Source organism: Pantherophis guttatus, chromosome 14, assembly GCF_059756535.1.
Source record: "Pantherophis guttatus breed Tessera chromosome 14, ASM5975653v1, whole genome shotgun sequence".
NCBI classification, from domain to species: domain Eukaryota; kingdom Metazoa; phylum Chordata; class Lepidosauria; order Squamata; family Colubridae; genus Pantherophis; species Pantherophis guttatus.
Genome location: NC_142076.1, coordinates 1,961,904 through 2,538,619, shown reverse-complemented (window position 1 = coordinate 2,538,619; position 576,716 = coordinate 1,961,904). Strand labels below are relative to the sequence as shown.

General features: G+C 45.9%; 7 protein-coding genes, 1 long non-coding RNA gene and 1 pseudogene across 16 annotated transcripts; 2 read left to right on the top strand and 7 right to left on the bottom strand.

The window, feature by feature from the left end:
- Positions 1-19,208: 19,208 nt before the first annotated feature.
- Positions 19,209-24,819, bottom strand: LOC148112083 (uncharacterized). Its single transcript, XM_087878421.1, has 2 exons — positions 23,032-24,819; positions 19,209-19,595 (listed from the first exon to the last, which is right to left on the bottom strand). The coding sequence occupies exons 1-2, from the start codon at positions 24,355-24,357 to the stop codon at positions 19,590-19,592; spliced, it is 1,332 nt and encodes a 443-aa protein (XP_087734547.1). The 5' UTR covers positions 24,358-24,819; the 3' UTR covers positions 19,209-19,589.
- Positions 24,820-47,636: 22,817 nt separating this feature from the next.
- Positions 47,637-124,111, bottom strand: CACNG3 (calcium voltage-gated channel auxiliary subunit gamma 3). Its single transcript, XM_034420611.3, has 4 exons — positions 123,603-124,111; positions 54,078-54,161; positions 52,814-52,954; positions 47,637-49,121 (listed from the first exon to the last, which is right to left on the bottom strand). Exons 1-4 carry the CDS (start codon positions 123,811-123,813, stop codon positions 48,607-48,609), a joined length of 951 nt encoding a protein of 316 aa, XP_034276502.1. The 5' UTR covers positions 123,814-124,111; the 3' UTR covers positions 47,637-48,606.
- A 22,055-nt stretch (positions 124,112-146,166) lies between these two features.
- PRKCB (protein kinase C beta) lies at positions 146,167-380,899 on the bottom strand. Of its 2 annotated transcripts, none has more exons than XM_034420613.3 (17): positions 380,556-380,897; positions 378,995-379,026; positions 305,098-305,180; positions 271,314-271,425; positions 267,213-267,341; positions 248,641-248,797; positions 246,639-246,773; positions 233,977-234,073; positions 217,663-217,809; positions 195,120-195,293; positions 189,897-189,988; positions 189,186-189,248; positions 186,921-187,059; positions 177,167-177,247; positions 176,936-177,043; positions 164,091-164,231; positions 146,167-146,438 (listed from the first exon to the last, which is right to left on the bottom strand). In XM_034420613.3, exons 1-17 carry the CDS (start codon positions 380,756-380,758, stop codon positions 146,286-146,288), a joined length of 2,046 nt encoding a protein of 681 aa, XP_034276504.1. In that variant the 5' UTR covers positions 380,759-380,897; the 3' UTR covers positions 146,167-146,285. The 2 variants fall into 2 exon arrangements, with proteins under 2 accessions (XP_034276504.1, XP_034276503.1); XM_034420612.3 differs by lacking the exon at positions 146,167-146,438 and adding an exon at positions 149,704-152,017 and having other exon boundaries at positions 380,556-380,899.
- A 1,047-nt stretch (positions 380,900-381,946) lies between these two features.
- On the top strand, positions 381,947-396,296 carry LOC148112081 (uncharacterized). The gene is made up of 2 exons (XR_015729873.1): positions 381,947-382,288; positions 396,105-396,296. It is a non-coding gene; the product is annotated as an uncharacterized LOC148112081 (long non-coding RNA).
- LOC148112082 (uncharacterized) lies at positions 392,381-393,337 on the bottom strand (annotated as a pseudogene).
- Positions 396,297-432,878: 36,582 nt separating the features above from the next.
- AQP8 (aquaporin 8) lies at positions 432,879-448,372 on the bottom strand. The gene is made up of 6 exons (XM_034420718.3): positions 448,288-448,372; positions 444,910-445,172; positions 443,425-443,551; positions 441,111-441,325; positions 438,644-438,778; positions 432,879-435,383 (listed from the first exon to the last, which is right to left on the bottom strand). Exons 2-6 carry the CDS (start codon positions 445,158-445,160, stop codon positions 435,341-435,343), a joined length of 771 nt encoding a protein of 256 aa, XP_034276609.1. The 5' UTR covers positions 445,161-445,172; positions 448,288-448,372; the 3' UTR covers positions 432,879-435,340.
- A 16,964-nt stretch (positions 448,373-465,336) lies between these two features.
- LCMT1 (leucine carboxyl methyltransferase 1) lies at positions 465,337-484,182 on the bottom strand. Of its 2 annotated transcripts, XR_004592009.3 has the most exons (12): positions 483,906-484,182; positions 482,223-482,314; positions 481,922-482,043; positions 481,098-481,174; positions 478,573-478,634; positions 474,247-474,349; positions 473,771-473,891; positions 472,412-472,513; positions 471,317-471,408; positions 469,464-469,572; positions 467,406-467,503; positions 465,337-465,563 (listed from the first exon to the last, which is right to left on the bottom strand). XR_004592009.3 is itself a non-coding variant. In XM_034420615.2 (11 exons), exons 1-11 carry the CDS (start codon positions 483,992-483,994, stop codon positions 465,541-465,543), a joined length of 981 nt encoding a protein of 326 aa, XP_034276506.1. In that variant the 5' UTR covers positions 483,995-484,182; the 3' UTR covers positions 465,337-465,540. The 2 variants fall into 2 exon arrangements, 1 of the variants encoding a protein (XP_034276506.1); XM_034420615.2 differs by lacking the exon at positions 469,464-469,572.
- Positions 484,183-485,416: 1,234 nt separating this feature from the next.
- Positions 485,417-558,823, top strand: ARHGAP17 (Rho GTPase activating protein 17). Of its 6 annotated transcripts, XM_034420617.3 has the most exons (21): positions 485,417-486,377; positions 518,565-518,604; positions 528,182-528,286; positions 528,962-529,038; positions 530,650-530,761; positions 530,926-531,002; positions 532,710-532,821; positions 537,821-537,889; positions 538,021-538,102; positions 541,256-541,383; positions 542,925-543,036; positions 544,254-544,335; positions 544,870-544,950; positions 546,031-546,144; positions 546,849-546,940; positions 548,209-548,362; positions 551,261-551,503; positions 552,657-552,805; positions 553,925-554,521; positions 555,706-555,748; positions 557,891-558,760. In XM_034420617.3, exons 1-20 carry the CDS (start codon positions 486,325-486,327, stop codon positions 555,711-555,713), a joined length of 2,487 nt encoding a protein of 828 aa, XP_034276508.1. In that variant the 5' UTR covers positions 485,417-486,324; the 3' UTR covers positions 555,714-555,748; positions 557,891-558,760. The 6 variants fall into 6 exon arrangements, with proteins under 6 accessions (XP_034276508.1, XP_087734930.1, XP_034276507.1 ...); XM_087878804.1 differs by lacking the exon at positions 551,261-551,503 and having other exon boundaries at positions 557,891-558,823; XM_034420616.3 differs by lacking the exon at positions 555,706-555,748.
- A 300-nt stretch (positions 558,824-559,123) lies between these two features.
- On the bottom strand, positions 559,124-567,030 carry LOC117667326 (testis-expressed protein 47-like). 2 transcript variants are annotated; one of them, XM_034420622.3, is made up of 7 exons: positions 566,682-567,030; positions 565,307-565,376; positions 564,216-564,319; positions 563,871-563,935; positions 562,312-562,507; positions 561,364-561,523; positions 559,124-559,314 (listed from the first exon to the last, which is right to left on the bottom strand). In XM_034420622.3, the coding sequence occupies exons 1-7, from the start codon at positions 566,757-566,759 to the stop codon at positions 559,277-559,279; spliced, it is 711 nt and encodes a 236-aa protein (XP_034276513.1). In that variant the 5' UTR covers positions 566,760-567,030; the 3' UTR covers positions 559,124-559,276. The 2 variants fall into 2 exon arrangements, with proteins under 2 accessions (XP_034276513.1, XP_034276514.1); XM_034420623.3 differs by having other exon boundaries at positions 566,881-567,030.
- Between the last annotated feature and the right edge of the window lie 9,686 nt (positions 567,031-576,716).

Here is a 576,716-nt window from a genome sequence, read left to right as displayed (position 1 = left end):
GGCTCCCTGACACGTAACAGCGGTCCTGCCTGAGCTGCTTGACATTATAGCCGGGGTGGCGGTGGAAACCCCCAGACTTATTGTTATGGGGGATTTTAACCTGCCATCCGCTGGTGAGATGTCGGAGACGGCTCGGGAGTTCATGGCTTCCATGACGGCCATGGACCTGACCCAGGTAGTTCAAGGTCCCACCCACTTGGGGAATCACACTCTGGACTTGATTTTTGTCTCTGATCAGTGGCTGAATGATCTAAGAATAGGGGATATAGACATCAATCCCTTGTCATGGTCTGATCATTCTCTCCTTCACATGGACTTTCAAGTCACTTCCACCCACCGCAGGGAGACGGAACCAACCAAATGGTTCTGTCCCAGGCGCCTGATGGACCCTGAAAGGTTCCTGATGGAGCTTGGGCCATTTCCTGAGACTCTGGCTCACGACTCGACTGAGGACCTGGTGGTCGCCTGGGACAGGGCGGCTACTGGGGCCTTGGACCGTGTTGTGCCTTTGCGGCCTCTGACCCGATGCCGATCTCGTCTAGCTCCTTGGTTTTCCGAGGAGCTGAGAGAGATGAAGCGTCGGAAAAGACGCCTGGAGAGCGATTGGAGGACAAGCCGATCTGAATCTGACCGAACACAGGTGAGATCTTATATTAAGACCTACCTAGTGGCGATAAGAGCGGCGAAGTCTAGCTACTTCTCCGCTCTTATTGCATCTGCAGAGAACCGCCCAGCTGCGCTGTTTAGGGTGACCCGCTCCCTACTTCAGGTGGGGGTATGGGAAGATCCCTTAAAGGGTCGAGCTGAGGATTTTGTACAATTCCTGCATGATAAAGTCTCTCAGATTCGGGAAGGCCTGGACTCCGATTGGGTAGATCCAGGGGAGGAGACGGGGGCAGGTCTTGAGAGCGTTATCTGGGAAGAGTTTGACTCTGTGGCTCCTGAGGACGTGGACAGGATTCTGGGCAAGCTTAACGCTGCCACATGTTTATTGGACCCGTGTCCCTCCTGGTTGGTACTGGCCTCCCGGGAGGTTACACGAGGCTGGCTCCAGGGGATTATAAATGCTTCTCTGAGTGAGGGTGTCTTTCCCGCCGCCTTGAAAGAGGCGGTTGTGAAGCCCCTCCTCAAGAAGCCTTCCCTGGACCCGGCTATATTATCAAATTATCGTCCAGTCTCCAATCTTCGCTTTGTTGCGAAGGTTGTTGAGAGTGTGGTGGCGCGACAACTACCCCGATACCTGGATGAAGTTGTCTATCTGGATCCATTCCAGTCGGGCTTCAGGTCACGATACAGCACGGAAACGGCATTGGTCACGTTGGTGGATGATCTCTGGAGGGCTCGGGACAGAGGTTGCTCCTCTATCCTGGTCCTATTAGATCTCTCAGCGGCTTTTGATACCATCGACCATGGTATCTTACTGCACCAGCTGGAGGGGTTAGGAATAGGGGGCACCGTGCTTCGGTGGTTCTCCTCCTTCCTCTCTGACCGTTCGCAGTTTGTGTTGGCAGGGGGGCAGAGGTCGACCTCGAGGCACCTTATTTGTGGGGTGCCGCAAGGGTCAGTCCTCTCACCCCTTCTGTTCAACATTTATGTAAAACCGCTAGGCGAGATCATCCGTGGTTTCGGGGTGAGTGTTCATCAGTATGCTGATGACACACAGCTATACATCTCCACCCCAGACCACCCCAATGATGCCCTTGCTGTGATGTCCCATTGCCTGGAGGCCGTGCGGATCTGGATGGGGAGAAACAAGCTCAGACTCAACCCCTCCAAGACCGAGTGGATGTGGCTTTCGGCGTCTCGGTATAGTCAGCTGGTACCATCACTGACAATAGGGGATGAGATCTTGCTCCCCACAAAGAGGGCCCGCAACTTGGGTGTCCTCCTGGATTCACGGCTATCTTTAGAAGATCATTTGACGGCCGTGGCCAGGGGTTCCTTTTATCAGGTTCGCCTGATCCACCAGTTGCGTCCCTTTCTGGATCGGGACGCCTTGCGCACGGTCACTCATGCCCTAGTTACCTCCCGTATGGACTACTGTAATGCTCTCTACATGGGGCTCCCCTTAAAAAGCACCCGGAGGCTCCAACTGGTCCAGAACGTAGCCGCGCGGGTGATTATGGGCGCAGCTCATTACGCCCATGTAACACTTCTCCTACGCGAGCTGCACTGGCTCCTGGTGGTCTTCCGGGTGCGATTCAAGGTGTTAGTTATCACCTTTAAAGCGCTCCATGGCTTAGGACCTGGGTACCTACGAGACCGTCTTTTGCCACCAATAGCCTCCCACCGACCAGTTTGTTCTCACAGGGAGGGACCGTCAGTCAAATTAAGTCGACTGGCGACTCCCAGGGGGAGGCCCTTCTTTGTGAGGGCTCCAACCCTTTGGAATGAACTGCCCCGGAGATACGGAATATCCCTGATCTCCGTGCTTTCCGCCGTGCCCTCAAGGCCCTGATGTTCCAACAGGCGGGGCTAAACATATGAACATGTGAATGATTTTTTAAATGTGATCTAATTCTGTGTTTTATTTAATTGACCAAACTAAGTAATAATTTTAATTAGCAATTTTATGATGTTTGTGTGTCTATATTTTTCTTGACTGTACACCGCCTTGAGTTCTACGGGAGAAAGACGGTATAGAAATATAATAAATAAATAAATAAATAAATAAATAAAATAAATTCATTGCGTTGTCCAATTGCATCCGCTTCTTTTGTTATGGGAACAGTCCGGTGTGACATGGCCTTGAGGGTGGTAGCAGGGTCTCATGATCTGCAGATGAAGTTTTGGCATTCCTTTCCCACCCTTCTCCCCTCCCAACTGTTGTCAAGCTGAGAGCGAAGAAGCAACCAGGTGAAAGAGTGAATCACTCTGGACACGTTGCCTACCACCCCAAACGAGGGCTGGTGTGGGTCACAGTGCCACCTTATCCCTACTGTGCCATGAAGTGGTTTCCTGAGGACTTTCTGATTATGTGTTTCCTGGTGGCTGTTGTTGTGTGTTATTTTACGCCTGTGCTTTGTTAGCTGTTCAGAATTATTTGATTTTGGATAGGCGGCCATATAAATTATTTAAAGAAATAAATAAGACTGTTTCAAAAGTTTATTGCAGAGTTTATTACTCTTTCCAGAAGAAGCTTGGCAAGAATTCTCCATCTCATGTTCCTGGAGCTTGAAGAGTGGAGGCAGGAGCCTCCTTGGCTGGCATCCTTTGCTGTGGGGCTTCCCCAGGCCCAGGAGGTGGAAGTGCTGTGGAAGCAGAAAGGGGGAGGGGGAACACACGGAGGACCTTCCGGCACCTTCCCCTGGAGTGGGAGAGAAAGTGGAGGAGATGCAAACCTTCCTAAAAATACTGCTGAAATGACAAATTAATTTTCATCCTGATGGGAACATAACAGCGCTGCTAAAAGCGGCGAGGACAAAGCTGGTGATTAAAAGATAATAAGCGCTTTCATGTTTATATGTTATGCGCTCAGGCCTAAAGAGGAATATTTTTAGGCAGAACACGATGCAGCAGTGGTGGGATTTGACAGGACTTCTGACCCAGCAGGATGGAAGCGCACCCAGCTGGCCACATGCCTGGTGTCAACCCTGAAACTGGCCTGGCCGAAGCCATCTTGGAGCTTCAGTGCTGCCACACTGGAGCTGAGGGATAGGGAGGGGGAGGATTAGAGATAGCTGGGGTTGTGTAGTCAAAATAAAATACTTTCTCCTGGGAACCAAGGACTTTCTCACACCTGGCCAAGAGAAAGGAGGAGTGATGTCACTAGACAAGTGGACGCTGCCTTGATTGGGCCATGTAACTCAGCAGACTGATAGCATTGTGATTAACACCAGCTGCCTGCAATTACTGTAAGTTCGAATCTCACCAGGCTCAAGGTTGACTCAGCCTTCCATCCTTTCTAAGGTAGGTAAATTGAGGGCCCAGTTTGTGAGGGCAATAAGCTGACTTTGTATAAATATACAAAAGTAAGAAGGCTATTGCTTAACGCATTGTAAGCCGCCCTGAGTCTCCGGAGAAGGGTGGCATATAAATCAAATTAAAAAAAAAAAGGTGGGGGGAACTTTCACTTTTAATTAGGTGAAAACCATGGGAACCTTCAGAGTCGGTTTTCACCAGATCTGTGCCAATATGATATTTCCAATAAAGCTATTCTTTGAGGAATCCATCTTCCTCGGACTTTTTGCTTGCAATGGATCTATTACTTGAACCCTGAGACCTGGCTCAGATATCAGCCAGGGGGCCCCAAAGGTGCTGGGGCTCCAGATGTCTCCAAAGGGCAGCCTTCCCCAAGAGTTTGAGGAGGAGAAGGAGATAAGAGGGGATACCCAAGCAGGAGCCAGTCCTGGGGACCACCCTCCTTTGCCTGAAATCAAGAACTGAGGGCCGTCCGAGAGCCCCACAGTGAAGAAGAGGCCCTGTTTGGCACAGGAGAAGGGGGTCAGCCTCAAAGGAATGCTTTTCAGAACAAAGCCGAAGAGCCGTTTTGTAGACCCTGCTGCAAATGCCAATAAGGGCCACATAAATGTCTATTTAGAACAGGGGTGGGGAATGATGGCCCTTTTATGACTTGTGGACTTCAACTCTAGAGTTTAACTTTCTAGAGACTCTTGAAAAACTGCAGAGAAGAGCAACCAGGATGATTAGGGGACTGGAGGCTAAAGCATATGAAGAACGGTTGCAGGAACTGAGCATGGCTAGTCTAGTGAACAGAAGGACCAGGGGAGACAATCATAGCAATCTTCCAATATTTGAGGGGCTGCCACAGAGAGGAGGGGGGGACAAGCTATTTTCCAAAGCACCCAAAGGTCAGTCAAGGAATAATGGATGGTAACTGATCAAGGAGAGATTCAACCTGGAAATAAGGAGAAATTTTCTGACAGTGAGAGCAATCAACCCATGGAAGTTGCTTTCAGAAGTTGTGGGAGCTTTATCACTGGAGGCTTTCTAGAAGAGACTGGACTGCCATCTGTCAGAAATGGTGTAGGTCAGTGGTGGGTTTCAAAATTTTTTACTACCGGTTCTGTGGGTGTGGCTTGGTGGGCGTGGCATGGCTTGGTGGGTGTGGCAGGGGAAGGATACTGTAAAATCTCCATTCCCTCCCCAATCCAGGGGAAGGATACTGCAAAATCCCCATTTCTTCCCAATCAGCTGGGACATGGAAGGCAGAGAATAGATGGGGGCGGGGCCAGTCAGAATTTTTACTGCCGGTTCTCTGAACTACTCAAAATTTCCACTACCGGTTCTCCAGAACTGGTCAGAACCTGCTGAAACCTACCTCTGTGTAGTGTGTCCTGCTTGGGTGGGGGGGTTGGACTAGATGACCTACAGACCCCTTCTGTTAAGTCCTCACAAGTACGACCTCCGCCGGAGCCTTCGTTGTTGCTGCCCTGGTCTGATTGGGTTAGACGCGAGCAGGCAGCTAGCGGGAAAACGCTACATTCGTATTGGGCCCCACCAATCTGACAGCCTCTATTTAAGCAGCTGTCAGACGGCAACAAGTTGACACACAGCAGACGCGTGCGCACTGAGTTGTTGGTTCAAGAGTTCCTATTGTTAGCAATAAAGTATTGTGTTTGTTAGCCAAGCCTCCTCGTCATTACCTAGTTCTCCAGATAGAACATTGGCGATGAAGGTGGGATCACTCTGAGGCAACGGCTATTGACGTTATAATTGTGGAACTGTGACAACCCACCAGGGTACTCTCTGTCACGAGAGACAAGACAGCACACCAAGGCAATTTCCGGCAAGTAGTGACCATGTCTACCTTCTTGCCGGTGTTCACCTCGTTCGTACCGGTGTCAGAGACATGGGATGCCTATCTTGAGAGATTTGAATGTTTCCTACAGGCGAACGACCTGACTGACTTATCTAGCGCACGGAAAAGGGGCTATTTTCTCAGTTTGTGTGGTAGCGAAATCTTTGGAACTGCCAGGGCCCTGGCAGCCCCTCAACAAGTTTTTGACGTGCCTTGGGACTTGCTGTTGGAGAAGTTGAGGAATCACTACGCCCCAACGCCCTCATGTATCGCGCGGCGGCATGCATTTTGGCAACAATCGCAGAAAGATGAGGAATCCATCAATGATTATATGGCCTCCTTGCGATCGGCTGCCTTACATTGTGAATTTCGCAACCTTGACGAGATGCTACTAGACCAACTAGTCTGCGGCGTCAAGGACTTGAAGCTCCAACGGTGCTTGCTGGCCCGTTCGGACTTAGATCTTAAGGTGGCTCTCGATGAGGCCAGGGCGGCAGAAATGTCAGACTGGTCCGCCACGGAAATCCAACATTTCCAGCCAGGAGCTGCGCCCGCCACAAAGCCTTTGTCTGTCCATCATGAAGAGTCTGACCAAGATGGCATCTCTGAGGATGAAGCGGCTGTCAGCCGCCTCAAGTCAACCCGGAGGAAGAGGGGCTTTCCAACCACTAAATTTCCTCCGGACGGTTGCATAGGCTGTGGTGGTAACCACGTTAGGGCCGATTGCCGTTTTAAAACTGCCATATGCCGCCGTTGCGGAAAGAGAGGCCACCTGTCCAGGGTCTGCCGGGTGACCCTCTCCGCAAGTACGGCCCCAACCGAGGCAGTTCGGAACCGCTGCCTAGGTAAAAGACCGGCTGCCCGGCATGACGATTGTTTCGAGGTGTCCCGCTACGATGAGCCCCTTGACATCACGGTGAATCACGCTGTGTCTGTGGCAGTTGCCAATAAGATTTACCTCACCGTCTCATTAGAAGGTGCTTCCTGTAAGATGGAAGTCGATACCGGGTCTTCCAAGTCCCTTATCGCTTGGTCTACACTATCCTGGCTATTGCCCAATGTCTCTAGACGCCGGCTGAAGCCGTGCCCTGTTGCCCTGAAAGATTACCAGGGAAAGGCTATTCCTACTGTGGGCTATGACACCTTCCAGGTGTCTTACCAGTCATTTTCTGGCAAATTGCCGTTAATGACCTGCCCTGCCTTTTAGGTCTTGACTGGTTTGCTGCGCTGCACCTCAATGTCCCTGGTGTCCACTCAACAATTCCGGATGTGTCTGCAATGCTGGCCCGTGAGTTCACAGATGTCTTTGATGAACGCCTTGGTAAATATATTGGGCGCCCTATCTCATTTAATTTGGACCCCCAAGTCACACCAATCCGCCTAAAACCTCGAAGGGTGCCGCTGGCGCTGCGGCCACGGGTCGATAAGGAACTAGATAAGCTTATAGCACAGGGAATATTAGTACCAGTAGACCACTCTAGCTGGGAGACACCAATAGTAATTCCCCTTAAGCAAGACGGGTCCGTGAGGATTTGCGCTGATTTTAAGTGCACCCCTAATAAGGCTGCAGGCAAATCCGTATCTGGTCCCCATGGTCCAACACTTGCTGCATTCTTTGGGTCACGGCCAGGTATTCGCCAAATTAGATCTGGCGCAGGCCTATCAGCAGCTTCCAGTTGATGAGAAGACTGTGATGGCCCAAACTATAGTCACGCATAGGGGTGCGTTTAAATGTATGCGCCTTCAATTTGGGGTCTGCGTCGCTCCGGGGATATTCCAGAGTATAATGGAAAGGTTGCTGCAAGGAATCCCCGGAGTGGTGCCATATTTTGACGACATTATTGTATCTGCTGCCAATCACTCCGACCTCCTATCCAAATTGAGGGCCGTCCTGACCCGCCTGCACAATGCTGGGCTCAAGCTCAAGAGGGATAAATGCACACTAGGGGTTCCCCAGGTGGAATTCCTGGGGTTTCTTATTGACGCGCAAGGGATTCACCCCACCCCGTCCAAGATAGCGGCCATTAAGCATGCCCCTGCCCTGACCAACAAATCTGAGTTACAGGCATTCTTAGGCCTCCTCAATTTTTACGTGGTGTTTCTGCCCCATAAAGCATCCCTGGCCGAGCCTCTGCATCGGCTTCTAGATTCCAAGACGCCTTGGCATTGGGACCGGGCTGCCGCTGCCTCGTTCCAAGCTGTCAAGGACTCCCTGACTTCTCAGGCTGTCCTCGTCCAGTACGACGAGCACCTTCCCCTGTCTTTGACGTGTGATGCTTCTCCCTATGGCGTGGGGGCCATTCTAAGCCATATGTTTCCAAATGGCATGGAGGCCCCCATCGCGTACTATTCTCGCACTTTATCTGCCCCTGAACGTAACTACAGTCAATTGGATCGGGAGGCGCTGGCTGTCGTAGCTGGAATCAAACGTTTCTATGAATACCTCTATGGTCGTTTTTTCTCTGTCATTGTGGACCACAAACCGCTCCTCAGTTTGCTGGCCGGCGACCGCCAGACTTCGCAAATTATGTCCCCCCGCATGTCCCGTTGGGTGGAATTTCTATCCGCCTATTCCTACCAGCTCCTCTATAAACCGGGCTCAGCCATCGGACACGCAGATGGCCTTAGCCGCTGCCCGCTTCATGGTCCCGTTCAAGATCCTGCCCCTGCAGCCACTGTCCTTTTGGTAGAAGAGCTGCGGTCGCTGATGTCCGCCTCGGACATTCGGGCCTTGTCCAACTCCAACCCTATCATTTCGCGGGTCCTTGATCATGTTCGCAGGGGGTCGAAGGGTCCGGTACCACCTGACCTCTTGCCCTACCATCGCAGGCAGCAGGAACTGTCCGTCCAGAAGTGTTGTCTCCTCTGGGGTAATAGGGTCATGGTCCCCCAGCGCTGCGGTGCCAGGTCCTGGCCTGCCTCCATGAGGCCCACCCTGGCATAGTGCGCATGAAGGCCCTGGCCCGCAGCTATGTGTGGTGGCCCCTGCTGGACAGCGAGATTGAACGCTGGGTGGCCGGGTGTACTACGTGCCAACTTTCCAGGCCGGCTCCTCTGGCGGCCCCTGTCCAAGAGTGGGAAGCCCCTAGGTGCGGATCCATATGGACCTGGGTGCGGATCCATGTGGACCTCGCTGGCCCGTTTCTTGGCCGCACGTTCCTGGTTGTAGTGGATGCGTATTCTAAGTGGGTGGAGCTGGCTCTGATGCATTCCACTACCTCTGAGGCCGTAGTTAGGGCCCTCGAGGGGCTATTCGCAACCCATGGGTTGCCAGATTTATTAGTGACAGATAATGGGCCCCAGTTCACCGCGGCACCCTTCCAGATATTTCTGACCAAGCTGGGCATACGCCATGCCACCACGGCCCCTTACCACCCGGCTGCGAATGGATTGGCGGAACGGGCCGTGAGGTCGGCCAAGGAAGCTTTGAGCCACCTGACCCACTCCGATTGGCATCATACTCTTAGCCAATATCTACTCACACAACATACAACGCCCTGCCCAGTCACCAAAGTCAGTCCGGCTGAAATGCTCATGGGACGGAGGCTCTGGACACTGTTAGACCGACTGCACCCATCATACGCCCCTGACCCGCTCCAAGACACAACCTCCAGATTCCGGACGTTTGCACCAGGGGACCTTGTATATGTTCAAAACTATGGGTCAAGTGTACAATGGTTACCAGGGTGTGTGCTCCAACTAACCGGACCGTACTCTTATAGGGTCCAACTCGATGATGGACGGGTGTGCCGGAGGCACATACACCAACTTCGATGGAGGGTCGCCAGTGAGGCCTACTCCCAAACTGAACCTATTCAGGCAACCCATGGCGGCGTGATGATTCTAACACCTCTCCAGCTACGCCGGCCTCCAAAGACCTGACTATACCCGAATCGTTCTCGTCGGCACCCTTACCGGGTCAATCAGGCTCTTCCAATTTCATGCTGGTTCTGGCCACCGCCAGGGCGCAGACTCCTGTAGTCCTGGAGCACGACACTCCAGCTCCGCCTCCAACTGCGGCCGCCCCGGAACTGAGGAGATCTGGGCAGAGCCGATGTCAGCTGACGTATCTGGCGGACTATGCATGCGCCACTCAGGTGGGAAGGGGTGTTAAGTCCTCACAAGTACGACCTCTGCTGGAGCCTTCCTTGTTGCTGCCCTGCTCTGATTGGGTTAGACGTGAGCAGGCAGCTAGTGGGAAAACGCTACATTCCTATTGGGCCCCGCCGATCTGACAGCCTCTATTTAAGCAGCTGTCAGACGGCAACAAGTTGACACACAGCAAACACGTGCGCACTGAGTTGTTGGTTCAAGAGTTCCTATTGTTAGCAATAAAGTATTGTGTTCGTTAGCCAAGCCTCCTCGTTATTGCCTAGTTCTCCAGATAGAACACCTTCCAACTCTGTTAAACTGTTAAACTCCCAGAATTCCTGAACTAGGATTCCTGCTGGCTCAGGAATTCTGGGAGTTGAAGTCCACAAGTCATAAAGGGGCCATCATTTTCCACCTCTGATTTAGAACCACATGACTAAGGACAACAGCTGCTTCCCCCGTTTTTACCTACTCATTTCTTCCCACCAGTGAGCCACCCAAGGTCCTTAGAAATCACATTACACAATGACAATAGTCACCTTTCACATTTCTTTCCCAGAGAAGAATTCATATTTACAGAGCATCAATTTCAAACTGGCAAAATGGCCAGATTTCACCTTCAGCTCCTAACTGGTTCCACTTCTTACCTGTCAGGCTTCCAAGGTAGACCAGATTCAGACACCAAAGTCATGAATATTAAAACTACTTTGATGATACAGTTACAGCAACAGAATCAAGTCTGAATGGGCCTCCCCTCACCTCCCCAAATGACTTTATCCAACAGAGAACCCAGAAAAGTGAAGTCTGAGACGCTTTCTCACATTACATTCCTGCTTAGGACTCAGATCACTCTTCTCTGCCCGTTGCCTCGGCTGCGGCTCTTCCTTCAAGGTTACCCTTAGGGCCTTCCACCTTGCAGTCCCAAGGCTAAGCCAAGGTGTCCGATGCTGCCATCTTTCTCTGCAAATATTGCAAAAAGGAGGAAGTACGGTATAATACCATGTAGCCACCCATGTAGACTTTTATGATTATAATGTCCTTTTGAAGTTTGTGAGAAAATGTAGCATCTCCTCTTTCTTTTACTCTAGTCCTTTAGCTTCTTCTGCAGATTGGAACAATTTTGAAATTCCTCATTTCTTTTCCATCTTGTCTTCATGTCTGGTCTTCACCGCACCCACCCACCCACCCACCCGTCCATCCATCCATCCATCCATCCATCCATCCATCCATCCATTTGAATTTATTAGCTACCCAACACATCTTTCTGCAAGACTTCTGCTGGTGATGTCTCTGTGCATTTCCATAAAGGCTTAGGAATACATGTCCTCCACCATTTTCCTCTCTGCTATCTAAGTGATCTTTGCATTCCAGTGAACTCTCAAAGTCTGCATTTACTGGTGGATAATACATCTCTCATGTGTAATACTAGTTTTTTTGCTAGAAAACTTTCATTTCCAATAAAGGACTAGGGATAGTAGAATAGCAGTGTTCCAATATTTGAGGGGCTGCCACAAAGAAGAGGGGGTCAAGCTATTCTCCAAAGCACCTGAAGGCAGGACAAGAAGCAATAGATGGAATCTAACCAAGGAGAGAAGCAACCTGGAATTAAGGAGAAATTTCCTAACAGTAAGAACAATCAACCAGTGGAATGGCTTGCCTTCAGAGGTTGTGGGTGCTTCCATCACTGGAGGCTTTCAAGAAGAGACTGGACAACCATTTCTCTGAAATGGTATAGGGTCTCCTGCTTGAGCAGGGGGTTGGACTAGAAGACCTCCAGGGTCCCTTCCAACTCTGATATTCTGTTAAGTAAACCAGAATTAGAGGCCAACTTAAGGATTCCTTTCCCATTAAAAACAAGAGAAAGAAATGTAATAGCTGTGGTCTCAGTGCCTTGTGGTGTGAAAACCATTCTGATCGCCAACTGTATGTGTAATGACAATCCACCCGTTGTCAAAAGAACTCACAACATCAATAGCACCCAGAAGAGGCACACAGTGTAATGGTGTAACTCTCTTATTGCTGGCGCATGATTTTGCTGCACCTCCTTTGCTTTGTTCTCACACCTTGTGTGCCAACAATATAACGCTGTCATTCGTCTGGCAGTATCCAGAGCAGGGGTAAAATCCAGCAGGTTCTGACAGGTTCTGGAGAACTTTGAGTAGTTTGGAGAACCGGCAAATACCACCTCTGGCTGGCCCCAGGGTGGGGTGGGAATGGACATTTTGCAATATCCTTCCCCCAGAAAGGGAGGGAATAGGGATTTTTCAGTATCCTTCCCCTGGAGTGGGGGAGAAATGGAGATTTTGCAGTATCCTTCCCCTGCTATGCCCACCAAGCCACGCCCACCAAGCCACACCACACCCACCAAGCCACGCCCACAGAACCGGTAGTAAAAAAAATTGAATTTCACCACTGATCCAGAGTGCAACGCATACAGGTGGGCCTCATCTTACAGCCATTCATTTAACAGCTATTCAAAGTTCCCACAGTTCTGAAAAAATGACTTATGATTGGTCCTTGCATTTATGACCATTGCAGCATCCCCATGGTCATTTGAGTCAGAAATTTGGGTGGTTGGCAACCAACATCTATTTATGATGGTTGCAGATGTCATAATCATCATTTGCAACCATACCAGCTAGCTTCCGACAAGCTAAATTAATGGGGATAGCTGGATTTACTTAATGACTGCATGATACAGAACAGAGCTTCTCTCCTTGGTTAGTTTCCATCCATTGTTCCTTGTCTTGTCTTCTGGTGCTTTGGAGAATAGGTTGACCCCCTCTTCTCTGTGGCAACCTCTCAAATATTGGAAGACTGCTATCATGTCTCCCCTAGTCCTTCTTATCATTAGACTAGACATCTTCAGTTCCTGCAACGGTTCTTCATATGTTTTAGTCTCCAGGCCTTTAATCATCCTAGCTGCTCTTCTTTGCACTCTTTCCAAAGTCTCAACATCTTTTTTATGTCATGGTGACCAAAACTTGTTGCAGTATTCCAAATGTCCATTTACTTAATGGACTTCAACTCCCAGAGTGAAGCTGGCTGAGGAATTCTGGGAGTTGAAGTCCACAAGTCTTCTTTTTTTTTTCTTCTTTTTTTTTATTGAAAAGTTTTAAAATGTTTTACAAACAACTTCCCCCCCCCCTTTCCCTTCCCTCCCCCCCCCCCGCTGGACTTCCCAGAGCAAAATACAGGGTATTGCATTTAACAAACATAATCTAACATAAACAAACTAACTATAAACTCTTAACTTCCCCTTACTCTTTAACTCCCCCATAGGTACTAAAATATCAAAGTAAAAAGAAAAATCATTTAAATATTTCATTCATAAGCTATTTGCAATTTTTTAGTCCCATATTTGTTTTGTATATAGTCAACCCATCTTCTCCATTCCAGTACATATTTTTCATTCGAACGGTCCTTCAAATATGCAGAGATTTTAGCCATCTCCGCCAAATTAGCTACTTTTAATGTCCATTCTTCAATAGTAGGTAGTTCTTCCTTCTTCCAATATTGCGCCGAAGTCCACAAGTCTTAAAGTTGCCACGGTTGGAGACCTCTGTCCTACGGCATCAGTGGCTGTTCCAGATGTGAATGCAGAAGTTTTCTCAGCTCTCCCATCCTATAATTGTGCAAATGCATCTCCTGATCCACAATCGGAAGAATCTGTGGTCACCAAGCAGGGTCAAACAAGGTCTTTAACAAGCAGGCCCTTTCTCTTCTCAAAATTTGCCTCGGCAACCCTTTCCACCCCAAATTCGAATTCTCAAAACAGCTTCTGGAGGGGATTTATGACAATTAACTCCACCCCCCAGTGCCTAATCTAGAACACCTTTTTCATACTAAAGGAAAGACCCCCCCCCCCGCCTGCAAAGTGTTGTGTCTGTATCTCCTGGGAGGAGGCGCCTCTGAAATTGCCAGCATGTATTCAGGTTAGGCTTCAATCCCTGTTTTGAAATTGTTTGTCCCAAAAAGGAAAGTTCTTTTTGTTTCCACCTACATTTTTCCAAATTAAGCCCTGAGCCTGCTGTCTTAATGCAACCCAAAGCTGACCTCAGATTACGTTCACATTCTTCTACTGTTTGCCCAAGCGTACGACAGAATCTAAACAGCCGCGGCCCTCCTTCTGGGGTGCGGAATCATAGACTTTGTGCCCTGACAAGCACCCGCTTTCCAGGCTCGGCTGAAAGGGCTCCAGGAAGCTCTTTAGGGGCAGCCACATCTTTTTGAGGCTGGTCTCAACCAGAGGGCCTGGGGAAGAGACCCCAGCAGGGGTGGGTGGGTGGCTGTGAGCCTGACAGCAGCTTTGTTTCTTAAGGCCCAGGGCCCTGGGATTTGCTTGCGTGGCAGAGGTGTTCTGCCCCCTCCCTCTAGCATTTTGTAAAATGTGTGTGTGTGCCACTAGTGGGTTTCAAAACCCGTCGCTACCAGTTCGCTTGTGTGCACGTGCTTGCGCGCGATGCTCCTGTGCATGCATAGAAACTTCTGCACATGTGCAAAAGTGCCTGGGTAGGTGGGCGGAGCCCAGTGGTGGGTTGCTCCTGGTTCGCACCGGTTCTATAGAACCGGTAGTAAAACCAGTGGGAAGCTCCACCCATTGACCCCGATGTCATCAAAATGTTTCTGCACATGCACAGAAGATTCTTTGCTTGCGCGCGTGTGCGCAACTCTGCTACGAACTGGTAGTAAAGGTAAGTAGAACCCACCCCTGGCGGAGCCTCCCGCCGCTGCTACCGGTTCGCCTGATCCGGGGCGAACTGGTAGCAACCCACCACTGTGTGTGTGTGTGTGTGTGCGCACACACACACACACAGAACCAGTGCCAATGCAAGCCCATAGGAGACAAGTTTAAATCCATCACATGTAATGCATATTGTGAGATCTCTGTCATATTATCCAGATCGTTTGCACTTTGCACATCAAAGCTTGAACAGGTCTATGTGAAAAAGGGGATATTTCTTTGGCTTCCTCAAATCCACCGAAAGATGTCTCTTCCTGCCTCCCTTCCTCCTGTCTGCTACAGGGACTCCTTTGGATGACTCTGGGTCTCCTCAGTCCCAGCCCCTTCAGCGCCTCTGAGATTGCCAGGCCTGTTTTTTTGACTGTTTCGTTTTCAGCTTATGGATAACATTCTCGCCTCTCTCCTGGCTGTTGTAATTGAATTGGAGATGAGGGGGAAATGCTATTCTATCTTTCCCCAAAATTGAATGCAGCAAATCTTTCAAGAATAGGGATACCACCAGTTTATTTTTATGGTTAGTGTCCCTTCAAAAAAAAAAAAAAAAAGACTTTTCAAACAGCATCCTCACTGTTACCTGTTTTCCTTGAGCAAATCCTTCCTCAGAGTTTACACACAAACTGACTCTGGCATTAAAGGAAGAGCCAGCCTAGCAGCAGTTCTGCCTCTTTTGATATTCACGGTGCTGTAACAGTGATCCTGAGCACAATTTTCTCTGTATGGGAAATAAAACTAGTATCGCTCATCTGGCGGTTAAACTTATTCAGGGATGAAATCCAGCAGGTTCTGACAGGTTCTGGAGAACCGGTAGTGGAAATTTTGAGCAGTCCGGACAGGGGTGAAATGCTCCCGGTTCGGACTGGATCACCCGATCCAGTAGCGATGGCCGCGGGTGGTTCGGAGAACTGGTAGCAAAAATCCCTGCGCCCCCCCCCCATGCCCAGCTGAGCTGCACGATCATCAGAGGCTTTTTTTTTTACTTTTAAAAGCATTTTTTCTACAACCTCTTCCGATGAAAAAATGCTTTTAAAAGTAAAAAAAAAAAGCCTCTGATGATCGTGCGGCTCAGCTGGGATCCTCAGAGGCTTTTCAAAGCATTTTTTTCTGCAACCTCTTGGCCGAAGAGGTGGTAAAAAAAATGCTTTGAAAAGTCTCTGACGATCCCAGCTGAGTTCCTGATTGGCAGAGAGGCTTTTCAAAGCATTAGAAAAAATTACCCACCCCCCCCACCAAGCCATGCCCACAGAACCGGTAGTAACATATTTTACATTTCACCCCTGAGTCCAGAGAACCGGCAAATACCACCTCTGGCTGGCCCCAGAGTGGGGCAGGAATGGAGATTTTGCAATATCCTTCCCCCTGGAGTGGGGAGGGAATGGGGATTTTGCAGTATCCTTCCCCTGCCATGCCCACTAAGCCACGCCCACCAAGCCACACCACACCTACCAAGCCATGCCCACAGGAACTGGTAGTAAAAGAATTTGGATTTTACCACTGAACTCATTCCTAGGGCATATTTTGGCAAAGCCAATGGTGGGTTGCCCCCAGTTTGCACCAGTTCTATAGAACCGGTAGTAAAACCAGTGGGAGGCTCCGCCCACCGACCCTGCTGTCACCAAAATGCTTCTGCGCATGCACAGAAGAACGCGCACGTGCGCGAACAAAGCAAGCGCGTGCATGCGGCCCTATTGTGAACCGGTAGTAAAGGTAAGTAGAACCCACCCCGGGGCAAAGCATCTGTTTTTCCTCTGCGTGCTCTGGGCCATCCCAGCTGGGCATTGTTTTAGAATGCCGTCTTCTGTGAATCAAGATCTTGCCTTTGTCGTCTTGATCGGAGGGCCAATCCGTTTCTCCTCCTCCTTCCAATCCTCCCTTTGAGGCCTCCGCCTGGGCTCCCTCCTGCCTCTCCTGCCCCTGGTTGCTGCTCAGTCGGCAGGCGCCTGGCCTCTCGCAAAGGCAGCTCGGTCTCCAAGGGCCGCATCTCCAAACAGAAGGCAGGCCGACGTCTTTTCTCAGCCTGCTGCTCTGGAATCGGTTCGTCTGCTCTGATCTCAAGCTCACCTGGGACCATCACATCCCTCAAAGGAGTAAAATATTAGAGAATAGACTCACCGCTGTTTCTGTTCCTGCTGGCAAAATTTGCAACGATTAGCTACCACAATCACTCTGGGCACAAAAATATTTCTTAAAGCTTCCAGTGCAGTCTTGTATTTATTACCCACAAGAGGGAAATTGGGAAATAGACATTATCTTTCTCTTCCAGACAGCGGAGGGATTTTTCTTGCTTCTGAAATCTCTCGATTATTAACTGCCAATAAACAGATCTCAGAAATCTGAATCTGTCTAAGGAATTGCAACTGGGAGCTTCTCTAGGGAGGTCCTGGAAAAATAACCCAGCCCTCTGTCATTGCTAATATGTGCTGCTTTCATGTACAAACAGTTGTACCATTTGTGGATTGTTTACTTCTGGGGCACAACTACCATCTGCTCTGGCATAAGGGACCCTGAGAGTAAGCGGGCCCCTTCCTCTTTCCTACGGCTCCCCCTTCCAAGCCTCTGAGAGGCAGCGCACAAAAACATCAGAATACCCTACATCCGTGATGGCGAACCTATGGCATGCGTGCCACAGGTGGCATGTAGAGCCATTTCTGCAGGCACGTGAGCCGTCGCCCTAGGTAAGCTCCACCGCACATGTGTGTGCGCCTCCCGCCGGCCAGCTGATTTTTGGGTCTCTGCCACGCATGCGGGAGACGCACATGCATGCCCATGCTGCCCCTCCCCTCCCATGGAGCCTCCGGAGCCTGTGGAGGGCAAAAAATGGGCTTACCAAAAGACTGGAAATGGGCCGTTTCTGACCTCCAGAGTCTTTAGGGAGGCCTGCTAGGCCCAAAACGGAGCCCGGGCAGGGCTCGCGCGCGCATGCGCGTGGGGGGATGTCCGGCGGAGGGGGTTGCACGCACCTATGGAGGGGGGCAGGGCAGCGCGTGGGGGATTGCGTGCACATGTGCAGGGGGCAGGGCATGGGGGGCATAGCATTATGGGTGTGGCACACGTGCGTGCTATCGCGCACACTTGCTTTTGGCACCCAAGGAAAAAAAGGTTAGCCATCACTGCCCTACAGCAATCCTCTCCCTCCCCTCTGCTATCCCCTTTGGGTGAATGTACACAACGCACAACTTGGCGCCTGAACAAACTTCTTGCCTGGCTTGGTATCACACATGGAGCCCAAAGTTTAGCACAACAGTTATTTCTTTATTTGTTAATAAATTTATTTGCTGCCTGTCTTGCTGTGGGGCTACTCTGGGGGGGCCTTACAGCAATGAAAAGGAAGGAAAGGAAAGGAGTGTAAAGAGAAATAAAATAATAAAATAAAAGAAACAATGAAAAAGAAACGGAATACTACTTCAAGTATGCTAACCAAACATGGTTAATGGGCAGCCGTTGTTTCAGGGGCATCCATCTCCCTTCAGGTGGCCTCAAGTCGTCTCCGTGAGGTACAGAAAAGCATCACAAGGACACAGCTGTGTTCATGCCACATGCAATTTGTTTCCTTGTATCTTAGACTGGGGTTTACGGTCATTTGCCGTATTATTTATTTATTTGTTATTTGCTGCCTATCTTGCCGTGGGCTACTCTAGGCGGCTTGTATGAACCTGGCCATTTTTTATAAGCCACGATTTATAATTTGGCTGCAAAACTGGCAATTTGTCAGTTAATCTCGGTGAAATGTGGTTAATGAAGCCGGGGGTTTGTTTTGTACTTTGTGTGAAACAGGCCGAGCTGGTCTGGCAGCGCATCTATTAGATTTAATGGATGAAGCACAGTAAACATTGCAAATGAGAGCAACACACATAGCCATTTGCTCTTGGCAAGATCTTGAGTGCTTGAAAGCAGGTTGCCTTTGAAAGAGAGAGCAATTTTCCAAACTTCTGTTTTATTTTTGCTTCTAAACCCTCACTTTGAAAAAGAAAAACTTCCTGTTGTTGGAAGGGACAATCAGGCTTCCCGAGCAGCTGCAGCTTGGAGTGAGGTGTCGTTTGGCAGCCAGATCAAAACTGAGAAACTCTCTTTGAGACAAAATTGTGTATTCATCTCCCTGCTTTTGAAAGTGAGTGAAAGAGAGGGTGGGATGGGGTGGGGGGAATATATGATTTGCAATTTAACTTTTCTGTAATGAGCTCCTGCTATTATATGGATTTTATAATGGCTGGTTTGCCTGGAACAGATTGTCGGTGCAACTGGTTTACAAAACAGTTCTTCGTGCAAAGCTTGCCTTTTTCTTCTTGTTTTAAATAGCAACAGCTGCTAAGGCTGATAATTATTGTATTTCATCAAAATAAACTTACCAACTCACTCCTCTTAGACTTTCCCTCTGCAGTTTTCCAGTAGAGCTACTGTAGCTGAGCTTTGTTTGCCCTTAAAAAAGCCACACATCTATCTATTTTGCACTTTGGAAGCAACAAAGCTTCACACTGAGCAGTGAGCATCTTTGAAAGTGTCAGGATAGCCTCCTTTCATTACCCAAGAAAGAAAAACCCCGACTCCATTTTCATAGAGAAAGGTGTCAGGTATGCTTCCTTCAGTATCCAGGAAAGAAAACCCCAAACTCAAGCATTTTGAAGAATTTGGTACTTTTACTGAATATGAAAAGATTAACATCCCAGTGAAAAGCTGGAAGTGATCAAAACGCGCGAAATGCATCTACTAAGCTTCTTCCCCCCCTCGTGTTTATAGTTTCTCAGCCAATCTAAAGGTCTTCCAAAGGTCAGGTGGCAACACGTCTGGCAGCGTCATCCATCAGGAATGTCAGGACAGTTGGTCGGCCATCCCCTTCTGAAATGTAGTTTCGATTTCCCCGAAGTACCCTCCTACAAAGACAAACCCCCTCCTGCTCTCTTCCCCCCCTCTGCTCCATACCTAATCCCTCCCCGTTTCTTATGGCAGCTAAAGCAGGAAAGCTGATGCTGACATTCGGCCCCTCTTGCAGAAGAGACGTTAGTCCTAATTAAAAGGAAAAAGAGAAAGAGAAACAGAATATATACAATGATCAAGGTTTATCAGGGTATTTGGCATAGAACTGTTGAACTTTCTTGGGAGCTCGGACATCCCGTTTATTTACCCATTCAGCCTGAGATAGTGGAAAATGTTTCCAGGCAATCAGATATTGGATTTTACCATGGTGTTTTCTAGAGTCCAAGATTTCCTTAACCTCAAAATGTTGCTCCCCTTCTACTAGGATGGGAATTGGAGGGTTGCTATGATCAACCCTTAGGGGAGATGAGTGTTCAGGTTTCAATAAACTAACATGAAATACAGGATGTATTCGTCTCAAAGTTTTTGGTAATTCTAATTCAACTGTCACTGGATTTATCAGTCTGATCACACGGAATGGTCCTACATACTTAGGCCCCAGCTTTTTAGACCTCTGGGTGGTTTGTAAGTATTTGGTAGACAAATAAACTTTATCCCCCACTTTGTAAATGTGAGTTGGGGACCTTTTCTTATCGGCTTGTGCCTTATGAGCTCGGTGTGCCTCATCTAATGCCTTACGAGTCACTGTCCAGGTGCTCCTTAATTGTTCTATCCAGTCTATCAAAGAGGGATTTTGAGGATCCTCTTGAGGTAACTCGGGAATGGGTACAAAATCCTGGCCTGATGCAACCTTAAAAGGGGTGAACCCGGTGCTACTATGCACAGAATTGTTATACGCCACTTCTGCAAATGGCAACAAGTCTACCCAATTGTCCTGTTGGTAATTCACGTAACATCTAAGGTATTGTTCGAGTACCCCATTGGTTCTTTCACAAGCACCATTTGTCTGAGGGTGGTGACTGGAACTCAACCCCTGTGCGGAGCCTATCAATCTTAAAAATTCTCTCCAGAAACTGGAAGTAAATTGCACACCCCTATCAGAAATTATTCTTTTAGGAGACCCATGTAGTCGGTAAATCTGTCGAATAAACAACTTTGCGAGGGTTTTTGCTGAAGGGATCTTTGAGCAAGGTATGAAATGTACTTGTTTAGAAAACAAATCAGTTACTACCCAAATGACAGTGCAGCCCTCACTGTCGGGTAAGTCCACCACAAAATCCATAGATATTTCCTTCCATGGGGCGTTCGGTCTAGCCACACTTTGCAGTAATCCAGGGGATTTTCCTGGAGGTCTTTTAGCCGAGGCACATACTGGACAACTAGCCACATATGTCTGTATGTCCTTTTTTAGTGCAGGCCACCAAAACTGTCTCTTAACAAGATGTAAAGTTTTGACAAACGCAAAGTGTCCTGCGGCTTTGGCATCATGCGCATATTTCAATACGGTTGGTCTTAATGTGGACGGAACATACAATTTCGATCCAACCCAAGCTAGTCCATCGCGAAGTGTGCATTCATTCGAGTGGAGTTTAAACCACTCGTCAACTTTTAGTGCTTCTCGTAACTTTTCGAGTAAATCCCCTGAGAGTTCTGGATCGGTTTTACTCTGCGCTCTGGTAGTGACGGGTGTTGCCAATTGCGTTAAGGGGATCATTGGTTGAACCAGTTCCTTCTTTATGCTGTTGTACTGTGGCAATCTGGAAAGTGCGTCTGCCATGAAATTTTTTCCCCCAGGAAGGTAACGTAAAGTGAAATTGAAACGCTTGAAATGTTGGGCCCAGCGTGCCTGTTTGGGTGACAATTTGCGTGGTGTTTTTAATGCTTCTAGATTCTTATGGTCAGTCCACACCTCGAAAGGATGTTTTGCCCCCTCCAAAAATTGTCTCCATGTTAACAGCGCCCATCTAACTGCAAACGCTTCCTTCTCCCATATGGCCCATCTCCTTTCTGTTTCAGATAGTTTACGGGATGTGTAAGCACAGGGTTGTAATATTCCATTCTCATTCTTTTGCAAGAGTATCGCTCCTACGGCAACGTCGCTAGCATCCGCTTGTATTACAAAAGGTTGTTCTATGTCGGGGTGTTTGAGCACAGGTTCAGCTGCAAACAGCCTTTTCAGTTTTTCGAAAGCGGCCTGACAGTCCATAGTCCATTCTAGTGGTTTCGAGGGTTTGGGTTTTATTTCCCCTTTTGTTTTGAGCAAGTTTGTAATTGGCAGTGCGATTTTTGCGAAAGAGGGGATAAATTGTCTATAAAAGTTAGCAAACCCTAAGAAACTCTGTAACTGTTTACGGGTGCGCGGTGCGGCCCATTCCATTACTGCCCGGACCTTTTCCGGGTCCATCTCTATTCCCTCATGCGATATACGATATCCAAGATAGTCGATTTTGTCTTGATGGAATTCACATTTAGAAAGTTTGGCATAGAGTTCAGCTGCTCTGAGTTTATTCAAGACCGCTCGAACCAATCTTATATGGTCGGCCATGTTGTCAGAATAAATTAGAATATCGTCCAAATAGACCAACACCCCCTTATATAGATGCTCATGCAACACTTCGTTGATCAACTGCATGAATACGGCCGGGGCCCCCTGTAGTCCAAAAGGGAGTACTCTAAATTGGAAACACCCCAGTGGGCAATTAAATGCTGTCTTCCATTCATCTCCCTCTTTTATTCTTACTCGGTAGTATGCCTCTCTTAAATCAAGTTTGGTAAAAATTTTTCCCTTTCCTAAATGGGCCAACATGTCCTTCATAAGTGGGAGGGGATAGACATTTTCCACGCAAATGGCGTTCATGTTTCTATAATCAACAACTAATCTGAAGGATCCATCTTTCTTTTCGCGGAACATTACTGGCGCTGCTACCTTGGGTTTGGCTCGTTCGATAAATCCCCGTTCTAAGTTTTTGTCAATAAAATTTCGCAATTCCTCCAATTCTCGAGGTGTCATGGGGTATATTTTTGGTTTGGGGAGCTTCACCCCTGGGAGTATTTCAATGGTGCAGTCAGTGGCCCTGTGGGGAGGCAGATTATCAGAAGCTTTTTCACTAAACACTTCCTTGAGGTCCCAATATTCCTTCGGAATTTTCTCTTCTCCCTCAATATAGTTAATGGCTACTGCGGCCCCTTCTGGTCTTATGTCGTCCCTTAGGGAGGGGCCTTCCTTTTCGGGAGGTGGTTCTGCCGTACGGATGCGCAGGACCCCCGTTTTCCAATTTACTCGTGGGTTCCATTTTCGAAGCCAGGGCAGTCCTAGAATTAGGGGCCTTTCCATGCCAGGGGCTACAATAAAGCTGAGCTTTTCTATGTGATTCCCCAAGTGTAGTTCGAGGGGTTCGGTCATAAAACTAGCTGGGCCCCCCCCTGCAATCGATCCATCTAATTGACAAAATGCAATGGGTCTTTTTAACGTTTTCAGTCTCAGTCCCATTTCCTCCACTACTTTGGGGCTAATTATGCACCTAGTGCACCCCGAGTCCAACAGGGCTAACAATTGCGCGTGAGTCCCTGTGGAGGGCACCCTTACTTCTACGGGGATGAGTAAGGGTTCTTCCGTGTGACTCACCCGTTCATCGGTGTCCGAGTCGGAGTCTGTCTCGCTGTCGTCATCGTTGGTCGGAGTTCCCAACTCACGCTGGTTCCGGGGAGTGAACTCAACGACTTCTCCTTTCAGGGCGGTGCCGCGGGTTTTGGCGGGTATTTTATCGCTTTTCTTTTGGCTGGCCCCGGTGGCTTTTGGCGGTGGTTTGGAGAGACATTCGGCCGCCCGGTGACCCTCCTTCCCACATTTGAAACAGGTGAAGGGCTTTGACTTGGGTTTGAATTCGGTCTTCCCGCCAGTCATCTTGGGCGCCCCCTTACGGTAGAGAGAGGATGACTGGTCCCCCATCCGCCTTCCTCGGAGTTCGCTCCGTTTCAGCTCGATCTCCACATCCTCAGCTACTATGTACCATCTATCCAAATCATCGGGGACCCCCATGCTCCTGCAATCTCGATATATCTCATCATTCAATCCATCCTTGAAACTCTCCAAAAGCGCCATTTCTGACCAGCCTGTCATATAAGGTGCCAGTTCACGAAACTCTTGGATATACTCTGCCACCGGCCTCCGGCCCTGCTGAATGCTCTTCATTCTGAGTCTCGCCTTTCGTTCAGCTAAATGATCTTCAAAACGTCTTCTAAGGGCCCTCATGAACTGGTTGTAATTTCTCAGCAGGAGGGAGTTGTTATTGTGGAGAACTACCATCCACTCAGCCGCCACTCCCTCTAGGGCATTCGCAACGCTTCTGACTTTAGCCGCCTCTGTTTCGTAGTCCTCCCCCCAATCTTGCATGTGGTTCCACACTTGGGTCAGGAAAAATCCCAAGGTTTTAGGATTTCCATCAAACTTTCCAGGAAGGGGGGGGATTTTTGGCTTTTTACGTCTGCGGGGGGGGGCCTGCAGGGCTGGGGTTCTCTGGCCGGCTGCATCTCTTCCTCGAGCTGCCGAAGCCTGGGATGTTCCCTCCTCAAACTCTTCCTCTCCCCCGCAGGCTGTCTCTTCTGCCTCCCCCCTGGGGTCTGCTTCCCCCTTTTCCACAGGAGTTTCAAAAGACTCACGGTTTTTTCTGCTTTCTTCCACATCACGGATAAGCTGCAAGGCTTGATCTATCATGAGACGTTCCTTCTGCTGTTGCATCCACACTGCCTCCCTTTTCCGGGGTCTGGAAGTCGTCACTCCCCGGGGATTCTCTCCCCAGTCCGGCAGTCTGCCCACACCCTTGGACCATCTAGCTTCCTCCGGTTCCAAACGGAGTTTTTCCAGCCATTCTGCAGTTTCTCTTTCCGACTGGAGGGCGGTTGAACTTGCTGCCCCCATCTTCCCTTCGTCATCACTCCCACGATCTGACATACTTTGGATTTTCAGTCCCCTCGGGTTTTGTCCGGGATGACTGAGATGACTTCCAGCTTAATGTCAGGTATGCTTCCTTCAGTATCCAGGAAAGAAAACCCCAAACTCAAGCATTTTGAAGAATTTGGTACTTTTACTGAATATGAAAAGATTAACATCCCAGTGAAAAGCTGGAAGTGATCAAAACGCGCGAAATGCATCTACTAAGCTTCTTCCCCCCCTCGTGTTTATAGTTTCTCAGCCAATCTAAAGGTCTTCCAAAGGTCAGGTGGCAACACGTCTGGCAGCGTCATCCATCAGGAATGTCAGGACAGTTGGTCGGCCATCCCCTTCTGAAATGTAGTTTCGATTTCCCCGAAGTACCCTCCTACAAAGACAAACCCCCTCCTGCTCTCTTCCCCCCCTCTGCTCCATACCTAATCCCTCCCCGTTTCTTATGGCAGCTAAAGCAGGAAAGCTGATGCTGACAAAAGGTATCTTTTACTGGGTACGAACTGAATGCAGTCAAAGAAAAGCAAGGTCTGAAGCAAAGGCGCGAAAACTACATATAGAAAGCATCCCCCCCCCATCTGTCTAGCATCCATCATCCAATCCAGAAATTCCCCAGGGATCATGTGGGTGCCATGTCTGGTGGTGCCATCCTCCGGCTCTGCCAGGGCTGTTGACCTTGAACTGTATCAACTTCAAAGAAGACGCTGAAGCAAAGTTTTCTCCCTTCTTCTTCTCCAGCTCTCTTCCCCCTCCCTCAAGAATCCCAATAGCTCCCCCCTCCCCCCGTTTCATGGCAGCCGAGCAATAAGCAATGAAAGAGCGGAGGCTGACAGAAAGATTCTGGGGAAGGTTGGCTAGAAAGAGGGGGCAGAGGAAGCCATGATGGGCTCTGTGCTGGGGAGGGGGCCTTGTGGGTGATGGCCGGGCATGAGATGCTGTGCGTGGATGCCAGAGCTCTTGGGGGTGGGGGCATCTGCCTCAGCCCTGCATCCCTCCGCCCCTCCCCTCACTGCACAAAGAGACCTCTCAGCATTTTGATAGGACGTGGTGCAGCCTGCCCAAGGTGGCGGCTGAGGAGATCAAAAAAGTTCAAGATGGCAGGTGGGAGAGCGTGAACATAGCCCCGCCCACTTTTGGGCATGCATTGCATGTGTGACGTGCAAAAAAGGGGCAAGTCTTTAACTGCATAGTTGCAGCCCTCATCCTCCCCCCACTGAAGATGTCACGGCAGCCGTTGTCTCCTCCTGTTGGAAATGAATTCAACCAACAAGCATGGATCGATGAAACAAAGAGATTTTATTAAAAGAAAATAATAAAAGCTATTTTGCAAAATAGGGTGGGTATATCCCAGCAGATCTCAACAGAGGAGTTTGAGCCAGGAAGCCACACCTAAAGTTTCAAAAGCATTACATTTTATAGTTCCCTATCCTGACGGCCCATTTCCCTCCTCCTTTGGACTTATTGGACAGGTCCTCCGGGGTTTCAGCTAATCCAAGATGCCTCAAAGGAATACATTATCTCTCTCTTTGTTTTCTCAGATTACTTTCTCTTCAGCACCTCCCGTACCTCTTCGTACCTGTCCATTACACATCTACATAGCATCTCTCAGTTTTAAGGAATGTCTCCGTGCACCCTCAGCAGGCCCCTCTCTTATGCCAAAGAACAGAATAATGCCCACATGTCCTTCTCCAAGCATATGCACCTTAGACATGGGAGAAAAGTTCCACAAAGCATATAATCTACATTGTAAAATTCAGTCATATTTAGATCTTAATGCAGGAAGGATACAATTGATTTCATATGTATGTTTTTACAGAGGTACATGTATTATACTTGGGAGCTTCTGCTTGGGAGCTACTCTCCTCCCAGGCCCCTTTAGCCTGGTCTGCAGGAGAGGTCAGGCCCCGGCTGCTGCAAATGCTTCTGCCTGGGTCAAATTGGACCAGTGCTTTCCATTCAAGCATTATGTCTTGAGTCAGGGATCCCCAAACTTGGCAGCTTTAAGACTTGTGGACTTCAACTCCCAGAATTCTCCAGCCTGCTATGCTATGCTATGCTATGCTATGCTATGCTATGCTATGCTATGCTATGCTATGCTATGCTATGCTATGCTATGCTATGCTATGCTATGCTATGCTGGGAATTAAAGTTGCTAAGGTTGAGATACTGATTTAAAGAAATCTTGTTAAAGGAGACTTTGTAAGGCTCTTGACAGGAAGACTTACATTTTCTTTGCTTTAGTAGATGGAGCTGCCAGTCTGCTCCAAACACCGCATGGGGTTTGAGCAATGTCCTGCTTCCCGTGTCATCCTACCTCTACCTCGGTGACTGACCCAAGCTGTCTGGGGCAGTAGTGGGTTTCACTTACCTTCACTACCAGTTCGGAACCGCAACTGTATGTGCGTGCGTGCTCAGTTTGCTCATGCGTGGCACTTTTGCACATGCACAGAACCTTCTGCGTGTGCGCAGAGCATCCATGATGATGTCCAGGCAGGTAGGCAGAGCCTTCCGCCACTGCCACTACCAGTTCTCCCGAACAGGGGCGAACCGGTAGAAATCTGGTCTGGGGAACAGCACTTGTCTTGTGATCCAAAACACCTGAAGTAACATGTCACCTGGGTTGGGCACTTTTGCAGAAGTGAGCTCCTGCTTGTGACAGAAGAGCCCCACTCCTTAACTAACCAGGCGCAGCAGCTTGTACACAGCACAAGAGCTTTAATTTAGGGAAAACAGAAGGAAATAAATCCTGTGAAGAGAGATGAATGGAAATGGTATTGTGGGACTTCCGGCGGTGACGTAGGGCTGTGGCGGCACAGGAGAGAAGCGCTCTCTCTCTGTTGCCGGTTTTCCGAGCTTTTGGTGCCTTATTCGGCGAAGACCGATCTTGGAGAGATCGGGAATAGAGAGGGGAAACTTCGGGGGCGGTGAGGAGAGGTGCGATCTCCCGCCGTACCAAGAAGATCCCTCAATCCAGGCTCGGGAAGAAGCTAGCTTGCGAGCGCAGCTGGCCCGGAGGCCCGACAAGCCGATTAAGACCAGCGGGGGAAGCGGAGGAGTGAGCACAGTGCAAAACGGACGAGGGTGAGCAAGCGAGGATTGTCACTTTGGAGTATTTTGAAATACTTTGGCGCAAACCCGAGGAGGAAAAAATTGTTCCGGAGGGGCAGCACGGAGAAGAAGATCTCAGAGCACAAGGGGGTGGCAACTGAGGAGGTGAGCAGAAAGGAAGAGGACGAGACAGAGACAAGCGGAGAAGACTTTAAACAGTGAAGACGAAGGTGAGGAAAGGTGGATTTGAAGTACAGAGATTTAAAGACTTAGAGAGAACGAACATTTATTATATCCTCCTTTTTTTTGGCTGCTCTAACGGAAGGAGAGAGGTATTTTGGCAAAGAATAAATTGTGGACTGTGACTGTGCAGATTGGAGATCGCCATATTGGAACAGGAAAGACCTTTCTTTTGTTGGAATTACGACGAAAAAGACTTATAAAAGTCATAGAAAGTCATTGAAATATATTACTCTTATATAATCCTCTCCTCTTTTTAAAAACAACAACAACAACAACAACAACAACAACATATAGATAACTGCTTTGTTATTGATATTTATCGGAATTAAGAATCATAGTGGTATTTGGGTTTATTAATAAATAAATTAGTATATAGTATATAATAGTACATGCAATAGATAGTATATAATAAATTAGGATTCATAATAATTGTACTGCTATAGAAGGAAATAGTGGGAACCAATTGAATTAATTGTTTTGTAAAGCCTGTGATTATTTACTTTTATATATTTATATTTATATCTATTTAAATTCTTTTATAGTGTTATAGAAGGAAATAGTGGGGATTAATTGAATTAATTGCTTTGCAAAGCCTATGATTATCTACTTTCATATATTTATATTTATATCTATTTATATCTATTTATATCTATAATTAGCTATTTAGACTAACCTATATTAACATATTGTAATACCTATATTATATATTTTTACTGTATTTTTAAAGAAGAATTTTATAAGAGACAATTAATTAGTTAAAGCAATCTTACTTAAAGAAAATAGATAAAGTAATGAGGGACCATTGAATTGAATTCTCTATAAGTGAAAAGGAAAGGGAAAGAAAGAAATTACATAAAAGTTGGATGGTGATTTGGGAGAAAGTTGATAAAATACTGGTGGAACAATATAGAATTCTGAAAGAGATGACGAGCACCACCACGACAACGTTGAAGACTGCGAAAAAAACGACATCAATTTTAGCTGGACCATCGGCCTCACCAGTATCACAGAAAACTCTAGAGGGAATGTTTGCACCAGAGAAACAATCCAGCACATCCAGTTTGCCAACAATGCAAGCCACTTTAATCTCAATACAAGAAACAATGGTCAAAATGCAAGAGTGCATGACCAGAAATCATGAACAATCTAGGAAAGATATGGATGAGGTAAAGAAGGAAGTTAAAAATGACATCCAAAAAATTGATGAAAAAATGGACTTGATCCAAGAAATTATTCAAAGAAATGATCAAAAAATAAAAGAAATAGAACAAAAAACTGAATTGACAGAAGAAAAGTTGGAAGCGTTGGACATAAAAATGACGGGATTAAATAAAGAGCTTGAGAACACAGTAGCCCAGCTGGAGATGGAAAAGGCGGCATTTTTTCTGCGTTTTCAAAATGTAGCCGAAGAAAGAGAAGAAGATTTGACAATGATAATGGCGGAGATGATAGCTGAGGCTCTCCAAAGAGAAAGGGAAGAAATAATAAATGAATTAGATGAAGTGTACCACGTACACACAAACTACGCCCGACAACACAAACTTCCACGGGAGGTACACATAAAATTTGTGAGAAGAAAGGTGAGAGATATTGTTTATAAAATAACAAAGGATGAACCTATGCTTTACAAGAATAAAGAAATAGTAACTCTGAAACAAATTCCTAAGAGAATAAGAGACTTGCGAAAAGACTACTGGTTCCTGGCCACGTTGCTAAACAGGAGATATATACCTTTTAAATGGACAATACCTGAGGGAATGTTGGTAACGTGGCAGGGAAGGAAAATAAAGGCGGATTCGCAGAGTAAGGCAAAAGAACTATACGATCAAATGATGGCCAGCGAGATAACAAATGGCAGCAGAGAGGAGAGAGGAAGAAGCATTAAAGGAAATCAGAGTCAGGAACGTGAAAGAACCTCACCACAGGGAGGGAAAGAGGAGGAAGGAGAGACTCAGGAGGAAGGAGGAGTACACACAAGAGGCAAAAAAAAGGAATTAGAAGAAGCAAAGAAGAAACAACAGGAAAGTCAGTAAGACATGGAAAGAACTCTAAAAATTCTATCAGTAAACGTAAATGGCCTCAACTCACCATCTAAACGACACCAAATTTTCAAAAAGATTCTGAAACAAAAGTCCGATATAGTATGTCTCCAGGAGGTACACATAAGAAAACAAGATATAAATTACATACAATATAAGAAATTAGGAATAACATATGCATCACTGGCAGAAGAAAAAAAAAGAGGAGTAGTGGTATATATTAAGGAAGGGATAGATAGTAATATAAGATATACAGACACTGAAGGTAGAATTGTGATGGTAGAGTTAAAACTTGACTTCAAAAATATATTGTTGGTAGCGATATATGCACCAAATAGCAAACAATTAGAATTTTACAAAGAAGTACATGAGAAAATCATAGAGCAAAAAATGGAAAATGTATGTTTAATTGGAGATTTTAATGCCATTTCGGATGTTAAAAAAGATTATAAATCTGACCAGCAAAATAAAAGTAGGAAAAATATATTACCTAGAACTTTTACAGAAATGGTGGAAGAGTTAAACATGATAGATAGCTGGAGGTTTTATAACCCCGAAATCAAGAATTTCACATACTACTCGAATCCACATAAGTCCTGGTCCAGGTTAGACATGGCATGGGTATCTGGTATGTTAATGAGAGAGATAGATACTGTAGAAATCTTATCAAACGATTGGGCAGATCATAACCCATTAATGATGATTTGGAGGGGGCACCAAAGAAAGAAAAATAGATGGACAATGAATTTACAGGTAATGAAAGAGAAAGAATATAAGAAATATATAGAAAAGGAACTAGAATTGTTCTATAAGGAAAACACAAAACAACACACCTCCCTACAAAATTTATGGGACACCACTAAGGCGTATGTAAGGGGCCTTACAATAGCGTACAATGCAAAAAGGAGAAAGGAGAGAGAAAAAGAATATAATAAAATACGGGAGGAAATTCAAAATTGGGAATATAAATTGCAAGGGAATCCAGGTGATGAAGAAATAAGGATGAAGTGGATAGCGGCAAAACATAAGCTCAATATATTAGAACAAGGGAAATACGCACTAAATTTGAAATATATAAGGCAGAATCACTTTGAGCACGCAAACAAACCAGGGAGGTGGTTGGCGTATAGGTTAAGGAAGGAAAGGGAAAAAAGAATAATCCAGAAACTACAAGATGATGAGGGGAAGATCCAACAAAGCATAGAGAAAAAGAAGGAAATAATACTTCAATACTATCAGAGGCTGTATGGGAAGGACACAGCAACAACAGAGGAAATTGAACAGTACTTAAAAGGAGAGGGGGTACAAATATTAACAGAGGAGGAAAAAGAATTACTAAACAGGGAGATCACGATGGGTGAATTAAAAGAAGCATTGAAGAGACAGAAAAATAATAAAACATCGGGGACTGATGGCTTACCAATAGAATTTTACAAAACATTCGGAGAATTATTAAACGGAATATTATTAGAAGTATATAATGAAGCCCTGTCGGAGGCAAAACTACCAAACACATGGAAAGAAGCGTATATCTCCCTAATACCAAAAGAAGGGGCAGATGCCACATTGATAAAAAATTACAGGCCAATTTCTTTGTTGAACACAGATTATAAGATTCTAATGAATATAATTGCCAATAGAATGAAAAAAATATTACAAAACAAAATACATCAAGACCAAAACGGTTTTCTGCCCACAAGACAAATAAAAAATAATTTAAGGATGGTAATGGATGTCTTAGAGTATTATGAAGTGCATTCAGAGAGACAGATAGCCCTGATCTTTCTGGATGCACAAAAAGCGTTTGACCAAGTAAACTGGCAATTCATGAAACATCAAATTAAAAGTATGAATTTCGGCGACAAATTTATAAAAATGATATCATCAATATACCAGGATCAGAAAGCATGTATATTAGTAAACGGGGATCCAACGGGATTTTTTGGAATAAATAAAGGAGTAAGGCAAGGATGTCCGCTATCCCCCTTGCTTTTTATTTTAACGTTAGAAAATCTATTAATTAGAATTAGGGCAAACAAAGAGATACAAGGGCTAAAGATTAAGAAAGAGGAGTACAAGGTCCAAGCCTTTGCGGACGACCTTGTCTTTTTTGCAGAAGACCCAATAGAAACGACCCCCAAGTTAATAAAAGAAATTGAAAAATTTGGAAGAGTAGCAGGACTAAAAATCAATAAAGAAAAAACAAATATGATAACAAAAAACATGACAGCAAAGCAAGTAGAGCAATTAGTAAAGGTTTCACAATTACAGGCAACTAAGAAGGTGAAATACTTGGGGATCCATTTGACAGCTAGAACTGTAACAATAAAACAAGATAATTACGAACCCTTGGTCCAGAAAATTAAAGAAGATTTAGATAAATGGGGGAAACTAAAGTTGTCCCTTCTGGGGAGGATAGCAGTAGTAAAATCTAACATACTTCCAAGACTCCTTTATTTATTCCAAACGATCCCAATAAAATTGGATAAGAAATTTTTTGATAATTTGGATAAAATAACCTCAAAATTCGTATGGGAGGGGAAAAAATCGAGAATAAAATTAAACATACTACAAGACGATAAAATTAGGGGTGGTTTCGGTTTTCCAGCGTGGCAAAAATATTACAGGGCTGCCAGTTTACTTTGGATCAAGGAATGGATAACTTTGGAGAATCAAAGATTGTTAAAGCTCGAAGGACATGACCTAATGAAGGGATGGCATGCCTTTATTTGGAACTCTGGAAACAAATCATATAAACATTTCAACAATCATACCATTAGGAAATCTTTAATTAGTACATGGCAACAAATTCAAAGTAAGCATTATATGAAAATCCCCGGTTGGTTGTCAACAATAGAAGCAATTACCCATCCAAATACACTATCAGAACAAAAAATATTACAATATAGAGAAATATTAGATACACAGGGCAAATTAAAAACTAGGGAAGAATTAAAAGAACAAGGAATAGCAATAGACTGGTGGCCCTATTCACAAATAAAGATAAGATATAGGAAGGATCAGGAGGAGGGGGGAATAGATTTGAAACAAAACAGGTTGGATAAATTATTAGAATCTAAAGAAGGGAAATTAATTTCAAAAATCTACAAATATTTACTCGAATATGATTTGGCAGAAGAATTAGTGAAAGGGCAGATGATAGCATGGGCGAGAAACATCGGGCACAGCCTACAGCTAGAAGACTGGGAAAGAGTTTGGGAAACTAATTACAGCATGACAAAATCGGTGGCTTACAAAGAAAATCATTATAAGATGTGGTATCGATGGCACCTGGCCCCCGCAAGACTTGCGAAAATGTACCCAAATGTAGATCCGACCTGTTGGAAATGCAGAAAAACACAGGGAACCTTCTACCATGCTTGGTGGCTTTGCCCCGTCATTAAGAAATACTGGAACAAGGTAAGGATATGGATAAGAGAAATTACAGATTGTGAAATTGAATTAGAACCTGAGATTTTCCTATTGGGCATGATCAAAAAGAACATCCGAAATGACATAAAATACCTAATACTTCATATAATCACAGCGGCAAGATTAGTATTAGCACAATTCTGGAAAAGCGATCGATTGCCAACAGATCAGGAATTAATACAAAAAATATATACATGCGCAGAGATGGATAGACTAACCTTAGAGTTACAGGATAAGGAAGACTCTAAATATTATGAAACATGGAATAGATGGTACCAATGGATAAACCAGAGGAAAGGAAATGGCTAGAGATGAAATTTAGAAGAAATCAATATAACAAAAAACAGCACTGTCAGAGGTATAGATTATGGAATACTTTATTGTATGTTTATATATATGTACATATAATATATATATTTATATAGAATAATGGAAATTAGTTAATAGGTGACGTTTATGTACTGTATATGTAAATTTGTCTCTCAATTGTGAGAAACTTGTACGTGTTTTTTTTTAAATGTTCTTTCTTTTAAACAATAAAGTTTATATTGAAAAAAAAAAAAAAAGGAAATGGTATTGTGGAGAAGACTGGTGGAGGGAGGATCATTTTCCAAGTACCTGGAGGAATGTTGCTGTCTCAAAGAGCAGGATGTGGAATAATGGCTTTAAATGATGGGATGGCAGATTCCTGGCCGGTTAGGAAAACTTCTTCACAGTTCAAGAGTGGGCTTGTCAGAACTGCCTTTTAAGCTGAGCTTTGTAAACGTAGCTGCCAGTCTGCCATAGACTATGGGTCGAGGAGAGGGAGCTGCTTGGGAGGGGGGAAACCAGACCGCTCCAGAGACAACAAATCAAGGTCAAATTACAGAGCTCGGAATGTAATGGCTAAGGGCTCACCAACTAGCCCGCATTGGAAAAGACAATTTGTTAAAAGTTAATTGGACAGAATGGGTTTACAAAGGGGAGGAACTGGGAAGGGTTTGATTGAGGAAAAGTTAACCGGGGATGTTTGGCCTGCAAATACTTAATTCTGGCTGTTATGTATGTATCTATTTTGTGCGGGAAATTCAAATGTTCAGTGAATGCTGATTGGTTCTTGGTTGCCTCTGAAAAGTATATAAAGAGGACTGTTGTCTGTGTTTCTTTGCTGAAGTCTCACCCTGAATTAAAGAGCTGTTGTCACTAGCCTGCTTGTGCCTCTCGTTATTCCCGCGCTACAACATTGGCGATGAAGGTGGGATTGAGGCCACAAGAAGCAAACTAAAAGAGCTCGGACTTCCAGCCAGGGTGACGAGTGGACTACGGAGACATACTGCAATGTCTGCCTATGTCCCGCCCAAACCTTTCGATCCGACCTGAGAGAAGTGGGGATCGTATCTGACCAGGTTCGAGTGCTCCCTGGAAGCAAGCGAAATGCAAGGGTTCTCAGCGAACCGGAAAAGAGCCCTGTTCCTAAGCCACTGCGGGCCAGACGTTTTTGAAATGGCCGAGTCCCTCTGCGAGCCAACCCCAGTCCAGATGGTCTCCTGGGATGTCCTTCAAGCAAATCTGAGAGCCCACTACGCTCCAGTTCCTTCTAAATTTGTACAGCGCTATGAACTCCGGCAACGTGTATAAAAAGAAGGAGAACCAGTCAGCGCATATGTGGTCGCACTTCGAAAAGCCACAATGCATTGTGATTACAGAGACTTAGACGACGCGCTACTTGAGCAATTGATTTGCAGTGTTAGAGACACTTGGTTACAGAGGCGCCTTCTGGCCAAGCCAGACCTAACGCTAGCCGGCGCACTGGATGAAGCCTGAGCACATGAAGCATCAACGAAGGCTTCTGAAGCGCTGCAGCAACCACTATCAAGCAAAGACGGCCCAAAAACGGCCCCCGTCCACAGAAAGGAGGCGCGAACCAGCACAGAGGAAGAGTCGGACGAGGACGTCTTCCATACAGAAAAGAAAAAGAGCGAGCAAAGCCGCCACCACGAGAACTGTTCTAGCTGTGGTGGGGATCATGAGAGACAATTGTGTAATACAGAGACGCCATTTGCAGGCATTGCGATAGAAAAGGCCACCTAGCACGAGTTTGCAGAGCTCAATTTCCGTGTAGTCGCAAGCCACGTGACTACCACGACCAACCAGAACCGGCTCGTTCAAAACAGCCAATCAAAGATGACGGCGCGAGAAAACGGTGCGAATCTCAAAAGCAAGAGACCTACAGCACGAGAATCGGCCAAGCCAGCACAACCGACGATGAAAAGTGGAAATCGAAGGCAGACCGTGCGAAATGGAAATCGACACCGGGTCTACACTATCGATCATGTCCTGGACAACACTCAAAGTGCTCCTGCCTAAGTTCCAGAAAGCCCAGCTGTCCTGACAGAAAGTTCGCCTCCTTGACTACCAGGGAAACCGAGTTCCCGTTGAAGGTGTGGACATGTTCCGGGTCACCTATGGCGAGTTCTAGAAAGAGCTGCCCCTGACCATCATAAGCAAGCTGCTACCAAGTCTCCTGGGCATGGCATGGTTCCGAGCCCTCGGCATGGGCTTCACGGGCGTTCACAGCATCGGCGGGCCATCCCTCAAAGAAACCATTCTTCACGAGTTTCGGGATGTTTTCGAAGAGACTCTAGGCAAGTACGTGGGGACCCCTATCTCTTTTAATTTAGACCCCAACGTAGCGCCAATCAGGCTGAAAGCAAGATGGGTTCCATTTGCTTTAAAGCCCAAAATTGATGCAGAGCTCGACAAGCTCATTAAGCAAGGGGTGTTAATTCCCGTAGATCACGCTAAGTGGGAAACCCCAATAGTCAGGCCAGTTAAATCGGACAGGTCAATTAGAATTTGCACTGACTATAAGTGTTCGATCAATAAGGCGTTGCAGCAGAGCGCCTATTCCGTTCCGATCGTCCACCATCTACTACACTCCCTGGGGCCTGGCAAGCTATTCGCAAAACTAGACCTTGCGCAGGCGTACCAGCAACTGCCAGTAGATGATGCTACGGCAGAATCACAGACCATTGTAACTCACAGAGGTGCCTTTAAATGCACCAGACTACAGTTTGGGGTTAGCATCGCCTCAGGGCTCTTCCAGAGTACCATGGAGCGCCTTCTACAAGGCCTTCCAGGTGTCGTCCCTTATTTCGACGACGTTCTAATTAGTGGCCAAGACGAGACTCAGTTAGGACAGAGAGTTAGACAAGCCCTAACCAGATTCAGAGAAGTGAGGCTCAAACTCAAATGAGCAAAATGCAAAATAGCGGTTCCATCAGTGGAATTCTTAGGTTACCGAATCGATGGCACAGGCATTCACCCTACAGAAAGCAAAGTCAGGGCCATCCAGAACGCGCCCACCCCTAAATCGAAGCCCGAACTACAGGCCTTCTTGGGGCTTCTTAACTTCTACACCATGTTTTTAAAACACAAAGCCACTATTGCGGAACCACTGCACAGGCTCCTTGGAAAAAACGTTCCCTGGGTGTGGGGCAAACGAGAAGCGGCTGCATTCAGTGCAGTTAAAAAACTTTTGTCTGAGGACAGTTTCCTCATCCAATACAATTCTGAACTACCTCTAGTGTTGGTGTGTGATGCTTCCCCCTTTGGTGTAGGCGCAGTCTTAAGCCATAGACTGCCGAACGGGTTAGAGGCGCCCATCACCTATTACTCTCGCACTTCATCTAGTGCTGAAAGAAACTATAGCCAGCTAGACAGGGAGGCATTAGCGGCTGTAGCTGGGGTAAAAAAATTTCACGAGTACTTGTTTGGCCGAACTTTTGAACTCATTACGGACCACCAGCCTCTTTTGGGACTTTTGGCTGGAGATAAACCGACCCCGGCTGCTCTTTCTCCCCAGATGACCAGATGGTCCATTTTCTTAGCCACCTATTCCTACAGACTGCTCCACCGGCCGGGCAGAACTCTGAGACATGCTGACGCCCTCAGCTGGTGCCCCTTGCCCGAACTGTTGGACAACCCGACCCCGGAAGCCCCAGTTTTACTCATTGACGTTGTATCCCCGGACCCCATTTCTTCAAGCGAGGTGGCAAGGGCTTCTGCCAGGGACTCTGTTTTGCACACTGTAATGGGCTGGGTAATGCAGGGTTGGCCTACCAAGGTGGACAGTGGGGATTTTCAATTGTACTTTAACAAGAAAAATGAACTGTCAATGTTGGGGGGTTGCTTATTGTGGGGTGACAGAGTGGTCATTCCTTCGCGGTTAAGGCACAGGGTTCTAGAAATGCTGCATGAGGGACACCCTGGTATTGTTCGCATGAAAGGCCTAGCTCGTAGCTATGTTTGGTGGCCACATCTCGACCAAGACGTCACTGAGTGGGTGGGGAAGTGCAGGCCCTGCCAGGAATCCCGCCCAGATCCTCCTATAGCTCCCATTCGGGAATGGGAAAAACCAAAGGGACCGTGGGGGAGGATTCACATCGATTTCGCTGGACCATTCCACGGCCAGAACTTTCTAATCATTGTAGATGCATATTCTAAGTGGCTCGAGATTGCCTTAATCCCATCTACCACTTCTGAGGCCATAATCAAAGTACTCAGAAAACTGTTTGTAACACACGGGTTGCCGGACACCCTAGTATCTGACAGTGGGCCCCAATTCACGGCAACTCAATTTGAGGGCTACCTAGCCGAGTTAGGCATAAGGCATGCATTATCCGCTCCTTTTCATCTGGCTTCGAATGGCCTTGTAGAGAGATTTGTAAGAACGGCCAAAGAAGCCCTTTCCCGGCTCGATGCAGGGGACTGGCAGGCTAGAATAGATGAGTTCTTAGCTGTACAGCATGCCACCCCGTGCCCCACCTCGGGCCGCAGCCCAGCCGAGCTTTTAATGGGTCGAAAGCTAAGGTGCATCCTCGATCGATTGCATCCCAATTACTCCCCCGATAACTTCAAGGGGGAAGGGGGAGGACTAAGGCAATTCCAAGTGGGAACACCAGTATTTGCCAGAAGCTACACCAACGGGCCCTTGTGGGTAGAGGGAACCATCGTAGGAATTACCGGTCCAAAGTCATACACAGTTGATATAGGGCATGGTAAAATTTGGAGGAGACATATAGATCAATTGCGTAAACGATTACAACACGAAAACTCAGTTACTGTAAGTCCTAACTATCAAAGTCTTCCTGACACAGCTACCTCAAGCCCGAGTAAGCCGGAATACTTATCTGGCAACCCAGAGTTCCAGTGCCGCCCCAGCGAGTTGACACTCCCAGCCGGGGATAGCCACACCTCCGGAGAAATCCAGGAGGTTCCATTGGCGGAGCCGGGAGAGACGGGAGGTCCCTCCAACCGGCTCGACGCCTCGCCAACAACTGAACTGCGCAGGTCAACCAGGACTAAGACACGCCCTGGTCACCTGCATGATTTTGTATGTAAATATGTAAATAGATAGGATAAGTGCCTTCTGGGAGTGGAGGGGTGTTATGTATGTATCTATTTTGTGCGGGAAATTCAAATGTTCAGTGAATGCTGATTGGTTCTTGGTTGCCTCTGAAAAGTATATAAAGAGGACTGTTGCCTGTGTTTCTTTGCTGAAGTCTCACCCTGAATTAAAGAGCTGTTGTCACTAGCCTGCTTGTGCCTCTCGTTATTCCCGCGCTACAACACTGGCTTTGCTTTATTGTAATCCATTTGGCTCTGAGTAAAAATATACCTTTCACTACCCAATGGCATTGGGGGTCTTTCTTTGCCAATGGATCAAGTTAAGGCAGGTCTGACATTGAGCCAGAAGTTAAGTATTCACGTGCCAAACTCCAATGTCAATCACTTTCATTTTGCAGTACTGTATTTTTTGGACTATAAGATACACCTAAATTTAGAAGAGGAAATCAACACAAAAAAGTTTTTGGCCTTTATGGGCTCCATTTTGGGGCCCTTTCCAACTTTTCTTCGGCCCATTTTCAAGGCTTTTTTCTGCCCATTTTCTAGGGTTTTGGGGCCATTTTTGAAACTTTTTCTGGTCCATTTTCAAGGCTTTTTTTCAGCCCATTTTCAGCCAGTTTTTGAGGCTTTTTGGCCCATTTTCAAGGCTTTTTTCAGCCTGTTTTTGAGACTTTTTTTGTCCCATTTTCAAGGCTTTTTTGTCCCATTTTCAAGGCTTTTTTGACCCATTTTTGAGGCTTTTTTGACCCATTTTTGAGGCTTTTTCCAGGCCATTTCCTCCCAAAAATAGCCAAAAAAGCATCAAAAATGGGTCAAAAAAGCCTTAAAAACAGGCCAAAAACAGGCCGAGAAAAGGCCTGAAAAAGGTCCAAAAATGGGCCATGCGGAGGCAAAAAAACAGCCAGTGGGTGGGCGGGGCTTCGGCAATATTCGGTCTATAAGACACACAGATACTTTCACCCCCTTTTGGGAGACAAAAAGGTGCATCCTATAGTCTGAAAAATATGGTAATTACCTGGGGGGAGGGGGAAAAACAACTTCTTTGCAAAATATCTATGGAGATTCTCAGTCATCCAGGTCATAGCTGTCCCAAAGGTGCTTTTTCAAAAGGCACCTGGATTTTCTGGTTTTTTCTTTGAAGACATTTCACTTCTCCTCCAAGACATTTCTTCAGCTCTGACTGGATGGTGGTGAGGGGGGATGGGACCATCCAGCCAGAGCTGAAGAAACTTCTTGGAGGAGAAGCGAAACGTCTTCAAAGAAAAACCAGGCAGTCCAGCTGCCTCTTGAAAAAGCACCTTTGGGACTTCTTTGCAAATTAGGGCAGGTCTGACAGGACCCAATGGTCCAGAGGAGTGAACGTCTCTCCCTTTCTGGATGTGTCTAAGCTAGGGAGCCCCCCGTTCTCTGGTTCCTGCATTGTTGAGGATTGGACCAGTGGTGAAATCCAATTTTTTTTACTACTGATTCTGTGGGTGTGGTGTGGCTTGGAGGGCGTGGCAAGGGAAAGGATACTGTAAAATCCCCATTCCCTCCCCACTCCTGGGGGAAGGATATTGCATTCTCACCCCACTGAGGCCAGCCAAAGGTGGTATTTGTCTCTGAAGTACTCAAAATTTCCACTACCGGTTCTCCAGAACCTATCAGAACCCACTGGATTTCACCCCTGGATTGGATTGAATGGCTCCTTCCAACCCTGGGATCCCTTGAATCAGGGGTGCTGCCAGCACTACCCTTGAGCAAAAGCTTCCCGAAGGCTCCCCAACTGCACATTTGTCCAGCCCTGCTGGCCCCTTCCTTCTGCCATGGGTGCGAATCTGCTATGCTGCTGCTTCCCAAAGAACCATGTGGGGTCATTTCAGCATGTACCTGCCCAACAGGAAAAACACCTGGAGGGAGGACAATAAAAGCCAACCCGTTCTAGAGAACCGTCTTTTTCTGGCCCTTTTGCTTTTCTCAAGCGCAGGAAAATCTGCTCTTGCTGCCAGTCTGGATCTTCCTCTTGAGATGGGGAAACTGCCCCCTCCCATGGGAGATCCTCCCTCCTCACGCTCACCTGGAGAAAGAGGCCAGAGGAAGAACTGGATTCAGAGGACTCCAGCCACCAACATGTCCTCATGTGGGCACCTGTCCTAGTTCAGCTCCAGATGCTGATCCAAACCGGCAGGGAGGGAGAAAATTTCCCAAGGGCCACAACTGGCAAGCACGGCTCTTTGCTGTTCCGACACCACTGCTGCTTTGCAACACTATCACACGTTTGCTGAAGCTTTTTCTTCCCGGGTGACAGAGCATGTTAAATAAAAGACACGTCCAGGAAAGCTGGATGTAGAGCGTGCTTCCCTCATCCACTTGAGCCTAAAGGTGCACCTGGTGGTACAGCAGCCGAGAGGCATCCGTTGATGGCACTGGAAGATGAGGATCGGATAGGATAGGATAGAATCTGACAGCAGTCTTCCAATATTTGAGGGGCTGCCACAGAGAGGAGGGGGTCAGGCTATTTTTCAAAGCACTTGGAAGGCCAGACAAGGAATAATGGATGGAAACTGATCAAGGAGAGATTCAACCTAGAAATAAGGAGGAATTTTCTGACAGCGAGAAAAATCAACCCATGGAACAGAAGTTGCCTTCAGAAGTTGTGGGAGCTTCATCACTGGAGGCTTTCAAGAAGAGACTGGACTATCATTTGTCAGAAATGGTGTAGGGTCTCCTGCTTGGCTGGGGAGTTGGACTAAATGACATATGAGGTCCCTTCCAACTCTGTTAATCTGTAATCTGTCTTTTAGTCCATCCCACTGCTCAAGCAGGAGAACCTGTACTATCTCAGACAATTGGCTGTCCAGTCTTTTCTTAAAAGCCTCCAGTGATGGAGCGCTATCAACTTCTGAAGACACTGGTTGATTTTTCTCACTGTTAGGAAGTTTTTCCTTAATTCCAGGTTGCTTCTCTCCCTGATTAGTTTCCAACCATTGTTCCTTGTCCTGCCCTCAGGTGCTTTGGAGAATAATTTTACCCCCTCATTTTTGTGGCAGCCCCTCAAATGCTGGAATACTGCTCTCATGTCGCACCTAATTCTTCTTTTCTCTAGATTAGCCAAACCCAATTCCTGCAACCGTTCTTCATATGTTTTAGTCCCTGGAGACTAAAACATATGAAGAACGGTTGCAGGAATTGGGTTTGGCTAATCTAGAGAAATGGCCTTTGACCATCTTAGTTGATCTTCTCTGCACTTTTTCCAAAGTCTCAACATCTTTTTTGTAACGCGGTGTTTCTTTGCTAGACCCTCCAGTCCCAATTTAAGCAGGTATTAGGAAATGGTCTTTTTCTTAGTGAAAAGTAAAACATGGAGCTGAATATTTGCAAGCAAACTGAAGTTCCCTAGCCAGCTTGTTTGCCTCCTCCAGGTGACCCCAGTGCCACCTTCCTGCTTGCCACCATGCTGTAGTTTCCGATCCAGCTGTCTGTCTCCCACCCAGAGTTGCCAGCCCCACGCAGCTCCCCACGTAACACCAGGAGAGAAATAGCTGCAAAGGGTTCCATTGCAGGCTGACACCCGCCCCCTATTGTACCCTGGAGCCCCAGTTTTCCCACTAAGCATCTGGTTCTCTCTTGGGAGTGAATGCCAGCATCCTCCTCCCTTGGATGCCCTGCCTCTTACCCTGCCCACGTGCCCATGGCTGACCTCCAACACCTTCGCCTCTTTTCTTGCCTCCAGAGATTCAGAAGTGGGAAAGCCCCCCCCCCCCCCGACTTACAACCCAGGTTTCAGCTGCAGCTTCTAAAGGGACCAGGCAGTTTTGCAGACTGAGGAATTCTGGGAGTTGAAGTCCACAAGTCTTAAAGTTGCCAGGTTTGGAGACCCCTGCACTAAAGCAAAGCAACAGAGAGAGAGAGAGAGAGAGAGAGAGAGAGAGAGAGAGAGAGACCCTAAGGCAGTGCTTCTCAACCTTTGCTACTTTAAGAGAGATGGACGTCAGCTCTCAGAATTCCCCAGGCAGCAAGCTGGCTGTTGAATTCTGGGAGCTGAAGTCCAAAAGTCTTAAAGTGGCCAAGGTTGAGAGACACTGCCCTAAGGGCACAATGACAACAGCGCCACAGTTTCAGTGAGATGGCACTGCAGACCCATCATCAGTCAGATGCTGGTCATCGGGATTACTTAGGAGGCCCTTCTTTCCCCTCCCCCGCACAACCCATCTCTTCCCCCACCAGGGGCTCTTCTTACTGGCTGCGCCAGCCAGGGCAGCACTTCCTAATTTTATGCTTCACCATCAGCAGCCCGAACTTGTCGCTGGACACAATATGGCCTTTAATATTAATAGGCTTTGCATATTAAGCATTTCCCAAGGACACACAAGACAAGACTGTATGATACGAAAGGCCGGCTGCATTTATGGTGAAAATGTCCAATGGTGTCAGGTGGCCTGTCCTATCTTAGGGCAAGGGCTCCCTGGAGAAAGGGGGCAGGGGGCTCTTTGCCCCAAAGGGTGACGCTTGAGCCGATCAGGATGTTTTGATAGGTTATGTTTTGGCTGAATGGCGAAGGGTGTTTGTGGAAATCCCTCAGGGTGTGTGTGTGTGCTCTCTCTGCCCCTTCCTGGTTGACTTGGCAGGAAATTGAAGTGCTGGCCTGATAGATGCTTCTCCCACCCCTCCAGGGTCTCTCTTCCAAGCCCCCACAATCATGGCTCCCTGCAAGGCCTCCATGCAGTCCCCCAGTCCTGTTGCTCCAGGAATTGCCCTCAGTTCCGTATCCGGGCTTGGGAAAATGGCAGCCCAGTGGAGGCACAGCAGGAGAAAGAGGAGACCAGGCAGGTCTTTTGCGAGGAGTTCATGCATGAGAGAAGAACTCAGTCGGTCTCCATGGTCTCTTTTTGGCTGCTTGTTCCAGCGCAAGTGCTCTGCAGTGGCCCCACACCAGCCTTCTCTCCTGGCCAAGGGTCCCCACAGAGCACGCTTGTGGACCCTGTCACTCAAGGAATTCCATCTCATGGGTCCAGGATAAGGGTCTTTTCTGGCATGGCCTTCTTGGCCTTCCGAAGGGGCCTTAAAACTGAGACCCCAATAGGGACCCTCCACACTGGGGGTGATTAGTGGGCTAGGAAAAAGATCCCACCCCACCCCATTGACTTCTGCTTTTAACTTATTTCTGTTTATTTAACTTTTTAATGTTTGTACCCCTGTTTCTGTGATGTTTGTAAGCCACCCAGGGTCGTTTGATAGTGAGATGGGCAGCATATAAATAAATAGGGCAGGATATGGGGTTATTGGAGGGAAAGTGTGATGGAGTTGAAGTGAGGGCGTGGCAGGATTCAGGACATGGCTGCCCATTGGCCAGAAGGGACAGGGAACAATTCTGCAGTCTCAGACTCAAAGGGAAATTTGAGATTGTCCTGGCTGGTCCAGCCAATTCCACTCTTTTCTCTGCTGAGTTTTGTAAGGGGTGGGTGGGTGGGCTCTCTGATTCTTTTCCAGCGTGGCCTGAGGAGCCCTTTCTGCTCAGCAGTGGCTCAAACCTCCTCAGTGTGGGTGGGTCTTAAAAGTACCCAGGATCTTGATCCCAAAAACTCTTGGTTGCAAATGATGCTGTCTCTCAAAGTCCGCCTTCATTTTTTAACTGCTGAAGGCAAACTGGTGGCATCGTGTGTGTTGCTCCAGGAGCAGGAGGGAGCCCTGTCAACCTCTGACAGGTCATGTGGTGGCACCTGCCATGTCTCTGCCACTCCAGGTTTTGAGATTTTACTTAGCAACAGCTGCCCACAAGCCCAGAGAAGCATGATATAGCTGGGAGATCTATGACAACTCGATGCCACTAGCTTGAAGCAGCCAGCAGGAGATGGCCGCCTTACCACCGCCAAGTCCCCGCTGCCAGCCTGCTGCCACTATCTCTTTGCAGAACATCTCAACACCGTAAATTTGCTGCAGGGATAACTTGCTGCAGGCACTGGATGGAGAGACGGGTGGGCTGGTGAGTGAGTGGGCTCTCAGAGGGGCTCTCAGAGGAGGGCAGTGATGGGCAGGGCTGTGCCAGATGGAAACCGAGTGGGTGTGGGGTGTCAAAATGGGAAGCCCCTGCCACCTGCAAGGTTTTTTTTAAAGCCTCATTGCTTAATGTTTGACTGGGAAGCCATTGCTACCCTCCTCTGACAGTCCGCCCGCCCGCCCACCTGACTCTCCATCCAGCACTCGCAGAGAGTTATCCCCGCAGCAAATTTACGGTGTTGAGATGTCCTGCAAAGAGATGGCAGCAGCGAGTTGGCAGCGAGGACTCGGCAGTAGGGAGAAGGCAGCCCCCTGCTGGCCGTATTGAGCTAGCGGCGTCAATTCTTCCCATTCTGGATTTGAAGCCCACTGTCTCCCTGAAGGTCCACCCTCCTTAGTGAGGAGAAGAGGAAAGAGATCTCTTGCTTTCTACCTCTGAATATGAAAGGTGTCAGGAACTGAAGTAGACATCTGTGCTCCCCCTTCCCCACATCGTGGCCATCATGCTGAGAGAGGTAGCTGTGACGCTTTTTCAAGCACTATTGGAGTAAAGGAATGATCCAGAACCCATTTCGATCTGGGCCTGAGCCTAGAAAACCTTCTGTTGCACCAGGAAACCTGATTCCACATGGTCTGAGTAATTTGAATAGAGCTGCTGGACAAGGACACTGGACAATCTGAAGGAGGTGGAGGGGTGGTATTCTGTCCTGATTCATTGGCTGCGAAGATGTCTTGGCTCAGCCGGGGATGGACAGTGGCCGGAAAACAGAAGGGCTGTCTTAGCATAGAGTTGCTGGAAGATGTTGGTGATTTCTAGGAAAAAGCATTGCAATTTCCTCCGGATTGGGCTGGAGGCCTCTCAATGGTGCAGGTGTGCAGTTTGGGGTGGGGACCTTTGCTTCCAGAAGGACCAGTACCTCACTCTGATTTTGTCTATTGGAGGAAGGTGCATATTAATAAAAAATTAACCTATAAAATGGATATACGCTTATCAGGTAGACATGTAGGAGGATAGCCATGTTATTGCGTGGTAGTCAAAACTCAGGAGGAACCTGGTAGCCCCTGTTCAGACAAACAAGTCTAATCTGAACAACTGTGACTCGTGTTCCTTCTAGTAATGGGAATCAGGAGAACCACTTGGTTTCATGAATCCCTCTTTGGCGTAAGCGAGATCTAAAGGATAAACTGCCAGGAGTCATCTAGGTGAGATGGTGGTATAGAACAGGGGTCTCCAACCTTGGCAACTTTAAGTCTTGTGGACTTCAACTCCCAGAGTTGGCAGGAGTTGAAGTCCACAAGTCTTAAAGTTGCTAAGGTTGGAGATCCCTGGTATAGAAAACAAACAAGTCTTTATTAAAAGGCAGACACTTTTGCGATCTGTAGCTCACACCTTCTGCCTTTTAATACACTTTAATTCACTTTCTTAGCCTGAAAAGGGGCTTCCAGCTTCCTCCTGGTTAATGCCTGTCAAAGAAAACTGAGCTTCTCATAAATTTTTATCCAGGTGGATAAAAATTCCACCTGGGCTTCAGCTCGGTGTAGGCACACTCCTTATTCATCATTTGCTTCTACTGTACTCTGAAGCAGAAAGGAGCACATTTCCCCAGAAAAGCCAAGCAGGGTTTATTCATGCCAGTTCACGGTGGCCCCAGCTGTTTCTTTCCAAGCTTCAAAGAAATTAGCCAACCAACCACCTAATCCTCCACTCTGTCCACCTTTTGCTTCTTTGTGCCAGTGGCCATTCAGTTGTCTTCCTGGTCAAGGATGATAGATAAAGAGGGTGGATTGGGAAGCTTTTTGCCTCGTCTACAGAAAGGCTCGCTTGGGGGATCATAATGCTGTAAGGTATAAAATTGAACTTCCTTTGTATTGGCTAAAAGATGTTTGCAAGAATGGTTATGGGTGGGCCATCCAAAAATTAGCTTTTCAGATTATCCATGGTCCCTCCCTCAGTTTCCCTTCACAGGAATCAGAGAGAAATATTTAGAATATCACTTCTACTAGATCTTTTTAGATCTGGCTGATCTCCTAGCAGGTGGCAAGGAAACCTGACGGGATAGGTCTTATCTTCCAAAGCATTCCAGGCCACTAAGCATACAATCAAGATGCAGAAAAAATACAGGTTTTCTTGGCCTTTCCCCCCAAATTCTGTGTGCTTTTAGGTACTTCAACAGATTTGCGTTTTTTTGTGTACATATTGTACAAAATGTACTTTTTATCTTCTCACTTCAGGAAAGGATGAATTTCGGTGCACAGGTGCATTTGATTTCCCTTCTAAAGATTTTCTAAAGGTGTGAACTGGGCACTTCTATTAAAATTCAGATTGAACTACTTTCCCTTCTGTCTTTTCCTGCTCCTGAGAAGATTCAGAGAGAGAAATGACAATCTATTTTTTTAGTGCAAGCGAGAAGGTTTCAAGGTTCTTCTAGAATCAAAAGAAGAATCCAGATGGAAGAATGCAGAACCAGCTCAAAGACCCCTGTTGAAGCCCCCAGCCCTTCATCCTCAGAAGGCTGCTACCCAAAACAGTGTGGAATACCAAGGAAAATAGATGTTCCTCAGTTGTTCTTCTCTGCATGAAAGCCCTGTTGCTATTCTTGGCCACTCTCGTCATCGAGTTAGATACAGCCAAAGCTGAAAAAAAACTACACTCTGCAAATTTGATTTCCCAGATAGACTGCAACAGAATTCAAGTTTATTCTGATGCTTTGGAAAATAGGCTGACCCCCTCCGCTTCTTTGAGGGCCTGCCACAAAAAAGGGGGGGTCAACTAATTTTACAAAGCATCTAAAGGCAGGACAAGAAGCAATGGATGGAAACTCATCAAGGAGAGAAGCAACCTGGAACTAAGGAGAAACTTCCTGACAGTGAGGACAATGAATCAGTGGAACGGCTTGCTTCAAGAAATTGTGGGCGCTCCATCACTGGAGGCTTTCAACAAGAGACTGGATAGCCATTTGCCTGGAATGGTATAGGGTCTCCTGCTTGAGCAGAGAGTTGGACTAGAAGACCTCCAAGGTCTCTTCCAACTTTGTTATTCTTTGGGCCTTTTTGAAATAGTCTCCTTCCCCTTCGTGCCACTTCTCTTCCCTGACTTCACATGATTCCCCTTGTCCCATCAGGTCCTTCTTTCCTTACACAAAGAGTCGTTCAAACACAAAGACTGATTCAATGGGGTTTTATTGGTTTCCCTTTTAACATCTCAAGTGCTTCAGATCATCCCACGGCATAGGCGGTACACGAATGTTAAACCTGAAAAAGCAGATGTGTGGCAAAACATCTACCTAGATACAGAGCCATCTTTTCAGATTCTTGAACCAAGGGTGACATTAAATGCTCGTCCGCTGGGAGAACTTTGGCAGGAATGGAGGGGAGAGGGCATTTCTGCCCCTGACACCTTGACAAAGAGTGTTGAATATGCAAGAGAATACAGAGCCCTTCCAAAGCCCACCAAGACAGCTCAGAGCCTCTCTTCCTGCATCGTGGGAGGGAATTGGATTCCAGGCTGTTTAATGCATGCACACAAGAACAGACAGCCTCACCCCCAGAGCCTGCCTCCTTCGGGGCATCCAGAAAGGAAGGAGGGGGGCATTGCCCAAGTCTTTCGGAAGCACTCAGCTTCGCGTTTTCATGCTTGGATTTGTTCCCAGATGCTACGTCTGGATTGAGACCACAGTCCAAGGCTGTTTTCATGGTGATGGAGGGGGTGGGCAGGGGGAGGAAGAGCCATGGGGGCCCAGCACCACTTTCCACCTTCTTGATGGGCCTCCAAGCGGTCACCCTCAGAATCGTTCCCAAGGTCCCCTTGGCACGAGGCCAAGCCCGGTATTCCATCTTGGCAACCGAGCGAAGAGGACGGGTTCTTGAGGGGCCCCCATGCATTCAGACCCAGGCCACAATCACTCAGCCAAACAACTGGCAGTTTAGGATGTGACACCCTAAACGGCATCCGGTTCAGATCTAGGCTGCCCGTGGACAGGGAGCACAGCGAGGGTTACTCTTTAGAAACAGGGTTTTGCTGGTTACGCCATTGAAGGGGAGGGTGGGTCACACATGCAGTCTCAATGATACATCTCTGTACACACGGCATCTCCAGCGGTCTGATCCAAGGCCATCCAGGGACAGGTTGGGCTCAGACAGGAGTTGTTCGTCTGTTGGCGGGGTTGTTATGCAAAGATTCCTTGAACTCTTTGGGGAGGGAGTTGTGAATCTGTAAAAAACCGTGATCTCTCTCTGAGTTCAGCAAAGTCCCAATAGTCACCTTGGAAGGATCCCTGGAAAGAGTGAACATGGAGATGTCAGTGGACGGGATGGTGTTAAAGCCTTTGCCGATGGGAGACAGGTCCCTCGACCGCGGCTCTGTGGAGCGGGAGCTGGATCGCCGTCGGAATCGGTACCGATAGGTGGGCAGGCGGGCAAAGGTGGACTTCTTCAGGAGGGCCACGGAGTGAGACTTGGCCCGGATCTGACGGTGCTTCTCGATGTACATGTGGACAGCAACGACACCAACCATCTCGGCAATGATGAAGGAGAGGGCACCAAAATAGAAGGACCACCCGTAGGAATAGCTCTTCTTGGAGTCACTCTGCCCGGGGTCTCCCGCGTTGGCCGAGATGTAAACGATGATCCCAATGATGTTGCTGAGCCCTGAAAGGAAGAGCAGAGAGCAAGGCAACGTCAGTTGGGTCTCTGGAGTCTGAAAAGGAATACGATCCAGCTCAGCATCTGCTGTCACTTTCGTCGCTATCTTTCTGATGCTCTTGATCAGAGGTCTTCAAACTTAGCAGCTTTAAGACTTGTGGACTTCAACTCCCAGAATTCTCCAGCCAGCTATGCTGGCTGAGAATTCTGGGAGTTGGTCCACAAGTCTTAAAGCTGCCAAGTTTGAAGACCTCTGCTCTTGATCAGTGTTTTTCAACCCTGGCAACCTTAAGATACTGGACTTAGTATCCCCCCAGCCACAACTTACCCAGATAAACTGCAGACACCTTTCTAGTGTCAGTATTATAAATAGGCCTGTAGGGTTTCCGGTGAATTTACAAATGTCCATTATGTAATCCATATGCTTCACCACTTAGAGTGGCAGAATGCAATCAGCAAGGTGTTCAAGCCTGAAACCAGGATGCCTGGTATTTCTGGATCAAGACAAGGCCTGGCTCTATTTAGGATCATCCTCCTTCATCCAGACTTTCTTGGCAATGGAGGAGACTCCACAAAGTGCTTCTGTTGTGACGCCAGAACTCAGGAGAACTATATTTCCTGGTTATTTTTTGACCCTGGGAGGGAGGTCAACCTATGGTAGATATGGTCTGGATCTGTCTTGTGCAAACCTCCGAAGGGCAGCAACAGATCCCTCATGGAGAGGGAAGTTCATCCCTCAGAACCAAAGAAGCAATTGGATCTCTTTAGCCTTTTGTTTTCAGTATTGTATTAGCAATGGTCACCACCCATAATCGCTCTATGAGAGAGCTGGGTAGTTCTTTAACATGATAAATAAATAAATAAAAATTCAAGCTCAGATTCGGGAAGGCCTGGACTCCGATTGGGTAGATCCAGGGGAGGAGACGGGGGCAGGTCTTGAGAGTGTTATCTGGGAAGAGTTTGACTCTGTGACTCCTGAGGACGTGGACAGGATTCTGGGCAAGCTTAATGCTGCCACATGTTTATTGGACCCGTGTCCCTCCTGGTTGGTACTGGCCACCCGGGAGGTTACACGAGGCTGGCTCCAGGGGATTATAAATGCTTCTCTGAGTGAGGGTGTCTTTCCCGCCGCCTTGAAAGAGGCGGTTGTGAAGCCCCTCCTCAAGAAGCCTTCCCTGGACCCGGCTATATTATCAAATTATCGTCCAGTCTCCAATCTTCGCTTTGTTGCGAAGGTTGTTGAGAGTGTGGTGGCGCGACAACTATCCCGATACCTGGATGAAGTTGTCTATCTGGATCCGTTCCAGTCGGGCTTCAGGTCACGATACAGCACGGAAACGGCATTGGTCACGTTGGTGGATGATCTCTGGAGGGCTCGGGACAGAGGTTGCTCCTCTATCCTGGTCCTATTAGATCTCTCAGCGGCTTTTGATACCATCGACCATGGTATCTTACTGCACCGGCTGGAGGGGTTAGGAATAGGGGGCACCGTGCTTCGGTGGTTCTCCTCCTTCCTCTCTGACCGTTCGCAGTTTGTGTTGGCAGGGGGGCAGAGGTCGACCTCGAGGCACCTTATTTGTGGGGTGCCGCAAGGGTCAGTCCTCTCACCCCTTCTGTTCAACATTTATGTAAAACCGCTAGGCGAGATCATCCGTGGTTTCGGGGTGAGTGTTCATCAGTATGCTGATGACACACAGCTATACATCTCCACCCCAGACCACCCCAATGATGCCCTTGCTGTGATGTCCCATTGCCTGGAGGCCGTGTGGATCTGGATGGGGAGAAACAAGCTCAGACTCAACCCCTCCAAGACCGAGTGGATGTGGCTTCCGGCGTCTCGGTATAGTCAGCTGGTACCATCACTGACAATAGGGGATGAGATCTTGCTCCCCACAGAGAGGGCCCGCAACTTGGGTGTCCTCCTGGATTCACGGCTATCTTTAGAAGATCATTTGACGGCCGTGGCCAGGGGTGCCTTTTATCAGGTTCGCCTGATCCGCCAGTTGCGTCCCTTTCTGGATCGGGACGCCTTGCGCACCTCCCGTATGGACTACTGTAATGCTCTCTACATGGGGCTCCCCTTGAAAAGCACCCAGAGGCTCCAACTGGTCCAGAACGTAGCCGCGTGGGTGATTATGGGCGCAGCTCGTTACGCCCATGTAACACCTCTCCTACGCGAGCTGCACTGGCTCCCGGTGGTCTTCCGGGTGCAATTCAAGGTGTTAGTTATCACCTTTAAAGCGCTCCATGGCTTAGGACCTGGGTACCTACGAGACCTTAGGACCTGGGTACCTACGTACCTTTTGCCACCAATAGCCTCCCACCGACCAGTTCGTTCTCACAGGGAGGGACTACTCAGGGTACCGTCAGTCAAATTATGTCGACTGGCGACTCCCAGGGGGAGGGCCTTCTCTGTGGGGGCTCCAACCCTTTGGAATGAACTGCCCCCGGAGATATGGAATATCCCTGATCTCCGTGCTTTCCGCCGTGCCCTCAAGACCCTGATGTTCCAACAGGCGGGGCTAAACATATGAACATGTGAATGATTTTTAAATGTTATCTAATTCTGGGTTTTTATTTAATTGATCAAACTAAGTAATAATTTTAATTAGCAATTTTATGATGTTTGTGTGTCTATATTTTTCTTGACTGTACACTGCCTTGAGTCCTACGGGAGAAAGGCGGTATAGAAATATAATAAATAAATAAGTGACAACTATGCCAACTTCAGTCTGACCTAAGCATAGTACATAAAATTATCTGCCACAATGTCCTTCCTGTCAATGACTACTTCTGCTTCAACCACAACAATACAAGAGCAAATAATATACAAACTCAAGGTAAACCGCTCCAAACTCGATTGCAGATAATATGATTTCAGTAACAGAGTGGTCAATGCCTGGAATGCACTACCTGACTCTGAGGTTTCTTCCCCAAACCCCCAAAACTTTAACCTTAAACTGTCTACTGTTGACCTCAACCCATTCCTAAGAGGTCTGTAAGGGGCGTGCATAAGTGCACCAGCATGCCTACCGTCCTTGTCCTAATATTCCTAGTATTCAAATTATGTTTATACTTTTACCTGTTATCTTATATATGCTTGACAAAACAAACAAACAAACAAACAGACAAACAAACAAACATCAAGAGGAACAAGAATAGGCAACGGGTGAGACACTCTAAGGCCAGGGTGGGCTAGCATCTCCCAAATCTGTTTTTTAAAAGATTGTATCTGATTTTTCTTTTTAAAAGGCCACAAAGGTTCAGATTTGGAATGAGAGGAGCAACAGGAAAAATGCAAGATGGATTTCAGTTATGCAGATAAGATGATGTTCCATGGATGTGACCTTGAAGGTGTGGAAGCCCGTGATTAAACGTGTAACATGCATAAAAGGAATGTTTAGTGCTAAGAACAGCCAGCTGTGGCTTAGGTGATAAACCATGGTCGAAATAAATTATGACTTACTGTAAAGCACGAAAACAAATATTGTGGCTTGTTAAAACAAGTCATTAATGAGTGAGCCTTGTTTTCTCCCCTTCTGTATCTTATCTGTGTACTGTTTTGTAATCCACTTCTATTATATCTATATGGAAAATGCTCCAATATGAAATCAGAGTACTTAATGTTGCAAGCGTATTTCATGGCCCCGATCCAGGCTGGTGTCAAACCTGGTGAATTGGGTAAAAATGGAACTCACCTGCGGAGACGAAAAAGATGCCTGCGCTCAGGATGACGTTGAGTTTGCTCTTGTAAAACTCACTGGCCGCCACGCAGAGTCCTCCGAAGAACAGGAGACCCACGCTGAGGAGGGGGAAGATGCTGGAGGCTCTTACAGCACCTGGAGGGAGACAAGGAGAGGGTTGGGGCCTGGAGAGGGCAGTTGCAGCTGGCCCAGGAAGGCCGGAGACTATCCCAGGGTGGCAGCAGCCTCTGCAGAGGGGCCAAGAGGACAGCTGGGACTGTGCAGTTAAAGCCCATTTTGCAGGTGTCATACATGCACAGAGACTTCGATGACGGCTACCACCTTGATTTTTCCAGGCACTCTCCCTGCATGGAGAAGTCAGACTGTCTGCTCTCTCTTTCAGCAGAACAACCCAGCCACTTTGAGGTATCAGCACATCACCTGTGCTGGGTTTGAGAGAAAGGCTAGAGAAGAGACACTGTTTGGATTATCTGCTCTAACAGAATAACAGAGTTGGAAGGGACTTTGGAGATCTTCTAACCTAACCTATACCAGCTGTCCCCAACCTTTGCGGCTTGATGGCCTGGCTGGTGGCGAGGGAGAGGGGAACTGGGCCGCGTGAGTGGCGGGCCGGCACACACGTATGTGCGCACAACTCGAGTCCCACAATGCACACACAGCTTGACTACAAGTTGAGCTCCATGCTCTTGTGTGTGTGCGCCAGCCCGCTGTTCATGCAGCCCAGTTGCAAATAAGCCACAGCCTGGTAATGGGCCGTGGCCCAGGGGGTTGGGGACCCCTGCCCTATACCATTCCAGACAAATGGTTATCCAATCTCTTCTTTAACATCTCCAGTGTTGGAGTACCCACAACTTCCAAAAGGAAGCCTTTCCACTGATTAATTGTTCTCAGTGTCAGGAAATTTCTCCTTAGTTCTAGGTTGCTTCTCTCCTTCATTAGTTTCCGTCCGCTGCTTCTTTTCCTGCCTTCTAGTGGTTGACACCCTATTCTTCATGGCAGCCCCTCAAATATTGGAAAACTGCTCTAACAAAAATTAGGAACGAAGGTAATCTTCAGTAGTTACAGTATTTTACTGCTTTAGAATGAATGCAGTGCTTAGAAAAGAGTTGGGCCCCTCTTTCAAAACAGGATTTGGGCACACCCCAATTTGACTTCCCCCCCCCAATGGGGCCCACGGTGTGGTTGCCCCACATGTGGGTGAGACAGCCTTTCCTGACTGAGTCACCACCTCTTGCCCCATCAGGATCCCTGAACTTACGCAAGAGATACTCAGCCGCATCCTGTTCATAATCAGCATCTTCTGGGAAATGATTGATCTGCTTGCAGATTCCTCGGAAGGTCCCTGAGGGGAAAAGAGGGGGGTGGGAATGTAAGATTCTCAGAAGCACCAGGATGCTGGACCAGACCAGCCAGGGCTGTGAAGGCCTCTGCCTCTCGGGACAACGCAGTCCCTCAGCCTGGCTCCAGAAGTGGAGAAAAAGGATGCGGAGCCACCATCCATCCTCCCAGGCCATTTTACAACCCTGAACAAGTGGTTGCCATGCCTGCTTATTAACCAAGGTGGCTGAGCTCCAAGCCAGCCCAGCCGTTCAAGGTGAGCTCTCTGTACAAGGAGGGTCTCCTTGACATTACCACCCGCCTCTCTCCCCTTTGGCAGCCCCCGGGAATTGTGCAGAGTCATCCTGTGCCCCACCAGCAAGGACAGACAGAGAAAACAGACCTGCAGCCACCACTGAAGGTGGGAAGCGTCCCAAACCTTTGTACAGAATTCATTTAGCTGTTGATTCCCCACTCAAAAATTTAAACTCTTCTCCTGGAGAATCCATCATAATTATTTTAAAAGAGTCCAATAAAATTAGACAGAAAGCTCTGACATACAGACAGAGCTGGACCTCTAAATCACTCCCAGCTGTAAAGGTCTTGCGGTTGCTGGGGCCACATTGCCGATAATTCCCAGTCACACCTGGTACAACTCATGCAATTCTTAGCCGATGGTTGTGTGGGCTGTGCATCTTGGGTTTTATATTTTACACTGGGTTGCCTGAGGTGGGCTGAATTTAACATACTGTAAACATACATACATACGTACATACATACGTACATACTTACATACATGCATGCATGCATGCCTACATACACACGCATGCACTCCTTGTGAACATCACGTCAGTCCATCCCCTGCTGGCCAGGCTCCTTCTGGATTATCACCCCCATCACATACTCCTAGTTTTCCAGCAGAGCTGTTTGTCTGCTTAATATTGATTCCTTTACTTAAATTGATATTGTTGTTGTAACAGGATTAATCCCTTGAGGAGACAGCAAAATTTGACAATCTCTCTAAAATTCAACTGAAATTCGGTTAAGGAGGCTGAAAGCAAAGCCAGGCTTACCTCGCCCCCCCTCCCACACCTCCTCCCTCACCCCCGAGCCACCTGAGTGCAGCTGGACCAGCCCCAGGCCTAGCAAAGGCCACCGTGGTTGGTTTGAGTACCTGGCCAGAAACCTTCCAGCAAGCAAGTGCAGTTTTATTTTTAATAACACAAATCTCTAAGTTGCTCGCAAGCTTGAGCTGCTTCCCCTGGTTGTAACTTCTCTCCTTCTGTCTCCGTCCTCACCACAGATGGGATCAGCTTTTGCTGTGCAGGTAACATCTGTCTACTTGGAGTCATAATCCACAAAAACAAAAATAATGACAAACCAAATAATGGATGTTCCCGATTTCCAACTCTGAAGTCACCCTGTGGTCACCTGTAAGAGCACCTGGAATGATTCTGCGCTCAAGTTGTGGCAGCTCCCACCTGCATAGACTATTCCCCTCGGCCATGTTTTAACAGATTAACAGAGTTGGAAGGGACCTTGTAGGTCATCTAGTCCAACCCCCCGCCCAAGCGGGAGACCCTACACCATCTCTGACAGATGGCAGTCCAGTCTCTTCTTGAAAGCCTCCAGGGATGAAGCTCCCACAACTTCCGAAGGCAACTTCTGTTCCATGGGTTGATTGCTCTCACTGTCACAAAATCCCTCCTTATTTCTCCTTATTTGGAGAAGGGCGGTATAGAAATGGAAACAAATAAATAAATAAATTTCTAGGTTGAATCTCTTCTAGATCAGTTTCCATCCATGATTCCTTGTCTGGCCTTCAGGTGCCTTGGAAAATAGCTTGACCCACCCCTCCTCTCTGTGGCCACCTCTCAAATATTGGAAGACTGCTATCATGTCTTCCCTGGTCCTTCTCTTCACTAGACCAGCCAGGCCCAGTTCATGTGCAGCAAACAAGCTTCCTGCATCAAGACAAGGGACTCTCTGGGGTTGGAGGTGAAGGCTGCCCTGTGGTGGGATCAATTCTCCACATCTTGAGCAGTTGCCTGACCCCGTTTCTGGATGGAGCACGAAGGTCTTCTGCGCATACTAATTGGGCCTCTTGGCCCTGGCTGCCTCACACTCGCTTCCGTTGAGGTCCTGCTTCTGATCATCCTTTTTGGCCATCTAATTTAACTTGCCCTTCGGCCAGGAGACAATCTTGCTCAAGCCTGCGTCCCATGATGGTGATAACAATGGACAAAGTTGCACAACGAATGTGCCCTTGCACAAATCAGGCCAGGGAACGGCCATGTTTGTTCCGGAGATCGTGGCAGTCAGCCTGGGGCTGCATTGGCAGGACTTAGAGGCCGCCTTGCTCTATAATTTAATAAAGGAAAAAAAACACACACAAACAAATAAAGTGATCTTCCTTTGCTTGAATTCACGTATCAGTTTGCATCCCCCCCCTCCTGCTTCCCAGTGGCCTTCTGCACAACGAGAGCTAATTGCAATACGAGTAATATTGCCTTGTAAACAGTTCAATCTCTCTCCCCCCCTCCCCTGTTAATTGTGTGGCAATGCCTGTTATGACTTCTTAATGAGACTACGATCTAGCCATGGTGGTTTTTAAGCAGGGGAGTCTTCACTTACTTGCTGCATCACTATGATTGTGATTTAGGCACTTGACAGTAGACTCAACTTATGACAATCCTAGGATTGTCTTTTGCAACCTTCCTTCTGGCTTCCCTCAAGCAAAACTGGCAGGGAAGATGTGAGTCACTCTGGTAAGATGCTCACCCTCTCCCTCACCTGTAGCAGCCATTCACCTGCCTGCTTGCCAATCCCCTGGACTCACTTAATGACCCACAATCCTTGTTAAACAACAGCAACCCAGGGCTGGGATTCCTGTTGCTGAGTGATGCAATCATGTTCTGTTGGGCTTTATGACTGCATCATTTAGCGACAGAAATTCCAGTCCCAATTACTGTTGTTAACCAAGGTAACTGCGATGGCAGCGGATTGGCCGTGGTTCTTCTTAAAGGCAAACCTCACAGCCTGCTGCCTTCTTAAACAAGTTTTGACTGGGTCATGGCCCTGCGACAGCTCGTCTTCAGTTCTCTGCATTTAGTGCTGCTGGGCTCTGCATTGGTATTTTCTCAGTATTTCTTTTTTTATCGTCACAGAAATAACCATCCTGCCCCCTTCCTGCCTACACTACAGTCTCTGCATCCATTGACATTTTAGAATGCCAGCATTGAGCTTTGGGTTAAATTTCACATCTTTGATAGCTTCATTTTTTGAGGGTCCTCATTGTGGAGCAGCGTCTTCTTTAAGCAGTTGACATAAAGGGTAGGGCTGTTATCAGTTGTGGTAGAAATATTCCAAGGCAGTGCAGTGCATCGTGCCAAAAGTCTCCTCTGCGACAGTGGTATAGGCACATGGTTGTAGGGCACCCTGTTCGTTTTGTTGCAAAAGCCCAGCCAGCCACTGAACTAGCTAGTTTCAGTCAATTGGCCAGTCTAAAGAAAAGAAGAATTACGGGTGTCATGATAGCAGTATTCCAATATTTGAGGGGCTGCCACAAAGAACAGGGGGCCAAATTATTTTCCAAAGCACCAGAGGGCAGGACAAGAAATATTGGTTGGAAACTAATCAAAGAGAGAAGCAACCTTGAATTAAGGAGAAACTTCCTAATTGTGAGGACAATTAACCAATTCAATAGCTTGCCTCCAGAAATCGTAGGCGCTCCATCACTGGAGGTTTTCAAGAAGAGACTCGTCAATCACTTGTCTGAAATGGTATAGGTTCTCCTGCTTGATCAGGGGGCTGGACTCCAAGGTCCCTTCTAAATTCTATTCTATTCTATTCTATTCTATTCTATTCTATTCTATTCTATTCTATTCTATTCTATTCTATTCTATTCTATTCTATTCACAATGGAATGCTAAATGACGTTGAAGAAGCTTAAATGCCTGTTTGCAGCTTAGCCAATATTAAAACACCGAGACCCTCATGGCCCATTTATTATTCAGGCAAATGCTAGAGATGTGGCTGTGGGGGCAGTGCTCTTGCAATGCAATGAATAGGGTGCACTACAACCGTGTCCCTATACTTCCAAAAAAGTAAGCGAGACTGAACAGCGGTGGGCAGTCTGTGAAAAAGGAGGCTTATGTGGTGTGCTGGGCCCTCCTAACTTGGAGGCATTTCCTGGAAGGGGATAAAACACCTTTTGAGGTGTGGACTGATCATAAGAACTTGGAAGCCCTAAAGCCCCCTGGAGGCTGTCACCCAAGCAGATCAGCTGGGCTCAATGTTTTAACACTTTCAATTTCACCTTACGGTACCTCCCAGGAGGGAAAAATTTCCTAGCAGATGCTTTGTCCAGAGAGCTGCAATGTAACAGCTCTAAGCCAGAAATGATCAGAACAGTCAATCCATCTTGCAGCACCAGTAACAATCCGGGTGCAAGCAAAAATGAAGCCCCACATAGACAAGGATATAGAGAAGATTCCTAAGGCAGCATTAGATAATGACAAGTGGTTCCAAGACCACAAAGGCAAATGCGCAATGCAGAATGGTAATAGCCTGGGTGTGATGACCCAGGGCGTGGCACAAAGGCAACACAGCCAGAAAATAAGTACAAGTCCCTTTATTAGGTCCAAACATTGGCCCCAGCATCCCTTTACTCTCCGGTCTGGAGTAAAACCCTTCCACAAACCTGTAAGCAGACAAAATTTCCAACCATAAATCCAACAGGGCAAGAAAACGTAATTAATCCGGCAGGGCAAGCAAGATAAGGAATTCCAGAATTGAAGTAGCACAGCCATAAATTAAGCCAGATCGGAGGATGCCAGGAACTCAGATAAAGCAGTCAACACGCACATGAGCTCAGTGTTTGTTCCCGACAACCGCCCCTCCCATTTGCCTCTCCTTTTAAATCCCAGCTCCAGGTGTATCTTGTGAAGGGGATCGGGGCCCTTTCCTCCCTTGTAAGCCATGCAACCCACGTTGCTCTCTTCTCCATTCTTCCCTGCATGCCCTAGGATGAGGAGGGGGTAGGCTTTGGTCTTCATCAGAACCCCCCTCCCTTGTTCTAACTCTCCCCTGTTCTACCCAGCCTGACTTTGCCCTTCCCCAGTTTCCTCCACAGCCAACAGAGCCACTCTCTTGCTCTCTGTCAACTGTTCCTCTTCCATCTCAGAGTCAGACTCCGACAGGGGCATGACACTGGGTGGGAGCCAAGGTATACGTTTCTGAAAGTCAACAATTACTTGTGCTAAAGAAAAGTCATGAAACTGCGGGACATTTTGGTTTTGTAAAAATCCTACACTTGATCAAATGGCAATTTTGGTGACCATCACTTAAAAAAGACACTGAAAGCTAGCCAGTTGTCCAGAGTGTGCTTCGGCAAAACAATGATAGGGGGAAACACCAGGACTCCTTCAACCAGTGGCCAGAGTCCAATGCCCCATGGAAGGAAATTTCCATGGACTTCATAGAGGAATTCCCCAAAATTTCGGGAAACACAGTGATTTGGGTGATAACTGATCTGTTTTCTAAACACTTTGTGTGTTGTCAAAAAATCCCTTCTGCATGCACACTGGCTAAGCTGTTTGTGCAGTATATCTATAGGCTGCATGGTGTTCCATAGTGAATAATCTCTGACCGCAGAGTGCAATTCACTTCAAAATTCTGGCAGGAGTTTTTAAAATGCTTGGGAACAACCCAGGGGCTTAGTTCTTGTCATCATCCAGAAACAAATGGAGATTGTGAATGTATGAATGGGGTCTTAGAACAATTCAGGTATTATGTTAATTACTAGCAGGACAACTGGATGGACCTCCTCCCATTTGCTGAAGTGGTTTACAACAACTCCGTGCATAGCAACACTAGTTTTACCCCATTCAAACTAGCTACGGGATAGGACTGTACATCCATGCCTGACTTGCCCCTAGTCACCCCTTCCCATTGCATCTTTGAAGCAATGGATTATGCAATTACAAAACACCTGGCCAATGATGAGAAAAATGCTAGAGGAAGCAAGGGAATCAAGGGATAAAAAGGAACCTAGAGACTTTAAAATAGGAGATCATGTTTACCTGTACACTAGATAGGTGCAATCCAGACAACCTTCCAAAAAACTGGGACCTAAGTATGTTGGTCCTTTCCTTATTAAGAGAATTATTAACCCAGTGACTGTTGAATCTGAGCTGCCAAAATCCCTTAAATGTATTCACCCAATTTTTCATTGCAGCTGCCTTAAAACTGAAATCCTTTTCCCACTATGGCTGACGCTGCCACCACCACCTGAACCTCTCGTGATTGAAGGTGAACAGCATTTTGAAGTTAAAGATGTATTTAGTTGCATGGAAAGACCTTCCTCCCTCTGAGACTGCATGGACGGACGTGAAGCACATTAAAATGTCTAATCTGATAAAACGTTTCCACAACCAATATTCTGACAAACCAAAGTAATTTGTTTATGTAATTGTATGTTTGTTATGTTTCCTCTTCCCCTTTTTTCTCCTCTGCAGGACTAACATCCCTGTTAAGTGGGGTGGCATGTCAGGTCCACCATCTTCAGTAGCGCTTCACTGGCATCCTGCCATCAAAGGACTGGGGCGGAGGGGAAATATGGGCAATAAACCTGTATGTATCTATTGTGGGAATTGTGGGGGGGGGGGGTTTGACAGCTGAGGAAGAGCAGATCAACATGGAACCAGTTAGTGCCAGGCAATTTCAAGATTGTTTACGCTGAGTATGGAAATTTACGAGCCCAAATACCTCAGTGTTCCCAAAGCATCTTGGCAGCATCACATTGGCTAGATTTGGACTGGTCATGGGGGAACGGACAGGGAATGAAGAAAATAGTTTTGTATTGATGTGCCGGAATCTCAGATTCCACCTGACTTTACTGCAACCAGCATCTTTTAGTAAAAGTATCTTTCACTTCAATCAAATGGAGTCGAGGGTTTTTCTTTCCTGAGATCAGACTAGGGCAGGTCTGACATTCTGGGCTGTTCAGAATGTTCAGTGAGGGTGTGGCTATTTCCAGGAACAGAAGGGCCCCAGAGTCACCCCATGCCACAGATAAGTAGCCATTGGGCCCTTAGGAAATCTAGGGCTGTGTTCAAATTTAGTGGGACTGTAAATCAAAATATAATTCTGGAGCATCCAAGCACCTTCCAATAATTGGACCACCAGGGACTAATTCTTAGCAGCCCTAGTGGCTCAGTGGTTGGAATTCAACATTGCAGGCTGACTCTGCCCACAGTCTGGAATTCGATCCTGACTGGCTCAAGGTTGACTCAGTCTCCCATCCTTCCGAGGTCAGAAAAATAAGGATCCAGAGATTGCTGTAAAGGATTATGGGGATGGTATGTAAGTCTAAGTGCTATTGCTTCTCTGATGCCCTAAGCAATATTTCCACCGGGCTAGCAAAGAATCAAACTGTCCCTCCTCAAATCTGTGGCATGACTAATTCTGAACCAACCTCCCAGAAGAGAGCCAAACTCTGTGAACATTATCCTACACCAGACAGTTCCTCCTTACTCATAAGCCAGCTTGGCAAGGGAAGCATGACAATGTCACACAGACCATGAGGATATCTCCTGAGCTATCCTCAGACTGTTGGGTTCATAGAAAGTCTTTTTGGAGGCTCCAAACTCTGGCATTTCGGAGGGCAGATCAGTTGCCCTTTTCAGAAGGCAATAGCGTGGTGGAAGCGTTGGGAGAATCAAAGTGAGTTGCTTATTACAATCACAAAGCAATTGCTTGTCTAACTTTGGAGATGGCTCCCAAAAGCGTCCCCAGAAGCAAGAGAGGGAGGCAAGACAATGTCCCAGGGTGGCTGTGGTGACCAAAGCAACAAGCAAGAAGAGACTTGGCTCAAAAGCAGCCTCCATCCCTGTGAGTGCAGGCAGACTACCTCAACCACGCCTGCTGAGCATATTAAGGGTCCCACTAGGCCACTGCTATGGATGCAAATATGGAGGGAGCTGCCTTGCCGGCATCAAAGCTTGCCAACACTCAAACTGGGTGTTGAGAAGCCAACACTGGGCTTCTCTCGGGTGGACCAGTGGTGGGTTTCTACCGGTTCACCCCGGTTTGGGCAAACCGGTAGTGGCAGCGGCAGGAGGCTCCGCCCACCCCCCCACCCCCCGGACGTCATCACGGACACTCTGTGCATGCGCAGAAGGTTCGCTAGTGAAGGTAAGTGGAGCCCACTACTGAGGTGGACCTCCAGCGATTCAGAAGAACAGCCCAGAAACCTCACCTCACCCACTTTAGAGCAACAGAGCAGCTCCTGCCAGGGATCCCCAAAGCCTGAACTGGGGAGAAGCTTCCCAGAGGCGTGAGCAAGGCAGCCAGGAACATCTACGGGGATTCTCAGTCATCCAGGTCTTGTCCCAAAGGTACTTTTTCGAAAGGCAAACGTTAATAAAGAACTGAAGAAGCTTCTTGGATGAGAAGTGAAATGTCTTCAAGCAAAAACAAAGAAGTCTAGTTGCCTTCTGAAAAAAGCACCTTTTTTCTGAAGGCAACCTGAAAAAAGCCAGAAACGGAAGTTTTATTGTATCCAGGAGGGGAAGACACCACAAGAAGGGGAGGTGGGGGCAAATGTGGAGCTTCTGGTTTGAGCAGGACCCTTGCTCCCTGCCTCCACCTGGGAAAGAAGGCTCTGCTTTCTATTTTTCACGCTCACGCTCTGCATTCTTAGATGGTTAATATTTTATTAGTTTATCAAAATGCAAAATACAGATGTACAATTAAAAATGAAAATAAGGGAGGAAAGGGGGAAGAGAGAAAAGCGTAGGGGAAAGGGGAAAAGAAAAAGGAAAGTATTGACCTCTGACTACTTTTAACAGATTAACAGAGTTGGAAGGGACCTTGTGGGTCATCTAGTCCAGGGGGTCACCAACCTTTCGGCCCTCAGGGACCACTAAATTCATAATTTTAAATCCCGCGGACCACTAATATAATCTGCCTAATGACACAGTGGTTGGGTGTGGCTAGGTGGTCATGTGACTGGGTGGGTGTGGCCAACTTGATGTCACTCACATTGAGGGGCGCCTTGCCAGCCTCTACTCGCCCCTCCCCTCCCAGCCCCTCCTCGCCTGCCGCCCGGGCTCCTAGGGGCCCCAACAGGAAGCAGTTGTTGGAGCTAAGCAGCCACCATGAGAAAGAGTTGGCAAAACAGCTCAGTTCAAATTGGATCTGACTGAGAAGGAGGCTCAGCAGAAGCATCTCACTGAGGACTAGGAGCATAGGTTTTCCAAGCAGAGGGAAGACCTGTGGAAGTGCAAGGCAGGGTACTGACACCTGGAGGCTCAGCGGGCTGAGATGGTCAGCCAGTTCCAGACCATGATGCAGTCCCACTGGAACGAGGCCCTCCGGCTCTTCGCCCTCAGCAGCACTTCCTCCAGCCTTTGCCCAAAACCCCGCACCAGGAGGCTGAAGCAGCCCCCAAGTTGGAATTTCTGCCCCCCTCTGACCCGCACAAAAAAATCCGAAGGGGGAGACTCTCTGCAGCAACACAAATGTTCATTGCATGTATCCGGCCCAGGTGTCGTAGTTTGAGTACTCCTGATTTAGTGCAATATAAAAAATGCAAATAATTTTTCTGTGGTCCACCAAAATTTTCTCATGGACCACCAGTTGGTGACCGCTGATCTAGTCCAACCCCCCGTCCAAGCAGGAGACCCTCCACCATTTCTGACAGATGGCAGTCCAGTCTCTTCTTGAAAGCTTCCAGAGATGAAGCTCCCACAACTTCTGAAGGCAACTTCTGTTCCATGGGTTGATTGCTCTCACTGTCAGAAAATTTTCCCTTAGTCCCAGGTTGAATCTTTTGGTGCAGTAGAATAAAGGAGTAACATAAAACCTCAACTTTTTAACTTTTATATGATTGTATATACAGTACTAGCCTCTTCTATAACAACAAAGGTATCTAATGAGCAAAACCCCAAATCAAAGATTCATTTTTCCCCCCACCTCAAGCACAAAGTCCAGAAGCGGTTTCCAAGCAGAAACAAAATTAACTGTGTTATTTTCTGTAATCAAAGCTGTCAATTTAGCTACCTCTGCCAACTCCTTCAACTTTTGCAGCCAGTCATCCATTATGGGAATCAAAGTATCCTGCTTGTACTCTGCTTTCCTGATTTGAGAATCTCATGCTGCTTAGGGAATAAGCTCAGGATGGACTTCAGGGTCGAAATCCAAGGTCATTCCAGGAGAGGTATGGGCTGAAGGCAGCAGAAAGAGGATCCACACAAATTCCCAGTTGGGACAGAAGAAGAGAACATAAAGGAATAAGGCATTAGAAAAGAAGGAAGGAGGGAGGCTTTGTGGTTTACAGTCACAGATACTCATCTTATTCCTTCTTATTTAAACCGTTTCCTTTGTTTTCTAGCTTGTTCCATTGTAAAGATTTCCACAAGAGAGCTAAGCTGCACAACTCCTTTCCTAATAACCAGTTTGATGGATGAAGCATTCATGCCTTGCATGCTACAAATCAGCTGTAATATTTAAGCAATCTTTTTTTTTTGAAAAAGTTTTTTTTATTTTATACACAAACAAACATTTGATACATCAGTCATTCCTTCCATGTGACATCTCGGTGTTTTCTCCATGATTTCATCTTTTTGTAGCTTCTTCTGTCATCATTATCACCCAATCTATTACAACATGTCTCCAAAGGTACAATATTCTAATTATACCATTTTTTTTACATGACTGTTGATTTACTTGTCTATATCTCTTTTCTAACCAATGATAAAATTGATCCCATATCTTAAAATATTCTGAATCCTCTCTTTCTTTAATCATCAAAGCTAATCTATTCATTTCTGCATAGTCTAAAAATTTTTTAATTACTTCTCCTTCCAAAGCTATTTTCTCTGCTTTCCAATTTTGTGCAAAAACAATCCTTGCAGCTGTTATTACATGTATAATCAAATAAATATTTTCTTTACAAAATTTCTCTGGAAGGATACCCAGTAGGAACAGCTCTGGTTTTAAATCAATACGTTGTTGTGCCATTTCTTCCAACCACGTCTTGATTTTATTCCAATAGTTTTTAGCTTCTGGACATGTCCACCACATATGGTAATAAGATCCTGGTAACTGGTGACATTTCCAACATTTAGCTGATTTGCCTTTAAACATTTTAAGCAATCTTAAGTAAGCTCTACAATGACCTTTTGGGCTACTGAAGTGCTTGGAGACTCAGAGGACCTCGATGCCCAGAGCCAGAGAACATCTCCTCCAAGGACACCCATTATGGATTTGGCATAATTACCAGGAACTGTAGAGGTTCTCCCAGAGTTTGACCTGTCACAGTAACACCATCAGCTTTTTCCCAAACGTGGTTTTTCAAAAGGCAACTGGACTTTGTTTTTCCTTGAAGACATTTTGCCTCACACCCAAGAAGCTTCTTAGGTTCTGACTGAATGGTGGAAGATAGAAAGATTTATATTCCATCCAGTCATCTGTTCATTAGCACTCTTTCTGAGAACCATTGAGGCCACTGGAAGTTTATCTGTGCCCTCAGGGTCACCTGAAAAATGCAAATGGATGTGGAACCTTCTTGGAACTGCTGAAAGGACTGCATTATAAACAGGAGATAGGTAGTGTCTTATTCCTTCCCCTCTGTTGAGAGAGGGCTGTTCAATCTTAACGTAGGTGGCCTCTTTGAATCAGAACTGAAGAAGCTTCTTGGATAAGAAGCGAAAGGTCGTCAAGGAAAAACCAAGTCTACTTGCCTTTTGGGACAACCATGACCGATGACTGAGAATCTTCATAGAAGGATCTCTGGATTCTGTGCTTTTAATAAGGGCATTGAAAGGTCATGTGAAGAAGACCGAGAGGGGAGGAGGAGAGTTAAGTCTTCCTCAGTCAGCTCTGTCCCCAGTTATAGCAAGGGGAAATAAGCTCATTCCTGAAATCAGCCTCATCAGCTGAAGAACAGGACTAGCTGGGCCCAGTATGGGATTATGGGAGGCGCTGGGCATGGAGGGAAACCCTGAAGCATCTCTGGACATATGGCAGGTTTTATATATTTAATTTAGAGCCAAAGGGGGGACTTCTAAACTGCAATTTTCTTGAGAAAACACTTCAGGTCCCTTCCTTTGAACGATGGGCTTCCCTGTCTCCTTCTGCAGCTCCTAGGTGTAATCCTCTGTGGTCTCTTCCATTCATCAACCTTACGAGCAGCTGTGCCAATGGGATGGCATGAAGAATGTGAGAGTTTGGGAGCCTGACTGTGCCTTCCCCAAACACATTGGCCGCCTACACCAAGAAGAGAAGCGAGTGGGATCCATCAAGTCACACCCACCCACCCACAGAGGAGCTCCTGAAGAAGCCTTCCCTCCATGGTGTTGCTTAGAAACCTGGTGAGAAAGTGCCAGAGAAAGGACATGCTGCAGAATGAAACTCATGCATAATTTTTAACAGAACCTTTTCAACTGCCGTTTCAGTCTGGCTTTCCAAAGTTTGCTTGTTACCAGTAAAACACTACCTGGCACTTCAACTAAACTCTGCACAATTCAGATTTACTGGGGAAGATCTACAGTTCAACTCCTGAACTCATTTCTCCAGAACAGTGGTCCGTCTGAGCAGGTTTAGGACTTTTCGTCTCCTACCCTTGGCCGTGCCTGCTTCTCTGCCAGGCTTCCACCTCGGGGGATTCTCCTCTAGCTTTTCTCCTCATCTGACAAGTCCCCGTCCATTTGCCATGGCTAGTTGGCCACGGTCCCTCCATCCCACACGCTTCGGCACGGCCCATTCGACGGCACACTGTTAGTCCTGGGCTTTTCGCCTCCTGGGATAGTTAGCCTCCAGCCAATCGGCTAGTTGCCAATGCTGGCAGCCAGAAGCCGGCTTCATCCAAAGGAGTTTTTGTTTCGAGTGAGTATCCTGGCCTTAGAAAGAGAAAGGGAAGGGGGAAGGGAAGGGGGAGGGAGAGAGAGAGAGAGAAGAAAGAAAAGAAAAAGAAAGAAAGAAAGAAAGAAAGAAAGAAAGAAAGAAAGAAAGAAAGAAAGAAAGAGGGTTGGAAGGGAGGGAGAGGAAAAGGAGAGGAAGGAAGGACCACAAATGCTGACACTAGACGCAGCTTCAGTGGATGCTTTGAAATAGCACAGCAATCCAGGGATGGAAGGGATCTCCGAGGTCATCCAGTCCAAATCCCTGCTCCAGCAGGAGGCCTTATATCATCTTAATATGTTTAGATGTGCCTCTAACATAGAGGAGGAATTCCCAGAAAGGGAAGGAGTTTACTGCCATGCAGAGGAAGGCAGAGATAGTCCTCGACTTACAACAATTGAGCCCAAAATTTTGGTTGCTAAGGGAGTTGGGTGGATGGGGGAGGTAGAAAGCTACCTTTATGCATCTATCGACCCTTCCCACACATTTCCTCTATTGTCTACCATCTTCTTAATGAACTTTGCCAGAGCAGTCGGGAGGCAAGAAAAAGCAGTGATGCACCTACTGCTTGCTGACTCCCTGCAGATCACAGGGGGTGTTTGAGGGGAATCAGAAAAATGTTGGGGGGACAGAAGGGGCAGGAGGCAGGAAGTGGGAAAATTATCATCTGAAGCTTGCCAGACAGCTCACCAGCACTTACGTCTTCCTCAGGGACTTCTGGCGTTTCTCTGTTTTGCAAGTCCTCCAAAATTGTCCCAAGCTAAGTTTGGCTACCATCACTGCCAGCAGTGGTCCCCAACCTTTCAGCTTAGTGGCGTGGTGGAGGGGGTTAGAGGGGATTGCTCTGGTGAGTGGTAGGCATGTGCACACAGGCGCACAGCTCCATTTGTGTGCAAATTCATGCGCAAGCACCCGCCACTCATGTGAATGGAGCTGTGAGTGAAAGCGCCTGCTACTCATGTCACACGGCAGCCAAAAAAGCCAATGCGATTCTAAGCTGCACAGAGGGATACAGTCAAGATCAAGGGAGGTACTAATACCACTCTATAAACCCCTAGTAAAACCACACCTAGAATACTGCATTCAGTTTTGGTCTCCACACTATAAAAAAGATGTTGAGACTCTAGAAAGAGAAGAGCAACCAGAAGGATTAGGGGACTGGAGGCTTGGTGGCGCAGCAGACTAATGGGGGCTCCATCACAAGAGAGTTCAAGCAAAGGCTGGACGCCACTTGCCTGCACTGGTCTGAGAACAGAACATATCCGGCAGGGGTGGGTTCTACTTACCTTTACTACTGGTTTGCAACGGGCCTGCACGCTTCGCTCATGTGCATGTACGCTCTTCTGTGCATGCGCAGAAACGTTTTGATGATGTCAGGATCAAGGGGCAGAGCCTCCCACCGAACCCAGAACCCAGCCTCCTACTGGTTCTATAGAACCGGTGCGAACTGGGGGCAACCCACCACTGATATCCAGGGTCTCTCCAACCACCTGAGGCTATAACTTTTTACTTTGCTATACAAATGGCCGTCCACAAGGAAGGGCAGGCCAAGGAAGCCCCTCCACACCATGCTGGGGATTAGAATATAAAATAATAGGGTTGGAAGGGACCTTGGAGGTCCTCCAGTCCAACTCCCCGCCCGTGGCAGGATATCCAACACTATTCTGGACTTTCTTTGAGCTTGATGGGATGGAATATATATATAACGATAGAAAGAATAACAGAATAATAGAGTTGGAAGGGATCCTGGAGGTCCTCCAATCCAAATGTTCTGCCCCAGCTCCGGATTCCCGAGATTATTGACACACACCAACGGTCCTTATCAAATTTATTAAGTAACAAGAATAAACCAAAGTCCGGCAAAGGTTGGCAACCAGCCCAGAAAACAAGATACGATAAGACTTTTCCAAAAATGCTCTGATGATAATTACAAGTTGTTTCCAGCAAGAAACTTACCAACGGCGTGTGACTTAAATAGGCTAAGGGAGTGGCCAATTATCCTCAAGCCTTACTCTTGAGGAGACCTCCTCCTCCTGAGTAGCCACTCCTGCCTTTTGGCAACCTTGCGTGCCCGAGCATTGAGGAGAGGCTCCTCCACTTCGCTCTCTCCACTGGAAGGAGCCTCTGGAGGTTCTGAAGGCCCTGGCTGAGTCTCTGCCTCTGGCACCACATCCTCTTCAGCCTCCTCACTGTCCGACGTGAGTGCCGGCTGTGCAGGCTTCTGGCGCGACACACCAGCCTCCTCCTTGTCGGGATCAGCCACAATCCGCGCAGGCCGCTGGCGGGCCACAACACCAACTCCTGCCCAAGCAGGAGATCCTATATCATTTCAGAGAAATGGCTGTCCAGTCTCTTCTTGAAAGCCTCCAGTGATGGAGCTTCCACAACTTCTGAAGGCAAGCTGTTCCACTGGTTAATTGTTCTCACTGTGAGGAAGTTTCTCCTGGAAAGGCGGGACTGTGGCCAGCAAGCTGAGACCACAAGAGACAGCCCTCCGGGGGTTCCCTTGCTGCCCATCACCTGATTTCATGAGGGCACCCATCCGATTTATCCATGACATTTATCTTGGGCTCTTAAGGAAGCGCCACTCCACCCTATTCATTAAAACCCTACAATGGTTTCCATAGTAACGGCTTAGTCATGTAGCATCCAGAAATATTCTCAGACTTTGTAGGAAACAATGTAGGATGATAGTTAAGCAAAGAGAAGATTGCTTCCCAACTGGGCAAGGAGGCTCTTCAGGTTGGACTGCAGAGCTGAGCCACAAAGACCCACAACAACTGCCAGATTTAGGCCTGTCCATTGTTGCCTCTTGCTCGCCTGCGACACCGCAGTTGTGCATTCAGACGTGTACACTGTAACCCATCCTACTATCTAAGGGAACCAGCACAATCTTCCTCAATTCATCAGATCTTTTCTCGGGTTACCACAAGAAAGTTGAGCTAACCTAACAGTGGGTTACCTAACCTTAACTCTTTTGCCACAGTTTCAGAATAATCGTTTGCAGCCTTAAATATATATATCATTCAAATTTAAGGTGGGCATGTGTATTTGGGCAGAAAGCAATGTTTGATCTGGCGTAAGAACAGCTAGAAAATACGTTCAGAGGAAAGAAAGATGCATTTTAGGACGGCTTCATGCAGTTCTTCTTTTGAAGTGTTAGGAGTGAGTTCAAGGCTGCTCTTCTAACAGCTGAGATGGCTTCAAGGAATGAATGGAGCCCCAATTGGAGGAGGCCACCAGTGTCTGCAGGCTGGACCTCCCTACTTTGCTCTGGATCTCTTGGGAGGGGGAGAATCTCCTGTTTCTCATGTGTAAAGGTAAAGGTTCCCCTCGCACATATGTGCTAGTTGTTCCCGACTCTAGGGGGCGGTGCTCATCTCCGTTTCAAAGCTGAAGAGCCAGCGCTGTCTGAAGATGTCTCCGTGGTCACGTGGCCAGCATGACTCAACGCCAAAGGCGCACGGAACACTGTTACCTTCCCACCAAAGGTGGTCCCTAGTTTTCTACTTGCATTTTTTACCTGCTTTCGAACTGCTAGGTTGGCAGAAGCTGGGACAAGTAATGGGAGCTCACTCCATTATGTGGTGCTAGGGATTCGAACTGCTGAACTGCCGACCTCCTGATCGACAAGCTCAGCATCTTAGCCCCTGAGCCACCGCATCCTTTTTTCTCATGTGTAGCACCTGTCTTATCTGTGGTGATAGCCCTCACCAGACAGCGGGAAAGCCCTTAAAGACAGGAATGGAAAAGCAGTGGATGAAGACCTGGAATCTGTATAGGAATTTATGAGCTGGTTGGACAGTTTTAAAGGCTATTTTTCTGGTATGATGTCTACATTCCTGCTACATTCAGTGTGGTTTGTACTCTGCTCTCTGTTTTGGAAATTCAGGAGAGATGTGGGGAGGGGAAGGCAGGCAAAGGAGACCTTTCAGCTGCCTCTGACCCATCCCTGTGGCTGTCGTTTGCCCTGAGAGGAGGAGGAGATAGGAGAACATTCTGGAAAAGGAGGGAGCGAGAGAGCAGAAGTGGAGGCTTGGCGATGGAGGCACGGAGGTTGCAAATGGCAATTGAAGCCCGTTTCATTCCTGGCTTCTTGAATGGTGATGGGGCAAGGCATGGAAGAAGGTTAGTGCTGTCAGGAGAAAGTGCATGTGGGAACCGGCCCAAGAGCTGCTGAGCTGGGGAATCTGGAAGGAGTTTGAGGTGAGGAGAATCCTTCCATTATTATAAAGCCAGCACATTCCTTCAAACCAAATAGATCTCCAAGAAAGGAAGTCAGAGGTTCACTGATTTTTAAGATCTTTTAAAAAGAGGGAGAACAGGAGAGTTGGGTTGGGGCTGAGCCCAAACAACACTGCAGAATCTCACTCAGGATCCCTCTTTACCGTCCATCCCCCCCCCCAGCGCCTCAATGTAAAGTAGGCAGACCTGTCTGCCTGGAGTCCCAGGTTCTTCTTTGTCCTCCCATGTGGCCTTGGGTAGGAAGTTAAGGCCCACCCCTCTCCTAGGGAAATGAGATATTTTAGGAAATATTAGAATTATTTCCCCTAAAAGGGAGGCAGAAATTCAGCCCCACACCTTTGTCAATGGGCCATTAAGGCCTGGGCCGCTCTATTTTATATACAAAATAGTATATACAAAAAGATATATACAAAAGTATGAAGGCTATTGCTTAACACATTGTAAGCTGCCCTGAGTCTCCGGAAAAGGGCGGCATATAAATCGAACCAATAAATAAATAAATAAATAAATTTTACATAACAAAGATCTACCTCCTTCAGGCAGAGCAATAGTAGGAATTGCCCAAAGCCCTTTCATTACATCATCACCCAGCAAGGCTCAACCAAGCTTTGGGACTCAAAAGGCAACCTAAAAAGTTACCCCTGCATAACCCCATGGGAGTCTGACAACCAATCAGAACACAAGCTCAAATTCAAAGCCCAACAGAGGGCATAAAACCCAGGTACTCTCAGCATCTCTGCCCCTTTTTGCCCGGGATCTCAAGCCATGTGATCCTGTTCATCAATAAACCTTCTTTCCAAGCAACTTCCATGAATCCAGTGTCTTTTTCCCCACTTGGAACTGTTGTGGAGAACCGGTAGCGGAAATTTTGAGTAGTTTGGAGAACCAGCAAATACCACCTCTGGCTGGCCTCAGATTGCAGAGGGAATGGGGATTTTGCAATATCCTTCCCCCTGGAGTGGGGGGGGGAATGGGGATTTTGCAGGATCCTTTCCCTGCAACGCCCACCAAGCCATGCCCACCAAGCCACATCACACCATGCCCACCAAGCCACACCCACAGAAACTGGTGGTAAAAAAAATTGAATTTCACCACTTGTTTGCTCCATGTTGCTTGACAACCTGACTTCCAGAAGAACTTGGACAGGTGAGCCATTGGGAGGCAAGTTGGTTGTGCACACTGAGGTTTTAAAAAGGTGCCTTTAACTATTCTGAAGTGGGGATTATCTTCATCAGTCACTAATCTTTGCCTTCAGGAGCGCTCAAAAAGTAAATTAATTGATGATTAAACAACTACATAGAATTTAAAATAAAAACAGGATGCTTGAATGTAAAATTGAAATAATAAATTAAAAGGGGAAATTGAAAGGGAAAGATTTGGGGAAAACAGAGGGGGTTTGACCATTTTTTCCACTACTGGGGGCTTAGGCATGGTTAGATCTCCTCCTTCATCCCAGAGAGAAGCCATGGCCCAGGGCCTCTTTATTTATTTATTATTATTATTATTCATATTTCTATGCTGCCCAGTCTCCGAGGACTCTGGGCAGCTTACACCAAAGACAGTATACTAAATAGCATATTGCCCCCAACAATCTGGATCCTCATTTTACCCACCTCGGAAGGATGGAAGGCTGAGTCAACCTTGAGCCGATGAGATTTGATCCGCTGATCTGCTGAACTAGCAGTCAGCTGAAGTAGCTGCAGTACTGCACTCTAACCACTGCGCTACCTCGCCTCAGTCTTTAGTAGACTAGAAGAAAAGTGGGGGAACACCTGATTCCAAGGGGTTCAAACCATGGGTGGGTTCTACTTACTTTTACTACCGGTTCGCAACGGGATTGTGCTAGCTTTGCTCGCAAGTGTGCCTTGTTTCTGTGCATGCGCAGATTGCTGATGACAACATTCAGGGCAGTGTGCGGGGCCTCCCGCCGATTTACTACCGGTTCATGCGAACTGGTCCGAACTGGGGGCAATCCACCACTGGTTCAAAGAGAGGAATTAGGGACAAACCCCAGTGGTGAAATGTAAAATTTGTTACTACCGGTTCTGTGGGCGTGGCTTGGTGGGTGGGGGTAATATGACTGAGTGGGCGTGGCCAACTTTTTTTTTTTTTTGCTTTTAAAAGCATTTTTTCTACAACCTCTTCGGCTGAAGAGATTGTAAAAAAATGCTTTTAAAGCCTCTGACGATCCCAGCTAATTTGCCTGATCGGCAGAGGCTTTTTTTCCTTTTAAAAACATTTTTTCTATAACCTCTTGGGCCAAAGTGGTTGTAGAAAAAATGCTTTTAAAAATTAAAGAAAAGCCTTTGATGATTGCGCGGCTCAGCTGGGCAATGGGGGGGGGGCAGGGATTTTTGCTACCGGTTCTCCGAACCACCCGCCTCCATCGCTACCGGATTGGGCGATCCGGTCTGAACCAGGAGCATTTCACCCCTGACAAACCCCCATTCTGCCAATTCAGGGTGGTGATGGAGGGAAGCCTGGAGAATCAAGGCTGACAGGAGGGAAATCTCCAGTTTTTGGCTTTTGTCCCATATCTTCTTGGGAGGAGGGGAGCATCACTAAAGCTAGATGTGAGGTTGACAACTTTTCTCTTGATTTTAAGGACAATCCTATGGGGTGTGGTAACACTGTGTGTGTGTGAGAGAGAAAGAAAGGGGGGGGGGGGAGAGAGAGAGAGAGAGAGAGAGAGAGAGAGAGAGAGAGATCTGCAGCTGAGAAAAGAATTGAGATCACCCTCCTTTGACACAATTATTTCCTTTCTCCTTCAGTGCCTTTCTGATTCACTTCTATTCTTGAACTTCAATATACATCATGAAGATTTAAATCCTCCGGGGATCAGTGATGTTCCTTCTGGGGAAAGCCATTTCCCCATCTCTGATTAAGCTCCTGGAGTAAGGGATTGTCCCATCTCCCCCCTGAGTAAACCAGGGATTTCTCTGGAATAAAGTGGTTGCTGGCGCTCTCCCCAAGAATTGCAGGAAGGGCTCCGGGGGACCAGGCAGGGCCGGTTCAGAGCCCTCATGTGTGAGCTACCAAGGCCCAGGCACGCATTACAGGGCTTCACCTGTTGACCCCATGGCTGAGGAAGCTCTCAGCAGGGAAAGCCGCCTCAGATAGCCTGGCTTGGAATCTGGAGTTGGTAGAAAGGGGGGCTTATTGTGGTATCATCTGGTTTTTGCTAGGGATTGGTGAGTATTAGTTTTATTTCTAGTCTGTTTTCATAAATTCCTTTTACGATCAATTGAATAAATCAAGTGTTTCCCAAACTTGACAACTTGAAGGTGTCTGGATTTCAATACCCAGAATTCCCCAGCCAGCATTTGCTGGCTGGGGAATTCTGGGAGTTGAAGTCCGGATATGCTGGCTGGGGAATTCTGGGAGTTGAAGTCCGGATATGCTGGCTGGGGAATTCTCGGAGTTGAAGTCTGGATTTCTTCAAGTTGCCAAGGTTGGGAAACACTGGAATAAAATAATGCAAAACTGTTCTCCATTTACAAAACTCCATCCTGCAATCACAATACCTCCAGCCCTTGCACCCCCTCTTTCTTTGTCTCCTGGCATTGCGCATCCCCATCCTTCTTCCTCAACCACAGATCAATAATCTCTCTTATCACCCTCCTTCCGAGCAAGCGTTTACATCTCCTGCAGTTCTGCCTTTCGGCTCATTGGGTTGATGTCCCCTTCCTTTACATCTAGGTTAAGGCTTCCCGGTTTTCTCTGCCCATTTCTACTTGGCTTTTTTAAAGCAGCAATTTCCCTCATGCTGCGCCTCCCGAGGCCGTGGGGGTGAGAAGGATGCGGCCACAGAGGATAATTTAGAACACTATCGCCCAAGATTTAGTGAAACCGGAGGTCAGAAAGGGAGCAGCTCCAGTCATTGGAGCACTTCAACAAAGCTGCACAACTAATGATATGTTTGCATGACATTCTTTGATGATATTTATGTGTTGTTGGTAGCAACCGAGATTCTCTCAGAAACTGGTTTTTAATTTATTGCAAATGACCAGCCGTAGGTAGCATTCGCAATCTGCTGCCTCCTTCCCTTTGTTTCTTTTTTGGGAAATTTTATGTCACACCACTTCAGTCCCAATTCGGTGTAAACCGGTTTGAACCAAAGATGCTTCTTCAAAAGGCAACTGGACTTGTTTTTTTTTCCCCCAGAAGACATTTTGCTTCTCATCCAAGAAGCTTCTTCAGTTCTGACTGAATGGTGAAGGATGGAAGGATTTATATTCCTTGCAGTCATCTGGTTTTTAGCACTCTCTCTGAGAGTTGTTGTGGCCACTTGGAGATTTATCTGTGCCCACAACAGAGGGTGAGGGATACGACGTCACCTACCTCCTGTTTACAAGACAGTCTCTTCAGCAGTTCCAAGAAGGTTCCACACCTATTTGCACCATTCAGGTGACTCTGAGGTGGCCTCCAAGTGGCCTCAATGACTCTCAGAAAGAGTGCTAACAACCAGATGACTGCAAGGAATATGAATCCTTGAGAAAATGAGAATCACTTTCTACACATTTAGATTTACTGAAAACCTGATCTAAGTGTTTTGTTTGGGAACTGAATGACTTGCAAATGGCTTTACACATTTCTATATTTGCAGACTCATTTCCAGGTGCTATGTAACAATTATGATATTCTTGGGTCAAAGCAAAACTTGATGACATCCTTTGTGGGTTTCTAAATATCCTTCTACACAATTCTCTATACCTGCGATGGCTAACCTATGGCACATGTGCTGGAAGTACATACAGAGCCATGTTGCCTGGCACGCACGGCGTCACCCATTCCTCTTCTCGTCAGCTGATTGTCATGCATGCATGCGTGCCAGTAACCAGAAGACTAGCTGGCCAGTGTGCATGCATGCGCCGGAAACTAGAAGTTCATTTCCTGGCATGCGCATGTCCACTGGGCAGCTCCTCTTAGCGCACGTGCGCACCGGCCATGCCGTTGACGCCCACATGCATCCCCAGGGCATCCACTCCTTTGCCAGCCAGGAGCGCTGCCACCAGTCGCTCCCCTGAGCCTGCCTGTCTGCCTGCCTCACCGCCGCCGTCAGGAAAAGCCCTGAAGCTGCACTGCCCGAGATCCACATTGGAGGCTGTTCACGTTAGCAACATGGCTCCTCCCCCTCCTCCTGCCAGCCTTGCTGTCAAACCTCAAACCTTACGGGGGGGAGAAAGGTCCGGGTGGTGGTGGGAATGTCCATGGTGCCAGGGACTGCAGCCACGCTCTGCAGAAGCCCCATTGGAGCACAGATCAGCTGTGTGCATGGTGGCAGCCAGCACAAGAGAAGTGGGATGCCCGATGCTCAGCTGTGCACCCGCGACACCTGATGATCAGCTGTGCAGCCTCGCAGAGCTGGTCGGGCGATTTCCAGCATGGCCTGCGCCGGTGGGGCATGTGGCTTGCCTACATAACCGTGCTGGGAGGTGGCCACTTTGCAGAGGCAGCGGTGGCTCAGTGGCTCCTCCTCCTCCTGCAAGCCTCATGCTCCAGGCAGCGTCCAGCCAGCCAGCCATGCCAGCCAATCGCCCAACTGGGGCTGCCAACCAGCTCCACGGGGCTGCACACCTGAGCATAGCATCTTGGTGCACACCTGAGCGTTGGGTGTCCTGCTTCTCTTGTGCTGGCAGCCGCCATGCACACAGCTGATCGGTGCTCCAAAGGGGCTTCTCCAGAGCGTGGCTGCAGTCGCTGGCACTACGGACATTCCCTCCCCCCACCAGGACCTTTCTCTCCCCCAGTAAAGCAAACCCCGAAGTTTGACAGCAAGGCTGGCAGGAGGAGTACCTCTTTGCCACCATGAACCACCTCCAACGTCGATCCCGGGCAGTGCAGTTTCAGGGCCTTTTCTGACAGTGGCGGCAAGAGAGGCAGGCTGGTGGGCGCAGGGGAGTGCCTGGCCGAAAGTAGCTGCCCACCATGTTTTGGGTTCCAGGTTTGTGCAGGAGGCTTTCCAGGCCCAAAAGGGGGCATGGGGGGTGCATGCGTGGGGGTAGGGTGCATGCATGGGGGGCACGTGCATTGCATTATGGGTGCCGGCACTTTTGGTACATGATGACAAAAAGGTTAGCCATCACTGCTCTATACAATAAAGCCTATACAAATAGCGCATACGATTGGGTCTCTGCAAGTACAGGAGAGCAACAAAGGGGTGTTCTGTGGTGGCAAATGGCCAAGTTGTCAGTCCAGAACCTTTGGCACTGAGACTCAGAGGTAGGGCTGGGGCTGCTTCTTCCTTGACATTCACAGTAACCAATGGGGGCCAAGGGGCAAGTGAGGAGAGCATGTGGATTGGCTTGTGCGTGTGTGCGTGTGAAAAAGCAGAAGGGCATGAAACCTGGTGGGTTGGGTATGTCCCTTTGTGTGCATAAAAAAGGAGAACTATAGAATTGGGTGGATGAATTATGTGGGTGTATGAATGGATGAAGTGATAACTTTCTAATGTTAGCCATCTTTTTAATGTAGAATTAGAAACAGTTTTAACATTTGATGAATATGTTTATATTTAGTTTCCTCCTTTTTATTGGTTTTTACTTTTTTTTGTTAAGTTGGCTGCTTTTTTCTCATATATTTCTCTCTTTGTACTTGTAAAGATAAATAAATGCTCCCTTCGTCTGCAAATGCCACGCATTTAATGGTCCTCTAACATTCTGCCTCCCTCATCTTAATAAAGAAAACAGTAGGGTTTTCAATACAGGCACAACTGATGCCTCCTAATGTTGTTGAGCTGCCAAGGTGGGTGTATACCTGCTGGCTTTCTGAAGTGGCTGTTGGAGGACAAGAGACTTTTGGAGGTCTGTCATCAGACATTAGTTTCGTGGGCACCAGGGGTCTTCCCTTCTGGACAATCAAAGCAGAGAACCACCTGCTTCAAATCCAGACCCTTGAACTAAGTGTCTTAAACTTGTGCCTGTAGCCAATTTCATTGTATATATGATGTACAATGACAATAAAGGCTCTACTATACTGTCCCCAGGGAATAACCACCAAGAGCTCAGGGACAGGCTGGAACAGGGTGATGTACAATCTTCTTAGAAGATGCCACCTGGCTCAAAGCCCTAAGACAGAACATGAGCAGCCCCAAAGTGGAGAAACTAAGCAAAACTCAACCTATTGTGGACAGGGTCTCATGGAAGAAATTGGTGCCCAGGAAAACATCCCACAGTTTATTAGAAGTGGTGGTTACTCCCACTGTCAATTCAACAGAGATGTTCCACCCAGTGTGGTGACAAAAGCCAAGTTGCCGATCGTGACTGGATGGTCGAAGCTCTGCTTGGTTTTAATATCTGTTGTGACAAGCAGAAGTTCGATTGTGTTGTCTGGGCCACCATCTTACAACATAAGAGCATAGACTAATGAGGTTGGAAGGAACCTTGGAGATCTTCTAGTCCAGAGATGCATGGAAATGTCGTGCATGTGCATGCACACTTGTCAGGGCCACACTCCAGAAAAGCCGAACTTCGGAGTTCTAGCGCGCATGTGTACCCGATGATCAGCTGGTTGGTGCGCATGCACAGGCCGGTTTTCGGCACTGCCATGTTCGTGAAAGGATCGCACTCCAGAAAAGTTGAACTTCCAGGTTCTGCCATGCTTGTGCATCCGACAATCAGCTGTCTGGCACACATGCGCACACTGGTTTTCAGCACTGCCGCGTGCACGAAGGACAGCTGATCGTCGCGTATGCATCAGGGGTGGGTTCTACTTACCTTTACTACCGGTTTGCAGCGGGAGTGCGCGCAGCTGACCCACAATGACATCGTGGCAGTTGGGCGGAGCCTCCCTCTGGTTTTACTATTGGTTCTATAGAACCAGACAGAACCGGGAGCAACCCACCACTGGCATGCGTGCCAGAAACTCGGAAGACAAACAGGCAAGGCCGCGCATGCCACTTTGGGCACACGAGCCATAGGTTTGCCATCACGGTTCTAATCTATCTCATTGCCCATGGCTGTTTTGACCAAACCCTACAGACATCCTTAACAGAGATACCTTTAGGAGAGATATATTCAAAAAATGGATGACTGCACTAGGGTATTGTAAATAACAAACACGGATCCTCCTAGCTAAACAACTGAAGACAGTTTCAAAACAGGTTCTGAGATTCAAAACTGCTTCCAAAGCTGGATTTCGTTCCTTCAGAGGCTTTAATTCCTTTCCAAACGCTAAGATGACCAAGTCCTGTGAGCTTCTGCCATAACAGTTAATAAACCTCAAAGACAAAGGCTGAATGTTTGATTCATTTATCTTTGTGGAACATCAAAGCATGCGAAAACCCTAACTCTTTTGTCAAAGAGGTACATTTTCTGGGGAAAAGAGGAATGTTTTCAACCCTTTGAAGACGTAGTTGCTGGAAAAGTAAAGAATAACTGAAAAGAAAAAAATGAACCTTGAGTTGCCTGGAGAGATCTGATTACTTAATTTACAAATTAAAACAATACATTGATAATAAGATGTCCTGTGCCTGATTGCCTAACTCAGTGTTTCTCAACCTTGGCTACTTGAAGATGGGTGGACTTCAACTCCCACAATTCCCCAACCAGAACTGACCTAATTTGTGGTTTTTGAATTTTCTTCTCCCTTTCTCCCCCTCCCAGAATTTCCTCCCTTGCAGAGGAGAGAGATTGCTTGGAAAAGCTGTTTCTTCCTAAACTGCTTTTCTTTTCTGGGCAGGCTGTACTTCCCTGAGGGGTGCTAACTGCTCTGGTCAACTCAGCTCTGCAACCTTGATGACTTAATTAGCACCCGGCCCCAGCTTGAACTGCTATATGAAACTGGCATGATCTTAGTCAATTTCAGCCCAAAGGTTTCCTTTTTATCCTAAGCAGCCAGGCTAGGAGCATGTTAAGCTTGCCAGAGCCAAGCTATTCCTTTCAATGTGTATTTCCCATGTGTGCTTGCTTATTCTCTTCTAATCCCTTTCTCGCCAATGAATGGAAATACAAACATTGATTTCCCTTTGATTATTATCCCTGAACTGATGCGAGGATTCCAAAGGGTGGGAAAGGGGGAAAAAAGGGCTATAAGCTTATCCCCTTATCCCCAACTTCCTTGTGAGTCGAATTCCAGAACACAAACTTTTCTTGCCATTAGGGCTCACCCAGCTGATTGTGGTCGTATCCTTCTGACATTGTAAGTGGGGCAATTTCTTAATAAACCTTTTTAAAGTCCTAGTATCTCCTTTGATTCTCCTTCATTCTGGTTCTCTGTCATCATTATAAAATGATATTAATGCCTTGGTAAGACCACACTTGGAATATTACCTCTGATTTTGGCATAGGATTTCCTGCTTGAGCAGGGCATTAGACTAGAAGACCTGTGTTATTCAAAGAATTTCTACACATTCTAGATTGTCCACATGGAGATTAATGGAAATACAAGAGTACCCTAAAACATTTATTCTTTCTAGAAAACACCCCACAGCAATTGACAGCCAAGCACTTCTACTTATGGTGTTAAAAACCATCCCCCATATTTCATTCATATGCAACCCCCTCCCCCCAATGATCTCTCTCGGATGCCTTGGAATATCCCAGAATTGGTGCCACGTCTTGGATTCAAGGGAGGGCCTGGCACCAAATCAGTGCTGAAGCTGAGTGCCCAATGGGTCTCTTCCTTCAAAGCCAGACTCCTTGGTTTCTACACCAGACTGGCAAAGGACTCCCAGGAGCAGAGAGCCTCAGAATGGGGAGGTGTGGGGGAATAGGATACCCCCAACTTGGCCTTCCAGAGTCCACATGGGTCCTGGCGTCTGGATCAGCACCCTGAACTTTGGGTGCCTGGTCACAAGGGGTTGTGAGAGGACCATAGATTCATCTACTTGGATATGGTGTGTGTGTGTGTGTGTATGTGATGGGCTGATGGCCACCTTGGAAAGTTTGAAAATTGGTTCTTACAAAATGGCTGCCATCATAGCCACAATATGGGGAAGGTGTCTTAGGTGAGATGGGCAGTGTAGAAATATAATAAGTAAGTAAATAAATATAACTATTTATGGTTCTGGAAGGTAATTTGGTAGCTTGTCCCCTATCACCTGCATTAGGCCCCTGTGCCCATCCCCTTTGAATGTCCGTTGCTTTCTCCAGCTTTGGGGGGCAAATGGGAATATTTTCTGACCAAAGCGAACTTGAAATCATCCACCATTTCTATTTTCTAAGGATGGTTATGAATCCCAGTGGAAAGTTAGAATTAAAGATGATTGTCAAGGCTGGCTGTCTGCCTGCTTCTTGAGTGATTTAAAGTCTTTTTTTAAAAAAATAACATGTCAGCTGGGGCTGTAGTTATGGTGGCACCAAGGGATGCATCTAGAGTTGCATCGAGACTACAGAGAATCAACTTAATGGCTGGTTCCTTTAACCTTTCATGGATCCTCATATTATGTGATGGTTATAGTAAATATATTTCTGCAAAGTCAGGCAGACCAAGGAGCTCATAAGCACTGCATGAGATTTCTGTGGACACGTTGGTGGCTGGGTTGCTTTTCTGACTGCAAGTATTGCCAAAGATCCTCAGACCCAGAATCTTTGCGTGTAAGGCAGGAGCCCCACTTTCTGCCCCCCACCCAGCCTTCTCTGTCTTCCCCTCAGGTGCTTCTGAAGCTGCTCTTGCTAGTGCAGATGGGATGTTACAGTTGTTCTCTTCTCTTTAAGGGCTTTCCTGCATCAGGAATGTGGGAGGGTCCTTCCTTCCTTCCTTCCTTCCTTCCTTCCTTCCTTCCTTCCTTCCTTCCTTTCTCCCTCCCTCCCTCCCTCCCTCCCTCCCTCCCTCCCTCCTTTTCTCTCTCTTTCTCATCTCTCATCTCTCATCTACCTCATCTATTTTTCTCTCTTCCTCTCTCTTTCTTCCTCTCTCTCTGTCCCCCCCTCTCTCTCCCCCCCCCATTTTTTTGGCTTGTTATTTTTAGACTATACAACAACATCAATACATGAACAGTGTGGCATCTGGGTATCATTCATTTTGGGACAAGTGGCAATAATAATATTAATAATATTTGTTACATTATTCAAACTTATGAAATCCCAGTGTTAATATATATGTTTGTTTTAAAGTAGTTATTCAATATTTCAATGTTCCATTTTAATGCCAATCACAATATTATTTGAGCTTACATAGTAATGCCATCTTTCATCCTCTAATCTTTCCCTCTGGTTATTGCTTTTATTCTATTGTATAAAAAATATGTCTGCTAATATTCCCCCTATTTCTTATTTCTACCTCTAGTCTGGCTTCTAGTCAGGCCATCATTGCTAATCCTAATGTTAATACACATATTTATATTAAGATATAGTCCTTTATTATTTAATTATTCAACGTTTCAATGCGCCATTCTAGTGCCAATCACCATATTATTTAAGCATACTTAATAATATTATCTTTCAACCTCTAATCTTTCCATCTAGCTATTACTTTATATAAGAGTGTGTATTCTTATTTCTACCTCTATTCTAGTTTTTAATCAGGCCATCATTATATTAAAAAAAAAAGAAAGAAAAAAATATTTCCTTTCTATCCATCATCTCTTGCCCATCTCTCTCTCTCTCTCTCTCGTCTAATCAATCATCCATCTCTGTCATCTTGAATATCCTCATCAAAATCTGACGGGTTTTCAGCAATGTTGATACCCTGTAAATTCCACCAACAGCAGGAGAGTCGAAACAAGAACATCTGAAGAAAAACATCTTGAAAATTTCAGGCAGCAGGTGTGAGCCCTGGTCTGTTTGCTGGGATGCCACATGCCTGGCTCCCCTGGAGCAGAGACCCCCTGCCCCAAAGAGAGGGAGCAGAGGTTGCCTCTCTCCCAGGTACGGAGACTGAAAGCTATGAATTCCCCATCTGTTTCTCAGCGCTAGCGAAGTGGACAGGCTTGACAGAGGAGGGAAAAAAAAAGATTTGTTGCATCTGTCTATGTTTGTGTGGTTTTGTGGCCATGTTCTGCAACAGCAAGGAATGGAGTCAAGAGCCCTTTATTGGGAAGTTAACTGCACAGGATTTGCGTGGTGGATCCCTGCCAACCATGGAGGCTGGCGAAGTGGCGACTGCAGGTCCTGCAGAGCATAAGGAGAATGGGCATCACTGCCATTCGCCAACAGAGGCAAGATGGGTCCTTCTGGCCACTGAAAGGAACCATCTGGAGAAGAGGAGAGCTGTGCCAAACAGAGAATACAAGGAGAGTGGCAACTTGGAAGACCTTCAAGCTGTGAAGTTCTTCAGGCAGAGAAGAGAGATTCACACGGTCTCTGAAATAATTCAGTAAAATTCCTTGGTTTGATTGATTGATGGATCGGGTCTCCCACTACACAGGAACCCGGGGCTAAGGCTGGGCTATCTGTCCATTTCTACAGGTAGTCCTCAATTTACGACCACGACTGAACCCAAAATTTCCATTGCTACGAGAGACAGTTGTTAGGCAACTTTTGCCTCATTTTACAACCTTCCTTGCCACAACTGTTAAGTATATCGTTGCAGTTGTGAAATCAGTAACATGGCTGTGAAGTGAATCTGGCTTCCCCATTGACTTTGCTTGTCAGACGGTCGCAAAAGGGGGTCACATCACCCCAGGACATGGCAAACATCTGAATTTTGATCACATGACAGTGGCAATGCTGCAAAGGTTGTAAATGTGGTCATATGTCACAATGCTGTTGTAACTTTGAACGGTCATTAAATGAATGTTGTAAATCGAGGATTATCTATACTGTCCTTCTAGTTTTGCTGATCCCCAATTCACTTCAACTGCAGTTGGTATCAGTTTCCATATTCTACCTAAAATCTTTGCTCTGACATTTCTACAGGTAGTCCCTGACTTCTTTCAACCCTTACTTTAGTAACCTTTTGTGGTTATAATGGGGCTGAAAAAAGTGACTGGTCCTCGCACTTATGGCCATCACTGTTACAGGTGTTATGAAACATGAAACAATCGCAGCATCCCTACAGTCCCCCAATCAAAATTCGGAGTGCTTAGCAACTGGTGAGTATTTATCATGACTGCAGCATCCTGGGCTCATACAGCTGCCATCTGCAATCCTCCCAGCTGGCTTCTGACAAGCAAAGTCAATGAGGGGAAGCAGATTCACTTAACAATTGCCTGATTCGCTTAACACAGCTGCTGTGATTCCTTTAACTGTGGCAAAAAAGCTATAAAATCGGGTGCGACATACTTACCAACTGCCTTAGCAACAGAAATTCTGGTCCCAGTTGAGGGCATAATTCAAGGCCCACCTGTACTCATCTTTTTGTAGCAGTGGCACAGTGGTTAGAGTGCAGTACTGCAGGCTACTTCTGCTGACTGCTGTCTGCCAGCAGTTCGGCAGTTCGATCCTTACTAGCTCAAGGTTGACTCAGCCTTCCATCCTTCCGAGGTGGGTAAAATGAGGACCCAGATCGTTGGGGGCAAGAGGCTGACTTTGTAATCCACTTAGAGAGGGCTGTGAAGCTCTATGAAGCGGTATATAAGTCTAAATGCTAGTGCTAGTGCTATTTTCCCAGACTGCAAATATGCATTTTGAATATACACATGGCTCTGCATACTTCTCCAGTAATCAATTTTCATGGATTTTATTTTTTTTTTAGTTCCAATAGACATAATCAACCAGGTAATTCCGCAGGACTTTTGTGAGACAGGAACCCCTCCCCCATGGCTGGTCAAGTGTCAATAAGGATGCTCATTAAACAAGCCACTGAAAAGGGGAAACCTGTTTTGACCACTTGAAGTGACTTGAGGAGGGCATGCACTGCAGGGCTACTTGTTTCAATCACATTTGGATGATTTGGAGGAGAAGATTTGGTTGCAAGAATTGGGTTTTTCTAGTCTAGTGAAAAGGACCAGGGGTGACATGATAGCTGTATTCCAATGTCTGAGGGGCTGCTGCAAAAAAGAGGAGGCCAACCTATTTTCCAAAGCCAACAAAAACCAAGACAAGGGTTAGTACTGCTTTATAAAGCCCTAGTAAGACCCCACCTGGAATACTGCAACCAATTTTGGTCACCACACTACAAGAAAGATGTTGAAATTTTGGAAAAAGTTCAGAGAAGAGCAACTAAGATGATTAAAGGCCTGGAGACTAAACCATATGAAAAACGGCTGCAGGATTTGGTTTGACTAATCTAGAGAAAAGAAGAATTAGGGGTGAAATGTTAGTAGTATTCCAATATTTGAGGAACTGCCACAAAGAAGCACAGGTCAAATTATTCTCCAAAGCGCCAGAAGGCAGGACAAGAAATAATGGTTGGAAACTGATCAAAGAGAGAAGCAACCTAGAATTAAGGAGAAATGTCCTAACAGTGAGGACAATTAACCAATGGAACAGCTTGCCACCAGAAATCCTTGGCTCTCCATCACTGAAGGTTTTTAAGAAGAGACTAGACAGCCACTTATCTGAAATAATATAGGTTCTTGTGCTTAAGCAAAAGGGGGCTGAGCTAGAAGACCTCCAAGGTCCTATCCTATCCTATCCTATCCTATCCTATCCTATCCTATCCTATCCTATCCTATCCTATCCTATTCTATTCTCTGAAACAACAGATGGAAACTAATCAAGGAGATAAGCAACCTAGAACTAAGGAGAAATTTCCTGACAGTGAGAGCAATCAACCAGTGGAACAGAAGTTGCCTTCAGAAGTTGTGGGAGCTTCATCACTGGAGGCTTTCAAGAAGAGCCTGGACAACCATTTATCTGAAATGGTGTGGGGTCTCGTGCTTGAGCGAGGTCCCTTCCAATTCTGCTATTCTGTTAAGAGGGGCAGCAGGTTGGCTGTGAAGGGGACCCCTCCTCTATTTGTCAGGCAGGAGACTGGTTGCTGCTAAGAGGAAGGGAGCAGGCAAGAGAAAGAGCTTCTCTAGCTTCTCTAGAAAGAGAGAGGAATCAGGGGTGGGAGGTGGCAGTGGTGGAAGGCAGGTGGGCAGGGGATGCTCTGGAGGGAGCAGAGTTATAAAGAGAAGCAGGAGCTCTGGGGGGAGTTCGGGGGGGGGGTGAGAGGAGGCCCTCTTTCCACCCGCATGTAGGAGTCTGCGCTACAGCAATGAATCATGTTCCCAACCTGGATTCTGTGGGATAATTACAACCTACTCAGGGTCGTTTAGAAAGTTGAAAACAATCTAGAATAAGAAGGCACCAAACAAGAGGCGGAAAAGGACGGGCAATTTCCAGCATTTGCAAGATCGCACTTTCCATTCAGGAGCAATCGGGCTCCAGCCTCAGGGTCAGGGAAGCTGCTCTTTCCTTCCTTCCCCAAGACAGGCTGCAACGGGATGTCCTTTGGCCCCCTCCCTGTCTGCCTGCTTCCTTGGCAGAACCGATTTGCTGCGGAAAAACCTCCTGGCTTTCAGCTTCCAGCTTTGTTTGAATTCTTAATCTTCCATTTTCATTCCCTATGTTTGTACCCTTTGCCTGAAGGAAAAATCTCGCAGGTTTTGCCGCTTTTTTTCATTTCAGCCTCTTCCCCAACTTCTGGACATTTATCTGTGTCAAAGGATGGAGAAGCCTTCCTGGAGAAGGGGGCTGTTGGGTCACAACGATTAATAAATCTTTTGGTAACATCGCCTGAGGATTTTGGGCTCCTAACTGGTGTTCATTAGATCAAAGCAAATCTTATAAGTCTTTAGGAGGCTCCAGAAAATGAAAATAGGTCCTGCAGAAACCTGAAATCTGACCTTCATGAAGTAGTGCATAGACTGAGGGGAATCCCCCTTCTTATGGGTCAGCTGGAAGAAGGGTAGCCGAACCAAGCAGAGGGAGAGTTGGTCTAAGCTAAGGGACTCCAATTTTAGCAACTTCAAGACTTGTGGACTTCAACCCAGTGGTGAAATGTAAAATTTGTTACTACTGGTTCTGTGGGTGTGGCTTGGAGAGGGGTGTAATGTGACTGGGTGGGCGTGGCCATTTTTTTTTTTACTTTTAAAACCATTTTTTCTACACCACCTTCGGTTGATGAGGGGGTAAAAAATGCTTTTAAAAGCCTCTGACAATCAGGCAACTCAGCTGGGATCGTCAGAGGCTTTTAAAGGCATTTTTTTCCCTACAACCTCTTTGGCCGAAGAGGTTGTAGAAAAAATGCTTTTAAAAGTAAAAAAAAAAAGCCTCTGATGATTGCGCGCTCAGCTGGGCATGTGGGGGGGGGGCAGGGATTTTTGCTACCGGTTCTCCGAACCACCCACCTCCATCGCTACCAGATCGGGAGCATTTCACCCCTGCTTCAACCCCCAGAATTCCCCAGCCAGCTGACTGGGGAATTCTGGTAGTTGAAGTCCACAAGTCTTAATGTTGCCAGGTTTGAGGACCTCTGGTCTTTAGCCCACTGCATTCCCTGGTTACCTTTGACCTCTCTTCTGCATGTTTCCAGAAGGAAGGTTTGGGTGAAGACACAGGTGGAGGTGCTGTTATCTGAAAACGAGGCCTTGTCCAATGGAAGACCCTCTCCCCACTCCAGATCCAACAGCCCACACTGATTGATCCTTTTGGAGAGGACTTTAAGGCCTGGTTCTTCCCACAAGCACAGGGATAAGTGAGGTCAGAGTGAAATGAGAATGTCGACTGCCTCTGGGAAGTGTGGTTGTGGCATTTTCCTCAAAGGGGAGGTGGTGTAGAGTTGATTTTATTGTTTTTGTTTTGTATATATAGATTCATTGGTTGAAAGCCACCCAGGGCACATCTGAAGATGTTTTAAATAAATAAATAAAATTAGGTTTCCAAAGAGAAGCTGGAGGGTTGGTTGGAGATGCCCAGAATTTTGATCCAGTGTATTTGCCAGGAGTTTCCCTTTAGTTCTCCCAGAGGTGGGTGGCAAGAAGGAGGGGTTCTAGGCCCTTCAACATCCCACCTGAAACCTCCTTCTGGTGAGGGGTCCGTTAAGAATCACTTTGTCTGGGCCAATCTAAAATGCTATACCCTAAAGATGGATAACAACCAATCGCTGCGTTTCTGTGAGATGTATCTGTGCCCAGATACAGAAACCAGTCCAGGACTAATCCAATGGCCTGATTAACATACCTAAATCAATAACTGGGTTCCAATAAGACACCAAAGCACAAATATCGAACTCGGTTGTAGCCTAGCTTAGCATTTATGCAAATCCAGGTCTTGCATGGAATTTCAAAACAGGCGCAAATCCAGTTCAAAGGAATTTCTCATCCTTGCAGAAATAAATTATGCATGTTGCATTCCCATGTCCTGTTAATAATACTAATACTATCACTGCAACTACAACAGCTATCTCTGTCCTTGAGGGACCCTTGGAGGCTAAAGCTGGCCCAGAATGCAGCGTGCAGGTCGTGTCACATTAATGTTCATGTCCCCAGTGCTTCACGAACCATGCTGGCTGGCAGAAGTCCACAAGACTTAAAGTTGCCAGGTTTGGAGACCCCTGGCCTAAGCCCACTGCGTCCCTTGGAGTTTTCTGGCCTCTCTTTTGCATAGGATTCAAGGCAGTGGTGGAATTCAAATTTTTTTACTACCGGTTCTGTGGGCGTGGCTTGGTGGGTGTGGCAGGGGAAGGATACTGCAAAATCCCCATTCCCACCCCACTCCTGGGGGAAGGATATTGCAAAATCCGCATTCCCACCGCACTGTGGGCCAGCCAGAGGTGGTATTTGCTGGTTCTCTGAACTACTCAAAATTTCTGCTACCAGTTCTCCAGAACCTGTCAGAACCTGATGAATATGACTTCTGCAATAGAGTAGTAAATGTCTGGAACACTCTACCTGATCCTGTTGTTAGTCTCTCTAATCCCCAGACCTTTTACCTTAAACTGTCTACCGTGGACCGTTCATGTTTCTTCAGAGGTCCCTAAGCGGGTGTGCATAAGCGCACCAGCGTGCCTACCGTCCCTGTCCCACTGTCCCCATTTATATGTAATCATTCTATGTGTCTATGGCTATGTTTTGCCTATTTATATCCTTTTATTTGTGCCAAATTTTTTTCATGTGTTCATGTCTATGTCTATACTGTTACTTGTTTCCTTGTACTTGTTAAATGAATGAATGAATGAATGAATGAATGAATGAATGAATGAATGAATAAGTAAGTAAGTAAGTAAGTAAGTAAGTAAGTAAGTGAGTAAGTAAATAAATAGTTAGCACCCCTGATTCAAGGTACAGGTAGCTCCAACTTACAATAGTTCATTTAATGCCTGTTCGAATTCACGGCGACACTGAAAAAAGTAACTTATGGCCATTTTTCACGCTTAACAACTATTTAGCATCCCCACGGTCACATGATCAAAATTCAGACACTTGGCAAGTGACTCATATTTATGACAGTGGCAGTGTCCTGGGGCCACGTAATCCCCTTTTGCAACCTTCTGAGAAGCAAAGTCAATGGGGAAGCCAGATTCATTTAACAACCGTTTTACTAACTTAACAGCTGCACTAATTCACTTAACGGTGGAAAGAAAAGTTATAAAATGGAGCAAAACTCACTTAACAAATGTTTCACTTAGGAACAGAAATTTTGGGCTCCAATGTGGTCATAAGTTGAGGACTTTTTTTTCCACCTCTAAAGAGGGCCTGGTTACTTAAGGAACCCCCTGTCTGGTGAGCTCAGCTAGTGTCCCCACACATCCTGCAAGACTCAAGAGGCATCCTTCACAGGCAGAGTTCCTACCCTGTGGAACAATACTCGCCTACAGGAAATTCCTATTGTTTATCTCCTGTCAATTGTTTATTTTTCTTTTTGTGTATGTTGTTTGCTTTTAATTATTTTACCTGTAAGCTGCCCAGAATTGCTACAGAGTCAGGAGCCTTCAAAATGGAATAAATAAACAAGCAGCAAAATTAAACTAAGGTAATTTTAAGGTAATATTTTCTTCTCGTTAATGTCATTTGCTTTTTCTAATCATTCTATTGCCTTCTGGGAAGTCCAAACTACATTGACCACTTCCTGAATACCTAACGATACCTAATTTTTAACCATTTTTGATGTTCTTATAATAAGGCAATGCTGTAGATGTCATATAATGTGATTATAGCAAAACCTTTGAAAAGGTAGCCTAGGGCACTCTGCTTAGTAAGCTAATTATCAGGGCATGACAATGAAGTGGATTCATCGATGGCCGAGAAATCAAAGTCCGAGAGTGCTCATTCAAGATTTCTCATCCAATGGGAATCACTTACCAAGAGGGTTGCCAGAAGGATCACTTTACAACATTTCTATGAAAGATTTGGAAGGAATGGTTCTCAGCATTGTCAATTGCTGAGATGGCTAATGAACCCTGGTGGAGCAGTGGTTAGAATGCAGTATTGCAGGCTAACTCTGCCCACTGCCTGGAGTTCGATCTTCACCAGCTCAAGATTGACTCAGCCTTCCATCCTTCCAAGGTCGATAAAATGAGACCCTAGATTGTTGGGGGCAACATGCTGACTTTGTAAACCATTCAGAGAGTGCTGAAAAGCACTATGAAGTGGTATATAAGTCTGAGTGCTATAGCTAATACCTTAAAACCAGAAATTTAATTGAAAACAATATAATTACAGAAGATTCAAGGAGTTGACTAAGAGTAATGGAATAAAATTTATCCAGGTGTAAAATGGACTATTGGCATGGTAATAGGCCTTGTGAAAAAAATATTGAAATAGTTTATTATACAATGAGTGTCAATTATGTGATCTGACTGCAAAATAGGATTTCTCAATTTTTAGATTTCATCAGCAAAAGTATCATTTTGTGGGTACCGCTGTGGGTAACTCTGGGAGACAGCCTTGAGAGAGATATGTCTGGAATGTGCTTCTGTTTTTGGCTGCTGTGCTGTTTCATTGGTTCAGGGGAGACATGATAGCAGTCTTCCAATATTTGAGGGGCTGCCATAGAGAGGAAGGGGTCAAGCTATTTTCCAAAGCACCCGAAGGCCAGACAAGGAATAATGGATGGAAACTGAACAAGAAGAGATTCAACCTGGAAATAAGGAGGAATTTTCTGACAGTAACAACAATCAACATGTGGAACAGAAGTTGCCATTCGGAAGTTGTGGGAGCTTCATCACTGGACGCTTTCAAGAAGAGACTGGGCTGTCATCTGTCAGAAATGGCGTAGGGTCTCCTGCTTGGGCAGGGGGTTGGACTAGATGACCTCTAGATGAATTCTGGGAGTTGAAGTCCACAAGTCTAAAGTTGCCAAGGTTGGAGACCCCTGCTCCAAGATACCTGCATCTACAGACCTGTCCTCCATTCTGCAAACCTTTCTTGCTCTGCCCACACAGAACGATTATAGAGATCTTTTGGGGGGGGGGAAAACCATAGCAAATACGAATTTTGCCTTTTCTTGGTAGTCATCCTAAAGTTTCCCTTGAAAACACACCAAAATATCTAAGGTTATATATGCGAAGAAGAAATGGAGGGTTTTTCCTTTGATGCCATTCAAATCAATAACAAAGACTGAATGATATCCCAAATTTGAGAACTTCATGGAGTTTTTTTCTCAGATCTCTACTTCTAGCCATTACATCAATAACTTTGATTAGACGAACAACTTCCCAAATCTTGAAAGTAATCATAAAAGCCTCACCAGGTGGCAGGGAGATCTTCCTCAAGGGAGGGGCAAAGAACACAAGGAGAAGTGAAACCATGTGTCCTATCAGGGCAGAAGTGGGTTTCAGCAGGTTCTGACCAGTTCTGGAGAACCAGTAGTGGAAACTTTGAGTAATTCAGAGAACCGGTAGTAAAAAATTCTGATTGGCCCTGCCCCCATCTCTACCTCCCAAGTTCCAGCTGATCAGGAGGAAATGGGGATTTTGCAGTAACCTTCCCCTGGGGTGGAGAGGGAATGGGAATTTTACAACAGGGGTCTCTGAACTTGGGAACTTTAAGGCTTGTGGACTTCAACTCCCAGAATTCCCCAGCCAGCCATGCTGGCTAGAGAATTCTGGGAGTTGAAGTCCACAAGCCTTAAAATTCCCAAGTTTGGAGACCTCTCTTTTACAGTATCCTTCCCCTGCCACACCCACCAAGCCACACCCACCAAGCCACGCCCACAGAACCAGTAGTAAAAAATTTTGAAACCCACCACTATCAGGGTCACCCAAGACATGGAGGTCATCCCAGGTGCCCAGCTAAAGCGAGCAGCACCTGCAGGGGGCAGCAGAAATAGGGGAAGATGCTGGAGCACAGGGTCATTTTAGCAGCAGTAGCAAGGGCGTCATTTCAGGTGAAGGCAATTATAAACTACTCCTGTATTTTTATTAACTAAGAACACTATGGAGAGAAGAGACAAAGGGATTGACTGGAAAGAGGGCAGAGAAGAGCAACTAAGATGCAGGGACCTGAAAGCTAAAACATACCAAAAATTGGTTGCAGAGTTCGGTACGGCTAGTCTAGAGAAAAGAAGGACACAATATTAGCGTTCCAATATTTGAGGGGCTGCCACAAAGAAGCCTTCCGGTGCTTCTCCAAAGCACCGGAAGGCAAGACAGGAAAAAGGGATGGAAACTAATCAAGGAGAGAAGCAACCTGGAATTAAAGAGAAACTTCCAGACAGTGAGTACAATCAAGCAGTGGAATGGCTTGCTTTCAGAAGTTGTGGTGCTCCATCACTGGAAGCTTTTAAGAAGTGCTAGCAATGTTCCAATATTTGAGGGCCCACTTGTCTGGAATGATATAGGGCAGTGATGGCTAACCTTTTTGCCATCGTGTGTCAAAAGCTGGGGGAATGCGGGGTGGTCGCGTGCATGCGTGCCTACACCCATAATTCTATGCTCCCTTCCCCCCCCCCATGCATGCGTGAGCGATCTCCCATGCTCCCCCCACTTTTGGCATGTGATGGCACAGTGGGCCTGGTAGGCCCGGTTTTTGTCCTCCCCAGGCTCCAGAGGCTCTCTAGGAGCCTGGGGAGGGCAAAAACAGCCTTCCCCACCTCTTCAGAGGCTGGAAACAGCCCGTTTGCTGACTTCCGTTGGGCCCAGAAAGCCCATAAATCAGCTGGCCAGCGCATGCATGCGTGCTGGAGCTGAGCTAGGGCAACGCTCATGTGCCCACCAACATGGCTCCACGTGCCACAGGTGGCACGCGTGTCATAGATTCGCCATCACAGATATAGGGTCTCTTGCTTGAACAGGGGGTTGGACTAGAAGACCTCCAAGGTCCCTTCCAACTCTGTTATTCTGTTCTGTTCTGACCATGTAATGCTGGAGGATGGTCCCGTCAACCCAGGTGGCATTCACCATGCTACTGAGGAAGAGCTGGGGACCTTTTGGAGCCCCATAAGTGTTTATGGTGGCTATGATGTGGCCAGATTAAAGCCTTTGGGAGGTCCAGATGCAGATGTTGCAAGGCAGAAAAAGAAAAGCCAAAGCTGCAAAGGCAGAGCTACCTGGGAACACAGAAGAGGAGAAGCAGGAAGTGGGGAAAAGCTCAACACCCTGAAAAATGAAATCAAACAGCCACACACTGACAGGCACCAGTGAATGGAAACGGAGTAGAATTCGACACTGACCGTCAGAAGAGGGTTCTGGTTGCTACTCGGGACACCGCAAGGAAAGGAGGGGCAGGGGGGCTGCTTTCATAGGAAGGAGAGAGCAAAGGAAGGGCATCCATTAGACTTTGTGGACAACCTGTCAACATGACAATCATCCACGTTTATGCTCCAACCACTCAGGCGGAAGAGGAGGAGGTTGATGATTTTGACGGTCAAGTTCAAGCTGAAATAAGATGCAAGCGAGATAATGGGATACCAGAGTTGGAAGGGACCCTGGAGGTCATCTAGTCCAACCCCTGCTCAAGCAAGAGATCCTATACCATTGCAGACAAATATTGGAACACTGCTATCACGTCACCCCTGGTCCTTCTTTTCACTGGACCAGACAAACCCAATTCTCTAGCCCAGATGTGCTGCTTTTGCCTGCAGACCAAAATGACAACGGTGGAAAGAGGACAATGTAGCTGGACTATGTGGCCCAAGAAACAGGCAGGAAGCGGAGAAAGGACCCCACAGTTTCTGCCAAGCCAAGAATTTCTGCATTGCTAACAACCCAAAGGCTGCCTTCAGACCCGGAGATCGCCAGGCTGAGCACCCAGAAATGGCATCGAAAAGCTCAGTTGTAACAGCAAAGAGATGGCGGGGGGGGGGGGGCTCGCTGGGGAAGAGTTGCTCGTGTGCAGGTTCCAAGTCAGCCAAAGCAGAAGAACAAAGGCTCCCTCCCCCATTCCCACAATAGGATCTTGAACCCTCCATTTTCAGATCAACGAGAATCGCTTTCGCATCCTGAACCTCATAGATACAGGGCATCCCCCGTTCCCTAACTCTGTCTTTAACCCAGATTTCTATTTAAGCCAGGACTCCTTCTTACTTAGGGACTGCCTATTACTAAAAAAGGTGGATGGCCTTGTCCTTCCTCGGGCTGACAAACTGCTGAAAACAGGTTGCATATTTACAAAGTGCGGCTTCCCTGTTCCTGAAAGCCTTCCATAGCTTCAGTGCTTCGTCAGCTCAAGGAAAGAGAAAACTATCTGCCATTGTTAGTCATTGGCAGTGCATTTGTATCTCGGGCTTCTCCTTCAGCCGGACATTTTTAACCTGGGATGGACTATAGAGAACCAGACGAACTGTGGACACAATCAAAAAGGTGGTTAAGGATGAAACTGTGAAACTGCCAAAGACCAAGAAACAGAAGAAAGAAAACTGGATGGCAGACCAGAGGAGGAAAATTGCCAGGAGGAGAAGCCAAAGCCCAGAATGACAAAGAATTCAGGAAGGAACTTAAAAAAGACTTTCATAATGCATCAACAGAAGGATAGCATCAAGATCATGAGCAATGATAATATCACTTTATATTGCACTAGTGAGGCCACACTTGGACTCATGGAGGGAAGTAAGCAGTGGGGTACCACAAGGTTCCGTCTTAGGCCCAGGACTCTTCAATATCTTCATAAACGACTTAGAGGAGGGAATAGAAGGGGAACTTACCAAATATGTGAATGATACTAAGCTGGCAGGAATAGTCAACACCCTAGAAGTTAAGCTCAAGATCCAGATGGATCTTGGCAGACTTGAACACTGGGCCCTATCTAACAAAATGAAATTCAATGTAGAGAAAAGTAAAGTCTTACACTTAGGCAAGAAAAACCAAAAGTACAGATATAGACTGGGTAAAACCAGGCTTAATAGCAGTAACAGTGAGAGGGATCTTGGACAACCAGTTAAATATGAGCCAGCAGTGTGTGGCGGCAGCCAAAAAAGCCAATAGAATCCTAAACTACATTAACAGAGGGATACAATCAATATTAAATGAGGTACTAATACCACTCTATAAAGCCTAGAATACTGCATCCAGTTTGGGTTATCACACTATAAAAAAGAGGTTGAGACTCTAGAAAGAGTGCAGAGAAGAGCAATCAAGATGATGAGGGGATTGGAGGCTAAAACATATGATGAACGGTTACAGGAACCGAGTCTGGCTAGTCTAGTGAAGAGAAGGACCAAGGGAGACATGATAGCAGTGTTCCAGTATTTGAGGGGCTGCCCCAGAGAGGAGGGGGACAAGCTATTTTCCAAGGCACCTGAAGGTCAGACAAGGAATAATGGATGGAAACTGACCAAAGAGAGATTCAACCTGGAAATAAGGAGGAATTTTCTGATAGTGAGAGCAATCAACCGATGGAACAGAAGTTGCCTTCAGAAGTTGTGGGAGCTTCATCACTGGAGGCTTTCAAGAAAAGACTGGACTGCCATCTGTCAGAAATGGTATATGATCTCCTGCTTAGGTGGGGGGTTGGACTAGATGACCTACAAGGTCCCTTCCAACTCTGTTAATCTGTTACTGCATCCAGTTCTGGTTGCCACGCTACATCCAGAGAAAGTGTGCAGAGAAGAGCAACAAAGGAGATCAGGAGATTGGAGGCTAAATAGCATGATGAATGGTTGAGGGGGGCAGGTATGTTTAGCCTATGGAAGAGAAGGCTTAGGGGGGACATGATAGCTGCCTGCCAGTACTTGAGGGGCTGTCACAGAGAAGACGGGGTTCAAAGCACCTGAGAGCAGGACTAAGAAGTAATGGGAGGAAGGTGTTAAAGAGAGAGCCATTCCTGACAGCGAGGACAATTAATCACTGGAATAGCTTGCCTCCCAGTTGTGAGTTGTGAGTTCTCTAAGGTCTCCTGCCTTGGGCACGGTGGGGTTGGACTACAAGACTTCTGAGGTCCAACCCCAGCCCTATCCTTCTCTGTTCTAATGACAATAAGAACAGCATCAGTTCCATTGTAACTTTGAAAGATCGCTCAATGAATGGTTGTAAGACAAGGACTGTCTGTACCGAAGAACAATTTGACGATATCAAAAATAAGCATCAAACTTTCCTTCATGGTTGCTACCACGAGGTATGATCTTGCGAAATCAGTGAAGGATGTTGGGGTTCTGTTTAATGAAAAACGCTACCTGCAGCTCTCTTTTGTCTCCCCCCCTCCCTCCTTTTGCTACATCTATGTTTACTAGCAGCTTATGATCGCATTCAATGCACTGGAGAATTTGCTATCAAGAGGTGGAGAAGCTTCTGGCTCTCTTGTGGGGAGAGCAGAAGTGCCCACCTGGCTCAGCTTCACAGAGGATGCAGCTACCAGCTGTTAGCTCTTCCTACCTTCCTCCTCCCCCCCCCAATCCCTGCACCACCGGAGGGAGAGAGGAAATGCTCCCAGTGAAAGTATCACAAGGCGGAGGCTGCTTCAGGGGGAAAAGGGGAGGCGGACCCTCAAGCGAAATGGGAGGGGGGAGGGTTTGAGGGAAGCAGAAGGATCTTTGTGGAGCCTTTCTGGAGACCCGCCAGAATCCGCAGGGACCGAGAAGCCTCCTCGGCAAAAACGGTGCTGCCCAGATCCCTTGTTCTCCTTCCCCCAAGGAGCTCCAAGGGAAGATCTGAACATCAAAATTTGAACAGCCTCGTCTCCTTCTCCCAGCAGCATGGAAGGCTCCTTCCCATTTCATAAGGGGGCAGAGTTTGCCTGGGAAGAGAAATCCTTCTTCCAGATTGGGCGGGTCTCAGTGGAAAGCAAGGCAGAGCTGCCCCGGGACTGAGGGTCTCTGAGAGAGAAGAGGAAATGGCCCCAAGACATGAGCTGGGCTGCATGTCCCTGGTTGCTCTGCAGAGCCTTTGCCCACCCGAAAGCAGAAGGAAGCAAGCAGGCATGCGGTCCCTTGCAAGCAAATCAAGAGCCTTGGTAGCGCAGCAGACTAAAGTGCTGTTAAGTAACACCAGCTGCCTGCAATTACTGCAAGTTCAAATCTCACCAGGCTCAAGGTTGACTCAGCCTTCCATCCTTTTGAGGTAGGTAAAATGAGGACCCGGTTTGTGGGGGCAATAAGCTGACTTTGTATAAAAAAGAACACTGCTTAGCCCCCCCCCCCCCGAAAGCCCTACTAAGCAGGTATATACAAAAGTATGAAGGCTATTGCTTAACGCATTGTAAGCCGCCCTGAGTCTCTGGAAAAGGGCGGCATATAAATCGAACCAATAAATAAATAAATAAATAAATAAATAAAGAAAGAAAGAAAGAAAGAAAGAAAGAAAGAAAGAAGCAACGGATGGAAACTGAAAAAGGAGGCAGCTACCTAGAACTAAGGAGACATTTCCTTATTGTAAGAACAATCAACTAATGGAACGGCTTGCCCCATCAGAAGTTATGGGTGCCACATCACTGGAGGCTTTTAAGAAAAGACTGGACAGCCACTTGTCTGGAAGAGTATAGGGTCTCCTGCTTGAGTAGGGGGTTGGACTAGAAGACCTCCAAGGTCCCTTCGAACTCCTCTGTATACCTAAGTGAGAAGAGATCTCCCAGAGGGGATGGCCACTATTGGAGCTGTTTTTTCCGTATTTTGATGCAGTTTTTAAACCCCAAAGATAACAATATTTATTTGAGCTCCAAGGCAGAATGCATAGAAAAATATTTTTGTTGTAGTTAGTTGCAAAGTCGTGTCTGACCCATCGCGACCCCACAGACAACGGATTTCTGCCCAAAATATTTCGAAAATAATAATTGTTTTGGTATGCCTTTCTTCTCTAAAAAAATGCAGATTGATACAGAAATTGTATGAAAGAGGAAGGCTCACAAATTATTCATTTCAAAATAAACAGCTGATTAGACATGCTAAGACAAGGCAAGAGGTAATGCAGTGAAAGGCTGCTTGTCCTGAGCAAATCAAATGATGACGGGAGAGATTAACCTTGGCACCAGGTGAACCTGAGGTCTAAATTCCATCTAGGTACATGAGCACATTTGAGGTAGAAAGAGCGGCAGGGAAGCAAAATCAGGAGGACTCCATATCTGTGAAGAGAGTACAGGGCCAGCCCCCTTAAAAACCAACAGATGTCCTAAAGCTGGTCTTGGAGACAGCAGTAGCTCTCCTTCCACCACCAAGCCAGGGGTGAAATCCAGCAGGTTCTGACAGGTTCTGGAGAACCGGCAGCGAAAATTTTGCTCAGTTCGGAGAATTGGCAAATACCACCTCTGCCTGGCCCCAGAATGGGGTGGGAATGGAGATTTTGCAATATCCTTCCCCTGGAGAGGGGTGGGAATGGAGACTTTGCAGTATCCTTCCCCTGCCACACCCACCAAGCCACACCCACCAAGCCACACTATGCCCACCAAGACACGCCCACAGAAACAGTAGTAAAAAAAAATTGGATTTCACCATTCCAAGTCCAGGCAGGAGGAGACTTAACCTTCCCTGGGATCATGGTGGAGGAAACCAATGGATGGAAACTAACCAAAGAGAGAAGCAACCTAGAACTAAGAAGAGATTTCCTGACAATGAGAACAATTAACCAGTGGAATGGCTGCCTTCAGAAGTTGTGGATGCTTCATCACTGGAGGCTTTGAAGAAGAGACTGGACAGCCATCTGTCTAAAATGGTATAGAATTTCCTGCTTGAGCAAGGGGTTGGACTAGAAGACCTCCAAGGTCCTTTCCAACTCTTGTTATTCTGTTAATACTGTTAGTTCTCTGCACTCCCTCCCCCTGCCTCAGTTATTTATTTATTTATTTATTTATTTATTTATTTATTTATTTATTTATTAGTCCAATTTATATGCTGCCCTTCTCCGTAGACTCAGGGTGGCTTATAATGCATTATAGTAATAGCCTGCATACTTTTATGTATATACCTGCTTATTAGGGCTTTTGGGCCCCCCCTAAGCGGTGTTGTTCTATACAAAGCTGGCTTATTGCCCCCACAATCTGGGTCCTCAATTTACCTACCTTGAAAGGATGGAAGGCTGAGTCAGCCTTGAGCCTGGTGAGATTTGAACTCACATTAATTGCAGGCAGCTGGCAGCTAAGTGCTAGCACTTAACAGCACTTAGTCCGTTGCACCACCGAGTTGAGATTGTCATCGCCCTCTCTCCCCTAGAAATCCTCCTCCGCCACTGCCCTAGAAAACAGAAATCACTTTCAAAATGATCTTGGAAGATTAGGTAAAAGGTTAAAAAAATATGGAATCAAACTAAGCAGAGACAAATGCCAAGTTTATTTATAAACTTAATGTATAGGTAAATGAGAGATTCTTTTGTTACCAAGAATTCTTGAAAAAAGAACTTGGAATAGTGGTTGATTGCAAACTGAACATGAGCCAATCATCTCTTGTGGTTGCAGAAAAGCCAAGTGCCATTGTAGGTTGCAAATAGAGTTCCACTTTGTTTTGCATTGGTCATACTGAACTGGATATTCTTGAATTCTGTTCACACACTTAAGAAACCTTCCAACTTGAGGCAGATGAGCAGTCAGGATGATCAGAGAAGAGCATTGTGAAGACATTAGGCATGTATGGAGAGAAGAGAAGAGAAGAGAAGAGAAGAGAAGAGAAGAGAAGAGAAGAGAAGAGAAGAGAAGAGAAGAGCAAGAGCAGTTATGAGATCCCTTTTCAAACACATGCAAAGATATCCCACAAAAAAGATCAAGACCTGTCATCTCATGGTTCCAGACTGCAGGACATGAAATAATGGTTTTAAGCTACAGGAAATGAGCTGAATATTTGGAAAATCTTCTGATCAGCAAGGACAGCAGGATGGTGGAACTTATTACCTAAGTGGCCTCAAGCACCTCTTCCAAACTTGCATTCCATAAGGCAAAACAGCTGCTGGGTAGACCAGCCTGCCAATCTTTGGAAAGGTGACACATAAATGTATTAAACAAACATAGAATATGTTAAATAGAAAAAGAGTCCAAGATGCTTAATGTTGTTCTGGAAATCCTAGAAGAGAGAGATGAAGGATTTGGCTTCGTGTTGGTCAGCAAGGATCATGGGAGCTTATTTTCCCTCCATGTTGCTTCCATAGCCCATCAGGGAGCCTTTGGCTGCATTCAACGCAATGCAATTGGAGGTCTTTGCTATAAATCTGGAGAGCACAGTCTCAAAGCTGCCCAAAAAAGCCAACACAGTTCTAGGCTGCATTAACAGAGGGATAGACTCAAGATCACGTGAAGTGTTGGTGCTACTTTATAATGCCTTGGTAAGGCCACACTTGGAATACTGTATCTAGTTTTGGTTGCCACGATGTAAAAAAAAGATGTGGAGACTCTAGAAAGAGTGCAGAGAAGAGCAACAAAGATGATGAGGGGACTGGAGGCTAAAACATATGAAGAACAGTTGCAGGAACTGGGTATGTCTAGTTTAATGAAAAGAAGGACTAAGGACGACATTGTAGCAGTGTTCCAGTATCTCAGGGGCTGCCCCAAAGAAGAGGGAGTCAACTATTCTCCAAAGCATCTGAGGGCAGAACAAGAAGCCATGGGTGGAAACTGATCAAGGAGGGAAGCAACTTAGAACTAAGGAGAAATTTCCTGACAGTCAGAACAATTAATAAGTGGAACAACTTGGCTGCAGAAGTTGTGAATGCTCCAACACTGGAAATTTTTAAGAAGATGTTGGATAACCATTTGTCTGAAATGGTATAGTCCAGGGTTTCCTGCCTGAACAGGGGGTTGGACTAGAAGACCTCCAAGGTCCCTTCCAACTGTGTTATTCTATTTTTTAATTGTAGTTTAAAAGGTCAAAGGCTAAGTTTCCCACCCCATAACCTGGGTTGAGGCCATGGTATTTATTCTCCAATGACAGTCTCCATGGAGACCATGAGCATGCAGGGGACCATGGAAGAGAGCACTCCTTTTCCCATCCTTTTCCTTTCTCTTAGCTGGGTTCCATCGAGCAAAGAGGCAATAGCAGAGCCATGCTTTGGCCCAACTGGTGGTGGGAAACAAACCCCCATCTCGGCTACTTTGCTTCCCCTTGCTGGGTTGCTAAGCCTCTGCCCCACCTGCTTGTCTGCTGCAGAGTGCCAGGGATGCAAATCATCCTAGCTGGCAGGGATTTGTGGCCCCCTTGTCCCGAGGATGGGGAAGGGACCCTGAGATATTGATCCTTCCTCTCTGGTGCCTGATTGCAGCATCCATAGCATCATAGAAGAACTTTTAGCAGCCCTGCCAAGATGGCTGAGGCTGGAGGAGAATATGGAATCAGTCTGGTTTGACTTTTCCTGGCATCTTTCCCTCCTCCTCCTCCTCCCCCTCCCCCCCTCTTCCTGCAGCCACTCAGACAGACAAGTGAAGATCGGATTAAATTACCCATCCATCTTCAGAATCAGTTCAAGGCCAGCTTTGCCTCTTTCCCTTCTAAAGAGCCTTGATGTATGTGAGGCACGTGGGCACCGGCTCTGGCACTGGCCTGCTCTTGTACCTGGTCTTCAGCAGCTGCAGAGGTGGCTGCTGCCTGCCTGCCTGCCATGCACTGTGGCTCCCTCAGAGCCTTGAGCATCTCTTAGCCCTCATGGCAGCTTCCCAGCTACAAGGCCCCCTCCCCCCTTGGGTAAGGGGTGACCTGGAATGATCGCCAATCATGGTGGGAGGGGTGATTTCAAGTAGGAATAATTCAGTGACTCCTTGCCTTCCAACCCCTCGCTTTGTTCAGTCAAGGAGCCGAGCTGCACCATAGGATGCAGGGAAAGCCACACTGGGTTAGCAGTAAATACCCAGCCGGTCTTTCCCGAGAGACGGCCTCAAGACACACACACACACCTGGGTAAGCAGGAGGCAGAAAAAGGAAGAAAGGCTGGCAGGCAGAGCTTCAACCCCAAGCGTCATGGCCACCATCCGGATATTTTTGGCCATGTCCCGCAGGCATCCCTGGTAAGTGGGAGATATGTGCTTATCGCCCTTGACCCCCAGCTGGCCCCATTCACTGAGCGTAAGAATAGTTTTAAGGAATGGCTGGAGAGGGTCTCACTTAACCGATCCCAATAGTTAGTGGCCAAGAAAACCTCTTCCAAGCTTCACCAAATCTTTACTAAAAGGTTTAACAGATTAACAGGGACCTTGTACTATAGGTCATCTAGTCCAACCCCCCACCCAAGCTGGAGATCCTACACCATTTCTGACAGATGGCGGTCCAGTCTCTTCTTGAAAGCCTCCAGTGATGAAGCTCCCACAACTTCTGAAGGCAACTTCTATTCCATGGGCTGATTGTTCCCATTGTCAGGAAATTTCTCCTTATTTCCAGGTTGAATCTCTCCTTGGTCAGTTTCCATCCATTATTCCTTCTCTGGCCTTCAGAAGCTTTGGAAAATAGCTTGACCCCCTCCTCTCTGTGGCAGCCCCTCAAATATTGGAAGACTGCTATCCTGTCTCCCCTGGTCCTTCTCTTCACTAAACTAGCCATGCCCAGTTCCTGCAACTGTTCATCGTATGTTTTAGCCTCCGGTCCCCTCATCATCTTGGTTGCTTTTTACTATGAAGCTTTTTACTTTCACCGTGCTTGGAGAACCCCAGGATGCCCATATCAGCCTTCGGTCAGGCTAAAGCAGGTGGGGCAGCTCTCCTGTGAGAATCACCTGGGCCAACACTTCAGATGGGAGCATGGCAAAGTAGGATGGCCACAGGTGCATCAGACAGATGGAGGTCACCTTTCCTTTTCTCCACCCCACCACCCCAAATCCCAAATCTAATGTCTCCCTCCCCTTCCTCTCGGCAGGTTTTGCCTGCAACAGCAGCCCTGAACGTCACTCTGTGGCGTAATCCCAAGTGAAGCATCTTTTCCCTTCAAGGGGAGCCAGAGGACGGCTGGCCTCAGGGAGTCCCTCTCGCAGTGAGCCTGAAATGGTTTATAATCTGGAAAAGCTTTGGACCTTGGGTCTTAATGCTTCAGCCTTAACGTCTACACCGTACGGTTATTTGCAATTTCCTAAAAAAGAAAACGGAGTTGCTTCAAATAAAGTGGGTAATTATTTAACGTAGGGCAAAATTTATCCTCGCAGCTGTTAGCATGTATCTCAAAGGGTGTCTTTTGTTAATGTATTCTAGGATTATAACTTAGTAAAATGTGTTTTAATTTCAAATTTAATTTCTAAAATTCTCCGGATGTACTATGTATATCTTTCCAATGCTTTTGAGTGTCCACCATATGTGGGAAAAGTACTCCTTCTATTTCACGGCATTTCCAAAATTTGTGACTGTATGATTGTCTACCTTGGAAATTATTGACAGAATTGTGTGCAATCTGTAAAAGAAGTTTGATATCAGTTTACAGAAGCTAAGAGGAAAGTCCCAACACCAGCTGCAGAAACAACCCAATTCTCAAAAAAGGCTCTTCTGACCACCAGTTGGGACCCCTCTTCAGTCTTGTCTCACAGGGACTCGAACCAAGATGCTAGTTTCCTATGAGGCCTGATCTGAGGGTGCTTAGGCAATTTTGAATGTTGTAAAGTATCATTTTAGGAATAGGTTGATGAAAAACACATTGACCGAAAGGAGCTGAAGATTAAACCCTCATGGCTTTTGTCCAAGAGGCACATGCTTGGTCATGGAATTAGGGGTGGGACAGGGTGGTGGGTGGGCAGGCACAGAATGCCAGGCTGATGAGCCTGGTGCATTTTATATTCTACTTAGGTTGAATAAGGCACTTTTCTCCTCAACATGTCCAGAACCCTTTTATTGAGGAGCCTCTCGAGTGGTTGGAATGCAGTACTGCAGGCTACTTCTGCTGACTGCCGGCTACCAGCAGTTTGGCACTTCGATTTTCACCAGGCTCAAGGTTGACTCAGCCTTCCATCCTTCCGAGGTGGGTAAAAGGAGGACCCAGATTGTTTGGGAACAATATGCTGACTCTGTAAACCCCTTAGAGAAGATTGTAAAGCACTGTGAAGCGGTCTAGAAGTCTAAGTGCTATTCTGGCCTCTTGTCTTCTCCTCCAATATCTTTGGCCTGAGAGAAAGCAGGAGGAACCAGCAACCTTCAACATTTGCAGTCCTTTTCCTACAGTGAACAGTCGGTGTGGCTTCTCTTTATGGAATAAAGAGGAGTGAAATTGCAGATCCATGCAAACATCGTCCTCTATATCTGGATAGCAGTCAAGTGTCACAGCACAACACACCACAACAAGAATATGTCCCATGCCACACACACCCATCTGCCCTAGAATTTCTTTGCACATTTCTCAACGTTCATCCCATCCTGCTTCTTCCTACCATTTTCATGCCAATCTTCATGGGTTTTCCATGCAGCCGTCATGGAAATCATTATACCCATCACAGTCATCTTAGGGTAGTGCTGGCTGATCTGTCCTATCAGCAGGCACAAAAGAAAGAAATTAGGTGTTGGGATCTGCCCATCAGGATAAGATCCCGCCTCCTATGGTGATATTCAGCTGGTAGAACTTCTATCCCTTCTTTTGTTTCTTGAGTCAGAAGCTAAAGAGATCAGTTATCAGAGCGAAGGCAGAGATAAAACAATCTTTGCTCAACTGGCATCCATTTTGTGGCATGATCTGACAGCAGGAGAGAGTAATGAGGGCCTGCTGTGGACTTCCCTACCATGCAGCAATCCCCCAAATGTTCCACCTAGGCCATGTTGGCTGGGAAATCCTAGAAGCTGAAACACACATTTAGAAGCTGCCCATGTTGGATCAGGTGGCACCGGTTCCATTTCTCAAGCTTTAGTCAGAAGTCGGCCATCAGAAGACTTGATCTTAGGGAAAATTATTGAATATGCAGAAGCCGATAGGCTAACAAGAACTTTGAGAGATCAAAAAGAATCCGCATATTTTCAATGTTGGGACCAATGGTATACTTGGCTAAATAATAGAATAAAAAGAGGATAAGGTTAGCGTAGCTTTTATTTCTTATTTGTATATTTGGACTGAAGATAATGTATTGTGTAAGGTTCTCAACGCGATCTATATGTTGTTATATATTTTGTTTGCAAAGAAATAAATTAAAAAATATTTTTTTTAAAAAAAGGAGTCAGACTGGTGAAAGGGCCAAAGAAGAGTGTTCATTAGCGTGTGTTCTTGTGGCAGACTCTCCTCATGACCCATGGCACTGACACACCAGAGCATGTCCTCTCTCCTATGGAATGGTGGCCTGGTTCCCTGAGGAGAGAATTGGCAGGACTGTGAGAAGATGGTTCCAAGGAGAAGGTCCTCATGAATGAACGGCAGAGGGACGAGGATGTCCTTTGCAAGCACAGCAGCTTAGCTTCCCCTCTCCTGCCAAGAGCCTGTCCAGTGTTGGGACATGGGCCTTCCTTTACCAAGGAAGAAGGAGGCATCACAGTGGCCTACTCTGAAATGTTCCTTCTACTGGGATTGCTATTTCCGCTTTTTTTTTGCTGCAGTTGCTCTTTTCTGTTGTGGATAGAAAACAGCTCCGAAGACCTAGCAAAATGAAAGGCAGAACTTATCACTCATGTCATAAAGATCTCTATCTTCCTGATCTGCCTGATGGCTGAGAGTCTCCCCCACCAGCTATCTTTAATACCTAGAAGACAAAATACCTTTTGAGTAACAGGGAAATGATAAGCCAGGATAATTGTGCTATTTGCTCACGGTGTAGAAAAGGAAAGACCTTCTGGGATCACACGCACGGAGCAGAGGCTTAAAGTGGATATGTAAAAGCTTGGGTTTTAAACGTGGTCTTTCTTGCAGCTTGCCCATGTTGGGTATGTTGCCTCCAAAGAAGATACCAGCAGGAGTTGGGGTTCATGAAGATCTTGGACCTGGAGTCCCAAAGGATGCCCGTGAAGGCTTTCAGAAAGCAAAGGTTCCTTTTCAGCTCCTTGGTTCTTTCTTGGTCCGCAGAAGAAGACTCCCTGGTGCTCCATGGACACTGAGCTGCTTCTCCAGCCTCATGCCATTTCTGTGCTCGCAGCTCTGCAGATGTGAGGGGGATGGAGGTCACCCTGCACCAGGTTCTTCGTTTCTACCACTGTTTCTTCTGGTACCAGCAGATTTCGGTGTCAGGTCATATCCTCCATTACATCTGTAGATGTGGTAGAATGGAGGACAGCATTTGTATTGTCAGGTCTGCCAGGCTTGGCTTGGCGCCTCACAGACATCCTGCCATCAAAGGCTAGAAGTGGGAGGTGGGTGGGTGGGAGGGAGATAAAGCTGTGTGTGTACGTGATGGGAAATAGGGAGGAGGAATGACAGGTGATGAAGTCCAGAGAAGCTTGGCACCAGTTTGCAACAGAATCCAAGGCCAGGCACCCTGAGAAAGAATGTCTATCATCCCAAAACATCTCAGCGTTCTCAAAACATCTTGGCAAATTCTGATTGGCTGAAGATGGACTGGTCATGAGGGATGGCTGGGATGAGGGGAAACTCTTTTGTATCTTTTGAGCACAGAAAATCCAGAGCTAGCCTAAATTTACTGCAGCCAACATCTTTTTAGTAAAAGGACCATTCGCTTCAACCTAATGGAGTCGAGGGTCTTTCTTTCCAAAGAGATCAGATTGGGGCAGGTCTGACATGTATTCTCTGTTGACTTCAGTATGACAACTTGAACCTTTGTTTCTGATGCAATTTCATCTTTTCCATGAAATCAGGTGGGAAACAAATCCTGAACATTTTGAAGATTATAGGATCTCCTACCGGATTTCAAAGAAAATGCTGCAGGGTATCCTTCCTAGACCTTAAGACCAGCCTGAACCTGAAGCCTTGCAATGCCCCTTGATTGTAGATGAATCCACCTCACACACAAAATGATTAACAATTTAACTTCTGAGTCTGCAATTAATGGGAGTAACGCCGATAGTGGTGACAGTTAATGAAATGTGCAATCATGGCTGTCCTTATTTAAATATCAATCTTGGTGAGTTCCTGGTCCTTGTTTCCAAGGATGCAATTGGATCAAGGATCTGAACTCAAATGGCCAAGAGCAATTCACGTAAGAGCAATTCATTTCCCAGTTTGTGGCTTGCCATTATGCCTGAATTTCAGATGTTATAATGAGAGCTTAGATGCTATGTTTTCTTCTATCACACTGACAGCTGATTATTGAGCCATTGCTGAGTTCTGCCAATACATATGAAGAGAGGAATTAGGAAAGACTTCAGTTAGCAGGCAAGGACTCTACTCTTAGCCCAGCATGATGCTGCTTGATCAAAAGGTTCAGTCCAGCTTCCTGCTGGTCCCTTACATCTCCTCTCCCTCTGCCCCCCTTGCCTCCCCTCCTGAATGCCAAGATCCATATCAGACTGTGGCTAATTCTAACCAAGCAATGCTTGATAGCTGGGATTTTCTAACGTAGTCTGAGCCAGAGAATAGATGGTGCCTTACTCTGAGATAGATGTGAAGTTTTCCTGTATATCTTATAAAGTTAAAACTCAAATTAATATTTCAGTTAAATCATCAGGATCTTTAGCCCCCAAGAGGGGCAACTACAGAACTAGGAGGGAGGAAGAGAAGGCTCGAGTACAAGGTCTCCTTGCAACGTCCTTCTCCTTCTGTAGCAACTGTGTCCTTCCTTCCAGAGACTTAATTGTCAGGAACCCCTTCATGTACAGGCAACAACCAACAGTGCTGGAGAGGCCTACACACAACAATCCAAGGCAGCATTCAGGAACTGTTGATGTATTTCCTGCAGCATAATGGAATTGTCAAGAAACCCAAACTGCTTCTAAATGTTGGCTTGAGGTTTCTACCAACTGCCTTCTCTTTGTCAGCTGTTGCAGCCATGGCAGCATTTTCAATACCTGGGCATGGCTACTGGTGCTTTGTGCCTGTACTATGCACTGCCAATGTTGGATGATGCCATCACAATCTTTTCTCCCCAGAATTGGACCAAATACGGGGTTCGATCTGGGGCAGTTTCCTCATAGCTGTCAAGGGTGAGATGCAACGGATATAGTTTCTCCCCATGGGCTGCAATCCTGGTACTGAAAGTATATAAATCCCCCTTGCCCCCAAATCTACCTTCCCAGAAAAGAGGAAGGCACAATCCCAAAAAGTTGGGCCAAGAAGTCGATCTCTTAAGACAGGGGTCTCCAACCTTGGCAACTTTAAGCCTGGAGGACTTCAACTCCCAGAATTCCCCAGCTGGCTGGGGAATTCTTGGCTTAGAGTTGCCAAGGTTGGAGACCCTTGTTCTAAGAGATCAATGTAATCTGCAACTGATGTGGATGATCTACTTGACCGGAGGGGAGCTTTATATAGGATTGAGTCAGGTCACTATTTGGAGAAGTCTCCAGTATTCGTCACATTAAGAAGCAAAGCAGCTTCCTGCACATGATGATCAATTCCACCATATCCATTTCCTTCTATGCTAGATTTCTACCTGCAAGGTAGTTACTTTCTTAGCCTGAAAGATATTTAACATTCGGTCTCTTATAAGATTAAGCTAATGGTGATTACAACTACCCCGTCAAATCTTTCCACATATTTAGTCAATTGGGGGCAGAGACAGCTAAGAGTCTGTACTTGGAAAGGAATCTTAGTAAGATGAGCCAAGGCTGGCCCACCACTGACAGAATAAATCCACCTTCTCAGTCGAAGACAGCCTCCCACATCCCCGAGTTTTCTTCCCAGGCGCTTCATTCAAGCAAAATGTCTGATTTAATCTCCAACGTGTTGCAGCAAAAGCATTTTCATCAAGGACTCGAAGGGTTCACTGATTCCAGAATCTTCCCAGGCTACTGGACATCTTGTGCAATCTCACTCCTCTTCATGAGAATAGAATACAACAGAATAGAATAGAATAAATATAGAATAGAATAGAATGGAGGAGGAGGAGGAAAGAAGGAAGAATGGAATGGAATGGAATGGAATGGAATAGAATAGAATAGAATAGAATAGAATAGAATAGAATAGAATAGAATAGAATAGAATAGAATAGAATGGAGGAGGAGGAGGAAAGAAGGAAGAATGGAATGGAATGGAATGGAATGGAATGGAATGGAATGGAATAGAATAGAATAGAATAGAATAGAATAGAATAGAATAGAATAGAATAGAATAGAATAGAATAGAATAGAATAGAATGGAGGAGGAGGAGGAAAGAAGGAAGAATGGAATGGAATGGAATGGAATGGAATGGAATGGAATAGAATAGAATAGAATAGAATAGAATAGAATAGAATAGAATAGAATAGAATAGAATAGAATAGAATAGAATAGAATAGAATAGAATGGAGGAGGAGGAAAGAAGGAAGAATGGAATGGAATGGAATGGAATGGAATGGAATGGAATAGAATAGAATAGAATAGAATAGAATAGAATAGAATAGAATAGAATAGAATAGAATATAGAATGTATAGAATAAATATAGAATAGAATAGAATAGAATAGAATAGAATAGAATAGAATAGACCCATGCTATATACATACATACATGTCTCTGTCTGTCTCTGTCTCTGTCTCTGTCTCTGTCTCTGTCTCTGTCTGTCTGTCTGTCTGTCTGTCTTTCTATCTATCTATCTATCTATCTATCTATCTATCTATCTATCTATCTATCATCTATCTATCTATCTATCTATCTTGTTGTTAACCAAATTTGGCTTTCCTAATTGATGTTGCTTGTTGGAAAACTGCTAGTAAAGTTGCAGATGGTGAGGACTTGACTCTAAGATGCTGCAACATGCCAGTTGCCCAGTGTCTGAATTTTGATCATGTGACTGTGGGAATGCTGTAATAGAAGTGCGCAAGTCAGCTTTTTCAGTGCTGTTTTAACTTTGAATGGTCACTACAAGTGGTTGTAAGTACAAATGGTTGTAAGTGCAAATGGTTACAGGAACTAGGTATGGCTAGTCTAGAGAAAAGAAGGACTAGAGGTGAAATGATAGCAGGGTTACAATATTTGAGAGCTGCCACAAAGAAGAGGGGGTCAACTTAATTTCCAACTTAGTTTCTTGTCTTGCTCCAGAAAGCAAGACAAGAAACAATGGATGGAAACTAATCAAGGAGAGAAGCAACCTGGAATTAAAGAGAAACTTCCTAACAGTTAGAACAATTAATCAGTGGAACAGTTTGCCACCAGAAGTTGTGGGTGCTCCATTAGTGGAGGTTTTTAAGAAGAGACTGGACAGTCACTTGTCTGAAATGGTATAAGGTCTCCTGCTTGAGCAGGGGGCTGGACTAGAAGACCTCCAAGGTCCCTTCCTACTCTATTCTGAGTCTGATATTCTGTATATTCATACAGGTATGTTCACACATATATAAGCAGACACACCCTTTATTTTTATTTTTTTACATTTTTTCACACTATTTGAAGGAACACCCCACCCCCCAAACTTCATATCAGTCTATAAGGCTTTAAATAGAACTGTTCCAAGGCAATAACAGGAATATAAAATACTGAGGAAAAAGTGTGTTGGTGATAGGAGACTCACTTCTCAGAGGAACGGAATCAACAATTTGTAGACTGGACAATCTATCAAGGGAGTCATGCTATCTCCAAGGAGCAAATATCAAAGATGCGACTGAGGCTTACTAAAATAATTAAACCCCCAGATTATTATCCCTTTCTCCTCTTTCCTGTGGGGACAAACAATACAACAAAGAGCCTGAAAACGATATCAAGAGATTATAAGCAGCTAGACGTGAAAGCCAAAAAAATTGGGGTACAGGTGGTGTTTTCATCTGTACTTCCAAGGAAAGGACAACATCCAATGAAGAGAATGGAGGATTTTAGAAGTAATCCACTGGCTTAAAGGATGGTTCCATCAAGAGACCTTTGGACTTCCAGACCACAATCTACGTTACCTGCATGAAGGACTTCTGGCAGCGGATGGGCTACCCCTCACAAGAACGGGAAAGAATGTGTTTGGAAAACAACTGACTTGGCATACGTGAAGGGCTTTAAACTAAAATTGGAAGGTGGGGGGAGATGATCTTTAGGACCTAATTTAGGACCTAATCCCATGCATAAACCTCAAGACTACATCCAATCAAGTGGTGAGAAGGAAGGGTGGTTCTCCTCCTTTCTCTCTGACCGCTCGCAGTCTGTGTTGACAGGGGGGCAGAGATCGACCCCGAGGCCCCTTATATGTGGGGTGCCACAGGGATCGGTTCTCTCGCCCCTCCTGTTCAACATTTATGTAAAGCCGCTGGGCAAGATCATCCGTGGTTTCGGGGTGAAGTACCATCTGTACGCTGACGACACTCAGCTGTACATCTCCACCCCGGATCACCCCAACGATGCCCTTGAAGTGATGTCCCAGTGCCTGGAGCCCGTACGGATCTGGATGGGGAGAAACGGGCTCAGGCTCAACCCATCCAAGACCGAGTGGCTGTGGTTTCCGACGTCCCAATATAGTCAGCTGGCGCCATCGCTGGCTATTGGGGGCGAATCATTGGCCCCCACGGAAAGGGCTCGTAACTTGGGCGTCCTCCTGGATTCACGGCTGTCTTTAGAAGAGCACTTGACGGCCGTGACCGGGAGGATTTTTCATCAGGTTCGCCTGATTCGCCAGTTACGTCCCTTTCTAGATCGGGACTCGTTACGCACAGTCACTCATGCCCTCGTCACCTCTCGTCTGGACTATTGTAATGCTCTCTACATGGGGCTCCCCTTGAGGTGCACCCGGAGGCTCCAACTGGCGCAGAGTGCGGCCGCGCAGGTGGTTATGGGAGCAACATGGAGCTCCCATGTAACACCTCTCCTGCGCGAGCTGCACTGGCTCCCGGTGGTCTTCCGGGTGCGCTTCAAGGTTCTGGTTACCACCTTTAAAGCGCTCCATGGCTTAGGACCTGGTTATCTACGGGACCGCCTACTACCACCAACAGCCTCCCACCGACCAGTACGCTCCCACAGAGAGGGGCTCCTTCGGGTGCCGTCGGCCAAACAATGTCAGCTGTCGGCCCCTAGGGGGAGAGCCTTCTCTGTGGGGGCACCGACGATCTGGAATGAGCTCCCCCCAGAGATACAGAGGATCCCGGATCTGCGCATCTTCCGCCGCGAGTTGAAGACGCTTTTATTTCATCAAGCGGGCCTCGCCTAAATCTTCTCCCTTTTAAGTGTAAATTTTAAATTTTTAATGTATTTTAAAATTATGGGTATTTTAAATTATGGGTATTAATTCAGCCAAATTTATTTAATTCATTTTATTCGATTTTAAATTTTGTATATCTATGTGTTTTATTTCATGGCTGTACACCGCCCTGAGTCCTTCGGGAGTAGGGCGGTATAGAAATTCAATAAATAATAATAATAATAATAAAGGGGGACTCAGATACAAAAGAGGGATGTGGGAAGCAAACACAGGATCAATCAAAAGGACTCAGATGCCAATTCACTAATGCTCAAAGAAAGAGCAACAAACAGGGCAAACTTGAGGTCCCAGTATAGGAGGGCAGGTATGCCATTGTTGCCATTACTGAAACTAGGTGGGATGAAACTCTTGACTGGAACATACTGCTAGAATAAGGGTGTCAAACTCAAGGTCAAACTCAAGGCTGGATGCGACCCTCAGGGTGCTTAGATCTGGCCTGCAGGGCCGCCCTGGAAACAGCGAAGGACCAGCCCACAGTGCCTCTGCCAGTGAAAACAGAGCTCAGGAGGGTCGTGTGAAGCCCCCCCCAGCTCCATTTTCACTGGCAGAGGGCTGCAGGAGACTGTTGTGGATGAAAATGGAGCCTGGGTGGGCCAAGTGACGTTGAGCTGACCACACATGCACACACACCGAGGTCAAACCCAACCCTGATGTGGCCTTCAATGAAATCGAGTTTGACACCCCTGTGCTAGAAGGATTTAAACTGTTCAAAAGAAACAGACCTAACAAAAGAGGAAGTGGCGTTACATTACATGTAAGAAATAACAGTTTCTACAGAAATACATAAAACTAAGGATGAAAACCTTCTTGAGTGCATATGGGTTTATATAAAAGGAAAAAGGAATGATATTGCCATACTACAGGCCACCCAACCAACCAACCAACCAAACAGAGGAAATAGATGAACTCTTTGCTAATCAGTTAATTAAAGTGTGCAGGAAGCGTGCTACAGTAGTAATGGGGGACTTTCACTATCCTGACATCAACTGGGAGACAACGGAGGTGATAGGTAGCAGAGAGAAAGTGGAGCTGCTTAATTCATTCTTTGCATCTGTCTTTATGCAAAAGGAAAAAAATAGTTTAACCTATCAAAAGCAATACTGCAGAAGAAAAAAATAGAAATACAAGTCAAAATAGTCAACACCTATCCATTCAGGATGAGTTCAAATCATCAGGACGAGATGAATTGCAACCCGGGGTTCTGAAGGAGCTGGCAAACATGATCATAGAACCACTGAACAAAATCTTTCAAAGATCCTAAAGTACCAGGGAGCTACCAGAGGACTAGAAATGAGCTGATGTGGTTCCAATTTACCAAAAAAAAAAAAAAAGAGTGGGAGGGAATGGATCCAAGAAACTACAGACCAATTGATGTCAGGCTCATCAATACCTGGATAGATCCCAGAAAAGATAATCAAACATTTGTGATAATCAAGCACCCAGGAACAAATAAGACAAGTAATAGAAGCAGCAAATGCTTGTTAAAAACAGATCGTGCCAGACAAACCTTATATTCATTCTTTGACAAAGTGACTAAATTAATGGAGCAGCAAAATGCAGTGGATATAGTATACCTGGACTTCAATAAGGCATTTGACAAAGTAGATCACAGCCTATTTCTTGGTAAGATAGAACAATGTGGAATAGATAACATCACCATCAGATCAATTTGCAGTTGCCCGACCAGCCACACACCAGCCAGTGTGTAATCCTCAATGGAGCTACATCTACATAGAGGGAGCAGGTAATGGGGCACCTGAGAACTTGGGGCTGGTGCTCTTCAACAGAGCACCTAGATGAAGGGATTGAAGGAGTGCTCATCAAATTTGCAGACAACACCAAGCAAAGGGAAATTGCCAAGGCTTTGGAAGATAGACTCAAGATTCAGAAGGATCTTGACAGATTTGAACACTGGGCCTATCCAACAAAATGCAATAGCACTAGCACTTAGACTTCTATACTGCTTCACAGTGCTTCACAGCCCTCTCTAAGCAGTTTACAGAGTCAGCCTCTTGCCCCCAATAATCTGAGTCCTCATTTTACCCACCTCAGAAGGATGAGTCAACCTTGAGCCTGGTGTGATTTGAACTGCCAAATTGCAGGCAGCCGGCAGGCAGCAGAAGTAGCCTGCAGTACTGCACTCTAACCACTGAGCTCAATATCTGCACTTGGGCAGGAAAAACCAAACGCAAAGGTCTAGAATAGGAGGTACCTGGCTCAAGAGTAATAACTGTGAGAGGGATCTAGGAGTCGTAGTGAGGGGTATGAGCCAGCAGTCTGATGCAGGTGCCAAAAAAGCCAATACAGTCCTAGGCTGTATCAACAGAAGAATAGCATCAGGATCATAGAAGGGATACTACAGCTTTATACTGTACTGGTGAGACCACAGTTGGAATACTGCATCTAGTTCAAAAAGATGCTGAGACCCTAGTAAGAGTTCAGAGAACAACAAAAATGATAGGGGATCTGAAGGCTCAATCATGAACAGTTAAGTGATCTAGGTATGTTTAGCCTAATGAAGAGAAGGGTAAGGGATGACATGATAACTGTCTTCTAATACTTGAAGGGCTGTCATAGGGAAGAGAGCATCAATTTGTTCTCCATAGCACCTGAGGGCAGGGCAGGAAGCAATGGGTGGAAGCTTTTAAAAGATAGACCCTTACCTGGAACTAAGGAAAACTTTCCTGACAGTGAGAACAATTAATCAGTGGGAAGACTTGCCTCCAGAAGTTGTGGGTGCTCCATCACTGGGGGCTTTCAAGAAAAGTTTGGACAATCAATTGTCTGGAATATATATAGCGTCTTCTGCTTGAGCAGGAAGTTGGACTAGAAGATCTCCAAGGTCCCTTTGAACCCTTTTATTCTATCCTCTGTAATTCAAAATACACTGTGACCTCATGTTGAGATTCATTTAAAAAAACAAAAAGGTAAGCAGTAGTTTTATTTCCCTATGTAGAGAATATAGAGAACTTGTTTAAGTGAAGCTTTAGAATTTATTTCTCTGCACCGGCTAATTTATAAAACATAAATCTGGTAAACTTTATGAAAAAAGCCTACCTCTTTATGGTCAAGCCTTCTATCTTTATTTTCTATATCCTTTTGTGTTCAATTGCAAAGAGATGCTGATACTCTCTCGTTGGAATGTTTTATAATATTCATACATTGAATCATAATAGAACCCATGCATACCAACATGTAAAACCAGCTATTGAAAATGACAAAGTGCACGTATTTCGGAAGGACCTAAAGACGATGCCATGTAAGGACACAGAACCAAGAAGCTGCCAGATGAAGTCTTCTGAACTTTGATTTTGGCAGAATCTTGTGTCTGCCTGTTCCAAAGAAGTCCCACTTGAGTTTTCTTCCTCAAGATCATTCTGGCTCTTTTCTCAGCCAATCGATTTGCAATGAAACTTCATTGCCTTGTGCTATTCAGGCTACTGATGGCTCTGGGTTTATACAACATGCTTCATTAGTTGACCGAATCAGTTGGTTTCCTGGGTTGCACAAGATAGAATAGAAAAGAGCTGGAAGAGCTGCTCAAGCAGGAGACCTTATGCCATTTCAGACAAGTGACTGTCCAGTCTCTTCTTAAAAACCTCCACTAATGGAGCATCCACAACTTCTGGTGGCAAACTGTTCCACTGGTTAATTGTTCTCACTGTGAGGAAGCTTCTCCTTAATTCCAGGTTGCTTCTCTCTTTGATTAGTTTCCATCCGCTGCTTCTTGGCCTGCCTTCAGGTCCTTTGGAGAATAATTTGACCCCCTCTTCTTTGTGGCAGCCCCTCAAATATTGGAATACTGCTATCATGTCACCCCTAATTCTTCTCTTTAGACAAGGCAAACCCAAATCCTGCAGCTATTCTTCATATGTTTTGCTCTCCAGGCCTTTGATCATTTTAGTTGAATATCGTGAATCATAACCTAACAAGCTGGCTGGATTTGCCCTCTCCTAAGCAGAAGAAAAGAGAAGAATTACAGTGGCATCCTCCTATGTGAATGCAGCTGGCAAAGCAGGTGGTCTGAACCAGCCTGGGTGTAGCTTTGGGCCTCTAAGTCCACCTGTTCTCAGCCCCCAATCATCTATTCTGCTCCAGCTGCCTCTGAGCCACCTGCAGAGGACACTCCTCTGTGGTGGATAGACTGGGCAAGAGGGGTTCCTTTGACAAGAGCAGATATGAAGGAATTCAAAAGGAATTCAGCTCAAATAATGGAATAATAAAAGATAATTAAAAAAAAAAGAATAATGGATGGAAACTGACCAAGGAAAGATTCAACCTGGAAATAAGGAGAAATTTTCTGACAATGAGAACGATCAACCAATGGAACAGAAGTTGCCTTCAGAAGTTGTGGGAGCTTCATCCCTGGAAGCTTTCAAGAAGAGCCTGGATTGCTGTCTGTCAGAAATGGTGTAGGGTCTCCTGCTTGGGCGGGGGGTTGGACTAGATGACCTACAAGGTCCCTTCCAACTTTGTTAATCTGTTAATCAAATATTATGTCTCAAATAATGGTCTCGAAAACAGAACATTACTTTAGAGACAGCTTGATCTAATAGTGAAGGTGCCAGGCTAGAAACTGGGAGACAGTGAGTTCTAGTCCCGCCTTAGACATGAAAGCTGGCTGGGTGACTTTGGGCAAGTCACTCTCTCTCAGCCCAGCCTGCCTCACAGGGTTGTTGTTGTGGGGAAAAGTGGAGGAAGGAGTATTAGGTATGTTAACCACCTTGAGATATTTATAAAAATAATAAGGAAATAAATAAATAGACAGGTTGCCTTTCCATCCACAGGGAGCCACAGCCTTCATACAGCTCCATGGAACAGCAGGAGTCCATCTTGGGAACACCAACTTTCATGGCAGGGGTGGGGAACCATGGCCCTTTTATTCCTTATGGGCCTCAACTCCAGCTGGCTCAGGAATTCTGGGAGTTGAAGTCCACAAGTCATAAAGGGGCCATCGTTTCCCACCTCTGCTTTATGGCATGGAGTTCAGGTCAGGGGTGAAATCCAGCAGATTCTGACAGATTCTGGAGAACCGGTAGTGGAAATTTTGAGTAGTTCAGAGGCAAATACCACCTCTGGCTGGCCCCAGAGTGGGGTGGGAATGGAAATTTTGCAATATCCTTCCCCCTGGGGTGGGGTGGGAATGGAGATTTTGCAATATCCTTCCCCTGCCACGCCCACCAAGCCATGCCCACCAAGCCACACCATACCCACCAAGCCACGGCCACAGAACAAGTAGTAAAAAAATTTGGATTTCACAACTGGTTCAGGTCCTGCAACTCTCATGGAAAGAGCCACAGATCTGCCCTCAAATCAAATCAAAAGCCTTTGGATCAGAAAGCACATCAATAAAACATACAGACCTGCAATCATGAATAAAACTTTTTTTAAATGCAATAAAATATATTACTATAGTAACTGTAGTACAAATAGCAGTGGCCATTACCAACATTTGTGCTAAACATCAACTGTAGGTAGGATGGAAACAACAAAGAACAGCACAAATTCGGGCAACCTGGAAAGCTCCATCTGGGTCTTGGTTAGAAAGAGGCATGGCAAGAGACTGCGCGCTCACCAGCAGGAGCTGTGGTGGTGCAGTGGTGAGAATGCAGTACTGCAGGCTACTTCGGCTGACTGCTGGCTGACTGCAATTTGCCAGTTCGAATCTCACCAGGCTCAAGGTTGACTCAGCTTTCCATCCTTCCAATGTCGGTAAAATGAGGACCCAGATTGTTGGGGGCAAAAGGCTGGCTCTGTAAAGCCCACTTAGAGAGGCCTGTAAAGCACTGTGAAGCGGTATAGAAGTCTAAGTGCTTTTGCTACCAGGGATCAATATGTCCCTTCCTTGATTCTGTGCAGAGCAGGGGTCTCCAGACTGGGCAACTTGTGGACTTTGACTATGAACTTCAACTCCCAGAATTCCTCAACCAGCATGTTGAAGTTGAAGTCCACAAGTCTTAAGGTTGTCACGTTTGGAGAGCCCTGCTTCTATAGAGACAGCAGCAACAGGGCACGTGACTTAGGGATACCACATGGACAGAAGCACACATGTCTCCGGCATGTAGTGGAAACCCAAGACATAATATTCCCAGGTCATGCTGTTCTTGCTACGCCTGGCTCTCACAGCCAGCAGTTGTTCAGAACAACAGTGGTATGTTGTAGTTGATGCAACCTCATTGGGGAAAAACCTATGGCAAAGCCCCCTTCCTATCACCCATTTTAGGAATGAGGAGGGGGAAATGTCAGCTGCAGGGGGCTGTGCCTCCACCTGCCTAGCTGCTGGGGAGGCTCTGGGTGCCAGCACCAGCCCAGTTTGTTTATGGAAGCTCAGGTGAGCCGTGCAAAATTCTGGCCAGCTCCCAGCTCCCCCTCGCCGGTACCGCTGCCCTGCTTTCTTCATTTTGCTGGAGGCAAACATGGCTTTCCAAGGATTGGTTCAGTGAACAAGCCACAAAGCAAGCTGGAGTCTGAGGCAGAGAACAAGGGGAGGGGGCACCACATCTTCTCGCGACAGCCCCTTACTTCAGCCCCCTGCTCTGTTGGCAACTGGCCTTTGCACTCCAGCCCCTGTCCTCACCTGCCCTTTCCAGCCGTCAGCTTGGCAAAAATCATTGTTCAGAGCACAGCTTCAGAGGCTACCTCAAAAGCTGGCAGCCGTGTTACAGCCTACGATAGAAGAAGCACCACCCAGCAAGCCCAATGCTGGACCAACGTCCTTATCTGCAGAACAAGCTCTGAGCCTGGCTGGGACACCAGCGGCCTGCAGAGACTGCAATGCCCCCCTTGGGGCAGCTGTCTGGTCCCTGGCAGAGACCCCCGGCAGGCCAATGCGGCAGGGAAATCTTGTGGTGAGATTGATGGTGCCCTGCCCATCTCCTTCAGGGGTTCGGGCCGGTCAGTGGGGGAGGCTGGGGCAGAGTCCGACTTGGGGCCCCATTCAGGGAGAGTTGCCAGACCTGAGATGGAAACATTGGTGGCTGCTCTGGAGAACCTTTGAAAGTGGTTCCTAAATGTCAGGATTGAACGGACGAGGAAAATGTGGGAACACAAGAGACGAATACCCTTTCATTATAGTTAGTTTTAATTAAGAACATGTGCAAAACATTCCTTTTAGTCTCCACCCAAAGAAAGAAGGGAGACCACTAAGAGAGCCAGTTTGGTCTCGTCTCGAATGCAGGAAGTGTTGAGTTCTAGTCCTGCCTCAGGCATGAAAGCCGACTCAGGTCACTCTCTTTCAGGCCAACCCACCTCACAGGATTGTTGTTGGGGGAAAAATAAGAGGAAGAAGGAGTATTAAGTATGTTTACCACCTTGAGCAACTTATAAAGCAATAAAGGCAGGATAAAAAATACAATCAATCAATGAATTAGAGCCAAAGCCGCCCTGTGTTAAGGCACTGATCTGATTTCCTCTGGACACTCCTATATGCTTCCCTGGGGAGTCTCGTACACACCAGACTGCAAAACGGCAGGTATTTGCTAGTCAGCAGCAAAGGTGGGTTTTTCTGTCTCTCCTTCCCGATATTTACTGTACTAGTGGCTCAGATTTCTGCCCCTCTCTCCAATCTGATAGGCCGCCTTTCCACTGTTCCTCGTTCTCCTCTGAGTAACTCTAACCCCTGAATCTCCCTCCCCTCTTGGCAGGTTGCCTTCTCAGGGCTGGACCCTTCGAAAACAGCCTAGGCATAATTGCACATAGCCCCATTCATAGCTTGGAAACAGAATTCCCGCTGCAGAGGGCTCTCCAGCACTCCAAATGCCACCCAAGCATCTGCTTCCACCCATTTCACGAGGCAGGCCCCCGGTTTCCCCCACAGAGCCACCCCTTCCTGCACTTCTCACACTCCTTATGAAGGACCAGCCCTGTCTCCAGCAGGCCGAATGCAAGGAGAAATTTGTTTCCAGCCATAAGCAAGTACCTACTTTGCCGATCAACAGCTGGCTTCCCAAATGACACGGTCTCTGAGCATATCTGCAGTGCTGTCCATAAAGTCATTCAAGCCACATGCACAAACAAGGCTCCATTTGGCTGGCTCTTTTCAGCCCCTTCTCCCCTCCCTTGCAAGCAGACAAGCCTTTCCCTGGAACAGGATGATTCCCCACTGCAAAGTGCACAACATGGAGACTAGTGAAACAGCCGGAAGCCCCTGGCAGCCAAGGCAGAGACAGATTGTGCTCGGTGGCCCCAAGAAATGGCCCTTGGAAGCAGACAAAAGTCCAACTGCCTGGCCCGCTGCCAAGCATGGAGGCCTTTGCTTTGGATTCAGGCCACACAGATGCCTCCCTCCTCCCTCCTGCCCTTGCCAAATAAGACCCAGGACTGTGTCAGAGCTGGTGCAGCAGGTGAGACGCAAAGCCGCTTAGGTAGAAAGAGATGTACTGGTGATCTCACAACGACCACAGTGCAGTGAGGTGTAGGGCTTGCAATAACAAATGTTGTTTGTAAGCAGCTATGAAAAACGCAACTGTGCCCAAGGGACCAGGAAAGATCCACTTCTATTCCAAAGCATGAAAAGGGGGGAGAAACTGAGAAACGCACTTACCCACCACCACCCTTTCTGTAAGATAATGCTCAAGATTTTGCAACTTCAGCAACACTTGAAAATGAAAATTGCCAGATGTTGGAACCTTGTTCAGAAGGGACAGGGGCACCTGAGGCCCCATACCTGAAGCTGTGTGGGGTCATGGGGACGGCAAGGGAATCATCACCCAGGAAGCAACAGTTAGAATGAAAGACAGAATATCTCAAAGGTCCAAAGGGGGGGAAAGGGTGTGCCTAGGTTGCACCTGAGCAGGATAAAGCATGAGAAATGCTGGGCTGGAAGCAATCGAAGTTAATTTTTGTTGTGAGAAACCACAACAGCCACAAATAGGTTGATGACTAGCGGAGAGGAAAAAAGGATTTTTTTGCAGATGAAGAGAGTGCAAAAGCCAGATTTTCCTGCTCAACATTAATAGAGGGAGGGGGGGAAGCATTATGTCAACTCAAAAAGGAGGAATGATAACACACTTTGTCTTTCCAGGCACAAAAATTTACCGCGATGCTGACTGTAGCATTGATACAGAGACATCTGCTATTTGTGAGGAAAACTACGGTAGCTCTAGATCAAATATGGAACTGCAGAGACACCACACTGTCAATATATTGTCAGGGCTCTAGTTTCCCCTGTTGCAACATATGGCTCTGTAGCTGGATCATGAGAAAAGCCAAACAAAGAAAACCGGATCCTTTGAACTGTGGTTCTGGAGAAAATAGTCAGGAATATGTTGGATCGCCAGAAGAACAGACAAGTCAATACCAGATGGCGAAGCAAAATCTCGCTGCTCACCAGAAGAATGAATAATGATGCTAAAGCCGAAATATTTGGGCATATCATGTGAAGGCGAGAATCACAAAAAAACCATGATGCTTGGAAAAATGGAAGAGGCCAAAATATGAAGAGACCAGGCGGTTGATATTATGACCGATGGTGGGAGCAGAAGCTTTCAAGAACTCTAAGAAGTGCTTATGGATGGACAGCCTTGAAGAAATAATGCTCATTGGATCACAAAGACTTAGAAGCAATTGAACTACCCAAAAACTAACTCCCCCCCAAAAATGGGAGCAGGTGGGGCAGGTGGGGGGGGGAGCAGCTGAACAGAATGTGGGGCCCAGGCGAAGTAGACGGGTTCTATTAAGGACTCAGTTGAGAAAGAAAGTGACAAGTGGAATTGCCTTCTAACTCAATGGTGAGCCATTCTCCTCTTCATTCACTCTCCGGATGTGCTGAGGGATCTGGTGCATCTCTAAAGCAGCTTTGATATCCAGCTGGTTCTCTAAAGCTGCCCATGGACTTTCATGCTTTGGCAAGGCACAAGGGACTGTCAGCTTCCCCTCCGTGTCTCCCCAGCTAGCCCCCTATCAAGCTTCCTCCGCTGTCTGTGGTCTGAGTGCCACCCACTCCTCAAACATTCCTCTCTTGGAACAAGAGCCACTTGTGGAAGATGGCTGGAAGCTTCCGTTTCACTGGAAACATGGTTTCTGAACTATGTGGTGTGGTCCATGGGGAGGGGGCTGCCTCCATAAGAGCCTATGAGAAGGAGCAGCCCTCTTCTCCCACCTTGATTCATGCTGCAGTTCCTGAGGTGTGGGTCTCCATGCATCACTTCCTCTGTCTGGGGGGTTTGGAAGACCAGTGGACAGAGGCAGGACTGCTTCCCAGAGGAGGTTGTACACACGCAGGCATGCACACACATATTGTACACACACTGGACAAATATGTTTCAAGGCTCAGCTTTGGGGAAGTTGAGGCTGTCTGGCTCACAGCAACCTTCCTTCCCGGGAACCCTGAGACAAAAGACTGCAACCTGCTTTGCCAGGGGCTTCGGAGGGAGGCACCAACCTGCCCAGAGGGGACTTGCTTCAGACCTGCAGACCTGCTGCTCCACCTCTTCACGCACTCTGCCTGTTGTTTCTCTCTCTCTCTCTCTCTCTCTCTCTCTCTCTCTCTCTCTCTCTCTCTCTCTCTCTGTGTGTGTGTGTGTGTGGTGCGTGTTTGCGTGTAGCTGTTAGGACTGTAAGATTTCAAGTAGGTAACATGCAGAGAAAGGAACCTCTGGCTTTCCCGCAGATGGGAGACGCCTATGGGGAGGACTGGGGAAGGAAGGAAGGAAGGAAGGAAGGAAGGAAGGAAGGAAGGAAGGAAGGAAGGAAGGAAGGAAGGATCTCTGGCTCACTGCATTTGCTCCTCTATAACTCTCTCCCGCAGCAGACTGGCACCAAGGGGGAGCTGCCCAGGAGCCAGGAGAAGTGGCCCCCGGGCGTCCGCTGTCCACCCTCCCCGCGGCTGCAGAGGCTGCGAGCGCCCACTCAGCAAGCCTTGTCCGCACCCCGACAGGCAGCCTCCTTCGCGTGGCTTCGGGCTGATTTCGGCCGGACAAGCGCGCGGGGGCAACAGGTGCAGCCCGGCCCGGAGCGCCCTCTCCGCTCCTGGCTCCCCCGGGGAATGCCGCGCGGGACCGCCTCGCCCGGCGGCCGGAGCAGGCCAGGAGGCGGCCTGTCCCGCCCGGCGCCCCCCGGCCGAGCCGAGCCTCGGCCGCCCGCATGCCTACCTTCCAGGCAGCAGGTCCGCCACAAGCCCGAGTGCGTCAGGACTTCCTCGTTCTTCCGGCTGGTGTCGTTGTCGCCGCTGGACTTGGTCCTGCAGACGCCGCGGGAGTAGAGCCAGTAGTCGGTGCCCACCGCGATGGTCATGAGGCTGAAGGCGGCGAAGGCGCCCAGGGTGGTGATCAGCATCTGGACGCCGCGCTCACACATCCTCATCGCCGCGCATGGCCCCGCGGGCGGGCGGGCGGGCAGCGGCCAGCCGGCCGGCCGAGCCAGACTGCGCTCAGCCCCGAGCAGGCGCCGCGCCGGCGAGCCGCGGCCCCGCTGCGGACTCCCTGCCCGCCCGGCCCCGCTGGGACGGGGCGCGCGGCTGAGGAGCAGCCCGGCGCCGGAGCCCCATCCCCGGGCGCGCTCGGCGGCGGGAGGGAAGGCGAGGGCTCCGGCGAGCGCGGCGCGCGGTCTGCGTGTGCCGGAGCCAGCGCCAGCCCGCCCGAGCAGCAGGCGGCGAGGGGAGGCGGCGGCGGCGGCGGCGGCGGCGGCGCGGCTGGCGGGAGGAGGGAGGCAGGAAGCCCGTCACGGCAGCAGCCCCTCCCGCCCAGCAGCCGGCCGGCCCCGGGAGCCCTGCGCAGGCGGCAGGCGGGGAGCGCTCCCGGCCGGAGGGTGCTGAAACGGACAGCTCCCGACCGGCCCCAGCCTGGAGCCGCCGCCCCGCCCCTCCCGCCCCTCCCCTCCGCCGCCCCGGCTCGGCTTTACCGCTGGGGAAGGGGCTCCGGGGCCACCCTAGTCCTACTGCCCGGCCTGGGCTACAAGGGAAAGACCCGGCGGCGCAGAAGGACCCGGAGGGAGGCTGTTGATCCCCCGGGACGTTCTCGCCAGGAGACCAGCCCAGCCCACGCCACCCCTGCCCCAGGTCCAAAGCTGGATCCACCCAGCGAGGATCCCCCTAACCCTAACCCATTGAGACTGGTGTCGCTGGCTGCCATCTGCCCGAGTCCGAACACCCCCTGCGTGGCTTCTGTGGGTCGGGGGGGGGGGACTTAACCAACAGGTAAAGGTTCGGTGGCGCCTGGGGCAGAGAGAGATGCCCACGGACTGGAAAAGCGGAGGGCAGCCCGGGCCAGAAAGGATTCAGCCAAGGTTGCTGCAGCAAACAGAAGTCCCCAAACGAGACTGGGCAGGATGGAGCGGAGAAGCTGTTCCAGGGGCTCCTTGTCCCACCTGTAGCCCTAGGAAAAACCCTCAAGGGATGGAAAACCAGCCCGGGGGGGCGGGCTGCAGAGCCACAATGTCCCCAGACAGCCTGGGCTTTCCCTGGGCCAAGATTTGTGTGGTTGCTGATAGAAGGAGGTGAAGGAAGGGACTGGCACATGTTTAGCAGCAGCACCACGTCTGATGTCTGCATGTTGTTTCCCAGCTCCTCCAGTTGCTTCTGCCCTGCCAAGCCCCAGGCAAACCAGGGGCCCAACACAGCCAGAGGGGGGTACAGGTCTGTCTTTAAGAGTCCAGGTTCCTGGAGCCAGGAAGAGCCAGGCCTGCGGAGCAGGAACTGAAGAGGAATCGAACAAAAGGCTCCAACTGTGAGACAAAAAGTCTTGTACATCGTCAAGAGGAAAAAGGAGGTTTCAGCTGAGGAAAGAAATCCCTGAAAAAATGCCAGAGGCCTCAGAGGGCTTTTCAAAGAGGGGCAGCAAGAGGAGGACAAAGGGCCCCCAACCCCAGTGGTCAACTCATGTTAGGCTTGGCTCCGTGGAACACATGTCGATATTTGGATTTTATTGTCTGTCTTAGCCCTAGATGCACCCCAAGGCTCTGGCAGTAAAACCAACCCCTCCAAGGACATCTTAGCAGCTGAGATGTGGGGACTGGAGGCTAAATTTAGGGGGTTGGAGGCTAAAACATACAAAGAACAGTTACAGAAATTGGGAATGCCTAAAGTGAAAAAAAGTGACATGATAGCAGTGTTCCAGTATTTGAAGGGCTGCCACAAAGAAGAGGGGGGTCAAATTATTCTCCAAAGCACAAGAAGGCAGGACAAGAAACAATGGATGGGAACTAACCAAGGAGAGAAGCAACCTAGAATTAAGAAGAAATTTCCTAATGGTGAGAACAATCAATCAGTGGAACGGCTTGCCTTCAGAAGTCATGGGTGTTCCATCACTGGAGGCTTTTAAGAAGAGACTCAACCGCCACTTGTCTGAAATGGTCTAGGGTCTCCTGCTTGAGCAGGGGGTTGGACTAGAAGACCTCCAAGGTCCCTTCCAACTCTGTTATTCTATGTTCTTTGAGAGTATCTTGCTGACCTTGGCTGCTCTCAAAAAGCAAATCCAGGCCCAGGCTTAGCTAGAACTTGGAGGAAACTTCCTCAGAATCCCCTGGACTGTAAGTGAAAGTTGGAAGTTGGAGAACAACCAGGAAAAAACCATGTCACATTGTGGTCTTGAGGCAATGGATTGACAGGTCTAGGAGTTGACTTTGCCTCAAGGCTACATTTGCCCTTAGCAGATTCCTGCAAGGGAGGAAGCAGTATTTTCATGTTATCACAAGTCATCGAAGCGTATAAAGAATCCTCCCAGATCCGGCGTATTCCAGAATTTTCTGATTCAAGGAACAAATAGCAACTTTCACCTCCCTCTCGTGAATTCCTCAGAGGCACTGACAAAGCCTGTTGAGCCGTAAGAAAAAAATATCCCCAAATGTGTGCAGATTTATTAAACATAATGTCACAAAAAGAGTGGGGAAGGTTTCAAGTTACCCCAAATCCCTAAATATTCTACATCCGTCTTTCTCAACCTTGGCAATTTTAAGTCACATGGACTTCAATTCCCAGAATTCCGCAGCCAGGTTTAAAATGGTATCCAAGGGAAATTGCAACCATTTCTAAAAATGTAAAACTGACAGTGACCCAGAGTTGTTTAATTGGAATCTGCCATGTTCCTTTTCTCTAGAAAACAGAGTGAAGCTGGTCTTGTGGATTGTGGAAAGGATTCTGCTGGGCTGGACTCCTTTGCTTGAAGAGTTTTCTAGACAAGGTGCCATTTTCCAGGCCAAGTAGGTATTTCAGCTGTCATCTGGAGAGGAACTGCTAACCTTCCCGATGCTTCTGTCAATAACCACCTTTCTTGCTGTGACAGGTGGAGGCTGAACCAGCCAAGAAGGAGAATTTAGAAATTAATGCCTCTTCACACTCATAGTTCCCTCAGGTCAGAAAAATAAAAGGCCTCTATACCCCAAAGCACAACCACTCACCCCAATTCTCCAGAATGCCTGAAGAAACACTGTCCTCGACTTACAACATTCATTCAGTTACTGTTCAAAACTACAACAGCACTGAAAAAAGTGACTTATGACCATTTTCCACACTTATGACTGTTGCAGCATGGTCACGTGATCAAAATTCAGACCTTGGCAACTGACTCACATTTATGACAGTTGCCACGCCCCAGGGTCACATGATCCCCTTTTGTGACCTTCTGACAAGCAAAGTCAATGGGGAAGACAGATTTACTCAACAACTTAATTGTTACTAATTTAATTGTTGATTCAGTCAAGAACTGTGACAAGAAAGGTCATACAATGGAGCAAAACTCACTTAACAATCATCTCATGAGCAATAGAAATGCTGGGCTCAATTGTGGTCATAAGTCAAGGACTACCTGCACTCAGTCTAAAAGAGCCATACTCAGTTAGGAGATGGTTGATTAATCAGCCAGACTGTTTGGTTTGGTGTCCTCCATAAAGGCTAATGGTGAGGATATGATCTTCTGGTGTCTCTCTGATCTTGCAGGGAAACTGGACTCGGCTCTCCCTGAAGAAACATGGACTACACAAATCCTAGAAATTAATACCCTTCAGAGCTTGAGAAGGAATAGGCATCTCCCTCCCAGAAGAGGCTCTGATGTGCTTTGGAATGGAAAGACACAGCAGGAGCCATGAGAGAGATGATTTGGCAGGGGGTAGCAACTGCTAAAGCATATGAAGAACAGTTGCAGGAACTGGGCATGGCTAGTCTAGTGAAGAGAAGGACCAGGGGAGACATGATAGCAGATTTCCAATATTTGAGGGGCTGCTGCAGAGAGGAGGGGGTCAAGCTATTTTCCAAAGCACCCAAAGGCCAGACAAGGAATAACGGATGGAAGCTGATCAAGGAGAGATTCAACCTAGAAATAAGGAGGAATTTTCTGACAGTGAGAACAATCAACCCATGGGACAGAAGTTGCCTTTAGAAGTTATAGGAGCTTCATCACTGGAAGCTTTCAAGAAGAGGCTGGACTGCCATCTGTCAGAAATGGTGTAGGGTCTCCTGCTAGGGCAGGGAGTTGGATTACAAGACCTACAAAGTCCCTTCCAATTCTGTTATTCTGTTATTATTCTGTCATACCCAGATGTGATTAACTACAATGCACATACTTCTGCTTCAGCCATGATAATGCCAGTCTTACTAGATAGGCCAGATGGGAAACACAACCAATGAGCTCTCCCTTGATGTCCTGTCTCCCAAGGTCATTCCCACACATTCTTGGAGAGCATGGAAGATGAACGCAGATGGAGGATGTTGGGAAAGCTTTGCCCCAAATATCTGGAGTGGGAGTGGGGGGGGCACATTAGGCTTTTCTGGTATCTGACAGGGTGAACCTGTGGATATGCCACCCTTTCTACCCTTGTGAACTGTGCATATCATTCTCCTAACAATAAAAGCACTGTCAGAATTATAGCCAAACAGGGCCCGTGAGAAATCAGCAAGCTGGGGAAATATTAGTGTACGTAAAAAATATCTTGCCCATCTCACACCCTGGAGGGGCAAAACCATCCCGACTGGCTCTTCTGCACAGCCGTGGAACGTTTCCCCCGAGGACGGCTTCAGCATCCCTTTCCTGCTGATTGGCTTGGATTATGACTCACCTAACCTTTTGAAACACGCTTCTGCCAAAATCACTTTAGAACTGAAGATTTATTTAAAGCCTCTCTCTGTGTATGCATTATGGAAACAAATTATTTGCTTGGATATGGTCTATGCACTATGTAAATGACATGCAGATATCAACACGTCATTATTGTTGCTAAGTGTCTGGTAGACTTTATCTGGTTTGGCCCTTTCGGTTCAAGTCTGCCTTTGTCTTTAGTGAGGACAGTGGAAGGGAGACTGACTTCACTAAAGAGGCTTTCAGAAAGGAGGGCCTCAAATTCCAGCTTTCCAACACTTGGTTCTCAGGGCCAGGAAGGGCTGGGTGGGGGCTCCGGCAAATCTAAATTTGGATATCTTTTCAGTGGAAGTCACTCTCCCTTCCCACTCTCCTCACTAAAGGGAAAAACAGAATAACTGTCAGGTCTGTCCGGACTTGGACACTTAGGAAAGAAAGACCCCTGACTCCATTTCTTTGAAGTGAACGATTCTTTGACTAGACTAGAGTCAAGTGGCTACAGTGAAAGTAAAGCTGGATCTGAGTATTCCTGCACAAAGGTTACAATTTTCCCTTTCCCCTGGCCCTTTGACCAGTTCATCAGTGTCTAATACCATTCGTGTTTGATGTTTGATTTAGGGCCTCTCAATGTAGTTTAGCATTCTGTTCTCAGTCTATGTGTCCTTGGCAGCTGGTTTATTCTGGATCAACACCTCTGGTTCCTGTTAGTGTGTCAGCTTGTCTCCCACCCTCCTTTTCTTAACCATTCCCATGCCCAACCGTTACCTTCCCAATTGCCAACCCTAACCCTTGCATTTTATGGCAGGATGCCAGCAAAGGGAATAAGCTGAAGGTGGCAGGCCTGACAATAACAGAACAATAGAGTTGGAAGGGACCTTGGAGGTCTTCTAATCCAACCCCTACTGAAGCAGGAGACTCTATACCCATGATGGCGAACCTATGGCACACGTGCCACAGGTGGCACGCAGAGCCATATCTGTGGGCACGCGAGCGTTGCCCTATCTTAGCTCCAGTGCGCAAGAGCGCACCAGCCACCTGAAATGCCGTTTCCGGCTTTCAGAGGGCCTTGGGGGGGGAGGCCGTTTTCGTCCTCCCCAAGCTCCAAGAAAGCCTCTGGAGCCTGGGGAGGGCGAAAAACAGGCCTACTGGGGCCACCGTGCCAGCACAGGGGGGGGGGTCGTGTGTGCATCCGTGGGGGGGCAGGGTACATTGAATTATGGGTGTGGGCACGCATGTGCGTGACCTCCTGTGCTCCCCTGCTTTTGGCACGCAACGCCAAAAAGGTTAGCCATCACTGCTCTATACCATTTCAGACAAGTGGCCAGCAGCAAAAAAACCTCTAAATTGAACCTGGTATCCACATCAGGTTCCTCCAGATTTTTGCCCCCCAAGGCTCATCCCACTCTCCCCCTCCATTCCTCCCTGGAAGTGCCTGGGTGTTCCTGCTTCTCAGACAGATAATTCTCCATTCCTGCTTGAACTCACCTGAAGAAGAAGTGGCCACTATGGGGAGACCGGGATTAAGCAGGAGTAAAATGCATCCTGCTGAGATGCTCTGATTAAGCTGATATTATTTGTTTTTTCAGCTTTTCTCTTAATGTGGAGGTTTTTCATGATTTTTACTCTGGAGGGTTTATCTATACAACACTGTTAACCAGCTGTGAGGGCTGCCCTACAAGTTGAACTTTACATAAGGTGACACATCCTGGGAGACTCCTCACCCCCACAGAGGAAGGGTTGGCTGATGGAGATGGACCAAGAAAAACAAAGAGTTACAGTGGGAGGTTCAACAGAAAAATCTGCAGTGGTGTGAAAAATGTTAGCCTACTAAAGTTGATCAAGAAAGGAATAAAACATAACTCTGTCAATCTGGTGGCATTTTTATTAAAATATACCACTTAACTCCACTGCTCACCTCTCAAGGGCCCACACAGCCGTAGAGATCCGCACAAGAAGACCTTGGGGCAGTGGTGAAATGTAAAATGTGTTACTACTGGTTCTGTGGGCATGGTTTGGTGGTGGGGTAATGTGACTGGGTTGGCATGGCCAACTTTTTTTTTTAACTTTTAAAAGCATTTTTTCTACAACTCCTTCAACTAAAGAGGTTGCAGAAAAAATGCTTTTAAAAGCCTCTGATGATCCCAGCTGAGCCGCACAATCATCAGAGGCGGTTTTTTAAACTTTTAAAAGCATTTTTTCGGCCGAAGAGGTTGTAGAAAAAATGCTTTTAAAAGTAAAAAAAAAAAAAAAAGCCTCTGATGATCGTGCGGCTCAGCTGGGCATGGGGGGAGGGCAGGGATTTTTGCTACCGGTTCTCCGAACCACCCGCCGTCATCGCTACCAGATCGCGTGATCCGGTCTGAACCGGGAGCATTTCACCCCTGCCTTGGGGACCCGCAGTGCCAAAAGGAAACAGGCAATTCCAGAAAGAGAAGCAGTTCCCAGGGAGAGGCAATGAGGGCCCAGGCTCTGGAAAAAGCCTTTCACTCCCCAAATGGCAGCTGCAGGTGGAGCTAATGACAATTTAGTTCATTGTGGAGAGGTGGTGGGGGGCAGAATAACAGAGCTGGAAAGGAACTCAGAAGTCTTCTAGTCCAATCTCCCTGCACTAGCAGGAGACCCTAGACCAGTGATGGCGAACCTTTTAGACACCAAGTGCCCAAACTGCATGCACATGCCCAAACTAAAAGATATGCGTGCGCATGCGTGCCGCATGCATGGACATGCACACATGTGCAAGCATGCACACATGTGCAGCAGAGACCTGAAGACCAGCTGGCCGGTGGGGGGTGGGGCATCCCAACACTGCCAGCACGGCAAGAGGTAAGATCTTTTTCTTTTGTGAGCTTCTATTTCGTAGTTTGCAGGGAAATAGAAGCTCATGAAAGAAACACCACAGAGATCTGACCTGGGGCTCTGCGTGCCACCTCTGGCATGAGTGCCATAGGTTCGTCATCACAGCCCTATACCAGTGGTGGGTTGCCCCCAGTTTGGACCGGTTCACAAGAACCGGTAGTAAAACTGGCAGGAGGCTCCGCCCACTGCCCCGGATGTCGTCATAGGCGATCTGCACATGCGCACAAGCTTCTGCGATCCCGTTGTGAACCAGTAGTAAAGGTAAGTAGAACCCCCCCTGCCCTATACCATTTCAGTCAAATGGCTGTCTAATCTCTTCTTAGAAGCCTCCAGTGATGGAGCCCCCACAGCTTCTGAAGCAGAGGTGGGTTCTACTTACCTTTACGGTTCGCAACGGGGCCGCGTTTGTGTGCTTGCTTTGCTCGTATGCGCACGAGCTTCTGCACATACGCAGAAGCTTCCTGATGATATTGTGGTCGGTGGTCGGAGGCTCCCGCTGGTTTTACTACTGGTTCTATAGAACCGGTCCGAACCAGGGGCAACCCACCACTGTTCTGAAGGCAACCTGTTCCACTGGTTTATTGCTCTCATTGTCAGGAAATGTCTCCTTAGTTCTAGGTTGCTTCTCTCCTTGATGAGGGTATGGCCATCCATTGTTGCTTGTCTTTCCTTCTAGCGCTTTGGAAAATAGGTTGACGCCCCCTTCCTTGTAGCAGCCCCTCAAATATTGGAACACTGCCATCACGTCTCCCCTAGTCCTTCTTTTCACCAGACAAGCCATACCCAGTCCCTCCAACTGCTCTTTATATGTTTTAGCTTCCAGGCCGGCCTAACCATCTTGGTTGCTCTCCTCTGCATCCCCTTGACATCTTTTTTATATTATGGTGACCAAAATTGGATGTGGTATTCCAATAATGGTCTTAGAAAGTGGCAGCAAAAGGGAAGAGAAGAGTCAGAGTTATCACCCAAAAATACAGGGAAGCTTTCTGAGGAGAAGAGAGGAGATTAAATTAAGAGAGAGAAAGAAGAATTCGGTCAGTGGAAGAAGCTACTCCATGGTGAGTCCTCTGCAGGGGGTCTCAAGAGAGGCTGGGGGCTCCTCAGGGACAGGCGTTCTCGTGGATTCTGCTCCGAGCAACAGCTGGAAGAAGACAACCTCTTTGGTCCCATCTAACTCCACCAATCAGAGATTTGGTTTCACAGATTTAGAAGGAAATTTCTCTTGAAAATTTTCCCCACGTGCCAAAGTGCACAGTTCTGCTGCCACTCCTTGGATTGCAGGAGGAGCCCCTGATTTATTAATTCCCTGATTAATCAATTAGGGAAATGATTAAGTCTATTTCCCTGAAGGTAGAAAACATCTGCTTTTCTCCTGGGAAAACATCTCCAGTTTATAGCTGCCCATGTTCCTTCCCTTCCCTTCCCTCTCCTGCTCCTTCCATTGTCTACCTGTTCTTATTTTGTAAGCGGGAGGGCAGCACTTCTCTCGGTTAATTGAAGGGAGCCAATCTGAGAGAAATTAATCATCTGAAATATGAGATAAAAATACTAGAACTAACAAAAAATAATCAGCTTCTTCAGCAGCTGTGCCATATTGCTGACTCACACAGAATTTGAGAATGACAGAAGAGCCCACCCCAACTAATGTTTATCCCGAGCAATTCTTCTACTGTTTATTTTTGAATGGTATCATTCTAATTTCAGGACTTTCCTTTGACCTCTGGTGAATTTTACCACATTCCAGCTGTGAAGAACCTTTCAGATTTTGACCCTGTCTTTTATGGAGTTGCTGGTTCCTGACTTGCTTCCGGGAGGAGGCATAGCTGGTGTGGAGAGTGTTTGCGTAGCTGCAGGTGTTCTGTTCTCATGGATTTCTAGGAATAGAGGCAGCCCCGCTTTGCTATGGACTTCCTGAAGCCCAGAGAAGCCAGCTGCTAAGTAGGCATCATTCTCTGGGAGATATTCCATGGCTGCAATGGATCTATGCCAGGGGTGTCGAACTCAAGGCCCGTGGGCTGGATCCAGCCCATGGGGCACTTAGATCTGGCCCGCGGGTCTGCCCTGGAAACAGTGAGGGACCAGCCCACAGTGCCTCTGCCAGGGTTGCAGGAGGCCATCACAGCCGAAAACGGAGCTCAGGAGCCCGTTTTCTCTGGCAGAGCTCTTGGGCCGCCACAGGCACCCCTGACACGAGTGACATTGAGCTGGCCACTCACCCCTTCCCCCCCAAGGTCAAACACGACCCTGAATGAAATTGAGTTTGACACCCCTGATCTATGCTCTGTCAACCCATTTCCACAATGAAATGAGATTGGTAGAAAGAAGTATTTTTTTCCTTTAAAAAAACCTTCTTTTTTTTTTAAACCACACAGCCAATAGGATTGCTGTGCTGCTTTCCTGTCTTCTGATACCTCAACTGATTTTTCAAAGCATTTCTGACATTTGATGCAAAGAGAGCATGAAGGGAGAAAGAAATAACATTTGTGAGGTCCTGAAAATGTGAGATGGAGGATCATTTCAGATCTTTTCACCATCAATGGAACAGAGAAATGAAATGGTAGATTATGCTTAATATTTCAGCCCATTAAAGCGCCATCTCTCGACTCTCGACCTTTTGCCTAGAGTTGGTGATATATACTGAAGTCAGTCAAAAGTGGCAATAGGGCAGAACAAGCCATTTAGAAAAAGGAATTAAATTAAACAAAAATCTTAATACTGACCAGGTAGAATCTTTGTTACAAAGATGTTCTAGCTTGCAGATTGTGTTAGAGGAGTTTTCTGGTTTAGGGTGGATGAAATGTTACAAGGGAGGGAGGGAGGGAGGGAGGGAGGGAGGGAGGGAGGGAGGAAGGAAGGAAGGAAGGAAGGAAGGAAGGAAGGAAGGAAGGAAGGAAGGAAGGAAGGAAGGAAGGAAAGGTTTGGGGCATGACATAGTGAAGTTCCAGAAATGCAAGAAATTTCAAATTTAAAAAGAAAAACTGATTTTTTTTTCTACTAACCAGAGCTTTCTGGTTATTTGTAGGATCCAGGCCCTGGTTTCAGGCTGGGGTTCTATATGGAATCAGCATTGATTGTGCTTGTTGATGTCTTTTGATGGAGGTGGGCTAGGTTGATGTGTCCATCCTAATGCTTTTTAATTTCTTAGCAGCTTTTGATACAATTGACAGTTCTGGGTCTCGTCAATTAAACAGCATCCTATTGTGGGACTCTAGCAATACATCTCTGTTGCAGGGCCTGCCCTCTGGAGTGACATTTCCTGAGAGGCTTATGGTTGAGGGTAAAGATTCATTCTCTGAGCTCATGGATTGGTTTCCAAATGTTTTGTTACCAGGCAAAGTAACATCTTCAGCGGAGTTTAAACTCTGCTAAAGATGTTGCCTAGCCTGGTAACGAAACATTCAGAAACCAATCACAAGCTCAGAGAACGAATGTTCACTGTCATCCTACACCCGAGCTACAGATATTCACCACTATTGTAGGCTTATGGTTCTCACCCAAATGACATTTAGGGAATCACTAAAAGCTTGGTTGTTCTCCCAGACTTTGTGAGGGGATTACAGATTACAGATTAACAGAGTTGGAAGGGACCTTGTAGGTCATCTAGTCCAACCCCCCGCTCAAGCAGGAGACCCTAACCCATTTCTGACAGAGGGCAGTCCAGGCTCTTCTTGAAAGCCTCCAGGGATGAAGCTCCCACAACTTCTGAAGGCAGCTTCTGTCCCATGGGTTGATTGCTCTCACTGTCAGGAAATTTGTCTTTAAGCCCTACATGGCTTAGGTCCAGGATACTTGTCGGACCATCTGCAACCAGCAACAGCTCCCCATCGCCCGGTGCGTTCACACAGGGAGGGCCTACTCAGGGTGCCGTCGGCTAGACAGTATCAACTGGCGACCCCTAGAGGCAGAGCTTTCTCTATGGGTGCTCCCACCCTCTGGAACCAACTTGCTCTGGGGCTCCGGTTGGCCCCCTGACCTCCGCACCTTCCTCTGCGACTTAAAGACATGGTTGTTCAACCTGGACTGGGGGGGGGGTTAACATGTATTTTAACACGCTTTTATTTGGATATTTTATTGTTGTGAGCTGCCCTGAGTCCTACGGAGATAGGGCGGCATATAAATCCAATAAAATAAATAAATAAATAAATTTCCAGGTTGAATCTCTCCTTGTTCAGTTTCCATCCATTATTCCTTGTCTGGCCTTCAGGTGCTCTGGAGAATAGCTTGACCCCTCTCCTCTCTGTGGCAGTCCCTCAAATATTGGAAGACTGCTATTATTGTCTCCCCTGGTCCTTCTCTTCACTAGACTAGCCATGCCCAGTTCCTTCAACTGTTCATCGTATGTTTTAGCCTCCGGTCCCCTCATCGTTTTGGTTGCTCTTCTCTGCATTCTTTCTAGAGTCTCAAGATCTTCTTTATAATGTGGTGACCAAAACTGGATGCAGGACTCTAGGTGTGGTCTTAGAGTCTCCATTACCTAAGGAGTGCCTTGCTGCATTGTTCTTCTGGTGGGCACTAGTTTCCTTATATATATTATTTTCCTTCTTATTTTAAGCCACCCACGGTTTTGCTCAGGATTTAGGCAGCTTCAAAACTGGATAAACAAACAAACAAGGGCATTCCTTCTATACTTTCAGCAGCTCCTGACTTAGCCTGAAAGGTCAACTTAAGTTTATTACTTGGAGTCAGCCAAATCTAATGCAAATCCTTTCTGCCTGCTATCTCTGAGCTTACAATTGTGCTCCTTATCTTAGGATCGGTTCTCCTAAATTTCTCATAATTCCCTTATGAAAAAGAACTTCAGGGCCAGTGAAGGTCAAGTAGTTGTTTTTGTTGATCTTTTGCCACAAAAAGAGAGGCATAACTAGTTCTGCTCCCTCTATTTCATATTTTATTAACTTGCATGAAACATATTTGTTCTTTGAACTCTTAATGGCTCCTAACATTAGGTGGACTTTAGCCAGAGATTTTTCTAAGTTTATAGCAATGTTTAACATGGAATATAAATGGGGCAAATACTCCCCACAAAAGAAAAAAAAAATTAATTATCTGAAAAAAATGTCTATAAGAAATGCATAAAGGAAAAAAATGACAAAAATTATTTGATTCAGAATTGAAGAAACCTCTTGGATGAGGAACAAAACATTTTCAAGGGAAAAAAAACCTCAAGAAAGTCCAGTTGCATTTTGGAAAAGCACCTTTGGGACAACCATGACCTGGATGATTGAGAATCTCCATAAACATTGGATTCATAAAAAAGTGGCTTTCCATTTTCCTTAAGTTGTCCCCACCGAAGGGAAAATGGAATTGTTTTGTATATAAATCCACAATAACAACCAAAATTGATATTATAGACTGATGATGAACATAGTAGATATGTAAGGGCTGAAATTAATTGGAATGACACCAAGTTTTTGATTTTGGGTATATAATATGCTCCAAATGAAAATAAAGCTATATTCTACAAAGGACATATGGAACAATGAACAGCCTTGTCACATGAAAATTGGTGTTTTCAATTTTGGGGAGTGGTAGAATCATTGGAGTGATTTGCCCATAAAAAGACAGAATTTCTGTGAAAGGAATTAACCCAAGGCAAGTAACTGAAAATATTTTTTGAAGTGATGGGCAGCCTTGAACTTGTAGATATATGGAGACATAAAAATTGTGATTCCAAAGTATGTACTGTACATGTTTTTCTGAAAGACACAAATCTTTTTCAAGAATAGAGAATATTTTGGACTTCTAAAAAGCTTGTTACTTATATTGATAAAATGGAGATATTGCCAAAGACTTTTTCAGATCGTAACGTAGTAGTAACTCTAACGTAAAAGAGTGCAATTAGAACATAAAAACGAAGCTTTGCTACAAATGGAATTAATAATAGAGGACTGGGAAAATAAATTGAAAGAAAAATTTGACAATAATTTTGATAAGCACAGTATGGATTAGTAGTATAGTCTTTTATGAGAGGACAATTTATGCAGCAAAATAATAAACTGAAATGCCAAAGAGAAGAGAAGATGCAAACAATTTTAATGGAGAAAAAGATGAAACAGGAAGAATTAAGAAGGAAAAAATGTCTCACAGCAAACTGAACTTTTATAATGCCAGCTTCCTATGTTAACGATAAGATAAAAATAAATAAAATCGAACTTTATAAAAAAAAAGGAATTTTGAATTTTCAAACATGCCAGGAAAATAGTTGGCATATAAATTGAGAAAAGAACCTGAGAAGAAAATATTAAATTATAAACTGGGAAAACTACAGTAACAGACTATGCAAGTATGCAAAGAATATTTCTTCAGTACTATACAAAATTGTACAAAGGAGACGAGATTTCCTGGCATAACTGGATGAATGTTTAAAGAAACAATTTTCCCCCAAAGATAATGGATAAACAAAAGTAGATGATGAATGGACCTATAACAGGAAGGGAAGTGTGAAAGCCTTCTAGCCGTCTAGTGCAGGGGTGGGCAATTGTGGCTCTTTTATACCCTGTGGACTTCAACTCCCAGCTGTCTCAGGAATTCTGGGAGTTGAAGTCCACAGGTTGTAAAAGAGCCACAATTGCCCACCCCTGGTCTAATGCATCCATTTTGGAGCAAGAAATTCAAGAGGATAGTAGCTACTGTACGTATCATCAGATATTCTCAATTGGTTACAGTTATCTGAATTAATCTCAATCATGCCCTCCAGTTATGATGACGACAATCCAGTTATGTTGATTAGAGTGATAACATAACCAATGACAGCTCTCCATGGCCTACTTCTGGTAGTGATGGTGATGGATTCTTCATCTCTGGAGGTTTTCAGGAAAAGGCTGGAGAGCCACTTCTCCAGGATGATTTCATGTGTCTCCTTTCGGTAGGTTGATCTTGATGGTCCCATCCAACTCTGCAGCTGTATGAGTCTATGACAGTGTCCACCTTTCCAGCCTACGTGACCACAGAACAGTTTAAGTAGGGATTATGAGAACTTCAAACCATCACATCTCATCCTCCTTTTTAGAACAAGAATGTTTTGAAGGAACAAAATGAGAACACAATCTGAACAATTCTCCTAAATTATGTAGAAGCTTTGGACACCGTCAAGAATTCTGAATTTACTGTTAGAGTTTATACTGTATTTGGTTGTTTGTCATGTAAGGCTGTGTTGAAAAGTCCAACACAGCCTTTGTTGCACAGATTTCTGGAGAACTTGGTAGTACAGTGGCACCCTGTTATTAAGCTGGTTATTAAGACCAGCTGCCTGCAATTACTGCAGGTTCGAATCTCGCCAAGGCTCAAGGTTGACTCAGCCTTCCATCCTTTCTAAGGTAGGTAAATTGAGGACCCAGTTGTGGCGGCAATAAGCTGACTTTGTATAAATATACAAAAGAATGAAGGCTATTGCTTAGCGCATTGTAAGCCGCCCTGAATCTCCGGAGAAGGGCGGCATATAAATCAAATTAAAAAAAAACAAAAAACCCAGGGTGATATCTTCTCTTGTGGAAATGACTTGCAATATCTGTCTGCCACCACCAACCTGCTTCTCAAACTGTTTTTCTGAGGAAATTGCTTTGGATACCTTTTACTTCTTTGGATCTCAGACCAGCAAAAGGTGTTCTATGAACTTTCTGGGGTACCTGCTATGGGAGGGGCTGTGTAGGAGCAACAGAGCATAATGCTTCATTCAATCACTGAACTCCCACTGGGGTTCTCCCATTGGCCATTCAATTGATCCCTAACTTTTGATTGAAAAACAGTACATTCACACAGTAAGACACTCAGCTTCATGGCTGGGTAGGGCTTGAAGCCAGTCTTGGCTCCAGGCCAGCAGCACCTCAGTTTTAAGAGTGCTCCTTCCATCACCCCAAGTGGATGTTCTCTGAAGGAAGCTGGTTGTCCCATAGATGAGCTGAAGGAATGGCAGCCAGTTGGGTAGAAAGGCGAGCAGATCCTTCTTGCTCTATCCTATGCTAGTCTCAGTCTCCCCCTCCCTGCCTGGTCCTACCCAAACAGATGTCTCCCGCTTTGACGGAGTCACTGGGGAAGAGCTTCAGGCTTCATTAGTTGTTACCTTTGAAAAAGCTGACTCACATATTTTCAATTGCAATGTTTAAACAGTGTCACAAAAGCCAAATACTGTATATCATTTGGGAGTAAAATTGTGACAGCTGTCCTTCTCCTACCTAAGGCTTTTGGGAAGTAAGCCATCCATACTTCAATAACTGATGGACCTGGTCTACCCCACTGCTCTCTCCCATTGCTCTTCAGGGCCCAATTCCGGAGCATGTTAATGCCAGGAGCATTTGAATGAAGGTGATAACGGAAGGCTCATTATTCCATTTTTACACTCCATTCCACAAAATGTGGTGTACCAGAGCATTGGAAAAGTTGCCCCCATTTTCAAGGGATTTCCCCTTTCAGAGAGAAATGTTACAAATTGAATTGCCATGTCCTGCTCTACTTCTTTAGCAATTGACCCCACCAATCTTCCACTCCCCCCTCTCCACAGCTAAACTGCAAAACCTTTGGTGCAGACGAGGCAGAGTTGAGAAAAAAGTTGTGAGAAGGGGCAAATGGCTCACTTTGAATGCTTCATGCAGTTCTTGTGTATCACTGCATTTCTTTATGATGGCTTTTTTGGGGGGGGGGAACTTCTCCTGTTTTCTTCTACAAATGCAATAAATGCAGCTAGCAATTATAAAGATGACAAATAAAATAATTGCAACATTCCAGTAAAAAAAATGCTCTAGCCAGCCAAGCTGGGGAATTTTGGGAGTTGAAGTTCAAACACCTTCCAAGTTGCCATGGTTGAGAAACACTGCTCTAGAGGTAGCACCTCAAATTCCTCTGGGAAAATGGTTTTCAGAGGTAGTGGCATGGAGCCCTCCCTTGACATAGCTTCCCTTGCCTCTGGTCAGCCACCAAATGTCCTTCAGCATGAGGGACACAGATAGGGTTCAGCAGACCTCAGCAACAGACCTCCTAATGCAACTGTTTGGCCTCTCTATTCAGGGCTTCTTGAAGACACGGACCAATAGATCATTTGGGTGTCTCCTTTTCTTGGACTGGACAATCATTTGTTCAGGGTGGTACAAGGATTCCTGCTTCGGACAGGGGTTGGGACTCAAAGACCTCCAAGATCCCTTCTAGCCCTAGGACTCTATGTTTCTGATTCTTATTGCATCATATCATGCCAAAGTAATTCTCCTCATAGTTATTTGTCCATTTAAATGCATGTGCATGTGGGAGGTGCACATACATGCGTGGGGGGGGGTCACACATGGGTGGGACAGGGGGAGCACGGGGGAAAGTGGTGCACCCCCCCGTGGCGCCCCCCCTCATGGCCCATTTTTGGTCCCAGGAGACTTCAGGGAGGCCTGCTAGGTCACATGCACATGCAGGGGGGACGTGGGAGCATGGGGCGGGGGGTTGCACGTGCATGCGTGGGGGGGCGGGGCACATGGGGGGCATTGCATTATGGGTGTGGGCACATGCATGTGCGACCCCCCTCACGCTCCTCCCGCTTTTGGCACATGATGGCAAAAAGGTTAGCCATCACTGTCCTAGGCTTTGGGGGGGTTCTATTCAGGTTTGACAGGTCCCCATGCTGTGGAATTATATTCCAATCTGACACTAAATTAGGTGTTTACGGCTTCTTTGGAGCCATTTACATGATTGCTTTTACATCACAGCCTCCTTAAATCTCCTACATTTTTAGCCCAACAGGAGAAAAGAGTTTTAAAATTGACAGGTTCACATATCATCCGAGTTACTGGAAGGTTTGGTAGCCATAAAAATGGAGGTGGTCAGCTCAGTTAATAACCCAATTGGCAGACAGAAAGTGGGCTCACTCTTGCTTAGTGTAGGGGCCCCTTCTAGGAAGTCCAATTAACCTTCCCCAAAATGCTGCTGTCCGGAGAGAAGGATGGAAGAAAAGAAGCCGTTCTGGAACTCTCCATCCCATCATACTCACAGGTCAGTATTCAATTTGCTTCATGCCCCATTTATTTCCTAGGAGGAAGAGGCAACTGGCAAATGGGTCAGAGCATTCGCATTGCAATCAGGTCGTGCCCATAAGTCTTTCAAGATTTCCAAGAGGCAGGTTGTTGTATGTACTCATAGTCCATGGAGGATGTGAGGAGATCGAATGGAAGCCTTTGGCCCCTGAAATATGCCTCACAAGGAGTAATGTACCATCCCACACATCAAAGACCCCCCAGGCCTCTCTCACGCTTGTGTGCCAGGACACCTGTGATCATCAATTCCACCACCCTCATTGAATCCAAAATTCCTGTGTCCTTTTCTGGCTGAGAATAATGCATAATGGGGCAACCGTTACTAACAGCAACCGTGAAGAAGGAGGTTTGGACTAACAGTAAACAGTTCAATTAAGTTGCTGACAGAGTGTGCATCTGCCGTAAAAAAAAGCATGATAAGAATAATAAGAAATAGTATGGAAAACAGAGATAGATGCTCATATCATAATGCCCTTATATGAATCACTGGTGAGACTGCATCTGGGTGATTGTGGGCATTGCACTTCAAAAGGAGATCGTGGAGCTGCAGAAGGTTCAGAGGAGGTCAAGTTGGAGGGTCAAGGAGCTGCAGCGGCTTCTTTATGAGGATCACTTGGGGCTTTGGGGGGTCAAGTTAGGAGAGGAATGATTGCGGTATACAAAATTATGCCTGGTGTGGATACAGTGGACAAGTGTCACCTTTCCCAAATGCTACAACCAGAGATCACTCAATAACATTGAAATCCTGGAGAAGAGGTCATTGGAGTTGAAAGGCAGGGGTCCGATCCAGCCTGGCACTGCTTATCCTCTTAAGTCAGGGGTGTCAAACTCGATTTAACTGAGGGCCATATCAGGGTTGTTTGACCTCAGGGGCGTGGCTGGGATGGACATGGCCAGATTGACATCAATTGTCGAGGCTCCTGCAGCCCTCTGCCAGCAAAAACTGAGCTCAGGGAGGCTGCGAGCAGCCTTCCCAGGCTCAGTTTTCGGCCACAACAGCCTCCTGCAGTCCTCTGCCAGTGAAAACAAAGCTTGGGGAAGCCATGCACAGCCTGCCCAGGCTCTGTTTTTGGCTGCAACGGCTTCCTGCAGCCCTCTGCCAGCAATAACGGGGGTCTTTGTTTCTGCTGGCAGAGGCACCATTAGCCAATCCTTTGTTGTTTCCAGGGCAGCCCTGTGGGCCAGATCTATGCATGGGCCTTGAGTTTGACACCCCTGTCTTATGTGTATGAAACCACCTCTCTTATTTCAGCCTTGTCTCTCTTCATTACCCATCATCTCTAGATAGCTCAATTTACATTTTGGTGAAGGAATAGGCTTTCCTGGCCTACCTCTGGTCCCCCTTCTCCTCTGGCAAGGCAGCTCCCTTGGTGCAAAGGCTAGCCTTTGGAAAGAGCCACAGAGATCCAGCTATATTAGTTCAAGTAGTGTAAAGATGTAGTTACAAAGTTGTTCATGAGCAGGAAAGCTGCCTGAGTCTGCTACCCATTCAACAACTGTACCCACTGAAGGGTGCTTGTCTTCTGGAGTAAAGATAGACAGCTGCTGGCATGTCCAGCACAACATTAGCACTGAGGAGTCCATGCAAAGAGGCCACAGAGCCCCTGGTTTTTGGGAAGTGTGTCCCCCAAATGAGAGTTTGCCTGGTGGTTCCCGGCAGCCAGAGCTGGTCCTCGGGGCCAAAGGGCCCGGTCTCACAGTAGAGGAGATGGTTGAGTGGCAATGGGGCATGGAAAGAGGACATCATGGTGCACCAACATGAATTAAAGATCACTGATTCAGCCCATAAACCTGCAGGGTTAGAAGAAGCCCTGAACAGACCCAACATGGTCCGAGGCTGCAGTAGTTATGCCAATCCATGGTTAAGAGCATGTGAATGTTAGAGGCCTCCTGAGAAGAGGACCTTTCTTGGCACTTCTGTTTCTTACACTGTCCTAACTATTACCTCTCTGCAGCCATTGAGGGATGTGTATGACAAATGTATAGAAACGGCTGGACCGCATTTCTCTGGGGCATCACCCTGCTTATTCTACCTTGACTTTGAGATGTGGCAGCTTCTGCAATTCTCGGCGTTTCTCAACCAGGGCAACTTGAAGATGTGCAGACTTTAGCTCCCAGAATTCCCTGGCTGGCAGGTTTAGGGTTCTTGTCCTGATTAAACTGAACCCTCTCCTTGAAATTTGGGGAGCCCTGGAAAGGCAGCCAAGATCTGATAAGAGGGGCCTGCCTGGAATCTGTGGGTCTCATTTCTGCAAACATCCATCTGAGTGAAAGAGCGTGTCACTGGGCTTTTAGCTTCCAAAACTTTTAGTCTGTTCCTTTGTGCCCCAAGGCTCTGGCCCAAGCTTTCTCCTCGGAAGGAAGGAAGGCAGCAGCTGAGGAAGGAGCCCACCGTTCGTAGGTGCTGCCAAACTCATCCACATTTGAACGCCTTGCCGGAGTTTCAAAATACAGTGTGCTGACATTTTAACATGAGAAAGAATGGAAACAAGAAGCCACCCACATCCACCAAAGCGTTTAACTCCACAGTGATATATTTGAAAATATGGTACATGCTCCCCAAATCAAGAATATCTACATAGAAGAATTCAAGGTGGCTTCAGGCAAAATGTGAAACTTGTGAAAAAAAAATCACACGGGTGCTGAAGTGGCCGCAGAGCCTGGCCAACCCCGACCGGTTTCCTGGTTCCCTTGGCGGCTGGTTTCCTTCCTCTCCCAAGAGCATCTCTGAAGGGCTGGTGGAGGCAGGAGGCTGGAGCTGCTCCGTCACCTCTTTTGTCAAGAGCAGGAAGGCGGACTCTGCCTGCCAAGGACTGGCATTGCCTCCCTTTGGGCTGCACCTGTCACTCATCCCTGCACCCCCCAATTCTGAGATCTTCTTACAGGTATTCAAGTGAATTATGCCATACTCTCTTCAATGGATTATTGCCAAAGGGTAGTGGTGCTGGGGAGATGGGCTCATGGTGTGGTCTTTGAGGGCAACTGGTTGCAAAAGGAGAGTCCCAAAACCGAAGCTGCCATCCCAGTCCAATTTTCTGCAGCTTCTAGGCCAACCTGCCATCCTCGTGGCCCATAAGTCCTCCTCCTTAACTTCCCTGGGATCAGGTTGTCCGACTTCAGAAGTTCTCTCTTGCCCTGGCCCTCACTGAGGTGGTGAAGAAAAACCTTTGTTTCTCCATAGCTTTAGTGGAAGGAGGCAGAGCAGAACGATCTTCCCAGAATATTTACAAGAAATCTATTTCTGACATACACAGAACATTAAGCCTTTGCATCAGAAGTGAACTTCAACATCAGTCAAACAAACAAACAAAACAAGAAGGCACTCTAGGAAAAACAGCCTGCAATTTGTCATTTGAACACATCACAAATAAAATATATATTTTTTTTCAGAGACGCCTGCCTTCCTCTTTGGGCACATTGGCATTTTTCAGCCGTGAAGAATGTTGGTACCAAGTAATACAAATACTGGCAAGATTCTAAAGACGGCACTTGGAGAGAACACATATGGTTTGGGGTGACCAATTGTGGAAAACGGCAGACCTTGGAAAGAGTTTGTGTAGTTTCAGATGCCTGGAGAAATTAGTCAGAACCGAGATTCAGGTTATATCAGATAAAATCATCCCAAATGTGCTGTCCGTCTCCAATGAACACACTTTCTACCATATGCTCAAGTCACCAACAAAGGAGTTGGGGTGGGTGGGTGGGAGGGATTTGGCTAATTCTTTCAGAATGATTAAGACCATTTCAGCCTTGTGGAATAGGATCTTCCCCCCCCCCAGGAGATCAGGATCCCTCCCATCCTTTGAAATTGGATGCTGCAAGTTGTTAAAGAGCTCGTGGGCTAGGATGGTGGCTGAGCCCTAGGGGTTGAGATAGTGTCTTCTGGTCAGCTGCATTTTTTTTCTTTGATATACATCTGTTTGTTTTAATTTTTACATTATAAACTGCCCAGAGTAACTGTGGAGTGGGGCAGCCTCAAAACTGAAACAAATAAATAATAACATAAACAAAAGCTTGTTTTTAAAAGCCAAATTTAACCAAAGACTGCAAATTACCCTAGTGACATTTAAATGCCCTCTTATTATTTATTTTTCCTTTTGGGCTTTTTTCTCCTGCCCCCAAAGCAGCAGAGCCCTAAGCTACACAACAAGTAAACCCATCAACTGCATTAATTAGTGGTGGGAAGGAAATTTGGTGCTAAAGGTGTGTTCACAGCCACTAAAGAGGGAGACAGTCATTTTAGAAACAACTTTAGGACACCAAGTTCTCTACACCAACGGAAGGTTTGTTTCTGGCCTGAACAACAGGGTTGTCTGGTGTGTGTGTGTGTGAATATAGTGCATAATGTAAAGGGGGGGGGGGCTTTGATCCCATGGTTGTGGCCACCATGTTGTTTTTTTGGATTCTTGGACACCTTGGAACAACAACCAAACAATAATATGGGGTCACAGTTGCAAGCATACATGTGGAGGCTATGAAGCATGCTTAGCATTCCAGGACACAAAAAGAATCAGGGTTTCAGTTCAGAAAAATTGCAAAATACAAAGACAGAAGTCTCTTACTTTGAGGCCAGAGTCTTGAAATCAGACAGAAATACACTGGCTAGAGATTCTGAGAATGCCAGCCGCTCTTTACCTAGAACCAGTGGGAGTCCCTCTGTGGATCGGGGTGTCTCTACCATTTGGGCATACAAAGAGGAAAGGACACTGAAAACCATCAGCCACCTCGGCTCCTACCTGGGATCGTGTGCACCATCAGCCCCGGAAGACTAAAGACCATGAGAGCGTGGGGTGGGTTCAGGCATACATTCACACACACACACACACACACACACACACACACACACACACACACAGCAACCTGGAGTTCAGCCCTACGAATACAACAGTAGGAATATTTGCCAGGTGGCCTAAACGTGAATGACAAATTCAGGATTAGTGTAGGAGAAGCCTGCAAACTCATTCTGGTCCAAATTCATGATGAAGAGTTTGTCGGTGGGCGTGAGTTCCACAGGCTGCCTCGTGAACTCCTTATCGAAGTTGGAAGTGTCGTGCTTGTCTTTCTGTTGGATGAAAAAGCAAAAGAATTAAAAGCAGTGCGAGGGAAGGCACAAGGAGGAGCCCCCAGCAAAAGGGGCCACATCACCCAAGTGCTGGGGAAGGGTGAGGGGGTCCCACTGCCGTCGCCTGGCTAGGAGCACCTCTCCAGATCAGTACTTACACAGAGACTCTGCTGGTGCAGGAGGAAGCCACCACAAGGCTTCCAGAACAGCCAGGGGCCCAACACAGATGTGGCGGTGGTGGCAGCAGCAACGGAATGGAGGAAGGGGCTCCATTTGCTGAGTGGCTCCACCCTGCAGATGCCCTCAGCAAGTGGGGCCCTCGGATGGACTCCCCTGCAACCAAGCTGAGAACTGCCTGAATTCAGGAGCAGCGTGAGGAGCCACAGGGGCTGTGAGGAAGACACAACTGCTTGTTCCCCTTTCAAGTTCAGAGGGCCAGAACAACGTTGTGGGGCTCACATGATATGAACCAAATGCAGAGTTGAGAGTTGAGCATCCCGAGAATAGCCGTTTATGTAACAGTTAGCGAAATCCCCATTCTTTGGAGGTAAAGATACAAATCCTGCCTACATGATGCCAAGTCATATGCCCTGCGTCTCTGGACGCAGAGTGCCTCCAAGAGATTGCTCAAAGTTGGTTAGATTTGAATGCAATGGAAGAAAAAAAAAGATGAAGCCACACTAGCTACATTCCATGTGAATTAAACTGAAAGGCCAATAAAATGAAATCTGATTTATTATCTAGCCTCGTCCGCAGCGTTGCATCCAGAGACCAAGAGCAGCTCTTGAGTTCCACCGGCTGATTTTCATAGGGCAACAATGAAAGGTTGACTTTCCAGCCTCCCCATGAAAGAGCCTGGAAATTAAGCCCTCAAAAAGTGGCCTCTTTCATGCCTCCACTGGTTTTTATGGCCAATTAACTGCAGGACAATTTAATCATTCAATTTAATTATTTAAAATAAATAAAAAAAATATTTGGATTTTTGTCATTCACATTTTATTTTGCCCCTCCTTTTGCATCCTTTCTTCAATGATTCTATTCCACCATTTCTTCGACATTATGTAATTTTTGTCCTGTGGCGAGTTGACCTGTGGTGAGTGGGCTGTGGTGAGTTGGCCGAAGCGAATTGTCATAGACCAGTGATGGCTAACCTTTTTGCTATCGTGTGCCAAAAGCTGGGGGAGTGTGGGGTGGTTGCGCGCGTGCGTGCCCATAATTCTATGCGCCCTGCCCCCCCCACGCACATGTGCGCGACCCCCCATGCTCCCCCTGCTTTTGGCATGTGATGGCATGGTGGGCACAGTAGGCCCGTCTTTTGCCATCCCCAGGCTCCAGAGGCTTTCTAGGAGCCTGGGGAGGGCAAAAACAGCCTTCCCCACCTCCCCGGAGGCCCTCTGGAGGCTGGAAATGGTCCATTTGCTGACTTCCGTTGGGCCCAGAAGGCCCAAAAATCAGCTGGCCAGCATGCACATGCGTGCTGGAGCTGAGCTAGGGCAATGCTCGTGTGCCCACCAATATGGCTACGTGTGCCACCTGTGGCACGTGTGCCATAGGTTCGCCATCACGGTCATAGACCCTGCTGAGCAACACAGACCCCCATTTTGCTTTGAACATTGGTATGGAAACAAGCATACAGCTGCAGGAAAGGGAAAATCCCCCTTCAGCTCAACTATGGGAGGTCCTGAAGCTTTCTACCTCACCCTTGCTCCACCTAGGAGAATCCTCCACAATCTGGTGCTAGTCAAATGTGTTGGACAGAGTCTCATCATGACAAAAGGGCCAGGGGAGTTGCAATCCATGGCCCGAGACTGGGCAAGGTTACTCTAGGCCAGTGTTTCTCAACCTTGGTAGCTTGAAGATGGGTGGACTTCAACTCCCAGAATGTCCCAGCCAGCTGCTGGCTGGGGGATTCTGGGAGTTGAAGTCCACCCATCTTCAAGCTTCCAAGGTTGAGAAACACTGGTCTAGGCCAAAGAACCAGAGGACAGGGGCCCCTTGTTATTGTAGGTGGTTGTGTCAGTTATTACTGAAAGGTAAAGACAGTTACTGATGAAATCATGTGGACATGAAGAAGCCGGAAGGAAAATGAACTGAAAACTATGTTTCATCTGTTTCCTTAGAAGGGTTACAAGCAATGTGTGTGTTCCCCTGGGTAACCTTCCCCATGTTTTTTCTCACAGTCACTCAATGGGAAGTGTGGAGAAGCACAATTTGTTATTTCCATCTCTCTCCTGCTTTCTCTCTTCCAGGAACCCTTTCTAATTGCCCAAAAGGACAGCTGGCTCCGAGCAAAGCTGTGGGCCGATGATGAGTCATGGGATGATGACCACATGCTGCCTGATGTGACAGAGAAGCTTTCGGGCAGGTGTGGGACCTTGGCCAAGGCCTCCCACAGAAAAATTGCTGTGGGCTTTGAAAGAGCCAGTAAAGGAAAGTTGTGTTGTTTGTAAGCATCAGAGAAAACTGGAGGCACCTTCATCATTTGGGCTGAGAAAAGAGCAGCCCTCCTGCTTTCCTTAGGCACCATCGGAATATTTGGGAAGAAGTCAAGGTCATGCCATCTCCAGTGGTGGATGCTTGGACAACTATCCCACATAGCCATCACATCTCGTCACGGACTCCAATGATGCAATTTTCAATTGCTTAAATTCCCGAGTCCTGAGTTGATTGAGGGCTCCATTTCTGTGGAGTTGGAATGTTAAGCTCTTATCTCCAAGACCCACATTCTCCAGGTAAGTGCTACTACACGGGTCTTGTATTGCTCTCCCTGAAGGTCTTGAGGAAACCAAACCATCAACTCAATGGTGGTAGATTTTAAATTTTGAGTTAGAGGGTAGCATTTTGGGAATAGAGTTCAATCCCTGCTCAATGCAAGAACCCTAAAGAATCATAGAAAAATTCTGGGGTTTTCTATTCAGAATTTTTAACACTCTGATGCAGATTACCTAATATTTTGTAGAGTTGGAACTAAAAACACCCATACCTGAAATTTCAAATTTTTACAGAAGGCTTTATTCCTTTCTTTTTTAAAAAATTGAGGTTAACATATATTTCTAAGGAAGGATCCTAAACCTTGCTGAAAGTTCATTTTGAAGTTTTCACATATCAAGTTCAACAGTTTGGGCCCTAATGGTTTCTAAAAAGTAATAAATGTAATGTAACTGTTAATGCTATCAGATTTGAACTTCTGAGCAGAGATTTTGCTTTCAAATTATTCCCTTCTCATTGAAGACCTGTTTTAGAATAAATTGAGGTTTCCTCAAAATAAGATTTACTTTTTATTTTATAACTGTTTCTGGAAAAAAAAGTTGGCATAACATAAACAACTCAAAATCAAACTGGTAGTTGCACACCCCACAAGCATGATGTGGGAAAGAACAAAAGAGAAAGGTATGCATAATCCAAACTTTAAAGGATCTTTCTTTCTTTCTTTCTTTCTTTCTTTCTTTCTTTCTTTCTTTCTTTCTTTCTTTCTTTCCTTTTTCTTTCTTTCTTTTTCTCAAAAACACAGACAACTTCAAATTCCAACAGAAAATATTTCTTATTCTATGAAGAATATTAGCCAAAACAAAAATATTTTACAGCTTCAGTCAAATTACACACAAACTTTTTGGATTTTAAATATCAGCTTAATTTTAGTAAAATACTAAATTTTTGACACAGATAAAGCACGGTGGGACATATGGAATTTGTTAATTTGGCAGCTGGACAAACGGCACCCCCCTCCCCCCAAATACTTGCAAAGGTGCCACACAGGGTTGATACGAATTAAACATAAAAACTAACATGGAATGGTAGATACAAGGTTGACCATTGACTCCAAGATGGAAATTTTGATGGCCAGGTTGGGGACTCCTGAGACAAAGTGATGACATTTTGCTGAAATGTGCCTGGGCAAGGCAACCTGAGCTAAAAAAAGAAAAATCAAAAGCAGAAGTTGCTCCATAAACTCAGTTCCAGCAGCCAATTCCCCCTCTCCATGGGAACCTTCTCATTTTCCTCTCTTCTAGCACCGAAAACCAAACCAGGGCTTCTCAGTTCTGACTGGCTCTGGAGGACCTTCCTGGCCTCTTCCCTTTCCCTCCCCTGGAGCCGTGTCCCCACAAAGCCTGGGGTTCCCTCTTCTCCACTCTCCAGAAACACCGAATCCCACCTTCTACTGTGCCGGGTCACTTGGTCCAACATTGGCAGCGCTTCTCCATCCTTTCAGGTGCCCGTTTTTCTCTGAACTGAACCAGCCAGGAAGTATCATTATCCTCAAGAGGAGGCTGTTTTCTTCCACCTGAGACTCTTGGGAGCCACTCTCTTTCATGCTGGGACCATCCAGGGATTCCCCCAGGAAACCTTCCCGGCTATCTACAACGATGTCGTCAGCATGGCTGGGGGAGACCAGACAGCGTTTGTCTCTGTGTGCTGCTTATGATTTTCAGTTAGCCTTGGGAAGGCCAGATCCAGTTCCAGGACTTCTTTTATGTGTGAATTTATTAATGCAAATAAACAGAATAGTTAAGAAGAACATGAGAAATGGCAATAACTGATGGTGGAATTCCTATGGAGCCCCCTCCATAGGAGGGCAGCTGTGTAAACTTCAAACATGGCCCACATGGGGACAGAAGCTGCCTGCTTCTGCCTCCCTCACCCCATCTAACTGGCATGACTTCCTTCAAAGGGTCTGGAGACCGTCCTGGTCCCCCATCTCAATCCCCTAGGATTTCTGGGAATAAGAATAATAAACATCCTGGAGTATGAACATCTACTGACAGGCTTCACGGATTCCCTGACGTTTGGGGAACTAAACGCAGGCTGTACCCGAAGGCCTCTGGCAGCCAGTTCTGAGTCATCGTGATTTTTGCAGGTGCCATGGAAATAACAGAGAATTGTCTCTCTGTGCAGATGGGCTGCACATCAAAGTGAAGCGAGAAGACCAGGAGGCAGCATCCTCTAAGCAAGGGACCAAGGAGCTGAGCCAAGTCGCATCTTGCAAAGCCAGAGCACGTCCACTCCTTTTGCCAACTGCTTCCTTGGGAAGAAGCCGAGTGGGGCGGAGGAGAAGAGGAGAGCACCATCAACAGGTGCTCAAGATCCAGAGGCGTTTCGCTAACTTTAAAGGAAGTGGGTCTTTCCAACGCTTGTCTCCTGCTAAGCCTCCAAGAGGACCTGATCTTTATAGACTCACAGCCATAACCCTTCCGTTGCTCTTTCTCCTCCCTGTGCCACAGATGCAACCACACTCAGTTGCAGCTCAAGTCTTTGAAGGATGGTCATTCCAGTATCACCACAAAAAAAAAAAACATATATATCCAAAGCATGACAGCTAATGGTTGCAACAGAGGGTGCCACCACACAGCAGCCAGGACCAAATGGAGATGGCCATGGGTGTGCAAGGGGTGGGGATGGGGGGGAGGGGGAGGATGGTCTACTTAGCTCTTGACTTCAGGCTTAAAAAACTCAGAGTTAAGAAAGGAAAAGCCTTCAAATTCTGATTGGTCAATGTTCCTGATGACTTCCTGGTCAGGTGGAGTTAAGACAGGTGGATGGCGGGTGAAAAACCGGTCGAAGTTTTCAGCATTGCGTCCGCACTATGAAAGGGGAAGAAAAGAACTCATGGCAGGTGGCAAAAGGAGCAAAGGAAAAAAACCTGAATGCAAAAAAGTTGGATGCAGCTTGTTATGTCCCTCTTGCAGCCTTGCCAACCACCCCCACCCCCGCCCCGCAATCTGGGCTGCAGGCAAGTCATTCCTCATGAGCAAAATGAGAGAACCGAAAAGAACCAATGCAAAATCCTTATGGCCCCGGTGGCAGGAGGGAGCAACCCAGAGTCACTGAAGTCATGGATGGGAAGCTGGGGACGACTCTCGGCTGGCCTCAGCAAGTAATTGCAGGAGGAGAATGGATGGCAAGGCAATTACTTGCAAGGCTCTGCCAGACACATGCAAGGCTGCTACATGCAGAGCTTCTCTGGCTGCTCAGAAAACAAATAAAGGCTGCCTTGGACTTCTATCCCACGCTGCTGCCCAGTTCGCCAGGGCTTCCCATGCACAGGACCCCCAGGGAGTTTCAGCCAGGGCTGCAGCCGCTTCACATGGGACGCCGGGCATAGAGCACCAGGGGCGGGGTTTTTCCTCTTTTATCTGCATGCAAGCCCACTGTGAACAGCGAGGGCCTTTTGACATTGAAAAAGCATAAAGAAATTGAGCGGACAATTTTTCTGAAATGAAAAATTCTGCAGCCATTTCTTCAGGGAAAGGCCGCATCGCAACCGTGCTGAATTTGGTGCCTCGGTGGGAGAAGGGCCACCCTGATGTCTTTCTTCGGGATTCAATGGCATTTAAGGCATCAGGTTAGAAACCGGGAGGCAGGGAGTTCTAGTCCCACCTTGGGCGCAAAGCCATCTGTGTGACCTTGGACCAGTCACTTTCTCTCGTCTGTAAGAAGGAGGCTCTGGCAAAGCACTTCGGAAAAACCTTGCCAAGAAAACGGCAGAGACTTGTCCAGGCAGTCTCCAAAAATCAGACACGATTGAAGGGAAGAAAAAAATATTAGAGGCTAAAAAATCTGTTAGGAAATGATTGCACAGAGAAGAAGAGCCTGTTTATACCCATCTCTTCTCCCTCTTGTCATTAGTAAGAGCAAGAATTTCTCTGACACCCCCCCCCCTTTTGCTTTGAAAGACATTCCAAATTTGCCTTTATAAACGGAATAACAACTGGTAGGAAAACACAGGAGAATTTTTTTGCCTGGCAACTGAAGGCAAATGGTGGGAATCCCATTTGACCAGATCTGTTTAAGAACCAAGCCATAAACACTTGTCAGTCACAAAACCCTGGAGAATGTTGCAAATGCACCCAATGAGGGCCCTGGGAGGGTCCAGAGAAAAAGAGGCAAGAAGGAAGGAAATGCTACTCTAGCAAACCGATGCAGGGCTGCCTACAGGTAAAGACTCCCTGATCCAGAAAATCAGACATAAATAATGTGAATTGGATTCCGGCCTAAAACTTTTCCAGCACAACAAGATGCTGAAAACCTCCCTGTCACTCTGGAAATGGGCTTTAGGTTTCTGTGGCCAGACAAGGTTTGCATTCTAGTCCACAATTCAAACTCAACATTACACTGCAATTGTGATTTTAACAGATTTAACAGATTAACAGAGTTGGGAGGGACTTTATAGGTCATCTAGTCCAGGGGTCTCCAACCTTGGTAACATTAAGCCTGGAGGATTTCAACTCCCAGAAGTTGAACTCAGGATTTCAACTCCCAGTTTTGCTGGCTGGGGAATTCTGGGAGTTGAAGTCCTCCAGGCTTAACGTTGCCAAGGTTGGAGACCCCTGATCTAGTCCAATCCCCCCACCCAAGGAGGAGACCCTACACCATTTCTGACAGATGGTAGTCCAGTCTCTGAGTCTGCTCCCCTTTTGGGGGTCTGTTATAGAATAGAACAGAATTCTTTATTGGCCCAGTGTGGTTGGACAAACAAGGAATTTGTCTTGATGCATACGTTCTCAGTGTACATAAAAGAAAAGATACATTCGTCAAGAATCATAAGGTACAACACTTAATGATAGTCATAGGGAACAAATAAGCAATCAAATCATATCAAATCAAATCAACAAAAATCAAGGCAGCAGTATTTTCACCTGGCAGCTTTTTAAAAGGACAGAGGAAATTCCCACATAGGGCGATGCCTGGTTTGAACCCAGAATCCTTCCTAGAAGAATTCAAGTGCAATCAGCCAAACACAATGAGAATATCAGCTCAAGCAGTCTTGATGCCACCTGGCAACATAAAAAGAGTGGCCCACCCATTCCCTTCTTTTACTTGCTGGAGAAGAAGTTGAAGCTTTTGACTTGGTTTCCCCCAGCTGGGATTCTGTAATCCACCATTCCAGTGGTCAGATTGTCCAGCCTCCAGATCATACCTTGGAAGCCAAGACAGGAAGCCACAAATGGAAGAGACAGAGCCGCATTTGAAGGGCTGTGCCGAGTAAAAGCTTGCCAGTCAGTCCTGCTGGCCTCACAATGATGGGCTCTTCATTCGTGGCTGCTTTGATCAAAGCAGCTCCAGAGCTTCCCTTGCTTGGCATGAGGTTTCCGAGGAAAAAAGTGGAGCTTCAAAGCTTCCCTCTTCCCTGCTCATGTACACAGCTTGAAAGCTCACTCAGCCTCGGTGGCGGCTCTTCATGGACTCTTTTCAAGCCCCCTTGATGGCTTCTTAGCTATCATTTGCTGAGACAAATGGATTTGCATCATCCGTAAACTGAACGGTAGGAGTTGAAATCATTCAAGGCTGATTCAAAAATGCTTTTTTCCAAAGGGCAGCTGGACTTCCTTGGTTTTGTCTTTGAAAACATTTTGCTTCCCATCCAAGGAGCTTCTTAGGTTCTCTTCGAGAAAAAGAGATGGATCTTCATTCTTGGATGAGAAGCGAAATGTTTTCAAAGACAAAACCAAGGAAGTCCAGCTGCCTTTTGGAAAAAGTACCCTTGGGACAACTATGACCTGAGAATCTCCACAGACATTCAAGACTAACTTTTGCAAACTGTCCTCACAGTTGCTGACTGGAGAAAGGTGATGTTGCTCTGAGCTTTTGGGCCACAACAACTACCCAAAAGTTCACCGCCCAGATTCCAAGAAGAGGCTAATCACAGGAGAACTACATCCTGAAACAGGGTCACTGCCTCCTCACCAGTCAGCCTGCTTGCCATCTCCCAGCCCAGCCAAACCAGCACCCCTTCAGAGACTCCCTTCTGGAATTCCCTTCGAGGGAAGCAGCTACAAACACAACCAGGACTCCAGTTGACAAGAAGGCGAACAAGGGGGCATGGAGGGGGTGGGTGGGAGTGGTGGGAACAGAACCAAGAAACCCAACATTCCCTTCCACTCATATTATGGTGATTTCTTACCACATTTTCTGGACAATCTAATTTCCTTACTTCCTTTCCCTTTCTTCTCTCTCCAGGATTAGAACATTTTCAATAGAGAGGCATCCTTCTACCTGTCCCGTATTTCCAAATTCAAATACAGCATTTTAGTGCACACAAAGATGAGCAGAGTCTGGTTCCAGAGGGGCTTCCTTGTCTTTCTTCAAGATACAGGATGGCAATTTCAGCACCAATAGAATATTTGTACTTCAGAGTTGAACTGTAGGGTCCTTGGTGCTCTCCGAGCTTGGTGGTTTGCTTGCAGACATTTCATTATCCATCTAAGTAACACCATCAGTGCTAGAAGGGAATGGGGTTTCCTCTCCGTTTATTTACAACTGACTTGTCCTGTTGGTGTTGATTAGTGTTCTCAGTGGCTGCTTGATTAGGCTGTTGTTTACTGTTTGGTTTTATTTTGTCTGAATGGGTTGTTATAACAGAGAGCAAACACCACTCCCCACTAGCACTGATGATGTTACCTAATTGGGTAATGAAACATCTGCAAGAAACCACCAAGCTCAGAGAGCACCAAGGATTCCACATCAACGTTTCCTGGCAAGGGGCTCTGGCTTTTCCTTAATCCTGTTTTTAGGAGAAAAGCCTGGAAGAGGAACATCTGTGTGCACACACATCTTCTGTGCAACAGGAAGGCCTGCCTATTCGGATCGTCTGCCAGAGAACATATAGGCCAGATGGTACTGAGGCAAAACTGCCAACCAAGGCATTCTTCCAACCACTACATTCCTTCTGTCGGCCTCTTCAATGTGGGGTGACAAAAGAAGAAGGTTGTCAGAATTGCCAACACAATGCAGGGAAATTCTTTTGCGCATTCTTTGGTCTCTCATTGTGCTCAGTGTTTGCAGCGACCCCAAGGCCACCAGGAAGCAGCTCCGTTTGGAAAGGAAGGAAGAGTCCCTTCACTTCCCCAGGTGCAGGAGGAGCCAAGCATCAAACCTGCCCCACGTTTGGCACTGAAAAGCTCACAGCCCTGCTGAATTGGGCGTACTTGCCTTCTGAAGAAAAATGCATTTAAAAGTCTTCTAATTATTGACTACGTAAAACGATTTACATTATAATATAGCTATCTATACCTCCTTCTCTTGTTATTTTTAAACTGTACTTCTTTTAGCATCGTCTTTTGAAAAAGCTGCTCTTCTGTATGAAACAAAAGATACCCATGCTCAAAATGTCTTTCCACAGGAGTCCCAGAAAACACGAATCTCTCCTCTCCTAGCCAGAGAGAAGGAACTGGCACCTCCGTCTCTATGATGTGATCTCTAAGCCCATTATGACTGATAAGGGACTCACTACTTGCCACCCCCCCACCTTTCCATTGGAGATTTGCCTGACAAAAATCCAACACCCAGCCACCCCCACGGTTTACCCAGGGGTAGAGTCATCCTTGGCTCCTGGGTGGCCCCACCAGTCACCAGAGCTCTGGAGAAAGGCGGAGGTGTATGCCGAAATCCACCAACCATGGAAACCAACCAAGTCAGGGAAGAAGCCGGAATGATTCTATTTTTAAGTGCACAGGAAGCTGAATTAAATCTCTCCCCTCTCCTGATGTACATTTTGAGAAACGCAGGGATAATTACATGAAGTTCATTTGCATTAGAGATTGGAGGCAATCAGAAAGCCTGGAACTGGGTTCCTTGTTTTGCAACATGTGAGAGGTGGTCAGATTTTGGCGGTCCAGTCCTGGAACGGACTCAACAGTCTGACCTGCTATTTGATCTCCAAGGTAACCAGGAAGCCATAATGCTACATGAAGGCAATGGTGCAGTATAAAGAACAGCCCTCCCAGCTTTGCACCAGAAGAGGGGCAAAGCAGGGGTGAAATCCAGCAGGTTCTGGAGAACCGGTAGCGAAAATTTTGTGTAGTTCAGAGAACTGGAAAATGTCACTTCTGGCTGGCCCCAGAGTGGGGTGGGAATGGAGATTTTGCAATATCCTTCCCCCAGGAGTGGGGTGGGAATGGGGATTTTGCAGTATCCTTCCCTTGCTATGCCCACCACACCACACCACGCCCAGCAAGCCATGCCCACAGAACCGGTAGTGAAAAAAAAAATAGATTTCACCACTGGGGGAAAGGAAGCCTCTCCATTTGCCATGCCAATCCCCATCTCCCTCCAACAGGCCAGGAGGGGGCCCTGGAAGAGGGCAGGAAGGAAGGATGGAAGATCTCTCCCCCACTAGGATGTTTTCAGTTTTAGCCTCCAGCCCTGAGATCTGTTAGGGCTTTGTCATCTAAGGGCTAAACAAATCCAAGACAGATTAGCTTTCAGAGAGGCTGCCAGTTTGCTTCCCAGTCCCGTTCAAGGTCGTGCTGCTCTTGATCTTTAAAGCCCTACGTGGCATAGAATTAGTTCCCTGAAGAACTGCCTCTTCCTGGTCGCATCTACCCATCCCATCAGGTCTGGCAGGAAGGGCCCGTGGTGGGTCCCGTCTGTGAGGGAGGTCTAACTTGATGGGGTTTAGGGGACCAGCCTTTTCTGCCTCTGGAACATCCTCCCTCCTAAGGTGAGGTTGTGACCTTCCTGACAGCTCTTGAAACCTGAGCATCCAAGAGGGAGCCTGTGCCCTGGCTGTTTTACATCCTATCTCCCATCTTGTGATCTTGCTTGCTTCGTTTTGTTCCATCCAGTTTGTTTTCACTGGTCTTATTGAATGTTTTAACCCCTGGTTTTATTGTTCACTGCTCAGAATCACTTCGCATGAGATGAGCAAATTGATGATAATTAAGATAGTTTAACCAAATGGAGTCGAGGGTCTTTTCTTTCCTAGGGACCGGGCTGGGGCGGGTCTGATAAGGAGTCTTTAATGTGCTTTCCCTTTGCACCATTTCCCGACTGACCTCCACGAAGGCCATAAGGCATATTTGGTTAACAAGACGGCAGTTCTGGATTCTGCAGAAGGTAACTTCGAGCCTGTCTCTTTTGTGAATGAGAAATAACAACTGTGCTTTCTTCAATGAAAGGCTAGAAAGTTCCTACCAGCAAAACTCAGTCTCAGCATAGAAACAGAAGTGGCAAAACAATGTTGTTGTTTTTTAACCAGAAAAAGCAGGGCGATATTTAGGGACAATACAAAGTGGCTCTAGGCTGCTTCCAGGCTTGCCAAACTGACCTCTCTTTAAGGAGCAAAATCACCTCCTTTTCAAGCAGAAGCAAAGATTTCTGTCCCCTATAAATATCACAATTAGCAGAAATGCCTGGAAATAAAACTGTCACTCTCAGTGCCACATTAATGTCCATACCAAGCTCCAGAATAGTCCCCTAGAAGAAGGAGATTTATTTTTTACGGCTCACTAAAGAATCACCTCCAGTATTTATAGCTAGAGGAAAATTGACTTGCATTTATTTACAGCTGCTGATATCAAGCTCGGAAAATAGTCCTTTTATTTCAACTGGTCAGAATTTGCTTTCAATGCCAAAGATGCACTTAAAAGTCTGAAAAACCAAAAAGTGACCCCTGCCACTATTTATTTTCACTGATGGTTGAAAAACATCACCAGGCCAAGAGCAACCTGTCTGGAGGAGACCCCAATCTTTCCCGACAGCTGGCAGTCCTGGCGTCTACAGAATGTGACCCCCCCCCCCAACAGAGCAGATCCCTCCTTAACACCAAAACTGCAAACTAGCCTGATCTGGTTGGTGTAATAACTATTGGTGGTTAAATGTATTGAGCCGGTTGAAGTTTAGTTCCAGGAACACGGAAGGGCAAAGCAAAAGAGTAAGGGAATCCAGAGTAGAAATAGACGCAGGAGATGGATATGGAAGAGGAAAAGTCAAAGGGAGATTGGGAGTAAGGAATGGAGAATGTTGCAGAGCGACAGGACACGAGAACCTTGGAAAAAGGTTCTTGCAACTTCCCTTTGGGAGAACATAGCCTAACAAATGGACTTGGCTAGAATTCATCTACTCATGGGCTTATGTTTTGCTTGAAAGAATTTTTAATTCTACCAATCAGAGAATCCTTCTAGACCACGGGTGTCAAACTTGCGACATCACGTTGTCATCACGTGATGTATCGCGACTTTTCTCCCCTTTGCTAAACTGGGGGTGGGCGTGGCCAGCGTGTGATGCATCCAGCCCACGGGCCAGGAATTTGACACCCCTGTTCTAGATCCTCTTTCTGGAGTCATGATGGAAGATCCATCTTAGAAAGTGCTGAAGGGACAGTCCTCTTCCTTCTCATGGTCACCTTTTTATGGGATGCTACAAAGTTCTCTCTTACTCACTGTACACCTTAAGTGAACAACTGGGCTACTCACTGGGTAGCTTAGATGGACATTTCATCAGTGCATGGACAATACTCTGCTCAACTCTTATTTTCTATCTACAGTTTCCAGGGAAGTCGAAAGACTTTTAGGTTGATATATGAAAGTAGTTTGGACTGAACAAACTACAACTTAAATCCAAAATAAAGGTAATATGGATACATTTCAATAGTATAAAGCTCACAGTTGGATTTAGACAAGGTTGCTCTCCTTGGACTATTTGGGACTTCTCTTCAAGTTAACCCTAAATGGAGAAGCTTGGAGGGCAGTGGTGGTATTCAGCCGGTTCTATCCGGTTTGGTCAAACCAGTAGCGGCGGCAGCAGTGGGCTCCGCCCACCTGCCCAGACGTCATCACGTCCTGTTTTTGACGTTCTGCGCATGAGCGGAAGGTCCTGCGCATGCATGGAGGTGGCACCTGCGCTCACATTCGTGAACCGGTAGCGAAGGTAAGTGAATATCACCCCCGTTGGAAGGTATCCTTTGGCAGAGGACCTGGCCATATCTGGCTCCACAATGAGGCAAAGCCAGGGTACGCAGCAGAAACATACCTTACCTAGCTTGCTTATCATCATAGGTTTGATGATTAAAATGAAAATGTATATTGCAATATAATGATATAAACCCTGGTCATTCATAATTGTGTCCTGAGCTGGACACAAGAAGGACACAGTTTGTGTTGTAACTTCACAACACATTTTCCTCCTTTGGCCTCCTCCATCCCCCAATCCATCCAATAATTTTCACTAGGAGGGAGAGACAAAAAAACAGAAGGGAGCCACCGGAGAACTTTCTATTCCGAGAGTCCATGTGCAACAAAGAGCTCATGTCCTGAATAGCGGCTGATTTCTCATTGTGTTTGACTGAATTATTGCTTCCTGCTGAGTAAGCAGAGCTGCTGCAAAGACTGTAGAAGGAACTTAAAAACTCCAATATCTCCGCAAAAAAGGAAAGGGGAGAGAACTAACAGAATGTCGGCAGGCGAGTTGAAAAAGTGAGAGCTCAAGGAGAGATTTCAGGTTTCTCTACTGAAAGCAAGCACAGATAGGAATTCCAAACACAAATCAGTAGATTGTAAAAAAAAAAAAAAAAAAAAGCTTACAAAGTTGTTAAAAAAAGAATTCCAGTAACTGTTGTACTTGAGATGGAAGATATTTACAATAGTTTAATTTTTGCATGTTTTTCTCCCTTCTCCACAGTGTGAGAGCTTTGAAGCCATTCTCTCAATCAGAGGGATGGTTTTCTTCACAGGCTGTTTGCTTCTGACCTAATCAGAAATAGTTTTTCTACCACTTTCCACCAAGTCTATCCCCACGTCTTCCTTCTTGGAAGAGCCTAGTGCTTTTCCATTCCCTTTCTCCTAACCAGGAGTTTTCTCTCAAATCTGAAGAATTCTCCTCTTCTCTCTCTCCCCATCTAGTCATCCTACAGCAGGGATCCCCAGTCCCCAGGCTGTGGCTCACTACTGGGCCATGGCCTATTCGGAACCAGGCCGCATGTGAGGTGAGCCGAAGCATGTGCACATGCATGTGCAGCTCCACTTGTGCAGTGTCCCAAAGGCTTCTCTTCTCTCTTGTGCGAGTGAAGCTGTGCGCACACATGTGCACAACAGGCTGCCACTCGTGCAGCCCAGTTCCTCTCTCCCCCCACCAGTTGGGCTGCCAAGCCACCTTTCTCAATGTCCAAAAGCAGACCAGTGAGAGTAGAGGCTGAATGGGATGAATACACCCTGCTCAGCTTTGCTGAGTCACCGAGGCTGCCTGTGCAGGACACCTGATCTGCTTTTGAAGTGTTGGGCAGCCTCGGTAAGTCTGAAGGAGCACAAGGCCACACCCCCAAAGGCTCCTCTTCTCCACGCCGATGGATGAAAGGGTTCAGGGGAATGATCTCACACTGTTTCAGGCCTTTCATCTCTTTGCAAAAGCTTTTGGCATGGGGAAACCTGAAGGAGCGTGAAACTCTACCCCAAAGATTTCTCTTCTCTCTTGAGTGAGTGGAGCTGTGCATGCATGTATGCACCCTGGCCCAGTTCCCCTCTTCCGCTCCCCACCAAGCTGCAAGTGTTGGGAACTGTGTCCTAAAGGAAAAGGAATTCCTTGCTTCTCATCCCAGGGAAATAGGAGGAGGCTGCAGGCAGCAGTCATCTCAAACCTTAGCAGTTCATATAATCGCAAAGGCATTGCTTGGGGTAGTATTTATCTTCTCTGGTTTACCATTGGCTTATGGTTGATGTGCTAAGGGACAATAACATTCAGAAGTTGATAAAGAGTTCTCCAAACTCTATCCTCCCCAGCAGGGACAACCTTAGTTTCCCCCATTTATCTAAGTCTACTTTGATTTTCTGGACCAAGGGTTCATAATTGTCCTGTTTTATTGTTGCTGTTCTAGCCGTCAAATGAATCACTAGATACTTCACTTTTTTAACTGCCTGTAGTTGTGAGTCATTTACTAATTGCTCTACTTGCTTTGTTGTCATATTTTTTGTTATCATATTTGTTTTTTCTTTGTTGATTTTCAGGCCTGCTACTCTTCCAAATTTTTCAATTTCTTTTATTAACTTGGGGGTTGTTTCTATTGGGTCTTCTATAAAGAAGACAAGGTCGTCCGCAAAAGCTTGGACCTTGTACTCCTCTCTCTTGATCTTTAGTCCTTGTATCTCTTTGTTTGCCCTAATTCTAATTAATAAATTTTCTAGCGTTAAAATGAAAAGCAAAGGGTAAATATTAAATATTTATCTAAATATTATGTAACATGGAATAGATGGTACCAATGGATAAACTAGAGGAAAGGAAATGGGTAGAGATGAAATTTAGAAGAAATTAATATAACAAAAAACAGCACTGTCAGAGGGATAGAATATGGAATATCTTACTGTATGTTTGTATATATGTACATATAATACACATAATATATGTATATAGAATAATGGAAATTAGTCAATAGGTGAAGTTTATGTACTGTATATGTAAATTTGTTTCTCGTTTGAGAGAAACTTGCATGTTTTTTAAATGGTTTTTTTTTAATAATAAAGTTTAATTATAAAAAAAAAAGAGTTCTCCAAACTCAGAGTTGAATCTCTGTTGGTAATGAGATTGTTTGGGATGCTTTCAGGTCAGAAAACCTAACAGTGGGACAACTGAGTGATTTCTGCTATGGAAGGGAGGCTCCTACAAGAGATGAGATGAACCATCTTCATTAAAAGGTCAATGAAAACTAGTAGAATATCCAGGACTTTGGCATGTGTTAAATCAGCAATCTAATCCAAGGATACCAAAGGACTATATAGGGAGATAAGGAGATGCACCAGACTGGCTGATTTGGTAATTAAAATTTTGGCAAAGCAGCAGATTTGCCAAGTAAGGTCCTTAGATAAGGACCTCTTAAATAAGGTCCAGCTGGGCAGTCGCGATGATGCAACCATAAAAATTCCTTGTCTGGGAAGAAGGAATGTATAATTGGCCCCTCTGATACTATTCAAGAAAAAGGGGAAGATGAATCTCTAAAGGTCATCTATCTGAGAGCCAAGGAAAACATTCTGCTGCTGCTACTGCATGAGGATCTGTTTGCTGTGCCTTCTGGTTCCCAGAGTATCACAGTGCACTGTTCATGTGGGAGGAAGGTCATAGGGAACAAATATTCAGACTTGCATGAAAGCCAGGGGTGAAATCCAGCAGGTTCTGACAGGTTCTGGAGGACCGGAAATTTTGAGTAGTTTGGAGAAGTAGCAAATACCACCTCTGACTGGCCCCAGAGTGGGGTGGGAATGGGGATTTTGCAATATCCTTCCCCTGCCATGCCCACCAAGCCACATCACGCCCACCAAGCCACGCCCACAGAACCGGTAGTAAAAAAATTTGAATTTCACCACTGATGAAACCCCATCACTTTCTTTGCTCTGTGAACTAGGAAGGTGGGTGAGTGAGTATTAGCCCCCCAGAGTTCTTGAGAGTCAGTTTAAATTATTAAGTTTAAATATTTCTCAAAAGATTAAGGGGAAAGGGGATAAAGATAAAATCTGGGAATGGCTTACCACTAGAACATTAAAATAAGAAAACAAAGGCTTGATTTTGGCTGCTCGAGAGCAAGCTATTCAAATGAAGGTTAGAACAGAAAAATCATCAAATGATTCAAAGTACAGATTGTGGAAAGAGGCAGAAGAAACAGTAGATTATAGCCCGTGCAAGAAGATTGCACAAACTGATTATAAACAACATAACCCAGGAAAATTACAACTAAAAACAATAATTTTGAATTGCCATGTAGTTCTTTCAAGGAAGCAAGGGAATTGCATAATGGAATTGTCATGCGTAAACCCTACATTCCTCCAAATTAGTTCTTAATCCTGAACATCGTATCCCTTGTCTGAGAAAGAAAATATCTTATTACGAGCGTCCAGAAAGAGGCCTACTGCTCCGGGGCTATAAAAGAGAACGGAGAAAGAAAGGAAAGGAACTTACAGCTTTGGGCTTGAAGGGAGGCTGGATTTCTTTCTGCTCGAGTTTGTCCCAATCAATATATCGGAAAAAGGCATGCTCCTTGATATCTCGTTCTCCTTCCGGGCCGCACCCCAACCGCTTAGCTGGATGCTTGGTCATGAGCTTGGGAAAAGGAAGAGAACATGGTTCACCTGCCATCTTTCAGAATGAGAGAACCAGGTTAATAACTATCATCCTCAACCTCTAAATTGCTTATTTTCTACAACATAATCCTGCTATCTGACCCTTTCTCTCCCTCTTCCTCTCTTCCTCTCTCATCTCTCAGAGGGAGCCCAAACAGCTTTTCTGGGACAGACTGAGAGGAGGGCAAATTCAGTTCAAAAGAGATGTGTTTGAAAGAGTCAAAACCAGCATTTTCAATTGTACACTGAAACTTCTAATACAGGTCGTGCCTGGGTAACGACATTAATTGGGACCAGAATTTCTGTCACTAAACAATGTGACCATAAAACACAACATCTCATGACCACATCACTTAGTGACAGAAATCAAGGTAATCCCCATTGCTGTCATTCACTGAATCCCACAGCAGCAGGTCTCCTTTGGAAGCCTTGGAGCACTGGAGATTGCCGTGTGTGAGTTGGAGAGGACCTCCTCACAAGCTTTGTGAAGGACTCAGAAGCATCGTAAGAAGGCAGCACATGATTTGGAGATGTGTGCACAGGGCCTTGGGAAGAAGCAGCTGCCTCACACAAGGCCAGGCCAGGCCAGGCGCATAGGGCCAGCAGTGGGAAGAAGAAGATGGTGAAAGTCAGCCGGACAGGTGGACATGGTAGGAGCTTTGTGCTGTGGTGTCAGGGTAGCTGGCTATGGTGCGAGGCTCGAGGTGGCACTCGTCGGTGGCAATGGTGGTGCCAGGAGCACTGGGGCTGAATAGGGGCTTGGTACCTTCAGCAGTCTCAGCTGGCTGCTGCTGCCCCTGAGCCTTTCCGTCAGTCCCAGGGCCACCAGTGCTGCCCCCCACATGCACACACACGACTGCATTTCAGGCACTTGGCAACTGGCTTGCAGCTTTCGGCAATCACACAACTGCATGTCAGGGTTCTCCAAAAGAATCAAAACTCCAAGGCAGGCATTTTCCTCAAAGTTTGAATTTATTAGAGATGTCATATTGGCACATCTGGGAAAACCCAAATCTGAAATCCCCCTGGGTTTTCCCACCCAAAATAAAATCAAGTTCCTTCCCCTGCATCCACATGTTCATCACCTGGTCCAATCAGGTCACTGTCCCAACTGTAGTTGACTTCCAATCACACCTCCCCAGGTGCTGGCTGAACATCCTTGACTCCCAAGGGAAAAATGTTGTTATGACTACACAGCTCACACTGTCTCCACCCCCGTCCTGTTCCTACAGCTTGCCCATCCACTGCTGTGGCAGCCCTGAAGACTCCAATTAAAGATGGCTCCAGTTTTTGGCAAAAAAAAAATGCCTCTAGGAGTACATTGATTTGCTTAATGACTGTGCCATTCACTGAAACGCTGCCATTAAAAAGTCATAAAATCTGGTCCAGACTTTTGACTGTCTTGACATATGATGGAAATTTTTGGCTCTATTATGGTTGTGAAGTTGAGGACTATCTGTAATTCTCCTTTATTATAGGCTATGTTAACTGAATCTTGCAAGTCTGAAAGTACGAATCTCCCACTGTCACTTTTTACCATCTGAATAGTTTGGATGGATCTTTTCTAAGGTTTCTTTCTCTGCCTGTTACTTAGTTGCAGGCTCCTCTCCCTTTTATCTGCTCATTGCTTAGGCAATATCTCTACCTCCCTCTTCCAAGGTTGTTCTCGTATTCTGTCAAGTCTAGCTAGTGGTGGGATTCAAGTAATTTAACAACCGGTTCTCTATCCTAATGATTTCTTCCAACAACCAGTTTGCCAAACTGCTCAGAAAGTTAACAACTGGTTCTCCCGAAGTGGTGCGAACTGGCTGAATCCCACCACTGGGTCTAGCCCAAGAACAACATCACACAATCCAGCCAAAGTTCACTTGTTTACTTGCTAACACCATAAAGAGAGAATCGTGCCAGACTAACCTACCCTACTATAATCTAATGGATGAACCCTGATAGATTCTAGAGAGTGGCTGTCCTAAATCTCTTCCTCTTCCCATGATTCAACTCCAGAGTGTGCTGTTTGTTGTCTCACCCCGTCTTTGGAAGGTGCTCCATTCTCCCTGGAGAACCTGCTGTGTTACTGTAGTGTGTCACATCACTTCCCCTTCTTAGACACATTCCATTACCTATTCCATTACAAGCACTGCTGCATGAATGGTCCTTGAACAAATGGTCCTAAGTGAGGACTACCTGTAACCAATGGAAGATCCAGAAGACTGGGGTTATCTGGGTAAGGTGGCTCTTAGGGAGCACCAGGCAGACTGGATTTTTGGTTAAACTGCAGTTTTCATGTAGTCTTTAACAGCAACACCAAGGAAAGCGCATTGTAACAGTCTAATCTAGAACTTCCTACTCTGAAGTGGACAAAAACTCTTCTGGTCCAGCTGGTTATGGTTTAGCTGGTTGCTGAACAATATTCTATTGATACAACATGGAAAGTGATGGTGTTTTGCAGCTCTTGTCACCACAATTTACGTCGGAGGGTGAGGCCATAGGATTCCATCATGTTCACTCTTGAATCCTGAAACCACTGGCGTCCAAGGTGTTGCTTCAACTGCTTCATCTCAGTAAATCAGGGAACCTCTAAGAGTGGTACCCAGAAAACCATCTTATCCTGCACCCTCATCGTCTGGAGTTGCAGAGCTCAATTAGGCATGTGGGAGGAACTGCCAGACATCTAGCAAACAGCCCTGGTGTTAGGCCAGATGCTGCAAAGTTAAATGAGATGCCCAAGGAAAATTTCAGGAAACTGTTCATAATCTTACATTTAAAATCCCCAAACTGTTATTTTACAGCACTGGGGAAATTTGTGTCTAGCCATCATCCTCAACTGGCGAATCGACCAGTTAAGCATCATTTAAAATTTAAGATTAGAACTGGAAGGGCTGCTGGTCCATGCACACTACCCCTCAGCTACTTATCAACACATAAAAACTCACCTTTCAGAAGATCTACACCAGAGGTCTTCAAACTTGGCTGCTTTAAGACTTGTGGACTTCAACTCCCGAGTTGAAGTCCACAAGTCTTAAAGCAGCCAAGTTTGAAGACCTCTGATCTACACAAACCCTGGTGGCATTCCAAGAGGGGGAATGTTGAAATGGAATTAGAACATAGAACAATAGAGTTGGAAGGAACCTTGGAGGTCTTCTAGTCCAACCGTTTTATCAAGCAGGAGACCCTATACTATTTCAGACAAATGGCTGTCCAGTCTCTTCTTAAAAGCCTCCATTGATGGAGCACCCATAACTTCTGGAGGCAAGCTGTTCCACTGGTTGATTGCTCTGTTAGAAATGTTCTCCTTTGTTCTAGATTGCTTCTCTATTTGGCTAATTTCCATCCATTGTTTCTTGTCTTCCTTGTTAGAGCATTAGAAAATAATCTGACCCCCTTGCCTTTGGAGAAGCCCCTCAAATATTGGAAGACTGCTCGGGGTGAAAATGTAATTGTAAAACTTTTACAATAAAAAAAAAAAATAAAAAAATAAAAAAAAAAGTGAAAAAAAAAAAATATTGGAAGACTGCTATCATGTCTCCCCTAGTCCTTCTTTTCATTAGACTAGACATACCCAATTCCTGCCACCATTCTTCATATGTTTAGCCTCCAGCCCCCTAATAATTTTTGTTGCTCTTCTTTGCACTCTTCCCAGAGTCTCAACATCTTTTTTATATTGTGTTGACCCGAACTGGATGCAAGTATTCCAAGTGTGGTCTTACTAAGGCTTTGTAAAGCAGCACTAATACTTCATGTTATCTTGATTCTCTCTCTCTCTCTGTTTATGCAACCTAGGATTGCATTGGCTTTTTTGGCTGCTGCCACACACTTCTGACTCATATTTAAGTGATTGTCCACTAGGAATCTAAGATCCCTCTCACAGTTATTGGCATTAAGCCAGGTTTCACCTGGTCTGTACCTATACAGTTTGTTTTTCTGGCCTTACTTTTATCAAAATCTTACTTTTCATCACTGGAGGTTTTTAAGAAGAGACTGGACAGCCACTTGTCTGAAATTGTATAGGGCAGGGGTCTGCAACCTTAAACACTCAAAGAGCCATTTGAACCCATTTCCCATATAACAAAGAGATAAAGTATCTTATTATTCACATCTTAACAGTGGCACATATAGCGTATGCTCAAAACTGGAAATCCGAACTTCTACCAACAGAAGAAAAAATAATTGCGAAAATAACAGAATGTGCAGAAATGGACAGACTTACAAAAGAATTGCAAGAGAAAGACGATACCGACTACTATTTAGTCTGGCAAAGGTGGTACTCCTGGTTAGAGGGAAAGATAGGACCAACAAATAATACATTTTGTCAATCTAACCAAGAAACACAGACAATCATGTAAGAGGCAAGATAGAATGATGGTGTAGATAAATACCTAGAAGGATGTCTAGAAAGTTATATAAATGTAGTTGATATTTTCATAAAAAAGAAACCTTGGATATGTATAAATGTCTAAATAAGTAAACATCTAAAATAGATATGTATAGATAAAAATAGACGAAATAGAAAACAACCACCGATGCAACAGCTTTCAGAAGTCAGTCAGTGGACTGAGTTAGTGTTGGTCTGTTTTTTCTTTTGTATTGTCTTCATGTTTGTATGTATTTTTGTTTTGTGTTTTTGTTTAATTTATAAAACCTTAATAAAAAAAAGAAAAGAAAAGAAAACACCGGGAACCACAAAATCCTTCCCGTGCCTGACTATCTCTTGAGCGGCCACAAAACTAGCCTATGTAGTTGAATTAAACGTTCTGTTTCCTTCTGAAATTTTTCTTTTCTTGGATTTATCCATGGTTGGCCTACCGGGGGTTGAAAAGCTCAATAATTGCATGCTGGCGGGTTTCGCACGTTGGCGGTTGTGATGCATATTTTGAGTGACAGGGAGCTGCAGCAGAGGGGTCAAAGAGCCACATGCGGCTCCAGAGCCACAGGATGCTGACCCCTGGTATAGGGCCTCCTGCTTGAGCAAGGAGTTGGACTACAAGACCTCCAAAGTACCTTCCAGCTCTATTCTGATTATTATTAATAGTAGCATTATTTATATTGAATTTCATTTTGTTGGTGATCAGGAGATCAGTTGTGTGCAGGGTTGTTGGTTTCAGTTGCATGCATACTATCTGGAAGGAAAAGATGAACACAGAAATTCTGGGTTTGCCCAATGCTAAAATAAGTCCAATTTACTGTATAATACATCCTCGTTGTAGTATCCTATAGCAGGGAGCAAGGTACACGAATGGTTGACTTGTTTAGGCAAAGCTGGTCAAGAGAGGATAGAAATTCTGTGAATGGAGATTGGAGCTTTAGTATTTTCTGATGGGGAGCAGGCTAGGGGGAGAGCCTCTGCCTCCTCAAAGGAGCCCTGTCTGAGCAGACCCCCATCCCCAGCAAGAGATAAGAAGCCGAGCCTTACTGTGGAGGAAATATCTACGAGTCTACAGCATCAAAGCAATTAAGTGCAAATGCTGCCACCCCGTTCAAAGAATAACGATCTGTTCTTGGAATCTCTTTTTCATTAACACCAAGAACACGAAGGAATTGGCAGCCTCCGGCCCTGAAGGCTTTGGCTTAATGAAACAGCTGGTTCTAAGCAAAAGCGGAGAATGCACAATGGCTGTTTATCTTCCCCAGCCTCCTCCTCCAGCCAAACCCTCTCTGGCAAGCAGGAGACGACGCAGCGAATCTGGCAGCAGCAGAAATGTTAATATCCTGGCCGTGGTGTTTGGCTTCCTTCCTTTCTGAGATGGAAGACAGATGGTAGATCCAAAGGCTTGATAAGCCTCGGAGGAAACATCCAAGAGGGACCCAAGAATAGCAGACCAGCCTTCTTTTCAGGCCTGTCGGGAAGGAGCCACGTGCCTCAGGAGGAGGGAAGGGCTAGGCTGAGAGTTCAGATCTGGCCAGGAAAGAACACCATCAGGAGGGCAGCAAAGAGCCTGCTCGCTACTGTGAGCAACTTACAATATGCTCCTCAGCCAAGAGACAGGCTTCAGCAAAGGCTGTGGTTCAATCAGAGGTCCAAACTGACGGCCTCAGAGTGAAGGGGAAGCCTGCTGCGCATCTGAAGGGGATGACAGTTGACACCCAGTTCAAGAGTCCCAAATCCTTTCATTGTCTGCTTATGGGAAGCCTCATTTGGCTGAGTGGGAGAAACCTTGTGGAGGTAGAGGCAATAACACCAACCGGTAAGTAGATGTTGTGGGCTGTTGGCCGCTGGTCCCTCCAGCAACTGGATCAGATGAGGAGGAGGCATGGGAGTCAGGGTCAGCATCAAGGCAACCTGAGAGCTCCGAGGGAGAAGAGGGAATGGAGCTGGCAGAGAGAGAGGGGTCCAGTGCCTGATGCGCGGATGCACAGAAGGCAGAGGAGAGGAGAGCAGTGGAAATCTATGGGCTGGTCCTTCGGAAGGAAGATTCCCCCGCTGCTAGCGAGGCCCCACCCTAGCTCTGGGGATCAAAGGCAGGGGTGAAGATGAATAGATGTGGCAGACAACTATTCATTTCCCTGCTGGACAGACTTGTTAGCCTGCGGTGAGAGAGAAACTTTTTGCCGGGACTGCTGGCGCTCCTAATAAAGGAATCATTGAGTTAACTTCGGAGGGTTTGCCGTGTTTGGGGAGCTGGGTCAGAATAGTAGAGCTTTGCTCCAGGTCCCACCTAGCAGGAGCAGGATGAGGCTCAAAGGAAATTACGATGTGCAAATGTCAGCCCTTGGCAAATTCGCACATCCTTCTTATTCAATTATTCCCACAGAGCAGAATGAAGAGGCTGAGTGGATTGTAGCATCTGATTGCAGGGGGAAAGGCCTGATCGGAAGAGGGCTGGGCCAGAAGTGCTGGCTTCTTCACGATGGGGAGGATGGAGAAATGGCTGTCTCCTTCTGCAGCCCGAAGAGGGTTCTGTGCTACTCCCCACCCCCGGCGCTCTGTGGCTGTGTCCCTTGTCACAGAATTAGCCATTTCATACCGCACCAACCAAGCTCCCACTCTTGGTGTCTCTTTATATACCCTGCAGAAGCAGCTCATTGGCAGAAGTGAGCTCGGTGGAATTAAACTTGTGCCATATGCGATGGAGGCGGAATGGCAAGTGGTTCCATTCCTAGCTCTTCGTTGCCAAGCGCAGGGCTGCCTCCTCCTCCTCCTCCTCCTCCTCCTCCTCCTCCTCCTCCTCCTCCTCCTCTTCTCCAAGAGGGAGGGACATGGTTTCAGGAGGCAAGACTTCTGCCCAGCCACCCTGCATTGATGAACTTCTCAGCTGCTCCGAGGATGAAGCAGGATGAAGCAGGATCCTCCGACCAGGATGAAGTTGTGTGTGTGTTTTCAGCAAAAGAAATTTCTCAGATGGATACACTGGTGTTGGAGGGGGGTGGGGAGCTTGCCAGGCACAGCACATCTCAGACAGCTTCGGCTGGTCTTGCCTCAGTTAAGCAAAGCTATTTCCAGCCAGTTGAGACTTTGCCCGTGGAGAAACAAGCCACACCATCAGCTCCATTTGGGAACATGCCAGCCAGATACGCTGCTACTCAACCGGCTGCAGCAGAGGCTGCCAGAAGGGGCACCGGTTCCCTTTGCCAGGGAGCAGCAGCAAGCTGGCTGTTGCACTGAGCATGTGAGCACTTCCTTGGGAGTGGGGGGTGCAGGGGAGGCAAAGCTTCTTGATGCTGCCAGTCTGTTCACCTGGAAACAGGGTTATTCCAAGCGCCTTTGAAAGTCCCCACACAGAGGTGAGAGCAAGCGCTCCTGTTTAGGTGTGACAAGCCAGGGGCTCTGGGGCAGCTGAAAAGAGACTCCAGAGATGATAGTAAAAGCTGTTGTTCTACAAAGCATCTCTTTCCATGAAAACACAGCACACACCTCTTTCACAGCCAACTCCACGCGCTACCAAAAGGGGAAGATTGGAACCAGTTCCACAAAGCTTGCTACTCAAGCTAGTATAGTCCCATCTGTGGAAAAGGAGCTCACAGTTTGAGTGACAGGACTGCTTCCTTCATTGCAAGCCCTTCAGTGATTTCAGCAAGAACTCCAGATCCTGAGCAACCCAGTTTCTGGGGATAAAGACTGTGGTGGGTTTAGAGTTGGGAGAGACTCGGGGCTCACTTAATATTGAGTCCTGCTCAACCTTCAGTGCAAGAGGTGTCAAGAACCACAGGACTGGGATCTGAAGTGCCAGATCAGGGTTGGCCCCATCTCAGTTCACCAGTGCCTGTCTTCTTGGCATCTGCCAGCACCTGAGGAGATTCCCTTGGGCCTGGTAGCTCAGGAGGCCTTACGAAGACCTCAGAAGCTGCAGTGGCTGATCGGGGCCAGAGGCTTCCTTTGCTCAGAAGCAGCTGAGCAGCAGCCAAGCATTCTAGCTTTTCGAGCCCTCCCTTGGAGGGGTCTAGAACCAGCTGGGCCTCAGGATGCGCACCCAAGTTCTCCTTTTCTCTTCTGCTCTGGGTCCATGTTCAGCAGCTGGAAGTCACCTCCTTCTTCCTGGGAATTGCTCCGGTCCTCCCTTGCAGCCAAAGTTGAATGCATTGGCCAGACAAATATCTCACTAAGAAGCAGCTGAAAAATAAACATGGCTGCTTTTCCCAGAGGCCATCCTCCTTTTCCGCCTGGGGCTGAGGGCTGTGTGTGTGTCTGTCTCCCCAGGCCTGGGGTGGTGGGGGAGGCATGCAACACCTGGTATCAAGAAGGCGTGTTATAGGAAGGATCCCTCCCCTTTTGATCATCAGAGAACACCTGCTGCGGATGTTGCTCTACAATACTATTGTAGCCAGGGCTGCCACGAGGAAGGAGATGGCATGGCATCACCAGGTTTTCTGAGGGGTATATTCAAGTTCACACTGCATGATTTTGGTGCGTACACAAATTTAGCATTATGTAAGTGTGTGTCATATTTTCCTCCAGCCCAAAATAAAGGCAGCAGTGCGACAGGAAGGGAGGGTGTCCACAGCTTGCTCCCCCTCCCCGCCCTTGCCTGCTTCCGTTGCTTTCCATTCAGCCTTGGCATTTGCCAGAAGTGTGAAAAGCCATTACTGAAAATCCAGCAGATGTTTTAATCAGTCTTATCTCTTGCCAATTTGCAGGGAAAGGAAATAAAACTGATAGGAAGTTCATCATGGTTATCTCTAAATTGCTCCCCCAGGAGAACCAGGCACAGCTTCCTGGAATGGTTTCAGCCACAGCCTGGCAGAGAGGCTGGCTCTGTCTTGGTTCCCGTCCCCACCCCCCACCCCGGATTCGCTGACCGCAGGGTCTTTGCGGCCCTCCAAGTAGAAGGAAGCCCTGAGACCTGCTGGACTCTTTGCCCAAAGCGAGGGAAGTAGGGAGGGAATGGGGGTCCCCCCTCTTGGAAGCCCAGCCCCTTCTGTCCAAAGGATGCACCCTGAGCAGCAAATGCTGGGCTGGGGGGCCTGAAGAACAACAGTTACTCCCCTCCACTGTGCCTTGGCCAGGTTCCAGGACAGAGTCCGAAAAGCCCCAGAGCCAAGTGGGCTGGGTTCAAAGGAGGACTGGGCAAGATAGTTATAGCATTAGCAATAGTACTTAGACTTATATACTACTCCATTGTGCTTTAATAGCTCTCTCTAAGAGGTTTACAGAGTCAGCATATTTCTCCCAACAATCTGGATCCTCATTTTACTGACGTCGGAAGGCTGAAGGGCTGAGTCAATCTTGAGTTGGTCAGGATCGAATTCCAGGCTGTGAGCAGAGTTTGCCTGCAATACTGCATTCCAACCACAGAGCCACCAGGGATCGTTTGTTAAAGGATGTGGAGACCTACAGCCTGCCCCACAGAGAGAAAATGGGAAGGAGAGGATGCCCATCTTCAAGATCTACAGCAGCGACCCCCAATCTTTCCAGTTTGTCAGACTAGTGGCATGGGGGAAGAAGGGATGGCTTTGCGTGAGTGGCAGGCATGCACGCAAGCACACACAACTCCATTTGTGCAAGTGGCAGGCACCTGCGTCTGTTGCTCACACAAATGAAGCTTTGTGTGTGAGCACATGTGCCTGCATGCAAGGGTACTTGCCCACCACTTGCGTGGCCCGGTTCCGAACGGGTCACGGCTGGTAGTGGGACGCAGCCTGGAGGTTGGAGAGCCCTGGTCAGAAGGGTTGTCCTGTGGAGGAGGGCAGGGCCAAAATCAGTGGAAGTAGATGCAGGTTAGCCATTAGGAGGAATCCTTAGAAGAGCAAGGGTCATCGAGGGTGGGCCAGATGGCCTCATTTGGTGCTATGATCCCTCTCACCGGAAGTCTTCAAACAGTCAGATCACCTTCTATCCGAAATACTTTGGCAGGATCCTTCCCTGAAGAAAGGGTTGGGCTAGATTCCCCCTGAGATCTCTTCCCACTTTATGCTTCCATGACTTGAAAGTAGCTTTGGCCAAAATATTTGCTTCCTCCCATGAAAAGCAAAACACAGACACACTTCGTCTGTCTGTCAATTGCTGAGACAAGGTCTGCACAGTCTGGGAACGTCCCTCAGGATCCGAGGAGAGTTGGCAACAAAGTTCCCATGGGGAAACTCAAGGCACCGAATTCACAGAAAGCCCAGCCAGGTTTTGGCTGCCCAGCCAAACTGGGCAGAGCTCTTCCCCCGCCCCCCCAAGGTCTGGGAAAGAGAAGGGTGGCTGCAGGGGCAGAATGCTCTGCAGGCCCTGTGCGGAATCACCAGCCATCAGCCAAGGGTCTCCGAGTGGCTCCTCACGGCCCCTCTGCGTAGACCCCTCCAGACAGTGGTGAAATGTAAAATTTGTTACTACCGGTTCTGTGGGCGTGGCTTGGTGGTGGTGGTGGTGGGTAATGTGACTGGGTGGGCGTGGCCAACTTTTCTTTTTTTTTACTTTTAAAACCATTTTTTCTACAACCTCTTCGGGCAAAAAAATGCTTTTAAAAGCCTCTGACGAGCCCAGCTGAGCCGCACGATCATCAGAGGCTTTTTTTTTACTTTTAAAAACATTTTTTTGGTGGAAGTGGTTGCAGAAAAAATGCTTTTAAATTTTTTTTTAAAAAGCCTCTGATGATTGCGTGGCTCAGCTGGGCATGGGGGGGCAGGGATGTTTGCTACCGATTCTCTGAACCACCCGCCGCCATTGCTACCGGATCGGGCAATTCGGTCCGAACTGGGAGCATTTCACCCCTGCCTCCAGAGGAGTTCCAGTTACTGCAGCCAAGCGGGCACAGGGAGTGATGGGCTCTGCGGGGTAAGTGGGCCAAGATGGGAGTGCTGATGAGTGGGGGGAATGAGAAAGAGGGCCATTTGAAGCAAGAGCTAACCACTCTGGGATTCCCTGCATTGCCTAGAGCAATTGGACTGAGAATGAATGAATGAATGAATGAATGAATGAATGAATGAATGAATGAATGAATGAATGAGCAATGATTAACACTAGCCCTGATGATGTTACCTAGTTACATCTGCAAGAAAACCACCAAGCTCAGAGAGCGCCAAGGACCCCTCATTTCAACCCTGAGCTACAAATATTCTCCTTTATGGGAGCAATGACTTGAATGCACCGGAGAGGGAGAATACCACTTTCTGAGAAAGTAAACTGCCCAACATTCCACAAGGAGCCTCACAGGCCTCCCCCAAATCCAGCCCCTGTGGAACAGCTTTTTCCCACCACGCCAGCCGGCCCCCAACCTAGCCTGGATTGCCATGGCACTTCAAAATGGCCACAAGTGACCTGCACCTCTTCTGCAAACCTCAAGGGCTTTGCATCACTCAAGGGACACATTTGGTTTTCAAATGCCCCCTCCCCAAAGTTTCTGGGGCTGCCCAGATTGACCTGTGGGGATGGGGGTGGAGCGCTGGAAGGGATGCTTAATGGTGAGGAAGCCCAATGGTGGAACCTCCTCTGATCTTCCAGCAAGAGAAGGTCGCCAGTGCATATGGAGGGCAGGAGGGAGAAGCGTGGCTGGATTTAAAAGAAAACCCAAGTCAGTCACAGTGTCTTGGACTTCAATCACTGAGGCTATTTCAGGATTACTTAGCCTTTACATTGTCAATTACTCAACGGGTGGAAAGACTGGAGCTGCAAACCTAGCAGGACCCCCTCACTACTTTTGCTGACAACAAGGGAGAGAGAGAAAATTTGGTCTCAGCTTTAGCTGTTCCCTTCCAGCCTCCATCCTGCCCGTCTCCTGATCATTCTGGTCACTACTAGGTGAGGCATTTTCAGGAAAATCCTAACCGATCTGTTCTGTCCACTCCAAAGGGAGGAGGGGAATATGTTTCGTTCGGCACTGGAATTTCCATCGTAAGAGCCTTGAGCTGTTTTTTTATCCTGTCCAAGCTGAGCCAAGGAAATGCCACGGGGCCCCTGCTGTCCCAGCCATAAATCCAACTGGAGCCTCATAAAGCATAAAGCAGAGCCCCATCAGCCCTGCACGTGGGACGGTTTCGTTTGCAACAGGATGCAGAAGAAGAGGAGAGACAATCGGCAGCCAACAAAGCAGCTCCGATGCCTGTTGCAGCAGCCGGACTCTTCCGGTCTGGGAGTGAGGCAAGGGAGCCAGTAGGGCCAACTTGTCCCACTCAGAGAAGGTGGGAAATTCAGTGCCATGTCCCTCCTGTGTCACGGCACCCCATCGTAGCTACTGCTGCCTATCCACAACTCAGCCCCTCATGCTGTGAGTGTGGGGAGAAACGTGCTCCCTCCTCCCCAACCCCAGGGGAGCTGAAGGCGTCACTCACCCCCTTGCAGATGGCCACTGCTTCTTTGCTCATGGATTTGGGATAGGCCACGTTGTGCTCCATGATCGACTGGAAGAGCTCGTCTTCATCTTCTCCTTCAAAAGGTGCCTGTGTAATTGGGGAGCAGAAGAGGAAGGGGTTTCAGAGGCACCCACTCTTTTCTCTAGGGAGCTCTGGGGATGCTCCACCCCAAAGGCAACCCCCCCCCTCTACAGCACAAGGCTGGATTACCTGCCCCGCCAACATCTCATAGAGCAAGACGCCGAAGGCCCACCAGTCCACCGATTTCCCATAGGGTTGATAGGCAATTATCTGAAAGACAACAGAAACCACATCACCATTATAGCAAAGGTCCCCATCCTCTGATCCACGGCCCGTTGGGAACAGGGCCACAAGTGGTGGGTGAGTATCTGAAGCTTCATTTGCACATGCATGTGATTAGGTTGAGAATGCAAACCTGTCCGACCCCCACCCACCCCCACTGCATGCCACCACACACCGCTGCCGGTCCATGCAGCCAAAAAGGTTGGGGACCACTGCATTATAGGACTAAGTCCATAGTCCTCTTAGTTCCACAGCCATGTGGTAGCAGCACTTTGATAGGAAATGTGGATAGGAGGGGAATTGTGCCCATCCATGGTGGCCAAATATCTTAAGGAGCCTGGCAGCACTTTTTCCGACTAGCACATTTGATTAAAAGGCCAACGTTTTTCATGAGCTGCAGCTCCCAGTTACAAGAAAGGCAAAGGAAGGCTGGTTGCTTAGGAGTCTTGCGCCATGGGAACCGATCCTCCACAAAGAAGGAGACGCGGGTGTCTGAAATGGCAAATCGTCTTTCCACCAAGCATGACCCCCCCAGCACCTGCTCCCTTATCTCGCTGTTTGCAGTCCTTATGCTACATATTTGTAGAATATTTATTATCTGACTTTCACAGCAAATACCCACAGAAGGGAGTTTCCATGGAAATAGAATGACACATCCACAAATAAAAGAATTCCACAAGAACAACAGGATATAATTATATAAATTCAACCAAATCTATACCTAACTTCCTCAGAGCAGTATTTCTCAACCGGGGGCATTTTAAGATGCGTGGACTCCAATTCCCAGAATTCCCCAGCCAGCATGGCTGGATGGGGAATTCTGGGAGTTGAAGTCCGTGTGTCTTAAAGTGCCCATGGTTGAGAAACACTGCCTTAAAACACCACATCTTTTAAAAGGATGAAAACAACATTAGGCCAGCCTCCACTGCCCGTGTAAAAGGAGACAAGCGTTCCCACTCGGGAGGAAAGGTGTCCTTGAAAAAGGATGGACTGCAATGAGGAAACCAACCTATCCTACAACTCCACAAGGCTTTACTGAAACTTAACTGGGCCAAAACAGAGCAGCCACAAGTACAAATCGTAAGAGCTTATAGTTTCTCTCTATGATGCATGAAGCCTTTTCTTGAATGATTGAATTTCACACACCTGTACACCAATAGTGGGTTTCAAAACCCACTGCTACTGGTTTGCTCGTGGGTGTGTGCTTACTCGCGTGCACGCACAACACTTCTGCGCATGCGCAGAAGCGTCCGCCTTGGTGGACAGAGCCTCCCACCACTGCCGCTACCAGTTTCCCTGATCCGGGGCAAACCGGTAGCAACCCACCACTGCTGTACACTGATTTATGGTAAGTATGAGGTTAAATGTGCATGTAATACTCCAGTATACCACTAGAGATAGTCCTCGACTTAACAATACTTCATTTGGTGACCGTTTGAAGTTACAATGGCACTGAAAAAAGTGACTTATAGTAGATACAGCTAGTAAGAAATAAATTAATGCTAATAAATTAGGATTAGTACCACTTTATAGAATCTTAGTAAGACCACACCTGGAATCCTGCATCCAGTTTTGGTCATCATATTACAAAAAAGAGGTTGAGACTTTGGAAAAAGTGCAGAGAAGAGCAACTAAGATAATTAACTGTTGCAGGAACTGGGCATGGCTAGTCTAGAGAAAAGAAGGACCAGAGGGGACGTGATAGCAGTGTTCCAGTATTTGAGAAGCTGCCATAAAGAAGAGGTCAATCTGTTCTCCAAAGCACCAGAAGGCAGGAAAAGAAGCAAAGGATGGAAACTAATCAAGGAGAGAACCAATCTATAGCTAAGGAGAAACTTCCTAACAGTGAGAACTATTAACCAGTGGAACAGCTTGCCACCAGAAGTTATGGAGGGTCCATCAGTGGAGCTTTTTAAGAAGAAACTGCCCAGCCACTTGTCTGAAATTGTATAGGGTCTTCTGCTTGAGCAGGAGGTTGGACTAGAAGACCTCCAAGGTCCCTTCCTGCTCTATTAGGATTCTGAAATGTTCCTGGTAGATGGTCACTTGGTCCTCCAATGACTTTGGGACCACCACCAATCTATTCTCTATTCTTTCTAGGAAAGTACAGTTCACGGAGTATAGGCCCGTGATGGCACGAGTGCCAGAGGTGGCATGCAGAGCCCTCTCTGTGGGCACGGACACCGTTGCCAGCTGCTCTTCTGGTTTCTGGCATGTGCATGCACTCCGGCCAGCTGGTTTTTGGGTTTCCGGCACTCTGGCACGCGTTCTGGTTCGGGCACTCGGTGCCGAAAAGGTTCGCCATCACTGGTATAGATAGGCAAACTTCCTAATTCCTACACTCAGGAATCTCCCAGCCATCTTGTCATGATCCACTTTCAGTTTTCTACATCTTGATGCTAATTCAGAACATGCACCAATAGCTTCTCTTGGTTGAGATAATCTACAGAAATACAATGGTCATCTTTTCAGCCTGCGATAGTCACAAAAACTCTCTCTGCAGACGTTAAACCACACTGCAGGCTGAAGAGCGTTCTGTGGCATTCACAGCATTATTGCCCCCAATCCAAAACTCTTAAAGATTATCCAGCATGACACCATGGCTGTGGGGGTTAAAAGCCCAAAAAATCAAGCAGAATTAATAGAAAAAACATGCCATCGCTTTTCTGCAGAAGTTCGTCTATCAGGGCAACCATGGCAGATTTTGTCCCCAAACCCTGCCTGAATCCAGAGTCAGAATAACTGATGTCTTCCCAAAGTGTCTAGAGCTGCAAGGATAGCCCATTCTCAACCATCTTGCCCCCTCCCCAAACTAATTGTGACTGGGTAGTAATTGGCAACATTCAGTGGATCCAGGGAGGGCTTCTACAAGAATGAAATCATTATTGTCCCTCCTTTAGGGCTAGTAGATTTTGGAATGTAGACCTGGCCTTGGGAAGGGTAGAAAAGATTATTCAGTCCTGAGAAACAGGAATTCTCAAGGCTCTTCTTCAATATCAACATGTTAAAAGCATCAACGCTTTTTCTGTCTTGCTTCAAAGCCCAACTTTATATTTCATAGTGACAGAAATCTATTGCCTGAACAATTCTGTTCTTTATAGATACAGATCATCACTTCTGAATATAACAAAATAACAGTTGGAAGGGAGCTTGGAGGTCTTTTAGTGCAAAGCAGGAGACCCTTCGCCATTCTAGACAAGCACCTGTCCAATCTCGTCTTAAAAACCTCCAGTGATGGAGCACGCACCACTTCTGAGCCCAAGCCTTTCTTCGATTAATTGTTCTCACTGACAGGAAATTTCTCCTTAATTCTAGGTTGCATCTCTCCTTGATAAATTGTTGATCCTAAGACTGGCTGCTCTTCCTACTTTATTTGTTTAATCCTCTAAGTCCCTTTTTTTCACTTTGCTCCTTGGTTTTCATTATTTGTGGGTTTGTGGGTCCTTTGCATCTTCAGCTTTTCAGATGTTGTGGCCTGCCAGCAGCCTGCGCAGATTGTTGCTGATCCCGACGACGAGGAGGCTGGTGTGGTGCTGCGCCAGCAGCCTGTGCAGCCGGCGCTCGAGTCGGACAGCGAGGAGGCTGAAGAAGATGTGGTGCCAGAGGCAGGGATTCAGTCAGGGCCTTCAGAACCTCCAGAGGCTCCTTTAAGTGAAGAGGAGGAAGAGGAGGAGCCTCTTCTCAATGCACGGGCACGCAGAGCTGCCAAAAGGCAGGAGTGGTTCCTCAGGAGGAGGGCTCCTTGAGAGTAAGGCTTGGGGCTACTTGGCCACTCCTTAAGCCTATTTAAGAAAGAATGCAGCTTGCAACAAGCTGCAAGAAACAACTTTAGTTCGCTAATCATCGCGTTGGGATTTCTCTGCAACCTTGCTTCTGGGCTTTCTGCCAACTCCAGTAAGACTCTGACTATCTTATCTGTGGAATTCTGGCAGGCTGTTAAGAACGCTTATTAACAGCCGGCATTTATTATTTGAGTAAACTAAGTTTTGTTTAGAGTTTGTGTGTGCTTGTTCTTTGGGATCCGTAGCTGCGGCAGAACATCAGAGTAGCATCAAGTAGCACAGATTAGTGATGGTTCTTTGTCCAGTTTTAAAACCATGCTCATCTTCTTCCAAATCAGGTCCCTCAATACATACTCTGCTTAATATATGTTCTATTATGTTCCTTTCTGAGAATATTTCTCATTCTGGGCTTTGGCTTCTCTTCCAGGCAATTTTCCTCCTCTTCTGCCATCCAGTTTGCTTTCTTCCGTTTCTTGGTCTTTGACAGTTTCACCGTTTCATCCTTAACAACCTCTTTGATTGCATCCGCAGTTTGTCTGGTTCTCTATAGGCCATCCCAGGTTAAGAAAGTCCAGCTGAAGGAGACGATGATGTAATATATGTAAATATAACAGTATATAGGGGATCAAATATGTGTATATAGTTAACAAGGTATGCTGAATATATAAGATATTTGTGTTATACTTTAGTGCAGGGGTCTCCCCCTGGCTGGGGAATTCTGGGAGTTGAAGTCTTCCAGGCTTAAAGCTGCCAAAGTTGGAGACCCCTGCTTTAGTGTGTATGGCGGAGATAATGCCAGGATGGTCACACCATGTCCAATTTCTTTTTCAAAATGATATATATAAATAATAATAAAAAAAGAACATCCAGCTGAAGGAGAAGCCCAAGATATGAATACTCTGCAAGTGACTAAAAATGGCAGACAGCTTTCTCTTGAGCCGACGAAGCACTGAAGCCACACAAGGTTTTCAGGAACCAGGGAAGCCACACTTTTAAAAAATACAGCCTGTTTTCAGCAGTTTGTCATCTTGAGGAAGGACAAGGCCATCCATTTTTTTTTTCTTTTAGTAACAGGCAGTCTGTCAGCTTCGAAACGGATCAGGCCTGCCGCAACCATCTTTGTTTCTCAGTTGGGAGGGGGGAGAGGTTGGAATGTCAGACCAGACAATAACAACAGATCATCCTGTGGGAACCAAGGTCATCTCAACAGGTGCTGGCCAGAGACTAGAAGGAATTGCCAGGGAGATGCCAGAACACTCAATTGGACAATGTGACCTGTGACAACGGGGGAGGGAATGATCTATTCTTTAATTATACTGAAACCGAGGGAAATAGTTAGAGCTGGTTTTGTTTTCATGAGTGCCGAAATGATCTATTCAATAAAACAGTTCATTGAGGAAGCTGTTCGTCTTAGAGTGCTGAATTGGTTGGGTACATTAGGCGGAACCTTCACACAGTCCCTACATAAGAAGGAGTCCCGGCTTAAATAGAAATCTGGGTTAAAGACAGAGTTAGGGAACGGGGGATGCCCTGTTATCTATGTGGTTCAGGACTTGAAAGCGATTCTTGTTGATCTGAAAATGGAGGGTTCAAGATCCTATTGTGGGAATGGGGGAGGGAGCCTTTGTTCTTCTGCTTTGGCTGACTTGGAACCTGCACACGAGCAACTCTTCCCCAGCGAGGCCCCCCCCCATCTCTTTGCTGTTACAACTGAGCTTTTCGATGCCATTTCTGGGTGCTCAGCCTGGCGATCTCCGGGTCTGAAGGCAGCCTTTGGGTTGTTAGCAATGCAGAAATTCCTGGCTTGGCAGAAACTGTTGGGTCCTTTCTCCGCTTCCTGCCTGTTTCTTGGGCCACACAGTCCAGCTACATTGTCCTCTTTCCACCGTTGTCATTTTGGTCTGCAGGCAAAAGCAGCACATCTGGGCTAGAGAATTGGGTTTGTCTGGTCCAGTGAAAAGAAGGACCAGGGGTGACGTGATAGAAGTGTTCCAATATTTGTCTGCAATGGTATAGGATCTCTTGCTTGAGCAGGGGTTGGACTAGATGACCTCCAGGGTCCCTTCCAACTCTGGTATTCCATTATCTCGCTTGCATCTTATTTCAGCTTGAACTTGACCGTCAAAATCATCAACCTCCTCCTCTTCCGCCTGAGTGGTTGGAGCATAAACGTGGATGATCGATATGTTGACGGGTTGTCCACAAAGTCTAATGGATACCCTTCCTTTGCTCTCTCCTTCCTATGAAAGCGGCCCCCCTGCCCCTCCTTTCCTTGCGGTGTCCCGAGTAGCAACCAGAACCCTCTTCTGACGGTCAGTGTCGAATTCTACTCCGTTTCCATTCACTGGTGCCTGTCAGTGTGTGGCTGTTTGATTTCATTTTTCAGGGTGTTGAGCTTTTCCCCACTTCCTGCTTCTCCTCTTCTGTGTTCCCAGGTAGCTCTGCCTTTGCAGCTTTGGCTTTTCTTTTTCTGCCTTGCAACATCTGCATCTGGACCTCCCGAAGGCTTTAATCTGGCCACATCGTAGCCACCATAAACACCGATGGGGCTCCAAAAGGTCCCCAGCTCTTCCTCAGTGGCTGTCATTTAACATGAGGAGCCCATCATCTGGCACTCTAGTGTCAATCATTTTATGAGGCCAGATTGAATGGCTTGGGGGGGTTGCGGCCTGCTACTTAATGCAAACCATTACATAGTTTATTTGTCTTAATTACAGATTTCTATTCTGAAAAGATTCATGTATTCAAACATGAATGCAAATTACATTTTAACTGAAGTGAAATATACACAGACTCGATCCAGTTTATTACCAGGAGAGGAGCTTCAGAAGTCTTCCTAACATCTCCAGTTGCTCTCAAACGAGACCAAGTGATTCCCAGGCAGCCTGGAACAAGCTGGTCCTTCCCACAAATGGCGATTCTCCAGGCTTTGAGGGGGAGCAGGCTCCAGAGAAGGCCAAGGCCAGTCACTTGAAGCCTTCCTCATCATCCTTCTTATCTGCTTTGCAGCTTTTCTAAACCATTTTGCATTAATTGTCTCATAAAACACTCTAAAGAGCAGAATTATGTCAAGAAGGCAGTCAAATGATGTATGCAAAGCAGCTAAATCCAGGCAAGTATTTCAAAATAAAGGGTGCCACCTAAGTCCAGCAGTCCTCTCCCCTGCCCCTTTTTTCCTTTCCCCTGTCATAATCCAACTTTTGAGCTCTCTGGTGCTTTTCTCCAGAAAGAGGAAGCACCAGGAGGCAGATCAGAAGGGAGATAAGTGGGCAAAAGCAGAGGACCTGTCTCTGATTTCTCCCTCACTTACTGTCCTCACACAACACCCTAAGCCAGCTGAGTTGGCTGCATTCATGCAACTTGCTACATCTGCTCTGCTTTCATTGGAAGAGTTTTCTGTAGCTTTTTGAGTAATCCAGCTGGCTTCTCTTTGGGGTTCCCTCTGACACATGTGGACATCCAGCCAGGAAGAAGAGCGGGGAGGCCAAGCATGTAGGCTGGTCTTCTGCAGAGCTCCCTGGCCTTGTGGTCCAGCTGGAGCAAGAGCTCTGCATTTGCCCAGCTGGAAAGTGCATGTAAAGGGAGGCAGCCTGACCTTGGAGATGTGGAGGAACTGACAAGCCATGAAGATGCAAGTTCCTCAGTCTCAAGCTTGGAAAGCTTGAGGAAGAAACTCAAAATCACCCCATCTGGATTTTGTTTGGTCTTAGATGAGGCAGAAGGAACCTCTGAACGTCTTTCAAGATTCTGTCACAATAACCACAATAAAGTGTCATTCCTTGGATCTCGGCAATACTATTCTTGACTGGCCTACCTGGCAGGGCTGACAGTGCCCTGAAAACCCTGCACGTGCACAGAAGCCCACGCAAGAACCCGGGTGAAAAACAGCCCAGATCAGAGGCTTTGAGGCCGGCCTTCCAGCCTTCATTTTGGCTCTCTGGAGAAATGCCACCCTTAAGACAGCACCTCAAATGCAGGAAAGCTTCTGTTTGGGAAATATGCAAGGAAATCCATTCATCTCAAAAGCCCTTCTTCTTCACCAGGAGTGCAAATGCCTGCAGGCTGGGCTCTCACCTTTACCTCTTTATTTCCCAATGCAGCAATATGAAAGCGTGTGCCTGGAAAAAAATTATTTTGGAGAAAATAAGGAAAAAGTTTCTCCCTCCCATGAAATCCTGGGCATTCCCCAACTGCCAGTATTATTTGCATGAGGAAGGAAAAGGGATTGCAAACAGTTGTCAGCATTTCTGGGGGTTATTTAAGTGCCCGTTTCTTGCCCTCTCCACCCTGGCATGATTGGCAGTATTGTGTTGCAGCACGTGGCCCATCAAAACCATCAAAAAGCAAAAGTTAGAATATTTTGGGTATGTGATGCGACACCCAGAAAAATATGGCATCCTTCACTTAACCCTCCAGGGAAAGACTGAAGGCAAACGAGGTCCAGGCAGAAGAAGAACATCATGGCTTCAAAATCTAAGGGACCGGTTTGGACAAAACTCAGCAGCACTTTTTCGTGTGGCTGTTGACAAAAACAGGATGGCCAACATGATCGCCAACGTCCGATGACGGACGTGGCACAAGAAGAAGAAGAAGAATGGGACCCATCGTGGGTGCCTTTTAGATGGCAGCTCCAGACCTCCTGGGATTGTAGCCCTGATGCAGCGGGAGGCATGAAGTGGGGGAAGGCTCTGTGGCCACTTCCTTAAACCTGAGATTTGCCAGAAAAGAAGTTGGAGGTTAGACAGCCACACAGGTGTCTCTGCCTGCAGTTACACCTGAAACGAGGAGGAATTTATTTTTCGCCTTTTCCATCTTCTCCAAGTGATGTATCCACGTCCTACCTTTATTTTGCTAAAATTGTGGGGTACAGTTTCAGGTCTTCCTCTTTCGTACACTTGAAAGAAAACAATTAATTAAAAGCAAAATGTAAGAAAATGAGCATTTTGGAGATGCAGCCGTGTTGCCCAGCAAAGCACATGGCCGGTTCTTCCGTTCCAAAAGAGCATTAATCACCCTGGCAGGGCTCCCGTATTAATCTTGGCAGAACAAGGGAAAATAACAGGCATTAGGGATAGTAATTAAATATCTCCCTGGGAAGCATGGAAGGATGCGCAAAATGGCCCAGTGTTGCTCAGAGAAGGAGCAGAACTATTTTCCTTGACTCAGATGCTCATACAGCTTTCATAAAGATCACCAAACTGATTTTCCTTATAGCCCATTTCTCTTCCTTGGAGGACAAGCGCCAGCGACAATGGAGTTTTAATTAAGGTTCCAACCAATATTTACTCACTTAAGCATTCTCACTTTGGCTAAAAAATTAATCCCAATTAATCACGGCATGGCCCATGCATGCAGTCCGTGCATGCGTGCATACAGAAGTAGAGAGACTGAAAGGCCAAGGATTTAGGGATTGCATAGCCACCTTCATTATTGCTGAGTAAATAAGCAGCAATGACACCTCAGTCTGAGGCACAGCCACATGCCACACCACAGAAACTGCCTTTGTATCCTCTTGGCTTCACCAAGAGACTCTTCAAAGGCCTGAACTGAATTCACCAATTCTCATTGGCTTCTATCGGCTTCTCCGCCTGGCAACTGGTTGGCAAAACTGTTCGCTCTCTTCCCTCCCCCACTTCCTTCCCTCCCACTTACCCACACAGCTGACACAGACAACGGCACTTAAGCCAGTTCTTGCCCTGTGGGAAGACTCCTAGACTTTTGGTTGCAAGTGTGAAATCTTGAAATTTTTTTTACTCAAACTAACCTCCATCTCACGTAATGCAGATTTGGGACTTGGGATGACCTCTCATCGGTTGGAGCCTTTGCTGAGAAGTAGCAACAAAAGTTTAAGGTAGAGACAGGAGATGCCTTTGGCTCACCTCAGGAGCAATGTAGTCGGGTGTGCCACAGAAAGTCTTGGTGGTGACTCCATCCCAGATACTCTCTTTGCACATGCCAAAATCAGCAATTTTGATATGGCCCTCGGAGTCCAGCATCACATTGTCAAGTTTCAGGTCTCTGTAGTGACAGAGAGAAAGAGGGAGGGAGGGAGGGAGAAGAAAGAGAGAGAAAAAGTGAGTGAGAGACAGAGAGAGAAAATGAGAAAGAGGGAAAAGAAGGAGAGAGAAAGAGAAAGAGAGAATAGAAAGAGAGAAAAGAGAGGGAGAGAAAAAGAAAGGAAAAGAGAGGAAAAGAGAAGGAAAAGAGAAATGTGAAGCTTCAGAAATGTTTTCCATTGAATGATATTTAGTTGGAAGCTGAATATAGGTCGTCCTTGACTTATGACAACTGGGACCCGAATTTCCATTGTTAAGTGAAGTAATTGTTAAGAGAGTTGTGGCCAGTTTTTATGACCTTTTTGCGATAACTCCCTTTGCCTTTTTGCCACCATCACATATCTACGTCGGTCACGGTATTTGGTGGCCACGTGGTCAAGATCCCTGGCTGGCTTCTGATGAGAAAAGTCGACGAGGGGAGCCAAATTTGCTTAACAACCACCTGATTCACTTAACAACTGTGGCAAAAAATTGTGGTAAAATTAGGCATGGGTCACTTAACAATCACCACGCTTAGCAACGGAAGTTCTGATTGTGGTCGTAAGTCAAGGACTACCTACATTGTTGGATGATGGCTGAGGGTGCGAATGGCAGGCAAATGGTGGAAAAGGTGAATAAACAGGGAATAATAGGCATTCACAGATGTATTTCTGTAATTTTTTTGTCTTCTGCTGAAGTACGGAAATGCCCCCACACCAACCCCAGCCCCAGCCCCAGCCCCGTTCTTTTGGACCTGGAGGGCAGCAGAGTCTTCCCTGCCCTCAATACAAGTCTCATCTAGCGAGCTTCAAAAGCCTCTTTGGACAGGCCCCATCAAGGTTTAGGAGAGGTCTGGAAATGGAAATAAAATCACGTTGCTGAATTCTCCATCAGCAGCAGCAAGCAGCTCTCTTCCGCTGGAAAAGCAGAAGCCTCTGCAAGCGTGTGGAAGGTCAGAGCAGCCGGTGCCAAACGCAAATGCCGCGGAGTCTGGCTCTCCCTCTTTCCAGGAGGAAAACCTTCTTCACGCTGTTCCAGCCCGTCCTTCTTCCCTGGAGCCCTAGAACTGAAATCTGGGGACGGGGGTGGGTGGGGAGGCAGGCATTGCTTGTCTCCGAAGGGGAGGCTTGAATGCCTGCTTGGCTGTGCATGCTTCCAAGGGATCTGCGAGACGAGTGCCACTCTGTGCAAGAGAGGGTCTGTGGAACGTCATCAAGGCGGGCACAGACAGCCCTGGTTCAATGACACCTGGAGGCACACAGCCGCCATCTCTCGCCCTACAGCTGCCGCCGTGCCATTCCCAACCTGCTGCCCGTAAAAGCTGCAGGGGGGGGGAAGGCAGGCAGCAGAGGAGGAGATGCATAGTGCTGAATGAGCGGGGGAGGGGAGGAGCAGGGAACAAAGGCAGCCCCCTTTTCGCTCCGGAGATGAGATGGTTGCTTCTCCAGGAGACACCGGGGCTGCTTCTGAGGCCAGGCCCAGCAATGAAATTTACTCACCTTCTCTACCAGTTCAGAAATGTGAGCGGGCGCCTCCTCCAGGCATGCGCAGAGCCTTCTGCACATGTGCAGAGGGTCAAAAACGGGACATGATGATGTCCAGCCGGGTGGGCAGAGCCTCCTGTCGCTGGCTCTACCGGTTCACCCAAGCCAGATAGAACCAGCTGGATTTCACCACTGGCCAGGCCCCCTGCGGCCCCCTTACAGCTCTCTGGGGCCTTGGCTGGGCTGCCGGCCTTGGGGTTTTTGCTGGTATCTGATGGTGTCTGATGGTCCTACTCTGCATTTCTGCTGCTTTCCCAGAATTCCCATTGGGGTACCTCCAGATGCTTCTCAGATGCCAGGCTAGAGGGAGCAGAGCAGATGAACCCCAGGAGTCCCTGGCCTGCCCATCCCCCCTCTGTGACTCATCAGTCCGCTTGTGTCTCATCAAGACTGCCGAAGTGTGAGATGCCAAGGAAGGGGTGCCTCCAAGCCCTTCCTCTGATCAAGACAATCCCAGTGGGGCTTCCAAGAGGAGGAAGGCTTTGGCTGGCAGTGGACGTGGGCCACAGCAGAGCCTGGGAACTACAAGGTTGGGAAGTCATAGAGAGGAAAGCAGCCCACCTACCGATAAATGATCCCTTTGCAGTGCAGGAAGAAAAGGCCCACGGCGATCTCGGCTGCATAGAACCTGCCAGTCAAGAAGGGAGAGTCATGGAGAGGCCAGGAGGTGCCACCTCGGCCCCTGGCACAGGAGGCCCTTGGCATCATTGGTCCTCAGAGGGAGAGGGAGATTGATTGATTGATGATTATTTATTTATTTATTTATTTATTTATTTATTTATTTATTTATTTATTTATGTTTTATACTGCCCTTCTCCCGAACGACTCAGGGCGGTGTACAGCCAAAATAAAAACCAACAATATAAAAGTTAAAAACAATTTAAAATTATTAAATAGTTTGGCCAATCATTTAAAATAAAATAACCCATTCCAATAAAATTTTAGGCCAGCCGTGCTTGATGGAATAATAGCGTTTTAAGGGTGCGGCGAAAGATACGGAGGTCAGAAATCCAACAAATCTCCGGGGGCAGCTCGTTCCAGAGGGCAGGTGCCCCCACAGAGAAGGCTCTCCCCCTGGGGGTCGCCAGTCGACACTGTCTAACCGACGGCACCCTGAGGAGATCCTCTCTGTGGGAGCGTACTGGTCGGTGGGAGGCTATCGGAGGCAGAAGGCGGTCTCATAAGTACCCAGCTCCTATGCCATGGATGACAGAAATCCTCACAAGCACACACCCATCTGCCCTGGCACTGCCCTGGAATGGCAGTGGTGACTTACACAGCGTGGGGCTCCTTGAATCGCCCGACCTGTTGGATCTGGTACATGAGGTCACCACCGTTCACATACTCCATCACAAAATACAAGCGATCCTGAGAGAAAAGGGGAGAAAAACGGTGGAGGATGCTTAACCAAAGTCAAAAGAAGCACCACGCTGGGCCCCTTGGGTGCCCTGCAAGCAACGTTTTCTTCTCAGTTGGAAAGACTCTGCCACGGGGCATCTTTGGGGCCTGTACTGCAAAGTCAAGGCAGTGGCTGTAGCTGTGCAATTGAAGCATGTGCCACGCATGTCAAAAACAAGCACAGCTTTGATGGCACCATCGTGGCCGTCGCCTGGCCTCTGGTGACCTCCTCCTTCAGCCTCTCCTGTGTCCTGACTTTGCATCCAGCAGGAAGGAGTTCCCGTGTCCTGCGGGATGCCATTCTGTGCAGCTGAGCTGAAAAAGTCAGGAGGAGGACAGGTCCTCACCAGGACACCGTCAGTCTGTTGCAGCCACTGCAATAAACAATTTAAAGCCCGATGAAAGGAAGGATTTGGTTGCCTTTTTGGTATTAAAAAGTAAAAAATAAAATCCCTTTGACTTCCTTTTGTGGGATTAGATGTATTGCAGGAAAGCACAGCTGGTGCGAGAGGAGAGGGGAAGGATGAGGACTTAAAGGGGACATTTCTAGATTAGAGGAGAGACAAGGCAAAGTGGGAAGGGTGGATTTGGGCTTTGAATTGTCTTTTAATTGGCTCCCTTGAGCTCCTTTGTTCACAACCACCGTGGAGGAGATCAGGCCAAAGTTGTGTCCTGTAGGACTTTGCTTCCAAAGCAAGAGGAGCAGCGCCTTTGGGCCTGGTTGAGGCAGGGGCATCTACTCCTGGGGGTGGAGTGGGGACAGAAAAGTCCAGATGGCAGTCACAATCGTGCCACCGAAGACCTGTCCTGCCCTGACAGCTAGAACAATTAACCAGCGGAACAGCTTGCCTTCAGAAGATGTGGGAGCACCATCACTGGAAGTTTTCAAGGAAAGATTGGACAACCATTTGTCCGAAATGATATAGAATAAGGGTATCCAACCTTGGGAACTTTTAAGACTTGTTTTTGTGGTTTGGCAGCAGCCTGCAGAGCTGGCAGCAGAGTCAGACAGCGATGAGGCTGAGGAAGAACATGGGCCAGTCCTGGAGGCTGGGGAAGGCCCGGATGAGGGCTCTGCGTCGGAGGCAGAGATGGGGCCAGGGCCATCGGGGAGTGATGTGCAGACTCCGGAGCCTCCAGAGGCTGACAGTAGAGAGGCAGAGGAACAGGAGGAGCCTGTTCCTAGTGCACGCATGAGAAGAGCTGCCAGAAGGCAGGAGCAGATAAAGCACAGAGGACAACTCAGGAGTAGGGCCAAGAGATGATTGGCCCCTCCCATAAGGCTTAAAAGACCAGCAATGGCTCTTGGCCTCTTTGCCGGAAAACAACATTGATAGTCTTGCTGCATAGTCTTGTCGGCATCTTCTGCTTTTGAACTTTTGCCAAGAGAAGCCTTTGACAGTTTGCCTAATTATACCAAGGTTGGTGATTAGACTGAAGAATTTGTGTTATGAAGAGTTTGTTTTAATTTAGTTTGGACTACGCGGAGAATGAGTTAATTCTCAGCTGTTCTAATAAAGTCTGTTTGTTTTGGAACTGTTTGCGTCAATTATTACCTACTTGGGCCTGGGTCACAACACTTGCGGACTTCAACTCCCAGAATTCCCCAGCCAGCCATGTGGCTCCACAAGTCTTAAAGTTCCACAGCTGAACATTCCTGGTCTAGAGTCTCCTGCTAGAGCAGGGGCTTAGACTCCAAGGTCCCTTCCAACTCTGTTATTTTGTTATTCTGCCCTCCCTTTTTACACCAATTGCACATCACATGTATGTACAAATGGAGCGAGTGCCATGTGGCTGCAGGTACCACCAGGGCCGGATTTAGATGAAAAGAGGCCCTAGGCTATTCCACTTACAAGGCCCTTTCACCTATAGTGAAAGTGTAATTTTAATTTTGCTAACAATTTGAATGTAGGCCCCTCTTGATCTTGAGGCCCTAGGCTGAAGCCTAGTTAGCCTATAGGAAAATCCGGCCCTGGGTACCACCTTGATTCCCCCACCCCACCCCTGATGCCTTCCGTTTAGGAGAGCTACTGGAGCTTCATCCGAAAACTCTGCCGGGGGCATCTCACACACATCTGACATCTGTGGATCAGCTGGGAGCCTCTCAGGCTCCTGAAATATTGAGCAATTGGTTAACCCCCCCCCCCCAAAATACACCCATTGCTGAGATGGAGAGAGAAAGTTCCCGTGCATGGAATGACAACTGCTCCTTCTCGTCCACTTCTGCCTCCGGCCTGGTTGCTGCTAATACCCTTTGCTACAACCTGCGATTATGTCCCCAGTCCGATTAGTGCTAAGCCCCGGGCAGGTTTGCGCCCTCTAATCCTCTGCCAACACACTTCAGATGTCAGAAAGAGGCTAGGCAAGACGGATCTCAGCATGCCGGCCTTTCATCACCAAGATGGGAGAGTTCTGGCGGCTGCCAGCGGGCTTTGCCAACTCCAACTGCTGGGCTGACGTCTCAGGGTAATCCTCTAAGCCTCCATTGTTGCCGTCCAAGAGCTGCTGCTGAGGAAGGGCTGCTCGCAGCGCGGCCCCTCTGCCTTTATCCAGCCGCCAGCTGGAAACAGCCGGAGAGAAAGTGCTTTGCGGGAGCTGCGCCTGGCGTCCTTTGCTGCGTGGAGAATGGCTGGCTGCCCTGAGCCAGAGGTGGGAAAGCTCCTCCTTTGTGCCCTTTGCCCCCCCTCCCCCAATTCCTGCTGCCAACATCCAGCATGTTAAATCGCTGCATTGCAGTAGCAGAGTTGGCCACTTTGGGGGCAAAAAGGATCCCCCAAACAAAGGCATTCGGCGCTCTTCATTCTTAATCAGTCCTCCCACCCAAATTGGGAAGGCTTCCACCCTGTCTCCGCTATCCAGTCTCTCTGCTTCCCCCGGGGTCACTGCACCCCAACCCCTCCAAAGGATGCCAATCGTTTTACAGAAACATGGCCCACCTGCTGCAGGAAAGTTTTCTGATTTCTATTGCTCCACTTTATCGTGGTGGTTTTATCTGTTGATGTCGTTTGAAAAAGGCATTGTGAGGCAGGTTGGCAGAGGAGTCACTTTCTTGCACTCATGTTGGGCATACATAGAGCAGCCTTTCTCAACCTCAGCAACTGTAAGACGTGTGGACTTCAATTTCCAGAATTCCCCAGCGATCTCTGGAAGTCCACACGTCTTACAGTTGCTGGGGTTGAGAAACAAAGATATAGAGAATTAGAAAGAAGATTGAAAGTAATTGATGCTAATTGAGGTGCAGAATAGAATTCATATCTGCAGGTCACTCCAAGATGTAGCAAGTTCCTGCCTCCAAGCCCCCTCCCCCCTGGCTCAGCCAGTGAAATTAGACTATTGGGATCAGGTGGAACTGCGGCCCTCCTGGCCTCCTTGCATAAGCTCCTTCTGGCTATTGGGCTAGTGCTGAAATTCCCCAAACAAAGGGAATGGACAACTTTAATTGATTTCTCTGGAAACGGATTCCAAGTTAGCTCCAGAGTTCATGGCCACCATGTTCTAGCCTAGAAGGTTATGGGGCCAACTCACAATAGGGGCCCCTCATTAGACTCTTTGGATCCTGGGACAGCGAGGATGTGATCTGGAATTGGGTAATATCAATCTCTTGATATGGTCAGATCATTCCATTAACTCTAGAGTTGGAAAGGATCTTAGGGCCATCTCTGGAGCTCTGGCTTGCCCGAGATCCTTCTCCTCCCAGGAGGAAATGCCCCTGGCTTTGGCTCAAGTTGCATCTGGGTTTTTCTCTTTCTTTGCAATTCTAGTTGGGTTCCCTGGGGAAGGTTGAAGAAAAGATGGTTGGCTTACAGCAGGGGTCTCCAATCTTGGCAACTTTAAGACTTGTGGACTTCAACTTCAGCTTTGCTGGCTGAGGAATTCTGGGAGTTGAAGTCCACAAGTCTTAAAGTTGCCAAGATTGGAGACCCTTGGCTTACAGCTACAGGGGACGTCGGACAAAATGGACTATTTGGACCTCTCTTCAGACCACTGAAATGGCAGTGCTCACACTTTTAGAAGACCTCTGCTGAGACTGGAGCAGAGGTAGTGCATCCATTTTAGTCTTTCTTTGTCTTTCATTGATGATGGTATCCTCCTAGACCATCTTTGAACTTTACGAGTGGGAGTTTTAATTTATATTATTTCTCCTCCTTTCTCTAAAGAAAGGAGGAGAGAGTAGACAGTAGAGCCTAAAACTACTCTCTGGGTTCTGATTTAACACCTATGTAAAGGCACTGAGCAGCAGCATCGGTTAGCATGGGATCAGATAACACCATGCCAATAATACCCACTTAAGAATCTTTATCCAAGGCTGAGTAAGTGAGACCATTAAGATTATCTCCATGTCTGGAAATTCTGGATGTGGAAAAGCAGACTTCAGCTCAACCTAACAAGACGGAGTTGCTGTGGGCATTAGGGTCCTCTGTGGGTGCTCTCCACCTTTGGTCCCGGATGGGTCACCATCCCTTCCGCAGAACTGTTGTGTAACGGGGCCTTCTTACACTTTCGGCTCCTTTACACAAATCCATCTCGTGCCCCACTTGTTCTTTTTTCTGAATTGGGAGGCCTTACTCATTTGAGACTGGTCTACTATGGTGCACCAAGGTTATGTGTGCTGATTTGGCCTTCCTTGCCTGCTGTTGTCTCAAGCTATCCACCAAGCAGGAGGTTGGACTAGAAGACCTCCAAGGTCCCTTCCAACTCTGTTGTTCTATTCTATTCTATGTCCAGTTATGCAGGGTTAATCCCCTTCCTTTTGGCCAGGAAACATGTCCCTTTTCTGCCAGGGTTTCTCTGTTCATCAGGACTTTTCTCTCTTTCCTGCCAGTCCTCCTTCTGTCCTTCCCTTAAGTTTGCTGCGTCTTCTGTGCCTGTCCTTGACCTTCCTGCTGCTGAACAGCCCTCACTGTCCAATCTCCAGAGGGCATATCATTCTCGCTTAGATGACTCTGTTTTTAGCCAATGTCTTCTTTGGTCTTTACACAAGGCAATTGTGATCATCCAGGTTAAATTTCCAGCACAAGGAATACCCTTCAAGGGACAAGTTTCTCAACTCAATTGGGGAGCTTTTGCAGGATTTAGGATGAAGGGTTGTCGGGGAGCTTACCATGGTTTGGAAGCAAGAATGAAGCTGGGTGAGGAAGGGGGGCTTTCCGGCCAGGGCCAGCACTCGCTTCTCCACCATGGTGCATTCCACATCGTCGTCTTGGATGACCACGTCCTTCTTCAGAATCTTTACGGCATAAAGTTCATCCGTTCCTTTCCTTTCCGAAAGCATCACCTGGAACAAGACAAAATAAGGTGTAAATGAGGATTCTGTCTGTCCATACACATAAGCTTAAGGCCCCAGGACTCCACTGTTCAGTCAGTCCCAAAGGGTCTAAGACAATTCGCTGCGGCCAACTCGCCATGGCCAACTCGCTTCAGGACAAGTCACTGCAGGACAAGAGTTACACTTGTATCAAAGAAATGGTGGAATAGAATCATTTTTAAAAAGGACAGAATGAAATGTGAATGGCAACAATTAGAATATTTTTTTATTTATTTTAAATAATTAAATAGAATTGTTAAATTGTCCTGCAGCTATTAGTCCCATGGCGAGTTGTCCAGCGGTGAGTTGTCCATGGTGAGTTGGCTGTGACAAGTTGTCCCATTCCGTTCCCCAAGGAGGGAGCTGAGCAGGTTTGACAGCAGTCATAATCTGAATGAATGTTACTCGTGAACAAGCAAGAACAAGTGCAAAGAGATATAGATTACATCTTGGAGAATAACATCTTGAGGCCTTCCCCTGGCCCCACACCTCTGGTTTCAATAGACATAGAGGAATACTCAACACTTGGCCTGTGTCCTACCCAGGAGCATCTTTGAGCTGACCTGATGCTGAGAAGTCTCCACAAATGGAATGCAGGTTTTCCCATACAACCCTTTTTACACAGTGGCACAACCTGTGAATATTAATCTAATAGAAGAAGACAACCTGAATCCTGCCTAATGACATCCAAGCAGGGGCCTCAGGTGATCTCTCTCCAACCTGTCCATCCTCTGTGATGGACTCATGTACTGAGATCCAAGATTAAAAATGAGGATGATGACAAGTTATTAAATTTATTATAACTGTCCACTCCAGAAGACTGGAGATCTTTTTCAAAGAAGTAAAGAGCAATTAATGTGGTAGGATGCTGTATTGATTTTTTTTACATTTTATATGAGCGTTATCTTCTCTTGGTGTGTCTGTGTGTGTTCCCCTTTTCTTCCGTATTCTATAATTTGAGTAATAGCTTGGAATACTACAACCCCCCCAAATGATAAATGAAATTATATGACATCCTCTCCCCACAAATAAAACAAATGATTTAACTGGTGTGAAGGTTGTGTAATAAATAGCGATTGCACTTACTCTTAATGACTGAATATTTAGTTGCCATGAGCACACACACACACACACTTGCACATACCCTTGTGACCTGATCCACAGCTCAAGAACCCTGATCTAGAGAACTGGAACTATTAGTTTAACAAACCTTGTTTCTCATTAAGTCTTCATGGCTGTCATTGCTAACCTTTGTGATTCAGGATTAGTTGTTGAGATTTATCAAGTTCTACCTGGCTTCCTCCCTATTTCCCTGGTGCTGGGACAGAGGAAGAGAGTTAAGGACTCCCTACCTGGTCAGAATGTGGAAGAGGTTCAGTTTAATTATCTTTCACTGGGCAAACTGGAAAGGAGGAATCTGCCAAGAATCAGTGTCAGGTCTGCCATCTTCAGCTGCTTCACTTTGTTGGCATCCTGCCATAAACTGAAAGTGGGGAGGGAAGGAATTTGGGGGAGCTTGGGCTGGGGAGAAGAAGATGAATAAAAGGAGGGAGGGAAACAAATCAACAGGAACCAGGTCTGTCAAACTAGAATAAACTAGCCACCAAGGACACCTGGCCTGGGAATGGAATGTGAAACTACTTTGAAAAGCACCCAGCTTCAAAGCGGTTCCCAAAATTGGGATGGCTGTTGGACACTGTTGAACTGGTCAAGGGGGGTTGGCCAGGGAAAGGGGGAAATTGTAACCTTTTGCATGGGAACACTCAGATCCAGCCTTCCTTTCATTGCAACCACTTCTCTTTAGTAAAAGAACCAATCACTTCAACTGAATGGAGTCGAGGGTCTTTCTTTCTGAAGGATGTAAGTTGGGGCAGGTCTGACAATCAGGATGAAGTGAAAAAAGAACGAAGCTTTTTAGCCCTTCCAGCACCGTTCCCATTAAGAGCCGTGGTGGTGCAGTGGTTAGAATGCAGTACTGCAGGCTACTTCTGCTGACTGCCGGCTGTCTGCTGCCTGCAGTTCGGCAGTTCAATTCTCACCGATTCAAGGTTGACTCAGCTTTCCATCCTTCCGAGGTCGGTAAAATGAGGAGCCTGATTGTTGGGGGCCATAGGCTGACTCTGTATACCGCTTAGAGCGGGCTGTAAAACACTGTGAAGCGGTATATAAGTCTAAGTGCTATTGGAAGAGATGTACAGTCCAGCAGTTGGTCAGGAGGCTGAACTGGGCTCCACAACCAGGGGACAGTTCAGCCTCCCGACCAGTTGCCTATCGCTCCTTGCAGTATATCTACCCTCAGTCAATCTCTGCTCTTTGCTACTATTAAATGAAGCACATACAGTACATGATATGCCCATCATTCTGCAGGGGGTGGGGGAGAGCTCCTGTGGAACAAATATCCACATTGAGAATCCCAACCTGGGTTTCTTCTTGAAGATGCAGCTTCATAAGAAAGTGGGGTTTTTTTTTTTTTTTTGGCACTGAGGCTGCATGGAGATCAATAGGCATGCTTCATAAATTATTCACGAGGCCTCTAAGACTCATGCGAGGGCAAACACAGCACCTTTGTCTTATGCATTACAGTAGCTACGCCTTGTAGAGCTTTTGTTGCAAAAGCATGTGGCTACTTTAATTATCTCTGCCTGTCCTGCAGGATCCAGCAGGTTGAAAACATAGAATAGCAGAGTTGGAAGGGATCTTGGAGGTCTTCTAGACCAACCCCCTGCTCAAGCAGGAGATCTTATATCTTTTCAGACAAATGGCTGTCCAGTCTCTTCTTAAAAGCCTCCAGTGATGGAGCCCCCACAACTTCTGGAGGCAAACCCTTCCACTGGTTAATTGTTCTCGCGGTTAGGCAATTTACCCTTAGTTCTAGGTTGCTTTTCTCCTTGATTAGTTTCCATCTGTTGTTTCTTGTCTTGCCTTTTGGTTCTTTGAAAAATTGGCTGACCGCTTCATCTTTGTGGTAGCCCCTCAAATATTGAATAACTTCTATCATGTTTCCCCTAGTCCTTCTTTTTGCTAGACTAGACATACCCAATTCCTGCAACCATTCTTCATATGTTTTAGTCTCCAGAACTTTTATCATCTTAGTTGCTCTTCTTTGCACTTTTTCCAAAATCTCAAAATCTTTTTTATATTGTGGTGACCAAAACTGGACGCAGTATTCCAAATGTGCACTAACTAAGGCATTGTAAAGAGATACTAATATTTCAAGTGATCCTATCCCTCTGTTTATGAAACCTAGGATTGCATTGGCTTTTTTGGCTGCTGCCACACACTGTTGGCTCGCATTTAAATGATTGTCCACTAGGACTCCAAGATCCTTCTCACAATTCTTGGTATTGAGCCAGGGGTGAAATGCTCCCAGTTCGAACCGGCTCGGGCAAGCAGGTAGCGATGGCGGTGGGCAGTTCGGAGAACCGGTAGCAAAAATCCCTGCTCCCGCCCCCCATGCCCAGCTGAGCTGCGCGATCATCAGAGCCTTTTTTTTCTTTTAAATGGCTCTGACGAGCCAAGCTCTGACGATCCCAGCTGAGTTGCCTGCCAATCAGGCAACTCAGTTGGGATTCTCAGAGCCTTTTGAAAGCATTTTTTACATGGTTTTACATGTAAAAAATGGTTTTAAAAGTTAAAAAAAAAATGGCCACGCCCACCCAGTCACATTACCCCCCCAACAAGCCACACCCACAGAACCGGTAGTAACAAATTTTAGATTTCACCCCTGTATTGAGCCAAGGTTCACCCAGTCTGTCCCCGTACAGATGTTTTTTCTTTCCTAAGTGTAAAACCTTACTTTTCTCTACACTGAATTTCATTTTGTTAGGTGGGGCCCAGTGTTCCAGTCTGTTGAGATCCATCTTCTGGGGTGTTGGCTATTCCTGCCAGCTTAGTGTCATCTGCAAATCTGATGAGTTTTAGAGTAGAATAGAATAGAATAGAATAGAATAGAATAGAATAGAATAGAATAGAATAGAATAGAATAGAATAGAATAACAGAGTTGGAAGGGAACTTGGCGACCTTCTAATCCAACCCCCTGCTTAGGGAGGAGACCCTACACCACTTCAGACAAATGAAGACAAACCATCAATTGTATCTTAGAGAGTCTGTAGTCAAAACAGTTGATGGACAGATCTCCTTCCTGCGCCAGAGTTCCTTGTTGCAACTTCCATTTGGAACAGCTCTCTTGTCTTTATCAGCCATTCCCCTGTGGCCCAACTTAACTGCCAGCCCGATAAAATTATTTTCAACAGTTGTCCATGAGTTCATCTTCTGGAAACGCTCGGTTCACAGCTGTTGCTGCTCTCTCTCTCCTCCCCTTTCCCCTCTCCTTTTAAATTCTACTTTTCATCCGACAAGCTGCCTTCAATCCAACCGGAGATTAAGGGAATAAAGGAAGCTGTTCCTCCAATGTCAGGTGTTAGTCGGGGTCTGCAAACTGGCAGTTTGGTTTGGTGAGCATGTGGGGATGGATCTTCCGCATGGAACTTGCACGGGTTGCCCTGCAAGATTTGGCAGGGTTGGCCCACGAGGTCGGCGGGAAGTCATGAGACACAGCTTTAGAATAACAGAGCTTTAGAATAACAGAGTTGGAAGGGACCTTGGAGGTCTTCTAGTCCAACCCCCTGCTTAGGCAGGAAACCCTACACCACTTCAGACAAATGGTTATCCAACATCTTCTTCAAAACGCTGGAGCACTTACAACTTCTGGAGGCAAGTCGTTCCACTGATTAATTGTTCTAACTTGCTTTGGGTCCTATCAACTAAATAGAGTCACTCTATGGGACCCAGAAGGCACAACTTCTCTGACACAGTGCCTGCCTAAAAGTATCCTCTCAAGATCCAGTAGCCCTGACCCTGTTGGGTCCAAGGAGGCTGTTGGGTTCAAGAGTTGATTCTTCACCCAGGATGACAGATACATCCACCGTAAACAGATGGTGTTTTGTTCCTGACATGCTGTGTGTTTTATCCTTTTATTGTTGCTTTTATGCAGTGACATTTCTAACCCTGTTAGATGCTCAGAGTCACTCATGAGTGGGCAGTTATATAAATTGAGTAATTAAATAATGAACAGCAGAGAGCTTCTGTGCTTCAAAACTACTGTTGACGTGTGCGTAGCCTTCTGGATTAATATTTTGTTGTTCCCTTTGTCCTAATTCCTTAACTTCAATCCTCCCTGCCTGGAAATACTAATAGCTTCAGATGTAGAAAGAGGGAGATAGGGTTATTCTGCCTACCTACGTTCCATTGTGTCATGCAATTTGGGGGGTGATCTGGATGATCACTTGGGTTGATCTTGTGCCTAATATTTGCCCTTGGTCAGTTGCCTGAGCCTACTGGGTTAGAACTTTGGGCTGCCTTCACAAACTGACCAAAGACCAGCCAGCCACTTCGGAAAGCATATAGTAGTATGCCCAAGAATTGTCGGAACTGCCATCCTGAGCTTCAGCCTTGTTGTGCTAGATGCCAACCTGCCATAAACTAGGGGGGGGAAGGTGAGGGGACTGCCGGGAAGGGGGAAAATTGAAACTACTCATCATGCCATCCCACATCATCGGCTCATTGTCCCAAGGCCAAAGGCCTGGGAGGGAAAATGAAACGGCCTGCCAATCTAGCGGGGACTATTACCAAAACAAATCCTTTGAATGTAACTGGACAATAGGGAGATAGCAGATACCTTTTAATTCTGGCTTTGCTGTACTTTAACCACTTGGTCTTTATAAAACTATATCTTTCACACAAATGGAGTCGAGGGTCTTCCTTTCCTAAGAATCCAAGTCGGGGCAGGTGCAATATGAATTAAGAATCAGGCGGGCCTTCTACCCTTATCTTCCTCCTTTCCTTGGGCTGGAAACAGGGTTTTCCAGACTCAGGGATGAAGACAATCAAAGAAGAGAAGAGCTGCAAATCAAGACATGTTGGACTCTCACCCAAGCTCTAGAAATGAGTTGGATGTGGGGCCATGGCCTTGACTAAGATTGAATCACTTTGCTTCTTTCAAACCCTAATGCTTTTCAACTTGTCAATGAACTGGGGGGGAAGGGGGAAATGGAATGCCAAGAACGTATGCAGAGATTGGGCAAGTGTGGAAACCATCAAGGTCACCCCTGCAGGTGCTGGAGAAAGAAATGGACTATTCCCATAACAAGAGGACATCTCATAATTGGACAATGTGATTACCCAGGAGTGGGGAGAAGAGGAAGCTATAGTTTAACATGCAAGCATTTGCGTGGGAAAACCAGAGCTGGTTTTGTTTCTTCAGTACCAATATGGTGTATCCAATAAAGTTTTACTTTTGGAAATTCAATTCTCCCGAGTGTGTTTTTCATCCTGAACACTGGCAAACAATCATGAAGGTTACAAAGCCTTCAGTGACCAGACCCAGGCTAGGTGCTCAGGAAACTGGTGCTTAGGAAACTGAGCTGATTCCACACCCATTCCATGTCTAATAAAGAACTGGGACTGGAGGAGAAGGAAAAGGGTTTGGCAATCTCTCCCTCATCCAAATCAGCTCCTTTGTACTTGCCTGAGACCTGCCTGAGACAGTTTTGGAAGAAGAGAACACCACTGGCCATTCCAAAAAAGGAGCCTGTCCTTTGCCCAGTGGACCAGCCCGGGTCAAGATGAACAAAGCTGCAATCCATCTGTGGGTGCAGGACAGAGGCCAAGCCCCCTCTGAGAGGAGGCCACTCAGCAAGGCAAGCCAGCCCATGGCTCTCCTCCCAGGGCTTCTCTGGCACTTCATACCAGTTGCCATGGCTTATAGATTTATTATAATAGACTAAAACTGCAGCACATCCTGCCAGGATCATTTCCCACTGTGAATCACATCAAGGCAAAGGAAGCCTCCTGAAAAAGTGCCACCATCACCCTGCCAATTATTAAGACACACGGCTTCAATTTGCTGGGACAATTGCTTTGGAAGTAAGCACTGCCAGGCCACCCCAGCTCATTCCAATAAAATCGACACCTTCTCTGGAAATGAATTATTCTGGCATGCAGAGAATCACCACCAGGGAAGCTCTGGGACCTGGTGAGGCTCCTCAGAATGCAGTCAGTTCTCCTCCCAGCTCTCCCACCTGGCTCTTGGACTCTCCTTCCAGGTGCAAGGTGGGAAATCCCTTGGTGGAAGCAGAATGCCCTTCAGCTGCCTTCCAAATCCAGGCAAACAGGAAGCAAGAGGTCAAGGGCGGAGAAAGAGAAGCAGAGCCTAAACCTAGGACTTGGCCTACAGGCAGGCTTCAATTTATTTATTTAGTAACCATTTGAAGTTACAACGGCACTGAAAAGAGCAACTTATGACTGGTCCTCTCGCTTACGACCGTCGCAGCATCCCCACAGTCACATGATCAAAATTCATCTTAGCAAAAGGCAGCTTGGTAAAAGGCAGAGCCATGGTGGGGCAGTGGTTAAGAGTGCAGAACTGCAGGCTACTTCTGCTGACTGCCGGCTGCCTGTAATTTGGCAGACCGAATATCACCAGGCTCAAGGTTGGCTCAGCCTTCCATCCTTCCGAGGTGAGTAAAATGAGGACCCAGATTGTTGGGGGTGACAGGCTGATTCTGTAAACCGCTTAGAGAGGGCTGTAAAGCACTGTGAAGTGGTACAGAAATCTAAGAGCTATTGCTCTCCCTTTTTCCTTTCCCTGAGCCAGTCTATGGGGCTGGCTTTATTGGGGCCAGAACCAGCTTCTCTAGGGCTGTCAGTTCTTAAATTGGCTCTGAGTTGGGAAGGGCAGCCCAAGTTACGGTCCATGGCTACAGCTACAGTGTCAGCATTCCAGAAAACCCCCAACTCCAAGTAAAAACTCTGAAGCAAGCTTTTTTCAAAGTTCTATTTACTAAAATAGATAAACTGGCACATCTGGGAAAATCCGAATCTGAGAGGTCCGGGTTTTTTCTCAGTAAATCAAAACCCCCAAAACCACCCCCTCACTCCTCAGTCGATCACATGCTCCAATCAACCGCTGTCCCATCTCGAGACCTCACGCCGACCACTTCTTCTCCAGATGCAGGATCGCCCTGACCTTGACAGGAAGAATGCTATTATATCTACAGACAACCCCTCTACTAAATCCCCCCTCCTACTTTCCCACACATGAGAAGGTGGCAGCATGGAAGCTTCCGGCCTAATATGGCTTCCAAAGCTGACATACAGCTCCCTTGGATTCTGGTCTAAATAGAGCTTGGCTTGCAAATAAGAGAATTGTTGGTGCTTTCTTAATGTTAATCGTAGCAGCACTGAACACAATCAACTACTCTGACTAAGTGAGGAATCCTACATTCTACACCTATGCGTTTAACTTTTGTTTCCTGAGTGAAGCACTTCCCATTTGTCTCTTGTTAAATTTCATTCTTTTCTGTCTATCTCAAGATTGCTTCAAGCCGTTATTTCTGTCTCCGAGAGCATTAGCTGTGACACCCAATCTCCTATCATCCTATTCTCCCCCAGAGTCGAAGAATGCTTTTTAAAAATCCTTGTCACAGATCTGCTCCTACATCAAGATAACAAACCAAAGAAAAACAGTTTCGTATATCAATGATGCGTAGTCAATTGGAAATGAGGCAAATAATGTAAATCCTTATTCAATTGTGACCTAGCAAATCCTGAAAAATAAGACTGGCAGACGAGGCTCACACAGCGTGCCATACCACAGCAAGCTGGATGCACCAGAAAACAATCTCTGGAGTGTAAAACAGAAAAAATTAAATCGACTAGACTTCAGAAATGAAAAGCCATCCCTGGAGGGACTTCCGGTTGGGGATCGTGGCAGCAGGGTGCTGTGTGAGCGAGCTCTGCTCCACGGCACTACCTTTTTCGCCGTGTCTTGGGGACCCTGAGGGGCGAGACTGCCCGGAGAGCGTCTCGGACAAGAGAGGGGATCTGGAAAGCAAGAAAGCGGCGTGCAAACGCCTCTCGCTTGGACAGGTTCCTCTGCCAAACCGGCATCGGTGCGTCCGCCGTTTAATGGCGGACCCGAAGTCGCGATCTCCAGCAACAACGAGGAAGCGAGGAGTCCGGGGTGGTCAACGTGAGAAGGAGACCCGACCACAAATCCCTGGCGATCATAGGAGCAGACCTCAAGGAACTGCGAGCTGAGCCAGCTAATAGGACTCATGGCGGTGGGAAGGCGGCGAAAATCAACAACAGAGCAGGCTGATCAAGTGTGAACTGCTGGCAGGGCTGCGAGGAGGAAGGAGAACTTATTGTACCGAGGGAAGGTGAAATCAGCTGTAGGCACCTTCGTGTATGGATCGTGGATGAAGAGGCTCAGATTTGGTGGATAATACCGTGAGGATATATTGCAATAATAACTTCTTGCTGTCATCTTCCAGCTGACTGGCTTTTCCCAAAGGAAGAAACCGGAAGTGCAGCCATATGCTATAACGGATACTTGAAACTTGACAACAGGAAGAACTGTGTAACATTCTGAGCTGCGATCTTTGCTCCCAATTGTGTTCCTGCTTATTAAGACTTGCTGATTGTTGGATCTATTTGAGACCTTTTCTTAATTAACTGAGACATCTCTTTAGGTGGAAGAACTCCCTTGAAAGTGGCAGTAGTCAACTAAATAAGAGTAATGAACTTCATAAAACACCGTTTATACAACTCTTTATCAACTATCAATATTATTACTTATACTAATATCAATACTAACTTATCAATTTATTAATCTATTAATTAACTTATTAACTTATTACCTTATTAATTATTCTATAATTATCTCTCTATTTATATAGTTACGAAACCTTTCTTTCTTTCTTGGTCAACTATTTTAGATAACTTTTCCTGTCTCCCTCTAAGAGTACTATATATTATCCTGTAAAAACCTAATAGACTTTAACTTACTCCTATTGTATAATCTTTTTCTATTTGAATTGCTACCCTTTTATATTTATATTTATATTTAGCAAATTGATACCCATAGTTATACCTATATAAGAATAATTTATAGATTGTGTGTGATGAATTTAATAAGGGTGGAATAGTATCTCTGCATTAGTATTGCAAGGTTAATATTGAAGAGATTGAGTATTTATTACGATATATAGATTTGGATTAATTAACTATACTTAATTTTATATATAGATACAACCTTGATCATAATTGGAATGAGCACTTAGTAATCATATTGAGTTTATTTATATATAACCTCGTATAATAATATCTGTAAGAATTGTCATGTGCAGACAGGAAAATTGAGTAAATTTAGGATTAGAAGAACTATCTGAACCTTGCTACTAGAAGAGAGGATAGTGGATGATAATTTGGAAGAACATCGAGGTAATTTTGACAAATCAGAAGAGAATCCTAAAGGAGATGACAAGCATTTCATCGGCAGTATTTAAGACTGGGAAGAAAACGTCCTCCAACCCTGTATTAACAATGTCCTCTCCAGCCCAGCAAAAATCCACTGAGGTACTAACAAAAGCAGATAAGTCAGCAATGTTACCAACCATTCAAGCAATACAAGTGACCCTGTCAACTATTCAAGAAACGATGCTCCTGTTACAAGAAAAAATGACTAACAATCATGTCGACTTAAATCTGATATTCACTCTATCGATCAGAAAATGAGTGAGATCCAGGAGTCCATCCATAACATCGAGAAAAAGATAAAGAAGGTCGAGACAAGAGTGGAGCAAAATGAGAGAAACCTTGACTCGATCGACCAGAAATTGATGGCACAGAATAGGGAGTTGGAAGACTCTATTATCCAGCTCGAGATGGACCGGGCAGCTTTTTACCTTCGTTTTCAGAATGTGGTGGAGGAAAAAGACGAAGACCTGGGAGATGTTATGGTGGACCTAATAGCTGGAATTCTACAACAAGATAAAGATGATATTATAAAGGAGCTGGATGAAATTTACAGGGTGCAAACCAACTATGCCAGGAGGAATAAACTCCCTCGAGAAGTTCATGTCAGATTTGCCCGAAGGAAAGTGAAAGATGTGCTATATAATATAGTAAGAGATGAACCTGTTAATTTTAAAGGCAAAGAAGTAATAGTACTGAAACAAGTTCCTAAGAGGGTTCATGAGAAGGGACTACAGGTTCTTGGCGATACAACTAAACAAGAGAAGCATTCCCTTTAGATGGCTTATACCAGAGGGAATGCTCATCACCTGGCAAGGGAAACGGATCAAGATCGACAGTCTAGTCTCCGCACAAGAACTTTTGGACCAACTGAGAGGAGAGGAGGAAGGCCAAAGTAGCAAGGAGGAACTGGATATAGCCTCCCAGGATGAGATCAACGCACAGTTAAAAAAATCTAAGGAAGGTACACTAGAGGATAAGGAGTTAGAAGAGAAGGAAGCCAAAGAAACTACAGGAAAGAAGCAAAGACCACAAAGAGCTGTAAATATAAACAAAAACTACGTAGTTAGTTAGATAATGGAGGGTTGGAAATTGTTCTCTGTGAATGTAAACGGTTTAAACAACGGAAGGAAGAGAAAACATACTTTTTCAAAATTGATCAAACTTAACCCGGAAATAATTTGCCTTCAAGAAGTCCACATAAAGAAAGAAGAGAGGAAATATTTGGAATTTGAGAAATTTGGCAAATGCTTTACCTCTCTAGCAGAGAAAAAAAAGGGGGGGGTAGCATTATATGTAAAAAAAGGAATTGCTGCTGAATTTAAATATTCAGATGATAAAGGGAGATTTCTCGCAATTGAAATTAAGAGGGATAGTATCCCAATTTTAGTAGTAGCCATTTATGCTCCAAACAGAAACCTAGGAGAATCTACAGGAAATTAAGCAATAAAATAGCTGAATTGGAATATACAAATATTTGTATTATTGGGGACTTCAACGGGGTAGTAAACCCAGAGGTGGACCACAAGAGCGGATTAAAGAAAAAAACTAAAAGGGAAAAACTCCCCCAAACCTTTTTTGATTTGGTTGATGAGCACAATCTAGTAGATCTCTGGCGTACGCTACATCCAAGCGATAAGCAATTTACATACTACTCAAATCCCCAGATGTCCTGGTCAAGGATTGACATGTTTTGGGTCAGTAGAAATTTAGGGTTAGATATTCATTCGGTTGAAATTACCCCGAATGTTTGGGCTGATCACAACCCTTTAGAGATTAAGTGGAAGAGCCCAAATAGGATTAAACGAAGGAGATGGAGACTAAATACCCATATTTTTAGGGAAGTAAAGTTTACTAAGAGATTGCAGAGGGACCTACAATTTTTCTTTCTGGAGAATGAGAATCAGGAAACTCCACTAACATGTGTTTGGGATACAATGAAAGCCTACTTAAGAGGGTTAGTAATATCGCATAATATATATAACAATAAAGAGAAAAAGAAGGCTCAGAAGGATTTGCTGGCCCAACTGGAAGAAATAGAAAAGAGACTACAACAAGATCCGAGCGATATTAAAATAAAAGAGCAATGGATGACAGCAAGGCATAAATTAAATTTATTGGAACAGGAAGAATTGGCGAAAAAAATCAAACAATCCAAACAATATTATTTCGATAATGCAAACAAACCTGGGAGATGGCTATCGTACAAATTAAAAAAAGAGAAAGAGAAGGGTGTTATAGACGGCCTGGAGAACTCGGAAGGCAGAATATTAGAGGATGAGGAGGAGAAACTTGAGTTTGTCAGACAGTATTATGAGACATTATATAGTGAGGAGGAAACTTCAATCGATAATATTAATCAGTACTTCGCTAAAGAGAATCTCCCACAGATAAAGGAGGAGGAAAGGGAAGCGTTAAATAGAGAAATTACAATAGAAGAACTGAAGGGGGTAATATCCAAATTAAAGAGTAACAAAACGCCTGGTCCCGACGGCCTCCCAGGAGAACTGTATAAAAACCAGAATCTGGCAGAAATACTCGTACCAAAACTTTTGATAATATGCAACGAGGCCCTGAGAGGCTCTAGGATCCCAGAATCGTGGAAGGAGGCGTTCATCACACTGGTAGGAAAAGAAGGTACCGATCCCAAGCAAATAAGGAACTACAGACCGATCTCCTTACTCACCACGGATTATAAAATATTTATGGGAATATTAGCGGATAGGTTGAAGATAATATTAAATAATTGGATTCACCCCGACCAAAATGGGTTCCTCCCCAGTAGACAGATTAGGTCTAATATGAGAGTGGTGATGGATGTGCTGGAGTATTATGAAATGCACTCCGAGAAACAGCTGGCCATGGTCTTCCTCGATGCCCAGAAGGCTTTCGACAACTTAAATTGGCGATTTTTGACCCAACAAATCCAAAGAATGAATTTCGGGGGGTATTTTGAGAACGCGATAAAAGCAATTTACGATAAACAGAGCGCAAATATTATATTGAATGGGGATGTATCTAAATCCTTCCGGATTGGTAAAGGGCTGAGACAAGGCTGTCCACTTTCTCCACTCTTATTTATATTAGCCCTGGAGGTATTGTTAAGGAAAATTAGGCAAAATAAAGAAATACGGGGATTGGAAATTAGGAATGAAACCTTTAAGATTCAAGCTTTTGCCGACGATGTAGTGTTGATAATGGAGGACCCATTAACAACAGGGCCAAAAGTATTGAAAGAATTAGATGAATACGGGAAGCTGTCAGGATTTAAATTAAATATGACAAAAACTAAAATGTTAACAAAAAATATTCCAATAAGAGAACAGGAAATACTAGTAAATAATTTGGGTATCCAAATAGTTAAGAAGATTAAATATCTAGGGATTTGGATTACTGCCAGATGCTCAACCTTAAAGGAAGATAACTATACACCCTTACTGACAAAGATAAAGCAAGATTTGGATAGGTGGGGGAAGTTGCAAATATCGTTCCTCGGTAGGATAGCCACTGTCAAGATGAGTGTTCTCCCTAAATTACTATACTTATTCCAAACCACTCCTGTTAGTATTGACAGAAAATATTTTTCGGACTTAAATGGGACAGTAAGGAAGTTTATCTGGGGAGGGAAAAAACCGAGAATTGCATTACGGTCCTTGCAGGAAAAAAGGAATGGGGCGGATTCGAACTCCCACTTTGGGAACTATACCACAAAGCGGCCAACTTAGTATGGCTACGAGAGTGGGCCTTATTAAGAGATAAGAGAATTTTACAACTGGAAGGGCACGACCTATTGAGAGGCTGGCATGCCTACCTCTGGGACAAAGGAAAAGGGACAGGGATATGTTTCCATCAACATAAAATTAGAGATACATTAATGAAGACATGGAAAGAAATCAGGCATAAACATTATTTAAAATACCCAAAATGGATATCCACAATGGAGGCACTGACCCATCCAAATACGTTAGGTAGGGAGAAAATGGTCACCTATCAAGATATCTTGGATAACAGTGGTAACCTTATACCCAATGAGACATTAAAAGAGCAAGGGATCCATATAGATTGATGGCCGTATTTACAAATTAAATCCCGATATAGTAAAGATAAACAAGAAAAGGGAATAGAGATGGGGACAAATAGTTCGGATAAGGTATGGCTAGGTAGTGAGAACAAACTATTAGCCAAATTATACTCCTACCTGCTCGAATACGACAGAGAAGGAGAAATATTAAAAGATCAAATGATCGCTTGGGGGAAAAACATTGAATCAAAGATAAATCTTGATGAGTGGGAAGAAATATGGAATAGCAATCTTAAACTGACGAGAGCAACAAGCTATAAGGAAAATCAGTATAAGATGCTATATAGATGGTACTTAGCACCATCTAGAATTGCTAAGATCTACCCAAATGCAAGCCCCAAGTGTTGGAAATGCGGTCACCACCAAGGTACCTTCTATCATATGTGGTGGACGTGTCCGGAAGCGAGGAAGTTTTGGAAAAAAATACAAAAATGGATCCAAGAAATATTAAAGGAGGATATTAACTTCCTCCCGGAAATCTATCTCCTGGGAGTGCTAAAACGAACATTTGGAAAGGACAAGAAATATTTGATTATTCATATTGTCACAGCTGCTAGACTCTCCTATGCCAGATATTGGAAAGAGAAAAGGACCAACCGAGGAACAGATAGTCAATAAGATACTTGACTGCGCAGAAATGTGCAGATTAACGTATGTGTTAAACGGAAAGGAGGATTCAGAATTTTATACGATCTGGGATCTGTGGTATAGGTGGTTAGAAATTAAATGCAAAAGTTAATACTCGTATGGAATAACGCACAACGATTAGTTAACCCTATATATTATTGTACCTTAATTAAACAGTAATCAATTTTATACATAATAATTTTTGTACAAACTGTATAATTAATTAGATAACTGATTAGACACCGCACTTGTAAATATACAATATGACTACACGTTGCCGAACCGTATAGTTTGAATTGTAATATATTCTTAATTCAATAAAATTTCATTAAAAAAAAAGAAAAAGAAAAGCCATCCCTGGAGATCAGGCACCAATAACCAAACCCTCCTCTGCTGCTTCCCCTCCCCTGCCTCTGCCATGCTGCTTATCTCCCCCACCCCCAGGTTGCACGTCTCTTGAGACCCTCACCCACCACCTCCCAAGCCAGGACAGTCTCCAGGCCCTGCCTAATGCCTCCCTCGTCAGCAGGCAGGGCCATCCTCCTGCCACCTGCTGCGTGGAAACGCTGCCACGGAGTGCAAAGCTGTAATTTCCCGGTGTGCAAAATTAAATGGGGAGAGATATGGTAGGGTTTGCCACCGCTGTAAATCTTTTAATAGGCAAGCCTTGTACAGAGACTTGTGCGGGATCACACAGGCTGCAAGCCAAACCCCGGAGCAGCTCGTCTTCCCAAAAGACGCGGTTTGGCATCAGCAGAGAAATGACTCATCCGAGAAGGCAGGACTGGGGCCGAGAGATAGTTGCCTTAAGCCCGCTCCAAGCCTCGCTGCTCCCCCTCCCCACTTCAGAGCAGAGGCAGACTCCTTCCGTTTGCAGAACCTGCAGAGCCTCCTCAGCTCCAGCACAAAGGAGCAAAGTTCAGGAAGGAGCCAGCCAACCCTCTCTTCCCCAAAGCCCTCTTGGCCCTCTTCTCCTTCGTCCTGTCTTCCTCCCGTAATCAACTGAGCAGGGTGCAGGCTGGCCTGACACTGAGCTGCAATAGGAAGACTCTAGAAGCGCCTTCCCCCCAGTACCCTGGAGCAAAGAAGGACTGACATTCCAAGGGGAGACTTTTGAACCAACAATCCAGTTCAAACAGCCTTCCTTCCTTCCTTCCTTCCTTCCTTCCTTCCTTCCTTCCTTCCTTTTCTTCCTTCCTTTTCTTCCTTCCTTTCCTTTCCTTTCCTTTCCTTCCCCCTCTATACACGCACACATATAATTTTATTGTAAAAAAATTAAAAGAAAAACTAATACAAACTATCATAAAGTGGGAAAGAGAAAAGAAACTGAAAGAAATAAAAGTTAAATGTGGAAGAAAGGAAAACAGAAAAGAAAGGGAAAAGATACAAGGAAGCAACTTCCGATCTTCATCACAGCAGTTATAAATACAATCATAAATTTACCTCTTACTCTACAATTACAATGTTTCTCTTTTTTCCTATAATAGCCATCCAAACCATAAACCATAAGTTTATTTTTTTCTGCTTTGTGAATCAAGTCCATAAGGGGCTGCCCATCAGCAGTAAACAACTTTTCTCTGATCAAAGAAGTCAATTTAGCCACCTCAGTCAGTTCCATCATCTTCACCAACTCTGCCTCCATTGAGGAAAAGGCCGAATCTTTCCATCTTTCTGCATACGATAATCTCACTGCAACTACCATCTCACTGTAACTACCATGTACAAAACAAAATTCCATGACTTTTTTTCCAGCTGTTTTTCCTCTGATCTCAATTGTATATTAATCTTTAAAATCCTGGGATCAGCATATGTATTTGAATTCAGACTCTTCTAGATTTTTACGCTTCCACAAAACATGGTAAAATGTCCCATTTTACCTTTCCAGCATACATTTGAAGTGTTTTTTATATATTCTGGACAATTTCTCTGGTGACATATGCTCAGGGTGCGTCCTTTTTACATGTTCAGCATTTGTACACAGTTCTTTTTCAAACTCAGCCTTACAAGTTCAAAACCATAAATACTTCTGCCCACTTTAAATCTTTCTCATAGTTGGAAATAAAAGAACCATTGACAATTATATCCCTCTGCCACCAGTTCTTCTCTTGGTTTTACAGGTAGTCCTCGACTTACAACAGTTCATTTAGTGACCGTTTGAAGTTACAACAGCACTGGAAAAAGTGACTTATGACAGTTTTTCACACTGTCACATGGTCAAAATTTAGACACCTGTCAACTGACTCATATTTATGACAGTTGCAGTGTCCTGGGGTCATGTAATCACTTTTTGCAACTTTCTGACAAGCAAATCACAAAGTCAGATTCACTTTACAACCGGGTTACTAACTTAACAGCTGCAGTAATTCACTTAACGACTGTGGCAAGAAAGGCCATAAAATGGAGCAAAACTCACTTAACAAATGTCTCACTTAGCAGCAGAAATTTTGGGCTCAATTGTGCTCACAATTTGAGGACTACTTGTATTTTCCATTCCCCTTGACAAAATGCTATTATCTCATGATGTTTGCGTTTGTGTTAGTGTATTATTTCTTGTCTTTCAAATGCCTCTTGTGCTGAGAGCCACAAAGGCGTTTTCAGGCCCAACCTGGATTTGTATCTATTCCAGGTTCTCAGCCTGGTATGATGATCTAACATGATGATTTTGAAAATCCACATTGACCTTGATTCTATAGTATCACAAACATCCCTGCCACCCAAATCTCCAGTCCTGCTCTTCTAACTCAGAGAGGCTTTTGTTTCTCAGCAACATTTGCTCTTTCACAGAAGCCAAAAAGCAAACTGCAAAATACGATTTCCAACCAGGTAAACCTTGTCTTCCTTTTCCCTTTGCATTTTGTAACACCTTAGATTTAACTCATGTTTTTTCCCTCTGCCACACAAATTTAGATATATCCTTCTGCCACTGTTTAAATGGAACATCAGCTGTCAAAACAGTTATTGTCTGAAACAAACAAAAGTTATAATTCTAGGCAGGACATTCATTTTATCACAGAAATTCTCCCCAGCAATGACAATTGTGGTTTCTCCCATCTTAACATATCTTCTTTTTAATTTCATTCATTCTTAACATAGTTATGTTGGAATAGCAATCAGTATTTGTCATAATGATGATACCCAGATATTTTATCTTCTTCTCACTCTTAAAACCTGTTTTATTCATCCATTCTGTTTGATCTTCCATTTTCATATTTTTGTTAACATCTTTATCTTCCATTTATTAATCTTGAAACCTGTTAATGCACTAAACAGGCCCAGTATTTTCTATTGTTTCCTGCCCAGAAAAAGGCTGCTCCTTCACATCAGCTGGGAAAAGGTGATACTGCAAACCTCAATGTTTTAATCTTGCAAAAACCTATAGCCAAATTTGGTATGAAGTGGTACCAGAGTGGGCACTGCCTGGGAGACGTTGGTGCTGAAATCCTCCCTTTCCAGACAGCAGTGGCACTTATGCCAGAAATTGAGAAGAGTCTGGAAAAATCAGGTTGTTTGCAGCTCAAGAAGCATTCTACAGAAAATAAATAGCAGGCAAAGAGAAATATCAAGATTTCTTAGTGTAAGAATATGGAGAATTTAAGGAAGTCAAGAGAACAATTGAGTGCAGAGAGATTTAGATTTCAATGGTTTTCAGACACAGTCAAGAGAAAGATTTAATATAGATAAAAAAAGTAATAGGAATTGAACAACGTTAAGACAGAATTCAAGACTGAACTATGCACAAATGATGAACATATGATTGCTAAAACATATAAACTTTTGTTGAGACTTGAAACAGAAAAAGAACAAGTTAAAGAGTGCGAGATAAAATGGATAAGAATTTTGGTTATAATATATGAATCGATGGGAGAGAATGTGGTTAAAAGGATTGAAATTCACATTGTATTATAAGAGAAATTTTTAATAAAATGATGCACCATTGTTGTATGATATCAGAGAAATTATCTAGGATGTATAATAGTACTTCTAGTTAATGGTGGAAATGTGAAAACATGAAAGGTCATTTTACTATGCATGGTGGACTTGTGAAAAAGCAAAAACATACTGCGGACAAATATAAATGAAGATAACAAAAAATTTAAAGGTCAATATTCAGATGAACCCAGTTTTTGTGCTAGATTTTATGGATAACCAATTGTAAAAGTCTCATGAAGACTGATTTTGTATCTGGTGATTGCAGCAAGATAATTAATATAATTAGTAGCATATAATGAATAATTTATGAAGAATGATTACAGGAATTGAGTATTTCTAGTCTAGAGAAAAAAAGGACTAGGGGTGAAATGACAGCAGTCTTCCAATATTTCAGAGGCTGCCACAAAGAAGAGGAGAGGGTCAACCTATTTTCCAAACCACCAGAAAGCAAGACAAGAAACAATGGATGGAAACTAATCAAGGAGAGAAGCAACCTGGAACTAAGGAGAAATTTCCCAATGGTGAGAACAATTAACCAGTTGGAACAACTAGCCTGCAGATCAGTGGTGGGTTGCTATCGGTTTGCCCTGGATCCAGTGAACTGGCAGCGGTGGCAGCGGGAGGCTCCGCCCACCCGCCCAGATGTCTCTGCACATGTGCAGAACCTTCTGCACATGTGCAGAAGTGTCACATGTGCAAGTGCACACGCACCCATGAGCAAACTGGTAGCAGCCGAAATTGAAAACCACTTCTGCTGCAGATGTTCCATCTTTGGAGATTTTAAAGGAGAGATTGGACAATCATTTGTCTGAAATGGCATAGGTTTCCCTGCCTGAGAAGGGTTGGACTAGAAGACTTCCAAAGTCCCGTCCAACTCTGATATTCTATTAATTATATACACTACATTGAAGAAATACCAAAACACCCACAATGGAGGAGTGGATTCTGATGATGACAGAATTTGCGGAAATGGCAAAATTGAGCTGCTTTGTTTGATCAGGGATAAAACAGTTAAGTACTTTTAGAAAAATTGGAAACCTTTGATGGCCTTCCTGCTGAAAATGGGGAAAAAAATGAAATGTTGATTTCTGGATTTGCTGAATAAAAAGGGTTGAAAATAGGAAGAAGGAACCCGTGTAACACAATTTAAAGAGGAGGGTGGGGTAAGAAGTTTGTTTCTAACTGCTGTAAAAAAAGATTGATTTTTTTTCTTTTTTTAATCTTTTCAAGTGTTTTCGCACTATTTAACATCTTTTTCTTAACTTTTCCTTATTTATTTCTATATGATTTTTTTTTACTTCTGCAAAAAATTCTAATAAAAATTATATATGGAGGAAAGCTTTATAGCAGTAGCACTTAGACTTATATACCGCTTCACAGTGCTTTCCAGCCCTGTCTAAGTGGTTTACAGAGTCAGCCTCTTGCCCCCAACAATCTGGATCCTCATTTTACCCACCTCGGAAGGATGGAAGGATGGGTCCACCTTGAGCAGATGAGAATCGAACTGCCAAACTGCTGGCAGCCAGCAATCTGAAGGAGCCTGCAGTACTGCATTCTAACCACTGCACCACCACGGCTCATGGTGGCACTACAGAATGGATAGTTCATGCTGAACTGTCCATTCTGTAGGGCTGCCCAAGATTTCGCCTCCCTCTTGTCCTGCTGAGTCTCCCTAGATCAGACGTGTCAAATACGCGGCCCACGGGTCGCATCCGGTCTGTGATAGGCCCAGAGTTGTCCTGCAGGGTTGTCCCAGAGACGGCAAGGACCGGCCTGTGCTGCCCGGCCTCAGCCCACCCTGGCCATGGCCCCTCAGTCAGCCACAAGGACCAAACCACGCCCACCCCGGCCCCCCAAGGGCAAAACAAAATCCTGATATGGTGCACAATGGGATCAAGTTTGACAGCCCTGCCCTTGATCATCATTTATGGTTGGGACAAGGCTCAACCAACCTCAGTCCTCCAAAGAGACCTTTGCTCTGATTAATGAAGACAGTGATTACACTCTTTTGGCAAGCTCTCCCTCTCTGAGGAAGCAGAGCCGGCTGAAGACTGAACCGTGAGCAAGGAGTCACTACCTTTCATGCTCTTTGTTCATTTTTCAATGAGCAGAGGAACCTTCATGTACATGGACTAAATGTTTCCATCTTTAACATTTCTACTGGATGGTTTGCAGATTCTGCAATCATAAAATCTAGGGCTGGAAGAGACCTTGGAGACCTTCTAGTCCAACTCCCTGCCTATACCATTCCAGACAAGTGGTTGTCCAATCTCTTCTTGATAACCTCCAATGATGGTTTGAAAGAGGAGTCAAAGAGGCCGCCTACATTAAGCCTGACCAGCCCTTCTCAACAGAGGGAGTGGGCTACAACACAGTCCTTTCAGCAGTTCCAAGAAGACTCCAGCCCATTTGCACTATTCAGGTGACCCTGAGGGCACAGATGAACCTCAAAGTGGCCTCAATGACTCTGAGAATGAGTGCTAATGACCAGATGATTGCAAGAAGTATAAATCCTTCCAACCTCCACCATTCAGTCAGAACTGAAGAAGTGAAACAGTCTTCAAGGAAAAACAAAATCCAGTTGCCTTTTGAAAAAGCATTTTTGGAACTCTAATGATGGAGCACCTACAACTTCTGGAGGCAAGCCATTCCATTGATTAATTGTTCTACCGTCAGGGAATTTCTCCTTAATTCTAGGTTGGATCTCTCTTTAATGAGCTTCCACCCATTACTTCTTGTCCTTCCCTCAGGTGCTTTGGAGAATAGGTTGACTCCTCCTTCTCTGTGACAGTCCCTCAAGTGCTGGAAGATGGCTATCATGTCTCTTCTGAGCCTTTCTTCCCTTAAGTTAAATATACCTACAGTACTTCGCTTAACTGTTCCTTATAAGATTTATCCTTGAGATTTTGGGCACTGTGACAGAAGAGCCATTACTGTGGCATACTTATTGGCGTTCTGTTGAGGCCCATTCAGTCTTTGTTCATATATCTCACTGGAAACTCCCAACTTCCCATCACGCCAACTTCCACACAAGTTTCCATTCATGGCATTTCAATCTCAAAACGTAAGCCTGCTGATACTCAACTGGCCAACAGAACCCAAACTGTGAAGCACCAGTTAGAACATTCTTTCTATGATTGAGAGCCCAGGTGGCATAAGGCTAAGCGCAAATTGTAACCCAATTGGAAAAACAACTTTCTGGAAACAACTGAGCTCATTCACTGTGACATAACATGGTTTCTGTTGTTTTGGCTTAGTGTAGTGTTTCTCAACCTCGGTCTCATGGTGTGAGTATTTGGTAAACCATATTCAAGCAAACTATGGCTAAGCAGAAGGCTGGATCCCAGTCAACAATGAAAGAGAACCTGAGTGGTTGCACACACCTTTCCGAAGCTGCCTTTCCCCAGAACCATCAGGAAGTTGAAGTCAGACAGTTTCATGCGATCACGGTTCCCGTTGTTGTCAAATTTGGAGATGGTGTTGGCTGTCTTTTCTTCCGCAACTTTTGAACCTGGACCGATTCTGGCTCTCTAGAAAAGGTAAAGACAATGAAATGAAGGCAATGAAAGCATTGGATTTGGCTAGTCTAATAAAAAAAGAATTAGGGGGATGACATGATAGCAGTATCCCAGTATTTGTGGAAAGAAAGTATTTGCCACAAAGAAGAGGGGGTCAAATTAGCACCAGAGGGCAGGATAAGAAACAATGGATGGAAACTAACCAAAGAGTGAAGCAACCTGCAATTAATGAGTAACTTCCTAATGGTGAGGACAATTAACCAGTGGAACAGCTTGCCTCCAGAAATCGTGGGCTCTCCATCACTGGTTAAAAACACAAGAGACTGGACAGTCACTTGTCTGTGATGGTATGGGTTGTCCTGCTTGAGCAGGGAGCTGGACTAGAAGACCTCCAAGGTCCCTTCCAGCTCTATTCCATTCTAAGCAAAGGAAGACATACTGTATACTCCAACGTCTAATGTGCACCAGTGATGGCAGGACCACCTGGAGATTCTGGATGGGTTATTTATTTGTTGTGTTTGTTTGTTTGTTCAATGTCTACAGCTGCCCATCTCATTCAATGTCCATTACAAGCAGTCCTTGACGTACGACCACAACTGAGGCCAAAATTTATGCTGTTAAGTGAGACATTTGTTAAGTGAGTTTTGCCCCATTTTATGACCATTCTTGCCACAGTTGTTAAATGAATTGGTGCAGATGATAAGTTGGTAACATGTTTGTTAAGTGAATCTGGCTTCCCCATTGATTTTTTTTCTTGTCAAAAGGTTACAAAAGGGGATCACATGACCTTGGGACACAGCAATGGTCATAAGTATGAGTCAGTTGCCAAGCAGCTGAATTTTGACTACATGATCACAAGGATGCTACAATGGTAGTGCGAAAAATGGTCATAAGTCACTTTTTTCAGTGCCGCTGTAACTTTGAACAGTCACTAAATGAACTGTTATAACTTGAGGACTACCTGTACTTCTAAACCAAGGATCTTCAACCTTGGCAACTTTAAGACTTGTGGACTTCAACTCCCAGAATTCCTCAGCCAGCTTTGCTTTGCTGGCTGAGGAATTCTGGGTGTTGAAGTCCATAAGTCTTAAAGTTGCCAAGGTTGAAGACCCCTGTTCTAAACAATCTCTAAAGTCTCATGAAGACCCCATAAATAACCCTTTTTTCCTAATTGTGCTATTTGCTTCATGGTAACAAAACAGCCCTGGGAAAATCCTTCTTACCATCCAAGTTTCCTTGAGAAGAGTGAATTGCCATTGCTAGGGCTTTCCTATTACATCAGATCTCTCTCTCTCTCTCTCTCACACACACACACACACACACAAACACTCCCAGGCACACTTCTCAAAACGAGCTGTTTACAGGGTTCCAAACGGGATGGAAGGGAATTGCAGGGGGTGGGGAAGAGAACCCCTGCCAGCTCAGGGTCTTCCTTGGCCCTGAGAATCTGCACCCCATTTGGCCCCGTGATGGATCTGGAGGTGGAAGTGTTGTGGGGGCCAGGAGACAAAGTGCCTACCCAAATTCATGCTCCCCACAAGATGGAGCCCTCCTTCCCCACCACTGCACCTGAGGATCTCTCATGCCCTGGACAGAAAGAGAAGGAGAGAGATCTCCCTGCATGTTGCCAGCACAGACTTTTAAGCTCTGCAGGGGGAGGGGCAAAAGAGTGACCCAGGACCCTGGAGTGGTGGAGAGGGGCTTTACCAGGGGTGGGTTTCACTTACCTTTGCTACTGGTTCGCTCGCTCGCTCGCATGCCACTTCTGCACGTGCACAGAAGCATGCGCAGATTGTATTTGATGACGTCCGGGTGGGTGGGCGGGGCCTCCCACCGCCACTGCTACCAGTTCGCCCAAACTGGGGCGAACCGGTAGCAACCCACCTCTGGGCTTTACCTCTTACTGCTAGTCCAGCTCCCAAATCCCAAATGGGGAACGTGGGTCAATTCTTAGCAACAGGAGGAAAATGCTCCTTGCCATTCCTCCGAGCATCTCCCCCCCCCAATGGAAACTGATGAGCATAGAGCAGCCACAAAGTCCAAGGAGTAGGGAACAGGCGGGGCTAACACAAATCGGGCCACAAAAAGTCAGGGATGCCAGGAGAGTAAATGAGAGTAGAGGGGCCTGCAGAGACGCATCCTTCTTGGACTCTGGGCAAGGGTCTCTGGGTGCTGTTTTTTCACACTTGCAGGCTTCAATGGCCTTGGGAATTCATTGCTTCTTTTTCCTTCCAGCTGCATTTTGATGATAGTGAGAGTTAGCTTCCTGTATTTTCCCCAATCAATCCTCAGCACCTGAAAACCTTTTAAAAACTCTACTCAACCTTTCCTATCACTGCCAAAAAACGCTGTTTCTGCATCTCTCATTGAAAATAATTTGGAAGAAAATATAATAGGCTCTGCCTGTCCCAGCCGGAACTCAATTCTGAATTGAACTCAGCGAACACGTTTGCAAAAGAGACGGACGGGGCTTCCTCCCTCTTTCCAGAGCTCTCCATAACTGCTGAGCATTCAGGAGCTTTCTGAAGGGGTGGCAGCATCGCTCTTCTCCCGCTGAGCTGGGGGTGGGGAGCATAACTCATTGGGGCATAATTTGTTAAACACACAAGCACATACAGATAGCAATCTCATAATTTATTCATTTTAATTTCTGCGAAATATGTGGCTTCGGAGGCACCTACTGGGGTTCAGCCTAGCATGAAATTCCATTAAGCTGAGTCAATTGGACGCTCCTCCAGGCTCCAGCAGAAGCCCAGAAGATCTGCTGGTGCTTCCCTTGGTGAGGGGTTTGCTGTCCTCCCCCAGAAATCCCACCTCCTCCACCTCCTCCTCTCTTCTTCCTCTTCCTCCACCTCCTCCTCTCTTCTTCCTCTTCCTCCACCTCCTCCTCTCTTCTTCCTCCTCCTCCACCTCCTCCTCTCTTCCTCCTCTTCCTCCACCTCCTCCTCTCTTCCTCCTTCACCTCTCTTCCTCCTCTTCCTCTACCTCCTCCTCTCTTCCTCCTCCTCCTCCTCTCCTCCTCCTCCTCCTCCTCTACTGATATTTTGGAAGATGTTTGCTGATAGCATCCCTCCCCAGCCATCCCTCTGTTACTGAGGGCCAGTCTTGGACCACACCACAAGCTGTTTGCTGTCTATTTTCTAAGCTGAATATGGTCCTGGCCACATGTCCAGATTTCCTAAGCGCCTCGTGGCCCTGACCCCACCAGCTATGTTGGGAAGGCTAAGCCAGCCTTTAGTCTAAACCCCTCAGCTGGCCAGTCATATTGGGATGCTTGGCAGAGCCCGGGGGAGGGGGAGTCAAGAAGCCCAGGGTTGCCTTAGCAAAATTAACTTTCCTCCACAAGTTGGATGGAGAGAGCCCAAAGCCCCCATCCCCCCGCCCTCCCTGCCAGCGGCGTCTGCACTGAGTAAGCCGGTTGCTCTCGTTGCCTATGGATTTACTCTCACTCAAGCCATTTTCTTCCAAATGTGCAGCCATTATTAAGAGTGTTAATTTCTCTTGAATGGAGCTCCTGGGCTCTTGTTTTTCCTGCGGTGGTGAAAAACTATATTTCACTCTCTGTGTCAAAGCAGCTGAAACAAAGCAGCTGCCTAAGACTGGCAACACCAAGCTGAGAGCGTAGGTGGTGTTCATAAGGATGGGGATTGAGGGAAACCCACCTGAGTTGCCTTCATGGTTCCTTCTCAGCCTTTTTATTTCTCTTCCTCCCCACCTTAAACTCCCTCTCTGTTCCCTCTTCATTCTCCTCAGAACAATTCTGGGCACCAAGGGCCACCCAGAGGTTTCCATCAGGACCTCTGTCCTGGTGAGCCTTGAGGGCTTACGGACTTGGCCCTTTGCCCAACTAGTGGGAGAAAAGGGTATCCAAAAAGTCGTGGCTGCAAGTACCCACCTAAAGCACCACCCATGTTTTACATGTATTACGGCCACAGCCACCCATCTTGACCCAAAGGTGCTTTTTCAGGAGGCAACTGGACTTTCTTGTTCTTCTTTTGAAGATGTTTGCCTCTGACAGGATAGTGGGGAAGAGCTGAAGAAGCTTCTTGGATGAGAAGCGAAACATCTTCAAAAGAAAAACAAGAAAGTCCAGTTGCCTCCTGAAAAACCATGACCTGAATGACAGAGAATCTCTACAGACTTTCACCCATCTTGACATTTCTTGCCCCCAAGAGAGTGGGTGTGGGGCAACCTCCCCAAACTTGCAGCTGATGCCTCTGGCAATCCGAGATGGACCCATTTCTCTGGCCGAGCAAAATATCTCTGAGGGGCTGCCAAAGCGGGTCCTGCCCCAGAGCCCCTTGGGATGGGTTTTTTGATATGACAGGTAGAAAAGCTAATTAAAAATGGAGGGAATTGTTTATCATGTTATTTGCATTTAAATAGCTCAATTAAGTTTAATTAAATTCAAATGAAAACAAATTTACTCTTTGTCCTACCTTGCCTAATTTTTTGGAGTGTGGCTCCCACTGTTAATCCCTGTCACACATTTCCTGGTACTTCCGCCCTTTTACGCACAATCAGTCAGCAAATTCCTTGGGGTTGCCTGATTCTGCTTGTTCTCTCTCCCCACCCTTTTAGCTGGGAATAAGCTTTCCTGGACAGCAGGGAGACCCATCTGAGCAGGTGTGCCCTGGACTGCCCTCCACACACCATTGGTGGTTGCCACATGTGGTCAATGCAGCTTTATGCCCTGCAAGGAGGAATCAGCCCCACTGAATCTCGAATCTGGCCAGGCAGCCAGAGAAGCAGTTGCCTCAGCCAGAGTTCCTGCTTCCTTCCCAGCAGCTTTCAATAGGAAATTATCCTGTTATTGGATATTCTGCCTTCCTTCGAGAGACGTATAAAGCATCCTTCCTTTATTTCCCCCCCAACTCTGTTATGTCTGAGTTGGGCTCACAGCAAGTGATTCAAAGTCACCCAGGGGCTTTCTGTAACTGGGGGTGGTGGTGGTAAAATGGTTTCCCCTCCCCCAGTACTAGTCCAATACTTTAGCCACCCTTCACATTCCCACTTTAACGGCTTAAGATACATAATACATATCAGGGCAGTTTCAACATATCTCCTCCCTTATTAGCAAATCATTTGCTGTCACTTCTAATGGCCTTCTTGAGCTCATTGTTAACTGTCCAGTTGGTGAATCCAGAAAAAGAAACTCCTAGGACAATATTTTACCAAGAGTATAAATTTTTATCGAATAAATCATATTGGCACAGAAGAAGCGAAACCAGCTCTGGGTTTCCTGCGCAAAAGCAAGTGTAGTTAATTCTCCCTTTTCCCTATGGGCCACCCTCAGTCCATTACATCCACCAATCACTTCTGTTCATTTTGTTATGGGAAACAGCCAGCCACGCTGGGACATCTGCCTGGTTTGTCCTTGAGTTGGAAGCAATGTCTCACGGAAGCCGACGGATGCTTGAATACCATTTCTCCCTCCCTTGCATCCCATCCACCCCCCCTCCCAGTTACTGTCAAGCTGCGAGCGAAGTAAAATGTAGGTGAAAATGCGAGTCAGTCTTGACATGCCGACCCCCCGGGAGAAGGGTAGACCTGAAACAATAATAAACATACATACACATTATTACTTACAACCCAACTAGTGCTGCATTCCCTATTGGCACCATTGAGTGTTCTTAGTGTGAAACCTCTTAACTAACCTCACTGCCCTAACATCTGGAGCAGCCACCCACTCAGCCTCCGCTAATGGATAACTTTTCCACAGTACTAGATATTGTAACTTTCCCTTGTGGTACCTGGAGTCGAGAATCTTTTTTACCTCATAGTGCTCCTCTCCCTTAACTAGGATGGGAGGAGGAAGTTGATCTCTGACTGTTCTCAGCCCAGATTCTCGAAAGGATTTTAAAAGACTGCAATGAAATACTGGATGAACCTGCCTGAGGTTTTTGGCAACTTCAGCTCCACCATCACCGGATTTATGATCCAGATGATTTGGAAAGGCCATATGTATTTGGGCCTAACTTTTTGCAAGGTTGTCTCACATTCAGATATTTGGTGGACAAACACTCCTTATCCCCCACTCTAAATTCTCTCAGGAGGGGGGATCTTAGCCAACCTGCTAGCCTTTTTTTGACTTTCTCTAGCTTTATTTAGCACCTCACTCACGGTGGCCAATGTGGCTTTTAGAGTATCCATCCACTCAGCTAACATCACTGGGGATGGGGCTTCCTGTGGGAGCCCTGGCATGGGCACGAACTCAGTCCCCATGACCACCTTGAAAGGGGTAAAACCTTTGCCTCTGTGCACCAAGTTGTTACATGCCACCTCTGTGAAAGGCAGGAGCTCAGCCCAGTTAGTCTGTTAATAATTTACATAGCCGTGCAGGTATTGCTCTACTAATGAATTGGAGGATTCAGCAGTTCCATTGGTATGAGGATGATAGGCCGAGCTAATTCCATGGGAGGAGCCTACCATTTTCAAAAATTCCCACCGAACCTTTGCAGTGAACTGCACCCCACCAGTCTGAGATAATGCGCTTCGGGACCCCGTGTAGTCTGTAGATGTGCTGCACAAACCTCTTGGCTAGCACCTGGGCAGAAAGAATCTTTGGACACACCACAAAGTGTGCTTGCTTTGAGAATGGGTCGACGACAGTCCAGATTACTGTGTTCCCAGCACTCTCAGGCAATGCCAGAATAAAGTGCATGGATATTTCCTCCCACTGGTTAGCTGGGCTGGCTACCAATTGTAGCAAGCCTGAGGCTTCCCAGGTAGGCGATTCGTGGATGCAGACACAAGGCAACTGCCCACAACAGGCTATGTCCATTTTCATTTTTGGCCACCAAAACTGTCTCTTTACCAAATGTAGGGTCTTCACAAACCCGAAATGCCCTGTGGTTTCTGCGTCATGGCTCCTCTTCAGGACCAACGTTCTCTGGCTGGTTGGGACATACGATGCCAAGCCCTCCTTTAACACCAGGTCTTCTTTATGGCTTTGGAGCCACTTGTCCGCCCTCAAGACATCTTTTAGTGGCTGCGTCAAGGAGTCCCCAGCTGGCTGTGGGGGGATTGTTCTCTGCTGCCTCGCGAGCGCTGGTGCTGCAAACTGCCTGGATGGGATAATGGAGTTAACTGCTTCCTCTCAGGTACTCCTGTATGCGAGAGAGGGCATCTGCTAAGAAATCCACCCCCCCCAGCAAGTAGCGAAGGGTGAAATTGAAACGATTAAAATACTGGGCCCATTGGACTTGCTTAGGGAAAGCTTCCTCGGAGTCTTTAATACCTCCAAGTTCTTGTGGTCTGTCCACTATACCCTCTAAAAACTGCCTCCAGGTCAGAAGAGCCCATCAGACCACGTAAGCCTCCTTCTCCCAGATGGCCCAGCACCTCTCAGTATCAGATAACTTGCGAGGTGTGTAGGTACATGGTTGCAACTCTCCCTTTCTGTTCCTCTGGAGTAAAACCGCCTGAACTGCCACACCGCTTGCATCCGCCTGGATCACAAAAGGCTCACCTGGGTTTGGATGCTTCAAGATCAGCTCAGCAGCAAAGAGCCACTTCAGCTTTTCGAAGGCTGCTTGGCATTCAATGGACCAATTTAAAGGCTGACTTGGTTTGGGCTTTATCACCTCCCCATCTTGAGCAAATTGGTGATGGGCAGGGCTATCTGGGCAAACATGTGGATGGACTGATAAACTGCCGATAAAAGTTTGCAAATCCCAGGAAACTCAGTAACTGCCTCCTAGTGCGAGGGGCCTCCCATTCCAGGATCACTCTCACCTTACGTAGGTCCATTTCCACCCCATGCTTGGAGATACAGGTAGTCTAGGCTGGTCTAGTGGAAGTCAGATTTAGATAGCTTCTTGTACAACTGGGCTTTACGCAACTTCTCAATTACTTCCCTCACTGACCTTACATGTCCTTCCATAGTCTCGGTATTCCAGGAGTCACAGTAAAATGAATAGTCTCTATGTGGGTCCCAAGCCTGAGGCTCACTGGCTTGGTTAGGCAAGTTGCTGGTGACCCTCTGGTAAAGGAGCCATTTATATGGGAGAACCCCAGGGGCTGCCTTAACTTCCTCAGCCTCAATACTAGTTTCTCCACTGTCTGAAGGCTAATTAGGCACCGAGTGTACCCCGAGTCCAGCAAGGCCATTAGGCCCCTCCCTTACTCCTGAGGAGGGCACCAAAATCTCCACCCAGGTCATCAAAGGGATGATGGTGCCACTTGCCATTGGATCGTCTTCCCTTTTGCTTTCGCTGTTGTAGAAGACCAAGCTGGGCTTGTCGTGGGTCAGAGTTCCCTCCCCTTTGCTGGATTGGGGAGAGACCTCCACGACGTGTTGAGCTGCCATGTTTTCTCTTTCGGCTTTGCGGGTGGTTTTTTCAGCTTTGCCTGGGCCAGGGCTCACAGTGCAGAGGCCAGCCATGGCACAAGGCAATTGGCCGCTCAGTGGCCTTCCTTCCCACATTGAATACACACTCCCAGGCTCCAGCAAGACTTCCCCCCTGTGGCAGGGGATACACCCACTCTTCCTCCATGGGCCACTGGGCATCTCTCAGGCATTCGGTGGGGCCGGTTGTCATGCACAGCTTGCTCCCAGTACTCCATCAGGTTGAGCTCCACATTTGTGGCTAACTGGTACCACATTTGAAGGTTGCAGGGCACTCACCCATTGGGATGGGCAGTTTTGATACAACTCCTTGTTCAGCCCCTCCCATAATTTGTAGACCAGTATACTGTAGCTCAGGCCAATCTCTCAGGTAAGCCACCAGGCTACAAAAATCTTGGATGTATTCTGCCACTGGCCACTTGCCCTGATGTAGGGAGCAGATGCAGTCTATGCATGCTGGGCTGTTGTGGGGTCTTTGAATCTCACAGCGGCTACATGAAAGCATCATGCAGCTTTGGAGCCCTCTTGTTGCAGAGAGCCATCCCGCTGCACCCCCCTCCAGGTTAGATGTAACAGCATTGACTGGGTGTGCTTGTCCTGGAACATCACTCCATGGCGTTCCATATAGTTCCAGATCTGGGTCAGGAAGTAGGCCAAGTTGTCGGGTTTCCCATCAAAGCAGACTGCTAGGGGAGGCAGTGGTCGGTCCTCTTGCTCCTCCTGCATTAAGATCTATTCAGATGGCAACCCCACTGCCTGAACAGGGCTGCACGTGCCAGCTCCTGCCCCACCGGTTGGGAGATGGCAGGGATAAATGCTTCCATCCCTTGGCGTGGGGTTCTCACAGCCCCAAGTGGAGTCAGCTCCATCAGTTGCAGGAGGGGAGAAGATGGGGTTGGAAGTGGTTTCATGGCCCTTGACCCCACTTCCATGATTGCTGCCCTCAATGAGGTGGCTCCCCGGACTTGCAGTCTGCTGAACTTCTCCCTCAGCTGTTCCATCGACGGACTGTGATCTGCGGCTGGGAACTTCCACTCATTTGGGTCATCCCACTCATCTGCTCATCTAGCATTCCACTTGCTCATAGTGACTCCATGAGGGATCAGTTGGTCCTTTGCTTCCTCCGTCTTCCCCACATGGCTTGCCCAACAGCCCTAGGGACCTGAATAGGGTCCTTCTGTGGCTCTCTTCCCCTTAAGCACAGGTTGTCGCTCCAGCTTCTTAGCCCTCGGTTTGAGGTGTGTGCCAACCGCTTGCATCCTGGCTGTGGCTTGGACTGCCGCCGAGGTCTCTCAAGAGAGGGCTTCCCCTGGTTTCCCCTCTCCCCTCCATTTCTTTGTTGGATGCCGACATCTCAAAGCTGCCACGCTCCTGGTGGGGTCCAGGTAGGCTGCTACATTGAGAGCTGGTTTAATGACAACTGTCCAGTTGGTGAATCCAGAAAAAGAAACTCCTGGGGCATTATTTTACCAAGAGTTTAAGCCTTTACCAAATAAACCACATTGGCACAGAAGAAGCAAAACCAGCTCTGGGTTTCCCCATGCAAAAGCAGGCATAGTTAATTCCCCCTCTTCCCTATGGGCCACCCACAGTCCAATACATTCATCAATCACTTCTGTTCATTTTGTTATGGGAAACAGCCAACCATTCTGGGACATCTGCCCAGTGTGTCCTTGAGGGTGGACGAGTGGCTCCAGAGACATAAAGATGAGCTGATGTTAAAGGAGGGCTTGGCATGGGAGGGGAGTAAATTGTATGTCCCAGCCAACCAGAGAAAGGGTTCATAGAAGATGAAAAAAGACTTAGAAGCTTATTGGAGGCACACACAGCCAGTTGCTCTCTGTGTGCCACCATGAAACACCTACCTAGAAAGCCTCTAGGCTTGCAACAATTGGTAGCCAACCCAGCTAACCTGTGGGAGGAGATATCCATGGACTTTATTCTGGCATTGCCTGAGAACACTGGGAACACAGTAATTTGTGATCACAGTGAAAAATAGAGCCTCGGTGGTGCAGCAGACTAAAGTGCTGTTAAGTAATACCAGCTGCCTGCAATTACTGCAAGTTCAAATCTCACCAGGCTCAAGGTTGACTCAGCCTTCCATCCTTCCGAGGTAGGTAAAATGAGGACCTGGATTGTGGGGGCAACAAGCTGACTTTGTATAAAAAAGAACACCGCTTGGGTGGGGGGCAAAAGCCCTACTAAGCAGGTATATACAAAAGTATGAAGGCTATTGCTTAATGCATTGTAAGCTGCCCTGAGTCTCCGGAGAAGGGCGGCATACAAATAAATAAATAAATAAATAAATAAATAAATAAATAAATAAATAAATAAATAAATAAATAAATAAATTTGGACTGCCATCAACCTATTCTCGAAGCAAACACACTTTGGGGTCTGTTCGAAGATTCTTTCTTCCCAGGTGCTGGCCAGGATGTGCCAGCACAAATGTGTTTGTGCAACACATTTACAAACTACACAGGGTCCTGAAACACATTATCTAGGACAAGGAGGTGCAATTCCCTGCAAAATTTTGGCAGGAATTTTTGAAAATGATAGGCTCCTCCCAGGGATTTAGTTCCACCAATCATCCTAGTACCAATGGGGCTTCTGAATGTACAACTCATTAATAGAGCAATACCTGCGCTATTATGTATATTATCAGCAGACTAATTGGGCTGAGCACCTGCCTTTCGCAAAGGTGGCATATAACAACTTGGTGCACAGCAGCACAGGTTTTGCCCCTTTCAAAGTGATCACAGGGACTGTTTGTGCCCATGCCAGAGCACTCATTAGCTGACTGGATGGATAATCTAAAAGCCATGTGGCCCTCTGTGCCTGAAGCACTAAATAAAGCTAGGGAAAGCCAAAAAAAGGAAGCAGATCAGAAAAGGGCCCTACAAAGGGAATTTAGAGTAGGGGATAAAGCGTATTTGTCCACCAAGTATCTAAAGCTGAGACAGCCTTATAAAAAGTTAGGCCTCAAATACGAGGGCCTTTCCAAATCATCTGGATCATGAATCCGGTGATGGTGGAGCTGAAATTGCCAAAAAGCAATGGGTGGGTTCATCCGATATTTCATTGCAGTCTTTTAAAATCCTTTCCAGAATCTGGGCTGAGACCAGTCAAAGAACCACCTCCTCCTCCCATCCTAGTTAAGGGAGAGGAGCACTATGAGATCAAAAACATTCTGGACTCCAGATAACACAAGGGAAAATTACAATATCTAGTAGTATGGAAAAGCTACCCGTTAGCAGACGTTGAGTGGGTGGCTGCTCCAGACATTAGAGCAGCGAGGTTAGTTAAGAGGTTTCACACTAGGTACCTTCAACGATCACAATAAGGAATGTAGCAGTAGTTGGGTTGTAGGTAATAATCTGTATGTATGTTTATTATTGTTTCAGGTTTATCCTTCTTCTGGGGGGTCAGCATGTCAAGACTGACTCGCACTTTCGCCTATATTCTGCTTTGCTCGCAGCTTGACAAAAAGAGGGAGGGGGTGGAATGAACTGGAATGCAAAGGTAGGGTGAATGGCTTCCAAGCATCCATTGGTTCTCGTGAGACATCGCTTCCACCTCAAGGACACATCGATCAGATGTCCCGGCATGGCTGGCTGGTTCCCATAACAAAATGAACAGAAGTGATTAGTGGACGTAATGTACGGTGGGTGGCCCATAGAGAAAGGGGGAATTAACTATGCTTGCTTTTGCAGAGCTGGTTTCGCTTCTTCTGCGCCAACGTGGTTTATTCAGTAAAGTTTTATAGTCTTGGTAAAATAATATCCCAGGAGTTTCTTTTTCTGGATTCATCAACTGGACAGTTGACATTGAGATAGAAATTGATCATAAAAAAAGGGAGAGGTGTGTTTCATGTGAAATTTTGGGAGAGATTTGTGTTGTTTTGTTCAGATTTCTGAGTGTTTTTCTGGCTTGGGCCTAGCTATTGGATTTTCTGTTCCGGAGCAACCGGGGGGAGGGGAGGCAGTCAGAGAGGAGGGGCTAAAATACAAAATTAGAAATATTAGGGGTGAAAGCTTGCGAGGAGGAGGGTCAGGGGGAGGGTCTGTGGGGGGGGAAGATGAAAGTTTGAGAGGAGGAGGAGAAAAAGGAGAACGAGGAGGAGGAGGAGGTGGGGAGGAAGCGTGGGGGTGTGGACAAGAAGATATTTTCCCCTTCATGAAAGAGTCAGGACAGGATCCATTGCACCATTTTGTTCAACATAAAAGGAATAAGAAAATATACTGCCGTGAAAGGGAGACTGGGAGGAGAAACAGGAGGTGGGTACAGTCCCCAGGAGTGAAAAAGCACAAAAAACACTTGCCCAGGGCTCCCTTGAGATGGCAGATGGGAAGGGGCAAGTAGAAAAGACCACCCTCCGGTGGGTTCAAGGCCTTCAGCTGGCATAAAGTTGAGGGGGGCTGGAGTAGACTTCCAAAATCATGTCCAAAAGGGTGATGGTGAAAGTTCTGATCCCAGGGGTGGCACAGAGGGACTGGCGTCCCAAATCTTTGTGGTCACTAGGTATGCCCCTATGGAATACTGAAAGCATGTCACACGGACACTTTTACAAATTAGTTGCCCCACTGAATGCGGACAACTTCAAAATGCCCATTTCTCAGAAAACAAAACCCTTTTATGCGCCATGGTGGTGCAGTGGTTAGAATGCAGTATGGCAGGCTGATTCTGCCAACTGCCAACAGTTCGATCCTGACCGGCTCAAGGTTGACTCAGCCTTCTACCCGGGTTGGGATGCTGCCGGTTTAACAACCGGTTGGGTGATCTTATATGAGCAGTTTTACAAATACTAACCTTCTGTGTTACCACTTGGGAGTAACACAGATGAGGCATGGCAATCTGCTCTGCCGTGCCAATCAGCTGAGAAGATAAAGGTAAGTAAAGCACAGGGGCAGGTGGGCGGGCCAACCTGATCGTCAGAGTGAACCGGTTCGCTTCCAGCTGATCGTCGAAGCTACCGGTTCACCCAAACTGATCCAAACCAGTAGAATCCCACCCCTGCTTCCATCCTTCCAAGGTCAGTAAAATGTGGACCCAGATTGTTGGGGGCAAGATGCTGACTCTGTAAACTGCTCAGAGAGGGCTCTAAAACACTGCAAAGCGGTATAGAAGTCTAAGTGCTATTGCTATTATTTTTAAGAATGTTGCTTAAAAGAAGTGGGGACCAGAGGTGCCTCCCGTCTAGACGACTGCAATGCTCTCTACATGGGGCTCCCCTTGAAGAGCACCCGGAGGCTCCAACTGGTCCAGAATGCAGCCGCGCGGGTGATTGGGGGAGCGACATGGCACTCCCATGTAACACCTCTCCTGCACGAGCTGCACTGGCTTCCGGTGGTCTTCTGGGTGCGATTCAAGGTGCTGGTTACCACCTTTAGAGCGCTCCATGTCTTAGGACCCGGGTATCTTTGAGACCGCCTTCTGTCACCAAGAGCCTCCCACTGGCCAGTACGCTCCCACAGAGAGGAGCTCCTCAGCCGTCGGTCAAACAGTGTCGGCTGGTGGCCCCCAGGGGGAGAGCCTTCTCTGTGGGGGCACCTGCCCTATGGAACGAATTGCCTCCGGAGATAAGGAGGATTCCAGATCTACGCACCTTCTGCCGCGCCCTCAAGACCTTTCTATTCCAACAAGCGGGCTGACCTAACTCTTTTAATTGAGTAATTTAGTTCTTAATTTGATTTTAAATTGGGGGTGTGTTAATTGTCGTGGGCCAATACTATTTAATTTGTTTTAAACTATTTTTAAATTTTGTATTCTATGTATTTTTATCTTCGGCTGTTCACCACCCTGAGTCCTTCGGGAGAAGGGCGGTATATAAATTTGAACAATCAATCAATCAATAAAATTATGTTGGCACAGCATGCAACTTGGCCATTTCTAAAAAAACATTAAAAAATCTTTAAAAAGGGGATATGAGGCAGAGCAGTCCCAGCAGGCTCTTCCTTGTCTGTTCCTTTGAGCCACATTCTCTTCTTCCCAAATCATTGAATATAATTTATCTGGCCTTTAGGTTTGCAACAAGACATCCTGTTTTTTTGACGCTATTGTGACATTCATCCAAACAGTTTAAAAATCTTAGCCAGACTCAAGGGTCTCATATCCAGCTAGACTGAAGGGAGGGGTTAAGAGGGGGCCAGGTTTAGAGTCCTTGCCCTGCAGGGAGCAGCACAGCCTGTCCTCCCCCAGAATCCCTGAAGCCTTATCTGACCATTCCCAGGGGAATGCAGTCCATCTGACAAGATTCGTGTAACAGAGGTGATTAACAACAAAGTTTATGCTTGAGACTTATTCACGAGTGGTTCTGGGTTTCCTCCTTCCTGACATCACTGTATCAAACCAAACAGTGTGAGTCGATTAGCCACTTCATCTGTTGGTATGTTGGATCCTGCATCAGTAAGAATGGGGCCACTTCTACATACTGGGTTTCCCAGTTTGGTCTAGTGGTTAAGGTCCCAGGCTAGAAATTGCAAGATGGTGAGTTCTTAGGCACGAAAGCTGGCTGGCAAACTTTGGGCCAATCACCAGAAGACCGTGAGTTCTAGTCTCGCCTTAGGCATGAAAGCTGGCTGGGTGACTTTGGGCCAGCCACTCCTTCTCAGCCCAGCCTACCTCATAAGGCTGTTGTTGTGGAGAAAAGAGCAGGAGGAGGGAGTATTGTGCATGTTTGCCACCTTGGGTTATTTATATATATATAAAGACTAAATGAATAAAACAAATACAATTTCCTGAAATGAACAAGGAGTCTCAACTATGAGGAAGAAATTCAGAAGCCAAGAAGTGCCAGATGAATCCTGGAATGCATGTTGGCTGAGTCATGAGTAAGGACGGGGGGGACCCACTGTCTTTTTCTGCAGGAATGGGATTTGTAAGACGAGCCAAAATCGACTGTTGCAATACTAAGCACATTGGCTCATGTATGACTTTCTCTCATTGGAAAGTTGTGTGCAAAATTTCTCTGGATTGGGAATGGATTTGGAATGGAATAGAATATGGAATATGGAATATTGAAGAGAAGAGAACAGAATATAGAAAATAGAATAATAGAATATAGAATACAACAGAATAGAATATAGAATAGAATAGAATATAGAATAGAATATAGAATAGAATATAGAATAGAATAGAATAGAATAGAATAGAATAGAATAGAATAGAATAGAATAGAATAGAATAGAATAGAATAGAATAGAATAGAATGGAATAGAATTCTTTATTGGCCAAGTGTGGTTGAACACACAAGGAATTTGTCTCTGATGCAGAAGCTTTCAGTGTACATGCAAAGCAACAGAATCATCATCATCATCATCACCATCATTATCATCACCATCATCGTCCCAATAAGAGCGGGGAGTAAAGAAGTTAATAAGAAGGATAAACGATAATACTACAGCCATGCTGGGTACACAGACATAAGGCCGTGCTGTGAGAGTTAGCTGTTTACCAGAGTGATGGCAGGAGGGAAAAAGCTGTCTTTGTGTCTGATTATCTTGGCCTGCAATGCCCTGTAGCATCGTCCCATGGGGAGGAGTAGAAACAGTTTCTGAGGTCTCTAGATATTTTCTCAGCCCTCCTTCTGACCCGTGCAATATACAATCCGAACTATTCAGATATTTGCCCTATTAATGCCAAGGGCTCAAGTGGCCAGATAGACCTTGATCTGCTCCTCCCGGTGTGGCCAGGCATCTCCCAGAACCCAGGGCTAACCCGAGTTAACCTCTTGTGGCCCCCTGCTTGGCGAGGGCCACGGAAGGAGGGTTCAAGGGCTGGCTTCCCAAGAGCCATCCACCGTAGGGTGGCCTTTTGGAAACACCTCTCACCTCAAACTTCTGCCTGAACTCTTCATTGCCTTCTTCACCTTCGGCGGGGACAGGAACGTTGAAGTATTCTCCCTCTTCCTGGCTCAGGAGCTTAAACCTGAAGGGGAGAGGAAAGGGAGATGTCAAAGGAGGTGTGTCCTGTCCTTTGTTTTAATTAATTGTGCTCACTTTTAAAAAAAGGAATGATCCAAGCAAAGCAGGTACCGGTAACAGAGATCCACACTCAAGCACCCCAAGAACAGAAGCGGACGAGTGAGGGCATTGGGATGCAGGCGACACCTCTGAACCCTTTTCCCTTGTCCAAAAATGCTTAAAAGAAGCAAACAGAACCCACAGCGAGAGGCAGAATGTGGCCTATGCCCGGTGCATGTTTTGATTTGCAGGTTATTTTTTAAAATGGCCAATTCTTTCTTTTTTAACTCAAATTTTCTTTTTTATTGTATAAAATACAGAAAAGAAAATAGGAAACGAAGGGAAGGAAAGGGAGGTGTGAAATGTAAAGGGGGGGAAGAGAAAAAGAAAGGAAAGCGGGTGTTGACTTCCAACTTCTTCCTAGCGCAGTACAAGATAAATACACTCCAACCTTAAAAAATGTTTTGCTTTTACACATCAATATATAACTAGCCATTTCTATAACACCAAATCTTTTTAATCAACAAAACCAACATCAAAGTTTCATTTATTTATTTATTTATTGAAATTGAATACTTTATTTCAAGAGGAAAATATGTTCTTATTTGGATATCACTTCTGGAATTTGTGTTTGTGAAGAAAAAAAACAGGGGCCATTCTTTCAAAATGGTCTCTCCGGCCCATCGCTCACTCGGCCTGCTTAACATTGGGCAGCCATGCCAGCGGGGAAGGCCTCCGTGGCTCCAGACCCAGAGGGGATTTTCAAGACTAAAAGGAGGAAGAAGCATCTCCTGCTGGAGGGTGGGGATTTGCATCGTGCAGACCCCGCCCTCTTCTCTGGATACGTACCATGGCTCTTTAGAGATGAAAAACAAATGGAGCTTTCCTCCTCGCAGAGTTTATCTAAGCCAAGGACTGTGACAAGGAAAATTACTTAGATCTCCACTTACTGGTTTTTAAAAATGCAGCACGTAGCTGCTTACCATATATTTTACATGCTCTCTAATGTGCTCAGCTGGCTGAGCCAAACTGGAGGCAAGACCGCAGGTGGCGAGGAAGCCAAAGGAAATAGGGGAGGCTGAAGGAGGACCCAGCTGGCAGCCAATGCACAGACGGGGCACATTGTCCCCAGAAGTCCTGAGCCTCTGAAGGCCACTCCTGACCCCCCCACCCTCACCCCGGCTGCCCGAGCCCTTATGGAACGGCAGCGCTGTGAAAGGGCCTAGGCTGCACCCAAGTGACAAGAGGCTTCCCTTCCAAGCATCTCCCCCCCCCGCCCCCACCCCCACCCCCAGTGCCTTCTCCCCCACGGCTTTGGCCGAGCCCACACATCACGCTTACTCTGCTAGTGACTGGTTATGCCCAATAAATATGCCAGGCTTTATTAGTTTTCACCCAGGCTGGATTTGGGCAGGGTGAAGCCCTAAGTTATGGGGAGCCGTAAAAGCTCTTTTCTGGCAAGGTCTTGCAGAGAACGAGGCCGCATCACAACTGAACTTGGCAAGGATGCCATCCAGATGAGTAACAAGCCCAGGTTGGCATGCAGAGATGGTGTGACTGCATGCAGACTCAAAGCGTATCTTAATCAATGACCAAAGGTCATGTGAGCCACATAGAGGACTTAATTTATGGAGACCTTCGTAAATGACATTGGAACTGTAACGAATGAAAATAATTTTGAGAGGTGCCTTTAAGCTATAGTTTGCTTAGCTTATGCTTAAGTGCTCTCAAGTTCCTCTTTTTGTGACTTGCCATAAGGTGTGTGATCACAGACCTTTGTTTAGATTTTCATTTAATGTACTCTAATTCAGGGGTCTCCAACCTTGGCAACTTTAAGACTGTGGACTTCAACTCCCAGCAAAGCTGGCTGAGGAACTCTGGGAGTTGAAGTCCACAAGTTGCCAAGGTTGGAGACCCCTGCTCTAATGCAACCCCAGAAAGTGGCTTAAGCAGGGTTTCCCCCACAAATGTCTCCCATTAACTGCCCAAATTGGAGGGGTTTGGCAAATACCAAATATATTGTCAGAACTCTGCCCCTGGATATCAACTACCATTTTCCAACAGCTTCATTAGCTAGCATTTCAGAAAGGAAAAGAAATGCTAGAATATTCTGCTTCTTCAAATGACAGGAGAAGTCATTTTACAACTCCAAGATAATGTACCAGATTAAATCCTAGCATGACTCAATGTCCCAGTTTTGCTGGGTAAGCCTATTTGGGAAGAGGAGTCTGGGGCAATGCCCTCCCTGCTCAGCCAAGTGCCCTCTCTGTGCCAGGCAGCCAAGAAAACAAAACAAGGGGCAAAACCACAGAGCCAGAAGCAACTTTGGCACTTGCCACTCCTTGCCGCTGTGTGAGTACTTGAGTGAGGCAGCCCTACCTCAGCAGCAAACATCTGGGTGATAGCAGAAAGGTACGGAAATACATGGTTCAGCATGAATTGTCTTTAATATACACATTCTTGCAAGCAGCTGATCTCAATGTCTTTCTGTGCATTTTTGCAATATACAAAATATTACTAAATTAATATTATTAATTAACATACAATATGTCATTTTGTGAATACGTTAAGTGCATACACCCCATAATACGTATTGTACACATATTGTGCATCATTTATACTGTGAACCACATCACATTTGGAAAACTGAGGTTCAGATTAAAATATGCAAAATGAATAACTTAGCATAAAAATATAAACAGAACAAAATTCTCCTCCCCTTGCCTGAGAATCAACATGAAAACTGCATCTCCTGATGAAAAGAAATGAGTGAGTTTACATTATTTATCCATCCCTGGAAATCCTCAGATGCAGGAATCTATTTTCTGTTAAATGGTCCTTCACTAAGGACAGCCAAGCCACAATGGTGTTTCTCAAGAACTGGCCTGGACAGATAACATTAATTTGCCTCCCCCATCCCCACTTTAAAAAGTCAGTTCTCAACTTCACTTGAATGGGTACTAAAACCCTCCTGCCCATAAAGAAAAGGACAGCTGGTGAATTCCTACATTTGTTGCTGTACTTATAGAACTATCATTCATTCATTCATTCTCATATTTAGGAACTGCCTATCTTCCTCACAGAGGGACTCTGGTGTCAAGTAAATGTTAAAAACATTAAAACTAAATCATCATCATCATCCTAGCCACTGTCTATCCACTGCAGGATGAAGGCCTCTTCTACATGTTTCCAACCAAAACAGTCCTGAACTTTCTTTTGCCAACTGGGCCCACCATATCTGCTGATGTCATCTCTCCATCTTGTTCTGTGTCTCTTTCATGGACAGTTTTGATCAAGTGGAATCCATTCAGTACTGCCTTGGTCCACCTGCCATTGGTTCTTCTTGCTAGGTAACCAGCCCTTTTCCGTTTCTATTCTTTTATTTCCTTGATGATATCATCGTTTGTTCTCTAACCCATATGCAGGTCTTTAGATCTTGTCTTGTAATGCCGAGCATGGATCTTGCCATGGCTCTTTGTGCCACTCATAGCTTTTGTATCAATTGTGAGGTTAGTGTCCATGTTTCACTGGCATATGGTAGAGTAGGTAGCACACATTGATCAAAAACCTTTCTCTTCAGGCATAGGGGGAAGGAGGTTGTTCTTGAAAATTATGCTTAGCTTGCTGAATGCCTGCCAAACGCCATTCAATTTCCTTTATTGTATCACCTTCCATTGAGATCCATTGGCCGAGGTATATATAGTGGTCTATTACATCTAGGTTTTCTCTAGATATAAAAATAAATTCTTTCTTTTGTAAATTTATTAAACATAACCTAGCTCTTCAGGTTTATTTTTAAACCAAATGATTCTCCTGCTTCATGCAGCTCTTGAATGTGTCTCTGTAGCTCTTCTGGGTCTTGTGAGAAGAGAACAACATCATCTGCAAATCTTGAGTGATTTAAATAGGCACCGTTGATTTTTATTCCATCTTTTGCTCAGTCTAGTTTCCAAAATACTTCTTCAAGGCAAGCTGAGAAAAGGATAGGTGATATTGTATTGCCTTGTCATTCACCTCATTCTATGTTGATTTCCACCTTAAGATCATTAAGGAAAATTGTCGTCATTGTTTTTTCATATATTGATTGTAGTAATATAAACTTTAATATAGAGGTAAAGTTGACACTGTAAGTTAATTAAAAGGCAGGGTTCTGGTACCTGGCTCAACAATAGTAACTATGAGAGGGACCTAGGCAACCACCACTTAAGCATAAGTCAGCAGTGTGCTGCAGCCACCAATCAAGCCAACACAGTCTGAGACTGCAACAAAAAGAGGGATAGAATCAAGATCACATGAAGTGTTAATACCACTTAATAAGGCCATGGTAAGACCACACTTGGAATACTGTGTCCTGTTCTAGTCACCACAAAACAAAAAAGATACTGAGATTCTAGAAAGAATGCAGTAAAAAGCAACAAAGATGATTAGGGGACTGGAGGATAAATTGTATGATGAACAGTTGCAGGAACTGAATAAGTCTGCTCTAACCAAGAGAAGGAATTGGAGTGACATGATAGCAGTCTTCCAATACTTGAGGGGCCAACAGAGAGAAGAGATGGTCAATCTAGTCTCCAAAGTGTCTGAGGGCAGGACAAGAAGTAACGTATGGAAAATTATCAAGGAGAGATCCAACGTAGAAATAAGAAGAAATTTCCTGACAGTGAGAACAATCAATCAGTGGAATGAATTGTCTCCAGAAGGTGCGGGTGCTCCATCATTGGAGGTTTTCAAAAATAGACTGGACAATCAATTGTCTGGAAATAGTACAGGGTAGTGATGACAAACCTTTTTGGCACAGAGTACCCAAACTGGAAGGCGCATGTGCATGCGTGTGCATGCCAGAGCATCGGAAACCCGACAACCAGTTGGCTGAGTTGGGGTGATGGCACATGTGCCCACAGAGAGGGCTCTGCATGCCATCCCCGGGCACACATGCCATAGGTTCTCTATCATGGGTATAGGGTCTCCTATTTGAGCAGGGGGTTGGACTAGAGCAGGGGTCTCCAACCTTGGCAACTTTAAGTCTGGCAGATTTCAACTCCCAGAAGTTGCCAAGGTTGGAGACTACTGGACTAGAGGACTCCAAGGTCCCTTCCAGCCCCATCATTCTATGTAATTCTACATAGGGGGAGGGGTTTTAGGCAGGGATGGGTCCTAATTTTTTTTACTACTGGTTCTGTGGGCGTGGCTTATTTTGTGGGCGTGGCTTGATGGTCATGTGACAATTCTTTAGGATTTAGCAGAGGTACTGGTCTATCAGGCTTTCAACTGCTTGCAGAGCTGTACCGGTCTACCCATTTATTTTTGCAGGCACTGGTCTACTCATGTATTTTTGCAGGCTTCCGTCTACCCATTTGTTTTCCGAGTGCACTGATCTACCACCAAACTGCCTTTTACCACTGATCAGCTGTAGGGCGGCCCTTTGAAGCCCCACGGCAAGAGTTTAAACAGTTTTTTTCCTTCTAGCCGATCAGCTGGGACTCGGGAGGCAGTGAATAGATTGGGGGCGGGGCCAAATAAAAGGTAAGAATAACACGGTGGGCGAGGGGGGCAGAACCGGTTCAGTGACGTCATACTGTAACCGCTACCGGCTTGGCGGAACTGGGCCGAAGCGGGAGGAACCCACCACTGGTTTTAGGGCCTTTTTAATGGTTCTAATGTTGTTCAGCTCCTTGAAAACAAGAACTAAAGAAAGAAAAATGGAATGCTTTTTTGGGAGGACAGAAATGAAGAAAAGGCAGGGAGATTTTATTCAGCTGAGGGTTGCTTGCTTCGTGATACTTTTTGGCCGAACACCAAGATGGCTTTTAGAGAGCATCTCCCTGGGAAAAAAGTCTCCTCACCAACTAACTAACGTTAGAGCAGGAGGATGCTGAGAGAGCCAATTTTATTGAGAATCTGCTGTTGGTTCCAAGGCTCCCTGGGACGCTGGGGCCAGATTGAGCATCTGGTTTCTCTTAGGCACAATCCCTCCAGGAAGGGAGAATTCATGGAGGGCAGCTATGAAACCACAGAAGCGAGGAGATGGGCTTCCCAAATCTTACCGCATGTTCTGGTTTTTCCCACCCCACCTGGAGGCCTTTCAGACCATTATTCCAGGGCATCGCCTTTTTACAATGACATTTTAAGCTGGATTTAATTTTACTATCAACACGGTAAAGATCATATACAATCAGAATACTTATGTCCTTATTTAATTAAATCATTTATGAAAAGGAAGTGTATCATAAACATTTTCTATTTTCCACGACTGATTACTTCAGCTAAATTGGAAACAAGGCCCCGTATTACAATTTTTGGTTCACTTTTTTCTCCTCTAGAGAGGTTTCCCAATGTATTTGCCACCCTATGAAAATAGTCCAATCTGTTCTTGTTCCTCAAATTTATTTGTAGCTCTTCTTATGCTTTAGGAATATTTCTAAGATACAAATATTTTAAACAATGAAGCATTCTCATTTCCCCAGCCTTAGACGATTAGTTTTTCTTCATCTTCATCATCAAAAGAAGGATGAAATATATAGGGGTGAAGATACAGACTAAATCTTCCAGATTTAGAAGGCAATGGCATCTGAAGGGGGGGAGGGGTTCAAAACAAGCAAGAAAGGAGCCCCAGCGGTGCAATCAACTCCCCACCCCCACCCTGCCCTCTGTCCGTGTGCATCATGCTGATGCATACATAAAAGGGGCTGCACTGATGTGGGAAGCATCTTATAATTTGTCCACATATTTAGGAAGATTCCCTAAATAGTAAAAAAACAAACAAACAAATGTTTAAAATTTTTAGTCCGACATGATTTGGCAGATAATCTTTGGAGATTCTCTGCCATCCAGGTCATGTTTGTCCCAAAGGTGATTTTTCAAAAGGCAGCTGGACTGTTTTTTCCTTGAGGAAGTTGCTTCCCTTCTCATCCAAGAAGCTTCATCAGTTCTGGCAGGATGGTGGGGATGATGGAAAGGTTAGTTCTGACAGGGGTGGGGGGTTTGGGGGTTGGAAGCAGTGGTGGGTTGCTACCGATTTGGTCCGGATCTTGCGAACCGGTTGTAACGGCGGTGGGAGACTCTGCCCACCCGCCCGGACTTCATCACGGATGCTCTGTGCATGCATAGAAGTGCTGCACGCAAGCAAAGTGAGCACATGTGCACGAGCGCTCCCATTGTGAACCAGTAGCAAGGGTACCGGTAAGTGGAACCCACCCCTAGTTGGAAGGATCATATTTCTTTGCAGTCATTGAAAACGTGTTTTACATTTTAGCTAAATAATTCCCATTATTTAAGGATTACATTCTTTTGCTTTGCATAGTGTCAAGATTGAACTGATTTGCTTCTTTCAAACCTTTTCAACTTGCCAATGAACTGGAGGGAACGGAGGGCTGAGATTATGTGCATGGATTGTGAGAGCCTGGAAACCATCAAGGTCACCGCTGCAGGTGCTTGAGAAGGAGATGGACTGTTCCCATAACAAAAGGACATCTCATAACTGGACAATGTGATCGCCCAGGGGTGCGGAGAAAGGGAACCTATTGTTTAACTAAGCAAGCATTTGCATGGGAAAACCGGAGCTGGTTTTGTTTCTTCAGTGCCAAAATGGTGTATCCAATAAAGTTTTACTTTTGGGAATTCAAAGCTCCTGAAAATGTTTCCTTGTTTTGGGTTCACTAGTCAGACAGTTGACACATAGGTTTTCAGCATATACTTTTATTATTCTTTTGGACTATTTATTACTTAGCAGTGTTTCCATATCTAAAGGGCTGCCACAAAGAAGAGGGAGTCAACCTGTTCTCCAAAGCACCAGAAGGCAGGACAAGAAACAATGGATGGAAACTAACCAAGGAGAGAGCCAGCCTAGAACTAAGGAGAAATTTCCTGATGGTGAGGACAATTAATCAGTGGCTTGCCTCCAGAAGTTGTGGGTGCTCCAGCACAGGAGGTTTTTAAGATGAAATTGGACAACTATTTGTCTGAAATGCCCTAGACCATCCTGCAGGGGGTTGGACTAGAAGACCTCCAAGGTCCCTTCCAATTCTGCTATTCTGTTAAGATTGGATAGTTATTAATTCTAATAATTTTTGGTCTTTTTACTTGCTCTTTGGAAAATGAGTCCCGCTCTCCCTTTCAGGACATCAGATTAATTAATTGTTTGCTTAAACTCTCTCCCACAGTGGTGTTTCCAGATCCTCATGAGTTTATTTTTTACAATGTGGTGTAAATTCCAATTGATTGGCCCTAAAATTACATTTACTTGTAATTTCTCTTTTATGAACACAAATCTACTCTTGTTGTCTATAATTAAACTAATAATCCTAAAGTCCAGTGGATTTGCAATCCAATTTGCTATTCTTTAGGGCCTTAAAAGTATCTCTGCTTAAAAAGATTCTTCATGGGTATTTTTAACTTTTTGGTACATTTCCTGTAGCCATAAAATATTCGGCTTGCTTTCCTTCAAGGCTTTATTAACTATTTTGTGCTCAATTTGTGTCTATCACAGTTCCATAAAACAGCATTCACTACTTTACAAAAAGGGACAAGTGCATATCCAGTGGTGGGCTGCAACTGGTTAACAACCGGTTCTGTGACCGCTTGTGTGCAGTGTTCAAAATACAAAAATTTGAAGCTCAGCTGCTTCTAAGGCAGCCCGGGTAAGTAGAACAGCGGAGGTGTGGAAATCAGCTGTGCCGCACAATTCAGCTGAGTTCTGATCGTCAGAACTACTGGTTCGCCTGAACTGGTCCAAACCAGCAGCAGCCAATCACTGTGCATATCACAGTAAGGTAATTTGAATAATTTGCAAACTCTCCTTTTTATTTCCTTCTCTTGCCTCCTATCACCCTACCAGGAATGGGTTCTACCCAGTTTGCAGCGGGGCCGTGCACACGCGCTCTTCTGCGGATGTGCAGAAGCATTTTGATGACATCAGGGTTGGTGGGAGGAGCCTCCCACTGGTTTTACTACCGGTTCTATAGAACCAGTGCGAACCGGGGGCAACCCACCACTGCACCCTACATCAAACCCACCACCTCCAAAAATGTCAAAAGAATTGTATTCAGAGACCCTCTTCTGGGGTTGCAAGTTCCTTCATGCAAACAACCTTCTGTCTCTTCCCCTTGATCCCATAAATATATAGGTAGCCCTCAATTTACGACAATTGAGCCCAAAATTTTTGTTGCTAAGTGAGACATTTGTTAAGTGACTTTTGTCCCATTCTATGACCTTTCTTGCTACAGTTGTTAAGTGAATCACTGCAGTTTTTAAATTAGTAACACGGTTGCTAAGTGAATCTGGCTTCTGCATTGACTTTGCTTGTCAGAAGGTCGTAAAAGGGGATCACGTGATCCTGAGACACAGCAAGGGTCATAACTATGAACCAGTTGCCAAGCATCTGAATTTCGATCACATGATCATGGGGATGCTGCAATGGTTCTTAAGTGTGAAAAACGGTCATAAGTCACTTTTTTCAGTGCTGTTGTAACTTTGAACAGTCACTTAAATGAACTGTTGTAAGTGGAGGACTACCTGAGAAGAATTCTTGAAAAATAAAGACGGGAAATCTTTATTTCTTTCTCTTATTCCCCCTCTTATTTATAAATTATGTATTAAATATTAAATGTAATCCAGTACTTCCATACTCAACATGATTCCCTCCTAAATATTTATTCCTTTTTATTGGAATTTCTTTCCTCCTGAGTTGATCCTCCGTTCTAGTTGAAGATCTCTTGCCATGCTTGGTTTGTTAATTCAAAATATATTAGCTTCATCTCGTTCAACGTACAGTAGAGGTAATTTTTTCTTCACCTTTCAATTAAAAATTAAACCAGAGGGGAATGTTCAGTGGTAGGTTTTCTAAGGAATTCATTCAAATATTTCAATTAACTCCTTTTCTGGAGACTTTTCAGCAGGCATTTCTTGATGAACGTGGACTTTGCAGGGTATCCTTTCATTGTCCTAGCCTTCTGCATAATATATTTTTAAAAAACAGGAAGTGAGAATTTATGATTGCTCCATTTTTTTTTTATTACCCAGGAATTTCTAGCACCTGGATCTCCTATCTGGAACACATGTTCTGTATCCTGAGGATTCTGAGAATAAATCATTGAATCGATTTACTCCAAAGGATTATTTATCCCATTCTTTATGCAATTCTTTAATATTTTAATCCCAGTGTTGCCATAGCAAAACTCATCTTCCAAATATATAACTCTTTCATATTAGCCTTGCAACCTTCTTTTGGCTGCCTGGATTGAATTTGAGTTCTTTTCAAATTCCTTTATTTGCACGATCAGAAACACTTGAAGGCAGGACAAGAAGCAGTGGATGGAAACTAATCAAAAAGAGATCCAACCTCAAACTAAGGAGAAATTTCCTAACAGTAAGAACAATCAACCAGTGGAACAACTTGCCCCCAGAAGTTGTGGGTGCTCCATCACTGGAGGCTTTCAAGAACAGACTGGACAGCCATTTATCTGAAATGGTATAGGGTTTCTGCTTGAGCAGGGGGTTGGACTAGAAGACCTCCAGGGTCCCTTCCAACTCTGATATTCTGTTAAGAGGGGCTCCAGGTGGGCTGTGAAGGGGACCGCTCCTCCATTTGTCAGGCAGGAGAGTGGCTGCTGCTAAGAGGAAGGGAGCAGGCAAGAGAAGGAGCTTCTCCTACTAAAAAGAGAGAATAACAGAATAAAGTTATTCTGTAAAAAGGACAATTTAGGAAATTTCTTCTTGTACTTATGAAATTATTTCTGTCCATTCATTAATTACATTTTTTTTTCAACTCAGCCAGAATTTTAGTAAAGAGGGAGGAACAGTTTCATTGCCTTCCTTAACTTCTAAATCCTTCATATCACCCTTACTGATTGTTCCTCCTCCTCTGAGTTCTGTTCCAAACAAATCTTTATTTTCTATTTTCTTCTTAGAAATGTAGTACCGTAGATTTTTTTCCCCCCCTTTAATGATTTTTTGTTCTTTCGGACATCCTTGAACATTTTGAGCTTTGTCGGGAGAGGAATAAAATGTTTTTTCCCAGTGTAATTAAACTGGGGAGATGCAAGGCAGGCCGGAGACAAATTTATCCAGCTTAGCATAAAGGCTGCGTGGGTGGAGTTGATCAAGCATAGATCAATTCTGTTCCATGAGTGTAGTTGGATCCTCAGAATAAATGAACAAATCATCCAGATGAACTATCACCTAGCCTGACCTAAAAGATTTATAAATCTTACACAGATATACAGATTGAGAGGTAAATCAAAAGCATTGCCATGCTTTCAAATTTTTCAGAAGAGATATTTATGGCTCTTCTTCATCCAAATTACAATATAGTGCATTTTCTGACACTGGTTAAAAAAAACATGCTTTCTGTAGTTGTACTAAGAATTTAGAGAACAGTGATTCCTAATGGTTACAGAGCCACATCGGAGTGTGGAAATGGCCTTGACGAAGGTATCAACACCAGCTCAGGTATGGAAGGGATGAGCGAGTCAGAAAGAATATTAAGATTGCTCTGCCTTGATTTTCTTTGGTATGAGAGTAGAGGATAGAATCTCTGTCAGGCTTTGAGATACCTGTCTCAAAGGTGCTTTTTCCAAAGGCAACTGGACTGTTTTTTCCTTGAGGAAGAAGAAGAAGAAAGGATGGGGAGCAGTGGTAGGTTGCTCCCAGTTTGCACCGGTTCACAAGAACCGGTAGTAAAAATTTGTAGTAGTTCGGAGAACCAGTAATAACATTGGCTGGCCAGGCCCCCGAACTGGTCCCAGGTCCGGTCGCTGCTCGCTTACCCCGCCCACCTCATCAGAGGCTTTTTTAAAAAAACTTTTAGAAGCATTTTTTCTACAACCTCTTCGGCCGAAAAAATGCTTTTAAAAGTAAAAAAAAAAAAAAGCCTCTGATCGTGCGGCTCAGCTGGGATCATCAGAGGCTTTTAAAAGCATTTTTTCTACAATTTAGGCATTTAGAGTTTAGGCTTGCAATCCTAGCCATGTCCAGGGGACATCGCTTGGTGATGCGTGTCAGGATAGAAGCAGAATGTCCCAAACTCATTCTTAGGTCAGAAAGGCTCCTGCAAGAGCCTTGGTACTACAGGGGTTTAAGGCACCCTGTTATTAAGCTGCTTAAGACCAGCTGCCTGCAATTACTGCAGGGTTCGAATCTCGCCAAGGCTCAAGGTTGACTCAGCCTTCCATCCTTTCTAAGGTAGGTGAAATGAGGACCCAGTTTGTGGGGGCAATAAGCTGACTTTGTATAAATATACAAAAGGATGAAGGCTATTGCTTAACGCATTGTAAGCCACCCTGAGTCTTCGGAGAAGGGCGGCATATAAATCAAATTAAAAAAAAAAAAAAAAAAGATGTGCAGCCTAAGTAGACTAATGGCAGCAATTTCTAACATATTTCACGAATGTATTTTATTTATTGGCTACCCAATTCCAGTGGGGTTCCCCAAAGAGCTCCAAACACCCCCATGCAGCTTTCCCCATTTATTTTCTCCACCCCCGTTTTTATTTAACCGGAGAGCCACCGAGGGCCCAAGAGACAAAGCCACCATACCAGCCATCCACTCCGGCTTTCTGCAGCTCTGAAATGCCAAAGGACAGAGATCCCATAAAGTCATTTCTGCTGGTCAGATCCCAGTCCCAGATCTCCACCGACAGTCGCCTGCCCTTGTCGGATTCTTTCAACTGGCTGGAAAAAACAGAGGGAGGAGGAGGAGAAGACAGAACAGATATTAAGATGCTACTTTCTAGGGAAGGGGCTGCTTTCAGCTAGTTTCCATGCATTCCACCCATCAAGAGTAGCCAGTGCCCTTAATGCTGACATTCTAAACTAGGGATCTCCAAACTTGGCAACTTTAAGACTTCTGGACTTCAGCTCCCAGAATCCCCAAGCTAGCTGGCTGAGGAAATCTGAAAGTCCACAAGTCATAAAGCTGCCAGGTTTGGAGACCCCTGGTCAGACAAATGAAAATGTTCAAAAATGTCAGTTTCGGATGCCACAATGTTATAGTATATTTTTCTGAGTTACACTGACTGGTGGAGGGGAGGGGGAAAAATCCCACTTCCCCATTCTCTTTCTTAAAATGCAACATTTTTTCCTCTTCATTAATTCTAGGAAATTGCAGGTAGTTAAAATCCTGCCTTGAGGCATCTGAGCCTGCAAACTATAATAAATTAAGCAGGGATGGATGTGAGATGGAGACCCCTGAAAATCCCAGAAAAATTGGCAACAAAAAACAGACAGAAGATGGAGAATGGAACGATGGAGGGACATGTTAAATCTAGCTTTACTTTCATGCGTGGCAGTCGATTTCTCTCCTCGGGCACCCTGACAGCTTGAAGCTCAGCACGGCTCCCTTCCTTGCCAGCACTTTGCCTCTTGCAGAGAGGCAGCATTGGCACAGAGAGGGATTTGGGAATGGGTTCCACCCCCTTAATGCTATGCTGCAGCAGGCCCCACGCTGAGGGAGAAATCTCAAAAGATTGCCCAGGAAATTAAGGCAGGGAGCAGAACTTCTTGGAAGACTCCTCCTTTTGTGGAACACCATAGTTCCACCTAGGTTACTCTTGTCTATGTTGTGAATAACAGAATAACAGCGTTGGAAGGGATCTTGGAGGTCTTCTAGTCCAACCCCCTACTCAAGTAGGAAACCCTATACCAGTGATGGCTAACCTTTTCCGGACCAAGTGCCCAAAATGCAATGTGCGCGGTCCCCGTGCATGTGCCCTGCCCCTGCACATGGAGCCCTGCACGCACCCCTGTGCATCCTCGCACGCCCTCTATGCCTCACTGCCCCTGCACATGCCCTGCCCCCTCACTTGCGTGCGCAGCCCCATGCATGCATCCCGCCCCCCACGCATGCACGGCAGAGACCCGACGAGCAGCTGGCTGGCGAGAGGCATGTGTGCATGTGCGGCAGAGCTGAACTGGGGCAACGGCTCATGTGCCCACAGAAAGGGTGCTGCGTGCCACCTGTCGCACGCATGGCATAGGTTTGCCATCACGGCCCTATATAGTACCATTTCAGACAAATGGTTATCCGATCTCTTCTTAAAAACTTCCAGTGTTTTTGGAGCTGTCTATGTTCTGCAATTGGGGAAGGGTCTTTTTCTTCACCTGGCATGTGAATATGGGATTTTCTGCCTGGGTTCTGCCTGAGTTATAGTCCCTTTCTAGTTACCTACACAGTTGAGGATCTGCAGGAAGGGATGACATGAGATTGTCCAGCAATATTGTCCTCTTTCTTGACCTTCTGTTTTAAGATATGGCTAGCAATAGCAATAGCACTTATATACCACTTAATAGTTCTTTACAGCTCTCTCTGAGCGGTTTACAGAGTCAGCCTCTTGCCCCCAACCATCTGGGTCCACATTTTACCAACCTTGGAAGGATGGGAGGCTGAGTCACCCTTAAACTGGTCAGGATTGAACTCCTGGCAGTTGGCAGAATTAGCCTGCAATACTGTGCTGCATTCTAACCACTGCGCCTCCATAGCTCTAGATGCCCCAGATACCCAACACCCAACCTTCAAATGTTGCATCTAAGCAATACTCACAATTGGAAGGTCTCATTCCACTCAGGGTTCAAAGAACATTTGATGGTTTTAGTCTTCTGTTTGCTCTCGCTTTTTGGGTCAGGTATGAGTTTGAGTTTCACATATGGGTCTGACAAACCATTGGGATCCATCGGAACAAGGTTTTTAGCATCCCGTACTAAAACAGAAAGAAAAAAAAAGACCTTAAATGGTGCAAAGGGCAACAATATCCATTCTCTCGTGTATTTACATGAAGGAAAACTCAAGGGGCTCAATTTGTGGTGACATGTCCTGCCACAGGTGAAGCAGATTTAAGTCCTCCAGAACAATTACATACAACGTGGCTTATTTGCAGAAAAAATAAATACCCACAGCCTGGAGAGTCATTATTTTCTGTGCTGTGTTTGTGTGTATTCAGTACCATGGTAATCCACTCTCCAATTATCCCGCACTCCATGTGCTGGCAGATCTTTATATATTCATTTCTTTTCAGTCTTTATTTTTAACTCAGAATCTTTTAAAATGGAATTGTCTTTTGCTGCTCCTCTGAGTCACCCAGAGGTCTCTGGTCCAATGGAAAAAAAAAAAAACCCTTCACAAGGAGAGAAAAAAGAACCTTCCCACTGGTGTTTCGGACTTAATCTGGCCATGTTATCTGTGCAGCATCCATTCCATTTAGGATGTCAGGAAGCAGTGAGAGAGAGGGAAACTCTGCTTGTCATCTTGGTCCAAGCCTCTTCTCAAAAGACACAATGTTCTCATTGAGAAACAGCTGCTGAAGCTGCTCAGCCATCCCTTAAGTGCTACTTATATAACAAAATGCAAATTAATAACATCCCCACCATTAATAAACATCTCAGACTTGGGCCAAGAAGACAGGACTGAGTCCAGCCACTTTCTGGGTGAACAGTCAAGGGCATTCTGGCATCTGTAGTAAGGAACACCCCGTATCCAGAGATGTCAGGAAGAAGGGGGGGGGAGGCTGCCATTTGACTCAATGATGCTATGAAGATACCCATTATTGGGCTATCAAAATGTCAATAGAAATGAAGAGCAACTTTGCTGTAATTAAAACGTGATGAAGCAAGGAACTAGAACCATCTTGAAATAAAAGAGATGGCCATCACAAAATTATTCTTATCTAAGAAATCTCTTGCAAAGAGTCTCTGGTCTATTTCAATTAACAAATGGACAATTATCTATTCCATGAATATTAAGACACGTGGATCTATTTATGCCCAACAGTGTAAAATGAAAGATTTTAGAAGGAGCCCAGAGGAAATGGAAAACACAAGTACTGCACTCCAGAACAATGCCTGCCCCTGAAAGAACACAGATGGATGGATGGATGTCACTTCTTCAATATCAGCAGCTGGCAGAAAGATGTATGCATTTAATGCATACTACATTGCAGTGAATTTTCCATAGCCAAATATGCTAATTGAAAGATTAGCCCTTTAATGGCTTTTAGCAAATACAGGCAATCATTGGAGATTAAGAAAAATGGGAAGGCCCAGATCAAATCTGTCCAAAATATTTGGGTTTTATTGAAGTCACCAAACCCAAACAGCTGATGGAGGTCTATCAGCAGAAGCTGGACCCCATCTATTTGGGATGACTTCATTTGGATCCCTGCCTTGACTGGATAGCTTTGAAGATCCCCTCCAATGCCACGATTAATAAAAGCCCAGCCACAATGCACAGATCACATTGGGAAAGACACAAGCAGATTCAAGAGGCTACTGGCATCCTTAATGAGAAATGACAGCGACACTATTTCCAAGAGAAGACGCCTTCCTTCAGAAAGGGAGAATGTTGTCCAAATGAGAGCAGAGCAGACACATTTGCATAATAGAAGGCAATAACAGTTGCAAAAAGGATTACGGACATACACAACTTATGTAAATAAATTTTAAAAGACATGGGAAAATGCAAATAGCCAATCCCCGGAGAACAAAAGACTTGAAGAAAATCTGAAAGAGGATAATGAGATAGCACATCAGCTGAACACCGTCTGTGCACCAGTTTTCATTGAAGATGAAGGGCAGCCAGTATTCATTTCTCAACTGATTTTCTCAAGAATGTGTTTTAGGAACTCAGAAAAACCTTGTAACAACAATGAAGTTTGCATCTTTACTGACAAGCCCGTTGCTCTTCTGCGTTCCGGTGCGCTGGCCAGCAGGTCTTCATGCACATGGGAGCACCCGAAACTGGAAGAGCAGCTGCCCAGTGCGCATGCGCCCACCGGGAAGATCATCATCCGGTTTCCAGCGTGTGCATGCACACCAGCCACCTGGTCTTTGGGTTTCTGGTGTGCACATGTGCACGAATGACCTGGTCTTCGTGTGCGCATACGCATCAGAAACAAAAAGATCATGTTCCTGGCATGCGCATGCGCACTGGGCGGCTGCTCTTCCGGTTTCCGGCACTCCCACGTGCATGAAGACCAGCTGGCTGGCGTGCCAGAATCCGGAAGAGCAACGGGCGATGGCTTGCGTACCTGGAGAGATGGCTCTGCATGCCACTTCCAGCACACGCGCCATAGGTTTCCCATCACGGAACTAGTCTGACACTTTCTAATGTTGACGTTCTGCTGTTCACAAGTTACATCCATTCAATTGTCCATGACAGACAATTGCTTGGGAATTTAATTTAAAATCCAGATGGGAAGAGCTCCTCTGTCTTTTCAATCTTGTAACATTGTTTTGTTTTACTGTAGAGGCTTCTTTGAACAAAATAAATGCATTAACTGTTGTTTGCCAATTTTGAAAGACTTTGGGGGTTGAAATTAGCACCATTTGAAATTTTGAAAAATATCTTCAGGGACCAGGCTAGAGACTCGCAGACCATGAGCTCCAGTCCTATCGTGGGAAAGAAGGTGGCCAGGTGAGCCTCAACAGTCATTCCCTTGAAGTGCTAGGAAAGAGCCAACGGCAAATCACTTCCCAGATCTTGCCAAGAAAATGCAGGGATTTGTCCAGGCAATCACCAGGAGTCCACACAGACTATATATTCATTTTAATAGTCACAACCGATTCTAATCAGGAGAGTTTTTAAATTTTCCACCTTTTAAAACCTTTTTTATAAACTTCTCTATATAATTTTGTGCAATTATTTTGAAATATATCTTTGTTACTGCCTGACAAATACAGTCCCAAATACTTCACTGAATCCTTTGTTCTCTGGCAACCTGACTTTTTCTGCACAAAGCTTTCTCCTTCTTGGGATAAATGTCTCATTATTATCTTTGATTTTTGTGCTTAATTTTATATCCTGAGAATTCACCAAAACCTTTAATTGTTTTCATCAGCTGTCTTATCACCCTTTGCAGCTGCATAATAGTTAGTACTACTTTGTCTGCATAGCATTTTAATTTATATTCCTCTCCTTGAATCTTAATGCATGATATTTGCTTATCTTTTAGAACCTTATTGGCTAATAAGACTAAAGCGATTGCAAATAGTGAAGGAGAAAATGGACATCCTTGTCCTGTAGCTTTGCTTCCTGAAAAATCTGTAGAAAGTGTTCCATTAGTCATGATCTTTGCCCTCTGCTGCTTATAAATGCACTTAACTCAAGCTTTCAATTCTTCTTCTGGATTTCGTTTATTTAATACTGCAAATAGGAATGACCATTCCAAATTGTCAAAGGCTTTTTCTGATCTAAAAGAAATATTGCTGCTTTTTTCGCTTCTTGTAGATCTTTTCTATTCCTTTTATTATAAATCTGCCACTGTCCTTGATATAACCTGCTTAATCCATCTGTATTATCTGGAATATAATTCTGTAAACATTCAGCTATTAGTGTAGTAAAAAAATTGTAATCAACATTCGATACAGAGATTGATTTTTATGTGACTTGAGTTTTTCCAGATGATTGCTGTCTTACAAATCAAAGATACACCCGCTTCTTTTTATGTCTGTGGTATTTCTTTTGTTTCTATCATTTCATTTTGGTTTAATCTTCCCCAACACAATTCCACTAGGAAATTGTGAAGAGCAGGATGAAAAAAGTGGATTGAAGCCTGAGAGTTACAGGAACATGGTTGGGGAAAATCTGTTTACTTTGAATGAGTTTAAACTCCAGGGACTGATGAATAGCATTCTAGGGTAGTGAAATAGCTGGCTGATGTATAGTTGAACTATTACATATTGCATTTAAGAAACCCAGGAGAACAGATGGATTTAAGTTACCAGAAGGCAGATTTTGTTTGAATTTTAAGAGCAAAATTCTGACAATGACAGCAGTTCAGCAATGGAACCAATTATGCAGAGAGGTGGTGGGCTTCCTGTCACTAGATACATTCAAACAGAGGGTGGACAACAATCTGTTCTGGATGGTTTAATTAGGATTCCCAGAGGGAGAGACGAGGTGGATTTGACAGCCTAAAAAGAATCCACTCCCGTTCTACATTTTATCATTCTATTGCTTGAGAAACAATAATAGAATTAATTCTTAACAGAAGGAATCATGTGTACCTCTTTACTTATGCCTCCACCAGTGGTGGGTTGCCCCCGGTTCACACCGGTTCTATAAAACCAGTAGTAAAACCGGCAGGAGGCTCCGCCCACCGACCCCGACATCATCAAAATGCTTCTGCGCATGTGCAGAAGAGCGTGCACGCACAAGCGAAGCAAGCACACGCGCACGGCCCCGTTGCGAACCGGTAGTAAAGGTAAGTAGAAACACACACACCCGGCCTCGACCATATGACTGTTATGTTACTGCAAAGAGTTGTGGACTAGCATGGAAATAAAACAAGGAAACAGAAGAAATGTACCTCAAGAACTGTCTGGTTTGGCACAGCAACCAAACAGGACAGATACGGACTTCAACGGATAGTTAGAACTGCAGAAAAAACAATGGCAACCAGCCTGACTTCCATTGAGGACTGGCATACTGCATGAACCAGAAAGAGGGCTGAGAAAATATCTACAGACCCCTCCTCACATCCTGGACATAATTTATTTGAACTTCTCCCCTTGGGATGCCACTATAGAGCACTGCCTGCCAAAACAATTAGACACAAAGATAGTTTTTTTCCTCCATGCCATCGCTCTGCTGAACACCTAATTCTCACAGCTCTGTCTTAAGTCTGAAGATATTTACCCATGTAGTAAGACTGTACTACTATTATCATTCTCATCTTCTCATCTTTCCTACTATCTTTTCTTATTGGTATCTATGATTTATCGCTTGTTGGATATTATGATTAATGATTGTAACTATGATCTATGATATATTACCTATCACTTTGTTGTTTGTATGTACACTGAGAGCTTAAACACTGGAGACAAATTCCTTGAGTGTCCAACCACACTTGGCCAATAAAGAATTTTATTTACAGTATTTATTTATACATACAGAAGAAGGCAGCAAAGGGAAGCCACTTCAGTAGAGTACGCAAGAAGACATGACCAGGCAGTCACCAGATGTCAGATAGGACTTGAGGTAGAATTCTAATTTTATTGTTGCATTGTATTCATTTTTATTCTGCAATGTGCTGTGGAGTTCAAGAGGGCTGCACTGGAAGAAGTGAAATGTACATTGCACAAATACGGCGATTTTAACATAAGAATTGATTGCAATGACAAAAATTGACTTATGGACCTACAACCTGAACATTGTTCAACAGCTTGACTAATTGTTGGAATTATGCAAATTCTTTGCTCAAACTGCATATTAGCAGAGATGCTTATCTTGGTTAAGGGCCATACATGATAAATTTTAAAAAGTGGGACAAGAAATATGCTGAAAAAATCAAAGTGAATTTCAGAGCAACTCAATTAAAGTGGTTCTAATTGAGTGCCTCTTCATTACCGTCCCTTTGCAAGGGGTCACAACACATTCTGATTTGTTGCACAAAGAGAACATATTTCTGAAGCCAACATTCAGTGTAGTTTCATCCTTTGGTGTAGAGTAGAGGGGGTGGCTTGGTCAACGTCTCTCACCTTGGCTGCAGGGCATCTGAGTGAAGCTTCTGAGCTTCTGAGCAATGGCACCTCAAGGCCCTCCTGGATCTTTTGCCATCCGCCCCATGCAAGATGGGTCCATGGGCGACTCAAACCAGATCACAGTATCTCTACTGTACTCACAACATTTACCTCTTCTCCCTTCCTCAATGATGACCCTTCAGGATTAATTGTTCATTGTTTAACCAATAGCTCCACCTGGCCTGGGGGGTGGGGTCTGTCTGAAGGTGTGCATTTAGAGTTGCACTGGGGCCAGGGGAGTTCCCTTTTAGAAAGCTCAGAATCCAAGTTAGGTTTGTGTTTGTTTTCTGGATCAGTGCAGAGGGACATTAGGCTGCTTCTTCCCCAACCTTTGATTAAATCTTCCTAAAATCATGGCCCTGAGTTAATCCCAGTAATAAATTTACCTACATCCTTCTTTCTGGGTTTCAGGAGCACTATCACAGCTTAAATGTTTAAGCTTGGTAACCTTGGTTGATGGTTTTGGTTTGGTTTAGCTGCTGCTTGTGAATACTGGAAGTTGCAGTCCAAACAAAGGGATGGGCATCCGGTTGAGGAAGGAGGAACTAACCACGGCTGAGATTAGAAGGGCAGGATGAGAGAAGGAGCCTCACAAAATGACTTCATCTGGAGAGCAAGCCTTGCTCTCTTCATGAATGCCTAGAGATGGCCAGCATTCAATTGCCTGTTGCTTCAAAGAATTTCCCCCAAATCTGCCTAATTCATATTTTTCCATATTTTTCCAATAAATTGGACTAATCTCCCATTTATTTCTCCTTCAAACCAAATCAAATCTTTATTACAGTCATAGACCAGATAGTATTACACTTTCAACTCATTATCATTTGGTTCCCCCAGGCTGCATTACGGCATCATCATCATCATCGTCATCATGTATATGCTGCCCAACTCCCAGTGATTCTCCTGTTTGCAATAGCAACTTTCTGGACAAGTTTTCTTCACAACATTTTTGGAAGTGATTTGCCTTTAACTTCTTCCTAGGGCTTCATATCTATAGCAGAACAACAGAATAACAGAGTTGAAAGGGACCTTCGAGGTCTTCTAGTCCAACCCCCAGCTCAAGCAGGAGATCCTACACCATTCCAGACAAGTGGCTGTCCAGTCTCTTCTTGAAAGCCTCCAGTGATGCAGCACTCACAACTTTCTGGAGGCAAACCCTTCCACTGGTTTATTGTTCTCACTGTTGTTTCCATTGTTCCGCACATGGAAAATAGTTTGACCTCTCGCCTTTGTAGCAGCCCCTCAAATATTGGAAGACTGCTGTCATGTCTCCCCCAGTCGTTCTTTTCACTAGACTAACCATGCCCAGTTCCTGCAACTGTTCTTCATATGTTTTAGCCTCCAGTCCCCTAATCATCTTTGTTGCCCTTCTCTGCACTCTTTCCAGAGTCTCAGCATAATTTTTATATCGTGGCGACCAAACATTCATGGCAATATTTTATAAAGTGGTATTAACACTTCATGTGATCTTGATTCTATCCTTCTGTTCGTGCAGCCTAGGAGTTTCTACCTTAAAGCCTTTAATGACTACACCAAACTAGCTCTAACTTTCAGTTGCATCCGACAAGGACAAGTTTATGCTTCTGTAGTACACCATTACAGCTCGCAAACCATGCAGATCCTCCCCCTTTCTGTCAGATCTCTGAGTTATATGGAGGTGATAGAACAGAGTTCCAGGGAGAAACGTCCTTGAAGTCAGCTCACAAGTATTACAGGTGCAGTCAAAGGCAGAATTTGGGGTCAGTCTATTCTAGAAATGTGGGGTGGAAAGATTAGCCCCTGTGCTCCATAAACAAATACTTCAAAATAAATGTGCACAAATATATATCATGGAAAACACATTTTCTTAGGACAGCCTCTTCCCAGAGTAGTGCACTTTAATTAATGCATTTCTGACTTGCTTATCTAATTGCTGCATAATTTGTTCAGCTTGGCCCAATGTCTCAGTCCATCAACTCATTCAATTAGCAAGTATCCAGTCTGTGCAATAAAAACAATCCCGTGTGGAAAAGGGAGGAATTCACCTGAAGCAACCAGGAGAATTTGCCCTTCAGAATGGGACAGAGTGGTAAAATGATAGCCCAGCAATATCCCAGTTATTCTGAGTAGATCTACATGTTCTACCAACGTCTTCACCTAAGCTAAGGCTCTATGGAGACAACAGCCATGGTCCATGTTTGGTAGATGCAGAGGGGCACTCTTCTGACATAAAGGTATATCATACCATACATACATAGTGGCATGGCTATAGGGATGATATATCATACCATACATACTGGTATGGCCACTATACCATAAAAGAAGTGGAGTGACATGATAGCAGGATTCCTGTATTTGAGGGGCTGCCACAAAGAAGAGGGGGGTCAAATTATTCTCCAAAGCACCAAAGGCAGGACAAGAAACAATGGATGGAAACTAATCAAGGAGAGAAGCAACCTGGAATTAAGGAGAAACTTCCTAACAGTGAGAACACTTAACCAGTGGAATAGCTTGTCTTCAGAAGTTGTGGGTGCTTCATCACTGGAGGTTTTTAAGAAGAGATTGGACAACCATCTGTCTGAAATGGTAGAGGGTCTCATGCTTGAGCAGGGGGCTGGAAAAGAGACCTCCACAGTCGCTTCCAGCTCTATTGTGGTTGATTGATTGATTGAGTAAACAGGGTGGAACGGATTGTCTCAAACAGGGATTCCCGAAAGGACCTTCCAGAACTTATGGAAGGTCAGCAGACAAAGAGTTGTCTCCACCAACATTTCCTCTAAGCCAGTGTTTCTGATCCTTGACAACTTTAAGGGGGTGGACTTCAACTCCCAGAATTCCCCAGGCATCCACCTTCCAAGGTTGAGAAACACAGCACTAAACATCAGAATTTCTGGTGTGGACACCAGAAGAGAGGCTGCTCTCCAAGGTTCTGAAAACGGTTTTCCTAAAGAGAAGCCCTGCATTCAGCCTTCAGCCCTCTGCCTCCAACTTCCTGAGGACAAAGCTACAACATTCAGTTGCAAATGGCATGTTATGGTTTGTGTGGCTTCTGTTTTTATTTACCCCAAAATAAGAGAGCCCCCAAAGGTTTCCCAATTATAGGCACTGAGGCCACCAGGTGCCTCTTGTTCAGAGGGCAGAAGGCAGAATGGCAGCTTCAGCCACTCAAAGGATGCCCAGCCCTGGTTTAATTCTAAGTAGGCAATAATGGATTTGGTGCAAAACAGAGCAATCTGCAGTTTCAAAAACTTCTCCCAAAGTACTCCCACCCCACCCCACTTTCTGAAACCATAACTGATGGTTTCTTCAGTATTCCAACTGATGTAAGACAGTTCCCCCCCCCACCCAAAACAATGGTACTAAATCAACCAGGATACATGGGAAGAGAAACCAGGGTCTACTGGCCTGGAAGGAAAACACTTTTCCCCCAATTATTTGACAACAAGTTGCATTAACAGAGGGATACAACGAAGATCACATGACGTACTAATACCACTCTACAAAGCCTTAGTAAGACCACACATAGAATACTATATCCAGTATTGGTTACCACACTATAAAAAAATGTTGAGACTCTAGAAAGAGTGCAGAGAAGAGCAACCAAGATGATTAGGGGACTGGAGGCTAAAACATATAATTCTGTATGCAGTTGCAGGAAGTGGGCCTGGCTAGTCTAGTGAAGAGAAGGACCAGGGGAGACAGGATAGCAACGTTCTAATATTTGAGGGGCTGCCACAGAGAGGAGGGGGTCAAGCTATTCTCCAAAGCGCCCAAAGGCCAGACAAGGAACAATGGATGGAAAATGTACAAGGAGAAATTCAACCTGAAAATGAGGAAGAAATTTCTGACAGTGAGAACAAACAACCCATGGAACAGAAATTGCCTTCGGAAGTTGTAGGAGCTTCATCACTGGAGGCTTTCAAGAAGAGACTGGGCTGCCATTTGTCAGAAATAGTGTAGGGTCTCCTGCTTGGGTGGCCGGGGGTAGGGGTACAAGGTCCCTTCCAACTCTGTTATTCTGATCATAAGTGTGAAAAATGATCATACGCCACTTTTTTCAGTGCCATTGTAACTTTGAACAGTCACTAAACAAACTGTACATGGTCACTATACAACACAATTCCATTGCCTCTTCCCCCTTCAAACTCACAGATTTCACTTGAAATTCAAAGGTAATCAAGCCAGTTGCTGTGAGCAGCCTCTAAAGAGCTGCTCTTGGCAGCTGATGGGCTACAGGAGGAGGGACCCCCACCCCAAAGGCCAGGTGCCTGATTTCTGCAGCCTTAAGGCAGCTGCCAAGCTGTGCATCGTGTTCCCAGCCGCCTGAACGGAGCCTGAAGGAAGCAGCCCTAAACTTTGCCATCATGTGCTGCCATCTGTGGGCCAAAATAGTCATTGCTGCATGAATCCAAACATTCTTAATCCCCAATTCAAGGTCACCTCTAATTAAGTGTCACTTGGGACTAATTAAGTGGATAATCAAGGATGATATACTCTTTAACACAATTAAGTACTATTTTTAGTCCTTCCCAGATAGCTTAAAAGCAGCAAAAGGAGAAATCTTCTGGCCCTCTCTAAGGGCAGACTGAGAAATTTATTTGATGGATAGAAACGATGTGTGGAATCGGGGGGAGGGGCGATGTGTGGAATCGGGGGGAGGGGTGATGTGTGGAATTGGGGGGGAGGGGCGACTCCCCCCCACCAGCAAGGTAGGCAGTGCTGGCTCTGCTTGCCCACAACTCCTCCTCCCACCGGTTCTGAGCAACCCTGAGAGATGGTTGTTCAGAGCATTCAGGGTCACGTTTATTAAATAGGCGGCTATAGAAATTGGAGGGAGGGAGGGATAGATGATAGACAGAGATAGATAGATAGATAGATAGATAGATAGATTGATTGATTGATTGAAAGAAGGATGAGGGAGGGGGAGGAGGGGTGAGAGAGAGATTCTCTGCATTTCTTATATTATGGTTTAGTTCCCTCTTAAGGATTCAGAAGAAATTTTATCCTCTCCTTTCAACTTCTTTTCTCCCATTCCCTCTAATTTTATATAATTGTTTTCAATAACCCTAATATTTTGTTCTAGCCCCCAGGAGCTATTGACAAACTGCTCCAGCTTTTCATCTTCTAGTCTATCCTCTTTGCGACCAGAGCATCCATGTGTTGATTCTCAGAGTATGCGAAGTCATCATAGATAGATGGTGATGTGATTCCTCAGACATTTTTGGCTGAGGCCCAATGTATGGATGGGCCTCCCCAGGAGGGAAATGTGGTTGCCAAGAGTCTGTAAACTTCTGAGGTCCAGAAGGTACCTTTTCCTGTCCAGATCAAGGGAAACGGGATCTTTTCTAACTTACCAAGAAGTCGGCTGTGGTCTTCTTTGTTTACTTTTTTTTTTTTGACCATACCCTGCAGAGGCCCCAGCAAAAGAGCAAAAGTTTTGCCTGGCAGTGAACTGGGCAATGGAGGAAGCTGCTGGCAGAACCGGATCAGGGAAGGTGCCGGGATGTGCAGCCAACTCCAGAAAGACAGAGGCAAACTTTGTGCAATGCCAGGCATCTAACAGCCAATGTTGGAGAAGGAAAAAATACTTTGTGGGGAGCTGAATGACCCGCTTGGCCTACAGTCTGCCATTGAGGCTGCCAGCCAGCAGCAGCAAGAAGAAGAAAAGCTGCTGGGAGAGGAAGGATGCCCCTTTGGGGCTGGCCTGGGCAAGGAAGGGCAGGAGGCCAAAGGCTGCTGCCATAGCTAGCAGCCTTGTCTCTCCTCTCACGGTTATTTCAGCTCAGTGCCGACAAGGGTTCTCTGCTTAAGCCACTGGTTGCTATTAGAAGAAAATGTGGTTCATTTTTTTCATGATTATTTTCTTTGTCTGGATTTCCCAGGGAAGAGGAGGGGAATGGATCCCTTGGAGATCCCTCGGCTGCCCTGCATGGAGCCACTGAATTGGTGCCAGACGTTCCTCAGAGAGAAGCGGAAGGGAACTGGGGCAGTCTAGCGGGATTCTGATCCATAATGGATGAGGAGAGACTGAGATAATGTGTGGATACGAGGCTGCTCAGACCTTGTATGGAGCGTTTTGGTGATGTCAAGAGTGGAAAACGGAGGTGGAAGAAAATATTAACAGTGAATAAATTCAGAGCGAAGATAAAATGACTGTAGGTGTGAATGGAACAGAAGCAGGTTCTTGCCCCAATAGGGGAACAGAAAGTGGACATGAGGAATGATCTGGAAGCTGCTTGGCACTCTTGCCAGAGGAAACTACCTAGACTCCTAGAGTGGATGTAAAAACTGTTTGTGAAAGGAGCTTGTGAAGCTGTTTGGCAGATTTTGGGTTCAGAATGAGCCAAATCTCAAATAAATGTAATAATAAATAAAAGTAAATAAATAAAAATCTGGGAGGTACAGCTCAGCTTTAGACTGGGCAGGTTGTGTGACAGGACATGTTTTTTTTTACTCCAGCCAGTCATTTTGAAACAGCTGGAAAATAAATTTTATTATGTATTTGTTGGTTTACAATAGCATTTCTCAAGCTTGCAATTTTAACAGATGTGTAGAGTTGAACTATTACATGTTGCATTTAAGAAACCCAGGAGAACAGATGGATTTAAGTTACCAGAAGGCAGATTTTGTTTGAATTTTAAGAGTAAAATTCTGACAATGACAGCAGTGCAGCAATGGAACTTCAGTTCCCAGAATTCCCCAACCGGCATGCAGTCCACACAGCTTAAAGCAGCCACGTTTGAGGAATGCTGGTTTAGAGGAGGCATATAATAAAGCAAATAGGCTTGGATTATGGAACACTTTGGGTGAACATGGAATTGAAAGTCGGTGGTTGAAGGCAGGAAGTGTGTGATAGAAGTAAACGTGTGAGGGAACCAAGGAAAAGCTTCAGCACTGAGCAGGAAGCAGGACAAGAATGTGCTTTGTTTGACATGTTTATGGATAAATGCATAAGAAATACTTGTGCAGATCTCAGAAGCCTGTTAGTTGGGGGTGTAAATGTATGTGGGTTTTTGAAGATGTCAAGTTGTAGGCTGAGAATCCAATTGATTTGCGGCAAATGTCAAATAGATTCTATGAAGTAATGTTAATTACGAGTCAAAGAATTAATTGTTCAAAGGCCAAGGGAGTTGGCAGAAAAAACAGCAGAGAATGACTGCAAGTTAAATGTAAATGGCCCACCTGATAGTGCAAGTAACGAATCTGCCTGCATGGATGGAATATTTACTAAGGATGAGGAAATAGATGAAGAAAGTTTACGATGTCTACAGAAAAAGAGTTGAAGGGAGGGTTGGATATGTCAGGAGAAATATGAAAAATATGTCGTATGCAGTGGAAATGGGTTGCTTGGCAAAAGAAGAAGGGAGAGGATCAAGAATTTGTGGACAGTAAATGAAGGTGGATTGAAACAGTGATTGAAATGAGTGACCTTAAATCAAAGTGGGCAACTATGGCCCCTTTACGACCTGTGAACTTCAACTCCCAGAATTCCTGAGTCAACAAAGCTGGTTCAGGAATCCTGGGAGTTGAAGTCCACAGGTGGTAAAGGGGCCATAGTCCACCCCACTCCTTAAAAGAAAGAAGTTCGTGGAAGGGGTTGGTCATTGATAATACGGAGAGAACAAATGGGGATGGATGGAATGGCCACACAAATCTAGGAGGGAAGAGAGAAAGGCCTGAAAGGAAAGGCAACACCAGGACAGATGCAGCCAGATCCAACTGATGAGACCTTCCAAAAGGAGGGGGAGGGTGGGGGAGGGGGGAAGTTGAAAGCAGAGGTTTAAAGAACAAAAAGCAGTGAATGGAGAACAGACAGATGTGGTGGAAAATAAGATGTATTTCCATGGAGAAAAGTGGAAGGGCTCTGGTGAATGAGAAATCTATCACCTATCTCATGTCTTTAATTTACAGGTAATCCTCGACTTATGACCACAATTGAGCCCCAAATTTCTGTTGCTAAGTAAGAAATTTGTTAAATGAGTTTTGCCCCATCTTATGATCTTTCTTGCCACAATTGTTAAGTGAATCACTGCAGTTGTTAAGTTAATAACAGGATTGTTAAATGAATCTGGCTTCCCCGTGGCCTTTGCCTGTCAGAAGGTCACAAAAGATGATTGATTATATGACTTTATGGCTGACAGAAGCAATTGGAGAAGAAATAGAATATAAACTATTCCTATTGGGGATTATAAATGGGAAATATAGTAAAGGGGTAATTTACTTAATAATACATATTATAACAGCAGCAAGAATGATTTTTGTCCAAAATTGGAAAAATAAGGAAATCCCCCTAGAAGATGAAGTGATCAAAAAAATTTTGACATGTGCGGAAATGGACAAATTAACGTTGGAATTGAAAAATAAAGGCGAGTCAGATTATTATAAGATATGGAACAAATTTTATCAATGGTTGGAACGGAAAGGAGGGATGAAAAATATGAACTGACTAGAACTTATAGAATGGAGAACGAAGGGTATGTATGTAATTACAATAGAATGAAAGAGGATAAGACAAATGTATAGGTAATATAGATAGAAAAATGATGTCTTTATATATGTAAATACTGAATAGACCAAATGTATATAAGTAGCAAAGTATATATGATACTTATTGTTTATTTTAGTATCTATGGCAAAGAGAATGCCAGGACGATTACATTGTGTCCAATGTTTTAATATGTGTTTAATAAAAAAAATTCAAAAAAAGAGATGATTATATGACAATGAAACTGTAATAAATTATGAACCAGTTGCCAAAAGTTCAAATCACACGGCCATGGGAATGCTGTAATGGTCATAAGTATGAAAAATGCCCACTGTAACTTTGAATGATCACTAAATAAATGATTGTAAGGCTATCTGTCATTTCTTTACTTTTCTGTGCTTTGTATAATACTGGTTACTATGAAAAGGAATAGTGTGATGGGTACATATGTGCTGTGAGTTTGCTAATTTGCACCCAAAAGAGGAAAACGAAGAATGCCTGTTATAGCCTGAGCATCCCTTTTAATTCCTCGTGGATGCAGACACCAGGAAGGACATGGAAGAAGCCACAGGTTGAGCCGAGAGGTTCCCTGGCTTGAATCCTGGACAGGGAATTGTTTTACAGCTAGTCAGCAGTTACTAGAGCTAGTTATCTGTGCACCTCAAAAATCAGCATTATCAGTCTGTGACAATTTGAAAGAATGTAAAAAAACGTGGCCAAATTGCAAAAAAATAAGTGTGGGGATTTTTGCTCTAGTCCAGTGGTTCTCAACCTGTGGTCCGTGGACCCCTGGGGGATCTCCATGTCTCACAGGGGGTCCTCGAAGGCTTGAAGAAATGTTTTGATTTAAATCTTAGGTCTTGGGGGTCCGTGGCCACAAAAAGTATTTAAAGGGGGTCGAAGGTGAAGAAAAGGTTGAGAATCACTGCTCTAGACACCTCCAGTCTGAGGGACACACACAGAGCAATGAAAAGGAAAACCCTCCTCCCATCTCTGTGGTTTTGTGGGCCAACTGAAGGAAGGGGGCATTCAGGACAGAGGCAGGCACCAGAGATAAGAAGTGATAAATTCTTGAAAAAACACGGCACGTCAAGTTTTTAACAATTCTATTGAGAAAATATCCACAACACATTAAAAGAACCGCATCACAAACCCCCTCCGAAGCCCAATTGGCAGGGGCAACCAACCACCTGCAGGGTGTCTGAAAGGGTCTATGACAACTCGCCACGGCCAACATCGCACAGTCTATTTGCTGCAGGACAAAAGTTAGCAATAGCATTAGCATTTAGACTTATATACCGCTTCACAGTGCTTTACAGCCCTCTCTAAGTGGTTTACAGATTCAGCATTATGCTCCCAACAATCTGGATCCTTATTTTGGAAGGATGGAAGGCTGAGTCAACCTTGAGCCTGGCGAGAGTTGAACTGCCAAATTGTAAGCAGCCGGCAGTCAGCAGAAGGAGCCTGCAGTACTGCATTCTAACCACTGAGCCACTGCGGCTCTCACACTAATATCAAAGAAATAGTGGAATAGAATCATTGAAGAAAGGATGCAAAAGGAGGGACAGAATTGTTACATTGTCCCGCAGCAAGTTGGCCGTGGCGAGTTGTCCCACTCGGGGTCCGAAAGGCTGGCCTCATGCTGCACTGCCTCTGCTTCTCCCTGGAACAGCTACGAGTTTAGAGGGGATCTTTTGAGAGTGGGAAAGTAAAAGACGTCAGAGACCCCTGTGATCCCCCCACCCTGCATTTTGAGCCAGGAGAGCCAAGAGAAGAATCGCTTAGCAATGTGCTGAGCATTTGGTCCCCTAGACCAGAGGTCTTCAAACTTGGCAGCTTTAAGACTTGTGGACTTCAACTCCCAGAATTCTCCAGCCAGCTATGCTGTCCAGCTATGCTGGCTGGAGAATTCTGGGAGTTGAAGTCCACAAGTCTTAAAGCTGCCAAGTTTGAAGACCTCTGCCCTAGACCGACTTTCATTCAGTGGCAGCCTCTCTGTGACTTCCATGCGGGACAGGAGATCAACACAGCAGGTTGTTGTGAATGAGCCAAGAAAAGCAGGGTTTCCCCACAGGCTTTGGCTCAGCCAACTCAATAGAGGTAGTCCCCGACTTACAACAGTTCATTTAGTGACCACTCAAAGATACAACGGCACTGAAAAAAGTGACTTATGACCATTTTTCACACTGACCATTGTAGCATCCTCACGGTCACATGATCAAAATTCAGACACTTGGCAACTGACTCATATTTATGACGGTTACAGTGTCCTGGGGTCACATGATCCCCCTTTGCAACCTTCGGAAAAGCAAAGTCAATGGGGAAGCCAGATTCACTTAACAACCATGTTACTAGCTTAATCACTCCAGTGAACAACCTTAACAATCGTGAAATGGGACAAAACTCACTTAACAAATGTCTCACTTAGCAAATGAAAGTTTGGGCTCAACTGCTGAGCACATTGTAAGCTGCCCTGAGTCTTCAGAGAAGGGCGGCATATAAATCAAATTAAAAAAAAAAACAAAAAAAACCTCTGGTCGTAAATTGAGAACTATCTGTAATCCCTTTTCTAGCCACCAAGCATTATGGACCTCTGCAGCCGTCACACAAGAGCATGAAATCCCTGTTGTGGCCCACCAGTTGCCAGTGAAGCTGGCGGCAGACTCAGACGATGAGGAGGTTGGGGAGGAACGTGGGCCAGTTCTGGAGTCTGGGGAAAGCTCTGATGGATGCTCTGCGTCGGACGCAGAGATAGAGCCAAGGCTGTCTAACATTTCCCAGCCACTGGAGAGGCAGCTGCCTTTGGAGGCTGAGATGAGTGAGGAGGAAGAACAGCTGGGGCCTGTTCCAGATGTACATATGCACAGAGCAGTTAAGAGAGGAGAACAACAGAGGACGAGGAGTCAACTCGGGAAGCAAAGCACACGTGGACGCTGAGTGGCCCTTCCCTGTCTTGGGAATAAATAAAAGGAAAGGGGAGTGGTGATCATAGGAAACAACTGTTCGGATTTCTGAAGATTTGGCTCATCGTGTTTCATGCCTCAGAGACTGCTTGCCAGAACTCAGCGACCCTGAGTCTCCGGAGAAAGGCGGCATATAAATTGAATTAATAAATAAATTGAATTAATAAACTTAATTTAATTTAACTTAACTTAACTTTAAAGTAAAGGTAAAAGTTCCCCTCGCACATATGTGCTAGTCGTTCCTGACCCTAGGGGGTGGTGCTCATTTCTGTTTCAAAACCGAAGAGCCAGCGTTGTCCGAAGACGTCTCCATGGTCATGTGGCCGGCATGACTCAATGCCAAAGGCGCATAGAACACTGTTACTTTCCCACCAAAGGTGGTCCCTATTTTTCTACTTGCAATTTTTACGTGCTTTCGAACTGCTAGGTTGGCAGAAGCTGGGACAAGTAAATGGGAGCTCACCCCATTACACGGCGCTAGGGATTCGAACTGCTGAACTGCCGACCTTTTGATCCCTATCTTAACTTTAACTTAACTTAAATTATTGCAAGGAACTGATAAGATCTGTTACTGCAGTTAACTCTTCGAAGGACTCTTGCCTGCACTTTTTGGTATGTGAATGGAGATAAAAACAGGAGATAAATAAAGAGGTTTTTTTCATGACAAGGAGTCTGTTCCCTGTTGCTGCTAAGGCTGGGTCAGAACAATCCCTTGCAGCAAAAGGGATCCTTTCCAGAGGTGAAATGTTCCCGATTCGGATTGGATCGCCCGATCCAGTAGCGATGGCGGCGGGTGGTTCGGAGAACCGGTAGCAAAAATCCCTCCCCACCCCCATGCCCAGCCGTGCAATCATCAGAGGCTTTTTATTTTATTTTTAAAAGCATTTTTTCTACAATCTCTTCGGCCAAAAAAATGCTTTTAAAAGTAAAAACAAAGCCTCTGCCGATCAGGCAAGTCAGCTTGGATCGTCAGAGGCTTTTAAAAGCATTTTTTATACAACCTCTAAGAAGTTGTAGAAAAAATGGTTTTAAAAGTTAGAAAAAAAAAAGTTGGCCATGCCCACTCAGTCATATTATCACCCCACCAAGCCACGCCCACAGAACCGGTAGTAACAAATTTTACATTTCACCATTGATCCTTTCTTCCTGGTATCACCCAAAAGCTGGACTTACCGATAACCGTCAAGACCTCGTTCTCAATGTCCGCCTTGATGTGTATCCGGCCTCGGCGCTCGGTGTGGTCCGTCCCACAGAGACTTGGCACGTTCATCACACAACGCTTGTGCACATTCATCATGCAGGCTGAGGCAGAGAGAGAAATGGTGTCAGCCCCAAACGGAAGACCAGCCAGGTGGGGGGTTGCACTGAGAGACCCTCTGCTCGTTCCTGAAGACAAGGCTGGGGGAGGCTTGGGGCACTTCTCCAATCTCTGGAGGGCCGTCCTCGGGAAGCAGGCAGGGCCTTAGCTGCCATCGTGCCCAAGGGCAGGACAGAAACTAATGGGGAGGAACTTTGCAAGAGATCTCCAAATTCAATTCCTTCAAAGGAAGGAAGATTTTCTGACTCTCAAGGGCTACCAAGCAATGTAAAAGCTTCCTGGAGTCACTGGGGCTCTGTCTACTCCAGACAAGAGTGGACAGCCAAACATCTGGGATGATCTGAGGATTCCTGCCCTGGACAGAACAGGGGCTCAACTAGGTTTTCTAGAAGACAGTGATGGTCTTGGTAGTACAGGGGTTTAAGGCACCCTGTTATTAAGCTGGTTATTAAGACCAGCTGCCTGCAATTACTGCAGGGTTCGAATCTCGCCAAGGCTCAAGGTTGACTCAGCCTTCCATCCTTTCTAAGGTAGGTGAAATGAGGACCCAGATTGTGGGGGCAATAAGCTGACTTTGTATAAATATACAAAAGGATGAAGGCTATTGCTGAGCACATTGTAAGCCGCCCTGAGTCTTCGGAGAAGGGCGGCATATAAATCAAAAAATTAAAAAAAAAATTAAATGGTTAATCTTTTCCAGACCAAGTGCCCAAGCGCACACGTGTGCGTGCAAATATGTGCACCCATGCCTGAACCTCCAAAATGCAATGTGCATGCAGCCCCCTACATGTGCCCCACCTCCCCGTGCATGCACGCATGGCCCCTACATGCGCCCTGCCCTCTGTGCATGTACATGCACCCCCCACATGCCCCCACCCCCGTGAATGCATGCACCCCCTCCCTGCACGTGCCCTGCCCCCTACGCATGCACCGAAGAGACCCAAAGACCAGCTGGCCGGCAGGAGGTGCGTGTTCATGCGCAGTGAAGCTGAACTGAGGCGATGGCTCACGTGCCATCAGAGAGGACGCTGTGTGCCACCTCTGGCACACGTACCATAGGTTTGCCATCAAGGCTATAAGGTATCTAGGATTCTGCCATGCTATTTTGGCATGCTGGGAAAATGCTCTTTAAATCTGGAGCCCCTCAAAGGGCTAATAGGTACTTCTTTTCATTGCACTTCCTTCTGTCTGTTTTTCCAAACTGTTTCCTTCCCAGGGAGATCTAAGATGAAATACTGTCGGGTGGGGGGAGCAGGAGGCCATGCCCTCCCACATGCAGATTGCGCCCTACCCGGCTGATATTTAAGAGCATCCACAGAGCAACTCCTGCTTCAAACATTAACTGGGGTTCTTCTCCCTGTGGAGCCCCTGGATTTCCTAAAAGCCTGGGATATTCCAGGGGTGCAGCCTTTCTCTCCCGCCCAGCCTGTTCCTTCCTTGGTCTCTGGCATCTCACTGCATTAGGTAGGTGGCTGCGGTTCATAAGGTGGACACTAGGGGGCTCCCTAAGCTCATATTTCGTGACTGCTAGCCTACCTTTTCTGCATTGGGAGTTTTCAACTTGGAATCAGAGAATCCTAAGGGTGGAAGGGACCTTGGAGGTCTTCTAGTCCAACCTCTGCCCAAGGCAGGAGTCTTTGTACCATCCCGGACAAATGGCTGTCCAACCTTTTCTTGAAGACCTCCAATGATGGAGCACCCACACCTCGGGAGACAAGCCATTCCAGCGATTAATTGTTCTCACTGACATGAAATTTCTCCTTAGTTGCAGGTTGGATTTCTGTTTGATAGTCTTCCACCCATTACTTCTTCTCCTGCTCTCAGGTGCTATGGGGGATATCCGTCTTCTGTATGACTGCTCTTCAAATGTTGGAAGACTTATGTCACCCCTATTACTTCTCTTTTTAGGCTGGACATCAGGGGTGAAATGCTCCCGGTTGGGACCGGATCATCCGATCCGGTAGCAATGGTGGCGGGTTGTTCGGAGAACTGGTAGCAAAAATCTCTGCCCCCCCCCAATGCCCAGCTGAGCCGCGCGATCATCAGAGGCTGTTTTTTTAACTTTTAAAACTATTTTTTCCTGCAATCTCTTCAGCTGAAAAAATGCTTTCAAAAGTAAAAAAAAAAAGTTGGCCACGCCCACCCAGTCACATTACCCCACCACCAAGCCACGCCCACAGAACCGGTAGTAACAAATTTTACATTTCACCACTGCTGGACATACCTGGTTCCCGCAACTGTTCATCATATGATTTAGTCTCCAGGCCCCTAATCATCTTTGTTGCTCTTCTCTGCACTCTGTCCAGAGCCTCTGCATCTTTTTTTGTATAATGGTGAGCAAAACTGGGTGCAGTATTCCAAGTACGGTCCCACCAGTGCAAAATGAAGCGGTACTAACACTTCACATGATCTTGGTACTATCCTTCTGATCATACAATCTAGGACTGCATTAGCTCTTTGACAGCTGCAATACACTGCTGGCTCATACCACAGTGGTTGTCTACTAGCACTCCTAGATCCCTCTCACAGTCACTACTATTGAGCCAGGTGCCACCTATTCTGTACCTGTGCATTTGGTTTTTCTTGCATAAGTGGAAAAAAATCTCACTTTTCTCACCACTAAACTGCATTTTGTTGGATAGGACCCAATATTCCAGTCTGTCAAGATCCTTCTAAATCAGGGGTGTCAAACTGGCAGCCCACGGTCCAGATGTGTCACACGCAGGCCAAGCCCACCCCAGCTCTGCAAAGGGGGGAGGGAACATCACAAAATGTCACATGAGAGCAATGTGATGCGGTGAGTTTGACAGCCATGTTCAAAATCTTATCTTTTAAACTATTTAGGCTATTCCCCCTAGCCTGCTGTTAGCCAGTTTGATGATTTCCTCTTCTGTCCCCTCATTTAAATAATTTATGAGAAACTCAACAGGTAGTCATGTTTACCTGTTTCCCCGTACTCTTTAAGAGGGCTGCTCCAGCTTAGTCAGTGACGGGACTCCCGGTAAGACAGTCTGTGGCTCTATGGGCTTTGCCTGGCATTCCCTCAGGTAGCAATCCCAGAGGCAGGAAACCTGAGCCCCAGGCACCATTCGCACAGGGACCTTCTGGCTCTGATTTGTGTTGAGGGTCTCTACCACCACGAAGGGATGAAGCTGTCTGCAGACTTTCTTGGCCAAGTCTTAGGAAGAAGCTGTGAGGCTGCCCGGAGAAAGCCACCTCTGGCCCTTGACAGTCCAATCCTAACCCCCATGGATGGCTGTGCCCCTGTACTAATCAGGGAGTAGCCAGTCCTGTGCAGCTGGGCTGGTGGCTTGTGCGTGGCATGATAACCAAGCATTTCAAGGAGAGAGGAGTTAAGGCAGGGGGGGGCTCTGGAGGTTACCCCTGACATCTGATGCCCCTGGCAGCTTTGCTCCGCACATTCAGTGTAGGAAGGAGAAGGCTGACACACGCTTTGTGAATCTAAAGGTGCTTTTTCCAAAAGGCAAGTGGACTTTCTTGGGTTTTTTCCTTTGAAAACATTTCACTTCTCACCCAGAGAACTGAAGAAACTTCTTGGATGGAGAAGCAAAACATCTTCAGAGGGAAAAAAAAAACCAAGGAAGTCCATGACCTGGATGATTCAGGATCTCCACAGACATAGGATTGGGAAAGGACCCCCTCACACAGTACACACAGACTCCTCACCTGCAACAGGTGAGAGACAAGACTGTTGGGCGCTTCCTTGCAATCACACCCCTCCCCCCCAGCCCTGTTTCCTCCGAGGCAGCTCTGGTCTCTGCTCATTTATCGTTTTCTCAGGATGTAAGAGCTGCAGCTGCTCAGACCCACAGCTCCCCCACGCAAGGAACCCCTCTGTTCCCGGTTCTCCCCCTTGCTCCCATACGCTCAGAAGGAGAACAGGTGAATGGAGCAGGGTGTTTCCCTAGGACCGGACCCGGCCAGCTGGGACTTACTGTCACATTTCATCCCCTGGTGGAGAAGTCCATACAACAAGGAGCCGCAGTGATCGCAGAAGGTTGGGCTGGAATATGTGTGGATTTTGAACTTGTGTTTGCTCCGAGGGTCCTAGAGGGAGAGAGAACGGTCAGGTCAGGTCAGGTCAGGTCAGGTCGGGGGCCCCTCAGCAGGTTCTCCCAGATCTATAAGTAACCACCTGCTGGCATGCAACATTACTAATACAATTACTGTATTTTTCAGAGTATAAGACGCACCTTTTTTCCCCCTAAAAGGGGGTGAAAATTTGGGTGCGTCTTATACATTGAATGTAGCCCCACCCACCCTCTGGCCCACAGACTTTGGCCTCTGCCTCCCAGCAATTTACCTCCTTGCAGCAAGCAGCAAGAAGAAACAGCCCCTTTCAGCTTCAGCACAGCCTAATTAGCACAAGTTGCTAACATCCGATCTAATGGACTTTGGATTGGCCTCCTGACTCTCAGGCTGCAGGGATTGCTATTGCCTATTGCTGCGTGGGCCTCTGCTGCTTGCTGCAAGGAGGTAAATTGCTGAGAGAATATTTTTTTTCCTTGAGCTAATCAAGTTATGCTGAAAACGAAAATGAAAGTAAAGCAGGCTGTTTGCTGTTTGCTGCAACAAGGCAAAACTGCTAGGAGGCAGATTTCTTTTTCTTGTTTTCCTCACCAAAAAAGGTAGGTGTGTCTCATAGTCCGGAGCATCTTATACTCCGAAAAATACGGTACTGTTCATGCTGGAAACAACTACTGCACCTTTTCATTCACTCTCATTCGGTTGGGTACAAAATAGATGATTTTTCATTTATTTTTCTGAAGAGGGAGGCATGTTCAGTGACCCTTGTATGGGTGCGATCTCCTCTCGCTGGGCTTCAGTCCAGAATGGCTGGAATCTCCCTGACTGACCCCAGAAGGAGAAGCATCCCTTGCACCAGGAACTGTGGCCAGCAAAGGAGGCTTGGGGAGGGGGATTGAAAAGACGCCCCATAAAGCAATCCTAGTGTTATCGGTGACTGAGCTCCAAAACATGGATTTGACATAAATTGGAAAGCATCTTTAAAATGTAGAGGAAACTCTTTTTGCCATGGAAAAAATGCTGGGGGAATATGAAAGTTCTGATCTTCACCATTATCTATCCTGCATTTTCATCATTCAAGGACAAGTGGTGCGGTGGCCTAGAGGTGGAGCTCTCGCCTCACAATCAGGAGACTGTGAGTTCGATCCTAGGTAGAGGCAGATATTTCTCTCTCTGGCCACAATGAGACTATATCTGTTGAATATAACTCCACATTGGCGACAGGAAGGGCATCCGGCCAGTAAACACTCAGCTCCGTTCAGTTGCCCAGCTTCCACCCCACAAAGGATTAAAAGGAGATTATAATTTTCATCATTCAAGGCACTTTCTCTGTAGTTGGCCATTCTTCCCAGGAGCCTGATGCAATATCACAGTAAAGCTGCTCTCAAAAAAAAAAAAAAAAAAAAAATCGAGAGGGGGAGGGGGCAAAATCAGGCCTCCCACCACCACCACTCAGCCTTCACTGTGGGCTGCTGTCAGGAAGCAGCAACCGCACTCAGCCTGTGGCCAATGAGTGGGACTCCATGCCTGTCTTCACATGAGCTGCATCCACCCGGGAGACCCCCTTCTGTAAAGAGGAGCTGCTGCACCCCAGACCCTAAACTTTTTTTTTTATTTCAACACCGTCCAGATTTCACTACTCTGGAAAGCAAAATTGTTTCGTGCCTATGACAACACTTAAGTCAAGTCTCTTTATTTCAGTCATTGACCAGCTTTTAACCTTAAAGAATCTAAATTTTTTACCAGGCAGGTTGTTTATTGGGAAGGTGAAAGGCGAAAATCTCACATCCATCACTTCACTGAGCACTTCCTTAACACGGAGAGCAAATTGGGCTGAGGCCCTCTGATCCAAAAGGCACCAGACTATTGCTTACCCATCTTTTCCCAAGCTTTGGACTACAATTCCCATCTCTCGTGTTTTAGTCCCAATATCTGGCACACATGAGCCCAGAAAGGTACCCTGCACGTTCATTCTTACAGTCAGACTTCGTGTGACCTGATAAAAGGGCCTGAGGAACAAGGGAGAAGCAACAGGAGGAAAGCGATGCAGCCTCCTCAATGCCTTCTGAGAAGAGAATGATCAGTGTAGGCGATTCTTAGCAAAGGTACCTTCAGGACAAGGCATCAAGGTTTCTCTCCATCAAGTTCTTTTCCAGTCAATTGTGCCCGCACCCTGCTTGAGCCCACAGCAGAAACTCCACTGGAAGAGAGTGGGCAGCCATTTCTCCGGAACGGTCTACGGCACTGATGGCTAACCTTTTTGCCATTGTGTGCCAAAAGTAAGGGGAGCACGGGGGGTCACCCATAATTCTATGCACCCCGCACCCCTTGCGTACGACCCCCCCTGCCCTACCCCCACTTTTGGCACACAATGGCAGGGCGCGTCCAGCAGGCCTGTTTTTCACTCTCCCCAGTTGGGAAACGGACCGTTTCCGGCCACCGAAGGACCTCTGGGGCGCGGGGAAGGCTGTTTTTGCCCTCCCCAGGCTATTAGAAAGCTCTGGAGCCTGGGGGAGAGAGAGAAACGGGGCTTCCCCCCCTCCCCACAGAGGCCTTCTGGAGGCCAGAAACAGCGTGTTTCCTGACTTCCAGTGGGCTCAGAAGGCCCGAAAATCAGCTGGACTCAAGTGCCCACCAATATGGCTCCGCGTGCCACCTGTGCCATAGGTTTGCCATCACAGGTCTAGGGTCTCCTGCTTGAGTAGGGGATTGGATTAGAAAACCTCCTAAGGCCCTGCCTCGCCAGTCTTCTCAAGATATCAGAACTCAAGAGATGTAGGCAGGAACTAAGATTTCCTGCTCAAAATGTTTGATTAAACCATTGCAGACAGACCCCCCTCCCCAAATCCAATTCATCATCCAGCCAATCCCGAGGTGTGAAGATGTTACTGGAAACTCAGGCCGAGAAGGTGATAAATGCCAGTCTCCAAGGCAACGCTGCGGCTCTTCTCCAGACTTTCCCCCTCCCAAGATCCCGAAAGTTACAGCAAAGCAAAGCAAGGAATAGAAACAGAAGCCCCATAAAGAGATTCCCCCCAAGCCTTCTCCCTCCCACCAGAATGACAGCATCCCTATAGGAATCTATGGGCCTCCAAGGTCTCTTACCTTCTGCTATTCTGTTATTCTGCTTGTTTATGGAAGATGTCCCTTCACAGGGACACAACCTATCTAAAGAGGCTGCGAGATGGATCCAGTTTTATGGAAAGGGACATGCTGATTGAGCAAAGCAACACAGGAGCAGGCAGAGGCCAAGGTCAAAGGCTCTGGACTTGGATGTCTGTCTGTCCCAACCAGCAAGTCAATGGCTCCTCTGCTTTGGGAACCGAAGAAAGTCGGTATGAAGGAGAGTGGAGTGAAATCCTTCATCTGCTAGGATGCTCCTGTGCAGCCGAAGGTCCAGAAAGGAGGCTGGAAGTGCAGTTCAATGCCTGTCTACAACACTCTCACTCCTGAGGGGGCTACACAGATTACACACACCCACACCCATGATGGGTTGCTACCGGTTCGCGAGGACCGGTAGCGATAAATTGGCAAGGGTCGACAGAACCGGTATTAATTGCAGGCTGGCCACGCCCCCGAACCGATCCCCATCCCACCCAATCACTTCCTTTTCCTCCTTGCCACCTGGGCGGCTTGCCTGCCTAAGCTGCCTTCCCACTGGTGCCTGCCCTGCGCCCCAACTGAGCTGCCGCCTCCTGCCTATAGATAAGTTGCGCTACACCCCACCCCAGCATGCTGCCCCACCCCCACCGGGCTCACGACCTTACCTTCCCCGCCCCTTACAGGAATCCCCCCCCCCGCATCCTGTTTTGGCTCCCAGGGATGCAGGGAGGCTTGCTAAGGCCAAAATGTGTGTGTGTGGGGGGGGGTGCCTAGCAAGACTCCCTGCAGTCCTCTGGAAGCAAAAACGGGCTGGGGTGGGGGCTTCAAGGGAGAAAGAAACAAAGAAATCCTCACTGTTTAGGGAGATCCCCAGGTGCACTGAGCTTGAGTTGAGAGCTTACTGTAAGTCCTGCACTAGCTGTCTTTGCTCAGGCTAAGCTACAAAACGTTTTTCCTCACTGTTTGGGGATCCCCACGTGCACTGAGCTTGAGTTGAGACCTTATTGTTCAGTGGCTGCTGGCTATCCTTGCTCAGGCTAAGCTAATCAATAGTGGAGCTCTAAGAATGCCAGATGATCAATGGGCATGTTCTGAGTTTCAAAACGTCTGGTTTTTCTTCCTCCTACCAAAGACCTTCTGGGGTTCTTCACAGGAAGGGAGAAAGGAGAAAGGGAGGGAGGGAGGGAGAAAGAAAGAGAGAGAGAGAGAGAAGAAAGAAAGAGACAAAGAAAAAAAGAGAAAGAAAAAGAAAAAGGAAGGGAGAGAGAGAGAGAGAATGCAGGTATCTCTTAACAGAGGCTTGAACTTGCCTGAAATTAGATCAAGCCCTAAATCACTTAACCCAATGTATCAGATTAAATTGTTATTGAATTATTTTTGTATATATACTACATTCTCTTATGTAATTTAGTGATGGTGTAAAATTAGTCTATTGTGTCTCAAAATAAAAGGGAGATCAAAAATCCAATTAGTGCCATGTAAATTCTGGAATCCCCAGAGACCTTTCCCATTGTATTTATTAAACAAATTTATATAGCTACCCAACTCATATAGTGACTTTATCACTTTCATGTTCCTTTCATGTAGTTGTCAATGTGTCAATCTCCTTGCTACTCTATCTCCTCCACCAAAATTCTATTATAAATAATATTACCACACATTACAGCTCTATTTTGTGTATTTGCACCAGTAATTTTCAGAAAAAGATTTATTCCTCTCTTGCATAGTTATTTAGAAGTAGCTTCATATGTCAGTTTACTTTTACCATTAAAAGAATGTTTTGTTGCATTATATGACTGCAAAAGCCTTTTAGCAGTTTCATGTAACAGGAAATATCCAGTAACAATTTTGAAAGTAGTTGTCATAGCCACAAACACCCTCCCCCCAAAAAGACAGAGAAAGAGAAGAAAAGAGAGAAAGAAAGAGGAAGGGAGAGAGAGAGAGAAAAAAACAACTCTGTGCTATTATTTTTAATTGTTCCATTATTTATCATGTGTTAATATTTTACACTGTCCCTACACCTAGAATGATTTTACTGCCTTTCTTTTGCCCAGGGCTACCACATATTTTTCAGGGATTTACATGCATTCAATGTCCAGAGCATAAATATGTGCGTGTTTATTTTGTACATCAAGTTGCATAAGTCCATCTTAATATGCTATTCCTGGTATGTGATGTTTTGTATACATATAGAGAAAGAAGCACTCTTGTGATCTTTGACTTTTACGCTTGCTGTCAAACATCAGCCATAATACTAATTACTGTTTTGAACAATATGCACGAATGGCTATTTTATATCTGAAATTATGACTGAAATATTTCTGCACCTATATTGGTTCTCACTGTCAGGAAGTTTCTCCTTAGTTTTAGGAGAAAAATTAACTTCTCTCTTTGTTCAGTTTCCATCCATTGCTTCTTGTTTTGCCTTCTGGTGCTTTGGAAAATACATGGCCTATACATTCTTTGTGGCAGCCCCTTAAAAACCTGTTGCCTATCACACTCTTGGGCAAAGCATGTGAGCCATTTCCTCCTTTCAGTGGTCCATGAAAGTACATCTATAGTATGTAGATAATAAAGTTGAAAAAAGGTGAACAACATTTTTTACAGAATTATAGATACGTTGAGGCTGTGTGTGACAAGGAATGGCTAGGAGGGGAGGGGCCAGGCGAGGGATCCCTTGACGTGAGTGACATTGAATTGGCCACGCCCACCCAGTCACATGACCATGAAGCCACTCCACCATCACATGACCAAGCCACACCCACAGAACCGGTAGTAAAAAAAATTAGAACCCATCCCTGACACACAGACACCCCAATTCAAGGCTTCCTTTGTGGGAAGAATGGTCTGTCCTGCCTCACCGGGTTCTTGCAACTCAAAGCAGAAGGGAGGGGAGAAACCTACCTGCTACCATGAGGGAAAACAGTTTAGGCCGCAGCTCTAAGGCTTCATGAGAAAATGAGATTTTGAAGTGGGATTAGCTTGAAGGCTAAGAGGCAACTAAAGTGATGGAATCGAATCCCAGGGCTTTCTTGCCGATGAGTCTGGGACAACATAATCAAGGTAGCAAGCCCTCCAGCCTTAGGGAGACGGAGCTCTAATGGAATTTCACCTTCTCAAACTGCTGAACGGAGATTCTTCGGGCAGCGGCTTTGGCAAAGTTAATTGCTTCAAACTCTACAGGGCCTTCAGTCTAAAGCAACCTTGCCTCTAATTCATTAATGTTCCAGATGCTCCTTTTAATGGCTGGGCTGACAACTGAGTAATGAGAAGCCAGGGGAAAAAAAATGGGGGTTAACAACAATTAACCTCTTTTCAGCAACCGTCAAACACTCTAAATCACTAATTAAGCTACAGTATTCGGAGAAACATCTCTGCTTCCAAGGAAGATGACAGTCTTTAAGAGGCCAAGCAACATGGGGCACTCCAGTGGAGGGTCAAGGGTTAAGTTTATGATGGGCTCCTTCACCCTTCTTGACTTCTGGGCTTCTTGTAAAGAAGGTGAACGAGATGGATTTAGGCTTGATCAGAGGTGGCTTCGCATAAATTAACAACCGGTTCGTCCAGAATCAAAAATGTGAGAGCGTGTGCACACACATGTGCTTCACTTCCTCATGCACGCCTTGCGCACATGCGCGCTGCATCGAAAACACAGCAATTGTATAGGACAGGATAGCTTTGCATGTGCATGTACCTTGCACACATGCGCACTGCATCAAAAACATAGCGATTGTATAAGTAGCGATAGTGCCGCGCCAGGTGGGCAGGCCCAGCTGCTCGCCGTAACTACCGATTCGCCCGAACCAGTCCAAACCGGCTGAATCCCACCCCTGGTCTTGATCTAGGAGGCATTTCAGATGAAGCCTGAGTAACACCACCACACTTGGAATACTGCCTCCAGTTTTGGTTACCATATTATAAAAAAAGATGTTGAGACTCTGGAAAGAGTGCAGAAAAGAGCAACAAAGATGATCAGAGGGCTGGAAGCTAAAACATACTAAGAACGGATGCAAGAATTGGGTATGTTTAGTTTAACAAAAAGAAGGACTATGAGTGACATGATAGTAGGGTTCCAATATTTGAGAGGCTTCTAAAAAGACAAGAGGTCAAACTAATTACCAAGCATCTGTAGGCAGGGCAAGAGACAATGGATGGAAACTAATCAAGGAGAGAAGAATGCACTCTAGAACTAAGGAGAAATTGCCTAACAGTGAGAACAATTAACCAGTGGAACAGACGTTGCCTTCAGAAATTGTGGGTGCCCCATCACTGGAGACTTTTAAGAAGAGACTGGATAGCCATTTGTCCAGAATGGTATAGGGCAATGATGGCTAACCTTTTTGCCGTCACGTGCCAAAAGTGGGGGTGGCATGGGGGGGGTCGTGCACACGTGTGTCCACACCCATAATTCAATGCCCCCTGTGCCCCCCCACTTTTGTAATGGCAAAAAGATTACTGGTGGGCCTCGTAGGCCCATTTTTCATCCTCCCCAGGCTCCAGGGGCTTTCTTGGAGCCTGGGGAGGGCAAAAACGGCCTCCCTCACCCCTGCCTGGAAGCTCTCCGGAGGCCGGAAACTGCCCATTTCCTGACTTCCGATAGGCCCAGAAGGCCCGAAAATCAGCTGGAGCTGAGCTAGGGCGATGCTCGCATGCCTGCAGATATGGCTCCATGTGCCACCTGTGGCACACGCGCCATAGGTTCGCCATCACGGGCATATGGTCTCCTGCTTGAGCAGGAGGTTAGGCTAGAAGACCTCCAAGGCCCCTTCCAACATTGTTATTCTGTTAAATACAGTCCAGCAAACTGATAGCAATCAGCAATACCACCTGAGTCAAGAGGCCAAGGTCTTTGCTGGCCCAGAGCCTCCAGCTCCCAATAGCAAAATGTGAACCAATTCCCTAGTCTGGGCTGTGTAAAAAAGCCAACTATCCAGGTATCCAATGAGCAACTACCTCCACTGCACCGGAGGAAGGACTTGTAGCATAGTTTGGGACATACGTCTCTGTCTTTAACACTGCCCGCCCCTGAGCCCTGATGACAACAGAGTGCGAGACTGTGGTTTAGAAAAACAAATTAGGGATATTTTAAAGCATGTTGCAATATAGTGTACTCGTTCCCTGTCCTTCAAAGCAAAGATTCCCAGGCAGTTTACAACAATAAGTTTGGGAATGAGAACCATAGTAATAAAAGGATAATATATAAGTCAGAAAGGCACAAAATACCCAGGTCCCTTTGGAACATCCTGTCCTCAGTGCTGGGGAAAATGCAGAGAGTGGCTGCTTTGCCAGTCCAGCCATATGAGGGGCTCCAAGACTGCAGGAACACAGTCTTCCTTGGCTTCCAATGGGCTGTTTTGTTACGGGGTGGTGGGAGAGGCATCAGAGACAAATAAGTTGCTCTCAGCAGCAGAAACAACCCCAGGGTTTCCTTGGCAAAGATAGAGCCACAAGTTGCTGAGTCCCAACAGAAATGAAAGAAGGGTTGGCTTGTGTCTTACAACAAGATTTATTGAAGATCAGTAAATGCCAATGTGCATTGCCCTAATGGGTAATCTAAACCAACTCATGGAACCCATGTGCATATTAAGATAATCTGTTGCATTCATTCATTACATTTGTAGAATAATCAGGTGGGATGGATCATTGGAAATCTTCTATCCTGGCTTCTGGGGGAGGTGTGGTGAGTTGAAGATGTCTCCACAAAAGTAGACCGTGAATATTACTCAGTGAGTAGACTTGGAACCATTCCAGATATGGAGATGACAGGAGATTGCCTATATGTGCTCCAGATGTTGGTCCTCACAAGAGACCACAAGACAGCAGTTTTCCACACCTTGAGTGCCAGATGATGATGATGGGTCAGCTATCTTGCTCACAACTATGGGAGAAATGTTTAAAGGACACTATCTTTGTCCTTTCTAATCATTTTTGGAAATTGCATAAAAAAACACCTTAAAGCTATTAGAGGCCTTTAGAACAACAAATCTGAAAAATAATTGGGTGAGTTTTATCTTCAACTCTGAACAAAAGAAAAATTCATTATAAGCTTAAATAATTTGAAATAAATAGAAAACACTAAGTTTTTGATCTACGAAAGTTATAAACAGATTAAGGATCCAGATAAATTTGGAATATTGACTTCTACCATAAGATTTTGTAGTAAATTATAAAAAAAAAAACCTTGTCAGGGAAAACACTTATTTTGGTTATTCTGGTTATGCAAGTCAAAACAAAGATAATTTACTTTATGATTTTAGAAACTGAGCACTAAGCTGAAAATTCTAAACAAAAGTGGGGGGGAGAAGCATATTCTTGATGTCAGTTAATAATGGAGCTTGCAAAATGACGCAGAACCTTATAATATCTGAAACATGAAAGGATAACTTTGAAGAATGGAATCTGAAAGCAGTAACTATAGTATCAACGTTGTCAGTCATGATGTCTGTTTCTATGGACAGACTATGTCCAAAAGATGTTAATGAAGCAGTGACAGATGTGGAACAAATTTATCTGGTAAGACAGAGAACGTAGCAAAAGACAGGCCAAATGACAGATCAAGAGAATGATTTGAAAAGAATGCTGTACAGGTAGTCCTTGACTTACAACCAGAATTAAACCCAAAATTTCTGTTGCTAAGGGAGACATTTGTTAAGTGAGTTTTGCCCCATTTTATGACTCTTCTTACCACAGTTGTTAAGTGAACTACTGCAGTTATTAAGTTAGTAACACGGTTGTTAAGTGAATCTGGCTGCCCCATTGACTTTGCTTGTCAGATGGTCGCCAAAAGGGATCAGATGGCCCCAGAACAGTTAACCGTCATAAATATGAGTCAGTTGTCAAGTGTCTGAATTCTGATCACATGACCATGGGGATGCTGCAAGGGCCGTGTGAAAAATGATCATAAATAACTTTTTTCAGTGCCGTTGTAACTGCGAACAGTCACTAAATGAACTGTGTAAGTGGAGGACTTCCTGTACTGGATATACAAAAGAAACTGGTTGAAGTTTAAAAATAAAAAGGGAAATGCAAACGATAAATCAAGCGTATGACATGGAAAACGTTTTCGTATTACAAAAGAGGATTGTTAAAACCTTTAAGGAAATCTGTGCAATTGGACAAAGAAGAGTTGAAGAGAAATAAAAATCCTGCAACAACTTTTGATTGAATTGAAGATTAAGACTCTTAGAAGTAAAAAGAAGGAATGCAAAGTTAGTTTATTTGATTTAAGGTTAAAATAAGATTATTTTTGGCAACCCTTTATAGACTTTTTGCTGATACCAGAAATGAAAAGTTGATATTTTATGTATTTGTTATACATAAGGAATAGGATATTTTCTTCTCTAAGGTTAGTTTGTGCTAGTTTTTACTAGCACAAACTAACAATTTGTTTTAATAACAAATATATATTTTTTAAAAAAGTCTTCTATCTTCACACCATCCCAGACAAATGGCTCTCCAATCTTTGTTTGAAAGCCTCCAGTGATGGATCATCCAGTCTCGGAGGGAGGTTCTTTGCTGCTTTGTAGTTCTCATGGAGTGGGAAACCTTCCCTGGGTCAATCTTCTACCCATTGGTTCTTCTCCTAACATCGGGCACTATGAAGAATGAGTCCACAATCTCTTCCCTAATCCTTAATTTTTTTTTCAATATATTATAATCCCCTAATCCAGTGGTTCTCAACCTTTTCTTCAAAACTGACTCCCTTTTAGATACCTCTTGTGACCACGGACCCTCAAGACTTACTTAAGATTTAAATCATAACATTTCGTCAAGCCTTTGTGGGCCCTCTGTGATGACATCATGGACCACAGGTGGAGAACCACTGCCCTAATCAATCTCTTGATGATTGGAAGATCACTTATCATGTCTCCCCTTAGCCTCAAATAAAGATACCGAGAGTCAAGATTGAATTCGTTTATGCTTCCTGTGAACATTATTGCTTTTCAACTTGCCAAAGAACTGGGGTGAGGGAAGGGGTAGAGGGAGGCTGTAGACTTCAACTGTGAGAACCCAGGCCCCACCAAGGACACTTTCTGCAGGTGTCGGCCCAGACATGAACTGTTCTCAAAACAAAAGAATGATTCATAATTGGACAATGTGACCTGGGGGAAGGGAGAATCTATTCTTTAACTATCCAATATTGCATGGGGAAAGCTAGAAGCTGGTTTGCTTTCAACAGTGCCAGAATGATGTACTCAATAAAATTTTGCTTTTGGGATTTCAAAGTTCCTGAGAGTGTCTACATTTGTTGGGTTCATTGGTTGGACTGTTGACACCAAGTTCCTTTAACAGTTCCACATAGGACTCAGCCTTCAACCCCTTGTTCTATATGACTTTCTTTTCTTTAATAGAATTATTGTTAAAGATTTTTACATGAGTAAAAGATAGATATATAAAGGAAAGTTAAGAAATAGAAAAAAGATAAAAGGTGTGAGAGACAATACAGATAAAGAAAGGAGAAGTTGATTAAAGAAGCAACTTCTGATCTTCTTTATGGCAGCTACTTATTATCTCCCCTCTCTCTTTAAAATGACATTAAGTGGTTATATTCTTCCTATATTCAACCCTTTCTAATCAGCAAATCCAGAAATCAACATTTTGGGGGGTTTTCCCATTTTCAGCAAAAATACCATAAAAGATTTCCAACCTTTTATAAAAGTACTTATTGTTTTTATCCCTGATAAAACAAACAGCTCAGTTATGCCATTTTTGCAAATTCTGACACCTTCATAATCCACTCCTCCATCGTGGATTTTCAATTATTTCTTTATTATGTAGATATATTCATCATCCTGCAATTATCATATACAAAATCAATCTTCGTGCATTTTTTAAAATTGGTTATCCATAAGTCCCAATAAAAAAGTTCTGATTTCATCTGAAGATTTTATCTTTAAAATGCTTTGTTAACATCCTATGCATTTGTATCCAATTTTCGTTTGCTTTTTCACAAGTTCACTGTGCATGTGTCCCTTCGGGTTTTTCATATTTCTAATACTGACTAGTATAACTTTATACATCCTAGATTATTTATTATTAAATCTTCCTCTTAATTGTGCATATGAAAACCGTTGAAAACCAAATCCCTCTGCAGGGAATTGTTTTCTTGATTTCTCCATGTTCCTGTACTATTTTGTATCAACAAACCTTGACATGTTAAATCTTTTTTTCTTTTGCCTGCTGTTTTTTTCTATAAAAAGCTTCTTTACTGAAAACCAATAAAGGTATTTTCGGACACAGCTGGAGTTTATTCCATTTTCTTAATAAGGTACTTCTAACATAATGGTTTTTAAAAATCTAACATTAACTTTAACTTTATCGAACCATAAAAAGCTGTGCTAACCAAACCACATTTGAATCTTTTTAATTCCAACCTTATCTTGTTTATCAACAACATCCACTCTTTCATCCAAACTAAGGATGAAAAATTTGAAAATATGAAATAATATAGAATTCATATTAATAACAATAAGGTCAAGATGTTTTACTTTTTTTCTATCTGAAACCCAGTTTTAGCAATCAATTCTTTTTAATAATCCATCTCATACTTTTTTTAACATCTTTATTTTGTCTTTATTAATTTTACAACCATCTCATTTTTATATAAGCACAGTGGCTCAGCGGTTAAGATGCTGGGCTTGTCGGCTGGAAAGCTGGCAGCCCAGGTTCGAGACCTGAGCTCCATGTGATGGGGTGAGCTCCCATCCTCTCCCCAGCTCCTGCCCACCTAGCAATTTGAAAGCATGCAAATGCGAGTAGATTAATAGGTACCACTTTGGTGGGAAGATAACAGTGCTCTGTGACATCATGCAGGCACATGACTGTGGAATTGTCTTTGGACAGCGCTGGCTCAGTGGCCTTGAAATGGGGATGAGCAGAGGTGTCAAATTCAAGGCCTGGGGGCTGGATCCTGTTGTGACCCAGGCCCACGTAGTTGATATTAAATGCAAAACAGTTCCAAAAAACAAACAGATTTTATTAAAACAGCTGAGAATTAACTCATTCTCAGCGTATTCTAAATGAAATGAAAACAAAGTCCTTAAAACACCAGTCTTAGTTTATCTCTGACCTTGGGATAATTAGGCAAACTGCCAAAGGCTTTTCTTGGCAACAGTTCAGGAACAGAAGAAATAACTACAGCCAAACAAGAAGCAATTCTCTCAACGGTTGTTTTCCGGCAAAGAGGCCAAGAACCGTTGCTGGTCTTTTTAATCCTTATGGGAAGGGCCAATCATCTTTGGCCCTACTCCCGAGTCGTCCTCTCTGCTTTAGCTGTTCTTGCCTTCTGGCAGCTCTTCGTATGCGTGCACTAGGAACAGGCTCCTCCTGTTCCTCTGCCTCTCTACTGTCAGCTTCTGGAGGCTCCGAAATCCACACATCACTCCCCGATGGCCCTGGCCCCATCTCTGCCTCCGACACAGAGCCCTCATCCAGGCCTTCCCCAGCCTCCAGGACTGGCCCCTGTTCTTCCTCAACCTCATCACTCTCCGACTCTGCTGCCAGCTCTGCAGACTGATGGCGGACCACAACAGATCCGGCCTGCGGGGTGCTTAGATCCGGCCCATGGGGCCGCCCTGGAAGTAGCAAAGAACTGGCCCGTGGTGCCTTCTGCCAGTGAAGACGGAGCTCAGGAGGGCCACAGGTGTTCTTCCAAGCTCTGTTTTTGCTGGCAGAGGGTTGCAGGAGGCTGTTGCAGGCGAAAACAGAGCTCAGGAGCCCATTTTCACTGGCAGAGCACTCAGGCTACCACAGGCGCCCCTGACATGAGGGACGTTGAGTTGGCCATGCCCACCCTGGCCATGCCCCCCATCCCCCAAGGTCAAACACAACTCTGATGCAGCCCTCAATGAAATCGAGTTTTACACCCCTGATCTAGAGTCAACGACGAGTAGCAGAGTAAAATCTGCAGGGGGACTCCTAGGTGGCTTACAATAAAGCAAATAAAAACCCAAGATACATAATATAAAACAGAAATAAAACACACAGCAGTTGGGTAGAATCTATTCTGTGCAATCAGGAGACAGGCGCTAACCCACGCCCAGGGCTCCAGACGTGAGCACAAAAACATATTTTCAAGGCCTCATGAAAGGCCAATAGGGATGGATGGGGCCAGTCTTAATTTGAGTGGGATGATGTTCCAAAGGATGGGGACCACAGCAGAAAAGGCTCTCTTTGTGGGTTTCACCAGCCACCCTACCTAGTTGACAGAACCCAGAGCAGGCCCTTCCTGCCAGATCAGATCGGATGGGTAGAAGGAACTGGGCAGAGGAAATAACCAGGTTCTAAGACATGAAGCCCTTTAAAGCAGTGGTGAAATCCTCCACAGGTTGCCACTGGTTTGCTGCCCAGGCGTGCGTGCTGTGCGCCAAACACATGCTGTACGTGCGTGCTTGCGCAGTATGTGGCAAACACATGCTGCATGCACATGCATGCAGTGCACAGCAAATGTACTCTGCATGTGTATGTGTAATGCACGCCAAACGCACACTGTGTGCACACATGCACAATGCATGCCAAATGCACGCTGTACGCACACATGTGCAGTGCGTACCAAACACATGCTTCACGTGGAAAAAGGAGCCATGTGAAGGTAAATAAAACAGCAAGGGGGGGGACAGCTGTGCTGCGTGATTTAGATTTGCTAGAAAGCAGGATTTCCTGCTTTCTAGCAAATATAAATCGCGTGGAACAGCTGATCATTGGAAATACTGGTTCGGACGAAATGGTACCTTTTTTTTACTACCGGTTCACCTGAACTGGTGCAAACTGGTAGCATTTCACCCCTGCTTTAAAGGTGACAACCAATACCTTGAATTGCATTAGGAAGCCAATTCAATTGCCATTGGGTAAAGGGCCACATTAATTTTCATATATAAAGTCTTGCAAGACATTTTTCATCCTATCAGCTACAATCATAAATATTTTATAATCAGTACTCAGAAAAGAAATCGGTCCATCATTTTAACACATCGGGTCTTGAATTTAGGAAGTAATTCACCCCTGTACAATGATCAACCTATTCATACTCCTCATTGCATTATATAATCTCTGCAACATTTGCCACAAATCATTTGGATACTCAGCTAACAGCATGGCATTGTCCGCATATAAAGCAAACACACACCGGTGTCCATAGCTAACACACCTTAAAATTCCCGGAAGCATTCATCCATCTCTAGAGACATTAAACAGCCAAGGGGACATCATACATCTTTGTTTTATTCCAGGGGGTTCCAACCTTGGCCACTTTAAGACTTGTGGACTTCAACTCTATCGCTGGCTGGGGAATTCTGGGAGTTGAAGTCCACAATTCTTAAAGTGGCCAAGGTTGGAGATTCTTGTTTTACTCCCTCCTCCCTGATGAATCATTTGGCCAGCGCTCCAGCTCTGCTTTCATCAGAAAGAATTCTGATCACATTCAGCAACCGACCTTTCTCTGCTCGTTGCACACAAAAATTCCATAATTCAAGCCTGGGATTATTTGCCATGCACCAGGAATACATTCTGGGGCTGCAGAGTGCCGTCAGGCTTCCTGCCCCTGTCACAGGGATCCCCCATCCTCTACCTCAGCGCTGACCTCTTTTTTCGAAGCGAAGAGTATCTGATCACAATGCAAACTGATCACGCGTCTCTGCTTTCTAAATAGCCTCAAACCAATTTTAGTTCGGATTCTGTAAGGACAGCCCATGTCCTCCCACTGCAAATGTCTGGAACCTGGCCCAGCTCCAAGCCTGAAAACCCGGGTGGCCTGGATTTCATGGGGGGGGGAGGTTTCCTTGGCATCCCCTCTTTACATAGTACTGCATAGGTATAAGTGGAGATGGGGGGAAGCCACTCCCCCCCCAAGAGACAGCAGAAGAGATTCCCCACCCACACACTCCCCCCCGCCTGGCCCAGCTTTGGTGTCCCTCAGACTGATCTGCTCCCCTCCTTCATCTGCCCCCCCCCAAGTCCCTCTCTTCCCTTGGACTCAGACAACCTTCACCGGCACCTGGCCTGGCTGCCTCTGCTGCTCCCTGCTTGCATTTCCATGTTTGCTGCAGCATCATTGAATTCTGTCTCTCTCCCCAGCAGCAAAAGCCTGGCAGAGGCTGGGAAGGGGGCTCCACAACAACCCTCTGAGCTATCACAAATCGATCAGGAGCCCAGGAGCCCCATCTTTAGTGGCTGCTAGGATCAGAGCCAGCGACGCTCATAACGTAGTCCAAGGATGAGGACAGAGCAGACCCTTTTAGCATGATTGCGGCTGCCACAGCCAAACCACTCTGCACTCTGAAGATAAGCAGGCTGTGGCCTGGTTGAATGCCTGGATGGAATCTCAGGGCTGCAGATTAGACCGGGGAGCTGACAAAAGATCCCGGAGGGAGCCACATCTGTTTCAGTCCTCAGAAAAATAGGCAGACCTGCCCACGACTCCTCCAGAGTCCAGCTCAGCTGGAAGGAGTCTAGACTAGAGATAAATTCCAGACTGGGGAGGAAGAAAGTCTTCTAAACAAGAAGCTATTGCGAACCGAAAAGAAGCCAAGTTTTCCTAGCCAATGTGAAAGAGAAATGATTCTCAAAGTTTCACCCACAATTGTCCTTGGATTTCATATATGAGCCCCCTTTTAGGACTCCTTTTACAGCTGGCTTGGAAGTTAAAAACAGTGGGGAGGGGATGCCCCAATTCCTGGTGGGCTGGCAAAGCTGAAGCCCTCAGACGGGCTGTGTTGAGCATCCTTCAGCTTCCCTGCCCTGCATCCGGGCATCACCCCAGGAAAAGAGAGATTTGACTCCCTCCTGGCTGCCTTCCCAGTGGGCTGTCAATCAAAGGAATAGAAAAGTAAGTAAGCTTTTATTGCAGTCAGAGACCAAATTAAAATAGACAAAGAAAGGGAGCATATTTTACAAATATGGATAGATCATGGGACAGTACACCATCTACTGCCTCAAATACAATCTGTACTGTTAATACTAGTGATCCTCTGCTGTCGGGCTTACCCGTCTCTTTTCCCGTTTTTTTCCAGCCACGACTGCAGCAAAATTTTTTGCCACCTTTAGAGTTATATTGGGGTCTGCGTCCTGGAGTAGGAAATAAAGGCTGAACATATCAGGTGAACCAGGGAATCTCTGGGAAATAGGAGAAATGAGTCTTGATCTTATATCCCGGTAGTGGGGACATACGAATGTAATATGGAACAGGGATTCCGGGGATCGGCCATCACATGTACAATGGATGGATTTTAAACCAACCCCCCCCCCCGAAAGCCTACTGTCGAGGACATTCGAGGGGATCACATTAAATCGTGCCTTCATAAATGCAAGCCTGTGTTTGATAGAGTGTAACGCAGAGAGGTAAGGCAGAGGGTGAGACGAGGGAACAATACCAAGGGAAAACGGTGAGCATGTTCCCGATCCATGTGCCAGATTTAGTTGTCTATCAATGTTGTCCAGCCGTTGAAAGATCAACAATTTGGCAGCATCAGGGCCTAGAATAAAAGCTTCAATGGGGGAAATCCCTATCTTCAAAAGTTTTGTATGGATATTATGGGCCCAGGGACTATGAAAAGGGTCCCGCCATAGGCATTGGCCTAGGTAATAGCCTGGGAGTCTGGTCCACAGGGACAACCAATAGCCAATTGCACGTTTCCACAAGATTGTTGCAAGTGAGGATATGCCCAGTTCCAAACGGATTGCGGCGCTACTTACGCAGGGGGGGGGGACTCCCATCAGACGGCGAAGGAACTGGCTGTGAACAGACTCAAGAGAGGAGATGTTGGATTGGACCCAGAGGGAGGCACCATAGGTGATAGCAGCTATCACCTTTGCCCTGTAGACTTTTATTGCTGAGGGGATGTGATGGGCTCCCTCAGTATGAAAAAAGTGCACGAGGGCATGGGTGGAGATCTTAGCCTTATTACAGAGAGACTTAACCTGCGCAGGCCACTTGGTATTGGATTGAAAGAGGATACCTAGATATTGGAATCTGTGGACCTGTTCCACTGGGATGCCATCAAGGTTCCATTGATAGATTTTCCTGCTTCTTGCAAAAGTCATGATTTTAGACTGAGTGGTTTATATGCAGTTGGTTAGCAGAGCAATAGGCAGAAAGGATTTTTAAGGCTCTAAGTAGGCCCATCCGGGAAAATGAAAGTATTGCGGCATCGTCAGCGTAGAGCAGGAGCGGACATCTATAATCAGCTAATCTAGGGGCATGGATGTAGACCATGTGATCCGAAAATGCCTTTCTCCAGTCACTGATATATAAGTTGAAGAGAAAGGGTGCCAGAATACATCCCTGCCTAACCCCCTTGTTAACGGGGATAGCATTAGAAAGATCTCCCTGTGGGGTAAGGCGCACTTTTGCTTCTGTTCCGTCGTGCAGTTGGGAGATAAGCCAAAGTAATCTTTTGTCAATGCCCCAGGCGGAAAGTTTGGCCCACAGCTTAGCTCTAGGGATGCTGTCGAAGGCAGCCTTTGGGTCTATAAAGGCAACGCAGAGACGACCCTTCCTGGGGATGGAATATTTTATGGCAAGATGATGAAGGATCAGGGCATGGTCAATTGTAGAGTGGTCTGGACGGAACCCTGCCTGCTCATATCCGAGCAGGTCGGCCTCTTCAGCCCAGCTCTCCAGTTTAATTCAATGGCTATTTACACCCATAATTCTGGACATGAAGAAATCACTGGGCTGCTTGGGATCTGCCACTGGGAAACCTGCTAAGGAGCCTCTCATGAAGACCACGATGCGATCCTGCTTGCAATGCAGTCTTTACTAAGGAGGAAGCCTCTCGGGGCTCCCTGCAGACCAGAAACCTGGCCCTGGAACCGCTCTGGAAAGGAAACTGAGCAGATTCAGCTCTTTCAGGGCTGCCAGCTGCCCAGCTCATGCCTGGCATTGGGCCAGGCTGCAAAACTGCTGCTGGACCAGCCGCTTTGCCTGCAACCCAAGGAAAATGTCAGCAGGCAACATTCCCTCCCCAGCTTCCCAGGAATGAAGAGCCAGCAGGACTGGCTCCTCCCAGGTGGGGGCAGGTGGATGGCAGCGATTTGGCAGCCCCCTCAACCGCTTCTCAAGTGACGCTCAGGATTCCAAGCTGGTAAAAGATGCAATTAATGTGCATTACATGCCTGGAACTAAAAGGCATCCAAGAATAAAATGGGTGCTATTCTCTATATGGAGAGGGGGGGGAGGGAGGGAGAAGGAGAGAGAGGAAAACTGAAGCGCTTTTAATAAAATCATAGCATATTATCTAAGAGATAGTTATGGGAGGGGGGAGGGAGGGGGAGGGAGGGAGGGAGGAAAGAAGGAAGGAGGGAGGGAGGGGGAAGGCAGGCAGGCAGGAAGGAAGGAAGGAAGGAAGGAGAGGAGGATGGAGGGATATGTTGCTGTATGTTTATATGGACAGGATAGAGAAAAGGATGATGGAGCCCGAATCCTGCTATGGAAGCCAGACTCCTGACACATTTTAGGGCAAAGCAATGGGTTTGGCGCATTTGGGGGGGGGGTAAACAAGCTTTCAGTGTGGAATTAGTCCCATCGCAAGTTAAAGTATAACTGCAAATAATGTTGAAGGTATTTGTTTTAGATGTGGACAGGAAAATTATGGCTTTTCTCTTTTAGGGGGGGCAAAATTTGGACAGTAGTATCATGGGATGTCATGTTTAAAATTAAAGTGTCTCCAGAGCCCCACCCTCTGCCCTTCCCCAGTTCTATCTCCACATATGCAGAAAATGGGTTCCCCATGTGCAGGAATTTGGCTGCAAAGACACATCTGGGGAAATCAAAGCTGCAGCATCAGGCGGAAGAGAGGCAGCCAAGCCAAAAGTCAATTATCACACAGCAACTGTTAATGAGATGAAAGCTGGAGGCTAGCTGGCCACTTTCAGGGTCCAAGGCAGCCCCCCCATCCCCCCCCACACCCCATACCCCGTGCAGAAACCAGCCGTCAGCTCTCCTTGTTTGGGGGGGAGGGTTGTCACATTTTTTCAACAAGAAATAATATTTTGGAAATGATCATATTGGTCATTAGTTTCCCTGCATTTTCCATTGCAGGGAAACTAATGGTCTATTGAACTAGATTGTTCCATTTTAGTAAGAAGCAGATACAGGCATGTCTTAAATGAGCCTTGAGATTTATCTCGAATCACATGGGAGCTGTCTTTTGGACAGAGAAAATGAATGCATAATCAAAAGACTTATTATGGTTTACCCCTGGAAGCCCAACCATATGGCTTCAACTATTTAGTGGATTGCATAATTGATTAATCTAGATCACCTATGGATAACTTTAATGAATCATGGCTTCAAATTATCAATATATTTATGTCAACAAAATACATTTTGCATGTTTTTGCTTATTTTCAGTTTCCTTCTTTTGCAATTTTGTTTTCCTTCATTATTTATATTTAGTTCATTAAAAATGAAAAACAAAAAACAGTTAGGTCTCCTTGGGCAATTAAATCAAATGCCAGGAGGCCCATTTGGGAAGAAAATCTCCCTCATAAAAGACATGCAGGAACAGAAGTGAAAATGGAAGCTGCTGACAAGGTCATTTCCCAGTACAGGAACCACCAGGAAGAAAGGAGTAAGCTATCAATCAATCAATTAATATCCTGTCTTTATTATTTTTATATGGGTTCAAGGATGCTTCCAGGGTCCAACCCCCTCCCACCCCCTATCCCAAAGCTTCAGAGGGAAGGCTTTGCTCATTCAATAATGTATGCAAACACAAAGTAATTTATGGCCTCTAGACTCCACCAGTTTTATTAACCTCAAAAAAATCTCACAATATAAAATTATTATACTCTAAAAAGAGGATTGCCTTGTTATTCATTTAATAATTATTAAATAAGCATAAATTACTAAATTTGTTACTTTAATATTTGATAACTGTATTTCAGCTTCACTGGCTTCCTTTGTAATATAATCCACATCTGTGTATTTCATTTTATGACTTTAAATACATAAAAAGTCCACCAGACTACAAGAACACAAGCGAGCAATCAGACAAGGAGATCCAAAGTCATCGGTAGCCTCACATTGCAATGAACAAGGACAGACTTTCAATTTTGCAGTTACTAAGATTGTTGGCTGAGCAGGGACAAAAATAGCCAAGGAAATGATTGAAGCTGGAAAATGGGCCCCCTGTCAGTCAATAAGTCAATAAGATTTACCATCAGCTTATCAAGTACTTAGGAGCCCAGGGCTTGGCAGCACAAGGAAACAACAGCTAATGACTTAATAGCCAGCCATCAACACACCAATGAACAACTAAAAAGCAATAGCAATAGCACTTAGACTTATATACCGCTTTACAGTCCTCTCTAAGTGGTTTACAGAGCCAGCATATTGCCCCCCAACAATTTGGATCCTCATTTTACCCACCCCGGAAGGACGGAAGGCTGAGTCAACCTTGAGCCTGGTGAGAGTTGAACTGCCAAATTGCAGGCAGATGGCAGTCAGCAGAAGTAGCCTGCAGTACTGCATTCTAACCACTACACCACTGTGGCTCACAGTGCCACAGACAGCCACAGACAGCTAAGCATCACATAAATAGTACACATAGAATAGCCAAAAGCACATGTTCTGGTGAGAGAGAAGTTCCCTGAGGATGGGCTCCAGCACAAATCTGAAAGCTCAGAAGACACAACCTCTGGTCCCAGTGACCGACCCAGATTGAATTCTGCAAAAAGACCATAGTTTCCCCAAACCATCCAAAGGCTCCATGGCACAAAATGGTGAAGAACACCTGATCTGGGATGGTGGGTGGTTCAATTTGTCCCAACATTGGGGAGATTTAAGAAAGCAATCAAAATTGGTTTATTTCAGGAGAAGAAGAACAGCAACATTTTCCTTTTCCATTATATGGATGTTTATGGTTCCTCAGACTTCCTGTGGTAGCCTTCTATTTCTTTCTTATTTATCCCATTTATATACCGTTATCTTTATTTATTCATCACAAGTTATATATTACTCAATCCAGTTTACCCGAGCAGACTGTAAAACTGCTCAGAGGAGATTAGCAACTGAAATAAGTCTGATAAAACTGATAAAACATTACTTTATAAGGCCTTGGTAAGACCACACTTGGAATATTGCATCCAGTTTTGGTCACCACGATATAAAAAAGATGTTGAGACTTTGGAAAGAGTGCAGAGAACAACAACCAAGATGATTAGGGGACTGGAGACTAAAACATATGAAGAACAGTTGCTAGTTTAGGCATGGCTAGTTTAATGAAAAGAAGGACTAGGGGTGACATGATAACAGTCTTCCAATATTTGAGGGGCTTCCACAAAGAAGAGGAGGTTCAATCTGTTCTCCAAAGAACCTGAAGGCAGGTCAAGAAGCAACAGATGGAAACTCATCAAGGAGAGACCTGGAATAAAATCTAGGTTTTCTTTTTCCTCTCTGCCTCTGATTACTCAGCTGTACTGACGAGGCAACACTTCTGCAGCTCCTGAAGGATTTATGTCTTTCATAACCATGACAGAGTTATGGACGTCTGATTCGAATCACTGTTTTTCTCTAGAGGGATCTCTTGGGAAGGCCTCCCATTAAGAGCTCTTATGTCCCGTAATCAAATGAAGTTGAAGGAAACAACTTATTATGATCCTGTCCCAAAGCTCTCGGTTGAGAGTTTATTAAAACACACATTATATGGACTTAAAACATTTGGGATTCGAAGCTTAACCAGCTTCAGAAAGAGCCCAATTCTGCCAACTCTTGTTCTGCTGTAAATTGCCCAGAGTTGTTTGAAATGAGATGGAAAGGAAGGAAGGAAGGAAGGAAGGAAGGAAGGAAGGAAGGAAGGAAGGAAGGAAGGAAGGAAGGGAGGGAGGGAGGGAGGGAGGGAGGGAGGGGAGGAGGGTGGGTGGGTTAGTGTTACAGAGGAATGACTCCAGGGGGTCCCCTCTCTTTAATATGGGAGGGGGGAACTGTCAAGACTCTCTCCAGAATCTGGCTGTCTGATGGCCTTCTTCTCATCAGAATGCCCATGGCAAGGAAAGAGGAGCTTTGGTCATGCAACAAGAGAGAATATAAGGCTAACTGGAGCATTAGCCAGAACCTTTGACCCTGCAGGATTTTCCACTGGTGGGAGGGCTGTCCTGGGGCTGGCAAGGTCCAGAAGAAATGCAAAAGGGGCAGATTTGTTCCGAATCGCAAACCACGTGCCGCTCATCAAGCCCCTCTCAAGGCAAAGGAGGTCCTGCCCATCAAACTGCTTTCCAGCCCTCTGGCAACTGCTATCAAGGACAACAAGGAATGAAATCAGAGTCAAGCGTGCCCTCTTTGAGAGCTAAAGGCAGCAGTCACAGCAAAGGAATTAAATCTGATTCATTCCGGTTCCCAACCAATGAACGGGGGTTGCTGGGGGGCTTTGTAGCATTGCAGGGAAGAAACGTAAGCATTGCAGGGAAGAAGGGGGAAGTCTTGCATATAAGCCTCACTGAAAGAAAAGGCTTTCCTTTCCATGCTCTTAGAAGCGCCAACCTCACACCCTGTTTGCGGGTTCACTGTCCTACAGGTGTTGTGCAAGAGCATCCCACCTTCCCCTGGGACACCAAGACATAGAACACAGAATAATAAGAGTTGGAAGGGACCTTGGAGTAGTAGTCCTACTGCTCGAGCAGGAGACCCTATGTCCGTGATGGCGAACCTATGGCACACGTGCCAAAGGTGACACGTATAGCCATATTGGTGGGCACGGGAGCTCAGCTCCAGCTGATTTTCGGGCCTTTTGGGCCCACCAGAAGTTGGGAAACAGTCTGTTTCCTGCCTCCGGAGGACCTCGGGGAGTGGTGGGGAAGGCCCATTTTTTGCTCTCCCTAGCCTCCAGAGCCTTTCTAGGTGTCTGGGGAGGGCAAAAATGGCCTTCCCCACCTCCTGGAGGCCCTCTGGAGGCCAGAAACAGCAGGACGTTGGCAAACGGTCTGTTTTCGGCCTCCGGAGGGCCTCCAGGGGGTGGGGAAGGCCATTTTCGCCCTCCCCAGACTCCTAGAAAGCTCTGGAGGCTGGGGAGAGCAAAAAATGGGCCTACCATGCCATCGCATGCCAGGAGTGTGGGGGAGGTTGTGTGCGCATGCACGGGGGCAGGGCACATAGAATTATGGGTGTGGGCACACACGTGTATGAATCCCCTGCTCCTGGCATGCGATGGCAAAAAGGTTAGCCATCACTGCCCTATGCCATTCTGGACAAATGGTTGTCCAGTCCCTTCTTTTTTTAAAATTTTGGGATATACATCAATATCATTATATGAACAGCGAGGCATCTGGGTATCATTCGTTTAAATGCAAACAATAATAGTAATATTAATAATATTTGTTACATTAATCATACTTATGCAATTGTGGTGTTATTATACATATTTGTATTAGAGTGTGTTCCTTCATTGTTTAGTTGTTTTTGTGCGCCATTCTAATAACAATCACAATATTATTTAAATGTACATAGTGATACCATCTTTCAACATCTAATCTTTACATTTAGCTATTACTTTTAGTATATTATATAAAAATATGTATAATATTATTCCCCTTTGATCTTGTCTCTCTTTCTATTCTAGCTCTCAATAAAGCCAATCTTATATTAAACAGCATTCCCTTTCTAACCCTCATCTCTTCCCTGCTTTAGTATTTGAATTCTTATTCATTTTTTGACTTGCTTCCCAAACTCCTCCCTTGGGTCTTTGTCTCTGTCTACATCTTTCCTATTTAACCCAAATATTTCTTCCATCTCTACTATCTTTTGCTGCCGTACCTCCGGAGGATCTGCCCAAGCCCCTAACTTCTCTTCAAACTATATATTTATCCAATCCCATTTTTTGATCTCTTAATATATATTGTCCCTTATTTGATTCATAGGTCTTTATTGTCTTCTCCTTGTCTTCATGTTTTATTTGTTGATTTATCTGTTCTGTCTTTTCCTCTGGTCTTTCTATTATCTCCTCTATTTCCTGTGTTTTATTATCTTTATTCATTGTCCCTTGTTGAACATTTTCTGATTTCCCCACAGTGTCATGCATTAAGTCTTTTATCTCCCTGTGGTTCTTTATCAATGTATCATAAGTGCTTTGGAGCATCAAGACCATTTTTTTTTTTGAAATCCACTCATCTCCCTCTGATGCAACATCTTGTCTTATTTTGATAGGTCCAAATATTGCCCAATAGCCTGTCAGTAGTCTGTCAGCGCCCCAAAGTCTCAATTGTCTGTGACCTCAGAAAACCAGCTTAGAAACCATTTGCTCAGTCCTAGCATTGCTCCTCAGGGGAATGCAATAGTTACAGTTCTTTGTGTCCCACAGTTAGTCAATTAGTTCCATTTAGGTAATCCAGGAAGATTTCCAAATGACTCCTTAAGTCCACTCTGTAAATTCAGTCATAGATCCTGGCATTTAAAAGTCGCTTTCTTCAGATGTCTTCCATAATCTCACAGTTAAACCTCCAATAACCATGAAGTAGACAGATATAGAACAATAGATGGCACAGCAATCCTCCAGGTGTTATTTATTTCCACTTTTTTCCCCTTTGTCTTATCAGTACTTCCCAAGGTTGTAGGAGTTTAGTATATATTCCATTCACCAGTAGATGGTGAATGACAAATATTTATATCAGTTTTTTGCAAGTAGTCAATATTCAGACAAATAATTCCAGCATTTAAAAATACCTTACTAAAATATTGCCAATGAAGTTTAAAAATCCAATCTTTCTATATTTTAAAGATTTTGCGCTCTCCCTTTAGTTCCTTTTCTTTTGGGTCTATAATTTTTCTCTCTGCAATTATTCGCCGCTTTGACAAGCATTTCAAAGAGTCTCTTTTCCAGGGTTTATTTTCTTTGGGGTTAGGTTCTAGCAGTGGTGAAATGTAAAATTTGTTACTACCGGTTCTATGGGCGTGGCTTGGTGGTGGGGGGTAATGTGACTATGTGGGCGTGGCCAACTTTTTTTTTTTTTTTACTTTTAAAAGCATTTTTTCTACATCCTTAAGAGGTTGCAGAAAAAAAATGCTTTTAGAAGCCTCTGACGATCAGGCAACTCAGCTGGGATCGCCAGAGGCTTTTAAAGGCATTTTTTTTCCTACAACCTCTTCGGCTGAAGAGGTTGCAGAAAAAAATGCTTTTAAAAGCCTCTGACAATCCCAGCTGAGCCGCACGATCATCAGAGGCTTTTTTTACTTTTAAAAGCATTTTTTCGGCCGAAGAGGTTGTAAAAAAATGCTTTTAAAAGTAAAAAAAAAGCCTCTGATGATCGCATGGCTCAGCTGGGCATGGGGGGGCAGGGATTTTTGCTACCGGTTCTCCGAACCACCCGCCACCATCGCTACCGGATCAGGTGATCCGGTCCGAACTGGGAGCATTTCACCCCTAGATTCTAGGTTAAAAAAAAAAATCACCTCACCCAGTTCCAATCACTGTTCATCTATACCACTGTTTTTTTGGCTGCCCCAGCTTCACAGCAGTCATAATGACAGCCTCTCCTCTTCTTCGTTAATGGGAGGGAATCCCTGGAGGGAAGTCACCACTCTCCGTGACCTGCAGGGTGCCCCTCCTTTCTTTGTCACCCCTACAGGTTGACTTCAGCGCCTGGGGGGGGGGCTCCAACGAGGAGGATTCGGCGAGAGTTCATGGAGCCCCACTCCTCACATCCAATCTCTCCACGATGTCAAATTGGAAGTTGTCCAGTCCCTTCTTAAAATCCTCCAGTGATGGAGCATCCATAACTTCTGAAGGCAACCCATTCCACTAGTTGATTGTTCTCACTGTCAGGAATTTTCTCCTTAGTTCTAGGTTGCTTCTCTCTTTGTTCAGTTTCCATCCATTCCATCTTGTCCTGCCTTCAGGTGCTTTGGAGAATAGGTGGACCCCAGTAGTGGGTTCCACTTACCTTTGCCACTTGTTCAGTATCGGGAGCGCACTTGTGTGCAGAATCTTCTGCACATGTGCAGAGCATCCGTGATGAAGTCTGGGTGGGTGGGCGGAGCCTCCCACAGCCACCACTACCAGTTCACCTGAACCAGGGCGAACCAGTAGAAACCCACCACTGGTGGGCCCCCTCTTCTTTGGGGCAGCCCCTCAAATATTGGAACAATCCTTCTTTTCATTAGACTAGGCATAGCCAGATGCAAAGCAGCAGGCTCTCCACAGCCTTGGTCACCATGCTGCACCATGTCAGAAGAGGCATTTCCAAGGCAGAGCTGCACATCAATTCCTCTACTGCTTGTTCACTTGCTTCTCCTCCCATCATGCACTCCCTTCTTGGCCAACTAAGTGACACTTACCAGACCCACAGCACTCCTGCTTAGCAAAGAATGTTTTGAAAATCTCATTTTACTCTCTCATTTCAGCCTTTTTTTGGCCTACTTATGCTAGCTTCCTTTTGGAAATGGTGTCTTCTTTCTACAGGTTCAGTTCAGTCTCCATCTCATCCATCCATCCATCCAAGCAGAACATAAGGAATCTCCTCAAAGCAACTCACCTGGACCAAACTAAATGTCTATGGAGATTTTCAGTCATCAGGGTCATGGTTGTCTCAAAGGTGTTTTTTCAAGAGGCAACTGGACTTTCTGGGGTTTTTTCTTTGAAGACATTTCACTTCTCACCCAAGAAGCTTCTTCAGCTTCAGAGATGAAGAAGCTTCTTGGATGAGAAGTGAAACATCTTCAAAGAAAAAAACCCAGAAAGTCCAGTTGCCTCTTGAAAAAACACCTTTGGGACTGGACCAAAGTACTTTTTTCCCATACCCTGCCCCAGAAGATCATGGAAGATATGAGTTGGGAGGATTTTAGAGGTCATATAGACCAACCCAAACGCAGGAATCCACTAAACCAGCTTTGTGGCTGACAACCTTCTATTGGCCTAATCACATTCTTGTCTTCTGAGAGAAAAGAGTTTTGCAGCTGGCTTGCAAAAGTGTAAGTAATGCAGTAGAGTTCTCAAAACTGAAATGCCATTTGAAATGCGAACCTTCAGAATATGCAGATGGGTCTGTAGATCCTTTTCCTTAATTAAAACAAAAACTATCCTCTAGTTAGGTCTGGCCTATCCAGCATATTTAGAAAGTAACAGAATGATGGGTTAGAAAATATCTAAGATCATCAAAGGCTTTTTTTCTTTTAAATGGCTCTGACGATCCAAGCTCTGATGATCCCAGCTGAGTTGCCTGATCAGCAGAAGGTTTTTTAAAAACCCTCTGATGATCAAGCAACTCAGCTGGGATCGTCAGAGCCTTTTGAAAGCATTTTTTTACATGGTTTTACATGTAAAAAATGGTTTTAAAAGTAAAAAAAAATTGCCCATGCCCACCCAGTCACATTTCCTGCCCCCACCAAGCAACGCCCACAGAACCGGTAGTAACAAATTTTAGATTTCACCACTGGTAGAGGGTCTCCTGCTCGAACAGGAGGTTGGACTAGAACAACAGTCTCTAACCTTTTCGGCTTTGATGACCACCGGGGTGGGGGGGGAGATGGTTCTGTATGAACGGTGAGTGGGCACATGCACCTACCCCTTGCACAAATGGAGCTGCAGGCTCACTCACTCGCCCACCCACTCAACTGCTGCTTCATGGCCTGGTTCTGAACAGGCCGTGGCCTGGGGGTTGGGGACCCCTGGACTAGAAGACCTCCAAGATCACGTCCAACTCTGTTATTCTATGTTCTAAGAACAAGTGCTGATGAAATGATTAAGCTATAATTATTAGATTAACAGAGTTGATAGGTACCTTGTAGGTCATCTAGTCCAACCCCCCGCCCAAGCAGGAGACCCTACTACACCATTTCTGACAGATGGCAGTCCAGTCTCTTCTTGAAAGCCTCCAGTGATGAAGCTCCCACAACTTCCGAAGGCAACTTCTGTTCCATGGGTTGATTGTTCTCACTGCCAGAAAATTTCTCCTTATCTGATCAGTAAATTCATTATTTCAAGGCATATTGACTGGGAAATTGAGCTCAAATGGGTGCTGGGCTAAGGGAAGACCCCATTTCTCAGGGGTCATCCCTGAGTCTGTACCTCCAGACTGTGCATGGTAGCACTACAGGAAGCTACAGTGGTAAAAAATATGGTCTCACATTTCAATGCCACTCCTCAGGAATGTGCAATTGTTTTGACTTGCACAAAATCTCATCCTTTACATGGCAGAAATTGTACTGCTTTGTACAAATAATTAGGGAGTAACCACGAGTTCTGGGGTTTGATGACTATCAAAAGGAAGCATTTTAAAATAACTCTTTAAAACGAAAGATGAAGCTGTTTTGTTCTTAGAGTGACATCCTCCGTCAGCAAAAGATGTTCTATTTGAAAGTAAAGATAGATTTCTTGAATTTGACTGGCTAACAATGGTGGCTTCCTTGACATATTTTGACTTTTAAATCAGCTAAAACTAGATTTACAAGGCAATAAAATTAGTGTTCTTAAAGTTCACAAAAAAGTTGAAGTAACAATTTGAAAAGTTTGTTTATGGCGAAAGCAAGTTGACAAGAGAAATATTAAATCTTTTTTTCAACATTAACTGAATTACAGGACAAATATGGTGAAACTAATACATGAGATATGATTTCTGTATGAACTTATATCAAATGAAGGAAAATGAATATTTTCCTTCTGAAAAAATATACATTAACAGCCCATTTATCATTAACCCCCAAGATGAGAAAAATACCACTGACTATATCAGATGTAAATTCATTAACTGAAGTTGCCTGTGATATTGCCTTAAAGGAAATATTGAAAACATGAATATTCACATATGTATGAAACTGCTATTTCTTGATGTGCAACATATAAATATGACATGATTTTTCTTCTTTCATTTTCTTCAAATATAAGTATAGCAATAGCAATGGCACTTAGACATATATACCACTTCACAGTGCTTTACAGCTCTCTCTAAGCAGTTTACAGAGTCAGCATATTGCCCCCAACAATTTTTTTAATTAATATAATATATCTTTTTTGGTCCACATTTTACCCACCTCGGAAGGACTGAGTCAACCTTGAGCCTGGTGAAATTTGAACTGCCAAATTGCAGGCAGCCGGCAGGCAGCAGAAGTAGCCTGCAACACTACATTATAACCACTGCACCACCAAAACAAAGATTTGTTTCTTTTGCTCCAACTAAACTGGACTGAAGACTGGACTAAACTTGTATGTAAGTATCAAAAGGAAAACAGGAAAAAAAACCCAGCTCCCATATAAAGTTATATGGCTAGGTAAACTTGGATAAACTCTGCTAAACTCTCCCCAACCAGTAGCCCTCCAGCCTCATCTTAAAAAAATCGGAAAAGAGAAATCCACTTTTGCTTTAGGCCAGCACCTCTCAACCAGCTTTCAGATGGATGGACTCTAACTCCCAGAATCCCCAGCCAGAAAGCTGGGAGTTGGAGTCCACCCATCTGAAAGCTGCCAAGGTTGAGAGATGCTACTGCACTACAAAAACAGTTCCAAGCCTTATAGAGTTTCTACCAGTAGGAAATTCCTCCTAATCTCTTTGCATGTTCACTCTTGTGCTTGCTGTGACCTTAGGGTCAAGAGAGAAAAAATCCATCTTCTCTTGCCCTTTTAAAAATTTGATTTGCTCTCCTGCACTTGATGGTCTTCTTGCTATTGTATCTCCCAATCTTGCAGGATGCCCCTTTTCATCCCTCTATAGGCATTAGAAGAGCACACAACTTCTCTGAAGTAAGGCGGGCAGCTATTTCTGAGTAGGGAAGCAATGAGACCTTCTTTTCCCCATCAAAGCCGGCCATAACCCACTATCTTTGCCCCCAAACCAGCATGCGGCTGTTCTGCCCTCTGAATGGTGGGAGATACACTCTGGAGACCCCCAGTTGTCTGCCCTCATTCAGATTTGGAACCTGTTGTCAGGCTCCAAAGGCCAAGCAAGACACGTTGAGTTTCTTCTAAGCAGTTTGTTTTATTCTTCCTCACCTCTAGACAGAGAACTTGCCAAACTGAAACAGAATGTTTGCACCGATAAATATACTCTGAGAACTCTTGGGGAAGAGCCATCTTGACTCTCTTTCTCCCACACAAGTTATCTAAGCTTTGTTCTCGCTTGGTCTTCTGGAACGCCTCCTTCCCTGCCTGCTGGAAATGAGGACTGCATTCCACCCCACTAGCTGGCCCATGGGGAATGGAGCAGTTCCAGTCAACAGAAGAGGTTTCCCCAGAGGAACTGAGCAGAGCGGCCTCACGGAGCATCAGAGATGCCGCGCTCTGATGGAAGGTGGCCTGGGGCGGATCAGTGGAGGACCCGTCATCCGATGACCCAGAAGCATCTTGACATTGGAGAGTGGCAGCATCTGTCTCAAGGCCAGGAGGTGGAGAGAGAGGGAGAGGAGGGGTATGTGTGTGCAAGGCAAGATTCAAGAGTCAGAAATGCCATAACCATCATTCACATCCTTCAAGTACCATCCCCATATCCAGCACAGAGTTCCTGAAACCCTTGAAGGATCCCCTAATCTGCTCAAGATGGAGGATCAAGTAAGCAGGAGGGGAAGGAAGAGAACTGCAGGGGGAAAACTCTCTTCCCCCCCCCACCAACTCCCCACTTCCAGGTGGGAAAGGGACAAGTGGTGGAGAGAGAGGTGGAGGCCTCAGACAGCCCACCTCGGTCAACATTTTAAAGACCTTCTCCACACCTGCCTGGCAGCTGGCCTGCGAGGACAATCATCTGGCTGTATTTTGGTCTGCTCATCACCAAAGAGACTAAAAATAGAGGGAGAACAGAGGCTCATCAGCACCTCCCCATCAATCACAGTGGCAGCCTCTGAAATTAGCTCTCCCCCACTGACAGCACATCGCTTCAAAGAGTGTGTGTATGTGTGTGTGTCTTGCCTTGCTTGGTGCCCAGAATGTGGATCCTCTCCAGATTTTCTAAAGACTGCTGAAAGCAGAATCTGTGTTTTTATTGTTAAATTAATTGCTGGGTTTCTAGCTCAAAGGGCCCCGAGGTATCATTTATAGATATGTATAAGCGTTTGGAGTATGGCAGGAGAAAAATGGGAGGGTTTGGCTCCAAACGTATTTTGCATTTCCTCCTAAACTTTCAAAACTCTGAATGTTTAATTTGCCTTTTTGACAAGTTTGACAAGTTTTGCAATTGGGCATTTTCCAAGTCAGCTGGAAGAATCCTCTTTCGTTGCTCTCCCAGAGATGGGTTGCCACGAGCACGTGGATCAAATCATCCATTGCAAATCATGGCTCCATCTTGGCAGTGGTGAAATCTAAAATTTATTACTACTGGTTCTGTGGGCGTGGCTTGGTGGTGGTGGGGTAATGTGACTGGGTGGGTGTGGCCAATTTTTTTTTTTAAAACTTTTAAAACCATTTTTTCTACAGCCTCTTGGGCAAAGAGGCTGTAAAAAAATGCTTTCAAAAGGCTTTAATGATCCCAGCTGAGTTGCCTGATCGCCAGAGGCATTTAAAACAAAAAAAGTCTCTGCCGATCAGGCAACTCAGCTTGGATTGTCAGAGGCATTTAAAAGAAAAAAAGGGTTTTTTCCTTTTAAAAGCCTTTGATGATCCCAGCTGAGCCGCACGATCATCAGAGGCTTTTTTTTTTTTTTACTTTTAAAAGCATTTTTTCGGCCTGAAGAGGTTGTAGAAAAAAATGCTTTTAAAAGAAAAAAAAAAGCATCTGATGATTGTGCAGCTCAGCTGGGCATGGAGGGGGGCAGGGATTTTTGCTACCGGTTCTCTGAACCACCCGCCTCCATTGCTACCAGATCAGGCGATCTGGTCCAAACCGGGAGCATTTCACTCCTGCACCTTGGGTTGTTTGGTCATATCCTGCAGACCCCTCCCAAGCATGGCAGGTGGGTTCCACAGGAAATGGAGGAGGGGGGTTAGGAAAACAGCCCCTGAGCAGAGAAGATCCTTTTGGCATGAAAGGTGGACTCTGCCTTTCAGCCTGGCTTGTACTCAAAACAGTATTTTAAAAACCAAACCTAGAATGTAGAAAGTATATCCGGGGACAACAAGCTGCGAATGGGCTAAAGGGGCTGGCGGCAAGAATATCACACTGATGCCCAGGACCATGTGATCAAATCCCCCCTGTCTTTTAAACATCAGGACTCTCCTCCCTCTGCAGACAAACCTGTAAATTAAGATAGTTGGGGGGGGGGGCTGAAATTCACCAGGTGTCGTGATCCCGGATAGGCCTCAATTCTGTTCTCCAGGCTTAGCCTTCCCTTATTTTTTGCAGCTAAAATACACACACACACACACACACACACACACACACACACACACACAGAGTACTTAAATGGAATTAAGGACACCAGCTGCAAAGGCTGTTCAAGGACTGAACATTCAAATCTGCAGTGAACTTTCCTCCTGTTCAAATCAAAGCACACGAAATGTGCAATTTTGATTTTTTTTTTTTTTTTTTAGATCTCCTAATGGAGCCAATTGGCTTTACCCACGTACATTCTGCCTTTAGATCATATAAATTACACACCCACTTTCCCTCCAGGGAAAGCACCCCTGAGCATCCCCAGCTGGGAATGGGCTCCATGGTGTCAACCACAACCCCAGGCTGGCCCTCTTTAGTTGTCGCCCCTCAACCGTTCCCTCCGTCCTTCCAGCCAGCTCTGCTGAGTTTACTCACGTCGGAGGCAGGTCCCTTGTCGGCCCCCGGGCAGGAGAAGGTAACAAACTCATGGCACCTCTTGTGGACAACGAAGCAACAAACTGCAACGAGAAAAGCGAGGATGCAGGTTAATGGGGGGGCTCGTGAGGTGTCTTCAGTCCGGTTTAGGGATAATCCTTGGGGTACCCCATGTTATCCCTGCCAGATCGTTTACTGCATTTCCTGAGGCTCACATCCTGATTTTGCATTTAATGTGGATTTTATGGCAAAAGTAATTTGTTTTCCTGTCTTTTAAAAAATAAGATGAATTTGTTTAATTTACAAATGTAACAAGATTATCCCTCAACTTTATATGGAGTGTGTGCGTGTGTGCGTGTGTGTAAAAATAGACCTTGCAAGATTTTGCTCCGCAAAATTCATGAAGGATTTTGCAGAGAAATCCATTCATCTGTGTGAATTAGTGGCAAGCAAAGTCAGACTCTGCGGAGGCCTTTGCTAACTCTAGTGACCATGGCCCACAGCCAAGATGGATGGGAACTATAATCCAAGACATTTGGAGATTGAGGAAAGGGGCCCAAGGGATGCGGTAAGATCAAGTTGTTTGTTTGTTACTCTACTTTGGGTGGTTTAGGGGTGGGGAATTTGTGGTGAGTGGGTGGGTGTTTGGGATTGTTATGTGTGTTGGACCTGGTCTTTGGGTGTTAAGTGAATTTTGTTGTATGGGTATACTGTGTATACACGTACAATGACAATAAAGTTGTTGTTGTTGTTGTTGTTGTTATTCATCATCATCATCATCATCCAAAGAACAGTTTTAGCAGATTCATTTTAATCCAGACTCAGCCCTTTGTGCCCAGGAACAATAAGGAAACAAGAGGCAGAGACTGGTCTTCGGATTATCCCTAAACCACAAACTCTGGAGTGAGTTGGTCGCTTAAATCTGCTGACAAATTACTCAAAACATCTGGCTCTCCTTCTGCACTTAACCAGCATTGCAAATCACTGATTTGTCCAGAGAGACCTACAATTCCTGGGTGATTCAGAAGCAGAGCTAATCCCCAAGTGCCACAATCTGTTTCTTCTGGTATGGTGGTATCAGTGACCTGCTCATTGGGCATCCAGATTCACTCCACATCTGCAACGATGGATCTGTGGGCTTTTACCACCCCAGTTACTCCTGTGCCCAGAGCAGAGGGACAACCATCTTACCTATTTTATTTTATTTATTTATTTATTTTTAGTGTATGGCACATGTTAGCCAGAGATCACCGAGTTAGCTGGCTGCCTCAGTGAAAGGAATTTTTTGGGGCGGTGTTACCTTTTACCCGCGGGACACCTGAATGCTGGTTGGCATTCGGGGAGGCTCCTTTCTTGTCCCTACGCAGTTTGTTCGCTCCCGGGAATCGAACCGCCGAGCTGCAGACCTTAGTGGTGCACAAGCCCAGCATCTTACCACACAAGCCACCATGGTAATGCTTAATTTTTTTAAAAAAAAACCCAATCCTATTTATTGAGTTTATATGACCCCTCCCCCCATCCCAAGGAAAAGGACTCAGGGTGGCATGCAATAAAACAATATATTATAAAACCACTTTTATAAATATTGTAAAATACTTGGTAAAACCACTAAACCAGGGATGTCAAACTCAAGGCCCATGGGCCGGATCTGCCCCACAGAGTGCTTAGTTCTGGCCCATGGGGCCACCCTGAAAACAGTGAGGGACTGACCCATGGTGCCTTTGCCAGCAAAAACAGGCTCCCAAGCTCCATTTGCGGCTGCGGCTGTGTCCTGCACCCTCTGCCAGTGAAAACGGAGCTCAGGAGGGTCGCTCCATTTCCACTGGCAGAGGGTTTCAGGAGGCCGTTGCAGCCGGAAACAGAGCTCAGGAGCCCGTTTTGCTGGCAGAGCACTTGGGCTGCCACTGGCGCCCCCGACATGAGTGACATCGAGTAGGCCATGCCCATTCTGGCCACACCCATCCCGGCCCCCTGAGGTCAAACACAACCCTAATGAGGCCCTCAATGAAATCGAGTTTGACACCCCTGCACTAAACCAAAGCAATTAAACGTACATGAAAACAAGATCGGAAAAGGACTAAAATGTTATACATGGTGCAGCCAACATGTGCAAGCTTCCTGTGGCCGGTACTGTAAGCGAACATCGGTCGGGGAGGAAATGCAGATGAAAATGCATATACTGCGAAGGCTGAATGCATAAAAAATGAGCTTGGCTCTCCCAGTTCAAAGCCGTAAAGACGCCTCTTGCAAATGCCAGAATTGGCACAGCCAGCCCTCTTTGGGGCCTAGGGCTGCCCTCCAGATGTCTGCAAAGGACTAGCTGAGCCACCCAGGGCAGATTGGGAGTGCGGCGCCATCTCAGCAATCGATCGATCGATCGATCAGGCCGTTCTTGCCACCAGGCTGACCGTGGCGAAGGGAAGCCATTTCGTTCACAAGGGAGCTCGATCGGCCTGCAGACTTTGCTGGGCAGGGGCAAGGAAGCAGAAGTGTGTAACACAGAGGCTGCCTGGCACTGTGTCTCCTCCTGCTGGCAGCCAAACAGAGGCCGGTGGGAAGAGAGGGGAGAGCACGTCAGACCGTAGCAGCTCAGCAGAGCAGAGCATCCACCCCAGGAGATAGTCAATTCAGTTATGATGGCCTTTTCATGTGATGCTAAACAAGAGAATCCATATGGCAGCTTAGAGGCTTTGCGGCATTTCGTGCAGGGGAGGAGAGACCGAGGAGGAATACAGATTTGCCCAGTTCACACATCTCTGATTGGACTGTGACTGATACTCTTACCAATACTCCACCCAGGGAGGCTGTCTTTCCCTGGATCATGACTGCATCCATCCAGGGTGCTTCCTTGATGCCAAGAGCCCTTGTCCAGAAACTCCCCTCCAGCCCAGGCACAGGGCATCACTTCTGGTGAGCCTCTCGGCTATTGTGTGGCCCTGAGGATAAGACTCGCAGACGGTCCTCGCACAGCTCCTTGTGCCAAAAGGATCTTTCCCAGCTTCCAGACACAGACTGTGTACAGGTAGTCCTCGACCACAATGGAGCCCCAAATTTCTGTTGCTAAGCGAGACAGTTGTTAAGTGAGTTTTGCCTCATTTTACGACCTTTCCTGCCTTCGTTGTTAAGTGAATCACTGAAGTTGTTAAGTTAGTGACACCATTGTTAAGTGAATCTGGCTTCCCCATTGACTTTGCGTGTCAGAAGGTCACAAAAGGGGATCATGTGACCCCCTGAACGCTGCGACCATCATAAATATGAACCAGTTGCTAAGCATCTGAATTTAGATCATGTGACCCTGGGGAAGCTGCAACGGTCATAAGTGTGAAAAAGTCATGTCACTTTTTTCAGTCTTGTAACTTCGAATGGTCACTAAACAAGTAAATTGAGGATTACACATACAGACATCAATAGGAGAAGTCTAGAAAACAGGCTGCCTCTCACCTGAGATGGGCTTTTCAGTGACCCACCCCCCAACCCGGCATTTGCGGCTATTTGGGGAAGCCCGAAGGGTTGACAAAATGCACAGGGCAGGTTCTCTCTCCACCCCGCAAGGCAGCCCAACCTCTGCAGCTGCAAAAGACATCCGAGGCATCTCAAGTTATCCTGAGGATCTCTTGGATAAATTACTGGGTTCCCATCCTTCTCAATTTCTCAAAGAGAAAGGCAACCTGCCTTTCTAATCTCCCTTCCCCCTCCTGAGCTGAGCCTGCCCTTCTCAGCTTGGCCAAGCCGCCCTAGCCAGCCTTGGGGGTCCCGTTTTGGGAAGTTTTCATGGCTTGCTAACATAAACTACTTTTATTTATTTATTTAAGTATCAGCTGCCTTTGAGGCCTGGGGGCCTTCGGGTGGCAAAAAGGAAATCATCTTCCTCTAATGGCTCCTCAAGTGAAGATGCCGCGAGGAAGCAGCTACTGGGTAGATCACATCTGCATTCATACACACACACACACACACAAACAAACATATTGTTTTGAAGATCTTCGTTCCCCAATGCTCTTTACTTTGGCGAGCCTTGGAAACATGTCAGTTTCAATTCTATCAGAATGTCTCGGCAATTCTGTTTGCACTGCTCTGTTTTACTTATTGATGGTTTACATTCATGTAGTGGACAAGCAGCTTTTCCAAGCAAAATCTGTTCCAAACAGAGAACAGGCTAGTTGAAAAGGGGAGGGAGGCCCTGTATTTTCTCATAATTGTGTGTAAAGGCCACTCAAACTAAGCAAACGCATTGTGTTGCCTCCTTGTGTTGAAATGCAGCAGCCTGATCTCCTTCCCCCTTTGCACTACTATTTTTTAAAACATGAAAGCAAAGAAGAGGGAAAGGAAGGGAAGCCCCTGAGCAGCATTTCCAAGTTTTCTCCCTTATGCAGCCTGGAGTATCCCCAACCACCAGGGAATCGAGAAGCAGAAACAAAGAAGGAACGTTCAAAGAAGCAAAGAAAGGTTCCCCAGAGATGGTCTGTAAACAGGGCACCTCCTCATTCAGAGCTGTCAAACCATGGGAGAGAAATGACTGGTGGCAGGAGATCCTTTGTTCTCTGCAGAAGACAGAAAGGGAGGAGACCAGCCCACTGCAGGGTACACCAAAAAGCCTTCTGACTAGAGGTGGGATTCAGCCCGTTCGGGCCGGTTCAGGTGAACCAGTAGTTAAATTGCTGGCTGGCTTCACTCTTCCCGCCCCGCCCCTTCCCCAAGGGCCCCATTTTGGCTCCCAGGTAAGTGCAGGGAGGCTTCAGGAAGGCTGCCTAGGCCCAAAACGGGCCGTGTGGGAGTCATGCCCCCCCACAGCCCGTTTTTGCTCCCAGGGGAGTACAGGAGGTCGAGTGCTGCCTGTCACACACCCCTGGCCACACCCACCCATCTGGCCATTAGGGCAGAGAACCAGTTGTTAAATTATTTGAATCCCACCACTGGAGACCATCTACAGTTGTTCCATGTATCACAGCCAAGTGGGAGAGGGGGGCTGATGCAAGAGGAGACTCTGGAGGGAAGGAAGTTGTTTGGGGAGGGGGCAGCCAGCTGGGATGCTTCTGCCTGGGAGAACTTGTAGAGACAAGGGTGGACGGTCCATGCAGGAATTATCTCACTGCCAAGGAATGAGTGGGCTTGTTGGAGATGCAACAAGAATGGTGCCCCATTCGGACACATGTTTGCAATAGCCTGACAGTCTAGTCCACGGGCATCAAACCTGCGACACCACGTTGTCGTCACATATCACAATTTTTTTCCCCTTCGTTAAACTGGGGGTGGGCGTGGCCAGCGCATGATGCATCCGGCCCGTGGGCTGTGAGTTTGACCCCCCCCCCAAGAGTCTTGATTGAGGCTCTCAATCAAATCATTGTATATATTACACTGCCATTGAGGCAGGCTGTCTTTTTCTCACACCTGTTCGTGTTCTTTTGAATCGCATATCTACTACGTGGAACTGAGGGAATGGCTTCTCTGGGGCCTTCTCTTGGCTGACAAGCTAGTCCATCAACACTGTAGGCTGAGGAGTTCCAATCTTGAACTTTAAAATGTGTGGACTTCAACTCCCAGAATTCCCCAGCCAGCATGAGCAATTCTGGGAGTTGACATCCAGACATCTTCAAGGTGCCAAAATTGGGAATACTCCGCCAGGAAATTATCCAGAACCAAAGACAAGATACAGAAGGAGGAAAGAAACAATATAATTGACAAAATCAACTGTAACAATTGCAACCAATTCTAGTGGGACAAACATCAGTCAACTGAAAACCCAGAATCCGTGAACAGTAGCTGGCAGCCCATCGCCATGATCCCAAATCCCTAATCTCTACCCTCACTGACACCGAACAGCTCCAATTCAGTTGGAGCAATACAAGAGTCATCGGCCACTCTACCATCCTCCTCGCTCATGAGTTTATCGAAGCTTGGCACTCCACAAGCAATTCCAGCAACAGACACAACGACCTACAACCAGCCTGCAAACCTCTCGGAATTGACATCAACCACACAGCCAACCAGCAATGGCACCGACCATCAACCAACCCATGCAACCCCTCCCCCAACCAGCAGTTCACCTCCTAATGACCCTCACCGGACATGACCTCCCCATCGCAAGACCCATCACAAAACCCTCACCTGATGTGACCTCCCCATCGCAAGACCTTCTGACCACACAAAGTCCTTATAAGCAGAAGAACACCAACACTGACATTCCCTAAACTCTGCTGAAGACGTTACCTAGCCTGGTAATGAAACATTCAAAAGCCAACGCACAAGCTCAGAGAATGAACTTCCATCCTCATTGGGAACCCCTGCTAGAGGCTCCAGACCAGGGGTCACCAACCTTTTGGACCTCAGGGACCACTAAATTCATAATTTTAAATCTCGCGGACCACTAATATGATCTGCCGAATGACTGGCTGGGTGGGCGTGGCTAGGTGATCATATGACTGGGTGGGTGTGGCCAACTCCTCATCTCCCCACCTGGGCTCCTTAGGACCCCAACAGGAAGCAGTTCCTGGAGCTAAGCAGCCACCATGAGAAAGAGTTGGCAAAACAGCTGTCTCAGTTCAAATTGGATCTGGCCGAGAAGGAGGCTCAGCAGAAGCACCTCACTGAGGACTAGGAGCATAGGCTTTCCAAGCAGAGGAAAGACCTGGGAGAGTGCAAGGCCAGGTACCGGTGCCTGGAGGCTCAGCAGGCTGAGGTGGTCAGCCATTTCCAGGCCATGATGCTGTCCCACTGGAAGGAGACCCTCCAGCTCTTCGCTACCAGCAGCACTTCCCTCCAGCCTTCGCCCAAAGCCCCACACCAGGAGGACGAAGCAGACCCCGAGTCGGAATTTCTGCTCCCCTCTGACCCACACAAAAAGACCCCAAAGGGGGAGATTCTCTGAAGCAACACAAACATTCATTGCAGGTATCCAGCCAGGGGCCGTACTTTGAGGACCCCTGATTTAGTGCAGTACAAAAAATGCAAATGATTTTTCTGTGGACCACCAAAATTTTCTTGCGGACCACCAGTGGTCCACGGACCACCAGTTGGTGACCGCTGCTCCAGATAGTACTCCTGGGTTGGAAGACTGGATGGACTTGCAACTGATGAACACGTCCCTTATGGTCAGAGACTATGAACGGATCGTTAGGATGAAATGCAGGTCATTCATTCATGCATTTTGACCTGCCTGAGATACGCAGGTCAAAAGAGCCTGAGGTGGCCTCCACAGGGTCTGGCAGCTTTCATCAGAATGACAAAAATGTCTGCCCTTCACGGGTGTGTCTGTGGTGTTGCTCAAAGAGACAAAAAGGGTGGAGTTTGGGATGTGACATGGCTGCTTTCATCAGCCTGATCCCCCGGCCCACAGTTGGGGACATCCTGATGAGAAGCCTCTGCGTATTCTTTGCTTTCCCTTGCTTTTCTTCCTCCATCGTTTGTTCTGTTTAGTTAAATAAAAGGATTGGGTTTTTTTAAAAAAATGTGTTCTTTCAATAGGAAAATTGCAGGCAAAATTGGAAAGGTTTTTTGCTGCAAGAATCAGATCATCCATCTCCAATTCCGGATCCCCAGTTAGCAGCTGAACTCCCTCAAATCTTGGCTTCTGTTTGGGGTCAAAGGCAAAATCCCCACCCCTGCTGAGGACTTTCTTGAGGTTTTAACTCTCATGGTGACTGCAGGAAGAGCCCAGCAAATATTAGAAACTGTTTGGAAGCCGGGGGTTTAATCTGCTGTTGTTAAGCATATAAACAGGTGGCAGTTTTATCCGTTGCACATAAAAACCCGGCAGAGCTTCACTCACTGTCATGGATACCATCTTGACTTTTCTGACCATGCCCTATGGACGCCCCACTGGGGGTTCCAGGAAAACAGAGGTTGTTTCCCCCAAATGGCAAAGAATTTTATCCCTGGGAGAAGCTGCTTCAGAGAACCTGCGTTATTTGGATATCTATTTCATCTATTTCAAGGCTGGCTTTTTGCTTTTTGCAGAACCACTTCCTGTTTTCAACAGACCACCTCAGGTTTGCCTTTGGGAGAAAGCCGCCGCCCACGAGACCAGCAGGTGCTTCCTTTGGCCCACCCAGCCACGACCGGTGCCTAGCGGTGCCCCGAGACTGTGATGCTTGGCAGAAAAGGGAGGCAGGGGAGCCCGACCCAGCCACCGGTCCCCGCCGAGCTCAGCTGGAATCCACCAGGCAGCCAAGAGCAAAGGCCTTGCTAGGTGACACAGCTAACCCCAGTGCAGAGACCAAGCGCTGCCTGCAGGCTCTGAATTCAAGCCTGGAAAAGGAAGCCAAAGGCCAAAATCCAAGATAAACTCAGACTGATCCAGTTGTTGGCCAATTAACAGAAGGCAACGTGGTTCACACTGGCAAATGCATTTACACTCCTGGAAACTCCTGGGGCACACTTGCCCACTGTACATGGTGGTGTTTACAGCAGGATGCCATGGGTGGGAGAAAGCAACAGGGTGGCAGGGAGAAGGACCAGAGGAGGGCAAAATATGGTTGAAAAGATGGGAAGAACTGGTGGTTTCTGTCAAGGAGACCTTCCCTCTCCATCTCATCTGGTGGGGACACTAGCAAGCTCCAGCCCCATCTCAGGCAGCAGCCAGCCTTGCCCAACACGCTCTCTGGATTAACTGAATATGGGGAACACCCAGGTAATTAAATGAGCTGAGTTCATGCAGCAAACTAAGATTATTATTAACCAGGTTTAATGTGCACTCACCTCTCCACTGCATCCAGTGGGGATAATGAGTAGGTTTAAGGCTGTTGCTTAAATGCTATATAGAGGTAATTAATAGCAGTAGACATATCTGCACTCCCCCCATTGGATACATCATCCCCTTCCCCCAGATGGTGTGTTGAATGGGTAGAAAATGAAGGAGGATCGCCTGGTGGCCTCCTTCTCACCTGTTCATCTCTGTGTTCCGTACATACAACTGATAAGAACCTAAAGCCTCTCCCTTGGGGGCTGCCCACAGGGCTTGTGTCCAGCAGCTCTAGAAAGTTCTGATCGATTGAGTGGCTGATTGGCTGCTAATGTGAATTCCTGCCTGTTGTTCCCTTTGTCCCTGCTTTTAATCCCATTCTGCCAGTTAACTGTTCCTGCCGTTTGCAGATGTTTCATAAATAAATATCGGGCTTTATTATATTTGAGCTGAGCTGAGTGGTGTGTATGCTTGTTCTGATCTGGATGGAGTGTGCTAGGCATAAATTAAGATGGAAAGTACCCACAGTAATTTTCCAACATAGCCACTCTTTTTCTCCCCATGCGCACCCCACCCACGTGCTCACAATCACAGCTCTGCAGAATGCGCTGGGGTCCCGAGGCTAAGATGTGCTTTTGCAGGTAAAGGTTGGATCTCACACCTTACTGGGGGGGTGGGCTGAGGTACAAGCAGGCTGCCACGCATTAGCACTCCCTCCCAGCGGGCAGAGAGGTTTTTTTTTCAGAATTTCACAATTCAGTAAAGTGGAAAGCAAATGTCGACAACAAAGGTAACCTTTATAGAAAGTGCTAGGGGGAACACGGCTGGCTGAGCAATTCTGGGAGTTGAAATCCACCCTACCCCACCCCACTTCAAGTGGCCAAGGATGAGAAACTCCGCTCTGGAACGTCCTGGGAAGTTTCGTGGAGAGCAGCTTTGCCCAGCCTTGTAATCTAAGAACCTTAAACAGGAAATCCTGCTAAGGGATGAAAGAGGGGGAGGGTTCCTAATATTGGGGCCTCAAAAGCAGTGGGGTAAAGAATGGCTCCCAAAGACATACACTCCTTCATACAGCATTGCCACTTTCATCTTGCTTGGAGCCCTCCAAGGAAAATCTTCAGTTCCTGACCCTCCTTTTTTTTTTTTAAATTTGATTTATATGCCGCCCTTCTCCGAAGACTCAGGGCGGCTTACAATGTGCTCAGCAATAGCCTTCATCCTTTTGTATATTTATACAAAGTCAGCTTATTGCCCCCACAACTGGGTCCTCATTTCACCTACCTTAGAAAGGATGGAAGGCTGAGTCGACCTTGAGCCTTGGAGAGATTCGAACCCTGCAGTAATTGCAGGCAGCTGGTCTTAATAACCAGCTTAATAACAGGGTGCCTTAAACCCTTGTACTACCAAGGCTCTTTTGCCAATATCCTGATGGGAAATGTGATGCTTAGCTCCTTCCTATACATCTGTGTAGCCCCAAGGATGGGGCAGGATTTGCACTCAGGTCAAGACAGTACAGCAGATCTCTACTTCTAAATCATTTGGCCCATTTTCTCCTGGCCCCAGTAGAGGACTCATCCCTCAGAGGCTGTCCCTCGGGAGCCAAAGGGCACCAAAGTGCAGCCCAGCAGGCTGGGAGGGAATCAGGGGCTTTGCCTGCTCTCCGTGCAGACCTGGAAGGAGCTGCAGAGTTGGTCATCAGGGGAAGCCATTCTTCACCCACCGCAGAGGCCAGACCTGGGTGCAGACTCAGATTTGCACCTGCCCTGAGGTTCTCGTGCTACCTTGCGTGAGGTTAGGGCAGCTGGTCCTCTCCTTGTCTAGTGGACGCTTCCTGAGCAGGAGGAACCTCGGCCAGCCTTCTCTGCCTGCCAAGACAAGGAGAAGGGGCCTCCCTGGGGAAGCAGGGCACCTTGCCGCATTTTGCAAATTCTTCCCCCACCCCCTTTTAAAAAGGTCACGAAGGTTTAAAGGCTTGGTGGGCAAGTGGAGGGGGAAGAGAACTGGGATGGCTCCAGACAAAGTCCTCCTTGTGTAATCCTCTAGCCTGATTCATCAAATGTCACCATCGTCCATCTGGACCCCTCCCGCCTCGCATTTTCCCAGGGCTTCATCTGTCCTCTTTGTTTCTTGTTTCCACAAAAAAAAAAAGAAAAAGAAAATTGTTCAGGAGAAAAAGATGTCATGCTGCACACTTAGTTTGGACCAGCGAGGGTGATGTCCTCCTTGTGGAAACTCCCCCAAATGTTCTTTTCTGCAGGCCGAACAGACCTGAGCAGCTGATGCCACCCACCCACCGGGCCTTACCAAAGGGGTCGCCTCTTCGTATCGATTTTGTTGCTGCTCATGGGCAGGACCAGGGGCCCATCCGCACACTTGAAAAACACCACTTCCCCAATGACTGACACACAATCCAAGAAACGACTCCAATTCTCCATAGTGATCCAATGTCCGATTTGAAAGAAATCTGGATATTGCAGCAGATGCTTCCATGCCTTGCTGGACTTTGGAACAAGCTGCCGCTGCAGTTTTCCTAACCCCCTGCCAAATCCTGCAGGCAGATCCCAGACTCCAGACTAGTTGCCAGTCTAAAGCCAGAGGGCAGCGAGGCGGTGGGTGGGGGACGACAAGTAAGGCTCTTTGCCCACCCACCCCCCACTTGAGAGCTGCACCACTGGAGTTCCTGCAGCAGCTCAGAGGTGGGTCTGCAGAGGGTCAGGCAGTGGATCAGCCTGATGTTCCTAGAGGACTCGGGAACCCCACTTCATGGAAAGGAAGCACCCCCCCCCTTTTTTTCCTCCTCTCTCTCTCTCTCTCCCTCCATAGCCACTCTGCAACGGAGCCTTGCAAAGAAGCCCACCACTCTTCTCTTTTTACAGGCCTTGCTTCCATCGCTTTTGGGTGAGGAAGGAGCAGGGGCGTCTTTCCTTGCTGCTCCCCTGGAGAAGCCACAGGGGGCTGGCCAGAGTCTGCTCACGCACCAGGGGTCCCAGAGCTCCAAAGGAGCATCCCCCCTCCCCCCAAGAGATCAGCCATACAGAGGCACCTGCTCGAGGGAATCGTGGGCCCTCCTCGGGCTTTGAGGGGGGGCTGCTACTTTTGCAGAGCCTTGGGGTGCTTTGTTGCCACCTGAAGAGGGGGAGCTGGGGAGAGGAGGTCACGGCCGTTTCTGAGCAAGGAATGGCAGCCCTTGGCTACGGCTGCAGTCCAAAGGGGCTGCATTCCGGTTCTGACATGCTTCTCTTCTCTGGGGTATTTCTGAATAAGAACGAGAGCCATTTTTCATTCATTTGGCCTCTTCTAACAATGCAAACCAGTTGATTACTCATCAATCCTGGGGACAGAACCGTTTCATTTCAAAAATGTGTGATCTATAATGATTTCAGGGTGAAAGAAAGAAGCCTCTTGTCCCCTGAAGTCCTGCTGTACTATAAATCTCACCCTCCCAGCCTTTGCCCACTCTTTGCCCATCTCTGCCATCCAGAGAATTGGCAGCAACCCCGCCCCAGCTGCAGCCAAGAGCAGGCCCACCTCAGGGCCCGCAGCCTTCTTGCCCCTTCTCCTCAGCCGGCCAGGGGAGCCTGCCTGGAAAGGCCCAAAGTAAAGCCAAGCAGCGGCCTCAGGACAGCCAGCGGAGAAAAAGCCACGCTGAGGCCCTTTGGAGAAGCTGTCATGGAGGACAGCCAGTTTGCCTACAGCTGAAAGCACTAGGCGGCTGTGAATTCTAGTCCCCACTTTGCCATGAAAGCCAGCGACTTTGGGCCAATCACCAGGAGACGATGAGTTCTAGTCCTGCCTTAGGCATGAAAGCCAGTTGGCTGACTTTGGGCCAGTCCCTCCCTCTCTTTCAGCCCAGTCCACCTCACAAGGTGGTTGTTGTGAGGAAAATAGGAGGAGAAAAAGAGTCTTCCATATGTTTGTCATCTTGAAAGTTATTTATAAAAATAATAAAGACAGGATAAAAATCAAATCAGCAAAATAATTAATGAGCTGTGCCACCCTTCCCTCTCTGCCCCCAGCCTGCCACTCCTGAGTAACTAGCACAGCCAATACTTATGGGTGAGACGGCCTGGCTCACAAACCCTGGGGAGGGCTTCTGCGGGTTCTCCCCTACCGGTGAGCCTGTGGTCGCCCGTGTCCGCGGCTGCCCATGGACCAGCCCTTCTCCTGAGGTCTGGTGACCACCTGGGAACTCTCCCCCTGGGGCTGGACGGCATCCCTGCTTTCTCTTCCATCCAACCTGTCGTTCCTTCCCTTCCTTCTAGTCCTTCCTTGCCCTCCCTGTGAACTGCCTTTAATTTGCACTTAATTAACAGCCTTTCATTTCAGAAATCATCCAGGCATCCCAACCATTTCAGGAGAGCACCTTCCAACGCGCTGCCACCAGCTGTGCCCACCCTGCACCAAAGGGCAGCCACATCTGCTTCAGCTCTGGAGCTGCCCAAATTTATCTGACTGATGGAATCTGGGACATCAACTGCGAGAATCGATTAGCCAGCATGAGTTAATTACGGAACGCCTTTCAGTTTGGAAGAAGCATCTCCTGCTTGGACAGTTCTGGCTTTCCTTCCCTTCCTTGGCTGCAGCCTTCCTCGCCCCTCTTCCCAGGGGAAGCATTAATTCCCAGCCCAAGAACGAGGCAGAGAGGTGGCGGCAGCAGCTGGAATCAGAAGGCCACAGCCCAGGGAGACATGTGTGTGCGTCATAGAGTGTGACTGTTTTGTCTGGCAGCCACTTCCATGACTGGCAGGGCCAGCAAAGAATTTTTACATGGAAGAAAACACCAAAAACAACGATCTGAAGTGAGATGGCTCAGAAGACTGGGTGATGGGATAAACAAGCAATCCAGACCCCGGGCAAACAGAGGGCAAGGGGCAAGTCTAAAGGAGGTTTTAGGCTTTAGGGACAGAGACCTTCTAGAAATGCAGAAATCCACTGCAGCAAACCAGATCCAGCTAGAGGAGAGGGAACTAACCATTGCTTGTTTGTCTGTTTGTTATCTATTTATTTAACAGAATAACAGAGTTGGAAGGGACCTTGGAGGTCTTCCAGTCCAACCCTCTGCCTGAGCAGAAAACCATTTTCTATTCCAGACAAGTGGCTGTCCAATCTCTTCTTGAAAGCCTCCAGTGATGGCAAATCATTCCACTGGTTTATTGTTCTCGCTGTCAGGACTTTTTTTGTTAGTTTTAGGTTGCTTCTTAATTAGTTTCCACCTTTATATTTATATCTCACTTTTATTATATTTAAAAATAACTCAAGGTGACAAACATATGTAATACTCTTTCCTCCTCCTCCTTTCCCCACAACAACCGCCCTGTGAGGTGGGCTGGGCAGAGAGGGAGGGGCTGGTCCAAGGTTACTCAGCTGGCTTTCATGGCTAAGGGAGGAACTTACCATCTCCTTTCTAGCTTGGTGCCTTAACAATTACAGCAAACTGGCTCTTATGATTAATTATCTGTGCCTCTGTTTTAAATTTTGTATTCAATTTATGTTTAATATGTTTGTTCATGTTTATAATATTTGACTTGTACACGGCCCAGAGTCTCTATGTGAGGGAGATGGGCAGTTTCTAAATATGATAAATAAATAAAATAAATTAAAACTTATCTTGAATGTTTAAAAAAACCTGTAATGGCAGTCATCACATCAATGTCAGGGGTGCATTAAAGTCCCGGAAGAGAATTTAAACCCTACTCCCCAAAACCCAACACAAAAAAATGGGTATTGGACAGCCAGATCATTAAAACACTGACCATTCAGAATCATAAAAGAGCATCTGAATTTGGCCCAGAAACTGACAGGCCAACAAACTACGCTTCTTTTCATTGTAGTTCTGGGGTCCTTTGAACAAGCCTGGTTGGGCCCATTAAAACTGCCAATTTCTCCCCAGGTTGTGCGAAATACCAGCCGTGTTTAAGGCAACTCAAACCCAGCCTGGCAGGTGGCTGAGCCTGATCTCTATGAACCTGGGCCACAGATAACAGATTGGTTGTGTAAGAATTACTGCTCACCCACAGGAAGGTGGAGAATCTATCGACAGGCAACCTGTGTTTCCAGGCAACTAGTAATGAAACCTCTCAACTCAAATGTAATGTTTCTGAACCTTAGCAACTTTAAGATGTGTGGACTTCAACTCCCAGAATTCCCCAGCCAGCCATGCCTCTTAAAGTTGCCAAGGTTCAAAAACACTTCTGTAATTTGGATCTTCTTAAGCACACAGCCAAAGTGTTTGATCAGAGGAAGCAACTTGGTTACTCAACTGAAGCATTGGAGCCTTTGGGCTGTAGGAGCTTCTGGAATTGTTCTTATTTTGAGGCGGTCCATAAATTGGTCTCTCCCTCATGCACAACTCTTTAAAAAGTGTCTAACTCTTTAAAAATTATACTTTGGCTGTCCTCTACTCTTCTGGCCTGGCCTCTCCCCCACACCATCGTGTTTCTCCTGGGTTAATTATCCACTTTTGTACATTTAATCCTTAACAAACACCCCCCCCCCTTTCATGCTGGAAAGAATGGAGTGGGACCAGCATTTTGGGGGTGGGGGTGGGGTTCTTTATTTACCCTTGTGTAGCAACCAGCAAATCAATGCAGAGGGCAGGGGAGGTGCACCTCCCCCCTTTTCAGCCATTCAGCATGTTGCCTTTGGAATAGACAATAGGGCAGCAATGGGCAAGGTACATTTCCTCGGTCTCTCCTGCCACGGCTGTGTTCATTAGCCACAGAGCAGATGCCCCAGGTGAAGGTGTGTGGGAGGGCAACCAGTTCTTTAAACAATCAACCTTGGCATTTGCTCCCCCCACGGCTCCAGCGGTTTCTGCCCTTTGCAGAATTTTACATCCGTGCAATTTCTCCACAAAAGGTGCCTGGCTGGCATGTTTTCTTTATGCCACACACCTCACCTGCAAACAGCCTTTTGCAAAGCAGTGCCAAGGCACAAGGCACCTTCAGTTGTGGGCCCATTTACCCCCCACGGGAGATTTTAAATTACACAGGAACTGGTCAAAGAACTGCCACTTTGAAGCCCGTGCCAAGGAAAGCCGGTGGAGCCTTCAAATGCGGGACAGGGGCCTAACGCAGCAAGGCCAGGCCTCCCCCAGCCCAACACTGGGGGCAGGGGGGATGCACAGATCATGCCCCCCCATCAGATCCCTGAAGGGGCAACCACATCAGCAAGGGAGTGGATGGTATTTCAGAGTGAGAAATTCTTTCAGGGATTGACCAGAGGAAAGAGGGGGGGGCACAGAAATAGGGAGGGGGGAGTCAGATTCTGCACAGATTCTGCATTTCAGGGAAGGCAAAACCCACAAGCTTTTGGTTCTCTGGAGACCCCAATTCATTTCTTGCTCCTCTCCTCCAGGGCACTGGTGCTGGCAAACTGCCAGCTGCTTCTACAAAGACGGAATTCTTTCAAATGGCAGAGACAGAGATTGCTGGCGTGTAGGCGAGAACTGCGGCCACCATGGGACCCCACCCTGCAGCACCACATCGGCCTCCACCCCCCACGGCAGGACCACTTTCTCCAAGGAGATCCAATTCATCCACTGCACTCATCCTAACTAGGGGCGCAGGGGGCTCCCCAGGTACAAGCAGTGGGGATGTGGGGACCCAGAAACGCTGTTTCTCTGAGGCGATCGCCACCTTGAAGCGGACTTGCCCCAAAGGTCAGGAGGGTACCAATCCTGCTGTCTTCTCCTAGAATGGCCAAATCAGACATTTTCTGCAGGTGGACGGTAGCATCCCTGGATCCCTGATTGGCCTCAACAGAGTTGACAATGTCCTTATGCCGTATTGTTGCGTTTACGGTTTTATTTATTATCTTATTTTGTTGTTTTAATGGCTTATAGCAAACTGATGAAAATCAGTAAAACAGAGTTGGAAGGGACCTTGCAGGTCATCGAGTCCAACCCCCTGCCCAAGAAGGAGACCCTACATCTGCCTCTACCTAGGATCGAAGGTCTTCCAGTCCAACTCCCTGCTCAAGCAGTAGACCTTATATTATTTCAGACCAAAAGATGATCTAAAATTTTATACCATTTTAAATCAGAAGATGCAGCCCTTTGGAAAATAGCACTTAGCACTTAGACTTAGATACCAGTGGTGAAATCTTCCGTGGTTTGCCATCGGTTTGCTGCCTATGCATGTGTGGGGCATGCCAATCGCACAGCACACATGCATACACTTGCACAATGCGCATTAAACACGCGCTTCACACAGAAAAAGGAAGCTTAAGAAGGTAAGTAGAACAGGTGGAGGGGTAACAGTTGTGCCATGGGATTTAGATTCACTGGAAGGCAGGATTTCCTGAACCGGTGTGAACCGGTAGCATTTCACCCCTGTTATATACCTCTTTCAGTGGTGGATTGCCCCTGGTTCACACCAGTTCTATAGAACCGGTAGTAAAACCGACGGAAGGCTCCGCCCCCAACCCTGACATCATCAAAATGCTTCTGCGCATGCGTGCGAGCGAAGTGAGCGCACATGCGCGGCCCTGCTGCAAACCGGTAGTAAAGGTAAGTAGAACCCACCCCTGACCTCTTCACAGTGCTTTACAGCCCTCTCAAAGAGGTTTACAGAGTCAGCCTCTTGCTGGATCCTAATTTTACCCACCTTGGAAGGATGGAAAGCTGAGCCAACCATGAGCCGGTGAGGATTGAACTGCTGGCAGTGCGCAGAGTTAGCCTGCAATACTGCACTCTAACCACTGCACCACCATGTCTCCTATAAGGAGGGAGTTGAGGACTCTTGAACTCATTGGGGACGGCTGCCCTGCTGGTATTTAGGAGGATTTTGTTGGGTTTTTTTGTTTTCAGGCAAGTCCAGATGGGGCAGAGGCGGAAATGCCATGGTAGTCTGTTTGTCAGAAGCAGATGGGGCCAGAAAATGACCCCTGGAGCCCACAGCTGACTCTTTAATGTTAGCAGATGCTCTGCAATTATAAGCTTCCCACTTCTCCCTGACTTCTTCTCTGCACAGGCTTCTTCTCACCCGCCTTCTGCCTTCCCTACATTCAGGAGAACACCTCCCGCCCCCAGCTGATCAACAGGAAAGGAGGAGTCCTTAAAACGCTAGGAGATCTGCCTTGCTGCTCTTCAGAGGTCTCCCCTCCACCTCCCAGCCCACCCTGCTCTGCTGGATTTCTCTAACAGAGTTAGAAAGAGGAAACTAAGAAGCCTCTTTGTCACTATCGCCACCAGCAAAAGAGTCGGAGGCCCTTGGAAGGAAGTTCCTCTAAGTGTTATCAAGGGCTATTTTAACCCACAAGGTTTCCGATGCCTCTGCTGCAGGCCCACTTATTTCTTCCTTCAAGAGAGGGCAAACGTGCCCTCCCCCACCCCCGCTAGGAGGCCTGAAAAGCCACCATCTGGCAAGGGGCTGGCCATGCTGGCCACTGGTGGACCCCTCACAGACGCCCCTCTGGCCTCCTGCACCAAACCCCAGGGTCTTTCTCCAGCCTTGTGTCACATAGGCCCAGATGCCCAGCCACCAGCCAGTCCTTGCAAGCCACCCTGGCTCACACCCAGAGGCAAGCATTCAGACCCAAGAAGAAAGGCCCTTCTGTACCATCTGAAAAGCCTTTTCCTTCCCTCTCTCCCTTAAGGTGCCTTATTCTCCCCCTGCCTGCCCTGCCGCAGCTCCTTGCATCCCAAAAGGGGAGGGGGTGCGGGCCCCGAAGGACATCTTCTTCAGTGAAGACCGCAGGCACAACCTGGGCTGGGCCTCCTCAGGAGGTTTGCAAGAAACCAGCATTGGGGAGGGGGGGTTGTCAGGCTCTGCCACTGGAGGGAATCACCCCATCTGGCCAGCCAGCCCCTCTTCCAACCAGCAGCATCCCCGTCTTCTAAACCTCACATCCACCTGCCTGGGCAGAGTCCAGCATAGTAAACCAAGGTCTGCTAGAGGGAAGGCAGCACCCAGGGAGCCTTCCCAGATGCAGCTGCCAACCACTTCCAAGCTTTCTCCACTCCAGCTCCCTTCAAGGAGCTCCCACTCACCTCCCGCTGCTTCATCTCCCCTATTTAAATCCAGAGCTTCACCTCCTTTGAAACGGCATTCAGCCCTTCCATTACATCAGAGGGAGGAAGGGGGGGGGGGAGAACCTGATCCATTTTATTCACTTTGCAAAATTATCTCCTTCAATATTACTCCCCCTCCCTTCCTGCCTCCCGAGCAGCAGATCCACCTGACAGTCTCTGACACTTGGCAAGACTTGCAAATTATCATCCAGGGAGAGAAGAAAGGAACCCCCTCCTTCCTCCCGCCATTAATCCTGCTATTAGACTTTCTCTCCGGCTTTGACAATAGGGAGCACCTGATTTAGAAGCACCCCAACCCAACTCGAGTCCTGGAGGGTGGGGAAGAGAGGCTGTTGCCGGGGCAACCCCTTGCGATGATCTGTTGCCCCTCGGAGAGGTCCAGAAGTTGCCCCATTGAAAGTCTACCAGGGAGGTGACTTTCCCAGCAGCCAGGAATGGGTAGGTGGGGGGGGGGACTGGCCCAGGAGAGTCAACCCACCAGCAGCATCACCTGCACATTTATGCGTGTGTGTCTGTGTGTCCTCAGCTATGTCCTCAGCTATGTCCCAGACTTAATGAGGAAATGAAAGCATCTATGGAGATTCTCTGTCATCCAGGTCCTGGTTGTCCCAAAGGTGCTTTTTCAAGAGGCAACTGGACTTTCTGGTTTTTCTTTGAAGACGTTTCGCTTCTCATCCAAGAAGCTTCTTCAAATGAGAAGTGAAACGTCTTCAAAGAAAAACCAGAAAGTCCAGTTGCCTCTTGAAAAAGCACCTTTGGGAGGAAAGGAGAGATTCAACCAAGATGACTGTCAACACGTTGCTTGGTCTGTTTACCTTAGTTGTCATAGGAGGGCAGCCACATTAGTCTAAGGCAGCCAAAAGACCAAAAGAGCCGGGAAGCATCTTTTCTATCCCACAACGCTTCTGCCTTCTAGCAAAACGAGTTGGCTGGAAAGGTGTTTCCAGACTCCTCTGGACTTTGAGCTACTTCATCCTATCACTTGTTCATTTCTCCTCTGCAAGAGGGTTCAAGGCAAGAAACCAGCAAGAGAGAAGGAACTGCGATTCTGTAAGCAGAGCAGGAGAACAGGGGTCCTGCTAAGTAGGGATGTTCCTGGGATCAAGTGACTCTTTCACTTGGCCATCCAGAACAGAACAGAATTGGAAGGAACCTTGGATGTCTTCTTGTCCAAACCCCTCCTCAAGCTGGAGGACCTATACTATTCTGGACAAAGTCCCCATATAATTCCAGACAATCCAGCTATGAAAACAAAACTACTGGGGGCAGGAGCCCAAACTGTTTCTAGCAGTGTTTAAAGATGACTTGAATAATTAACAACCCCCATCTGAAACCCATTAGATGGACCTTCTGAATGGATGCAGGATCACAGAAAGCACAAGCATAACTCTTTGCTCCATTTGAACACAATAGGTCCTGTTCTTCTGAGATCAATGAGAGGCTGCCCAGGACCTTCACGCTGGAGGCTAAAACATATGAAGAACAGGTGCAGGAATTGGGTTTGTCTAGTTTACTGAAAAGAAGGACTAGGGGAGACATGATATCAGTGTTCCAATATTTGAGGGGCTGCCTTAAAGAAGAGAGGATCAACCTATTTTCCAAAGCACTAGAAAGCAAGACAAGAAATAATGAATGGAAACGAGTCAAGGAGAGAAGCAATCTAGAACTAAGGAGAAATTTCCTAACAGTGAGAACAATCAACCAATGGAATGCCTGGTCTCCAGAAGTTGTGGCTGCTCCATCACTGGAAGCTTTCAAGAAGAGGCTGGACAATCATTTATCTGAAACGGTAGAGGGTTTTCTGCTTGAGCAGGGGGTTGGACTAGAAGACCTCTAAGGTCCCTTCCAACTCTTCTGTTATTGTTATTCTGATATTCTATTAAAGGGCAACTCTCTTTGCAGGACCACTCCCCCCATACTCACACATTGAGTATGTGCCATCCCTCCCTCCCTTGAAGCCCAGGCCTGCCCTCAGTGTATGCCACTGTAGCTCCCTTGGGCTTTGCCACAAGAGACCCAGCAGCTGCTTTCTAGGGTGGCAAGCAGATTGCTCTCTGCTTCCAGTCCATGAACAGCCAGCAACCTTCTGCATACAAAGCTCCTGGCTTCTCCTCAGCCCAGCAAGGACATGAAGTAGAAGAAAATCCACGCAAAACACAGCTCGGGGACCCTGCCTGCTTCCCTGCTCCACCCAAACTGTGGTGGCTGCAGGCTGGTGTGGGTCTTTGATCTGACCCAGAGCTTCTGTGCTGGGAAGTTGCTGATTTGTGCAGAGAAGAGAGGGAGCCAAGGAGGAGGAGGAGACCTTGGGGATGGACAGAAGAGCATCAGTAAATCTGAAGGCCAACCCTCACCCTGACCAAGCCTTTCGCTACCAAGGGTTGGCCAGAGAAGCGATCCTTAAGAAAAGGTACCATTTAATCCAGGAAAAGCCCAGTTGGTCCTCCCTTCATCTGCTTGTTGACCTCTGAGACCCTCCCTCACAGTACGTGAGTTTGAAGGTTGACTTGAAACAAGGCCAGTTTTAACTAATCTCCTTTTATTTACTTGTTTTGCTTACATTTCCTATTTCTAGGCCACTCATCTCCCTCAAAGGGGGGCAGGGGAGTCCCTTCACCTTCTGTGCCCCAAAGACATCTCTGGCTACAGGCTCTTGACCCGGAGAGAAGGCCCAAATATTTAATTCTGGGTCTTTAGCCTCTTGGTGCTGCCCACGATGGTCTGGGCAAAGGTCCGCCCTGGCCATTTAGGCTCTCTAATCTTCTGCCAGGCGCTTTATTTTGGTAGCCTGGTCAGTTATCTAAACACAACTGCCCTGGAAGTTTCAGAACCTATAAAGCTCGTATTCAACCTGCTGATTCTAATTTTGCTTCCCACGTTGTCTTCTTCCACACGAAGGACCGTTGTTTGGCCCTGACTTCCTTATTGAGAGCCGCATACAGTAATCGAGAGACCGTAATTATTTAAAGCATCTATAATCCATTTCCCTGAGGATCAACGAACATGAAACCCAATCAGTAGCTGCGAGAAGCTTCAACTACCTCTCTGTTGTATCATGGACTTCTTTTCAACTGTATTAATACTATACACCTAGGCCCATGATGGCGAACTTATGGCACGCTGCTAGAGGTGGCACGCAGCGCCCTCTCTGTGGACACGTGAGCCATCGCCCCAGCTCAGCTCTGCTGCACATGCACAAGCGACTCCTGCCAGCCAGCTGGTCTTTGGGTCTCTGTAGCGCATGCAGGGGGTGGGGCACATGCACAGGGGCCATGCACGCATTGCATTTTGAGGGTTCAAGCACATGCGCGCACATTCGCAGGCACACATGCTTTGGGCACTTGGTCCAGAAAAGGTTAGCCATCATTGACCTAGGCAATGTGGGTGCAGGTAGTCACTGACTTACAGTGTTCATCAGAAGTTGCAATGGCACTGGAAGAAGTGACTTACAAGTGATCCTTGCACTTACGATGATCTCTACAGTTATGTGATCAAAATGTGGGCACGTGGCATGCATTTATGACGGCTGCACTGTCCCACTTAGTGTCCCAGGGTCCTGTGGTTGCCATTTGCAATCTTCCCAGCTGGCTTCTGACAAGCAAAGTCAATGTGGGAAGCCGGATTCACTTAATGACTGCAATGATTCACTTAACAAATGTGCCCCCCCAAAAAAGGTAATAAAATCAGACATGACTCACCAACTTGCTTAGCAATGGAAATTCTGGTCCCCAGAACCAAGCCTCTCATTCCCCAATGAAGGAGAATATTTGTAGCTCAGAGTCGAAATGAGGGGCACTTGGTGCTCTCTGAGCTTGGTGGTTTTCTTGCCGACATTTCCTTACCCAACTAGGTAACATCATCAGTGCTAGGAGGGAGGGAGTGGGGTTTGCTTTCTATTTATGTATTAGTGGCAGTAAACAATATTCCAATCAAGGAACTACCAACTTAGACAAATAATGAAGCAGTAAAGCAGCCTCTAATCAAGGAACCACCAAGAAGAAAGCAACCCTCCCACCAACAGGGCAAGCCGCTTCTATCTAACCCGACAGCAAACCCCACTCTCTTCTAGCACTGATGATGTTACTTAGTTTGGGTAATGAAACGTCTGCAAGAAAACAAACAAGCTCAGAGAGCACCAAGGGCCCTTCATCTCATTCATCTGCATCCCTCATACTGTCTACATGTTAAAAGGTAAAGATCACAGTGACTAAATCCATAGTCAATATCGGAAACATTTCTGCCTAAGCCAGTCTGATGAAATGGTTAAGATGCTGGACTAGAAACTAGGAGAGTCGGGTTCTTGTCCACGGTCAGCCACAGAAGCTCACTCTGACAATGTTGGGCCAGCTACTCTCTCTCAGCCCAACCCATCTCACAGGGTGGTTGTTATGGAGAAAGTGGGAGGCAGGCAGGGTGTTATATACACTGCCTTGAGTTATTCAATTTCCCACAAATTCAAAGAAATAACATATCGAAGAATGAAGAAACAATTTGAAACTTCTAGAGACTGAATATGGAGGAGGACCACAAGCAGAAGCTACCACCCTCTTGAACATCTGCTCAATCTTTCTCATCCAACTTTCTGGCCAAAGGAAGTTCTGCTTGGTGCATTCTCACATTATACTAAGCTCAATTAATATTAATCTTGGTTAGGTTTGTTATGGCTCAACCCATTCTACCAATCCAAGCCATTTGCTTCACTCAGCCCAGAGAATTATTAAGTCACTGGCTTAACTATATTGGTGACTCTGGATTGCAGGTGGAAACCAAGAAGAATTTCAGTGGCAACATGTGTGCTTCTGCAGTAAATGAGACAGCGACTAAACTGAGAGTCAGGCCTGAAAGCCATTTCTGTTGTTCTGCCTTCAGGCCTGCCACATTTCTTAGTGTGGGAAACTGGGAGGGGGGGTTGTATGGAGCATGGGTGATACATAGTTATAATAACATTCCTTTCCCAGAAAGTCAAGGCCATCTTGCCCTGCACCTGGGAGCAGTGGTGAAATCTAAAATGTGTTACTACTGGTTCTGTGGCGTGGCTTGGTGGAGGGGGAGGTAATGTGACTGGGTGGGCGTGGCCAATTTTTTTTTACTTTTAAAACCATTTTTTACATGTAAAACCATGTAAAAAATGCTTTCAAAAGGCTCTGACGATCCCAGCTGAGTTGCCTGATCGGGTTAGAGTTAAGGTTAGGGTTAGGGTTATAGATCTCCACCCTGTGCAAAGTGAGGGATGCTGTGGGTGCCCTTTCATGGTGCTTGGAGGCTGGGGGGGTTCTGGATGGGGAAACAACAGGGTAAGACAGAGCAGCTGTAGGAGGGGGCTTCTTTGTATGCGGGTTTACACGTCTTTGGTCCAGGATGGGATTGCACTACCCCAGATGGAGCATAATCTGGGGATCCTCCAGGATTCATGACTTCTGCGGAAGGAGCAAGGGGCATTTGTGACTAGGAAGCCCTTTGCTCATTTCACCTTCTGCACCAGTTATACACCCTTTCTGGATTGAGAAGCCCTTCTTCCAGTCACTCATAGCCTACTCATCTCCATCATGGACTGCTACAATCGCTCTGCATGGGACTGGCAGCAGGGGTGGGTTCTACTTACCTTTACTACCGGTTTGCAATGGGATTGTGTGCACGTGAGCTTTGCTCGTGCACGCGCCTTGCTTCTGCGCATGCACAGATCACTGATGATGACATCCGGGGTGGTGGGCGGGGCCTTCTGCCGGTTTTACTACCAGTTCTTGTGAACCGGTCCAAACCGGGGGGAACCCATCACTGACTGGCAGAATGCAGCAGTGTGAGCAATTTTTGGCACCCCTAGAGTTGTGCATGTAACACCTCTGTGCATGAGCTGCATTGGGTGCCAGTTAGCTTCAGGGTCCAATTCAAGGTGTTGGTTATCACCTTTAAAGCCCTTTGTGGCATGGGTGCAGGTTACCTGAGGAACTGTCTCACCTTAATTATATGGTCCTGTCCCACCCAGTCAGGCAGGGAAGGTACATTGTGGATCCCATCGGTTAAAAGAATTTCCAACTCGTGGGATCCAGGAGGACAGCCGTCTCTGCCATGGCCCCTGCCCTTCGGATCCTTCTCCCTCCAGAGGTGCATCCAGAAAGAGTGTGAAGACCTGGGTCTGCCAATTGGCATGGGGGAGTGAGAGGGTGCTGTGCAACCCTGGGGGTGGTTGGTGCTATGAGGGTGTTTTTAGCTTCCACCTTTTTAGCTTTTTAATTCTTTAATATGTTCAGCTTAATCTTCTTAATTCTGTTTTAACTTGGTTCTTATCTACGTTTCTATATTATGAGATGTTTGCTGTATTATAAACTGCCCAGAGTCACTTAAGTTTGATGGGCAGGATGGAAAATGTGATGAATAAGTAAATAAAACAAATAATAGAGATACCAAACAATGAAGAATGTCACCGTATGTTAAAAATATCCACCCCTGCTCAAAAACACAACTGAATGAACTTGGCAGTGCTCTAGACAGCATCCAGGTTAAATAAATGGAGGAAGAAATAAAAGCTCGGCCGATTCTGGTGCCAACTACTGATCACCCAACTGAGAAGATGTAAATAACACCTTCCAAAAGCAAATTGTAGATCTTTCAGAGAGGCATGAAATAGTAGTGATGGGGGACTTTAATTACCCCAACATCTGTCAGGAGACAAGCTCTGCCAAGCGTTTCTCCTCCAGGAAATTCTAAACTAACTTGCTGACAACATTCTCCTTTGGCAGGTGGGGGGAAGGGGAAAGGCAGAATTTCAACTTTCCAGGGCCCAACAAATTGCATCCCAGAAAGCTGGAGGAACAAGATAGTGATCTGGCTGAATGCCCTGCCTCTCCCTCTTGCAAGAGTAGCTGAAGAAACACTGAAAAACTGGAAGAGGGCAAACATTGTTCCTAACAGGAAAAAGGAAAAGGAAGATTCAGCCAAATAGGATTGCAATAGGAGGGAAGTGATATCTGGGAAGATTTCCTAGCAAACAACTAATTGATACGGTAAAAAAAAAAAAAACCTCCCTTTTTAAAACACTGCAATCCCTTAATTTGGGGTAGAGTCAGGGTGACTGAATGGAGCTGAACATTTACTGGCCGGATGCCCTTCCTGATGCCATGCAGGTTGGCAGCAGATATTTTTTCACTGCGCCCTAGGAGACAAACATTTGCCACTACCTAGCATTGAACTCTCAACCTTCCAAGTGGAAGGCAAGTGTCTTCACCACTAGGCCACCACATCCCTCAACTAACTGATAGAGTAACCCACCTTAAAACCAATGCAGTTTTTTTTAAAATCAGCATGGATTTCTCAAGCAAAAATCTTGTAAAAGATTTTAAAATCTGATTGCTACCTTGGTCTAAAAAAGTAAAACAATATAAATTAAAATAGAGCTAAGAGCCAGTTAAAAAGTCTGGGAAAATAGAAAGCTCTTTGGTGTTAATTGGGCAGCAGCTGAGCCTCTCTGCGGGTGGGAATTGCATAAGAGGGGTGCCCCCACAGACATCCCTCAGCTCATCTCCTTTGGGGGGGAGGAATGTGGAGGGCAGTCTCACCAGATAGGCTTAAGGTCTGGGTAGGTACATGCAGAAGATGCTCTTCCGACAGGCAGGGCTAGCTTCATAATTGAGTTTTAAATTCGGAGTTCTTAAATTTTTGGGTTTTTTAGTTAATTTTGGCCTTAAATGTAATACTTTTAATAATTTTTAAATTTAAATTGTGATATTTGTATTGTGTTTTTACCTGGCTGTACACCCCCCCCCCCAGTCCTTCGGGAGAGGGGCGGTATAGAAATAAAATTATCCTTATCCTTATTATCCTTATCCTTTGGGTAACTAAGACCATTTAGGGCTTTAAAAGACAAAACCAACACTTCAAATTGAGTGTGGAAACATACCAGCAGCCACTGCAGATGGTGAAGAATCAGAATAACATGGAGCCTTTGGTGCTGTCTGAGCTGGGCTGTTTGCTTGTAGACTTTCATTACCCAATTAGATAACATTATCAATGCTAGTGAGTGTGAGGTTTGTTCCCTGTTTATTTCTAGTCGATTCCCCTGGAAGTGTTGGTGGGGAGTGGTTTTATTAGCAATAGCAATAGCACTTAGACTTTTATATCACTTCAAAGTGCTTTAAGCCCTCTCTAAGTGGTTTTCAGAGTCAGCCTATGGCCGCCAACAATCAGGGTCCTCATTTTACTGACCTTGGAAGGATGGAAGGCTGAGTCAACCTTGAGCCAGTCAGAATTGAACTGTTGGCAGTCAGCAGAGTTAGCCTGCAATACTGCATTCTAACTACTGTGCCACCATGGCTCAAGTAGTTATTTCCTTGATTAAATATTACACACTAATCAGAGTTTTTAAAAAATATATAATATATTGAAACACTGGCAGAACAAGCTACTGCAAATAAACAGGGAGCAAACCACACACTCCCTCACACTGTTGGTGGTACCTAGTCAGACAATGAAACTTCTACGGGTAAATAACCAAGCACAGAGAGCACCAAGGACTCCAGAGGTCAACTGTAAACTACAGAGATTATTTTATATTGGAATTGGGATATCAACTAGTACCTTTTACCCTAACCTAAAATACATCACAGGTTTGTTGTGGTGAAAAATAGGAAGGGGACACTGTGTTTTGAGCTCCTGAAAAAAAGGTGGGATATAATAAGCCAATCAATCAATCAATCAATCAATCAATAAAAGGAAAATCCACAGATGATCATACGGAAAATGTTCATCAAGAGCTCCTCATCAAATGCTATTTGATACCCCAAGGTGCAGTGCTGGCATTGTACTTCAACTTTATCATGAATTACTTGGAAGATATGAGGAGGGGATGCTTGTCCAACTCACAGATAATAATTAGTCCAGCTTTATCACACCTTACTCCTGTCAGGCCTGGAAGCCATCTTTTGTATTAGGCCTTCAGAACTGCCACGTTTACTACCCTGGGAAATTGAGAGGGGGGATTGTATGGAGCATGGGTGATATATAGACATAATAACATTCCTTCCTCAGAAGGTCAAGGACAAAATGCCCAGCACCTGGAAGGCTGGGAGGCATTTCCAGTTGGAACAATGTTTGATTGGACCATGTGATGGACTTGTGGGTGTTGGGCAGGGACTTGAACTTTTCTTTGGGTGGGGAAAAGCTTGAAACTTTCAGATTCGGGTTTTCCCAGACATGCCAATATGACATCTCTAATAAAACAGAACTTTGAGGAAACTCAAGCGGCAGAGTTTTCTTTCATTGGGGGTGTTACTTGGAACCCTGACATTGTTGAGATTTATTATCATGAAAGGACAAAGGAATGTGTTTGCTGGAGAAGCAACAAACCACATAGACTGCAAGATTTGTTCATAATAAGACATGATAAAATATTTTGAGAATCTCTCTTTGAAATGGTCAGAACCATCCAGCTGGTTAGAATATTATCAAATAACCAAGGTAACTTTAAAAGAACAATGAAACCAGGCAGGAACACTTAAAGAGACTTGATGGAATTTGAAAAACTCATAGCACAAACCCTGAAATGTTTGTTGGACCTTGTTTATAAATTGTTGATGAAGTACGACTTGGAAACTAAAGAAGACTGTGATCAAATGGATGAAAAATTGTGGATGCTCTCCGAGCTTGGTTGTTTTCTTGCAGACATTTCATTACCCAAGTAATGAAAGAGTTTGCTCCCAGTTTATATTCTGGTGGCTTGCCCTGTCTGTGTTGGTGGGAATGGTCTTGGAGATCCTTTGGTTGGGCTGTTTATTGTTGGCTTGTTTGGGAGCTCCTTGATTGGGGTATTGTTTACTTTTCAGTTGTTGTCTGAAGTTGATCTTGATGTTAATCTATGCTCATCTGGATGTTGATTGCTGGTGGGAAAGTGTTTTGGTCTTTTTGTCCCTTTTTTGGCTTGTTGATTGTTTCTTTTCTGTGGTATGTAAATCTTGTTTATGCCTATGTGTTTGTTGATGGCTGATTTGTCAGAGTGCCAGGCTTCTAGAAATTCTCTCACATTTGGATTTGGCTTAGTCTAGGATGGTCATGGTTTCCCTGTCAAAACTATGGTTAAGTCTGTCCATACATTGTGAAATTAAAGAGTCTAGGGAGGTTCTCAGTCATCCAGGTCATGGTTGTCCCAAAGGTGCTTTTTTCAGGAAGCAACTGGACTTTCTTGCTTTTTCTTTGAAGATGTTTCACTTCTTGCCCTCTTCAGAGCTGAAGAAGCTGAAAAAACTTCCTGGGTGAGAAGCAAAATGTCTTTTTTAAAAAAATCAAGAAAGTCCAATTGCCTCCTGAAAAAAGCACCTTTGGGACAACCATGTCCCAAAGGAGTTTTCATCAAGTCTTGGTGTTCAGAGATGCACTCTGCTAGTTTTCTGTCTGTTCTGTTCTGCTGTTGCAGTCTTTAGAGTTTACAGATTGTAAATGACTCCTGTTTGTATATTAGATTAATATTCATCTAAGATAATTAGATGTAATAATTGAGATGCAACAATAGAAAGAATATTAAATTCACAGCAAGTATTATACTGATTAAGTTGGGCAGTTTATTTTAATAAAAGTTGTTGGAAATAAAAAAAAATATGCTAGACAATTTTTCCATATTTGGTAGCAATGTTGTAGAACTTAGTAATGTTTGAAAATAATTTACTGTATAACGGAGTGAAGCAAATGAAAGAAACAATGGATGGAAACTAATCAAGGAGAGAAACAACCTAGAACTAAGGAGAAATTTCTAACCGGGAGAACAATCAGTGGAACAGAAGTTGCCTTCAGAAGTTTTGGGTGCTCCATCACTGGAGGATTTCAAAAAAAGACTGGACAACCATTTGTCTGAAATGATATAGGATCGCCTGTTTGAGCAAGGGGTTGGGCTAGAAGACCTTAAAGGTCCCTTCCATTATTCTATGTTCTAAGTTTTAAAAGCTTAATTTCCTTTCTAACTTCCTATTTTTCCTTTGTACTGTATATTACCATTTCCACAAAGCATGTTGATTTTGCTGCATATATCGTTAAGTGCTACAAGAATACTTCTCACTTCCTGGTGGAAAGCACACACTGTTCTTTCTGTAGCAGTCAGGCTAAGTTTGAGGAGTGTATTCAAAAATACAGTAAACCTGTCATAGAAAATAATTCAATTTGGAAACCATTTTGGATTTGGATTTGTATACAGGCTCGTACAACATCATAAATTTGGGGCTTTTTTAAAGTCTTCAGTTGCTCTCATAAACATCATTGTTATTCTTAGTTTCATTTTATGATTTATAGCATTGCTATTGATGTTGGTGGCGTACTTGGATTTTAACCATCTATATAGCTTTTACAATGATATAATATATTCAGTTACTTAAAATTGATACGACAAAAATTTGAAAATATTAGCATTTAATTATATGATGCTTCTATTGGGGGAGGACTTGCTTTTCTTTACCCTTTTGTTTTTTATCCTTTTTTCCTTTCTCCTTTTAATATATATGCATGTGTGTGTATTTGCAGAAGATACAAAACTGGATGGGACAGAAAACAAAAACAAGACCGAAGATAATTTTAGTAGGGTAGACAAGTGGGCTGAAAGATAACAAGATTAATTTTAATAGAAAATAAAGGCAAAGATCTTCACGAATCAAATGCAGATGTTTTGGATGGGGGATTTGGGTAAAAGCATCTGCAATCTTAGAATTGGAGTTGATTACAAACTGAGTGTGAATCAGCAGTGTGAAATGGCTGCTAAAAAAGCAAGTGTGGTTTTTAGGTCATATCAACAAATGGATAGATTCCAAGTCAAATCCTGAGAAGTAACAGTTCTATCATGTTATTCAGTGGTCAAAATCCCCTTTTTCAGTATCGTGTCCATCTCTGGGTACCTCATTTAGCAAAGATACACAAGGCTTGAGGTGGGCCAGGCAGGGATTAGTGGTCCCCAAGCCAGATAGCCATTAGGTAAGCACTCGCTAACCTTTAAAAGGTTCAAGGTTACCCAAAATTGTGCTAAGAAATGATTAGGAAAGATGACAGAAAGATGGTTTGAGCTAAAACCCCTCAAGGCAAAGGTCTCCAACCTTGGTGACTTTAAGACTTGTGGACTTCAGCTCCCAGAATTCCTCAGTCAGCAATGCTATGCTGGCTAAGGAATTCTGGGACTTGAAGTCCACAAGTCTAAAGTTGCCAAGGTTGAAGATCCCTGCTAAGACTAAGCTATTTCTACCTTGTACCAGCAGTGGGCTGCCAATTTTAATGTTCAGCTACATTTCTCTCTGCAATAAAGATTATGCTTCAGCCATGGTTTATCTGTGAATCTTCTGCCAAGCCAAGTGAAAAAAAAAAACCCATGCAAACACCAAGTGGTGATGCTTCATGATATCTGGGAAATGTGCCAATTCAAGGTCAAGAGAACATTACAGATCTGGAGAAACCATAGAAAATTCAGAGAAAGGGAAGAATGCTGCAAGCTAGCCCTTAGAAAGAGAAATAGAGGGATGTGTGCATGTTTAGCGTTAGACAAGTGAGTGGGGACATTTTAGATACCTGAAGAGGAGTCACATAGAAGGTCAAGACTTGTTCTGTCTCGTGCCGGCATGCAGGAGATGGAATAATGTTGTTATGGCAAAGGAGAAAGATTTCAGCTGAATCTTACAAAGGCATGCCAACAGTAAGACGTGCAACCAGTGGCCCAGAAAATTGTGGAGCATTAGACACATGCAAGTGAAGACTAGACAGCCATCTGCCAGAGAGGCTTTAATTTGGATTTGTCCCTAAATACTTCCTTCCAACTCTGGTTCTATGAAGACCAGGAACGTTGAATGACATAGGGGGAAGGGTTCTTAATCTAGATTGTGCCTCCTCCTCCTCCTCCTCCTTTCCCCCCCTCCTCCTCAAGATGGGATCAACCTATTCTCCAAAGTACCTGAAGGCAGAACAAGACGCAATGGACAGAAGCTAATTAAGGAGAGATCCAACCTAGAACTGAGAAGCTAATGCTTTGCTTCTGAGCCTAATTTGTTCACAGAAACTAGCTAGATGCATTTTTGCTTGTTGGGTTCCTGCATTGTGTGAGGCTGACAGCCTCTGTGCTGCATTTTTGGAGGATCAGCAGTTACGGTGGGAACGGCAGGTAGTCCTCAACTGGAACCAGAATTCATGTTGCTAAACAAAGTGGTTGTTCATTGAGTCATTCCCGGCCTTACGACCTTTTAGCCACAGTTGCTAAACAAATCACTGCTGTTGTTAAGTGAATCATGTTGTCAGACCTGTCCCAGTCTGATCTCTTAGGAAAGAAAGACCCTCGTCTCCATCTTTCTTTTACTGAAAGATGCTGGCTGCAGTAAAGTCAGGCTAGAATTGAATTTCCCGTGTTCAAACGATACAAAAAGTTTTCCTCACATCCCACCCCTCCCCCATGACCAGTCCATCTTCAGCCAGTAAGAGTCCGCCTAGGTGTTTTGAGAATGCTGAGGTGTTTAGGGTAATTCACCTTCTTCCTCAGGGTGCCTGGCCTTGGGTGCTGGCACAAACTGCTTCCGAGCTTGCCTGCTCTTCATCAAGCTGTCTTCCCCCCTCCCAGGTTCCCATCACGTACACATGCAGTTTGATAGCCCATTTGTTGTTGTTTCCCCCCCCCATGTTGCCCTCCTCCCCCCCCCCAAACCTTTGATGGCTCAATGCATGGTAGACCTGACCCATGTGGTTGTTAAACAAATCCAGCTTCCCCGTTGACTTTGTTGGAAGTTGGCTAGGAAGAAGGTCACAAATAATGATCACATGACCATAATTCGTAAATACATGCTGTTGCTAAGCGACTGAATTTTGATCGTATGACTTTGGGGTTGCTGCAATGGTTGTAAGTGTGAGGATCAGTTGTAAGTCACTTTTTTCAGTGCCACTGTTACTTTGAACAGCCACTAAATGAATGGTTGTAAGTCAGGGTGTATTTTGCACCTTTCTACCTTCTAAAAGGTAGAAAATTGTGTTTTTGCCACCCAATCTTAACAATGCAAACTGAAAGTGTCCTCTCTCACATCCAAAGTGAGGTAAAGAATCATTTACAGCAGGGGTGTCAAACTCGATTTCATTGAGGGCCGCATCAGGGTTGTATTTGATCTTGAGGGGCCAGGGTGGGTGTGGCCAGGTGGGCGTCACTCGTGTGGGGGGCACCTGTGGTGGCCCAAGTGCTCTGCCAGTGAAAATGGGTTCCTGAGCTCTGTTTTCGGGTGTGACAGCACCCTGCAACCCTCTGCCAGCGAAAACGGAGCTCGGGAGGGCTGCCCACGGAGCTTCGTTTTCGCTGGCAGAGGCACCGTGGGCCGTTCCTTTTTCCAGGGTGGCCCCGCAGGCCAGATCTAAGCATCCCATGGGCTGGATCCGGGCCCCGGGCCTTGAGTTTGACACCCCTGATTTACAGGTAGTCTCCAACCTACAAACATGTGTTTAGCGGCCAAAGTTACAACGACAGAGAAGAAAGTAACTTATGACTGGTTTTCACAATTTTTACTGTTGCAGCATCCCCACAGTCACGTGATCAAAATTCAGACGCTGGACAACTGGCTTGTGTTTATGACGATTGCAATGTCCCGGGGTCACGTGATCCCCTTTTGTGACCCTCTGACAAGCGAAGCCAAGAGGAAGCCAGATTCACTCAACAGCTAACTTAATGACTACAGTGATTCATTTAGCAACTGTGGCAAGAAAGGTCATGACAGGGGGCAAAACTCCCTTAACCACGGTCTTACTTAGCAACAGAAATGTTGGGCTCAATTGTGGTCATAAGTCAAGGACTACCTGTACCCCGAAGGCCTACATGGCACAGGGCTGGTTACTTGTCCCCCCGTAACATCTGCCCAGCTGACATCACCCTGCAGAAGCTCACCATGAAGCTCTGATTTTCCATCCAGATGTTCAGCAAAGGAGAACAAGACCCCCTGCTTCATTGTGCTTCCCACCTTTTTATCTTTACTTTTTCTCAGCTTTATTGAAATTTCTTCGTTTGTTGTGAGCCACGCAGAGTCCTTGACTTTGCCAGCACACAATTACTATTATCCTTGAGGTTGCACAATAGTTAAATCCCATCTTGGAAAACATAGAATGTAGTCATTTAGCAGCTGTTCAGATTTATGGAGCTGAAGGAAAGGTAGTTACGACCAGACCTCCTACTTATGTTGGTCATGGTGCCCCGTCCTGCGGTCACACGATCGCCACCTTCTTTGCCAGCTTCTTACAAGCAAAGTCAATGGGAAAGCCAGCAGGAGGTCGCAAACGTTGATCATGTGACATCCTTCCTTAACAGTGATTTGCTTAACGGTGGCAACCAGAATTGCTGAAATCACTGTTGCTAAGCAGCGCAGTCACATAATATCATGCTTTATGACTGCATCACTTAAGGATGGACATTCCAGCCCTAATTAGCATCGTTAAGTGAGGACCCTGTAGTGCAATAAGCAAGCAAGCCTGCAAAAATTGATTTCCTTAAAGCTTTAGTTAGCTGGATGAATATCCCACTTTTACACTGAAGAAAAAAATGGCAGTTAAAGATATAGCAAAAAAGATAAATTAAAAACAAATATACTGCTACAAACTTGAGGAGAACTCAAAACCAGAGGTAGATTTCAGCAGGTTCTGACCAGTTCTGGAGAACCGGTAGCGGAAGTTTTGAGTAGTTCGGAGAACCGGTAGTAAAAATTCTGACTGGCCCCGCCCCCATCTATTCTCTGCCTCCCAAGTCCCAGCTGATTGGGAGGGAATGGATATTTTACAGTATCCTTCCCCTGGCGTGGGGAGGGAATGGAGATTTTACAGTATCCTTCCCAAGCCGTGCCCACCAAGCCACCCCCACACAACCAGGAGTAAAAAATTTTGAAACTCACCACTGCTCAAAACGTGTTAGTAGGTGTTCTCTAAAAGCAGGGATTAAAACCCATAACCAAGAGCAGGTTTTCCTGTCTGGAAGGAGATTAAGCCTTCAGGCAAGACTTCAGAGTTTTTGAGTGGGGAAGCTGCCAACTCCATGAAAGGAGCTCAGGGTTAAGAGCAGGAAAACAGGAGACCAGGCAGTGCAAATCACCATACAGTGCGTTTATTGCATGCTAATGCTCTCTACAAGAATCTGAACTACTAACGGTCAAAGCAATTTGGCAGTAGATAAGAGTCAACGGAATTCCAGGTGGGCTGGACTTAGATCTCTTGTGGGCACGAAGGGACTCAAGACTGATGATGTGTTTAACCCCCCTCTCAAACTCTTCCTGGTCATCTCCTACAGACCTACACTCAGGAAGCAACCAGACCTCACTTTTCCATATTGGTGGGAGATGATTCCAATACCTTTTCTAAGACTATACAACCTCAAGTACAACAGTAAAGCAGGAAACTAAGGGCTGAAGATCAGAGGAACCAGGAGATGCATGAGAGTGGCCCTCCCCAGGCTGTGGGGAGGGGGAGTTGGGGGGGCTTCCAATGCATGGACTTCCCCAGCCGTGAATCTGAAGGGTGTCTTTTAAGGACAACTTGAAAATCAGCAAGGAACCACAAGGGCAGAAAGAGGCAAGACCTACACAAAAGGGGTTTTGACCTGTAGCACTCTGACGGAGGGAACTGCCCTGACCCTTCATGAGACTTCATGAAGCAGGTATTCATAACAAATCAGGCACTTCTTTAGTAGCTTTCCAACCTTTTTTCAGTTTAAAGGATTTTGTCAGAACATAAAATTGGACACAATATGGGTTTGTATTTGCCATCTTCCAGGATGTTTTTCAGTTTCTAATTTTCATTTTCCAATGGTCTCTCAACTCAGAACTAACCAGGTTTGTCCCTGTTTAGCTTTGCAAGATCAGGCTGCCCCCTTTATGATCCACTGGATCAACGTAAGGTTGACAAGGGCCTCTTGGATGCCTCACCAGGGTGGATTCATGGATATATTTGAATCCAGTAGCTTATGATCTTACTTCTGTCTTTAGCTTACTCTGCTTTCTGCTCTATTTTGAGTTTGTATTTGTCTGACCTGGAGAACATTTATGTATGGGGCAGCCACATAAATAATCAGAAAGGTTCAAAATTTACTACTTCAGTGACCATGGCAAATTGCTACTTGATCCATCCTCCAATGAATTATGTTTAGGAAAAGTCGGCTGAAAGGGACTGAGGGATCTAGTAACAAGCTCACCCAATCTAGAAATGAAGGACAAGAACAGAGTACCAAAAGGCCTCGGGCTGGGGGTGGAGCAGCCCTAGAGCCTGTGGGTCATCAAAGAAACACCTGTGTGACACAGCAGTATTGTGGGGAGTTGGTGGGACGCAACAGGGAAAAGACAGGGCTTTGCTTATCTCACCAGAGAATCAGAATGCCATAGTTTAAGTTTGTTTTAGTTTTTATGTCAAAAGTCCAGACAGACAAGCCAACCCACAGAAGAAAGTAGCTTGCTGGCTTATTTATTTATAGAAAGCCCACTTCCACAAAGGACCTGCAGTGGTTTACATCCAGAAAGCAACAAACTGCTAAAAAAAAATTATAATCCGTTGCCTTACAGCAACTAACCCAAAGTAGCCCTAGTATCAAGGCCATGCAGAATACTGTTTGCAAGGCCTTTGTGGAGGCGATTGGGGGCTCCTGATCTCAGGGGGCAAAGGGTTCCCAAGAGAAGGGGCTGCCTGAGAAGAAACGCTGTCAAGCCCACATCCTCCCTCTTGCAGGGTAAAGATCCCCAGGATGCCCCCCTCAAAGACTGCCTGTGCTGGGCCCTTCTGGGTGGAAAGCAGCTGCAGCTAGTCAGGCACCAACAACCCATATAAGCTTTTAAAGGTGGTCGCCATTTTGAGTTGGACTAAGAAGCAAATTCTGATTTGTCTTCAAAAGTCGAGCGGGATCTGCAAGTTTAGGAAATTTCTCAAATTGTGGACCTGCTCCTTTAGTGGGAATGAAAGCCGCTTCAGTAATATTGGAAACAAACTGAGACCAGGTCAATCAGCAACAATTCTTGATCCTAGAAGTTTGAGCTTCTTTGACCCTTCAGGCATAAAGCAAAACCAGAGGGCAGGATAAGAATCAATGACTGGAAACTAATCAAGGAGAGAAGCAACTTAGAACTAAGGAGAAAAGTCCTGACAGTGAGGACAATTAATCAATGGAAGGGGTTGCCTTCAGAAGTTGTGGGTGCTTCATCACTGGAGGTTTTTGAAAAGAGACTGAACAATCACTTATCTGAAATGGTATAGGGCCGTGATGGCGAACCTATGGCACACGTACCACAGGTGGCACGCGAAGCCATATCTGTGGGCACGCGAGCGTTGTCCTAGATCAGCTCCAGTGCGCATGTGCGCACCGGCCAGCTGATTTTTGGGCCTTCTGGGCCCACTGGAAGTTGGGAAACAGGCTGTTTCCGGCCTCTGGAGGGCCTCCCGGGGGGTGAGGCTGTTTTTGCCTTCCCCAGTCTCCAAGAAAAGCTCTGGAGCCTGGGGAGGGCGAAAAACAGGCCTACCGGGCCCACCGGGCCATCGCGTGCCAAAAGCGGGTGTTGCATAGGGGGGTCACGTGTGCATGCACGGGGGGAAGGGGGCATTGAATTATGGGTGTGGGCATGCATGCACAAGACCCCCCTGTGCTCCCCCCGCTTTTGGCACGCAATGGCAAAAAGGTTAGCCATTATTGGTATAGGGTTTCTTGCTTGAGCAGAGGGTTGGACTAAAAGACCTCCAAGGTCCCTTCCAGCTCCATTCTATTCCAGCATCCTGGTCCAGCATTTGGTAATGGTGTACAATTGAATATCATCAGCATACTAATGTTGCTCCATCCCAGCAGCTTCATGGAACTAGGTTGAAGTCCTATAGGACTCATAACTGGGGTGGCCTGAGTGTAACCACTCTTCCTCCATTCATGCTGACTGGAATCACTTGCTTAGAAGTGGAACCACTGCAAGAAATGGAACCGCCAAGTCTTATCTATCTAGGACAGTCCAGAAGGACACCAACGGGCTCTTGAGAAGCCTGATAATACCAGAGGTCCACTCCCTTCATCCAGTCCTGATAAAAATCATCCACCACTCGACCAATGTCATCTCCATCCCATGCCTGGGCCTGAACTCTGTCTTCAGGGCTCCAGAAAATCAAGTTTATCTACAGAAAGATCCTCAGCAGCTGAAACATCATCACCTTCTCCAAAGCTTTCCTGAAGAAGAGAACGTTGGATTGGCTGATAGTTCCCCAAAGTGGCTGGATCAAAAGCGCTAGCCCCTCCCTCAAAGAAACATTAAGCACCATTGCAAATCCAACTGTGCCTGTTCCAAGCTGCACAAATGTGTCTCCCAAACAGACCAAGCTTACAGGCAGCAGAGCTCATGCCACAGATATCCATATCTCCATCATAAGTGCAAGGCAATCTTATAAGATCTCTCATGGTCATCTCATTGTATTCTGGTCAAGTGCAGTCAAACCTGGAATGAACACAAGGAATTTTCTCTCTCTGAAAATTCAGAAATGTGCCCTCAAGAGGTCCCCCAAAAGGGGACAGGTAGATTTGGTCAAAGCCACCAGTCTAGAAAAGCAGCATGAAGGCAGAAATGAGGACATTAGCTGGTCTTAATGCCACACTGTCTTCCCAGATACAGTTATGCAACTCTGATCATAGAACATACAGCATCAGTCTGGTTCACTTCGTTTCCACCACTTCTCTATGGCTCTCCATCTTCTGTGGCTCCTCAGTTAACTAAGGGGCTTTCTGGGATCCGCCATGGAGGAAGAGGGCGCTGTGAGGACCACTCTCCACTGCTTCTGCCATCTCCATGTTCTAGAGACCATTAAGAGTCATGGCATCTGCCCCCAAATTGCTGGGAAATTCTCCAATGGGCCCATTTGGTACCAGGAATGGGACACCTTAACTGGTCTGATACCAGGCATCCTGACAAAGCCCAGGGAGATCAGGAGGTGATTTGACTATGGCCAAAAGACTCCATCTTCAGACTGGGTTCCAGCCAGATGCTTCAAAGCCCAGCCCAGTCTCTCTCCAGTAGGGGTACTTCCCTTACCACCACCACCCGCCACCCCATTTCTCACCTGCAGAGAACACCTACCTATCAGCACCTCTCTTTGACAGCCACATTTGAACTGTTTGCCCCAAAGCAATTCTCCTGCTCTTAAGGCTAAACATGGGGAGATAAATGGATACAAATTGCACAAGTCCCATTGAGATTGCACACTCTCCTGCTTCAAAGAACTATTTTGTATACTTACTGCAGTCTAACTTCAACCAATTTTATAGATACAGATACAGATTCATAGAGCTGGAAGGGACCTTATAGGTCATCTAGTCCAACCCCCCACCTAAGCAGGAGACCGTACACCATTTCTGACAGATGGCAGTCCAGTCTCTTCATGAAAGTTTCCAGTGATGAAGCTCCCACAACTTCTGAAGGCAACTTCTGTTCCATGGGTTGATTGCTCTCACTGTCAGAAAATTTCTCCTTATTTCCAGTTCAGTTTCCATCCATTCTTCCTTGTCTGGCCTTCGGGTGCTTTGGAAACTAGCTTGACCCCCTCCTCTCTGTGGCAACCCCTCAAATATTGGAAAATGCTATCCTGTCTCCCTTGGCCCTTCTCTTCACTAGACCAGCCCTGCCCAGTTCCTGCAACCGTTCTTCATATGTTTTAGCCTCCAGTCCCCTCATCACCCTGATTGCTCTTCTCTGCACTGTTTCTACAGTCTCAACATCTTTTTTAAAGTGTGGGGACCAAAACTGGATGCCGTATTCTAGGTGTGGTTTTACTAAGGCTTTATAGAGTGGTATTATACCTCAATGTCCAGTTGTGCTCTCAATCACATTTCCTGCAGCTTTTAGACTCTGCTACAGTCATTTTTATGTCACAAATGCCGTCACAAATGCCGTCCACAAGGAAAGTTGCTATCTGGCCTAACCATACAATGAATGTATCTTTTCTTTTATGTACACTGAGAACATATGCACCAAGACAAATTCCTTGTGTGTCCAATTACACTTGGCCAATAAAATTATTCTATTCTATTCTATTCTATTCTATTCTATTCTATTCTATTCTATTCTATTCTATTCTATTCTATTTGGATTTAATATGGCAGCTCAGATGTTCTCTCGAGTCAACGAATTCTCTGAAAGGGGCAGCCATTTATCACAACAGTTAAGCCTGGCAGTGATGTCCATCGCTGAAAAGGCTGAGCCCAAAGACATTTATGCAAGTGGACTCTGCCTTCTGCCGAGGCACTTGGTCAGGATGACTCCCAGGAATGTATTGGGGAGCCTTTGCGGTGAGACATCAAAGCTTCTGAGAAAAGCCCCTGGAACCAATGCTAAGTGCTATGACTTGCAAGCATCTGGCTTCCTCCAGAAGAGCTTAGCTGCCTCTGAATTGAGAAATCCTTGGCTGTATAAACAGAGGCATAGAATCAAAATCACGTGAAGTATCAGTACCGCTTTATAAAGCCCTAGTAAGGCCACCTGGAATACTGAAACCAATTTTGGTCACCATACGTACTACAAAAAAGATGTTGAGACTTTGGAAAAAGTTCAGAGAAGAGCAACTAAGATAATCAAAGGCCTGGAGACTAAACCATAGGAAGAACGACTGCAGGATTTGGGTCTGGCTAGTCTAGAGAAAAAAAAACATTAGAGGCGACATGATAGCAGTATTCCAGTATTTGAAGAACTGCCCCAAAGAAGCAGGGGTCAAATTATTCTCCAAAGCACCAGAGGGCAGGACAAGAAACAAAGGTTGGAAACTGATCAAAGAGAGAAGCAACCTGGAATTGAGGAGAAACTTCCTAACAGTGAGGACAATTAACCGGTGGAACAGCTGGCCTCCGGAAATTGTGGGCTCTCCATCACTGGAGGTTTTTAAGAAGAGTCTAGACTCTAGACAGTCACTTATCTGAAATAGTATAGGTTCTCCTGCTGAGCAAGGGGCTGGACTAGAAGACCTCCAAGGTCCCTTTCAGCTCTATTCTATTCTGATAATTCTTCTATTCTGATACTCTTGATAATCAAGACAAGGAACTGGGGAAGACAAAGGGAGGACCAAACTGACTATGACTGAAGCTTAGTCAGAGGGGTTATGAATGAACTTTCCTTATCACCTGAGGGCAGGACAGGAGTTATGGAGGCCACTGGATTATGAAAACTGCTAAAGGTGATTTTTTGCCACTTCTTATCGACCCATTCAAAATCTCTACTTTAAAAGGACAAATGGAACTGATTTCTGATTGACATACTTCCTTAGTCATTTTTAAACTGCTCTTTTCTATGTCTGAACTGTTGTTGTTCAGTTCTGGATCATTCTGAATTAATTTTGTAAGTATTGTTCGTTATTGAGTGCACACCTGAGGGGCAAATATATTCAGAATTTTGTGACTTCTTAAAAAAAAAACAGCCTCTGATTAACATGTTTGATTGGTATGTGACTGGCAGCAATCTATTCTGGACATTTGTTAATGGAAGAATAGTTATCCACATTTTGAAGAAAATGGGGAATAAAATCAAATCGCCATCTTTTCTCCAAAAAATTGTTCAGACAATTCTCAGAATGGGAAAGAAAGCCCAAACAAAATTTACCATATTCTCCTCCGTCAAGAAGGACCAGTAATGGAATGCAACATAAAGCATTTTTGTTGTTATTGCAAACAGAACAGAAAGGCACCAATGGGGTAGGAGAGAGCATTGGAAAATGGCTTTTAGGCCAGTGGGAAATGATGGCAACCTCTTTATAGTCCATAAAGTAAAGCACAACAGATCCAGAAATTTGTTGTGAAGAGCCAGAAAGGTCCAAATTCAATTGGAACATGGTTCCTTTCAAGAGGTGATTGCTAAAGAGTTCCACTCAGGAGGAAAAATGAGGAGAAGGGCAAGAGAGGGAGAGCGGCCTGGCCATCAATCCTTCCTGCATCTCTCAGCTTCGCCATTTCATTATCATTATTTATTGTTACTTGACAAAGCACCACATGTTGCGTTAACATCCCTTTTCATGATCCTGCTGCAAATCTTGGACAGCAGATTGCTGGCATATAAGAAAGCCATTCCTTTCCCTCTCAAGTTCTGCAGAATGAAAATGAAAGGACATTGCAGAATTCCTCATGGGAGAATCTCGTTTGTCCACACCGTTGATGCTTGAGTGGGTTGTGAGTCCCCCAAAAAAGGAGGAGGGTCTGCAGAGCCTCATGTGGCCCATTCCACTCTAAAGGGCGGTTTGCATGAAATGCAGGATGAGTGGCAGCTGAACGTGTTTAAATATCTCCAATGCGAGAAGCATTTTCTCTGCAGGGTTTTATCTCTGATGGCTGTTTGGGAGGCATGCATGTTATTGTTTACATGACAAGCACATAAGAACGCCTCCTGAAAATTAAACATTGTTATACAACACACACACACACACACACACACACACACACACCTGCAGTATTTGCTCAATGTGTTCAACTTGGGTAGTATCAATTTTATTTAAAAATGTAAAACTTATTTAGTTGACCAGTTTGGGAGACTGTGAGTTCTGGTCCAGCCTTAGCTGGGTGACCTTGGACCAATCACTCTCTCTCAGCCCAACCCACCTCACAGGGTTGTTGTGAGGAAAAGAGAAGGAGGAGGAAGATGTGTTGGATAAGTTTGCCGCCTTGGGTTATTTGTAAAAAATAATAAAGGCAGGATATAAAGAAAGAAAGAAAGAAACAAAATATGACTCAGTGTACTATCCAAATCTAGCTCCTTTGAGTACTTTATGATTCAATATATTGTACAAACCCAGAATATGAGTTCATTCAGTAACCAAGTTCAATTTGCTGAGTAAATGTGGCCTTTGAACCATTTTTACAAGGTACAAATGCTGGACATTCGCCTGTCAACAGAATGAAAACAAATTTGCTTTTCATTATCTTGGCATGTTGCATGAAGTACCAGACCTTCACATGAAATCATCCCATTATAGGCTTGTCTTGGCCTAGCATGCTGTCTGATCACAGGAGCAATATCTCATGAACCCCGTTTTAGGGTTTAGAGTGTCATGTGAATCCAACCACTCTCTGCCATATCAAGAGCTACCTGGGCGACATGATAGCAGTGTTTCAATATCTCAGGGGCTGCCCCAAAGAAGAGGGAGTCAAGCTATTCTCTAAAGCACCTGAGGGTAGGATAAGAAGCAATGGGTGGAAACTAACCAAGGAGAGAAGCAACCTAGAACTAAGGAGAAATTTCCTGACAGTGAGAACAATTAACCAGTGGAACAACTTGCCTCCAGAAGTTTTTTTTTTTTTTTTTTTTATTGCAAAAGTTTTACAATTACATTTTCACCCCTTTTTTTTTCACCCCCCCACCTCCCTCCCCAAACTTCCCGTCCTCCCTAACCCTCCCTAACCCTCCCCCCCCCAGACTTCCCTATTATGTACTCATAACTAATAACACTGATATATATACCTGAACCCATCCCTCCCCCTACATAGTTTTCCCTCTTTGTCTCTTTATATTAAAATATTTCTAATACATTGTTTTCAAATAAAAGCTATTTGATACTTTCTAATTTGGTATTTGTTCTGAACATATTCTATCCACCTTTTCCATTCCCATTCATAAGTCTCTTGTGAACAATCTTTTAAATATGCTGAAATCTTCGCCATCTCTGCAAAACTAGCCATCTTCGAAGTCCATTCCTCGATAGTAGGCAAAGCTTCATTCTTCCAATATTTACCTATCAACAATCTTGCTGCTGTTATCATATACAATATTAATTTTGTTTCATCCCGTGTAAAACCCTTAACTATGCCCAATAAAAACAATTGTGGAGAAAATTGAATTTTTTTCTTCAAAACATTCTGCATGACCCACCATATTTTTATCCAAAAAGCCTTAACTTTCCTACAGGTCCACCAAACATGATAATACGTAGCATCCAAACATTCACATCTCCAACATTTTGGCTGAACATTAGGGTACATACATGACAACTTTTTAGGATCTAGATGCCATCTATAAAACATTTTATAAAAATTTTCCCTCAAATTCTGCGACTGTGTAAATTTAACATTCTGAACCCAAATTTTTTCCCATGTTTCCAACATCACTGGTTCTTCAAAATTTTGTGCCCACTTAATCATACAATCTTTAACTAATTCCGTTTCTGAATCCCTTTCTAGCAAAACATTATAAAGCCTTTTAATATGCATTGGACCTTTCTCTCTTATATGTCTAACCAATTCTTCCTCATGCAACATAATACCAGTTTTTTGGTCCTCTTTCCATCTCAATTGTAATTGATTATATTGTAACCAGGTTAAATTAATCCCTTCGTCCAACAGTGTCTGCAATGTCTTCAGCTGCCATCTGCCCGCATCTGTAAAAAGAACCTCTTTGTATAAAAACCCCCCGAGTGACATTATATTTGTATTCCACAAGGTATGACCAAGATCCAGCCATAGCGGTATTTTATAATCCCATTTGAGTCGGTGCTTCTTCCAAACTCTCATCAAAGAGTCTCTAAGTATATGACTTTTAAATACTTTATCAACTTTGTCATCATAAAATAGGTAAGCATGCCATCCAAATTCAAGATCAAAACTTTCTGCATTCAATATTCCAGCCTTTTTACTTCCAAACCAGTCACTTGTTAAAGTTAAAGCTGCTGCGTCATAATATAACTGTAGGTTTGGAAGTTTAAGGCCTCCTCTTTCTGGCATATCTTGCATAATTTTCAATTTCACTCTCGGCTTTTTGTCGTTCCAGACAAACTTATTAAGTCCAGTTTGCCAAACTTTCAGTTGTTTATCACTTTTAAGCACCGGAATCATTTGAAACAAAAACAGAAATCTTGGCAAAATGTTCATCTTAACTGCTGCTATTCTTCCAAGTAAAGACAGTTGCAGCTTTTTCCAAGTCTCCATGTCTTTCTGAACCTCTCGCCACAACACCTCATAGTTATTTTGAAACAATTTCATGTTTGATTCTGCAACCTGAACTCCAAGATATTTTACCTTAGGTACAATTTCAAAACCTGCCCTCCTTTCAAACTCATGTTTACGATCTTGTGTCATATTTTTGACTATCATTTTAGTCTTTTTTGAATTCACTCTAAAACCTGAAACTCTACCATAATCTTGTATAATGTCGTTCATCAGGATTGTTGATTCCATTGGTTGTGATAGGGTAACCACCAGATCATCTGCAAATGCCTTTATTCTATAATCCTCTTGCCTTATCATTATGCCTTTCAAAATTTTTGAGTCCCGTATTGTATTTAGCAAGACTTCCAATGTTAAAATAAATAAAAGTGGGGACAACGGACATCCCTGTCTTGTTCCTTTTTCAATTTTAAACTCTGTCGTCAAACTTCCATTAATAATAATCTGTGCTTTTTGCTCTTGGTAAATTGCTGAGATCGCCTGTATAAATTGGTCCCCAAAGCCCATCTTTTTTAAAGTCTTTAGTAGAAAATTCCAATCCACTCTATCAAAGGCCTTCTCCGCATCCAAAAAAACCAGCACTGCAGAAATCTGTTTATTCTTGTCAAGATATTCCAATAAGTCTATTACTTGCCTTACATTGTCCTTCATATATCTGCCCTCAATAAATCCCGCTTGGTCCGCATGAATCACCTTTTGGATTACTGGCATCAACCTGTTGGCTAATACCTTCGCATAAATTTTATAGTCTGTGTTCAAAAGAGATATTGGTCTGTAGTTCTCTGGTTTTTTAGGACCAACTTGTTCTTTTGGTATCAAAGATATATAAGCAGTTGTCCAAGATGGGGGTATTTTGCCCCCTTGTTGAATATTGCAAAATAAATCTCTAAGTTGTCCCACCATTTCAACTTGTAAAGTTTTGTAATACACTGCAGTCAAACCATCCGTGCCAGGAGCTTTGGCTGTTTTTAGCTGTTTAAATGCTGCTGTTATCTCCTCCTCTGTTATAGGATAATTCATTCTTTCCTTTTGTTGATCAGTAATTTTTGTAACTCTCTTATCCTTTAAATATTTTTCTATAAGTCCATTCTGCACCTCTTCTTTGGCATATAGTTTAGTATAATAATCCACAAAAGCTTCTTTAATTAGTTTTTGTTGAAAGATTTCTTTCCCTCCAATATCAATACTATCAATAGTCCGTATACTTTGTTTTTTCCTCAATGTGTAAGCCAACCATCTGCCCGGTTTATTAGCATTGCAAAATGTATTATGCTTCGCGTATTGTAAACTTGTTGCAACTTGTTCCGCCATAAGCATTTGGAATTGGTCTTTCAAAAGTTTTATAGCACTTCGTATTCTTTCATCTGTTGGGTTTTTAATAAGTAACTGTTCTTTATTCTTTATTTCCATTTCCAACTCAGATCTTTTCTTTTGTCAGAACAGTCTATGTTTAGAATTCATGTAGATAAGTACCCCTCTCATATAAGCTTTACTTGCATCCCAAACAATTTCAACTGGGGTACCTTTATTCAAATTTATTTCAAAAAATTCTTTCAAATGCTTTTTAAGTTCTATTATATTTTTTTCATATCTAAACAGGTTCTCATTTAATCTCCAAGAACGTCTCTCAACCTTATCCATCTCGATTTCTATCCATACAGGACTATGATCAGTCAAAATTCTTGGAAAAATCTTTGTTCTTTTTGTCTTAACAAGTAGATCATTTGACAACAAGATAAAATCAATCCTAGAAAAAGATCTATGTCTATCAGAAAAAAAAGTGTAATCCAATTCATTTGGGTTATGTATTCTCCAAGCATCTTTTAGTTCCATATCTTCTTTCATATCAAAAAAGGTCTGTGGTAGTCTAATTCTAGACTTTGCCAAGCTCTTTTTATCTAATTTAGAATCAATTACTCCATTCCAATCTCCCATAATTAAAATAGATCTGTAGTCCCATTGCAATATTTTAGTATGTAACATCTTGTAAAAATAATCCTGTTGTTGGTTGGGAGCATAAATTCCAATCAAAAGAATTTGACCATTTGCTGTAAACAATTCAATTGCTACAAATCTACCATCTTGATCTACTTCTATAACTTTTGCTGTTAATTTTTTATTTACATAAATAACCACACCATTCTTTTTCTGCGAAGTTGAAGATATATAATGTGCTCCTAGTTTTGAGTTTATCAAATATTTTTGATCTTGAGTTGTAATGTGCGTTTCTTGTAAACATATTATATCATTATTAAATTGTTTCAAATATGTAAATAATTTTTTCCTTTTCTGTGCTGAATTCAACCCATTGACATTCCAAGATAAACACTTAAAGGTCATTAGCCTCTTCATGGAGCGCGGAGCAATATGCTTGAAGTTCATCCACAAGCTTCGATCTCGCTCCTCCCATAGCGCCAATCTCTTGTGCAGTGCTCTTAACTGCCTTCTTGTCTTGTCTTTCCTGTTGTTGTTGTTGCTTCTGTTTAAGTAGCTTGGATTGAGCTCTAGTTATACGTTGATCTTTAACTTCAGTCAACTGAATCAAATCCAAAATTGGAGAGGAATCCGGCGATGGCTCACTCAGAATACCTCCTTCTGCACCTTGCACGTTTTCTAATTCCTGCTTAGACTGTTCTTTCAGTTGCCTCTCTTCACTCTCCTTAATCTCCAGAACTGTAGATGTACGTGGAGATGGTGTTCTTTCCATAAGAATAGTACTGTAGAAGTGTTGCGCCTTCTCCACGGTATTCAACCGATATCCTTCTCCCTTATATCTAAAAATTACCCCAGCTGGTGCATCCCACCGGAAGGGTATCTGTAAATTTTTCAATTCCTTAACAAGAAAACCAAATTCTTTTCTAGCTTTCAGCATTTTAGGAGGTAACTCTTTAAAAATTACAAGCCGTGAACCCCCCACTTGTATAGAGGTGTGAAAAGATTTTTGCAGGATATCATTTCTAATTTCTCTCTCAGTAAAGTATATGACCACATCTCTGGGTAATTGTCTTTGCCTGGCCACCCAAGAGTTCACTCTGTAAATTTTATCTATTTTATGAAATACCAAATCAGGATTAACTTGTAAAATCTTAGCCAGGGCTTCAGAGCAAACTTGTCTCAAGTCCTGTCTTTCCTCCTCTCGAATTCCCCGAAGCCGTATGGCAAATTCCATCGCCCGGAATTGTATCATAGCAATCTCATCTTCAATTCTCTGCATTTTATTGTCAACTTCATCAATTTTATAATCATTGTCTTTCATCCTAACATTAACTTCTGATTTAAATTCTTCAACTTTAAAATCAACTTTCCCAATGAAATCTGCCAGGCCAGACGCCACTTCTGATATTTTTTTGGTCACCATAATTTGATTCTGTTTCACCATGTCTTTAACTTCATTAATTTCCTGCAAAAATTCCTGATGTGATTTTTGAAATTCCTGTTGTGATTCTTGAAATTTATCATCCAAAGTTTTAGAAATAAATTCTTTTAAATCTGCCACATCAAATTCTTTTTTCTGAGTTTGTAGCTGTTGAGCAGGGGGAGGTTGCGTTTGCTGTTTGTGTGTGGGGGATCCCCCCCCTAATGCCTTCCCTTCCTGCTTCTTTGAAGCCATCCTGGCTCGTGATCTAGTTTTTCTAAAGAGGGAGGTTCCTTTTCCTTTCCCTCCTGCACAAAGACTTCTAAAAAAGTCCCCCAGATTTGATCAAACAAGGGTTAAAATAAAGCAAAGTCCAATATTGAAAAGGGAAAAAATTTCCCAGTTATTTCTCTTATAACAAGCGAGGCAGCTTAGTAGCAACTTGGAAACTTTGTAGCAAAACAAAGTAACTTCACCAATCCACACTCGCTGGCTCGTTAACTCTGAAGCTAGGCGCCATGTTTTTTCAAAGCACTTTCACTCATTTGCATTTTCTCAGATTGAAAAGTCAACAAAGTGCTAATACTTGCGTTTCCAAATTTCAGGATTCAGGTAGTTTCGCTGTTTATTAAAGCTGGTTCTTTCGCTTTAAGTTTCCTGCAGCCGGCTTGTTCTGCAGAAGCAGAATCGTCCCACGCCGCCCGGAGTCTCAGCAGGTTGGAAGGGAGCCGCGCCTGTTTCCTCCCCAGAAACGATTCCCTGGGGGGTTACAGGGGCTCGACCTGTGCCCTGCTATCTCTCCTCCAACAATCCTCAGGATTTTGAAGTTTTCGAGCCGCTTCTCGATCGCGAAGCGGCTCTACAGGCGGCGGGGCTGGCGGAGCTTCAAAGAGCGCCGCCGTCGCCGAAGACAAGGAAACCGGAAGTCCCTCCAGAAGTTTTTAAGAAGAGATTGGATAACCATTTGTCTGAAATGGTATAGGGTTTCCTGCCTAAGCAGGGGATTGGAGTAGAAGATCTCCAAGGTTTCTTCCAGCTCATTCTATTCTATTCTATTCTATTCTATTCTATTCTATTCTATTCTATTCTTATTCTTATTCTTATTCTTATTTTAGTCTATATTTTATTTTATTATTTTATTCTATATTTTATTCTTATTTTATTCTATATTCTTATTTTATTCTATATTTATTCTATATCCTATTCTATTCTATATTTATTCTATATTCTATTCTATTCTATACATTCTATATTCTATTCTATTCTATTCTATCGACTCGACTCGACTCGACTCGACTCGACTCTATTCTTGCTCAGACCCGATGAACACGCCTGGAGCCAAGCACCTAAGCTCCAGCTCATTACTGGAGTCCACAGAAGGCCATCTGAAAGAATTGGCCATGTTCACGCTGAAGGCCAAGCCAAGATTACAGAGGGTCCTGGACTGAGACCTTCTGAACAGCCAAGTCAGTCCCACATTGCCCTTCTCTGCCAGCAGATCCGCTGAGCAGCCCAGCCAGGAAGAGGGAGCCTGAGGCCGCTCTATCTTCTGGGGTGGCTGGAGGGCCCTCTCCCAGGGCTAGCAAAGGACACCCAAGGGGGGAGCCTGTTTTGGAGAGGGAGCAAAGTGTCTTGTCAAGCACCTGCACCGGACTGCCCGATGTCCACTCAGATCACCGCAAGTGACCATGGCTGGAGCCCTGCTGAAATATAGGTAGTCCTCAACTTGCAACCATTTCTCTGAGTGACCATTCAAAGTGACAACAGCACTGAAAACAGCGGGTTACGGCCATTTATCACACTTCTGTCCGTAGCAGCATCCCCATAGTCACGTGATCAAAATCCAGACGCTTGGTAACTGGCATGTATTTATGACGGTTGCGGTGTCTTGGAGTCACGAGATCCCTTTTTTGCGAACTTCTGACAAGCAAACTCAATGGGGAAGACAGATTCACTTAACGACCATGTTACTAACTTAATAACTGCAGTGATTCACTTAACAACCATGGCCAGACAGGTCATAACATGGGGCAAAATTCACTTCACAAATGTCTCACCTAGGAACAGAGTGTTTGGGCTCCATTGTGTTCATAAATCAAGGATTACCTGTAAACAGGAGCTGAGCCTTGGATCTTCCCTACAGGGGTGGGCGAGGGGTAGGTCCTCTCTGTCTCTCGAGGGCCCTTCCTCCCTTCCCCCCTCACAGGGGTCACAACTCCTCCATGTTCCAACTCCTTACTTAATGCTTGCTGTATGTTGTTTCTTTCCAAGATCCCTCAGAGGTTAGTCCAGGCTGCCAATTCGGTTCAGCAGCACAGCTGGATGGGCTGGATGAGGGAAGCGGGGGGGGGAATGGGGGGTCTTGCCTTTTCCCCTCTCGTAAATGAACCCACACCATGCACATATATTCCACGCACATTCACAAGAGAACGCTGCAGGTCTCCAAGCCAGGGACCTTCAGCCAAACTCAGGGCAGTGCTCAGTCAGAAATAAATTTCCATTTTGTCTCTATTTTTTTTTTTAATATGATGCAGTCACAAAAATATTGATGGATCGCAGAGGGGTTTTCATGCTCCCACCCCTTCTGTTCCCAAAAGTGCTGAGATTGTTAAGTCAGTGGAAATATTAACCACAGCCTGTTGCAAAACCTCCAGACATAACTTCCCTTTTGTTTTGCCAGCCCTGTGGGAAGCTGGAAAGAAATTGTTTAAAGGGGCTTACATCTCCCTGTGTCCCTTGGTCGGCTTGTTGAACAACAGGATAACTCCCCAAAAGGGGCTGGAAGAATTCCTGAAGTTAGGCACTCTCTGCTTTCCCTAATTTTCTCTGGAATGCTGGAAAGATGCTCCATCCAATGTCCCTCAGCCCCATCTCTCTCCAAAGGCTGTGAGAACAGAGCCAAATTTAAGGGGGGAGGAGAAGCTGGTGGAAGGAAACTCATGAAGGGAAATGGAGGGGAAGTAGGCCGAGACTGTAGAGGAAGAAAATCCTGAAAAAGTCCCCAGTGCTCCCCAATGGGAGGGGCAGTTACGCAGCAATTGGGAATTCCCCACTATCCTGTCAGAGCTGAAGAAGCTTTTTGGATGAGAAGTGAAACATCTTCAAAGAAAAAAACAAGAAAGTCTAGTTGCCTCCTGAAAAAAGCATTTTTGGGACAACCATGACCTGGATGACTGAGAATCTCTACAGACTTTTAGCTATGCAATTTGGGATAAACACCCTTGGAGTGGTGTGGGAGTAGGAATGGATTTCCAGAGGAAAAATTGCAGACTACAGGAACCAGGAGCACCACTCAGGTGACCCTGAGGATACAGGTAAACCTCCAGGTACTTCAAGGACCCTCTAAAAGGATGCAAATGTCCAGCTGTCTGCAAGGAGTGTAAATCCTTCCATTCCCCACCATTCAGTCAGAGCTGAAGAAGCTTCTTGGATGAGAAGTGAAACATCTTCAAAAGAAGAAACAGAAAGTCCAGTTGCCTCCAGAAAACGGACCTTTGGGACAGCAGTTGGGAATGTTGGTGGTTCTCTTCTAAGCCCCTCCCTCACAGTCATGTGATCAGAAGCCCACAGAAAAATACCCCCCTAACCTCAATAGCCCGATTCTTCGTTGCAGAAAAGACAGTGCAGGAAGCACCCACAGCAACAGCTGCTAAGCCAAGAATGGTGGGCAAATGTATGTTACTCCCCAGGATCTGCTAATCAGCACTTGAGGAAGCCCGATGAGCATGACAAGTAAGAGGTTTCTCTTGCAAGGTCACACAAGCTGGGCAGATCCTCTCAGCAACTCTCCACAAAACCTGCCTAGATGAAAAGGGCCAATCCATCACAGAGGCTCCCTAAACTCTCTCAGCTAAGAGAGTGCCCAGTTCTTCCTAGCCTTCAGGTTCACATGGTCTCAAATGCACAACATTGTTCACCGCTGGAGCAGAACAGAGGTGGTATTCAGCAGGTGCTGACCAGTTCTGGAGAACCGGTAGCAGTAAATACCACCTCTGACTGGCCCCACCCCCATCTATTCTCTGCCTCCCGTCCCAGCTGATCAGGAGGAAATGGGGATTTTGCAGTAACCTTCCTCTGCCACACCCACCAAGCCATGCCAAGCCACGCCCACAGAACTGGTAGTAAAAAAGTTTGAATCCCACTACTGGATCAGAGGGGGGCGGGTGGCCCTGGAAGTCCAGCTAACCCAACCCCTCCCCGGTGCAAGAATTCTTTCCTGCAAATCCCCCAGCCCCAGCCTCCGAATTGTTTTCTGGACAGCCACAAATTGATGGGGCATGATGGAAGATGAAAACTGGATGGGGATGGGAGCAAATGGAAATGAAAGGTTTTGGCCTCTCCCTCACCAAAATTTGAGGCTTCAAACAGGAGCCCAGTTTTTGTTTTTTACAACCAAAATGCCCAGTCAGAGGAGCCTCAACCCTTGGGAGTGTCCAAGCAGCATTCCAAAGGTTTCTGCAGAATTTGTGCTTAATAAGGTAAAGGGAAAGCACTGTGGAATGCATCTGGAATAATTCTTTCACCCATAATTGATTCACTCCATTTACGTAAATTAATTCCAGTGTGGTCCCAGAACACACACAAACCCCATTCCTTCCATCCAGCTTTACCAGTCCAGTTCCTGGCCCAAAACTGGGCAGGGAGCAAAGCTGTGGCATCCTTGTTTTAAAGAAGGTGGAAAGGCTGAGTGAGCTTCTCCTCCTGAAAGATAAGACAGGCCCCTCTCCACCTCCTTCTCAACTTCCCAACAGGCAGGAAATGAACCCAGGATCAAGACTTACTTTTTTTTTTCAAAAGCCATTTCTCTAATGGCTAATATGGGAATAAAGTCTCTAAAGACACCGAAAGCACAAATCTTCCTGTTACTGAAAATCAGCCTGGGAAGATTAAATTCAGGGTGCCTGACTGAGGGCGAGGGGATGTGTTATGCGTTTCTTTTTCCAGTCAAAATTGCCCTCCAAATTTAAACCCTCTTTGAACCAAAAGGGAAAAGGTGCAGATGAGCCTCTCTTCCCCCAACCTCCTCTTCCTTTTTCCGACCATCCAGCGCAGCCTCGTGAATCTGCTTTTCATTTCAAAAAATAATGCCAGGAGAACATTGTGCTTATTGAGGCTTTAAGAAGGCAGAACTTCCTATTTACTGAAGACATTCACTTCCGTCTCTTTGTGGCTGCCTGGAAAGAGAAACGATGGAAGAGAAAGGAAGGAGGGAGAGATCGAGGAGCCAGGAGAGCTCAGCCTGAGCCACACACTTTCTGAGGGAGGAAAAGAGAGAACCAAGTTTCTTTCCACTCTTGCATTATTGAAAGCACCTTGTCCCGTTCAAATGCCAAGGATCTCCTACGTCAGATGAAGCCATCTGGCTCAGAAAGCAGTGAACTCCTTTGCAGAAAACTTCCATGGAGGGGAGACAGTGTGGCTGGCTCTCTGCTTGCCCCCCCCTCCCCCGCCACTTCTGCTTGAACCAAGGGCTCTTCTCCACAATCAAAAGCATCCCCACCCTGGTTTGTTTAACAATGAATAAACCAGAACTGATTGGATCCACCCAAGTTGCTGAAGCAAAAGAAACCACACTACTGTGAAGTGTGACCCTCCCCCAACTCCATCTTTCATGAGATCCTGGTAGCAACATGCAAGAGTTTTGTTCAAAGAGTTTTGTCCAAAGGTTCATTCCTGAGAAATCTTGTTCTTGGCAGGGTCAAGTCAAGCTTGAATCTTGGGGAGTTCACAAACAATGCTTGCTGTTTTCTTGACAATAGGAGAGAAGGCCGTTGGCCAATATCCCAGGGGAACAAAGTCAATATGGCAGTCACTTTGCTTGTAACAGTTTCCCAATGTATGTTTAAGTGAGAAAAACCTACCAACTTTTGATAGTGCGAGGGACTTCTTGGCACATCCTTCTGAAATTCAAGCCCTATCCTGAATTTAGCATCCACCTGTACAGAAACGTTTCAGCCAGTTACGTCTTCCGTTCCCTTTCCTCCTACACACTCAAGGAAAAGCAACTTTGGAGTTTAAGGGACCTGGAGAAGGAAGGATGCCGTCCTCCCTCTCAAAGTTCATCTTGGCTCTCCCCAGCCCACTTCCCAAAAAAGGCTATTATGGGAAACCAAGCTGAACAGCTCCATGGACTAGTAGAGTTTGGGATGCACCTCCAAAAATTGCCAATAAATTATTGCACACCCTGGTTTAGCACAAAAGCAGGAGGAGCCTAGAGTAACAGCTCCATAGTTAACAACTCTGCCCCACCTCCTTCCTGGACCATGAAAAGTCACTATCAACTGAGGTTTGGTGCGACAATTGCAGGTTAAACTGCCTGAACTTCACATGCAGGGGTTCCATCTTGCCAGCCAGATGTCACAAAAAGCTTGGGGAATGCAAAATTGCAAAGAAATTCCCGAGCAATTCCTATAACCTCAGATCTTTTGAAATGGACATGGTGCTGCACTTGGAGAAGGATTGCATAGAAAATCCTATTTCTATTATGGCCCTGTGTCTTCTCAAAGTCTAGAACTTGGTTTCCTTGCTGCACAGTGTTGTTATGGTCCGCCAGCAGCCTGCGGACCTGGCAACGGAATCAGACAGTGAGTAGGCTGGGGAGGACAATGGGCCAGTCCTGGAGTCAGGGGAAGGCCTGGAGGAGGGCTCTGCATCGGAGGCAGAGATGGGGCCAGGGCCATCTGGGAGCGATGCGTAGACTCCGGAGCCTCCAGAGGCGAACATCAGAGAGGCAGAGGAACAGGAGGAGCCTGTTCCTAGTGCAGACATGCGAAGAGCTGCCAGAAGGCAAGAACAGCTGAAGAAAAAAGGACAACTCAGGAGTAAGGCCAGAAGATGATTGGCAACTCCCACAAGGCTTAAAAGAGCAGCAATGAGCCGTTGGGTTCTTTGTAGAAAAGCAACATTGATTCCCGTGCTTCTTGTCAGCGTCTCTTGAACTTAGTGGGGCTTTTGCCAAGAAAAGCCTTTGGCTGGTTGCCAAAGACATCAAACATTGGTGATAAGGCCGAGGGACTGGTTATTAAGAATTTTGTTTTGGATTAAGCTGAGAATGAATTAATTCTCAGCTGTTTTAATAAAATAAGTTTGTTGAGGACTGAATTGTGTTTGGTAATCACTACGTGGGCCTTGGCCACAACAAGTGTTAAAGCAATGCACATAAGGGAGACCAGCACCCGAAGGCCACTTCCAAACTGCCTCCAATTTCCCTCTCCTCACCAAGGGGGTCTGCAAAGGGTCCCATCTGCTTGGCCTCAAGTGGAGCTCTTGATGCAAAATAGACAAAGTAAGACAGGGTCTTCTTCTGGCAGTCCAGCCAATGTAAGGAGAAGCCCCTCTAACTGAGGAAGACTGGACCTCAACAGCCCACTCCTTACTCAGGTTTTTTCATCAGACCTAAGGAGACTTCTCCCTCAGGGAGGTGGCCTCTCCCCAATTCTTCAGCCTGAGCTTGTTAGTTTAAGGTCCCCCGCTTCTTCTACCTTCAGTTCTCTGCCATTGCCATCAGCCGGGGCGGCTGGAGATTTCATGACTTGCGTTCATAGAACAGGATTAAACATTTGCATTCACAAAGCACAACTTTGCTTAGCTTTCCTTTGTTTGGCTGCTTAATAAATTGTCCCAAGCAGGGAGTTTACAATTCAATAGATTGTATGAAGTGAAAAAAAATAGCTCAGCCAGTAACCAATTTCAGTGCGCTCTGTGGAAGGCGGTTGCTGGGTCTTAGGTGCAACCGCCTTCACAATTGACTCCCATTTGGAGGCGAAGGCAGAACCCGCTGGGCAGCTCAAGGGGGCTCTGCTGATGGATCTCATGATTAGAAGGTTGGACGAAGAGATTGGCTGAAGCTGTTTCACAAGCCCAAGATAGGCTCAGATTGCAGGTGGGAATGACATTTCAAGAGAAAAGCCCATGGAGTGGGTCCCCTCCCACTGGAAGCCCCATCCCCAGGCCTTCTCCTCCAGCAACCGCCTTCCACAGAGCACACCCACATTGGTCACTGGCTGAGCTATTTTTTCACTTCATTGAATTGTAAACTAAACAAGCTCCCTGCTTGGGACAACTTATTAAGCAGCCAAACAAAGCAAAGCTAAGCAAAGTCCTGAGATCCATCAGCAGAGCCCCCTTGAGCTGCCAAGGGGGTCCTGCCCAAGACCCACATCCCATCTTTGTCTGAGGAAGGACCCATCCTCCCTAACACAAAGCAGCCCCAGGAGGTGTGAGAACAGGCACGGTGGCCTCTCCCTCACCCACTCACCACGGAGTATCCGCCATACCATTTCTTCCTTTGGTCAAAGAGGATTAATCTTGGGCATCAAGTGGTGAAGAGCTCTGCTGGACTAGAGGCTTTTTTAAGGAAAAGGAAGTGCTAGAAGTTGGGAGAAGATGTTTCTCCGGGAACAGCAGTCGGCAGCCTCTGCTCTGATCATAGCTCCAGATATGTCTGGAATGAAGTTGATCCTTCTGGTTGATTTCCTACAACAGCAGTCACCAACCTTTTGGGCAGCAGGGACCGGCACAGCGGAAAGCTATTTTTCCACAGACTGGATGGGGCGTGATACTGGTCCAAGGCCCAGGGGTTGGGGACCCCTGTCCTATAAAACGGAAGCTGAATTTCCCCAGCACCACCCTTATGCTCTCTCCATTTCCATTCTTTTCAGTTGTAAACCCAAGACAGGGACCGTTCTCTAGAACATCCATTTTAGGGCAGCAAATTGGTCTTGGGGAGGTTGCTTCAGAGCCACAGAAATTGCCTGAAGATGAACCCTGATTCTGTCTATGCATAGTTAGGATGTCAAAGAGGAGAATGAAAAGAAGAGAGCATCAAGGGGCTATTTTTAAAATGTCTCTTCCAAGAGGACGTGGTGATAGGACAGATGTCTGTGGTCAAAAATATCACCTTTCTTGAAAGAGCTAAATAGATTCAGTCCCAGAATAAAATATGAGCAAAATATAAAAGAGCCCTGTAAAACATAACTCACTCACTCCCTCTCTCCCTCTCTGCCCCTCTCCCTCTCTCTCCCTCTCTCTCCCTCTTTCTCCCTCTCTCCCCCACCCTCTTTCTCCCTCTTTCTCCCTCTCTCTTTCCCTCTCCCGCCCTCTCTCTCCCTCTTTCTCCAGTTGTCACTGACTTTCTGAGACTTTCTAGTTTACCTCTCTTCATTCTTTCTAATGTTTTCTTTATTTATTTGGTAAATTTATATAGCTCCCCTTCTCATATATGTATACATACTACATACACATGAGCAGTGTACTAAGTTTAAAAACACAAAAAATCAACAAAATAATCAAATCCATAACAAAACATCATTTTAAAAAATAGGGGGAAAACCATTAAAAAACTATAATCTCTGAGAGAGTACACTCAGCTTCCCTACTAATACAGCTATTCAGTTTAACGTCTTTAGGTTTAAACCAGTATCTTGTTTGACAGTATATATAGAGAAGTACGTATAGAGAAGCTCAAAACATAAACGTTTTATCCCTCTTGTGCTCAAGCTCTTGGGCAAAAGCAGCTTCTTTCTAACCCAGCCGTGGCTTCCTGGCTGTTTCTAAGGGTGAGATTTATTCCCTTCCATTTGGGTTTTCCCTGGATCCAAACCCAGCCTGTTTCCCAGCCCTGATCTCAGGGCTGCAGGGTGGCAGATGCTGAGGTTGAGCCAGGGCGCAGGGACAGGGGTGCATGATGGAAGCACCTCCCCCTCCCACGACACCCTCTGCTGCGTTCAAGCTCCTGTCGCAGAAGGATCGAAATGCAATTCTCTCTTGCAAATGCCACTGACAAAAATATGTATCAGCTATTCTAATCTATCAGTATTTGACACCCAGCGATGCATTTTACACTGTGAGGTTTTGATCTTGGAGGAATAACAACTAAGAATAAAAACAACACGGGCTGGTGAGTGTCACACATTATGCCCTGTTAAGCCTCAACACCTCGGCCGGCCGCTAAAGTTCGAAGGGCCCACATTTCAGAGCTGACTGCAAAATCTCTCAGTCGGGGCTGGAAAGGAAATATTCACATCGCAGGCTGACTGCCTCGCTGCCCATCAGGACCGGGCATCAGCTGCAGCAAAGAGTGAGTCCCCGTCACTTCCCAGCATTTGCAATGAAGCATTTGAAGAAGTGAGCTTTTTGGCTGTCTTTCAGGGCTGGGAGGGTGAAGCTCGTCTCTTGTCCTTTACTGGGGGGCAAAGTGTGCCCAGAATGGGGCAGTCGCTCCAAGCCAGCCATGCAGGGGACCAGCAGAGCAACCCTTGAGCCTGGTAGGCGTCTTTGCCAATGCCTGGCAGCAGAAATCCTTTGCTGTTGCTGCTGGCGCCTCAAATTCCCCTGCTCCTGGTGAATTTGGGGAAGGGAGGAGGTGTGTGAGCAACCATGGGTAGGAAAAGCAATAATCCAGTTTTAAGGTGAACACTTATGTAACTGTTCAGAGTTGGATTAAAATATTTGCTCTCCTCCTCTGCCAGCACTGCTTTTGACCCAAGAAAGAAAATTGGAATATCTCTCAGCAGAGCCAAGTTGTTTGAAATGAGTCAATGTGTCTAGAAAGGAAGAGAGACAGCAGTGCACAAAAGGAGATGCCTCCCACTCGAAGCCTGGGTGAGAGAGGGCAGAAGAGCTGGCAGTTCACAAGCTTGTGCCCAAATTAGTCACATCAAATTACAGGAAGCTCTGCAGTCAATCAGATGCGGTTACTACTTTATCTGATGGAACTGAAAGTCAAAGTCCTTTCAGAGCGAAGGCTGGGCAGGAGACACATTTCAAGAAGTTGCTAAAAGGCCCTCAAAGCAATCAAAGGAGGGGACTTCAGTTCTTCCCAAACTGTGCGTTGGTTTGGCTCATCTCCTTTCTCAACCAACGTAACAGAATAACAGAGTTGGAAGGGACCTTGGAGGTCTTCTAGTCCAACCCCCTGCTCAAGGAGGAGACACTATATACCATGTCAGACAAATAGCTGTCCGGTCTCTTCTTAGAAACCACCAGTGAGGGAGCATACACAGCTTCTGAAGTCAAACCATTCCACTGATGAATTGTTCTCAGTGTCAGGAAATTTCTCCTTAATTCTAAGTCGGATCTCTCTTTGATAAGCTTCCATTTGTTACTTCCTGTCCTGTCCTCGGGTGCTTTGGAGAATAGGTTGACACCCACCCACCCCTTCTTTGTGGCAGTCCCTCAAATACTGGAACACTGCTATCATGTCACCCCTAGTTCTTCTTTTCCCTAGACTAGCCACATTCAATTCCTGTGACCATTCTTCATATGTTTTAGTCTCCAGGCCCTTAATCGTCTTTGTTGCTCTTCTCTGTACCCTTTCCAGACTCTCAACAATTTTTATATAATGTGATGACCAAAACTGGATGCAGTATTCTGAATATGGTTTTTCCAAGGCTTTATAAAGTGGTACTAATTCTTCACATGATCTTGATTCTATGCCTCTGTTAAGGCAGCCTAGGATTGTATTAGCTTTTTTGGCAGCTGCCGCACACGGCTGGCTCATGTTTAAGTGATTGTCCACTAGGACTCCAAGGTCCCTCTCACAGTTATTGTTTTTGAGCCAGGTTTCACCTAATCTCTACTTGTACCTTTGCTTTTTCCTGCCCAGGTGTAAATCCTTGCTTTTCTCCATATTAAATTTCATTTTGTTGGGTGGGGCCCATTGTTCAAGTCAGTCAAGATCTTTTTGGATCCTCAGCTTGTCTTCTGGGGTCTTAGCTATTCCTGCCACTTTAGTGTCTTCTGCAAATTTGATGAGTTCCCCTTCTATTTCCTAATCTAAGTCTAAATATAAACATGATCTCAATTCATATTTATCTAACGTAACTGAAAGTCAAAGTCAATTCAGAGTGAAGATTGTGCAAAATGCATCTCCAGCAGTCAACAACATTTCCTTAAAGGGGAGGAATTGAGTGGAATTTCAATTTCACAATTTCAAACTGCACATTGTTTTGGCATGCAACAGACCCTTTCTCTCTAATATTATGGGTAATTCCGCAGTCCTCCTTGGTGGAATTCAAGGCCCCTTGCACTCAGATCATCTTCTAGGCCAAAGTAAAATCTTGCACACAGCTAAATCACTAAGACTAGGTTGCAATGCCTTACATGCAGTTACCCAGGCAGAGAGAAGGGGGCTGCCCAAAGGGAGCCCAGTTCCCCACTGGACCACTCCTCATTACACTGGTGCCCAAGATGACAAAATGCCTTTCCATCTTGAGTTTCCATTGATCAAATCTTCATGACAAAATTCTGCTCAGGGCTCGGTAATGTTCTCAGAAACGAAGTATGAATACCAACCAGACATTCCCCAAGCAAATTATTAAAACTCTAAAAGCTTTAAAAGCATTAAAAGCTTTTTTAAAAAGGCTTTAAACGTTTAAAGCAAGACATCTGGAGCACCATGAAAACCAACAGATTCAGCCTCTGCCACAATGGAGCAGTTAGTATAATTCAGCTGCACTCCTTCAAGGGGTCACGCTGCTGTTCTGCTGAAGATACAGGTATTTCAAAAGCAGCAGGTCCAAGGGATCAATGCAGGGAAGGAAGGAAGGAAGGAAGGAAGGAAGGAAGGAGGGAGGGAGGGAGGGAGGGAGGGAGGGAGGGAGGGAGGGAGGAAGGAAGGAAGGAAGGAAGGAAGGAAGGAAGGAAGGAAGGAAGGAAGGAAGGAAGGAAAGGGCTGACCTATTTGCAATGAAGGCCAAGATTGGGGTGTTTATGGAAACAGCAGCAAATGAAGGAGCTACAGGAAAAATTGCCTCCTAAAGCATTAGCTGGTTGCAATCTAATGATGCAACCAGAGGAACCATCGCATCCCACTGAAAGCAATGCTAGCATGCCAGAAGTCGGATCTGACCTACTCTCTCAAAAGAATAAACTTTCCTTTTCTGAAGAAGTCATATCTCCAAATTGCTTCTTCAGCTAATACAGTAGAACATCTAATAGACCCCCGGAGGGCGTAGGAAGAACAGGACTATTGAAAGAGACCACAGGAAGCCCACAGGAAGAAGACTCAAAGGAACTCTGCCTTCATGGCATGGGATGTAAGTCGATCAGGATAACTGCTTTCCAGATCCTACTGCATTACCCTACTGGCAAGAAAGACCTTTCCACAAATCAAGTTGGCTTTTATTTTCTGAGCTTGTCCACCTTGCAGGGTTTGACAGCCAGCATCTGCTGAGGTCCATTTGCTCTCTCTCTCTGCTTCTGCCATTCCCAGTCCTAAGCCAGAATTTGTGACTGGCTTACAAATCCTGGCCTGTTGCCCGTTTCTCCATCTACGTTGAGGAGAAAGCCATATGGAAACGAACACAGTGCGTGTAGATGAAATGTAGCTTGTGCACAATTCGATTTAATAAGCGGAAATTTCACGAGCCGTTGGCTACTGTGGCAAGCATTTTCATGTGCAATAATAAATCAGGCTTTTTAAATACACTTTGTTCAAGAAATCATTGGACAGGTTTATAAAAACCATAAAACCATGTTACATCTTGTGATGTGTGGATTAAAAATAATAAAATCTGATTTTCCCCCTTTCTTTAAGTTCTTTCAAGGAATCTCACTTAACCTCCAGCTGCAAAGGTTTCCGCTGGCAGTTCAGAAACCAGGTGTGCTAAACCTAAATGTAGATTCCATCCTGTTCAATCTCATTTGAAAAACAAGCGTTATTACTGACGGTCAGTATATACATCTAAACCAGGGTCTCCAGACTTGGCAACTTTAAGACTTGTGGACTTCAGCCAGAATTATTTCTATTAGGCATTATATCAGATGGCTGTGATAAAGGGACAATATACCTAATACTACACATCCTGACTGCAGCAAGAATGGTGAATGCACAGCAGTGGAAGAGTGAAAACACCCTTTCGGAGGAGGGGATAATAAGGAAGATACTAGTCCGTGCAGAAATGGATAGACTAACGTTAAAAATAAAAGACAAAGAAGAGACAGAATATTATGATACATGAAACAGATTCTATCAATGGTTAGAAGCAAGAGGTGGAAGTTGGAATACGAAAAAATTAGGTTAGGTGGACTTGGAAAGGGATACTATATATGCATCGTTGTATTAGAATGAATATGATGGTCAAAAATAACTGTACAACACTAGCACTGTTTAAATTGTATATAAGTTATGTGTTTTCATTTTAGTTTTTGTGGCAAGTGAAATGCCAGGACAATCACACTGTATTCAATATATATTTATATGTAAACAATAAAAATTATATTTTTTTAAAAAAAGACTTGTGGACTTCAACTCCCAGAATTCCTCAGCCACCGGAATCTCCCAGCTATACTGGCTGAGGAATTCTGGGAGCTGAAATCCACAAGTCTTAAAGTTGTCATGTCTGGAAACCCCTGACTTAGACCAAGCATTCCCTCAGCCTTTTGCTAGAACGTCCCACGCGTGGACTGCAGAAGAAAGAGGACTTCGTTTCAAAGAGGGAAAAAGGCCACAGACGGAATTAAATTCTTATGTGGTGCAGGGCACAGAGCAGATCTGCCTTGCAAGCCAGCAGAGACTTCCACAGGAGGCAACAGGAAGGTCAAGACAGTGGCCCAACCACATGCCTGAGATCCCACTGTTTTAGCATTTGTGTGGCACCTGCAACACTTGACAAACGGGAAGAGGACTTTGGCCACGTGCTTGTGGCCATCAACCTCAGGAAGGCACCAAGCCTTCTCTAGGAGCCCCTGGGCTTCCCTGGGGAAAAGGAAGGATCATTGGACCACAAGGCCATGCGTATTCAGTTGTATAGGGAGTATAGAGTACGGGTAGTCCTCAACTTACAATCATCCTTTTACTAACTGATCAAAATTACAAAGGCACTGAAAAAAGTGATTTATGACTGGGTTTCAAACTTACAACCATTGCAGCATCCCCACGTCACATGGTCAGAATTCGGTTGCTTGGCAACCGGCATGTATTTAGGAAGGTTGCAGCATGTCAGGGTCACATGATTTCCATTTGTGACCTTCCCAGCCAGTTTCTGACGAGTAAAGTGAGTCCGAGGGAAGCCGGATTCACTTCTCAAGTGCATGATTCATTTAACAGCGGCAGGAGTTCACTTAACAACCGTGGCAAAAGAGATGGTACCATGGGGCGCGACTCACTTAATAACTGCCTTGATTAGCAATGGAAATTTTGGGTTCAACTGTAAATCAAGGACTACCCATAAGGCAACCAGACCACAAACCACCAACTTCTGAATCCCTTCCTCTGCAGAAAGGAAAGGACTTCAGCAAGGAGCAGGTGAGCAGCCAGGATCCAGGTTTCCTTCCAAGGTTATGTGTGGGTGGTTTGGAGTTCATGTTCTGTTTTCTCAATTGTGTTAAGTTTATTTTAAGTTCTTTCATTCAAAAGGGCAGGAAACCGTCACGCCACTAAATTTGGCGTTGTGATTGGAGGGAGTTTTAAGCCAGGAAGGTGGATTCAGAGGCTGCAGCCTGGAGACTTTTGATGGTCTACATCTGGATGACCTGAATTGATCGGATTCAAGTCTAAGCCAAGTTGCAATAGTCTCCTAAAGGTAACAGGGGCCCTGTGGTCCAGGCACAGGGAGCACCAGGTCCTTCACTCAAACAAAAGGAAGAAGGTGGCACTTGAGGGGCGTGGCCATGCTCTCCTTGAATTCGTCATGTCAGACCTAATAAAGGAGAATGTTCGTAGTTCAGGGTTGACATGAGGGGTCCTTGGTGCTCACTGAGCTTGTTTGTTTTCTTGCAGACCTGGTAACATCATCAGTGCTAGAAGGGAGGGGGAGTTACAGAGAGGAGGAGGAGGAGGAGGAGGAGGAGGAGGAGGAGGAGGAGGAGGAGGAGGAGGAGGAGGAGGAGGAGGAGGACAATGACATGAAGGGTCCTTGGTGCTCACTGAGCTTGTTTGTTTTCTTGCATACATTTCATGACCCAACTAGGCAGCATCATCAGTGCTAGTAAGGAGTGCAGGTTGCTGTCAGTTTATATTCTAGTGCAGGGGTGTCACACTCGTGGCCGGATGCATCACATGCTGCCCCCGCCCCTGGTTTAGCGAAGGGGGAAAAAGTCCCGATACGTCACGTGACAATGACGTGATGACGTGAGTTTGACGCCCCTGTTCTAGTGGCTTGCCTGTCAGTGTTGTTGGGGGTGGTCTTAAGAGATTCTTCTTAAGAGATCCAACCAAAGAATCTAAGAGCTCCCCACACCAACACTGATAGGGCAATCCACTAGAATATCAACTGAGAGCAAACAGCACTCCTTACTAGCCCTGATGATGTTACCTAGTTTGGGTAATGAAAGAAAGAAAACAAGCAAGTTCAGAGAGCACCAAGGAGCCCTCAGAGCCAGCCCTGGATTATGGGCTTCAGAAGAGTGGCTTCTCATGAACTCTGAGGAAGGGTAAGTCAGTCTCTTACCCTGAATGGGAAGTTTGGGTTAGTCCTTGAAATAAGATAGGGAGGGCTAAAGGAAAACAGGAAATCTCTAAAGAAGCTGTGGCAGATACACACAAAGAGAGAGAGAATGTCCAGGAAAGAAGAAGGATAGCCAAGGTGATCTCCAGAAACGGTGGGATCAGTGACAGGTTAATGAGTTGAGGTTTGGGAGACACACCCAAAAAAACAACAAGGTGTTCTTGAGTAGTTTTTTTTTTTTAAAGCCCCAAGAAAGGTGTAGGAGCCCTATGGGGAGAAAGTGGGGCTTCACAGCAGCTTTGGCTGGTAGGTAGTCAAAATGGTCATTACATCCATGCATTAAAAGCCCCACATCTTTGTTATGTGCGTTGCCAGGCGCTTTAAAAAGGGACATGGCTTTGGCCAAGCAGTTCTGACCAAAACCCTTTTTCAACACACGGACACAGACACAGAGGGATGTCCCTGTTGAATCAGCAATAGCTGACAATGAGAAGGAGGAACTTTGTAACTCCTATTTTCCACCTGAGGTCTCTAGCTGGTCTTTCTTAGGGCACGGAGGAAAGGAGAGAAGAGGAGCAGGGAAGAGAAGGAGAGGCTCAGAGAGCACTTAAGACGAATGCGGGTCTCCCAAAGGCAGATGGATTACATCCTCAGCCACAGAGGGAAGAGCTGACTGCTCTCCAGAATCTCTGAGAAAGGAGGGGAGAGCAGCTCATGCTTAGAAGAAAGGGGGAAGAAAATCCAGGCAGACTTGAGCAGTGGCTGAAATGCACGAGAGGGAATTGAGCAGGAAGAAATCTTCAGTTCCTCATCTGGATAGGAAAAACATAAGGCCCAGGTCTAGGATGAGAGCAAGGGGGTTTGGCAGTCATCCATGTGAAAGGGATCCAGTTCAACATGAGCCAACAAAGCAAGGGGGGCGGGGTGACTGCTCAAGAGGCAAAGGCTACACTGGGGGCAGCACCAGTGGGAAGGACGGCTTGAAGATTGGACAGCTCCCGCCACTATTTTTGCTCCACACTTGAAAGATGTTCAGTAATCTGTAACTGCAATCACCCCAAACTCAAGTGGGGAGGGGAAACCCCCACTGGAGAAAGTCAAGAGTGCAGAGAAGAGCACCTAAGGCAATTAAGCGCCTGAAAACTAAAACATGAAAAATGGTTGCAGGAATTGGGTTTGGCCAATCTAGAGAAAAGAAGGACCAGGGGGGACGTGATAGCAGTCTTCCAATATTTGAGGGGCTACCACAAAGATGAGGAGGTCAACCTATTTTCCAAAGTGCCACAAAGCAAGACCTCATGGTGCCCCTCCAGAGATCCACTTCTGATGAAAGCTCTTTGAGATGCTCATATGACTGTGGAGTGTTCTAATATCTCAGGGGCTGCCACAGAGAAGCTACTCTCCAAAGCACTTGAAGGCAGGACAAGAAGCAATGGGTGGAAACTAATCAAGGAGAGAAGCAACCCGGAAGTAAGGAGAAACTTTCTGACAGTGAGAACCATTAACCAGTGGAACAGCTTGCCTTCAGAAACTGTGGGTCTCCATCATTGGAGGTCTTTAAGAAGCAATCGGACAACTATTTGTCTGAAATGGGATAGGGCACAGGTGTCAAGTCACGTCATGTGACGTATTGCAATGTTTTTTGCCTTTGCGGAGCCCGGGTGGGCATGGCCTGTGTGTGATGCATCCAGCCCGCAGGCTGCCAGTTTGACACCCCTGGATAGGGTCTCCTGCTTGAGCAGGGGGTTGGGCTAGAAGACCTCCAAAGTCCTTCCAACTCTATTATTCTGTTAAGAGCTTATTGAGGGAACCAACATGGCAAGCAAAGGAGAAATGCTTTGTAATTGCAAAACAATGAATCGAGCCAAATAACTCAGAGGTTGGGGCCCATGGAGACTTAGGACTCTCACACACTGAGAGATAAAATAAGGGCACCGGTGGCTTTTTGTGTCAATTAATTAGGGCTTGCAAAGTGGGTTAGTTTCTAAGAGCAATTGAGCTAAGCAGGTACGAGGCTAATTACTGGCTCAGGTGTTTTAGTGAATACTTAGCCAGGTCTCCCCTCCAGAATGAGTTTCCCCTCTCCTGAGATCCAAATGGCCCCCACCCTACTGGAGCCTTGGAGGGCCTTGAAGAACTGGCTCTTCACCTCAGCCTTTGGAAGCGCCTTTCCTTCTTTGCTCTGATCTGGGTCAGTCATTTCTGCCATTTTATTGTTTGTTTGTTTTTTAAATACTTTTAGCAATTTCTAAATTGCCCAGAATTGTTGGGAGTCAGGGAGTATACACATGATGGTAATGATGATGATGATGATGATGATGATATGACAGCACCAACCCCAGATACAACCAAAGCCTGAATTTACTGTCTGGGTTCCCACAATTAAGTGCAGCCAGAGAGTTTCTGGCTAGGGGATCACAGCCAAAGTCTTAGCAAGCTGGGTGAAGTAAGACAGCACCTTAACCCTTTGGATAGAACATGTTGTATGAGTGCTGCAATTGCTTCGATCCTGAGTTTTAGGGGTGTAGGAAGCCTGGCACTGCTGGCCCTCGGCTGAGCACCCTGGACCTAACTGCGATGCCCCTTCAGTGCCCAGACACAGCAGAGCAGACGTCCTCTTCCTGCGGCGTGGAGCTGTGCTGCATGAAAAATCCTGCCTCATTCGTGGTGGGCGGGAGAGGATCTTGCCAAGGAGATCTGTTTGTGTGGATTTCCCCCCTTCTCTTGGAAACCAACTGTGTCAAAAATTGAAGATGCTACATATTAGCAAAGATGGGGCTGTCAAACTGCCAAGACCAACAAAATGAGCATTCACAGAGAACTAACTAGCTAGTGAACTAGGTTCATTGAGGGTTTCTTTTAGCCTGCCATCAAGATCTGGCGCTTTTCAAGACAATGAATCAAGGTGTTAGAAAAGGAACGGCACATCCCTGAGGTCTAAGTGGCTGCTCAACCTCTATTCTAGGGGTCTCTTCTTAGTCTACGCCTGGTGCTTTGTAGGAAAATTCAGCTACAGCCCAGAGGAAGAATGAGTTGCAGTGGTAAGATCCTCAGATCATGTGTCTCCTCCTCTTAGGGGGCCCATGGGGTTCTCATAACTTGCAATGATCAGGACAAGTTTGGTTCTTGCAAAAGGGGCTAGACAGACTTGGAGCCTTGAACAGCTTTCCTATTCTCCACAACATTTCCCTATCTGGATCCAGTTCAAGAACCCACGCGCTGCCTTTCCAGACAGCTGGATAATCTGTGGCCTCTGGCTGACCTCCACACTGGAGTGATGGAGTGACTTCTTCGTGGTGACCTACCATCATTCCACCCAAGGTCAACCTCAGTCTTGCTGGGACTATCAGTTGACTCCTCAGTTGCTCAGTTATCTCCACAAGGACAGAAACTCTCTGGACGTGAATAATAACTTTGCCTATAGACGATGGTTATGACACCACTGTGCTACATACTCATAGAGGGTTATACCAGGTTGGTTGTGCTATGTGCTTAGAGCTCAAAGCATTGTTAGAGACCCCACACACCCACTTTAGGGTCTTTTCCTGTTGCTCCCCTCTAGGAGGAGGTTTCAAAGTATTTCTAGCAGGACCTCCAGATTCTGGAACAGCTTTGTTCCCTAGGCCATCCATCTAGTAAACTCCCAAGATTTGTTTCTCTCACCATGAACATGTATACATCTGGACTAGACTGTGTTATTTCTCCATGTCATATAATATATGTGGGTACGTACATAACTTTGTATTTATTTATTTATCTTGTCCTGTTTACGTAGTGTATATTAGAGGTGGGGACCCTTTGAGAGCTGTATGTAATGAAATTTCATTTTCATGTATGCACATTCAAAGAGACAATAAGGTTAGTCTAAGTCTTGTGTGACCTCCCAGAAGTGATGCTGTGTGTTCTCTACCAGAGAGTCTTAGTTCCCCTTGCGGTTCCAAGAAAGAAAAAATAGCCTAATGGCTTCACACAGTCCCATTCACTTCCTCCTCACCTCTTAAACAAAAACTGATCATCTTCCTCCATCAGCAATAGCAATAGCACTTAGACTTGTATACTGCTTCACAGTGCTTCACAGCCCTCTCTAAACAGATAACAGAGTCAGCCTCTTGCCCCCAATAATCTGAGTCCTCATTTTACCCACCTCAGAAGGATGGAAGGCTGAGTCAACCTTCAGCCTGGTGGGATGTGAACTGCCAAATTGTAGGCAGCTGGCAGGCAGCAGAAGTAGCCTGCAATACTGCACCCTAACCACTGAGCCACCGAGGCTGAAGAAAAATGACTGAGAATGCCTAGATCTCTTGGTCTTGGAGGGAAAGATCAGAATGGATCTGCACTAGAGAAGGAAGAAGGCATTGTTCAATTGCAGTTCTTTCTTGGAACACCCAAAGCTCTCTTCTGACCTATCCCCATTGACTAATTGACAAAGTGAACAACACAGAATAACTGACCAATCATGGTTTCAAAAGAGAGGCTGATCTCAGGCTGCCAAAGACAATGCCAGAGATGTTCCTGCAGCACAAGAAACCAGAGCTCTCTTCTTGGCCAGAATCTTTGCAACCCACAGCTTTCTCATATTGAGACAAGCACAGGATGCCTTGATCTTCACAAGGACTAGTTTTATGAATCATAGCAAACCAATTGGAGAAGTATTTTCTTTTGGGTTAGTATGTTGTGTGAAGCCAACCATTGGAGCTTCTAAACTATGATTAAGGGTTTCTTATTAAATGTGAATGGTGGCATCAACGAACTATGATTGGATGTCATGAATAAAGCCAACCAATGTGTTTGGCTGGAAGATGGAAGGTGTGTGAATACATGCCCCCTCTTCCAAAAACACACATGTCCTTCCTGTGCAACAGGCTAATCCTTCTACAATCAGCAGGCAGGAGTAACAATGTGGTGCCCAGAAGGTCTGCATCTCCTTTGTTAACCCCCAATTCTGGCTAGATTCACTTGAGCTAGATCAGGTGAAGACCTAGCAGATGCCTTCACACAACATACCAAGCTTGGCTAATGTTAAGTTCAATTAGTCTTGTTATGGCTTAGCATGTTGTGTTATTCCAGCTTGTTTGGTTAGTTCATAGTTCGATGTATGGTATGAACCCTAAAAATGAAAACAACAGTACTCAGGTTCAGCATATGTGAATAGAGTCCATGTTTCTCCAGAAAGTCACTAAAGAGGGACCATGTTGCTAAACCCTGGCATAGGAGCCTTTAATGCTGCCTCCAAATGCACTAACCCTCAAATCAAGCGTATATTGGTACACACCCACCGTCAGCCTTAATAGCGCTAAAATGTGGATTGAAGCACCTTGACTTCTCCTGAAAGGCTGGAGAGACATGTATGATTTGCTCACTTCCATCCAAACAGAGGAAAAGGGTCTTAAAGGAAGAAAAAGTTCAGAGGTTCTGGATCAAGAGGCAACGATGTCATGGAATAGCATACAAAATTCTGAAGAGGCAACAAAGCAGCCACCACCACCCATCTTTCTGCCTTTGCTGGTTTAATGGGCAAGAAGTGGGCAAGGGGTCTTGCGGGGGGGGAGGGGAAGCAGGAGTTTAGAGAACCAAGCACCGCAGAGCAGCTAAAAAAAGAGGGAACCGAGGAAGGCCCTGTAGACATCCAGCAAAGAAGCCTTCTGAAGTGCCTAGACATGTGAAGAGTTTGCTGCTCATTCTGGACTTTCACTGTTCTAACCATCTGTAGGTTTTTCTCTGCTCCTGAGAAGGAAAAAAAGCCTCAGCAAACAAGCCGGCAGCAGCATGTTTTAAGTTCCAGATCAATGTCTAATTGAATGCCTATCAATTCTACTTTATGGCCAACCGTGAATGCCGCACCAAAAGAACGCTAAGAAAGAAAGACAACTAGAAACACAACAGCCCCAGTCATGACAGGCCAAAGAGGTCTGGCCCAGGACTGCTTCCCATCTCTTCTAAGCATCTGCCAGGTAGCCTTGGCTACAAGTGCAGAGGTGGGGAAGCCAGACTTCTAAGCTGGATTTCAGGTCTCAAGGGAGCCTCCAGATCTGTCATGGGCCTGGAACTGCATGGCCTGACCAAACCTCCATGTTCTGAGGCGGCAACTGGAAGACTCGGAGATGCAGAAACAGGACAGGGTGGCTTTATTTTATAGCTTTAGCCTTCCCTTCCCAAGTGCTGGAAACCAGATCTCCATTATTAAAATTTCTAGTTCCAGGGGCCATCGAATCCCAAGAGAACACTGCAAGAATTGAGGACCCAGTTTGTGGGGGCAATAAGCTGACTTTGTATAAAGTATACAAAAAGGATGAAGGCTATTGCTTAACGCATTGTAAGCCGCCCTGAGTCTCCGGAGAAGGGCGGCATATAAATCAAGTTAAAAAAAAAAAGAATTACCTCTTTTGCACTGCAAATCCTAAAGGTGTATCTGAGAGCTTCACCTGTAATTAATTTTCTGACTCTCCTAATCAATACCACCAACTCCTCAGAGCCTGCAGCTCTTTCTGAAGCGAAGGCACTTTTGATCAGTTCACCAACTGCTGTTCATCAGAAACCCCCTCCTATCAAGACAGGCCATGATTCCCGCCCCCCACCTTCTCTGAAATGTCTCAGGGTGGACCTTCTGACCCAAGAGGGCTTGAATGGGAGACGCTCTGGGCACTCTTCTGCTTGGCCAACAAATTCGAGGCCTCCATGTGCTGGGGAGGAGCCTTCTCAAACGAGGGACTCCCCCTGGCCTGCTGGAGACCGTCAACAGCTACAAGCAAAGGCAAGATCCCACGTGAGCTTGTGTGTGCGCACAAGCATGCACACACACACACACACACACACGACTGAGAGCTACCAGCCAGAAGTGAATAGAACCTTATTTCAACCCAGGCAGAAAATGCGGCATTTGAGATGATGGTCTTGACTTGTACCCTGAGATGAATGGCTATTGGGGGGGGGGGGAAGAGCAGCACACAAAATCTCCACTGATAGGTTGCTGCATGTGCTGCACCCCCACCTCACATCTGCCTTCTGAAACAGCTGCTCAACCAGCCTCAAGGCAGGACTTGAGAGAAGGTGGTTTAGCTGGGGAAAACAGGACAGACAGGAGGAAAATTCAGGTGCGAAGCAGATGTGGGACCTCTTAGCATCGCCCTGGCCTTCTAATCCTGCTCCCCCTCCGGTGGGATCCTATACAGGATGGGGAGTGGCACCTACAATTGGATCTACCTGCCAGTAGACAATGATGCCCGTTCCTCTCTCTCTGCTCCGAAGCCACCCACCACCCGTGTCTTCCACTCTTGCTGGTGGGGCTGGATAATCAAAGCCATCCAGAACAAGGAAGCCCTAAAAAACGTAGGAACGAGGCCGTGCAAACCAAGGGGGGGGCATCTCTAATGTGAGAATATATGTCAGATCCCATTCTGTTCTCAAGATGTCCCTTTTCTTCTCAAGCATCCTCGGAATTAAGCTATTGCAACACAATGACCCTTTCAGGTCCTTGAGGACTGCATGAAATCCAGCTGTGGAGCACCATAAACAAACTCAGTTTTGTACACACATCTCGTGAACACTTTGGCTGTATTAACATAGCTTGAGTAATACAATCTGGACTCCTCCGCAGAAAAGCACCCGAGGAAGAGCTCCTGACGGGAAAGCAACCCGATGTTTACTATCCAATTGCAACAGCATCCTGGCTTCCTTCATCCTGCAAGTAAACTGATCCTGGTAAAGGAGGAATCTATCAAGAAATGAAAATTTTCTGTAAACTAAATCCTGCATTTATGATGATCTCAGTGAATCAGCTTGCCTCCGAGAGTTGTGGGTGCTCCATCATTGGAGATTTCCAGAAGAGACTGGACAGCCGTTTGTCCGGAATGGTGTGGGGCAGTCTTTCTCAATCTTGGCCACTTGAAGATGTGTGGACTTCAATTCCCAGAATTGAAGCTATGCTGGCTGGGGAATTCCGGCAGTTGAAGTCCACACCTCTTAAACTTCCCAAGACTGAGAAGCATTGGCGTAGGGTCTTCTGCTTGAGCAGGGGGTTGGACTAGAAGACCTCCAAGGTCCCTTCCAGCCCCAGGGTTCTGTCTTTCTATGTTTCCTTCAAAGGAACTCAGCCAAATGGGTACAGCACAAACTCAGATGCTATCATCCTAACTCTGTTGACCTTTCTTTGACCTGTTGCATTCAATCCATCATGGGGGGGGGGTTCCCCCTGGGTAAATACGGTAAAGGAAAGAAGGTTCACATGCCCGAGAAGACGATGTCTGAATCCACCATGACATTCCTGGCACCAAGAATTCCCCTTGCGTGAAATTCCACCCCTTTCACCTTCTTTGCACAAGAGAAACCACAGGAAACCCCACCATTTTCCCCTTCAATGGCGTATTTTACCTCCCAGCCAAACAGCTTTCAGAACCGGCTAACAGAGTATAATTCAAATTATACACAAACAAATCAGAGCAGTGGCCAAAAAAGAAAAGAAAAGAAAAGAACCCCAGCCTCAAAAGAAGTAAACAAGGTTGCAAATCAGTCCAGCATGTTATTAAAACAAGAAGAGTTTTGTAATTTCATATTTCAAACACGAACATGATTTAAATTATGGCAGGATCCCAGATGGGCCCCTCAGGTTGCATCCTTTTCTGCATAGAGTGCTGAGCATCCACAGGGAAGGGGAGTGGGTGACACAACCAATTCACTAGCCCCAAAGCCTTGCCTACAAGTGCAAAAGATCCCCCCTCTCTCTCTCCACTCTGCCTGGACCCCCTCTCTCTCAAACTAGAGCAAGCCATCCATTTCTCCTTGAAGAAGCCCGCCAGGATGAGGAGCAACTCCTTGGGGCAGACTGCCTCTTCCTCCCCCACCTTCTGCCCCCAAATGACTGACAGAAAGACAGAGGAAGCAGTGGGGAGGGGGGAGGACCTCAATGAGCCTCACGTTAAGGCGGCTTCTTCCGCTTCCCCTTCAGCCTCACCAGCCACCCCCACATCCTGGATGCTGACAGGGGGGCCGTCCACTGCTGCTCAGAGGCTAGGCAGCCGGGGAGGGAGAGAGGGGAAGGGGCTGCCTTTCTGAGCTTCCTCCCAGCTCTCCAGCACCCATCGGGGTGAAAGTGCTCCCTTCCCGAGTGGAAGAAGGAGCACCTCGGCCGGAAGAGGGAGGCCCTCTGCACTCGGCCTGCCAGAGGCCAAATAAAGAGATGCTAAGCCCTTCAACCGCCAGGAAGATGAAGCATGAGAGCTGCTTGCAGGCGATGTGGGCTGCAGAGAGGGGAACTTGCTTGGAGTCTCTCGTGGGCAGCATTCAGGCTTACAAAATGCCCCCACCCGGAGAGCCTCTTCTTCTTGTGACAGGATCCCATTGGACAAGCAGCCCAGTTGGCCAGGAGAAGCCCCAGGTGGTGGAGACCCACTCAGCCAGCCACAACCAGACCTCAGCATGTGGCAGGATGCAGGCCTCGCTCCTGAAAGCCACCCTTTGCTTTCAAAACGAGGCAGCCTTTATGGCTGGGCCACATCCAGAGGACAGGTTCCGAGCCCTCCATGGGATTTGCACACAAGACAAAAATACGTATCTCGAGCCTGTAACTCACCCTGACACTGGAAGCCTTGCTTTCCAAATCCCCTGTGAAGGAAAAAGAGAGAACACCGTGTTAGAATTCGTTCACGTGCCAACACGCTCCTCTTTCATGTGGTTTTCAGGTGAGCTTTTAACAAGGCTCAGCACAAGTAAAACAAAACAAAAAAAATCCAAAACCCACATTTCATTGAACCAGGAGGAAGAGGTCACAAAGGTGGCCTTGAGTCCCTCCGCAAAAGGGACCAAACGCAGCTGTTGTGCTGGACAATGGCAGCCTTCCCCAACTTGGAGCCCCACAGCTGTGTTGGACTCCAACTGTCTAAGTTCCATCCGGCACAGCTGCCGACCCAACTGGCTGAGACACACAGCAGTATTTGGGAAGGCCGGAAATGGACCCAAGTTGGGCAGCCACCAAAGAGAAGAGGAACAGGGAGGCATCCTTTGGTTCCTCCCGAGCAGGAGCTGAAAAGGGACAGAAATAGAGAACTCCGGGGGGGGGGGCTGAGAAGTCAAGATTGTAGACCCCTCCCACGATCCTTGTATAGAAGAGGGAACTTAGTGGACTTCAGCATGGTCCAGCATAGAGTATCTTTTAAATCAACCCTTGGCTGTGAGAATCACTGGTCCTGCACTGGTCAAGAGTTCCTGTGACAAGTATGCGTATTTAGCACATGCTGGGGAGACCCCAGCTAAAGGAGTCATGTTCACCTTATCTTTCTTCCCCAAAATTGCAGGTGATGGTAAGCTAAGAAGATTTGGCACAGGCTTAAAGAACAGATATTCTTACATGTCTCCCTCTTGCCTCTGGTGACACAAAAACCTGGCTTCCTTCCCCCTCCTCCCACCCGCCATGAGTTTTCTCCATCATGCTAAGATCCCTGTCCTCTTGGGGGGCTGATGTTCAGGCCCAGCACAGAGGACCGTTTCCCCCTCCTGGAAGCAGCCAGCTTGGCCCAAGAGGCTGCAGGGAAGTTTCAAATGGAGCTAGGTCTCCGGTTGTGGGAATCCAACCGTTGGGTGAAGGTGGGCATCACGCTTGGCCACCATACCTCCGTTTGGCCCCTCCCTGTAGCTTATGGGAATGCAGCCCTTCAGACTTATTTGCCTTGCATTGCGATTCCGAGGACAAGCCCCCTCCCCGTACCTGGGGAAAAGTTGCAGGGGCACGGAACTGTCAATGGGACAGGGCCGCCCTGGAGCAGCTTCCCATCCCGATCAGCCAGCCCTTCTTTCAGCCCGGCCATCAGGCCCGAGTTGGCCGCGGACAATGGAACATGTAGCCCATCCTGCCCAGGTTGGGGAAAGGCCGGCGGGGCTAAGGCAGCCAAGTGGGAAGGCGGCTCAGATCTCGGGGAGGGGGGAGGGGGAGGGGGCGACGGGGGGAGGACCGATCAGCCGGCCTGAGAAGCGGGGAGCGAAAGTTGCCCGCTTGGCCACGAGGGCGGAGGGGAGGCGGCGGGCGGGGGCCGAGGGCCGAGCAGGACTGGGGGGGCCATGAGCCAAAGGGCGACGCCGGCGCCGAAGCCGTCCGAGCGGCTGTCCCCCCCCCATCCCGGCCCCGGCGGGCTCCTCACCAGATGAAGTCGGTGCAGTGGCTGCAGAAGGTGGGCTGCTTGAAGAAGCGGGCGGTGAACTTGTGGTTCTTGACCTCGTGCACGTTCTTCTGGCGAAGGGCGCCTTTGCGGGCGAAGCGGACGAAGCTCTCCTCGCCCTCCGGCCCGGGGGCAGCCGGGGGCTCCGTGGCCGTGGCCGTCGCCGCCGCCTCCGGTTCGGCCATGCTGCCGCTCCTGCCGCCGCCGCCGCCGCCGCCGCTGCACGGATGCCGCCGAGCTGCCTGGCGCGACCGCCGCTCCGCCCGCTGGTGCTGAAGCTGCGGCGGCGACACCTCTGGCCGCCACTGGGCAGAGGCAGCGCCGAGCCTCTGGCGCCCGCCCCCCCCGCCCCGTCCCGCCCCCCGCCCGCCCCGCGGCTCCCCCCCCCCGCCCGCGTCTTCCGGCGCCCTCGCGCGGCCCCGAGCCCCCAGGGCCACTGAAGGCGCGCGCCCCCCGCGACCGCCCCCCCCTTCAGCATCCCGAGAGGAAGGCTGGGCCAACGGAGACGAAAGGCTGCGAAAAGGCGCCTTGGCGAGAGACCCCGGAGAAATCGGCAGAAGGCCGGGAGGAAACGTCGGGGTTCCGATGGCCCCTGCAGGAGTGGTGCCCGTAATGCTTTCCATTCAGGGCCCCTTCCCATCGGTCCCTTTGGGGTGCCCGGTCTGTGTGGCACAAGAAGCACCCTAAACTGCATTCTGGCTGGGTTTGCATTTCATCCTGCATGGAGAGGATCGGAACTCAGGACCCAGAGTCCAGGTATTATGTGAATGCAGCCAGGAGTCTGGAATAAGGCCCAGTCAGAGCCCCACTGTGGAACCCAAGGATATGATGGATGTGGCCAAAAAGGCATCATGACCACCTGGTTTTGATGCGCATCACACGTAACTTGGTTGCTTCATCCTGTGGAGCCTGAGGAACCAGGGGCCACAGGGCCTGTCTCTTGCAGGTGGGTCCCCAGAAGCCTCTGCCAGCCACCCACTAAAGGGAAGCCAGAATAGTTGCTCAAAGGGCCGCTGATGCTCTTCCGAGGTTCACGACGGCCAGATCAGCCCTGGAAGTGTTTCTCAAGCAGGGCTGGACTCTCCAGCCCATAAATCACAGCCAGGGCCTCTGAAGTCTGGCATTTCAGCAACAGCTTTTTTGCTTTGCTTTTTTTCCCCCTTGCTAAGGGGGGGTGGGAGGGTGCACCAAAGGCCTCCCAAAGGGGGCTGTGGCCACCAGTCAGCACACAACCTCCCCCTCAGCCCCAGAGGCTGAGTTGCTGCCCCAATCCTGCTGTCAGAGTTGGGCCCTGAGCTCAGCCGTTAATCTCCCTCTAGGACTCAGGAACAGAAAAGAAGCTTCCCGGATGAAGGCCAGGCACCTAAGTCACTTTAGCGCCTATGCCACATCTGAGGTCTCCCCTATCCTGCCTTCTTGGCTCTGCCCATAGATGGAGGGCCGTGGCCTCCTCCCCACCAGCCCTCGATGGCTGAGCACAGGTGGAGTTTTCTCTTCCCTCCAGACTGAGATTATGTTGCCAGCCCAGGTGCAGGACCAGCATCTCAGCAATAGGGATGCTACCAGTGGTGGATTGCCCCTGGTTCGCACCGGTTCTGTAGAACCGGTAGTAAAACCAGCAGGAGGCTCCACCCACCAACCCCAACATCATCAAAATGCTTCTGCACATGCACAGAAGAGCTGGTGCGCAGCCCCGTTGTGAACCGGTAGTAAAGGTAAGTAGAACCCACCCCTGGATGCTTCACAACATAAACCAAACCAAATTCATTGTTCTATAAGTGTCTCTCTCCCCTTTTCTCTCTGTCTCCCTCTCCTCTCTCCCTCTCCCTCTTCCTGTCTCTCTTCTCTCTTGTCTGTCTCTCTCTCCTCTCTCCCTCCCTCCCTCTCCCCCCCCCCACCTTTCTCTCTTCTCTCCTTAGCTTCCAAATAACACATTGTTGAAAAATATATTTCTATAGTGCAGCAGCACAAAATACTTTCCAAATATAAGTTTGGGTAGTTTTTATTGTTTAAGAGTGAGGGCCATGGCAGAAAAGCTCCACCAGTCAGGAGCACCTGAGATCTGTCTGAGACCCCTTGTGGGAGGGGGGGAAGTAGGCTGAGAAACTTTGGCTTTCCTCCAAAATGGAGTGCCAGCTTCCTTCCTCCCCCTTCTCTGGTGGCCTTGCAAATGGCTCCCCTTCTGTCTCTTCACCTGTTAAACGGCCACCAGTGCAGCTTCCTTACCAATATAGATCTTGATAAACTTTGTAGATTAAAAATAAATTGAGTGGAAATTAATATAAATGATAATTGGTGGTAGTCATCAGTGCTTCCACAACAGGCTTGCCAGTTCAATTTGTCTAAAGGAGGCGGCATCTGGTCTGGCGCATGATAATGAGGGAATCATTTCACCAGCAAATCTCCTCTGTTACGACGGGATGATGCGTGAATGAACCATCCATGTGGGCAATGAATCTCTCCTGGCTTTTCCAACGGTCGGCAACATACACGCATCTGGACAAACATCTGGACTTCACAGAAGGCAGCGTTGTTGCTGAGGCTTTGCTGTAGTGTAAACCGAGCCTCTGTCTTCAGAGACAAGAGGACTGGATTTTTAGGGGGTGCATGAAGGGAAGTCCGTGAGGTTCCCAGAGATTTATGGATTTTCTTGGTAACACTGGAAGAAAACACTACAGGCGCAACTAGTGCAGCTCTTCTTAATGGCAACAACACACTGCAAAAGGTGAAGGGGCTCCTCTTTTGCTCCTCTTTGCTAACCAATCTGGGACTGGAGAGGGGGGCCAATGGGGAGAGAGAGAGAGGTCCTTTGAAAAAACCCAAATTCTGCAAAAACCAAGTGAGGGCTTCCTGAGATCGTTCAGGGCTGATGTTTTACAAGCCAGTGATTCTATCCTTGCTCCCAGCTATTTTGTCCCAGATTTTAACAGGTTTTAATAGACTTTTGATCAAGAACACCTTGATACCTGGTCAAGGTGTTCAAAGAGACAAGGTGTCCAGCCTCGTCTCTTTGAACAGGTGACCCATCTGGACTATTTTGGGGGGCCTCCCTGTAGACAGTCTTGAAGGCAGCCAAGGTGAATGAGGGGTATGTAGCAGAGGTGAAATCCTACTGGTTCGGACCGGTTCGGGTGAACCACTAGGGATTATGGGCATCAGTTCACTGAACCGGTAGTAATTACCCCTCCTTGGCCCCACCTACGCCCGGCCGGTCACCGCTCACCTCTTCCAGCCGCTCAATATTCCACAGAATTCAATGTTAAATGCAGCAGAGAGAATGCTAACTTTTCTCCCTCCATTCACAAGGGAGCTGCTGCAGCCTGTCCCTTTAAGGTAGTCCCCAGGAGGGGGGGGAGGGAGAGCAGCTGGAATGGAGCCGTTTTTTGTGAAAGGCAGGAAAATGAGGAAGGGGATTTTCCTGTCTGTCCTCCATTCCTGAAGCTCACCAGACTGAGGGAAGGATGGTAGGCAGGAATATTCCCCTCCCCATTTTCCTGCCATTCGCAACAAAGAGTGGCTGGGAGGGGAGTGATGAGTGATGAGTGATGTTGAGTTGGCCACGCCCATCCAGTCACATGACCTTCCCCCAAGAAGCCACACCCACAGAACCAGTAGGGGAAATTTTTTAATTTCACCCCTGATGGGTAGGAAGAGTTGACTGGCACTCTTTGATCGGGATTCCAAAATGGTGCAACATCAGGTGGGGGGGGTGATCGGTGCTCAGAGAAGCAAAGACACCTGGGAAAGTCTCTGCTGCCATCCCACCTGTCCATCCAGAGTTTTGCAGCTCAGATCTAACCATCCTCCTTCTTTGCCTGAAGTTTTAAAAATTCCAGTTAAAACTTTCCTAATCAGGTAGGTGATTTCCCTCTGGAAATCAAGAGGGTTTTTTTTTTATCAAGATAATCAAACCACTCTGCCAGAAGAGAAAAGGCTGGGAATTGCAGTCATCCTACAGCATTATCCCAGAAAAGCATTCTCATAGACGCAAGAATTTGACAGCTCAACTTTCTGAGTGGGTGTAAGGTACACTTTGAGCCTGCAAGATATTCTCTTTTCCCCCCATTGATCCACGAAACAAAGCAGAGCCAGCAGGAGGAGAAACGGACCCAGAATGCTCCTTAAAGGAGCCAATGCTGCTGCTTTGGTGGGAAAAGTGCTCTCATTCTAGTAAATGTAAACATTTTAAATGAGTTTTAAATCCACCCTTCTAGCAAATTCACCCTGCCAGCTGAGAACAAAAGCATTTGGAGCAGGAAATTCTGGATTTCCAGTAAGAAGAGCAGAGACCCCTTTGAATGTTTAATTCTCAGGCTGCGAGCCATGCCGTTGTGTGCAGGTCCACCCTCTGTTGCCTATGGCTTGTTTTCCTGTCTTCACAGCCTTTTTCCCCTGTCCTGCCCCCACCTGTTTTGTCAGAGAAGTTGTGAAGCGATTGCAGTTTAGGAAGTCCCATATTAAATGCACTTCCACCTTGACTTTCTGGAGAGAGGAGTTTCAAAGTCTGTTTGCACAGAAGGGCCGAGGGAGAAGCCATCCATCAGCCTAGGACAAGGTGTCAGCGAGATCAGCAGGAGCTGAAGACACTCTGAAGCCCTGGCCACTCTTTGCAGCCTGCACGGTCAAAAGAGACTCAGGTGAAAGCTCTGCTGTTTGCAGGGGGTCTTCCTGGTGCAACCTCGCTGCCAATAGGGTTTGGGGTGGGTGATGGAGACCCCTTGATGCAGCCTGGAGCCTCCTGGATTCATGGCCACTGTGGGAGCCCAACTTCTCAGGGGGACAACCTGAGAGACAATTTGGAAACTGTGGTTGCTACAGAATGCAGCAGCCTGATGCAAACATCTGGAAGGAGGACTTGGTGTTGGGGGTGATGTTTGTTGTCCATAAGATTGCAGGTCCAATTGGAGGTGCTGGTTTTCACCTAGAAGGCCTTACAAGGCTTGGCCAATGTGTCCTTGCAAGGGTCTCTACTGGACAGGATTGGCCTGTTCCAGGGTCAGTTTCTCAGTAGCAGCCCTCATGCTACAGAGCTCCTTGCTGCTGCCACCCCAGGGAAGGGAAGCCCCCACCTCACTTGATGTTACTTGATTTTATGCTGTGATTTTGTACTATTACCATATTTTTCGGAGTATAAGACGCACTTCCCCCCCACCAAAAAGAGGGTGGAAATGTTGGTGCGTCTTATATACCGAATACAGCCATTTTTGGCCTCCCGGAGCTCTGCCCCGCTAATCCCATTTTTGCAAAAAAAAAATGGGCCCTTTTTCGCAAAAGGAGGATGCGCAGAGGGTTTGGGTGGCCTGCAGAGTGCTCCTGGGGGCCGGGGAGGGCAAAAACTTTTTTTCTTACTTATCTCTTTGAAATATTGGTGTGTCTTATACACTGGTGTGTTTTACAGTCTGAAAAATACGGTATTGTGCTGGTATTTTGAAACAGCCTTGCATTGTACCATGTTAGGGTGGTATAGAAATCCGGCAATAAGGAAAACCAAGGAATTAGAGGCCTGAGGTAGAAAGAAAAGGAAAAGGACACATAGCCCGAACTGAGGTACAGATCTCCACGCCTTCCTATCTTGCAAGCAATCCTTGCTTCCGGCATTCCCCGCAGGCAACTGCATCCGTGGCCTTTTGTTCTTTAAACCTCTCGCCTCTCCTTCTGATGGTCTCGTCAACTCCATCCAAGCATCACTTTCTTAGGCTCCCCTTGCTCACAAGCGTTCGGTTCGTCCTTCAGAGGGTGGTTTTGGCCATTACGTCCGTGCATCTTCAAGATGACTAATTCCTCTCAAAACTCTCTCTCTTTTATGCTTGACTCTCTCTTTTTCTCTGTGTCTCCCCTCTTTCTGCCACTTGCATGTCTGCAGTCTCCCATCGCCATCATGCTGAACCAGTTGCTTCTCCTGCATGCCCAGTTCTCACAACCAACGAGAGGAAAGTCTCGTCCTTCGTTCCTAGCAGTAGACCATAGGCCAGCCATGTTTCTACCAGCCCTTGAAAATCTTAGATCCCCTCCATCCCTTTCCCATCTGTGGGAAGCTCACCCCTCTTAGAAGAATGAAATATTTTGAGAAATATTAAAAAAGGCAAGATAAAATATTTCCCCTAAAAGAGAAATAAAAATCTTAAGGGAGACAGAAACTCAGAGCCCAAGCTCCCTGCCCCCAGCAGATATTTTATGCCCATTAAGAAAGACTGGGCCATCCTATTTACAAAACAAAAGACCTTCAGCTTCAGGGTGACGGGATTAAGACATGACCCTTCAGGACATAATAGGATTAACCCACTACCATTTAGCAGAAGACGCAGAGCTCACTACATTACACAATCTCCTAAGGATATTGCATCACCCTCAGAAACTTCAACCAAACTTCAACAAACACATAGGATTTGTACTATGCCTATAGAGCCAGCTATGACCCCTACATAACCCCTACATGGCCCCATGGGAGCCTGACAACAGCCAATAGAAAATACGTTCTTGCACAGGAACAAGAAGCTCAAGTGCAAAGCCCAAGAGAAGGTATAAAAATCCCTCACTCTCAACTCTATGTGGTCAGCTGCCCTGAGCCACATGTGGTTTTGCTTCATCATTAAACCATCTTTCCAAGCAGCCTCCATGTTTCCAGTGTCTTTCGGCGGGGGGGGGCAGAACTGGTTCAGTGACGTCATATCGTCACCACTACCGGCTCAGTGGAACTGGGCCGAACCGGGAGGAACCCTCCACTGGGTCGGGGGGGAGTTAAACTTGGAGATTTTGGCATGCAAATTTCAGTTCTTGCTTTGCTCTACTGTATTTCACTTGGCTTTAAGTAAGCTATACCTTTTTCACCAAATGGAGTCAAGGATTGTTCTTACTTAAAGGTTTGAGATTAGAAAGAACTGGGAAAGATTTTGGTTCAAAACTGCACCCAGTCAGAAAACTGGATTCATAGACAGTTGAGGCATCTGGGCCCGCAGCTGCCCTGCACTGGGTTGTTCCGAAAGAGGAGGTTCCTAGATCTTCCTCCCTTCTGCAGCTGCAAAAAGCAGGGATGTCTCTTAAACAGCAGATTGCGCTGCATACTTGGTCTACACCTGCAACAGGCCTACTTTTGGAAAACTGCCACCGTTACAATCTTTCACACAGAAGCCAAAACGATGCAGCACAACATAACAATTGCATGAACACACACCTGCTCCATGTTCTACCAGGCCCCACAATTTCAGTGGAACATAGAAATTTTACCCACATTTTGTATATTAAGAAAAGTTTTCAAGGAGTAGGAAGAGCTGGACCAGGCAGATAGACTCGTTTCCAAGGAGGTAAGATGGACCACCGAGCTCAAAAGACACGACGCAGAGAATATTTGAGGAGATTCAGTTTCATTTATGTTGATCCACCAGCCAGAGTGAATCAGGAAATTTGGTCACTGGATGAGACAAGCTCTTTTCCAAATGGGAACACAGCCATTTTTCATTTTTCTCCAACTTCAATTTCTTTCTTTGGCTCTGTGACTCATTTGCTTTTTCCTTTCTTTTCATTCTTGCTCAAACCAGAGCACAGTTGCTTTGAATGAATGATAAACTCATATCCACAGGCTGATTAACCTGGTTTTCAAATTAAACTATTTTCTGGATTGGCACAAAACATCTAACCATAAACTAACCAAATGGGTTCAGTTTGGATGACGTAGAGCTGAACCACTACCAGCATCTCAGCCAGCAAGAGGAATTGTAGTGCAACAACATGAGAGGTTCTGCCTCTGGCCAAATGGGTCCTTGCCTTGTGATGGAATAAAGGTACCCCAGGGAAGGAAGGAATAGAATAGAATAGAATAGAATAGAATAGAATAGAATAGAATAGAATAGAATAGAATAATAGAATAGAATAGAATAGAATAGAATAGAATAGAATAGTTTATTGGCCAAGTGTGATTGGACACACAAGGAATTTGTCTTGGTGCATATGCTCTGAGTGTACATAAAATAATGTACATAACAGTGTACAAATAGTGTACATAAAATAAAAGATACATTCATCAAGAATCATAAGGTACAACACTTAAAGATAGGAAGGAAGGAAGGAAGGAAGGAAGGAAGGAAGGAAGGAAGGAAGGAAGGAAGGAAAAATGAATTTCCCCTACAACCATTTGCCAGAATTTTCTGGAGCATGTATTTTAGAGATGCATCAGCAGAAAAAAAGTTGGTTTTCCCTTGTCTGCTGAAGGGAATAAAATCACTGAATAAAAATGGACTCATCCTCTTAAGACAAACAGAGCAAGAGAGCCACCAATGGAGGCATCAGAAGCCACCAACCTGGGCTCAGACCCCAGAGCAGCATAGCTCTCAGATATGCTGCTGTACATGACTAGCTAAGTGAGAGAAGAAGGGGGTGGATGTTGCCACCCCAGCAATGAAGAAACCTTCCTGGGCTGAGTCGACAGCAAAAGGGGAAGGTAGGCGGCAGACTCTCAGGCTGGCATTGAGGCTGCCGAAGGAGTCCACTGTCATGCTGCCTCTCCCCAGCAGAGCCTTGGGGGCAGGGTTCCCTGTCGATCTGCCAGAGAAAAGGGCCATGAACTTGCACATTTGCAGGTGCCAAATTCAATTCAATTCAAAATCATCTGAAGAGAAAAAACAGCCATCGTCAAGAAACGCCTGACCATATTTTAAGTGGTATTGGGAAGCTTCAAGGAAAGCTTCCAAGGGAATTTTTTGGCTGGACGTCGGCTTAAGTCTACAGCAATATTTCTCAGTCTTGACTACTTTAAGATGGGTGGATCAACTCCAAGAATTCTGGGAGTGGAAGGAACACTGCTCTACAGATATGAGATTCCAGGCCAATGTAAAGACCATCCCAAAACTGTCCCTAAACTCTTAATATGACGAGTATTTTGTGCAGTTTTGGGATGGGCTTTATGTTGGACTGGAATATCATATCTGTACAGCACTATTTCTCAACTTTGGCTGCTGTAAGATGGGTGGACTTCCATTCCCAGAATTCTTGGAGTTGGTCCACACATCTTAAAGTAGTCAAAACTGAGAAATATTGCTATAGACTTAAGCCGATGTCCAGCCAAAAAAATTCCTTTGGAAGCTTTCCTTGAAGCTTCCCAATAATACTTAAAGCATGGTCAGGCATTGCTTGACGAGGGTCTAGGACAGGGCTGCCAAACTCCCATCCCATGGCCCGGATGCATCACGTGCTGGCCACATCCACGCCCGACTTAGCAAAGATGGGGAAAGTTCCGATACGTCACGTGATGCCACCATGACGATGTGAGTTTGACACCCCTGGTCTAGGACAACTCGCCATGGCCAATCACCGCAGCCAACTACTCACGGCCAACTCACTGTGGCCAGCTCACTGCAGGACAAGAGTTACACTAATATCAAAGAAATGATGGAATAGATTCATTTAAAAAAGGATGCAAAAGGAGGGACAAAATAAAATGTGAATGACAACATTTAAAATATGTTCAAAATTATTTTTAAAAACTAAATTGTTGAATTGTCTCGCAGCGAGTTATTCCATGGTGAGTTGGCTGCGTTGAGTTGTCCCATTCCATCTCTAAATGTCCATCAAACAAGAAGCTGCTTTGAGTTTCTGTCCATCTGCTTGGCAGAGCTGTATTTCCTCTCAATTTCTTTGCTTTCTGATAGCTCTTTGTCACATTCACACCTCCTTTTTCCAGGGTACATTTCGGTTGTTTTTAGTGTGAGAAGACATAAATAAGAGGAAATTAAGTGCTACAAAATGTTGAAGAAGCTTTCAAACATCCATAGAAGCAGGTTGATTGCTTGGAGCAGCAGAAATTCGGAGGAGCCAGTTTGGAACTTGGCTACTGCAGAGATAAACTGAATATAACATGGTTTCCTAACTTATTCAACTTCCAGCGATTTTGTTTCCATTCCCCAAATAGAGAAAGCTGGGATATTAGCATAATTCTGTAGATTAAAGCTACTCTAACCCCCTCTTCAACCCCCAGGCTGAGTTGCAATTCAAACCTGCAGTTCTCATTGTCAAGCCTGCATTTATAGCCACCGGCAGGAATGGGATGTAGGTGTACCTGGAGATAAGAAATTAAAACAGATAAAAATATAACTCAGTTCAAAACGTCCCTCACTGCAAGCATTAATTCCAGTCTTTAAAATGCAGATTTTAACATTTAAACTCACAGTTCAGTAAAAGGCCATTCAGTTTTAAGAACTTTCAATGCATATCAATTTAGCTTTTTTTTTAAAAAAAATGCAGGGTTTTTTGTCCTGCCATTTATACATATTTTTCTTTTCCCTACCAACCTGACTATTAAGAAGAAAACTCTGCAGAATCACTACACTGCAGTCAAAAACACCCATTGAGGTAGCAGAATGTGGGTCTGTTCAAAGTGTGCTTATTGTTGCGGGGGGGTTGGGGGGAAGTGGAAACTACAAAGAGGGTAAGGAAACCACTAGCAATTATGGGGTTATGGCAGCATTGTAAGAGGGAGTAAGAGGGAGCCAACAAACCCCCCACCTCCTTTATTTATTTATTATTCGTATTTCTATGCCGCCCAATTCTCCGAGGACTCTGGGCGGCTTACAACAAAGACAATATGAACAATATACAATAAGAGATGTTTTAAAAACCCATACACACCGCTCATGGCCGGATCTCGCAAGATCGCAGCGGCGAGATCAACAGCTCCAAGCCTGCTGGAAAAGCCAGGTTTTCACCATTTTCCGGAAGGCCAATAGGGTAGGGATGGTCCGGACCTCAGGAGGTATCTGGTTCCAGAGAGCTGGGGCAGCCACAAAGAAGGCCCTCCTCCGCGGGCCCACCAGCCAACATTGTTTAGCTGACGGGACCCGGAGGAGACCAACTCTGTGGGATCTTGCCAGTCGCTGGGAGCTATGCAGTAGAAGGCGGTCTCGAAGATAGCCTGGCCCTGAGCCATGTGGGGCTTTAAAGGTAATAACCAACACCTTGAATTGTGACCAGAGACCGATAGGAAGTCAGTGCAGCTCACGGAGGATTGGTGTAATGTGGGAGTGCCTAGGTGCATCCATGACTGCTCAAGCGGCTGCATTCTGGACCAACTCCAAACACTTTTTAGGGGTAGACCCATGTAGAGCATGTTGCAATAATCCAACCGTGAGGTGACAAGGGCATGAGTGACTGTGAGAAGAGCCTCCTGATCCAGGTAGGGTCGCAATTGGTGTACACAAGGCGAACCTGTACAAAAGTCCCCTTAGCCACAGCTGCTAGGTGTTGCTCTAATATCAGCTGTGGGTCAAGGAGGACACCCAAATTGTGAACCCGTTCTGAGGGGGACAGCTTCTCCCCCGCCCCAGGGCTAAGGATGGACAATCGACATGGTCCTTGAGAGGCAATACCCACAGCCACTCGGTCTTGTCTAGGTTAAGTCTGAGCCTGTTGACTCCCATCCAGACTCTCACAGCCTCCAGGCACTGGCACATCACATCCACTGCTTCACTGAAATGATGCAAGATAGAGATATGCAGCTGGGTATCATCGGCATGCTGCTGATATCTCACCCCGTATCATTGGATGATCTCACCCAGCGGTTTCATGTAGATGTTGAATAGAAGGGGAGAGAGGACCGAGCCCTGAGGCACCCCATAAACGAGGGGCCTAGGGGTCGACCTCTGTCCTCCTATCAACACCGACTGAGACCGACCGGAGAGATAAGAGGAGAACCACCGTAACACAGTACCTCCCACTCCCAACTCCCTTAGTCGGTCTAGTAGGATACCATCGTCGATGGTGTCAAAAGCTGCTGAGAGGTCAAGTAGCACCACGATAGAGGAATGACCCCCATCACGGGCTCACCAGAGATCATCCATCAGTGTGACCATAGCAGTTTCCGTGCTGTAGCCAGGTCTGAAGCCAGATTGAAGAGGGTCCAGATAATCCGTTTCATGCAATGTCTGTAGGAGCTGAAGTGCCACCACTTTCTCTACAACCTTCCCCACAAAAGGTAAGTGGGAGACTGGACGAAAGTTCTTTAATTCTGCTGGGTCCAAGGAAGGCTTCTTGAGGAGGGGCCTTATAACCGCTTCCTTTAATGGTTGCGGAAAAGACCCCTCCCTTAAGGAAACGTTAACTAAAGTCAGGAACCAGCCTCGTGTCATCTCCCTGCTGGCCGAAACCAGCCAGGAGGGGCACGGGTCCAACAAACAAGTTGAGGAACTCATCGCATTCACAGCCATGTCCACTTCCTCAGGAGTCACAGGCTCAAACTCCTCCCACACAATAGGACTAAGACCTGCCCTGGTCATCTCAGTTGGAATTGCCCAATCAGAATCCTGGTCCATTCGAATCTGAGCGACTTTATCTGACAGAAACTGCACAAATTCCTCAGCTCTACCCTGTAAGGGCTCCTCCGCTCCCCCTACATTAAGGAGAGAGCGAGTCACCCTAAACAGTGCAGCTGGGCGAGAATCAGCAGATGCAATAAGTGCGGAAAAATGCAAACATTTTGCCGACCGTATCGCCACTAAATAAGTCCTAATAAAGGCTCTTAAGAGTGTTCAGTCAGATTCAGATTTACTGGTCCTCCAGCACTGCTCTAGACGTCTCTTCTGGCGCTTCATCTCCCGGAGCTCCCCGGTAAACCAGGGAGCTTTTCTGGATCCACTGCTCTTGAGAGGTCGCAAAAGCACAATCCGGTCCAGTGCCCCAGACGCTGCCTTATTCCAGGCAACAATCAGGGTCTCTGCCGGGCTGTGGACAAGGGAGTCAGGTATCTCCCCAAGCTCCTTCCGGAACCCTGCAGGGTCCATTAGGCACCTGGGGTGGAACCACTTAATTGGCTCGGCCTCCCTGCGATGGGGGAGTGGCGTCCTAAAGTCCAACCTCAGCAGGAAATGATCTGACCACGACAAAGGAGAAACATCCATATCCCTTCATTCCAGATCACGTCTCCACTACTCCGAGAGAAACACCAAGTCAAGCGTGTGTCCCCCCTATGGGTCGGACCCTGAACTACTTGGGTCAGGTCCATGGTTGTCATGAAAGCCATGAACTTCTGAGCCAAATCTGAGGGTTCGCCCAGTGACGGCAGGTTAAAGTCCCCCAGCACCATGAGCCTGGGGAACTCCACCGCCAACCCGGCTACTGCCTCTAGTAGCCCAGTTAGGGATGTTGTAACGTAGCTTGGAGGCAAGTACGTCAACAACAGACCCAACTGAACCCTTGAGTCCAACCTTAAGAGGAGGGACTCACATCCAACAATCTCCAGGGCAGGGATCCAGCGAGGGCAAAGACTCTTACAGGCAATGACTGCCATTCCTCTACCCCTTCCCTGGAGTCGCAGCTGATGCAGTATCTGAAACCTGTCTGGGTACATCTCTGAGAGGGGAACACCCCACTCCTGGCCCAGCCAGGTCTCAGTTATGCATGCCAGGTCAGCCCTCTCCTCCAGGATTAAATCCCGAACGAGGGGGGCTTTATTAACAACAGACCTGGCATTAAATAGCAGCAGCCTGAGGCCAGGGCCCTGATTTCCCAAGTCACCAGGTATACGGGATGAGCCTTGTGAACCAAAACCAGAGGGGCCGGAACAAGTAATTGCTTTGACATAGCGAGTCCTAGTTCCCCGAGAGCAGCCTACCCCTCGGCTCCCGTCATATCTACCTCTCCCAGTCATAACCGCAATATTCCGGCTCTCCATCTCCCCAGAGACCCCCTCTCCATCGGCCCCCCTCTTCCCCAGCAGGCAAGGCACTTCATTCATGCTGAGCCGGGGGTCATATCTGGGCCCCCATCTGCTTCTCCTTGGCCATCATGCCAGGTGTTACCCCACAGTTCCCTCCTGGGCCCCCTGGAAGCTGAAGAGGCAGCGTGGTGTGGGGGAGGTGACTGTCTTACCTCTGGGATCCAGGTGCCTGCGTACCTGCCTGCCATGATGCTTGCAAAGTGACTCTCAGGCACAAGAAACCATAATGACCTTGTGCGCTGATCAGAGTTGTTTCCTTGCTGTTGCTTGCCTATTTATAAGAATCTAGCTAGAACATTCAGATAAGGGCTTCAGGGATTTTGGGGGGGGCGAGAGGGGGTCAATTCTTGTGCCTTTCAAATGTTCACTTCCATTTACTCAGGAGGATAATTTTAAGAGGGGAATCATTTGTCAGGAATGGTCTAGGCAGGCTTCCTGCATGACCAGGGGGTTGGACTAGAAGACCTCCAAGGTCCCTTCCAACTGTTATTCTCTTAAATCTAAGCAAATGGAAGTCAGGGGGAGTAGAACTTCTGGAAGTGCTGAGGGGATGCCCACATGCAGATGGCAAAGCCCTGACTTTGTTTCTCCTTCTGCCTTCACTTTCCTTGGGAGAGGGACGTTCCCAAATGCCCTGGACTGTGGGGGGATCTTTTCAGCTGCCTCTAAGCCGGTCAACAGCAGGGCTGGAAATGGCGTTTTTGTCTCTTCACTGGGTGCATCTTTTTCTTCCAGGAGATCCCCGGGCCCTGTTGTGGTGGGGCACAGAGACCTCCAGGGAAAGGGAAGTGGGGCTGACTCAGTTGCTGCTCAGTTTAAGCAAAGATAAAAAGGACCCTGTTGTTCAGGGTCCTGACAGGCTTAGTAAAGGGGGACCCCCACCCTGGCACAGGAGAGAGGGGCAGGGGGACCCCTCAAACTTAGCACTGACTCTCCCCTCTCCAGGGAGGACCGAATACCCAAAGGCCTTTCCTTAAGGGTCCCTACTGGCCAGAGGAAGCTGGCTCTGCTTGAGAACCATGGCTGCTAAGTCTCTGCCCCCTCTCCCCCCACTTCCACTTGGTGAGATGCAGGGAGAAGCCCAGCTGACTCTCTGCAGATGGCAGGGCCACCAGTTCTTCTGCTCTGGGTGAGCTCCGAAGCTGAGCAAGGCTTGTCTGCTTCAGAGCCCGGATTCTGCCTGGGATCTGCACGACCTCAAGCCCCCCCTCCCCTTCCCCCTCCTGTCCCGGAGGCATCCTGTACAATCCGTGGGCAAGCAGAGGGGGCTGAACAGGAAGTGTCTGCTGCTGGGAAATGCCGGACCGATGGACAGATGGTGGCCCAGCCTAGAAAAGGCTTTGAAAGAAGATCAAAGGGGATTCCGTCCAGCGCATGGAAAAGTGATTCTGCAAATGTTGTCAGTTAGAAAAGCTGATCCCAGATTTCTGCTGAATTGATCCTCATTAGGTCAAGGAATGTTTTAGGTGCCAAAAAGGGTTTTGGGAAATATCAGGGTTGTTGTGAAAGAATGGTAGCAGAGGTCATTTAAGGTAGGGATGTGGGGCACAGGGAGCATTTGGACTACCAGACCTTGGTGACATCTCTAAAGGAAGAGTTTGGGACAGAGAGCGCCCTTCCCTCCTGGGACCGGAGAAATGACCTTTAGTTTCCAAGATGCCCACCCTTGAAAACTTCTCTTCTCTTCTCTTCTCTTCTCTTCTCTCCTCTCCTCTCCTCTCCTCTCCTCTCCTCTCCTCTCCTCTCCTCTCCCCTCCCCTCCCCTCCCCTCATCCTCTCTCCTTTCAAGAGTGTTTATAATGCAATCTGCCTGTTGCTCTTTTTTTTTTAAGTGCTGGGAAATGTTATGCCTGACCCAGTTCTGAAGTGGACGCTGTAGTGTCACCGGCTGCGTGGAGCTCATAGGAAGAGAAGGCATCTGCTGGGGGAGACCAGCAGAGAAGAAATCAACCTCTTTTGTTTCCTGGAAAAGATCCTTTAGGAAGATCATTGCTGGGTCAGTAATTAAATAAGGGAGCTAATTACTTAATTGCCTCTTCTTTCTAGGAAACGGAGAGGTCAGGATTTAACAATCTGAAGTGGAAAAATCCGCTTAGATGGAAGCAGCCACATCACTTCATTTGCAGGGACTCACCAGGCACGGAGAAAAGTGCAGGAAATGAGTCACAGGGCATAAGAAACCAGCCGTGTCTAAAGTCTGAGGTGGAGCCAATTTGCATCTTTGACATGAGAATTATTCATAGGTTTGCTTTCCTTGACAAGTGACACGGTCACAATATCCGGGGACTCATTTCTGACAGCCTTTTAGGTCACCCCATGGTGCTCCTTGGCACCAACCAGGGAGATGCGGAAGCAGAAGTCTGGCAGCCCCTTCAAATGGGCAGGAGGGCCTCCAACTGCAGCTTCACTGGCTTGAAGACCATGATAGGCTCCTTGCTTGGTGGAGACATGACGTCCCTTCCATTGAAGGTCGCATACTCCAGAATCCATGGTGGAGTCTTTCAGCTCTTGGCCACCGAGGTACAGAGCAGCCCCACTCACCCAAACATCAGGTAGCGGCAAATCTTACACAAGACCCATAAAAGATCAGAGCTAAAATCATAGCCATTTTATTTGGTGGGAGCAGGAAGAAGGAGGCAGTAGACATCTGGCTGGGAAAAAGAACAGCCTTCCTTCTGTATTTCTTTGGGTCCCATTTCAATGGTTACTGTGATGAATGCTGAGTTACTTCATTTTTATTGGTATCTGAAAACTAGAAGTGCCTTTAAGACACGGGAACCAGGGGTGGAATTCTACCGGTTCAGACCAGTTCAGGCAGACCGGTAGCTCCGACAATCAGCTGGGAGCGAACCGGTTTGTTCCAACAATCAGGTCGGGACGCCCACCTGTCCCTGCACTTTATTTATCTTTATCTTCTCAGCTGATTGGCATGGCAGAGGGGATTGCCGCCTCAGCTGTGTTACTTCCAAGTGGTAACACAGAAGGTTAGTATTTGTAAAACTGTGCATGCGTGCACAGCGTGCATTAAGTATGGCACATGCATTAGGCACGGCACGCACATTAGACATGGCATGCACATTAGGCATGGCGCGCACATTAGACATGGCATGCACATTAGGCACGGCACACACATTAGACATGGCATGCACATTAGGCACGGCGCACGCATTAGGCACGGCATATGTATTAGGCACGGCGCGTACAAGGCACACACTCACTGAACCGGTTGTTAAACTGGCAGCATCCCACCACTAATGGGTACACTTGATCAGATCATAGATTGGAAGGAAGCTTGGAGATGATGTACCCAGCCCTTGACCATTGCAGGGGTCTGCTACATCATTCCTGCCACCTGGCCTCTGTTTAAACACCTCCAATGAAGGAGAGGTGAAGATGGTCTGTGGCTCTGCTGCTGTTGTTGAACAACTGTGACCTCTAATAAAAGTTCATACAATGGTGTATTTGGAAATGGCCTCCCAAGCCATTTCCCACAGAAAACACCGGGAGAGACAAAACCTGGGTAGGCGTGGCTGGATGGTCATGTGACTGGGTGGGAGTGATGTTGAGTTGGCCAAGCCCACCCAGGTTTTGTGGTTCCCAGTGTTTTCTTTTCTGTGGGAAACGGGTCCAAATGGCTCTTTGAGTGTTTAAGGTTGCAGACCCCTGTTCTAGTGAGATTCACTTTTATGAAATAGTATAGATTCTCCTGCTTGAGTAGGGGGCTGGACTAGAAGACCTCCAAGGTCCCTTCCAACTCTATTCTATTCTAAATTGAAATGGACTTATTGGGAAGATATTGTAACCTGGATCAGAGGAATCTGCCTAGAAATTCAGACCTTGAATTTGAGAGCCAAAGTAGCTTGTGGGAGAATTCCAATGGAGATAGCATCTATCTGGGACACTACCACTACCACCATCCGAAGCCAGGCACCAACTTCAAGAGCCTCGGCTGTTTTGCCTGGTGGACAAGGAAGGCCCATGGAGAGCTTTTTGACCCCTCCAGGCTTTCTTCAGGAGCTCCTTCCTTTGCATAATGGAGATGGCTACCTACCTGACCTGGGTTTGCATCCTCATTTCTCCCCGTTCCTTTTTTTTTTTTTTTTTTGCCCCAAACTTTCCCCACCAGGGCAGTGTTTTCAAACATTACAAAGCCTGACTTTTTCATATTCATGACTCTGGCATTTCCATAGCAACAGAAGTCCTTCATAAAAGAGGAGGCAAGAAAAAGACTAATAATAGGCCAGAGACCCAAGTGGAGAGTTGGCGGAGAGGAAGTGTTCCAGGTTGGAGCTGCTTGGCAGGAGCTGGGGCTTTCCTTTTGGCGGATCAGCCTGTGTTGGTCCCTGAGGGAACCCTCGAAACAACATCTACAGGGAAGTCCCAGAGATTCCCTGAGGGTGGAAAGGAGTCTCCAAGAGCTTCTTGGAAAGCCCTGAGAAGGAGGACATCCTACAACATCTTCATTGAGAATTAGTGCTGGAAGACAAGTTCCAATTTGAAATTTGGAATGGATTGACCAGTCAACTCTCCTTCAATCCTTTTCTTCTGACCAAACACACCAAGTGATGTGGCCCTTTTTCATGAGAAGTTACTTCAACATTTTGATCATTTGGACTGCTCTTTTCTGGCTCTACAGTCACCTTTTTAAGAAGCAGACACAATACATAGAATCTGAAAGTTGGGAGGATTCTGGGAGGCCAGCTAGTCCAACCCACTGCTTGGTTCAAGAACTATAAAAACATTTCAGAGGATGACTGTCCAACCTCCTTTGAACATCTTCAGTGAATAGAATAGAACAGATCACTTCATGGTGTAGCTTATTCTCTGTTTCCCCTTCAGTTAAAAGCTGGAACAAGGTCTATAACAGGGGCCAATTAATCTCTGGGTCTCTTCAGGACTAGATTTTAAGACAAGAATGAGCCCCTGGCTGCCAGCTCTTTTTGTCAGGAAATCTCTCCTAACATCTGTTCTGAATCTACTTCCCTCTAGTTTCAACCACTGATTCTGGCCTTTCCCTCTGGGCTGGCTGAAAACAAGCCCCTCCCTCCCCTGAATTGACCGCTCTTTAGAAGTCTGCCATATCTCCCCTCAGTCTTTTTCCTGTTCAGCTAAATATTTATTGCTCTTCACAGGACTTCATTGTTAGTTCCCCAGCATCCTCCCTAAAAATCACTCCCGCATCTCTATGTCCTTTTTAAACTGCAGTGGCCAGAACTGGACATAGAACTCCAAAGAGGTCCTGGCCAGGCAGAGCAGGATGGAACCGTTCTTTATTATTATCTGGACTCTCTGTTCCTATTAATGGATCCCAAAATAGCAATTGCCTTTTTAGCAGCTGCCTCACGCTGCTAGCTCATGTTCAATTTTTGATATACTAGAACACTGAAATCCTTTCCTTTGTCCTCCTGCCAAGCCAGGTCTCCCCTAGTCAATGCTTGTGCCTCTCGTTGTTCTCTCTCCTCATGCAGGATGTTACATTTCTCCCTCTTAAACTTCATTCTGCTTGCTATGGACCATTCACGAAACTTACCTAGATCTTTTTCTGTCCTTCTCTTTCTTCTCCAAAGCGTTAGCCATTGCTCCTAGTTTTGTGTCATCTTTAATTTTGATAATAGTCTCCTCAACTCTTTCATCCAGGTCCAAAATAATCCCTGGGTGCAGGATGGAGTCCTGCGGTGTTCCACCAGACCCTCCCTTCAAAGGTCATGTGGAGCCACTTATGACTACTCTACGATACTTAGTCATCCAATCATGAATCCACCTAAGAGTCATATTATCTGGCCCATATTTTACCATTTTATGAGTGACGACATCATGAGAGATTTGTTCAGTGCTTTGCTGAAGTCAAGGTACATGATTTTCTGCAGCATTTCCCCAGTCTCTTATGCAAGTACTAACAGAATCAGAAAAGTGGATTAAAATGACGTGGTGGCAACAGCCCATGTTAGATCTCGTTAATTGTTGTATTCCTTTCCAAGTGCTCACATATGTGCTGTTTAATGATCTGCTTAAGGCCCTTCATCCATATAAACATCAAGCCTCCTTTGTCCTTTTATGGGAGGAAGGGACAACTGTTCTCCACAGATCTTCTGAGATGAGTTCTTAAGGATCACGTCAACGCTATGATCACCTCCACTAATTCAATACCCTAGAGTATAATTTGACTGAATTCACTTGCATTCCCTTAAATTAGCTAAGTTTTTTCCCCTCTCCTACTCTTTCCATAGCCATCTTGCGCTGCTGCTTCCAGTTGTGGCCAGCTCAGGCTTCGTTTCTCTTCTGAGAGAAGACAGGCATAAAATACGAGACGAGACACAGGGCCCTTTGGGGACTACCAGCTCACCTCTCCCTGCTTGCAAGAGACCAACCGTCTCTTGCTTTTTCCTTTCTTTTTTGATGTTTCCAGCTTTGTGTTATTGTGCTGGGCATTTCTGACAAGCCTTGGTACATTCTGAGCTTTAGTTTTTCTGACAGAATTCCTGCATTTCTGTCACTGCTTTGCATCTTCTTTGGTTCCATTTTCTGTATATCTCTATTTTTTCCCCTTTTCAGCATTTTTGAATTCAGCCTGGCTCTCCACACAGGTCTCTGTTGAGGTCTCTCATCGTTTCCTTGTTTTATTTCCTTGTTTATTAAACTTATATGGTGCCTACCTCAGCATCAAGTAACTCTGCCTGGCTTACAAAAATGTAAAAACGTAATATAAAACAATAAGAGCATAAAAACATTTATTCTTCACCAGGGATATCAGGCACTTTCAGGATTACATTGGATAGGATTTCACACCTTTTCTGGATACGATTCTCCTTCGGGATTTATTTAATTATTTATTGGGGTTTGGGTGCAGCCCATCTTCAAAACGACCCTGGGCAGCTCATAAGGTCAAACAAATGGATTTAAAAACACACAGAGAGCATTCAAATAAATAAGATAGATTACCCTGTCCAGCTGATACAGGTAACTTACGACCACATTTTGAGCCCAAAATTTCTGTGGCTAAGTGAAACATTTGTTAAGTGAGTTTTGCCCTGTGCTATGACCTTTCTTGCCACAGTTGTTAAGTGAATCTGGTTCCCCCATGGACTTTGCCTGTCAGAAGGTAACCAAGGAGATCACCTAACCCCAAGACATGGCGACCGTCAGTTGCCCAGCCTCTGAATTTCGATCACATGACCATGGGGATGCTGCAATGGCCATAAGTGTGAAAAACAATCATAAGTGTCTTTTTTCAGTGCTGTTGTAACTCAGCCACTGAATGGAGAGTTGTAAATTGAGGATTGCTGCTGGCTGGGGGATTCTGGGAGTTGAAGTCCACCCATCTTCAAGCTTCCAAGGTTGAGAAATTCTGATCTAATGGGAGGTGAGGAAGGGGCATCTACTCTACCACCACCACCACCCCAGGCCTGGGAGAACAACCAGATTTTCCAGCCTTCCTGAACACCATCTGGGTGGGAGCCCACATGGATTCTCTGGAGGGATTTCATTCCCAACGGCAGGCACTCTGGAAGAGAGGATGTGCTTTCTGGGCCCTGTCTAAGCCATGACATGGTCTAATTGAGGAGAACAAGAGGATGCCAGCTCTGCCAGCTGTTACAGAATGGGTAGAAATCCTGAAAGGTAGGCGGCCCCTCAGATAACCTGGCCCTATGCCATGGGTAGGTCTTTATAGATGATAACCAGCACCTAAAATGCACCCAGAAGCACCGGGGCAACTAACGCAACTTCTGAAACACAGGTGTCACGTGGGCATACCCCATTGCTGCATTCTGGACTTCTGAATGGTCTTCAAGGGGAGCACCAAGTAGAGTACGGTGCAGTAGTCAAGCTGCAAGATGAAGGGTCTTCGGCAAGGTGTGCGCCTGTTGTATTCCAACAGGAACTGTGAGTCAAAAGAAAATCCCAGTTTGCACACCACTTTCAAATGGGAAAATGCAACTCTATCCAAGATTAAAGTTGTAAACTCTTTGAATTGGGGGGAGGGGTAAAATTTATTTATTTATTTTATTTATTAATTCAATTTGTATGCCGCCCCTCTCCGAAGACACAGGGCAGCTCACAATGCATTTAAAATCATTATAAAAAACATTTTAAAATTAAAAACATTAAAACTCATTCACACCATTCCTGGCCGGATCGCAAGAGCGAGATCAACGGCCCAAGGTCTGCTGGAAAAGCCAGGTCTTCACCGCTTTTCGGAAGGCCAATAGGGTGGGGGATGGTCTGGACCTCAGGAGGTATCTGGTTCCAGAGAGCTGGGGCAGCCACAGAGAAGGCCCTCCCCCGCGGGCCCGCCAGCAGGCATTGTTTAGCTGACGGGACCTGGAGGAGACCAACTCTGTGGGATCTTACCGGTCGTTGGGAGTTATGCGGTAGAAGGCGGTCTCGAAGATAGCCTGGCCCTGAGCCATGTAGGGCTTTAAAGGTAATAACCAACACCTTGAATTGTGACTGGAGACCAATAGGGAACCAGTGCAGCTCGCGGAGAATTGGTGTAATGTGGGTGTATCTAGGTGCACCCACAACAGCTCGCGCGGCTGAGTTCTGGACCAACTGTAGTCTTTGAACACTTTTCAAGGGTAGCCCCATGTAGAGCACATTGCAATAGTCCAATCGTGAGGTGACAAGGGCATGAGTGACCCTGAGGAGAGCCTCCTGATCCAAATAGGGTCACATGGTGCACCAATTTGTGCAAAGGCCCCCCTAGCCACAGCTGTCAGATGTTGCTCTAATCTTAGCTGTGAGTCTAGGAGGACACCCAAATTGTGAACCCGTTCTGAGGGGGACAATTTCTCCCCCTCCCCCCCCAAGAACCAAGGATATTGACAACTGAAATCAGTTACTCCCCTTTCAGACTTGCACAGCCCCTCCACACTGGGACAGGATCTCAATAGCATCACTTGGCCAATTGATGGTTGAGTTTGATACCAAACTTTCAACCGGCGGATAACCATACTCAGCAGCTTCGTGTAGATATTAAACAGTAGAGATGGGAGTGTGGGGGCTACCAACACCTGCAGCCATCTAGCTCCCAAGCTTTGAATCTGATCCAGCTTGAGTTTCATTCGTCTGCCCTTCTGGCATTCCTTCGCAAGGATATCTTTCTCCCAAGTCAGCTTCATTCCTTCAACCAATGTTTCACTGTGGGTGAGGGGTTGCTTCAGGACAGCAGACCCCCGGTCCCATCTTCACCTTGGGACAGACGAAGCAATCAGCAAACGAGGGACAGAGCCTGTTGGAACACCCCTTGAAATCTCCCCTGATGATTAGAACATAGAACAGAGTTGGAAGGACCTTGGAGGTCATCTACTCCAACTCCCTGCACAGGCAGGAGAGTCTATACTATTTCAGACAAGTGGCTGTCCAGTCTCTTCTTGAAAACCTCCAGTGATGGGGTGCCCACAGCTTCTGAAAGCCAGGCATTCCGCTGGTTGGTTGTTTTCAAGAGCCTTGGTGGTGCAGTAGACTAAAGTGCTATTAAGTAGCACCAGCTGCCTGCAATTACTACAAGTTCAAATCTCACCAGGCTCAAGGTTGACTCAGCCTTCCATCCTTCCAAGGTAGGTAAAATGAGGACCCGGATTGTGGGGGCAATAAGCTGACTTTGTATAAAAAAGAACACTGCTTAGGGGGGGCCGAAAGCCCTACTAAGCAGGTCTATACAAAAGTATGAAGGCTATTGCTTAACGCATTGTAAGCCGCCCTGAGTCTCCGGAGAAGGGCGGCATATAAATCAAACTAATAAATAAATAAATAAATAAATTTTCACTGATAGAGATTTCTCCTTCGTTCTAGATTGCTTCTCTCCTTGATTAGTTTTCATCCTTTGCTTCTTGCCTTGCCTTCTGGGGCTTTGGTAAATAGTTTCCCCGCTTCCTTTTTGTGACAGCCCTTCAAATATTGGAAGACTGCTATCATGTCATCCCTGGTCCTTCTTTTCACCAGACTGGCCATAATATCCAATTCCTGCAAGCATTCTTCTCCAGCCCCCTAATCATCTTTGCTGCTCTTTTCTGCGTTCTTTCCAGATATCGGGTCCCTCACTGAAAGTCTGGTCATCTGGCACAGAAAGTCCTCAGGTATCTCTTCTACCTGTCCAAGCAATTTATAGCAAACTCCCATGATGATATCACGTACATTTCACTATCCTTTTATTGTTAGAGAAACACTATTTTTGTCCCATTTCCCGCCAGATCAGGCTGTTCTGGGGCAGTTTGGCTGTTTCCAGAGGTAAATTCTCCAAATTGGAACCCGTTTAGAGGTACTTTGGGAGAAGCCTGACCCCAAAGAGGCCTAGTTAAAGCAGAACACAGTGTGCAGAAGACCTCGGATTCTGCAAGTGGGTGGTATTTCTGTACTTTGGTGGAAAGTTTGCTAAAAATAGGGAAATGGCTGGGGAAATTTTAAGGACTATAAATGCTGGTTTAAAAAAAGTAGTGTGTATTATTTGGGCTGCTGCAAGAAATGAAGAGCCTGGTGGCTCAGCAGACTAAAAGCATTGTGATTAACACCAGCTGTCTGCAATTACTGTAAGTTAGAATCTCACCAGGCTCAAGGTTGACTCAGCCTTCCATCCTTTCTAAGGTAAGTAAATTGAGGACCCAGTTTGTGGGGGCAATAAGCTGACTTTGTATAAATACACAAAAAGGATGAAGGCTATTGCTTAACGCATTGTAAGCTGCCCTGAGTCTCTGGAGAAGAGTGGCATATAAATCAAATTTAATAAATAAATAAATAAAAGTTTCTCAAAGAAAAAAGCAGGAATGTTAATTCCAAGGCCCCACTTGTGTACGCTTTGTTATATGGAAATTACAGGAATGTCCACAGGGAGGTCAAAAAAGTCAAGATGGCAATAACACCCTTTTCAGGTGTAAAACAGAAGGAGCCTTTTCTGATTGTGGCAGCAGAGAAATATATTAAATAAAGAGAGGGGTGTGATATGCATTCAAAAGGACGAGGCTTTGATTGTATCGTCACAGCTGCCACGTCCTGCCTCACCACAGGTGCCACCATGGGAAGAGTAGCTGGAAGTGTCAGGGGAACCCCGAAAGTGAGTTGTAGATAGTGGAAATGTGGCAGATCATAAGTGAGTATGGGAAACAAGAAACTGGAGGGCCAGAAATTAATGGGTGTTGAATTTCAGATAGTCCTTGATTTACAACCATTGATCTGTTTTGGCACTTGGCAACCCACATGTGTTTATGACAATTGCAGCATCCAACTTATGACCGTTGCAGCATCAGATCATGTGATCACTATTTGCGACCTTCCCAGTTGGCCACCGACAAGCAAAGTCAAAGGGGAAACTGGATTCATTTAATGACTGCGTGATTCACTTAATAACTGCAGCAATTCAGAAAAAAAGGTCATAGAATTGGATACACCTTGCTTAGCAATGGAAATGCTGGCCCCAGTTGTGGCCATATGATGAGGACTCCCTGAAATGTAGCTTGAATGCAAAAGAGAATAACCAGGATGAAAGAAACCCACTGAGATGATTTTGGCATTGTCATAGAAGGCCTGGGCATTCTTCTGGCTGAAGCACTGAGGAAGCTTCTTGGATGAGAAGCGAAACGTCTTCTAGGAAGAACAAAGAAAGTCCATTTGCCTCTTGAAAAGGACTTTTGGGAGAAGGAATGCAATTATGCCACCTGGTGTTTATGGAGGAATTGATTAGTTGATGGATTGATGATGCACCATCAAGTTGTTTTTGACCCTTAGCAACCACATGGATAGACTTCCTCCATGGTGATTCAACCCCTGCCTGGCCTTTCACTTCTTCCAACTGGGCTCTCGTTTAAAAAAGGCCATTTATGTTACCACTGAGCAGCCCTCTCTCAACAGAGGGGGAGGGTAAGACACCACCTATCCGCAATTTACAATCCAGCCCTTTGGGCTGCTCCAAGAAGATTCCACACCTCTGATTCAGGTGACCTCTGAGGCCCCAGATAAAACCCCAAGTAACCACAACGGCTCTCAGAGAGTGTTAAGACCAGCTGACTGCAAACAAAACACAATATTTCCATTTCCTTCCCCCCTCCCCCAATACACCATCCTGTCAGAACCTATCACTCCCCCTCCCACCAACTAATCTCCACTGTCCATAACTGTCCTTCCATCTCTCACCACATTCCAAGACAACTGATGAAGCTTCCAGGACAGGAAGCGAAATGTCTTGTTTTTCCTCAAAAAATCAGTCTGGTTGCCTTTTCAAAATAAAAACCACTTTTGATACAACTATGGCCTGGATGATGGAGACTCTTCATAGACACCTGCTCTTATGACTATTGTTAACTGAGTTTATCCACCGTCTTCTTCTCTTCCCTTCCTGCTTCCCACCATTACAGCTTTCTCCAGGGAGCTACGACTTTGCATAATGTGTCCAAAATTGGATAATTTGAATATGTACCTTGAGTGAGAATTCTGGGTTTTAGTGGAATGTGGAAATGTCCACATGATATAGGGCATCAAGACAGCCATGGGAACTGTCAGATCAAAGGCAGCTCAGCCTGCAGCGGGAAGGTGGATGGAGCAAGAGGGTCAAAAGAGACCTTGCCTAGTTTCTTGGGCTGAAAAGAGGAGGGTGGGAGGGAAGTATTGCAAGATTCTGTTAAAGCAAAGCTGGCTGAGGAATTCTGGCAGTTAAAGTCCACAAGTCTTAAAGTTGCCAAGTTTGGAGACCCCTGTGTTAAAGTAACCTTACGATAAAGCAGAATTAGCTCAGCTGTCTGGTCTAGTTAGTAAGGCTGACAGTTGAATTGTTTGATGTTCCATTGCTCTGTTTTCTTGGTATTCACTGGAGTCTTCTCCAACACCAAAAGTTGACAGCATCAATACCCTTCCTTTCTGCTTCTTTTCTTTTCTCCAACTTTTGTTTTCCTAGAGTGTCACACGGAATACCATGGCTTGCACAATTCTGATCTCTGTAGGTATAAAGACACATCACAGCATTTGAATATCTTTTCCAAGACCTTCATGGTTGTCCTACCAAGATCTAATTTGTGGTTTATAGAGAAAAAACAGGATATAACAGATAGATGATGATAGATAGATAGATAGATAGATAGATAGATAGATAGAGAGAGAGAAAGAGAGAGAGAGAGAGAGAGAGAGAGAGAGAGAGAGAGAGAGAGAGAGAGAGATGAGACAGCAACAGAGACAGAGAGGGAGGGAGGGAGGAGGGAGGGGGAGAGAGAGAGATTCTCTGCATTTCTTATATTATGGTTTAGTTCCCTTAAGGATTCAGAAGAAATTTTACCCTCTCCTTTCAAATTCTTTTCTCCCATTCCCTCTAATTTTATATAATTGTTTTCTATATTTCCAGTTAATTCAATAACCCTAATATCTTGTTCTAGCCCCTGGGACCTATTGACAAACTGCTCCAGCTTTACATCTTCTAGTATATCCTCTTTGTGACCAAAGCATCCATGTGTTCATTCTCAAGAGTATGTGAAGTCACTTATTATCAAATTTGCCCCTCTGAGCATCTTCCTGATTTCATTCCTCATTTCAGGATCTGTCATTTTGCTAAGGGAGATAATAGCATGTTTCCAGAATTAATTATCTCTGAAGCTTAGATTTGTTCCTCAGATACTTTACTTTACTTTTACTTTATTCAAATTTCTATACCGCCCTTCTCCTTTCGGACTCAGGGCGGTGAACAGCCAAGATAAAAACATCTATACAAAACATCACAGTTAAAAAATAAAGTTAAAATAATTTATAAATTTGGCCCATAATTTAAAACTTGTCAATTTAAAATCAATATTAAAATTTTAAAACTAACCCTAAAATCAAGACAGACCGGCTAACTGGAAAAAATAAGTTTTTAGGGCCCGACGAAAAATCCGAAGGTCGGAGATCACTCGTATCTCTGGGGGTAGATTGTTCCATAGGGTAGGTGCCACCACAGAGAAGGCTCTCCTCCTGGGGGTCGTCAGCCGGCATTGTCTGGCCGACAGCACCCTGAGGAGGCCCTCTCTGTGGGAGCGAACCGGCCGGTGGGAGGCTATTGGTGGCAGAAGGCGGTCCCGTAAGTACCCTGGCCCTAAGCCATGGAGCGCTTTAAAGGTGATCACCAACACCTTGAAGCGCACCCAGAAGTCCACCGGAAGCCAATGCAGCTCGCGCAGGAGAGGAGTCACATGGGAGCGCCCCGTCGCTCCCATAATCCCCCGCGCAGCCGCATTCTGCACCAGTTGGAGCCTCCGGGTGTACCCCAAGGGGAGCCCCATGTAGAGAGCGTTACAATAGTCCAGACGAGAAGTGACGAGTGCTTGAGTGACCATGCGTAGGGAGTCCCGGTCCAGAAAGGGGCGCAACTGGCGTATCAGGCGAACCTGACAAAAAGCCCCCCTGGCCACGGCTGTCATATGCCCTTCTAAAGACAGCCGCGCATCCAGGAGGACACCCAAGTTGCGGGCCCTCTCCGTGGGGGCCAATGATTCGCCCCCAATAACCAGCGATGGCGTCAGCTGGCTATACCGGGACGCCGGCAGCCACAGCCACTCGGTCTTGGAAGGGTTGAGTCGAAGCCTGTTTCTCCCCATCCAGACCCGCACGGCCTCCAGGCACTGGGACATCACTTCCAAGGCATCATTGGGATGGTCTGGGGTGGAAATGTACAGCTGAGTATCATCAGCGTACTGATGGAACTCCACCCCAAAACCACGGATGATCTCACCCAACGGCTTCACATAAATGTTGAACAGAAGGGGCGAGAGGACCGACCCTTGCGGCACCCCACAAACAAGGCGCCTTGGGGTCGACCGCTGCCCCCCTGTCAACACGGATTGCGACCGGTCGGAGAGATAGGAGGAGAACCACCGCAAAACGGTGCCCCCCACTCCCAGTCCCTCCAGCCGGCGCAACATGATACCATGGTCGATGGTATCAAAAGCCGCTGAGAGGTCTAATAGAACCAGGATAGAGGAAGAACCCCTATCCCGGGCTCTCCAGAGATCCTCCACCAACGCGACCAATGCCGTTTCCGTGCTGTACCCAGGTCTGAAGCCGGACTGGAGTGGATCCAGATAGACAGCTTCATCCAGGTACCGGGGAAGCTGTCGCGCCACCACACTCTCAACAACCTTCGCAATAAAGCGAAGGTTGGAGACTGGACGATAGTTAGCCAAAACAGCCGGGTCCAGGGATGGCTTCTTGAGGAGAGGCCTCACCACCGCCTCTTTCAAGGCGGCCGGCAGGACACCCTCGCTCAAAGAAGCGTTAATAATCCCCTGGAGCCAGCCTCGTGTAACCTCCCGGGAAGCCAGCACCAACCAGGAGGGACACGGGTCCAATAAACATGTGGTTGCGTTCAGCCGCCCCAAGATCCTGTCCACGTCCTCGGGAGCCACAGGATCGAACTCCTCCCAGATAACACTCTCAAGGCCTGCCTCAGTCGTCTCGTCTGAACTAACCCAGTCGGCGGCCAAGTCTTCCCGAATCTGAGTTATTTTATCATCCAGATACTGTACAAAATCCTCAGCTCGGCCCTGCAAGGGGTCCTCCCGCGCTCCCAGATGGAGGAGGGAGCGGGTCACCCTAAACAGGGCGGCTGGGCGGTTATCTGATGACGCAATAAGAGCGGCAAAATAGCTAGATTTCGCCGCTTTTATCGCCACTAGGTAGGTCTTAATATGAGACCTTACCAGTGTCAAGTCAGACTCGGAACGACTGGCCCTCCCACCGCTCTCTAGGCGTCTTTTCCGGCGCTTCATCACCCTCAGCTCCTCGGAAAACCAAGGAGCTAAGTGAGTTCGGTGCCGGGTCAGAGGCCGCAAAGGCACGACCCGGTCCAAAGCCCCGGCAGCCGCCCTATCCCAGGCGGCCACCAGGTCGTCAGCCGAGTCATGAGCTAGAGTCTCAGGAAATGGCCCAAGCTCCATCTGGAACCTATCAGGGTCCATCAGGCGCCTGGGGCGGAACCACCTGGTCGGTTCCGCCTCCCTGCGACGGGGTACGGCGGTCAGAAAGTCAAGTCGAAGGAGCGAGTGGTCAGACCATGACAAGGGTTCAATAACTACATCCCCTATATCAAGGCCACTCAACCACTGACCAGAGATAAAAACTAAGTCCAGAGTGTGTCCCCCCATATGAGTAGGGCCGTGAATTACTTGGGTCAGGTCCATGGCCGTCATGGAAGCCATGAACTCCCGAGCTACCTCAGATGTCTCACCGATGGATGGCAGGTTGAAATCCCCCATGACCACAAGTCTGGGGGTATCAGCCGCCACCTCGGCTATAACATTGAGGAGTTCGGGCAGGGTCGTTGCCACGTGGCAGGGAGCCAGGTACGTGATCAACAGACCCATCTGCACCCCACGACCCCACTTCACAAAAAGGGACTCACATCCGGCTATCTGAGGTACAGTGGTCTCCCTCGGATCAAGACCTTCTTTTAAAATGACCGCCACCCCCCCGCCCCTGCCCTGAGCTCTCGGCTGATGAAATGCACGGAAGCCTGATGGGCACATCTCCACGAGGGGAACTCCCCCCTCATGGCCCAACCAGGTCTCCGTGATACCTGCCAGGTCCGCTCCCCCCTCTTGAATAAGATCACAAATGAGGGGGGCTTTATTTACTACGGACCTGGCATTACATAACATCAGTCGGAGACTCGGGCGCTGAGACTCTAAGCAGCCTGGGGAACGGGAAGAGCTAAAGGGACCGGGGCACGCAATCGCTCGGAGATAGTTCAATATTCCATCCCTTTGTCTAGCTCAATTGATATCACGCCTTCTTGGCATATAGAGGATAAACGTGGTCCCTCCTCCATTCCAGCTTAAGTCCTTTTGACCAAACTGATTGATGATTATGTACCACCAAGCTGGTGTTGACTATAACAATGACACAGATAGATTTTCTCCAAGACTTCTGACCATATTTCATGATAATTTGAAGAAAAGTGGCGTTCTACAGGGAAAACAGTGTGGCCCTTCAGATGTTCCTGCATTATAATTAGGTGTCCTTTGCCATTTATTATCCTTCCCTGGAGCTGCTAGGAATCATAATTCAACAACTGTTGGAGAAGAAAACAGTGTTCAACCTTGCAACGGTCTCTTAAATCCTCCTGCTTTTCATAATAGCTGTGTTTTCTTTTCCAGTCATTTACTCCTGGTTCTCTAGTAGGCATAACTCAAACTATAGAAACAAGCTTACATTTTCCCAAAAGGAAGAGAACAATCAAAAGGGAGAAGAAACCACACTGTGTGAGCATCCATTCCAGACGAGGCAATCCAAGCAAACGGAATTAGCAATGCTGTAGAGAAGCAACTACTGGTAGCAAGGAACAAAGGAAAGCAATTCTATGATCAACCAAGGAGAAGATGTGGATCATGCCTTCCAAAAGCAACCTGCAGGTTTTTCCAAGAGGCATGAAGTCCCGCTGAGGAAGATGTTAATGCCATGTGCTGGGATTAAATTCTACCAAGGGTAGTCCTTCCAGGAAATTCTAGATTTGTCTTGCTTGCAGTTTCCTTCTTCAGAGAGTGGAGAGATGCAGGCATTTGACTCAATGTGGCTAAATAGATACCTTGGACAAAAATGATCGAGTTCAAAGCAATAATAAATTGGTTCCATGGCACAAAAAGTTAATGGGAAATCTATCTCACAATGGGTGGGAATTCCTAGAGTTGTTTCACCCTATCCTATCTGAGGAGATCTCACCTCATGTACTGCAGCCAGCTGGACGCTACATTTTAAGAAGATTTCAAAGAACCTGAGGTGGATTTAATTATCTGTTTTGTAGTGTATTTGTTCACAAATACTTTTCTTCTGCTCAAGGTTTCATGAATTTTAACTGCAGATATGGGATGTTTTAAAAAGGCCAACACAAACAGTATGCTTTAAAAGCCGGTGGTTGTTCAGTGAACCACTTAGCCCCTCAAATGCCACTCAACCAGCACAGCCTTCCTGGCAGGAAGCTGACCCAGCTGCACCTCTGGACAGGTCCAGAAGATGGTAGCCACAGGAGAGCCAGCTTGCTTTCAGGCTCACATCCCTCGGAATAATGGACCTGAAGCATCCTTTCCCTGCAGGTACACAAGGACAGGCAGATTCGTCCAAGGAGAGACTGTGTTACATAAGGACCTGAAACTAAACCACCTGTGGCTTTATGCCAAAGCCAGAACTCTGAATTGGCCTTAGAAGCAATCAGCGCAATACCCAAAGGATGGCTTAATAACTACAAAACTGGTAACTTGGCTGCTGCATCTTGTATTGATTGCAGCTTTTCGTTTGACTCCAAAGACGGTTCCATGTGAAGCTCATCACAGCAATCTAGCCTTGTGGTAATAGATAAGCGTCTCTGTTGCTAAGGCATTCTGGACCAGTTGGGCTTGCAACTGGCACATTATTATACTTTGTCACAGAGTCAGCCAGATGTTCAGACTGGATTTGGCATTTTTGTCTACCTATTGAGTCCTTTCCAAGGAGCCGGGATGGGCAGATCTGGGTGTTTGATGCTGTTACAGATACTGTCGCAGGATGGAAGCTGTTCCAAGTAAAGCTGCCTTCTGCAATTGACTGATGGCAAATTTGCCAGTGCCAATGGTGTTCAAGTGATGCTCCAAATATTTTGGGATTGCACCTAAGTAGCACCCATTGGTGCTACTTTTGCTTGCCTTTGCCACAGTTGCTCTATTTCTATTTGTAGGTCTTTGTATTTTTTTTAATCTTCTCCAGTTCTTTCGCTTCTATTCTGCTGTCTCCAGGTACTGCCATGTGGATGTTGTTTGTTGTTGTTGTTGTTGTTGTTGTTAATTTGCTGCCCATCTCCTATCTATCGACACTGGGCAGCTTACAGCATAAAAACATTAAAATTAAAAAAACATTAAATAAACAATTAAGATCAACAATCATAGAACACAGCATTGCTCAATCATTACCAAATAAAAACACCGGCCACATTTTGGAAAAGGAGCTCTTTATTCCGCTGTTCCAGCAGGAGCTGCGGTCCAAGTTGTGGGCCTGCTCCTTCAGAGAAGAAGGAACCGTATCCAAACCCAACACTATGACCAGCTCGGAGCCAGGATGTTTCTGGAATAATTGTTACTACCAACTTGCTAACATTCAGTCTGAGCCTGTTTCTACCTATCCAGGCCCTCAGGCCTTCTGACACTGGATTAGGACTTCCATCGCATTTTGAGTTGGGCCTGTGCTGGACAATTCATATCATCCACAAACCACTGCAAAACAGCATCTACAACCCCAGCTCCCATAAATGGTCTAGTAGGATACCATGGTTGATGGAACCAAAGCTATAAAAGGATCAAAGGGGGGGGTGTTCCACGTTCTAGGTCCAGAGGTGGGTTTCAGCAGGTTCTGACCACTTCTGGAGAACCGGTAGCGGAAATTTTGAGTAGTTCGGAGAACCAGTGGTAAAAATTCTGACTGGCCCCGCCCCCATCTATTCTCTGCCTTCCCGAGTCCCAGCTGATTGGGAGGAAATGGGGATTTTGCAGTATCCTTCCCCTGGAGTGGGATGGGAATGGAGATTTTACAGTATCCTTCCCCTGCCACGCCCACCAAGCCTTGCCATGCCCACCAAGCCACACCCCCAGTAAAAAAATTTGAAACCTACCACTGTCTAGGACCCAATAAATCAACCTCTGGAATGGGTAGTGCTGTTTCCATCTCACATCTGGATCTTTGGAAAGGAGTGAAAATGGCAGTGAGGAAGAGCTGGCCCAGAACCCAAATGTATTAAATAGAGTTTTGAAGGATCTGGTAATGCTTAACCTTGAGACCGAGAGGGGATGGATGAGCACTTTTCAAATAATGCTTTCATTCATATGTATAATCCATATTTATATTCCTTCTAGCTTAACATCAGTTGACGTCACCCAAAAGAAAATCAAGGCCTACATCATTATCAATAAGGGACAAGATCTTCCTAGCAATGATGAAGTTACCTAGTTTGAGTCATGAAGCATCTGCAAGAAAACAACCAAACTCAGAAAGCACCAAGAACCCCACAGTTCAATCCTGAGCTACAAATATTTGCTTCTATTGGTATCTTTCTAATTCCAAACCACAGAAACAGCACCATGGTCTTTAATCAAAGGATTTCAGAGTCCAACAGAATGTTTAGGAAGAAACATCCTAAGAAGTAATCTCTGTTTGACAGTTGGAACAAATAACCCAAGAGGCAGTGGTACCCTCCCGCTCTTTGTTGGATGTGTTCATAGGAAAAGGGCTATAAAGAACCATCAAATCCCCTCCTTTAACCTAGATATCTGCCTTGAGCAGAGAGTTGGACTTGATGTTCTCAATGTCCTCTTCCAATTCTAAGATTCTAGGATGTGGTCTAGTCTCCCCTGTTTTAATTCATACAATTGTCAATGCTGGGTTCATACAGCATGCTTGAAATATTGAGGTAGAATGTATTTGCTCAGCATGCTATGCTTGGTTTATGTTAATCATGATTGGATTTTATGTAACCTGCCTTGTAAGTGCGTGTATTGTCCAGATTTCCAGAAAATAGGTAACCAGTTTAAAGCATGCTGGGTGAACACATCCTGCATGTTTTTGAGTTTGCCCTGCCCCACTTCTTCCCAAGAATCCAACTCCTGTTATATCTCTCCCCACATCGATTGACCTGCCCATTTCCTCCAGATAACTCTGAACTGTACATTCCCCCACCCCCTCATTTCCACTCTCTCCATCTCTGGCCTTGAGGTGTCTTCACCTTTAATACCTGTTCACGCTAGACCAGCTCTGCTACAGCTCGGAAGTGCCTCCCCCTCGCTGTTCTTCTAAAGAGAAACAAAAGCAATAGAAAATTGGGGAGGGGGAGTGGGAAGCAACAGAGAGTGACAGGGGACTGTCACTGTGTTGATGACATCTTATATGACACTCTGTAAAAAATGAGTGACTAACCAGTGGCAGTTCCGGAGAAGGACAACAGCTCCAGAGAAAGGATTAGTCAGGAAACACTCCTGAAGGCAAGGCCGACTGGCTAAGCCCACCTCACTAGTTCCTCCCACACACACACACACACACACAGTTTCATAGCATTCAGATGAGCATGGCTGGACACAAGGTGGCAGCAAGGCAGCTCTGCCGTGGTCCAACTTGACTGGACAGAAGACGCTGGGAGCTGAAAAAGGGGTTCCCTGTTGAACTTTCTGACTGCCAGTCATTGATAAAGTAACCATTGCTCAAGGTGGCCTTTTGCAAAGTCAGAAGAATCAAAGTGATGCCACCTTTTTGGCATCTTGTCATAAAAATGTAGAACAGCCTTGAAGCTGGATCAGGCCAAGTCTTTGTGCCACGCAAAGATCCGTCAGATGCCACTAGGAAACTCACAAATATAGACAGAAAGATGATCACCCTCTACCATGGTGATCCTCATAGCTTTATTCAAGTCGTCCCCCCGTGATTCTGAAGGGAATATCAAAGCCATGATGATGGGTAGCTTAGCTGTTGACTGGGGATGCTCAAGTTCAAGTCCACTTGAGCCAAAGAACTTTGTTGGGAGACTCGGTGTCAGTCACTCTCTCTCCTCACTCAGTCCTCACAGGATTGTTGTCGTGGAGATAAAACCTAAGCTATACATCAACAGGGTTGAACTGTGGGGTCCTTGGTGCTCTCTGAGCTTGGTGGTTTTCTTGCAAACGTTTCATTACCCAAACTAGGTAACATCATCAGTGCTAGGGAGGATGAGGGGAGCAGGGGGAGGGGGAAGGAGGAGGAGATCAAAATGACTGGTCACTGTTCTCCAGATCCTCCGTGAATTAGTTAGTCATCCTTTCGTATGTTGGTGATCATCACCAGGCTTGCTGATAGGAAACTCTACAGTTTAAACTTCAGATCTTGTTTGACTCTCAAAGGCCATGTAGTCCACCCATTTACACGGGCAATCTGTTCCACAGCTAAAAGAAAGCATGTCCTACATTTGCCAGCAAATGTTTTGTTTCATTGTGCATCAATGCTAATTGGGGAGTTGGCTCTTAAGTAATTACAGGAGCAAACTTTTGCATAATTTGAGCATCTCTAATGAAGTACCATGCTACGTCTCCTTTCTTCTACCACATGCTGCTCTTCAGTGAAGCGCATCTTGCACATCTGTCAGTTGCCCAGCTAGGGCTGATCTCTGCAGAACAGGCCCCTTTGCAACTGCCCCCCCCCCATTTAGAAGATGTCTGCTGATTTTCACCTTCGTTGGACAGAACCCGCAATAGTGGCTCCTGCCCTCATCGCTTGCCAGCTAGACTACTGCCGTTCATCTTACTTGGGACTTTTAAATTGCAGTTGTTGCACAGGTATTACCAAAACTACAGGCTCCCTGCCTTTTGGGCCCCACATATACATTTCTGGGTGCATTTCAAAGTGCTGATTTTGATCTATAAAACTCTGCATGGCTTAGCATGTAGGTCTTAATAGGCTTCCTCGTTTTATTTTGAATTGCTGGCTTTAGTTTTCATTATTTTCTCATGATTTATTTTACTTAATTTTATTATTATTATTATTATTTTTAATTTGATTTATATGCCGCCCTTCTCCGAAGACTCAGGGCGGCTTACAATGTGCTCAGCAATAGCCTTCATCCTTTTGTATATTTATACAAAGTCAGCTTATTGCCCCCACAACTGGGTCCTCAATTTACCTACCTTAGAAAGGATGGAAGGCTGAGTCAACCTTGAGCCTTGGCGAGATTCGAACCCTGCAGTAATTGCAGGCTGCTGGTCTTAATAACCAGCTTAATAACAGGGTGCCTTAAATCCCTGTACTACCAAGGCTCTTATTATAAGTATTCTTTTATTGCTGTACCTTTATTTAGTCATGGTTCTCTTAATATTCACTAGGAAGGCCTACTATTATTGTTGTTTGTTCTGAATTTATATAAAAGTAGAATAAATGAATAGTTTGCCCAGCACCAGTGGTGAAATTCAATTTTTTTTACTACCGGTTCTGTGGGCGTGGCTTGGTGGGCATTGTGTGGCTTGGTGTAGTTTGGTGGGCGTGACTTGGTGGGCATAGCAGGGAAGGATACTGCAAAATCTCCAGTACCACCCCACTCTGGGACTAGCCAGAGGTGGTATTTGCTGGTTCTCTGAACTACTCAAAATTTCTGCTACCGGTTTTCCAGAACCTCTCAGAACCTGCTGGATTTCACCCCTGCCTAGCACCAATACACTTCCAATCTGTCCTGCTATTCTTTCACACCTCACAACCAAAACAAAGCAATCTGCTCCATCAGCTTCCATCACCATAGTCGCCATCTTGGCTTTTCTGACCACTCCTGTGGAGACCCCAATGGCCACATTCATGTGTGCTCCTACAGTCCTTGATCTAGCAGCAAAGTGCATTGGCAAAATGTCTGCTGCCCCAGCGGCCATGTTTTGTTCTGCTTGAGGGACAAGATTGTGTCTGTCCTTAAAGTTGTATATGGGACAATTTATTGGGAATAAAAGGCAAGCTTCTCTGGTTATGTTTCCCTTCCTACCCCACATCACGCACTGGGAGAAAAATCAATCATAAATCACTGCCCCTAACATGTATGGGGTGAGTCTTGACAAATGACAGTGGTTGTCAGGAAAAGCGACACCTTTCAGGTTGCATTGATGATAGGCACCAATGTGGAGATTCCATGTGCACCTGCCCCCTCAGTTGGGCCGTTTCTACGCACCGGTGTGCTGCTCTCCAGCTGAAAGAGTGCTGGAACCACTGGATTAAACAGGTAAGGTTGGACTCTCTTCTAGAAGAGCATTAATTAAACCCATGTCTAAAACTAGCACAGCAAAGAGACCCAGACAGAAGTGTGAAGGAGTTCTCCGGGACCTCTTGAGCTCCTGTGCTGCATATGTGATCTTACTTTTCAGAGTTGAATGTAGCATTTTTTCAGGTAGACACGTGCTCAGAAATCAGGTCTGGCAGAATTTTGCAAAGATCACCATTCACTCTCACTTCAGTCCATATGCTTGCAAGCTCTGAATTAGGCTTGGGCATAATATTATGAGCCGTGAGAAAAATGGCAGCACCAGCTGAAGAGGACCACGATTGTCACTATACAAGGACTCACAGAAAAGGCACGAGGTAAAATAGAGTGTATAAAATGATGTCATCAGTCCCAGAAGTAATAAAACCAGGAGAAAGCACGGTCCCACAACACCCTTTGTCAGCCAGAGAAGTGAAAAGCCTGCAATGCGCTCACTTGGGACAGAAATGGCACCAAACACAGCTTTCTTTTCCATTTGAATTGCTTGGTCCTTTTTGTCAAAGATTGATAAACATCCGTTGGAAGATCTAGATCTTTGAGTGCTAAACTGATGTCTCTAAGCAGTTTACTTAATATTTGATCAGGTATTATGTGAATAAATGCATCTCCTGGACCAGGTTTGTGCTGGCTGCAGTAGCCCATGTCAAAGAGAAGGCAATGCCCGTGTCTGGAGGGGAAGGTGTGCCTGCAAAGCCTGGGGCAGCCAAAGAAATCTGGGCACTTCGCCAGTCAGGGTATCAGGCCCTTCTCAGCATCATCTCAGAGGACTCACAGTTGGGCAGCAAGACTTGCAACTGATGCTGTGCCACAAATGCTGTAAAATTGAAATAGCCAGCTATGATTTTAGGGTGCCCCTGCAATGGACTGGAGATGAGCGGATAACGAAACGGCTTCTAAAATTGCTAGTGAAATATCTTTGCATTGTGCACAGCAGGTTACGAGTCCCAACCCCTGAGCATTGCAGCCTTTCACAAAGGAGACATCCCATAATGCCACGATCATTTCTGATTCCCAAGAGGCAACCTTGGCTGGCAAGCTTCTTTGCTGTCCTCCCTCAAGCCTCACTTGCTTCCCCTTTGATAAACAGTCTGCTTACTTCTGCCATAGAAACCATCTAGCCTTTATCTGCAGCAGAATTCCCACCCTCAGGCCAGGAGGCTGCCCTTTGCCTCAAGAAGAGTCTGCCAGATGGAGAGGAAACGCTCTCTTGCCAGCAGAGGGTGTGAACAGTTTCTCCTCTTTCAAAAGAAAAGTGAGAATTCAGCAGCTGAAAAGATCTTCACCACCATTTCCCCATCGCATCCTCTTATTTTCTACTTCGTTTGCAACTGTTCAGAGTAAATACCATCATATAAAACAGGGGTCTCCAAACTTGGCAACTTGAAGACTTTTGGACTTCAGTTCTCAGAATTCCCCGGGCAGTTTTGTTGGGAGTTGAAGTCCACAAGTTTAACTCTGATATTAAAAAAAAAAAAAACTGACAATTTTCATAGCAAAGTGGGAAATTTTTCACTCTTTATTAAAGAGCTCTTGTTACCCTGGTTTAAGCTCAGAGAGTAGAAAAGGTCCTGAAAGAAGAATACAATGACAGTTACAATACGATGTATCCTGACAATTAGAACAATTAATCAGTGGAACAACTTGCCTGCAGAAGTTGTGAATGCCCCAACACTGGAATTTTTTAAGAAGATGTTGGATAACCTTTTGTCTGAAGTGGTGTAGGGTTTCCTGCCTGGGCAGGGGGTTGGACTAGAAGATCTCCAAGGTCCCTTCCAACTCTGTTATTCTATTTCTATTCTAAGACAACGGTTTAGTGTAGGAAAAAGGATTTTGGAAACAAGTTTGGGTTTATTCTCCCTAGCCCGAGGGCAGGATGAGAATCAGTGGGGAGAAACCTAGAAAGGTAGAAAATTAACCACAGAAAAAGACTTAGTGTTCCTTCGAGCCCTTTTGAGTTTGTTTTTCTTTTTTCTTTTCTTTTCTTTTCAATTTATGTATTTGTGTATTTATTATTATTATTTTATTGATTTTGATTTTATTTTCTTATTTTTAGTTTTTGTCACATGATGGACATATGTTTATCCCAAGCATCTTCAAATTTCCTGATGATTGCTGAAAGCTGATTCGAAGCGTCCACTCCTCATTGCGTCACAGGCAGGAATCCAGACTCAAAATAAGAAGGAATTTTCTGACCAGGAAAGCTCTGAAGCATCAGGCCAATGTTGCCAGAGCCTGATCCAGTGGTGAAATCCAAATTTTTTTACTACCAGTTCTGTGGGTGTGGCAGGGTGTGGCTTGGTGGGCATGGCTAGGTCGGCGTGGCAGGGGAAGGATACTGCAAAATCTCTATTCCCACCCCACTTCAGGGGAAGGATATTGCAAAATCCCCATTCCCACCCCACTTCAGGGGAAGGATATTGCAAAATCCCCATTCCCTCCTCACTCCTGGGGCCAGCCAGAGATGGTATTTCTCCGAACTACTCAAAATTTCCGCTACCGGTTCTCCAGAACCTGTCAGAACCTGCTGGATTTCACCCCTGGCCTGATCCATGGGAAGTCGTCAGTCCCTTTCCTAGGAGCAGCCCTCAATAGGGGCTCCTTCCACAGTGCTCAAATGTTCCCACTCTCTGTTAAACAACCAGCAGTGTCATTTGCATGTTTGTTTTCGTCTGGGGAGAGGTGGCAGAGTTTGCTGGTAGAAGTTAATAGGTTATGCAAATTCAGCAAACAGGTTAATTGTGCTATGCATACCCAGAAAACAGGATAATTCAGATAATTTGTTGAGAGAGCTTAAATAATTCTCTCACCAAGTTGCTTCTTCTAAGGAAGTTGACTGCAAACAAAATGAGGCAGCTGCGCAACAGGGCTGCAAAAACAAGACAGACGCTATTAGGTTGCCCAAGAGAAGGTTGATTTCCAGCCAGGCCTCTCTGGAAGATGCTGTTCCTGGTTGAGGGGCTCTCCTGGGCCTGCAGGCAGCGAGATCTGGATGGGGAAAAACGGTTTCAGCCTCAACTGAAGCAAGACACAACAGTGGTAGGTTCAGAAGCCCAGGGAAATCAGGGACATCACATCTTTGGTTCTGGACTCCACCAGGCTGAAGTGATAAACAACCTGTCAGGCTGCAAAACCCAAGACAGACACACAGATTTACTTCTAGGCAGTTTACTGTTTCTCACCTATAGAAAGAAATCTTGCCAAACTAAAGCAACTATGGTACTTGCATCATGAAAGATATAGAACATAGATTAACAGAGTTGGAAGGGACTTTGTAGGTCATCTAGTCTAACCCCCCACCCAAGCAGGAGACCCTACACCATTTCTGACAAATAGCAGTCCAGTTTCTTCTTGAAAGCCTCCAGTGATGAAGCTCCCACAACTTCCAAAGGCAATTTCTGTTCCACAGGTTGATTGTTCTCACTGTCAGAAAATTCTCCTTATTTCCAGTTTGAATCTCTCCTTGATCAGTTTCCATCCATGATTCCTTGTCTGGCCTTCAGGTGCTTTGGAAAATAGCTTGACCCCCCCCCCCGTGGCAGCCCCTCAAATATTGGAAGACTGCTATCATGTCTCCCCTGATCCTTCCCTTCACTAGACTAGCCAGGCCCAGTTCCTGCAACCGTTCATTGTATGTTTTAGCCTCCAGTCCCCTGGAGCAATCTTGGTTGCTCTTCTTGCACTTTTTCTAGGTCATCTAGTCCAACCCCCTGCTCAAACAGGAAACCCACTACCATTTCAGACAAGTGGCTATCCAGTCTCTTTTTAAAAACCTCCAGGGATGAGGCTTCTGAGAAGTCCTGAGGACTTCTAAAGAAGAGCTTCCTTGACCTTCTTCCTCCCAACCAGACTATCTAAATGTTGCTTTCTCTTGATCCTCTGGAATGTAGCCCCTCCCTCCCTCCTGGGAATCCAGACTACATTCCACCACACAATCTGAAGCCTCTTGAAGATCCTGTAGCTGTGAGTGCCTTTGCACAACTCCATCTGATGCACCATGACTGGTTCCGGAGCCTTCCCTGTCCACAGTCATCATGCACATGTCACCTCATGAGAGACCCTTCAGCTGGTCCAGAATACAATGGCTAGAATGCTTCTGGAGGCAAGCTGTTCCACTGGCTGATTGTTCTCACTGTCAGGAAATTCCTCCTTCATTCTAGATTGTTTCTCTCCTTGCTTAGCTTCCTTCTTCTGCTTCTTGTCTTCTTGCCTTCAGGTCCTTTGGAGAATAGGTTGACCCTCCTCTTCTTTGTTGCAGCTGCTCAAATATTGGAACATTGTTATCATGTCACCCCTAGTTCTTTTTTTTCACTAGACTGGCCATGCCCACGTGACCCTGCTTCCAGAATCAAGCAAGAAAGGACAGTAAAAGATCTCTCTGGCAGGAATGCCATCAGCCTAGGGGAAATAACAAGCAAGGGGCCTTCTAATTAGTTCCAGGTGATCAGAACCGTATATTCAGTCCACCTTTCCACGGCCAACTTGCAGGACAAGAGTTACACTAATATCCAAGTGTTACACTAATATCAAATGATGGAATACAATCATTAAAGAAAGGATGCAAAAGGGGGACAAAATGAAATGTGAATGACAAAAATTAAAATAGTTGTTTTTTTTAAATCTATTTCAAATAATTAAAGCGAATTATTAAATTGTCCTGCAGCGAGTTGACTGTGGTGAGTTGTCCCATTCCACTTCTGCTGGGAGCTTTCCTACCAATGCTGCTGAGTGCAGGACCTGGATAGCTCCCCAAGCGTCTCCTGGAATCTGAAGGTCTGGGAATTCAGTTCCTGGAACCCCGTGGAGGCAGGTAGCCAACGATTCTCAGGATGGGTGAAACTGCCCACCTGGTGCCAGAACTTACAATTAGTTTAGGGACTGTTTGAAGCTACAATGGCTCTGGAAAAAATGACCTTCCACCACCAGTCCTCAAACTTGCTTAGCAATTCAAGAAAAGGTTGAACAGCCATTTCTCTGGGATGGAATAAGGTCTCCTGGACTAGAAGACCTCCAAGGTCCCTTCTAGCCCTATATAATTCTATGCATTTACAACAGTTGCAGCATCCTGGGGTCACATGATCACCATTTGCAACCCTCCCAGCCAACTTCCGACAAGAAAAGTCAGTGGGGGAAGCTGGATTTGCTTAACGACGACTCACTTAATGGCTGCAGTGATTTGCTTAACGATTATGATAAAAAGGGAAAATCTGGTGCGACTCATTTAATAACTGCCTTGCTTCACAACATTGTTGTTGTGTGTTGAGAACTACCTATAATTTGTTTCACAATTACTTTTTTTTTTTTTAAAGTGATCCACCTGATTTTCCTTGCTTTTATGTGCAGGGTACAGCCGAGAGCCCCTCCAGAGAGGACATTTTTGGACTTTGACTGGGAAAAACTGAGCCTCTGCCTGGGAAGATCAGCGGCCAGGAAGCCCATTGGATCAAATGCAGCCAGATGGCCGGCTTCAAAGCACTCCTGAGGGATTGAAGGGCGTGGAAAGGATGTCATGGAAAAGGGCCGTTCTCACCACCATCATATATTGCCCATCGGGGTAGAAGATGGGCCAAGCAGCTTAAAACTCTAATCCTCCGAGGCCATTTCATCCCTGCCTCAAAAGGTTATTTCCATGACAAGCCTGAGATGAGCCACAGGGATACAGGGAGAATATTGAGGAGACAAATTGGAATGGAATGGAATGGATAGGGATAGGGATAGGGAAAGGGAAAGGGAAAGGGAAAGGGAAAGGGAAAGGGAAAGGATAGGATAGGATAGGATAGGATTTTTTATTCGACACACAAGGAATTTGTCTCCAATGAAAGCTACTTTTCTTCCAGAAAATACAGTACTTTTTAAAAGAAACACAGTAGGGTGCCCCCACATATGATATCCCTTCTGGACAAGAGATTTTCCACGGCTATCTCAGGCCATATTGTGTGGCTGGTGGTTGAGAGAGAGATGTGCAGGACGCATAAACCAGAAAGAGAGACAGAGACAGACATAATGTTTCTTTCTGTTGGGCATCCTTTTGCCAAAGGGAGACCCCCTCCTCCCACTACCTCTTAGTGAGAGGGTCTTGCAGGATGGGGAGACAGTGAAGGCACACTCAACAAGTCTAAGACATCAAACTTTGGGGCACCTATTATCTTAGATTCAAGATTGTGCATGACATTTAAAGCCCCTCTGCCAGAATTCTCCCACCTGTGAATTACCAGAGGGAAAGAGTGATAAGAAAAGAAATGGCTGCAAAGTTGGGAAAGTTCAGGATTTGAAACAAGAAGCCCTAAAGCCTCTTAAGAGTCACATGGAGATTGGTCCACACCAGAGGTGGGTTTCAGCAGGTTCTGACCAGTTCTGGAGAACTGGTAGCAGAAATTTTGAGTAGTTCAGAGAACCGGTAAATACCATCTCTGACTGGCCCCACCCCCTTCTATTCTCTGCCTCCCGAGTCCCAACTGATCTGGAGGAAATGGGGATTTTGCAGTAACCTTCCCCTGGAGTGGGGAGGGAATGGAGATTTTACAGTATCCTTCTCTTGCCACACCCACCATGCTATGCCCACCAAGCTACACCCACAGAACTGGTAGTAAAAAAATTTGAAACCCACCACTGGTCCACACGGCCTGCCCATCTCTTTCCTATATCCTGGAATGTAGTTCCATCTTTTCTGTTCAACAAAAATAAAGACAAAACTTTTGATTCAATTAAGGACCAATGCTGTGAGGGCTAAATAACATTCGCTTTGGAAAGCTGGCTTGAATCTTTTAATTAGGATTAAATTAATCCTAATTAATTTAGGGTTAATTTAAATTAGGATTTAAATTAAATTGGCTGACTCTTTAAATTAGGATCACCTTATTGATCATGTTTCGACCTGCCTCTGCGTAGATGACCAACTGTTCTGAATGTCTTCAAATGGCCAAATCCCTCTTTTTCCAATCTTGATTTTACCCTTGTACCCCTGCACTCACATCCATCTCTACAGCCATCCTTGCTTCACCTACTCCCCCAGGTCCTCTTCACAGAAATTTCTCATCAATCCAGATTGTAAGATCATGTGCCACAAAAAAGACATAAACAAATGGCTGAAACAAGTTGACCAAAGAAAGTAAGGTCTTAATCCTTGTTTCTCCTTGTAGGAAACAAAAGGAAATGCTATTTGCCTGGCTCCTTGAAGTCTGCCACTTGGTTGCCTCCATTCAGCTGTCTAAGGCCTTGAGAAATCTCAGGTCAGCATAGAATTTCTCAGAATTGCCCAGATGATGTGGCTTTTCCTTCAACAGGCACTGTTTGCCACCCAGGTTCTTAGTATCTCAGATTTCCCTTGGAGATAAAAACTGACAGTACAGCTAATCTGATCACAGGTCTCAGAACTTCTGGAGACGAAGAGCTGGATTAGACATGATGCAGATATGATTGATTGAACCACAGTTTGCTGAATCAAACATACACAATGGGCTGAGTCCACACCACTTCCTAAGCCATAAACTCAAGGATCTCAGTGGGGCATCAGAGGGCTCAGTGTGATCCCAGAGATATTTATAAATAATGAAAACAACAACAGGAAACCGGCATTGTTCCAATTACTGGCAGCTCCTTTGTTTCTATGGGCACTTCCGGGTCCCAGAAGATGGGTGGCTGAAGGCCAGGGCTGGGTGGGGACATTGTGTACCTGCTTATAAAAAGCTCAGTAGAAAACTGGTCAGCCTGTACTAATCCCTGAGCAAATCCTCCATGCAGCCTTTGACCAGAAGAAGGAAAAATGTTGGAAGAAATATCCATCTGGTTCAGTTCCAAGCCAGGAGAAAGGCACTGGAGACAAAATGGAGGCTAGAGGCTGATTGGAAAGATGGTTTAATGATGAAGCAGAAGCGCACAGGTAGTTCTGGGCAGCTGACCACATGGAGTTGAGAGTGGGGTGTTTTTTATGCTTTCTCTTTGCACTTGAACTTCCTGTTCCTGTGCAAGAACATGTATTCTATTGGCTGTTGTAGGGGTCATAACTGGCTCTGTAGGTTGTCTGAGCTAAGTTTGGTTGACGTTTTGACTTGCTGATGCAATGATTTGGCAATTCCTATTGTGGCTGAGGGCTAATCCTACCTTTGTTGGATCCTAGGTGAGGGTATTTGCTTATGAATAGAGTTATCTATCTCTTTATCTCTTAAGTGCTGACATCTGCTGTGGGCTATTAAGGAAGGTGGGGGCTGCTTTCCAAGAGCATGTTTCTCCATTCCTCTGTTTAGGAAAATATAATATTCTGCCTTTTTAATATTTCCTAAAATATTTCATTCTTCTAGGAGAGGGGTGAGTGCTAACTTTCTACAAGACCATTTTGTGTTTCGCTTTTTACTCAGTGATTGTGTTCAGATCACATCTTTCTCTATGATTGGTTTGGGTGTAGTTTACTTAAATGTCCCAATTCCGAGTTTCTGGTTCAGAGAGTCCCAGCCCAAATCAATGCATCATAAACTAACTGCCCAGAGGTAAAAGGGAATTTGACTGGTTCGTGGATCAGAGTGTGTGTCAGTGCAGGCATTCCAGAGGTGAAATGCTCCCAGCTCGGACCGGATCAGCTAATCCGGTAGCCATGGCGGCAGGTGGTTTGGAGAACCGGTAGCAAAAATCCCTGCCCCACCCCCCGCCTATGCCCACCCAATTGCCCGGTCGCCCACTTGCTGCTTCTTTTAAAAAATGCTTTTAAAAGGTAAAAAAAGAGAGGCTCTGATGATCCCAGCTGAGCTGCCTGATCGTCAGAGCCTTTTTTTTACTTTTAAAAGCATTTTTTTTGCAACTTATTCAAATAGGTTGTAAAAAAAATGCTTTTAAAAGTAAAAAAAGGGATTGCGCGCCACAGCTGATCACCCCCCCCACGTGCTGTTCTACTTACCCCATGCCCCTTTTTGGCGTGCACTGCATGCGCACACACCTCACATTTGGTGCATGGTGTGCACAGCACATGCGCACACGTGACGCACATGCGCATGCGCAGCCAGCAAACCGGTAGTAAACCAGTTCAGATTTCACCACTGAGGCATTCCTACAGATTGCAAAATCCTACAAGCCTTTTCCCCACAGTGGGACTGAATTACCATCATGTCAAAGAAGCCATCCGTCCCGTTCACTAAAACTGCCTCTGCTAATCCATCAATGGGACAGCTAATAAATGAAAGGATGCCTCCTGCCTGGCAACGGAAAGATGCTCTCTCCCGCCCTGGGCTGGTCCTCCTGTGGGAGACCCCTTTGGCAGGCCCAGCAGCAAGAGGAGAGGGGGATGGAAAATGGGTGGCACTCTTGCTCCCCCTTCAAGGGCAGATTCAGAGCACTTCCCACCCGCAAGGAGCAGAAAAGAACACAAAGAGGGCAATTATCTGAAAGGAGCTGCTGACAGCTCAGCCTCCTGCAGGGGCCCAGCTTCTCTGCTGCCTGATGAATTGTGTTGCTCCAACCTGGAAGTGGGAAGGAGAAAGTGACAGGCCAGGCGGGGGGGGGGACTTCCTCCCAAGAGATACCAGACAACACTCCAACCTCCCCCCCCCCAAGGATGCTTTTCCACCCATTCTCCTGCAGTTGAATAAAAAAACCGATACTCATGGGGGGGAGAGGTCTAGAATGGTCTAGCCCTTTCAGGAGAGGGCCATCCTTGTCCTGTGGAGAGAGCAGGAGAGCCACAGTTGATGGATGATGAAATGAGACCTCTCCATCTGGGGTGAAGAGCCCCCAGTTCTCCAGTGAAGCCGCTGGAGAATTTCTCTTCCTCTGAAGAACCTGGAAATGGAGACACTGAGAAATTGGAGAAATCAGGTGACAGGAACGGAACAAGGTATCCTGTGCACACAGACACATTTTGCTCACCTCGTTAAACAACGCAAGAATGACACATTCGGTTCTTACTTCTCTTTTGCTCACCAGTGAGTTCCACGCTGCAGCCAGTGGCCTCCACTTCACTTTGCTTGTTTTATGCTATTTTCCCCCACTGTGGGCAAAAGCTTTTTGGACATGAGATTTTAATCATAAAAAGGAAGAAGAAACCCACCGTTTTATTTGTGGGAGTTTCTGAAGAAAATTCTTTCACTAAACTGAACTGGATGAAAATGCCAAGGAGAACACGGAGAGAAATCGTTTGGCCTCGCACTGATCTGGAGCAGGGGAAGCCACCAGAATTCACAGGCTCTCCATAAATTGCTGCTCCCTATCCAGGTTATGGGCCTTGAACTTCCACAGCAATTCAAACAGCATGAATGGATGTGGTCCTGTTTTCTCCTTTGAAATCAATGTATAAGGAGATGCTCAATCATCCAGGTCATGATTGTCCCAAAGATGCTTCTCCAGATGTCAGACCTGAAGAAGCTTCTTGGATGAGAAGCAAAACTTTTCAAGGAAAAAAAACCAAGAAAGTCCAGTTGCCTTTTGGAAAAGCACCTCTGAGTCTCCTTTGGAATCAGAATCAATCTAAGATTAAGCATTCCAGTTCTTAAGCATCACACTTGGCCAATAAAGAATTCCATTCCATTCCATTCCATTCTGGGTTTGTGTGGTGCACCAAGATAAAATATGATTTCTTTGGCTCTGCTTTATTGCAGACGGTTTGAACTTAATCCCTGGCTTGCCAGCCATGATGTAAAACTGTGTGTTGAAAAAGCCAGCCAATTGTATTTATCTCAGGGACTCCAATTTCCTCAGTACAGGGTGCAAATTCTGCCAGAGCGCCCCTCACTTGCCCCCTCAGCCAGCTTCCCTTCCAGAGCAGCTGTAGGTCCAATGCAAGCAGCCTCTGGACCCTGCTTGTCCCCCCTCCCTTTCAGCTGCCTGGAGGCCTGTCAAGAATGGGGAAGAAATTGCCCATGGTAAATTGGGATGGGGGTATTTGAAGCAGATTCTTCATCTTCGAAGGCAGATTGCAGACTTTCCCCAGAGACTTCTCCATCACCTGTGTCAACCCTGAAGTGAACCTGGCTGTGGCCATCTTGGAGGCTTCAGGGTTGCCACAAAGCAGAAGGGACCGGCGGGGGGGGGGGGGGGGCGAGATAGTTAGATGGGGTTTTGTAGCCAAAACAATAAAGTTTTCCTGTGGGAACCAAGGACATTCTCACAGGTGGCTGGCCAGAGGAGGAGCAAAGGAACAAGCAACTGGCCAGCACCTGGATTGGACAGCGTGACCAGGGACTTGGGGGAAAGGGGAAACTTTTACTTTTTAATAAGGTGAAAGCCATAGGAACCTTCAGTCGGCTTTCACCAGTTGTGCCAATAGGATGTATCCAGGAAATTGTTCTTTGAGGAATGCGCCTGCCTCAGAGTTCTGCTTTCTATGGGTGCATCGCTTGGAATGCTGACAACCTGCAGCTGCTCTAGTCCTGACCAGGTAAATACCTCAGAGGCATCTGAACAGTTTCTGAGAATGCCACACACTCGTGGTCTTCTGTGGACCTCTCTCCATCCAAGGAATTCGCACTCAGCTTCCCCGCACCCCAACACACAGGCACAGCCTGATCTTTCTGTGAAAGCACATCTGCTCCCAGCACAGAATTGGCTGGCACAGCTGGGGCAGATGCAGAGGAGCTGCTTCCTTTGGGGCACCTTCAACGGCCTTTCCTGATGGGCTGCAACAACCAGCATAAATGAGCTGCGGGGGAGGGGGGCTTTCTTCCCAGGCCTAAAGGCTGTCTAATGTCTTCTTTCCCTTTGTTGACAACAATGGAAATGGGGTGGGGGGTGTCCTATTGCTGCCCTTTTACTTCTGCTAGGTGAATTCTTGCCATCTTGCAATTCAGGGTTGACTACGTCAGCCAGGAAGGCCTGGGTCCAGCTGGCCAAGCGAAAGGCCTGCCCTTGGTGAGCAGGAAACTGGCTTTTCCCAGGGCAGTCCAGGTCCTTCTCTCGAGCATCCTTACATGCAAAGGTGCCACTGGAGAGTCAACACTGCAGCAACATCCAGCTTCTCTAGAAAATCCTGAATGGCGAGGACAATGAGCTACTCAGCCTGTCCCAGCCAGGTGCCCTTGCCATCACCACTGCCTGGCTGGCACCCATTTCAATTGGACCACTAGCAACGAGTAAGCCACTCCTCCCAGCCTCCGCCTTATAACTGTGAACCTTGTCGTTTCAGGCCTCTCACAGTGCTCAACTGGGGGCCCTTCACCCATTGCTTGATCACCCCAGATCTGTGGCCAGGCAGATCTCCCTCAGTTTGATTTCAGATCTTCCTAACTTTGGGGAAACCGGATGATCCCCTTTTCAATCTCTTTTGTAGCAGAAATCAGTGCCGGCAGTCGCCTCCTCCAAGGGCCCCTTAAGACATACAGGCTGCCTTCCGGAATCCAGGCTCTGTGTGGGGATAACCCAGCGAGAAGACCCGATACACGAGAAGCATCTCAGGGACCACCATCTTTGCCTGCAGGATACCTTCCCTGGTGCCATTGAACAGAATAACAGAGCTAGAAGGAACCTTGGAGGTCTTCTAGTCCAACCTCCTGTTCAAGCAGGAGACCCCATACCATTCCAGACAAACAGTTGTTCGGTCTCTTCTTAAAAACCTCCAGTGTTGGAACAGCCACAACTTCTGGCGGCAAAATGAACTATAAGTCCATTTTATAGGTTTCCCTGAGAGAGTGAGCCACACACCTAATTTGGGCTGGCTGGCTGGTTGCCTTTCAACCTGAGGCAGAGACGCCCTTCCTAAAGCTAATGGAGAGCCAAGGTCGCCTGCTAAAAGCTCTAAAAACCAATTGCTACCTGAAAGAACCTGACATATTCCTGGTTGTCTTTCTTGTCTTCTGGGGGTTAGAGTTGTCTTTTCTTGTTCATTCATTCAGGCATTGGTGACAATTTCCTTTTTAACTGCAATGCTCCTCTTTGCAGTTTCAGCTCTCTGTGGCTCCAGGTTGATGGATAAACATAGTGTTGGGCAAGATGAAAAGAGCATTTAAGAGCGCTGGCAGGTGCTCCAGTCTCCCAGGGGGGGATCAAGTTGCAGATGCAGAATTGTTGTTTAGTGGGCTGTGGAACCCTTGATGTCTCCCACGGCTTCCTTGTTTTTATGTAATGATTTGCAAGGACAATTCTAGTTTGGATCTCTTTCCAAGAAAGCAAAAATCGTTTCAGACACACCGAGAGAAAAATGGGACAACCCTTCCTAATAATGAGGACAGGCTGTAGGAAGATGCTGGCAAGATGGGTTGCCATGGCAATGCTTTGAAGATGCAGTCCCAAAAAAACCTCAAGTGAAGCTCCTCCCTGTGGGATCTCCCTCAGTTGTGGTGTGTAAACAGACAAAAGAAGGGAAGGACAAGACTGAAGAAATGGGAACCGATCTTGTGTCCAGTGCTACTAGACTGACTGGAGATAGGGTCTCAACTAAGGGTATGGGCTGCGATGTGGGAGAACTGACAGCTTCACACCTTCAGGTCTAGGGAAGACCAGGCCACCTGTTTCTGCCAGGGCCCTCCAACCCCAACTCAAAGAATGGTTTTAAACTCTAAATCACTCAGGAGCTGAAGGCCCATCATCTCCCACTGCAGCAGACCTGGGCATTCAATGCATTCCGTTAAGCAGCTCTCTGCAGCAGCCTTTCAACCCTACCTCATTCGTGGAGCTTTGCAGGTTGTCTGACCTCAGAACAGCTGCACTTCTTTCAGCATCCCAAAGCAAGGACTCCAACTTTTTAGCAAGCCTGTGGGACAGTCTCTGGAGCCCCCAAACCAAGGTCAGTCTCCAGTTTGGATGAAATTGCAATGCTGGGTATGGTGGCCAGAGTTTTTAGCCCAGCATATTATACAGATGGGGGTAGTGTGGTGGCTCAGTGGTTAAGATGCTGGGCTGGTCAGCTGGAAAGCCGGCAGCCCAGGTTCGAGACCCAAGCGCCACTCGACTGGGTGAGCTCCCATCCTCACCTCAGCACCTGGCAACCTAGCAGCTTGAAAGTATGCAAATGAGAGTAGATAAATGGGTACCGCTATGGTGGGAAGATAACAGCACTCTGTGACATCATGCTGACCACATGACCGCGGAAATGCCTTCGACAGCGTTAGCTCAATGGTCTTGAAACAGAAATGAACAGCGCCCCCTAGAGTCGGCAACAACTAGCAGAGTAAAATCTGCAGGGACTCCTTCACCTTTTATATTATGCAGACAGCCAATGATTCCAAACCTGTGGCTTTCTTTCCCTCAACAAACCTTACAAATAAATCACTTGCATTAAGGCACAGTTTGTTTTATCGTGATTTAGTGGACAAACCACAGAGTTGGGTTTGACTTCTACTGAAAGCCATCAATCAACCACAGTGTGTCAGTTCACACAAACCTACAATGCTACAAGCAAGCATTCCTCGTTTCCATCGCAGCTGAGCAAAATGTGTAAATGTGTCAATGAGCTCCTTGTGCTTGCTAAGGATTCTCTCTCTTTCCCACTCTGCCTTTACTCTCTCTTGCACACTTCTCAGTCATGGCACACTCTTAAAAAGCAATTCAGAGTTTGTGCAGATAAAAAGGCCTTTCTTCTGTTATCCTTCATGCTATACAGCGGCAAAGAATTCTTGATGAATACTTCCAGAACATAAAAATGAAGCATCTGTTTAGAAAACTGTAAGCTGAGTTGGTAAGCCCTTTTTTACTCATCCACTATCCTTGGAGGCCTCTTGGAAATAGCTCTAGTCCCCCACCCTAGTCAAAATAACTAGGGCCTCCCCCCTCTGCTCTAGAACCTTCTTTCCATCAGCAGCCCTCTCTCCTTCCTACAAGTTCTGTTTCCTCCTTTGCCTGCCATCCACTGCAAGTAGAAGCCCCCCACACACACACACTGCCTCCCACGCGGGCAGGTTGTCTTCTGTGGCTACGCACCAGCAGCCTCGATCCAGCAACTGACAGTTTAGCACCGCTTATTAATGAAACATCTGTATTAGCCAGCTGAGATAAAAGTTTATTGCCTCATACTGCAGTCAACAACACTTCCCTTAGGTGATTATATGCCATGTTACAGATAAGGCCAAGTCTTAAGATAAGGGTCACCTTATTCTTATTGCATTAATAAGAGGGCTCCTCCTGCTTTCTTGATTGATTGAAAAAGCTCAGAGAACAAACAATTAGCTGCAGCCCAGTAAGTTCCTCCAACTGCCAGATGACACAATGTGAACTTTGAAGCTGCTGGGAAGCACAGAGCTTTTCTATGCTAGCAACTGAAGGGCTCCTATCCATCACGGCTGCGGTGGTCTGTTGCTTGGGAGCGCTGAGATGCTGCAGCTTATCCGCAGCCCCCCTCCCACCCCCATGAAGGGCTCCCAACATCGGGATGGTTTGCAGATCCTGAAATCGAGGGGAGGGGGGGTGAGAGGACAAAGTCCCAGATGGCAGCCAAGCAATCTGGAAAACGTCCTCTTTCATCCAGATGTCAGCAATCCTGGTGGCATGGAGCTGCTCAGACATGCTAAACCACAAACTGTACTTAATTAGCCACCCACAGCTGTGTTCCTACTCCAGGGAAAACATCAAAATAAGCAGATCACATTAAGGGCCACTACATTTGTGCGCTTTTCTTGGTTTTCACTTTATTCTAGTGGTTTGTGACCCCAGGCTCAGGGTATCATAGCATGCTGTGCTAGCATTTCCAGAAGTGTGACACCGCTGTAGATCTGCTTGGGAGAGGATGGGTTGAACAATGGGGGGGGACCCAGGCAGTGACCCCAAACCAACCAAACAACAGAGTGGCTTAACCCAACAATCTGTGGTTAATTCAATAGATAATGGTTAGGCAACCGGTGCTTGCCTAATAGGGGGATAGTAAGACACCCATCCACCGCAGGCAGGAGCTAATTTGAGGCTCAACGTATCACCCCAATTTCTACAATCCCTCCCTCGCTGGTGTCCAAGGACAGAAAGACGTGTCCCCATTGTCTGCCTCCAGTTCTGTGTTCAGGTTTGTGCAGCCACTGGCTCAGTCCTTGGCGGGGCGGCAGGAAAAGACCCAGCGGGGCCGTCCCCTTAACCAGCCGCAGAGCGCCACGGCCTTTGCTTGGAGCCGGGTCGTAAACCGAAAGCCCCCCCCCCGAGGGCTGCGTGCATCTCGGGATCCATCCAGCCTTCTCCCCATCCCGCAAGGCAAAGCGCAGTGCAGCCAGAGCTCCGGGCAGGGCGATTGCCGGTCAAAGCCCAGCCCGGGCCGGGATCTCCGTGTAGCGCAGCTTGAAGGACGGGGAAAGGTCGTCCTCGGGGCGGGAGCGAGACAGCCGGAGGGGCCGCGAGAGAACCGTGCCCCGTCCCAGGGAATTAGGGGTGGGGGATTGCGGGCCTGGGAAGCGGCTGGGAGGGGATGTCCCTGCAAGGCCTGGGACCAGCGCGGTGGTTTGGGGGGCATCTCGGGCCAAACCTGGTGGCTCAGCAGACTGATAGCATTGTGATTAACACCAGCTGTCTGCAATTACTGTAAGTTCGAATCTCACCAGGCTCAAGGTTGACTCAGCTTTCCATCCTTTCTAAGGTAGGTAAATTGAGGACCCAGATTGTGGGGGCAATAAGCTGACTTTGTATAAATATACAAGAGTATGAAGGCTATTGCTTAATGCATTGTAAGCCGCCCTGAGTCTCCGGAGAAGGGCGGCATATAAATCAAATTTTTTTTAAAAAAACGGGCGGGGCGGCCCCTCGAGGCATGGGAGGGCTGGGAGGCGCAGCCCCGCTCAATGGCGGAGGGGCTTCGGGTCCACGGGGGGAATGGCCGCTCTCTGGGGATGGGAAGCCCCGCTGGGAAGAGCCGACGAGAGCGGCTGGATGTCTCTGAGTCCGGCCAAGGTGCCCCGAGAGCCCCCAGCGTCGCCACGAGAGCCCGGCTCTTCCTCCCACTCGGCTGGGCGAAGCAGCCCTTTCGCAGACGGGATCCTGGCTGCGGGGCTGCGCGGAGGCGGCGTGGCCCGGAGGTCCCCCTGCGGAGCGCCACCGCCGGAGATGCCAAGCCGAGGAGCGGCTTCCTCGCCGGGGCTCCGGATGGGGCTGGCGGAGTGCCGGGCGAGCGGCCTGCAAGCGCCGGGCCTGGTTTGCGGGCCGCTGCTCGACCCGGGGCTGCCCAGGGCCGCTTCGCCCGGAGCTCCTCCGAGAACGGCTTCCCCGCTTCGGCCCGTGGATCTGCCGGGGCCGCCGCTTCTTCTTCGCCCTCTTCGGCCTTCTTCGAGCATCGTTTCCAAAAAGGGGGAGGCAGAATTTCCTAGATCTGCAACCATGAAAGGGGAAAATCGCATCGCCCCGTGTTTCAGGGGCCAACATGAGCGCTTGGCGGAGCCTCGCTTCTGCCAGTCTCTTCCCCGGGCCAGGAGGGCTGCGGCTGCCTGGGGTCGCGCGGGGAAGGCGAGGCGGTGGTCCTCGCAGGGCGCCTCACTTGAGGAAGAAGCGCGTCTTGCTGTCCCCGATCAAGAACCTGGAAGGAGGAAGGAGCGAGGCGTGAGAGGCGTTCACACTGCGGGAGGCAGCCCCCCCCCCCCGCGCTCCCCTGGGCTTTTCGGGCCCTGCTTTTTCTCTGGGGAGGGGGCAGCCTGTATAGCCTGGGTGTCTGGGAGTTGAACACCAGCCTTAAAGTTGCCAAGGTTGCCAACACCCCTGCTGGACGCCATGCTTGCTTCCTCTTCAAACTCCCCACAGGCCCCTCTTAAAGGGTTGATGCTGTCCAAAGCTCAGTTTTTGGCAGAGGTGTCCAACCCAAAGGACTATTCCCCCCCACATGTTGCCGGGGTTGGCAGCTGACCGCCATAGCATCCTATCCTAGAGGAGGAGAGAGAGGAAAGACCGGCTCTGGAGGACTCTTGGGAGAAAGCTGGAAGGAGCCGCAGCAGTTCCACTCGAGACCTTCTCCACTTGAGAGCTTCTGGTTGAACCTTCCTGATCCTGCAGTCTCAATTCTAGAACCGCATTTCTCCTTGCTGCCCTTCTCTGCAGCCCTTCCACATTGAGGCGGAATAACAGAGTTGGAAGGGACTTCGGATTTCTTCTAGTCCAACCTCTACTCAAGCAGAAAACCTCATACCATTCTGGACAAATGGCTGTCCAATCTCTTCTTAAACACATCCAGTGTTGGGACACCCACAATTTCTGGAGGCAAGTCGTTCCACTGGTTAATTGTTCTGTCAGGAAATTTCTCCTTAGTTCTAGATTGCTTCTCTCCTTGATTAGTTTCCATCCATGTTTCAGGAGAAAAGGTTGACCCCCTTTTCTTTGTGGTAGACCCTTAGATATTTGGACACTGCTATCATGTCACCCCCAGTTCTTCTTTTCATTAAAGAGGCTTTCTTAAAGGATTGAAGGTGTCTGCAGCATGTGGTCAAAAAAGTCAAGATGGCATCCACAGCGGTGCAGTCAAATCTTTGTTTTTTTGTGCATTGCAATCTTGAGTTTTGTTTATGATACCCCTCTAAATGGCATTTTGTGGAACTTGGGGGCAGTGTATTAATAGTTATCCCACCCATTTTCCTGTCCCCCTCTTTATCTTTAATCAACGGAGAATCCAGGAATGAACCTCATGGTGCCCCTCCAGAGATCCACTTCTGATGAAAGCTCTTTGAGATGCTCATATGACTGTGCAGTGTTCCAATATCACAGAGGTTGCCACAGAAGAGGAAGTCAAGCTATTCTCCAAAGCACCTGAGGACAGGACAAGAAGCAATGGGTGGAAACTAATCAAGGAGAGAAGCAACCTAGAACTAAGGAATTTCCTGACAGAGAGAACAATTAATCAGTGGAACAACTTGCCTGCAGAAGTTGTGAATGCTCCAACACTGGATGTTTTTAAGATGAGATTGGACAACCATTTGTCCAGAATGGTGTGAGGTTTCCTGCTTGAGCAGAGGTTGAAATGGTATAGAGTCTCCTGCCTGAGCAAGGGGTTGAACTAGAAGACCTCCAGTGTTCCTTCCAACTCTCTTATTCTGAAATTTCTGACATCCTACACATCTCCTCCTTCAGTTTTGAGCAAATTATATCTTCCCTTTGCTCTGTTCCAGTCCTGGAATTGTCTTTTCTTGTGCCTATGTTTGTCTTGCTCCAAAAGATCTGAGCTCATCTTGTTTATCTTTCGTGCTCTGGCCGTTGGTGGAGAGACAATGAAGGGTGTGGCTTTAGGAGACAATGTTCTTTCTGAGTTTTCACTGAGTGATTGAGGAGTTTCGGTTTCAGCAAGACACACATCTCATCTCAAGCTGCTTCCTGGTTTTGCCTTCTACTTAAGCACCGTCCTAATCAAGCTCACTCTGCTTTGGCCAGACATGATTTCTGCAGCCCTTATAAGGTGCAAGAGATGTGCCATAATCCAACATCCAAATAACTCAAACCATAATGCCAGAAACCAAATCCCTTCCACTTATATAATCTCTAAGTCAAGCCTTTAAAAGATGTTGAGAGTCTGGAAAGACTGGAGAGCAGAGCAACAAAGATGATGAGGGGGCTGAAGATTAAAACATGAAGAACAGTTGCAAGAAATGGGTTATGTCTAGTTCAATGAAAAGAAGGACTAGGGGTGACATGATAGCAGTCTTCCAGTATTTGAGGGGCAGCCACAAAGAAGAGGGGGTCAGCCTATTCTCCAAAGCACCTGAAGGCAGGACAAGAAGCAACGGATGGAAACTAATTAAGGAGAGAAGCAACCTAGAACTAAGGAGAAATTTCCTGATGGTGAGAATAATGGATCAGAGGAACGACTTGCCTCCAGAAGTTGTAAATGCTTCAACACTGGAGGTTTTTAAGAAGAGACTGGACAACCATTTGTCTGAAATGGTATAGAGTCTCCTGCCTGAGCAAGGGGTTGAACTGGAAGACCTCCAGGGTCCCTTGCAACTCTATTCTGTTATTCTGCCTTTTCCATGCTGAACATAGCTTACATTAATCCTGGTTTATACTGAACCTACTTCACATTACCCTTGATTGAATATCATTTATGGCTAAACCTGCTGCACAAACCTAGCCTGCCTGTTTAGTTTATGATACCAAGATCAGATATTGCCTCTCCCTGTTTCTCATTAAGCACCAGGGAGGAAGAACCTTGGTGATGGAATGACAGTGAAAGAATTATGGGGATGTCAGGACAAGGTCCCCATGATCAGCATTGGCACAGGGTCACCTCTGGCTTTTGAATGGCACCCAGAGGGGCCAGATTCAAAAAAGTTGGCATAGTCAAGCAAAACCACATGTCACTTCTAAACATACTTGCAATTAGATTAATTACAAACAAATGTGATTACTTCCCAGGTGTTGTCTTATTTATGCCTTCTGTCACACTGAAAACTTTGGGAGACCAAACAGAAGCAGATGAGAGGCAACAGGCAGCCCTGAGGCATCCATTCCTGACATCGGCCAAGATGACACTGACTCGGTTCTCGGGAGGGGGGTCTTTCCTGGCCTGGCTTGGACTGAATGTGGGACTTCCTGCATACCAAACACTTCCTCATTCTCGTTCTTATTGAACCAGGGACCCTTTAACATGTTCCATTGATTATTATTGAGGAATTGATGCTGATAGACTCAATTAATTCCTGAGTCCCGCTCCAGAATCAAGCCAAGGATCCAACTAGCCCAGCCGGGCAACCCCTTGAAGTGGCATTTGCCCTCTAGAATGAGGTCCCCCCCCCCCCAGACCCATCCAGCTCCCCCTCCCCAGGGCATTCCGGAAGGCCTTGAAAACCTGCCACGTACCTTATCAACGCAGCCACCAGAAGCGCAGCCCCCATGGGGCCCACCCAGTACACCCAGTGATAGTCCCAGTGGTTGGCAGCCACTGCAGGGCCAAAAGCTCTGGCCGGATTCATGCAGGCTCCAGAAACGGCTCCCCTGAACAGAGAAGAAAGATTGACAGAATGAAACCGCCGCTCCCAGGAATGTTTTCAAGGCTTCGGGATTCTCCATTCTGGGCAAAGAATTCCCCTAGAGCAGTGTTTCTCAACCTTGGTAGCTTGAAGATGGGTGGACTTCAACTCCCAGAATCCCCCAGCCAGCGCTGCTGGCTGGGGGATTCTGGGAGTTGAAGTCCACCCATCTTCAAGCTACCAAGGTTGAGAAACACTGCCCTAGAGACTTCTTCTTTGCGGCCCCTTTTATCCTCACTGAGTGCAGAGTTAATTGGTGATACTAACGCCCCCCCCAAGGCATTGACCAAGACGAGGCCAATTCCGGTTGGGCCAGGAGGCCAACCACATTCAAGTCTCCTTGCTGTACATTGAAGTGGCATTGAAAGAACCAGGAGAGGAGCCTCCAGGGACAAGCGAAGGTCTTCGGAAGGGGAAGGGCTGCTGCAGGCGGGGCTTCAATTGGTCTTTAGACAAGCAGCAGGCAAGCACTGCAGGGCGAGATGTATTTTCTGGATGGCTAGAAACAGAAACACCCCCCCACCCCCACCTCAGGCCAGTGAGTGGGCAACTGTCATGTTATTATTCTGTTATTCTGAAAGAAGAAGCAGATGTTCCCCGGGATTTTGCTGTGAGGCACCAACAATTTTGGCAGGGGGGAGGGGGACACATACCCTGACATGGATCTGCAAGGGAAGATGCCTCTGGGCAATGGGCCATGTCTATCAGCTGAGCCAAAATCCGGAAGAGAGCCAGCCAGGGATTCCAGGACCCCTCCTTGGAGGCTACCCTCTTCCCTCCGCTTGCTGATCTCTGTCGACAACAGCTGGGAAAAATTACTTAGCAGCTGAACTGCAGCTTAAGCACATAATGGCCATCCCTGGCTGGCTCTCTTTCTCACTTTTATCAATTGATGGATGTGGGAGTTCTCCCTGATTGCAGGTGGGACGGGATTGAAACCTCCTCCAGACAAAGCCTCAGTGGTGCTGGAGAGAGACTGAGTTTGAATGCTTCTGGACGTGAATGGCCCAACTACCCGGACAGCACCCTGGATCCTAGTAGCAAAGAGTGCCAGGGACAGGGTTCTCCCCAGGCAGGCCAGGAGAGCTGTTTCTGCCCATCCTAAAGTCCCCACACCCACCCCAGCCACAGGGCTCTGTCCGTCAGCAAGGCAGCGGAGCTGTCCAGCAGGTCAGGAGGCCCTGCAGCCTCACAAAGGAGCTGACCAGTGGATAATGATGGCAACGCTGCTTCCTTCCTGGGTCAAATGTGGGCTGCAAATGGCTCCTTCCCTGATTTCAGATGATGCCCAGGCAAGCTCATGAGGGCGAGTTTTATCTCCTTGTGCTTCCCACAGGCTAAATGCCTTCCATAATGGACCTTAATCCCTCAAGGAGCAAGTGCACTCTGGGGGCTTGACTCCGGTAGGTGTTGGGAAGGGTTCAGGCTCAGCCATCATGGCCGCCAGTCTTCCCTCTCCCTGGTTGTGCTGAGCACGTGCGCAGTTGTTTCTTACATCTGCCGATGTTTTTATATCAATGTTCTGAGATGTGGAAATGCTCCAAGTTCACCCATCTTGAAACCAGCTCTGCACCTGCCTGTCTTTTCAGCTCTTCCTTCCAGAGCGGACCTTTTGGTTTAGGTAGAGAAGGGAGGGCACATGGTAACCTGTGCATGTGTTAACACCTGGGACTGTTGGGAGGGGGAGGCGGAGTGAAGGAGGATGGAGAGGGAGGTGACCCACGCAAATAGGTAGTAATGTGACGTGGCAGATTTTTTTTTTTTTTGTTTTGAGGAAGGGAGTGTTAAGCATTAATTAAAGGGAACAAATTTTGTGGGGCAATGGGTTGCATTTTTTTCAAGCCAAGTCAAAACCTTTTGTCTGAAAACCCTATAAAGCAGGAGTCCCCAACCCCGGGTCACAGTAAGAACTGGGCTGCACAGCAAACCCTACTGTAAACGGAGTCTGCAAGTTGTGTGCTCCTCCTCCTCCTCCTGCCCCCTCTCCCCACTGGTCTGTGGAAAAACTCTCTTCCATGAAACCGGTCTCTGGTGCCAAAAGGGTTGGGGACCACGGCATAGGTATCAAGTACAGGCCTGGCCCCAAAGCAGCAGAATGGGTGTTGCACCAGGCAAAGGAAGCATTTTGATAGACTGGGTCTTTCCAGGGCTGCCTCTCTGCTCCCCCTTTTAAGGACAGTTTTAAGAACCAATTCAATAGGAGGGAATGTCGACCCAGGAGGCGGGGCTTGCTGTTGAAGGCATTGGTGGAGAAAGAACTTCCTCCTGGACCTGGGCAGAACCTCTGGCCAACTCACCCAGCCAGGATGTCCACGGTGACGGTGAGGCCAATGCAGAAGGGTGCCAGTGGACTCTTGGTTTTCTCATTAATGGCCCCCATGCAGACAGCCATCACCAGGAGCATGGTCATCACAATCTCTCCCACCACAGCAGCTGGGAGCTGGTGATCCGAGGTGATGGCCGTGAAAGCTCCTCCTGTGGCATTTTCATACCTCTCCCACACTGTGGTTACCTGAGAAAGACATCAAAGAGGGATTATCCCAGATTGATAAACCTGGATTAACCAAGCATACAGAAACCTGGTTCTATAGCAGTAACTGTGAGAAGGATCTTGAAGTCCTAATGCACAATGACTTAAATATGAGTCGGCAGTGTGTGGCCAAAAAAGCCAGCGCAATCCTAGATTGCATTGACGGAAAGAATCAAAATAATGTGAAGTATTAGTACTTGATAGCAGTAGCCCAGTATCTCAAGGGCTGCCACAAAGAAGAGGGAGTCAAGCTATTCTCGAAAGCACCAGAAGGCAAGACAAGAAGCGATGGATGGAAACCTATCAAGGAGAGATGTAACTTAGAACTAAGGAGAAATTTCCTCACAGGGAGAACAATTAATCAGGGGAACGGCTTGCCTTCAGAAGTTGTGGATGCTCCATCATTGGAGTCTGGACAGCCACTTGTCTGGAATGGTATAGCCTGAGCAGGAGGTTGGACTAGAAGACCTCCAAGGTCCTTCCAACTCTATTAATATATGAAGAACCTATGAAAATTTGAGGCCTCATCTGGTTAACATAGGGGGCTCATAAGTATGTGAGGTCCTTGAGATTGAATGGCTGTTTTAGCACCAGACAAAGATTTGGGGTTTTCACTTGGCCTTTCTCCTTGGCTTCCCATTGAAGGCTTGCAGTTTCAGGTGCCTCCCAAGCATCCTGGAACCAGAGGCGGAGATGTTCTCCTACAAAGGCTTGGAGAGGAAGGCCTGATCCAGAAGGGCTGCAACAAGTGACTTCCAGTTGAAGGGACTTGAAGCCACAGCTGGAAAGGGAGGCAGACATCCCACCTCCCAGCCTTCCTTGCATCTCCTTTGGCAATTAAGGAGGGTCAGCAGGAAGGACGTGTTCAGGAGCCAAGCATCCGCCAAGACATCCACTTTTCCGCCAGCCATATTGGCTTTCATTGGTTCTTTTCGGGGGGAGGGGTTGCATGGGAGATCTGCCATGGGTCAGACACCTCCTCCTAAACCCTGTGAGACTGGACTGAAGTTGCCATAACTAAAAATGAAGCAGCCATGGAAGCAGAGAGGGAAAAAAGCCAGACCTGTTATCTAAAAGATTCTTCAGGGAGGTAGATAAAGACAGAAGTTGGTAAAAAAAAAACAAAGGAAAAATGTCAGCTGAACAAGATAAAGGAAGTTGAGCACGTGGTAACTCCCCCTCCCCCCCCACACCAATCCCTTCAATAGCTACCAAATTTATAAGTAAACAAAGCAAGAGTAGCTGCCAGTCTTGTGAATCACAGGGGGAAAGACTTTGGGAGATAAAAGGGGTCCTGAAGCCCACCCACCCCCCTCTTTGAGTCATCTTTGGATCCAGACTGGGCAGCTTCCGTCCCTCTGGCTAGGGCCTGCCAGCCTAGTGGAGGAGGATGGGTGCAAATGTGCCCGAGTGTGCCTATGTGTGTGAGGAAAAGCAAATGTATATTGTAAACAGTAAAATGTTGGTGTTCCTTTAAATTCACCGGGTCTTTGGGTATTTCAGAGGACCGATTGTGCCTCAGTGTTCATTGAAAGTGATTTGTGTGTGTCCTTAATTATTTCCTGGCTGTTGTCCAGGGTTTTGTGCCTTGTCTGCTCCAGCCCCACCTCTCTCGCCCAGGTAGAAAGCAAGGAATGGGGGGAGGTGGCAAAATCTGCAGGCCTCAACAGGCCTCAACAGGCTGTGAGTGAATGACCATAAGCCAAACCTGGGAGTGTGCATGGAGCACCACCCAACATCTGCCAGAGCCTCTGCTCTCCATCTGCAACGGTGTTATGTGTGAATGGCCTTGGGAGACAGCGCAACGACAACCAAGGGGACAGTGCCTTTGTTGGAGCCCAGAGCAGGAAAGTGGCTGTGAGAAATATCTCAGAAGGGGCCCTCCCTAGTTTCTTAGGCTGTAAAAGGGTCCAGGGAAAAAATGTACAGAACATTCAGAGTTGCAATATTTCATCAATGTAATCTTACAATAAAGTAGAGTTAGCTCATCTGGTCATACTTCCTGTCTGGTGTACCTTGTACGGCTGCTACCTGATACCTCAAGTGCCCTCCCCTCCCCCCTTCCCAATCCTCCGCCATACCTTAGCCAGACCAGCTCCAATCATTCCCCCGCACAACTGGGAGACCCAGTATGGAATGACCATCACCATGTTCAGCCCACCAACGAGCCAGGCCCCCAGGGAAACGGCCGGGTTGTAGTGGCCTCCACTGCAGGCAGAAAGTGGGAAAGAGGCATCTGTGGTCAGAGGAAAGCTGGCAGGAAAGGGGCACTGCATCACCCCGTTGCCTGCTGGCAGGGAGCAAAACTCACAAAAGTGAAATCAAGGCTCAAAGGTGACTGCAGGTTTAACTCGATAAACTCTGTTTGAAACCTGACTTTTAAGAGCCCAGCGCTGATGATCTGAGGGTGGCAGCTGAAGCTCCCCATTTAGTTCCATGTAATTTCTGGAGTATGATGTTCCTAGTATTGATTTTTGTCATCATATTCTCTAGGTCAGGGGTGTCAAACTCTATTTCATTGCAGGCTGCATCAGGGTTGTGTTTAATCTTGGGGTGCCGAGGTGGGCATGGCCAGCATGACATAACTCGTGTTGGGGGGGTCACATGTGGCGGCCCAAGAGCTCTGCCTTCGAAAATGGGCTCCTGAGCTCCATTTTTGGCTGGGACAGCCTCCTGCAATCCTCTGCCAGTGAAAATGGAGCTCGGGAGGGCAGTGCGTGGCCCTTGCAAGGTCCGTTTTCCCTGGCAGAGGCACTGTGGGCCAGTCCTTCACTGTTTCCAGGGTGGCCCTGTGGACCAGACTAAGGAACCCCGTGGGCCAAATCCACCCCCTATGCCTTACGTTGGACACCCCTGTGCTAGGTGTATTTTATAGGAGAGAGTCCAGTCCAGTGTTACTCCAAGGTACTTTGGATGGCGATCACAGGGGAGTAAGTTGTTGTTTAAGTAGATCTTCGCCATCTGCCCTGCCTCTCTGTATAAATGGGGCATCGTATCCTCCCCTCAGTGTGACTGCAAGGTCCCACAACAAACTGCAGATCACATGTTCACCAGCTCTAAACTGAGGGCATATACCAGCCCAGTATCTGATTTTATTTTTTTATTTTTTTATTTTTTTGCTTCAATGGTGAGCTGGCCTAGCCCTTGGTATTTGAACATAGATCTTTTTAACATTTTACATTTTATTGTGTTTTACTAATCTAGGTGAAATATTAATAGATATTGCTAGTCCATGTATGATTATGCCATACAGTCAATCAATCAATCAATAAAACATGCCTGAAAGAAAGAAAATATCCCAGGTGGGGGCTCCATTTAAAGGAGGAGCAATGCAGAGGAAGAAGATTGACACTGCAGACCTGTCAATCAATGTTTCTCAACAGTGGCAAGTTCAAGATGGGTGGACTTCAAAGCTGGGAGTTGAAGTCCACCCTTCTGCAACTTGCCCCAGTTGAGAAACACTGGTCTGGTGGATGGATCTTCTGACCCCCTGTTCCTCCATCGCTCCTTCATGGCTAACGTGACCACATCCCCAAGCCAAACTGCCCAGCTGCCCCTTCCTTCACCTGATATTCCCCAAGATGGCAATAGTGAGTCCCAGCGCCAACCCATGAGCCAAGGCCGGCTGCAGCCTCCCGGTGCCGTCTGAGTTCTCGACGACCGAAACGCAGCCAATGTAGATGAAGAAGGCCGAGCCCACCAGCTCCCCGATGCAAGGCTGCAAGTAGCGCTCATACCAGTGGGGCTGGGCCGGGCCACGCTTGGTCTCCTGCTCAGGCTCTTTGAAAGACATCCGTCCAAATTCCACGTCGGACATGGCTGGCCGATTCTGGAAGACAAAGATTATGCCCTGGTATGCAAACATGTTCTCTGCCAGCCTGGTGAGGTGGGTGGAGGTTGACCCTGGAATGTGACAATGGGGCCTTAAATCTGGCTCGCTTGTCATTCCCCACAAGGCCACTTTGTTCTGGGTGGGGTGAGGCTTTGGCAGAGCTGTGTCCCCATTGTCCTCTTTACCCACCTCTGGTAACAGGCAGGGAAATCAAACCCATAACCACCCCACTCTTGTCAACACTGCAGCCAGCCAGACTGGTCAGGTGAAGATCTCACCTCTCCTCTCCTCTCCTCTCCTCTCCTCTCCTCTCCTCTCCTCTCTCTCTCTCCATCCCTCCCTCTCCCTCTCTCTTTTCCCTGTCACCTTCTCTCTTTCCAGTCTCTCTTCTATCTCGTCTTTTTTGTCTCCTTCTCTCGCTCTCTCTTGCTCTCCCTTTCTCTCTCTCTCTCTCTCTTCCTCTCCTTCTCTCTTTCTCCCTCCCCCAAGAACAGAGCACAGAAGTCTAAGGTGAAACCAATCAGCCAACTGAAAAATTACAAAATTGGGACGGGCGCCTGAGTTCACCCCAAGGTTGCCCCAAATTTGTTTTCTCAAATTTGTAACCTAAAGCCACATATTTGTAGGCCTCCAAAGAGGTAGACTTTTCCAGGGAGAAAGACTCCAATGGCTCTACGATTCCCTGGTTCTCCCTTCACACCAACCCAGAGAGGGAGCTGCCTCATTTTAGTTTAGGGTGCTGAATGAACCCTGCTCAAGTCTTCAATTAAGGGCTGAATGTGCTACTTGAAGGTTGAGTTACTTGGAGAATCCAGGCAAGATAGTGAGTGAACACGGCTGTTGAATGGCAGCTGGGCAAGGACCAGTTTGTTTGTTTGTTTGTTTGTTTGTTTGTTTGTTTGTTTGTTTTTTTAATTGGTACAGTGAGCAGTTTACAACGTCATAACAAAAACATATGAACACACAAAAGCACAGATTAAAAGCAGAATTAGTAACAAGTTAAAACTTGCAGTAAAAATAAAGATCAAAGTTAAAAATTCAAAAAGTTCACAAGGCAGCAGCGGTGTCATCAAGCCACCAGCCATCCTTGGGGCTGCATCGTACTTTTAGATGCCATGCTAATCGGCAAAGCCAGGTCTTAACACAAAAACCAGAAGGGTGGAGGCTTGCCTCACTTCTGGGGGTGAGATGTTCTTGGGTTAGGGGTTAGGGCCACAGCAGAGAAGACCTTCCCTCTTGAACCCACCAGCCAAAATTCCTTGACTGACGGGATACGCAGATGCCCTTCCTGCTTGACTAGGTGGGACGGGTTGATGTAATTGGGATGAGAGAGTCTGATGAGATTTTGATGAGCTGCTGCTTAGAATGGGATCGCAAATAACGGCAGAGAGATTACCTCACTGTTTCTCAATCTTGGCAACTGAAGATGTACAAACTTCAAGTGGCCGAGGTTGAGAAAGACTGGATTAACTAATCGGTGGTTGAGACCATGACGGTCACGGTTGCCTTTACGGGCATAAGAGAACCCCAGAAAATCATACTTGTCTTCAAAGCTCAAATTCAATTCAAAACTCACCTTCTTGGCTATAACCTAAAATCAATTTTTGGCCACAGCATTGCTGAGATGTCCCAAAGGTGCTTTTTTCAAGAGGTAACTGAACTTTCTGGTTTTTCTTTGAAGAAGCTTCTTCAGCTCTGACTGGATAGTGGGGAATTCAGTCAGAGCTGAAGAAGCTTCTTGGATGAGAAGCGAAACGTCTTCAAGCAAAAACAAAGAAAGTCCAGTTGCCTCTTGAAAAAGCACCTTTGGGACAACCATGACCTGAGAATTTCCATAGATGTTGCTGAGATGATCACTCCACCACCCATCATCCACTACTATATTGATCGGATAAAATCCATCCTTTTTTGAAGTTCTATGCAGTATAGTGCTGGGCAGAAGCATAGAGCTGATTGCAGGTCAAAGCACAGATACACACACACACTGTGTTAACAGGGCAGAAAAGCCCCTTCCAAATTGCACCCTTTGTACCCCTTCCTGGAATCCTTCCCCTCCCTGCTGAAATATGCACTACTAGGCACCCCACAATAGTGTGGGAGTACAACGACCAGTTTCTCGTGCAATTATTTAATCGTTCTTTGCTTTCTTTGGCCCAATAGTGTCTCCAGACTGAAGCTGTAACGGTGGCCCCCAAGATTCCACATGGCCGAAGGGTTTGGGGGATTTATTGGGCTGAAACGGTCAGAGCATATCGGGCCCAGGACTCTGTGGGTTTGGTTCCCAGGAGCAACATTCTCCCTGGGTCTCAAGAGACCAGCGGAATCACTGGGGCGGGAGGCTCAGAAGGTGCTTGAATCAGTGAGGACTAGCATCTTCAGAGACACCCTCGTTGAGTGTATGAGTGGTTGCTTTTGAAGCTTGGTTTCTTAGCCCACAAGCTTCTTCTGGTCTACCATCTGATTTGACCCCTTTTGCCCAAGGCAGCCTCATAGGAAACCAGCTGCAGGTCTGAGACACACAACTGTCAGTTTGCGGTAAAAATGCAGTATATAAATTTGTATAGATATCAAATTAAAATAAATAAATAATAAAATAAATACAATAAAATAAAAAGAATCTGCATCTGACATTTAAGAACTGAAAACTATTCCTCAGTGATTATTGTATAAGAAATGAACTTTGGACTGAAGATCTGACTTAGAAGAATTTTATCCAGAAGCTTCTCTTCTGTGCCAGTCCATACTCAAAGCTGGAGGCAGCTCCTACAGGTGAGGGACCCTGTGCTCCATCTCTGCTCATCACCAGGCAAGGAGAAACAAATTCATTCCTGCAAAACTCCTAATGAAAAAGTATTCCAAGAAAAGAATTAAGGGGCTTCTTGCTTTTCAAATATTCTTTTTTGCAATTCTCTGCTTTAACACTTTCAAAGGTATCCTATATAGACCATAGAATTTTTCATTTGTGGTCAGGTCAGTTCCTTCTTAGGTACCTCAAGTATTTGGAAACCAAAGAGGGGGGCTTTGTCGAATGGTGGCTTGCCTGTCCCCTTCTGGATGGAGCCCTCCTTCTCCTGGAGACCTCACCCCTACCCCCAACTGTTGCAGGACTCACCCAAGCCTCTCCACTCCTGGCTGCAGCTGCACGATGGCTTCACCCTAGAAGATCAGCGGCTTCTGACCAGGCTGCCCACGGCTTCTCTGGCTGACCGGCCCCTTTGGCAGGAGCAGCACTTTTCTTATCTCCCAGGAATATTGGCACCCTCCCCACTGATCGGGGGGGGGGGGCGTGGGAGAAGGGTGACAAAAGTGCAGTCAGGCCCAAAGGGGAGGGGAGGGAGGGGCTGTTCCAGCCGGCTGGGGAGGAAGAAGAGCTATTTGCTCTTCAGGGGTGCTGAGTTCAAGGTTTCATTTCGGAAGCCTCTGCCAGATCTGGCTGCCAGGCTGGGCGAAGTAGAGCCAGCTGAGAAACGCTCCTTCCTCAACGCAGCGATGCCCTTTGGAGAAAGGCAGTCACTGCAAAAGCCACGAAGACGGGGGCATGGCTGCCTCTCCCAAAAGAGGTGGCACCACCAGTGCCCTCAAAGCTTCACCTGGGCCTTTCTTGAATGTGACAGAGGCAGTCACCCCATCTGATGGGTGGACTTTGACTCCCAGAATTCCTCAGCAGCCCATCCAGGCATGAATTCTGGGAACTGTCATCCTATCCTTTGGGAATGAGCCAGCATAAAAAGCACTGACAACAGAGTGGCCTTGAGCATGTACAGAAGGCTTTTGCATTGAATCTATCTGGGAGGAGAGGTGGGATTCAAATCGGCTACCTCTGAAAGGCAGGCAAACCCAGTCCCTGCCATTGCCTAAAGACACCTGCGCTCGCCTGCAATTAACGCCTCTGTCGTGCCAATCCTGGGCAGAGAATTGAGCTCTGAGGCCTCCTCTGCTCAGGTGCTCAAAGCAGAAAGAAAGGTGGGCAAACAGTTCCTGCTGGAGCCAACAAGGAACAGATCCTGTGGGCTTTGGCCCCTGGTGCAGCAAGTGGGAGCCGCGTGTCTTTTGGGGGGAGGCCTCAGGGCTGCAGAGATGATACCTGCAAAGGGCACCAGAGCCAGAAAGGGAGGCAGATGAGACGCTGGTTGGAGGGATCACTCCAGCACACAGTCTCCCCATTGCAGTGGCCCTCAGCCAGCCTTCCCAGGGTGGCCCCTGTCAGAGCTGCAGGGGGCCCTCTCCCTAAGGCTGCGAGGGACACAGTGGGAACAGCGCACCTGTTGGGGGAATCAGTTCCCAGGCAGATTTAGGGGAATCATTCAGATGATATTTTATATACTACAGTTCAGCCTCCACATTGGGCTGCGTCTTGTGGCCAGCCAGTGCCAAGGAGGGACAGATTTTGAGCAATTGGTAAATGTTTAGTTAATCAGCAGACAGGAATGGCATGATCAGGCTTCTACACGTACCCTGGAAGGGGGCTGCTCAGATCAGCAACGGCCAGTTACAGAAGCCCAAGAGCCACGGAGCTGGATAAAATCCAGAGCTGCTGCTTCTTTCAAAACACCAGGGAACTTTGCTTTAGTCCAGGGAACAAATTTGTATCCAACTTCCATCTCTGTGGAATTGGGGTCCTCAGCCACTGACGTCAGCCACTGACAAGGGTCTCGGTGAGCAGCACTTCTGGATTTGAAGAGAAGAGACCGGATGTGTTCCCCCCCCCCAATTGGGGGTGGCGAAAACCAAAGATCCCCTCTATTCTCAGCCACCAAGGCTCACTGTGAGCCTTTGTGCCATCCGTGCTGTCTAAGGGGAGCCAACCTCACAGGGGTTCTGTGGTGGGGGGAAAGCAGGGGAGGGGGCTACTGTCTTCCCCAGAAGCTCCTGGAAGAAAGGCAGATGATAAATCTACTGAATGAATAACTAAGTAAAATTTTAAAAATGTCTGGAAGCAATAAATGCAATGAATTCCCTTTACTAGATTTGCAGGAAGGATTTCAAAAAACGCTTAAGAGCCAGAACTTCTGATCCTCCAGCCAGCCATAAAACTAGCAAGATTTACACAGGATTTTGAGTTAGAAGGACATTCTGAAAGAATTGGATTATCACTAACTTGCCTCTCTCTCTTTATCTCTCTCTTTCTATCTCTGTCTCTTTCTTTCTCTCTCTTTCTCCTTCCCTCTCTTCCTCCTTCCCCCTCAAGAAAAAAATCCTGACTGGCAAAGATGTATACAGGGAGGGGGGAGGAGCTGGCTGCCACCCCAACAATCAAAGCCCCACCCTTTGCTACACACACACACAAAGAAATGGTGCTTTGATCTCGGTTGATGGCCACCATCTTGACTCTTTTGACCTCCAAGCAGAAATCCTGCCAATAATGTTTTTGAGCATGGAGTCCCCTCTCCCTCCCGTGACCCCCACCATCATGGTTCACAGCTGGTAGGGAAGGGGATAATTCTCTGGCTGTTTCTTTGCCCAAGACCTGCATTTTTGCTTTGCTAACTTCCAGCCTTCTCACAGCGAGACCAGCTGAGCACTTGTCTGGCTGGGGATGATGGGAGCTGCTTTTTAACCAATCAGATGATGCCTGGCTGCACAGAGGGAGGGGAGGACCCTCTGCTCCTCTACAGCTAATCCCTTTTGCGGGGGGGGCGGCGGGGGGCGGCATAGACATCCTACATCAACTAAGGAGGGAGAAAGGAGGCAGCATTACAAGGTGGAGGGTCAGTTGGTAGCTACCGATCATCTGACAAGTTGGGGAAAAACTGCAGCATTTTATTAACATTTTCACACTGCAAATCTTGGAGGTAATAGTGGGATAAATTCAAGGTTTTCCAAAACAGATGAGAAATAGCAGTAACAAGGACAAAATGTCCATTCCACCCCCTCCCACTCAGGGAGAAGGGTGGGGGCTTTCATGGGAACAGATAAAGCTGTCCGACCCCCCCAACTTCCAAGTACCCAGGCAGAGACTCAGAAACTGGGCAGGTTTTTAAGGGTGGGAGCTGAATATTGGATCTTTTCAATGCAGAGCGGAGCATCTCCTGCAACTGCGAATGTCCTGGGTTTTGCCTTATCGTTTCTATCAAGGCACCAGGCAGGATCTGCCTCTTTCAGCACTCCTGTTCATAAGATACACAACTCTTAATCAACCCCAGTCAGAACTGGAGGAGCAAAGGTGAGAAAGCTGATAAACTGATGCACTATTACATCTGTTATCTTTATTTTTTTACCATACTCTCGTGGGATAGGCCCCTGGGATCTCAATTTACTCTGAAAAAGGAAAGGAAAAGGAAAAAAGGAAAAAAGGAAAAAAGGAAAAAAGGAAAAAAGGAAAAAAGGAAAAAAGGAAAGGAAAGGAAAGGAAAGGAAAGGAAAGGAAAGGAAAGGAAAGGAAAGGAAAGGAAAGGAAAGTTCTGGAGAACCCTGCATTCTATTTTTATACCAGTGACATTTCTAAAGACCATGAAGGATAAAGGAAGCCCACGGGGGAATTTAGGATGAAAAAAATGACAGGACTGGTGGCTGCTAAGGGGTAGTCCACAAACCAAGACGGTGTTGGGAATACAAGATAAATGGAAAAGAGAAAGAAGGGGGCTCTTAGAGAGAGAGTTTAAAAGATGGCATAGTTGCACGTATGCCAAACCTATGCGGAAATTCAACCAATAACTGTGGTTTACTCAGGAGAGTAAACTGTGTCAGGAGAGTAAAATTTATATATTGCAATAGGTTGGAAATGTAGCCAAGATCCCTTCCATACCATCCACAAAGACTGAATGTTTGGTGTCTGTTAGGGGCAGGAGATTCTCAGAGCAAAAAGGCAGAGAAAGCGAGTAAGTGACTGTCCAACACAATTAATGAGTTTGGGGAGCAGAAGCAGGAAGTCCTGTCCACAGGGGACCCTCCCCGCACCCCAAATTGAATCAGGAGGAGATGGTAGAAGGCCCTGATCACCCAGGAGCCACTCGTTGGGTTTCAAGAAAGAGCTCTTTCTGGCTATGTGGCTGAAGAACCTCAGGAGCTTCTGCCTACTTCCCACCTCCCTTGGCGAACCTGAAAAAGAGAATTCACCCTGAAAGTCTAACAGTTGCTTCACTCTTAAGTATTTCACTTGGAGCCAGAGGTTTGAAAGAAGTAACCAAATAACAGAATGACAAAGTTGGAAGGGACCTTGGAGGTGTTCTAGTCCAGGGGTCTCCAACCTTGGCAACTTTAAGCCTGGCGGGCTTCAACTCCCAGAATTCCCCAGCCAGCTGGCTGGGGAATTCTGGGAGTTGAAGTCCACCAGGCTTAAAATTGCCAAGGTTGGAGACCCCTGTTCAAGCAGGAGACCCTTCACCATTTCAGACAAATGGCTGTCTGGTCTCTTCTTAAAAACCTCCACCCACAAGTGAATTAAATAATGAATTAAATATTGAATTGAATTGAATGTATCACAAGTTAATTAAATAATATAGAAGTGGGGTGGAATCTACCAGCATGGCTCTCCCAACTGTAGAGTGATGGCAGGAATGCCACCCTCAAGCCACAGGCAGCCCAAAGTAATCTAAAAACAAGGGGCTTGTCGTTCTTCCTCCGTGCTCTGGACCCTAAAAACGATGCCGTTTGATTCCTGGAAAATGAGGCGAGAGGGGCAGGCCCCGAGGAGATGGACTGTGCCGCTGCTATTGTGACACAGCCTGGGCTAGGCCCTCACAGCCGGTATGTAATCCCCTTTGGGATGGGACAAGAACATGACAAGGTGTTCTGAGCATGGCACCTTTGCGCTTCAGGGGTTGAGTAATCTCTCCTTGGCTTTATCAATGTGTTGGGTAATTAAGAGGCCTTGTTTATAGCCGTTGTTTTTCTGTTGGCTGAAGGTATAGAATCCCACAGACATTTTTACGACAACGTTTTGCAAGGCTCAAGGGACAGGGAGGAAATTTCCACTTGCTCGCGTCAAGCACAAGCTGCCTCGCTGGTTCCTGGCAGCAGCAAAGGGGGCCCGAGGGGCGGAGGGGTGGGGAGAAGGGAGTAGACGGCTTTGGCGCTTCTCCTTCCTCAGCTGATGGGAAGCTCTGCAGTATCAAGTCACGGTGAGCCAGTCCTGCCGTTGGGCAGCAGAAAGCAGCAGCTCAAAGGGCAGTCCCTTTGGGGGAGGGGGGCAGAATGGATGGCACCATTGCTGATCCCCCTTGGCAGACCCAGCGATGCCCTGACAACAGCAGAGTGCCTTGTGGCCCTTGGACATAGGCAAGGAATGATTACAAAAGGGCACCCACCCTTGTCCCTAAATAATCTTCCTGCATCTGGTGCCTTCTGAATGCCCCAGACCGTGACTTCCTTGTTTCCCCCTCCGGACAACTGATGGGACCTGCAGTCCACTAACTAAAGCAGAGTTTCTCAATCTTGGCAACTTTAAGATGTAGGGACTTCAAGTCCCAGAATTCTTTAGACAGCATGCTGACTGGAGAATTCTGGGAGCTGAAATCCATATATCTCGGTGTCTTCCGCCGTGCCCTGAAGACCTTCCTTTTTCAGAAAGCCGGGCTGGCTTAATGCTTTTTAAATGTTTTTAATATGTTTTGTTACTGTTTTTTTTAACTTTGGGGCCAAATTTATATATATCTTTTTAAATTGTTTTTAATGTTTGTATCTATGTTTTTTACTTTGGCTGTACACCGCCCTGAGTCCTTCGGGAGAAGGGCGGTCTATAAATTTGATAATAAATAAATAAATAAATAAATAAATAAATAAATAAATAAATAAATATCTTAAAGTTGCCAAGATTAGAACACCAAATTAGAAGAATCCTGGAATTCAGCTCTGAAGACCCCAAGGTATTTCAGGTTTTCTTGCAAAGCTACCTTCAAACTATGATCTGGTTGCAGTCAAGGGGAAGGGACATCCAGATGAAGGTTCATCTGTCTTTGAGACTAAAACCAAGCCCTGCCTTTCCCCTGCAATGTTGTTAAGGCCAGAGGGAAGCAGTCAAATGTCAGACAAAGTTGGATCTTCAAAAGCACCTTCCTCCTCTCCACGCTCCTAGTTGCCATCCAGCATCACGTCAAGAAAGGGCCACGTCTCCTCATTGGTGGCTGCAGGGAAATCTCTTCAGGGCTTTGGGCCTGCAGTCAGTCATGGAGTGCCCAAACACAAGGGAACCCCTTTCTTGACCAGGCACCCCATTTCTCTCCTTTTTTGAACACTTCCAACCAATCAGAGAAGTCTTAGCATTCTGTGGATAACCAGCTTTCTATGCTCGCTCCCCAGGTCAGTGGTTTTCCTGCTATTCTTCCAAGCAGGAGTCATTTTCTGGTAAAAACCTTCCTGACCTTCTAAGGCCAAGCGAGCAGGCTGTAAACTGCCTTTGCTTTGCATGGTCCACGGAGGTTGTCAGATGCAGCCAGGTATGATGTTTGGGAGGCAATTATTTTGGGAGGCCTTCAAGATTAATGTTAAATCTTACAAGCTCAGAAAACAAGAACCGCTTGGATTTCTGGAAACTGTTTTATTACTAGAAGATAACATAACAGGATCTTGAAAGCCTACCAAAGTAATTCTCTAGCTCAACTCAAATCTACTATAATTACGGCAAGGCCTCTTTCCCATGCTTTTCCACTTCCCTGATCTCTAAAAACCTCTTCAGTAACAACTGTCTTGTTGGCCCCTCTCTGTTCCAAAGGGCCATTGAATCCTCTAGCCCAACATGTGACCATGATTTATGGTTGCCAAAATGCTTGTTCCAGACAAAATGGCAATGAGATTCTGGAAACAAAGACAACCAACTCCTGCCTCTTGACCTCAGCATGAGAATGCAACATCTGGGTAAACCAATCCTTCCCTTAAACAAACCGTGAGAAGCCAGCCTTATGCTCTGGGGTGGTGGGGGACAAGGAAGGCAGCTCTCCTGCACTTCAAAAGCCCCAATGTGCTGAAATTGACAGGTGCCACTTCTCCCAGGCAGGCTGAAATTCCTATTAACAATGCCGTTAGTGAGGAACCTCTTAAGCCTTTTCTGTCATAACCTCTGGGGAGCAACAGGCAACACTAGCTCAGCTTCTAAGCCCTTTTAACAAGGAGTCCCCATGACCAGGTATGACAGAAGGAAAGAGAGACCCTCTTGTTAGTGGCCAAAGCCAATCCCAAGCTGCATCTCTGGCTCCTCTGAGGACCTGTGGCTTTGCTGGCCTCTCCCAGGTCCACCTCCCACCCTTGACCTTTTTCCTCCAGTCAACCTCTGGGTTGGCAGCCTCCCTGCCACCCCACCCCACGCCACCCACTCAGGAATTCACCGCCAATCCCTACATTTTGGAGAGCCACTAAGCAGCTAAAGCCACCCTTTTCTCTAAGAGTCAGAAGAAATTATAGTGTGATGGAAATGCTACTCACAAACAGCTACTAAGTGAAGCCAAGACTTGAGTCTTCTCTCCAGCCTTGAAGCAGCTAACAAAAGTCATCCAAGCTAATGGGAACTGTCTAATTAGGATGTGGCTTTGTCCCTCGCAGCATCTCAAAAGCCACCAACCTACTTGGGAATTGGTCTCCAGCTGTTCTTTTGTATCATTTTGGCTTCCAGAGGGGAAGGGAGTTTTTTGTTCTTTGAAATGGGAGTTCATTAAGCATCCAGGAGCTCACCAGGGACTTCCAAACCAGTAGCTTGCCATCATGGTCTGCCTCATGTCTCACTCTGGGGCATCCTGGGGTTCATTAACTAGCTCAAAAGAGGTCCGAGGCTCTTGGGAGTTTTCACACCTGGTGTCCAGGTGCTTGGAAGAGCACTTTGTCACTTCTAAATACAAAAGTAGCAGGAAGGAAAAGACAATGTAGCAAGTTTAAAAATAAAACATATAATTTTCTGATCAGTGAGATAATATTCAGTGGTGAACATATGTGTTGGGATATCTATGGAGATTCTCAGTCATCCAGGCCATGGTTGTCCCAAAGGTGCTTTTTCAAGAGGCAACTGGACTTTCTGGTTTTTCTTTGAAGACGTTTCGTGTCTCATCTAATAAGCTTCTTCAGCTCCAATGAAGAAGCTTCTTGGATGAGAAGCAAAATGTCTTCAAAGAAAATCCAGTCGCCTCTTGAAAAAGCACCTTTGGGATATGCGTTACAATACTGTTCAAAATATCACATATAAAAAGAACCTGAGATTGCAGGTCTACGGTGCTGTCTTATCCTACCAAGCACATGCTCATTTCCCCACAGCCGAGTTGAAGTCTTCTCCACCCACCCTTTGGGCATGCTGTGCTCTGGATATGTAGATTTAAATAAGGCATTTGATAAAGTAGACCACAGCCTACTTCTTGGTAATATGTGGGATAGACAGTACCACCATCTGATGGATTCATAACTGGCTGACCAACCAGACTCAATGTGTAGTCCTCAATGTAATTACATCTATATGGAGGGCACTATGCACTGGGGTAACCCAAGATTCTGTCTTAGGCCCAGTACTCTTCAATGTTTTTGTAAATGGATTTAGACGAGGGACAGAATTTTCAGATGACAACAAGCTAGGGGGAATAATCAACACTTTAGAAGATAGACTCAAGATCCAGAAGAATCTTGAGTGACTTAAACACTGGGTCCTATCCAACAATATGCAATTCAGTGGTGGAAAAAGTAAGGTCTTACACATAGGCAAGAAAAATCCAATGCACAGGTATAGCATAGGCGGTACCTGGCTCAACAGTAGTAAATGTGAGAGGGATCTAGGAGTCCTTGTGGACAACACTTAAGCTTGAGCCAGCAGTGCGCTACAGGTGCCAAAAAAGCCTGAAGGTGGGCTGGAACCTGGCAAGCCCAATCCTAGTTCAGAGCCTGAGCCACTCCATCAAATGGACTTCTTAATATACAGTAAGTGATTCAGATATCCTGAATCCTCCCCACAGCACAAGGCAGAATAGCACTATAGCAATAGCATTTAGACTTATATACCACTTCACAGTACTTCACAGCCCTCTCTAAGTGGTTTACAGAGTCAGCCTCTTGCCCCCAACAAATTGAGTCCTCATTTTACCGACCTCGGAAGGCTGAGTCAACCTTGAGCTGGTCAGGATTGAACTCCTGACTGTGGACAGAGTTAGCCTGTAATACTGCATTCTAACCACTGCTCCACCACGGCTCTATAATACATAAACTATATAGTATAGTGCAGTGATGGTGAACCTTTTCGGCACCGAGTGCCCAAACCGGAACGCCTGTGCATGCATGTGCATGTGCACGCGCCAGAGCATTGGAAACCTGAAGACCAGCTGGCCAGTGTACATGCACATGTGTTTTTGGAAAAATGTCCCAGAAAATGGCCTGTTTTTGGGCTGGGTTTTTTTGGGCTGTTTTCAGGCACTCCAGCACCTGTGAAGACCAGCTGGCTGGCATGCATGTGTGCTCTGGAAACCAGAAGAGCAGCTGGCAATGGTGCACGTGCCCACAGAGAGGGCTCTGCGACGTGCCACTTCTGGCACGTGTGCCATAGGTTCGCTATCATGGGTATAGTGTAACTCTAAAACTGTATCATCATCATCATCTTTGTGGTCAAGGTGCCAAGGAGACCCCAGCTCCAGAGGGTACATCCCCAAAACATTCACTGAAAACTGCTACAAAGTCTAGGTTTAGGCACAGCCAAATTTTTCCCCACATCCGTATCCATTTTTCTTCTAAGGACCATCTAGATTAGTGTTTCTCAACCTTGGCAGCCTGAAAATGGGTGGACTTCAACTCTCAGAAATCCCCAGCCAGCTTTGCTCTTGGAGTTGAAGTCCATACATCTGAAAGCTGCCAAGGTTCAGAAACACTAATCTAGATGGTCCTTAGAAGAAAAACGGATACGGATGTGGGGAAAAACTTGGCTGTGCCAACCCTCTCTCTCCATGTCCTCTTGTCCCTTGAGTGACATCTTTACTTCAAACATGCTAATTAAATTCCAGATTTGAAGACTAGCATAATAGTTGACATATTCCTTTTTTTCACAAAGGTGCTTCAGAGCAATAAAGAATGCAAGGCTCGCCTTATCTTTTTGCACTGTGATCTCCAGCAATTATTGGCTGTGCAGCACCAACAATCCAGAAGTTGCATAATCTCTACCAAGTGAGCACGTTCAGAAATATCTCAATTAGCTAACGTGCACATTTTATACGGTGGCTATGAAAAATTATATATGATATTATAAAACCAACTGATTTTACACAGAGACCAAATGGAATTTTCCAAGCACAAGCTGTGAGTCTGCTATTTCTCAGGAAGCAAAGAGGCAGGGAAGAGCTAAGAGGAAGTTTGGGTGGTCTCCCATCTGATGGGAAATGCAGCTGCTTTTGACGAGACGTCAGGGGGATTGGTGCTTGAAGTTGCATTAACAGAGGGATAGAATCAATCAATCAATCAGAATAGAGCTGGAAGGGACCTTGGAAGTCTTCTAGCCCAACCCCCTGCTCCAGCAGGAGATCTTATACTATTTCAGACAAGTGACTGTCCAGTCTGAAGCAACCTGGAATTTAGGAGAAACTTCCTAACAGTGAGGACAATTAACCAGTGGAACCATTTGCCTTCAGAAATTGTGGGTGCTTCAGCACTGGAGGTTTTTAAGAAGAGACTGGACAGCCACTTGTCTGAAATGGCATAAGGTCTCCTGCTTCAGTAGGGGGCTGGACTAGAAGACCTCCAAGGTCCCTTCTAGCTCTATTCTGATTGATTAAATAGGTGAGGTGGGTGGGATTTTTTTTTCTTTCTTTCTCTTTTCTCATCCCAAGACTAAAACTCAACATTCCCTAAGGGGCCAGGATGATGTCCTGGGGGAGGGGGAGGGGGCCATATAGGCACCAGGGAAACTCTAGCTTCTGCCTGCCTCCAGCCATGGAGATTGATTGCACAACTTTGGGCTGGTCATTCTCGCTCACCCCATCCACTTTACAGAATTGCCGTAGGAGAGGGAGGAACAATATATGCACTGATGTAACCCAAGATATGTCTAGGCAAGAAGGCTGAATGCCGTGGGAAGTCAGCATGGTGTAATGGTGAAAGTGTTCGCCTGCCCCCAATAAGGCCCCGGTTCTAGTGTCCTTCTGCCATAGAAAAAGCTCCAGGGAGGATGCCAGGCCAATTCTTCCCCTTTGGTGTCCAAGTCAGGATGGGGGATGAAGGTGGGCACCACCTCCCCCAGCCACAGAATAACCATGGTTGAACTGTGCACTACTGCATGTATGAATGAATGAAATCCTGAATGAAAGGTAGGATCTAATAAATAAATATGGAATGGCCCAAAGTTCAGGACAAGCAAACCACACAGAAGGGATCCTTGCTCAAAAAGCAATCACTAAAATGGCCAGCTTAACCAAGAGACTCCCAGACTGGCTGGCCTTTGAGTGGCCAATCTTCTTTGCCTTGAATGGTGGCTTCAAACAGAGACATGCATTGCCAAGTGTGTTAAATATGTTACGCCTCGACTTCAGGTCTGGCAGGTCAAGAGAAAAAGATGTCAGCTAAATCTGGTAGAAAGGATGTTTATTCTGAGTCAGGCCAAAAAGGTTGACCGGATTGCTCTCCAGAAATCCCATCCAGCAAAGTTGCTTGTTGCGGGAAAATTGCAGGAAATATTGTACACCGCAGAGATGGAACGAGTGTGGTTTGCAGGAGCAGCACGCCTAACACGCACGAGGGGGTTCAGTCACACCAATGCAGCCGCCCTCTTGACTTTGTTGGCCACATCTGCAAGCTCCCCTGACAGATGTGAAGCCCTTGCTAGAGACAGCAGCCTTGTACCAGGCTGGCTGTGACACCCTTCCTTCAGCCCTGCTACAGGGCAGATATTGCAAACTGCTCACGATGCCAAAAGGGTAGGCTCAGTACCACAAATTCCTTGCGTTGCAAGTTTTATCGGACTTTGTGTCGTCCCCTTCTAGCAGTAATCCCCAATTTCTTGTCACATTTTGCTCACTGATAAGGAGTGTTACACAACCTACACTCTTACAATGTTTTATTATCTAGCTCTAGCATCAAGGGGATCCCCAGCAAGATTTAGGATGGATTGGGGATATGCCTAGTTGCGATGGATGCATTTTGATTCTCTTTTTCGGTTTTATTTGCTGTCCAAAGGTGGTAGTAAATTAAAGTGAAATTTCCTGCCTCTGGATGCAGATCATGGAGGCGGCAGCGGTCTGTATCTGTGCCTGTGGCCATATATGCAACATACAGTATGTGCCCCACAGTGCCTGTGTGTGTCTACGCATCTCTGTCCTCCCTCTACCACCTGGGAGAGGCCACCTCCTGCGTGTGGCACTGCAGAGGCAACCCTGCCCACCTCCTCCTTCCTCTGCTGGTCTTTTCCCAGCAGTTACATAATCTCTGGTGACTGGGGAGCTGGGCTGAGTTGGGGCAGGGTAGCTATTTCCAGAAGCTGTAAGCGCTTCAGCATTCAGCTGCTGTGATCCCTTGTTTGGCAGCAGTCTAAGGGTAGGGTGGGACACACACAGAGAGACAGAAAACCCTCCAAGCAAAAGATCCCCTGCAGAGATGCCCACCCCCTGCCCCTGAGTGGCTGGGGAGTCCCAGGCTTCAGGAATATTGGGGTGGCTTTCCAAGGAGGGGGGGCAGGGAAAGCCAGCCTCCTCACGGAGCTCTTAGCAGCTGCCAGGAGCCTTACAGGGTTTGAAAGGAGGGACACAGGAATGCAAAGGCCCAGCAAAAGCTCTCCAATCAAAGGCAAAAGGGAAAGTTTTCACAAAGAATTTGTGGCAGGAAATCAGGATGCCAAGCTGGAGCATGTCAAGGGCAGCCATGCTTTGCCATGGCAACCCAAATCCCAGTTTTCTTTTGCTGGCACTACAGAATCCCCCCCTCCCTCCACCCGCTTTAATTCTTTTAGGAACAGGCCTGGAGCCATTCTCAGCTTTGGGGGCCCAGCCGGTGCTCTGTCACAAGCGGCATTTTGAGGCAAGGATTCCCCAAGGAAGACTGAGCTAACCAAATGAAGAGGGGAGACAGGCACCCCTCCCTCAAGGCCTGCGGTGATTCTGTCTCTGGGAAAATACATATTTTATGCTCTTACCCCTAGGAATATTGCCCTTCCCAACTTGGTGAGTGGGATCCAAGGCTCTTTGGTTGCCATGGACACCTGAGCCCCATATAGTCAGGAGTGCTGGCCCTCCACAGGGAAACAGTAGGGCAAGGAAGCAACTACCCTGTTTTGCCCCATAAAATATGGAGAAGTGAAAAAAGACTCAGGCATCTCGCTTTCAAATTGGCATTGCCACTAAAAAGAACATTTGCACCTTAGGGTTGGCCGGTGGGGTCCTTGGTGCTCTCTGAAGTTGCCGGTTTTCTTGGTCTTTCATTACCAACTAGGTAACATGATCAGTGCACTGACAATTAATGTCAGCATCAACCATGATGTTTCCTAGTTGGGTAAATGAAACATCTGCAAGAAAACAACCAAGTCCAGAGAGCACCAAGGACGCCACAAAATGGCCCTGTTATTTTGCAGCTGGAGAAATCAATCATGGCAGTTTCTATTTCAGCTCCTGGGTCCGCATCAGCCTGTATTTTGCCGGAGGGGGTGGGGGTGCCTTTTGCAAGAGGCAGAACATCTGCTATGCATGCAAGAGCCCCCATTCAGCTCGATCATTGCTCCTAAAGGGGATCTTGGTGGGGCTAGAAGAGCTGCTCTCTGGCAGAGCGAGAGTTTACTCTTGTGGGGCCATAGTTGGCCCACTAGACCTCCGGGAAGACTCAATTTGAAGCTGTGCTTGAAAAATCATCTCCGTGATTCGGAGGAATTGGGGAAAGTGGGGCATCTCAGTGCTTGACAGTTCCTGAAGCACCAAAAACAGCACCAGAAGGCAAGGCTAGAAACAGTGGATGGAAACTAATGAAGGAGAGAAGCGACCTGGTTAAGGAGAAATGTCCTAATGGTGAGAATCAGTGGAAGGGCTGGCCTCCAGAAGTTGTGGATGCTCCGTCACTGGAGGCTTTTAAGAAGAGACTGGACAGCTGCTTGCCTGGAATGAGATAGGGTCTCCTGCTTGACTAGAGGGTTGGACTAGAACAGCGGTCACCAACTGGGGGTCCATGGAGAAAATTTAGATGGTCCACAGAAAAATTATTTGCATTTTTAATATTGCACTAAATCAGGGGTCCTCAAACTACGGCCCCTGGGACGGATACGTGCAATGAATGTTTGGGTTGCTGCAGAGAGTCTCCCCCTTCGGTCTTTTTGTGTGGGTTGGAGGGGGGCAGAAATTCTGACTTGGGGTCTGTTTCAGCCTCCTGGTGTGGGGCTTTGGGTGAAGGCTGGAGGGAAGTGCCGCTGGTGGCGAAGAGCCAGAGGGCCTCGTTCCAGTGGGACTACCTCATGGCCTGGACCTGGATGACTATCTCAGCCCGCTGAGCTTCCAGGCGCCTATACCTGGCCTTGTACTCCCGCAAGTCTTCCCGCTGCTTGGAAAGCCTACGCTCCTAATCCTCAGTGAGGTGCTTCTGCTGAGCCTCCTTCTCGGTCAGATCCAATTTGAATTGATCCAGCTGCTTTGCCAACTCTTTCTCGTGGTGGCTGCTTAGCTCCAACAACTGCTTCCTGTTGGGGCCCTAAGGAGCCCAGGCAGGCAAGCAAGAAGTGTTTGGGAGGGGAGGGGCGAGTAGAAGCCGTCAAGGCACTCCTTGATGTGAGTGACATCAAGTTGGCCATACCCACCCAGTCACATGACCACCTAGCCGCACCCACCCAGCTGGTCATTAGGCAGATCATATTAGTGGTCCGCGGAATTTAAAATTAGTGGTCCCTGAGGTCCGAAAGGTTGGTGACTCCTGGACTAGAAGACCTCCAAGCTCCCTTCCAACACTGTTATCCTGTTAAGGTTCCTTTCAGCAGCACAGCTTAGCCGTTCCTGCAAAGCACCACCTTTGGCAAGTTCTTCCCCATTGATGTCTCTAGCCAGGACTTTTCAGTCCAACCATTCTTCCAAGGCATGCCTCCCACTGTGGCCAGAACAGGTGTGACCGTGAGCACCAGGCACCTCACTGAGCAGGTAAGGGCTTCTACCTCACTGTAGAGGCCAAGGTTAGAAGGTAAACAACCCAGCAGAAAATATGCAATATCAGCTGTTCCAATAAACGTCTGAAGAATTTGGCAGCTGCCGAACCATCCCAATAAAAATAATTTATATGCTTCCTAACCCTTCCCAAATATTTCTTTGAAAGCAAAGGTGAGAGCAGATCAGGGAGGGAGCAAAGGGCGCCTCCCAGGAGAGGAAGAGGCAGGACTTCACCTTGGCGAAGGTGGATTCCAGAGACTTCAATGCCAAGCAGCCAAAGTTCAGATGCGCAAAGGCCTGGGCCAAGTGTGGCCATTGCTGGCAGCAGCTGAGCCTTCGCTGGAGGAGAGCAAAGGCCTCCAAGAGGGTCACGTGCAGAGCTGGAAGCAACTTCTTGACCTGCTGCTGCTCCACTCTGGCCTTTGGAGACTCTTTTGACGCCCAGCTGGATCCCAGATTAGCTGTTGACAGACCATCCTCCTGCAGCAGCAGCTCCTCCGCCCCATGGAAGTGCCGCCCCCTTGTGGTCCTTGGGGAACTGCTAATTTAGACCAGGCGAAGAGTGCTAAGCGGGAGGAAGCAGCAGAAGCAGCCGTCTGTGACAAGGCTTTCATTGTACCAGTTCATTGCTCTGACCTCCTTTGCTTCCCATCAGTTTCCCTGCAGGCCTGGGTGCAACTGGGCCACTTGCTCTGTTCTGACTCCCAGCCCCCAAGAAAACACCTGCATGAGGCACTGTAGCTCCCGGCCCATCAGGGTTAACTGGAAGAGAACTTGAAAAATGGGAAACGTTTCCAAAGCTGGTTGAAATCCAAACGTCCGAGGAATCCAAGGGCAGCCTTTGGAGCCCTCAAGAGCCACAGAGTTTGGCAGGCTCAGTCACAACACCCATCTCGCATCACTCCTTTGCACTTCTCCTGCTCCCAGGCCCACTGCAGGTTGCTGGTTACCTGTCACATAATCATCAGAAAAGTGAGAATTCCTGGGCTCCACAGGCTGCAGGTGAGCCCCATGTTTACGATGTCAGAGGGCAACCAATCCATGCATTCCCAGAAAGCAAACTGGGGAGGCTGCCTATTTTGTCTGCCATCTCAGCCTACCTTGCATGAAGGAAGTAAAGGAAGGAAAGAATGGAGGAGCCATTGCGAGCGGGAAAACGCTCATTTATTTTCTGATTCTTATAAATAAAGGGGAAGCAGGTGGTTTTCCTCCAAAATATAAAACCAGGTGGGACATAGAGTCCGGGTATCAATGGAAACATTTGCAACAGGTTGGTGCTGACAGATCTCAGGTGGGGAACTAGGGACTCTGTTGCTGCACTCCAAAAGTCTGTCCCAACTAGCAGAAGAAAAAGGCTTCAGGGCGAAACTGGTTAGGGACTCGAGTGCTAGTTAACTTGAGGTTAGCCCCTTTAGAGGGTCACTAAACGGGAGGAAAGCACTTTTGGGAAGGGAACACTCCTTTAAACAATCTCTCTGAAGACAGGAAGAAGAAAATGGGTCAGGGGATCAGGCACAGGACAAAGTCAGGGAGGAAAATTCGGAGGGGGGGGGGGAATTCTGCTTCCCAGCAGGGGAGGGGCACTCCTTTAGGTTAAACAAAGGGAAATAACTCCCTTTCCTAGGAAGGGAGAAAATACCCGTGTGATAGTGCCATCTGGCATTTTGGGCATGAGCTGCATTGGAGTCTTGTTCAATCAAATGATTATTTGAGTTATCAGAAAAAGGCATGACACGGCTTTACAAAACTTCACGATTTATTAACCTTGTCAGGATCAGGAGTGCATCTCAATACAGCCACCAGAAACTGCAGCTCAGAGCCAACAGGATTTCCCCCACCCCCCACCCCGCTCCCAGACTGAAGCCAGCTCTCTTTTGAGGAAAAAGATGGAAGAGAAGACACCAAGAAACTCAAGGCAGAAGAGAAAGAAAATGCACCGGAAACAATATTTCAGAAAGGAAGGAAAATGCAAGAGGCCAGAGAGGAGGGCCTCTAAGGACTGCTGACAGCCAACAGGGCCCCCTTCCCTGCCCCAGTTGAAACCCTCAGCCCAGTTCTGAGACAGCCAGCAGGACAAGGACTCTTGGACATCTAGGAGAAATCAGAATCCCTTTCGATTCATAATAGGTTTTTTTAAGAAAAAATCCCTACAAAAGAGAGAGACTCGCTTGTTTTTCAGCTGCTCACAAAAGGAGTAATTTATTCAAAAGGTTGTCACGTGCCACGAATGGGGGAGAGGAGGGTGCCTGCCACGGCTCCAAGGCTCATGTTCACCTGCGAGCATCTTCACGGGAGCAGGGGGGCAGTGGATGCATGCAGAGGCCCACCGGGAGAGGGGCAGCAGGTTCACCTGGAACTCCACTGGAGCAAATGCATCACAGAGTAATGTCTGCAAGGCCTATAGAAAGATGGGAGAAATCGGGGCTTTCACACTTTTTTAAGCAGAAAAATCTTATTTCCCAAAACCCCCAATCAAGAAGCAAAGTTCTAGTAACAGGAAACTGTATCTGGGTGAGCTTTTTTTGCCCTTAGATTCTCTTGGAAGCCCATCAAATTCTCACAGAACCTTCCAGTTCCTCCCAATGCAGACCGAAAACCCTCATCTAAGCAGGACACATGTAGGGAGAACCACGGTGAGCGGACACCTTACTGGCTTCTGCTGGCTAAAAGACAGCTTTTGTAAGGAGAAGCCCAGGCAGATGCTGGATCTGAGGGGAGATGGTTGAGATCATCCACATGACTCTCCAGACAGCTGCTCCTCATGAGCAGACCGCAGAAACTGCCATTTTTAAGGTTTCCTTATGGAGTGCCTGGGAGTTGGGATAACATCCAAGTTCATACTTGCAGAGCAGCCTATACAGACATTAAGCTCAACCAAGCCTTATATCTTAATCACCTTTTTACATTATTTTATGTTTTGTGTATTGGAGCAATTGAAACATATCGGACGAGCAAGGTTCTACTGGACTCATAAGTTTCTGTGTCCTTAAAAGAGATGGTATAAATTTGATTTTAAATGTTTTACAAATGTATGGTTTTTGGACTATGAAGCAAAAGGATGCTGCTGGATTTTGAAAATTTAACAACAGAATTAAGACATCAGAGGGATTTGGAATTATAGCTTTGAATTACTTGGAAGATACTTTTTCATGGCAAACGGAGATTGATTTAAAAAAAAAAAACAACTATTGAATACCTTAGTGCAGGGCTATCAGACTCGCAGCCCAAGAGCCGGATGCATCACACGCTGGCCATGGCCATGCCCAGTTTAGCAAAGGGGGGGGAAAGTCACAATACATCACGTGATGCCGCCATGATGCAAGTTTGACACCCCTGCCTTAGTGTAAATTTTTGAATAGTGCAAGCTTCTGGACAGAATGGATCAAACACATGATGAAACTGATAGAACGTGTCCTTAAGGAAGTTGTAAAACAAGAATGAGCTGCAATGGATGGCAATGAAATTAAATTGAAGGGGGATTTAAATGTAATACAAATAAATTTGATGGGTGACTTGTTCCCTAAAGGAGATATTAAACCAGGAAGCTGATTTAGATAATTTTTTTCTTCTGGATATACAAAAGACCTCTGCTAAGATTTGAAAGGTCTTTTTTTTAAAAAATGACAACAAAAGGATAAATTGTACTTGTTCATACAAAAGAAATCTGTTCTGAAGAATTATTGCTTTGAAACAGATGATCAGCAAATTACCTCTGGGCCTCTTTTTGAATGGTTTAAAGAATATGTTTTAAATATTTAAATAAGAATTATAAGATTGGCTTGCGTGACCAGTTAAAAGTAGTAGTTATATTTGCCCTTATTGGACTTTTACTGACAAACACTGATTGGCGTACCATTTGACTTTGTTTTCTTTACTTAAGAGATGAGCTATTGGGAGGAGAGAGATTATTTAGAGACAGTCACAGCAAATAAAATTAATTTTACCTGCTGGGATGAAGGGGAAAGCTGCTTCTTTTTTATGTCTCTCTTTTTCCCCTTTTCTTGTATTTTTCTATATTTTTAATAATTTATATTGATTTTTTTCCCTTTTTCGTTTATATTTCTTAATAAAAAATATTTGGGGGGGGGGAGAAATACTGACAAGCCAAGACACATGTGGATGACCTGCCTCCAGGCACAGCAACAAGCCCCAAATGCCACTGGTCTGGAAAGGTCCAAAATCAGACAGCCTGTACTAGTCCTTCAAGCTCTGAAGCAAGAGACAAGAAAGAGGACCATACCTAAATTCTGGGAATCCTTGATAGCCCAGCACAGGCAGTAATGTTGCATGAGCTGCTCAAATGGTTCCTTCTCGTCCAGAAACTCAAGTGCCTCTACCCTGGAAGGAAGAAGACAAGACAGACGGTAGCAGACACAAGCTGCACTTAGAGAGAAAGGAGCTACCAGGATGAATTAGAGCAGAGGTCTTCAAACTTGGCAGCTTTAAGACTTGTGGACTTCAATTCCCAGAATTCTCCAGCCATAGGTATGCTGGCTGGAGAATTCTGGGAACTGAAGTCCACAAGTCTTAAAGCTGCCAAGTTTGAAGACCTCTGGATTAGAGCCAGGGTCAAATTCCTAGCTAGGTCCAAAGCTCACAGGGAAGCTTTGAACCAGGCCTCCTTGTATGTATCAGCCCAACCCAGTCCAAGGAGCCCAACAGAGAAGCCTAGTGGTGCCTCTGAACAGCTATATCACAATCTGTATCACAATCACAATATGGTTGGAGAGCCATATTAAAAGAATAATAGAACAACTGAGTGGATAATTGACATGCCCTCTGTGAGGGCTACAGAGTACCATAAAACCAACATAGCCAAAGTTTTGCTCAACAAAGCCCAGCCTGTGTCCCCCATGGTTGAGACGTTTGAAATTGGGGTTCAAAGGAAACCCTTAAGACACACACCCCAACATTGCTGCATTTACCAAATACCTAGGTCAAAGTTTTATACTGGTTTTGTTCCTTTTCCCCCCCAGCATGTTCAGGTTTCATTTCCTCACCAAAGTGGGTAGCTGTCATGATCTGAGTGTTATGGTACAGAGCACCCCAAAATCAATTTGGCCCCATTGGCCATTTTCATTATTTTAAAATATCAAGCTTGCACGGTATGTAGGTTTTTAGCTATAAAATCTCACTGTAAAAAAATGTCATGTGATCAGACTCAAAGTCATTAAAATGTATTTCAACAGCTTTAGACTGATTTAGTTAAAATACTTAATAGCATTTTCAGTTATTCAATATTAAGTGTAAACTTAATGAACTGATTACAAAGTAATGTAGTTCAGTTTACAAATCCCTCATTATTCTTTTTCTCTTTTATATTAGGTAGGCACAGAGTAACTTTTCAGATGCTTATTATCTTTTCAAAGCATTACACTACTGCTGTGGGCCATGAAACTCTTCCAACAGAGTCAGCAGCAACTCCTTAAAGCAGGATTTTACTTTTCTGTGTTTTTAATTCCACAGGGCTCTTTGATTTGAGGAAGATGAAGGCTTCCCAATCCCAGGGGCATTTCAACAGCTTTGGTCAAGTCTCATCCTTATGGTGAGACCGAGGAAAAGCCCTGGAACTGACCATTCTCATATATCAAGCAAATCCTTTACAAAAATATACTAAGATAATTTTCTGACCTGAGCCTGTCTGGAGTACACCAAACATAACTTTGCAAATTCTTATGTTATAAAACTTTATATGTGAACAAATCTAAGTCATTTGTAAAGTAGCTTGTATCATAGTATCATCATACAAAGAACGCAAATTTTCTGTTAAATATTAACTGTTCTGTTCTATTTAATGGACATTTGTGAATAGCAGACATCTCTGCAAATTATCCTGTTAAAAACGTTTCATTGCATCCCTTTCTACACCAATGGGCCAATATTTATTCATTGACAACTAATTGTAATTCCACTATCAAAATTCTCCAAATAGAACAATTGCTGTCTTTCTCCCTGGCAATAAGACTAAAATTTATTTCTAGATCACGCATTATTCATTTTTCCAATATTTTCTATTAATGTAAGAAGCATCAGTAAGACGCATTAGTGTCAAGTACATCATGTATAACTTAAGTTATATCCTGTCCATTATCCTTTCATCGAAATGTGCTTTCCAACTCACTCACTCTCTTACCTAAGAAACCCATCCAATGTTTTCAGTCCATTAAGAAAAATGCAAGTTCTCCGAGTGTATCAGTTACCCACTTTTAGAGAAGGGAAGAGATGGGAAACCTGGGCTTGAAGGAACAAACTGCAAAAAACTTTGGCAAAGGTTTTGGTTGTGGATGTGCAAACTCACCAATTCAGGAACAGAACGTTCCGTTGAACCCTGGAATGTTCCATTCCCCCTCCAGACCTTGTTGTTCCGGGGGCAGTTTCCTGAAGTTATCAGTGAGTTCTGCACATTCCTGGTTTGGAGCGAATATAACAATGTTTTTAGATGCTGCGTCTGAATCCTGATTTGACATTTTGGTAACTCTTAAATACTAGGATAACCAATTAAGGCTTACTGGAACAAAAAGTATAAAACTATTATTACACTTTGGTGCCAGCCGAGGCCATATTGGTTCTCAGGCGGTCTGCAGTTTTTGTACTCACTTTTAGGTGAGTGCAAAACCTTGGCTTGCTGGAGCAAAATGCTACAAAACCAAAAAGTATTTCATAATTAATTTCACAACTCTTTGCTTTTAGGAAACCTCTGGACTTGGCCTTCCTTGCTTTTTAACATCTACATGGATCCTCTGTGAGGTCCCATAAGAATCAGCAGCATTCAGGAAAATTGGACATGCATTCTGGAGACACCTCTGGAGACCAAGCTGAGTTCCACAGCTACGCTTTTTCTCACTCAGTTTGGTAAACCAATCAATCTCACCTGGCAAAAGCAGATGGAACCTCTCTTACACACATTGGTTAGGACTACCCTGCAGGATTCTTGTTTATTTATGTTCCAGGTTTGGCAATTTTAGGAAAAGGGCGGGGGGGGGGAGTTAGGCAATTTAAAAATACATCAATTTTGCAAAAAATAGATCATAATTTATCTATTTACTTCCAAATTTGGTTTCAAATGAGAACCCCTGCTTTGGAACAAGGCTAGTTCAAGTACTGCAATCCCACATTCCAGTCCAATCTTGGGACCTTCAGATCAGCATCAGGTACCTCACTCTGTGGCCTGTCCTTTCGTATGCTCAGGCTGAGAGGGCTTAAGGGCACAGCACCTCCAGCTATCACCACCAAACATGTGGCTCATTCAGTGCTATCTGCCATCTGTTTCTACTGTAAACAAACGTATCAGGGATCACCCTAGAATGTACAGTAAATATAGTTTTCGATATAGCAATAGCATCAGTAATAACACTTAGACTTATATACCACTTCACAGTCCTTTGCAGCCCTCTCTAAGCAGTTTACAGAGTCAGCATATGGCCCCCAACTAATTGAGTCCTCATTTTACTGACTTCGGAAGGGTGGATGGTTGAGTCAACCTTGAGCTGGTCAGGATTGAACTCCTGACCGTGGGCAGAGTTAGCCTGTAATACTGCATTCTAACCACTGCTCCACCACGGCTCTATAATATATAAACTATATAGTATAGTGTAACTCTAAAACTGTATCATCATCATCTTTGTGGTTTTTGTCACCATTATCACCTTGGCTCAAACCATAGTCAGAGGAAGTTCACCTTTTCACTGAAGGTAAACAGCATAGTTTAGTGGGCTACTTCAGTGCAGGTTAGCAGGTATGTGAGGTTTTTTTCCAATCTAAGGTTGAGCGAGAGGGACTAGTCCAGAGTCCCCCAGGGGATTTTCTGCAGGGAATTTCCATGGGTGAGGAGGCACCAGGCCTCTCTCTTCCTAGTCCAGCACCTTCACTGCTACCTATCCATTACCGATTATTCTTGTCTCCTCTTCCCCCCCCCAAACAACCCAGTGAGTTGGGTTGAGCTGAGAGTCACTGGCCCAAAACCATCTACTCAGTTGGCTTTCAGGCCTAAGGCAGGACTAGAACTCACTGTCTCCTTGCTTCTAGGCCAGCACCTTCACCACTACTCCAAACGGGCTCTCACATGCTTTATGTGAACACATATACAAACATACACCTGTGTGTGCTCTCTCTTTCTCCCTCTGGATAAAAATAGCAAGAAGAGAAGCTCACCTTTTGATCTCATCTGATGGCAAACTCTGATAGACTTTCAGCATATCAAGACCATTTACTGTTTCCCAGCCATGTTTCAGGAACCGTTCCTTCTGCGAATGAAATGCAGGAGAAAAATCTGTGAAAGGCAGATTTTCCAAGACTCAAGAAGAAGATAAATCACTCAAAAGGTTACCCGCCATTCAATTTAAGATCCATTGGGCAAAATACTAGAACAGGCTGCCAAGCAGTCGGTCTGAAAGTTCTTAGAAAAGGATGTCACCGCACAAAGAATTAACAGTCTCTGAAAGATCTGGGAAAGGTTTAGCCTTGAAAATTCCTTTTCAATTTTCAAAAAATTCTTTTTTAACCTTTAAACATCTGAAAGGATTTCACAAAGAAAAGAGTCAAGATTTGCTCTTCATCTTTCCAGGTAATGGATACATCATGGGTAAAATAATGGATAAAACATCAAGGAAACAGAACCTGGTTGAACATCATGAAAAATCTTCTAACTGAAGGAAGAGCTCAACAGGAAGCAACATTTAAGGAAGGGCTGAACTGGCACCTGTCAAGGATACGGTCAGTTTACATTCCTGCTCTCCCTCTTTGCATGCAGGGAGTTAAGACTCAGCGGTCTAAATGGTCCTGACTAACTCTACTGTCCTAAGGACAAAAATGGTGCCGCTCACAGACTAAGAGGGCCACAAGGCCAGTCAGTTGGCTTTTATATAATGTCAGCATGAGCAATCTCCTTTTATCAAGCCTGGCATATCTCCAAAACAAGGCCTGTTATGGCAGCAGCACCCAACCTTTTGGGTGTCAGGGATCGGTTCTGTGGAAGGCATTTTTCCTGTGCACTGGGAGGGTCGTGGTTTCATGTGCTGCTTGGATCTCATGCATGCGTGGATGAGGTTTCACTCATTTGTGCGGCCCAGTTCCTGGCGGGCCACAGACCAAGCCTGGGGTTGGGGACTCCTGTGTTATGGGACGGAACACGTAGAGCAAAGGACAGGGTGAAGTTGGGACCTGAATGCAAGCACTAGCGTTTGGACAAAGCCCTCCTCTTTTATTGGGGGTTTACCAAGCTGAGTCCCACCATCCAGGAAATCTGACCTGGGTCTCCAGAGATCTGCAAGCGTCTGCACCAACCAGCTCGCACTGCTTGTTCTGCAAGTTCTCAATCATGATCTGTCCAAAGCGATCCAACATATTCACCTGGAAAGGACACAGGATGTCTCGTCATTCAGAGCACAAGTGCACAAACGAGCTTCTGTGGCTGTGCCAGCTCCAGCAATAGTCTGGAAGAGTGATGGGCTTTGGGGTTCACTTCTCTGAAATTAATTAAAGCTACTCAAGCTTTTCAGGGTTCAGTGTAGACCCAAAAAGGCATTCCAGAGCCGACTTGGTAAATTTAAGACAGCTCTTAAAAGAGCAGCATCTTTCAGGTCCATGTGGAACCCTGGAACTCCTGGCTGCTCCAGCAGGTGGTAGAAAGGTGCAGCCATCGTGCAACATCCAAAGGGTCTTGCTATACCCGTATCTTTTTAATCTCTGCCCAGAACCTCCCTTTCATTCTTAGATGCACCCCTAAAAACCAGATCCTCACAACTCTCAGCTATAAGAGCAAACACCCTGGGCACTGGAATAGCAGTAGCTACACTTCTCCTAGATTCAAATATCCAATGAGGGTTTATGTGCCAGAACTTCCTACTAGGTGGAATGTCCTGAAAGCTCAATAAATGCAAACAAATGGCCAAATCTGGTTTCTCAGTTCCTGATGAGACTGAAAAAGTTTCTTCCCATTGCAGAACACACAGCAGTGGGATCCCAATACTTGGAGGAAATCACTTTTCTCAGTACTTATTGCCTGACACTGCACAGTTGCTGGATGTTGTACAGATTTAAAAAATAATAAAAATAATGCTCACAGAGCAACTCAGTGTGACCCCAAGTAATTGTCACCGCACTCCGATTTGCAAAGGGGCCAGTCTAATAACACTGAAAAAAATAAAAGCAAACGGTGCTTTTATTCCAGCTGTAACTGCTTTCATTCCCAAAATTGCAATATCAAATCTGTCACTTGCATCTTTCCCGAGAGCGGTTTATCCTTTTCATAAGGATGCAGCTTGCACCACTGTTAAAAAGCGAGCGTGTTAAGCCTCAATGGATTAATATTTAATAAAAAAGTAAGGTTGTTTTCAGGGCTATATCTCTGAGTTCAACCACCTCTGACTTAGAAGCTCTTCTTCTCAAGAAATAATTAATCCAGTTTGAGAAGATCTCTGCTCTTGTATTGTGGGAAGCAATGAAGAAATAGCAAGAATAATGTCCTGCTGGGGGAACGGCTTTATAACCGCATCAAGCCCTAACCCCGAAGCAGCCATGCCCCGAAAGGAGGGCATTTCTCTCTCCCTTTCTCTATTGCATACTTGGTTTGGGCACTGAAAGGGGCAGCGGAGAATCCTTGCTTACCTGCTCATAGTTGATAAACATGGCAGACCGAAACGTGTTTGCCACCCACTTGATGAGGTCACCCGAATGCTCCGTGGTCATGTAGATGAGCACACATTCCGTCATCAGGAGCGTTGGCAAACTTTTAAACACGGAAAGAAGAAAGGGCAAGGGATTGAAAGAATTCAGGGTTCCCCCCCCCCTCATCTTCAATTCTAGGTACTGCAAGAAGTCCCAAAAAGATTGTCTTGTGTGTTCAGAAATGCCCTTTATACAATTTTAATTTATTCGAATTAGCTGCCACCTGACTCTGGGCAGTGTGCCATAAAGCCAAGAATACAAAGTCAGAATGTGATAAATGTAAAAGAATAAGAGTAAGAAACCAAAACTGATGGCAGCTCAGGGTAACTACACCAGGGCCCCCAACCACCTGAGCCAGGCCCGGAAGAAATGCCATCAGGGTGGGAGCCATACAGAGATTCTGGTGCCCATCTTACTCTGGATCCATGTGGCATTTCTTCAGCTGTTCTTCCATTTTGGGCAGGTCTCGAAGATCACCTCCAACAATGGCATATCGGCTGGTATCCAAACTATGTGCATCTGCAAAGGAATCACCAGGGACAGCTATTTTTAAATGCTCCCCAACTGAGGGCAAGGACAACCATGTCCCAGAAAAGCAAGGAAGGAACCTTGCAGGCCTTGGGGTTTCTAACTCCAAGGCCCTTGTTTCTCCATCTTGGGGGGGGGGAGGGGGGGCAAAGAGGTTGTCAAACTCTTTTAACAGCTAATTCCTTCCGAAAGACTACCTGAGGAGCAGCCTCAAATGTCCATATTTTTCACAGAAGGAAAACTCTCAAGGCAGCCACAGATCCTCTGCTTTCAGAGGCAGGGAGATAACATAAAATAAATTATTTTAGGGCAACAACATTGCATTTCCCCATTTTCAGAGAAGTTCATATTGATGGCATCTGAGAAAGTTTACAGGCTTGAGCCTGTAAATAATTTGAAGAATTTTAATCTCAAATCCAAACGATTTGGAATCACTTCCTCTCATGAATCATGTATGTCTCCTCCACAAAACAACTGGTAGACATTTCCCTATGTTCTGTAGCCCATCCCACACTGATATGTTACTTTCAATGAAAGCAGGCATTTTATGGAATACCTAGGAAATCTATAGAATGCCAAAAATGGGACATCAAAGGATTTAGCATTTCACACATTTCCTAGGCATTCTATGCAACCCCAGAAGCCATTCTAGCCTTGCTTGTTGCAAAAAGTTTGTCAATAATAGTAATTTTCTCATTTCTTTCAATTAAAAAAGTCCCACATTTTATTTTGCATTTCTTAATTTTCAGATATGTGTTTCAATAAAAGAATAACCTTAACTGTAACCCAAACCCTCTTCATGGCTCTCTTTTCTTATTTTGCCTAAATAGTTCTTGTCATTCTGCATAAAGCCTAGGTATTATATACAATGCCTAGGGAAAGTATATAGCATCTTGAAATAACACAGACATTTCATACTTTGCCTAAAATGGCTAGTCTAAGGAAAAGAAGAATTATGAGGCGGTGGTGAGGCCCCTCCTCAAGAAGCCCTCCCTGGACCCGGCTGAATTAGCCAACTACCGTCCGGTCTCCAACCTTCGTTTTGTGGCGAAGGTTGTTGAGAGTGTGGTGGCACGACAGCTTCCCCGGCACCTGGATGAAGCTATCTATCTAGACCCGTGCCAGTTGGGCTTCAGGCAGGGGCACAGCACAGAAACGGCATTGGTCGCGTTGGTGGATGATCTCTGGAGGGCTCGGGACAGGGGTTGCTCCTCTGTCCTAGTCCTATTACATCTCTCAGCGGCTTTTGATACCATCGACCATGGTATCATGCTGCGGCGGTTGAGAGGGTTAGGAATAGGGGGCACCGTTCTGCGGTGGTTCTCCTCCTTCCTCTCCGACCGCTCGCAGTTCGTGTTGGCAGGGGGGCAGAGGTCGACCTCGAGGCGTCTCGTATGGGGAGTGCCACAAGGGTCGGTCCTCTCGCCCCTTCTGTTCAACATTTATGTGAAGCCGCTGGGTGAGATCATCCGTGGTTTGGGGGTGAAGTGTCATCTGTACGCTGATGATACTCAGCTGTACATCTCCACCCCAGACCACCCCAACGATGCCCTTGATGTGATGTCTCGCTGCCTGGAGGCCGTGCGGGTCTGGATGGAGAGGAACAGGCTCAGACTCAACCCGTCCAAGACCGAGTGGCTGTGGCTGCCGGCGTCCCGATATAGTCAGCAGGTGCCATCGCTGACTATTGGGGGTGAATCTTTGCCCCCCACAGAGAGGGCTCGCAATCTGGGTGTCCTCCTGGACGCACGGCTGTCTTTAGAAGAGCACATGACGGCCGTGGCCAGGGGGGCCTTTTATCAGGTTCGCCTGATTCGCCAGTTGCAGCCCTTTCTGGACCGGGACGCCTTGCGCACGGTCACTCATGCCCTTGTCACCTCCCGGCTGGACTATTGTAATGCTCTCTACATGGGGCTCCCCTTGAAGAGCACTCGGAGGCTCCAACTGGTCCAGAATGCGGCCGCGCGGGTGGTTATGGGCGCAACTCGTTGTGCCCGCGTGACACCCCTCCTGCGCGAGCTGCACTGGCTCCCAGTGGTCTTCCGGGTGCGATTCAAGGTGTTGGTTACCACCTTCAAAGCGCTCCATGGCATAGGACCCGGGTACCTCCGAGACCGTCTTCTGCCACCAATAGCCTCCCACCGACCAGTCCGCTCCCACAGAGAGGGTCTCCTCAGGGTGCCATCAGCCAAGTTATGTCGGCTGGCGACGCCCAGGGGGAGGGCCTTCTCTGTGGGAGCCCCAGCCCTATGGAATGAACTGCCCCCGGAAATACGTAAGATCTCCAACCTCCAGGTGTTTCGTTGCGCATTGAAGACCCTGTTGTTCCGCCAGGCCAGGCTATCAACATAATAATTTTAAATTGGGGTATTTTAAATTTTTGGGGTTTTAAATTGGCCAAATCTATTTAATTATTTTAAATTTTAATTTTTAATCATTGTTGTGTCTTGTGTTTTTAAATTGGCTGTACACCGCCCTGAGTCCTTCGGGAGAAGGGCAGTATAGAAATAAAATAATAATAATAATAATAATAATAATAATTATTATTATTATTATTATTATTATTATTATTATTATTATTATTATTATTATTATTATGAGAGACATGATAGCAGTGTTCCAATCTTTGAGGGGCTGCCACAAAGAAAAGGGGGTCAAGTTATTCTCCAAATCACCTGAGGGCAGAACAAGAAACAACGGATGGAAACTAATCAAGGAGAGAAGCAACCTGGAATTAAGGAGAAACTTCCTAACAGTGAGGACAATTAACCAGTGGAACAGAAGTTGCCTCCTGAAGTTGTGGAGCCTTCAGCACTGGAGGTTTTTAAGAAGAGTCTAGACAGTCACTTGTCTGAAATGGTCTAGGTTCTCCTGCTTGAGCAGGAGAGCTGGACCTTCAAGGTCTCTTCCAGCTCCATCAGGCAGTCTATAGATTTCCTAGGCATTCTACACAATGCCAGCTTTTCACACATTACTGGTAATATACATAAATCAAACCCTTCACCCCCTTTTAATATTGTTTTATTGTATTATTATAAAACAAGAGCAGTGCATTATTTGGGTACAGTGGTATTTATTCAAAATGGACTAGAGTTTATTAATACTTTGATGATTTAACTTAATTATCAAGTTAAAATTTTAAAAATAAAGAAAAATGTTTGTCAATATGATTTGTATATTGCGTATTTGTCGCCAACCAGCTTTTTTCTTATTTTCCTCCCCTAAAACTAAGGTGCATCTTATAGTCCGAAAAATACAGTAAATCAAAGCGAAACACACATTTATCATCCCAAGTCAAGATAAACCCTGCTGCCAAAACAAAAGCAGGGAAAAACATTTTTGTAAAGAGGGTCTTTACTGAGGGATCTTGCAGGAAAAAGATGTTCCTGCGTGTGTGAAGGAATTATTTTTCTTTGAGGAATCCCAAGAAACCTGCTTCTGAGAAATGATCTGGGACTCTCCATAGTTGCTTCAACCCTCTGCGGGCATCCCACAGATCAGTCTTAGCATGAAGCAGTCAGAAACTGTGCAAAGATAGCACCTACCTTGGCAGAAAAAAAGGAAGAGCCAGGCCACTGGAAAAGGGAAGCACATTCCCAAACCCCTTTATGGGCACGCACCTGGCATGATTTCAGGGAAGAGAAGCCTAGCTCAGACTCTGTGTCCTTTCAGCAGCTGCAGGTAAAAGCAGAACTTGCTGATTTTGTGGAAAAGGGACACAAAATCAGGGCACTTGAGGGCACTGAGCCCTGGAAGCCAAAGTCCCATGGAAGGACCAGAAGGCAAAGAGGATTTCCAAGGGGATTTGATCCCAGTCCTAATCTTGGTTAGGCCTTGGAAGAGACTGTCCACTACAAATTCAACCGTGTCACTATCTCCAGTCACGATGTGAGGCCTCCCCAGTGATGCCATTGCAGGGGTGAGCAAAGATGTCAGGTCAGATCAAAATCATGTATTTCAAAACAGCCCAACTGACTGGCTCCTCAAACTAACAAAGGGAGAGACTAGTTCAGAATTTTACAAATCCATAGTTTGGTGGGGGGTTTTGTTTTTGTTTTATTTTGTAGCACTGAATTCCTATTCTGGTGTTGATGGGGAGATGTAGCCATTGGCTGGTCAAAGAAAACAAGGGAAGAACAAACACCCTCACTTAACCCCACAGAGGAAACGTAAGAGAAGTCTAGAAAAGCTGCCCTGCTCCAACAGGGACTCACCTATGAGAACAGTCTCCTCTGAATGGCTTTCCATGATCGGTTTGGAGAGAGGAGGTTTTGATCTGTGAAGGAGGAACAGAAAGGGAAAAGAGAGCCCATGAGTCACCAGGGAAGGTCTCATCGTTCCTACAGCAAAAACAGAATGGGTCTGGACTTTCTGAAAACAAGCCAAGGGAGTGGGCTGCAGGATCACCTTCTGCACTGGAATAAGTGAAGAAGTAACAGAAATAAAAATAAATAATAATTGAATAAGAAATTGAAATGAGAATAAAGATAATTAGGAAATCGGGGCTGCTTGAATACCACTTTAGACTGAACTGAAAAGGGAAACAACAGGAGGGGAAGAAGTAGAGAGAGAGGAAGGGAAAAGAGAGGAGAGGAGAGAAGAGGAGAAAGAAGAAAGGGAAAAGGAGAGGAAGAAGAGGGAGGGGAAAGAGGAGTAGAGGAGAAGATTAGAAGGAGGGAAGAAGAGAGGAGTGGGGGAAGAGAAAGAGAAGTAGGAAAGAGGAGAGAAAGAACTAAGGAAGTAGGAGGAGAAACAGGGGAAGAGAAGGGGAGAAGAAGAAAGGCTGGAGTAAAGGGTAAAAGAGCAGCCCTGAAAAAGTAAAAATGAAAGTTAAAAGAAAAGATGAACGAAAAATGATGGAAATCACTGTACATGTAAATGTGTTTATGAAAAATAAAAATAAAAAACTTTATAAAAAAAGAGATGCTTTCAAGAGGAAGAAAGACAATGCAATCTTCATTGTTCAGAATTAATGTATCCATTTCAAGTACTGCAAATCTGTATGGCAGAAATTACAGGTAATCCTTGATTGAAAACCACAATTGAGTTGAAAATTTCTGTTCCTAAGCGAGACGATTGAGTTTTGCACCATTTTACGACCTTTCTTGCCACAATTGTTAAGTGAATCACTGTAGTTGTTAAGTTAGTAACACAGTTGTTAAGTGAATCTGGCTTCCCCACTGACTTTGTCAGAAGTCACAAAAGGTGATCACGTGACCCCGGGACACTGCAACCGTCATAAATATGAGTCAGTTGCCAAGCGTCCAAACTTTGATCATATGACCATGGTCCAACAGTCATAAGTGTGAAAAACGGTCATGTCATTTTTTTCAGTGCCGTTATAACGTTGAACAATCACTAAATGAACTGTTATAGGTCGAGGACTACCTGTAATTTGAAGAATTCTTTAAAAGTACTTTTAGACACCTTAAGCTTGTTTTGAAATCCCAAGATCATATATTTAAGGACATCCACTCTTTACTAACATAGAGAACATTCATGCAATGTTGTCTCACCATCTTGCCGGACGCACTCTAGGCAACTTTATTTATTTATTAAGAAATAGACTCCCTGGACCCAGGACTTGGCTATAAATCTCTGTTAACTAATCAAACATTGCTTAACTTGGCTTGAACCTATCAGAAAGCTCTGACACTTAAGCTAGATAATTACTGGTAATTTACAGATATATTAGAAAGTAAAATTATTTTCATGCTTGTCTGTTTTACATTTTATTTAAGAAGTCTGCATTATATATAGTTTTAAGAATGCTTGTTTTTTAAATATAGTTCTGATTATTACAGCAATACTTTGGTCTGTGCTAATCCTTAAATCCAACAATATATGAAAGTAGTTTTTTATAGATATAATTGTTTGACTGATTGTATTTATAAGCTAAGGCTATCCTATTTAGACATTTTACAGTAATTAGGGTATGCATATAGGACATTATATAATTATTTGTGGTCATTTTTGCATGTCTTTTTATTGCCTTCTCTGGCAGCGTGATGCAAAAGATTAGAATTATTTCCTCCTTTGTGTGGGAAAGGAAGATTTCCTGTTACTTGTTTTGTTAACAGACTAAACTGATTAAATTAAGTTTACTTTATTGTCATTGCACCTCGTACAACGAAATTAAATGTTATCTTCTGTTTATCTGTTTGCTTTTAATTGTGCAAGAACTTATTTGATGAAGGGAACGTTCCTGCTTCTCAACTGTTTAAAACAATCTTCTGCAAAACAATCATAGCAGCTTTAAAGGCCATTATGAAATTGTAACTAAAATTCACCTTTCTATTTTCAGATTAACACAAAAAGAGGGGGGAAAACTATCTTCTTCAACCTTATGAGATAGCAGCTACAATGAACTATCACTTGTCCAATATACTGACAAAAAGAATGGCACCCTTTCTTGCATTTTGGCAAAACTGCAACTACTATGCAGAGCTCTTGCTGTGGAGCAAACAGGAGATGTGAAAAGGCAGAAACGTACAAAAACTCCTTCATCAAACATTCACAGTAGTACAGTCACGTCTAATCGGACAACACTCTAGAAGCGCAATTAGTAGGATAGCAAATAAGATTTTACATATATTCTCTTGTGTTACATCATATTTTCACAACAAAGTAATTAAAATATAACTTAGTATCACTTCTAGTCATTTTGTTCTAAAATTCTTCTCCAAAGACAAATGCATTCATTCAGTTGTTCAAATATACCAGAGATTCCAGCACTTACTTGATGTAGTGAATTTTTCTTGATACTATAGATGGAAAATCAACTTCAAAGTATTTCAAAGGAAGAAGATTCTCATCCTGAAAAGGGGGGGAAACACATAAATTCCAATATTTTCACTGAGAGCAAAAGAAACATTCCATTGCTTTGCTTTAGGTCCTGACTTTTGTGACTTCAAGGTTGCTAGACTAGGATTCTGGAATCATAGTTAGGCATGTCTTTCTCCTGTTCATACTATATTCCTAAACCTAATCCCCCACCTATTCTAAGCAAAAAACTGGGAAAAAGATGGAAGCAATGACCCAACCCCAATAATCTGCTTGAGAGATGTTAGATGGGCTGATTTACCCTCTATTCAAGAACGTTGATTTACTAGTAAGAGAAAAAGTAGACTTCTAGGAGCAGAATTTTTTACTATCTTGTGCACTCCGCAGATCATGAAATGCTCAGCCACGTCCAAGTTTAGTGGCTGCATGTTATTTTCTAGAAACCATTTTCACTGATATACAACACCAACAAAATGCTTTGTAAATTAGTGTGTCCTGTGAATTAGAACAAATAGCTAAATTCTCTGGAACATAAACCACACTTACAACACTGTTCTGTTTTAAGGTAGAAATCTGGTGTCCTTAATATATTTTGGATAACAAGGCCCCATAATCCTTTGAACTATATTGGATGGAGTTGATGACACTTGACATCCAAATTATCTAGAGGATACCAGTTTGTCTACCTCTTCATTATATAATCAATAAAAGGAGGGGGGGACAAAGTATTTTAGAAATTATAATCAGAGATCACACTTGAGATAACATAAGCTATTTCACCTTTAATTTCCAAAACAGAGTATCCATGCCGGCACCAAGATTTATAATTTGGCAATTGCATTTTGTCTTTTCTAAGAAAGCCTTAAGTAAACGACCAACTCCTTGGACCCGGGCATAATACCCTTAGAAAAATAAAGCAAAAAAACAACAACCAATTAGTTGACAATTTTTAGCTTTAAAAACATTTGAAAACGATTTTGTTAGTTAGCTCCCATCCACCACCCATCTCTTCTGTTCTTCTTTTTGCCATATGTTAATGAAGCAATACAAATTGCCCCACACACATTTGTTTATAACCTACCACGGCTGATTTCAGGTGCCTTCCTTTCTTTTGGATGGCTTACAAAATGTTCAATGTAAGGGTCTTTCCAGTAGCCAACACTTACAGCATACCTGACCACAAAAAGAAAAACAGTGTTTTAACAAATCCAATTCCATTGAAAACAAAATATTTTAAATAAAACAAAACATACACTATATGAATATCAGTCTAAATTAGAAAAATAAGTCTTATGCATTTTAAATAAATTAGCCTAATTAATACTGTTATTCCATAACAGTATTATGTTTAAGAGTTTAAGAGATAGCAAAGAGCCTCTCAAAATCTTTATGACTTTCAGAAGGCAGATAGGAGTAGAAAACTGTGGACCATCAATTTGGGAGAAAAACACTGGATCAAAACCAAATTTGTACATATCTGGATGCAAGGAGAGAGCTAGTGTAATAGGATTAAAATATCTGCTTACAGCAGAAATCAATATTAAAGCATCCCCTATAAATATTTATCCAGCTTCTGTTTAAAGACATTAAGTGGGGTGCCCCAAACATGGCACAATAGTTGAGGCTACCATAGTGCTATCAAGAATAGAATGATTATTTTGTGGAACTATGATTTGGAACATACAAAAAATCCTTGATTGATGCTGACTGAAAGTACGGGTAGTCCTCAATTTATGACAATTGAGCCCAAAATTTCTGTTAAGTGAAATATTTGTTAAGTGAGTTTTGCCCCATTTTATGACTTTTCTTGCAGTGAATCACTGCAGTTGTTAAATGAATCTGGCTTCCCCAATGACTTTGCTTGTCAGAAGATTGCAAAAAGCAATCACGTGGTCTTAGGACACTGCAACTGTCATTTTTTAAAAATTTTTTTGATTTATATGCCGCCCTTCTCCGGAGACTCAGGGCAGCTTACAATGCATTAAGCAATAGCCTTCATACTTTTGTATATTTATACAAAGTCAGCTTATTGCCCCCACAAACTGGGTCCTCAATTTACCTACCTTAGAAAGGATGGAAGGCTGAGTCAACCTTGAGCCTGGGGAGATTCGAACTTACAGTAATTGCAGACAGCTGGTGTTAATCACAATGCTATCAGTCTGCTGAGCCACCAGGCCCGTTAAATAAATATGAACCAATTGCCAAGCATCAGGATTTCAATCAATATGAGCATGGGGATGCTGTGAAAAATGGCCGTAAGTCACTTTTTTCCCTGCCCTTGTAACTTTGAATAGTCACTAAATGAACAGTTGTAAGTCGAGGGCTACCTGTACCCTTGCCATTTTGGCAACCAAGTCATGCTGTTGATTTATAACCAGCTTCTGATCATCTACGTTCCTATCCCCCCACTCCCCCCAGTACCAACAATAAATAAGGCTCTTCTAGATGGCTGGAGAAACAGCAAAGACCCCCGAGGTCCAAATCTCCCTCCAGCCATTAAGCTGTGGAGTGGGAGGCGGGAAGGCAGGGAAAAGCCAGGCATTCGCCTTTGGGGCCGCCCTGGCGAGCCTTGGCTCCTGAGATCTCCTAGTGGTCTCCCATCCCGGCCTGCGGGTGCCAAGCCCCTTCGGCTTCCCAGAGGCGCTACCGCCCGCTGACTGGCGAGCCACCATCCGCCCGCCCCGATTCAGCGGGCCCTGCCGGCCGAGAAAGGGGCCTCCCCGCCCGCCCGCCCGCTCTCGCCCTCCCCGCGCCGCTGCTTCACCGCTTGCAATGGGAGGCGACGTCGCAGGTGCTCCGCACGGCCTCGTCGAAGACGTCGGTGCCCAGCACGTCTCGGGAAGGACCGGCCATGGCCGGGCGCGGCTGCTCAGCGAAGGGACGCCGGAGAGGAGTGCGGGCCGCCCATGCCGGGCCGACGCCGCCGAGGTCCCCTCAGAGCGCGACGTCGCCGGCACCAGCCAGCAACGCGCTCCCCCATTGGCCGGGCCAGGAAGCGGCCCTTAGAAGGCTGGACGACGAGTTCTCCCCGCCCCTTTCCCGTCCTATTGGCCAGGCTGTTGCCGATAGCCAATCAAGAACGATACGCGCCGTATAGCGTGTGGTGCGAAAAGCAAAGTACGCCGGGAATTGTAGTCCTCTGCTGAAAGGGGGCGTGTTTTCTGCTTAGAGGACGGAAACGGCCCCTCGGCATTATGGGAATTGCAGTCTTACTCGCGAGGTTCGCGGACAATCGCGAAAGGGAACCAAAGCTCCAAGTATGCAGGGATCCGCGTGTTGCTCGTTTCCCACGATCGGCTGGCCGGTGAAACAATCCTCCATTTTCGTCATCCTGTCACATTTACGTACTGTATATAATATTTTGTCGGTGTTTCTCAACCTGAGCAATTTTAAGATGTATGGACTTCAATTCCCAGAATTCCCCAAGGAGCCTGGGAGCTAAAATCCACACATCTTAAGGTTTCTCGTATTAAGAAACACTGCAAGTACAATATATACACGAAGGTTCGCTGAAAAAGCCATGTTTTAAAGGCTTTCCTAAATAACAGGGTCACGGCTGATAAACTGGCCCGCAGGGTGGGTGGAGGCATGTAATTAATTAATCAGTGGGTCATCAAGCCCAACAGGAGACCGACGTTGCATGTCCTGTCCGTCATTCCATCTGGCAGGAGCAAGACCTACTCCTTCGGGAGTAGGGCGGTATACAAATTAAATAAAATGAAAAATAAAATGAAGACCTGCCTTTTCTGCCGTGGTTCCCACCTTCTGGAACGTCATGCCCCCCCTCCCCAAGCCCCATTCCCCCTCAGCCCATTCCTGTTACTCTTCTGGAAAGCCTGTAAAACATGTTTTTCCAGCAACCTTGTAGATCCATGGGGATCCCGCGGGGTGGCTGCAGATGTTAGGGGACTGTTATTTTCCCACAATCTTTTTGTAACATGGTGTGGGAGTAGGAATGGATTTCCGGAGAAAAATTGCAGACTACTGGAACCAGGTGCACCACTCAGGTGACCCTGAGGACACAGATAAACCTCCAGATGCTTCAAATAGGATGCAAATGTCCAGCTGTCTGCAAGGAATATAAACCCTTCCATTCCCCACTATCCTGTCAGAGCTGAAGAAGCTTCTTGGATGAGAAGCAAAACGTCTTCAAAAGAAAAAGAAAAAAACAAGAAAGTCCAGTTGCCTCCTGAAAAAGCACCTTAGGAACAACCATGACCTGGATGACAGAGAATCTCTACAGACTTTTTGTAACATGCTTTTATTTTCATTCATGGGGTGTGATGCTAGTTCGCCTCCTCGTGGTGCACCCTGGATAGCAAGGTAGTGTGAACCAAACGACTAGCAACAAGTGGCAGCCAGACTAATTTCCTGGCTCTCTTAAGGGTTAAACCACTATAAATCCATGTATTTGTCATATACTAAATAAATATTTATTCATGTTTCAGAGTCTTAAAGATTATACTATTTTAACTGTTATTGTGGTTACACATGGAGATGGGCAGCTATGGTTTGCTAAATAAACATTGGCTAAATAAACATCCTATGGTTGACTGAAAAGGTCCCATGCAACCTGCCTTTGCAAAACCAGCCTGTCTCCCCTCGCATCCCAATCTTTTGGGATTATCCTTTTGGAAGACTGCTTAACCGGCTAATAATGGGGGTCGGGAAGAAGAGGCTTTCTCCACGTGACCAGCTCCCCCTCCCCCAGGAAGCTGCCCTATCTGCCATGCCTCAAGGCCAAGCGACCCTCGCTCAGAAACGGCCAGCCAAGGGCCGTCCGCCACCTCGATCCGCTGGGCGGGCTTCCCGTCCTCCAGAGCAGCAGCGCAACTCCCCCGCCCAAGGAGAAAGCGCCCCCGGGACGTGGGAGGAATGTGCCGCCCTGCGCACTCCTCTACCCTTTCCTAACTCTTCAAAAGCACCGGACGCGGCCTTTCTACCCTCTGGCTCTCTACGGCCCTGACGGAATTTCCGGGCGCCGCCCTGTGCTCCGGAGCAGGCAGGCAGGCAGGCAGGCAGGGCGGGCGGTGACGCGCCGGCAGCCGGAAGTCGCGGCGCCTTCCGGTGGGACAGTGAGGTGGAAGCCGGGTCTGCCGCTGCGGGCTGCGCTGGCGAGGCGGGCCGGGTGTCGCGCGCGGGAGGCGCGGTAATAGCGGGGAAGCGACGGCGGCGCCGCCACCATGAAGAAGCAATTCAACCGCATGAAGCAGCTGGCCAACCAGACGGTGGGCAGGTGAGGGCGCCGGGGCTGCGAGGGCCGAGCCCCCCGTCTCCCCCTTCTGGGCTGGGTGGGCGGGGGGCACAGGCGCCGGCTCCGACACCAGGCCCGGAAGGAGCTTCGTGCCTTCCCGCCGGGGCTCGAGGCGTTGCTGTGGGAAGCTCAAGAAACTCGGACCCCGCGGGCTGGTTCTGGCGGTCCCTGCAAGGAGGCCGGTTCGTGGGCGTCCCTGCCTGGTTCACCCACTTGGGCGGCGTTGCCCGTGGGGAGCGAAGTGGGAATTCCCGGCTGGGCTTCGAACAGGCCAGGCTAAATGGGGGTTGGTGTGTCACGCAGACAGGTTGGAAGGGAGAGTAGAAGTTATCCTGTCTACCGGTGTGTCCTTAGTTTATCTGCCTTCCAATTGTGTGTCAAGCAGGTGGTGATTCTGGCAGAAAAGGTCCTTTCTCAGTACTTCTTCACTCGGGGAAAAAGAGTCATAAGGGAAAGCAGTTGCTCGGCTAAATTCTCTTTAAATGCACTTGTAGCCTCTTAAATGAAAGACACTCGGTATTATATAAAGTTGACCTAAGAGGGACATCTTGGGCTACATTATGAGCCAGTAGTGGTGATGAGGGCTCGTATTGTATTGACGGGGGCAATTAACAAATGCATTCTATAATTAGTTGCAGTCATTTCATCAGAGCGATCTGCCAAAAAGGACTTTGAACCCACAGAAACCTGTGGTGGTGTATGTTATTGTCAAATATTTCATTTTTATTTCAGAAAATAAATAAATTGAGCTGGATAGTCGTCTTTCCATCTTCAGTTTCCTGTAGCACTGCAGATGTTTATTACCTCCGTCCACTATTTTAGCCTACTGAGTAGACAGATTAAATACAGAAATCTAAATTAGAGGAAGTGGGAAATCTGAGGACTCAGATGCCTTGAGTTGACCTCGTTTATTTATTTTATTTATTAGTTGCATTTCTAGCTGCCCAACTCCCTAGGGACTCTGGGCGGCTTACAGCAAAAAAAACAATGGGAACAATATCCCGTAAAAATTTAAATGCTTAAATGCAGAGAGTCAGACTGGTGTAGCAGTAAAAGCCCCCACTGTAGAAACCAGGAGATTCAGTTCTAATTCTGCATTAGGCACAAAGTCAGCTAGATCCCTCTTGTTTCTGGTTAGAAAGGAGACACCAGTCAAGCCACTTCCAAAAATGTTTGCAAGGAAAACTACAAAGACTTCTTCAAACAGTTGCCCAGTGTTGAGTCTGTATTGAAGGCAAACACGCACACATATAAATAGACAATGCCAATAACAGATAGCACCTGGCTTAGTTTGAAAGAATCAGACCTGATTAGTACTTGCATGGGAGATAATTAGGCCAGATGGAAACCTAAAGAAAGAGGAAAGTTTAGAGAACTGAGCAGCATTTTAAACTTGTCAAATAAACAAAATAATGGCAATCTCTTTCTGTTTCTTTCTACTGAGAAAATTGCATGTAAATCACCTGTTGAAAATAATTGACTTTCCACTGCACTAATTGCTTTTAGATAAGCCTTTCTTTCTCAGCCAAATTGAAGATAACATGTAAAGAATTTATATGGCTCCCTAACTCAAACAATGGGAATCTGGGCTGCTTACAAGAGGAAACAAACCAAGATAAAAGCAACGGAGCAGGAACGGGAGATGGGGACAATCGGTGTCTCTACAGAAAGGCACACCTTCCAAGTCCCAACAGGTTTCAAGGAAGGGACCCAAAATTTGTCCACCATATATTAAAGCATAAAGACAAGCAGATGGCCTTGTGGAGAAGCGATCCCACAGATAACCAGACCTTTGGCCTAAATAGCTTTTAAAGTGTATATTGTACTGTATGAAATAATTTCAGTGCTAGGAGTTCCTATATAAATATTTACAATTGGTGTTCTACTTAATCAAAAGTATTTCAACAGTAGCAGTCTGATTTGTAAAAAGCTATTAATATAGCAATTTAGAGAGTTTCCAAATAGTAAAATAGCTAGTACAGATAGTCCTCGACTTATAACTGTTCATTTAGTGACCATTTGAAATTAGAACAACACTGAAAAAAGCGACATGACCATTTTTCACATTTATGACCACTGCAGCATCTCCATGGTCAGGTGATCAAAATTCAGACACTTGGCCACTGGTTCATACTTATGACCGTTACTGTGTCCCAAGATCATGTGATCCCGTATGACAAGCAAGGTCAATGGGGAAACCAGATTCACATAACAACTATGTTGTTACATAACAATTGTAGTGATTCACTTAACAACTGTAGCAAGAAAGGTTGTAAAATTCACTTAACAACTGCCTCACTTAGTAAGAAGCAGCAAGATTATTATCCGCACAAAAGTGGAAGGACCCTTCTGTTCCCACAAATGGCTGCAGAAGCTGAAATGGCAAAATTGACTATTTTGACTAAAGAAAAGAATATTGGTGCTTTTGTTTCCCCACAGAGACAAAGCTTCTGAACTTTGTGCTTGAAGTGGAAAAGAATGAAACTCTGATTTTGGGTTTTAGATTGATAGATGCTTATAGAAAGCATCTATTATTATGAAATTATTATGAAAAAAATAAAAAGGTGTGGTTTGATGTTAATGCTTTATTCTACTGGAACAGAGGGAGTCAGTTGGAAGTCAGTGCTTTTTCTTTTTCCCAACCCTTCCTCACTTCTCTTCCCCCCCCCTTTCCCCCACTGATTTCCTATTTACTTTTGTATTTTGTATCTTATTTTACAACTCAATAAAATGTTTGCTGACGAAAAGTGATGGAGGAGGAACTTGAGTCTCTCGGTCACTTTCCAATTAGTGGAAAGGCTAATTTTACTGTCTGCCTCCTGCCAGTTGCTTTTCTATTTTACAAGTCATATTGTCTAAACTGAGAACCTACTTGAGAGTTTGAATATAAAATGAAATTTAAATTGAATACATGTTGAAAACATACAAATGTTACAGATACAGTATTTCATTTGAGCAAAAGAGGTGGAAATCTTGAAAGAATGTAGGAAACAGTGAAATGTATATAACTTAACAAAGTAACCTTTGATTACTACAGCCTTATGTAATTAAGGTAGGGTTAGGGAACCTTTGCCTGCAGTCATAAAACACTTCTGTTTTGGGTTTAATTTATTGAAGGCATTTAGTAGGAGGTATCACTTTGCATTCATTTGCATTAACGTATCTTGGCCAGGAGAATAGTATGCACTTAAATATCTTCGAATATTCTTATGAATTTGTAAGTAAGCATATTCAGGATTAAAAGAAGACTTACAAAAATTTATTTCAGCTTTAAATGAGAAATTAAGGAGGGGTTTTTATTAGTGTCAGTTTAATTACTAAAGCAGGAAATAGCACTAACTATTCTCCCTTGTCCTCCCAACCCATTAGGAGAAAAATCTTCAAATAAACCAACTCTCAATGTGCCAAATTTGGTGAGCTTGGAATACCTTAGAATGACCTGAATAATTTAGTTTTAAGTGAAGCTTATTTCTACTTAGTTATTGTGCTGACAAGATCAAGAGATGCCATTGTTTCTTCTCAAATTAAGCTGCTTGAAATAAATTGACAATGATGTATCCAATAGTATCTTTCCATACCATCTGTAATGACTTTGTTGCTAACAGGGTGTGGAAAATGCAGGGTTCATAAAAATTTTGAACAAAATGAATGAGGGCAGACTGCAGGACAACTTTGCAGAACCTGTTTCACAGCTTCCATGAATCCTGCAAGAGGTCCTGGAAACTGGTAATGTCTTTGTTGTTACCACAGAAGATGAAAGAGCAAATCTGGACTGTAAATGGTGGGAAAAGGGAGCACTGGGCTTCCCATTTTACAGGACCCCCTCCTGCTCTTCAACCCCATGTTTGGATCTAGGAAGTTGGATTGCTGGTGACTTTAGTCTCGTGGTGCTCTTGGTCAGTACCAGATAATGTACCTAATACACACAATTTAGTCATGGATAAGTGACGTGGGCCTGATATGTAGAACCAAAGATTTATTATGTGGTATAGACAGGATGCTCTCTGAAATGCTCTCTTCTGTGTTTTGGGTCTTTTAGCAGCTACAACTCTTTAAGTTGTATGTGTGTGAGAAGGGGATGGGTGGGATGATTCTCAGGAATGAGTTGTCTTTGACCCAGGACTCTATTTTAGAGGTGTTGGCGTATGAGAACATATTCGGGACTCTAATTGTGAACTGCCCACTAGAAGATCCCATTGTGACCATGTGATTGTCATGGTTGGACAGGTATTTACCATCCTTCCATTACAGATTTCAAGATCTGGACGACCTTGGCCATTTGCTTTTCCCCATATAATCTCTGGCTTGACTCATTTTACCTTGTAGTAACTGGCTTGTGATCTCACGAGTCACGACAAAGGGCGTTGCTATTAATCTTTTGCTTTAGACAGGTCACTTCCTAGTCCCAGTGAGGCTTTCTGCTTCCAGACAGGTGATTGATTACATTGATCCACACCAGACACTTTGTGGAAGTGGATGAACTCTGATGGGGCTGTGTGGATTTTCCCAGCAATCTGGTAGACAGTCCCATCAGGTTCTTGCTCAAACTTTGGAATTCAGAGGCAGCCAGAGACCATGTGATTGTTCCTGAACAAGGTCCTGGAATTTCTTCAGTGAACTGCATCCCAAATCTACTTCACTTGTCCATGACCAAACTCTGTATAAATGCAGTTTTATTAAAATGATCTGGTACTGACTGAGAGTACCTGAGACCAAAATCACCAACCATTTACCTCAACAGATCAACAGAAGGGAAATCAACAGACAAAATGTCTGGTGAGCTAGTGGAGGAAGCCTAGTAGTGAATCTGACCGAATGGAATCTTCAACATGTGCAAATATGGCAGCTGGGGCAGTTACGTGTCCCTTTAGGACAAGGGCATGTTAAGCCTCTGCTCCGCAGTCTACATCGGTCACCAGATTGGTCCAATTCGTGGTGTCAGTCTTCCCAGGCAGAAACAGGGCTAGATGAAGGAATTCTATTTTATTGTAAGGCTACATTAACACAATCTTGCAAGCCTAAACTTCTCACCTCCACTTTTAACCACCAGATCCTTTAGGGTGGATAGTTCCTTAGTTTCTTTCTCCAACCACTAAGCGACGGGGCTCCTGCCTCTCTCTTCTCCAATTGTGTCCTAGGCAGCATCTTTCCCTGTTTCTCCAAGATCAGGCACACATTCCATTACAATGGTGTTGGGTTTTTTTACCTTTAAAGCCCTACCTGCCTTGAGACCAGGTTATTTGAAGGACTACCTCTCTATGGTTACGCATATCAGTTCTGGCAGGAATGGCATGTTATGGGTCCCATTTGCTAAAAAGAATACATTTGATGGGATGACCCAGGAGAAAATCCTTTTCTGCTGCAGTACCCTACCTAAGGAACATCCTTTCCCTCTGAAGTGAATTAGCTTTGACTCTCTTGTCCTTCTGGAAATCCTTTAAAATGTATTTTTTTCAGCAGGCTTCAGGATCCCTTGGGAACGAGGAGCCCATAAAATGGTTGCATTGTATGTGAGATTTTGGTCCATTCTCCCATTAACTTATTTATATTTCATTTCGATTGTTATTTAAGATTTATTTATTGTTTGTATACATACATTTATTTGATCGATAAAGTGCTGTTTTCAGCTCCACTTACTGCAGACAGAACAAGCCTGTTCTGAGACGCTCAAGGTCTCCTATTTGAGCTGCTGAGTGGACGGTGGTGGTATTTTTCTCTAGCAGCTACTTCACTTTGGAATAGTTTCCTTCCAAGGTTCAGTTAACACTTTAATACCATATAAGAAAACTGTAAAAATAATTTATTCCACAGCACTTTTGATTTACAATTGTCCCTATTGAGATTTTTGAATTTCTGAGTATTACTAGCTACGTTGTTTTATTTATTAACCAGATTGAGGGGTTTATTTTTCCAACATGGCACCAGGAGTATAGTTGGAGCCAACAGTTTTTGTTTATATGAGGAAGTTGGAGAGGTGTTCAGAGATGCTGCCCTATTAATAGCTGGAAGTGAAATTGGGCTGAAGAGTTCAGTTGGGATTGTTGCTGCTATAACTGCTTCCTTTCTGCATAGCATCTGCCCTACCTGAGCTCCTCAACTCCAGGGTGGCGGTGGAGTTCTCCAGGCTTATGGTCTGGGTGACTTCAGTCTGCCTTCTCTGGTAGAGTTGGAACTGGCGCAGGTGTTATGGCCACCCGTGACACTCATGGACCGGGCCAAGGACTTTGAGGGCACCACACACAATGATGGTGAAAGTTTGGAATTGGTCTTCCTGTCAGGACAGTGGTGACATGATCTGGAGTTGAGGAAACTGTTATCCCTCCCTATTAGGGTCAGATCACTTTCTGGTGGCTTTAAGTTTTCCAGGGCTGCTCCCTCTCACATGGAGGTGGGGTTTATTTGATTGTTGATTGACAGAGGGGCTGAGAGAGATGAAATAGGTTAAGAGATGCTTAGAAGGAATGAAGCCATCTGAGCCCAAGGCCGATCTGCTGTTAAGGCCTCCCTCGCGGTGATATCTGTTGCCGCTTTTCCATCTTCATTGCATCTGCTGATAGGTATCCAGCAACCCTGGTTTCTCCTTGGAGAGGGGAGCCAGAGACTCATTTGTAGGGCCATTGGGAATGCATTATGTATCTATTGAAGAAAGTTGCTTGGATTTGCTCCAGGATAGCAATAGCAATAGCACTTAGACTTATATCGCATTTCACGGTGCTTTACAGCCCTTTCTAAGCGGTTTACAGAATCAGCATATTGCCCCCAAAAATCTGGATCTGCATTTTACCGACCTTGGAAGGATGGAAGGCTGAGTCAGCCTTGAGCTGGTCAGGATCGAACTCCTGGAGTGAGCAGTGAGTTAGCCTTCAATACTGCATTCTAACCACTGCACCACCATGGCCAGGATGGACTCTGGCTTTGAAGTAGGCCTTATGGAGTTGACTAAAGCACAGTCTCTCAGTGTTATCTGAGGTTCGTTCTGATACTCCTGAGGAGTTGGAGAGTACTCTAGGGCTGTGAGTTCAGCCACTGTGTGTGTTACACCCACATGGATTACTGTGGGCTGTCTCTGAAGAACTTGGCCCAGAATGTAACAACACAAGCAATTATGGGTGTGCCTTGGTGCACCCATATTTCATCCTGCTTTGTGAGCTGCACTGGCTCCCAATAGGCTTGCAATAGGTACAATTCAAAATGCTAGTTGCCATCTAGAAAGCCCTTCATAGGCCCATCTCTCTCCAGTTATCTTTACCTGCCTCATCATGTCCAGCAGAAGAGGCAGCTCCAAGTCCCATCTATTACCGTATTTAAAAAGGTTATCTAGGAGGGCCCAGGAAGCATGCCTGTTTGTGTTGCTGCCTTTGCCCTTTGCCCCCACCCCACATGAGATTAAAGTGGCCCTAACCCTGCTGGTCTTTCAGAAAGCCCTTAAAACCTGACTATTCCCTGAGGCATAAGGTCGGCAGAACAGGTAGTCCTTGGGTTATGACACAATTGGGACCAGGATTGCCCTCGCAAAGCAATGTGGCCATAAAGCGTGGTGTTACATGACCACATTGCTGGATGACAACAATCCTGGCAGTCCCAGTTGCCATTATAACCCCAAGGCGTACAGGTTGGTCGTTAAGCAGGAAGCAGCATAAGCCCCAGGGAAAGGATGGTTGGGGGGGGGGGGTTGTGTGGGAGGCTTGACACAGGCCAGGCACCAGAGCACAGCAAGGCTGGGGGAAGCTCCCACAGCACAGCATGAGAACAGGGAGCCTGGGGGATTTATCAGATAGACTTGTGACCTTCCCTGCTGGCCACCCCACTGATTTTGCTTGTGGGGAGCTGGCTGGGAAGGCTGCAAATGGCAGTCTTGTGACTGGGGTGCTGCAACCACTGTGAGAGCCAGTTTCCCAGCACCCAAATCATGATCACATGACCAAGATTGATCTGTGAAGGATGGACCGGTCATAAAATACCACTTGTCACAACTTTGGACAGTCGCTGAATAAGCGGATGGTAAGTTAGGATCACCTGCAGCATGAAGTCTGAGCAGTGTTGCTACTAAATGGATTATGGTTGGTTTTTTTCTTCCCTTGGTTTCCATCCTTTTTTGCTTTTCTCTTTGTTATATTTGTATCTCTATTTTTTGTTTTACTGATATTTTTAACTGCATCCCTTATCCAGAAGTGAGAGGAGCATTCCTATAAATTGAATAAAATATTTTATTGTTAGTTATATTTGTTTTTTTTTATATAAGAGTATGGGGACATCCCCCTTCTCCTCCCCCCTCATTTTTTTCTCTCTTTAAAGATCATTTTGTTAATTGTGTATCCTAAGAATGTAAACTAAAAATTAAATGTTGACTTAAAAAGAATAGAGCTGCAAAACGACAATATAGGTGTTTATAAAATGTAACTCTATATAACATCTTTTTGTGAAAAAAATCTCAAATGTATTATTGCAGCGTTTAGCTAGTGAGAAAGGATAATAAAGGAGCCGTGGCTACTTCTGCTGATTGCCGACTGCCTGTAATTTGGCAGTTCGATTCTGACCGGCTCAAGGTTGACTCAGCCTTCCATCCTTCCGAGGTGGGTAAAATGAGGACCCAGATAGTTGGGTGCAAGAGGCTGACTCTGTAAACCACTTAGGGAGGATTGTAAAGCAATGTGAAGTGGTATATAAGTCTAAATGCTAATGCTATAAACCAGGATTTCAGAAATATATTGTAGTTTCTTGGCAGAGGGAAGATTGTGCAGTGACACAGAGGTTAATGATGGAAAGAAGCTGATTCAGATGTTGGTAAAGGCATGGAGGATGTGACCAAGATTCTTCAAAATATAGAAACCCTTTGTAGAAGATAAGAAGATGGCACCATTTGTGTAACCAGGTATATGAGAGAGGAGACTAAAGGTTGTTGACTGCTGGCATCCCTCACAGTTGGTAGCAGTGGAATCAGGAGCTCTCGTGTTTACCTAGACTTTAATGGCCTGGATCAGTCTTTCTCAAGACTGGCAACTTGAAGATGTGTGGACTTCAACTCCCAGAATTCCTCATGCTGGCTTGGGAAATTGCCATGGGTGAGAAATGCTGAGCCAGATTTTCCACTGACAGCAGCTCATTTGTTGTGACTTAAAAGTTGCAGATTTTTTTCTTCAGCTACCTGCACACAGGCTCAATTAACTTTAGCGGACTTAATCCTGAACAGATATAGACATCTCAGCTCTTGGGACAATTTCTGTTGATTTTTGTGCAGTGTGCTAACCTGCCAAACTCCTATAATACATTTGGTTTTGACTGAAACAAGTTTAGAGAGTGAAAGCAAATCTTAGCTTACTGGGACCCTTTGCTTTGCTTTTATCTGTGATTTAAAAATTGATTGTTATCACCCTGGGGATCTAAGTAAATTAATTTTAGTGAGAGTGGAGGTTTAATAAAACAAGGTTTCTCTACATATGCAAATAGTATGTAATTAAGATTTGGAATTAGAAAACTCAGCAGATTCAACCCATCTCTCTCTCTCTCTCTCTCTCTCTCTCTCTCTCTCTCTCTCTCTCTCTCTCTCTCTTTTGTAAAAAGTATAGACTGGTCTAACTCAGAACCAGAAGTCACTGGGGGGAAGTACTGAGATTGGCAAGATGTTTCTTTCTTCCGTGCTGTTTTCCCAGATAAAATTGCCCCTTTGCTCTGCGCATTTAAGTAGAACTTTTTGGTTGCTCAGCTGTTGGGCTTGCACCGGGACTGCTGAATTCCCCCTTGCGAGAACATTTATTGGGTGACCTTGTGCTAATCACACTCTTAGTATAAGCTTTCTAGTTTAATACAGTTAATGAGATTAAAAGTGGCCATGCGCACAAGTTTGAACACATTGCATGAAAGTTTGGATATAAATGCAATCATTACAGAAAGTTTTGTGGCCAACTCTCCTCCATTAGGAGAAAATGCAAAGAAAATAAAACCTTTTCATCTTCTTCACTTACAGTATCTGTTTCTTACAAATTTAAAGATTGGAGTGTCTGAATATTCAAGTTAGCTGTGCTGGAAGATGTTCCAGCAGTTTCAATCCCTCTGCATTTGGGTACCAAGATGAAGAGCTGGTCAGTGGAGTGTTTTATTTAAAGCTTTAAAACACTTCAGATGCCAAGTTATCAGATTTGGCGTAGTGTCAGCTACTTGACTAGTTTTCCTTCCCCATTTTGTGTGTGATCTGGCAGTTCTATATTTAATTTGACCAAGGCTTGATTTGGCTTGTCAGGCATTGTTTTTCAAGATTCATACCTGATAACGTAATGACAGATTTTAACTCTGGGCAAATGCCTTGTTTTCGAGCTATGCTTTTATCCCATCCCTTCAAATAATCCATGAAGAAAAAACTGTTAAGCTTCTGTTTCTGGTTGGATTATTTCATTGCACTTCACTGTCTTGTCATGTCTATTTCTCATGATCTTCCTCTTTCAGGATGAGATGAATTGACTGACTGTGACTTGTTTAAAGCTTCACAGGGCAGGAGGAAATGGAAATGAACCTGAACATTTCTAGCTTTGAATTTGCTTCTAGAAGAATCTTTGAGTGGTGGGATTTGGCAGTCAGTTGATGCGAGAATTGGCCCCTCATATGTGTTCCTTCCTTTTTTTAAGCTGTGTGTGTGTGTGTGTGTGTTTGTGTGTGTAGCACAGAGAGATGAGTCATACTTGGAAGAGAAGACCTTGCTTTTATTAGGTCGTCTTCTAGAAATTGAGAGCTGAATAATCACATTTGATTTCAGCTTTTGGGCTTTTTCCCTTCCCACTTAGCTACATCAAAAGGGAACCTACTTTTCCTTCTGTGAGTTATGATGCACCCTCTGATTTTGAAGGGGGACTGGAACAGTTTTTGCAGCAAGTGATAGTCCAAGGTTATTAACTTGAGCCTCAAACATAAAAGCATGTTCTATTAATTTCACGTAGATATTCGTATACCTTTTTCAGGTATATTTGTGAAGTTTAGTGATGAATTGTTGATTTAATGTATCCCAGCAAAGTGACTTCAACAATCCCGAGCTTAGTCACAAGAATGACTATGGCAAAGCATATGCAGCATTGGTGGAGGAGAAAAAAAGAGGGGTTATAGTATATGTGAAAGAAGGAATAGATAGCAATTTAAAATATGTTGACACGATAGGGAGAACAGTGATGATAGAGTTGAAGGTCAACAGTAAAAACATTTTATTGGTGGTTATATATGCTCCAAACAGCCAACAATCAGAATTTTATAAAAATGTGGATGAGAAAATAATAGAACAGAAAATGGAAAACGTATGTTTGATCGGTGATTTTAATGCGATCATGGACATAAGAAAAGATTATAAAAGTGGCCAGAGAAATAAAAGTAAGAAAAACTTATTGTCTAGAACATTTAAAGACTTGGTAGAAGAGTTAAATATGGTAGACAGCTGGAGATTTTATAACCCGGAAATTAAAAATTTTACATACTATTCGAACCCACATAGGTCCTGGTCCAGGTTAGACATGGCATGGGTTACTAATACGTTGATGCCAGAAATAGAATCTGTAGAAATATTGTCTAATAAATGGGCGGACCATAACCCAATAATGTTAACATGGAAGGGATGGTGGAGAAAAAAAAGTAGATGGGCAATGAATACACAGCTTTTGAAAGAAAAGGAATATAAGGAGTACATGGAAAAGGAATTAGAATTGTTCTATAAGGAAAACACAAAACAGCACACCTCCCTACAAAATTTATGGGACACAACTAAGGCGTATGTAAGAGGCTTGACGATAGCCTATAATGCAAAATGGAAAAAAGAGAGGGAAAAGGGATGTCAATATTAACAGAGGAAGAAAAAGAATTATTAGATAAGGAAATTACTATGGGGGAGTTAAAAGAAGCATTGAAGAGACAAAAAAAAAAAAAAAACGCCGGGGACCGATGGCCTACCAATGGAGTTTTATAAAAGTTTAGGGGACTCACTAAATGAGATATTATTAGAAATATACAATGAGGCATTGACGGAGGCAAAGTTACCAAATACATGGAGGGAAGCATATATTTCCCTGATACCGAAAGAAGGAGCAGATACAACATTAATAAAAAATTATAGACCAATCTCCTTATTAAATACCAATTATAAAATTTTTATGGGCATAATTGCAAATAGGATGAAAAAAATACTAAATAATAGAATACATCAGGATCAAAACGGTTTCTTGCCTACAAGACAAATAAAAAATAATATAAGAATGGTAATAAATGTTTTAGAATACTACGAGCTGCATTCAGAAAGACAGGTAGCACTGATATTTCTGGATGCACAAAAAGTATTTGACCAAGTAAATGAGCTCAAGGTACTTTTTTCCATGTTTGGTGGCTTTGCACAGAAATAAAGAAATATTGGAAAAAAATAAAAACATGGATAATAGAAATAATAGATCAAGAAATTGAATTAGAACCAGAAGTTTTCTTATTAGGCATGATAAAAAGAAATATTAGAAAAGACATGAAATATTTAACACTACATATAATTACAGCAGCCAGACTGGCATTAGCACAATTGTGGAAAACATCGTATGCCAACAGATCAGGAAGTAATTCAAAAAATTTATACATGTGCAGAAATGGATAAATTAACTCTAGAATTAAAAGACAAGGAAGACTCAAAATATTTTATAGTATGGAATAGATGGTATAAGTGGATAAACCAAAGGAAAAAAGGGTAAAGATAAGAATTAGGGGAAATTCAAGCAATAAAGACTGCACCGTCAGATAGAATAGGTAAATAAGTCACTGTTTGTATATATGTGTTTATATAATCACATGTATTTAGTTTGTTAGTGTAATTGTGGATTGAAAATGTAATTTTATGATTGAGAAAATTTGTATATTTTCTCTTTTTTTAAAAATATTTTTAAATCTAATAAAGTTTGTTTTTTAAAAGTCAAAAAAAAAATGTATCCCAGCAAAGTGACTTCAGCAATCCCGAGCTTAGTCACAAGAAACCTTTGTGGAGAAAAATGTCCAGGCGATGAGACTCCGATAAGCTTGCTCTGTTCCCAAGGAAAGCAGCTGACCATCGGGGGAGAAGTGGAGAACTGGCCGGGCAGGGAAGAGGATGAGTGGGATGAAGGATGTCCTGGACTGAGTGACCACTGAAAAGAAGCCTCCATTAAGGCAGGGTTTGTTGTAGGTCTTACTTGTGGAGAACACAATGGAGGCAAATGACCAGCCACAAGATAGAAGCTCCGGCTTCTCAGGGTTTTCTGCCAAAGAAAAGTTGTACTGCTCTGCATCTCTTTAGGCCTGGGAATAAGCCCTGTTAGATGCAGTAGAGCAGAGGCCTCACAACTTGGCAACTTTAAGCCTTGTGGACTTCAACTCTCAGAATTCCCCAGCCCAGCATGGCTGATTGGGGAATTCTGGGAATTGAAGTCCGCAAGTCTTAAAATTGCAGTTTGGAGACCCCTGCAGTTGAACTTATCTTGGAGTAGAGCAAAAGAGAATTACAGTGTCAATCTTGCTCAGCCAGTTTCTCCATGGTACTTCCCTTTTCTGAAGATCATTTATCATCTTTGTCCATAATGGGGAAGATTGCAGAGCTAATTAGCAGGAATTTCTTTATTAGCCTTGCTAATAAATAATGGTTGTGTTTACAGAGAAATTGAAATAGTTTGCCTGACTGCTGATTAATTCCATTGTTTGCCTTCTCAACAAATGTTTTTTTTAAAGTTAGCTATTTTGTTAGTTCTGATATATTTGAAGCAGCTATCAATGTAATGGCTAGTAAGCTCATGAATTTCTTGGAGCCATAGAGTGATTTTAACAGGTTGTGTGATCTTAGTCAAGTTCTGGTCCTTTGAATAAACAGTGCTTAAGTAAACCATGATGGTTATAATGATCACATTTGCTTCTACATTTTAAATATTGGACTAGGGCTAGTATATCATGAGTGATGACAATAAAAATATGCTCATAAATTCTAAGTATTGCTTTTATATTTGTATTGTACTGATATTCTGTAAGTAAAAAAAGGTAAAGGAATGCCTGCAGATTTTACTCCGCTATTCATTGCCGACTCTAAGGGACGGTGCTCATCTCTGTTTCAAGGCCATAGAGCCAGCGCTGTCAGAAGATATTTCCACAGTCATGTGGCCAGCATGATGTTACGGAGTGCTGTTATCTTCCCACTGTAGTGGTACCTATTTATCTATTTGCATTTGCATGCTTTCGAATTGCTAGGTTGGCAGGTGCTGAGGTGAGGTGAGGACGGGAGCTCACCCAGTTGAGTGGCACTTGGGTCTCAAACCTGCGCTGCCAGCTTTCCAGCTGACCAGCCCAGCATCTTAACCACTGAGCCATCGTGCCACCCTATATTATGTAGACCTACTGTATAATTGGCTTTAATAAAACATTTGAGAATATCAAAGCCATTATTATTTAAAGGTACTGAGCAGCAGAAGTACTCTGTGTCCTGGGGCTGGATGTGTTCAGCACCATGCAAATTCCTTCTGCAGTTTTCTAATTACTTGGGTTGTTTAGTCTTGAATGCAGGTTTTGCCACAGCCATACCCAGGTCCAGAGGCCATCTGGTTGATCCTTGCTAATTGTAACAGTTCAGTTTCTCCTACTACTACAAAGAGTCATGCAAGTGCTGTGATTGCAGCCAAAGCCCAGAAAAACCTCCATTTTATTTAACTCATGGTTTTACCACAGATCCTATTGCTGCCAAGGAACAAAATGATTTTTTAAAATCTGTTTAATTATTGAAAACAATGAAAGATAAACACCGATTCAATATACTCAGTTATGCAATTTTACAGTAAAAGTGAAATTGTTTTCATAATTATGGAAAGTTTGAGAGAGAGGGAGGTTTTTACTATTATTTCTTTTGATCTGCAAAATTTATGAAAATTTATACTTTACATATTCTAATTTTGTTAACATTTATTATTAATACTTAAATCTGTTCTAGCCACCCACTCCCATGCACAGTTCTTGCAATAACACAACATACCATGTGGTTTTTTTGAAATTATGTTTCAGGAGGCAAGCTGTTTAATAGTCCTAAGGAATATTACTGTTTTCCTGGTGAATAATTACATTTAATTTCTTAAAAACTACTCTCCAAAAATTCCGTATTATATGATTATTGTCAGTGAAATGAACATTTCTTTTGTTCAGGACCTCTTTCTAGTATTTTGGAGAAATTAATAAAATTGGAGAATGTTCACAAGCTATAACCTATTGATTGATTGATTGATTGATTGATTGATTGATTGAAGAAGCGATAGACATCATGATCTCCGGAACGTTTAAAAGTTTAAAAATTTTATTTTAAAACTTGTGCTAAGCTTTCGTCAGCCCCTACCAACTTCGTCAGAGTATAAAAGTATTTATTTATTTATTTATCTATCAAAGAGATATTTATTTATTTATTTATTTATTTATTTATTTATCTATCTATCTATCAAATTTCTATACCGCCCTACTCCCGGAGGACTCAGGGCGGTGAACAGCCAAGATAAAATACAGATAATACAAACATTAAAAGTCCATTAAAATTATTAAATATTTTGGCCGAAACACAAATTAAAACACCCAATTTATAAACAAATCAAACGATTTAAAAATTTAAAAGGGAGAGTTAGGCCAGGCCAGCCTGCTGAAATAAAGTTTTGAGAGCACGATGAAACGTGCGCAGATCCGGGATCCTCCGTATCTCTGGGGGGAGCTCGTTCCAGATGGTAGGTGCCCCCACAGAGAAGGCTCTCCCCCTGGGGGCCGCCAGTACCATAAAAAGGTACCGTAGATGGGGATATAGCAAAGGCAAATTAAAACCATCAGGAAAATAAAAGATTAGGCTAACACCCTTACTTATCAGTCTTGTAAAAGTTGGCAAAACATAGTATTCATACTATTATATATAAATGTGCGTATGAAATACTGTATAACAACCAAGTTGTAACATAGAACTTACTCACTTCTATAAAATTTGATTTCCCACTGCCTTAGAAAACAATTGTTTTTATTAAATCTTTTTGTTAAAAAGATTAAAAGTTGTAATTTACTGGCCCTATACAACTTCTTATATAAAGGTCACTTAGTGTCACTGTTTTATAGTTTACAGTTTTTCTAAGTTATCACGTATCTTTTTAGTCTTTAAAATAATTGAGCCAAGTAGCTGGTACGAAATTGTAAACAAAGCGGTATTCTCAAAAGATGTCATTGATTGAGTTTACATGCTGCAGTAATTCATGGTTTGTTTGGTCAAAACTTGCTAACTAAACTACAGGTGACTGGGCTTCTATAGCACACACCAAGCCATCCACCAGTTTAGAAACTCTGATTGCTGAGTTCAGAATTAAACAAGCTTCATTGTGCATTCAAATTAGGATTCTTGAATTGGGATTTGAATGAGCAGAGTTTTTATTCTATTATATTTATTGGAGATTAATAAAGGAGAAAATTTGTAGCTCAGGGTTCAAACGAGGGTCCTTGGTGCTCTCTGAGCAAACTCTGGGAGCACCAAGGACCCCCCTTACTAGAGTTTGTGATAGACTTTTGTCTAACTGCAGACAAGGTTGTCTGGATAATCAGCTTAAGCCTGTTGTGTTTACTTGCCCATCCAGGGATCCATTGGGGTAATGGATTATACTGATGCTGACCTCTGAAATTGGTGTTTACAGCTCTGCCTCCCACAGCAGTTTCATGCTGATGTAGGCAGATGGGGCAGGTGGACTCTTGGTATCACTGAGAAGTTTGTCTCTCATTAAGAATTACACAACCAAGCGATACTTCATTGAACCATTTGCCTTCAGGCTGCCTAGCAGGCTTTCTTTAGGGAATAGCGATTTCCCGTGGTTTAGTAACAGAGCAAGCAAATAGCAAAAGAGCCACTTGGCCAGAGGTTTACATGCATCAAGACGCCTTCCTTGCCCTGAAATGAATAATGTCAGTTAGAAAACTCTTTTCTGGGGATGCTGAAACTTATGTTCCATTTTTAAAAAGGGACAAAAATCAAGCGGGTGATTTTTTTTTCCAGGTGAACCACGCAAAATTTCCTCACACTCGGTTTTACATACAGTCTTGTATATCAGGGGCATTCTACTTTGGCAACTTTACGTCTTGTGGACTTCAACTCCCAGAATTCCCCACATGCTTTGTCTCCCCTGAGCTGCTCCTTTGTAGCTTTGTACATTGCAGCATTTCAGCCTCCTAACGCCGTAAGTCCAGTGCTTCTTCCACTTGCCCAAAGTGGCCTCCACTCAGCCAGAACAAGAGCAGTTCCCTCTTTTTGGACGAGGGATGCTAGATGATGATGTTAATCTGACACCAAGAGCCTGTTTTCCAGAGCATCTTGACTGTGGGCCCCCTTGAGGTTTCCCTTCAGATCTCAGCCCCTCTGCAAATCATGGCTATGACAAATGTTATCCCCATTTGTGACTTTTCCAGCTGGCTTTTGACAAGCAAAGTCAAGGGGGGAAGCCAGACTCCCTTAATAACTCTGTGATTCAATTAACAACTGCAGTGATTCACTTAAAAGCTGTGGCCAAAAAAAAAAAAGGTTTAAAATGGGGCAGAACTCACTTAATAATTGCCTCCCTTATCCACAGAAATTTTGGGCTCAATTGTGGTTGTAAGTTTGTTAGAGTTTGCAGCAATCCAACCAGCACACAAGTAAATAGTTCAGCAGGATTCATGTATAAAAGAAACTTCTTTATATACAGTAATATAAAGCATGATGCATATATACAATACCCATGCAGCAGAAGCCAGAACCAGAACTCAGAATGCATTTCACTTACAATGGTACCTTCATTACTGTAACCAGCTCCCCAGTTATGTGAAAAATGTTTCTAGGTAGTCCTCAACTTTGTCAGTGTATGAGAGTTCATGAATTGGAATAGACATGGTAACAAGTCAGCCAATGGGGACTGTTTGGTGACCCAGACAGCTCAGAGCCTGGGCGTGGCTTAGCTTGACTGATTTGTATATAAGAGTTGCTTTGACCTTGCAATATAGCTTCTGTATTATATAGCTTATTCCGTGCCTGTTATTTAAAAATTAAATGTTTGCTGCTTTCTGGTATAGTGATTGTTCAAGTCCTTTGATTCTAGGATCATTCACTTGATAGTCAGCCTGGCCAATCTTAAGGCACAACCTCTGTTGTTTGGGAACTGGGAGTAGAGCATACAATTGCACGTGTTATTAGGTGCTATGTGATGCCATAAACCAGCTCTGACATGAAGCTGCTTGCTTTCCTCTCATATTTCATAAGCATAGAGCTAGGAGATTTCAATTAAGTGACCTCTGCTTTTCTGGAATTTAGGGATAAGACAGTTAGAGAACAATAGGGAGGCACTCTAACATGCTTGTAGAATCTGATTTACAACAATACCAAGAGCTTTCCGAGGCTTTTTTTTAAGTTGTAGGCATGAAAGCAGACAGGGATAAGAGAGGCCTTTGAAAACTTCATGTGACAAGATCTCTGTTGCAAACCAAGCTGAGCTGAGCTTTTTTCCAGAGCTAGTACGTACTACTCTTAACTCAAACCTGCACCAAGAATAGGAAACAGGAATGGCATCACCCATGAAAGGAATCAGGAAGATTAAGCCTTCTGTAAGAAGTGCCTTGGCAGCAGTTTGACTTTATAGCATTCAGTACAATCAAAGCAGGATGGCTGGCTGTGAATGCTGGCAGAGTGACTAGTTATACTGAAAATTATTTCCAAAGGCATTCATTTGTACAACTAATAGTTTTGTAAACTGTGCCCGTTTATTTCCTTTGAGAGACAGGTCTGATTCAGTGAACAGGGGAACTAACATAGAATTAGAATAATAGAGCTGGAAGTCTCCAGTCTACAACACAGTCCTTTCAACATTTCCAGGAAGGCAACACACCCATTTGCACTACTCAAGTGACCCTGGCAAGACAGATAAACCTCCAGGTGGCCTCAGCGACCCTGTAAAAAGGAATACAAATGACCAGCTGTCTTGCAAAAAGTATAAATCCATTCTCCACTATCCTTTCAGAGCTGAAGAAGCTTATTAGATGAGAAGCGAAACATCTTCAAAGAAAAAACAAAGTCAAGTTGCCTCTTGAAAAAACATCTTTGGGAGAGCTTGGAGGTCTTCTAATCCAACCTCCTGCTCAAGCAGGAGACCCGATACCATTCCAGACAGGTGGCTGTCCAATCTCTTCTTAAAACCCTCCAGTGGTGGTGCAACCACAACTTCTGAAGGCAAGGGTTCCACTGGTTTATTGGCACTTGCCTTCCTTTGTAGATTTAGAGCTGGAGGCAAATGTGGAACTTTATGAGACAGGACCCAGCTAAAGTGATGAGTCAGAATTGCCTTCCCAAAGTTTTTAAAGGATATGCATTACAATCTTATGCCATTAGTGCTTTCAGAGGAGGTTACCAGTCATTGGGGTACAAGGGAAAGAGTGGGATGTACTAGGTTCAAGGGTCATTCTAGGACTGGGGAGAACTAAGTTCAAGTCCATCTTCAGCCTTTGCAAAAATTTGACTCTTGGTTTTGCTTACCTCACAAATTCCCATTTTGATTGGGAAAATTGGTAGAAGGAATGCCGTTGAACCCCTGTGAGCCCTTGGAGGGAAGCATGCTGGGTGAGGAATTCTAGGAATGGAAGTTGTCACATCTTAAAGGCACCAGGTTTGAAAAACAGTGTTTTAACTAATAAATGACTATCTCTAACCCTGTCGTTGGGATAACATGAAGGGGATTCCCCTGAAAGCTGCCTTGAATTCCTAGAGCAGTTTCAATATATAAAATCAAATATATAAAGAAGGATGTGTGGGGAGGGGAAAAAAAACAAACTCTGGCATTTGTTCTTAAATTAGCCTGGTAATGAAAACCATTTGGATCTGGGAAGAGCAAAAAATGGCCTTTTCTCAGGGTGTGTGGAAGAGCTGGTGCTGTGACCTTCCTTGAATGTCCATCTGCTGAGGCCTCAGGAAAAGCCCCCTGCCTGCCTGCTTCGGTCCCCCCTGAGGGAGTTTATGTCTTTTCTTCTTCAAAGTGTAGCTTGTCTCAAGATGGCGTCAGCAGGGGAGGGGGGCCTTCAGTCTTCGTGAAAAGGAGGTTCCAGGGAAATTGTTTGCTGCTGCAGCAGCAGCTTTCTAAAGCAGGCTCTGAAAGGCATCGAGAAATTTGCTTTTTCGTCCCTCCTCCCTTTCTGGAAATCTTGCAGACTTTGGTGAGCGGGCTTTTCCTTGACTCCACCATATTGGCCTCCTTTACTGCCCTCTCCTTACAGTGTAGTTTTAGCTCCAGTCCTTATTCCTAATCCTGAGAATAAATTCACACATTTTTCATTCAACAGATTCTTGCTAGTTTATTCCAGTTTTAAGTTGACCAAAAAGACTTGCTTTAAAATTGATTTGATCAGAGAAGACATTTCCAAATCTCCCTTTTAATTCTTTCTGTATCTCTATCTCTACAGCCTTTGTTTTTTTTAAAAATATATATATTTCCAGTTTTGTTTTCATTTCCACAATAAAATATTCAGTTCATCTGACATCTGAATAATATAGAAACAACAAGCCACGGGCCTAAATTAAGATGCTGGGAAATCTAGGAATGGATTTCTTTAAAAGGTGTGGAAACTGGGTATTTTTTAAAAGATTGTCAGATTTGAAAGGAGTAGAGGCAGCGTTTAATGTTTAGGGAAAAAACCATCAAAGGGTTTTTTGGGAGAGGAATGGGTTTTTTGGGTGGACTGAAAATATCTCTGAAAACAAAGCAAAGAACAAAGAGCCAATAAGTAGGCTACGGTAGTTCTTTGGAACCTCTCTGGAATGACAAGGTGAGGACAGGAAATCACCCACATTGGTCCCACAGCTGCTCCTCATGAGGGGACAGCAGTACAGGGATCTCCTGCGCGTTTGAGCACTGGGAGACAATGAGAATAGCCATCTTGCCCACAACATCTTTTAAAGGGCACTTAAGTTTGCTAATCTCACCTGCTATTCAGTACCAGAAATTGATTATTAACTATTTTAAAGTTATTAGAGACCTTTGGAATGACAAGTTTGAAAATGCCAAGTGGCTTTGCCTTCAATCCTGAACAACAACAAAAAATTCAGTGTAACTCTATGCTAGGAATCAGGGTGGATTTGATTTAAATAGAGTTGATTTAAATCACAATTTAAATCATGATTTAAATCACTAGTAAAAAGGCTTGATTTAAATCAGCTCGATTTAAATCATAATTTTTAAAGAGCAACTGTCATCTCTGCTACTCCTTTGACCCACTGTTGACTCACCGATAGTCCCAGTGTTGCAGAATATACAGCCTCATGCTACATAACTAAGCTCCATTTCATGCTGAATAAACTAAATTATTTATGTATCTTAAATAGAAAACTATCTTACGATAGATTTTTACCCCCAAAGTTTTTTATTAAAATAAATTCAATAAAAATCAAAAAAATCCGATTTAAATTAAAAAAATCCGATTTAAATCAAAAAAATCTGATTATTTTTTTTTTAAAATCATTGATTTTTATCCACCCTGCTAGGAATAGAAGAGGACTAGGCCCTCTCTCTCCGTCTTCTGCCAACTACCGTCACTTGGCTGGTGCAGTTCCCGGTCACAGACTGGTTCTTCAAGGCAGGCTGCAGCAGCTCAGTGTAGGGTTGCCGTTGCTGTGGGAATTAAAGCAGCATCTGAGCCTGGATGACTTTGACTAGATTAGTTTGCGGAGCTCTGCACTTCACTTTTGGGAGTTTTAATCCAGTTAGAAAGATGGGTTTCTGGGAGCTCAAGGATGTGTGTTTGCTGACAGCCTGTCCGAAAGTTGTGTCCTTGTGTGTATCCCTCTTGCTTAGCAAGTCAAAAACCAGGCCGGATCTTGGAGATGTGGAAATGCGGAGTGCAGGGCCTCAAGGAGCAGGCCAAATGAAATGGAATGTTCTGAATAAGATTCCCCAGTCCTGGCAGAAGCCCTGCTGGAAAGACCAGCAGCTGCGAACTTTGTATTCTTTCTTGCTGCTTATCTCAGCATTAAAGGGACGTTAACTGAATGCCGGATTACTGGCACCTCCAACGCACTGTGATGTTTCCTGGTCATGCCTGTATGTTATCATTCATAAAAATTGTAGTACTAAAAATTAGGGTAGCAAAATCTATAATTTTCTAATATTCGTGCTTCAACAGGCTGAAAAGCCAGTTAAAAATGCAAGAAATGAACATGCTAGTAAACGCAGACTGTCAATCTACAAGCCATAAAAGCAGTAATACCTGGAACTCTTGGGAAATAAGGATGTATGGTTTTTATGCCTTCCTACAGTGCTGAACCAGCTCGACCAAACGTCTGGAGCCAGAGTCAGGCATGCAAATGTCAGTGCAATGAATACAGGTAGTCAGTTCGATTATGGTACTGAAAAAGGTGACATGACTGTTTTTCACACAGCCCTTGCGGCATCCCCATGTACACATGATCAAAATTTGGACGCTTGGCAACTGGCTCATATTTAGGACGGTTGCAGCACCCCTGGTTATGTGATCACCTTTTGCAACCTGCTGATAAACAAAATCAGTGGGGATCACTTAACAACTGTGCTACTGATTTAACAACAGCAGGAATTAACTTAACAACTGTGGCAAGAAAGGTCATAAAATGAGACAAAACTCACTTGACAAATGTCTCATTTAACATCAGAACATTTAGACTCAATTGTGGTCATGCATCAAGGACTACCTGTATGTCTTAGAGAAAAGCAATGAATAAAAGAAGCACAAAGGAGAGAACTAACTGCTCAAGGCAACTTATCTGCATCCTTGGTGGAAGATGACCATTGGGGGAGCTAGTCCCAGCTCTATGGAACTATTTCAGGGCAGAGGGGCACAACTCCAGCATAGCATATGGTTCCCAAAAGCCTCAGAGATATTCCAAAAGTAACAAGGGAAAGTTTATTAAACACATAAAGAAGTATGGATTTTTTAAATTAACTTATTTCCTTAAAGATGGTTTAAGCCACACTAAAAACCATGCACGATTCCATTTTCTCTTTGACAGCATGGCCAGCATGGAAAAAAAATCCTTTGGTTTACTCTTGCCTTATCTGGTAGCCTGCCTGACCCGTGCTTGTGGTTGGGGAATAAATGGCTACCTTGACCATGGGTACATGAGCAGCAGGAAAGGAGAAAGACTGGCTCTAAACTGCTGGATCCCAGACATTTACTTCTAAATTGAGATTACAGTGGGAAATCCACTTGAAGATGGAATTCAATGGAAGATTGAGATGGACAGCCATTAGTCCAGAATGGTATATAGGGCAGGGGTTCTCAACCCCCGGTCAGCACAGGTCCCCGTGCCAAAAACCCATCTGCACAAGCAAGCAAAGCCCCTTCCACAGGATGCAGGCAGCAACAAAACCACAGTCCCATTGGTCTGCGGAAAAACTTTTCTCCATGGAACCAGTCCCTGGTGCCCAAAAGGTTGCAGGCCACTGGTATAGGGTCTCCCATTTGAGAAGGGGGTTGGATTAGAAGACCTCTAAAGTCCCTTCCTATCCTGTCATTCTACGTTCCTTTAGGCACAGTGCCAGATGTTGCAAAAAGCAGAATGGATAAAAGAAGCAGCTGTTGTGGGAGAGCAGCAGCCAAAAAGCTTGTCTGGTTGGTGTTCCAGATAGAAGAGGCCAGACAGCTGGCTTTTGGCATTCAAATTGGCCGCTGTCTAGCATTGTGATGGTTTCATTTTGCACTCAGCTTCCTGGGCCCTGCTGGTATTTTTAAACTAAATATTATCTAGTTCCTCTCTTCAATTTACTTACTTTACTTTACTTTTATTTGATTTGTATACCACCCTACTCCCGAAGGACTCAGGGCGGTGAACAGCCAACAATAAAATACATACATACAAAATTTAAAAACAGAAATAAAATCGAATTAAATAGTTTGGTCCAGACAGATTAAAACCCCAATCAATTTAAAACAGATTAAATTTTGAAGATTAAAAGATATTAAAAAATATTAAAATATTAAAATTGTTTAAAAAGACGAGAAATGGAGTTGCTCCCTGAAATAAGACGTCAAACTTCATGCTTGTGCCTTCAACTTGGAGAGCCTCGTTCCCATGTGCATCTCTTAGTTTAGGAGGCTGTTGCTTGATGGCCCATTTTATTCTCCACATTCCTCCCCTGAAAAAAACTAGTGCTCTCAAAAGGATGACATGCCTTCCTCACCCAGTGCCATCAGATTCTGTTCTTGCTCAATTTTATGACCTTTGAATGACTTAATATACAATTCAGAATTTTTCTCTTTACAGATAGCCCAAGATTTTTTTTTATTTTACTTTTACCAAGATTTCACAACAGGCTTTGTGAAATTACACTTTCACATTTACTTTTTCTCAGGCATATCCGCTGACTCAGTACTTTGTTTGCAAAAGCATGCAGTGATTTTTAATTTGATTTCTGTTTCCTAGGTATCACTCAACCCACCAGTTTTACAGCATTAATAACTTTCTGTCCAAATTCATAGACAACCCTGTACTTCAGTTTCATGTGCAATACAGAACTGATTGGGAAAATGCAATTCACTTTGAATTCCAAAAGTGAAGGCATGGATATGCTTCGATCCAGCTCTGCTACAAAGTTTCTTGGGGGCTTCCATACCATGAAGTGCTTTTTAATATTGTCTTAATTGACCTTCCTCTTGGAAGAAGATAATGGGGAACAAAAAAGTTAGGGAAATTCTGCTGAGTTACTGTAATAAAATGTATGCAGAATGTCCTTGAAAACAATATCCATAGACCACTGATTCTAAATACTACATCCAAAATCTTGTATTACAAATCAAATTGCAAATACTTAAGAGTCCTGTTTGTTTTATTATTTTTTTTTCCCTACATGAGCCTTTGCACTGGTCTTTTTCAGTTTCTGCTATTTTCAGAATAAAAATTTGGCCACTGAATGTGAAAGTCCCCAACTAGAGGTCTTCTCCATTGCAATCGAGATTTAAAAAGGTTCCTCTTGGAAGTTCTCTGAGTATATTTTGAAAGTCTGGGTCAAGCCAAAAATTTTCCTATTTTCCCACGATGTTGTTTCTGTGACATTTTTATGCCCTGCTTAGCTGCTGTATTTCCTGCAGTTACTCAGTGGATTCTGTAAGGGGAAACAGTTCTAAATCAAGGGAATCGAAGAGACATTAGAATGCCCAATATTCAAGACGCTCTTAATTCTCAAGCCAACCTTTGGGTTATTTAGAGTGTAAAGGCTCACCAATTTTTTGTTCAGAAAATGCAGTGGATGAAATTACAACTGAAAGGCTCAGAAGGGGCCTGTCAGGCGTCCCCCAAGTTCCCATCCTGGATTTCTGAAGCCCTGCAGGGAACGTTCAGCTGTTTGGATGAAGAGGCTCCCACACCCCTTTTCCTTAGGCTGCCATTTGCACAGCTTGGTGGTCTGTGTTCAATTGCCACCCTTTATCTTGGTTTCTGCACAAGGCTTCAGGTGTTTCCATCTCTTCCTGCCTCTCCTCCCTGGCCTGGCAGCAAACCAAGTCATTGTACTGTGGGGAGGAGGGCACCTTCTCCCTTGAAGCCTGGCCTCCCCTGAAGCCTGGCCTCCCCTGAAGCCTGGCCTCACCGGGGCAGGCGAGAGGGCTTTCTGGGCTTCCCATCTAGTAGCTCCACCCACACACACACAGAGAGAGAGAGAGAGAGAGAGTAATGGGGGTATGGTTCTGTGAAGGTTTCATATTCACTGTTTTTGATCATAGGTCTTCTGTTTGCAGTTTTAGTCAGTTTTATGTTTTCAGCTTGTAGCCCCTCCATTGGATGCAGTTTCATTCAAATCCTCTTCCAGTGTGTGCATCCAAGATACACACACACACATACACACAAGCAATAAGAATGCAAATTGTGATTAAAAGACAGGAGGGGAGGGAGCCGGATGCACAGGGAAGGAGGTGGGATCTACAATTGGTCCATCAATCACTTCCAGCATAATACTTCCCTACTGGGTCCCCAGGCCAATCAGCAGAAGTTCAATGGGTTGAGGATGTTCCAAAGGACCTCCATCATGGCAGAGAAGGCTTTTGTCCTGGACCTTCATCACTGGAAGCTTTCAAGAAGAGACTGGACTGCCATCTGTCAGAAATGATGTCTCCTGCTTGGGCTGGGGGTTGGACTAGACGACCTACAAGGTCCCTTCCAACTCTGTTAATCTGTTACCCTGCCAGCCGGAATTCCTTAACCGACAGGATGCACAGCATGCTTCCTCTGCCAGCGTGAGTCTGGTCTTCCATTGGGATATCCTGGTGCTCTCTCATCCAAGCACTAACCATGTCATGGCTACTTAAAATGTTGAGATCAATTGTGTGTTGATATCTAGCTGGGCTTATTGCACTTGGCCATATGAAAGCATTGACTTAAAAAAAAACCCCAGTTACTCTGGACACCATAAACTTTCATTTATTCTTCCATCTCAACCAAATTAACAAATGGCTTGCAGCGGTTCCATACAGATGTTAAACAGCAGGGAAAGAGAATCAGTTCCTTTGAGATCCAGCAGGTGAGAGCTCACCAAGTTGTCTTCTCCCTCTATTGCTACCAAATAACGCGCCACTTTAAGTAAGATGTTGCATAGCAATCTGTTCAAGCCACACGGTGCCAACATTCAAGACTGCAGGTGCAGCCCAACAGCAACTAATTGAAAGCAAGCTTTTTCCACCTGAGCAGAAAGGAGACTACCCAAGCAGCAGAGGAACAAAAGATCAGCTCCTAATTGACAAGATGGTTTTGGAAAAACTGCAAGAGAAGGAAGACCAACTTAAATGTGGCTTGGATTGATTACAAGAAGATCTTCCTGCGATATGTTTGAATAATCAAGTGCTTAGAAATAACAGGAGTCAGTAGAAACATCAGAAGCTTTGTACAAAGATTGATGGCCCAATGGAAGACATAGTTGCAGGTCAACAGTGTCAGAATGGGAGAGATTAAGAGAGGAATGTTCTTGACTCACTGTCATCACTACTGTTTGTCATTGCACTGATTCCTCTGTCGCCATTACTGAACAAGTCAGGCCGTGGCTAACAATCATTAAAAAAACCATCTGGCAGCCTATTCCACCTCCTTTATATGGACAATTTGAAGCTGTGTGGAATAAAACCCTCAGAAGTAGAATCATTGCTCATCACTGTCTGTATGTACAGCCAAAATATTTCAGTGGAGTTTGGACTGGACAGATGTGCCACCCTTTTCATCAACAGAGGAAAAATAGTGAAAATTGAAGGAATCAAGGTTTCCTGTGGAAATATTATCAAAAGTCTGGATGAAGACAACCACTATAAATACATGGGCAGCCTTAAAGCTGACAAATACAGATATAGTGAAGTTATGAAGAAGCTTAGAAGCGAATACATGACAAAGTAGCAACAGTGGTGCATTGGAATACCTGCAAGAAATACCATTTACCTGCAAACAAGAATCAGTGGGACCACAAAATAGATAAAATAGATAAAGGGAGAAGCTAAAGGGATGTGGGACTTTAAAGTTCAAACAGATAAGCACCTGTCATGTAACACTCCAGTGGCCAATAAAACAGAAAAGTCATAACGATACCTGAAGGCAGCAGAAGAGAAGAGAAAGAACTCGGGAAAACCACAAAATACAAATATCTGCAGCTAGAACGACTACAGCAAAGGAAAGCAAAGTTGTCCCAGTAGTGACGGGCCTTGGGTCCAATCCCAAAGCAACTGGAGCACCACTTTTGAACACCGTCAGCACTGACAAATTCACCATTGGTCAGTGGCAAAAGGCAGCTTTACTTGGAACAGCTGACCTCCTGTGACATACCTATAGCACTAGGAAGGAACATACTGTATATCTGCCTGTATCCAAGGTGCTTGGGAAGGACTCGATGAGTGGATAAAAATGCCAAATCCAGCCTAAACACCTGAGCGACTGATGATAAAATAATGAGAGCCTGTTTTGTGTGGTGGCTAAGATGCTGGCCTAGAAAGCAGGATGTGGTGAATTCTAGGTCTCCCTTGGTCAAGAAAGCCAGTTGGGTGACTTTGAGCCAATTACTCCCTCTCAGCCTAACCCACTTAGGGTATCTAAGAGGCAGTATTAGGTGTGTTCTCTGCAGTAGTCATAGTAGTAGCAATATAGTGTTCCTCAGAATAGGATGCAGCTACAAGCATCTACTATTAAGATCCAAGAGCTGCTGACAGCAAATAAATGAGCAGGGCTGCAAACATGCCCATACCAAAGCTCTACAGTCCTGAAATGAAGACAAGGTTACAAGCAGAGTCTTCCTCAAAACCCTTATTCCCTCCCTCTAGCCAACTTCATCTGTGTTGAAGGGAGGAAGAGGAGGACTGTTGAGTCCTTGGTGCTCTTCCAGTTGGGTTATTTTGTTGCAGTTGTTTCATTACCCAACTAGGTAATATCATCAGTGCTAATGAGAGAGGGGTTTACTCTCATTTATGTACAAGTGACTTGCCCTGTCAGTGTGGGTAGGAGTGTTCCTGGTGGTTCCTTGATTAAGCTGCAGTTTGCTGTTTGATAGCTTGTCTGAGTTGGTAGCTCCTTGATCGGGGTATTGTTGACTGCTTGATTGTTGGTCTAATACTAGCTTTCTGACTGCTTATTTGATTTGATTGCTATTATTACAGTTTCCTGATAAGAAACTATTTGTTAAGTATCAGTAATCACAACATTAGTCTTATAAAAGTGATTCTTGAATTGCAGTACCAACAGCATCATTGATAGGAGATGTAAGAGAAATTGACCACACATTATTTCCTACATTTGCATAAAGCCATGTCTGATGTAAAAACCTAACTGGACTTAGGTTAATTCTGTAAACTCTTCAGTTAAGACTCTATTTTTCCAAGACTGAGTTCTGGAGAGATGCAGAATGCATGGCTCTGGGTGAGATGGATTGAGATTTTCACTCTTTTAGCATTGGATCAATTCTGGCACACGTATCTGGCAGCTTGGTTGCTTTCTGCCTTTGCCAGATACTTGCTGACATTCTGGAGTTCTACCAGTCGAGCAGCTGAGTGGTTTCTTAACCATGTAAGCAGCTGATCAGTTGGCTTTTCTGTATTTGCTGGGGAAAGCCTCTTAATATTTACAGAACGGTTCTCTGCATGCTAATGGCGTCTCTTTCTCTTTTGATCTGGCAATAGGCACACCTTATTTGTACTCTTAGCAATTACAAAAGTATGCGGGGAACTTCCTTGGTGTTTTAACAATTTGTCTGTTTCCAAAACAGCATATTAGGGATGCTTGTACAAGTCAACCACTTGTATGATTTTGAGACTGAAAGTTACATGCTTTTCTGGTTAGTCATTCTTTAGGGGAAGAGAATACTCTGTCGTACCATTTCAATGTAGTCTGTGCTCTTCTTCTTCTCAACATGTTTGTTCAGATACGTGGGATGCTTTCAGGACTCTGTGCTTGTGATTGTATCCTTGGATAACACTTCAAAGTATGCTTCCTACACATAAAAGTAGATCTGTTGGCTTCAGCGACGCTCCTAACTTGTACATCGTGCAAAATGTTTTTTGAAAGGATGGTGGTGCTTCCAGAATCGCGAGAGAACTCTGCATTGCCTTGTGAGATTAATCTAAAGAGCTTGGCCACTAGAAAAACTTGTTTTTAATGAACTGCCAGTGAGGTTATTGAGATGTTCTCTTGCTATCATACAGATGGAAGCAATTTGACGTCTGTATGTCAGTTCTTATAAACATTTTTGTTCCAAAACAGGTTTTACATATTTTTGAAAGAGGTTATTTCTACTAACTCACATTCCAAGTGCCTCGTGTGTCAGAGTCTGAGAGAGATGATTTGTGAGAAATTTAACTTTGGATTAATCCTTCTGGGGAAGAGGAGGACAGCGGATGTCCTTAAAGCCAAGCCAAGGCTTGCCTTCTTTTATTGAGCTCTGAAGAGACCTACTTTCCAGAAAAGTTACAATAGCTATATTTTGTTTCATCAGGGTCCAGCCAGTGTTGTAATTCAATGGCAGCATTGTATTATTTGATAAGAATCTTTTGCGAGGCTTGCTTTCCTTTTGAGAATTACACTTTCTGTAGTCTAATGTTACATTTGCTAACCAATATTGGGGGGGAGTAGTGGGACGTCATAAAATCTAGCAGACTTGATGGCTGACAGATGCAGCAGTGAGTTAGAGTTAGATCAGATGCGCTAATGAAGTTAGTGAAGGAATCAGGTGGAAGCTCCCCACTTCCCAGGCTGTAAGTAACTGAATATGGCAGACAGTTAATACTGTTTTGAGGGAAGGTATCACGTTGCCTACCTTAAGGTAGGGAGGTCTGTTGTGCCCGGTCCTGAAGAAACCCACCCATGATTTGGCCACTTTCTCCCAATCTTCAATTTTCCCTTTTTATGGATGATTGTCAAGAAGGTAGCAGGACATCGGCCACAGAGGATGCTAGAACAGGTGTATTGTGTAGATTCCTATCAGCCCAGATTCAGGCATGGTCAGGGCATTAAAAGGACTGGATTGCTCTAAGCAATTATTGTTGTCAGGACCTTGATTTTTAATTGTGTGCAACACCTGGTCCTATTATACTTCTGAGCAATATTCGTAACTATCAACTGCAGTAGCCTTCTGGGTCACCTGCAACGGCTGGAGGTTGGAAGCACTTGAGTTATGGTGCTTCCATGCCTACCTGAGCAGGCAGTTTCAGTCAGTAGTTACAGGAAGGATAGGCTATAATCCTTGATTTCTCCAGAGGGGTATGGGAGGGGTTCCATAGGACTCAGTGCTCCCCCATGTAATTGAACATCTGCATGAAACCAGTTGGGAGGGGTCACCTGGTGGCACAGCGGTTAGAACACAGTATCACAGACAAACTCGGCCCACAGCCCAGAGTTCAATGCTGACAGGGCTCAAGGTTGACTCATCAGCTTTTCATCTTTCCAAGATGGGTAAAACGAGGAGCCAGATTGTTGAGGGCAATATGCAAATAATGCCAAGACTGAACACCACCCAAAGAATGCTGTAAAGCACTATGGGGAGGTATATAAGTCTAAGTGTTGTTGCTATTGCTGTTTATATCGGACATCATTTGTATGCTGATGCCGTCCAGCTATGCATTGCCAGTCCAGGTCGAACTGGATCTGCTGTAGAAATCCCCAACTGGAGATTGTCAGGGTCAAAATGGAACTGCTGTGTGTCAACCAACATCTCTGCAAACTGACAACATCATTCCCTGGAGTTACTCTAGATAGGGGAGGGGAAAAATTGGTTCATGACTTGCAGTCCTGATGGATTTGTGGCTCCCATTCAAGCAACAAGTGGGTTGTAGCCAGGACCTTGTGGATTAGCTGAATGAAACTCTCTTCCGCAAGTGTTCGTTCACAGGTGTTCTGCCACCATCACCTTTTTACTACCATGTGCAAGAATTTAGGAATACAGTGCCTTTGAACACAAACCTAGGACGATGAGTCCTTCCTTCCACCAGGAATATCCACCTTTGGCTCTTCTCCAAGCTGTTGTGGTTCAGCAGTGAATGTTAGTGAAGGAGTTGATATTAAACAGTTGGAAACCTGAAACCCATAACCCTTTTATGGGTATCATACATACATCGATTCGATTTGTTTTAATATAAACTTGAAACTGAACTCAAATAAAATAAGAGATTCTGCTGTGCTTGATATATATCATTTTAAGGACAGGGTGCTTACAGTTTAAAACACTCCCCTGAACCAGAAAAACTTTGCTGGAAGCACCGTGTTCCCAATTTTAAAAGGCAGAAAGATGGAAATACTGAAAAAACTCTAAAGTGCTGATATGGTTGAATTCTTAAATTTAAGTTTCCGTAATGGGCACTGGAAGAGAGAGAAAAAAAACACTGGCTGGAAACAAGGAGCACAAGTGGAGTTCAGAGGCTTCTGTGAAAATCTGCTGGTTCCCAGGGAAATTGCAAATCTCTGCATAAACAACTTTAGTTGGGGCCATCTGGAAAGTTAATAGGAAGAAAAATATTACCATCATTCTCTTGATTAAGTGACTAAGATAAAGATTTTATGATATCTGATGCTTATGTATCACCTGTGATAGAAGCACACTGCTTTCATAATCAACAGGATTACTATTTCTAGATAAAATCCATGTTTGGTCTACCCTGCTTACCTTAATGTGTACAAAAATGCTCAGTGTCTTTTTCCTTCTTTTACAGAGCTGAGAAAACTGAAGTCCTCAGTGATGACTTGCTACAGGTAATTAATTAATGGTTCTACTTAAATTCCTGTAATAAGGCTGCCTTTAGGAATTTTTATTGCTGCTTTTTAGAAATGTGGGAAGTGGGAAAAGCAAGTATGTCATTTAAAGACAGAAGAGGTTTTTTTCAAATTGCACACCAGCGGAAACAGGGTTAAAAAATGTTAGCTGAGTCTAAAGCTGACGAGAAAGTGAGAAATAACTGTTTTGAATCTTATTGGTTTATTGTAGAGTGAAATGTTTTGGTGTTATTGGAGCATGAAGATGTGTCTCTACCCATTTGGAAAAAAAACGCATTTGCAAATGTATGTTACAGTGAGCAATTTGGAATTTTGTTCTTCAGTATTTTTTTTCCTCAAAAAATGTACTCGTGTGTTCCCCAGAGGAGGATTGTATTATAAATATTGTTCTTCCTTTCTTTTTATCCTCTCATTTTACTACTTCTGTTAAGCTGCACCAGGATAATGAACTGGCATTTAAGATGTACACATCTGTAGATGTGAATATTACAATATTCCTTTTTGTGGATAAACAACATTATGTGATATATAGAAAATGAACAAGTAAGTAATAGTGAACCAAAGAAATTATAGGTGGTTTAACAGTCACTTGCTCAAACTTACAACTGCACTGAATGAGTGGAAGTGATGACTTGTTCTGGTATTTACAGCTATCGCAACTTCTCTGTAGTCACAACATTCTGCAACTTTCTTTGCTGGCTTCCAACAAAATCAAAGGGGAAGTCGCAAATGGTTCTTTCTTCTACTTTCGTTTTCAGTCCACACTCATTTGGCACTCATTTATTCTTTATCTCTTCATTTGGTTTTTCTTGACATGCCCAACTCTGACTTTCATATTGTAACTAGGTAGAAGCACATCTTTATAGGCAGCTATTTTTGCTTATTTTAACAACATTTATTTCACAGAATAGAGCAAAGTGCCATTCTGCCGGCACTTGCACGTTTTCAGAATTCTTCATTTATTTTCCCACCATAATAAACCTTCTGCCAAGATACAGAACAGTCGCCTAATTAACAACCGGGGTATACCAAATATCCACACACACAGAGAGCAGATTCTAAACTTCACAAGCGACCACTCCACTGCACGTAAGACCCTTTCCAAAAGAGCCAGAACACAGTGCAGCACCCAGCCATTAAGAAAAGCAGAAGAGAAACATCTTTTTGATGTTTTTCTCCACAATGGCTATCCAAAAAATTTCATAATACAATCCTTGTCATCCAAACCCCGACAAAATACACAGGCAATCATAATACAAAACATCAAGGGAACATCCGAAATGGCTGCCCGAATACTGCAGCCCCTAGGAATAATGATAGCTCACAAACCCACATTTACACTCAGAAAAGAGCTATCTAAAGTCAAAGACAAAAGACAACAGCAACATAGTATACAAAATCGATTGCAACAATTTTAACCAGTTCTATGTGGGACAAACAGGAAGGCAATTGAAAAGGAACATCAACTTGCTGTTAAACAGCACAACCAAAAATCCTTGATCTCAAACCTCATTGATGATAAACAACACCAGTTTAATTGGGAAGGAACAAAAATCATTGGCCATGCAGGCACCTGCCACATATATGAATTTATGGAAGCCTGGTATTTTACCAAAGGAGCAATTAACAAACACATTGATCTAGATCCAGCGTATGGATACGTAGGAAACCAGGCCATTCAAACGAACAGTCAACAAGAGAACCAATCAGTTGTTCAGAATTTAAATGTAGCTCCGAACAAACAACCAATCACACGACCAACTGACCACAATGGCACGCAAGACATTTATAAGCTAAGGAGAATAGGACAAGAAAATATTGCTGATGCTGTTACCTAGTCTGGTAACGAAACGTTCAGAAGCTAAATTGAAACAAGCTTGGAGAGCGAACCATGGCCAAATTCTAAAACCCGAGCTACAAGTATTTTCTATTATTTCAAAATCATCTAATTGCTCTAGTTTATCATTGTTATTACCGTGTTTCCCCGAAACTAAGACCTCTCCGGATAATAAACCCAATTGGGCTTTTCAGCACATGCATTAAAATAAGCCCCCTACCAACTACTCACACACATGCGCAGCCGTTTCTGCCATTTCCTCTGGTTGCTTGCCGCACAACCAAAACGAGTTGAGGAGGCGAGGCCAGAGGGAGGGGAAGGGGGGGACATGCCCTCCACTCCCTGTTCTTCACTGCTGCCCTGACATGTCCCGCCGCTGCCTCATGGAGCAGGACTCTGCAAGGCTTATTGTGCCGGCTCCATGCGTCTCGCTTCTCCCCCACCCCACCTGTCTTTGTGACACTCATCGCACCGTCACCTCGTGGAGCAGGACTCTGCAAGGCTTGTGCCCTTGCATGCACGAATGGCAGCACTGCCGCGAGGTTTGACATACCGGCGCAGCCATGAGCGGCAGGGTGCCAGATGTGCCGGTATGATGAAGCTCGCAGCAGTGTTGCCATTCATGCATGCAATGGCACAACAAGTATTGCAGAGTCCTGCTCCATGAGGCGGCGGCGGCCAGCCACTCGGTCAGCGCGAGGAACAGGGAGGGGAGGCAGCAGCAATGACGGAACATCCAGTCCCACACTCGCCGCCTCCTCCACCCCCAAAATAATACCCCCCCCCCGATAATAAGGCCAAGCCCTTATTTCGGGTTTCAAAAGAAAATAAGACCCTCTCTTATTTCGGGGAAAACACGGTATGTGAGTTGCCATTGTTCATTTTTCCTGTTGAACTCAACTGTATTGGTTTTGCATACATTAATTCTCAGATCCATACTCCTTATTCTATCTAATATTCCCTGCAAATCATTTAGTTCAGGCGTGTCAAACTCACAGTGTCACGTTGTCGTCACGTGACACATCATGACTTTTTTCCCTTCGCTAAAAGAGTGGGCGCGTGACGCATCCAGCCCGCGGGCAGCGAGTTTGACAGCCCTGATTTACATCCTCAGTCATAACATAGGATCAGCTGCATACAAGAGTACACACATATTTGCATCCCCAACCAGTGTGTTTCTAGTGTCACCCTAAGCATGTATTAAACATGTATTTTTGTAGAATTTATTATAAATCTGTAAATAAATTAAATAACCAAGAGGACATCAGAGATCCTTGTCTTATTCCTTGCTCAGTGCTGAACTATTTTCAGAACATTCCGCTGATTCCCACACACATTTTCTTTCCATCACATTCCATTCTTGCTCCATTCAGCAAAGAACTTTCAACTATATATTTGTTTGAAATATTACATAACTCAAACACATTCAATTTATTATATGCTCTCTCTAAGTCAGGAAAGGTCCAGTAAACCTTCTTTCACATACTAGCCCTTTTCTCAGCAATTCTCTGAAGAGCAAAAATCCACAATATTCTTTCCAAATGTTGCTCATTGCATAAAGGCACAACATTCTTACATCTTTCCTGTTTGAATCACCTCTCATAATCTTATGATTAGATACATCAGTCTGAGATATTATTCCACATCTAACCTCGCAGCCATGCAGATTTGAATAGAATATAAATGTGAGCTGAGATTCAGAAAATGCAGACACCTTTATCAAGTCCAAACTTCCATGTGGTCCCTTTCACGCACATGAAAATCTCCAAGATGCATCTAAGGTTCTGCTCAGAACATTCAGCTAAATCTAGTTGAACTTTGGAATGGAAGAGTTGATGGGCAGAGCTTCCTTGAAAGTCCTGCCAGTTGTGGTTGCGTGTAGAGGGGGATTTTCTCTCAGATGTTGCTGCAGATTCTGGATATTATCTTTGCTGGCACTCAGGTTTTTCACTCTTTCTTCCAAAAGACTATCAAGGCAGCAACTCCTTCTGGAAAACCTGTCAAGTATTTAACAATCTGGTGCCCCTAGCCAGAAATGTGAATAAGCATGCATTTATATTTTTCATATTATCCGAAAAAAATCAGCACTAGAAGCTGTTCCAGCAGCAGTACCAGATATGTGTGTTAGCCTCTGAAAATCTGAGACATATATTTGATAGAATTTTAATTGTTCATTAAAGCATTAATCACTTCTTTATATTTCCTAAGTATTTCCATACAGTAGAAAGAGAAAGCAAGCTTTTTTGAAGACTCTCCACGATCATCAAGTTCCACACTGTCAATGCTCTTCTGTTTATTCTGTGCATTTATAACTTACTAGATTCCACCTTACAAATTTGGGGATGTCCACTTAAGTGAAAGCGTTAATCTCTTTTCTTTGAATAATGTTACATTTCAGCTTTCCTTCATGTATTTAAGTTAGGTTATGGTCTACCCAAATCAGACGAACAGGGAAAAGATAACAGATTTGTCAATATCCCTATTTAAATATCTGCATTTTTTCTCAAGTCTTCCCTACATTCTCCTATTTTGTTGCCCTGGTAATCCTAAGAAATATTTGGAGGCGTGGAGATGGAGGGAAGCCAGGAATTCTCTCCAACTATTGGCAAATGCTTTTTGCAGGCATGGCTTTGTTGGTTCTGTGACGCCCAGGTGGAATTGCTTATTCATCCACTTACTGGGCAGAAACTTCCAAGTTTTGTCTTAGGCCCAACTTCACGCACTGTGCTTTTGCCAAATGTTTCTGTTCTTTGGCATATTCTCCCCAGCATGTTCATCGTTTCCAGAGTCCTTTCCAACAGAAGGAAGTATGTCATATGTTTCCGTAAATACAGTTAAATGGCTTATTGCTCTCAAACATAATCTCTGCAAACAGCTCTGACTAAGAGGCCTTGGGAGCTGCAAGGGACCCCTTCCCCCAGGCCGACTGGGCTCCCCTTCTTGTTCTTTGACTGTTCCTGACAGCACCTACTCTTTCGTGAATGGAATTGTGCCTCTTTCGGTGACCAGTTCATAATATGGAAGGAATTATTATCATCTTCCTAGCATTATTCCCGCAGTTGCGGGATGCACCTTTTGGATTGACAATTTGCTGGTCTGTGACTGTAATAAGAATTTATTGTCTTGGACTGACAAGCACCATCTTGCACGATCAAATGAGCACCCGGGTCCAGCTGTTTTTCCTGTCTTCATTTATTGTGTCTTGCCATCTTTGCTTTGGCCTTCCACGTAGGCATTTGCCATCTAATAATAATAACATGGAGGGAGTCCTGTAGGAAAATAGGTTAAAATAAAAGCATTTGTTCAGCAATAATTTTAAATTATAATTGGAAGCCAAAATAACAGAATTAAGTGATTCTTAACCATAGTGTTTTTTTTAAAAAAATATTCATTCATTTTATTTTGTCAAGCATATATAAGATAACAGATAAGAGTATAAACATGATTTTGAATTCATGAAAAGGATACGAGTTATTGTGGAGTTCCTGGTGCTCTCTGAGCTGGGTCGCTTGCTTACAGGCATTTCATTACCCAACTGGGTATCATCCGTGCTAATCAGTGTGAAGAACATTGTTGTGCCCTGTGTAGCGGGACGGTTGTGTGGAAGAAGGAGCTGGGTTCACTTGAAGTTTCTTCACCAGTGGTGTCCCCTGGTGTTCAACCGAGAGCTGTAGAAGAAGCTGGGCAGGAGGACTCAGTTCTCGCTCCACCTTTGTTGGAGGGGAAAAATGACCGTGAGCCATTTGCTCCCCAGTTGCAGCATTTGGCTCTGCTAGTGGGGGATACACACAAAGCTCCAGTTAGGGAGGAGTCTTGCAAACGGGGCCCAGCCCCTCCTCATGACCCACAGCGAGTTTCCTTTTCTGTCTGAGCTGCTTCGCTTCACTGGACCGTAGCTAGATTCTTCAGAATAGCCATTCCCCTGGGGGTGCAGTGGCCCTGCAGGTGTGCCGTCTCCTCCCTCTGCTTCTCAGAAAGGACCTGCTGGCAGATGGCAGGGCTGGGTCTCCCCATCTCAGCATTATCAAGCAAGGTCATCATTTAGCTCAGGGGTGGGCAACTATAGCAGTGGCCTGTCGACTCCCAGAATCCCTGAGAACTGCACAAGTCTTTAAAGTTGCCAGGTTTGGAGACCCTGTTCTAAGGCATTTTTAAAAAAAGACAGCACTTAAAAGTCTTAAGGGGATTCCTATATTTGCAGCTGAACCATAGTTTTTTCAGGTGTGTTCAAATGAAAATGTTCCAGAAGGCTTCCATTTAACCTTCCCCGCTCATAAAAACATAGCAGGAAAATAAAATGCAATGTATATGTGGAGATTCCCAGGCGAACTTGGTGAACATGCTTTAACTTCTCAGACCTTTGGACAAAAGCTCTTTAAGAGAACGTGTGTTGCTTATCAGTTGTGTCTTGCCAATAGCACAGGTTCTTCTACACAAAGATTTTATTGTGTGATTCCTCATTCATATGGTTTTTGGTAGACTCCCATGATAAAGGCCAGATTCATGCATCATGGGAAGCCATAATATCATTGGCTGGCATTGATTTTAAAGTAGCATGCTGCAGGAATCCTGCCATGGTTAACTGTGAAGTGTGAAAACAGTTCAGTAATTCACTAAATTAATACAACATGTGAAACCAGCCTGTCTTTTATTTAGAATCCTTTCCTCTATTACAGCTTCCATTCCCACCCCACCCCCTCAAGGAAAACTAGGCTGCCAGAGCCATCCATCTGGAAGCATTCAGCTTCTTAATTAAGAGTTATATATAGTTTCAACCCCTCACCTGGCAGTTCTCAAAGTGCAGGTTCCCATGTATATTTTATTTTCCCTTTTTATCTGTAACTTTACGATTTTGATAACTGTTGTCAACAGTGTCACAGCTGCCAGTCCTTTAGCTGATGTTGGCCTTCATATCCGTCAAGTTCTTCCCAAGAACTTAAGTGTCGTGTACCAATGGGCTATATATGTGGATCCAAGCACTGGGACATTTTGTAATTGAGATTTTGTGGTGATTTTGTCAATGCACGGATGGTCTAAGTGTTGCCTAAGATATGGCAGCCAGAGTGCTGATGACCACTGGGACCATCACGGTCGGTTTATGCCATCATTTTTCAATTTTGAATACTTTGTGATTTTCTTGTATTCTGCTATCCTCTGGTATTGCCACATCAATTGTCCATTTTCTTCTTTTCAATCACACTTAAATCTAGTGTGTGATGTAAGTCATTCATGGGCTTTGTTGCTATTCACCTTCCCCTCTAACTTTGGTAGAAATTGACCGTGTAATGCTTTTCCTCCAGATGTTTTGGGATTGCACCCAAGAGCCAGAGCACTTTAGCTTCTCCGTTTTCCAGTCATGTCTTTATTATTTCAATATTCATGTTTTGTTTCCTGTACATTCAGTAAGTTCCAATATTTAAAATGCATCATCAATGCTTGTCCTTGGCTCTTTTATATGAACAGGCTATGCATGTGTTTCATTCTTTGACTGTTTGACTTGAAGTAAACATCTGCCTCAATTCTGCAGGGCAGGTATTAATCTATCAATATCACTACAGGGATGTAATGCATTGTGAATAGTCTTTAGCTTGCTTTCTTGCTTTCTTTCCTTCCTTCCTTCTTTTTTTTTTTTTTTTTTTGGCCCAAACTGTCCAGTTCAGCTTGTGTCCAGTTAATAATTCCAGCAATGTATTGTATTACAGGTATGGCTCAGGTATTGTTAACTTTAATGGTGCTTCCACCATTCAGTTTTATCTTCAGCACTTTTCCCACCCTTTGGATGTATTCTTTACTAATCACATTTTTAACTTGTTCGTAGTTGATGTCATCCAACTGTAAAATGCCCAGATACCTGTAGGCTTTGTTCTGATGGATTGGACATTCAGCATTTCCATCCATTAACGTTTGTGACTTTACCCCAATTTATTGCTATTGTAGCACATTTCTTAGACCAAATTTAATTGCTACACCTGTGCTAAAAATGATTGCAGTATTATTATACTATATATTATATGTAATATTGTATTGTTATAGTTTGGCACACAGTCAGCCAATGTTTAGATTGGATTTGGGATCTTTATCTACCTATCAAGTCCTTTCCAAGGCCCTGGAATAGGCAGATGTTGTCTGATGGTATATCGTCACAGGATATAAGCTGTTCCTAGTGAAGTTATAAACTGTCTTTTGCAATTGACTGATAGTGCTTTTGTCAGTGCCGATCGTATTCAAGGGCTGCTCCAGATGTTTTGGGATTGCGCCCAAGACCAGAACATTTTAGCTTCTCCATTTTCTATTATTTTGTCTATTTGTTGATTCCACTAGTTCTTGCCCGCAAGCAAATGGTATTTCTTGCAGACCTTCCAATGCCCCACTCTGTTGTCATGCTCTTGTTTGTGGTCAGTCTGTGCGATCTTCTTCAGCTTCTTTGCAGAAGCAGCATTTGCTGTCTGTTGCTGTCTTCTCAGTTCAGGTTTTGTATGTATTTGTTGATAAAGTTTGGTCCTGTGGAATTAGCCCCTCTGTCTCTTTTTTTCAACTTCCCTGCTCTTTCCTGCCCATTGCCAGTTCTTGCTTTTGCCTGCTTTTTTTATGTACTGGCCATGTAATATTTTGCCTTGCCATGTCTCTTTCCTTCTGTTCTTCATTTGATCTGGGCCAGTTTGGTCTCTCCAATACTCAGTAAGCCTTCATGGCATATTCGCTTCACTGCATCTTCTTCACTGTCCTCCAGAGACTCTTCATCTTCATCTTCATCATCATCATCATCATTACCATCATCTTCATCATCTATTCACAACAGTATGAAGTCACAGCTGCCAGTTCTCCAGCTGCATGAAGCTCCCTCCAATAACCTAGGATGTCATAACATGTCAGTGTAGTACAGGGATGTCAAACTTGACATGTCATGTTGCCATCACTTGACATTTTGTGACATTTTTCCCATTTGTGGAGCTGGGATGGGCATGGCCTGCGCGTGACGCATCCGGGCAGCCAATTTGATACCCCTGACCTAGGATGTCATAACATGTCAGTGTAGTATATTATTATAGTGTACAGATAGTCCTCGACAACGCTTCGTGTAGTGACCGTTTGAAGTTACAGTGGCACTGAAAAAAGTGAGTTATGACTGTTGCAGCATCCCCATGGTCACATAATTAAAATCCAGCCACTTGGTAATTGATTCATATTTATGACGGTTGCAGTGTCCGGTGTGTGTGTGTGTGTGTGTGTGTGTGTGTGTGTGTGTGTGTGTCATGTGATCCCCTTTTGCGACCTTGAATGTATTTTATTCAACGCATGGTGGCGAACCTAATTAATACTCCTGCTCTTATTTTTCTCCCAACAATGACTCTGAGACAGTGAGTGACCCAAAGTCACCCGACTGGCTTTCATGCCTAAGGAAGGCCTGGAACTCACTTCCTCCTGGCTTCCAGGCCGGCACCTTCATCACTGCACCAAAGTGGCTCTCACCAAATACTTTAAAGTTTTAAATAAAAATGTGAGCATGTGATCTGGTATAGAACACAGCTCACCCTGCGCATGGTACATAGAACTGAGGAAGGAGCATTAGGTAGCTGCATAACTTGGGGATGAAAGGGAGCAGACTGAAAGGACAGGTAAAAGAGCAGTTACATTTGGGTGTACAGGTAGTCCTCGACTGATAATTCTTCATTTAACGACATGCCTTGCTTTATCCTGCCCCATTTGTTCTCCGGCTAGATTGAGCGGCGTCTTGACAACGTGAGGTCTGTTTGCCACAATTCCTATAAGCGGCTGGTGATGTGTTTGCAAGGACAGTATGGAACTGAGGCTGAAAAGAGACACGTGAGTAGACCTTCCCAGTAGATTTCCCCTCTCCAGCCCCTTCCTGTGCGTCCATGTTTCCTCTCTTCCCCCAGGATGGCAGGATCATCCTTGGTGTTCTTTTTTTTTAAATTTATTTACTTCTTTGTATTGCTCTAACATGCAAGAAAGAAGAAGAGGCAACCACAAAATACGAAGCCAAAAATAATGAAAAGAGAAAGAAACCTCTGCGAAGGAAACCTCCGCCATGTCCCAGTTGCTTTGCATGGGCTCTACAGGCCCTCACCCAGGCCCTACAGGCCCTCACCCAGCACAGCCTCTCCTCCGCAGAGCGCCTTCCTTGTCACCAGATAGCGGTTCTGGTCCCTCGTTTCCAATGCACAGAGCAGCTTCGAGAGTCCAGCCGAAAGGCTGCTTTCATTTGCAGGGCAACCCATGGCTTCCCCAGGAGAGACCAGCAGAGCGTGTCCTTTGCACGCCCCACGTTGATTGTCATACCTACCTTTCTTGAGCTGACGTTTCTCAAAGGCTCTGTCCAGCCATCAGAGCTGAGCTTTCTTTCCTCTTTCCTGCGATTGTCCCCTGATTTCTCCCTCAGGTTGTGCATGTGAGCTGGCAGGTGCCATGTTTCCTCCTGACTCTTAGGAGGTTTGGAAGAGTTACCTTGCTAGGAGCTGTCTTTCTTTTCCTTTGCAGAAGAAACTTCCCCTCACGACTTTCGCTCAGAACATGCAGGAAGGCGCCCAGCAGCTCAGCGAGGAAACACTCCTGGGGTAAGAACTGAACCTCCTTTCTGGATCTGCCCATCATCCTTGGGCTCCTCGCAAATTGAGACACTGCAGTCTCTGAGGGTCAGGCTCACTTTCCCCTTTCTGCCACATAAGCTCTCACCTTACAAAACACAGTTGCTGAAGAATCCACAGTATAGTCATGGATGCTTAGGACAAGAAGCTGTTTTCATGGGACTTTTAGCAAAATGGCAAGTGGCTCTAAGCATTGCGTATCCCAAAGACAAGGTGCATCAATCAATCAATCAATCCGAACTGCCTCAAGGCTGTCTTTCATATGGTCACCCCTTTACTTTAAAATGTCCTCTGAGGCCCTTTAGATGCCCCACCAGCAAAGACTGTGGGTGAAAAGGCGGGCAGGGGCTGGCTTACGGGTGGACCTTTCCTCTAGGAATTGGACTGGCGCTCCTTCAGTCACATTGTGGGCCCACTGCTAATAAAGCCTGTCCTGTGTGGTTGGGATTGAAGTTACTGTAAAGTTGCTGCTTATTCACACAGTTTTCCTCCTCTTATTGGTTTTTTATATTGGTTTTTTATACTCTTTTATATTTATTGTTTTAATGTTTTCAGTTGTAATTCGTGTTGTGGAGGTTCAGTCCAGCCGGAAAAACAGCTCAGCAGTCATAAGTGAAGAACGTGGCCAGCCCTCAATGCCTCAGGAGTCTTCAGCTTTCTCTTTGCTAAACAGCAGCCCAATTTTCTCTTGTCCCTGTACAGGGAGTCCTCGACTTACAACCACAATTGAGCCCAGAATTTCTGTTGCTAAGCAAGACAGTGGTTAAGTGAGTTTTGCCCCAGTTTAAAACCTTCCTTGCCACAGCTGTTAAGTGAATCACTGCAGTTGTTAACACCATTGTTAAGTGAATCTGGCTTCCCCATTGACTAGGCTTGTCAGAAGGTCACAAAGGGCGATCACATGACCCTGGGACACTGCAACCGTCATAAATGCGAGCCAGTTGCCAAGCATTTTAATTCTGATCGTGTGGCCATGGGGATGCTACAACGGTTATAAGCGTAAGAAATGATCATAAGTCACTTTTTTCAGTGCCTTTGCAACTTCAGTCACTAAATGAACTGTTGTAAGTCAAGAACTACCTGTATATGCAGCAGACCATATTTTTTGCACAGTTTTGAAACCCAGAGGGGCAGAAACGGCTTAATCTTTTGTACCTCTACAGCCATTCCCGCGTGATGATTCCAGCCGGAGAGAAACAGCTTGGTTAGCACAGTCTGGATCAGGGGTCTCCAACCTTGGCAACTTTAAGCCTGGAGGACTTCAACTCCCAGAATTCCCCAGCCAGCTTGGTTTGGCTGGCTGGGGAATTCTGGGAGTTGAAGCCGCCAGGCTTAAAGTTGCCAAGGTTAGAGACCCCTGCTCTAAATGGTTCCTTTAACCCTCTCTTAGAGTCTCCTTTTTCCACAGGCACCTGTGAGAATAAAGGCTCTCCCATCCATTCACCCCTTCCTGAGCTGCTTGAGAAATGGTTGGAGAATTGTAACAAGTTAAAATGTGCTTTATTTTGCTGGGGGAATTTTGTTCCTTCCACTCCTTTGGGCAAACCGAATTACGCCTATGATGGTTTTCTTTGTTTGTAGGAAAATGCTGGAGACTTGTGGAGAAGCGGAGAATAAACTTGCAATGGAGCTCTCTCACCACGAGATGCAGGTTGAAAAGGATGTTTTGGAACCACTGAATCAACTCAGCGAGGTAAGTGGCTCCAGCTGTCCCCATCGGTCCTGATCCAGGCCCTACCCACTTTCTTACCAGGAAGAGTAATAAAAGTAGCAACATTTGGGCGGGGGGGTGTTGGATAAATATAGTGGTTGTATAGTTAGTGTCAAATGTCGGTTTCCTGTTGTCTCTGCTTGCAGACGGAAATCCCCAATATTCAGAAACAGAGGAAGCAGCTTGCTAAACTGGTCCTAGACTGGGACTCTGCAAGAGCTCGGTAAAGTACAATTCTCCTGTTCCTTTTTATGCTCAGGAAGTCTCAGTCCACCTTCCTTGCAAGTACATCTGCTCCAAAGTTGACCTGAGGTGCTCTCTGAGCTTGGCTGGTTTTTTTTTTTTTTTGCAGATGTTTCATTACCAGGATGGATTTGATTTAAATCAAGTCGATTTAAATCACGATTTAAATAGAGTTTAAATCATAATTTATAAAGAGCAACTGTCATCTCTGTCCCACAGCAGCTCCTCCTCTGACCTGCTGACTCCCCGACAGTCCCAACATTGCAGAATATACAGCCTCATGCTACATAACTAAGCTCCACTTCATGCTGAATAAATTAAATTATTAATGTATCTTAAATAGAAAACTACCATGTTTCCCCGAAAATAAGACCCTGTCTTATATTTTTTGAACCCTGAAATAAGCACTTGGCCTTATTGCCATGCACTCAAAAGCCCAATTGGGCTTATTATCAGGGGATGTCTTATTTTGCAATAGAATGGATCCTCTACTTTCAATAATGTTGTCATGCTTTGAATAGGAGCCCATGTACATCAGGGATAGCGTGGCTTTCTAGGTCCCACATCTATCTAGCATGCAGTTGGCGTGACATGTTTACTTAGTTGGGGTAGCAGACCAGACATCTTCCTTATAAGTTCTGTCTCGAGGATATATTTAGCTCATGGACTCTATTTCTTTACTTCCTGCTTGCCTCTTCATAAGTAGTTTCATTTGAAGATCCTGCTCTGCAAAAGATGCCTCTGCATGTAGAACAAAGATTCACTATGGAAGAACAGGACTTGGGCAGGGTGGATAGGGTAGGGTAGGGTAGGGTAGGGTAGGGTAGGGTAGAGTAGAATAGAATAGAATAGAATAGAATAGAATAGAATAGAATAGAATAGAATAGAATAGAATAGAATAGAATAGAATAGAATAGAATAGAATAGAATAGAATAGAATAGAATAGAATAGCCAAGTATGATTGGACACACAAGGAATTTTTCTTTGGTGCATATGCTCTCAGTGTACATAAAAAGATAAGATACATTTGTCAAGAATCATAAGATACAACACTTAATGATAGTCATAGGGTACAAATAAGAAATCAAATCATACTAAGAAACAATCAATATAAATCGTAAGGATACAAGTAACAAAGTTACAGTCATGCAGTCATAAGTGGGAGGAGATGGGTGATAGGAACGATGAGAAGACTAATAGTAATAGTAATGCAGACTTGGTGAATAGTTTCACAGTGTTGAGGGAATTATTTGTTTAGCAGAACGATGACGTTGGGGGAAAAACTATCCTTGTGTCTACTTGTTCTGGTGTGCAGTGCTCTATAGCATCGTTTTGAGGGTAGGAGTTGAAACAGTTTATGTCCAGGATGCGAGGGGTCTGTAGATATTTTCACAGCCCTCTTTTTGACTCGTGCAGTATACAGGTCCTCAGTGGAAGATAGGTTGGTAGCCATGGTTTTTTCTGCAGTTCTAATTATCCTCCGAAGTCCGTGTCTGTCTTGTTGGGTTGCGGAACCAAACCATACAGTTATAAAGGTGCAGATAACAGACTCCATAATTCCTCTGTAGAACTGGATCAGCAGCTCCTTGGGCAGTTTGAGCTTCGGAAGCTTAGGAAGACCATTCATCTTTCATAAGTGTTTTCTCCCCTGGAATTCTTTCTGGATGTTTGCTTTCTCTTGTACAGGTGGAACCAGGCCCACAAAACCTCAGCTACTAACTTCCAAGGGCTCCCATCTAAGATAGATTCCCTCAAGGAGGAGATGGATGAAGCTGGAAATAAAGTAGAGCAATGCAAGGTATGTTCTTAAGTGAATTCTTGCTCCAATGTCTGATGGAGAATTGATGGATGCTTGGAGAAGTTTTACATTTCCCTGCCTAGTTAAATGGAGATTCTCAATCATCCAGGTCATGGCTGTCCCAAAGGCATTTTTTCCAAAAAAGCAGCTGGACTATCTTGAGTTTTTTTTCCTTTTAAAGCATTTCAAAGGAACTGAAACTTCAAAGGAACTGAAACTTAGAAATGAAGAAGCTTCTTGGAAACATTTTCAAAGGGGAAAAAAAAACACCCAAGAAAGTCCAGTTGTCTTTGGGGAAAAGCTCCTTTGAGACTCCCTAGTAAAACCACCCAGGACAGAAGGTCGTGTTCTTGGTTTTCAGGGGAAATGTCACCCAGAGGATTTTGCACCTGGAGCTTATTTATTGATGTCTTTTATGCCTCTCACAGCAGCCTAGGTAAATTTCATTCAGGACAGAGCAAGAGGTTCCTTGCCTTACTAACGCCAGCCCTGGAGGATAACTGTTCTTGGTCTCCCAAGTTCCTCAATCTCAGCAATTTTAAGACTTTGATTCCTAAAACTCCAAACACATCTTAAAGAATGGATGAATTATTTATTCTAAGAATAACGAATCTTAAAGCATTCTGGGAGTTGAAGTCCATGCATCTTAAAGTCGCTGAAGTTGAGAAACCCTGCTCTGTAACTAGTAGGAAGCAGCTTTTCAATCAAGCTGAGTTATACCGCCCTTGAGGGGAGATGGGCAGTCTAGAAACAAACAAAAATACCCCCATTAGCCCTTTTGCTTGCTTGGGTTTGCTGTCCAAAGTTATATTTGAATTGCTGGAATTTGGTGCTCAATTTTCCTCTTAACTTCCTTCAGAGATACTTTTTCATACAGTTCTCCCAGAATTGGACTTGCCCTCAGTTAAGAGCGGCATCGGTCATCTGCTCAGTTTTTACACGTCTCTCCCCAAAAAGAGTTCAGGTCAGGCGATGGATGGATCTGTGAAGGCAACAAAGTGGCTCAAAGTCTGCCAAATGTGAATTGCTGGACAAATGCCCCCCCGCCCCCCTCGATACCAGCGATTCGTTTGGAATCTAAGCAGCTTCAAACATCGCTTGATAATTGGGATCCAGGGAGGGGCAAGAACCTTATGATGACAACCAAGCTGTCCATGGATCATAATTTACCCAATTAACCTTCTCTGAAGCTTGCCAAATATTTACAGCCTTAAGATTAGAAACTACACCCACACCAGTGATCAAGAGTAGATGTCAGCCAATCCCTATGAAACAAAGCCGGTGTTCTTGTGTTTGATTTAACACATTACCATTAAAGTCTCCAATGTATTTCTCCATGAAATGGAGGGTAGACAATCCATTAGTCCAGATGAAGAAAAAAATACAGTGGCTAGCAACAAAGATACAAATGTGAACCATTTTGAATTTTCAATATTTCTGCATAAATATGACCTAGAACATGGTCTATCGTCCACACAGGTCCTAAAACTAGGTAAAGGGAACCCAGATAAACAAATGAGTTAAAAATTTACACCTGTTCATTCATTTCTTGAGGGAAATGATCCAAAGTACGCATTTGTGTATGGCAAAAGTATGTGAGCCTCTAGGATTACCAGTTCATTTGAAGGGGAAGTTAGAGTCAGGTCTTTCAGTCAATGGGATAATAATGAGGTGTGAGTGTGGGAGAGCCTGCCTGCCTTTAGAGAACAGAGTTCTGGATATTCACTATCAAAGTCTGATCTTCACAACATGACTGTATGGAAGTGTGTCATGGTGTAATGGAATGTGAGAATGACCTGGAGGGAAGAAGGGAAGAGTTGCTGCCCAGAGAATGATCAGACGAGGGAGGGAGGGGCAAAGTGGCTTAACCAATAGAGAAAGGGACTTAGGAAGGACCCACCCAAATTGATTGGGCTATAAAAAGAGATGGTAGCAGATTTGTACTTTCAGACTGGCAAGATTCTGTTCATTGTAGCTTTACAATAAAGTAGAATTAGCCCATCTGGTTGTGTTTCCTGCCTGGGTTTACCTGGAAATGGCTGACACCTGGCTTGAACAAAGGAGATTTCTGAGGACCTTTTGAAAGACAGTTGATGCTCACCAGGCTGGAAAAGGTTACAAAATTATTTCCAAAGAGTTTGGACTCCACCAATCCAGTGTTGGGCAGATTATGTATAAATAGAGGCAATTCAATACCATTGTTACCCTCCCCAGGAATGGTCAACCAACCAAGATCACACCAAGAACAAGATTGTAATACTCCAGAAGGTCTCAAACCTAGGGTAACCTGTAAGGAACCAAAACTGACACGGACACAGCACGGAAACGGCATTGGTCGCTCTGGTGAATGATCTCTGGCGGGCTCGGGATGGTGGTTGTTCCTCCATCCTGGTCCTACTTGGCCTCTCAGCGGCTTTTGATACCATCAACCATGGTATCCTACTGCAGCGACTTGTGGGGCTGGGGGTGGGAGGCACTGTCTTACGGTGGTTCTCCTACCTCTCGGGTTGCTTTCAGTTTGTATGGGCAGAGGGCAGAGATCCACCCTGAGGCCTCTAAATTGTGGGGTGCCTCAGGGGTCGGTTCTCTCTCCCCTACTCTTTAACATCTATATGAAGCCACTGGGTGAGATCATTCGTGGCTTTGGGATGAGATCATCAATATGCTGATGATACCCAATTATACATCTCCACCCCAGACCACCCGAGAGATGCCCTTTCCGTGATGTCCGTTGCCTGGAGGCGGTACAGGCCTGGATGGGCAGAAACAGACTCAAACTCAATCCCTCTAAGACTGAGTGGCTGCGGATGCCGGCATCTCGGGTTTCAGAGGCCCCATCTCTTTTGATGGATGGGGAAAAACTTGCACCCGTTGATAGGGCTCACCACTTGGGTGTCCTCCTGGATGCTCGGCTATCCCTAGAAGACCATCTAACGGCCGTGACCAGGGGGGCCTTCGCACAGGTTCACCTGGTGCACCAGTTGCGCCCTTTCCTGGACCGAGATGACATTCGCACAGTCACTCATGCCCTGGTTACTTCCCGCTTGGATTACTGCAATTCCCTCTACATGGGCCTGTCCCTGAGATGCACCCGGAGACTCCAGCTGATCCAGAATGCAGCCGCACGGGTTGTTACGGGAGCCCCTCGTTACTCCCATATAACACCCCTCCTGCGTGAGCTGCACTGGTTACCAGTGGTTCTCCAGGTCCACTTCAAGGTGCTGGTTCTCACCTATAAGGCCCTACATGACTTAGGTCCGGGATATTTGCATGACCTTCTCCTGCCTGCCTCTCACCGTCCTGTTCGCTCACATAGGGCCGCTCTCCTCAGGGTTCCGACAGCGAGCCAATGTCACCTTGCTGTACCCAGGGGTAGGGCGTTCTCTGTGGGTGCTCCCACCCTCTGGAATGAATTACCTACTGTGCTCCGGATGGCTCCTGATCTCCGCTCCTTCCGTCGGGACCTGAAGACTTGGCTGTTCAAGCAAATAGGCTGACTCTGATTCCGGGTTTTATTATTTATTATTAATTAGTTATTTGGTTTAAAATGGGATTTTATTATATTTGTTTCTTAACTTGTGTTCACCGCCCTGAGTCCTTCTGGAGAATGGCGGCATATAAATACATGTAATAAATAAATAAATAAATAAATAAATAAATACCTCTCTTGAACTGGTGAATGTCAGTGTTTATGACACCACCATCAGGAGAATGCTGAACAGCAATGGTGTGTATATCAAGGTTGCAAGGAGAAAGCCATGCCTCTCCAAAAGGATATTGCTGCCCATCTGCAGTTTGCAAAAGACCATGTGGATAATCCAGAAGGCTATTGGAAGAATGTTCTGAAGACGGTTGAGAGCCAAATATACATTTTGGGGTTGAATGAAAAATATTCGTTGAAAGGCAAATCTCTGCATTCCAAGATAAGAATCTTATCCCAACAAATGTGATGGTGGCAGCATCGTGGCTTGGTTCTGGTTTCTGTGTCTGGACCAGGATGACTTTCATCATTGATAGAACTATGAATTCTGAATTGTATTACCAAATCCTAGAGTCAGAGAACTCTGATTTGAAGCTCAAGAGAAAGTGGATCTTGCAACACGACAATGACCCCAAATGTCCAATTGCTATGACCAAAGAACTGTTAAAGCAGAAGAAAGTCAATGTTTTGGAATGGCCGAGTCAAAGTCTCAACCATAATCTCATAGAAATGCTGTGAGGGGGTCTGAAACGGGCAGTTTGAGCAAGGAAGGCGACCAACATCCCTGTTTTATATTACAGAAATACTGAAAATTTAAAGGGGTTCACCAACATTTAAGCATCACTGCATGCTTGCTTTTATCTGATTTTTAATAAAGTATATAGCTTTGTATATACTTTTTGCACAAATTATTTGTATTATGTAAAAATGGTAGAAAGTTTGAAGCCAATATTGAATCAGTTTTCCTGTATTAATTGTATTGGAGGCAGTGGTCTGTGATTATACACATTTAAAATAGGCACATGAGACAATGAATGCAGAAGATGCAGAATTCGTTTTTTCTGAAAGGGAAGTTTAGGGAAGGCCATTGATTCCTGGACCTTATGCTCTCTGTACGCAGGATGTGGTCATTTTCATGAAGAATACAAAGGATCGAATGGGGTTGTGGTTTGACTCCCTCGTCATGTCCTAACTTCATTGTCCTGGAGGGCTGGTTCAGGATCTGTCTGCTTGTTCAATTTACTCAGCCAGATTTCCGTGCCTGTCCCAGAGGGCTGCTGGCTGAGGCAGCGGTAGGGCATGTCAAATTTTTCAGCTTTCAATTTCCAAACATTAGGGGTGACGTGCCTTGGGGATTGTAAAGATACTTTGGTTACTTTAATATAATTTAGATGTGCCTGGTAAGTAACTACAGAAATAACGTAACTTTTTAACCTTTTGTTTGTTTCATCTGAGGCAGTGTCTTGTGTTGCTAACTTGCATCTTTTTTTTTCTACACCCCTTCTCAAAAATCTCCAGGACCAACTTGCTGCAGATATGTATAACTTCATTTCCAAAGAAGGTGACTATGCAAGGCACTTTGTCTCGGTGAGTAACTGCTCCCTGGGTAGCATACCTTATTCTGGGACATGCATTTTACCTGCTTAATCCTTCTGTCTGTATGCTGTTCTGTTCATTCGGTGCTAACTTTTGTTTTAAAATATGGGTTTTGTTCTCAGTTATTAGAAGCCCAAGCAGATTACCATAGAAAAGCATTAGCAGTCTTAGAAAAGGTGCTCCCTGAAATCCAGGCCCATCAAGGTAAAGTAACTCCATACTCTGCCTCCTGCTTTGCCTGTGCCATCTCTGCACTCTTCCTCCTCCTCCTCCTCCACCTCCCAGTTTACTTCGCCCCCTTTCCGCATGCTGTCCTTCTTGAATGAAAACACGGGAGTTTTCTTAATGATGCTTAATCTTCCCAAATTATCCCTTCCCTTTTGCAGTTGCATCCTTGAAACCCTCACAGTTCCCTCTTAATCCACTAACAAATCCTTAGGAATTCGTCTGAAGCTCCTCCAGAGCATTACCATTCCTTGGACAGGTGAGGCATGACAGCCCACTCCTTGGCCAGTTGCGGAGCCATTGTCTCTCTCCCGGTACCTGGCGCTTTTCCTCAGTCACCTTATTTGGGAATATGTGAAGTCTGCTCTGATCAGCATCTCTTCCCAGAGATGTTGGATCGTAGCCACCTGCTTGCAAACGTTTTTGTGCGGAGCCGTGCCCTTAAGGATTGCACATGAATGCACATGCAAAATAGCCTTCTTCAAACATGGTTCATGGCTGCTGGGAAGGAGGCGCCATTGAGACCTCCCAATGACCAACCTCCAGAACAATTTAGCAGATCCTGCAGGGAAGAGGAGGAGGGGCTGTTTGACCTTGAAAAGGGCTTTCAGTGATAGAGGAATCCCACAAATCCCAATAAACAGCTGGTTAGCTGAGCTACGTTGTCCTAGGAAGGCTGAATCGTTTTTCTATCTGCTTTGTTTGTTTGTTTTTTTAAATTTATATGCCACCCATCTCACTCTGAGAAGCAACTTTGCCATCATGTAAAATATACTAAAAGCAGTTAACAATAAAAATGGCAACAAATATGAAATCATGTAAAAAATCAAGTAAAATATATAGTATTTAGTTTCTCAAGGTAAATTAGTCATGGCTCTGGCTAATTCGCCTTGAAGCAACATGTATACTGCTAATATTCTAAACTTCAAAAAACGAAACACTCCTTTACAAGCCACCGATGAAGGCTGTAGGTTTCATAAATTTATTATGTGAAGCAGCGTAATGAGGGAGGGAAGTTACCCTAAACAGTGGCAGGTTCTGCCTTCCAGGGATGGACTTTGTGCTCCTTTTGGTACTGCCAAGCAACAACTCCCACCCTCTGACCTTACAGTTGTGGCTGCTGGCCTTTGTAGTTCAGCAACCTTAGAAGAGCACCGTTTTTTTTGGCCTTGCTGAGCACCAAGGCTGAAGGTTGTGATACAAGCACAGCTTTGCAGAAAGCACTATTTCAGGGTCTAGTTTTTCTCAAGTCATCCGATTTGTTCCATCCCAGCCTATTGGAGAGGTTTAATTCAGTGCTGCACGGAGCCAGGCGGCCTCTGTGGCACCTTCCAACTCTGCTTCGGAGTGGGCCATCAAGTATTCGCCATTTTTGTCTGGAGGGGGTTGAAGACAAAACAGCTTTGGGGAAGCATCACATGTCTTGGAGAGCTTTCAGACTTCTCCTTTCTAAGTTCTTCCTGAATAACTAACAATCTGCTCAGGCACCTCTGTCTTAATCTTTTGATTTGGAAGAGAAGATAATTGAAATGGTGTTAAATGTACTTAGCAGACTGGAGAGAATTGAAATTATTTGTGTGGGCCATTTGGCAAAACTCAAGTCACTCTCCAGATTGTTTAATTGAGAAAGGTTTATTTATTTATTTATTTACTCACTCTGTGTATAGCTGCCCAAGCATGAAGCTCAGGGTAACCTATGCAATTAAAAACAGATAATTTTTTTTAATTGCACCCCGGGAACTTCCAGCAGCTCCAGTCAAAAATAGTCCAAATAGACAGGCATGTGCGCGCACACAGATACATACAGACATACACCCTTAACCCAGAGCCTCAGAAGAAGACCTGGGCTTCAGAGCCTTGGGAAAGACCAGCAAAGTTGAAGTCATCCATAATTGAGGGTGGCTGGATTGCCAGCAGTTGAATTACAATATTGCAATGGAAAAAGCTGTTGAACAGCTTTCAAGGAGTCCTGGTGGCACAGTGGTTAGAATGCAGTATTGCAGAAAAACTTCCCACTGCCAGGAGTCATCTGTCAAAAATGGTGTAGGGCAGGGGTGTCAAACTCGTGACGACATGTCGCGTGACATATCACAACTTTTTCCCCTTATGCTAAACTGGGGGTGGGCGTGGCCAGCATGTGACGCCCGCAGGCCGCGAGTTTGACACCCCTGCTTGGGCGGGGGGGTTGGACTAGATGACCTATAAGATCCCTTCCAACTCTGTTAATCTGTTAAAGAGTTCGATCCTGACCAGCTCAAGGCTGACTCAGCCTTCCATCCTTCCGAGGTCGGTAAAACGACCCAGATTATTGGGAGCAAGAGGCTGACTATAAACCACTTAGAGCTGGCCGTAAAGCACTATGAAGTGGTATATAAGTCTAAGTGCTATTGCTATTCCTGATTAGATAGAATTGTCACCATCTCTTTTCCTGGGAGGAAGCTCTGATCACCGAGAAATCACCTTTCCTTTCAAGAATAGCTCACCCTGGCCACATAATTCAACGAGGGGTGGATATTCCTGCCTTAGCTACCTGCTCTCACCCTGTGGCAACCCAGCCTGCTTTTAGCATCCCTTACCACAAAGACCTCAAGGACTGGGAACCATAGCAAGAAAAACCAAGGAAGGTTTACTGCTTAATTAAATTACCTGATAATTGACAGCATGCCTCAATCATTGTTGCAGCCAACATCACTATCTTGTTTTAGTTCTTGGTCCCAAATCACATGTTGTCTAGCAACTGTGTTACATGGGTGTGAATGAATGTTTCTGAAGAACTGCAAAAAATCTTCCTGGGTTGATTATCTGCCATTCGATTTTGCTCCCTAAGCATGGTGGTTGTGGTGGCATTTTGGCCCTGCTGGAAAAGTCCAGCCCCATATAGCAGCCAACTCTTTGTGAGCCAAGAGCCCCGGCCAATCCAGCCACCTCAGCCTGTGTACTTCTGGGTTGATCTGCAGCCTTGGCTTCTGGTTCTTCCCGGGGACAAAATTTAAAGGGCTCTACCATCAAACAGTTCAGATCTTCTTGTATGATGCCTAATGACCGTACTGCAGATCTCTTCCCCCCTCCCCCCCTTCTGGATGGTGGTTTCCCAGTTTTGTGGCTGACTTTTAATTCTGCTTCTCTAACTAGACAAGTGGACTGAAAAACCAGCTTTCGGGACTCCCCTGGAGGAGCACCTCAAGCGTAGCGGCCGAGAAATCGCCGTCCCTATTGAGGCCTGCGTGATGATGCTCTTGGAAACAGGCATGAAGGAGGAGGTGGGTGAGGGGTCCACAGTGTGACTCTTCTCTTTTCCTATGTGGGGCGAGTTTAGCTGCTGGGCTGGAAGAACCCTGCAGTCTTCTCTTGCACATACAAGACGGGCCAAGTCTGGTGGTAGCAGTGCCCTATTTATTTATTTCATCCCATCTTTATTATTTTAAATCCATTTGCCTTCTCAAAAATGGGTGTGGAGCAGAAAGCTGCAGTTCAACATCATATTTTGATATTTAGGAACTTGGTCCCTACCTGTCTATGTTAGGTGTCTTTCAGCCTTGTCCCCAGGACATGCAAGAATGGATGCGCGCCCCCCCCCAAGAGCCACAGCGCTAGGACTGCCTTCTCGCAGCAATGGTGTGTGAAGGAGCCTACGTTCCGTCTCAGATTTCAGAAAGTTTGGGAACTGTTGACCAATCAGGATTTTAGGGAGAACAGACTTAAACCGCAACAGGAAGGAACATGCAGGATGTCAGAGTTGAGTCAGAGTTCACTTGTGAAAAGCTGTCAGCTTTGTAGCATCCATTTGTTCTGGGGGAAAAATATGCTCCTGTTTTGAAGCACAAGTTCTGTTCACAGAATATTACAAGAAGAAATAGGGAAGAGTCACTTAGCTGAGATAGGTTTTCGAGCCGTCTTTTGCCATAATGACCTAAGAAAGACAGAATTCTCTCCCAGTTGATCCTCCTGTGTCCAATTTGCTTAAAGAAATGGCATCACGTTCCATCGGGATCTCGACGGCCCCAGCCCAGCATGTTCCCAAGTGGTGCATGACCTCAGCCAGTGTTGTGGTCCGCCAGTAGCCTGCGGAGCTGGCAACAGAGTCGGACAGTGAGGAGGCTGGGGAGGAACATGGGCCAGTCCTGGAGTCTGGGGAAGGCTCGGACGAGGGCTCTGCGTCAGAGGCAGAGATGAGGCCAAGGCTCATCTGGGAGTGATGCACGGACTCCAGGGCCTCCAGCATCGGACATCAGAGAGGCAGAGGAACAGGGGGAGCGTGTTCCTAGTGTGGGCATGCACAGAGCTGCCAGAAGGCAAGAACAGTTAAAACAAAAGGGACGACTCGGGAGTAAGGCTTGGAGATGATTGGCCCCTCCCATAAGACAAAGGAAGAGCAAAGGCATGTGGGCTTTTGCAGGAAGCAACGTTGTGGATGGTGTCAGTTTGTACTTTGAAGCTCCGTTTTTGACTCTGTCTCCATGTGGCCTTGCCAAGATAATTGCCAATTAGGTCTTTGGCAGCGTGTCAAAGAAGATAAAGGTGGGTGTTTACCAGCCTTAACCGAAGGACCGTGGCAGACTTCTGTTGGACTATTTAGAAACTCTTTGTTAAAATTAAAAAGGGGTTTTGGGACTAATTGTGTGCTTTTTACTATATCAGGAAGCCTAGGTCAGAACAGCCAAACTGACTCCGGTTTCTTCCCAGATATCTTGCAGCGTCAGCATCTTGGAAGGGAGATCTTTTTCTTGAAATGGGGAGTTAAGCAGTGTAGATCCCAGAGGGACTCTGGCTAAGGGAAAGGTGTGTTTCCTGTCCTCCCCAGGGCTTATTCCGCATTGCTGCTGGAGCCTCCAAGCTAAAGAAGCTGAAAGCAGCACTGGACTGCTCCTCCTCGCACCTGGATGAGTTTTACTCAGACCCTCACGCCGTGGCCGGTAAGTGGACCCCAAAAGAAGAGGCCTGGCTCTTCTTCATGGCTCTGCACCAGGCTTGGAGGGACTCGGAATCGACTGGAGAGAGTTTGGGGTGGGGGAGAGATACCACTGGTGGCCATACTTTTTTGATGGCTTCAAAATTGGCTACAACTGAGGTCCTCCCCATTGGTTGTTTTTCTCCATTAGTTTCTGCCCCACTTGCTGAGTTTGTTCCAGACTATTTCTGCTTCTTCCCCAAAAGGTCAGACATTCTAAGGGTTCCCCTGTGTCTATCATACTATTAAATGTATTAAATATGTGGCCTGAAGCATGACTCTGGGTGGGGGACACTGATTTCCATCTGTTGCCTCTTGTCCTGCTTTCAAATGCTTTGGTGAATAGGTTGAATCCCCCCACTTTCTCTGTGACAGCCCTTCAAATATTGGAACACTATCGTATGGCTCCTAGTCCTCCTCTTTGTTAGACTAGACATTCCTGCAACCGTTCTGCATATGTTTTAGCCTAAAGATTAGTCCCCTAATCATCTTTGTTGCCTTTCTATGCACTCTTTCTAGAGTCTCAACATCTTTTTTATATCATGATGACTTGACACAATATACCAAGTGTTGTTTTACCAGTACAGTATGAAGCAGTACTACCTCTTCACATGATCTTGATACTATCCCTCTCTTGATGCAGCTACGACTGCATTGGCTTTTTTAGCAGCTGCAGCACACGGCTGGCTCATACGTAAGTGGTTGTGCGCAAGGACTTCTAGATTCCTCTCACTGCTGTTGAGCCAAGTGCCACCTATTTAAAACTTAGTTTTCTGCCATTTAAAAATCAAGTGTAAGAGCAAAGAAAAATACACTGCTCAAAAAAATAAAGGGAACACAAGCAGAAGACATCAGAGATCTGAATGAATGAAATAGCCTTATTAAATACTTTGTTCTTTACATACAGTAGTTTATAGTATATTCAACTCCTCTGGGTGGGAGATAGGTGGTCCTCCTGGGTAGCTGCACTGATCATCTTATTGCAAACTCAACAGCTGCTTGGATTCCTTCAGTGGCCAAGACGCTGAGCTTGTCAGTCAGAAAGGTTGGCGGTTCAGTGGTTCGAATCCCTACTATAGGTCTCCTGCGTGAGCAGGGGGTTGGACTTCCAACTCTGTTACTGTTACAGCTGCAGCACCCAGCCTGGTTTGCTTTGACTCTCCCTTCTTCTTTTTGCTTAAGGGGCTCTGAAGTCCTACCTGAGGGAGCTGCCGGAACCACTGATGACCTATGCCCTGTATGAAGAGTGGACCCAGGTTGCAAAGTAAGGCTGGCTTCTCCAAGGATCTCTGGTTTTGCCTTGTTGATGCTTGAAAAGGCTTTGAAAAGTTGTGCTTGAAAATCACTTTCTTGATTTTCTCCTTGAATTTCTTTCACTGTTCTTTTTAAAGCAACGATGTTGTGGTTTCATTTTGTTTCTGGCTTACTGTTGTAAGCTGCACAGAGTAGCTGCACAAAGAGATGGGTTAAAAATAAATAATGATAAGACTTCTGTTTCAAGCCTACATTGACCAGTTGGTATTTTGTTTTTCTCACACTTTTCTTATGCATAAATGGCGAGATGAGCAACAAATAAATTTGATAACAATAATAATAAAAACAGAGACTACTGTTGCATTATTTTCCTGCAAACTGGTTAATATTTCTAAGCAGATAACGTAGGATCTTCCAATTTTAGATTTTTCTTCAGGAACAGCAGATAGCAGCTTTGCAAGTAAAGTTCTGTTGCACATGGAAATAAAAATGCAAGCCTATCCCTTTTAGATGAGTTTTAAGAGAATATTTTGTTTTCCCTCAGCATCCAGGACCAGGATAAGAAACTGCAAGACCTGTGGAGGATTTGCCAGAAATTGCCAAAGCCTAACTTGGCCAACTTCAGGTAAGTCAAGCACTTGAAGGCTTTCCAAATGGATCTGTCTTCTCTCCTTGGCTTTAAAACTGAGAATTCCAGGATGCAGAAGCTCAAAGAATGTGTTCATTGTAATATTATAACCTCCCTTGGAAATGGAGTTTAAGTTTGCCACGTTTAAGTTTGCAGTACAAACTCTAGTCTAGAGAATGCAAATCATAGAAGCCAGACTGTACCCATTGGCAGTTATGCTCTGGGATGTGAGGCAAGGGTTTGACTTGGAGGTACCTGACGATGTATTTATAATGTTCTAGAAGAGGGGTGGCAACTTTAAGGCCTGTGGACTTCAACTCCCAGAATTCCCCAGCCAGCCAGGTCTTAAAGTTGCTATGATTGGACAGCCGTCTTCTAGAGGCAGAGCAGGGGCTCTGTTCCTGAGCTGCCACACACTCTCTGTTTGGCCCAATCCCCAGTGGAATATAAAGGAATCATACAAATGTAAAGATAGTCCTACCACCTCCAATATGAAGGAAAGCCATTTCATTCACTTATGAGAGGTGGCTGCCCAGCCTTTTCATAAAGCTCTCCAGAGATGGTGAACTCAAAACCTCCACCTATGGAACTGTCACTTAGAAAACTTCAATACAGGAGCCTGTAGTACAGTGGACTAAAGCACTGTTATTAACATCTGCTGCTTGCAATTACTGCAAGTTCGAATCTCACCAGGCTCAAGGTTGACTCAGCCTTCCATCCTTTCAAAGGTAGGTGAAATGAGGACCCAGATTGTGGGGGCAATAAGCTGACTTTGACTTCTCTCCGGAGAAGGGCGGCATATAAATTAAAGCAAAAAAATAATAATAATAAGGAGTCCAGTGGATGCTGTTTTCCATGGGGCTCTGAAGTCCCATGAGTAAGCCCTCCAAAGAGTTTCCCACTCTTATTTGTCTGCTCCTGTCCAGGCAAGAATTGAAATTCACATTGCTTTTGTGGAATTTTTGTATCGTATTTCCATCTAGGAGAGTCTGATCTGAATATCTTGGACTTCAGTTTTCCTGTGACCAGCGATGCCTTTGGTTCTCCATAGAGCCTAACACTGATTATTCCTTGCAGGTATTTAATCAAATTCCTTGCAAAACTCGCACAGTATAGTGACGTTAACAAGATGACTCCTAGCAACATTGCCATTGTGCTGGGCCCAAATTTGTTGTGGGCCAAGAATGAAGGGTAAGTGTTGAATTCTAATACTTGAATTGCCAAATCAGCAGACTCAGATCAGTCACCACTGGCTGTCCTACTTCTGTTGTCTTTAGCAGCTCTTCTTTGAACTTCAGCCCTTTGAACTTGGCCCGTGGCCAAGGAGCAGCGAATCTTAAATATTTGTAGGGTTATATTTTTGTCTAGCTTTTGAACGGAAAAGGTCCAGCACAAGCTAAATCACTGCATAAGAAGTCAGCACTGAGTATTTCTGTGCCATTTCTTCGTTTTTGTGCAAGAAAGATTAATAGCATCACAAAGGAGATTTTTATTATTCAGTTCTGCAAGTCCTAAGATTAGTTGAAAACTTGAGCTTGTCGAGGCAATTCATCTCCACAGATTTTCAGAATGCAGGAAGAATCGAGGGGCCAACGGTAACACTTGAGAGTATGCACCCTGTCGCCTAAAAGCAACACAGGGGAAGGCTCTGTCCCATTGTTCTCTGGAAGCCTCAGGCAGCATCTTCAGAAGAGCTTCTCCTGAAAGCTGGGCAAGAGAAGAAGTCCTCAGAGGGAGTGGATTTTAAAACCCTCAATTGTGCCCAATAAACAGTTGGCAGCCACCTAGACATGCCACCGGGCATCCCTTGACCCCGGTGAGCAGGATTGATTCGATCTCATCAGCTTCCTTGATTGCTGAGAACATCTTTAAAGCCACTGGTCTTCTCTCCCCAGCTCTCTTGCAGAAATGGCAGCAGCAACTTCAGTCCATGTGGTGGCCGTTGTTGAACCCATCATCCAGCACGCTACCTGGTTCTTTCCTGAAGGTAAAGAAAGCATTTTTCCTTCTCAGTGCGTAATCCCAATTATTCTTCCTAGGAGAGCTGGTAGGCTAATGGTAGGAAAACTGAGTCAACTTTGAGCCTGTCAGGATCGAGTCCCAGCCTGTGGGCAGAGTCAGCATGCAATACTATATTTTAACCACTGTGCCACCAGGACTGTAAGGTGACTAGGTAGCCTACAAGGTTTAAAACAAGCAGAAAAATAATTAAAATATTAAAACTACACAGATTAAGATTTTGACTCTCAACTGAAACCAGAACTAAGAGGCGGGCAGGACAAGTTCTTCTTAGCCTGTCAGTCACCTCCAGCGGTGAGCACACACATCCCCACGTGGCCCCAGGCCAACCAGCAAAACAAGTTTTAATTCCTTCCAGAAGGCCAAAAGGGAGGGGGCAGTTCTCACCTCCAGTGGTGGAGTGTTCCACAGGGATGGGGCCACAGCAGAATAAACACTTCTTGAAGCCGCTGCTGGAGTCCCTTAGCAGACGGGATCTGTAGCAAGTCTCTTTTGGTGGCGAGAGTGGGGCAGGCTTGTCCCATTGGGGAAAGGTGGTTCCTCAGATACCCTGGACCCAGGCCATGTAGGGCTTTAAGGTAACAACGAACATCTTGAATTAGGTCCAGAAGCAAACCTGTAACCAATGCAGCTTGTGCATTGCTACATGTGCATCACTAGCGACTCCGGGACTGTGTGTGCTGCTGCATTCCCATTGGGTTGTATTGCTTTGTCTGACTCTTTTAATCTGAAAAGGGAAATGAAAATGAATTTACTTTAAATACTTGCAAGCAGAAGCCATAAAGTAGGGATGTCAAACTCAGGGCCCGGGGGCCTAATCCAGCCCGCAGGGGGCTTAGATCTGGCCTGCGGGCCACCCTGGAAATAGCAGAGGACTGGCCTGTGGTGCCTCTGCCAGTGAAAATGGAGCTCAGGAGGGCAGCCTTCCCAAGCTCCATTTTCATTGGCAGAGGGTTGCAGGAGGCCGTCGCAGCTGAAAACTGAGCTCGAGAGCCCGTTTCCGCTAGCAGAGCACTCAGGCCCCCCACAGGCGCCCCTGACATGAGTGATGTCGAGCTAGCCACGCCCCCATTCCGGCCCCCCAAGGTCAAACAGAACCCTGATGCGGCCCTCAATGAAATGGAGTTTGACCCCTCTGCCATAAGGTATTTCTGTCCTCTGAAATGAAGTCCTTGGCCTGAAGGCAGTGTTTCCTCTGAACCGTTTGGGTTTTCATTTTTATTCCTGAATTTGCAGAGCTGGATTTCAATGTGTCCGGAGCATTTGTGGGGCAGCCGGCTGTGAACTCCAACCACCTTCCTGCAGGGGGTGACTATGATTCAGGGACCCTGGAGCGGAAGAGGCCGGTCAGCATGGCTGTGATGGAAGGGGAGCTCCTGAGAAAGGAAAGGTAAAGGGAGCCTTTCTTCTTTCCTTCCTCCATCCTATGGTTGGGCTAGCAGTGCATTCAGCACCATTTGTTGCTGTTTAACTTAAGTATTTGAACTTCTTTCAGAGGTCACATACGTGGGCTGAATCAACAGTCCCTTTCCTAGCAAATAAGAAATTGAAGATTTCTTTGTCTAATGAAGAAAAACAGATCAGATTGTTATTATGAAAGAGTCCTGTTGGCTCTTTCAGCCCTCCCCCTACCCCCCAAATGTTGCATAGTGAATGAAGTTTGAATTGTGGCAGAAGTTGGCACTCACAACAATCTTGTGCCTCTGAGAATGATGACCTTCATGCTATATATTAGCAGCCAATCAGAGAAGTTCCTTCCAAAGTGGTTTAGAGCAGGGATCTCCAACCCTGGCAACCTTGAATTCTGGGAGTTGAAGTCCCCAAGTCTTAAAATTGCCAGGGTTGGAGACCCCGGTTTAGAGTATTAAAAGCTATTGATGGTGTTCCTTTCAATCACCAAGCCTGGAAGGCCCAAGTGTATCCGCTTGAGTCCCAAGGTACCCCCATGATCGCTCAGGGTGTCAGGCCCAAAGACGTCATTCCAGGAAACCTGGAAGCTTCTTTGAAAGGGCAGCTGCTTAAGTGAGCCACCAAAGGCATCTGATGGGCCTCCTTAAGGGATTCTGCAGGCAGGCATTGGGTGCGTTGACAGGCTTTCTGGAAGCCTCTGCCAAAGAGGAGCTGGGCATGCCTGGGGCCATGGCCAGCCAGCCCTGAGTGGTGCCTTTCCCCTCCTTACTGCAGCCTAAGGAAGATCCAAAGGTAACGTACGTGCCGTTCTTTCCGTCTCACCGTGTTCCATGCATGATAGAAGCCTGAGGGAGATCTCACGCTGTGGAAGCAGTAGGAGCAGACTCCCCTTGGGATCCACGTAGGGCCCGCAAGAAGGTGTCCCTGCTGGCAGCCCTCACGATAAACGGTTATAGGCTCCTGATCTCCTGCAGCCCCTTTTTTATAATCCACGACAATCCAAAGCTCGTTTGTCATGCCAGTCACCTTCCCAGAAATTCTACCATGTCTTTGGAACACCAAATTTCAGTCTGGAAATTTGCTGCGACTTTAGTTTGAAGAGTGGTTAGCACAGGTTGTTTATCTGTGTGCTTTGGGCTTCCCTGAACCCTGTTGTATCCTGACTTCCAGTGTGAGCCACTTGGCTTTTCCTTGCCTTACTAGCAGCTAGACCAGGGATCTCAAACTCCCAGCCCAGGGGCCATACCCGGTTGAAGTCCAGGCATCCTAAAGTTGCCAAGGTTGAGAAGCACTGACAGAGGGAAGGCGGCAGAGGCTGCTGGCTGGCAGAGATGGCTCTGGCCACATTCATCACAGATTCTGAGTCCGCTGGCTCTGGGTTGAGAAAAGACAGTTTCCTGCATTCCCATCCTGCCTCCGGGCCCTGCCTCTGTCACTACATGCACAGGTATCCAGAATGGAAAGAAGTGCCCCAAAAGATCTTTCCTGCGAGGTGCCCAGGGCAGGGGAGTGAGCTGTGCCAGTTCCTTGAAACGCTGCCTGGGTTTCAGTGGCCCCATGCTATGGGGAGGGGCCAGGCCCTTTTCCACTGCCTCCTGACCATGCTCCAGGCACAAACCCATCACTGCATAAGTGAGCCCCACCTTCAATAGCAACCTGAGCAGCCACTGCACAGCCCCACAGCTGTCATCCAGCCAGTTAGCCAAAATGAAATGCAGGGTGTTTTGTGTGTGTGTGTGTGTGTGTGTGTGTGTGTGTGTGTGTGTGTGTGTAATTATGTTTAGCGGCATTTGTGGCCCTCTTTATTCATGAAAAACTTTTTTTAAAAATCAAGTATGCAAAGGCTTCGATGCCAATCTGAGTTTGAGGTCCCTGAGCTAGACAAACATTTGTTCTACATGGTCTGTGTTGGACTCATCAGTAACTTAGTTTTCATGTTTTTGTTTCTGCGCATTAACTAGGGTTGTATGTATTCTGGACTTTTACAAATTCAAACATCTAAAACAAGAAAATGAATAATTAAGCCGCATGTATTAATGCTGGTTTGTTTACCTTGACCTGTTTTAAATCATTTTGCTGCCAGTATATCTGGGAAAGGCAAACAGATTCTACAAGGCACCAAAGTCTGAGGCGCAGTTTAATGCCTCCCCTGTGATTGAGGAGAAGAAGCCCAACTTCTAGGTGCTGACGAAGCTGGGTTGATTATTTATTAATTAAATGTATCTGCTGCCCATCTCACTATCAAGTGACTCTGGGCGGCTTTCTGCTGCTGTTGTGGCTGCCATTGTGATTGCTGTGATTGCCACTGAATACACACAGCCCTGCCATTAATATTTAAAGAGGTACTGACGCATGTCTGTGACTTAACCAGGGATGTTCTTAACTGGAGTGTCCCAGGCATTTGGACCACAGGGGGATGATACCAAAAAGGCCCTGTGGGTGGAGCTGCCTGACAGCCAACAAACTCTCCAAGATTTCTGGAGAAGGGAAATCTTTTCAAACCACGGCAGAATTCCTGGGGCTTCTTAACGAGGGATACAGTGGGCCCATATTAGTCTGCCCGAAGATAGTAGTGTCCAATATGGCTATGCTGTGTCTCTGCATCACTCTCACACTCTCTCTTGGTCTCACACACACACAAACAAAACTAAATAATCAATCTTGCCGGTCCTGAATGCCTGTCACACTCTTCCTAGCTGAGCCAGAATGTGTCGCACTTTTCAAACTCTGGCTGGCAGAGTTTGTGTGTTCCTTGCTGCTTATCTGCATGGCCAGCAGCAGGGACTCACCTTCCATCTCCCAAATAGTTATACTGACTCTTTTTGTGTTTACGTGTAGCTCGCCTGCATGGTGTGTTTACTCTCTCTCTCCTCTGTAGCTTTGGTGTCAAGGTTATGGACTTCCAGGCAAACCCCCGGAGAGTTGGCACTGTGAATAGAAAGCACACAGCCCCAGCTTTCCAGCCACCGCTTCCGCCCACGGAGGCTGGCCCGCTGGCCCTGGCCACGGCGGAGCAGCACCCACAGGCCCTGGGGGCTGAGCCCGGCCTGGCGGGTGCTTCCTCTGCCTGCCTGCCTGGCTCAGCAGAGCATTCTCACAGCCAAGGCACGGAGGACAGCAGGTAAGACTGGGGGCTCAGAGAGGCAGGCTCAGGGTGGGCCACGGTCCTGCTCTTCTCTCCCTGTCGTCAGTCCCCAAAGCAAAAGGGAGATGCTTTGCAAGGCTGGCCTGCTTTGTTGCCCCACGGAAGCAGAATCATTGTGATCCTCCTGCCTTAAAGCAGGCAAAGTCGCACTCCTGCTTCCCTCCCGAGGTATTGCTCAGAGGTCATGCCAGAGCCCACCCGAGTCAGGGAACATGCAGAGCTGCACGGCAGAGCCCAGCTGCACCCCGCAAAGGTAGGGATCCTCCCTCCCTCCCGCCTGACCTGGAGAGATGGTAGCTTGTTCATCTAACCCACTAGCTAGAACCTGTTTGTCTCGTCTTTGTAGGCTGTGCACCCACCCCGGTCAGTGTCACAGTGTTACTGGGCTTTAGCTTTTCCTTCCACAGGGAAGGTGGGGATGTGGAAGCGGGGTTGACTGGCGGTGCATGCTCCTTCTGAGGAAGCTGGTTTCTGCACTGGAGAAAGAGAGGTTTGCTCCTCCTCCAAGGCCTTCCACCAATTTGTCTCCAGGCCCAACGGCCTTTGCTGAACGCTTTGCTATGAGCGTAACTTTGGGGAGAAGATACGGAAGCAGCTGCTCAGAGAAGCCTTGCTATCCTGAACAAGCTCCCCAAAACAGATTGAGCAAAAACCAGGTTGTAGGAATGGGCAAAGCAAGAAATGTTGGTTGTTAAAATCCGTGGAAGGGACCTGAGTGAGGGTCAAGGACTGGTGAGTAGCTGAAGAGATGCTCATTTGGGTTTGTGGGGAATTGCAATCTTTAGCACAGAACCTTCATGGTACATTTCGGGGGAACTAGAGGGACGTCGCTCTTGCATCTTTAAGAGCCCTCTCTTAACTCCGTGGTGCTCGCAGTTGGTATGGCTAACCTTGGTGCTCTGCTGCTTTAAGCACTTTTGAATTTTGTTTCCTAAGCTGTGGGGAATTCTATGGAGCCCAGACAGCTGGGTCAAGCAGGCCAGCAGTGGGTTAGGTGCCAAAGGGGGTCTGCCTGCACTTTGCACCTGTTTAATGCAAAAAGGGCCCCACGTCTCATGAGGAGCCTTAGGGAGAAGCAGCTTCTGGCACCCGGCAGGAGCCTTTGATGCAGGTCTTTCTCTCCTTGCAGCTCTTCCAAGCCAAAGGACTCGGTGCCCTCAACCACACCGCCACCCCCCAGAAATGGTGGACCTGCTCAGCCTCTCAGCAGCGCCAGCCAGTACTCGGTTGGGCAGCCCCAGAGCACCGCTGGGCCCAGCCCACACGCCCTGAGGCGAGGTTTGTCCTTCAGCAGCTGCATTGGCAGCCTTGAGGGCGGGGGGTCAGCCAAGACTAAAGCTGCCAGGTCTTTCCTGAGGAACGATTTTTCAAGCAGAGGTTGCCCACTTTGGGCCAGCAGGGAGAGGAAGGGATTTCAACACTGGCCTTTTTTTCCAGTTTTGGTCTCTTTGCAGGAGGGCCAGAGAGCATGTTTTGCATGCCATTGGCTACTTTGGCTATTTCACACCACCAAGAGAATACGGAACTTCCTCTGAAACCAGACAGCTAAATTTGCCTGATTTGGAGTCTGAAGTTACTCAAATGATCAATTCTTTGGGGGGATAAGATATATTAGAGGAGGAGCAGAGCTGATAAGGGAAGCAAGAATGTTCTGCCCCAGCAGAAGAGTATGCAAAAAGATGTGTTTGTTTGTTTGTTTGTTTGGAAAATGTATGTAGGCACCCATGTGTCATACACCTGACTCCGGTGCAAAGTAAACACACACACACACACACACACACACACACACACACACACACACACCAAAATAACCCCAAACATAACAACAAAACCCATTTCACTCTTCCTGTTGGAGCTGATGGAATGGGTACAATAGATTAGACTGCTGGGTTCAGACTAATTTTGGCCAGGGAGGCATAGAGCAGGCTGGGCAGGCAGGGACGGTTCCACTGGGAGCCACAGAGGGCAACAGGGGAGAAGCTCTGTTTTTTGGCCCTTCGGCACTGCATTACGCCCTGAGATCAGGGGTGTCCAAACTTTGCAGCTTTTAGTCTTGCAGCTCTGTTGGCTGGAAAATTTTGGGAGTTGAAGTTCACAAGTCTTAAAGTAATCAACTTTAGAGACCTTCTCTTAGAAAATGGAAGACCTGCAGGCATTTATCCAGGAGAGGGCATGAACCATCCCTCTCTTGAAAAGAGGCTGCCAGGCTGGGTCTTCTGTGGTAATACAACCTCCATCCAATTTCAGGATCCCCTCAAAGCTTGGGGTTTCTCAGACAGGGGCCAGAAGTCTTTTTCAGCCCAGGTGCCAGGCACTTATTGTAGCCCATGAAGTAATCAGAAGCTTCGTGCTCAACCACAATCTCAGCCATGTCTCTTCCTTTTGCTTCCTTTTCAGCTGTCAAAAAACCTGCACCTGCCCCTCCAAAACCAGCAAACCCACCTCCGGGACAGCCAGGGACCCCGATTCCCACTCCAGCCCCCAAGCCCCCTACAAGGAGCCCTTCTCCTCCCAGCCACCAATCAAACCAAGGGGGCGCTCAGCCTTCTGCTGTCCTGCCCCAGATTTCTGCCCCCCGGCGATACTCAAGCAGCCTCTCCCCGATACAGGCTCCCAACCACCCGCCCCCCCAGCCCCCTACGCAGTCCGTAACACCACCTCCGCAGACCAAGGCTGGTAGTTTTGGACCCTCCCCGCCTGGCCCAGAGGGTGGGTCAGAGCCACTGTCGCCCACCCCTCCGCATACCCCTACCCCGCCTGACACGCCCCCCCTGGAGAAGCACAGCACCACCTGCCCATCCGCCCAGCCTTCGGCCCAGGACATTCCACCGGCTCAGTCGCCTCCTCCGTCTGGCACGCTACCGAGGCCGCGACCAGTGCCCAGACCTCGCAACCGTCCCACGGTGCCCCCTCCGCCTCACCCTCCTGCTCCTCATCTGTCTGCAAATGGCTCTCTGCTGGGTCCTCCGGCAACGGCGTCCCATATTGTGACTGGTAAGAACACTTTCGGCTCCACAGGCATGTCTTTGAGCCCGGCTTTGATGGAGGAATGCTCTTTCCCAGCGGGGACGGCCAAAGGAAGCCCCACCCTACCCCACCCCACCCCAAAGCAAGCTAGCTACGGCTGTCAGCCAGCCCTCCATGGGGGAGTTGCAGGGCCCAGTTTCTGTCCCTTGAGATTAGCGAAGTCTATGGACGAGATGATAAAGGCAGATTAACTGGATTCATAGTAGCAGCTAGTCTAGGTAGGAGCATAGCACATCGTTTCAGAGAAGAAATAGTGGACATTTTGGAGTAAATGTGGAATACGTGAGCCCATTTCAATATTCACGTCAAGGTTTTGGCTTCCTCCAACTGAACAACAAAGGCATTCTCAAGAGTCGGATGTCAGCAATCCTAATTTTGTGTTCTGGGCTTTTGCATATCATCCTTTGCTAGTCCCCATTCCTTCCCACCAATGGTAGCAGTGCAGCCTTCCCTCTGATTTTCCTCTGCCATCAAAATTATTTTCCTTCACACTGAAGAACATTCCAAGATGTCAGGTTTCCTTCCTGTGTTGTTATAGCAGCACAGCCAATGAGCCTAAATCAGGAAAGGCAGGTTTTAGCCATTTTGCTCTGTGGTTCCTTCTTTCCTTGCTGCCCAGACGGGGTGCTGGTAGCCTTTTCACGCAGGCTGCATTCAGGAACATTGAGAAAATCTCAGCGCTATTGTTCGTTAGATGATGGGAAGAATGGCTGAATTTTATCATACTCAGATTGTAGATGGCAGACAGGGGGAATAGCCATTTATTCTTTGATTTAAGCCCTGTCCCTTGCTAGCTAACAAAGTAATTTCCCTGTTGGTGCAGTGCATACATGACTCATTTACTGCAGATCGCATCAATATTTACAAGCTCTTTTTATTTCTTAATCTGGATTGGGCGCTTTTTAATAACGCTTAATGTTAATTTTAAGCAGCATATTAGGACAAAGTCTTGACTTCTGGCAGAATGAAATAGCGCATGCCCATCTCTTAATTTTAGCAGACTCTAACATATTGATCCACAGAACCCTTGCAGACTTGTAATGGCTACTGGAACAAAACAAGTTTCAGCTGCCAAAATAACCCTTTGAATCTTTAGGTTGTAATATATCTACAAATAATATTCTAATTGAGAATTTTATTAAATAATCTAGATGTTTGAGCTGCCTTATTCAATAGGAACTGAAATTGGAAATGGTAAGAGGAAATTGAGGCCTTCCGATTGGCCGGATATGTTGCAAATGTTGCATAATCATGGATGCTGCTTTTGTTTCTTACTAACTGGTCACCGTAACCTGGCTTGCTTGCACCTGGACTAATCCTGCATGTGAAAGGAGTGATGCTTTTCTTGTCCATTGTTTGTAATATTGATCTCCATTTTAATGCATTCTGGTCTACTGCCCCTCCCTGATCCATATTTGTCAACCTTTCATCAGCAGACCATGGAATGAATTTCTGCTTTTCAAAATCTTCAGAGCTTCATAGTATGTCCAGATAGAAGTAAAAGGTGCACACACAGAGACACATGTAAACTGCTCTTCCCTCCACCCTTGTGCTGACGAATTTGCAGTCTGAGTTCTCCCAGAGAGCTAAGTGCAACCTTGCAGGTCCTTGCCAGTCCTGGCACTGGTTGCTGTTCCCTTATAGTGTGAGCAAGGCTCCTCCACTGCTGCACGGGGCTTAAACATTCAGAGTAAGAAGAATCTGAGCGAAAGGCCTCTTGTATGGATTGGAAGCTCAGGTGAATTATGTATTCTTAATAAAATACAACTTGGTGCGATCTTGGAATAAGTAGACATTGCCCCAAGCAAGTTGGTGTGCATTCTTTTGCCCTAGTTGCAGTATTGCTGCCCTAGAGCTCTGGCAATAGTGACATCTAATTTTTTATGTGTAGAGAGACTCAGCTCCAAATATTGCCTAATTTGCTGGAGGTGACCTTGACTTAAAAAGAAGATACAGCAGACAAAGCATCTTTCTGGTGAAGAGCAGATTGGAGCCTTTATCGTTCCTCACCTACAGACAGAAATCTTGCCAAACTAAAGCAGCTACTTGCATCATGTAAGATCTACTGGAGAACATCTAGGGAGGAGTTGCCTTGACCCTCTTCCTCCCAACCAGACTATCTAAACCTAGTCCCTGTCTCTTGATCCTCTGGCCTGCAGCCTCTCCCTCCTTGGAATCCAGACAACATTCCACCGTACCCACAGAGGCTGAAAAGCAGGCAATCCGGTCGATCCCCTGCTCTGCCTCATATGCCCCATTGTGTGTTAGCAGCAACCCTCATCCAACCCTATGGAAGTTTGAGATCATTAAAGCTCTTCCATGAGAGCCAAGTGAGGGCCCGTCCAGTGCCCATCTAAACTTTGCATGGGTGATTGTCAGACAGGAGCAGAACTTAGTATGCAGAGCCATGACTGGATTTGCATCTCTGATGGTGAGGAAATGTACAAGAGCAGCTGCAACTCCATTTTGCAGTCATTCTGCATTGAAAGGGAAAGGATACCTTTGACCCATCACACCAGGGCTGCATATCTGTGGAAATGAAGTCCCACCTGCATGTCAGATGTCTTTTCACCTTTTCATTGAGGGGGAGGGGAGAAGGGGTGGTTGCCAATGTAGAAACAGCCTAGCTCACATGTGCTCATGTTTCTTGGATTTTGAAATGGGGAAGAGAGCTAGGTAGCCATGACAGGCAAGTCCCACCCTCCTAAATTGTTACAACATAATTGTTAGTGCTACTGGGTTCCCTGCCCACTTCCAGTTCCCATAGAGTTCTACTCTTTGCAGGTCCACTAAAGCCCCAGGCCCAACCAGTTTTGCCCAGAATGTGGCAAATTTAGACAAATGAACAAAATTATATTTTCATTGACCTGTTTCTTCAAACTATGCTTCCCTACTGAAGCAGTTTGTGCTTTTCCAGAATTACCTAAGTTTATACTAGCTGGGTCCTGACAATTGGACTTCCAGCTCGTGTCATATCAGTTTCCCTGAATGACATGAAGAAACTTTGGCTGTCTGAGAATAAAGTTCTCTGTTTTTCAGGAGCTATGCTGCTCAAATTTGAAATTTTAAGATGAAGGCATATCCTGTCACCTCTGAGAAGGTCAGGCTCCTTCCACAACAAAGTTACTAGCCATTATGGCTCACACGATAAACTTGAATAAAGTATGTTGTTAGGGGATTCTGAAGTCAGACGCTGAATTGTAATTCCTGCTCTCCTTTGAATTCAGACATTTTAGCATAGTATTGGCAACAGAGGGGGAGTCTTGTGGATCAGCAGCCAGCCCTGAGTTTATCTTTCAGCATTTGTACTATGTGTGTTTGATGTCTTTTCTGCAGATACCAGTTCCGAAGTTAAAGAGCAATCACGGGGCATCCCTGGCGTGGAACTTCCTGCCACAGAATTGGTGACTTCGCCGAATCAGAATTCACACAACCACCTTGTGCTTGATCTCGATCATGATACTGAAAGCACTGCTTTGTAAAAAAGAATAAAATCACTCCAAAGCAGCCTTTTCTATCCCAATGAAAATCTAACCAGTCCAGGATTCAGTGAGGAGCTTTAAAACAAAGAAGAAGACAAAGTAGGAATGGTACCACTGCCTGCCTCATGTCTTCTGAGAAGACATGTGATCTTTAAAAGGAGAGTTTAATGACCTGTATCCTGACAAAGCTGCCTAAGCTAACATTGGGTGTTCTGGCTGTTGCTAAACCTTATATGAGAAGCTTGATTGCTGCTGTTAACCAAGACGGCCCTTGCCGGAAAATTCCAAGAAGAATCCAAAGCAATGCATGTGTAATAGAAATCATAACCCTTTAAAGACCTCTGTTGAGCTCTTATTCTTTGTCCGTATCAAAGAGAGGCATGCAAGAGACATGCTATCTCTGATATGCTGCAGACTTCATTAAAAGTATGAACCAAAAAATTGCTACAGGTGCAGAAGATGACTGCTGGTTATCGGTCACTTTTCTAAACGGTGGATGTATTCTTGTGCCTTGATGGACTTGATACTGTAGAAGGAAATGTACTGTCTCTCTAACTATTTCAGTGCTATTCTTTTTTAAAATACGATTCTTTACCCCTTTATTTTTCATAGATATTTGTATTAACCCTTCTACTCTGGTTTCTGTAACTTCCATAGGCAGCTGCTGTCAAGCTGAACTCTGGAAAATGTGTATTGCTATAAATGAGTTGAACTTTGAAAGTTATTTTGGATATCTTGTTGGGTTCATCTGCCGAGTAAAATTATTCTCTTTTTTGTCACTGCAAAACCAATTTATTGTAATTTTCCTACCCAAAGAGCTGTATTTTTTCCCCTAATCCACCAGTGAATTAAATTGCTTGGGAAGTGAAGCAGAGTCACCCCAGAAAGAAAAAGGGAATAGTTTGGCAAGAACCTGGAAGATGCTAGGATGTATAGACAACCCACCGATAAGCATTTGTCCCTAATTTCTCCCCTCCCCAACTACTTTTAGTCACAAGGAGTCAAGACGCAGAGAATGAGAAGTTCCAACAACTAGAGAGTCACTAATTCCTCAACCCTGGTTTGAAAGAACACCAGCACACCACTCTCAAGTCTTCCTGACAACTTTATTACTTGCTTTGTCTTTCTTCTGCATGGGTGAAGAGATGGACATTAAAGTTCTCAGGCCAACTCCATCCTAGGGCTTTGGGATTTGTAAACACATCTTTAGACATATTGGTAGGTACTTGTCCATAGGGTTTCATGTAGACATATGAGTAGGAGTAGGCCATACAGTTTCTAGGGAGGAGGGAGGGAAGTGGAAGGAAAAGGAAACATTATTTTTCCAATGCTTTTACAAGCAATAACCAGAAGAGCACCTGTATTTTCTTTGGTGCACCCACGTTGTGTGTGTGTGTATGTGCAGTCTCTCCCCAGGGACTAATCAGAGTGCATACATGTTGCCTTTGTGTCTCAGGTTGGCTAAAGTGTGTCTCGTATGTGTGTGCGTGAACACTCTCTGTAGGAGTGTGCCGAATGTGACCAGGAGGCTGAGAGTAGAGCCTCTCCAAGCTTCCCAGTCCTTGCCCAAAGCCATGGATTTTTTCCCATAATCCCCAGGAGCCTGCCTATTACAGTCATAAATCATGACGGTTGTGACCGTCCTTTTTGTGGCAGCTATTACACAAATCCATTGTTCCCTGGGGGGCATTTGTGCCAAAACCCAGAAATGAATGCCTGTTTTCAGCAAAAACATAAATTGCAGTTATGTATCTGTGGGACATTGGAGATGGCCATAAATGCAAGCCGGTTGCTGAGTGCCCAAAATTCGGCCATATGACTGAGGGAAGAAGGTTGGATGTCGAAACTTTGGAACCAGGTCACAAGGATTTTTTGGGAGGCCCATCCTAGCTTTGAACAATCGCTCAGCGACTGGTCCTAAGGCAAGGACTACCAGTATCACGCACAAAGCTTTTTGCAACACAGTTGGGCTAAAGCATTCTTAATTACAGGTCATCGTCAAGGTAAGACTCATGATATCTGTTAAACTGCATGGTGAAGTCCTGGAAGTGGCCGCTATTTTGTCCTAGCCACAAAATGCAGCTGTGTTTGGGTCACCGCTGTGCAGCCAGGGACAAGACTGCTTCGTTTCACTGCCTTTACAAAGTTTGCACAACGCTTGTTCAGAAGCGTTGTGCACTGCTGCACTGCTGTGGAGACGTTAAGGCAGCAAAGGAATCAGCTTCTCTGGCAGCTGCCATTTTGTCCCCGCCCACAAGCAGGCAGCACAAAATGGCTGCCAGGTTCAGGCCTCCTCTGCGCGGCCCAGGGATGTTGTGGGCTGCCCTCATTCCATGACATCAGGTCTGGAGAGCTTCAGAAGGTGAATGTGGGGAACAGAGCCAAGCACTGTGGGGGTGGGATAGGGTGGGGGAGAGAAGCCCTGCAGCATCCCTGTAGCTCTGCTGGCTGGGGAATTCTGGGAATTGAAGTCCACACACCGTCCAGCGGCCAAGGTTGAGAAACACTGCTGTAGCTGGTCATGAGGGAACAATTCCAGAAATGGCCGCCATTTTGTCCCGCCCTCCTTCCCCAACAAGTGAAGTGTGGGGCGTGATTGGCATGTGTGGAGGAGGCCCAAGTGGGGTGGGGCTGCTGCAGGGATCTGTGGTGGGTCATAAAGCTGAATGACCTTAGGGCCCCTGCAGCCATCCTAGTTTGAAATGGCCCTATGTAATTTGGGGGCATCTCTTGTAACTGTGGTACCTCAAGGACTACCAGTACTCTTGTTAACAAATTCAACAAGTTCCTTTCTTATGCCGTGATCTTTGCATCAAACATTTTCTTTGGGGGCTCCCTGTTCTCTATCCACCAACCTGCTTTTAACCGAAAGGTGTTAAAAACAAGATGGGGCAGAGACGGAAGGATACGTTAAATATATTACCAAGGTCATCTAATTGCGCTGAAAGTAGAGGTCTGCAAACTTGGCACCTTTAAGGCTTATAGACTTCAACTCCCAGAATTCCTCACCCAGGATGGGTTTTCTTAATGGCTGGCTAAGGAATTCTGGGAGTTGAAGTCCACTAGCCTTAAAGTTACCTAATTTGTAGACCCTTGCACTAAAGCTTCAAAGCACCAGCTTTCCAAGCATAAACTACTATGTCTGTCTACGGTTTGTTTACAGCCGTCTTTAGTTTCAAGTAGAACCTACAGCTTTCTAGCAAAATGGTGACTTGCTTCCCGTTGACCAGGGGCTGCCTTGGAGCCTGGCCGAGGAGGGAGACTTTCCTTTTGGGCTGTGGATTGTCTGGTCAGCCTTGGGGGCTCCTCTCGGGGCAAAAGAGGTACCTGAATCCATTTGTGGCTGCAAAGGATTGTTGTACATCTTCAGAAATTCCGCCGGGCTCAAACATTCTTGGCTCCTGCATAAATACTGGATCGTTTCTGCTGGGATCAGCAGCTCTGGCACAGCAGTGTGGAGGCACTCGCCCAGGCCTTTGTTGCCCACCTGGAGAGGAGAAAGGAAGCACAGCGGATTTAATCCCGTGGCATTTGCTCTGGAATTAGTGTATATATTAATTTGGCCAGGCTTTTCTGCTTTAACCACTGCTGCTCAGACAACCGACCTTCTAAAGCTTGGCCTAAAATAAACTTGAAGAATAGGAACTGGGAGCTGAAAGGAAGCTCCCAATTTGGATTGTGCAGAATTGATTTAAGCTGAGTCATCAATATGTTTTTGGGTATCTATTTTTTAAAATAATCCTGCCTGTAAACAAAACACAAGAGAAACCAGATTCTGTATCTCCATGACCAGGATACTGCTCTTTCAAAAAAATAAAGAGTTTTTTATTAAAATTATGTTCACATAAATCACATTAATGCATCAGAACCCCAAAGAACTATTGCAAGTAAGAAACTAAAAACAGAGTCCCCATCATGCCCTTGGCACTATCTCAAATTCTTCCCTACATGTTGGCATTGTTAATTTAGGATATGTCAAAACTGGAACAGTGCAAGCCCCTAACTAGATATAAGAATGAAATGCCAGATTTCTTGATCTATCAGGATTTGGTGTACTTACGCTATCTGAAGACATCTCAGAGTCTTGGGCAAAAAGCTGGAGAGATCTTCTGGCTATAGAAATGTACATTTCTACCAACTTTGCCCCAAATAAAGGAGATCACTGTTGGACTGTATTACCCTTATGTGCAGCCAAGTCTATTTTGGATCAGGTGCTGGTCCTGGGGAAATGAACCTGATGCCAGGGAGAGAACTACTGAAGGGATCTGCTCTCACCTTGAGTGTTGCAAGATACACTCCCATCTTGAGAATAAGTGTAAGACACTCAGTAATAACTTCTTCTGTGGTCTGGCTCTGGGTAACATCTTCCAAAGTTACAGGCACTTCCACTTTGGTGGCATTCCACTGTGAGAAAAGTCTGGTGGGGATGTTATGAGACATTACCAATATCTTAATATCTCGTAATAAAGCCCTAAAAGGGAGAAAGAAAAACCGTATTAAACCATAGGTCTGCACACACATTATGCAGAACACTTGTATCTGTGTTCTATCAAAATCAAGATATTTAAGGCTTGCAGCTACCTACCAATGAGGAATCACATCAGAGGCACTGGCTACATTGCCCATGAACATGGGAGGTTGCCTCCCTTCCAAGTATTTATATAACGCTTCCTGTTCTAAAACTCCTGAGGTGGTTTACAATAATTATGAAAACATAAGGTAAAAACAGGATAAAAACTAAGTGGAAACAATCCACAATAAGCTTCTAGGAAAGACAGTATAAAAATAGAACTTTTTCAGAGAACCTAACAACCAGTTCCTTGGTCTGGTTCCTTCCAGTGATGACTGAAACTCCTGTCTCTTCCAGGTTTGATGCAGGATGTTTTTATTCCAACTGAATGTTGAACCTTTAGTAGGTTGTCATATTAGCCATCCAGATCAAGAGAGAAATCTAGACATTTCTCTACTCAGAAATCCTTGCCCTATGAATCAGACCAAGCCCGCTCCTGATCCAATCACAGGTCTTCTGGAGCTCATAACCTTCTTCTCTTGGCTGAACATCCTAGGTGTGCTTTCACCTGTGTCTGAAAATAGGGTTGAGGAATCTGATGCCCTCCAGAAGTTGCTAAATGCAAGAAGTTGCCCATCCAAGACACTCAAGGAGACACTCAAATTGCCCAGGAACTATAAACTGTAAGCCTAGAAACTGTAAATTGGTGACCTTTGATTGGATACCAACTCCCCATCCCTTAGTTAAATTGACATTTTCTCCATTGTAGGGTCTTTGCTGCTTTCTGGTTGTTTTCTTGCAGACATTTCATTACCAAACTAGATAACATCCTCAGTGCTACCATAGTAGGGATTCTTCCCTATCTTATTTGCACACCCAAATGCTGGGAGGGATGGAAGGCTTTTCTTCCCATTGGTGCTACTGGGCGTTCTGCTTTCTGCTGCTTCTTCTCTTAGTTTAGGTTTTTTGGGGGGTGGGGGTGGGGGTGGGGCTTTGCTTTTACCTGTTTTAAAGCCATCAACCATCTGTGAGTACTGGTGAAGAGATTATGGGATGCTCTGTTTATCAGTTTGTACCTTGCATTTAACTTACCATAAATGCATTTTTAAACTTTTCACCTTGTAATGTTTTAATAATAAAAACACAGGTAAAATATATAAATACAGGGTCATTAGGTGCAGTTTTTCAGCCAAGGGCATCATCCCTTTCCAACCCAACTGTGCAGAGAGACTTGGGTATCTTCCAGAAGTCCCTCTGTCTTGTGGCTGAGATGCCCCCTCTGCCACCTCACAGCTCTCCTCTCTGGAGGACTTGTTTGACTTACGCTGCTCCCTGATCTTCAAAGTGGGTCAGGTCCATGAGGATGTGGTAGAGGGTGCCGCTGGAGGCCTGAGGGGAATAGAAGAGCATCAGGATACGAGGTTCTGAAGTGTGTTTCCACTCAATTCTGTTATTCTGTATTGGAAGTGATGTTTTGACAAACTTCTGGTGGGGAGTTTTCATAATTCTGCAAGTGACCAAACTACATTGTGCCTGTAATACTATCAGTATGAATAATTACAGATTGGTGCTTAAATTGGATGTAGGTTTTGTCAGCATTTGTTATAAATCCCTACACAATTCAACTAAAGGATTTTTCATTTTCTTCTTAAATATTTGCTTGACCTACCTCTACAATGTGGAGTATGCTCTGGGAGTAGATGAGAAGGACCCCTGAGGCTGCTTCCCCCAAATGGAATCGTGAAATCTTCTGGAAAAGCTGTTCGTGATAGTCTTTAAAAAGGAAGCAGGAAAGATCAATAGAGAGATCAGCTCAGAATGCCCCCAAAAAGCAGATGGAGTGGGAGGAAGGGTAGGAGCCCAGTGCCTGCTGGACGGGGCTTGTTCCCATCTTTCTCACTGGTGTCAGCAGGACTTGCTTTATCTGCCTATAGGCTGTGGAGGAGACAGAGTGTCATGCCTGATGATTCAGAGATACACCATCATACTAATGGATTAACCTGTCTCAGAAAACAATTTCACAATTGAACATGTGATGCAAAAGGCCAGTTATGAATTAGGTTAGCTTTCCAGGGACTGCTGAACTAGAATAGCAATGCTGGCAGTGGTTTCTGGGCATTGTGATTAGGCAATTACTGGAGGGCCACAAATTCCCCACCTCTGCATTTGAACAAATAGATGTGACAAACATTAAGTATTGGTTAATGTGATAAATCTGCACTAGAAGCCACCTGTAGAGAATAGAGAGGACAGAGGGAAGAGGGAAGAGCCACCAGTAAGGCAAAGATGAGATACCGGTAAATGAGGCTTGAGCCCAGGCCAAAAAGGGGATTATAAAATGCTTTGAACAGCTGCCCCCTCCAATTCTCATGAAGATAAAAGAGAGGAAGGAAAGTCCAATCAGACTTGCAAGGCGCCATTACTGCAGTTGGTCTGATACAAGTAGTTTTAGGTCTACATGGTGTCTGTTTCTTAGTCTGGTCTATATGATAGGGCTGGATTCAAAATTGAGGTTATTACCAGCATTGTCTTCACAGTGACAAACATACAGAGAGTGAGAGTGAGAGTGAGAGGCAGACCTCCCTTCAGCCAAACAGACTGGGAAGCTTCAGAGAGCTATGGAAGAAGACCATCCCAGGGCAAGCAAAGACTTCAATAAGACCTTGGAACCTTTTCCTCATTGAGAGCATCCAGGGACTTCATGGCCTTTAACAAGGAAAGTCAGTCTTTCGAAGGTCGTGGTGAGACTGACTGCAATACCTGTGATTTCATCCTCACTGGCATTTTCTTGCAGCATCGCAACAAAGATCAGCCGGTGAAGCAGAAATTTCTGTGGAGAAAAAAGCACCAGAAGATTTAGCCTTCACACTTTAGGGCTTGGTTTTTCCCACTATTTGAAGCTCTGTCAACAGTGCAATGTTGCAGAAATAATCCGTCACTTATCTTTATAAATATTTTGGTATGTCTCCCCAAAACCCATTAAAATACAGGATACAGAAAAACCAAAGCAAAACTCTAGAAAGAAAGCTGGGTGCTCAAAAGGGAAAACAACCAGTTTAGGAGGCAGAGTCTGGAGATTCAGCCCTCTGACCTCAGCACACTGAACCACCAAGGAAGCAGTTGGATTTTATGGCAATTTGTAGTGAGTTCATAGTTCCGTGTGTCATGCAAATACAAGCAAATGGCAGACATGTCTAAATAGGAGAGGGCCAAACAAGTCAAGATGGTGGTTGCTACCACATGGATGAAGTCCCAAGAGGTGGCAGCCATCATCTTGGTGTTTTTTTTTTCATGCCATGCAGATGTTCCTGCACACTGGAATAGGTGGCTGTGCCCTGATTAACCTGAGTCAAACTCAGCCAGTGGCTGAATCCAGACATAATGCCAGGCCACAAACCATGCTCTATACATATAGTTTTACATGCTCTAAGACTTGTGGACTTACAGCTGCTGGCTGGGGAATTCTGGGAGTTGAAGTCCACAAGTCTTAAATTTGCCAAGTTTGGAGATCCGTGCTCTAACACCTTATAACTTGAGCCTTGAGACCAGACCAGAGATGCTCAGGAAACATTGCAGCCCCCTTTGTCTTCTTCCCTTGCGCAGAAGCAGCCGGATGCATCTGTGTTTTGGGCCAGAACAGGGAAAATGAAAAGGAACAAATGGCCTTTCTGAGGGCCACTGACCAGCAGAAAAGGACCCCTGGAAATCTCCAGAGAGAGAGAAAAATCGTCTGAAGCCGAGGAGGTCAGAAACCTTCAAGGTGAGAGTAGGTAGCCAGGGGAAACTTGACTTCCGGACACATCCAGGCATGGCCTTCCTCCAGGATTGTTTCTCCAGTCTAGCCAACAGTCTTGGGATCTCCAAGTGGTCTCCCATCCACAGACTCGGTGGGGCAACCCTCTCAGCCAATATATGACCAATTGGGCCAGCTGCAGAGAACCCTACTGGCTAGGTTTTGACAGCCCACCAAGCGGTGGGATTCGATAAGTGCAGCTTACTGACTTGGCCAGGTTTAGGCAAGATGCCAAACCGAAACCCACCGATCCTCTGAGGCTGTAATGTCAGGGCCCAGAAGGACTGCCACATCTGGAAAAAGAGCCCCACCCCCACCCCAGGACCACTGGCCTCCTCATACCTTCATCTGCTGCCGCCGCCTCTCCTCCAGAGCACTAAGCAGGGTGTTTCTGGCCACTGTGGGCATCACGTCGGCCATCCTGCTGTGGCAGACTGTTCCAGAACCTTCAAGGAACCAATCTGCCAGCCTGGCATGGCAGTTACCCTCTATGCACCTCGTTGGAATTGGCAGTTGGGAGCCTCTGGCTCACCTAGCTCACCTGAGCGGCCTGGAGTTCTGACCAGGAGGAAGTTGGGAGGCCTGGGAGACCATCGCCCAGCACTCCAGAGGGGCTTCTCCTGTGGAGGGTCTAGGCTTGTGGGCTGCTTGGGAGAGAGGCCTTGCCCAGGGCTGAGCCGCTCTTCAGGTCAGAAAGGGGTTCCAGAGCCGCCCCCCCCCAAATCTCCTGCCTTGCAATCTCAATCCTTTGTTTCCTGCCTTCTGGAAGAGACAAAGAATTTTCTCTTCCAGAAAAAGTCACAACAGACCTTTAGATACTTTTATTATTTATTTATTTATTTATTTTTCATATTTGTATACCGCCCTACTCCCGAAGGACTCAGGGCAGTGAACAGTCATAAATAAATACAAAGACATATAAAAGTTAAAAACTATTAAAAAAACATATTAAATAATTTAGGCTCAAAAAATTAAAACCAAAACATCCAAATTTATCTAAAAGAGATCTAAAACCCGATTTAAAAGCCAATTTAAAAGCCAATTTAAAAGGGAGAGTTAGGCCAGACCAGCTTGTTGGAATAGAAACGTTTTCAGGGCACGGCGGAAGATGCGTAAGTATTGGATCCTTCGTAACTCCGGGGGGAGCCCGTTCCAGATGGCAGGTGCCCCCACAGAGAAGGCTCTCCCCCTGGGGGCCGCCAGTCGACATTGTTTGGCCGACGGTACCCCGAGGAGCCCCTCTCTATGGGAGCGAACTGGTCGGTGAGAGGCTATTGGTGGCAGGAGGCGGTCTCGTAAGTACTCTGGTCCTGAGCCATGGAGCGCTCTAAAGATAGTAACCAAAACCTTGAAGCGCACCCGGAAGACCACCGGGAGCCAGTGTAGCTCGCGCAGGAGGGGGGTCACATGAGAGCGCCACATTGCTCCCATCACCACCCGCGCGGCCGCATTCTGGACCAGTTGGAGCCTCCGGGTGCTTCTCAAGGGGAGCCCCATGTAGAGAGCATTACAATAATCCAGGCGTGAGGTGACAAGGGCGTGAGTGACCGTGCGTAACGAGTCCCGATCCAGAAAGGGACGCAACTGGCGGATCAGGCGAACCTGATAAAAAGTCCTCCTGGCCACGGCCGTCATATGCTCTTCTAAAGACACCCGCGAGTCCAGGAAGACGCCCAAGTTGCGAACCCCATCTGTGGGGGCCAACGACTCGCCCCCAATAGTCAGAGATGGCGCCAACTGACTATATCGGGACGACGGAAACCACAGCCACTCGGTCTTGGATGGGTTGAGTCTGAGTTTGTTCCTCCCCATCCAGATCCGTACGGCCTCCAGGCATCGGGACATCACCTCGAGGGCATAATTGGGGTGGTCTGGGGTGGAGATGTACAGCTGGGTGTCATCAGCGTACTGATGGAACTTCACCCCAAAACCACAGATGATCTCACCCAGCGGCTTCACATAAATGTTGAATAGAAGGGGCAAGAGGACCGATCCTTGCGGCACCCCACATATAAGGGGCCTCGGGGTCGACCTCTGCCCCCCTGTCAACACAGACTGCGACCGGTCAGAGAGAAAGGAGGAGAACCACTGTAAAACAGTGCCCCCCACCCCCAACCCTTCCAACTGGTGCAGCATGATATCATGATCGATGGTATCAAAAGCCGCTGAGAGGTCTAATAGGACCAGGACAGAGGAGCAACCCCTGTCCGGAGCCCTCCAGAGATCATCAATCAATGCGACCAATGCTGTCTCTGCGCTGTATCCGGGCCTGAAGCCCGACTGGAACGGATCTAGATAATTCGATTCATCCAGGTACTGAGGCAGTTGTCGTGCAACCACACTCTCGTCTGGAGACAGGACGATAATTTGCTAACACAGCTGGGTCCAGGGAGGGCTTCTTGAGGAGGGGCCTCACCACCGCCTCTTTCAAGACAGTGGGAAAGACACCCTCACTCAAAGAAGCATTTATAATCTCCTGGAGCCAGCCTCGCATCACCTCCCGGGAGGCCAGTACCAACCAGGAGGGACACGGGTCCAATAAACATGTGGTCGCATTTAGTCTGTTCAGTATCCTGTCCACGCTTTCGGGAGTCACAGGATCAAACTCTTCCCAAATAATATTCTCAGGACCTGCCCTTGTCATCTCCCCTGGATCAATCCAGTCAGAGTCTAGCTGTTCCCGAATCTGAGCGATTTTGTCATACAGATATTGTACAAAATCCTCAGCTCTACCCTCTAAGGGGTCTTCCCGCATCCCTTGATGGAGCAGGGAGCGGGTCACCCTAAACAGGGCGGCTGGGCGATTATCTGATGACGCAATAAGAGCAGAAAAGTAGTTACTCTTTTCTACTCTTATCGCCACTAGGTAATTCTTAATATGAGATCTTACCAGTGTCCGGTCGGATTCAGAACGACTAGCCCTCCAACTGCTCTCTAGGCGTCTTTTCCGGCACTTCATCTCCCTCAGCTCCTCAGTATACCAAGGAGCCAGGTGAGACTGGCGCTGGGTCAGAGGCCGCAAAGGCACGACTCGGTCTAAAGCCCCAGCCGCCACCCTATCCCAGGTGGCCACTAAGTCCTCAGCCGAGTCGTGTGCCAGAACCTCAGGAAATGGCCCAAGCTCCATCTGGAATCTCTCAGGATCCATCAGGCGCCTGGGGCGGAACCACCTGGTCAGTTCCGCCTCCCTGCGGCGGGGTGTGGCGGTTCGGAGGTCAAGGCGAAAGAGGGAGTGATCTGACCATGACAAGGGTTCAATCGCTATATCCCCTATCTCAAGATCACTCAACCACTGTCCAGAGACAAAAACCAGGTCCAGTGTGTGTCCCCCCATGTGAGTAGAGCCATAAATTAATTGGGTCAGGTCCATAGCCGTCATGGAAGCCATGAACTCCCGAGCTACTTCAGACGTCTCGCCAACAGATGACAGGTTAAAATCCCCCATGACCATAAGCCTGGGGGTGTCAACCGCCACCGCGGCTATAACATCAAGCAGCTCAGGCAGGGCTGCTGCCACGTGGCAGGGAGCCAGGTACATGACTAGCAAGCCCAACTGCACCCTATGACCCCACTTCACAAGGAGGGACTCACATCCAGCCGTCTGAGGAACAGTGGCCTCCCTCGGTCCAAGACCTTCGTTAATAACAACCGCCACCCCTCCGCCCCTCCCCTGAGACCTTGGCTGATGGAAAGCACGGAAACCTGGTGGGCACATATCAACAAGGGGGGCTGCCCCTTCCTGGCCCAACCAGGTCTCCGTTATACCCGCCAGGTCCGGACCCCCCTCCTGAATAAGATCACAAATGAGGGGGGCTTTATTTACAACGGACTTGGCGTTGCATAGCATCAGCCAAAGGCCTGGGGCCCGAGGTCCTGTACAACCTGGGGAACGAGAAGAGCTTTGAGGGCCGGAGCGTGCCACCGCTTGCAACCAACGAGGACGCACTCCCGCAAGATGATGTGGCCCCCTGCTCCCGCCATATCTGCCCCTCCCACCTACAGTATCTATGTTATGGCCATCTGAATCGTAAGCTCTAATCATCTCCTTGACCCCCGAGTCCGCACCTCCCATGCCATGTCCCTCGGCTGGCCCAGATACCCTCCCCCGCAGGTCTTCCCCCGAACCCACGCAACCTACCCCCCTCCCAGAATCCCTTAAAATCTTATTAAGAAATTTCCCTAAAAAACCCCATAACCCTCTTTTTGCTGTATGCCATCTCTCCGGACTCCAAAGTCCGTCATCGAGATAGGCCCTCGATAAAGAAGAGGGCCAGACCTGCGAGAGGGGGGCATCTCGCAGTTTGAGGAGTTCTCCCAATGAGTACATTTTGTAGCTAGATAGTCTATAGCTGGTAGGCATGTCCTAGTTGACCAGGGTCCTGTGGAGAGAGTATCAATCATAGGTACAAGTCATTTTAGTCCCACTGATCTCTCACATCAGCGGTAGAAAAAAGCCATTTTGAACTCAGATGTAAACATCGATCACCCTCTCACGGCAACCAGATATAAGGGAGAAAAACAGCAGCTATAGTCCTGCTTTTTCAATGTTGTACCTAGGCACAGATGGAATAGCCAATCCTTGAGTTCAGAGACACAGATAGTCTGTGGGAAATATATAGCAGGCGAAAATCCAGGAAGACTCAGATGACATAAAAGTAGGGAAATTCTTATCCTGACATACAGGAAACAACAAAACCTGGATAGAAATGATCATACAAAGCCGAATATCCGGCCACAAAAGGGGCAACAGGAGATAAAAATACAGGAGGGGGAGATGGAATAAGGCAGTCACTTTGCAGAAGCAAAGCCCCCCATGATAGACACAACAATCCTTTCTAATCTCCTTAGCATTTTTCAGGTCTTTTATGTATAAAGGTTTAAACCCCCCCCCCCATAGAAAGAGAGGGGGAGGCCTCTGGGAGGCAATCCAGGATTGGCCCGACAATGAAAGGGTCGGCATCCCTCCGTCTCCCAGGAGTTCAGTTGAAAATAGATAAGCAGGTCCCTACTCTCCCGCTTGTGGCCTCTTTGGTCTTTAATTGGTCTTTAATTGCTCTGATTTCTGCCGGCTGTAACTGCCGTCTGTAACTGTCATTTCGGGCGCCATTTTGGGCGCCGTCATCACCACCGCCATCACCATCGGCCTCCTCCGTGCCGACTCTGCCCACCGCCGGCCTCCGCAGGCAACCTCCGATCTCGTCAAGGGTCCAACAGAGTCCAGCCCAGGGTGCCAGACGGCTACCGCAGCCACACACCGTCATCCCTCCGGCAGCCTCCGATGAATGCAGGGCCGGCCGTCAGGGAGCTCTTGGCCCAGCTCGCCGTCTCAAATCCCACCAGCACCGTCCGTCTCAGCATAAGCTGTTCCGGAGAGCGAAGCCACAAACCGCTCTCCCAAAAGGTCTTCCGGAGCCGAAAACGCTCCCATTGGATCGGCGAATCAGCCCTCTCATCACACCATGGGCCATAGGTGGGTAGTTGGCCCTAAGGACCCCCAACCACCAGGACATTACCCCTGCAAAACCGGAGCTTCAGCTTTTGCCACCTGGAATTTTAGGTAGGCAAGAACTTTTGTTTTGTATAACATCTTTATGGTTTTTTTTATATAACAGTTCAAGATGGCAAACTTCTCCAACACACCTTCCACCTCCTGGGAAATATGACCCAAGAATTTGCCACTTGTGGAATGTTATCTAGGACCAATGTTATCTATTGTTTAATCTAAACAATTAGAACATTTAAATAATGTCTTATAGTTTTATTTCTTGCCTTCTGACACAGCACATACACTAAATGTATGTATGGTTTGTTCTTTACCCCATAAAAAGACTTCACCACCATCACCCTTAATAAATAATTTTGCTTTACCTGAATTATTTGTTGATTTGTATTTTTGGGTGGGCAAAGCAACCCCTTTGCAAAAAAATAAGTGCCTCTCAAATTCAGGATTGAGCAATCTCAGGGATGGGATCATAAATTTCAATTTCTTTTAACCTACTTCCCTTGGTGTCCAGATGAGCAGACCTACCTAAGTTATGCATTTTTAAATAAGATTTATTGTTATTATTTATCATCAAATAAGATTTAAACAAAAGTATTCTGCAGGACAAAGTGGTAGCATTTTAACATTAGCTTCATTTTTAGAATGCATTAGGGCTGCCTAAGTCTTCTTAGAAATAAAAAAAACGATGAGTGAATGCAGCAGTGATTTGGTTATGTCTCCTGAAAAGGAAAAAATGCATTTTGTGAGAATGGGTTACAGGAACTTGCAAATATTGTAGGATTCCCAAAAATTGATGGAAGCTTTTTTGTGAACGGAGAAAGTTTTTTGCACAGCAATGTGCAAGAGCATCCTTTAAAATAGTTTGCATTTTTTAGTATACTTTTTAAAATACCCTCTTGGATGTCACACATAATAAAATAAGCACAGCCAATTCTTTAAACCACCAGAGTTTCACTGGCAGTGGGTGTCTAGATTATCGTGGCATGAGCTCATTTTATGGATCCACATGTTTGGCTTTATGCTAAGACAGTGGTTCTCAAGCTGTGGTCCACGGACCCCCGGGGGGCTGTGATGTCATCACAGGGGATTCGCAAAGGCTTGAAGAAATGTTATTAAACTCTTGAGTTAAGTCTTGGGGGTGCATGGTGTTCTGACCCAGCCTTAGCAGAAACAAGAAACAAGACTCCTTGTCACGAAAAACCCCTCTTTATTTTCCTCTTGTGAATTAATTGCATTCACCCACCGAAAAGTCCAGGCAACAGTCCTTCGAGGAGTTAACTTATCAGTTCCTTGCGATAATTTCAAGCAGACAAAAGGCTGCAAATTAAGTTCTTGGTTTTGTGACACAAAAGGCAATGAGCCAAAATCTTCAGAATTAGGAACTGTTGTCTCCTACGACAACCACTCCCCTTTCGTTCTATTTATTCCCCAGCCAGGGAGGGGCCATTCAGCATCCATGTGTGCTTTGCTTCCTTTTTTTTTTTTATTAAAAAGTTTTATAAGAAATACAAACAATTTTCTCCCCCCCACCCTTCCCCTTCCCCACATAAATTATACATTTTCTTATACATAAGAAATCCTCCATATATATGTTTCCCTTAAAGAAAGCATTAAAATAAAACATTTTAATTATATTCGGAGTTGCTCTTCTCCTTCTTCCCTCATTCCACCACAAACCTTCTTCTCCTCCTCCTTTCTTTCCCGTCCCTCCCTCCTCTTCCCTCCTACCTCTTCTCCCACCTCATCCTACTTCCTTTCCCTTTCCCTCACTTCTCTCTTCTTTTCCCCCTTCTCGCCTTCACTCCTACTCCTGTCCCCTTCCCTTCCCTTCCTCCTCTCCTTTCTTCCATTCCTCTCCCTCCCTCTCCTCTTCCTACCCCCTCCTCCTCTCTCCTTTCTACCTTCTTTGCTGTGAAATATTTTCCTCCTTTAGTATCTGAGCAACTCCTATATTCTAGAATACACTTTCTTCTGCTAAGATATTTCTCTAATCATCACTTCCCCCCCTTATCCCCCCCTCCCCACCCCACCCCTGACTTCCCAGAGCAAAAACAGGGTATAGCATCTAACAAACATATGCTAAAATAAACTAACAAATTATAAAGTTCAAAGCTCCCACATGTTCTTTAACTCCCTTTGCTCCAATTCAACAACCTCCCTTTTATAAATTCTCAATACCAATTAAATTAAATTCATTCTTCCTACTTATATAGAAAAAAAAGAAAAAAAAAACCTTTTTCTTAATGCATAATCCGATACTTTAGCAGTCTTACAAACAATAAAAATCATGAATAAATTCCATTTCTATACCAGAAAAAAAAAATTTCATCTTAAAATCTTGCACATTTTATCTCATATATCTTTTAAAATAATATAGTCTAATGTTAAGCATTTTAAAAATCTCTTAATACCTTTAAAACACTTATTTACCAAATATAAATTTCAGAATCTATAGGAGGGTATCTTTCAATTTTTCAATTAACCGTCTTAATACCTCTAACTTTTTAAAAGAACAACCCTTAACTATCCAAAACTAATTATCAGTTTACAATAAAATTCTGAGTTTAACATTAATCCTCTTCGCTTCAAAGGGTTAGACATCCTAAAAGCTTATACAATTTATCACATATATCTTGTAGAATAATATAACCTTATGTTAAACATTTTAAAAATCTTTTAATACCATTAAAACACATATTTGCCCGTTGCCAATTTCAAAATCCACAGGAGAATATCTTTCTTAATCTTCTGTTCTTCACTTCTTTTTGTATTTTTTCCAATCCTTTTTTTAAATAAATTCTTTCAACAATCCCCCCAGTTTTATTTTGGAAACTTTTAAAATAGTGATTTGAGGTTGATGTTTCTGAAATACTCGCTCTCTTCTTGAAGTCAAATTTTCTAACTTAAAATCCTCATCTCGTCTCTTCTGGTTTGTATAATCATTCAATCCATTTCTTTGTCCATATAGCCAAAATTTGTTGCCATAAAGATTGTCAGCTTGCAATAAAGAAACCATTTGTTGCTTTTCTGTCATTGGAATGGAAACGTCCACCAAAACCTTTGTTTCAGCTGTACCAACCAATCTCTTAATCCTGTCCATTTCCTGATCTTCCAAAAACAAATTCTTCTGAATAATTTCCTGCTTATAATTTCCCAAGCTATTTTTTGAAAAAGCCCTTTCGATTGTATTCAGTAGGGCTGAGGTAAAAAAGTCTAGAAGTTCTTGAAAAGCCTGGACAGTCACGGCTTGGGAATTTGCTGATTCACCAGCCCTGTTGTCAGCCATATTTCAGCTACTTTGTATTTATCCAGCTATCAGGACAACAATTCAACTTTTTTCCACACAGTATAAAGACCAGATTTTAGTTAAAATCAGAGCCAAATTCTTTTCCTCAATACCAAATTCTTTCCATGGACGCTTCCCCTTTAAAACTTTCTCTTAGGGTGTAATCCAGTAGCTGTAAAGTATTAACAAGCCTTAACGAGCGCTTCCCCTGGTAGTTTCTTCCTCCCGCCCTCAGGCGCCATTTTCTGCATATTAAAGCGGAGTTAAAGTGTTACTTGCAAATTTCCTTTTGTTTTCTCCTGATTTGCTCCGTCTGCGATCGAAGTAAAGATGTTAAAAATCCCCCCTGTTGATTTTCTGCAGATTCTGGTCGCAGCTTCTAGCTCCGCTTCAGCGGAGTCGTTTCTGGTCCGGAGTGGCTTGACAGGCTTCAATAGGGAGCCCACACCCTTTGCGCCCCAGGATTTCTCCTAGCGCACTTGGGGGGGCTCTACCCCCGCCTGTCGACTCTTCTCTCTCCCCTTTGCCCGGGGAGAGGGTTCCAAGCCTCCAGACAGCAGTTTTTCGGCTGTTCTGGGGCTTTTACGGAACCAGAGAACGGGCGCTCAAAAAAGAGCGTCTTCAAAGCTGCGGAGCCAGGCAGGAAGCCGTGTGCTTTGCTTCCTGAGTCAACTCCTTGTCCTCCATTGTTCTCCTCTCCTAACTGCTCTATGCATATGTACATCTGGAACAGGCCCCAGCTGTTCTTCCTCCTCCTCACTCATCTCAGCCTCCAAAGGCAGCTGCCTCTCCGGTGGCTGGGAAATGTTGGACAGCCCTGGCTTTATCTCTACGTCTGATGCAGAGCATCCATCAGAGCCTTCCCCAGACTCCAGAACTGGCCCACGTTCCTCCCCAACCTCCTCATCATCCAAGTCTGCCACCAGCTCCACTGGCAGCTGGCGGTCCACAACACATGGCCATCATCTGTGGCCACAACAGGTATTTAAAGGGGGTCCAGGGTGAAGAAAAGGTTGAGAACCACTGTGCTATGATATTGCTTTTATTATATTCACTTAACAATGTGATGGGCAGCATATACGTTTAAAGATTCGCCTACAAAGAAAGGAGCATAGTCCTATCACTGTATTGGGTTCTAGCCTTACAAGTTCCAATTTGTGGCAATGATTGTTGGTCTTTTAGGTGAGTGTGGGCTGCAGACAGTAGACCAGAAAAGTCCCTAGTTTATCTTTTAGAGAAAATTTTCAGTCTACTCTAATTTCCAGAAAAATATTGATTAAAATTGAACTGTTTCCAATATATTTTCACACTTTGACAAATATGTCATTTTTGTTTGATTTTTGAACAGTAGTATTTATATATAATGTATATAATGCTTACAATCAAATGTTTAAAAGTGACAAAAGGCATTTGTAATTAATGTTTACATATACCATTCATAACAATGAAATGAATTACATACATAGAAATTGTCAGAAATAATATCTAACCATCACATGAAAAATAAGTTGCACAAAAGGAGTATCATAATGCATAGTTAAATAATCTATTGGGAAATGCAAAGCAGATTATATACTTTATGACAAAC

Bases quoted from the DNA above. Each gene is read 5' to 3' on its own strand.
- LOC148112083 (XM_087878421.1), bottom strand. From the start codon at position 24,357: ATGTCAGATCGTGGGAGTGATGACGAAGGGAAGATGGGGGCAGCAAGT.
- CACNG3 (XM_034420611.3), bottom strand. From the start codon at position 123,813: ATGAGGATGTGTGAGCGCGGCGTCCAGATGCTGATCACCACCCTGGGC. The intron at 54,162-123,602 runs GTAGGCATGCGG...TTTTCCCCTCAG, and splicing joins GCGGACCTGCTGCCTGGAAG to GGACCTTCCGAGGAATCTGC. The intron at 49,122-52,813 runs GTGAGTTCCATT...TCTTCCTTTCAG, and splicing joins CATCTTTTTCGTCTCCGCAG to GGCTCAGCAACATCATTGGG.
- PRKCB (XM_034420612.3), bottom strand. From the start codon at position 380,758: ATGGCCGAACCGGAGGCGGCGGCGACGGCCACGGCCACGGAGCCCCCG. The intron at 195,294-217,662 runs GTGTGTGCAACC...GTCTTGTTCCAG, and splicing joins GGAAAGGCAGCTTCGGAAAG to GTGATGCTTTCGGAAAGGAA. The intron at 177,248-186,920 runs GTGAGCCAAAGG...GTTGTCTTTCAG, and splicing joins CCGACTACATTGCTCCTGAG to ATAATTGCCTATCAACCCTA.
- AQP8 (XM_034420718.3), bottom strand. From the start codon at position 445,160: ATGTCCGACGTGGAATTTGGACGGATGTCTTTCAAAGAGCCTGAGCAG. The intron at 438,779-441,110 runs GTGAGTTGGCCA...TTCTCTGTTCAG, and splicing joins ACCGTGGACATCCTGGCTGG to GGGAGCCGTTTCTGGAGCCT. The intron at 435,384-438,643 runs GTACGTGGCAGG...TCCTCCTTCCAG, and splicing joins CTGGTGGCTGCGTTGATAAG to GTTCTTGATCGGGGACAGCA.
- LCMT1 (XM_034420615.2), bottom strand. From the start codon at position 483,994: ATGGCCGGTCCTTCCCGAGACGTGCTGGGCACCGACGTCTTCGACGAG. The intron at 472,514-473,770 runs GTAAGCAAGGAT...TGTCCTTTCCAG, and splicing joins TGTTTATCAACTATGAGCAG to GTGAATATGTTGGATCGCTT. The intron at 465,564-467,405 runs GTATGGTCCTCT...ATCTTTCTATAG, and splicing joins CAAGGATTCCCAGAATTTAG to GCCTTGCAGACATTACTCTG.
- ARHGAP17 (XM_034420616.3), top strand. From the start codon at position 486,325: ATGAAGAAGCAATTCAACCGCATGAAGCAGCTGGCCAACCAGACGGTG. The intron at 531,003-532,709 runs GTAAAGTACAAT...TCTCTTGTACAG, and splicing joins TGGGACTCTGCAAGAGCTCG to GTGGAACCAGGCCCACAAAA. The intron at 538,103-541,255 runs GTAAAGTAACTC...TTCTCTAACTAG, and splicing joins TGAAATCCAGGCCCATCAAG to ACAAGTGGACTGAAAAACCA.
- LOC117667326 (XM_034420622.3), bottom strand. From the start codon at position 566,759: ATGGCCGACGTGATGCCCACAGTGGCCAGAAACACCCTGCTTAGTGCT. The intron at 564,320-565,306 runs GTATTGCAGTCA...TCCTTTTTAAAG, and splicing joins CAGTGAGGATGAAATCACAG to ACTATCACGAACAGCTTTTC. The intron at 563,936-564,215 runs GTAGGTCAAGCA...TATTCCCCTCAG, and splicing joins GCATACTCCACATTGTAGAG to GCCTCCAGCGGCACCCTCTA.